This window comes from Eublepharis macularius, chromosome 6, assembly GCF_028583425.1.
Source record: "Eublepharis macularius isolate TG4126 chromosome 6, MPM_Emac_v1.0, whole genome shotgun sequence".
In the NCBI taxonomy this organism is placed as follows: Eukaryota; Metazoa; Chordata; class Lepidosauria; order Squamata; family Eublepharidae; genus Eublepharis; species Eublepharis macularius.
In genome coordinates this window covers 58,607,190-59,050,259 of record NC_072795.1, presented here as the reverse complement: position 1 = coordinate 59,050,259, position 443,070 = coordinate 58,607,190, and the positions used below count along the sequence as shown (strand labels likewise).

The following is a 443,070-nucleotide window of genomic DNA, read 5'->3' as shown; positions in this document are numbered from 1 at the left end:
ATTTCTACTCTCTACATAGGAAAAACAGGAAACAATATATGGACTCAAATCAGACAGAAATGGAAATGTTCAGGAATCAGTGTGATAACATTTCAACAAACTGATGCTTATTTAAATTTCATCATTCTCCAGTAGAAGAATCTCAAAGGGAGATTCTACCATGAAACTGCTGAATTAGAATTCATCAAGATGTTTGATCTCCCAAGGCAGACTCACGTGTATTCATCCCTGTTCACTTGTGCTCCACTTGATCACTATGTGAGTCTGTTCACTTGCCGTTCAAGTGTCATTCGTCACTTGTAGCTTGGCCCTGAGATTCCTTAGATGCTACAGATGTTAACCAGAGTAGCAAAACTAGGAAGAATATGTTACCACCAATTACCGTTTGGAAACTAGGTACTCATTTTACTGGGATGCTACAGATGTTAACCAGAGTAGCAAAACTAGGAAGAATATGTTATCACCAATTACTGTTTGGAAACTAGGTGCTCATTTTACCAAACTTGGAAGGATGGAAGGCTGAGTCAACCTTGAGATGGCTACCTGATGGCTTGAGATGGCTTCTGCCAGGATCAAACTCAGGTTGTGAGCAAAGCTTGGGCTGCAGTACTGCAGTTTACCACTCTGCGCCACGGGGCTCTTACCATATAAGTGTAGATGACTGGGGAAGGCAATGGCAACCCACCCAGTAACAGAAGTTTGCCAAGAAAATGTCGTGATGCAACGTCCCTCCATGGGTCAATAATGATTCAGTGGACTACCTTTACCTTTATACATATATATATATATATATATATATATAGAGAGAGAGAGAGAGAGAGAGAGAGAGAGAGAGAGAGAGAGATGCCCCATGAGGACTGCCACATGCATCTAATGAAGGGGCTCTGGTCCATAAACATTTATGCTAGAATAAAAATGTGTTTGTCTATAGGGTACCATAAGACTTCTGCTTAGTTTTGTAGCTGGAGATAAGTGTATTATGTCTTGGATGACAGGTCCTTATGCTATTAAGGGCATTGGAGCTGATCTAGAAACACAGTAATGTCAATGAAAAATGCAAATACAGTGTTAGGAATGATTAGGAAATCAGCACGATGCATCCACATTTAGAATATTGTGAGTAGTTCCTATTTCCATACTGTGAAAACAATAATACGGCTGAAGAAACTGAGTAAAGGAGAAACTGTGATTTAGTTAAGCAAACAACTAGTCACATGACACATAATTATTATGGAGAGACTGTAAAGATGGTTCACCCATTTCTTTTATAGTTAAAAAAGAGGGTAACATAGAACTGTATTTGTGAATGAGTAGCAGCCAGTCACAAAAGTCCTGCATGTGGACTAAAGCACGCCACCTCCTCCTCAATTAATTTTGCAGGGATTAGAAAAATGGAATATTTTCCCAAACTCTCAAATGCCAGAATACTTTTTGATTACGTTTTTTGATAATGGGGAAGGACCTATTGTTTCATATTCCTTTAAATTATAATTTGGTACTCTGTACGGGCAATGGTCTTGAATCTAGTAAAGCTGTTTTGGTGAAATGTAAGGTCTTATCATGTGGATAGTTAGGAACATGCTTGGGTGCTAGATACATAACAGAATATGACTACAGGGTTTGGTTTGGACTTACACATGAAGCTGCCTTTTATACTGAGTCCAACAAATGGTCTACCTAGAACAGTATTGTCTGTTCTGACTGGCAGTGGCTCTCTGGGGTCTCACATAGAGGTCTTTCACATCACCTATTGCATGATATTTTTAATGGGAGATGCTAGGGATTGAACCTGTGGCCTTCTGCACCCAAAGCAGATGCTGTACCACTGAGCCACAGTACCATGTGTGCTTGTGTCTGACCTGAAGCAGAGCTCTATACACTAATTAATAATTTAAATAGATAGCACAGCTACAGTTTTTTTTTCCCTTTGTTGATTTTTAAAAGTTTATTTAGCCAGTATAGTGAAATTCTTATTGGAGGCTGGTGTGTAATTCTTAATTCTTTCATGAAGCACTTTAGGTCTTTAACAGTGCAATCCTAAGCAAAGTTGACTTCAATGGGCTTAGACTGGAGTAACTCTGCTTAGGATTGCTCTGTTAACGTGATTACTATTAATGACCAACATTTATTGAAATAATATTTGATTTATATACCGCCCTTCAGGACAACTTAATGCCCACTCAGAGCGGTTTACAAAGTATGCTACTATTATCCCTACAACAAAACACCCTGTGAAGTGGGTGGGGCTGAGAGAGCTCCAGAGAGCTTTGACTAGCCCAAGGTCACCTAGCTGGCTTCAAGTGGAGGAGTAGGGAATCAAACCCAGCTCTCCACTACACCAAACTGTAAAGGGAACATTGACACTTTTAACCTATGCTAAACTTTTCAAATGGAATAATTTTGACTACCAATTTAACAGGAATGTTGTATGTAGAAGATCTTGCCTGTGGATAAAGAATTAGACAGGTGACCTATGGATCATCTACCTCAATTGTTCTATCATTCTGAGTGAATCTAATGCCAATTACTGAGTGCCAAGTATTATTCTTTCTCTCACTGCAGTTTTTCATTGTTGCATGTCCTTGAACTTTTATTAAGCTTATATTAAGGCATTCAGCACTTTGTTCTGCATCTGGGCTTTCAGGACTGCTTGCTGATGCTTCTGAATTTATGGTTACACCTTCAACTGGCCTTTCTCTTGACCCTCTCAAGCTGCTGCTGGTGACAACGCAAACTTTTGCATTTCCATTGCTATCTATAATATCTTCATTGATTTCACAATGCTTCCTGAGTCTGGATGCCACAGTAGTGAAAGACTGTGACAGCAACTGTAAGGTTACTTTCATGGGAGTAATATTTATTGAATAACATGGGACTTAATTCCAAGTAGACTTGCTTAGGATTGCTCCCTCAATAGTTTTTTCTTTGGAGGCATTGATCTGTTAAGAAAATTGGTGTGGGGGAGAGGGGAGAAAATCAATGTTTTCACTAAATGATTTTTAATAAAAAGTATGAGATCCAAAGATGGCACAAATGGCATACGTGGTTAAATCTGTATCACTGTTTGCCACTTGCTTTGTGCCTGAAAACTGCAAATGTTGACTCTGCATTCTAAAAGCTAACTTTTCATAGAATTGCTGCACAGTGAATCTCAGAGAGAATTCTAACATTCACAAACAAAGCTATGCTAGCTAAAGTTTATGCTGTAGCCTAACTTTAGGTAGCCTGTGGAACTAAAAAGAACCATGAGTTCAAAGTGATTAGAGACTATTTGGCATGCTCTAGTAATATACTATTTTTCTTCCTGTGCTCATTTAACACTGAAAAGAAAAAAATTACTTTCTGTAGAGGAAAAGTTTTTGCCAATCTTGATTACATTTGAATTGAATAAAATGGCTTGGTGATTTCTAGTCATTACTATCTTTATTGATTTTTTTGTTTTAAAATATATGGGCTTGGATCCAGAACAGTGTTTCTGTAGGCACAAGGATTTCTGCCGAGCACAATTTTCCCGTCTCCCACTTCATCTCTCCCACAACAGCTCGAAAGACTCCCCCAAATCTTATTCCTGAGAGCCCCTTGTTCCCCAGAAACAGGAATTCAGGAGGTGTTTCTGGGTGCCACAGAAGGGAGGAGGTGAGAAGCTCTCATTCTGCAGACAAAAGTCCATGTGTCTGCAGAAATACTGTTCTGGGTTCAAACCATCATCTATCTCACAACTCTCCTCAAGTTGTTCTGTGTTGCATTAAACGTAGCTGGTTTCAATAGTATATGACGGTGTTTGGGGCAGCAAGCAGAAGGACCCAGGGCAAACAAACAAATGGTTAAACAAAAATAAGTTTTATTCAGGAAGATATAACAAAAAATGTAAAAAGTAGCATAATAGCATAACTACTAGATGTTAAAATCTATGTCAATGCAGTGCTCCAGAGTTATACATAACCTATTAAATTTACCTATATCATATATGCAACTCCTATCCTATGCATAGATTCCTATGCATACTTCCTTGGGAATAAGCCCAATTTAATTTATATATGTGGTTTTTTTTTTTAATTTTGAAAGCTATGCCAGAAGCCTTGTGACAAGCGTTTGTGGTTTTCAGTATATTGATAAATAAATCCAAGGACTATAGGATTGGACTGTATTAAAACAACGTTCTGTTTCATCTGTGCAGAAACTATCAACAGCATGGAACCTATGAAGCAAATATCTTTAAAATCTTATACAACTTCTCTATTATCAAGAGAAAAGAAACTCTGCAGGGGTACAGAATAGTTTAAATGAGCTAGAGCCCATATTAGAGCCTATTGCATGGTGATTCCAGCAAAGAAATATTTTCCCTTACCCATTGCTACCCAGTGGTGTCGTTTGTGGTACTATGGATTGTTTTATGTCTTGGTGTCCAGGAGGAAATGGCAAATTCCTCAGCAACTTGATGTGATCACTTTGCAAAGTTCTTTTTGGATAAAATTGTTTGTATTCACTCCAACTTGGAGCCAGACTACATGAGACGCCCAACATATCAGTTTCTTAGCGTAGACATTCTGTTGCTCTGTATTAACACTGTCTGCTTGATATGATTGCGAGTGTGCTAATTATTGCCTTCAATAAACTTACTGTTGATTGCACTCTATACAAGATTCTTAATACTTCTTCCAAGCTTGCACAGTGAAATTCATCACTTTGTCAGCAATCCTTTTATAGCTATTTGTGTGTTTTTGCCCCTATGAGGTGCGTTTTTTCAATCTGGGAGTAAAACCTAAGCCAGCAGCTCTTTTCACCGAGAAGTGAGAGGTGTCAAAAGAGGGATTTCTGCTTATGTTCAAAATACTTTAAGTGTGTCTTCATCCATATGAACCTGTCAGAGACTTCCGGTCAGCTGGTGGTGAGGGAATACTTTATTGAAGAAGCTTGAATTATTAAGATACCTGTTAAAGAAGTCATCTCTTTATCTTGAGAGAAACCCCACATCAGCAGAAAAATATTATCCACCTTATGCCCCAAGGAAACAACTCCCTTTCCAATAGGGAGACAGGACTGAGTATGTGTGTGGTCTTTGAACTCTGGCAGTATGAAGAGAGCACAGATACAAGTCCTTCCTATGCTGGGAGGCAGATGGGCTGAAAGGAAAATTGCCTTCACCCTAATGGGGAGGGAGGAAATTTGGGGCAAGAAGATGTATGCCTGGCAATGTGTACTGCCTAACCCCAATTTTCACCTTCTTTAAATTGTTAAAAGATCTTTTCTATTCACATTTAGATACTTGAGCTATATAATGGTTTAGTGCGCTGCCTTAGGCTGTAAATATATCTGGCTGCTTGTTCTGGTACTCTTTTTATGTTTTCCCTTTTGTTTATGTTTCCCTTTTCCTCTCATGTGTGGAGTAGGGCGAGTGGGTTGTATGAGCCATCTCTGTTTGCGTTTCTAAGAGGAATAAAATCTTAACAAGAATAATTACAATTTGAAGATACAGTTCCAGCTGATTCTTATTTCCATTACATCTCTCTCCTAGAAAGAGAATTCAAATGCCAAGTTACACACATCATAAATGTTGCTTACAAAATAAATAAAATTGCATTTGAATATAGTAAAGGCATTTTAAAAAGTTTTCTCCCTCTCTAGTGATACTTTTGAGAAAGGCTTCTATTACAGCATAGTCTCGTGCTTTCTGAAATAATGACAATCACAAGGATAGTAGAATATGGCCCCCCTGACCTAGATAGCCCAGGCAAGCCCAATCTTGTCAGATTTTGGAAGCTAAGCAGGGTCGCCTTGGTTAGTAATTGGATGGTCAAAGACCAGGGTTGCAGAGGCAGACAATGGCAAATCACCTCTGTTGGTCTTTTGCCTTGAAAATGCAACCAGGAGTCACCATAAGTCAGCTATACTTGACAGTACTCTCCATCACCAGAATATGGCTAGTTGGAAGATAAATTCTGGAACAGAAGAATAAGGCAGCACTATTGATGAAGAGTAAGGTCTGGTTCATACATTTCAGGACACAAGGCAGCAGATCACTGAACGGACCACATGACTTCAGACTGCAGGAGGTGGAGTCAAGCTATGAATGTTCTATGGCATTAAAAAATCTTGCAAATGGAAAATTAGCACAGTAAAGAGAAACGTTCAAAACCTACTCATCACTTGTGCTGGCTTTCTGTTTGCAGAGAGCTTTTAAACATAGGGAAACATTCCCCAAAATGTGATCCTCTCCCTGCTGACTGAAGTGGTGCAATCCACTTTCCCACTGCATTTCTACCTAATTCTCCTGCATTCATGAACCAGGATTTAAACTTACTGGTAGAAATCACCCAGACATTGGTGGTGGTGGAAAGTGCCTCCAAGTTGCAGCCAGCTTCTGGTGACCCCTGCTGGGGTTTTCAAGGCAAGAGACTTAAGAGAGGTGGTTTGCCATTGCTTGCCTCTGTATAGTGACAATGGTCTTCCTTAGTGGTCTCCCATCCAATTACTAACCAAGGCCAACCATGTTTAGCTTCCAAGATCAGGCATGAGCTGACCATAAACTCACCTTTCATTTAAATAATAAATAATATTGATAAAGGAAACAGCAAACGCATGCCTATGTGATGATAAAGTTGCCCAGAGGTTATATTATATCTGCAGTCTTTATGGAGGAAGAAGGGTACTTTAAAAATATGCTTTAAAATACTTTAAAAATATACTTTAAAAATATGCTAGGAAAGTTAGGTTTCAAGCTCCAATCATGTGTTGCAGATTCTTTAAGAGCAGAGTGCTAAGGAAAAAATCCTGTTTTTAGAGAGCTGATTATCCAGTGCCAATCTCAGCATTATATGTAGACAGCTCATTGGACATCCTTCCCTGGGAGTAGCTAGTAAGAAGCATATGGGTGTGATAGGATTCAATCTGTGAGCTCAGGTTTTTGCTAGATCAAGCTAATCGGAACTCACAGCATGAACAGAAAAGCTGTCAGTCATTTCCAAGCATGCAGCATTCTAAGAGAGTTGCTCTCAAGGACAGATTTCATTGGAGGGAGGGGAATAGATATAATTAATCAGTTAGAGCTAGTCAAAGATGTCAAACTACAAGGAATTCATTTTATGTTACATCATTAAATATTTTGCAAAACAGGTATGATTTTAACCTTCCTTGTCAAGGCCAAAGAAAATAACATGCGGTTTGCAATATGGGCAGAGTTAGATGTGCAATACAATCCTGCTGTGTGCAGAGGATAGAGATTCATCGAAATTGCCTTTCCTCTTGCTCCTTCACAAGCACTGCTGTGGGGTTGCTAGCTTAATTTCAGTTCAAAGTCAAATAAAAACAGTGGATAAACACTGTATTACATAAATTTATTAAAAATTCTTCTGACAGATCTTAAATGGCCTTGTCCAGTTCTCTTAGGTACTATGAGGATATAAATGGCTCTAAGTGCCATTATGAATGTAAGGCAGAGGTTCCCTCTGGAGGCTTGGTACTGCTGGGGACAGCAAGAAAACTCAAGGCTTTTCTCTCTGCCAGCATGCCGATTCTTTCCTTGCTCCCCATTCATCTTTGGAAAGATACCCATGGGCTAGACCACTAATGGAAGAAGAGTACACTGACTTAACTCTATCTAAAAATTCCTTAATAGTTTGCATAAATATTGGGCATTTGCGCAGAGAGAAACTAGGAGCTTCAGGGCCAAGAGGAAAAGTTTCCACCACGTGGAGAAATATGTTAGCAAACAAATTATAGTGTTAAAAAAATGAGATATGCCTGAATTTACTTGTGGAACCCAAATGGCTTGCTATTGCTGCTCACCTCTCGAATAATGTCATATTACATAACAGAACAACATCTTTTTTGTCTCTACTGGTATATGACCATCGCATTGGTTTTGGTTATTCAAATGTTTATTTTCATATCAAAATATAATTTGCAGTGATTCTGCTAATAAATAAGCATTACTTTTAAATAGTATGATTAACACAGGGAGATGGTTTAGAAGCATTTCCTAATACAAAATGCTACAACTCATATTTGGCCCAACTATGAGGTAAGGTATCTATGTGGTGGCTTCCACGTGCTTCCCTCATTCATTGTGATTCTCTCCACTTGCATCAGCATCTCTTTGCACTTCTGAGACTGGCTACAGAAGTCTATAGAACTAGAGTTCAAGAAAGACTGGCTGTCTGTAGGCACTGCCATCTTGTACATAAGAACTCTTAGTACCCCTCACCCAGAAAATTGGAATCATAGGCTCTTTCACAGCTAGGCAGGCTCCAGAAACTCACTCACTGACTCCTAATTCTCCTCCTAGTTTAAAAAAGCTTGTGCTGGAATGCTCTTAAGATTTTAAGGTACCACTGGAGTTGTTTATTTTGCTGTAATGGAGTTATACAGCTGCTCCTATTGAATTCCTCACTTGAATTCCTTATCATGTATTGACAAACTATAGGGATTTTTCATATTAATTTTGAAGGTATATGTATGCAAGACAAAGATAGGACATTACAACAAAGATGTGGATACTTAAAATAGCTTTATTTCTATTTTTTGGGTTGGATCTCAGTGGTTTTTATTTTGGGGGTTTTTTTTGGACTTCAGAAACAATTACTGAAAAAATCGGGTAATCTGATGACATTTCTGTTATCTAAGGATCTCTAAGTTACCTCATCAAAGGTCAGACAGTTTAAAATAATTCTTCTATTTTTGAAGGCTGTGTTTGTTAACAGTACCATTAGTGTCTGCAGAATCCCCAAGATGCTTGCTGTTCAGCATGTCTAAATAATACTCTTCTCAAAGACGCGGATCCTGTACTTTTCACCTTAACTGCATAAGAAGCAGGAAGAAGACACAATCTGATGAGTTTGGACATAAATGTTTTAGAAAGAGGGCACATGAGGTTTAGAAAGAAGAAGGTATGAACACTTATGTTTTCTAATTCTACTTTTTTTCTTTCCACTTTATCAGCAACTCTTAGATCTTTGGCTAAGGACCACGGATCTAGGGTCTAGGTACCTACAGAAGATAGGAAAATGGGCTGTCAAGCAAGATCCTTCATGCAGCGTTTCAATAAATGGTATAGTGAAAGGCACATTTGGTACTTTGCATTGAAATCAGAAGAAAGAGTGGCATTGTTCTACAATGTGCTACAGTGCAGTGTAGATTGAACCATAGCTTTAAGAATATCTAATCTAAACCCATGAATTGCAGTCTGATTACAGTTTACTGTTCTGAGATCCCAAAAGTGATGACCACTCACTCACAGGAGGACTACCCAAGGCTACAAGCTTCTTCAGAAGAGGACTGGGCTGTAGTGTGGGTATGTCAGGATTAGCCTTTGCATATTTCTGCAGTTTTGCAAGAACTGTAGATAAACCAACCTCAGAGGCATAAAACATAAGGCCACCCCTATGTCGAGGCCACCCATAGCCATTGATATAGATGACATCAATGGCTTCTGGGCATGATGCTATTCTATCAGACAATATCTGGAAACCCTCATTGATAAGGGAATACAGACAACGCTCCAAGATCTCATCCTGTGTTATAGTGCGTGTTGTAATATTATGGGTGCTCCTATAGTCAGAAAGAAAATGATGAAGCCATGGATCTGACTCTGGGACTCTTCCACCGGGCTTACCATATTGGTACCATCCCTTGCCAGTTTTCTGTCCGTATCTTCCTTTCTCACATAACAAATCAGGGAGTGGGCTGTATCGTCTGCCATTTCGCTGGCGAGGAGGTGTGCCAAGAGGCAGGCTGTCTCCAGTCAGGCCTTGCCCTTTCCTAGATCTCCAACCCACATCAAGCCCAGCAAGATCTGATACCTGGAAGGGCCCCATTTTGAAACCAAATTCCTTTAGAACTTTGTCTACTTCTTCAGGTGTACTGCCCTCTTCTATGAGGAAATACGTTTGCTCACTATAAGGAATCAGCAATCGATTCCCAACAAACCCAAAACAATTCCCTACTACAACCCCAATTTTTCCCATAGCTTTGCCTAGACTCATCACAGTAGCAATGGCAGTGGGGGACGTATGCTGACCATAGATGACCTCTAGCAATTTCATCATATGAGCTGGTGAGAAAAAATGTGTGCCAATGACCTGGTGTGGACGGTTAGTGACAGAAGCAATCTCATCAATATCTAAACAAGAGGTATTTGTACACAGAAAGGCTTCGGGTTTGCAGATTGTAGACAACTTGCGGAAGATCTCCTTCTTCAGCAGCATGTCTTCAAACACAGCCTCAATAACCAGATCTACATCTTGCAGGGCACTAAAATCCAGTGTAAAGTGAAGCAGTCCTGGCTTATGTACATCCAATGTTTGGCCATTCTGTTGCATTCTTAAAGCTTCACGGTCTAAGAGGGCCATCACTGTTGTTCTTCCTAGCTCTAAGTGCTTCTTATCCTGCTCCAAAGCCACAACTGGAATCTTCGCCTTCACCAGAGAGGCCACAATGCCTCGGCCCATTGTTCCCAAGCCTTTTGGTTTAAAGAGAAAGAGGCAAAAGTAAAGAAATAATTAGAAACATTTTGCTAATAACTGACAAGGAGAAGCTCTCTTGCTAGCCTTTTAGCTTTCAACATGGATGTTTGTGCTAATGAAAAAAGAACTTTCTTGGGGAAAGTGTGGTCAGACACTCAAAAAAAATCACATTTGGATTAATAAATGTTGAAGGGGTCAAGCAAAGCATCTACTACTACAAGGATTAATATGGAAAGCATTCATGCATTATTCATATATAAGGCTGGATCTCTGGAAGTTATTTTCCATATTGCAATGCAATACAAAACAAGAAGGCCTTTGGTCAGGCATTCCTTCATACAACCCGTCCAAACTGGATTAAGTGTTACTTGTTTCAGAAAACAGAGTTTCAGAGTCTCTTTTCAGGAGTTAACATAGAAGCTTTGGTAACAAAATGACTGAGAGCATATAGAAAATGTCTTTATCACTAAAGGTGCATTCTTATGCACATTTAAATTCTGTATTCAATAGGACTCACTTTATGCAGCAAGAAAGAAGTCTGGGATTCTTTAGGCAAGGAAGTTTATTTTGGGAAGAGAGAAGCTCCAGAATTTTGCCTTAAGTATGTGTTAAGTTCAACAAGTATTATCGAAGCAATTTCCTTCCATAACCTTTCTTCAACATCTCAGAGCCGTGAGAAAGCTGAAGGAAAAAATTCTCTTCACACCAAGAAGGTTCTGCAGCCGTAAGACTTTATTGTGAGACGAACATACCTGTGTGACTCCTCTCGAGGCTTTCCCCGCTTGCCAACAGAAAATAGCTGCCTCCGTCTGGCTTTGAAGGTAGGAAGATGAAATTTCCTGAGTGATATCGGCATTTTAGGTGGGGGGGGGGCGGAATCCTGGATTCAATCTATTGTACAGGCCTGAATCTGAACTGGGGGTGAGAGGATGGAGACCATACACGAGTTCATTGGGATTTTGGTAGCCATAACATTTTCTTCATCTGAAAGAGTCCCTGATTGTAGATTCCAAGTTAAAATTCAGTTATTTTTCCAGGCTTTGTGCTAGTGTGTTTTATCTTGCCCTGATTGCCACTAGTATATTTCTCTTTTTCAGCTCTGAATTTATTGCTTTAAAAAAATTACTGGTATCTTTGACCGTTCAGTTCTTCTTCTTTTTTAAAAAAAGATATAAATAAGATTGTGCTATATTCTCTGCTGCTGCACTGCCTAAACAGATTTTTTTTCCAATAAAAAAGAAAGAGTCCAGTATAAAATGTGACACAAGGATTTGATGTGAACCACCATGGGCATTCTTACCAGAGGCAGCAATATACAATCATTTCAAAATAAGTAAGACAGAGTTGCTCAAATGACAGTCATGTTTTTTGTTAATATTGCTGCTACTACTACTACTACTACTTATTTAGTGCACTAAAATGTTATTTTAACTTGTGGTAAACCTTTCAACATCCTTGTAAGGCAGGCTAGTATTTTTTCCATTTTTATTGGGGGTGGGGTGACTGAAGTTATCTTGTCACAGTCCGCTTGGTGAGTTCATGGCAGAGTCAAGATTCCAACTGGAGATGTACTATTTCGTTACTGAGTCTCACTGACAGTACATTATAGGGTTGCCTCTTCTAGAGACCAAATTTCTTTTATATTGCTTGGGCAAAAGACTGGAATGAGCAAACATTTCCTATATCTTCTTATGATAAACAGGATTTAGGGCTACTGGATTCTAGTTGTCTGTCACTGCCCAAAGTTTGCTGAAGGGATCAAAATTGTATAAGAACAGGCGTCGTTTCATAGAAAAAGAGCTGGAGGAACTCATTAGCATAACTCATTAGCATAACTCATTAGCATATGCCATGCCCCTTGACATCGCCAGAAGTGTGTCATTACCGTAACTGATTTGCGTATGACACACACCCTGACATCATCTATCCTGGCTGTTTTGGACCCAATCCTGGCCATTCAGGGCTGAAATTGGGCCCAAAATGGCAAAAAAGGGCTGGAAATGGCAAAAAAGGGGCCCAAAATGGTCAGGATTGGGCTGCTGCTGAGTGGTAGAGTGATCCACCACCCATCAGAGGCCCGATCCGGGCCGTTTTGGCCCCAATCCAGGCTGAAACAGGCCCAAAATGGCCGAGAGTCAGGCCACCTGACATGTGACCTCTTTGGGGAACTGCCAGAACTGCGTTCCTGTGCGTTCCCCCTCGAAATGAGCCCTGCATAAGAAACACATCAGCTTCGTAGTAATTCCATTTTTTTAAAAAGAGCACAGATTATCAATTCACAAATGTGAATTGTTCAGTCAGATTAAGAAATGCAAACCAAAGGATTAAAAAATTAATCTAAAAGCAGGTTTATGAAGAAGAGCGGAAATTATGTCATCAGTAAAACAAAATCAATTCCTAATGTCACAGGTCAAATAAGGTACTAACAAGTTTCCACAAGCTGTCTATATATGTGATTTGACTTTGTCCATAAGGCCAAGTACCTGCTCCACAAAAACTGCATTGTGAAGCACAGCAACTATGTGAAAATGCCAACGTACACAGTTAGCTGAGTCCAAATTAAAATGGGAGTTATCACTAAACCTCATTTCTAGTATCCAGTTCCTCCGTCCAGAATACAAAAGATGTTGAATGAGTACTCAGGATGACTTTATACAACCAGAGACTTAAAAAAGAAAAACAGTTGATCATTTGTATGGAAACCTTCAGAAGGATTCTCCTTCAGAATCCTCTTATGTTCCTTCATAGTTCTTTCTGTTTGAGGATAGAAGCAATCAACCACAGGATACGTACAGACTCTATATAACTTGAATGGGGAACTCACTTTGGACCTGCCTTCACCCTTTCTGGACAGACAAACTTTCAAGCTCAGAACATCTGATTCTTCTTATTTCCAGTAAAAAAAAGCTTGCACAGTGCTGATTGGCCGGCCTTTGAGATAATCACAAAGACACTTTCCCCCTTACCCTGCCTTAGAGCACTGTTTCAAGTTTATACTTGAAACTTCTACAAAGCAGCTGGGGGTGGGGGGGTAGGGAGGGTAGGAATCCATGTTGGAGCCAGAGCCAGATATTTGTACCAATACAAAAGTTGATGCAGCAGAAAAACCTGCAGCTACTCCTGTAGGGAGCTAAAGATAATTGTTGGAGAAACTGTTTTGTAATTCCCTTTTCTCAACACATATCTCTTTATTCGCTACTATAACCTGTTGCTAGGTGCTGCTGTAATACTGTTTGTAATATCTGTGTACAAGGAAAACTATTCTGGAGCCAGGAATACTATAGTGACACCTTGTGACAGAGTACAAGCATTACAGATAAAGAGAAAGGAGGAAAATACACTTGTTTTCGTATCTAGACAAAGTATATTTAAAGGCTGAATTCACAGATCTTAGCTCCTAAACTCAGGTAACACACCATAGAGTCTGCTAGATGCTTGTTTTGGATCTTGAATGCAATCTATAGTACATCTAAATTTGAAAGGAAACAATTAGAAGTATAAAGACATATCTGTCCAGTATTTACTCTATTATGAGATATCTGAGGTGGCACAGTAGGGAAATATAAGGATGCTGTATGTGCTCAGAAAATTCATAGCCTGCTTATGAGAAAAACATTCTCAATTCACACACAGTATGGAAGTTCAAGTCACAGGTCCCAACCCCACCTTCTTTGAAGAAATTCTAAGGCTTTACACCAGTAAGCCCAGGTTCAAATTAAGTACCACATGTTGTGAGAATGCCAGTGAGTTTGTTTACAAACGTACTACTTCTACATTTGTTGTTAGTCAGTACACTTAAGATTGCACTGAGATATTGCTGTCATTCATGAAACTGTTCTTTTGCATTTCTGTATACAAGAAATAAAAGATGGACCAAATAAATCTGTTAGGTAGCTGAGCACCAGAAATACTCAAGCTGCAATCAATCATACAAGATCCATTCTAGGAATGCCTTAAAGGCATTTCCGATTCAATTAGCTTGAAGGAACTAAAGAAGTTCGTAGCAGTACACAGCAACCCATGTTCAATTGTAGAAGATTTCTTATACAACATTCAGTGGGCTTAAAATATACTAAAATATATTCTTGATTATATATGTACAATTAAAATGCTGTTTGTTTGAAGGTTCTTTGTAATTTCTGAAGAATATGCAAATAAAGTTCCAGCACGTGGAACAGATGTTGATAGATGCTAGTGCTTCTACAACTTGATACCTGTAGAATTAGTATTAGTTTGGAGTAAGGTCCTCCTCTGGGTAAACTAGTCCTGCTCAATTCCATTCCAATGATAATTCAGAGTTAATATTTCTAGCTTGACCTGTATTTCCATTACAGACAATGTTTTTACGTATGTATCACTCAACTTGTAGCATACCTGTCACTCATTCCTTCCCACAAAGCTCAAAAATAGGCCTTTCACTCCAAAGCCCATGTGGTTATGCAGATCAGGCAGATACACATTCAGTCTGCATGCTCAGAAACAAGATACATCCCGCATGTGCTAAGCCTCAGGCTCTATGCTGCTTTATATGACTGTCATCTCTCCAATGAATGAGTTCATTGCAACCTCAGGGTTCAAGCTTCTTGGCAGATTTAACTCGCTACCCGAAGATTTATGTGCTAAAGGGGTGTGAATCATGCAGAGAACTATAATTAAGATTGGAAAGAGGAAGGGGTCATTTGGAGACATATTCCTCAAGGCTGTCTTGTGCAAAGATGAGTTCGTAGAGGGCTCAAATTGCACAGGGTGCAGCAAACCACATCCTGTATCTAATAAGTAGTGGGGGGAATAGAGGGACTAGATAGCTGGCACTCTTTTAAAATCAAAGGGGACATTGCTGAAGGCTGGACTGCTTAAGAGAATTGTCTCCTACTGAGTACATTGATCAATATGCAGAATAACAAGGGGCTGTTGAGAAATATGTGCAGTGCATCAAAGAGTTTTATTTCCACTGCCTCTATACAAAATTAATGAAGGCATTATCTTCCAGAAAAGGGGGTGGGGGAAGAGTAGAAAATGTGAAAACGGGAAGAGTGGATTACCATTAGATGAAAGCTTTTTAAAAGGCAACTATAAAAGAAAACATTTTGGTATTATTACATCCCAGAATGAGTAGGTATGTTTGTAAATTAAAAGAGGATACATTTTTGATTCTGACAGCCTCTAGCTGAGCTTCTCCTTAGGGTGGCCAGAGGCAAAGGACAACAAGCCCTGTTCCTGTACCTTTAATGTTTGTGTAGAAAAGGGAACATCTGCCTAATGTATTGTACCAGATAAAATCCCCCCTTCTGTATATATTGCTGCTTTCAAAAATCATTACATTATGAAAGTAAGAATTAAATTCAGAAGAGTAAAAGCTTTTCCTTTGCTCAGCCCAGGGCTTTTTTTCAGCAGGAACACGGGGAAACGGAGTTCCGGAAACTCTTGAAAATGGTCACATGGCTGGTGGCCCCGCCCCCTGATCTCCAGACAGAGGGGAGTTTAGATTGCCCTACGCGCCACTGAGCGGGGGCGGGGCCACCAGCCATGTGACCATTTTCTCCAAGGGCAACCCACTGAGTTCTGCCACCTCTTTTCCCAGAAAAAAAGCCCTGGCTCAGCCAATACATAACCTTGTTCTACCAGTTTTGTGGGTTTATCACAGACATGGCAGGGAGTCAGTTCAGACATCACACCAAAGCACAGCTCATACTAAGCATGGTTAACAGGCAACTTGGGAATCAACTCGCCAGAGTTAGGGTCATCCCTTCATTTCTACCACGAAGACAAGAGTCAACAACAGAAGATGGAAAATGAAAGTGGGCTAGCAGGAGTCTGCAACCTATGGCTTTAGAGCCAAATATGGCTCAGTATGGACCCAAATATAATTTTTTTAAAAAGAAAATCAAATTTTCATTAAGGTATATTGGAGGGTTGGGTAGGATGCTAGAATAACCAGTATGTGTAGGGAATGGCAGGCAACGATTTTTATGGGACTAAAGGACTTTTTAGAGATGCTTTACAGAAATGGGGAATGATAGCGGTGAACAGCTGCCAGTAATCCAAGTTCAAACCATGTACAGATTTATGCCAGTGCACTGAAACAACTTCACAGGGTGCTCGTGTTTATTTATTTCTCACTGAAAGCCCTTGTGGGTGCCACTTCCTAATAAAACACTGGCAAAAACCACTGTCTGGGCTGTAGAAACTTTGTGGGTTGTTAATTAACATGTTAATTTTCAGTAACAAGTTGGAGTTCATTTCCCCCTCCCCCACTGTTTCCTCTTTCCATTCCCTGAAATCCCCCATTTCCTCTACATGCTTTCTTCTCTCCTTCCCACCCACCAGCCAACCTACCTTCATCTGCACCATCACTGCTCCATGGTCTTCAGCGTTCCCTCCTTACCTCCCTCAATAGCCTTTCTGTGTGAAAAGTCTGGCCAAGCTGCATGGTGCTGGCTGAGCCTGGGAATCTGTAAGGACTCGCAAGTGGCATTTCACTTTCCTCCATATCTCTTTCCCACAATATTTCCCCTTTTCCACTTTTTGACAACCTTCATACTCACCTTTCCCTGCTTCCCTTTTTCCTTCCTACCTACTAATCAGCCTACCTTTTATCTGCCCCCTCCCAATTTTCAGCTATATTTTTAAACTTCATTTATATCCCACTTTTCTCCATAATGTGGACCCAAAGGAACTTACATAATTTTCCTCTTCTACAATTTATCCTCACAACAACCCTGTGAGGTAAATCAGGCTGAGAATGTGTGACTGGCCTGAAGTCAACCAGTGTGTTCCCACAGCAGAGTGGGGATTCAAACCTTGGTCTCCCAGATCCTAGTCAGAAACTCTAACCACTACAATGACTTTCATAGGGGTAGCAAGCAGCCAGGCCCAAGTGAATCACACAAGTTGCATAGAAGCGAGTTGCCCTGTGATTGCTAGCCCCAATGAGCCCTCCCTCAAAGGTCAAAGTCCTCCCCATCCCCCTGCTTTTTTCTGGCAGAAACAAAGTCTTGAATACTGTTGTGGTTGCCTAGCAACAGCCACCAATGGCATCTGTTGATAAAACTACCATTTAGGGTTTTTTAAAAAATGTTTTTTCTCAAGTTTTCCGATTTTTCTGCAACCCTGGGGATTATCTCAGGTTTTTAGAAAGAGATGTCTTGTCTGTTCATTGCTCCAGTCTCCAAATTAAAGTATTGACTGATTTTGACATATTGAAAATTAGAGTGAGGTTAAGCTGGTATCTGGAGGTTGGCAGGCTCGCCAGGACCCAGGCCAGCCTCCAAACAGCTGGGATCATGGCAGCTGAGGCGACTATATCTGGCTCTAACAACCCGGAAGCAGGGGGAAGCACTGCTGTCAAGGCAGCTGCCGCAAGCTCTGATGCTTGAGGGGTGGGCAGACATGTATTCACCACGGCCACTGCCTCAGACTTGGGCTGCCCAGGCACTCCAGGTGCAGTCAGCTGCATCACTGCCAAAGCCACCACTGCTTCTGTGAGGCTGGTCCATCTCTAAAAGGCAAGACTTGCACTGGCTTCAGCATGGCCAAGCTGACAGGAATGAGCCCATCCAAGCGGGCATATGCCTTGACTCAGGAACTGCAGCAAGGCCGGGGGGGGGGGGAGAGTCAGCAGGACAAGGGTGAGTTCAGGCCCAGCTGGGCTATGGACCCCCCAATAGGTAGAAGGGACACCCTAGCTTCAGGAGAATGCTGAGACTGGCTGATGGGCAGGAGTAGCCGTCCCTGGGGGAGGATTTAAGGAGGGCCCCAGAAGCAGGCTGAAGAGGAAGTGGCTGGCTCAGGCTATTCAGAAGGCTTGGTCCAATAGATAGGAGGGGGAAAGAGGTGATGCAAACTCCCCGCCTTATTCTGAGACCTTGCAGGCCCACTGGGACATCAAGCTGACCCAGTCACAGGTCAGGATTCCACACTGTCCCTGCAGGAGCCCCACAGCTGTAGATTTTCAGTTATGCAAATAGGGTTTCATATACTGGCTGTTTGTTGATCTCTTACTCTGAATTTTGACATCATTTGGCTCTTTAATTATAAAAAGTTTCTGATCCTGACTTTAAACCATGCTTTTCTTATGGAACATTTAAAAGCTCAAGGCAGATTTGGCATAATGACTGAGTTGAGCCAATGGGTCTTGGTACCCGGTTGTTGAGAAAGACTGATTTTTTTGTATTCAATAGTTGTGCAGCCACTGAGAAAGGAAGCCAAGGCTGAATGGATAAGAGGATTATTTCCCAATAGGATAGCAGGATAATGCTATCTTTGAGGCTGGGAAACATCCCTGAGGGATGAGATTAACAAGAGTGACTCCAGAAGAACTCAAAGTTGGCTTCCCTTCATCCAAACCTGCTTAAGACTGAACAGGGAGAGATACGAACTTTACAGCAGCTAAGTGGTCCCTGAGTAGGAAGCCAATCTTGCATATCTACAGAGAGTGAGATGGCTTTCTTGGTCTTATTTTTGCAGCCCCCTAAACAGCTTAAAACAACTCACGAGACTCACCTATCACAGCAGCCCTCCGGATTGGTTGAGGGGCAGCAGTTTTCCAGGATGCTCCACTGGGCAATGTCCACTTCTCCACGGCTCTCTGTGCAAAGAAGGCATATTGCAGTGCCTTAGCCTGGCCTGAAGTCAACAGGAAAAGAAAGAGTTCTCTCTCTTTGCGAATTCCTTCCTCAAAGGGCAAATGCAAGGAGGCTTCTACAGCTCGGAAGCACATTTCTGGTGCAATACACCCTTGGGCCTGCTTCTTCACTTTCACAAGTGCCTCTTCAATGATGCTTTCCAAGTTGGGTAGCCTGGGAATTTCTTTAGAGCAGAGTCTGCGAGGTCCCACTGGCTGATCTATTACAGTAAGAGAAATCCAATTAGTCTCATGACAAACTGAAAGTCAGTTTTATTGTCCCGTTTTGCAAGAGAAATCCAGGGCTATAAGACTTGCTTCTTAATCCTGTTCATGCTTTCTTAGAATTAAAATTCTCAGAATCCAATGGCAGGTACTCCCAGGTCCCAGAAAGAACTGCCTCCATCTTGCGTCTTTTCTGGGTTCAGCCTTTAGAATGGGATGCCCTGCAGCATCTTTCATGCTTTTCGTTTTTGCAGACTTGAAAGCATTGAGGATAGGAAGGAACCCTGACTCTGAGAATTCCATCCGCTTGCAAAATGAAAGAACAGGCTTTATGTAAAATATTGTAACAGCATATAACACAACAAGATAAGACAATATTCCACACTGCAGTAATAACAAACTATACCGCTGTAACCCTTTGAAAAACTCAGTAAGATAGGCCTGTATTTTTATCTCCATATTGCAGTGAGGCTGGTGGCCTGAGGCTGAAAAAAACTAGTTTGTAAGTTTGTAGTAGAGACAAGATCAAAACCAGGGACGCCCCCGCCCCCAGATCATTATAGTTCATTAGCTATTAGCCACTGTGCTAGAACAGGATATTAGGGTGCAAAGCTTGAACAATATGCATCAGAAGACCCATTTAATAACCTCTAAACCTGTTCCATAGGGTTCATGGTGAAGGCACGATGATCTATGGAGCAAGAATGTCTCTAGATGCAGGAAAAGATGCATAAAGTTAGAACATGTGTTTGATCCAGAAAAGCCAGATATATACTCTGCTGTCTTTGAGGAAAATACTTTGAAGCGGAGATACCACAGTTGCTATGGTACTGACTTCAGCTCCTTGCAACATGGCAGTTGTACAATAAATTACATGTTCAGGACATGAGGGTCTACCCTATGCCTTTCATTATATGGATACCATAACTCATGCTGTGTCTTCTGTAGGCCCCATCTTCCATGCAAATAGGCAAAGGATTATCTCCACACTGAGGACTTTGGAAGTCAAATGTGTTGACTGAGTACATTTGATCTCTAAATGAAGTTCTGTAAAATCAGCCGTAGAGCCACTGTTGTGTGGTGGTTTAGAGTCTTGGATTAGGATGTGGGAGACCCAATGTTGAATCCCTTACTCTGCCCTGGGGCTCACTGAGTGACTTCGGGCCGGTCACACCCAAACACAGCCTAACCTACCGCACAGAGTTGTGAGGATAAAATGGAGACAAGGAGAACAATGTAAGCCACTCCAGGTCCCCGTTGAGTAGAAAGTTGTATATAAATAAATATAAAAGTAAGTAAAAAATAAAAGTAAGTAAATATAAAAATCATAAACATTCTGGTCCTTCTGTAGGAGACCTGGATGCCTCTTCTGCTCTCTCTCTACTCGTCCCTCCTCTTCTAGTCCCCTTCCAGTCTCCTTCCTCTCTCTCTCACCTTCTGCTCCCAAACACTCCACACCTCTTTCCCTGTTGAGTCTGCCTTTATAGGGTCTCCCACAGGTGTCCTCACCCCTTCCCACAGCCTCGACCCTATTGGGTGGCATCCTTCCCTCCCTGTGGGGATTGCTAGTGCTGTTGGCTTGCCTCAGCGTCTTTGGGGCATTCAGTCTGTCCCAGCTCCACCCCTCTTCTTTGTACCCCACACTGGTTAATTGTATGGCCAGGCACTGAAACACTTCTGGCTTTGTTTTGTTGTAGAGATAATGCAGAGAATGACTGATACCCAAATAGCTATTTGTTAAATTCATGTCTTATTTTTCTTGCAGAAGATCATGTTTTATCTGAGAGTTGGTGTGTACCTTAGGTTGAGACAGAGAGCTGAACTACACAAGATGAATTACACATGTGATTGCACTTACATGTGTCTCCTCCATTACTTTCCTGTTCACTTGCACACTTCAGCCACATGGCAGTCGATCCCATGTAAGGACTGGCACGGGTTTCCTCCCTGTTCCTCACAAGATGAGCAAATTTATTAAAATTCAGCCATTGTTACCAATGAGGCTTTCCAGGGGCCTGGGGGGGGGTGCATTTTTGGCCCCCCAAAGTCCAATCTTTATAAAACTTGGGAGGTCATTACAGGACAGTTAGGAGTAGGTCCCCAGCAAATGTAGTCTTTGGTCCAAAAACGCCCCCCCAGACTCCCAGAAAGTCCCAAATCTCATTTCCCATTGGAAACAATGGTCGAATTTTACCAAATTTGCTCTGTACTGCCAAGGAAAATTTGAGCATGCACAAAAAGAAGGTGCATCGTGGGATACAATCCCTCATCTCCCTCCATGCTGCTCTGCACCAGCGACTTACTGATTTTGACCATGGACACTTGCAAATGCAGCTACATGAAGTTACAGGACGAATGCAGGGACTGGAGTTACAGGACACGTGCTCAGCTTGGGGAAAAGTCAACATGGGCATGTTAGAGCACATGTGCTTCTAAACACTCTCACAAACTTGCGTAAGTCATCTCATGTGGTTTGGCCCAGAGTGATACCTAGTGAATTTCGGGGTGTTCAATGCCAGTCTAAGCCTGGGCCTCTCATCTCCAATCCCAGCATCCTAATCACTAAATCACCATGCAGAATATCCTCAGGGAAGAACTGTTAAAGAAACATCACATTGAAAAGAATCTTATAGCTATTGATACAAAGATAGACAATGACTTTGTGGTATAATAGGACAGCACTCCATGAAAACAACGGCCAGTATTAGCTTCTCTGGGCTGGAGCTGAATATAACATTATTTTTCAGGGTTTGGTGCCATCAGGTGGACAAGCGGCACAGCATGGTGGTATCTGCAAAAACATTTGATGTAAAAATATTACACATTCAGTTTCTTTCTCAAAATGGACATCACTGAGTTTAATAGGAAAGCACAGAGCTTGCGGGATCTGTTAAATCGAGAGGAAAATTCATGGCTCAGTTTTCAGTGACAGCCTAAAGCGAGCCTTTGTGAAGTGTGGACCTTTGAGCCTAGGAGATGTAGGACCCCAATGATAGTTTCCGAAGGAGCAATAGTGGGTTCATTGAAGAATGCGTGCTTTTATATATAATTTTTTTGTGTAGGAGAATTTAGTTCAACCATTTTCTTCCAGGTGCTTATAGAAATCCTTTAATTACTATAGACATTGTGTTTTGTAATTACTTGCTTCTTTAAAATGATAGTGTAACCAGATCATTTAGTTCAGTGTGAGAATCAATATTTTTTTTTGTCAATTGTGTTTGTTCTTCTTGGGTGTCAAGTTTCAGTAACTCTGAATATATCAATTTTCATGACATAATTGAACTAAATAAAACAGTGCTCAGTGATTCAGTCAGATCTCAGGTTATCCAATAGGATCTGGTTAGCTTTTTTTACTTCCAAGTCACTGCACAATATATGTCTAACTGTCAGCAGATAAGTGAACAAACAAATGTCTGGAACCTGCTTTTCACTGCAAATGGAGGAGGAGGAGGACAGTTGATTTATGCTAAACACTAAGAAGAAATTCATAACTACAAGACCAGCTCAGCAGTATAACAGGTGTTCTGCGATGCAATCTCTTCTCTCAAGGGTTTCAAGGGAAAGCTAAGCAAGACTTGCACAATGTGTGGTGTATCAAGCCAAACTTCAACCACAAGTCATGTACACTCCCATATTTCTGCAGTACTAAGAAGATAATAAAAAGAGGAGGATTATGAAGCTCTTAATGGGCCACAATGTCATAGTGGTGGGCCGCATTTGTCTTAGTGGGACTAGAGTGGTGTGGGCTTTATATACAGAAGACAGCCTGATTCAGGGCAAGTGACTGAAGCTAGATGACCCAGGGCTTTACCTCACACTCAGCTTATCCCTGATTTTCTTAGCAGTCAGTCCCCAAGCATTGGAATCACTTGGATATGGCTCTTCTGCATGTCTGCCCTCCCTTTGCAATTTTACAATTGTGGAGTTGGTTTATTTTGTTATGAACGTGCCTTAAATAATCAGGATTTCCAAGTGAACGCATTGTTGTCATCAGTGGCATCATTGGTGACGTTACAGCTCCTTCCCTTTTCATTTTTTCTGCATGCTTATATTGATATAAGGGCTGATTTAAAAAAAAATAAAAAATGACCGTATGGTAAACCTAAAAAGGGAGCAGCTCTGCCACCATTCCTAAGACCTCCCCCCGCCCAGTCCAAACCAGAGTGCCACACTTGGGCTGACCCAGAGCCAGGAGACAGAGGCCGGCACTGGGGTGTGTATGCAAACTGACTGCTGCTGGGACGGAGCCTGGGAAAGCAGGCAACGTGCTTTTCAATCTGCAGTGCTTCTTTTCGCACCAGATGTGGCCACACCCCTGGCACTTTGGCTGTTGATGAGGATTCTGTGAAAATGGGTCCAGGTCCAGTGATCAGCTACTCAATAGCCATACTTCAGCTTGGTCTTCATTATGTCATATAAACCTACAGAGCTACCTGTTCTTTGGGACCAAGGAGACAAGGCAGGCTCTCCACCCAAGTTGTTGCTTGGGGCAGCATAATAAGGAGGGTACTGACACGCTTCTGGTGGCGGTAGTGAAAGAAACAATGGTCATACTCTCTGCCTGCTGTTGTCTCCTGGAATCATGTTACTGCTGGCTGGATCCAAGCCAAGCCCCAAAGTATATATATTTTGCAACTCGGTAATATAGTCTTTAATCTTTTAACAATTCTGTACATCGTCCTTGTAAACAATAAAATTTGATTGCACTTTTTAATAAAAACAGATTATTCTAACTTTATATCTTAAGTATTTATTGCTGTTCTTTTTCTTCTCTGGCAGACTCTCATCTTTTGGGTACAGTCAGGTGAACTGCAGAGAGCTAAGTTCCCCTTCTCCTACCTTTTGTTATAACTCTGTTAGCTACAGTTTTTAGAAAATGAGAGGAAGGATGAGAGAAATTGTATATTTCATTCAGGCCACATATTTTTCTCCTCATAATTGCAGCACAGCTTCAGTTCCTGCCTTTTGCTCCTCACTGCTGCCCCAAGACAGTCAAGGATTCTTACCAGACACTTTTTCTGCTAAACTTATTGCCACTTCAACTGTATTTTCTTCTGCGATTTCATCGATGATTCCCAGTTTCAGTGCTTCAGCAGCCTGTATGTGCTTTCCTATTATAAAGTAGTAAGATATTTTGAGATCATTATTTGCTTATATCCCACCCATATAATCAACTTGTTCATGGAATTTATTGCTCACTAGTAGAAAAAAACTGATTTCTGCATTGTTTAACATGTCACTTAATGCTTATGCTTTGTTTCATCTCTGTTTCAGATTTCTGCAATCCAAACCCTATTGCACTGTTTATTGGACATCCCATTCTGTGGATTGTGTTGGTTTAAACTGGGTAATCCACTTTGAGTCCTGGGAGAAAGCCAGTCTATAGATGACATAAACAAGAAAACAAACCATTGCCCAACCACATGCTGGAGCACTAAGCTGAAGATAAGGCAGAGACAGGCAAAATATAAATACAAGTGCAGTTGGACTAATAAGACAGAATACTGTGAGGCCTCAGAGCAGTGATTCCAGCAGGTAGTCCCAGGTGCCTTACGTTCTGCATCACCAACTGCAGCTTCCTGGAGGACAGCACTACTGGCCGGTCCTACTTCTTGTTGTCTTCTATCAACACCACTTTTGATGGTCTGAGTGTAGTATTGCAGATGCCAACTTTGCTGGGATGACACACAGGGCCATTAGAGTTCTACCAGCTTGGTATAAAACTATCAACTATGGCCTAGTTCCTCAGTCTGAGCACGTCTTCAAGTCATGCTGGTCTTGAACTCCTTCTAGCCTACTCGCTGGCCTCCAGATAAACTACTGTAAAATAGTTTTAGCATCAACAAAGGATGTTAACTGGATTGCAACCAAAAGTGAACTATACTGAAACTGTTCAATCCTATTCCACTTATACAGAAAAGGAGCTGCCTTATATTCAGATAGACCAAAGGTCCATTTGCCTTGTCTAATACTAGCTTAACAGGTCTTTCCTGCTCTGCTACCCAAGATTTTAAGTAGAAATGGCAGGAACTGAAGCTTGGACCTTATATATGCAAATCACTGAACTATATTTCCTGTCTAATATATCACTGCCAGTTATGTTCAGTACATTTTAATGACTATGTACACACCAAGAGGACTTGGTAGCATTTGTATGTGTAACATTTTGTGCGTGTGTCATCACATCTAAAGGAGGTTTACCTGTTGTGATGATATCAAGTGCAGTTGGCACTCCAGTCAGTCTGGGAAGTCGTTGAGTCCCACCAGCACCAGGAAGTAAGCCCACTGTCACCTCAGGCAAACCTACCCATGCCTGCAGCAAAAAATGTACAAGATATAGGATCAAAGACTTTCGGTCAAGTAACAGAGCATTCTTATCCTGTCACTTCAATTCTGCTAGAAACCTGGTGTGGGTCCATCTTGCTCAATTTAGCTTGGCAAAAAACGGATTCAGAGGACTGAACTTCTTTTTTACTTTTCTTTCATATTTACCTCATACCTTACTTCCATGACACTTAAGACAGCAGGCAGGGGGTTCCCCAGCTGGGCAAGGATCAGAGCCAGTTCTGCTTAGCTACTTCAGGTAGTTGTTTTATATGCCTTCAAATATTTCTTGAATGATTTTTCTCTTCTTGCTACTAAATTCCTTAATTTAAAAACCCATTTGCCTTTGCATAATCATGTGCCCCAAATATGTTTTATTCCGAATGCAATACTCCTACATGCCTCAGTCCCTGAGCAAAGAGTACAACATCCCATCCTTACTTAATGGATTCTGCTGAGGAGGACAGGCTTGCTAAAAAGTTATGTCTGCTGGATTACAGAGATAGCTATACTGCTATTTAAGATTTTTGTTCAAATTGAGTTGAGTGAACAGGAAGACTACAAGTAGTAAAGAAACTGTAAATGAGTAGATGTGTAAAGAGTTCGGAAATTTGGGGATGGGGAACTGTATTGCTACTCTTTGGACTGAGTTTAAAAAAACAGTAATGAATAATTACTCCATTGAGTTTGTTTTTCCAGTATCTCAGGGCATAACAAACAACCTGTCCCATTAAAAAAAAACAGTTTGCAAAGTGACACAGGAATATGTATGTGTGTTGTAGGGGGGGGGGTACTTATTTCAGTCAACACAGGATTTCTCAGACAGTAATAAGTAGGTACCTATGATTGTTGAGTAATAATAAGCATCATTTTGAAAAAACACAACGGTCTTGGATGCATCAAAGTGTATATTTTTCAGATGAAAAACTGAGTTAATCCAGTTTTGGGGAAAATCTGTTATAACTTATCACCTACAACAGATGTACAGCTTCAAGGGACTGTTAATTTATTGTGTGAAAGTTGACTGTGTAGAAATCTCCAAGTCACAGAGACATGCATGAACTAAACACAATCATATAATGTTGGCATCTTTATATAATAGTTTAAAGTGGACTAAATACTGCCAGCTATCTCAGACCAGGCCATGAAGACTCAGATTCTGCTGTCATGAAATTAAAGAATAGAATAGGCTGCTTCAAATTGTGATTTCAAAAGTGGGTGGCAGGTAGAGATATTGTGTAACTGAAAAAAGTGAAAGGATTTGAGCCACATCCCTTATAGAAAACAGGAGCCCAAAACAAGCCATTAAGCATAGTGCAAAAAACCACAAAACAATACGTTTCGGTAGTATAATGTTGGGTGACATCTGCTAAGGGCAGCTCCCATTTAAATAGGTGGAATTCAACAATGCTTAATTTGGGCTGCTTTTACAGTAATCTAGCCCTTAATTCTCTTATCAGACACACAGTGCTGCACAGAATTTTATCATATCACAGAAAAGCAGATGTGCATCATGTGCTGTCTGTTATGTACTGTCAAGCTGCTTCCAACTTATAGCAACCCTCTGAATTAATGACCTCCAAAATGTCCTATCATTAACAGCCTTGGTCAGATCTTGCAAACTGAAAGCTGTGGCTCTCATTTTGGGTCTTCCTCTTTTTCTACTGCCTTCAACTTTTCCTAGCATTATTGTCTTTTCCAGTGAGTCCTGTCTTCTCATGATTTGATCAAGGTACGATAGCCTGAATTTTGTCATTTTGGCTTCTAGGGAGAATTCAAGCTTGATTTGATCTAGAACCCACTTGTCTTTTTGGTGGTCCACAGTATCCTTAAAATTCTCCTCCAACACCATCATCAGGTGTCAAGAAAGGACTCCCAACTCCTACATTAAATGTTTAAAATTGGATTTATATATCCATGAACTTAAAATCAAGCCCCTCTTGCCTTTTGAAAATGTCTTCCTTTACTATTCCTAAAGCTGTATTTTTTAATCTGATATTGGAATAAAAGTTGTGGAATGATTCAGACATGATAGCAAACCATTGTTTGGCACTACAAGAACTGGTCTTGTGCTCCCATCTCTTCAACGTGACATCTGAATCATCTCTCCGTTGACATTTTCAGGGAGCTATCTGTAACAATATTTACAGCCTAGTCCCAAGATTTTCTTAAGAAGGAGCAACAAGTAGACCAGCAGAATATGTTAACATATGGTGCATTTTGAAGCATGTTGCATATTTATCTGTGACAGATTCTCCCTTGGCTTCCTTAAAAAGAAAACTTCGTATGGGTATCCTATCCCCAGCATCACATGCAATGAAAAGCAGTTTGAGAAAGGCATTTAGTGTATAGGCCTTATCTAGAGTCCTTTTATTCTCAGTGGGGAAATGCTTCTGTAGGTAGTATCCTGCTTCTTATGTTTAAAAAAGACTTTGAAAAAATTTGCCAGTTTCAAAAATGAAGTTGGGATTAAAATCAATTTAAGTGCCACTTGAATATTAAAGACAAAACGTGCTGTTTTAGTGAATGAACATCTCTATGAATGTATGTAAGTGCTGAAGTTTCATATGATGGTGTTGGCATAGTCTAACTTTTCTAATCATCATACAAGGGATTCTTTTGGAGTTTTGCCCAAAGAGGTAAAAGGTGCCAAGATTTCTGCAGCCGGGATGCATTCAAATAAAAATGACACAGGGATTCTGTTACACAGAACAGAAAAATCCACCTACACAGATATCATCTTACTTGTTTCATCTCACTTTCTGAGGATAACATAATGTAATCTACACCATAATATCACGATAGAACAAGAAAGAGGGACTTTGTGTATCAATGAGAGTGTTTGTGTGATGAAACATACAGCCATTTAGCCATACTCTGCTCTAAAAGTGGCTCCCGCTACAACCTAGGCCTCCAGAGGAATGCAAGCAGCAAAAGAAGAGCTTCCAGTCACAGGCATTCTATGTAAGTAATAGCTTGGGGCTGCTTTTTCTTCATCATTCAGGTTTATATTTGTAAAAGATTTGCACTTCAAGTGTATCAATGCTTCTTTTGCTGAGCAATCTATAGTTGTTCTTTTTTTAAAGAATACCTGCACATGTGCAATCCTGTAATGGCAGCCCAATGCCACCTCCAGGCCTCCTCCCAAAGCCAAACCTTCAATTGCAGCCACCATCGGTTTTTCGCTATTCTCTATTAAAGCAACCACCGACTCCAGACTGGGAATCTTTCCCCAATCAAGGCTGGAAAACACTTTGATATCAGCACCTGAGGAAATTAAACATAGCCATGAGAATCTACCAGCATTCCAAATAACAAGACTTTTAAATCTTTCAGTAGATGATGGCCAACAGCAGTCATGATTTTCAGAATACTATAATAATAACATTCGATTTATATACCACCCTTCAGGACAACTTAACACCCATTCAGAACAGTTTACAAAGTATGTTATTATTATCCCCACAACAATCACTCTGAGGGGTGGGTGGGGCTGAGAGAGCTCTGGAAGAGCTGTGACTGACCCAAGGCAGGGTCCCAGCTAGCCCAGCTGGCTTCAAGTGGAGGAGTGAGGAATCAAATTAGAGTCAGATTAGAGTCCCACCACTCTTAACCACTACACTAAACTGGTCAAGTGTTCAACACATATGTTCATTCTGTGTACAGAAATTGCCTCTTGGAAAAATTGATCCTGTCACATATAACACAACAATTGCAATTACAACATTTGCCTGATTAGGTTTCAGTAGCACCTTAGAAACCAACTAGATTTCCAGCTACTGGACCCAAATCTTGCTCTTCTACTACAGACTAACGTGGCTACCCATCTGAAACTATTTTTCAGACTGGATGTTATAATCATTGACTGGAGAGAATATCTTAGTTGAATCCCATTTTGCAGAAATCTCTTGACTTTCAATGTGACCAAATTTGCATGTTCCAATGGGACTACAATCAGCATTCTGTTTGCCGCTCCAGGGCACTGGTTGGCCAGTCTATGAAATAGTATGCTGGACTATATGGATCACTGGTCTGATCTAGCAGGAAATGCCTTCCACCCAACAATGCACCTCAATATTTCAACAGTTGGAACTGTACTCTGTCCATGCACTGGAATGCAGCTGTAAGCTTGTAGCTGGCAGAAAAGGGAGGTTTGAAGGAAAGAGCCAACCTTCATTCGTTATGCTAATGACTCTGGCTGAAGTAGGACAATGGTTTACTACTCTAAATACTGCTGGACGTTGACAGGGAAACAGCCAAAATACTAGAACATACTCTCTTCCTCTTGGGGAAGATCTGATTAATTCGGGGAGGAGAGGGTATGACGTTCTGAGAGGGAAAGTATTGATGTGATTCTATGGATGGGAACATATATGCGTACACTAGAGATGGGCACAAACCGAAATACAAACCAAAGTTCATCACGAACCAGGCTGGTTTGTGGTTTGCGAAACAGCAGTTCGTCAGAGCCCATTTCTGATGAACCGTGACGAACTTTAGGCTGGTTCATTTGGTTCATTTTTCAGTTCGTCATTGCAGACAGCCTGGCACTGATTAATCAGTTTTCTAGGCAACCGGTGATGGGCTTTCTGCAGTAGAGGTGCAGGGACACCCCATCAGCTGAAAAAAGTGGCTGGCATTTGAAAGCAGCAACATTTTTCTTGCATGCAAGAAAAGTGTTGCTGATTTCAAACACTGGCTACTTTTTTTAGCTGAGGGACCCCCTCCTCCCTCTCCCCTCAGCTGAAAAAAGCAGCCACATTTGAAAGCAGCTTTTTTTCAGGCCTGTTTCGTGCTTACAGTTTAAACCACCATTTATGAGCATTTGCTGGGATTGCAATGGCTTCAGCATGGCACCCCCATGTTCCACACTGTGAAGCAGTTTCAATTTGGCATCTAGTTTTTCATTTTAGATGGGCTTTGAAGCCTCAGTGCAGTTTTAGGCTTTCAGGGCTTTGCAATTCACATCACATGTTTTGGAAAAAACTTTGAGCAGACATAGTAATGTTGCAATGTTGGAATCCATCCCCTCCATTTGCTGACTGGGCTGTCCCCTGCCCACTGGAGAGGCAATTGATGGTGGAGTTCTGGGGGAAAACATGTACTTTTCATGCTTGTTCCTCTCTCATTTATCTTTTTTTTTTAAAGCCAAGTCAGGAAAGGGTTAAAATGATGCTGCTTCATCCCCACCCAGCAGCTTCCCTGCCACTTTGTTTTCAAAGGGCTGTGCAAAATGCTTGTTTTTTTCCCTCTTTGGCAAAGCCCGAAACATTCCTGGGAGGAAGGGAAAAGTAACTGTTTAATCCTTTCTTGGCTTTTAAAGCCAGGAGGAATGTGCAGTAATGTTACAATGTTACTATGTTACAATGCATTCTTGTCTTAAAAAAAAAGAAGTGTGTGAATACCCAAAGGAGGAAGGGGAAAGCAGCCATTTAACCCTTTCCTGGCTTTTAAAGCCAGGAAGAATGTGCAGTAACGTTACAATGTTACATTACAAACCATTCTTGCCTTTGGGAAAAAAAGTGTGTGTGCACATACCCCAAAGGAAGAAGGGAAAACCAACCATTTAACCATTTCTTGGCTTTTAAAGCCAGCAGGGAATAAGCAGCAACATTAGGAATTGTTCCTGGCTTTGAAAAAAAATAAGAGAGTGCTTGCATACCCAGAAGGAAGGAAGCAACAGAGAAGCAGGCTTATGACCATTACCTTGCTTTACTGATAAAGAGTTCAGATAGCTGAGGAGGGTGGGAGTGATTAATTCTTCACAGACCAATCAGCTCTCAGGGAAAGGGAGAGCAGTGGGCGTTTGAAAGCAACAACATTTTTCTTGCCGTGCAAAGAAAGTGTTGCTGTTTCCAAATACTGGCAGCTTTTTCAGCTGATGGGGGATCCCTCCCCCCGTTAGCTGAAAAGCAGCCAGCGTTTGAAAGGGGGAAACCGGAAGCACACACCCCTATTCTGCAGACCTTCTGCTGCCCCGGAAATGATGGTTTCACCAACCAAACAAACCAGTTTGTGAACCAGGGCAAGTTCATGAAAGTTCGTTGTTTGCGAAACGTGAACCATAAACCACATGGTTCAGATTCTTCCTGGTTTGTGGCCATCTCTAGCGTATATATATATATGTCAGACAGGCCAGCCAGCCTGCCTGCCATACCTGTGAATGTATATCTACTGGGGGGGATGGGTAGTAGTTTCTTCCCTCACTGTATCTTGGCTATGCTTTGCTTGGACTGTGTGGTGTTATCAATGCAGCTGGAATGCCTGGGAACCAATCTTGGGAAACTCAGCTCTGTATCTCTTTCAGAACTTTCGCTAACTTCAACTGACTCTTGTTTGAACTGTGGGGAGGAGACTGGAGGTATAACCTCTCATGGAAGACTTTGCTTTGGCATTCCAGGCAATTACTATGTACAAGTGCAATACCTATTAAAGACCTTTAACTCATACAACTGTGTTTGATGAAGTGGAGAGTCTGAGGAAATCCCCTAGCCAGGCCTGACAATATAGAGATATTATGCTTGGTGCTGAGTAAGATCATTGTGTGGATATTCTATGCCTATTTTTTTATCATATTGGTGTTGCCCTCCGGAAAGTCATCTGTAGGTGTCTAATAGCAGGGGTTGGGCACAATGGCATTTTGGTCCCTTTCAGTTCTCTTATTAGCCTCTGAAAACTACTGAACTACATTAGTGTAAATGGAAAGTGTATGACATACAAGTGCCCTTGTATGTGTGTTGTGTTGTGTTGAATATTGCAGGATGGTTTAATTACTGTACAAAACCAAATATCTTGCTCCATAAACTTTATAATGGCACTGTAACAGGTCACAAACTTCCTATGGGTCTTTAATGGAATTTTGTACATATTTATTCTTGGCTCAATTATCTTCAATGTGCCTACTGAAAGAGAAAAAATTTTGTAAATTCAAAACAAAAGTAATAGATATGCTGGAGAAAGTAAGGGCCTCAGGCAGAAGGATGAAGAGACATTCTGTATGACACATGGCAGGAACTGTAGGCTTTGTTTTGTCTAAGGCTGGTCCAGCATTATGGCTTGGATACAACAGTAATTTCTATGATGGGAGGGATTTTAATCTGCAAAGCAAGACATTCATCCTTCCATTCCCACTAGAGTCCTAAATGCCCTCCTCATGTTGCTGGGGGTGGGGGGAGGCAGAAGTCATGCCCCACCTCAGGGACAGCATGGGAGGTGAGAGCTAGAGGTCTGTAGTAGGAGAAAGGAATCACAGAAAACTCTTCCCCCTTCTGTCCAGAGAAGTCCTTTATTAGATCAAAGCTCATATATATCAACATAAATCAACTTTGACATTTAGCTGTAATATTTCAAGCAAATATTAGACAATTGCATTGGCAAAGCCACACACCTGCTAAACTTCACCATAAAAGTAAGTGATGACACATACACAAACATGAATTCAGATGCTCTTACCTGCACTGAATTTGCCATTTTCACCACAAATCACAACAGCTTTCACAGTGGGATCTGTAATTGCATGTTTCACTTCTCGCTGTAAAGCCAGTAATGTTTTACCACTAAAACAAATAAGAGAGTCACTTTAAAAACTGCGGGAATAATAGCTGAGGGAGTGTGTGTGTCTATCATGAAGCAAATCCCTTAAAGGAGTCTCAGAATGAGAGTTCAAATAAACTATAGGATCTATGCCAGAAATTTCAGTGGTGGCTACCTCTATCTGTTTTAGCCCTTACCTGAATTGGGAGCAGCCTCCACAGATGCCAAAAGATCCAGGCAATTCAACATGGAATTATATGCTCAACCAATAACATTTGTAATTTTTTGAAGCCTGACTTGTTCTCAAGTTCTAGAATATATGGATTGGATCCAAAGAACCATGACAAGGAAAATAGCGGGTAGTGCTATTCTGCAAGAATTGTCACCAGAATTCACAACAGGAAGGACGCTTCGTAACATGTAGGTTTTATAGGGTTCTTATGTTCCCACTTTAACAAACTATTATGGAAGCTGGTATGCAACCTCTTGCACAAACATATCTGGATTTAGTTTAAATTTTCTTTCACAACAATCCAGTCCAAGGTATAAAACAGTTGTTCTGTAAGAAGTTTTGTACGAAAGGGCACCTATGGACCCAACATATATTTTTAACTGGACAATGAGCAACTTTAGGGCAAAGATGCCATATAACATAGAAACAAGCTTAAATCTACATGTAAAGCTTTATAGGTAACAGAGAGTAGGTTGGATCGAGTGGTAATTTTTCTGCTAATGGTAGAAACTTCCAGAAGTGGAATGGAACCCCTGCCTCCCTTCTTCCACAATATCCCAGAGCTCCCTGAATTGCTGTTTCTGGGAGAAGGGAAACCCTCAGGAGCAGCATGAAGAATGAACTGGGTGTTCGCAGTGTAAGAGGGAATCAGTGGAAATCAGCTTCTTCCATTAATAGAAAATTACTCTTTGATCCAACACTGTAGGTATTACAGAAATTCGAATGTTCCTAAAATACCCAGTGAGCAGGTTGTTTTGCAAAAACATAGCCATATGTATGTATTGAAAACACAGCTGAAGAAAACCATATAGCCATCTTGACTCCTCTCATTTTCTTACGCCTACTTTAAAGGCTTGGAGAAAACGTAAGTCTCATATGATCTCTGAAACTTAACCCCCCCCCCCAACAAAAACTAGTATCTAAATGCCTGAAAATGCTTATTATTGCTATGCCAGCCAACTAGGCTAAGTAAAGTACAGTTGCTCTACTATATTACTTGCACATGACTGTCTCATTCCTGTCTTCCAAACCCTTCCCCCATTTCTCTACTTCTCTCATCCAGAATTTTCAACAATCTTTATACTTTTTCCAGCACAACTACTGATGTGCCATTCTTGTTTTTCCACGCTGCTCCTGTAGTCAAACTTTAAGTGGTCTATGTTACATTTTTAATGAACTGCTTCCTCTGTGATCCTCAGTTTGTCCTTTATCTTTTCATTTAAATTAATTTTCTCAAATAAATTAACATGTGTCAGGGGTCCCCCATGTGGTGCCCGTGGGCACAATTGAGCCTGCTGACACATTTCATGGGGCCCGCCAAGTGTTTTAAGAAAGTGGGTGGGGCCAGGAGAGGCTTTTGCAAAGCATGGTTTTGGAGTGGCCATTGCAGTATTGTTTGGCAGTGCACATTTTTAAAAACATTGCTTTAGCAGAAACTGCTTTCATAGCACAAGGAACTTCAATATGTGACCGAAAGTAAGCCGTAGCAGCCACTTTGTGACTAGCTCCATCTCCAGCAGCAACCATTTTGTGGCAGCCATTTTGTTGCTGTGTCAGAATTCCAAATATGCCTGTAGGCTCAAAAAGGTTGGGGAACCCTGACATATGGCATTGCTAAGAATGCAGAGTGATGCATATTCCACAAAAGAAGTGAACTACTTCTAGAATGAGCTAAAACAGCAGCAAATATTTTAAACTAAATGCAAATCTAACATCCCCTCCCAAAGATAAAAATCATAGGATTTTTCTTGCATCATAGAGCTAATTTTCTGCACTTTGCACCCCTGCTTTATCAAGCTAATTAGCTTCCTGACACTTTAATTTACAATACCTCTCCCACCCTCTGTGTGGATTTCTCTGTATCTGACAAAGGGAGCTTTGACTCTCGAAAGCTCATACCTTGAAAATCTAGTTGGTCTTTAAGGTGCTATTGGACCTGGATCTTGCTCTTCAAGTGTAGACCAACACAGCTATCCACCTGAAACTATCTCAGAAATAAGAGAGCTGATGTTTGTAGTTTAGCTTCCCCACTTTCTTTGCCAAACCTATCAATGTTACTTTAATTATCATTAACCATAATGACTACAGAAACTGAGAGTGTCCGTTTTAAGGTAGTTTGTTCATTATCACTAGCTTGAAGGCAGGTTGCCTGATTCACATTCTTATAGCATGAACAATACACCACACATTTCAGTAACGCAAATTAACACAATCACAGGGGAGATTGTCTCCATGTAGCAAAAGAGTACTGTGTGATGTAGTCAGTAATAAAGTGGAAGTAGCTTTGTTTAGCTGGTTGATATGACACTAATTTCCTAACACTAATTCCTTCATGGTTTAGCTCTGTTAGTGTGTCACAGGGGGCAGGGGGACCCAAGACTTGTTTTGTTTTTGTTCCAGGTAATCCTTGAAACATTTAGATATTAGACAAGCTATTTTATCTTAAGCAAAATGCTAGTTAATTGTTGTTTGTCTGTCTTGAAAGACAAACAGAAGTTAGCATTTCTCTCAAGCATTTATTTTACACATATCTGCTTCTATTCTTTTGCAAGATCAATAACTGCCTGTACATGTGCTTTCTCGTTGTGGAATGGCCTGCCTGAGGTGGTCAGAAGGGCTCCTACACTCTGTCATTCCACAAAGTATGTAAAATACAGTTGTTCAGGAGAGTTTTCTATAAAAGTAATAGGGCTATACTATAACAGAATAGTTCAAGAAGCTGTTTTATAAAGGGAAAGGGACTGTAAATTATACCATGGTGTGTAGGATGTATTATCAGTTTTCTGCATGTTGCTGCTTCATCGTTTTCTACTCATCTAATACCATTTCCCTTCATTATAGCCTCTTGCTGTATCATGTCTAACATGCTATTTTGGTAATCCTAGTCCTAGTACATTGCTCATTGGATGTCTCATATTGATTATATTGACTTATACTGTGTTTATTAGATGTCTCTTTGTATAGAATGTTACCAACCTACACTGTGTAATCTGCTTTGAGTATCACTGAGAACGGTGGTCTACAAACAAACAAACACACACACACACACACACACACACACACACAAACAAACAAACAAACAAACAAAAACAATTTGGGTGTAAAACCCATTGCACTAAGTGGAACTTACTTCCAAGCAAATGTGTAAGATTGGGCTGCAAGACTAACAGAACCATTCTAAGCAAAGTCACACATTTCTAAAAACCATTGCCTTCAATTGACATAGAGTACAACTGTTTAGAGTGGCACTGTAAAAGGAGGAATAATGACTTTTCAAAATGTGAAAGGCAGAAACGTTCTGTTACATATTTCTAGTTAACATAAATTAATTCAGCAAACTGCAGCTCTATGTTGTCTGTCTTGCATTTTTGAAGTTTAACCAATTTATAGCTAAAAGAAATTCTTAAATTGATCTAAGTCAATGTGAATCTTCTTCCTGATTGCAGCTACATTATTTGATATAAAGCATTTCTTAGGGAACCCTCAGTTCTTTGAAAAATACAAGCCTGAGACTGCATTGGATGAAAAAGAAAAGCAGTTCCTTTAATAATAAAACAATAACCCAGTACCTCATAGTGGGATCATTAACTATGGCTTAGACCCTGGATCCAAAGTGCATTTCCTTTTATACATTAACCAATTCCCAGTCCATGATTATCACTTGCTTCTGGAGAATCTGCCAACAGTGCAATTTATTATTAAATGTGGAATTTATCTAAATTCTTTCTGATTAAAAGAATTTATATATATACATATGAGAGACTAGAAAATACCACCCAAAGACATACTGACTTGCTGCTAAGGTACCGTCTAGCCTATTGGGTTTTGAGACGTGACCCTGAGTACAGAGTGTTTTCAACTCAATCCTCATGTTGGGTAATGTGCAATTGCATCCTTGCATGCATGTTAATTAGTTAACTTGCGTAACAGAGCAATGGCAAAGTTTCTCCTTTGTGAAGTTGGTGATCCTATGATAAGACCATCACAACCTCTAAAGTAAAGCAAAAAAAAAAGGCTATTTAAACTCATGGAGTAGGCCTGAACTTCTCTACTTTGAAAGGAACTGAGGCATGTGTTTTGAACCTTTTATTTGGGATCTTTAAGCTTGCAGAACAATAGACTGATTACTGTCTTCCAAAGATATACCTTTTGAGATTCTACTGAAAATTCATTCATATCTCAGAAAAGCTTCTGAAAATAGCTGTGCGTTGGAGGTCAACTAAAATTAGCCTGGCAGCTTTGATAACTCAAACAGTGTATACAAAATTACATTCTCACCCCTGAGAGATCAGGACAGGAGTCAGCATTAGAGATGAATTTTGTTACGTAATCCTCCTGCAAGCAGCAAGGACAAGAACAGACTTGCGAAGCGTATATAGAACTATGAGAGGTTATGAAAGACAACTGGATGAGAAGTCAGTGATCCATAACAGAATGGCAGTAATATAGGATTGGGGACACAGGGTCAACCCAGGAACAGCTGCCAAGTCAGGCATAGATTGCCTGGAACGTGTGTATTCAGTACTGAACTTAGGCAGAACATGAGGGGCACCATAAATTAGTTGCCCACCTTTTACGACTAGGGGCTGCAGTGGATATATAAAAGGAGCTGCATTTTTTGAAATTCTACCTGTCATACAGTTATAATAGGCAAGCGATCTTTGCCAAAGGGGAAACATATGTTAACCCTTTTTATTTTATTTTTATTTTATTTATTTACGTTTTATTTTATTTTATTTACATCCACCTTTCTCACTGAGACTTAAGTCACATTACACAGCATGAGTCAGTACAATCAATATCAAAGACATTTCAATAAAACATATAATAGGTACGTACATGCAAATTTGCAAAGATTTAAAACCCCCCACAGAAATCCAATACAGAGCTCAGGAAATCCCAAAACAGAGCATAAGCAAGTCTACAATTGACATATTAAACAACATCGAAACTATCAAGTAGGATCATACTTATAGCAATAGTAGCGGAGCCTATGGTTCATCAATATTAACAGCAATAGTAGAAAATCTGTGGTTCCTCCCTATCCTTTTACTGATGGATCTCTATGAGCCCACTTCTTTACAGTACAGCCCTCCTATCTGAGTAAAACCCCCTCTAGAATAATTCTGTTTTGCATTGTTTGTGGAAGACCAGAAGAGTGGGAGCTTTCCTAACCTCCTCAGGTATATCATTCCATAAAGTGGGGGCCACCACAGAGAATGCATGGGCATGGGCAGCTGCTGCTTTTGCCCATGTGCAAGGTGGCACCTGCAAAAGGCCCTATTCAGATAAGTGAAGCTACCATGGCAGAACATAAGGAGAGAGGTAGTCCTGTAGACATGATGGAGCAAGGCCACGAAGAGCTTTGTAGGTTATAGCCACTACCTTGAATTCGGCTTGGTAACTGATAGGCAGCCCATGGCGCAACTGTAGAATGGGAATAATGTTCATGGTCTTGTTAGCTCCTGATAATAGCCACGTTGCAGCGTACTGCACCACCTGGAGTCTCCGGGTTAACTTAGAGGGAGACCTATTTACAGTGCAATACAGTAGTCAAGTCCCGATGTTACTATGGTATGGATCCAGGTAGCCATAGCCTTATACTGAATTAGACTCTTGGTCCATCAAGGACCGTATTGCCTAGTGTCTGCTGAGACTGGCAGTGGCTCTCCAGAGTCTCAGATTGAAGTATTTCACATCGCTTACAACCTGATCCCTTTTAACTGGAGATGTCAGAGATTGAGTCTGGGAGTTTCTGCATGCCAAGCAGAGGCTCTTCCACTGAGCCATGGCCTCCACCCCTAGATGGCAAAATAGATCCTACACCAGCTGGAAAAACTCGATGGGAAACTAAGAAATAAGCATAAGGAGGTTAACTACAGCTCCAATTCGAAAACATTTTATTTGGAGTAAGCCCGATTGAATAAAATGGTTCTACTTTTTAGTAGACCTGCTTAGAATGGTACCCTATGGCTGTAATGCTCTGCAAACTTATCTGGAGTAAACAAAAAGAGTAGGCAGCTGTGTTGGCCCATGACAAAATCCAAAACCAGAAGCCATGCAGTATCTTTCGTTAGGAGACCAACCAATAAGAGATATTTTATACACCATCTTTTAAAAAATTTTTTTACCTGACAGCAAGCCCATCTAGATAAGCGGGACTTGCTTTCCAGTGTGTGTGCAGAGTTTTGTGCAGAATTTCTATTACTCCCTGGAATAAACACCACCGAAAAAGTGGGACTTTCTCATAGGATCTAGTTGATCCACGTCTGGAGTGTCTTTTAGGTACCGTCGGTGCCCGATCCTTGGATCAGAAATAAGTACTGCGCCTGAATCCAGCAGAGAATTTCGCACCCTCATCCAGAAAGACAAGACCTAGCCGAGCCGAGCCTGTCCTTCTCCAATCCCCGCAATTACCTGAGCGTGTTGAGCGGAGGGTTACAAATTCGGATCAAGGCCACCGCAGGTGACCCCCGCAGGTACTGAGCCATGGTTTCCTCGCCTACCCTGCTAGCCTCCCAGTTCCACCAGCGACGCACAGTTGAGGAGAGTGCAGGGGGCGGGATCTGCGGAAACAAGAGCAACCGGACTGCTCCCACTTCTTTGAGAGCTTTGAATTCCGCCCCCAGGAGGGGAAGCTCCAATTGGCACAGCGATCAAGCAGGGCTGATTCTCTACCACGACGTGCTTTCAGGGCTGCAGTTGCAAATACACAACTTGATTGTATGCAGATTTACTCAGAAGTAAGCCCTACTAGGTTCGACGGGGTGTTCTACCCAGTAATAGCAGAAAAGAGCAAGAGTCCAGTAGCACCTATATGGCTAACAAAAATTTGTGGTAGGCTACGAGCTTTCATGAGCCACAGCTCACTTCTTCAGGTGCTATTGGAGACTTGCTCTTTTCTACCGCTACAGACAACACGGCTACCCATCTCGATCTCTCTGCCCAGTAATAGTTTAAGGATTGCAGTCCTCGTAGGAAACAATTGCCATTTGACCTCAGTGGAATAAACGTGCTTTACAGCAGCAGGTTTCAAGTCTCAGTTCTGTCAACTCTTTGGAACGCATAAAGCACACATCGAGTGTGTTAAATTGTTGCACAGGACATTTTCCTTATCGCGGAATAGTGTGGGATTCGGTGCCAGGATTTACAGGCAGGCAATCTCACCAAACCGAGGAGCAAGCCTCCTAAAGGGGCGGTAGAGTCTACTGTTACCGTTTTGTTTCAGACACACCCACATAAAAACACACGATTCGTTTTAACGGTGGTTGCAAGATCCGATCTGGCTGCTTTCACACATGCTGAATATTGCACCTTCATTTCACTTTCAATGCAACTGCATTTTACTGTGTAGAATGTGAAAATCCACTTACAAACCATCGCTGAAGTACCTTATTCAGCACTATGAAAACAGCATGCAAAACAGGGAAGCTAAGGAGGACCCGGAACACCCAGATCTCTTTCCTAGTTTCTAGGGTGTTCATTTTGAGATGTTGTGGATGTTGGTCCCAAGGAACAGCGAAACAGGAAAGGAAGCAGTTTAAAAAGAACGTTTTATTTAGTTAGTTTAACAGCCAACACCGCAATCAAAACAGTTTATCATCGTTAATGACTACCTCTGCATCTGAGGAAGAGAGCTGTGGTTCTCGAAAGCTTTATGCCTCAATAAAGTTGGTTAGTCTTAAAGGTGCTACTGGACTTTTTACTATTTTACATTACTATTGATAAAGATGGTATCTCAAGCACTAACTGATATTTGCCAAGCAGCTATTCAGCTTGAAGAGTTTACAAGTAATATTTTCCATACGGGTCCTTCTTCCTTTACATTAAACTCTAGGACGCCGTCACAGCTTCAATCTATTTTTTTTTTAAATTCGGCGTGAGCATCCAAGTTTCTCTTCATCCCCGCGTTTCATGGTCGTTAATGAACACTAGACAGCCGAAACGAGACGACACGTCACAACCCTCTTAAGCAAGACTACAAAGAATACGCGAACATCACGCCACTTCCGCAGACCTTTGTGAGTCGGAAGTGCAGCGATCACGAGCGAGGTTGTTTGCTTGTGTGTCAGGTGATGCCGGTAGTGACGCGTATTGACGCTGGCCGGGAGAGGGAGGATCAATGGCCAGAATGCCTTGAAGGCGGCGGTTCGGCGGTAAGTCACGGGTGCTTTCAGGGGAGCTATTTGGAGAATGTGTGTAGGTGGCTGTCGGTGTTGCACGTCCGGGTTCCCGTTGTTGCCTCTGGTATTAAAATCACCCTGCAGAGTCCCTCCCCGCAGTCGCTACACTCTGTTGACCCACCGTTGACCACGAGCGCTTCTTCCCCCTTGATACGGACACCTGGCTACGTGGTGTGGGCTGGGCTAAGGTTTGGCGTTGTAGTTGGTGGGAGCCCTTCCCCCCCCTTCCCCCGCACATCAGTGCTACCATATTCACGGCTCAAACCTTTTCAGTCCTTTCACAGATGACAGCAAATATATGCCCTGTTTTACTGAGGCTCACTCTCTGAAGTGCTCCCCACCCCACACACATTATGACAAATTGATGAAGACTTTTCGCTGCCTGCTTTATGGCACTCGTATCTCAAAAGCTCATTCCCTGAAAATCTTGTTGATGTCTAAGGTGCTACTGGACTCAAATCATGCTGTATGGAGTTTTCGTTAATCTTTGATCTTGTTTTCCAGTTATTTAAAAGCTGACAGTTGTTTGTCTAGTAAAAATAGATTAAAAAATGTTTTATGAGTTCAAAATATCTCAGCAGCAGCACTATTTGAAAGGGCAGATTGTGTATTGCATGGTGACTTTTTATTTATTTATTGTGTTTATAGTCTGCCTTTCTTGTTAAGCTCAAAGTAGATTTATATAGTGTAACTTGCTGCAATCAATATGGTGAGACATCTAATAAGCAATGTACTGGGACCAGGATTATAGAAATCTGAACAAACACAGAATATTAGACATGATAGAGAATGAGGGTACAATGCAGGAAGATTGTATTGCATTATGGATCATGTTTACTTAGAAGCATGTCTCCTTGAGATCAATGGGACAGTCCCAGGTAAGCACATGTAAGACTGCAGCCTGCTCTTCCTTCAATTGGGAAGCAGTCCTACTTTTTATTTATTTGCTTTATTCATACCGGGGGTACCAACCTCTAGGTGGGGCCTGGAGATCTCCCAGAATTACAACTAATCTGCAGACAGCAGAGGTTAGACCCTCTGGAGGAAATGGCATCTTTGGAGGCTAGACTCTGTGGCATTATACCCCACTGAAGTCCCTCCTCTACTCAAGCTCCAATTCCAACACCGCTAGGAATTTCCCAACCTGTAGTTGACAATCCTATTTATACTATACTTTTCTCCCTTATGCGGATCCAAAGGGGCTTACAACATTCTCTTCTGCTGCATTTTATCATCACAATCTGGTGAGGTAGATTAGACTGAGTGTGTGTGACTTGCCTGAAGTTGCTGAATGAGCTGCTGTGGCGGAGTGGAGATTTGAGCCTAGGTCTCCCAGATTCTGTTCTGTAACTGCTACAGCACTTTAGCTCTCAGTACTCAATTAATTGTTTAAAATTTTGTAGGGAAGGTGGGAGGAAGAGTTTTTCTGAATAAGTTTTCATAAATAATCCTAAGACTGGTGCTACTGAGTTCTTGTGACTTACCTCAGGTACATATTTGCAGAGAGGTGATGGTGAAATGTTTACTTTCAAGGAAGATAATTGGAATATTTTCCTTACCCATGGTGCAGTAGGCTAGAACTGCTGAGCTTTGGAGCTAGGTGACTATCTTTCGTTCAGTTAGTTCTGAACTTCCCACTCTGGTGTTATATTGCAATTTCCCTTACCTAGCTGCAAAGGCTTGAGGCTAGGTAAGCAGAAAGCTGTTTGTCTTGTCCCAGACCTGGACAGTATAGTACATGAAAAGGTATATTTCTATCATGCTCTGTATGTGCTCAGGGCAACTTTCTGAACTTGTTTTCAGTCCCTCTTTGGGGTCACTTTAAGATGTTAGGGACTGCTCCCTTTAAAAAAAAATCCCTCCGTGAAGGATATAGTTGGTTTAGGATTTGTGGGAGCTCTTTTCCTCCAATCCTAGTTAATCATTCCACATTCTTTTTATCACTGAAATTGTCATATCTGTAAAAAGAGCATTTTGAGCTGGCAGGTGTGTGTGTGTGGGGGGGGGACCAAAGATTGGGAGAGAATCCTTTACCATCTGCATTACCTCAGTCTCAATCCTCCCTTACTCCTCTGGACTCTATACACTGTTAAGTGTTTATGATTATCAGCTTCTTCTCTCAGAGTCTGCTCAGTCTTCATTAAGTCTCTTATTTCTGTTTTTAATCCCCCCTTTAAGTCAGAAACCAATACTTTCCTGCTCCAGGAGAGTTCTCTGAAAACCCCCATCTTGGTTTATGGTGGCTCTGATTTGCTGTACTGCTGATAGGTACTGAAGCATGAAATTTACTATTAAAGGAAATATTATTACACAAATAGAAGCATTCATATAAGAGACTGCTACTGATCATTTCTCCGTACCTTCTCATTGAAAGTGCTGCACTTGTTTTCTCTAAATAAATAGAGTAGCGCTTATTAGGTTTTTAAGAGCAATTTGGAGGAGTATAATTTGGCAATTTAATGCTTTATATGGCAGTTACTTTATGTTAAATAATTTCATCAGTAGCTTAGATCTTTGCATTGTTTTCTTGGGTCCTGTTGTATAGGTGTCACCTGATTAACATTTATCTTATAATATCATTTGCATGTCCCTCCTGCTAATCTGTAGTACTGTTTTTCTTAAAACCTGTAATAAAGATGGGCTATAAATTAAGTAAATAAATATGTAAACGATAAGGCAAACAATCCTACTGCTGTAAGCAACTGTGACTTTAAAAATGTGCCTATTTCATAATATTTTATATGCTTTATTGGGGCCAAATGACACAATTTTTCATGAGATTATTTTATAGTAAACTTAGGTTGGAGTGTGAGACTCTAATAAGTGGTTTTTGAGGTTTTGGCAAGTTAATTATAATGCTAAAATAGCTAAAATAGTCAATATTTTAATTGGTTGCTATCAAAATATATCTTTTAATTTGTAAGCAGTGTGACATATTCTTGGTTAACTGGGATATAAATTAAATGATCAAATGTTTGGAAGAGAGTTCCAGAATAGATTTTAGCATCACTAAGAACTTTTCTGTATCCTTTCTATTTGTGCTTGACATTTCAAGTGCTGTAAAAGACTTGAAGGAGTTAAGTTATAGAATGGTTTCTTAATGAAATATGCTAAGCTAATTAATGTAATCAGTTATTTTTGTTTATTTCCTACCTCATCTAACATAGTTAGGCTGTGTGACTATATATCATCAATTTTTGCCTCAGAAAGAATTCTGTGAGAGAGATTAAACTGAGTGTTATTTGTCTAGGATCACAGGGTGACCCGCTGAGCAAAGAACTGAAATCCATATCCATACTGTGATTTATTTTAAAAAGAACCTGATACATTCTGAGGTAGTATTGTATGACTGCATCCATAGCTAATTGGAATACTGCAATTTTTTTACATATAATATTCCTAAACTTGATTTCTTGAGTTGATAGCTTGCACAAATTACATTTGGAGAAGAGATTTCAGGTGTATATTTCCAAATTTAACTTGCTGCCAGATGTTGACAGTGCTTTGTTAGGAGCCCTGCTGGTAAGAATGATAGTTGAAATGCACGGTTTAATACTGTTTTGAATGAAGTAGTCTGATGAGCTTTTTCTTTAAAAAAATATCATAGTAATGACTTAAGTAACAGTAACACTATAGTAAGATTCATAGTGGAGCTGCCCCTTGTGTTGCAATTTTCTTTTTAGTGTCTTAATCTAGAGACCTAGCTCTACACTTAATGGAGCTTTCTCTTTTGAATATATAATCTATAGTTTATAATGCTAATCATAATATTCCTTAGGACTGAGCAAGATATATTCCGGTCTGTTCACAAATCACAAATATGCAGGTAACATGTTTTTAACTTGTTGAAATTCTTTTTTTAGATTGCTAAAATTAAGACTTTGGAAAAGAGCATCACATATATCCAAGCAGCAGGAATAAATGGATAATTAAAGCTTCCAAAAATGAGCCATGAATTGTTACTATTTTACTGGAATCCACAGCAATTTGAGAAAGGTAAGTGCCTATTTATGTTGTGTCTGGAGACATATAATTCTGCAAAAGTAAATAAACAAGCCGTTTCAAAAATCCCATTTTAAAATGTTGCATAGGCCAATGAGCTTGCTGATCAAGGCTTCAGTACATAAAAAAAACATGAGCTTTGCTGAGCTGATATTCTTCTTGTGTTTTAACACAGCCTTTGTTTCAGAAGACAATGATACCTTTAAAAAAGAAACCATTAGTTGATACACTATTGCCAAAACTACACACACAATTAAAAAGGTAACCCTTGTTTCTGAATTACACACAGTAGATTGTGAAAAACATTGCCCATGTGCAGTGTTTCTTTTGCATTCTATGGTATGGGCCACATTCTTTGTTAATGGTGTGCAAGGTTTACTGTGGTCAACAATCCTGCAATTATTCACTGCTTGCTTTCACAACAAAGTAATGTGGACAAGTAGTTTGTAGGACTGCATCTCAATGAAATGAGAAAAATTATTCAGAGATCTGTATATTCTGCATTGTAAAAATCCCAAGTGGTCTGCTGAAGAATCTCAAGCAATAAATTATACAAATTAGCTGAATCTGTGCATGGTTTGCATAATTTTGTTTCCAGGATTCCAGTGTCCAAATATTTTTTTAACAATTGGTATGGCAGTGGTCAAGGAAAAAAGGGGAATGCGTGCAGAAGATGATGTAAGTAATGTGGTTGATAGCCTTTAGGATCAGAAGTGTAAGGAAGAATGCCACGAAGAGTGTGAAGGTACAATACAAATCTGCCTTCCAACTGCCAGAAGCTTTGGACAATCATTTCCTTACTGGAGAGTTTTAATTAGGCAAGAATATTCTTGTATTTCAAAGCTTGCTTTCAGAGTTACTGAGAGTAGAAATTGGCTTTTTAAAAAACTGTAAATGTGGAAGATCTGGTTTTTAGATGGCCATGTTTTGCACCAACTCCCAGTTCTTGTATAATAAGATGAAGTTTTTAAACGGTTGAATTTCTGTTAGTTTCTTTCTAGCCATATGTTTTTAAGGTTTGCTTTGCTATTAGGAAAGTAATAAACTTTTTTTTTGCCTTGTGTCTCCAGAAAGTGATAGATTGGATAATACCACTTAGAATCATAGAGTTGGAAGGAATTTCTAGGGTCATCTAGTCCAACCCCCTGCACAGAGCAGGAAATTCACAACTACCTCCCCCCCCGCCCCCCCCCCCCCACACAGTGACCCATGCTCCATCCCCAGAAGATGGCAAAACACCATCAGGATCCCTAGCCAAATTGGCCTGGAGAAAATTGCTTCCTTACCCCAAGGTGGCGATCAGTATTACCCTGCTTGTATAAGAAGGAGCCATGAGAATTACGTACTGATGTATCCCCTTCTGCCCTCCCTCTCATGATCTGCCTAGGTTCACAGAATTAACATTGTTGTCAGATGGCGATCTAGCCTGTGCTTAAAAACCTCCAAAGAAGGAGAGCCCACCACCTCCTGAAGAAGCCTGTTTCACTGAGGGACCGTTGTAACTGTCAAGAAGTTCTTCCTAATGTATTGTCGAAGGCTTTCACGGCCGGAGAACGATGGTTGTTGTGGGTTTTCCGGGCTGTATTGCCGTGGTCTTGGCATTGTAGTTCCTGACGTTTCGCCAGCAGCTGTGGCTGGCATCTGGAAGATCCCACTTCTCTCCTCCCTTCCTGGCTGTGGCTAGTTTGGCCCCCAGGGGGGTGCCAGAGAGCACCTCCAGCCACTGCTGGCTCTCTAGCTGGGGAACAGAGCAGAGCTGAGTGATCGGGTCTGGCTGACCCATGCAGCCTGAAATCGCTAGGATCCCCTGAGCCCCAGAGAGCGGAGGAGAGGAGGTAGCGCCTCAGCCGCCACCATGGTGAAGGCGTCATTTAACTTGGCCTTGGTGCAGAAAGAGGCTGAAGAAGTAAGCATTGACTCACAAAAGCTCATCCTGAAATAAACGTGCTAGTCTTTAAGGTACCATTGCGTGTCTGCTTTATTTTGCAGCAACAGACTAATACAACTACCCCTTTGTAATCAGCATGGACATATCCATTTTTATGCAGAAGTATACTCTGATTTTTGTGGCCCTTTCACCTAATGGCTTTTATTGTTAAATTGTTTTGATTGTAATCAAAATAATTTGATTGTAATTTTTTTTTTAAAAGGAGGTGCACTCAAAACTTTAATAAAAATTATTTCGGCTCACAGAGTAGATTTTTAGCTCACAACACTGCAAAGCTTAGAGGGAACATTGGTGGGGTCAGCCCTTCAAATCAGCTCTTCAGTTGACAGAAGTAGTGAGAAGTCACCCTGCTGTGTAGCAATGCTTAAGCCATGGATGGTGGTGCTAAGGGAAAGCAAACTATTCTTAAAAGTTGATGGTTGTTGTGGGTTTTCCGGGCTGTATTGCCGTGGTCTTGGCATTGTAGTTCCTGATGTTTCGCCAGCAGCTGTGGCTGGCATCTTCAGCCCGGAAAACCCACAACAACCATCGTTCTTCCTAATGTTTAGCTGAAAACTCTTTTGATTTCATTTCAATCCATTGGTTCTGGTCCAGCTTTCTGGGGCAGCGGAAAACAACTGCACCATCTTCTATATGACCGCCCTTCAAGTACTTGAAGATGGTTATCATATCACCTCTCAGTTGTCCCCTCTCCAGACTAAACATACTGTGATCCTTCAACCTTTCTTCATAGTATTTGGTCTTCAGACCCCTCACCATCTTCATTGCCCTTTTCTGGACACGTTCCCGCTTTTCTATAGCCTTCTTAAATTGTGGTGCCTAAAACTGAACACAATATTCTAGGTGAGGTCTAACCAGAACAGAGTAGAGTAATCACCATCACTTTTTGTGATCTGGACACACTGCGTCTGTTGATACAGCCCAAAATTGCATTTGATTTTTTAGCTACCACATCACACTGCTGACTCATGTTCAGTATATGGTCAACCAAGACCCCTAGATCTTTTTCGCACATACTACTGCCAAGGCAAGTCTCCCTCATCCTATAATTATGCATTTGATTTTTCCTACCTAAATGAGAACCTTGCATTTATCTCCATTGAAATACATTTTATTTGTTTCAGCCCAGTTTTCCAGCCTGTCAAGATCATCCTGTATCCTGACTCTGTCTTCTACTGTATTTGCTACCCCTCCTAATTTAGTATCATCTGCAAATTTAATAAGTATTCCTTTTATTCCTTCATCCAAATCATTTATAAAAAATGTTGAACAAAACAGGTCCCAGGACTGATCCCTGAGGCGCTCTATTTGTCACTCTTCTTCAAGAGGATGAGGAACTTCTATTGAGGATGAGGGCTTACCCTTTTAAGGCTTTCCCTACATTAATAATTTCCCAGTAAGTGAGAAATTAACACAGCATGCCAACATATACGTATGACCGTTTTAATGGTGTGCTGTCATTTTCTTTTCGGTGTGTGTTTGCATAGGCAAGCATGAAGTATATGATTTCCACCTTCTTTCTAAAATAGTACAGCCCATTATACCATGACATTCTGCTGCGTTTATAGACCAGACCTCACTCCTAGTGCCTGTCATTCACTAGCTAATCTTTGTTGCTCAAATCCAATAGAATTTAATGTATTGGCATCCACCAAAGATAGGAAATGTATGCACGATCTGCTTAATGTTTCCAGCCCTTGAATCTGTTGGAGTTAAAAGGTTTACTTAACCTTATCATGTTAAGATACCTATGCTATACCATTTTATATCATTTTTCTCAACACAAAGAAAATAGTTACTGTCCAGGGTCTGAGTCCCAGCCCCCAGACTTGCCAGGAGGGAGCAGTGGGAGGCAACTGGGAGGCAGTGGCCCTACCACCCCAGCCAGCAACCAGGTCCAGAACCTGCCCACTTCAGGGGGAAGGGGCGAAAGGCCAAAGCCTCAGAGGGCTGGAGGGAGCAGGGAGAGACCAGCCAGTCCCACCCTCCAGGGCGAAGAGAGGGGGCTAAGCAGGACAGAGGCAAAAGGGCCAAGGTAGGGGGAATAGGGGCCCAGCAGCAGCCCAAACAGAGCCCTTACCAGCCAAGGAGGAGAAGCAGCCACTACAGCCCAGAGCCACACCCCGGCTAGAGGACAGCAGCCTGGCTCAGGAGTTGCTGGGAGCCAAGCCCCTCCAGGTGGAGCTGCCACAGGCATTCTGGGGGAGGAGATGGGCAGCCCCTCCCCGCATCAATGAGCAGGCAGCCCAGAAGCTGGCCAGGGCAATTCCTCACGAGCAAGGCCAAGGAGGCTCAGCAGCACAGCAGCCGGCTGGGGCAGCTCCTCGTGAGCAAGGCCAGGCATGCTCAGCAGCACAAAGGCCTACTGGGGCAGCTCCTCGTGAGCAAGGCCAAGGAGACCTCAGCTGGGGATGGCTCACATTCAACCCCACCCTGCCAGCAAGGCAAGGAAGCCAAGAAGGGATTAGTGGTAGGAGGGAAACACCTGAGGGAAGGCACAGCTGGGCCGAGTCAGGAGAGGGAACAAGCCTAGAAGGAGGGTGGGGTGGGGAAAGGAAACCCTATATAAGGTGGCTAGGAAGAGCTCTGAGGTGGTGGGTGTGATTAAGGAGTGATGGTGTGGAGTGAGAGCAGAGTAGTGCGAGAGCAAATGTAAGGAGGAGAGTGGATGAAGGAGGAGGAGATGGCAGAGGCCAAAGAGGGTGCGTGGCATAGGTTGAGCAGGCCAGTGAGTGGATTGAGTGGGAGTCTGGGTGATGTATACTGCCCCTCCTTCCACAGAGCAGGGTCCTGCAGAATCCCTGGCCCCCCTTTGATGTCAGGAGCACACCGCCCAGCGCCCTGCCCAGTGGCGGCTGCTGCAAGCCCTGACAGTTACCTTGAAGTAGAAATATCAGTTCATGTCAGAGATAATAAATTTTATAAAATCTATAGTTTATAACCATGAAAATTCTTATTCCTTGTTCCAAAATTAATCTCTACATTGAGATCTCATGCCTTTCTTTCCTATGGTCTCTACACTAATTCCTCACAGGTTTGTTGTATGTCTGAACCTGTTCCTAGTTTTTGCATGGCCATTTCTCTTGTGGAATGCCTGAAATCATGGTGGTGCCCAAGTTCATGCTTTCAGCCTGATCTCTTACCATGCAATAAAGTTATCTTTAATTATCATATCTTTAGACTTACTGATGTGGATTTTTTATTGGTAGAAGTATTTCCTATATTCAGGGCCGGATCTACATATTTTTTGAGGGGGGGCAAAAGTGAAAAAATGGCACCCCCTTATATTTTTTCTTTATATATACATATATGATCAATGTTTTAATATAGATATATAATAAACAGCTCTGAAACCACAGAATAAATTGTGTTGACTTCTATGAATTGTTAATAATAACAACTTTACATTATCTTATCCATCATTAGCTAAGCATTCCTCCTAGAATTCCTTTTGTTGTAGGGAGCCAAGGGAGTTCATAGGCAGACGTGCATGTTAGATATTAGGAAGACAGACTTTAAGGAACTCAGAGGCATGACGAGAGTCATTCCATGGCAAAAAATACTGGAAGGGAGAGGAGCAAGCGAAGGGTGGGCTCTCCTAAAACAAGAGCTATTGCGAGCTCAAGCTGTCAGTGTTCCAGTAAGACAAATGTGGTAGGGAAATCACAATGACAGGGGAAATTTAAACTCCAACAATGGAAGCCCACTACCCAAATAAAGAAAATAGATTCAAATTCTTAATTCTAGAAAAATAACATTTATCGGTTAGCCAAGGCAAGTTTCTGACACCCAAAAGAATCCACAGCAGATGCAAAGTAGAGATATATGAAAAGTAAACTCTCTTGCTAGGGCATCATGTCCTTAGGAGAAAATGCAGATAACTACTTAACTTCAAGTAAAAGTGAACTTTTCTGCCTTTTTTTCCTGCAAAACCTCTCACAGCATCATCATAATTTATGGTATTTGCCACACCACTTTCAATAGACAATATAGCCAGTCTTGACAAACACTCCTGATACATTGCTGACCTGAGGTAATCTCTTTTGGCTGGAGATCAGATCTAATTCTGGGAGATTTCCAGCCTGGAAGCTGGCAACCACCATACCATAAGGCTGGGTGCTAAGGACTGTTCTTACTAGTGGTGTAAAATTTCCACAAGTTTTGAAGCCATAGGAAAAAGGTCCCCCTCCTTTTTTTTTTTGCTACATAACCTGGGAAATTTGGGGGGAAATTGATATGTATGCAATTCATTAACTTACTTTCCTGACAAATCATGTCTTATTTTATTGATTTAACAACTTAGCATATAGAAGTGTGCTATGTGGAATAATTAAATTTAAAAGTATAAAGTATATTAGTATTAGTATCCCACGCCCCTACCTTCCTGCCTTGGTTTGACCATCTCCCTCTGTGCTGATCTCTAAGCAAATACAGCAAATAGAATGGTGCCTGCCAGCTGGTGGGGTGATGGAGGAGCCCCCCCTCCCCCTCCATGTGCACCTTTTGGCGCGGTGGCACTTCAAGCTCTTCTCATCCCAGGCAGCAGCGCGCACTTGCAGAGACAGGAAAAAAGCAAGTTAGCCAGGCACAAGCGCCTGTTTGCTGGGAAGAGAGGTGAATGCAGATCCCCCTCCTTGCCAGTGCACAGGCTGCTCTCTCTTTGATGGAGCAAATGGAGGCGCCTGCTGGCTGCCGGGGCCTGGGGGGGGGCAGCAGTGGAGCCCTTCCCCTTCCCCTCCCCCTTCACACACACATGCCTTCTGCTGGCTGTCCCACCGTTTGGTGTGCTTTGCTCTTGAGAGTTGAGGCAGAAAAAAAAACAAGAGGGAGAGCTGGGCACGAGCGGCTGTTTGCTGGGGAGGAGAACTCGGATTCTTCTCTTTGCCCATTTGCCGCCCCCTCTTTGATGGCGCCCGGGGCAGGCAACCCCCCTGCCCCCCCCCCCCCCAAGATCCGGCCTTGCCTATAATTCAGATTCAGTCCAGTGCTGAGATCTTCTTTGGTCTTTCATTCTAAGGCTTGAATCCTAATCTCCTTTTCTGCTTGTGGGATACCTCTGCCCATGGTTAAGGGAGTATGATTTAAAAAGTAAAGATCATCCCACTTACAGTAGACCTCATTTTCTCTTATGTTTTCACTGACATCCAAATGAATGATTTGAGAAGGGCACAGAGGCTGCAGCAATAGTGTGGTGGTGTGGGGGTATGGGGCGGGGGGGAGAAAAAATGAGTGATAGGTTATGTTGAACAAATAGCATACACATTGGATGTGCTAATGTAAGGGGGGAGAATACAATAAAATGGGCTTTACAGGAAACGTTGCATTTTAGTGGAGCAATAGCTCCTGGTCTTTCTCACAAATATTTGTTTAACATTTTATAAGTTTTGATAGTTCTAGTTTCTAGGGTTTTTTAAATCTAGTATGTCCAACAATAAAATCTTTAAAAAAGAAAAAATGGCTATATACAAACATATATGCACCTGTTTTTTTATCCCCACATCCTTAACTGGATGATTGGTTCTGACAATGGGGAGAAACTGTAGCCAATAAAAATGGAGATAAAAGACCATCCTGTTGTGATCCTTGGTTGAGTAGAAAATATTCTGTTCACTCTGAACTGGCTGAGTATCTTTGCAATTTGAAAATATTAAATATTCTTCTTAATAATTATAGATATTTGAAGTGAGGGGTGAAGCATGTTCCAGTTTAAATCAATTCAATATGTACTGTTCTACTTCTGGCCAGTTTGTCAGCTTTTTACTGAATTTGGGCTCCAATACTTCCAAGTAAACTTGCTTAAGATTGAGGTATACATTACTGTGCCCATGTTTTTGTTGATATATACAGGAATTTGACATATTTAAATTCTGAATCCTTTGCCAAGATGAATTGTAACAGCTTGATCATTTTTTCCTTGTTTGTTCATTTCAAACTGTTGGAAATCTTTCTGAAGGCTAATTCAACATTGCCTTGTTCAGTAAAGGCCTCATATGGATTTGTAAGTGTGACATTACTGGTTATAGCAGGATATGTGTGCACGCACACACGCGCGTGCACACACACACACGAATGATCCTACATGAAGCAGCAATTTTATCCAATGGTACAAGAATTAGAAGGTCTGACAAGGCAGTTGCTAGTTTTATTTGAGCAAGTATTCATCATATGATACACTCTTAAAGACATGTTCAGTGTGATAAAAATCTTAATGATACCTTAAAAAGGTTAAACAGCAGGCCCATAAAGGAAAGGAAGCTTGCACATCTTGCCACTCGACTGAATAATTAATTGAGTTGTATCTAAGTTATGTCAACCTATTTGTTTTATACTGTATGGAAAATCTCTGTGCACCTAGGACGTTAACCTCAAGTGGACTTCTCAGAATTTTCTTTGCCTCAGTTGAGTCAAGAACTATGGCAGCTGTCAAGTGTGTTACTATATATAGGTGTTATGAGGTTCTGTCTGCAACAATAAATATTCTGTAACTTGGTTGCTGGGAAAATATCCAAAAAAGATTTTTAAAATCAACTTTTTACAGGTAAGTATTCAGTATCCCTAATGACCTCTTACCCTTTTCTCGCAGGTCCTTCTAATATGATGCTGGTATCTGTTGCTTCAGGCTTTAATTCAGAAATAAAATGGAATTATAGCTGAATATCTTTTGTAGTCTTATTTTGTTTTAAAGTTGCTCAATCCAATATATCACAGAGCTTATGAGCATTTAAAAGCTGCATAGAAGGGAGAATTTCCTATTACCTTCAGGCAATTGTATTTCAAACTGCCACAGTATGTTCTAGCAATCAGTTGATAGTTATATAAAGGGCTTACATAAATGGGGATTTATAAAAAAAAGAAAAAAAGCTGCAAAATGATGCTGACCAAAATGCAGAAAGTTATTTAGGTAGTAACCTCTGTTGTATTGCAGTTAAGGTTACTAGATTCTATAAATGAAAGGACATCTGTTCCTTCAATAGGCCCTATAATGGAGAATTCTGATAAGTGTATTTGCAGTGTAACTCTGGTAGGAATGAACTGCACATACCAAAATTCTACATTTTTTTCAGCTGATAAAGGGCCAGAATCACTGTCTTGTCTCAAAACTGACAACACTAATCACATGTATGGTACATACACATGTATGTATGGTACATGAAGGGCTGTAACATAGAGGATGGAGTGGAGTTGTTTTCTGTTGCCCCAGAGGGTTGGATCAGAAATAATGGGTTAAAATTAAACCAAAGGCATTTTCAGCTAAGCATGAGGAAGAACTTCCTGATAGAGTGGTTCCTCAGTAGAACAAGCTTCCTTAGGAGGTGGTAGGCTCTCCCTCCTTGGAGGTATTTAAAAAGAGGCTTGATGACCATCTGACAGCTATGATGATTCTCTGACTCAATATGAATGTACACCGATCAGGAGAGAAAGTTCATGAAGGGATGAGCTGGTGCTAGGCTCCTGTGGTCCTTTCTTATATGTCCAGGATAATGCTGATTGCCACTTTGGGGTCAGGAAAGAATTTTCCTCCGGGCCTGATTGCCCAGAGATTCTGGAGGTTTTTTGCCTTCCTCTGGGCTTAGTTGTCACTGGGAGAGGTGAGGGAGAGAGATAACGGTGAATTTCCTACATTGTGCAGGAGGTTGGACTAGATGACTATCTTCCAGCTCTCTGTTTCTATGTATGTAATATGGTGGTTCTGGTTTTTTAAAAAATGTGCTTATTCTGCTTACAGGAGTCCTGTGTCATTTCGCTTATGCTAAATAGAGATATGATTCTTAGAGTGCTATTTTTGGTGAATTTTCTCCAAATTAATACCCAGTTCAGTTAATATTTGTTTTATTCCTGGTCAAGGTCCAAAATGTACTGTGAAACCATGGTTTATTTTGTAGAACTATGCCCAAGGGACCTGTATTGGGAGACACCAGTGGAATTTGTTGGCTTGCAAGCCAGAGAGGCTATAGAAACATGCTTTAGTCAGCATGCATGTTATATTTAACCTCAGTTAATGCAAACTGTAATTTGTAAATATCCTTCAAACCATGCTTCATGTGGTTAATCTTTTGACATGTTTTACAGTGCAAATCCTAAGAAGAGTTACTGCAGTCTAAGCCCATTGAAATTAATGGACTTAGACTGGAGTAACTCCACTTAGGATTGCACTGTTAACTATTCAAATGTAACTTTTAGATATACTTGAAAACCATTTTATTTTAGAAAATTTATATTCTACATCTTTAGAGACTTGAATGAGGCAGCTTATGAATAAAACTATAAAACAAAATATTTAAAATTTGTAGTTAAAACAAGCCGACACCATTAAAACAAGACAGGACAATAATAACTGTATAAAATACACAGTGAACAACCTAAAGTGATGTAGATAAAATGATCAGTCAGAAGCAAAAGTCATCAAGCGCTTTATATATCTCCCCTTAGTTAAAAACCTGGATATAAAGGAATGTTTTAGTCTGGCGCCTAAAGAAAGTAAGGTAAGTGCCAAGTAAGCCTCAAAGAGGAGGGCATTCCAAAGGTGAATTGCTACCCATCTCATCTCTGAAGGCGGGGATAGAGAGCAGGGCTTCAGAAGAGGATCTTGACTGGCAAGGTAGACAGTACAGGTGGACATGGTCCTTCAAACCATAATTAAGTTTGTTTTGTGTAGTGATGATGCAAAGTATTGGAGAGGCTGACACAACTGTGGTATGCTCTGGAGCTGGGCTTGTGGGAGAGAGGAATCTCATTGAGAACTGTGAATAGTTTCCCCTGAGTGGCAATTTAACTTCAATACACAATGTTATCTATGGACACTAGCTTGTTGATTATAAGGTACACGAGGTTCATTTCCACCCCCACCCCCCTCTGTTGTGGGGGCTGTCTCTGTCTTGATCAGAATGTATGAGGTACGCACCAACCCAGTACAGATGGGAGCTGGTAGATATGGGGGTAGGTTTTGTTAAAGATAGCCAGTGCTGGGCAAGGTTGTTCACTGCCTGTTCAACCTCCATAGCCTCCCTAGAGTTGATGATGCAAGGCCCTCTTCTTCCTCCACCTTCCCTCTAATGCTATACAGTGCCACATCAGTGAGGCATAAACCTGCCTGCCTGATTGTGCTGTTGCTGGAGGAGGGAATTGACCTGGCTTGCATAACTGAGACATGGTTGGAAGAAAATGACATGGTGTCCCTGTCCCAGCTAACTCCATCAAGCAATGCAGACTTCCACCAACCCTGCACAGCTGGCAGGGGAGGTGGTGTTGCTATTGTACTCTGAGATTTTCAGCTTCTGCCGAAACCCAGTACACACTATAGTTGGCATTGATTGGATGCTCCTTACACTGGGAACTAAGGATATATTGGGTATTCTATTAGTCTACTGGCCACCTAGCTCCCCAGCAAGCACCTTTTCTCAGCTGGCAGAGGTGCTTTCAGACATGGTGCTGGAGACACCTAGACTGATAGCTCTGGATGACGTCAACATCCATGCTGAATGCTCCACATCATGGCTGGGCCAGGACTTCATAGCTTCCTTGGCATCCCTAGGCCTCTCTCAAATAGTGACAAGCTCCACACATGAAAAGAGCCACACCCTGGACTTAATCTTTTGCTCTGATCCTTTGAGAGAAGGTTTCTTTTTGGAGTTGAAGATGTGGCCTGAACCATGAACTGATCATTACCTGCTGAAGTCAAGGGTGAATATGATAGCCCACAAAATGGGGGCCCAACAAAAATCATCTGCCTATGAAGGTTCATGGACCCTTCTGAATTCCAGAATGCGCTGGGGGATTTTAGAATTCCAAACTCAGCTCCTATTGAGGCTGTGGTGGAAACACAAGATCTGAAGCTCCTTGAAGCCATGAACAAGATTGCTCCTTGCTGACCCCTCCCTCCCTTGCAATGGAAACTGGCCTCGTGGTTCGCCATAGAGCTGGGTAACCTAGACCTAAAGAAAACTGGCAGATATCTGGAAAGACGGTGGCAGAAAACTCATGCTGAATCTGATACATCATGCTACAGGGCCCATTGGAATACTTATGAAACAGTGGCAATAGCAGAAGAGAAATGTTACTTCTCTGCAACCATTGCTTTGGCTAAATCACATCTATCCAAACTATTTAAGATCTCTTGACATCTTTTGACCCCTAAATCTAATCCTTCCCTGGTTCAAGAACAGACAACTGGGACACCTTTGCAAAGTTTTGTACTAATAAAATAGCTTGAATGTGGTCTGTAATAAAGATGAGCCAGAAGTAATGTTTAACACACTAACTAGTCCATTTCTGAATCATTTTGACCCAGTCACAGTAATGGATAGTGATGGAATTCTAGCATCTGTGAAAGCCACTACTTGTACTCGGGATCGTTGCCCATTCTGGCTACTAAAATCTTGCAAAGACTACATAAAGGAGCCCTTATGTTTGTCCTAAATCTGTCACTAACCCAAGGTACCTTCCCTCAGCCCCTGAAAGAGGCAGTCATCCACCGACTACTCAAAAAGTCATGCTGGTTGATAACGGGTAGGCTCCTAGCAAGAAATCTTATGGAATGGGGCATGAATCTGAACTATCAGTAAATGTTCTAATTGCTAAAAAAAGAATGTATGTCAGACATTTTATAACTGGAAAGTAGTATTTCTGTAGGTCTTGACAGGTATAGAAAGAAAATGTCATGTTTAGAACACCAGAGGTTCTTACCCTAATTTTGGTTACTGATTTTTGTTTTTCTTTTTACTAGTATCATAGACTAGAGTAATGTAGTAGGTCAGAGGCTGCTATTTTGTGGCTGGCTTTGTCTGCCGAACTGCGATTTGGCAGCTCTTAGTGCTCTTGAAAACAGTTAAGTAGCACCCAGAGGCCTAAAGTCTGGCCTCCACTGCTCTAATGTATTTATAAATGCATGTCTTCACCGTATACCTTCATAGTGGGGTCCAGTGTTCCCGCTAATGTGAGCACGTGAGCAATTGCTCACAGATTCTGGCTCCTCCTTTCACAGCTTCTCAGATGTAGCTCACAGATACTAACCCTCAGGTGGCCCCGCCCTCCCACTCAGCCAGCATCTGCAGGTGGGCCCTATAGGGATGGAGCAGGGATGGAGCCTCATCCCACTTCTCTCCTCCCTTCCTGGCTGTGGCTAGTTTGGCCCCCAGGGGGGTGCCAGAGAGCACCTCCAGCCACTGCTGGCTCTCTAGCTGGGGAACAGAGCAGAGCTGAGTGATCGGGTCTGGCTGACCCATGCAGCCTGAAATCGCTAGGATCCCCTGAGCCCCAGAGAGCGGAGGAGAGGAGGTAGCGCCTCAGCCGCCACCATGGTGAAGGCGTCATTTAACTTGGCCTTGGTGCAGAAAGAGGCTGAAGAAGTAAGCATTGACTCACAAAAGCTCATCCTGAAATAAACGTGCTAGTCTTTAAGGCACCATTGCGTGTCTGCTTTATTTTGCAGCAACAGACTAATACAACTACCCCTTTGTAATCAGCATGGACATATCCATTTTTATGCAGAAGTATACTCTGATTTTTGTGGCCCTTTCACCTAATGGCTTTTATTGTTAAATTGTTTTGATTGTAATCAAAATAATTTGATTGTAATTTTTTTTTAAAAGGAGGTGCACTCAAAACTTTAATAAAAGTTATTTCGGCTCACAGAGTAGATTTTTAGCTCACAACACTGCAAAGCTTAGAGGGAACATTGGTGGGGTCAGCCCTTCAAATCAGCTCTTCAGTTGACAGAAGTAGTGAGAAGTCACCCTGCTGTGTAGCAATGCTTAAGCCATGGATGGTGGTGCTAAGGGAAAGCAAACTATTCTTAAAAGTTGATGGTTGTTGTGGGTTTTCCGGGCTGTATTGCCGTGGTCTTGGCATTGTAGTTCCTGACGTTTCGCCAGCAGCTGTGGCTGGAATCTTCAGAAGATGCCAGCCACAGCTGCTGGCGAAACGTCAGGAACTACAATGCCAAGACCACGGCAATACAGCCTGGAAAACCCACAACAACCATTGTTCTCCGGCCGTGAAAGCCTTCGACAATATTCTTAAAAAGTCCTCAGATGGGAAAGGCTTTGTGATTGAAAGAAAGTACCTGAAAAGTCATCAAGGCTCACTAATAAGGAAATGAAAATAGATTCCTGGCTTCCTTGATATTCTTTGATTCCCCCCCCCCCTCAGTGAAACTCAACCTTTGTGTACTTAGAGATAAGACCTTATCAACCAGCAGTTAAATAACAAACCCTTCCCACTTTGCTGAGTTGGATAGAACCTTCCCAACTTCTGAGGCCAGAGTAAATGTGTACAAATGTTACACCTCTCAGCCTTGATGGGGACAAAGTTTATTCATTGAAAGGATCCTCTGCAACTCAACCTTTGATTTGTTTTGCTTTGCTTGGTGCAGTAAGGTAAGTGTACTGATGGGAGTACTTTATTTCTAACTCTGATTGTGAACCAAGGTTGGTGTCCAGATCCTGTTAGCATGTAAACAGTATAGAGTGACTTGCAATGAAATGTAAGAGTTTTTATTCAGAAAAGCAGTGAGTGAGTTGATTTAGTAGGGTTTCTCATTGTTGGCTATAGGAGAGGAAAGTGCTATACAAAAATTTATAACTAGCAGTGGAAACTCTATGATAGATTAGGAAGAATAATCTATAGTGGTACAGGTTTTACATTTCCTGTTTTCTTGGGGAAATTAGTAAATGTTTTATGAACCCTTTGGAATGTTTTCCTTCCCAGTGACTTAAGTGTTCTTTTTATAGAGCTTTTCATTCTTCTTGTTTAAGCACTGATTTTTAAAGTTTTCTGCATTGTGAGTATAATATTTACTATTCAGGATTTTTTGCATGTGGTATTCCTGTTCAGCTGTAATCCAGTTTGTTTCTGTACCTCAAATAACAAACTGTCCCTGTGACAGATTGCATTTTTAAAAGCTTGAAAGTGCTGTATAAACAGCTGAAGGACTGTTAAGGGTTAATTCTACACAGAACCAGCCTTAAGTGACAGGTTACTCCAAGGAATCTGATTGTGTAGCATAAGCTGAATAGAGTAAGACTTCTGAACTGGATGTTGGAGGAGAGGGGAGCCTGATCTTAGCCCTAGTACTGAGAATTTGGAGATTCAGCCCTGACTCAGAGCAGTTTAACAGAGACAGGAGAACTAGGAGAAAGTTGGCAAGGAAGTTTGGGATGTACTCCCATCGGGCCAAAGAAAGGGGATAGATCTTCCAGTGTGAGGTGAATTTCCCTACCTAGTCAATCAGGGAGTTAGCTCTGAAGAGTAAAGAGAGCCCTGGTCAGGTGTAGTTAGAAACCACCTTTAGAGGCCTTAAGAGTCAGTTTAAAAACTGAAGACAAGTACTGGTGTTTCAAGAGAAGGGAGTTGGGTGCTGGAAAGAGGATACCAGTCTTCTTAAAACCAAAGGAGTACGAGAATACTCAATGAAAGTGTATTAGAGTGATTGGGAAAACACTGGAACAAAAGCCTTCCAACATGCAGATTTAAGTAACTGCAAAGAGCTTAAGAAACTCTGATTAGTCTGAAACATAAGAACTAAAGTCTGTTCATGTATTTATTTTACCTCAGAATTATCTATATTGTTACCTCAAAAATTTTCAACCCTTGATTTCACCTAACCTTTCCCTTCTATATTAAATAAAATACTTTATTTTTGAATTTAAAAATGCCTCTAGTGCCAATTAAATTGTTTAAGACAAAAAAGGGGAGGGGAATCATAGTCCCAAATTAATATTTTCTAAACCTATACAGCACTCGCATCCTTCCAGCTTTAACAGGGTACTAGCTTTTAGTATGAGAACTGAAAACAAATTAATTCAAGCTACATGTAATTGCTTTCTCTTTATAATACTATGTTGTCAGTTGTTTTAAATTTGTCACACATTTGTTGTAGCTTGGGTAAAAAGTTTTCCTTCAAACATGGTTTGAGCGAAATCTACATTTTTTAGATGAAGCGATTTTAAAATGTTACTTTGGAGAATGTGATACGTTAAAAAAAATTATTTGCACCTACTTTTACGAAGTTTGAATGGCTTTTGTATGAAATTTTTCAGGTATCACCTTACCATCAAGGAAGTATAACCTTTAGCAGGAATCCAGAGGAGTTAGCTGTGTTAATCTGTAGTTGCAAAATAGTAACACCTTTAAGACTAATCAACTTTATTGTAGCATAAGCTTTTGGGAACCATAGCTCTCTGATGAAGAGAGCTGTGGTTCTCGAAAGCTTATGCCACAATAAAGTTGGTTAATCTTAAAGGTACTACTGGACTCTTTACTCTTCAGCAGGAAGGCTCTGCAGGCCTGTGATGTATATGGCTTCAGATTTGCCATCAGTTTTGATTTGATCAGTATAGTTTATAAATTCATCAGGATATCTTAATTTGGAAGACATGCCTTTTAGACACATTCTGGATGCTTAAAAAAGCATGCATACTGACTGACCTTTAAAGACAAGTGTTATGACCTGTACTTTCTCTGGGGTAGATTTTTCTTTTAATCTTCCCCTTACACCCTCCAGGTAGTTTGCTGCCACTAGGAATTTATTATTCCAAAATATTTTATTCAAATTTCCCCTTTGGTAACATGTTTAAGTGTCAGGCTCCTTCGTGGTTCTATGTGGCCCTGAGGATATGAATGGGATATAGCAATGACAGGTACACTGGGATATAACAAAACAAAATAAATGTTTATTTTTCAAGAAGCGTATTGGTTTCATAAAAGTAGTTCTTAGTTCTTAAAGTTACATCCTATAAACTCATTCACACAGATCTCTTCTAAGGCTTCACACACAGTTAGCCTCCTTCACTAGCCTCAATAGTCCTCTCACAAATACTTCAAATATAGGCAGCACACAGCTAGCCTCTCTTTCTCTTACTCACAGAAATATTAAACCTGCTCAGGCAGCACACAGCTGGCCTCTCTTTCCCTGACTGAGTGTCCTTTCACAAACATGCTCAGTTCAGGTTCCACACAGGTTATATTTCTCTCATAAATACTTCAATATACTCAGGCAGCACACAGCTAGCCGGCCTTCTTCTGACTGCCCCTTTGCTCTCTGCACAGTCAGTCTAAACTGCATTCACTCCCTCCACACTTTCAGTCATCAACCAATCATATCACTCACTTATCCCTCTCTCACCCCCACTCTTCACCTAGCTCAAACCAAGCATTTAAAGACACATGCACCCATTTACTTGAAATCATTACAAGTATAAAATTCTCCAGAATGCTTGCATGCCTTAGATGATGATGATGATGATGATGATGATGATGATGATAATAATAATAATAATAATAATAATAATAATAACCGATTTATATTCTGCCCTTCAGGACAGCTTAATGCTCACTCAGAGCGGTTTACAAAGTATGTCATTATTATCCCCACAACAAAACACCCTGTGAGGTAGAAACCATTGTAGTGTTAAAGCGGGCTCTTGGGAGGCAGTATAAAAAATCTCCTAGATAAATAGATTTCTTCAGAGTAGGGTTATGTATTCAAAGACAGTAGCTGTTTGGAATCATAAAGACTGAGAGGCTGATTTTGCTGTGTTTCACATTGCTCTGAAGAAAGTTTCCTTTCTTCCTAATTAAAACTTCTGTGTTGTCACAAATGTGAATATTGGAGTAATTCCTCATCTTTGTGTGTTATGAAATTCTCTTTGATGCTCTTATCTTTAGAAGACATGCCATGGTTCAACCCAATTTAGAAAGAAATCTCATTAGGCTTTGACTCTTTTCAGGTAGAAAAATCTGGTGTTGGAATGTCTTACTCTTTTTGAAACTGCACTGAGTGTCACTCTCACTTGAAGAGCAAGTCTGTGCACATGAGGACATGGGATATTGTTGTGCCAGTTATCAGGTACCAGAATTAATCTTGTATTTGAATTAAAATAATGTGAACAGCAGAAAACCATGCAGTTGATGAAAACAAAGTTTGATTCCCCCCACATTGGTCTTCCATAAAAGGTTTCTAATTCATATTTGGCATTTATACCATATGTGCATTCCTAATTAAAAAGCTCAATCTTGCATGGGCAAATGCTCCCCCCCCCATGTTTAGTTTATTATAAAATTTTTATCTGACTGTTCTTCCAGTAGGGATTAAAGAGAATATTCTCAAATTGACAGGGACTACACGTAAATAATGCTGTTGTCATTTCATGAGATTAGGTGTTTCTGTAGTTACTTAGTACAAGGGTTAGGGGAAATTTTGTTACATGTAGAAGTAAAAACAATAAAGGTGCTTTGGTGAATAATTAACACAGGGCTTCTCTGCACTTATGGTGATTGGGATTCAGTAGTATAGATTGGCTGCCAAATATTCTGGTATATTAAAAATAATCTCCCAATTTTGTACAATAAGATTTTAGGCTTTTTTATTTTTTAAAAAATCTCCATCAAAACTCACATTTTTTCCCTACAGTTAATAGTTCTTAATTTGTCTGTTAATGCATCGCTAAGTGTGACTATAACATTGTAGGGAGAGGGAAAATGTTGCTTTTGCATGTCCAGAAAGGACTATACAATTAAATGTGAATTGTGTATGAATGGCCAAAAAGGATAAGCAAACATATCCTGTAAAAATATGGACCTAAGAATGGTAAAGAAGCTCCTAACTATAAATGCAAACACTCTCTTTCTCATGCCAAAAGATACCCGCTACCCTTACCATCAACCCCTACACTCACATCCTGTCTGTCATTGTTTCCCAATCACTTTTCTTCCCAACAGTATGTTTGTATCATGATTGGACCATAATTGTTTTCTCCATTCTTCACTGTACCTCAGATCCCATAATCTCCCTCTAAAGGATCAGGGCTTCATTTTCAGTCAGGGTCTAGCCACTAGAGATGGGCACGAAATGGGAAAAAAATGAAACAAGAATTTCACATTTCATTGCGTTCCACGAATCATGGAATATGAACTTGCATGAAATTGTCCCGTTTCACAATAGGATTCATTAGTTCCGTGATTCATAAGAACACAGGGCATTTCAACAGCCTCCTTCATACCCAGTGATGCCAAACTCGCAGGGAGACTTCAGCAGGCTCTCCTCCAGCCACCCTCCAAGTAGCTCTCTTCAGGCTCTCTTTGCTGACTTTCCCCTCCCATCCTCCTGGCCTCCTGCTTTCTGCCACTGCTGGAAGAAAAGTCAAGCAGAGCAGATCTGCTTGGGTTTTTCTCTTTTCAGTTCTCTTTGCTGACGGTTCCTTTCTGTCCTCCCGTCCTCCTGCTGCTCTGACATGTCTCCCCCACCTCCAAGTTCTCAAAGGAAAAGCTGAGCAGAGTGGATCCGTTCAGGGGGTGGGGGGTGGGGGTGAGAAGGCATGTCAGAGCAGCAGGAGGATGGAAGGTAGAGAGCCAGGGAAGGGTTCCTGAAGCTGGTAAGCAGCGAGCAGCGGCAGAAGGAGCTGCTGAGGTTGCCGCTGCTACTCCACCATCCTATTCTTAAAAACTAAGAAGGGAAACAGAGAGGGGAGGGAGTCTCTGACTACAGTTCCCAGGTAAACTTGTACAGCTTACTCAGCTCTCAGGTTGGCAGGGAGAGCTGTCTATCAAGGTTATGTGGGCTAAGATTGGGTTTTCCACAGCACCAAAAGGTCTGTAGACATTCCGGGCCTATGTTGCCTAGGGAATCAATGGATCGGTGCCAGCTTGTCTGGCAGCACAAAGCATTCACGAATCGAACGAATTGGCCCCAAAAATCGTGGATTTCTTGAAAAATGCGGCCCCACAAAACGAGTTTTCACGATACATGAATCGGCCCAATTTGTCACAAAATTTGATTTGTATTTCAATTCGTGCCCATGCCTACTAGCCACTCCATCTTTTCTCTCATGGCATGAGGCCACCAGCTCCTTTCTCAATTGAAGTTTTCTTCCCTAGACAGAGGGAGCCACTATTGAGAGCTACAAGAAGCTTTTGGGCAAGCTTAAAACAGGAGTCCAGTAACACCTTATTCCAGTATATTTCAACAATGCAAAACGATGTACTTCCATATCTTTTTCTAAGTAATGTGAGAGCGTGGTAGGTATGTGAAGAAAGTTCCTGAATTGCTAATAACACCAATCAGAGCAAGTAGTCCAGTTAAATAGTTTATTAGAAGTACAGATGGTAAAGTTAGGGGGAACTTAATAGAGTAATAAACTGGAACATGCCTTGCTTATTTAGTAATCTAGGCAGGTTCTAACTCTGTACTCTCAAATCACATGTGCAACACAACTGTTTTTATTATAAGCATTGACTAATTTTCAGTGGTCGGACAAGCTGGTTTCAACTCTGGAGTCTAGGGAAGATCTCAGGGAAAAGCTTATCTAGATGGCTTCTAGGAAGTAGGGAAGTGGGGAGAGGTTTCCTACTTAGATGAAGACCGTGCAGAAGAAGATTTTTCACACAGTCAGGTGACAGTAGCACACACTTAAATCCATAACAGCAAATGGATAACAATGTCTATAAAAGAAAAAAAATCCATATATAAAAAAGCACAGTTTCACCATATTCCACAACCTTATCAAGCAAAAAGATATTAAACAAGTGCTCTCATTGTCAGTGTCACAGATTAAATGACACACTTTGCAATTTACCTACAGGGCATTTATTTATTTATTTGATAGCCTGCTTTTCTCGCTGAGATTCAAGGCAGATTACTCAGTGTAAAACAATGCAATCAAATAATATGAGACATCCAATAAGGAATGCAGTGGGTCTAGCTTTATAAAATTAAAAACAATACAGAAAAATATCAGAAGAGATATAGCATAAAAATGCAATGGAATTACAAAACTCAGAGTAAATGCAGTAAGAACAAGATAATACATACTATATACAGTGGAATAGGCTACAATCCTGTTCCCTTTATAAAAGTGCCTTTCTGTACCTGAAAAAATGTATTTTATTAAAGGGAATTAGGGCTGTAGTATAATAGAATCATTAATATTATAGCCATATTTCCCTTTATTAAAATGCCTTATTTTGTAGGGAGAATGAGATGTCCATTTCCAGTGCTGGTGACAGCTGGTTCCAGAAACCCAGAATATTGCCTTTTACTGGTAAAGACTGAGCTGCTCCTTTCCTTCTTTTTGTTGCTTATTCTTTGATTATTGTTATACCCTTGAAGATATTAATCTCATGGTCTTTTGTCATCTCAAAATATGTTTGCCAAGGAAGCAATCCTAGCCCACAGTGGCTAGCTATGAATATAAGGATCCTGTTAGATTAGACTGAAGGTTTTAGCATCTTTTTCCGTACAACAACCCACTAGTTGCCTCCAGCTGGATGAGAAAGTAATAGTCTCTCCCCCACCCCAGTGCCCAGTGTTGCCGCCCAGCAATAAGTATTTAATGACATGCTGACACTCAACTTGGCGGCATCTTTAGTCATTACTGTTTCTAAAAGTAAAGTGCATCGATTGTGCTTAGTATGTAGAAACCCCTAATATATCTATGGATTGGCCTAGTTTTATAGCTGTCATAATTGGCAGGTTGAGTGGGTTTTTTTTCTTTTTTAATCTACTGCTGATCAGTTTAATTGGGTGGTAGTGAGTTGTTTTATGGGAGGGGGGAAAAAGTACTACCCTTTTTTTTTACATCATGCATAACATTGAGACTAGACTACTGCAATGTACTCTACATAGGTCTCCTTTCAAAGTAAGTTCGGAGATTCCAGTTAGTTCAGAATGCTGCAGCTCATTTATTATCAGGAGCTAGGCAAAGCATGCATATTGCTCTCTTTCTGCAATCACGCAGTTGACCATCAGTTACTAGACTTAATTTAAGGTAATGGCTATCCTATACAAAGCCCTCCATGGCCTTGGTCCATCACATCTGCAGAATTGCCTTCACCTTATGCTGTTTCACAACAGCTTCACTCATCTGAGCAGGGCCTTCTGCAGGCACCACTCTGAAGATGGACAAATGAACATGTGCTTCTCTGTTGTGGCCCCCACCATATGGAATGGCCTGTTTGAAAAGGTTAAAAAGGCTCCCGCTCCTGGCTTTCCACAAACTATGTAAAACTGAATTATTCAGGAGGGTTTTTTACACAGTAAGGGGAAAAGATAACATTAAGTTAAAAAAACAAAAAACAAAGATGAGCAAACTTTTTATAGCACAAATTCTCCTCAACATTTTAATGTCTGATTACTGGTTTCATACCATTCTGTTGCATTCCTCTCAGCTTGAGTATGTGTTGCTTTTGGTTGGGTACAAAGGCAAGGGAAACTTCTTTGCAAGCTTGACGGTGAGTGAACTATAATGTATGTATGCTGGGGCAAGTTGAGACTGAGGGCCAAGCTACACATGACGAATGACACTTGAACGGCAAGTGGATTGAGTGGAGGGCAAGTGAACAGGGAGAAATACACTTGCCGTTCAAGTGTCATTCGTCATGTGTAGCCTGGCCCTTAGTTGCAGTATGGAATTCTTTCACTTGCAGTTCTGAATGTTTTGGTGTGTATTGTGAATGAAACCTAAAATACACCATTTGGGTTTAGTTTTCAGTGAATGTCTTTGAAAAGGCTCTTGTTTTTTCTGTATTCACTAAGGGGTTTTTTTTACATTCAGTTTTAGTTTATTCTTTTTATATATATTTGAACATAATTAGCATTGTGGTTTACATACATTAAAACTATCTAAAATAAAATTAATAGTAGTCACTACTATACTAGGTTCCTTTGGATACTTGATAGTATCAGTCATAAGATCTGTTCAGGAAACTAATTTTTATGTTGCACCCTGTGTAGTAAATACCCATAGCTTTTTTTTTGTTTTGTAACTATATGGTAGCAATCATCATGCTTTTTCTTTGCATTGTTCTAATATTCACCTCACACATTACCATTATTGTGTTAGCATCTGTTTCCATTGCTTACTCTCTTCCCATCTGGCAGTATGTATAACCCTTTGAGGCTGGGGTTTGCAGGGGTTTGATTGGTGGCGTCTGCTTGTTCTGTGATCAGGTTCCTCTGAAGAAAGGCAAGCCATAGTTGCCTCAGCCTGTTTCTGATTGGCTGCCCTGTGTGACTCTTCTCTCCCCCCCCCCCCGCCCACCACAGCAGGCTGTTCTATGAAACCTAAAACAGCCCCGTATATATCCATTCATGAATCTGTGACGTCAGTAAGCCTCTGTGTTCTCCTTTGCAGCAGGGTTGCAGGATTGTGTGGGTGGAATTTCCTTGCTGTATTTTTCAAAGCAGTTTTTTATTTTTGCCTTCCATCTCCAATGCAAGAAAATGGAGCAAGAGTGTAGAAATTATACATTGTTGTAAGTATCTTGACAAATCTGTCTTTTTTGAAGCGGCTGAAGCAGCCGAGTTTGCAGAATGACGGTATTACCTTCTCTCCATTTATTTCAAATAAACAGATGGATGGTGCATTAGGGGTGTAAAAGGACGGGGAATAATGTTTAAAAAACATATTAAAGCCAAGAATATTTATTTGTCTGACAGATGTTTATCCATTTATTTGTCTGTACAGTGATTGTGGCCATGTTTCATTTGCAGATCTGGAGGTTGTTTAATGGTTCTTGTTTCTAAAACTGGAGAATACAGATTTCAGGCAGTAGTGGCTATCTGAAAAGACAGAGGTTATGAATATTGAAGGAAGGATGTAAAAATGATCATAGGCAAAACAGAATAATTGTGATTTCAGAAAGGCAACCTCTCTTTCAGGTTGTAAAAATATTCTGTTGTCTACTCGTGTAGTTTGGATGCCATGCTGATAAAACTTAAAATGTAAGTAAATGAGATAATGAACAAGCAATCTGGCTATTAATAGGGGCGGAGGTTGACATGCATTAGATTTTATCAGTTGATTTCATAGCAAGAAAAACAAGTATTCTGTAAATAGTTAATAATTTGGAATAATATCACATGATTTTAACCATATATGTAACTATGTTCTGTAGTACAGACAGAACATCTTCCCCAAAAATATTCCCTATCTAATCTGACTCTTTTTACTGACCAATTTGTAATATTCTTGCATGGTACTTGACATAATATTGGGATTGTGCTCCGAATGAAAGAGATCACAAAAAGTAGTTATTGACTGCAAGACCTGGAAAGTCACTCCTCACCTTTTTTTGCTATGGGGGTGCACACCCCCTTATTGGCACATGGTTCTCTTTGTTACCACTTCCCGAACAACTAGGTTCACCTTTTAAATTAGAGAAAAGGCATGTCAAGTTTTCATTGCTAAAGACATTTAGGTCTATGGGCTTATAATGAAAATAGATTTTGCATTTTGCAAGGGTAGGGTACTTGGATTTTAGCAAGCATAGTGGCAGACTTAAATCCAAATATTTTGATTATCTTTGGATTTGATTCTTGAAAGGGAGCACTGTATTTCTTCTCTGCAGTGGTCATAGTTTCTTTTTAATGCTACTGTTTGGTATTGGCTGGGTAAATTTTCTGCTTTTGAAGGCAGAATTCTAGATAGTGTTCCTAAACTGTGGAAACTGAAGTATTGAAAATTTTTCTCTGAAGTAGTTGAGATTGATTAATTTCAGGTTACTTATTCCACTTTTCTTCAGATTTCATGCTTAAATTTTGAGGCGCTAAGCCTGTGCAAGACTGGAAATGTACAAAAAAAATTTCAATCACAGCATCATGTTTTTAGGTATCTGTATTGACTTGGTACTTGGGATTTTTCTTTCCCAATTTTTCTGGAGACTACCAAGGAAATCCTGGGTTCCTATGCAAAGGAAGGCAATGACAAACCACCTTTGCTCATCTCTTGCCTTGAGAATCCCATGAGAGGTCACCATGAGTTGGTTATCACTTGACGGTAATTATTCTTCGCTTTACATATGTTTTCGGAAGCATGGTGTTATGAAAGATTTCAGAATGGTTTGTGAATTTATTAGAGAATAAAAGAATTTATTAGAGAATGAAAGATAAAATTTCAGTAATTAAAATTATGATACTCAAGCTGTAGTTTTATTTTAAGTGGCAATGTATAAAAGTGTTCAGTATTCCTTATTAGTTCTGGAGTTGTCATGTGGTAGGTAATAGCTTTTCAAAGAATAAATCTTGGGAGGGAAAACTTTTCCCCTTTTACAACTGCAACAACTTTTATATGTAGAAATAAGGTAGTATCATATCTTACTGGGAATTTCAAGATTAAATTTTCCCCCTGGTCCTCAGATATTCTCAGGTATAAAAATGGTACAGGTAGTTGCTTTCAATGAGATGGAAGAGGTATGGCAAACTTAATTTATTAAAACATGTACGTCCCACATTCCTCAGCCAGTACAGTTTCTTCTTTTTATTATTATTATTTTCTTTTTTCAGAACAAAGAGGGGTACAGAAAAAAGAAGATGGGATAATAGGGTCAAAGGAACAATAAGATTTTACACTACAAGAGTTGTTATAATAAAATACAGAGTACACAGAACATATCTTAATCAGAGTTCATCAATATTACATCTCCTATTCCAACTCCTGTGTATCTTCACAAACTAAATACGATCTTTTTCCTACACAGTATTCAATTTTAGATCGACTAAAGGTCAAAACAAGCGGTCTCCATGTACATTCTTAGTGCTATATCTTAATATGGTCTAATGCTTCTATACAGATCATTTCTTTTTAACTTAACTATTATGCCAAAGTTTCCATATCATGCATTCTACCTCATCACTAATATTTAATGCCCATACAGTTTCTTGAGGCAATTTACAAAACACAAGGTATCTTCCGAACTGAAAATAAACATCATACAGTACAAAGAAAATACAAACTGAAAAAACTTAACAAGAGATGGGGGGGAAGGACATTTTAATTGATAGGTTCCATCTTTTTAAACTATGTTTGCAGTCTGCTGCTGGTCTGGAGACTGGTATCATTTTAGGCTGCTGGAATGTTTATTTTGTGTTTATAACGCTGGCATGTTATGGCTTGCTCTAGTGTTGAGAATTCTTATGATGGGTTTTTAATGTTTATATTACTTTATTTTTGCTGTGAGCCTTCTTGAACAGGTATCTGGGGAAATGACATACATTTTCTAAATAAGTTCCCTAATTGGGGTACCGATCCAGAGGAGTTAGCTGTTTTAGTCTGTAGTAGCAAAATAGTAAAGAGTCCAGTAGCACCTTTAAGACTAACCAACTTTACTGTAGCATAAACTTTCGAGAACCACAGTTCTCTTCGTCAGATGCATGCATCTGACGAAGAGAATTGGGGTACTACAACTAGAGATGGGCACAAACTGGGAAAAAAACAAACCGTGCGATCCATAGTTCGTAGCATTTCACGAACCACGAACTTTCATGAACCTGCCCCGGTTCATGAACTGGTTCGTTTGTTTCTTGAAAACATCACATCCAGGTCAGCAAATCGTCACTTCCAGGTCAGCAGAAGGCCGCTTCCGGGTCAGCAGAGGATGCAGGAAGTTCATCCTCTGTTGCCTAGGAAACTGATTGATCTGTGCCAGGCTGTCTGCAGTGACAAACAAAAAAAAAATGAACCAAATGAACCATCCTAAAGTTCATGGCGGTTCGTCAGAAATGGGCTCTGATGAACTGCTGGGTCTTGAACCACGAACCGACCTGGTTTGTCACAAATTTTGGTTCATATTTTGGTTTGTGTCCATCTCTAACCACAATTGAAAAGATAATTTTGTTTTGATGATTCACGTTTTGAAGTGAAAGGACCACTCCACAGAGGTAAAAGGAAACAGGAATGAGACTACATTAAAAAGGAAATGTACAGTTTAGGGATTGCTGGTGTGGGAGAATGATAGCTTTTAACTGTGGCACTTCTCCTTTTGTTATTTCTTTCAGTGCATTTGTAAATCACCTTCTTGCTATTGTATTCAAAGAGGCTTACAGTTCAAAACAATTGCCCACAATATAATATACACAATGCAAAAGGAAAAGCAAAGGAAGAAACAGCATATTTGTATATGTAGTAATTGGAATGTTGGATTAGGATCTGGGAAATCCAGGTTTAAACACCCACTCTGCCATGGGAACTTGCTGGATGATCTTGGGCAGTTCACATACACTCAGCCTAACCTACATCACAGGGTTGTTGTGAGGGTGATATGGAGGAGAGACTCCCCATTGGGAACAAAGGCAGAATAAATGACGGAAATCATAAAACTGTTACATGATGATCAGATAAAGTAGCTGCTGCAGGACATGGGTCTTGGAGGGGAAGAGTCAAGTGGCAGTCCAGCCCCAGGCTGGTCTTTCTTTGATCTGCTCCTTCTCTGTCATAATTGTCCAACCCTGCAAAAGTTATTAACATCTCCATGAAGCAAGGGCTGGTGGTACTGAGCAGGTGAGTGTTATCTATGAAGTATAGGAGGTAAATATCTATGTTTCCTGATATTTATAATTAAAGTGCTGAGCTATTTGCAAAGATCAGATAGTTGCTAGGCATAAAACAGGAAGGGAAGGTCTCCTGGATGGTTTGGTGGGTGATTTTAACTATCTTTGGCCCTTAGTGTCAAGTATGCAAAAAATGGTGTTTAATTGACAAAGATGTTTTTCCCACCATTTTTTCAAAGGAAGGCAGTCTTTCATAAGAAGGTCATGAGTTCACTTTTATGTGATTATATCTTTAAGTTCAGATTTAATTTTAAATCATGTTTTAAAGAAAAATTTGTTATAGCTGAAACCTTTTAAAAATCCTTGATCTAAATTTTAAAAATATTTTGAAAAAAATCATTAAAAATTTACCCTGTGTATTGCACATTATTATGCAATCTTATTCCCTGAGATACTAGATTATGCAATTGTAGAGCCACAGGATTGTGGGCATGAAAATGCTTTGAAATGGTGCTAAAAATATGTGCATCACACAGAAAGTACATAAATATAGCAAATGGATTTTGCAGAACAAGGGGTACATTTCTTTTGGCTATTCTATGTAAAGATGTCTAAAGTAATGACTTCATAATGAACAGTTGGTTGGAGACTCCTCTTTCCTTATGGTGGGAGCAGAATTCAACCCTTCTGACGACTTTTATTAATATTTGGATTTCTTCTGTGCCAGAGAAAAGTAGATTTTTTTCTTCTAGGAAAAGTTTACTGAACAAAAGTGGTGTCAGTGGAATGTGGCTTGTAGCAAGACAGTGACTTAACATGCAAGACAAAATTAGGACAGATAAAACATAGAGATGGGCAATCTTAGTGATTTTTATTTACTTTTATTCATTATATCCCGCCTTTCTTCCCATTGGGGACCAAAAGCAGCTTATATCATTCTCCTCTCCTTTGTTTAATCCTTAACAGCAATCCTGTGAGGTAGGCTAAGCTGAGTTTGTGTGACTGGTCCAATGTTTCAGCTACTCAATTCTCACTCTCCCTTCTTCTAAAGTCTGACCTTGATCATCTGGAGATGCTTTAAGATCTTTTGTTGAATATTTGTTAGCAACAAGGAGGGTCTTTAGCAGTATATTTTTGTCTGTTTTTCAAAATGTAGTTATTTGAAAAAACTCTCTCATCTTGTATTAAGGGCAGGAGTCAGAAATACTCAGATGAAGTTTAGACAGTTTTCATCCACATTGTTTTTGTTGCATGTTGGGAAATGACTGACACATCACAGAATACTACCCTCTAGGCAGCTAGCTTTTAAAATCACTTAAGTACAAAAACAATGATTATCAAACTGTACTAACTCTTGTTGTCTCTGCCACCTGTATAGTAAAACCCAGTCAGCAGAAAAGTATTATTCCTCATCTGGTAAAGCAATCATACCTTGAAATCAGGTTTTACAATTTTTCTTATCTGATAGTTCCCAGTTTGCTATATCTGCATAGTTATCTTGCTTGCCAGTAGCTCCCCTGCTTATACTTTGTCCTTTGTCAAGGCTATTTTGAGATGGGCTTTGGCTTTTGAGTCATAATAAAACAGATATTTCTGATACAATAATTGTCATTCTGCATAACCATGGATTTAATGTCACAATTTTTAAAAATTTTAAATTACTTGGATTCCCAGTTTGTGCTATAATATTGAGTAAATCAAAGTAATTAACATGAAATAGAACTTTCTCATGCTGGTGTAACTTTATGGTTATCTGAAACATTTCTCTTGACAGAATGATAAGCTTTATGATAGAAGAGGCACTGAGCTTACACTGAAGACCAGATAAACAGTTTAGAGGAAGGATTCTCAATTTTAAATTTGAAGTATAATATTTTGTGTTATTCTTACATCCTGCTCTCTGTCTCTTTTCAGGGGCCACTTGCTACAGTAGGAGCGAGCATATTTTTTTGTTTACATAATATATGTGACTTTCTGCTCCATGCACACTCACAGTACAATGACCAGTTCTCAGGAACCCCTGAGCTGGTCTTCATCTACAACTGTGATCACCAAGACCCTAAGTGAAGACAAAGACTTTAGTGGAATGCATGGAGAACATATGCCTGCTGGTCTCCAGTCTTCACCTGAGATCATAGAAGATGTACGAGACAAGGGTTTGTTTCAGAGCAATATATCAGAGAACATTAGCAGCCCAATTGCCACGACAGTACTGACCAGCATAAGTGAGGATTCTAGGGACCAGTTTGAAAATAGTGTGCTGCAGTTAACTGAACAGGATGAATTAGAAACAACCATTCACCAGGACAACAGTAACAGCGTTGGGAGGGAAACCAACAGTGGAACAGATGACATCAAGATCCAGTTCAACAGATCAGGCAGTGGAAATGTTGGATTTCTTGAAGGACTCTTCGGCTGTTTGAAGCCAGTATGGAATATTATAGGCAAAGCATACTCCACTGACTACAAGCTGCAGCAACAAGGTAAACTTAAGTGGCAAAATCATACAATCTTTTGTGGGTTGTTTTAAAATATGTTTTCAAAGGTAAACTCAGTGACAGAGGGGAGGGTAGTCTCTGTAGTGTCATTAAATTGCCATTTCCTCAAGTTCTTCTTTTTGCATGTATGCATCAGTGTTTCGTATGCCACTAGCTCTAAAATAAGGCAGGGATCTTTCATTCAGAAGTGGGGATGTACGCTTTGGGTTTCCGGTTCGGGAAAAATACCCAAATCAGACCCGATTCGCAAAGATTCAGGGTTTCCAAAACGGCCCCAGCATACCTAGGCCGTTTTAGAAACCCTGAATCAAAGATTCCCAAAGTTATTTGTGTAGCTTTGGGAAGCTTTGGGGCAAGGGGTTGAAATGTCCCTCTCCATGCTGCTGTGTAGCAGGAGGGAATTTAAACCACTGATCAGCTGTTTGTCGGGGTTTCCAACAAGCAGCTGAGTACGGCATGCCGGGGGTTAAATTTCCCACTCCCTGCAGCTGCGCAGGCAGGAAAAGGGACATTTAAATCCTCGACTCAGCCTCGGGGGTTTCCCTAACAAGCGGCTGAGTGCAGCCTGCCCGGGTTAAATGCCCTTCTCCCTGCAGCTGTGCTGTGGCAGGGAGAGGGCCGTTTCACCCCAGACTTAGCCACTTATCAGGGGTTTCCCTGACAAGCAGCTGAGTGCAGCCTGCCAGGGAGCTGGGGGGAGACTGTGAAGGGAAGGAGGCTCCCTGCGAGACTTGCAGACGGCGCTGGGAACCTCCTTCCCTTCAAAGTCTCCCCCTTTCCAACTGGCTGGAGGAGGGGGGGACTTTGAAGGGAAGCAGATTCCAGGCTCCATTTGCAAGCCGCACGGGGAACGTTGCAGCGGCCATTTGAGGAGCAGGAAGGGCCTTTTGGGCCTCCTCCACTGCCATATAGGTCCACAGGGCAGCAGAGTAGGCCAGAGCTGCTGCTGCTGGGTTGTGGCCTCCACCACAACAGCAGCAGAGCCAAGGTAAGTGGGGGTGGGGGTTGTGGGTTGTGGGTTTTGGAGTGTTTAAAGGGCTCTGCTGCTTGCAAGTGGCAGGATAGGGGCAGGCAGCAGGGGGGGGTCCCCCAACTGCCATCTGCCAACTGATCGTTTAAAGGGACCTTTAAAGGGCCAGGTAAGTGGGTTGGAGGGGACAGGGGCTAAATGGGGGGTGAGGGGCTGTGGCTGGGGGTCGGTAGGGGTGCTGGAAGAAAACCCAGCCCCTTGAATCACTTTGGAATGCTCCGAATCTTTACAGAACATTCTGAAGCGATTCAAATACCCGGATCCAAAGCAGCTTGCTGCTTTGAGGTATTTCCAAATGTTTTCCAAATGGGGTATTTCCAGGTTTCCAAACCTGAATATTTTCGGGGAGCACACCCCTATTCAGAAGTCCTATAAAGCGAAGCAAATATGAATCAGTGGTACCAAAAAACAGGTAGATTGCCTGATATATTTCATTTGTTATGTATAACTATAGAATTCTGTTACGTATAGCTACACTTGATTTATATCAGCTCATCTGTTATATATAACCATACCTGATTTATACCAGGTCTCTTTGCTCACCTCCTCCCCCCTTTCCCCCTCTTCTTTTGCAACTTTTCTTAAAATGAAGTAAATTATTTTATTTCCATTATATTAAGTGAACTCTGTCTCACGAACCCTCTTATTGTAATAAATTTTATTAGTCTTTAAGATGCCACCTGGCTTCTGTTTTGTTTTGCAAACAAATAGGACAATCATGGGCTACCCATTTACTTGATAGCTGGGGAAAGCTATCAAGTAGGAATAAATGTTCAAGGCTTCTGCCTAATGGTAGAAATGTTTAAGGCTTCTTTGTTGAAATAGGGTATCACCTCCTTCCATGAAGTGTGCACCAAAGCAGTTGGACAAACTATATCTTATCTCTAAAATCGTGCCACTGGGTAGGTAATATTACAGTATTTACCCAGGTCTCAGAGACTTAGTGAATGCTTTTTGGACATTGCATATCCTGTAGATATGCGCAAAAAAAAGTTCCTGGTAGCAACTGACATTAGGGTCTCCTTCCCCACACCAGTGTTTGTAGTGTTAAACTGTAGTCTATGCCCTCCATAGCCTGAATCCCAAGCCAGGATAATGTTCTGTTTTTCTGCAGGACAGGTCCTAAGAATCCATCGCATACATGATGGTGATATATCAGAGTATAGGCTTCTTCTTCTTGCCTTGCTCATGTCTGACAAACATAATAGGTAATGGATGTAAGAATGTCTTCATAGGCAGACGACTGTTTTTTTCCCCATACACCTTAAGGAAGGAAAGAGAAAGGGGACTTGGACTATGAAGTCAGAGAAGTATTCTGATAGCTCTCAGAACTTAGATGGAAGAGAGGAAGAATCTTGTTTGGGCTCCAAAAGCAGTTTGACTTCAGGTATCAGATTTCTGTTATCCAGATAGCTTCCAGTCACCATCTCTAGCTGCTAATATGAGCTATCGGCATTTTTCTGAAGGTTAAAGAATTGGGAAGTTCCTCTTCCTGTTTCAGGCTTTCCTGCTTGGGTTCCAGGAGGATCTCAAAGTCCCTGCCTGTCAGCCCCTAACATCTGTGGAAGCACAGATGAAGAGACAAGTGCCTGCTCTTCTTTTCTAGTATTCTGTATGTTAAGTTCAAGGTAGGAGACCACAAGGGTACTGAATAGCCTATTAGTTGGTTGCTTTCTGGGAGTTATAATATAGTGCTTGTTGTTATCAGATACATGGGAGGTTCCTTTTGAGGAGATTTCTGAACTGCAGTGGCTGGGCAGTGGAGCACAAGGAGCTGTTTTCTTGGGCAAGTTCCGAACAGAGGAAGTAGCCATCAAAAAAGTGAGAGAACAGAGTGAAACTGATATCAAGCACTTGAGAAAGCTGAAACACCCTAACATCATCGCTTTCAAGTACGTCAAATTTTGATTATGAAGACTATTTCCAGAGGAATGATGTCTATTCAGACTTAGTGGGTGTCCTCCTGGGCTGAGAAATTGTGCTCTGAATACAGCAATGTCTTTTTATCATCTGATCTGCATTTGTAACAGAAAAATCTAATTTACAAAATGCTATATCCATGCATGTTGGTGCTATACTGGCTTATTTTTCTGTAAGGATGGTAAGGAGAAGGAAAGTAGGTAGAAGGTTGTAAAGTTATTCATCTTCTGTTATTAATGGTGGAAGTAATAATGAGCTATTTGAGAGCATTATTGTGTAATTGGTTTCCATTGTATAATGGAATAATGGTTATCTTCAGCAATATTGATCATGAGTGAAAAAAACAATGGGTTGGATTCTACCGCTCTGTTTCACTGGTGGTGGTGTCACCCAAAGGGAAGGTCTCCTTGCGAGTTGAGGGGAATTAGCAGCAAGGAAGAAGCAGTGAGAGGGCATAACTGAGGGATCTCCACCAATATATGCGGGGATTGTCCCAGCTAGAGAATTCCTTTTAATAAATAGACATATATTTCAAACAAAAAAGGAATTTTTATTGAGGATAACAAGGATCAATAGTACACAAGACACACACACACACACACACACACACACACACACAAACGTGTTCAGGGCTAACTAGGAAAGAGAGTAAAAGTTGGGTGATATTTACCGTCCAGACATCCAGGACAGAGGAGGAGCGTTGAGCGGCTGGTACTTCAAGGCAGAAGGGCTCAAACAGAGGTTCGAGGGTGGATGCTGGATCCAAAGCATGCACACAGATTTGGGCTGAGGGGCCGCCTAATTCATACCATGGATCCTACCCAGGGGCAAGATTACATCTTCAGTCTCAAAAATTAAGACTTGAGTGGTTGTTCCTGGGGTGGGATCAAGGACTGAGAAGTTGTCTCCAGGGCGAGACAAAGAGTTGGTGAACTGTCTCCAAAGTGGGACAATAAGTCAGTAAACCATTTCCTGGCTGTGATGAAGGAGGGTATGATTGGGTTTTCCTTGGGCAGTACTAAAGTTATCAATTATGATTGACGACCCGCAAAGTAAATGGGTGAGGCTATCAGTTCTCAAAATCACTTAAGGATAGGAAAGTGGTTAAGGTGAGGTTGATAGGGTGTTGAGATGATTAATTCAGGAATGACAGGAAGGCCCTATTGTATCAGATCCTTAGTGTGCCTCCAGGTGTGGGACAGGGTGAGTTGGCCTCACCTGTCATCCCCATGTTTGCATGTTTCCAGGGCTGTTGCCAGAGGTTCTGGCGCCCGAGGCGGCGTGCACGTGCTCTGCCATGGACTGCATGATGACATCATCGCAGATGTCATCACACGCCGCAGGGGGGCTGGGCAGCTCGCGGAGCCCCGAGCACAGAAGCTTCAAGCTGCTGCAGGGGTGGCGCGCGGATGCTGCTCTGTGCGCCGCCCCAGCAACAGCTCATGGCTTCTGCGCCCAGCTGGGGCAGAGGAGCGTGCAGTGGAGCTGGCGTGGCTGGCTGCAGCAGCAGCTGCAGCCAGCCAGCCAGCCCCGTGCCGCCGCCGCCACATGCCCCAGCCAAGCGCAGAAGCCATGAGCTGTTTCTGGGGCGGCACACGGAGGCTGCTCTGTGCGCCACCCCAGGAACAGCTCACGGCTTCTGTGACCGGCTGGGGTGGAGGAGCACGCAGCAGAGCTGGCGTGGCCGGCTGCAGCTTCTGCTGCAGCCAGCCAGCCAGCTCCGTGCCGCCACCGCAATGCACCCCAGCTGGGCGCACAAGCCGCGAGCCGCTGCTGGGGCGGCGCCCGGAGGCTGCGGCCGGCTGGGGTGTGTGGCGGCAGCGGCGGCGACAGCACGGAGCTGGCTGGCTGCAGCAGTAGCTGCAGCCCAGTCATGCCAGCTTTGCTGCGCCCGCCTCCGCCCCTGACACCCCCTCTGGCGCCCCTCCAATGCCCGCGCGCCTGAGGCCACCACCTACCTGGCCTCCATGGGCGGGCCGGCCCTGCATGTTTCATCTCCCTGGTGGGATCTGGCTTTGGGCAGCAGCTTCCATGTTTTCTGCCTGCCTGGGCAGTAGTTTTAGTGTTTGAAGCACATTCAGAGAAGGGGTTTCCGCATTTCAGCTACCTGACTGCTGTTTTTTTCATGTTTCCACATGATGTTGTCCTGTATTTGTGCATAGGCCATTAACAGCTTTATTTTAAACCTGTAGAAAATGTGTTTCCTTGACAAGACAGTGAAGAGCTAGTCTTAATTCCTCTTTTCATTTGTTGGTGACTGCAAGGTGCTAGTCCCTTGCAGCAATTCTTATACAGAAGAGAATCATCTGCCTTTTAAACACAGGAGGGAGAAGAGATGTCTGGAGGTGCCTCTGTAAATAGGTGGAGGATTTTTTAAAACAAAGTTTTAAAAGGTATTGTGTTATTCCTGTGTAATGTTAGGCGTGCTTTTAGAGGTTTTTTTTAAAAAAAGACGAAAATCCCTCACATCTTAGCCTGTCTTTTGAACAGAGGGACAGGAGTGGGTTGCTCCTCAAAATAAAAGAGGTTGGGCAGAGAGTCCTGAAGGTCACGTGGTGGGGTTTCAGTGCACATTGAGTATGAAAGGGAAATGACAACTAGCAGCTGAGAGAAAATAAACCCTCCGCTGTCTAGACTCTACGTTGCAAGAGCAGTTTCACAACCCCATCACATTAGCAACCAGACCACCATGGAAAACCACCTGGTGTAGAAGCAGTGTTTCATCCTCTGCGTTCTGCCCCATGAAGGCTAAATATTACATTATGAAAATGAGTGGGGAATGTTTATAACTGATTAGTCTGATCTGGGAAGGGTCTTTACTTCCTTTACTATTGAGGTATGCATCTGATTAATAACAGATAATGACTGATTTCATAAATAATCAACAATGTAGTGTATGTTGCTATTGAGGAGAATGAGTTAGCCACTGGGTTTCAACTTGTAAGGTCCCATTGTTTTTAGTTTGGTTCTTTCATCTACAGTTCTATTTTCTGTTAGGGGAGTTTGCACTCAGGCACCCTGTTATTGTATAATAATGGAGTACTGTGCTCATGGACAACTGTATGAAGTCTTGCGAGCAGGCCGGAAGATCACACCCCGACTGCTTGTGGACTGGTCCACAGGGATTGCTGGTGGAATGAACTACTTACATCTTCATAAGATCATCCACAGAGACCTCAAGTCACCTAAGTGAGTTTCTCGTGTGTATCAAGAATAAGAAATACAGTTGAATGTAAATTAAGGCTTGAATTGCTATAGCAGTAGAAAACATTCTTACACTTCATTCTGTGTTTTTTCTGTCTTCAGTGTATTAGTCACTCACAACGATACAGTAAAAATTTCAGATTTTGGTACTTCCAAAGAACTCAGCGATAAGAGTACAAAAATGTCCTTTGCAGGAACTGTAGCCTGGATGGCCCCAGAAGTGATTCGCAATGAACCTGTCTCTGAAAAAGTGGATATTTGGTGAGAAATGCATACAAAAGGACTAGACAATTTCTGTGTTCCCAATAGAATTTAATTGTTCACCCAGTCAGCTATCTCATGAGTTGGTATTGCTATTGGCTTTCCCTGTTTAGAAGTCATTTTTTTCTCATGGTCTTCCTTGCTAAATATAGTTTTCCAATGTCTGTATCTTTCTGTTTGCATCAGGTCATTTGGGGTGGTTTTGTGGGAACTTCTCACTGGAGAGATTCCTTATAAGGATGTAGACTCCTCAGCCATCATCTGGGGTGTAGGCAGTAATAGCCTGCACCTTCCTGTGCCCTCCACTTGCCCAGATGGATTCAAACTCCTTATGAAGCAAACATGGTAAGAATTGCTACTTGTACAATTTGCAAAGTTGATAATGTAACCTACATTTCAGTTTGCTGTTCTTGTTTTACACCACGGCCTTTGCAAGTATCCATTAGGAATCTCCTTCCTGCCCCTTGCTGCAACCATGACTCTTGCAAAATTCATACCCACAACCCAAAGCAAAAGTGTTGACTGAAAGTCAGTTTAGTAGTTGTGGGAGCAATCTTTACCTGGAGCAGGATGTACTACTCCAGTGCAGATGGGAACTGGGAGAGGTGGGGGTGGGATTTATCAAACACGGCCAGTATCAAGTAAGGATACTTGCTGCCTGTCTGATCTTTGTAGCATCCTAAGAGTTGATGATGCAGGGCTCCTTATTTTCCCACCTCCTTGCTAATACCATGCACTGTCAGATCAGTGAAGCACAAAACTGTATGCCTCACAAGGATGTTACAGGAAGAGGGGATTGACCTGACCTGCATAACAGATGAGATTGGAAGGAAATGATGTGGTATATCTGTCCCCACTAATTCAAACTGATTATGCAATCCTCCACCAACCATGCACAGATGGCCAGGGAGGAAAGTTTGCTGTTATTCTCCATGAGTCCTTTAACTTCTGCAGACTCCTGGTACAGCCTATAGCTGGCATTAACATTATGTTGGGTCCAAAGGATAGATTGGGTGTTCTGCTTGTTTACTGGCTGCCTAGTCCTCCTGTAAGCACCCTTCCCGAACTGATAGAGATGCTCTCTGATGTGGGCTGGAGACAACTAAACTGATCTAGGTAACTTCAGCATTCATGCTGAATGCTCCTCGTCTGGGCTGGCACTGGATTTTATAGCTTTTTTGGCTACCCTGGGCCTTTCTCACGTAGTGACTTGCCACACCTTGGACTTAATATTTTGCACTGAGCCTTTGTGAGGAGGTCTTCTTTCAGGATTGGAGATTCAGCCTGAACCATGGTATGACCATTATCTCCTATTAAAATGGTCTGCCTGCAGAGGATCATGGATCTTTCTAGATTCCAAAATGAAAGGAGGGGGTTACAATTTCTAATACATTCTCTGTTGAGGCTGCAATGGGAACTTGGAACGTGAAGTTCCTTGAAGCCATTGATAAGATTACTCCTCATCAACCTCTCCTGCCGTTGGGGTGGAAGCCAGCCCCGTGACTTACCATGGAGCTGGGAGACCTACGCAGGGCTGGAAGATATCCAGAAAGATGCTGGTGGAAAACTCACACTGAATCTGATAGAGCGTGCTATAGAGCCCATTGGAAGCCCTCTGATAAGGTGGTAATAGTGGCAAACAAACATTATTTCTCTGCTACAGCTGCATCACTTGTTTCACCTTGATCCAAATTCCTTAAGGTATCTCGACATCTAACTCCTAAGTCTGAACCTTTACTGGGTCAGGTGCAGACAGCTAGCTGTGCTGTTTTTTTAATTGATAAAAATGCATGAATATGCTCTGATCTGAATGCTGCCTGTAATATAGGCAAGGCAGGAAAAATATTTAAAACACCATCTGGTTTACACATGGACCATTTTGACCCAATTACAGCAATTCATTCACAGATCATGGGATCTATGAAGGCTGCTGCTTATGCACTGGATCCTTGCTTATCTTTGCTGCTAAAATCATGCAAAGGCCAATAAATGAGCCTTTACTGCCTGTCATAAATCAGTAACTAAATCAAGGCACCTTCCCTCGGCCACGCACAGAGATGGGCATCTGCCCATTGCTTAACAAACATCCCTATACAAAAATGATGTAGCCTTTCTAGGCAAAGTAACTGAGAGAGCTATAGCATTCCAACTCCAGGTAGTCTTGGATAACTCTGATGCTCTGGACCGTTCCCATCTGGTTTTAGGCTGATTACCTCTGTCTGAATGTAGACAAAGGCCGTGTTTGATTGTTGCTCTTTTTGAATCTACCGGCAGCCTTTGATACAGTAGATCATGCCATCCTGTAGAGGGATTAAGAGGCAGAAGTAGGTATCAGAGGATGTGTTTTGGAATGCTTTGAATCATTCCTTGTGGAATGGATTCAAAGGGTTGCTGTTGGAGACCAGCTATCTTCAGTGTGAGAACTATCTTGTGGGGTTCCACAGAGTGCATTTTGTCCCCCATATTATTCAACCTCTGTGTAAAGCCTTTAGGAGAAATTATCCATAGCTTTGGAATTGACTGTCATCAATATGTGGATGACACCCAGCTCTGTATCCTATTATCTGTCTCCTGGTGATTCAGTAGAGGTCCTGAGTCATTGCCTGGCAGCTGTGGTCAAATGGGTGAAAGCAAACAAATTGAAACTGAACTGGCTGGGAAGGCGAGATGTTGAAGGACGTTGCACTCTCAAATTTTGATGAAGTTCAGTTGACCCTTGCAGACTTGCTTAAGAGCCTAGGGGTTATACTGGATCCAGCGCTGCTGCTAGAGAAGCAAGTAAATCCAGTTGCAAAAAATTGTCTTCTCCAAACTCAGTTATCCCAGAAGATTGCCCCCTATCTTGGCACGTCCGATACGGCTACCTGGATCCACACCAGGGTAATATCAAGATTAGGCTACTGTAATGCTCTTTACATAGGTCTTCCCACAAAATCAACTTGAAGATTCCAGTTGGTGCAGAACACCACATCTCAGTTATTATCAGAAGCTAGGTGAAGCGTGTGTATTACTCCCTTTCTGCAGTTTCTTCATTCACTTCCCGTGAATTACTGGTCTCAGTCCAGGGTTTTGGCTGTCACTTACAAAATCCTCCATGGCCTTGGTCCCTCATACTTACAAAACTGCCTGTCTTCCTATGCCCCACCCCTATAGCTTCAGTCATCTGAACAGGGCCTTCTGCAGGTGCCACTCTGCACATGAGCAAAATCAACAGCTGCCTGTACACATGCATTCTATGTGATGGCTCCCACCTTATGGAATATCCTTCCTGATGAGGTCAGGAAAGCTCCCACTCTTCTGACTTTCTGCAAACTATGCAAAACTGAATTATTCAGGAGGGCTTTTTTATACAGGTAATAGGACTGTTCTGTAAGGAAATGGTTCAGAGAGATGTATTATAAAGTAATAGGGTCTGTTGACTATACTACTGTGTACTGTCTGTTGCTGTAAGTATACTCCTACTGGATGGTTGTGTGTCAGTTTGCTTATGTTTTGTTTCAGCATTGTTTTCAGGTCTGTATCAGATTTCTGCTTGTTTTCAAATTTCTGTTATCCTTACTCTATTGTATTGTTTATTGACTGTCTCAGCCATTGATTGTATTGACCTACACTGTATAATCTACTTTGAGTCTCAGTGAGAAATAAAATAAAAAATAAAATAAAGTGGACTTAGGGACGTATCATGTGAAAAATGGTATTTATCTTGATTGGCTTCTTACTAGTAAAGTATCAGGAAATGTTTAGGCATATGGATTTTGAGTGTTTCTTGGATTAGAGGAATATGCTGCCATTAGTAGAATGTAGTGCTAGGATACAGGTTGTACAAGATGCTTGTAGCTGTTTATGGATGGCGGAGATCTTGCATAACCTGCAAAACAGATGGTAGTGAGCGTAGTGTAAGAACTACACTGTCAGGTGGGGAATCAGTGTGAGTGCAGTAACCATGCTGCTCTAGATTTGATGCACGTTTCCACCTTTCCTCCTGCATTGGACCCATGATCTTTGCTCTGGATCCCACTTTCTTTAAACTGACAACCAAAATTGAGATCGCTGCCTGTATATACCACTCTAACAATGCTACATCTACTCTTGTGCAGATAATGCATAATTTTGAATAATGTGTTGATTTGATAAAACTACTTCAGATTCATGAATGTGTTAAGATTGCCACAAACATAGAAGTCTACTTTTCTACTTGAAATCAAACTGTAAAGTAGAATGGTTGTTGTGGGTTTTCCGGGCTGTATTGCCGTAGTCTTGGCATTGCAGTTCCTGACGTTTCGCCAGCAGCTGTGGCTGGCATCTTCAAAGGTGTAGCATCAAAAGACAGAGATCTCTCAGTGTCACAGTGTGGAAAAGATGTTGGCAGGTCATTTATATCTACTCAGGAGGGGTGGGGTTGAGCTGAGTCATCCTGTAAGAGTTTCCCAGGGTGTGGAATGCTAATGGCGGGAGGCTTCACTGTATCCTGAGGAGGTTCTTTTGCATATGGATTGGTGCTTGATGTGCTAATCTTCTCTGCAGGGCTATTTTCGGGTGTAGAGTGTTTTGTTAGCCTGGTGTTTTTCAGAACTGGAAACCATGCTCTGTTCATTCTTAAGGTTTCTTCTTTCCTGTTGAAGTTTTGCTTATGCTTGTGAATTTCAATGGCTTCCCTGTGCAGTCTGACAAAGTAGTTGGAAGTGTTGTCCAGTATTTTGGTGTCCTGGAATAAGATCCTGTGCCCTGTTTGAGTTAGGCTATGTTCAGCCACTGCTGATTTTTCAGGTTGTCCAAGTCTGCAGTGTCTTTCATGTTCTTTTATTCTTGTCTGGATGCTACGCTTTGTCCGGCCGTGAAAGCCTTCGACAATACATGTAAAGTAGAATATTCCAGATGTTAATGATTATATTTTAACTTAACTGCATTGATGAGTTCCTACTCCTTTTCCAGGCAAAGCAAGCCGCGGAATCGGCCCTCTTTCCGACAGACACTTATGCACCTTGATATTGCATCTGCTGATGTACTGGCGACTCCTCAGGAGACTTATTTCAAGTCACAGGTAAAGCTAGAACTGTTACTAGCAGCAGAATTGCACAAGTAGTGTCAGATCTCTTTGTGGTCTCCACTAGGCTCTATATACTTGGAAGGGGAAGACAAAGTAGGCAAGGATGGATGGTACTAAATTGATGAGGGAACATGAAGAGAAGAATTCTAGTTATGAGGCTCAATGTACTTAAGGTACCTAAAAAAACAGGTACAGAAACAAAAACCCAAATTCCACTACAGAGTGACATTTGCTCTGGCACCTTTGAGATTAATGAGTTCATAGTACCATAAAGTTTCATAAGCAGCCTACTTCGTTGAACGCATTACATGAATGGAAAAAAAGGCACGTATACCAAGAGGTTGAGATGCAAGAAGGGATAAACTTAAAACAAAAGTAATTTCCCAAATAAAGAATACACCCTTCATCGTCATGTCTTCCTGTGCAGTCCCACATTGTGACTGTGCACAGGCAGGCCACCTGCAGCGAGAGATGTCAAAATCTAGGACCTCATGTAGGAGGACATTTCCCCTGACAGCACACGTGCACTCCTTTTCCCGCCTAAACAGTGTGTTTCTCAAGGCAGGGTGTCCTCCTCTTCCCTTAGTTCTTTTGCTGCAATTGAGAGAGGTTCTTCTCTTTGCTCCCTGCATTTTTTTCCTCTTCACCTTTCCTCTGCCTTGTGAGTTCTGTCCTACCCCACCCAATGTCTTCATTTGTTGCTCGTTGGGATGTCTCAAAAGCAGCCATCACATCAGCCAGAAAGGTTGGGGAACTAACTGGATTAAGAAATGATCTACTTTTTACTCAGTTTTTCTCCCAAAAAGATGATTATGTGTGCAAGCATGAGGTTTCTGCCCAAAGTAGTTTCCAGATTTCACCTGTCCCAATGTATCACACTACTCGTGTTCTTTCCCACACCAAGTTCTGACTCCGAATGCACATTACTCAAGTTAGACATAAGGAGAGCTTCATTTTATTTGAATAGGACTAAATGGTTCAGAAAATCTGAAGATTTCTTTATTTGCCATGCCAGCGCACATAAAGGGCAGATGGCTTCAGCACAGTCTTTATCAAGATGAATAGTATCTACTATTAAACTGTGCTGTACATATGCCCAAGTCTCATGTCCTGACATCAAGACAGATGTCATTCCACCAGCGCTCAAGCTTCATCTGCTGCCTTCCTCAGAGGTGTGCCACTCTGTGACATCCGCAGATCTGCAGCATGGTCCTCAGTGGACTCCTCCATCAAACATTCTGTCAATAGAAGTTCGAGACGAGAATCAGCAGTTGAGCAGTAGTTCTACACTCCTTGTTCAACTAACAGACTCACCCCACCTCCACTGGTGACGAGTAGCTCGTTATACTCCCAATGTGGGACTGTACAGGAAGATATGACAACGAAAACACTTACTTGTGACTGTTCATGAAGTATTTTTGTGCAGGCACACATTCCCTCCCTCCTACCCTGCTGTGAGCTCTATTTATTGCCTTAGGCTGTGGCTCCAACAGCTCAGGAGAACTGAGGGAAGGGGGATGCACGCTGTTTAGGCAGGAAAATAAGCGCATGAGCACTGTCCGAGGAGGCATCCCCCTCCACAGTTTCCTGGAGCTTGACATATCTCTCTGCAGCTGGCCTGCACCTGTGCTATCCCAATGTGTGCCTGCACAGAAGATACTTGATGAACAACAGTTACAGGTAAGTGCAACTCTGTTTTATCACTAAAGTACAGTTAGGAATACAGGCGAGTGCATCTTGCTCAAATATTGTATGGAATTGCTATAACAAGGTGCAGGATATCTGCAACAACAAGAGGCAGTCAGGTTCTTTTGATTTTCTGTTGGATTGTTGCCAGTCAGGCCAAGTATGGCAGTGGAGAAATATATCTTCTACAGTCAAACATCACTTCAGTAGTTCAATGAAGCAGATCCCTGTGCTGAAGTGTATCTGAATGCACATCTGGATCCCCATTTGCATCATGCTGTACAGCTGGGCCTTACTGAATTAGCTAGATATAAATAGCATTGTCTATTTGTAAACAGGAATTGCACACCAGAATTTTAGGTAGGTAGCTGTGTTGGCCTGTAGTAGAAAAGCAGGATTTGAATCCTATAGGACCTTAAAGACCAACAAGATATTCATGGTATAAGCTTTTGAGAGTCAAGGCTCCCTTCTTCAGATACAGTGAGGTGCAATGCAGTTTGATTAGAGCAGAAATCAGCATCAGAAGTGAGATGGGAGTGGTGCCTAAATAATGTACTTCCTGTGTGGATTGATTCATGGTCAAGTCGATGGTGGGGTGGAAGTTGCTATCAGTGCCCCCAGTTATGTGCGAGACAACACAGATTCCTGAGAAAAACACAATCTGTTGGCAATCTTCCAGGTAACACTATTTTGGTCTCTAAGGCGCTGCTGGACTCAACTCCTGCTGTTACACCAGAGTTGCTGGTTGTTCACAGCTAATTGACCACAACTAGAGCTGGATTGTATTAAATACCCACATCAGCATTTTGCATTGTCATGCCAACTTTCATAATTCTTCTTTTTAGAATTAGCGAATTAGCATTAAAATAGATGTGTGAACAATTTTTTTAATGCCTCTCGCCTATGGACTGGACAGTGTAAAAGATATTAAATTTAGTCTTACAAAGTAGAGCCTAAAGAATCATAGTAATAGCAAAAGAGCTTCCTTTATTCCCATGTATTTACCCATGGCTGTAGTTTCAGGTCCAGGGAAGACATGTTAGCTTCCTTTATTAAAAAGTCTTTATTGATAGTGATTGCCTTCAGACATCTCACATATTGTAATGAAAGAGGGCCAAAATCTGCTTGCTTGTATCCTTCTGGCTCTGTAATTTAGAGTCGTGGTTTGTAAGCAAGAAACAAAGTCTAATTTATTAAAGTATTCAATTTGGACAACACATCAAATTGCAGTTTATTGAAGGCTTTCTGGTTTGTAGTTTTGGAGCAGCATGCAGTTGAAGGAAAAAAGGAAAGGGGAGTATGCAAACTGAGGATTTTGGCTCTTTCTTACTACAAATAAACTCTTCGTTTGTTTTGATATTTGAATGGAGCCACTGTTACCCTTCTGTAGATGCTGGTATTACTATGTTATGAACTACTTTACTGCAATTATCATTGTATATGCTGTATTCTAGGGAAATCCACAGGGGTTGTGAGTTTAAAAATCTAATGCCGAATAAGCCTGTGTTGATTTTGCTTTGCTTTATGTATTTCCTTTGAACAGCCCTAGAATTGAAAAGTAGATGGTTACATATCTAGGAAGAAGGAATTGAACTAGATTGTCGTGAAACAGAATCAATTTTATAGACTAAGACTGGATCCTTAGAGTATTGTTCCTATACCTGACAGATGAGCTAGTGTTTGAAAATCAGATCAAATTACAGGTCAAGTCTTGGTGGCATGTGGCTTTTCAGAGTCTGAAATGGTATTGCTAATATAAAGATACCAAACAGATAGCAACAAGTTATGCTGGGTAATCATTTAATTGTAAAATTACTCTTGCAGGCTGAATGGAGAGAGGAAGTGAAGAAGCACTTTGAGAAAATTAAAAGTGAAGGGACTTGTATACATCGGTTAGATGAAGAACTTATTCGCCGCAGAAGAGAAGAACTCAGGTTTGTTTATTTCTTAAGGACATAAAAGAGACCTGCTGGGTCAGACAAGGGGCCATCTGTTGCTGATGCTCTTTCAGCATTTCTTCAACTCTGTATTGGATTTACTCCTATGTTCCTTATTGTAAATAAAGATTATTTTTGTTTGGTTTAACCCAGGTTTAACATTCTAGTCACATGGAAAGGGCCTAGTGAGTTAAATAGTGGCAGCGCATGAGCGCGCTCCTGCGCGCACGCGTGCGCGCACACAGACTATTTTAGCAGTATAATATACATAGACTAATATATAATTATCAGAATAATACACATATATATTCCATATATATATGGAAAGTAACTTGAGTTTCCTTTTCCCCAATAGCCCTAGGCTGTAACTGGGTGAGGGGGTGGCAAATACAGGGAACTGGCTGCCTGTCTGGTGGAGCCTCTGGAAGAGGAGAGAGGGGACCCTGTGAGGATTTGGGTCAGGGCTTTCTGCCTGCAACAGTGGAGACTAGACAGGTAGTATGTGGCGCTGGACTCCTGACCTTTACCTGCCTTGGAAGCCCCAAACCTGTGAAGAGGGACGTTTCAGAGTCTGAAATGGTATTGCTAATATTCAATTCAATTCAAATACCTTTAATGGCATACAAAGATCTAAGACGTATTGCTAATATAAAAGTTCCAAGTAGCTGCCGTTAATTATGCTAGGTAATCATTTAATTGTAAAAAAAATTTAAAAGTCTTTGTAAACTTTTATTTATTTACCCTATGGCATTGTTTACTGAAATTTCCTTGATACTAAATATACTAATCTCACATTATGTAATCTGCCTTGAGTCTTGCTGAGAAAGGCGGACTATAAATGACATAAATAAATAAAATTAATACTCTGATTTTGTTTATACCACTTTTAAGCAGTTAAATATTATCAGTTTGTGAGAGCAAAATGTATAAACCTAACTGTGTTGTGCAAAAGAATATTCTTTGTTTGTCTTGAATCTAGTGCTAAGGCTTCATTGGATGACCCCAGATTCCCATATCATGAGAGGAACCATAGATTACAATTATTTGTATCAGGTGCTTCATTCATAGCTAAGCCTTGAACTTGTGTTTGCAGTTTGCAGAAGTTTTAGTCGTTCTTGCTTGTCTTAGTAATTGTATCGGGTATGTTGAATTCAGAAAAGTTCTGCAAAAGTACAATTGTCCTTTGTTTTGCATATATACACTGCCACTGATGGCAAAGACCACTTAACTACATCTTTGAAATTGGTTGTCCTTTCTTTTTGCACAGGCATGCACTGGACATCCGTGAACATTATGAGAGGAAACTGGAGAGGGCCAATAATTTATACATGGAACTCAGTGCCATCATGTTACAGCTGGAGGTTCGGGAAAAGGAGCTTATTAAGTATGTAATCCACCTATGTGCCCAGAGTCATGTATGGGAGATTACAAGAAGGGGATGGGAAGGATTGTGACAGATCTTTCCACATCTTCCCCTTCCCACAGCAGCCTTCTGTGGCCCCTGGAGGCATTGTCAGTGGTCACAGGACTCCCGTTGACAAAAAGCCACTGGAGAGGGGGTCCATTTTGTCCAATTTCCTCCTTGTGCCAGTAGAAAGCTTGATCTGCTAGACCTGCTCTGTGAAGCTTTCTGTCGATGCAGCCATAGGATCTCAATACCATCAGTTTTCAGACCTGGGTGAAGGATAGAGTAGTTGACTTCAAAATTGGGAAGAAGTGCACCCTTTAGGTTTACCATAGAAACTATCATGAAAGAATATTCCTTGAATTTAGGAATCTGAAGTGATTTGTCTGTTCTAAAACCCTCTGTGTGTGTGTGTGTGTGTGGGGTCACTTAATTAATGTAATGGGGGTGGTGAATCGTTTTTCTTAGAATAGTATACTTCCTTATGTTTTGAATTTTGATCTGATCCACAATCAAGACTCCCGGTATTTTCAGCAGTTGATTAGCAAATAACTAGCCATGCTCCATTGCCGAGAAAAAATTGTGAAGCTGATTTGGAGAAAGTCATCACTCTGTATTTTGGTAACTTTCTTTTATGGTGGGAACATTAGGGATTTTATTTTCATTCCAAAATACAGACGGGAACAGGCTGTGGAAAAGAAATATCCTGGGACTTACAAACGTCACCCAGTCCGGCCCATAATCCATGCCAATACAATGGAAAAATTGATGAAGAGGAGAGGAGTCAACCACAAGCCTGGAGGTCAGATTAAACGGTGAGCTAAATAATGCAACAATTTTGAAGTTCTTTTTTTCTTAATTAACAGTTGTGTTCCCCTTGTATATACACAGAAGTGCTTATTACTGAAGTAGTCTGAGCAAAATGACCAAATTGTATTCAGTTTAGACTAAACGCATTAAAGTATTGTATAGACTGCTTTAATTTGGGGGACTGGATATGCTTTTAAAGCTTTTCATATTCTGAACTACAAGGAATGAGAGAATTCCAGTCTGTGGTGGTGATCCACTAGGAGGTAGTGAGTCATATTTACTCAAAAGGAAAATGACCCTGAATGTAAGACAACCCCCCCCCTCTAAAAAAAAGAGGTGGTTTTCATTACATAGTAAACAGTAATAAAAGACTACAGGAGAAAATAATTTCTTTCAATTTTTTATCTTATCATTGTAACAAGTAATATTGGATCACATTTTTTCAAATTTAAAAAGGTAAGAGATTGGCCCTTTTATAGCCAGTCGAACTACTAGGCCTCAGATTGACCATCTGGCATCACAATCCTAAACAGAATCACACCTTTCTAAATCCATTGATAGCAATGAATTTAGAAGGAAGTAAAGGATGCATTGTTTAATCCCACCCTCCATTTACAATGCTTTCTGTAGGCTAGGAAATCAAACTTCCAACAGAAGGTGTTATATTTCCAGTTCATCAGGACATTTAAAATTAACTACTTGCCTTATTCTTCCATATCTGAAATGTCCACAATCTCATAACAGCTTGTGCTAAATTGCTGTATACCCACCAGCTTTTTGACTTTCTCTCTCCTGGGGGGAAAGAAAGTACTAGGCAACTTTGTCCTGAAACATAAGGAAGACACAAAAGCTGGTGTGGAGAAACATGGGTCAGTAGAGGAGCAAATCCGCCCCTGCTGTTCCTACCACTTCTTAGCATTTACCAGGTAAGGAGCTGCAGTTTCTAAAGCTAGCCCAAGTGACTCCTCCTCTCTTCCGTTGAAGCTCCAGGCAGCTTGAAGGCAGCATTTGTAGACTCAGCAGTCGGTTTCACTGCCAATCCTCTCTGCTGGTGAATGAATTGGTGTGCTTTCTCCAGAGCTCTCCTAACATGTTCAGTGACTCACTTCTCACAGTCAGCAGAACTTTATACCTGAGTGAAAGACTACTCCCCTCCCCTTTTTAAGGAAGCAAAAAAGGTAAATGTTGTCTTCCTTTTGAGTAAATTCAGCAGTACCAGCCTAGACAAATGTCTGTGTTGCTGTCAAATGTTGGGGTTATCATGCCCTGAAAAACTTGCCCTTTATTATGCTTCAAGAAGGGAAATCCAGGAAAATTGGAAGACACCGTCACCCCCGTATTTTTTTAAAGGAATGTTTTTCTCCGGCGGTGGGGATTGAACCCTCAGGAAACATTAAGGGGATATCCTGCTTCTCTTTTGAATTGAGGACAATACTTTTTATAAGTAGTGTTTTAAAATACGTATTTTTATTCATGCTGCTGTGAAAGTGAGGTCCAAGGATTAAAAAATAGTATTAGTGATAGTACCGCTAATTCATTTGTTGGTCTAGATCACTAAACAGGCAGGATGCTTATCTTGATGATGTACTTGCAAGTGTTACCAAATACAGAACATGAAAGCTTTGTACAACACAGCCTCCTGCTCCTCTTGATTCTTGTCTTAGATTCCTCTGTCTTCTGCAGTGGTTGAATGTTTGAAAACCAGACATACACAATCAAGGTGTAAACTAGCATATGAAAGAGTTGAGAAGTTTCTTTTAATTATATAAACCTTTCAAAGTCCATGAAACTTGAAGTAGAACATGTATGTCCATAAGCTGTGGATCCTTCAGTCTCTGATTAGAGGAATAATCTGGTTTGTGCCATTTTCAGGAGTATACTAATTACTAACACCCAATTCATGTATGATGTCTCCCATGTGGATTTTAGGACACCTTTTTGGATATCTCCAGCTTGAATGCCCAGTACAGATCACAAATGCAGTACACAAGCCTTCAGTCTTCTTCCTCTGCTGTTTTTCTGCTCAGGAATGGTCACCAGTAGCTGCTCATTGCTCTTTTGGGGAAACTTGCATGTAGCCATCAGTACATGTAAGCTTCCCTGGTGGGGCAAATATTGATGCAGGGAGAGCAGGCAGAATCCCGTTCTCACATGCCAGAGTCCCAATCCAAATCAGGCTTGTGTGTTCCCAGGAGTTCAATTCCCAGCATGGAGATCCACTTGCCTGTCTGGTGGAAGTCTTCGTGCTGTCCATGTGTCTGTCACTGAACTTTTTAATGAATTGTCCTGAAGATTGAGCAGGCATGAATAAAATATTGGTTCAGTGTATGGGATATGAAAATATTAGTTTCTCTCTAATTACCATGGGCACTTGCAGCATCCTCTGATGCATATTTACCCAGAAGATTACATGAAAGCTCATCTTGCATTACTATTTTGTTTATATGACTTCTAACAGAGAAAATGCGTTGTTTTGCACCCTTTTCCAGGCCTGATCTGTTGAGGTCTGATGGCATTTCCAACACTGAGGTGGGACCTAGTGGCTCTCCCCTCTCAGGGAGTCCCAAGATGTCTACTGTTAATAGCAAAGGCCGTTACCGTAGCAAACCACGCCACCGACGAGGAAACAGCAAAGGCAGCTACAGTGACTTCACAGGGATTTTGAAAAGCCAGCCAGCCCAGGAGGACTCGGACCAGCCATCTCACCATCCTCAACATCCTCCTCCTCATCATGGGCATCACCCTCGGCTAAACACACATGGGCAGGACATAGCCAACTGCGCTAACAACCTCCGGTATTTTGGCCCTGCTGCAGCTCTGCGTAGCCCTCTTAGTAATCATGCCCAGCGGAGGATGTCTGGCTCTAGCCCTGACCTTCTGTCTGCAGCCATGGAAGCTGATTCACGAAGAAATCTGGAGGGGGATGAGGGCAGCAAGGCTAATAATTGGGAATGCTGTGAAGGAGACATGTACAACCTCTGTCCAGAGTGCAGACTGGGGTCAAATCATTCCAACAAAGGACAGTCACTTGAGCCAGGGCCGGAACAACCAGAGGCACCAATGCATGACCCGTTGTATGCTAATGTGCAGTTTCTTGGAAGGAGTGAGGGAAGTGAATTTAGCACCCACAAGTCAGTGTCCTCCCATGGCTCCTCCCGCCCTGCGAGCACTCCAGGACTGCTGTGTAAAACACGACCCCTCCCAAAGGTAAAGTTCCTCTAACCTTCCGACGAACACTGGGCTGCTATAAACTTAGCTGTCATAGCATGCATGCTACGTTACAAGATTTCGTTTTGTTAACATTGCTGTGTGATTCGCTTTTATATTGGAGGCCATTTTGCTGCAAGTTTGTTGTAATTGGCAGTTGATAATAATTGGCAAACAACAGTAGTCTTTTATCTTCCTGCCAGAGTGGTGATGACTCTTCAGAAGAAGAAGGAGAAGTAGACAGTGAAGTGGAATTTCCTCGAAGACAAAGGTGGAAATCTTAATTCTTTATTGCGTCATTATTTCAGTAGTTGTTAAGCAACTGGCTAGTTAATGGAAGAGAGAGAATTTTAGTGAGATTTAATTTTATTGTGGCATGGTAAATCAGAGGGTTGATTCTCCTACAACGTTTTTTTTTTTTTAAAAAAACAAAAACGGGAGATTTGCTGGTCATCCTGCACACAGGAAAAAATGTTAGCCGGTAGTGGGATAACACTTGCCTGTCAACAGGTGGCCTCACCATATCCTAAAAATGCACTCATCCACGAACAGGGAGCAGATCCATGGAGTACTACTTCCACTTTACTTTCCAATACACATTTATACCAAAAAGTGTGGCAGAGATGAAAACAGCAGGTGCTTCCTCTTTCTTTTCGGAACACAAGGGACACTCGGCAAAGGACAGTTGCAGGATTATTTTTCAGATAATCTGAAGCTTCAGGGCTTTGAGCTGTGAGGATAGAATTATGAAAATTGCCGATTTAAGTTTAGTGTAGGGTTAAATATCCATTTCTCCTTGATGATAGAATTCACTTGATTATTATAGGCAACAGGATGTATGCTGCACAGGTAGAATTGCATTGCCATACTTGTAATTAACTCTGCCTCTCAGGAGGTTTCAGAGTAATTGGTAGTGCTTCAATGGATAACAGGTCAGTGTGCTAGAATGTTGAAATCACAATAATTGTGTCACATTAGCACCTTGTAGTGATGTCACACTGACTGCTCAGGCCTGTATTGGTTCTAAAAAGTAAATCTAACTGCAAATTACACACAGACAGATGCATGTAAGTAAATCCAGTGAGTCCTTATTTCCCCTGGCACAGCTATTCAACCTGTTGCTATCAAAGTAATCATGTCTCTTGTTGTTGTGCTATTGTTGTGGGGAGAGAGGACAGTAATAGAAGAGCTGGATGCATGAATGCTGCATTCAACAGCTGAATCTTTAGTGTAGCAACTAGTTTGGCTGTGAAATTTTGCAACCTTGATGACAGTAACATCAGTTTTCCTGAAATCGTCCATGTTGTTGTTTTGGAGATGGCAGAGAGCTTCATCTTTTCCCTCTTTTCCCTTTTAAAACTATTACTCTCTAGCTAGATCTCTGCTGAACCGAATTCTGCTTTGCATTTCTGAAATTCCCATCACCTGTAGTATTCTCTAGAGGCTCCTCCCCCACATTGGCACTAGACTTCAGAAGCTTTCTCCTTTTAGCTTGAATAAACACTTTTCAGTTGTCCTACTTCCTTGAACAGTGTATTCAGACTTCAGTAGGAATTAAAAATGACTTTTCATACCATAAAGAGCTAATTCGGATCTAACAAACATGGATGCTAATAAAGCCACTTTTGCTAGGCTTAGCATCTACTGAATCCCATATATGCTATGAATTATTACCTGTCTGTAGCAGTATGGTAAAAATGCATGGAATGTAGAAAAGTGAACAGTGTAGGGAAAGCTAGCCTGCCTTTTCTTTTGGTGTGTTATATTATCCACACAATAAAGGACCTAGGGACAGGATAATAGGTTTGCAGAATGTCTCAGTCCAGCTCCTAGCTTATCAGTGTGCTTCTTGAACTGAAAGGAACATCAGCTAGGTGAAGGAGGCCATTAAAACACCAGAATTCATCATGAAGGGCCTTCATCCAGTTCAACCTATAGATGTTGCCTAGAGAATCTCCCGGTAATTCAATTGGAATGAATGGGTGGGCAGAAAAATCCTATGTTGCCCTTGTCTGTGCTACCGAACTATAACTGACTCTTCAGAGATGGTGCTGAACTCTGTGAAGAAGTGGTTGCCAAATCTTGGTAGAAGGACTTTTTTGTGAGAACCACCATGAAACCCTGGTGTAGGTATTGTTGTATGGACATTTTTTGTTGATGATGTGTGCATTGGGAAGTTATGTTTATAACATGGCAGATTTTGACCCACAGTTTTAATCAGTCAGCATAACAGACATGCTTTTAGGAATTTAGCTATCTTCCTTGTGGCCTTTAAGCCTTGTCAAACTGACTAACCTTATTGTGCATTTGCAGGCCACATCGCTGCATCAGTAGCTGTCAGTCCTATTCAACTTTCAGCTCTGAGAACCTCTCTGTGTCTGATGGAGAGGAAGGGAATACCAGTGATCATTCCAACAGCCCAGATGAGCGAGCCAACAAGCGAGGAGGTCAGTTGGCTGAGAAGCTGGATGAGATGCTGTCACAGACTCCAGAAATCCCCATTGAGATCTCTACCCAGTCTGATGGTCTTTCTGATAAAGAGAGTGCTGTACGCAGGGTGAAAACACAGATGTCCTTAGGCAAGCTGTGTCCTGAGGAGCATGGCTATGAGGTCAGTAGCTTATCTTTTCTGCCTTCTGCAGCTGAAACATCAATTGGCAGCATGGAAGTTAATGCTGTTACTTGACTGCCTATCTATTAAATGTACATAATATTGTAATTTATTAAAACCTCGGTATAGTTTTGAAACTTTGAAGTCTTAACATTTAACATTTAATTTAACTACCGCTCGCTACTGGAAGAAAAGGCTGTATTAATTTTTTTTAAAATTTTATTGGGTGAGTAAAAATTAATATTACAGAGTTTCAATTAAAACCCTCACTTCCATATTCTCCCACCCTTTTCCCTCCCCCCTTAATCTAAGACTTCCAACAGTTTTCCAACCCGCTGTCTAAATCTACTACTTATATCCCCTTTTCTATTCTTAACTATCTTAACACCCTAGTAAAATAGATTATATTAAACAAAACCTAACATCAAACTATCAGTTACATTGTTTCTAACTTATCTCCTCTCTTCTCTTGTAAAGATCAGTATCTCTTCCTTTCTGCAAAATTAATAGTTATCTAAAAACCATAATTGTCCCTTTACGTCCCACTTCTTTTCCAAATACTGTTTTAGTTTACCCCAGTCATTAAGAAATTCTTCTGGATTCTGTTCTCTCAACTTTCTCATCATTTTATCTGTTTCTGCCATGTACAGCAATTTTTGTATCCAATTTTCAATAGATGGTACTTCTTGCGTCTTCCACTTCTGAGCATACAAAATTCTTGCCGCTGTTGTCATATAGAATAATAAAGTTCTTTGTTGCCTGGGAATCTCTTCTAATTTCAGATTTAGCAACAACAGTTCTGGGTTCTTATTTATTGGGATTTGTAAAATTTCAGTCATAACTTCTGTAATATCTCCCCAGAACTGCTTTGCTACCTCACAGGTCCACCACATATGATATAATGAACCTTCATGGTTTTTACATTTCCAACACTTGTCTGACATTTTGTTGTTCCCATGGCTGTATTAATTTTTTTTATTGTTTATTGCTTTAATGTATATGAACCTAAACTAGCCCCAAAATTAATGAGTATCCCTTTTGACTTTCAGCTTTCATTGATTTAAAATTTTCCCTCAAGAATTCAAATAAAGCTTCTGTTGGTTAAATAGCTTATATCCCACAAATTAAAAATGTTAAATATAACAATGATGCTTCACTGGAAGTGAATCTTGTAGAGAAGTCTGATCAAAAAGATACCTTAGCACAAAAGAGATGCAAACAGTTTTTAATTTAGTCACATATTTATACTCCACTTTTCTCCCTCATGGAAACCCAAAGTTTACATCATTCTCCTTTCCTACCTTTTATCCTCACAACAACAACCCTGTGAGGTATGTTAGGTTGAGAGAGTGACTGGCCCAAAATAACCCTGGTGAGCTTCCATGGCAGAGCAGAGATTTGAACCTGGATCTCCCAGATCCAAATCAAACACCAACCGCTATACAATGTTGCCTCAGGCTAACAACTTATTGTGGCATAAGCTTTTGTGAACTAAAGTCCTATTCATCAGATGATGGGCAAAAGTATATCTGCTTGGGTACAAGCAAAAGAAGGGCAGAGAGGAGGAAGGACAATGTTACAAAGTGAAGCCCAATAATCCAAGAGTTGGGATTGTCTCAGTTACTGTGCAGAGCGCAAATTATTTTCTCATACATTGATTGCATAGCTGGCAAGAGAAGTTTAACTTCCTGCTAAGAAGGAAGGGTAATTTTGTTCAAAGAGCAGAATTGTTGCGCTCCGGCTATTCATTTACTTTTAGGCAATGCTCTCCATCAAAGGCACTACAGGCAGCTTCTAGTATATTAAAAACAATATAATAATACATTCAAGCCAAAAATAGCATTAGAAAAGATAAAAATAAACCAAGGATAAAAATAGTAGCAAGCGTTAATCAACGAGTAAAATCAAAACAATACATACAGTAACAGGATAAAATAAAACCACCTGAAGTATGACAGTCTAGAACAATATAGAGATTGGTTCCAGCTACAGTCAGAGCTCCTTCCCAACTTCCCTCTTTCTCTGGTTTCAGTTTTCTTTAGTTCTCTTCTTACATAATCCTCTATTTTGCCATTTCCTGAGTGTTTTAATAAGGAGACAGCTTTTCTAGGGATCAGCCAGTTAATCCTCTTGAACGTCCACTTGGTGAGCAACTAACTTGCAGTACCACAACTACCTTTACTTCCTAACTCCTCCTTTTGGGGGGTGGGGGTGGAAGGATAGCACCCTTATCTGTAAAGAAGACTCAGCTGAAAAGGCAGCAGCTTTCCTCACCCTCTACTGATGAGCAGTCGGTTGAACAGGAGGAGAAAGAAGTTGTTTGTAATGAGCACTCACAGAAAACAGAATTAACTGTTGGCTCTAATCAGGATTCAGTGGTCACATTGGGAGAAGGTGCCATGTTCCCATCAGTGTGCAGGAGGTGGTCCACCCCAACAATTTGACAGCTCAGCCTCATGGTAATGCTGCCAGTTCTTATCTTGCCCATTGAATAACTGGAGACATTTCCACTATGACTTTCTGATTCTGTACTTCAGCCACATTGCTAAAGATGCAGCTGTAAAATGGCCCCAGAAATGAGAGATGGAAGCCCATAAAAGGGAAGGGGGGGCAATTGTTACTAGTCACACTCCAGGGAGTGTGGCACAGATGAATGCAAGGTTGGGGCTACTATAACTCCCTGGAATTATCCAGCATCATAGCTCCAGCTGCCATCCAGGCTTTGGGGGACTCAAGATACTTCACTCCTCAAAATCCACTAGAGGTTCAAGCTAAAAAAAAACCCTCCACAAGATTTCTAAGCACTTCAAGAGACTTCTGTTAGTGTCAATATCATTTATGAACAGATTAAAGAGTAGAGGGGCTAGGACACACCCTTGCTTTATTCCCTTTTCTGTTGGGATTTCCTTAGGGAACCTGATATACCGAACTGCTGTTAGTGGAACCTGAGCTAACCGGAAATGAGGGATTACAGAAGCACTCCAAAGGTTCCTGCAGTCTCTGAAAATGACAACCCCCTTCCCTCTTTCATTAATATCAACTTTTTTAGGCCTGAAAATTTCCTTGTCATTTCTGTCCAAAACCACTCGTATCCTAAAACCATCAGGAGCACCCACACCTTCTGCCCAAACTTTCAGTTCCCAGCCCTAGGGAAATTCAGGGGTGTTAACTAGCAGCAGCATAAAACAGCACAACCTCTCTCCCTGAGGTCTTAAACATGAATGGAAGGAAGCAGTTAGGATAATGTGTCTTGGTTTACCTAAAAGGTAAATTTTTTGACAGTTCCATCAAAAGTTTTTAAACAAACTTGTGTAAAACTGGATGGAAACTCTCAGGCCCATTGCAGAGACTGGGTTCCTCCTGCTTTTTGCTTTCTCTTCCCCATAAGCCCCTTCTGACTTCCACTTCCCCCAAAAGTTATGCCAGGGATCAGATAACCGAAATGGGAAAGGACTAGCCACTCAGGATGGAGGGGGTGCAATGCAGAAAAGGTTTGGGTTAGATCACTCCCTCTTATGCCTGTGGAAAGCTGGTAGGATGAAGCTTGCTGTCTAGAAGTGAGATTAATGATAAGTGAGATCGATCTGAGGTGTACCTCCATATTCAGATTCTTCCAGTTTGCCTTCAGGAAGCAACAGTTTTAACTTTTGGTCTGAGTTTCTACAGGAGCTTTACTAAGCTAGTGGTGCACCTCAAACACAGAAGGATTCCAAGATGAAATTGTCGATCTCATTGGATCCCTCAAACCTAATAAGGCCCCTGGTTTGGATGGGCTCCCAGCGGAGATATTGAAAGATAACATTGACTGGTGGTCGCGAGCTCTTGCACACCTGTTTACCTTGATTGATCAGAAGGATTCACATGATGCACCTACCCTGAAATTTACTAACCAGGCCACTATTCAAGTGAAAAGCTTTGCAGCATGTGTGAATTACTCTGCAGTGAGTTTGTTCTGAGTTTTCTGTTCTGTGCAGTGGATCCAGAATATAGGAGCCCTATTGAATGCAATGCCAATAGAGAGGGTTTTTTCCTGTCAGAGGAGGCAAGGAAAGATCACTAGCACAGCAGAGCTGCTCCCCATGAGGAAGTCAGGAGATCTCACATAACTTGCTCACCTGCAGAACTCAGTGACAGAAAAATTGGTTGGTACTCGCTCCAGACATGCTGATTTTCCAAGTACAGGAAAACTTCTAAAATTGTGGATTCATTTTTACAGTCCCAGTAACTGTGTTCTGTGATTTAACCATGGGCTGGGAATCTGAAGCCTAATTCTGCTGTGTAGAATTGAACACACTGCTAACTAGTAGATAGGGCAAGAACTAAAACAAAATGCTGTTATAGGGTTCCATCAGTTAAAAAAAAAAGTTTAGGAGAACTATAGAGCACCGTCAGTTGAAGCAACTGTTTTTGACCAGGAATGAATGCTTCAGGTTTGCTGGAAAATGTTGTGTTATCTACCCAAGCCCTTCCCTTGTCAGAGAAATGTGCGTATTCTGCTTTAGGGAGAAAAAGATCTGGTGGCTCTTTTCTCGAAGACCTTTTGTATGTCCTTTCATTATGCGTTGAGGGTTGCCATTATCTGATGTGTATGAAAATACTATTCAGAAGAGTCCAAAAGTCATTTCAGAAGGTTGTTCCCTGCACTTTGTGTTGCAGAATCCTGGGGAGTTTGGAGACTCCGGTGGTGACTCTTCAGCTGGGGAGTGCTCTGATGCAACCGTGAGGACCAGTAAAGCTTGTAGTTCTGCAACCTGGTAATGATGAACTCTGTTCCGCAGTCATTTTATCAGCTGGCGTTTTGATTCCCTCATGAACTCTTTCATTTTCTTCTCTGAGAAACTGCTTCTTAACCCCATCACCAAAATGATCTGCAATAACTTGAATCTTTGGAGAAATGTTCTGATGAATCGGTTTTTCTGTGAGCATTTCAATCAAGAATGGCAGGGATGTATTTTATTGAATAATTGAGCTACTGTACCATATTTTTGGCATTTTAACACTTTTTACTCTAAAGAGTGAATTGTATCATAGACAAAATTTGTTGCAAAAAATTAAGATAGGTCTATGAAAAAGAATAATCTTTTTGAGTCTTAGATTGCATGCGTAAATAGGCTAGGATGTGATGCTGCTATTTTGGCATGGGACCAAGCCTCATGGCCCTGAAGAAGCAGGAAATAAAGGAAGTTGACTCAATGACATGGTCTCATCCAATGGGTGAGGTTACCAGTGAACAAAGAAGAGCGTTAATGTAAAGAGTGTACCTTTAACAAAGTTGTTCACCTTCCTGGAAGTTTTTGGTAGCAACGTGTATCTAGTCACTGCACACCTGGAATATGAGAGTGGGAGCTAATCGTATTAGTTGATCAGTCTTCAGCAGTTGTGACATCCTACAACTATATTCTAGCTTCAGCTTCCCTCTAGCACTTTTCACCATTCTGCTACTGTGAGATCTGAAGATGCAGCATGGAGTGGCTGCTGAACAGACAGAAAAGAAGGTGCTGTAGCTTTGGTTACCTTCCTCTTCTTTTCAACCTGCCTTTTTGTTTGCTTCCTTCAATTAAAAACAAATCGATCAAATTAATTTTCATATAATGAGAACTCACACACTCTGCACATCCTGAGGAATACTAGAGGAAGAAACTGAAACTGTTCCTGCCATGGCTGACATTTGCCAGTACACAATAACGGAGGATTATACTTGGATGAAGTCAGAGGAACAGTCTTACTTGGACAACACTACTGGCCACCCCTTTGTTTTTAGTGTTCTCATATGGGAGTATTTTGGGGCTGATATAAAGTAATATTTGGAATACAGAGATGAGTAGAGGATGTCCTTCATTTTGGGTCAGAGAGAACCTAAGCCATATTTCCATAGTGATGAATTTTGGACTGGAAAAGGCCCAAGGCTGTTGCCTTTCCTAAGAGAATGGTATTCCACTTTCCCCCTGCATTACCTCATTCTTACTAAGCCACTTTCTGGGGTTTATAATAATGAATTGGAATATAGCCTCCCCTCAAGCGCTGAATCTCATTTTATAGGCAAAGTGCTGCTGTTTGCTTTTACCTGGGTGCCCATAGCATGCCCTGTAATTTTTACATTCACAGGTGGAAGGAGCCTTGTGTGGAATGTAAACTTGTAGTAGGACCTATATTTTAGTCAGTGATTTAAGAGTTGCACCTCCACTCCCAAAATGAAGGACAAGGACAGTTTGTATGATGTGCTGCTGTTTGTTTACATATGATTTGAATTTTTTGTAAATGTATAGCCTACTGGCAAATTGAAGGGAAATTCTTTCAGAGAACAGTATTGTATGAGTTAAATTATTCCATATTTTTTAAAAAAATTGTAGCTGGACTACATGAATCTTAAGTTATGTTATTGTTGTTATTTATTGTAATTGCTATAGATTACTGGCAGGTCTTATCATAGCACAATTTTATTGAGTCCTTGCTCAGTTGCCCCCTGGCTCCTTATTGCAGGAGGAGGAGGAGCCAGGGTGCTCCTTGCTGATGGGATCTAATCTCTTAGAGGCCACAGCAGATTATAAAGCAGGGAGTAGGTCAGTACAAGTAGATTGAAGCTGTGCTGGCCTGCATGTGCATATAGTATAAAATGGGCAGGATGCAGATCTTGAATCCTGACATGCTTTAGCCTCTCTGCTGTGCTGTGTTAGAGAACAACATTCATCAAATCAGTCATGTTCACCTGAAACAACATCCTCTTTGCTAAAGCCAGGAATACCACTAGTTACATCTTAGCATGCTTATAGCAGACAGATCAGAAATCTACACACTCCAGAAAAGTTGTTCCTAGCAGTTTATACCTAGCTTGTGGATAATAATACCCTTATTTTTGAAGTCCCATAGATGTTGATTGTTTTCACAGCCTAATAAAGCCATTCCATTGAGATATGGGATAGGCCAGTGGTTCTCAGATTGAAGTGTGACCAGCTTGCAAATAACTTCCTGGCTACTTTCTTCCTTCCTGACATAAAAAAAGACTCTCCCCTCCGGTTACATTTAATTTTTAATGTTCAAAAATGTAGTATTATTGAGAAATGCACTCTATTACATGACCTTTAAACTTTCCAGTCTCCTTTCCCAGCTCACCGTTTCACACACACCCATCCTGGCCTTGCAACTAGGGTTACCAGCCTCCAGGTTGGGCCTGAAGTTCTCCTGGAATTACATCTGATTATAGAGATCACTTCCCTAGGCAGAAATAGCAGTTTGGTGGGTGGAAACAGAAGTCCTAGCGTGACATCACATCCCTGCTGAGCTTCATCTCCAAACTCCATTTTCCCCAGGCACTGTCCCCAAACGACTAAGAGTATCTGACTTGGCAATAAACTGAAGCTACCCAGTGGCAGGCTGATTCCAGTTTAACGGCCTATGTTTAGCTGACAAGATTTAATTTCTAGTGAGTTTTTTTTTAATACAACAAAGCAAAGAATGGTGTCAAGAATGAAAAAGGAGCTACGTGCTGTGTTTTCTACAGCAGTAAGCAGTTGACTTTGTTAGCTCAGAAATGACTCTCCCAAAGGGTTCCTTCTCTACAAGCCAGTTTAGTGTAGTTTAGCCAGTTTAGTGTAAGAGCATGGGACTCTAATCTGGAGAACCGGGTTCGATTCCCCACTCCTCCACTTGAAGCCAGCTGGGTGACATTTGGTCAGTCACAGCTTCTAGGAGTTCTCTCAGCCCCACCTACCTCACAGGGTGTTTTGTTGTGGGGATAATAACATACTTTATAAACCGCTCTGAGTGGGTGTTGACCTGAAGGGCGGTATATAAATTGAATATTATGCTATTATTATAAGGAGTTTCATAGCAATATCTCCTGACTTGCATATAAGGAATTGTACATCCAATGTTGAATTGCCAACTCTGACAGGCAGGTGTTGTCTAGAATTTTGTGCAATTTTGTTTAGCAGGTAAACAAAGATTTTAAGCAGTCTTGAGTCTAAACTCCAGCCATTCCAATCCCCCCCTCCCTACAGTTATGCCTTTTGTTATCAATCTTTTAGAAAGGTGCATCTTTAAATGCACAAATGTATTTTTTTGTAAACCTAGAGAATTTTAACTAATATGGCTGCAGAGGCATTCAAGTGGGAGGCAAATCAAAGAAAGTTTCATTCAATTAAACCAAGAACTGGGTTTTACACTATGTTTTCTATAGTGATGCTGCTGAAAATGGCATCTGTGGTGGTATCTCCCCTTCCTGCTGTAATGTCCAATAGCACTTGCCATATGATGCAGCATTTTTCCTGACACCCAGTCCATGTCATTGAGTGGATGGTCCCTGGGACCGAGGTAGTTTGTCCAGGGATTATCATTGATAGTATTGCAAAAATGCTGTAGATGTTCTGCCTCAAATAGGACAAAATTTCTAGTCTTATAAGATGGAGGGTGGTGAATTGGGCTCTAAAATTGTGTTGGCTTAGAAGGTGCTTAAAGATGGTAGTTCTCTTTTCTTGTCATAGTACACAAATGATGTTTTTAAGGTTTTCTGTGGGTGTGAGGGCTAAATCCTTTTAAATGCGGAAACAGACTCTCAGGTATTTGTGTGACTTTGGGCTCTTTAAAAAGCCTACTCTGTTGTGAAGGTCCAATAAAAGGTACTGATGGTACTTATTTCCTTATTCTCTGGGAACAACACTCCAAAGCACTAAATAAGAAAGACAGTTAAAATTATGAGATTTGGTAATGGTGGTACTAAGAAAAACACACCGTATTGTCTGTTTCTCATTTTCTAGAAAATTGGGCCTATACTGCCTGAAAATGGTAGGCACCATACTTCTTCCCATTTCATTTGAGGTTGTGTTCTAGGAGCACAAGAAACAGTACACCACCAAAAAAGGTGCTTTTTTGTTGCAGGGTAGGGAAGTAGATCTGTCTTTAACATTCTGCGAGCATCTAAAGATCTTCAGAGGAACTGATGGCTTTGTCTTGAAGAGCTTACATTTAACTCTGAAAAGAAGTCTTTTGCTTTTTAAATGAAAGCCATAAACCAAATAATCTCATTCAGATTATCGGACAGTATTACCCGTGTGGTTATCAATGATGAACCTTGCTGTGTGTTGCCTGTTTCATGTAAGGGCGTTACAATAATATAACTGCCTGATTGTGGGCCTGCCATTAACTGCCCAACAGTCTGGAGCATGCAGTGCAAACTGGAGGTGTTGGTTCTAGAGGCAATCGGCTTATTTGGGCCATTTTCATTACTCTTAGAATATCCTCTTAAAACTACTGGGACCAGTTATGGCACAATCAATGTGGTAGTAAACAATCGTTGGGAATTAATGGTTTTATATGTCAAATGATCATTTCATTCTCCTATACTGTCTTTTCTCCCTACTCTGTGGCTTCCTGAGGTAAACTTGATTTTTTGTTTTTGTACTGAACAGTGTATAACAATTGGGAACAAGACTGACTATCCAAACAAACAGATGCATGGAATAAAAGCCAGTGTACCTCATATGCTTGCAGGCTTCTGTATTCATTGTGGTGGTAATTTGTCCTTAACACTGAAAAGATGGGAGTAATTGGATTGTATGCTAAATTACTTGTACTATTGGATGCACTATTTCTGGCGAAGATTCTTTTTCCAGTACAATCATGAGAACAAAACTTTTATAACAACTAATCATATCCTCAAAGGTGATAACAGAATGAAGCTGACTCCACAAAGCAAACTATGATTAACCCGAAATCCACATTAATGATAATGATAACAATAACAACATTCAATTTATATTCCACCCTTTGGGATAACTTAACACCCACTCAGAGTGGTTTACAAAGTATGTTGTTATTATCCCCACAACAATCACCCTGTGATGTAGGTGGGGGTGAGAGAGCTCCGGGAAGCTGTGACTGACACAAGGTCACCCAGCTGGCTTCAAGTGGAGGAGTGGGGAATCTTCAGATTAGAGTCCCGCTGCTCTTAACCACTATACCAAACTGGTTCTACCCTGACACATGGGGTTTTGCCTCCCTCAATACATAGTCATGCCACTATCTGGCTTTTGCTATCTCTATGCAATTTGTGTTCTTAGACCAATCTAATGCTGGAAATGCTCTGTGTTTTCATGGCTCCTTTCTCAGGTAAGCTACTTAGTTATTCTTACAAAGATAGATGCAACTAGCTATCGCTGCTTGCACATACAGTGTGGCAAGCCTGCCTTTGCTAATTAATGGATGACAGGTTCTGCTTGATAGTAAGGGCGTCAAAAACAAAAAGTTCAATTAAGTATAAAACAATTGTTTCCTAATTGCACATGCATATTTCAGATCTCTTTTGCAATACATTCATGGTTTTCAGTATGAAGCAAACCTCTGTCAATAAGTACTTATAGTATCAATCCTTGTTGCAGATATGGGTTCTGTGTGTGTTAAGGCAGTCTAAGAGGCATAGTGTGACAGTCAGTGTTACTAGTTCATTGATTTCATTAAGAAACCATTTGAAACAACTGGCATTCCTCACCCTGTAAAAGGACACTACAGGCCTCTGTAGTATTCTTCGGCTCAACAACAACTCTAATTGTCACTTGTATGTATTCCTATATAAACCAGGTTTTTCTGGCAGAGGAGGACATATCCTATACACATTTCAGAAGCCTGGCTTCATAACATGATACAGGCTACTTAAAAGAGCTAGCCTCCGTTATCATCCTGCTTTTCCTTGCTGAAAAGGGTAGACTAGTGGCAGCAATCGAGAGAAAATTGTTCTCTCTTCACTGGGTGAGGAGAAATATATAGGGGCGAGGTGCTGTGTGTATACTAGGCTCCCTTTAAACAGACAACACATCATGCTAAGATGTTTTCATATTAACACGTGTGGTAAGGCACTTGATAAGGACTACTTAGTTCAAGCTGTATGCATTTTCCTTTGTCTGTCCTCTGCTCCAAGTTAAACAAGTTATAATTATCAAGTTATAATTATCAGAGTATTCCCTGAGATTTTTCCTGCCGTATGGTAACAAAGCTCCCCATTCTAGCGCAGATGACCTCAGTTAGGTCCCCGCAGGAAGAAAGATAACCCGAGCTGGAGTTCTTGAAATATTGCACTAATTTACTGAAGTGATAAACCTGGGTTTGGGCCAAATCACTTCGTACTGCACATACGAGTTTAGATGACAATATTTTTCACACTTACAATTCCCTCATTGAGGGAAAGTTATCTAACATGCCTTTCTTGCTGACATCCAATTTTCTACAGGAAGGAGGCATTTTTGTAAAAAAAATATTCAATCATGAACATTATCAGCTCAGTGAGAATTAGGCTGTTACCAAACAAGACACATGACTATAATTGATTTTTGTAATACCAATCTGATTGTTCAAAACTATTATTGAAGATACTGTTAAAGGCAACTGTTAAAAAAGGCAAAGACCTCAAGTGTAATAATCAGCTCAAAGAAAGATTCATTCAAAGATATTCCTATCTGAAGCAATGGATTCCTCCACTGAAGATGCAACATAATATCTCAGCCCTACTATGTCAGTTCTTCGTGGAAGAGAGAAGGCAAAGTTTCTGTGTTAATACACAATATAGCAGAAAACAGAAACTGATTTTGTGAGGCAAAGGAAAGTCCTTGCTTTCTATATAGCTCCATGTTGGGCGCTGTCAAAATGTTATAACAATTTCCCAAGGTACGTATTGGCATAGAAAAATAAGTAGATGGCTGCCTTCTAGTTACCAAGGCTGAATTTTTCAAGAAATGTGCTTATAGCCACTTTGCCTTCCTAATGGATTGAATGCTTTTTCAATTATTTTGGAATCACAAGTAGGGAGAAGACCTTCTTCTAGCTGCAGCTAGTAGAGGTTAGCAGCCCCCAGCCACATAATAAAAGAGGAGAATGTATAAGAAGTGGCAATACAGCTCTGACTCTGGCAGCACTGCTGCCCTCATTGTCTGGACTCTATCAGAATTTTTTTCTTGTGTGCAAGGAAATGCATGGACCAGTTTGGTCCTGCAAATCTCTCCAGTTCTCTCTTCCTATACCAAGTTCTGGAATACTTAAAGAGTCAGGGGGAAGGAAAAGGAATGATGAAAGGAATGATGCTAAAAGAGGGTAACAAGTAAATCAGTCCTCAGTACATTTAGCCTGTGAGCCCATTCTCTGGGAAGAGAGCTATAACTATCAGCACTTACAATTTGTTTTATTAGGCACTTTCCTCGCAGAAAGCAGCCTTGATACAACGGTACTTCCAGGCAGCTACTGCCAGTTGGAATTCCTCAAGCTTTGCAGCAAAAGATTTTCCATTCTCCTTAAGTTTTCTGATTCTGAACACAACGGAACAGTCACAATTACCAAATGAAAATGAGACTTGCCAGGCTCTGTTATTTCTTAAAGACAGCATTTAAGAAAAATTGCCATCTGCCACCTGTTACTGAGAGGAGACAGCCAAGCCCATCTTAGGTATTTCAAAAGTTCAATAAAAACAAAATAACTGATAGAAAAAGACTTGCACCTTCCCTATAAGCAGAGACTTAGTATCTGATCCTCTCCCCGTCTGTTCAATTGCTCTTCCATCCATTGAGCACATGAACACTCTTCTCACTTTTGTCCAAGTTCAGATGCTTTTGACTGTATTTCTTAATGATAGTCCCAGGAATTAATGCCACGATGGCTATAGCCAGCATCTTGAATAAAGTGGTCCAGGAGAAAATGGCATCAAGGGAGGAGATCTGTGAAAGGATCGAACCTGTCTGGACACAGATGAAGTTATATGGCATGAGACCTACAAAAATAAGAGGGGAAAATACTTGCATTAGAAATCTCTTGCACCTCATGAATTCACCTCAGACCTGTGTCAAGAAGATCCACCTATCTACACACAGATTGACCTATAAAGTTCTGAAACATGTTTATGGCTGAACACTACACTGCATAAAGTAAGAAGGGCTTGAATGTACGGATGCCAAGGAAACATGTTTGAGGATCATGGAAGAAAATATGCATACCCAAACTTTGACAGGTCAACAGAACAGAAAGGACTTGTGCTTTTGACCTAAGAGTTTCAAGGATCTGTTTCTCCAAGGAAAAGGCTAGAAAGTTTGTAGACACAAGGAGTTGGGCCACTACCACAATACTGAAACAATGCTCCGTGACGTAATTTGATGGGTAGGTATTGTTTTGCCTGTAGACATTAAGACCCAAATGATTAGTGCAATTTATGTAACTTCTGTTCATTCTGATCAGGGAAAAGTCTTTTTTGGAAAAGTCTTACTAGCACAAGCTTGCTACTCAATGGACTCCTTTTTCAAGCCTGCTCCTCCTCCTATTCCTGAATATAATGAGGAATATTGGTCATATTCTTGGCCATTGGTCATTTTAACATTATTTCACAATATCCTGCCCAGCAAGATGGTGTGGCAGCATCGGTCACTTTTCTGAGCTATGCAGGCGCTCTTGGGATTCTACTAGCTACACAGAGAGAAAGTAACAGAAGACATACCCACTATTTGGATATCTAATTTCAAGCTACTTCATGCAATTATTAGCACTGTTTATTCTATTTTGCTTTCACAACTTTTGGTAAAGAAGTGTTTTATAATAATAATAACAACATTTGATTTTTATACTGTCCTTCAGGATGACTTAACACCCACTCAGAGCGGTTTACAAAGTATGTCATTATTATCCCCACAACAAAACACCCTGTGAGGTGGGTGGGGCTGAGAGAGCTAGAAGCTTTGAGTGACCCAGCTGGCTTCAAGGGGAGGAGTGAGGAATCAAACCCTGTTTTCCAGATTAGAGTCCTGTGCTCTTAACCACTACATCACAACTTGCTTACACAGTTAAGAACAGCTGCGTTTTGCTAGCAACAGCTGGTTCAATCCCAGATAGCATTTTAACCTGTTCTCTCAGAAGCATTTTTGTTCTCCCTTTTGTTCCTTAACTATCTTTAGGAAAAGTAAAAGGTGACAGAATTCTAAATGCAGTTTTTCAGCAACTGGCACACAGACAGAGAACTGTTATAACCAGAGCAGAGAACTAGAAGACAACAACAGTAAAGAAAGAACATAAGACCTGTTCCACAAGATCCAGGTAATCAAAGGAAAATTCAGACTACGGGTAGGGATGCTGAAATGAAATACACTATCCGATCAGGACAAAATAATGAAAAAAGGGAAATAATACACAGAAGAGATTGAAGGATGATAGAGTTCTTCAAAGAAGAATCTTTTAATTAATAACCTACAGTTTTAGAAAGTGAAGTAAAAGCTGCACTCAGCAATTGGGAGAAACAAATCATCTATAGCAGATGGGACATCAATAGAGCTATTTCAAGCTACAGAAACTGAGTCCATCAAAATCTTAACAAGAATATGTCAACGTATGGAAAATGAAACAGTGGCCCAGAGCATGCTCAATCTACCTTCCAGTTCCAAAAAGAGATGGCAAAGATTGCAACAATTATTGGACCGTCACATTAATTTCCCACACAAGCAAAGTGACACTCAAGATTCTATAACAAAGACTATCACCATATATGGAATGAGAAATGCCAGATGTTCAAGCTGGATTCAGAAAAGGAAGAGGAACTAGAGATCATATTGCAAATTTACGATGGTTAATGGAGCACACCAAAGAATTTCAGAAGAAAATCAGCCTGTAGATTACAGCAAAGCATTTGACTATGTGCAGCATGAAAAGCTATGGATAGTGTTAACAGAAATAGGTGTTCCACAACATTTGATTGTTTGGATGTGCAATCTATACTCTAAACAAGAGGCTACTGTTAGGACAGAATATGGAGAAACAAAATGGTCATCAATTGGCAAAAGTGTCAGACAGAAATGTATATTATCTCCCCATCTGTTCAACCTAAATGCAGAATGTATAAGGAAAGGTGGAATATAAATTTAGAAGGTGGAGTGAAAACTGTTGGAAGGAACATTACCAATTTGAGATATGCAGATGACGCCACATTACTGGCAGAAAACAGTGAAGACTTGAAATGACTACTGATGAAGATTAAGGGAGAAAGAGGCAAAGCAGGATTACAGCTGATCAAGAAGACAAAAGTAATAACTACTAAGGAATTAAACAATTGAGGCTGAAAATGAAGAAATTGAAACAGTTAAATATTTTATATTTTTGGCTCAATCATCAACCAAGAGAGAGACTACAACCAAGAAATCAGAAGGAGATAGAGTCTTGGAAGGGCACACATGAAGGAATTAGAAAAGATCCTTAAAGATGTGTTGCTGGAGACCAAGATCAAAATAATTTATATTATGGTATTCCCCATTACTATATATAGATGTGGAAGTTGGACAGTGAAGAAAGCTGACAGGAAGACAGTTGATTCATTTGACATGTGGTGTTGGGAGGAGAGTTTTATGGCTACTATGGACTGCCCAAAAGACAAATAAGTGGGTTTTAGATCACATCAAGCCTGAATTCTTCCTCCAAGCTAAATGACAAAACTGGAGTTATCATACTTTGGTCACATCATGAGAAGACAAGACTCACTGGAAAAGACAATAATGCTAGCAGCAGGAAAAGAGGAAGATCTAAAATGAGATGGCTTGACTCAACAGAGGAAGCCATGGCCTCCAGTTTGCATGGCTGTTAATGTCAGGATGTTTTGGAGGTTGTTAATTCATAGTCACCATAAGTCAGAAGCAACATGCCAGTACATTAAACACAGACACCTTTAGGAGAGCTGATGTGGTTCTGAAGTTGGTCATTTTTATATTAAGAGAGAATGTAGTGTGTTTGTGTGGGTACGTTGTGCTTCCCTCTGGCTTTTTTCACCTGTAGTGCTTCCAGAGGTAGGAAAGAAGGGAGGGCCTATAGAAACAGCAAGGGAGTTAATTTTTTCTTTTTAATTTGGACATTAATTCTGTTTAGCCTCTCTGTCTCTCTACTTTACCAGTGTCCAAAGGAACTAGTTGGAAATGAAATCTTTAAGTGGTTCTCAGTAATTGCACGTCTGAAGTGACAAACTGCATTTCAGCTTCCACTGCATGGTTAGAACGTACTCTGTCAAATCTGTATGCACATGATGACCATACAGTGGAGACAGATGGCCAAGCATGCACTACTGTGCCACAGATTACAAGAGGAAAGAGAAAGACATAGTAGCATTGTTTGGCTAATATATTTATGCTGAGCCTCCTTTAGCCTTTCTTGTCTTACCTATGAAAACAGAGATGAAAAACAGAGTCACGGGAATGTTCAAGATGGGAGATGTGAGATTCAGAAACCAATTTGGGCTCATAGGGAATAGCCTCAGAAACAACAAGAAGAAAAACAATGAACTTCTGTTCTCTTCCACCTGCACAAACAGAAGACAGTCAGGCTGAACTATTTCCCACTTTCAAATCTGTATAAAGATTGTATTACAACCAATCTTTGGTATGGTATATAAGGTACTTTAATACGATTTCATTAGAAATGATGACTCCAGATTTGAGGATTAAACTACATCTGCAGACAGACTTAATAAACAAAAGGCAATGATAATCCAGGAAATCCTTGGCCTCACATACAAAGGTGAGATTGAAGACTTCCTCGTTTGGGAAGAAGAGACAGTTTGTTCAGTCATGTTACTCAGGTGCTTTAGCAAATCATGGCTTGGTTCTTGCTTACAAACAAGAATTGTAACCCTGGTTTAGAATTCTGATTTGTAGGTCAAAAAACAAACAAACAAACCAGGAGGTGCATAAAGCCAAGGGTTTCCAGGCATGTTCTCTTCACAAACCGGAGTGTATTATACCTGAATGCAGACTATATAAATATGCTACACACAATATGGAAGCTGAAGAAGAAACAGTAAAAGAATGAATCCCCCCTCACCCCCATAGTTCAATCAAATAAGATCTCTAACAAGTGAGATTTCCAAAGTTTTCCCCTGCTCCCAAGATGGCTGAAAATAAAAGGAAGGGATTCTAAATTCTAACCAGACTTTAGGCTGGTTGTTGTGGGTTTTCCGGGCTGTATTGCCGTGGTCTTGGCATTGTAGTTCCTGACGTTTCGTCAGCAGCTGTGGCTGGCATCTTCAGAGGTGTAGCACCAAAAGACAGAGATCTCTCAGTGTCACAGTGTGGAAAAGATGTTGGCAGGTCATTTATATCTACTCAGGAGGGGTGGGGTTGAGCTGAATCCCTCCTGAGTAGATATAAATGACCTGCCAACATCTTTTCCACACTGTGACACTGAGAGATCTCTGTCTTTTGGTGCTACACCTCTGAAGATGCCAGCCACAGCTGCTGGTGAAACATCAGGAACTACAATGCCAAGACCACGGCAATACAGCCCGGAAAACCCACAACAACCATCGTTCTCCGGCCGTGAAAGCCTTCGGCAAGACTTTAGGCTGCCAGAATGCAATTCTACTAGTGGCCTGCTGATGGCAGCAGAGAGTAAACCCTCTGTGAAAAAGAATAGCTCAAAATGGGTAGCTGTGTTTGTCTGTAGCAGTAGAAAAGAGCAAGCGTCCAGTAGCACCCATAAAAATAACAAAATTTGTGGTGGGGTATGAGATTTCATGGGCTGTGACACACGAAAGTTCATACCCTTCCACAAATTTTGTTAGTTTTATAGATGCTACTGGACTCTTGCTCTTTTTTACTGTGAAAAGTAATGAGAGGGAGCTAGCAGCTTGATGCCTGGGCCAGGTGAGTAAATTCCTCATTCTCTATGGTAAAAACAAGGGCCTTAAGGGTTGTTTTACCACAATTTGGTAATCTGCAAGTGAATATTTAGTAAACTGACTGAAACAAAGATGGGTAGAAAATAACTGACTTGCTTGATTGGAAACTATCATATTTTTTATTTTATTGTAGGTCTGAATTTAGCCAAAGAGGGGGCAAAGTAGCCTTTGAATGCCTCTTTCACTGCAACATATATCATGATCAAACATTCACCTGTAATTATACATCTCACTGGCAAGATGTGTTCCAATTTCAGCCCATGCTATTTAAAATACTGGGTACAGGCAACAATTTTCAGGGCTTGTCACTTAATTGGTTGCAAAATATTGATATAATGATGGAAAGCCAGTAGTGATAAGGTCCTTCTTACCTTTCTTTGAAGCATAGCTACTTTATCAGGAAAATAATAGATGACAAATTGTTTTCCAAAGATATTGGACAGCCCATAGCAACAGGTAGCGCCCACAGAAGTCAAGGTAGAACACAACAGGAGTCCCATCCATGGTCCAAAGAGAGCTCCAGCAAGTATGTTCTGTTAGAGCAAAACAAGACAATAATCCAGTCTATAACAAACTGGGGGGAAAGCACGAAGGACTTTGTGAATCATCACAATTCTGCTTGATCAGAAAAGCACCAAAATTCTGTTTCTTACAGCCAACCGGGTACTTCTGGGAAGCCCAAACACAGGGCAGCAGTAAATAGCTCCCACTACTGCTTGCTGCCCAGCACTGGAATTCAGAGCCACATGTTTCTGAGGATGGAAGTTCCACTCAGTTGTCATACTCTGTCCTCCATGGATTTGTCTAATCTCCTTGTGAAGCCCTCTAAGGCCAGGGCCATCACCACATCTCGTGAATTCCTTAAGTGGTATTTATGCATTGTATTTGCTACATTTTTATCAGCCCCCCACCCTGAACTCAAGGTGATGGTACAGTGTCCTCCTTGCATTTTATTCTAACAGGGTAGACTGCAGCCAACAGAGTGAACAACTGGCTCAGTCACCCAGGCTTTTCAGAGCAGGAATTTGAACCTGGGTCTCCCCATCTGAATTCAACACTTTAACCCCTGCACCAGTGTCTAAAGCGCTACTGTCTTTTAATGTTCTGAATCTATTCCCAATCAATTTTACTGTATTCTAGTGTTATGAGTGAGGGCAATTTTTCTCTCGATACTTTCTCAACATTCTGCATAATTGTGTAAATCTTTTTCTAAACTATAAATTCCCAAATACTTTAGCCTTTCAGTAGAGGGCAGGTGATCCATTGACCTTTATCATTTTTATTACACCTTTTTTAGCACCAATGATGTTTGGAAGAAGGGATGACCAGAACTGTACACAATATTCCGAATGTAGTTTCACCATATATATAAAAGCATAATGCTACTAATTCTTTTCTATATCTGTAAAATGGAGCTCTTACTCTTGAAAGTTTACACTCTGAAAACCTTGTTAGACTCTAGAGTGACACTGGACTCAAATCCTGCTGTTCTACTGCAGACCAACACAGCTTCCCACCTAAAACGATTTCCACCAATAGTTTTTATCTATTACTCTGCTGGAACAATACATGCATAGAAAAAAGAGGTGGTACTGATTAAAGGGGGGAAACTCAAAAGAAATCAGTATTTCTCCAAAACCGAAATACATTTATATTAACATTGTATTTTGTTTTCCAAATTAAATGGAAATCATATCCACAAAGAACTCTTTTCTATCTTTCCACTATAACAATTTCAGATATTTTGAGCAATATGCTAACATTTGATGATTCATTCTTTGACTGTCAGGGTTTACTTTTACATCAATTCTTCACAAATTCAATTTTGGCCACTGCTAAGAGCTGAGAAACTAATAATACACTAGTAACAAAGCCTGTTGTGGGAAAAAATACAATGGACTCTAGAAAGGGGAGGGCAGGCATTGCCGCCTCCTCCATGACTGATCCCAGCCAGGTGAAGGGAGGAGGGCATTGCCTCCTGTTCTGCGTCTGATTCCGGCTGGGTGAAGGGGGGGGGGAGGCATTGCTGCTTGCTTTGCACCTCATTCTGGCCGAGCGAGGGGGGGGCAGGCATTGCAACCTGCTCCATGCCTGATTCTAGCAGGGTGAAGGGGGGCAAGCATTGTCACCTGCTCTGCTCCTGATCCTGGGTGGGCGAAGGGAGAGCAGGCATTGCCGCCTGCTCCGCGCCTCATCTCAGCTGGGTGAAGGTGGAGGGTGGGGCATTGCCGCCTGCTCTGCTCCTGCCCCTGATCCTGGCCGGGAGAACAGGGGTTGGACATTGCCTCCTGCTATGTGCCTGATCCTAGTCAGGTGAAGGCGAGGAGTGGTCATTGTCATCTGCTCCGCTCCTGATCCCAGCCAGGTGAAGGTGGGTGGTGGCTATTACTACCTGCTCCATGCCTGATCCCGGCAGAGTGAAGGGGGAATGGGCATTGCCACCTGCTCTGCTCCTGATCCCGGCTGGGTGAATGGGGGTGGGCATTGCCTCCTGCTCTGTGCCTGATTCCATCCAGGTGAAGGGGGGGCAGGCATTGCTGCCTGCTCCGCATTTGATCCCAGCTGAGCGGGGGGGGGCAGGCATTGCTGCCTGCTCTGCGCCTGATTCCAGCAGGTTGAAGTGGGAGTGGGCATTGCTGCCTGCTCTGTGCCTGATCCAGGCTGGGTGAAGAGGGGTTGGACATGGTAAAGGCAGGGGGTGGAAATTGCCTCCTGCTCTGCGCCTGATTCTGTCTGGGTGAAAAGGATGGACGTTGCTGCCTGCTTTGTGTCTGATCCTGGCTGGGTGAAGAGGGGGCGGGCATTGCCGCCTTTTCCGCACCTGATTCCGGCGGGTTGAAGGGGGGCGGGCATTGCTGCCTGCTCTGCACCTGATCCCACCTGGGTGAAGGCAGGGGGCAAGTATTGCCTCCTGCTCCATGCCTGATCCCAAGTGGGTGAAGGCTGGGGTGGGCATTGCCATCTGCTCCGCTCTTGAGCCCAGCTGGGTGAAGGGGGGTGGGCATTGCCACCTTCTTCACTCCTGATCCCAGCTGGGTGAAGGCAGGGGGTGGTCATTGCCACCTGCTCCGCTCCTGATCCCAGCTGGGTGGGCTGCCTCATCTGGGCTTCCCTCCACAGCAATGTCCTCTGGAGGTGCACCAGAATAGTAAGTGAGTTATCAGAACATGGTTACTCTTTTATATAGAAGGATATTTCTGTTCACTCTACTTCTAAAGAACCCAATGGGTTGAATGCTTTGACCTGCTCATGCCAAGATCACTGATCTCCTCTGTTTCTTCTGCCCCCAAGCAACTATTTCCAACCTGCCAAAAGTTCATTCCTGGAGAATGTGGGGCCCACAGAGCCATATGAGCTGGCAGGCTGCAGTGAGGAGGGGAAACAATGCAAAATAACATATATGATCTTATCAACAATCAATCTCTAATGATGGAAGAGGTGGCTTCTCTGCAAGAAGAGACATGGGTGAGAGTGCCAGTGTGGTGTAGTGGTTAGAGTGTCAGGATCTGGGAGAACCAGGTATGATTTCCCCTTGCTGGTTGACCCTCGGCCAGTCTCTCTCCCTCAGCCTAACACACGTCACAGGGGTGCTGAGAGGATAAAATGGAAAACAGCACTTTGGGTTCATCTCAGAGAGAAAGGTGGGGTATAAATGAAGTAAATAAATTTCGCCACTTCCCCCCTCCTTACTACAGCTCACTGACCTATGTGCCTTCTATTTCATGCAAGTCCCATGACCAGGATTCATCTTTCCTGGGATCAGAAATGGCTGCTGGTGAAAGCAGGAAAGATCTGTAACCATCAGCCCCTTCCACTGATTAATTGCTGGATTCAACCTGAGAATGCTAACAATGGATCCAAATGGCACATCATACGTAGTCATTTGTTTTATTCAATAACTTAATGTAATTTTATTACTCAGACATGATTTTATTACTCAGACATGAATGAATGTGAGTTACAGCTCATACATGTATGTACAATGGTTGGATCAAGGTAAAGGTAAAGATAATCCCCTGTATGTGTACGGGTTGGTTCCAAGTAGAAGAAAAATTAGTTGTTAGTGCTATTCTACAAGTGGTTGCTGAGGGTCTTTGCAGGTGTTCATGCAGTGCTGCAGTAGGTTAGCTCTGTAACTGTTGCCATGCTTCTGCCTGTGCAAGAGGAAAAGCATCTTTGGATTTAGTTTTACTCCTCATGTACTGCATTATAGTGTGAGGTATAAAAAATTACTTTCATGAGCAGAAAATAACATATTCACATGTAGCAGGGCACCTTTTAATCCTGCAGTCTCTTTATGTCTGGCGAAAAACCAGATGTAAAAAGATCTCAGCTTTTCAACAACGTTGATTGGATTATGATAGAAACGTAACATGTGGAAGGAGAGAAAAGTATAAGGGTGCAAATTAGGGCTTATTTGCATGCACGCACGCACACACTCTCTCTCTCTACACAGCCCTTTAAAAGGAACCTTTAGAATTTCACATAACCAGGTCCTAGGAGTGCTGTTAAAAGAGTGGCAGGATCGCACTGTTACGGATGAGCAATAACTCAGTTCAGAGAGTTACAGGGCAAGTCCTCCAAATCTAAGAACAGCAGGACAAAAGATTTGTGTATTGTATACATACCAGAAAGCTTGAACCAGGGATGGCAAAGCACTGTTTATACAGGTAGGCACTGCAGAACAGCAGCAGCACATATGCATGGTGCTCTCTGTTATAGTACTGTAGAAATTCTGCAAGTTCTTGCAGTTCCTCTAGGTCTGAAGGGAACTTTAACAGCCTGATAAATAAAGAGGGTCATCAGTTCAGAAGTAAACAAATCATATGCTGCCAGTGCGGTGCTTTTATTCTACAGACAGTCCAATGGATAATAAGGTATAACAAGAAAAAGTGCTAGGGCTCCTTAAAAGATTAAAAGGTTTATTGCAACATGGGCTTTCAAATGACAATAAACAGTTATGTCTCAGAGGTGTGGTAGCACTTGTCCTCTTGCTACAAACTCAATATGCCTTCTCTTCTACAATGAAGTTAAAAAGAACTGCCACACTAAGATTTGGTTTACCTTTTTCTGGAAACTGAAAATTAACTGTTACTGTACCACTTCAGTCCAGTATCTTCCAACTTAATATATCATAAGACAAAGCACCTATAAGACAGATGAAGGGTGGTTGTGGTAGTAAACTAACAAGTGGGCAATGACAGAATAGTTTGGCCTATATTACATCATTGTGCTAGCCAGGCAGACTACAATTTCAGAGCTGGAAATACTTAAGACAGCCAAGGAGAATTATAGCATCAATGAGAGAAAAAGTTGTAAATAGCCATATTGGTCCACACAAAATCCAAAATCAAGAACAAAATCCATGTATACTTTTTTGTTAGAACCAACCAACCAACTGGATACAAAACATTGTGTACAAACTTTCAAGCTCACCTGAACACCAGGCTGAATGTTACAAATTTTTAAAGATAGAGGGGTGGGAAGCAGATTTTTTAGGCCATGCTGTTACAGTCTGATCTTACAAGCATCTTCTGTGAAATACATGCAGGCACAAAACGTAACTTTATTGCTGGTGTTAGGTTACATCACATTCTCTAGGAAGAGGCATTATGATGGTATTGGTGTTTTGTCTATGTATTGGAAATACAGAAAACAGCAATAGTCCAACAAACATGTTCCTCTCAAATGCCAAATGAGACACACTATCCACTTGCAGGCTTAGACCAAATGGCAGGGCTTGGTAAACTTTAGATTAACAATATTCATGATCAACTTCAGATGATTCACAAGTTATACAGCTGATGAAAACCTAACTGAGCAGTTTTACTTTATGCTACATAAAGTCTGTCTCCAGGTTTTCTGTCATTCTAGAGAACAATTAAACCCCATCACAGTACATACACAATGTGAACACAGCCAACAAAACAATTCAATTACAATCCTCCTCTGCCAGAAGAAGGAAGGATGTGGCACTCTTGATTCAAACAGCAAGTTTGCAGGGAATCCTGGCTTCAATTGCAGGAACAGAGTTCCACTGTTTTCTTCACAGAAAACCCTGCAACCAGTCTGAAAACCTCATCAGGCAGGTGGACCCATGCAGTCAGATCCTGTTGGCTCTTACCTACATTTCCCTTCTCTTGGAAGGGTAGGGTGGAAGATCAGCTACACAGTCCTCAACAAATCTCCAAGGAGATAGAATAGTGGAGTTTATGATAGAAACAAGTAGTCATAAACATATTGGAAATATACAATTTATTTAGCACAGTTGCTCATCCTTAAAGAGAGCCATTTAAATAAAATAAAACTCAACTTGACAGGCTTTGACTGCCTGGCCTGAATGCTAACTAAATTCAGTCTATATTTATCACTAAGATAAAGAACATAAAGTTCAGGAAATGTACTGAAAGGCTAAAACTTACTAAGTTTGCTACTCATCCTAAAAAAATTCATGCATCTCATATCATTACTGTCTTTCCTTTAGCCGCAGCAACAGAGCTAGTCTCTTTGTTCATTCATTGCTTGATTTCAGCAAGCCAGCTAGATACATTCCAAGCAGAAAAACAGGCTCTTAGTATTTTATCCTGTGGCTCACGCTATCACAGAGCCATTTGGATAAAGAAAAAAGATACAATGCATCAGTAGAATAAGTAAGATACCAGTTAGTCAAATATTGATCATTAAAATTAAAATAAGCCACATGTTAAATTATTAGTGAAATTATTAGTGCAGTATACTTTAAATGGATCAATCAAACACATTAAAGCAAAGTTAGATTTTCTCTTGGAGGAATTCTAATGCAAAACGGAAACTATAACGTAGGCTGCATTTTTTTCTGTGTTTAGAACTGCTCTATGAAATCCATCAGTTCCTGCCCATGAAATTTTTGAATGGTTAATTTTCAACACCTGATATCTTTTTGGTAAACAAGCAGCTATTCACCCTAAAAAATACAGCCTTAACACAAGACACTTTGCTGAGTTAGGAACTGTAGTCAAGCATTGCAGTGAATTCTGGTACCTGTGGGGTGAGATGGGCTACTGCTTAGCTTTTATTTTGTGGTAAAGACAGGCTGCTGGTTTTACAACTGTTTAAAACTTATCAGGACTTTGAATAGCTGTTCTGTTATTTATATAACCTAAAGTCAAAGGAAATGAAAAAGAAATCAATTACTTTCTCCACATCAAGGTCTCTAAGTCATATTGACAAAAGTTGAGCATGGCAATCATTCTAATTATGCTATATTCATTGTTCTGGGAAGACTCATCTTGGTGCTTTGAGAGCTCTACAGTTCTTCCTTTACACTGCTTTTAGAGAGAAAATTGTTTCTTAATCAGGCATCTCAAAAGCATAGTGTTCTTTATTAAAGACTGTTGCATGATAAGCTACCAGTACAAGTTTCTGGATGAACGAACATTTTAAATAAGCATTAAGGTACCTGCGATTAAAGAAAGTTCATTACTAAAGTCATCGCCTGAGCATTTGGGAGCCAGCATGAGATGGTACTGGCTACCTACAAAAAACATGTTATGCTCTTTCTGCCACCGTAGGAAGGCAACAATAAACCAACAGTGTCTACCAGGCTGCACAAGAATCGTTTTATTTGTTGACTGCGGCAGTAGCATGTTGCACCGAAACCAAAAAGGAGTCTTAGGGCATCTTAAAGACTAATACATTTTAAAGCCGCTGCATGCTCACAAGAAATCCGTCAGTCTTTGAGATGGCCCAAGACTCTTTCGGGGGAGATCATTCACCGGGTACTCGAAGGAAGGCATCAGATCACTTAAGATTCAGTTGTCAAAAGTGAGGGGAGCTGCTAAAGCTCCCTCGCCTAATCTTAGTTTAGGCGACAGCACGTTTCTGCGCACTGACCTTGCCGACATCACCAAGGGGCCGGGCGAAAGAAGCCGGACTTCGAACTCGCTGACACGCGGCCGCTCTTTGGCCTCCGCCCGCCTAGCCTTTTAACCCAAGCTCTTCACGCAGCCCCCTGGCGGGGTCCGCATCGTTTCTGCCTCGAAAGAGCCACTCACCCGCCTCCCGCGCGCGGCTCTCCGGGCAGCCGCACCGACAACCCATAAAGTCCCGCCGTGGCTGCCCCCCAAACCATCAGGAACCCGACAAGCGACCGCATGACCGGCTGCTTCTGCCGCTAGGACAGCTGGGCAAGGCTAAAGGAGAGGCGGAACCAACGGCGCGGGACCGGGGGACGCTAGAGCAGCGTACCCGTGATCACATGACAGTCCCCTAAAGGCAAAACACAGCACGTACCTTCCGGTAAAAATCGAAAGCCGCTATTGGCCATGGTGCTATAGCAGCTGCGAGAGGGTCTGCTCCGTTCTTGCGCTCCATTCCTTTGCCTTAGATCGGAAGTGCCGGCAGGGTGCGCGAAGGTTTTTTCTTCTGCTTTTCATATGTCCGCGTTCTAAATGTGCAACAGAACCGGAACAGATTGGGCCACTTAAGAATTCAGAGATGGATCACATTTTTTTAAACATAGTTTCAGGTGGTTAGCCGTGTTGGTCTGCAATGGAAGAGCAAGTTTCGGTCCAGTTGCACCTTAAAGTCTCATTGTTCCTGCAGTAATCAGGTGCTGGGTAGCAGGAGACTGTGCGGGAGCTCTGACTCTTGAAGGCTCATACCTGGGAAATCTAGTTGGTCTTTAAGGTGCTATTGGGCTCGAATCTGTGTCATTATACGGGTTTTGATGCAAGAGAATATTAGAACTGGTTTACCATTGCTTTATTTTGTGTACTACTAACCAGGGTTAGCTGAAGTGTCACTGCTGTTGTCTATGAAAGATAGTCACCTTCAACAACTGCTGCTGCCCAGTAGCCACCCTTCACAGATTCCTCTGTCACCATCACCACTGGAACTCCCAATTCTCTTCTGCTGATGTGACCATCGATTCCTGAAGGGGGGAGTGGATAGTCTGGTGTCTCAGCGGTGACCATTCTGCCTTGAGTAAATCTGCTAGGAGTTTAGATTATTGTCCAAGTCTGCGCTCCTGATGGTATTGCTCTTAGCTTTACTGACACACTCAAATGTCTGTAACGGAGTAGATTTACAGATATCATGGACAGCCAAAAAGACAAGTGAGTTCTAGATCAAATCAGGCCTGAATTCTCCCTAGAGGCTAAAATGACAAAACTGAGGTTATTGTACTTTTGGTCACATCATGAGAAGACAAGACTCACTGAAAAAGGCAATAATGCTAGGAAAGATGGGATGCAGTAGAAAATGAGGAAGACCCAAAATGAGATGGCTTGACTCAATAAAGGAAGCTACAGCCACCAGCTTGCAAGGGTATGAGTTTTTGAGAGAAGGGAGCTTTGAGTCTCAAAAGCTCATACCTGGAGATCTAGTTGGCCTTTAACTTGCTACTGGACCCAAATCTTGCTCATCCACTGCAGACAAACATGGCTACCCACCTGAAACTATTTTTATGGAAGACACCACATTCAGCTGCCTGGAGTGGATTGGTATCTGACACACAAAGCTTTGATTCTCAAAAGCTCATACCCTGGACCCAAATCTTGATTTTAAAAAAAAAGTTTCTCTGGGTTAAAAAAAACAAACACTTGTGCAGATGAGAAATTAGCATAGCACAGATTGAGTTTTATTAGAGCCTTACTTCTTGCTAAGGTCCCCCTCCCCCTTGCAGGGAGTTTTTTCATGTAGTCATGCCATCTCAGGTTCATACTCCTGCTCATCCTCCAATGTGATTTATGCCACCACGTATCAGCAGTGTCCCTCCACTCTCTACATTGGACAAACTGGTCAGTCCCTTCAACAAAGAATTAATAGACATCAGGAACCAAAATCTGGTCCCTGACATCAAGAACTAAAACATTCAAAAACCAGTGAGGGAACATTTTAACCTTCCAGGACATTCAGCTGCTAACCTAAAAAGTAGCAGTTCTCCTGCAGAGGAATTTCAAAGGGAGATTAGAAAGAGAGACTGAATTGCAACTGATAAAGTTCAAGACTATGCATCCACCTGGACTGAATCTAGACAAATGCTTCCTGTCTCATTACCAATGCTAATTTCTCCTCACCCACTACCCCTCTGCATACCTACCCTATTCAATGACACCTGCCTTTACCATTCACCAGCTATAATCATTCAGTTTCTGTTATCACTCTATTCTCCAAAATATAAGGACAGATGGACTCACATCCTAGCTGTATCGGAAGAAGTGAGCTGCGGCTCATGAAAGCTCGTACCCTACCACTAATTTTGTTAGTCTTATTGGTGCTACTGGACTCTTGCTCTTGTCCACTGCTACAGACAGACTAACACGGCTACCCATCTTGATCTTTATATGTAGATCAGATAGCCGAGTTAGTCTATGACAGACAAATAAAGCAGAAAAAAGACACATTAAAGACTAACAAAATTAATTCCAGCATGTTCCGAGATTCACTTCAGATAGATTTTTTTTTTCATTAGACAGATGAACACGCATCAGTACGCTTTGGTTCACGAAAAACGTGTGCTGGAAAACATTTTGTTAGTCTTTAAGGTAACGGTTCCAACGAAGTCCTGTTTTATTGCGATCCAAGGATGGTACAGCTGTTCATTGAATTAGGGTAGCGTTTGCCTAACAACATCCTAGACTCTCCGTCGCCCTTTAACGACTAGCAGATTTACTGCAGCGTTAAACAAGCCTCCTCCCGTTTTTTGCTTCAGCATGATGTGTAACTCGCCCGCACGCCCACGCGCCGGCCATTCCCCGTATTTCTAAATTATAGTCGCTTCTGAAGTGATTAGAACTTCACCATGCGCATGCGTCAGAAGAACACCGCCCGCAGCCAAGGCGAAAGTCTTCCGGAAATCAGTTGTTTTTGCTGGTTACATACCTGACGCAGAAAAGTGAGGTGTTTCCGGCCCGACTGTTGTGGTTGAAGCCTATGTTCAGATGGCTCCCCGAGGGGTTGCGGTCCTGGTTGTTTCCACCTTCCTCTTGCGGCCAGGAAGTGGAGCCTTCGCTCCCTCGGCCGCGGAAAAGACGGTATCCCAGGTCAGGAAATGGGAAGTCTCGAGCCTGGAGCCGAAAGAGTGGGAAGGGCTGGGTGTCTTCTTCGTGCCCAGAGCCTCTGGCGTCGGCCTGCAGCACCCGGGCACCTCAGGCTGCTGGGGGCCCCTTTGCTGGCTAGTCAGAGCACAGACTCTTCTGCCACAAGAATTAGAAGTTCATCTAGTTCAGTCTCCCTTCCTGGGCTTTCTCCATTTCAATGCACGTGATAATCTCTTAGTTTGGTTTTATCTAATCAAAACACTCCGCCCTTTCTGAAAGCTTAATGTAGATTACCAATCAGTTTTTTAAAAGGCAGTAAAAGCAAAGAGAGTAGCATCCGTGGAGTCGGAAATAATGTCGAAGAAATTCTCATCTAACTAACTCAAATAGTCTGTGCTACATTACATTATTTTTCCTACTATAAGAATCTTTGGTACAGGGGACAGAGGGCTGGACTTGGGAGTTGCGGGTTACTGGCAGTATAAATTCTGTTCAGCCTTTATGGCTTTAGGGAGGTCATTAGCTACTTGTTGGGCTTCTCCAATAAACGTTTGCAGATCAAAAATGCTTTGATCCTATTGCTGGAAATATCTCTTTATAACTGATTTCCTTGGAGTAGGGATTAAATTTAGTGTTGTGCTCTTAAGTTAAATGATTATGTTAACCTTTCTTCACCATCTCTAAAGTGGGGTTTGGGAGTTGTGTATTGCACTTAGTTGTGAGAACAAACAAGGTGAAGTCATTTGTACATTGAGTCCTGTGCATGTTTACTTGCGAGTAAGCCACAGAGAACTGTAGATTTATGATTGGGCTGCACAAGTGTCTTGTAAATAATTGCTTTCTGTGGATGGAAAAAGGGGCAAGTGAAGAGTTTTTATAAGAGCTAGGTTTTTTATAAAAAATTCTTACACCTTTGGAAGTAAGCAGTGTTGTAGGATGGTAAGAGCTCATGTGCTGTACACAGTTGAAAAAGACTGGTAACTTTTCTTCAAGTGCCCCTGTGCTGATAGCAGTTACTCTTTGACACAGATTGCACAATTTGTGCCAATTATAGCTGCCCGTCTTACCTGTATAGATGCTTGAAAGCCTCAGTACACGTGAAATGTATGTGCTATTTTAATGCATCTTATTGAGAAATAAGCAAATAAGCACCACATAATTGTGGCCATGCTGTGCAGTTTTTTAATAGCCATGTTGTAGTAGCAGAGGTGTGGAAAAATACCAAAAAAATGGTGTTTCTGGCTTGTGTAAGTAACAGGTGGCTTTACAATTACAACACAGTACCAAATGTGATTTGAATCCTTTTGAATCTGTGAATTGGCAACATTGGCAAAGTGTGACAGATTCATTAATGTACGGGGTGGATGATTAAGAAAGTAAATGTGTGTTCCTTTCCCCACCATCCAAATGTGTTTTGGCATTTCCCCACAAATAAAGGAACCTTTAGTTAAAGTTGGTTCCTTGTGGTAATTTTTAAAGACGCTCCATATCATGTATATGTTATGGAATCATCCAGTATTATTCAGTATCACATCTGTAAAAACAAAGAAATCTGTAGTATGGTTGCTCAGTATGCTTCAATGGGAAATGGGAAGTATTTGGGTTGTTAACAGACGCGTGCCCTGTATGATGCTGCTCAGCTGTCATTGCCAGAAACAGAGAGAGAGGAAAATGTAAATTATTATGCCTCACAAGAGGATGTGGTGAAAGTCTTTGTTTTAAAAGCACAATGAATTGTTGCTGAGGACATAATTTTAATAGCATTTAATGATGAAACATAAAAGTTACTTTATAACTTTAATAGACATAATTGGAGCAGTGCAGTGCTCTAAAAGTTGAAATTGTAGTGGCAGTTTCAGCCTAGGAACCAGAAAACAGTGATCTGTGAAAAACATTTTACTTGTGAACAGGAGCAAGCTCAGAATAAAAAAAATACACAGAGACATGTTGACATACCTGTGGGCCTTGCACTGGCAAGAGGGTTCTGAGGTACCTGTAAGCTGTACCAGCACACATTATATACCTTTTTACAGGCAAACAACTAATGTAAGGATAGTGATAGATCACTTTATCTCTTGAGCTCAGATCAAAACTGCGAGTTCAGTATTCCTGATTTTAACTAACCATGCTGCCTGTTTGATTAGAAATTCTACATCTCTGGTTTAGGACAGAACATGATATTTGCATGCTTTAGTGTTATAAATGACAAGCATTTTATAGGACAAACAACATGTTACAAAGAAAGATAAATGCATTATAATAAACTGGCCATGTCACAACAGAATGTCTCTGGACATATGTACAGAGGGGCAAAAATAAAATGTATTTGTAGCATTACATGTTGGGTTTTCTAAGTTTTGAGCTCTTGACTTGTGTAGCTTTCTAATATGGAAAGATATTTCTCTTGCAGTGATAAATTTCTTTACCTTTGGGAGTGAGGTCTAACTAATAACTGGCATGTTTCTGTTCTGGGAGGGATTTTATATTTGTGCAGTGGCAGTATCATAGCTCATGAAGTGAAATACAGGGACAGATATTACTAAATGAAAACTTTTTCTTATGACTGCTGCTTGCATACTTCAGTTAATGACTCTTAATAGACTTTACCATTCCCCCTCCACCCACCTGTAAAGTCAGACGTGTCTTAGGTAGATTTCAGTACAGTGTTTGTTGGATGCCAGTTATATAGGTGTCATTACCTCCTAGCACATGGTTAAAGCATACAGGTGCTTACTAACTTTCGCCAAAGTATAGTAGTAGAATTTATTGCAAACAAAGCTTTTACAATCTTAGCTAAAATTGAGAATACATAAAATCCAATTGCTGCTAGGGAATAATAAAAAGTTTGAAAGAATTGATTAAGAAAAACTGATAACATTTCCTAACCCAATTAGTATGGGAATGTTACAGATCATGTAATATGTCATGCTTATTGGTGGGTGGTGCTTTTATGGGAGAAACTTTCTAGTGTGTATATGCATGGTTGGCAATAAAATGATATTTTCAGTGGCTTTTGAGGACAGGTAAATCAAATTTGGGAAGAACAAAGGAGTCTCTGCCTTCTTATAGTATCTTGAATACCTCGTTTCTTAAAAGTATTTAAATGTTTTCTATCCACAGTAGTCTGTTAAATAAAGAAGACCCTGACCAAGAGCAAATGAAACGGCAAAAACTTGGTAATGCTTGTTCAGTCTCTTTTCATGTGATTTCTTTGTCTTGAGCTATATGTCTTGAAATGAAATATAAAGTTATTTAATAACAGCTTGCTTCTGAGAGCTTGCATTCAGTGCAGTATATCCAAGCAGATCTTTGAATGCATCTCTCTTGATACCCTCCCTGTCAAGAAACTGGCCTCTCTTAGCCCATTTCTTGGCTAACAAAACTTTGGTTCAGGCTTTTGACCTAGTCAGGCCACAAGAGAAATCTCTGGAAACTTGCTGAAACTTAACTGCAACTCAGAGATAGCTGTGCCCAGAGAGATCAGTTCAGAGATGGTGTTGACAGAACCCAGGTGTGGATGAGATCATTAAGGTCAGAGACCAGCAAGGCCAGGATCTAAAGAGTGAAGTTCATTCCCTGCTTAAAGCACTGGTGGGAGTTAGTTGCTCTGATTGCAAATATGTCTCAGCGGCAGAGAGACATGGGCATGTGTCTTAGCAACACCCTGATTGGATCTTCATAATTAGGCCATGTTGTGGGCGACATGGCATAAGAATGACATCATCAGTTTGTTCTTTGCTGTTTGCCCTGCCTTTAGCCATCTTGCTATAGAACTAGCAGTTGGTCAGTTCTTGGTCATTTGGGGGTGTGTAGTTGGAAAAGTGGGACCCTGGAGTTCTGTTTGGACTTTGTGGCTTGACCTGACAAGGTAACATCTGGAATATTAGGTAACAAAAACCTCTTTTAGGTCAGCAATTTGACTTTGTTATTTTCTTTCCTGTCTTTTGCGCAATTCTTAATAAGCCTTATTTAATCATTCTTTCTGTGGTATTGTTGGGTTTTAGGGCTTCAATCTGAATCCAGTATCTTGGCCCATTTGGCCTTAGCTACCAGATAACTGTTCTTGTAGAACTTAGTCTGCAGGTGTCTTACATTCATACCAGTCTTGATAGGTGGCTATAACTTGTTCATATATTAACATGATACTAATGGCGGCCCTCAATTTATTGTAAATATCAGAATTATGAAACTATGGAAACCCAAGTTCTCCATGTTCAACAGGAAATTATTCAAGTATTTTTTTTTAAGTACAGTAGCATGGAAGACATTGTTTTAACCGGTCTGTCAATAGAGGAACTGTTGTTTGTGTCTTATTGTTATGAGTGGAATCTCTTTGTGTAACCAGTGATAATTTGGCAGGGTGGGGTGAAATCTTAACTCTCTGTTAATGTTGCGCTTAGTTACAGAAATAAGATATAGTTGCTATCTTGTCCTATGTGATATTTAGAAAATAGATTTTCTTTTAACTCTGGAATGCCAGAGTTTCTAGATAGAAGGAATGTCACCTTAATATATGTAAGTAATTTCAGTGTAATATGTTTACCTGTTCTAGGAATTTTCTGTGCATTTACCCAAAGGATTGTCAGTCTAATTAAGCTACCATCACAGCTGACGGCTAAGTATTTTCTGACTGGAAATCAGGAAGCAGAAGCTACCAATGAGGTTTGTAAGGATTTTGAGAAAACAGAGTTAGTATGTTCAAGCCAAATTAACTTAGTGGAGTCTTTGTTCTGTTTTTTTAAAATTAAGAGTTTTATATGAAGAAAATGACAAATTAACAAAAAAGACAACTACATACACAATAACCAAATAGAAAATAACAACTAACAAACAAAAAATAATCACAAAACGAACAAAGCAAACAAAAGAAAGAAAACTATATAAACTAACAGAAGGCTTCTGATTTTCTCCCCAACAAATATAAATATAATTTTCAATTTTTCTCTTACTTTGTGTCACAAAGAAAGCTGGGATCTTTGTCCTGTTTTCTGTGGAATGGCAGTGTAGTGTATGGACATCTTTTTTGCTATTTAGCTGTAAGATGATTTTATGAACATCTTAGTTGACCAAACTCACATTTCATGAACTGGGCTCTTATCACATAAGCCTAAATGATTTCATGCCTGGATCCACGTCATATTTCCAAAGTAGGACAACGGAGAACCATCCACAATTAATGGTCCATTGCAGGGAAATTTTCCTCAGCCTCATGACTGTAGTATACAGTGCCCGGGGGACATTTGCAGTTTCTGGCTTCTGACTCTGTATACAGCCCCAGTTGTGCAAAACTCTAACAAGCATAGGGAGAATGGCTCATTGGTCTAAACCTTGGAAGATGGGCCATTTGCTTCCCCTCACACTTTCTGTCTGGTCAAAGGTGAACCCCCTCTCTTTCGTGAAACCCCTAAAGTCTCATTGAGACTCAATGCGGATTACACAGTGTGTGATTAGCACAGTTGGTATCAAGGATATTTCTATAAACAGTGCCATAGGGTAAAATAAATACAAGTTTACAAAGACAGCATTAGGATTAACAAGAAGGATGCATTTGTCTCCTTTCAGCTACGAATTTTGAAATGTTTGGTCAGCCTCACTAGGAAAGCTTGAAGACCAGAAGTCCTTAGAACTTTAAAAATGGCTTCATTTTTTTGTTTTTTTAAGTTCTCTGTTTCCCCTCCCCAGTTGCTCTTGTTTGTGTATCTCTGTGCTTAGAATAAACTTTAAAAATTGGGAACCTAGTCTCGACAGTCCTCCCCCATCTTCAGCTGCTCAGCTCACATAACATATAGGGCAGTGTTTCCCAAATTTTTACCATGGAGGAACCCCTAAATTTTTCAAATGCTGAGGAACTCTACCTGTGAAAACACTTACAGGCCAGAAATCCTTGGTGGCAGGGAGCGCAATTCAGTTACTGCTAAATTATTGTCAAGAAAATTTATTTGTAAAGAGCTGCTACGTACACATAGATCAAGATGGGTAGCCGCGTTAGTCTGTTTGTAGCAGTAGAAAAGAGCAAGAGTCCAGTAGCACCTATAACACTAACAAAATTGATGGTAGGGTATGAGCTTTTATGAGTCACAACTCACTTCTTCAGAAGTCTTAGATGCTACTGGACCTTTGTTCTTTTCTACTGCTACGTACACATAATCAGCTGACATAACTTTAATCATGAAATTTTGAGGGATATTTGGAATTTTTCAAAATTTTTATTTATTTACTGTTTTTCGCTTAATCCCTGATGATGTCCTTTAGAACTCCTGGGTTCCATGGGACTCTGGTTGAGAAACACTGATAGTTGGGAAAGGCTAAGCAGGAAAGCCAGTTGCCTGCTGGGGACCAGGGATTTGCTTGGTTCTCCCTCTTGTGGCATTGAAGGTACTTTCTTTCACACACAGGCACTCTGAAAGCTGAGACTCAGGATTGTCCTGGGCCAATCAGTCAGGGCACCTATGACTAGAGGATCTAGACATATCACACATCATGCATAAAGCCTCTGCCTCTATACACAAACACACACATGTTATCAGCGGATCCCCAGTCCTTTATAGGTAGCTTCATTGAATTGAGGTTAGTAGAGATGACTCAGTAACAGGGTGCTGTTCTTCACTAAGAGATTCTTTCCCCTGTGCAGTTGTACACTCCTGCCATATCCTCAACAAAGAAGCAGACCCCAATTAAGTCCTTAGATGATAGTTTAAGACTGTATAAAGACTTGTGAAATGTCTAGGTAAGTATTGTACAGGCACTAGTTGTTCAGTGGCAGGTTATGAGACAAATTTTCTACTCTTAGATGTAATATCAGGCTACTTTCAGTTTTGTTGGCAGCAGATTGGGGAGCACATTGGTGTATGTTCTTAGGTTAAGGAGGTATGCAGTTGCTCTGGCAGGGCTGTCAACTAGAAAGGCCTGTGGAAATCAAATGTGTTTGTTACAAAAATAACTTTAACTCAGCTCTGTGGAAAAGTTCTGCTCTGAGTGAATATAAGTGCTGCTAATAAACTTCAAAGTGTTGACATTGTTCTATAGCAAATATCTGCTGATTTTGTTTTTTAATAAATAATGTGCTCATTCAGAGATCAGAATGCTCAGGTACTTTGTTGAAAAAATGGATCAAAACTAACCAGGCATCTCATATATAAGGTTTAGCAATTTGTTTCACATTATTTGTAAGTATATCCTCTCTTGTACTAATGTATTTGAGTAAAAGCTGAAGACTTTGCCAATCTGAGCTTGATGTGATACATCACATTATGTTTTAATTCTTAAAGGTTGTGCAAGCAGCCCTGAGTTTCATCAGGATCATAAAATGAAAGAATTAGAACATTTTGTGTTCTAAGCAATAACAATGGATGTGGGAACAGTCTGAATGTTGTACATTTGAAGTAACTGGAATAATACTTATGCAGACTTTCTTTAAGTTTTTTCCAGATGCTACTGATGCTTTGGCTGCTGAGTTAATGGAACCTACCTCTGGGATGCAAATCATTGAACTGGGTAAGTCAGATAATGCCTTAGTTCCATACGCAATCTGTTCGTTCTAGCCAACTATTGCATTTCATGCAGTGTTATACATCTCACATTAACTGAGGCAACAGAGTAAAAACATTCAAAGCACTGCATCATGTACTCCCATCCTCTCATAGTTATTGCATTCTTTCTTCATAGATGTTTTTATATAATAATTCTGTTATGAAGTACTAGTATTTATGTAATGTTTTATATAACAGGATAAACTATGAAAGTGTTAGATTTAGGCTGTAGCTGCATTCAGATATCACAAGTCTCTGTTTATCTGTGATGAGAATGAACCAGAGAGTCCTCTGTTTCCTCATGTGCCTCTCAAAGATTATTCCACATTAGGAAGTATTCAAACTGCAGCTTGTTGTGATGTCTGAATCAGTTGAAATGACAAAATGTGTGGCTTATTTATACCTTTCTCCTAGGCATTCTGAGGCCCATTGTAGAAACAATTTAATAAAATTAACATTAAAAACAACACAATAAAAACAAAAACTAGAACAACTGCTCCAACCAACAGGCCAGGCTCAGGCTACTGCAAAACCTCTCCAGAAAAGCACTGTGTTGCAGCCTTGCTGTCAGCCAGGAGGCAGGAGCCTCTGTTGCCACTTCTAGGAAGCTCTTCCAGAGCTGTGGAGCAGTCACTGAAAACCCCCGAGCTTGGACCATGGCAGAATATGCCTTAGACAATAGCGGGGACTGATAATAGATCTTGGTGGGAAGATCAGAGTTGCCACACAGGAATATGCAGGAAGAGGTGATCCTTCAAGTCTGTAGGCTGCAGATCTTGAAGGGCTTTAACAGTGACTACCAGCACCTTGTATTGAATCCGGAAACTAACGGGCAGCCAGTGAAGGGATCTTAGAATAGTAATAACATGGTCCCATTGTCTAGTCCAAAATCTCAGACGAGCTACTGTTTTTTGTACTAGCTGCAGTTTCTGGATTGTTTTCAAGGGCAGCCTCTTCTAGAGTGTGTTACAGTAATTCAGCCTCAAGGTTATTGAAGCATGGATTGAACTGGCGGAGACTGACCAAGAGAGAGATCTTGGAGTCATGATAGATAACTCACTAAAAACGTCAGCACAGTGTGCGACTGCCATAAAAAAAGCTAATGCTATGCTAGGGGTTATTAGGAAAGGGATTGAAAACAAATCAGCCGGTATCATAATGCCTCTGTATAAATCGATGGTGAGGCCTCATTTGGAGTACTGTGTACAGTTCTGGTCGCCACACCTTAAAAAAGATATCATAGCACTGGAAAAAGTACAGAGAAGGGCAACTAAAATGATTAAAGGGTTGGAACACTTTCCCTATGAGGAAAGATTGAGGCGCTTGGGGCTCTTTAGCCTGGAGAAAAGACGACTGAGGGGAGACATGATAGAGGTTTACAAGATAATGCACGGGTTAGAGAAGGTAGAGAAAGATGTGTTTTTCTCCCTTTCTCACAATACAAGAACTTGTGGGCACTCTATGAAATTATTGAGCAGTCGGGTTAGAACAGATAGAAGAAAATACTACTTTACACAAAGGGTGATAAACACATGGAATTCGTTGCCACAGGAGGTGGTGGCAGCTACAAGCATTGCCAGCGTCAAGAGGGGACTGGACAAATATATGGAGCAGAGGTCCATCAGTGGCTATTAGCCACAGGAGATAGATGGTATTCTCTTTGTGGGGAGGTGGTGCTCTGTTGTCTTGGTGCTGGAAGGAAGGCAGTGGGAGGGCATCTGGTGTCCTGGCCTCACTGACAGTCCTTTAGATGGCACTGGATTTCTAGCCACTGTGTGTGACAGAATGTTGGACTGGATGGGCCACTGGCCTGATCCAACATGGCTTTGCTTATGTTCTTATGTTCTTATGGATCAGTGTGGCCAGAGCAGACATCTGCAAACAGGGGGCCATCTTCCTAAGTAGTTGTAACTGAAAAAAAGCATTTTCCACTGTCTTCAGCAAAGCTGCCAAGCTCTTAACAGATTTGTTCAATGAGAGCTGCCCACCTTCTATGATAGGCAGAACAATCCTATTCAAAGCAGTAGCTCTTCCTGCCAGCATCCCCTCCATCTTACTTGGATTCAGCTTCAGTTTGTTCTCCCTCAGGCACTTGACCATAGCATACAGAGACAGCTGGAACAGAGACAGCAACAGCCAGTGACTTATTCAGAGTAATACATAGCTGGTGTCATCAGCATATTGATGACAGCCTACTCAGACTTCAGACAATCCCATTAATGGGCCATACATAGCTATAAAATAACATGGGAGATAACTCAGATCCTTGTGGCACTCCTCGTGTCAGTCCCACGGGGATGATTTAGCATCTCTCACTGCGTTCTTTGGAGAACAATCTGATAGAAAAGACTGGAACTGTCTCAATGTTGCTTTAAATTGTGGTTTAAAATCCTAGATGGTAGACATGGGAACAAACCAGGATGTCAGGAACAAATTGCAGCATGTTCTAAGCTAGGGAATCTTCGTCTTTGCTGCACATGAGATGAGAGGAGGGAGGATATCAAAGGACCTCCTGACTCATTCTTGATATGTGTTTGAATACAGCTGATATCTACACTACATGACTTCTTTACCCAGGGGAGGGGGAGAAGCACGTTCTTGTGTGTTGCTTTCTGTCCTAGTGTGAATGTGTATATGTGTGTTTGTGACTTGGTGAATACATCCTCTGATGTAGAAGAGTTGTAGGATTCTGAAGCTTTCCTTGAAAACCAGTTACTGATAGGGAGGACTCCACTTCGCTGCTTTGTACAGCAAGCTCCAGCCCTTGTTTGGCTGTAGGTCTGCTCCAAAGGATGGCTTTATCCTTTCGCTTGATCTGGCAAACTAGAGCCTAACTCCTTGTAAGTACATTTGCTTATATGAAAACACCAGCTTGCCACTTAAAACAGCAGGTTGGTGCTTTTAGTAACGAGCTTAGAGGGCTCCAGTGGTTTCACTTTACAATGGAAGGAAGTTTGATAATCTTCTGAGAGCACACTACAGCAACAGAATTGTTAGTAATATACTCTTTTGCCGTTTTCCTCAGATAAAAAAGCAACTTATTGTACCAGTGGGCATCCAAATGAAGAGAGAACTCCTAATAGTAGCAGAGTTATGCCCTCTTTAAGGTAAAAATCTTCCATTTATAATTTTCCCTCTTCCTCTTTAAAAATAGGACTCCCTGGTGGTGTAAAACCATTCCAACATGTATGATCATACTCCTCCTGTAGTAGTTTTCAATTTGTTCTTATATGAGCTGCTTATTATTGTTGACTGCTTCTCAAGGCTGCGGTGCCATAGACAGATGTTGCACAATTCATTCCGTTTTGTTCAAGAAGAAGCCATGGCTCAGGTAGAGAATGTGCTTGGCCTGCAGAAGGTCCTAGGTCCAATTCCAGTTTAAAAAGTTTCAGGTAATAGGTGATGTGAAAGACCTCTGCCTGAGAGTTTGGGGAGCTGCTGTCAGTCTGAATAGATGGTATTGACTTTGATGGACCAAGGGTCTGATTCAGTATAAAGCAGCTTCATATGTTCATATATAAATGTATGTAAACTGCTGTCAAGTTGCAACTGACTTATGGCAACCTTATAGGGTTTTCAAGGCAAGAGACAAACCCGTGCGGTTTGCCATTGCTTGCCTCTGCATAGACTTCTTGACCTGGACTTCTTTGGTGGTCTCCCATCCAAGTACTGACCAGTGCTGACCCAACTTAGTTTCCAGTATTCGAGATCAGACTAGCCTGAGCCATTCAGGTCAGTTCATATACATATTGCAACTTAAAGCTATGTTAAACTAGCCATGTAAATACATTGGGGGGCAGTCATGAATGTCATGCTGCACCACCATTGTTGCAAGTTTGTTCTCATTTAATGTTAAAAGGTTGTTGACTTTTCAACATTACTGAGGAGAGAACTATAGATCCCATGCAATACTCAACCTCCATGACTTGGCTCTGCATTTAAGCAATTTTAAGTGCATAGAAGAGAATGGTTGAAAACTAAGGAGCAAATCTGTTGAGAATACTGGATCCAAAGAGTGTAGGAAGATAATGGTACTGTATGAGTTGAAATGGGATTTTAGTTTCAGGAATTGGGGGGAATAAATTTAATGTGCATTTTCACAAAAAAAGTTTTATTAGTTACTGTTTGTTTCCTGGTACATATAGCACAACAGTGTCCTGACCAGGATAGCCCAGGTGAGCCTGATTTCATCAGATCTCAGAAGCTAAGCAGGGTCAGCCTTGGTTAGTAATTGAATGGGAGACCTCCAAAGAAGACCAAGGTTGCAGAGGCAAACCACCTCTCTTGCTGTGAAAACCCTCCAGGGGTTGCCATAAATCAGCTGTGAGTTGAGGACACTCTCCACCACCACCATAGCACAGCAATAACTTGCTGGACAGGTTGGCCTCAATTTAGTATAGGCATGATTACTGCAATTCAGAAGAGCCAAAGAAGTAGAAATGCAGTTTATCTGAGAGGGGCTGGTAGAAGTGCATAGTTCAGTGATTCTTAAGGGAGGCCATTGTCCCACCCTGGTAGGCAGAACTCTTGGGGGCAAATGGGCATGTGGAATTCTAGGCAAACCATTCTCCCTGCTTTCAGTGGCTTATGACAACCGACAGAGGAGAGTTTTTGTATTCTGTTCACCCCACCCTGAGGATAAAATCCTAGACTTATGAGGATGTTGTGTACTTGGAGGGTATTAATGGATCAAACATCAAGAACCACTGATACAGTGTGCTGTTTGCTGCATATCTGTACTGTTTCTCTGGATCTTCGCATTTAAAACTGATGTAAAGACTGTAGTCTGCTTAGGAATCCTGAGATTTGTACATTTTCCAGAATACTTCCAGAACACAAACTTTCAAGTTTTTAGTAGTATGTTTTAATTCTATAATGTTGTTGTTGTTTCTTGCCAGGAATGACTGTGGTACCCGAAAGAATAGCAAGACAAATTATAATTCTTTTTCAGAGGAGTTGCTACCCTGGGGAACTGCAATTCATAGAAATCTGTCAGATGCTCCTCCTGTGAGTACAGGAAGGCTTTTTAAAAAACCTCATTTTACAGTGGAAGAGGTAGGTGCAGTTACACATAATACTTCTATTCTGAAAGACTTTGTGTCATGGCTTAAAGAATGGGCTCTCAGTTTCTTCAGCTGTAAAACTAGGAGATTATTCATGTTGCATTTCTCATACCATGATTCTGTTCTAGTTCTCACTTATGATAGGTAAAAGTCCTGTAATCAAAACTGTCATTTGCAAAGGGGTGTATGGGGGATGCACTCATTCTCCTGATTCCTTTTTTCACCACAGCTTCCCACACTGCATCTATCCAATGCCATTTCTGAGGGGCTTCCTACTCTTAGTAGTAGAGATGGGCACAAACCAAAAAAAAACCCCAAACCACGTGATTCGTGGTTCGTAGCATTCTATGGAACCTCAAACCACGAACTTCCAACCTTTTCCCAGTTCGTGGTTTGTTGTTCTGTGGCATTTCAACTGCCCTGCACCAGCTGCTGAACCTGGTGTGGGGCGTTTGAAACAGACACAGCCTCTTTCTTCTGCTGCCTGGGCAGCAGGAGAACAGGGCTATCAGTTTCACAGACCCCCGTGCTGGTTTCAGCCAATGGGCTGAACCCAGCACAGGGTTTGTGAAACTGACAGCCTCTTTCTCCTGCTGACAGAGCAGCAGAAGAAAGGGGCTGTCAGTTTCACAGACCTTTCACTGGGTTCAGTTGCGGAGTCTGTAAAACTGATAGCCTCTTTTCCCGCTGCCTGGGCTGTCCGTTTCACAGACCCCGCTGTGGGTCTGAAAAAGGGCAGCCCAGGCAGCAAGAGAAACGGGCTGTCCATTTCACAGACCCCATGCTGGAACCGGCACGGGGACTGTGAAATGACAGCTTCTTTCTCCTGCTGCCCGGGCTGTCAGTTTTACAGACCCCCGCACTGTTCCAACGCGGGGTCTGTGAAACTAACAAACTGACAGCCCGGGCAGCAGGAGAAAGAGGCTGTCAGTTTCACAGACCCTGCACCAGTTTCAGCCCATCGGCTGAACCCAGCGCAGGGTCTGTAAAACTGACGGCCCCTTTCTCCTGCGCAGGGGCTGTCAGTTTCACAGACCCCACGCTGGGTTCAGCTGATGGGCTGAAACTGGTGCGGGGTCTGTGAAACTCAACCTGGCCAGGGAACGGTTGGAAAAATTCATTTGTTCCGTAAACACACGTTCCCACGGAACGTGTGTTTTGGTGCAAACAAACCAGCCATTCCATATGGAATTTTGTCCCGTGGTTCGTTTCGTGCCCATCTCTACTCAGTTGCAATTTTTCAAGGGACACACAGGGCTGTAATTTGAAGGAGGGATCAGCAGAGATCCATTGCACAAACACTGCTACATGTGTATTTGTTTAGGTCCGAATCATGCAGTTGATTAAGAGACTTAGTCTAATAATTGAAAATGTATCTTCCTAGCATGAGTTTCTTCCAAAAAAATTGCTGCACTATTGCTTAGAATTTTTCTTTTTTAAAAGAAGATTTAATACCTGTTTCTAAAATGTTGTAGTCATTTATTTTAAATGCTTTGGTAGCGAAATGATAAGAATCACACCCAAGGAATTTGGGTTAAAAAAAATCCACTTTATTTTGTGAATGTTAGATTTATACTCTGTATGTTCACAGATTAAGATCAAACTCTCCATACAGGTAGCCTGGTCAGAGGAAGAGCCAGTCTCTCCTCCCTCTGCTCTATTACTTCTTAATTCAAGCTGTTACTAGAATGTTCTAGTCTTTTTATCTTCAGTTTTTATCCCACTTTTCCAGCGTTTGTTCTTCAAGGTGGCATACATTATCAGAAAAACACACAGTCCAATTACATAAATCATGACAATAAATATAATAAAAATATAACAGCAGCAAAAGATCCATAGATTGTGTATGAAAATGGAAAATACAGTTTATTATCATTCATTCTGAATTTTCCTCCAGGTCAGGTTGGCCAGGAATCCTGGAGGTTTTTTGCCTTCCTCCAGGCACTGAGCAGGGGCCACTGGGGGAGTGGGGGAAGTAACTGTGAATTCCCTGCATTGTGCAGGGGATTGGACTAGATGACCCTTGGGAATCCTTCCAGCTCTATGATTCTATGAGATTCTTCAAGGAGTTCAGGATGACGTGTGCAACTTTTTTTCACCCAGTAGCAACTATCTTGGTGTCTGCTGTTGGTTTCTGGCCAAGCAGGGATTTATTATTATTTTCATATCCTGGTTTTCTACCAGATTGCTTCTAGTTACAAATCTTTGAGGTTTTTTGGCAAACATTACTTTCTTGCATGCTGTTTGAGCATATAGTCCAAAATTAAGTGGTCCTGTCTATACTCTGTTGCCAAATCTTTTCAGTCATGGCTAGACTGAATTCAGTCCTTTTTCTGTAGAGCACCATGGCATAGACTACTGATATGTGTCAGATTTATAAAGCGAGATAGGTTAGCGCAAATTAGTTATGTTTTCTGCATGGTCTGGACCTGATCAAAGTCCATCTATTCCAGCATTATTTAAAAGAATCCTAGCCACCTGTAGGCACTTCAGTGGTCTATGAAAAATGATTTGCCTAATCCTGGGCTAGTTTTTAAATGCTGGATTTTAATTTAATACCTCTTAATGTTTTTTTTAATTACTATTTTTATTTTGGAAGCTGCCTCAGGCAGGTTCCTGGAAAGGTGACATAATTTTTTCTAAATAAATAATCCCTACTCCTGTTCTAAATATTTGCTGCAATAACAATGTAACTCTTTTTTTTTAATTTCTTTTTTCTTTTTAATTTCTTAAACTCTAAACTCATTTCTTATTTTGATTATTGTAGTATCTGATCTTCCATGGTTGGTCTAAAACCTTCATTTGTACCCATGAGGTAAAAGGATCATGATTTAGGTGCTCGTTTAGTCTGCAGGTTGTGGTCAAGTCCCTCATCGGCCATATCCGTATGATATGAGAAAAATCAATGGCACTCTGATTTGCTTATTCAAAAGGAAGTCTCATTGCTGTCAGTTGCTTAGATTGTGGTCCTAGATTCTGTGACTTAATTTCCTGTCAGCAAACTAGGAGCAATAGCATGCCTCTATTTCAAATGGTAGTTGTAAGACTGGAATGAGGGATGCTACATGAGTTTAGTTACTTGTCCAGGCCTACATCAACTATACATGTTATCACTCTCTTTATGGTAACTTCATTGCATTAATTTTCCTTCTGCAGGGAGTTCAACGAGACGAGAGAGAAAAATACAAACAGCTACTTGAACAAGAAAAAGAAAAGAGCCCTAAAAACTACTCCACTCCCATAGTAGCAAAGCACTCGAAGTAAGTTACTGCTGTGCTATGTAAAGTATTGCAATTAAAGTTAGCAAATGAAATGGATAATGTTTCTCTTTAAAGAGAGAGAGTAGAAAAGGACTCATGCATTTCCTTTTGAAATGTAACATGGCACTTAGTAGGTCCAAACTGGCTAAAATAAACTTAACTTGATGATATTTTGATTTTTAGAAACCTAATCTTAATTCAAGCAACAATAATGTCTTTAATGTTAAGGAAGTGTATCAGTGCAGAACAGTATGTTAGAGATTGTGCTGATCTGTTGAGGCTCGACATATAAGAGGTTGTTGTTTGGAGTCTGACAGTCATCAGCTATAGTAAGCCAGTGTTGAAAAAGAATGGTCAGCAGTGCCTGCATAGAGAATGCTCACTAAATAACTAGCAACTTCCCCAAACTTTGTAGTTGGGGTAGTTATATTGCTTTAAACTCCTGAGCAACTGTATGACCCTCCATTCAAACTCCTCTCAGCTTTATAGAATGATGTTGATGGGTTGTTGCCTTCAGTATCAAAGATTGTGGTGTATTATGTTCAATAAAAAAGTTACTGTAGAGCTGAAACTTGGGAATTTTCTTAATTGAGAAAAAATTAACTTCTCCATGTTTGTTATTTTGAATGTGCTGAACCAAGTGTTCAAAGACATGCAAGTGAGTTGTTAAAGTCTGGTTGCTGTGTGGAAGTAGATGTTCCTCCAACTATGACACCAAGGAATGGCAAGTATTAATAGTACTTAATATTTGAGCATGTTTATAGCAGTGAGATAAGTGGCAACCTCTAAAGTCATGCTGCTTTAGATGTTATGAAAAGGATATGGGTTCAGGTATGGCTCTGTAGTGAGCAGCATCATGTGTGGAGGGGAGATGCGTCTCTAAAGACACATGGTAAGTATATGCCTACCAAACTTGGATCCTGGGAGCATGCTCCCTTCCCCTTGGTTGTGCTTATCTGTAGAGGAATGGGGTGTCAATTTTTCTGTAACATATGAAATAACTATAAACAGGAGAGTGATACATATAGTTGGCATGGATTTTTGCCAATTTTCCTCTGTTCTACAGCAGACCATCGCATTGGGCCTAGCCCTTTTCCTGGAGTAACATATAAGGGGGCTTGGTAGGCTGAAGATGAAGACAGGTGATTTTGGATATAACCCATAGAACCTGGGATATAGAACAGGTGCTGGAATGTACTGGTATTCATCACAAAGAAAGTTTATTAGAAATAGGATTTTGTTTGTAGCCTTTTCAAAAGACAAATACCAGTATAATGGTGAATTTAATTTGTTCTTTCCTTTTAAAAATCTGTTTATTTGGCATTAATTCTATACAAAAAAACTTTGAGTAAGACACAGGTTAAGATTATTGCCTGTCATAAAGGATAGGCATAATAGATACTTTGCAGTCAAAATCTGATATTTAAAGGATATTATTAGGTGAATTAATACTTTAATAATGTTATGATGATCTATTTTTAACTACCCTGAACTTTATGGAAGGGTGGAATGGAATTTTTTAAAATAAGTTATACTAAATAGATCTCTTATTATTTATGGAAGGTGTAATTTATTACTATCATGGTAAGACCATCATTTTACTATATTCCTTGCGCATTTTTTCAAAGGTATCCGAAGCTTTGATTCTGTGTGCTGTAGAAGAGATGTAAGCAGGTAGATACGGATTTTTGGTCTGCCTAACATGTTGTTGAGTTTATTAGGTGTTTAAATATTAGAACAAAGGAATGAGTGAGATGTTTTTCTTTTGTTTAGTGTATTAATGAATAATATCCAAGGGCATCAGAAACTTCCTTGTGGCTGGAGCCAGTACACTGATACCCAGATGGATTTGAGGATAATGTGGGAGCCATAAGATAACATGAGTTGTTGCTAGCTATATCACCAATCATCTGCAATAATCCTCCTTTTGCCGTAGATAAAATGTTGCAAGCTATGAGGAGGAAGAAAGGTGGTTGTGTTAGCAAAAGATGCTCTGGTGCCAGACTGATTAAGACTTTAAATGAAAGAACCTGTAGTTTGAAATACATCCAGGAATGAACTGGCAGCCAGTGAAGTTCCTTCAATACTGGTGAAATGTGATTTCAGCAATCTCTTTACAAGTCAGCTATCTGAGAACTAATAAGTCTCTGATGTTTGTTGGAGGATCTGCTCTGGAGGAGCAGAGGCTTTTTCTGGTGTGGTGCCTTCCTTAAGGAATTCCTTCCCTGCATCTATTTGCTCAACATCCATGTTTTTAGTTTCACACACCAGTTTGAAGACACGATTGATTTTATTTCAGTTCATTCTGATGCTTTCATTTTTAGACTGCTGCTGCTTTTATTGTGTTGGATTCGCTGATTTAGAGAATTAAGAGAGTTCCCAGAAACCATTTTGCCAGCAAGCTCAGGCAGTAGTTGGGGGAGAGGCTGATTCCCATTGTCTCTCCTTTCTTGTTGTAGCCCCTTGTGCTACATGGCATAATGGTTTTGATGCCCCTGACCCTCAGCAGCAGCTTTGGGGGGGTGCAGGGGATTTGGGGGGGGGGCAGGAAAGCTGATAGTTGCTGCTCTGTAATTTTGCTTCTCATACAGAGGCATAATATCCAACCTATTGAAATGTTATTCCTATCACTCATTTGTAATTACTAGGTGTTTTTATTTTATAACAGATTATGAGCCACCTTGAGAATATTTATTATGAGGTGGGATATAACCATTTTAAATAAAGCTATTAAACCATAGTATCTCTTCTTGTTACTGATTTGTTTGTAACTACAACTTAAATCACACACACATGAACACACATTAAGCTGCCTTATACTGAATCAGACTCCATCAAGGTCAGTAGAATCTACTCAGACTGGCCACAGCTTTCTGAGGTCCCAGGTTGAGTGTTTTCATATCACCTACCTGGTTATTTTACGTGGATATGCCAGGGATTGAACGTGGGACCCTCTGCATGCAAAGCAGAGGCTCTTCTACTGAGCCATAGTCTCTCCCCTAAATCAAAAGGTTAGTTAGTTCCTTCTGTGTTTCATTTGTGTTTGGGAAATTTATGCTAGGTATATACTAATTCTCCAGCCCTTGGCTTCAGTGCTGTTTCAGAGCTCTTACAGCTAAGTGTCTGCACACCTATCACACAAGTGGAATCTTAACTGCTAGCTGAGAAACTTTTGTTGTTGTTGTTGTTGTTCAAAAAATTTTCTAGCAATGCCTGTGCAATTCTTCAGTGCATAACTTTGTTGTGCCTTAGTGGGGAAGGATGTGGGATGTTGTGTGTATTTTCTGGTAAGCTGAAAAGGGTGGGGGGGTTGCTGCTATTTTATCCTCCCCAGCAAGTGACATTGCTATTATTGTTAGATTGCTTGAGACAGAATAAAATGTCAGTGAACTTCCTTCCTGTTGGGCAAAAAATACTTTCTCTCTCTTCCTTCCTGACACTTACCACAAATAATCTTCACCTTTGTTTCCTTCAGCTCAGTGATTGTAGCTGAAAGATCTTCAGACCTGGAAAACCTAATCGCACAGAGAAAAGAGGTGAGCCCTGGAGAAACACATGCCCTGCTGTGAAGCTTTTCTGCTTCCCTGTATAAACTTTTTACTTCATTTATACCCCACTTTTCTTCACCATGGGGACCCAAAGTGGTTTCTCCATTTTATCTTCACAGTAGTCCTGTGAAGTGGTTAGGCTGTAAGTGTGTGACTGCCAAACAACAGGATCTGCCAAGCAACTCTCAAAAGGCTTCACTGTGGGCAGTCAAAGAACTTCATTGAAAAGCTGCTAGTATCATGAGCTTACTCCATCTTTGCCATGAATAACGTTCCTTTTATATGCATCAAGCATATATAAGTTTTCAAAGTGCGGGCAAGTCCTAAGATCTTCAACCCCCCCCCCCCTCCAAGTGTCTACGGTCAGCTAGGTTCAGCAGGAAAACATCTAAGCAGGCAAACAGCAGAACTGATGTATGGGATTTTCATGGTCTTGGTGTCTGGGAACTACTGGGTGCAGTTCAGAGGAACATACAGATAACAGCAGGTACAAACACCCCTCTTGGATAGTTTCACATTGCGGGTCCTAAAGGCAAGGTAATTAACAGTTGCAGTCCATTCAAGGAATAGCCTCAGTATTTAACCGTAATCATAACATCAGGGAACAACAGGGTGTTGCTGGGTATGGCAGGTGATGCCAAGCACCTGACAGACTAGCCCCAAGTCACCCAGCAGGCTTCCATGACAGAGTGGACATTCAAACCTGGCTCTCCCAGATTTTAGTCCCCACCCTAACTGCTACACTAAGCTGGCTCTCAGTGCAGATTATGAACTTTGTATCCTACTTTTCAATCAAAATTGGCCACTTAAAGGATTTTAGAATTCTTAAAATCCATCCCAAATGTAAAGTATAAAATGTCAGAGATATGTTGGGGTATGGGGAGAAGGGGGGTGGGGGGGGAGGTTTGCACCTTTCAGATCTTGTTTGAAGTTCTTCTGTTTTGTATGTTTTGTGTTGCTTTTGTTGCACCAGCCGGGTCTGCCTATTCCTTCACCCACATGATCTTCTCTCCTACCAGTTGCTTGTTCATTACCCACCCAGTCTTCTAGCCTTCCTCCTTGCTACTTGCCAACCTACCTGGTCTGCTGTCCCCTTGACTGCTTGCCCTGTGGTCATCCCCCTACCCCCCGTCCTGATTCACCACTTGCCAGCTCAGCAATATGTGTAAATGGGAGTAGAAATGCAGGGGAGGCAAACCAGAGCCAGCTCTAGTTTCCTCTTCATTTCTGCTTCTGATGTCACTGCTGCCATGTTTTTACACAGCATCAACTCAATATGCCATCAAAACTTTTTTGAGTGACATTGGCACATACTTAGATACTGCTTCTTGGTTGGTTATCTTGCCCCAGTTTTTTTCACATTTCATATTTTTCTATGAAACTTGCCCCCTTCCCCCAATTTTGCAGAAAGCCCTGCTGGTGCTATTGTATATTGTTGTTTGTATTTTTTTTATAAACATAGGAGTCATTCATGGCTTGTTAGAGAAGTAGATGGTACTAGGATTCTAACTGTAGAGTAGGTTGAATGCTGATTTCCTGTGAAAAAGCCAGTGGCAAGAGAATCTCCAACGTTCATGATGCATTTTATGATATTTTTTTCTTCTAACAGTATGTAAACCATTCCTCAGCAAGTGACTTATCAGAGGAAGTGTTGCTTAGGTTAAACCTGGGTCATGAAGGTTCCTCACGTAGAAGACGTTCTCAAGTTGATCTAGAAGAACAAAAGTATCTGGATTGGGACAAGACTGCCCACTGCCTTCCTATCCTTACAGAGGTACCGTTTTTATGGCAGGGTTGCTTGGGGTTACACCCTGATAACGTATATGAAATGGTCCTTTTCTATCATCGGTTCTGTAATCTGCAACTTTGTCACAGTCTGAACTGAAATGTAATTTTAAAAATAAACTGCCATGTTCAGTATGCAACACGTTGTGAGCTTTAGATGTTTATAATAAAAAGGTTAGAACAATATAGAAAACTCATTATTGTCCCTCCCATCTCTTAATTTTCTCCATCCTTTTCTGCTCAGGGAGCTCATCACAAAAAACTTAAATCTTTCAGGATATGGAGAGAGAGATCACAAATATGCTGAGTCATGGCCCAGAAGATGAGGTTCTGAGTAGTGCCTTCAAACTGAAGATCACACGTGCAGACATTCAGACTCTAAGAAATCAGCATTGGCTCAATGATGTGGTAAAACAGAAGGGGTGAAGGTTTTTTTAGAGACTTGGTGTGAATTCTAGAATCCCATGATTTAGCCCTTTACAATTAATCTCTGTTCTCTTTCTCCCTCTTTTTGATTTCCTCTTGTGTTTATAGATCATTAACTTCTACATGAATCTTCTGGTAGACCGAAATAAAAGGCCAGGACTTCCAGTCCTTTATGCTTTCAGTACTTTCTTCTATCCCAAGTTACATTCTGAAGGCTATAATATGGTCAAAAAATGGACAAAAGGAGTAGACTTGTTCCAGCATGATATGATCTTGGTACCCATTCATATCCGGGTACATTGGGGACTACTGGTGAGTCCATTTTGGCTTTCCCTAATAATTTCTTTTAGAAGGGAGGAAGGGTATAAGGTATAGACTTGTGACTGTTTCTTTAACAGCTATTTCTCAATAACAGGTGGTAGACATGAGGAGAGAGACAATCAAATATTTTGACTCAATGGGACACAACGGCTATAGGATCTGTAAGAGATTGCTGTAAGTAGTAACTTACATGAGAAGCATATTTCCCACCATGATCTCTTCTGGTTGTTTTGTTCTAATTTCTTTATAAAACTTCTAATTAAAGCTACAGGGTTGTCATCTTAGATACCCACAAAGCCAGCAAGTAACTGACTGGCTTTTCAGCTACTCCAGCTTGTAAATACCTGATCATCAGTTGCATATATAGTTTTGTTACTGTATAGCAGACTCCATACAAAGTTGCTGTGGGATATGATACTTTTAGTATCATATGGAACTTCTGACTCTCCATTCAAATTGAGTGAATAGTTAGTAACTGTGGTTTCACTTGATAAACTTGTCTCCAGAAAGGGTAGTGCATTAATATGATGAAAGCTGTGTACTGATTTGCAGTAATGTGATTTTGTAAAATGGCTATTATTTACATGAAGGATGACTATAATAGGATTTGTGGATCTGAACACTGCTCTCTGTTGTAGTTTTAAATGGTATCTTTCCCCCTTCTGTTTGGCATTGAAGAAAGTCCATTATACAAGACCCAGTTAACTTTTTATAGTGATACACTTTATACTTAGGAGATTCTCTACTGATGTATCTTATTTTATTGAACAGACAATATATGCAAGAAGAAAGCAAAGCCAAGAGAAACCTGGATATTAATGCTTCGTCATGGACACTTTACAGTGTGAAACCACATGTATGTGAGCATCTTTACAGACTGTTCCTCAACACATGGATTGTAAACTGTAGACTTCTGAAGCACTGAATGTTGGATTTGTTGAAGGCTTTCTATAGTATTGCTTAACTGATCTCACAACACTGTTGCTTAATAATTTTTTCAGCAAAAGAAATATGTTTCTGTTTGAAATTGAATACTATCTTGAATAAGATCAGTATGGTGGCAAAAGGTTTCAGGGTTTGAAGTGGTGCAGATTTCATAGACTGTTCTTCTGAAATGTTCCCTAATTTGAAGTCTAATATTTCTGTAAAGCAAGCATGTTAATTATAGGAGGGGAATGGCAGATTGTTTTCTTATGGGTTGGTTGCCAATTATAAACATGGTGATCTAGAGCCTCTGTAAATTCAGTAAACCTGCAATTTTAAACAAAGCAAAAAGAAATGAATGGATATCTATCTTTATTTTCATCCCTGTTTCAATTTAGGAAATTCCTCAGCAGTTGAATGGCAGTGACTGTGGAGTATTTACTTGTAAATATGCAGACTTTATCTCCAGGGATAAACCCATTGTATTTACTCAGGTAAGTGACATAGAAAAAATTAGGAAAAGTTCTTCCTCCTGCTCTGTCTAGCTTCCTTAGGGACTTTTTTCAAGGTTAGTGCAATAGCAGGTCTTCTCTGTGACCTATGCCTCTACCATATTTCAGTGGAAATGTTCTCAAATTTGTTGGTAGGCAAGTTAATTAAAAACGACTGCATCACAGGCATCTGACTTGTTCAAGAGTGCGCCTGCAAATTTGTGTGCCTTTATTAGAAAATGTTTCAGAAATATATGCCTATGCCACATTAACTGTGGAATAGAGTATTGCAAAGAAATCTTTCCCCAGTGAATAGGGAGAGCAGCAAATAATTGTGGCCCTAAACACTTCCATTTGAGCACTGATTCCTGCATAGACTAACATTTGCATTAATGAACATGTTGAGTAACTCATGGTTTTCTTCTTGCAGCATCACATACCTTATTTCCGCAGAAGAATGGTATGGGAGATACTTCATCAGCAGCTGCTGTGATACAAGGCCTCTGACAGAGGTGTGCTTGAACACCTTGATAGCAAAAGAAGCTGTATAGTCAGCTGGACTCGTCTTTGAAGACAAAGAAACTGGTCTAGTCTGTTTCAGAGATGGGTGACACTCTGAAGGCTTAGTTGAAAAGCAGGTTCTGAGCTGAAAATTGTTCCAAAGGAATAAAACAATAGCTTAAGAATGGATTTTAACAGAATTATGGTACCAGTTTAGTGAGAGACTGATGATGGCTACGAATAGTGCTTTGACATTCAATGCTGAGTGGCTTTTGAATTATCTAATAGCATAAAGAAGATGGCAATATACATGTTGCCATCTTCACAAAGACTCCACACTACTGTGTCAAGATATTGGTTCCACTCATGAGGCTCTGAATCGTATTTTGGAGAATAATAAGCTTGCCACTTCCATGTTGCTGATATGTCCAACTTGGTAACCTGTGATTAGTGTTTACCACAGTTAACATTAATGCTTAGCACTAAGCCCTAATTTGCTCAACTTGGGCAAATTATGATCAGAAGCACTTAGAAACAGGATGGAATTGATGTGCATGAGGGAGAAAAGGATTGAACAAGCCCCCATGGCATGTTCCCAGTCCTCCAAAGGGATTTTCTGTCATTGAAAGGCAGAAAACCTGTTTGCTTGTTCTAAAACTTAGATTGTGTTTTTTGGAACGATGGAAAATTTTGATTTGTAACAAATCCATAAAGAAGCCCTGAAATGAGGGTCAGACGTTATTTAAAGATCTTAATATTGAATGAGTATTTATTTGTATTCCTGTATTTAAATGGAAATATGTTATATGGTTCTTGCATAAACTGAAAATGGAAGTATACTTATCTAATAAATGTAGCTTCAGTTCATATGAATAATATTGTAGATGAATTTGAAAAACTTAATGTAGTGGTATAAGGCTGCAGACAAGAATGAAATTATTGACAGGGTAACATTCTAATAATCTCTCAAATGTATTATTAAATGACCTAATCTATTTGGAAGGGTGAGGGATAGAGATCCCAGTAACTTGATACTTAAGATATCCATATCAGTATATCTAATTCTCAACAATGGCGCCATCTGGAGATACCTAAACCCAGTGACTGATGCCACAGACAAGTCAAGACAGATCTTTTTACAAACCTAAGGAAAGTCCCAGGTTTGCAGAAAAATCTGAAATTAAAAATAATACACTGGGCGAGGGGAGTTTAAAAAACCCTAAAATGGTAAAGGAGCACCTATAACTTTAAGAAACTAATATCCTCAGTGACTTTTGCTAGTCAACTGCAACAGTATTGTCAGTTGAAAAGGCAGGGGGAGGATTCAGGGCCCTTTCTAAGGGTTTTTTTTTTTTTTGGCCTTTGAGGGAGAACATCAGGGCCAGGCCTGGCAGCAACCACCCAGCAACTTGGTACCACAGGACTTGTATGATTCACCCAGGCCTGGCTACTCACTACAGTTCAATAGCAACTACCACCCCCCTCCAAAAGCCAGTGTGGTGTAGTGGTAAATATGGAAGACTCAGGTTCGAATTCTCACTCTGCTGTGGATACAGACTAGATGGCAATTCACCCATTTTCAGCCTAATCTATGTCACAGGATGGTTGTGACTTGTGAGGATAAAATAGACTGATGTGAGCTGCTTTGGGTCCACCTTGTGGAGAAAAGTGGAATATAAATTAAGTAAAGGGGGGGATAAGAGTTTGGTTAGTGGGAGGGAAGGAGAGAAGAAAGCAGGGAAAGGGGAAATGATGTGGGGAGGGGATACAGGAGAGGGTGAGGTACCCCTGCAAGTCTCTAAAGCTTCACCACCATACAATTATGCCCAGCTCAGCTGTCTCTGTACAACTTGGACAGTTTTTTTTCCTGAGAAGAGGCTGCCAGGGGGAAGAAAGTAGGGCAAGTTGAACAGAGGCATGGTTGATGAAGGTAGGTAGACTGGTGGGTGGGAAGGAGAGAAAGAAGCAGGATATTGGGGGGGGAGGGGTGTCCCGAGAAGAAATAGTGTGGGGAAGGGGATATGGAGAAAATGAACTGACTTCAGCAAATTCTTGCTGGATCCCTGCTTGTAGCTTTATAAACAGGATGCAAAAAGTACATGAAAGGAGAACATCAGTGCATTCTATGGCTTTGTAAATTAGACATTGTAAATTAGAACATGGTCTGATTACAGAACTAGGACTTAGAAAAACTGGAAAGTAACTAATACCATCAGCTTGTTGATGAGTTACTGAAAGAGAAAGTCTAATCCAGAGTGGTGGCGTTGGCAACATGGAAGGAACTTGTGAGGAGGTGATCTATTATATGGGTAGTATTGAGAAGACTTTGGGCTGATAGGGCTGTGCCTGAATCTTGTTTATGGGAAGCCCTCCTTATCCACTCTTAAACGTTTTTTTTCCCCCTATGGTGTATAACTATCCAACAGTCCAGTTGTATCAGCTTTTGCTGACAAGTGATGCTCTTTTCAGTAAAAGAAGGAAAGATAGACAAGTTTACACTCTCCAACCAGAAATTTTCTAGTATAGGACATCTCCATAGAAGGGCGCTTCAACACAAGCATGAAGTACAGCAAAGAGGCTGCTAATAAGCTTGTGGGGAGGGAATCAATATTTTGGAGAGAGGGTATATCTGCTAGACAGAAAAGTACAAGTGAGTGTGCTTTCTGATTATAAACAACCTGATGGCCAATGCTATGTCCCATACAAATGGATAATACTCACTTATTCTGTGCTTTGAGCAGTTATACTGAGTCTGTTCACAATCAACATACTTTGCAAACAGCAAGGCAGCTGTTATCATGGTTATAAAGTACCACTTGAAAATAGTAAAACAGTTGCACAACCCAGTTAAAGCAACTTTTATATTGGGCAGTAAAACCTGTAAAATCTGTGTAAGAGCATATGAAATTATGGTTGTTGTGGGTTTTCTGGGCTGTATTGCTGTGGTCTTGGCATTGTAGTTCCTGACGTTTCGCCAGCCACAGCTGCTGGCGAAACGTCAGGAACTACAATGCCAAGACCACAGCAATACAGCCCAGAAAACCCACAACAACCATCGTTCTCCGGCCGTGAAAGCCTTCGACAATACATCATATGAAATTATATTGTATATCTGTTTGTGCTGTGTATGGTTGTTGGGACACTGTATTTGGTCACAGATTCCCAGTCCATGTACATGTACATAATTGGTGTACAATGAATTAGAAACACGCATAAAAAGCACACTTTCAGTCAACTCTCGATTCTCCCGGGTATCCTGCAAACAAATACAGTTAGCAAATGATATTACTGTATGATCCTCAGTTTCTGCTACCCTGTGGAGAGAGAACAGACCTTATGGGAGTATGTTTCAAAGTAGGTAACTCTGCAATACAAAGAGCTTCAAGCATCACTACAGGCATAATTAAAGTCAGTGGACATGGCATTTATTTCTTCTCTGGTTTATGTTTAGTGTGGAGTGAATGGTGGCTTGTTGATGGGTTTGAAGATAAATGGTGTAAACTCAGCTCAACTGGTGTTTCTTGCTGTTATTTTGTTGTGTGGAGTTAATCAAATTTATAACCTCAACATTTAAAAATACTTGGCTCATGATGCTTATACATTTCTTCAGTAATTTTCACCATACGTCTGTAAGGTAAGTTAGTACTGCCCCTTACTTGCTGCAAGGTAAATCTGATCTTTGCTCAATACGTGAACACACTTGTGTATATTCATGTACTGGGCAAGATTTAAACATGAATTCAGCTACTGGATTAGTTTTAGCCATGAAATAAAGTATCCTTAGCGGGTTTGTAACAATGCAAGTAAAACACTACTGCTTGTTTGAGAACTGCATGCTATAGATATTACTCACAAGCCTCCAGCCCCCGATATTCTTCTGGCAATTGCCTGCATTTTCTGTTGCTAGAGAACCAACATCGGCATTGTACTGCTCCTTAGGAGCAGCTATTTGAGAGCACGTCAGCTTGCCTTGAACCCCATCAGAGTAGACCTCAAGTCATCACTATACCATGCTGCCTAGCGTTAGTCTGCAGATTATCCTGTAGCACTCTGGCCACCTGTTTTATCTGTTAATCCTGTAAGAGGTTAGCCTCTTTGTTATTTTAGCATATGTTAACCCTTTATACAGAGATGCCCACAAGCACTCACAGCGTATATAATAGCACAGAAGAGGGTGTGGTTGCTTGGATACCAGCTGTTGATTCAGTCCTGCTTCCATGTGGTGCTTTTTGGTCAGAGCTGATTTGTTAAAGATTCTCAGGATGGACTGTCAAGATGGGGAAAAAATGGGAGCCAGCTTTCTAAGCCAATAGCTATAGCCCTTAACCTCCAGTGATATTTGAAGTGTAACTGTAACGCAAGTAAATCTGAAAGTACTTTGGTTTCTGTTTTACTTATGATCCTCACTCTCATTAACACAGGGGCGACAGGCCAGAGAGGAGTGTTCCCATACCATCCGCTTTCATACTTTTCAGGACGTTAAATAAAACTACTGAGGTCAGGCTCTTGTTAGCTGGATATATTTCTTTTTTCACAGAACACTGGTTGAAGTAGAGAAAACTGGCATTGCACTCTGTTGGTACAATAATATGTTCACAGAAACCAGTAAAACATCCATCTGTTAGCACAGAAAACTCTAAAGTTGTTCAACCTGTCAAACTCAGGAGTTCTGCTCCAGTGTCTCTTGCACTTCTGTCATTTTATTATTAAATGTTTCAAGGCCAGTGGCTCTCATCTAGCAGAAGAATAATACAGAATAGTCATCATGCAGAATGATGCTTTCTTCCACCTGCCAGCTGTCTTTGTCTAAATTTATTTCCAACTCATTTTTATTAAAAAAATAAAAAAATGCTCCAACTCTCAGTTTTACAAGGCATACAAAATCTCAAAAAAGGGATACACAAGAGCAAGGTGCTGAGGTATGAAAACACCTGAGGTAGTTTGTTTGTTTTTTTTCTTTTTGAAAAAAAGTTGCAATTTTCATGCCCTGGGCCAACAACCTCTTGTCAATCCCCATTTTAAAAACCCACTTCCCAAAGTATTGGTGGCAGCATCCTACATGCAATAATGTACCAAGTGTGCGTTTTCCTGTGAGCTGAGTGAGAGAGCCCCCGAAACCAGGAAATCTAGGTATCACTGAAGCTTGGCATTTTGATAAGCGAGGTGGAAGTTGTGGCTGGGTGGTTTATTTTTTTACTTTTCTATAATGTGTTTACTCGGAGCACTGCATTGTCTGGTGGTACAAAAGGAGAGACTGTATGCAAAAACCAGTTTTGAGATCTGTGAAGCAAAGAGAAGGTCACATGAGCTGGAGAAAGAAATGCATAGAGATTCCTCTGCTAACGAGACGGTATCCCTTCTGTTGGCACATACAGGCGATCCAAGATGACATGCAGATGCCATCAATCTTCCTAAAATCCTTCTAAATATTGTTCATTTTTAAAACTCCTGTTTTTAAACATTACTGCTGGCTATCCTATCCCTCCATCCTACTTTCTGTTAGAAATCCATAACTGACTAGTTTCTTTCTGTTTTTATGCCTAGAAAAGCCCGCATGTTCTAAAAACAAAAGGTAACTGTTTTAAAAAGAAATTAAAGACTGGAGTTAGTTTAGTTAGCTATATTAATTCTAAAATATATTAATGCTGTCCTGTACAGCAGCCCATGCACTGTGTAAAAAAAAAAGAATGCTTTCCTAGTTATGTACACACATGTACAGAAAAGATTCTGAATGGGTTTGTTTGCAAAATTTCCGCCTATGTTAGTCCAACTAAAGGGATAGCGTTGTACTGTTAGACAGACTCCATGTAGGCTGTGGCATGAAGGAGGCAGTCCCCTACTTGCTGAAATCTACCCTCCCCACTGCCACCTGTTACTGGAAGTCCTCTGCAGAGCCCCAGCCCCTTGGGCAGACTTTGATGCCTCCAGTTAGTCTTTGGTTTGCTCCCTGTTCAGTTATGCTGTCAGGTGTTGGAAGGGCTACATTCATCAGTTGTTGGCTAGCACCTTGGAGCCTCATTTGCTGCGCTGCGAGGCAGGGGCTCCCTGAGGGTGTTTCTGCTCCTGCTGTTTCACCTGCTGGACAATTTCCCTGATCTTGCGCTGTGCAGTCTGCAGCAGAGAAAAAGGAAACAAAATTCTAGCGTTAAAAAGAGGGCTGCAAAATAGCATCCAGAATTTGTATATCAAATCCTAAAGAGAGAGACTCGCATTAAGATCCTTTAGTATCAGTTTAGCACTACAGCAAACTCAATGGAAAAGCCACCATGCAAGGCCTGGCAGGCTGGCTGTGAGACATATATTGCAGTAACATCCCTATCATTTACCTACTATTTGCCTTGCTGAAAATAATGCTTCCAAGTCATTTCCATATAACCCAGCAATACAGTATGTAAATGCAGATGATTTTAAAAGTTGAATGAAAAAAATAACACTTTGGGTCTTCCTGTCAGCTATTCCAGCAATATATTTGCCTCAGTAGTTTTCAAATAAATGCTTGCTTTTCCCCTTCCCTGTTTTGGGTGCTGAACAGCCACAGGTTTTTTAGAGCGTTTCCTCACTTTTTAATCTATTTGTTGTATTTCTGTGTTTTCCTTGTTGTTTCTTGTGTTGTCTTCTCAAACTACCTTTGCTCCAATGTGAGAAGGACAAGGGAACCAAAAGAAGGCAACAAATCAAAAACAAGAAATGGAGAAAACTCAGAGAAAAAACTGCTGTAGTTCTAGCACCCAAGCCACAATAAAATCTTTCTGTGAAAAGACCCCAATTGTCTCCAAGATAAGGCTTTGGTTCTGTATTGCTCCCCCCATCTTAACCTCTCTAAATTTCTGAACCAGTTTGTTGTACCTTTTAAAAACATACAATCTGTTTTAATTTGAACATTCACAGTTTCACAAATCCCAAGCCCCTTAAATGCTTGTATTTTCTTTGTTACAAATTCTTTATTCAATAAATTTTAAGCAGAACTACACCTGACTGGCAAAGAAGTGACCGATTATTTTGACGACAACTTCTTCATTTTCATCGGGTGTTTGGTCACGTGGTACAATTACTTCTGCACTAGTTAAGTTCTGTAGTTCATTCACCTGCAAAAGTAAACATGACAAAAACAAATTATTTCAACAAGCCCTGATGGTTACATTTTATCAACTCAAGATACTTGCATGTTAATTACATGATGAGTAGGTAGTACAAAAATGCTAGGGTGTTCCCTCTTTGCCTGCCTCCATGTATTGTCAAGCAAACCAATCCCAAGCAGCATCAATTCCCAGTTGCAGGATGCCATACACTTCCCTTGACCCTGAGTGACGCTGTCCCACTTACCGTTTTGCCACCTTTTCCTATCACACGGCCTGCTGCAGAGGAAGGCACCTTGATATGGGCTTCAAGCTTCACTTCTTCTTTTGGATTGAAGAAGTTTTCTTCTTTCAGTTTCCCAAATATTCGTCCCTGGGCCTGGGTGAATGAATAGATCAGCTGGTAAATTTCCAGATTAAGTCTAGTCTATGGCCACAGTAGTTTGCTGGTAAAAAGCCAATTTATCCCCATAAGGTATAGGAAGAGAATGACTTTTCTGGCTTAAGGGGTAGAATTTCAGCATTCAGATTCATTTTAGTGCAGGGAGCTATGCCAGCCATTGTTCCACCCTGCACAAGGGCATAAATGCTACCTAAAATCTGATGCTATGCTACAGGGTAGAGCTAGGCCAGGTGCCTACCCATATTTATTTATATTATTTATAGTCCACCTTTCTCACTGAGATTCAAGTCAATATGATATCTGAAAACAAGCAGAAATCTGATACAGTGCTGGAACGATGAGGAAATGAAGCATAAACAATTAAAACATGACATGTCAAACAATGGAGAAATTACTTAGTAGGAGCATACTTACCACAACAGAGACAGTATACAGTAGTATAATCTACAGTTCTTATTCCTTTACCAAAGCATCTTTCTGAGCCATTTCCTTACAATACAGCCCTCCTACCTATATAGAAAAACCCTCCCAAATAATTCAGTTTTGTATAATTTGTGGAAAGCCAGAAGTGTGGGAGCCTTCCCGACCTCATCAGGCAGGCCATTCCATAAGGAGAATATGTATGTAAGGGCAGTTGCTGATTTTGTCCATTTGTAGAGTGGTACCCACAGAAAGCCCTGTTCAGATGAGCAAAGTTGCCATGGTAGAATACAGGGGAAGAGGATGGTCCTGCAGATATGAGGGACCAAAATCATAATGGGCTCTAGATCTAGAAGAGTTAACCATGTTAGTCTGTAGTAGCAAAATGGCAGAGTCCAGTAGCACCTTAAAGACTAACCGACTTTACTGTAGCATAAGCTTTTGAGAACCACAGTTCTCTTCATTAGATGCATGGAGGGTATGAAGAAACTGGCCAGATATATATAGGTGGTGAGGGGAGGGGGGAGTAGATGCAAATCAGTTGCTTCTGATAATGAGATCAGTTTGTTTCTGATAATAAAATCAGTTACTTCTGATAATAACCATTCAGAGTCTTTATTCAATCCAAGTATGACTGAGTCAAATTTACATATGAATTCCAATTCAGCCGCTTCCAATGGAATTGGAATTCATATGTGAATTTGACTCAGTCAGACTTGGATTGAATAGAGACTATGAACTGAGTCTGATAACTGATGGACAACCAATGGAGTAACTAAAGAATGGGAGGAATATGCATGCTGTTCCTAGTGCCTGCTAATAACCGAGCTGCAGCATTCTGCACCAACAACAGTCTCTTGAGTTGACTTCAAGGGGAGACCTATGTAGAGTGCATTACAGCAGTCTAGTCGTGGTGCTACTGTTGCAAGTTAGTCTCACTGTCCTCATATGGAGACCCACAGCCAAAATCTATTTCACTACCGAATCAGGTTACACCAGTGTGTATACAGGTGCCTATGTCTATAGAATAATGGAACAGTTTAGGAAGTCACTTTCATAAGGAAGAGGATTAAAGTCTATTGTGTTGTTATTGTATCTATCACCTTGCTTTTACTATTTTGATCTCTTTCATTGTAAATCCAGTGTCTGCATTACAGCATGTCATGACTTAGTATTTTTGTTTGCATTGTTTTCCCATTCTGTAATCCTAAACCTATTACATTTTAATTGGATATTTCATGCTGTCTGATTGAGTTGTTTTCTGTATTTTGTAATCGTCCTTGAGTCTCATTGAGAAAGGGGGGCTATTAATGAAGTAAATAAAATAAAAATAACACTGTGAGCAAAAAAGAAGCTTTCCACAAGCAGCTCTTCTGGGCTTTGCTAACATTAAGCACTGAAGCCTTGTGGAAAATACGTCCCTTGGGGCTCAGTGAGACGCAAGTGCCGTATTGCACTGGAGGGGGTGTTGCAGCCCTGGAAGTCTCACTAAAAATGGGAAACTGTGCTCATAGGGACTAAAGTTAAAGTTTTACCAACTTATGTGCTGGGCAAGTGCAAAAACTGTTGACACCCTCTTTTTTAAAAAAAAAATTCTTTGGCGCTCTCTGCGTGGCTGAGAACTAAGACTCCAGGGGTTGTACAGTCTCTCATCTCCCCACCCCCTTTGTCTCTGGGGCTAGATTCAACAACTCCTCAATTGCTTAGCCATGCTAGGTCAGGCCATCAGTACCATCTCCATCTCTTGAATTCCTGCCATTTCATTAATGGTACCAGGGGCTGATATATGAAAACGTGCTATTGGTTACACTGAGAGGCACAAATCTTGCTATATACTGGCCTTGAATTGTGCTTCTGGAGGCCCAGTGATGATAACCATCCTCTCACTGGCATCTGGACTCTCGGCTGGTGCAATCTGTAAACCACAAACACAGTAAGGAACAGCAACTCCCACCACTACTGCCATCACTGCCCATGGAGTATTCATTTTGTGTGGTTGTCCTCTTTTGTCCACTTTCAAGCATGCCTGTCTGCACATCAATGAAGTCAAGCAGCAGCTTTCAAATAGTTTGCCAGCAGATCCGGTATCTGCAAGCCTACACTACAGGAACCCATTAACAAGCTTTCTAACTATAATACCAAAATGTTTTTATCTTTACTATTACTGTCACTGAAGACTGGAAGACATAGAGTCTAATTCTGAAAAGAGACTGCAGGTGAAAGGTGGTACTGTGTCAAATGCTTGCAGGATATGATTTTGGTGCAAAAGTTGCAAGTAGGGAATCAAACGAAACTCAAAAACTAGTTCAAAGAGATTTTCTTCTATGAGCCACAACTGAACCCAAATCTAAAAATCTCTTGGTTGCCTTAAACCTGAACCAAACTGTAAAACAGAGGGGGGAAATCAGGTTTGGTTCCAGTTCAAGTTCAAGGCAGCCAAGAGATTTAAAGTTCAGGTCCAGTTCACAGGGGGAAAAACTCTCTCCAGATCAGTTTTCAGGCCAGGGTCCAGGTATTGTTTCTCTCCCTGGCTGCTGGCCTGGAGGGGGCAAGGTTCCTTCCCCAGTCCACCCATTCACACCCAACCTCTCTATGGACAAATGCTTCACCAAGAAATGAGGAGGCAGGACAGGATATACAAATGCTACTTTAAAGAAAGTACTCCACAGCATGATCTGCATGCTTCACTTTGGCAAGGTACTTCTCATTTGTTTGCATATGGCTAGAAAGATCACTGACATGGGAATCCATTCTGAAGAATGCAAAAGGGATCATAAAACAGCATCCCATTTTGACTCAGCATTAGTGAAAATGCCCAGTTTGTTTGGACTTTCACAACTTAAAGAATACTTTCATAAACAAAACAAAACCCAATATACTTTTTATATTTCTTTAATTACCAAAAAATCAGAGGTTGCTTCTCAAAATGGTGGATCAATGGGCTGAATTCTAAGGGGCCCTTCTGTAAACAAAAACCACTTCCACTTGCACAAGAAGAGACCCAAGACATTTGTGTCTTTCCCACTCATGTTTCAGCCCGCATGGTTCCTGAGATTCCCCCAATTCCCAGGAGCAGGGGAGGGAGATCCATTATTTGGATTCAGCTCCCCATATATAAACAACGCAAAAGATACAAAAATACAAATCCAGGCACTACATTATTAAAGACCACAGTATAACCAGACAGAGTCTGCAGTAGTTTTGGTGCATCATGGGCTGCTAACTAAATATACCCACAGCCCTAATTCTTGATGATTCATAGACAAGACACCTCTGATTGGCCACATCTAACCCAAACCTTACTCACTGGTGACATTCAGAGCTGGTCAGGCCCACTCACTGCAAACCCCAAGTGTAACTTGAGTCAGTCTCCATCCATGAGTCATTTCCCAAACATATCAGCGGTCCTGTGTCAGCTGCCAGCTGCCTTCTCTGAACTTCTCTGATTCACAGGAGTATTGGGAGTTGACAAGTGATTTTTAGAACAGTGTCCACAGTGCATTCCTGACCAGTGGCTACCTATCAGAGAAAAGGTATTCAGCTTGCCTCTCTCCTTTGCCCTGTAACCAGCAGCCCTTCCTTGTTTGCAGCATCTGTGAGTGGCTGGTAGCAATTTCCACAATTCATTTTTTAAAATGCTGCCTCAAGTTCCTTGGAAGAAGGGTGGGATACAAATATGATTAATAAAGATGGATGCAGAGGTGGTGAAGTACAAAAAGGCAGCACTTGCTGTTCCTGGGAGGTGCAAAACAAATGACAAACTGATCCTGGCACTCTTTACTATGGAAATTGCCTCCGCTTTGAAAAGGAGTTGGCCACACAGGACTTCTGTGGCAGAGAGCAGACGACACTGGAGGGATAGCAAAAGATGAAGCAGGAAGAGCTCAGCACAGAGCGGCTTCCTAAGTGCCTGTGGGATAGCCTGGAAAGGGACTTACCTTGATAGAAGCCCCTGCGAATCTTGCCAGCTGCTTAATGTGTTGGCCCTTCTTTCCAATAATGGCACCCACTGCCTGCATGGGGATGAACAAATTCACCACCTCTTGCTCTGGCAACTGTGGACAGAAAAGCAACCCAAAATGATTCTTGGGAGAGAGTATCCCATCTGTAAAGTGTTTAACCCCTTCCTCCTCGTCTCCAGTGATCTGACCCTCCAAGGGCAACAAGTCAGAGAAGCAAACAAGCGCTGGCTGTCTACAGAGGGACACATGCCTGGCAGTCAGGACCAAGAAAATGGATGGAGTCACAGGAAGAAAGCAGCGAGTACTGAAGATCTCTGAGTGAAGGAAGGAAGTCGAAAGTTACCACCAGTGGGCCTGACACCAATTTGGATATTCAGACATCCTAAGGCCCACTAAAGTCAACAGAACTTAGGTACACAGTTAAATATTTCACTGGGTGCTCATTCTATTTTATATCAGCTGGACTTAAGGTGTCTCTGGAGGTGAAGGGGATGCAAGGGAGGGGAAGCAGGAAGCACAGGAGCCCCATGCTCCCCGTCTCTTCTCATTCACCTTTGAAATTAATCTTTTCTTATCTCTCTACCAAGGTTGTGCATCTCACCACAGGCAGAGCTATGAAAGATCCATTCTGACATGATGGGAAAGCATGAGAATAGGTGGAGTGAGGAATCTGCTATTCCTTTTCCTGCATCGTATCTTAAATGCCCCAAACTTCCTCCAGGCTGAGCCCAGCAAGGATGAATAAAATACTGGAATGTATTAAACTGACATATGATATGACATATCGTATTATGGAAGTACAGGAAATCTAAATAAGACGGGGGTTGATAACAGTGGAAAGCTTGATAGATTAGTTGGATGAGTGAGGACCTATTCTAGATGGGGATGCACTCCCCACTCCACAGATGGGTTTAAAGGGAGCTTAGATGGATTCATGGAGGATAGTCCATCAACAGCTCCTAGCCACGGTGATAGGCTTGCATCCTCTGTGCTAGGAAGCAATATCAAGAGAAGGCCTCCCCTCTTTACTATCTATCAGCTTGTCGTCTCATTAACATCTTTTCTCTGTGTCTCATCTTCTTGATATCTCAGAACCTTCTTCTTAAAAATCAAAGCCACAAATCATTAATTCATTTTTCTTTGTCTCTCGCAGATAGTCCATTAAGGGGGTTCTCATGATAAGCTGGTTGTCAGAAGTAGGAGCTTCAAACTTTCTACCACATTGAGCACTGATACAGCACTGGCTCAGCTTCCATATATACCTATTCATATATTATTCACTCCTTTTTAATGGGGATTCTCAAAGCAAGTTACAATAAATAATAATAATAATAATAATAATAATAGTACAATTGTGCTTTAAAATAAACTATTATACCAGCATAAGCAGAAATCTAAGCCACCGGATGCCATGAATAAATCTCAGTTTCTTCATGATGTACATGAACCTGGTTAAATGTCACGTTTGCACACTCCTTCCCTCTTCTCTCAATACCATGCTCCAAGATTGCAGTTACTTGAAAACTTGTCTTCAAGTGAATCATGATGATGTCCAAATGTGGGCTTCTTGATAATCAGACGCTCATTTCTTTCACCACCACTGGCATTCAGATTTCTTGACTAACTGGTGATAGTCGAAGACTTCTCTCTTGGAGTGTTGCACAAGGGAAGGGCAGAGAAGACAAGGGGTGTAGGAGCCTGACACCGAACCAGGTTTGTGCCTATCATAAACAAACTGAGATTTCTTCACAAGGTCTAAACTAAATATGAAACACTGGGACATGGCTTCGCTTACATGAAACAAGCTAGAGCCTTAACTTGAAATGTCCATGTTTTGTTTTAGGTGCATGTGGAAATTTTTGAAAGCATTAACCCTTTTCTTAAACAAATGGGATTTTTGAAAACTAGAACTGACCTGTACATGTTCAGGAACCAAATCCCAAGCTTCTCTTTCTGTGCACTTCAGCTTTTGTTCCTTGTGAACAGCAGCTTTACAAACCCTCCCTGTTCAGTGACACTCTACTCTTCACAAGTATGTCACAGTGCCTCAAATCTGATAAGCACAAAAAGCTACTCTTCATTTCTAAGGCAACAGTTTTAGCTACTGTAACCAGTATCTCTTTAGTTGTCATGCACCCTAAAAGGAATTCTTTACTGAAGAAATACTGTCACAGTCCAGGACCAGGGATTAAAAACTGCTGGTGCTTTGAAGCATTCACAGGTGTACAGAGTTTGGAAAGCAACAGAAACATAGGGGTTGCATATAAAGTTTGAAAAAATAAATAAGAGTGTTTGTATGGACACCTAGTCATGTCTCTGCATGGTTTGTGTGTGTGGATGAGGTCTCATAGGGTACTGTTTTCAATTACAAATCTAGACTTCTACAATTTAATGGGATAAAGAATTAAAGATAGAAAGCGGGGAGTTTTCTGTTATTAGAGCATAACTGCAGGCAAAAAAAACCCACACTATTTCTGCCCACTATTTCTCCAGAAGTCATAGATAGCTGAAGAAATTCCTTGGGAACAGTTTCACTTTTTAGCACAGGAACATGCAGCACATTATACCATAGAACAACATAAGCAAGCAGAGCTAGGAATTAGCATTACCACCTTCTTAGGGATAGAGGCTCTGTACCTTTAACAGCTATATAATGGCAAGGAATTATCACTAGAAACTTTTCATAGCAGGGAGATGCTTTATGCTTTTTATGTAGCTATGGAATGACACTGTCTCTCTATAAACGTATCAGTCTGCAGTTTATTATGGGTGAGAGGCAGAGCACACACTTTGCATGCAGAAATTCCCAGGTTCAATCTCTGGTATCTCCGGTTAAAAAGATATCAGATAGTAAGTCATGAAAGTGCCACAGCCAGACAAAACAAGGTTGCACTTACCTGTAACTGTTCATCAAGTGGTCTTCTGTGCAGGCACACATGGGAACTGTGCGTGTGCAGGCCAGCCACAGACTTCCAAAGCTCCCAGAGGCGCGAGATGCTTGCTTAGCCTTTTTGTGTGCTTTCCCCCCAGGTGCAGCTATAAAGGGAGGAGTGAGCAACTCCCTCCCTCAGTTCTCTAAGCTGCCAGTGTAGATGGAAGGTTAAAAAAAGAAAAAAAGAGAGCACACAGTGGAGAAGGAGGGAGGGATGTGTGCCTGCAAGAAGACCACTTGAACAACAGTTCCAGGTAAGTACTACCTTGTTTTTGTTGTTGTATCTTCTGTGCAGTCCCACATGGGAGATTAGCAAGCTAATTTACCTAGGAGGTGGGTATGAAATTCTTTAATGGAAGAGATTCTTGAGGATGACCTTGCCCACAGCTGCATCCTTTCTGGAGTTTATGTCAGTGGCATAGTGCTTGATGAATGTGGATGGTGAAGACCAGGTGATCGCCTTAGATAATTCCACTAGAGGGATGCCCAAGTTGAAGGCCAATGAGGTGCATTGAGCCCTTATAGAGTGCACTCTTATGCGCAATGGACGTGGTTTATAACAATATTTAAAGAGCAAACTATCCTATTTGAAATGGCCTTCAGACCCTTTTGGGGCCCTTTAAATGAGACAAAGGGACAAAGAGATTAGGATCCTTTTGGAAAGGAGCTGTCCTGTCCAAGTAGAAGCACAAGTCATGTTTAACATCAAGGGTGTGCAAAAGTCTCTCTGTGTCATTCACAGGAGTAGGGGAAAATACCAGTAAGACAATGTCCTGATTTAAGTGAAAAGCAGAGATGACCTTTGGCAAAAAGGGGAGACGAATGGAGGACCACTTTATCTGCGAACATCTTAAAGAAAGAGGATCATGTCTCAGGGCTTGCAATTCATTCACTCTCCTAGCTGAGTTTATAGCCACCAGGAAGGCTGTTTTAACTGTCAGAACCTTAAAGGAGCAGGTAGCTAGGGGCTCGAAAGGTTTATGCATGAGTGAAGCAAGAACCAAGGAGAAACTCGACTGGGGAATCAGCCTAGAGAATATAGGTTTGCTAAATCTCTGAGGAAGGACTTGCATTGTGATTGGGCAAAGAGAGATTTCATGTTTATATCATTATGGCAGGCCAAAATGGCTGCTAGGTGGACCTTAATGTTGGAATTAGGCAAACCTTGATCCTTGAGCTGGACCAAATAGTGTAAAACATATGGAAATGAGGCCAAGACTGGGTTCAAGTTGTTGCCTGTGGTCCAAAAAGAAAATCTTTTCCATTTGGCTAGATGTGATTTCCTGGTGGATGGTTTCCTAGCTTCCAACAGGACCTTCTGGACTGCAGAGAAGAAATTCAGTTCAGGGGGAATGTGAACCAGGCTGTCAGTTTCAAGGTGCCTAGGTTGTGGTGGAGAACGTCATCCTGTAGCAGGTGTGGTGTTAGGGAAATATGACAGAGTCTGAACCAGGGAGGAGCTGAAGGGGGTTCTGGCAGTGGGGAAAACACTCTGATAAACCAGTTCTGTGGGGGATGAAGCCTCAGCCTGGCGAATGGAACCATCACAGTCAGAGAGGCCATAAAACCTAACAGTCTTTGAATTTGTTTGGCACTTTGGTGCCTGTATGAAAGGACCTTGTTCAGGATGAGGAGGAATTTCTCTATCCTTTTCGAGGTAGCGAAGGCAAGAGCTAGGAAGAAGTCTAAGACCGCCCCTACAAATATCACCTTTTGCTGGGGAACCAGGGACGACTTTTCCACATTGACCCTTGGGCCCAGCGAGTGGAGGACGGTAAAGACAAGAGATGTGTCCTGTGACAGGGATTCTCTGGAGTGGCCCACAAGCAGCCAATCATCTAGATAGGGAAAAGGGTAGACTCTTTTTCCTGAGATGGCTTACTACTACTGCCATGACTTTCTTAAAAATACGAGGCGCAGAGGAGAGGCCAAAAGGAAGAACCTTGTGCTAGTAGTTCTCTGAGCCACATTGAAAGCGAAGGAACTTTCTGTAGTGAACATTTATTGGAACATGAAAATATGAGTCCTTTAAATCAACAGTAACAAACCAAACCTGAGTTTTTAGCATCTTTTAATGAAAACATTCAAAACTTTTTGACAACTATAAACTTGTTTAGGGAACAGAGGTCTAAAATGGGGTGGGAACCGCCTGACTTTTTGTTGACAATAAAATACCGGGGAAATACCCCATTGGTACAAACAGATGGAACCAGTTCTATAGCTTGTTTCTGCAGCAATGACTGCACTTCCTCTAAGAGTAATGCGGGAGGAAGTGGAGGGTTGGATATAGGGGGAATGTTGGGCAGATTTGTTCTGAACTTTAGGCAGTAGCCTTGTTTAACTATAGACAACACCCAAGCCTCCTGAGCGATGGACTCCCAAGCCCGTAGAAGAAGTGAGTAATTGACTCACTTGGCCCCAGAAGGTGTGACGTCAAAAAGCTTGTTTACTGGATCCAGACTGATCTCTCAGGGAACAGGAACCAACTTTCAATTTGTTTCAGAAGTATCTTCTCCAAGGTTGAAGAGGCAGGGGAAGAAGGCTGTTGAGAGCCACTGGGAAATGTGTGCATCGGTTGAGGATGGAACCAATTGTACTGTAAGGCACATATGGCCTTGGGGAAAATCTTTGCCTAAAAGGATTTGGGTAAAGAGGTGTGATACCCAATGATCTTGCTGTCCCCTTATCATCCTTAATCTTTTAAAGTGCATCATCTATGGTGGACAAAAATAGGTCAATACCTTCAAAGGGAAGGTCTTCCACTCTCATTCTATGGTGAGGAGCTAGTGCTGTGGTTCTGAGCCATGCATGCCTATGTATTACAATTACAATTGCACTCAAAGAGCAATCTCCAATATGGCTGGCAGTAAAATTTTTGCAAACTTTTGCTTATCATCCGGGATTAGGGTTATGTATAGGCTTATCTTTTCCCATAAGAAAAGTTGGTACTGGCCATAATGGTCGCATATTTACCGATTCTAAAGGTTAAGTCTGCAGAAGTATAAACCTTTCTACTCAGTATGTCTAATTTCCTGCCTTTTTATCGATCAGAGCTAAATGGCCCATGCTTTTTTTGAGGCCCTTGCTTGGAGGGTCCCGGTAACAATAGAATTGGCAGGAGGGTGAGTAAACAGGAAATCCGATCCTTCTTGTTTGATTTTATATATATTGTCCAGTTTCTTTGACGCCACTGGAGTCAAGGTCAATCTAGACCACACATCTTTAGTCACGTCAAGCATGCCTTGCATTATCAGAAATGCCACTGGTCTGGCCACTTCTGAATCTGCAGAGGACAGAGTAGAGCAGGTAACCTTAATGTCCAGAGATCTTGCCATCTGGACTAACTGCTTGGTGTACAAATGAAGATCCTCACTTGGGTTCACAGCAGAATCCTCAGTAACGAATTTTGGTGGAGATGGCTCTGATGTACAATCATATCCGACATCAGAGTTGTCATCAGACTAAGTAGCGTGGTTCAACATTGGTTCCGAGATGGTGTTGTCTTCTGGAACCATGGCAGGAACTGATGGTTTAGTTTTGCCTCTTGGGTCTGAGTGAACCAAAACATAAGAGTCTTCATCATAGAAGAAGTAACGAGGGGCCAGGTACATGACTGGCAAACCTTCAAACCCATAAATGTAGTAATGGTATGGAGAGCCATATGGAGAATAATGGAACTGATGGTATCAGTTTGGTTTGGTGTAGTGGTTAAGAGCACGGGACTCTAATCTGGAGAGCCGGGTTTGATTCCCCATTCCTCCACGAAGCCAGCTGAGTGACCTTGGGCGAGTCACAGTTCTCTGGAGCTCTCTCAGCCCCACCCACCTCACAGAGTGATTGTTGTGGGGTAATAATAACACTTTGTAAACCACTCTGAGTGGGCATTAAGTTGTCCTGAAGGGTGGTATATAAATCGAATGTTGTTATTGTTGTTGTCTATGGTGAGGAGCCAGTTCCAAGCGATTATCATTCTCATATGGAACCGAGGAACCCTTCTGTCTTTCTCCAGGCCGTATTGGTGATGGCAGCAATGGAGAAACGGCTGTAGACGGTTCCATGACTTCTGAAATCTCACCCTCTGAGAGGGATGGACCCAAACTGGAACACCTTTTAGGGGTGGGAGATGGAGTTCTCAGAACCCTGGGCAGATTCGATGCAACCGAAGCATTTGGAGCTGAAGAATTGGGCTTTTAACCCTTTTGTGACTTAGAAGTTGATGTTTTATCAGCATGCTTAGCCTTTTTTGTAGGCAGCTCTGACTGGCACTGAGGTGGAACTGACGAAAGAACTGACTGCTCTTTCTGGGCAGTGATGGACCCTGAACATGCTGGACTGAAGAGGCCCATTCTGAGTGCTACAGTTCATTATCTGTGGCATTAAGATCAGAGTCAGTAGAAACCTTCAGGGCTGACTCCCAAAGAGCTGATTTAAGTCACAATGCACTTCCATGGCACGCTTTGGACATAAACTGTTTACAGACCACACATCCAGACAAAGAAGGCATTTGTCATGCCCATCCGATTGGGCCATCTTTGTCCCACAATATGAACACTTTTTGAATAGGGCCTTCAACATCACGGAATTGAAGGTCTGAACTTGCATCTGTAGTGGTTGGAACTGAAGAGCAGAGAGAAGACACATCCTTCTTCAGTGGCAGGAAAAGAAGAACTGAGGGAGGGAACCGTTCGCCCCACCTTTTATAGCCACGTCTGGGGGAAAGGTATGCAAAATGGGTACATGAGCATCTCGCACTTTTAGGAGCTTTGGAACATTCATGGCTGGCCTGGGCATGCGCAGTTCCCATGTGGGACTGCACAGAAGACACGACAATGAACATTGGATTAACTGGACCAATATTTTTCATAGTAGCATTTACTACTAGTTTCCACTAAATACATGATCCAGGCACCAAAGAGCCGTGCCTTAGTGGCAATCACAATATTGTACAAAATTCCATCAGGACAATGTCACCTGCAGCTGTGCTTTATGTACTTTGACAGGCTGACTCTGCTATTTGATTTGCTACACCAGCATAACTATTACCTCTGCACCTGCTGGTCTGCAGTTCTGGCTGCCATTTTTCATTTACGGAGCCAGATGCTAATTTCCTATATAACATAAACACAGTATCATTCAGAAATATGGGGCTGAGACAGAGGATCTGGCAGCCATCAAAGAAAGATATGGCTATGAAGCAGCAACAGTGACAGAGTGGAACATGCAGAGACAAGGTGGGATGGAAGGAAAGGATCAAGGGAGAGGGATATAGCCTTTGAGAGCCATACAGAAGGACACAGTGTTAACATTAACTACATATTAGAAGGGATGACCCTGTCAGACAAATGTAAGACTCAAGTATATGGGAAATTAGCATCCGGCTCCCTATGACAGCAAGAGAATGGAAGGAAGGATGCTCCTTGGTGGCCTTTCTGCAGTAACTTAGCTATTTTCCTCCTTAGGATTTGACTGTAGGGTGGAAGTGTTTCAGAACAGGGTGCATAAAAGCATCCAAAAGCGACAGGCAGATGTGGTGCAAAGCAGGGTGCATGAAGGCCAGCATTAGGAAGAATGGAGCAAGGCACTTACGGAGTGCTGATGTGGGTATGCGCCAGTTGGCAAGGCTCCATAGAGGCTTGAGAGGTATGCCGCTTGATTCTACGGCAATAAAGAAAGTGACAGTCAGTGGGGAGGAGCCAGGAGCAGACAGCTGCATGACCTATGTTTGAGATGCATGTTCCTGTCTGAGGGGTAGCCAATGTTCCTACAACATAATGATGACTTCTGTGTTCTCTCTGCTTGTTCATAAGATGGGAGGAGGGGTGGCAGGGCTGGTTCACACAGACATATATGTCACTTGGCCTTTCATTGGTTGTCAAGTCAACACATCATCTCTGCTGATAATGCTGGGCTTCAGTTGACATGAAGTGATATTGAAGGTCCATCTGTGGTGATTGTGATGGCTCACTGGTGTATGAAAGCCATCACTCTCATGATACAGTCAATATGTAATAATTGAGAACCAGTTTGGTGTAGTGGTTAAGAATGTGGGAATCTAATCTGGAGACCTGGGTCTGATTCCCCACTCCTCCTCTTGAAGCCAGATAGGTGACCGTGGGTCAGTCACAGCTTCTAGGAGCTCTCTCAGCCCCACCCACTTCACAGGGTGATTGTTATTGTGGGGATAATGATAAGCCGCTCTGAGTGGGTGTTAAGTCATCCTGAAGGGCAGTATATGAATCGGATGTTGTTGTTGTTGTTGTTGTTGCTGATGTTGTTATATATATACAAATTTACCAGATAAACCCTCCAGTCACACACACACATTGCTAACTAATACAGAGTGTTCAAGGCACTCATCCTAGAGCTCACAATGAAGATCAACTGCTTCTTAATACTCAGTAAAAACAGAGTTGCACTTACCTGTAACTGTTGTTCATCAAGGTCTTCTGGGGGCCAAGCTACAAGTGACGAATTACACTTGAGCGGCAAGTATATTTCTCCCTGTTCACTTGCCCTCCACTCAATCCACTTGTTGTTCAAGTGTCATTCGTCACTTGTAGCTTGGCCCTGTGCAGGCACACATGGCACTGCACTTGTGCAGGCCTGCTGATTACGGAGATTTTTTTTAGCTCAAGACCATCAGGGGGTGCCCTTGCCTCTCAGTGCGCATGCGCAGCCGTCTTCCTGCCAAAACGGCATCCTAAGGGGCGGGGGCGCCCCCGTTCACCCTCAATCCTCTTTTGCCGCCATACTCACCAGAAGAAAAATGAGCATTAGCAGGGAAGGAGGGAGGGTATGTGTGCCTGCACGGAAGACCTCGATGAACAACAGTTACAGGTAAGTGCAACACTGTTTTTCATCGTCAGTCTTCCAGTGCAGTCCCACATGGGAGATTAACAGCTTAATTACCTGGGAGGTGGAAGGAGGAGATACATCAGGAGAAGATAGACTGCAGAACTACTGTGCCCACCACCGTCTCCTTCCTAGCCAGGACGTCCAAGGCATAATGCCTCATGAAGGTATCAGGTGAAGCCCACATAGCCGCTCTACAGATGTCTTGTACCGGAATACCTTTCAGCAGCACCACTGAGGAAGCCTGGGATCTGCTAGAATCAGCACGAACTTCCAACGGACATGGTAAGTTAGCCACTTCATAAGACAACGCAATCGCCTGAACCACCCACCTAGCCATGGTCTAGGAGCTTACCTTCTTCCCTTTTTGGGGGCCTGAGAAACAGATAAAGAGCTGAGTGTCTAAGTGAAAAGGTCTAGTGTGGTCTAAGTAGAAAAGCAGCGCCCTCCTTACATCCAAGGTACGAAGGGCCTTTTCTGCCTCTGAGGACGGATTCCGAAAAAAGACAGGTAAGACTACCTCTTAGGCTAAATGAAATGTAGACACTACCGTGGGTAGAAAGTCTACCTTGGTCCTCAGGACTACCTTTTCTGAATGAATCTTTAAGTAGGGGGGTTCACTGCATAGGGCTGCCAGTTCCCCAACCCTCCGCGCAGCCGTCTACTGCAACCAGAAGGGCTACCTTCATAGCCAAATACCTTAGGTGGCATGTGGCCAAGGGCTCAAATGGTTTAGACATAAGCCTAGTCAACACAAGTGGTAGAGACCATTGAGGAACAATGGTAGCAGTTGGAGGTAACAAGTTATTTAGGCCTTTCAAAAACATTTTAGATGTGTAATGTGAAAATACTGTTTTCCTATCTACAAGGGGATGGAAAGCGGATATCACCACCAAGTAAACATTAACCAAAGAGTTAGATAGGCCCTTCTGTTTAAGGCTCAAAAGAAATTCCAATATCCCTGGGAGGAAACAGTCTAAAGGATCCAATTCCTTCTCCCGACACCAGGTACAGAATTTCTCCCATTTAATACTATATGATTGGCATGTAGATAAACGCCTAGCATTCTGTAAGACACGAGTCACACCTTCTGAATAGGCCTTCACTGGCGAACCAGGCAGGCAGCCACTTTGAGTCTGTCTATTCTGTGATGAAAGACCCCTCTCCAGGACAACAGGTCTGGGCACAGAGGAAGATGATAAATCTGTGTCTGCAATCTCATCAACCCGTGAAACCACGGCTGTCTTGGCCAGTAGGGTGCTATCAGGATGGCCCAGGTCCTGTCTGCCTGCATCTTGCTGATCACTCTGTTCAATAAGGGGAGAGGCGGGAATATGTAGTAAAAGAGGTCGGACCACTGAAGTTGAAATGCGTCCCCAAGTGACCCTCGGCCGACCCCACCTCATGAGCAAAAGTGCTCTACTTTGTAGTTTTCTTCTGAGGCAAACAAATCTATGTTGGGAGTACCCCAATTGCTGAAAATGGGGTCCAAGTAAGAGTCCTGTAAGGACCATTCGTGACTTTCTCCCTCTAGTCTGCTTAGATGATCCGCCAGGGTATTGTCTGTGCCCTGAGTATGTACTGCTTGAAGCCATACAGAGTTCTCCTTGGCCCAAGTCCAAATCTGCATGGCTTCCTTGCAGAGGAGTTCTGACGCTGTGCCCCCTTGTTTGTTCAGGTAGAACATAGAAGTCGTATTGTCCGTGAGGATGAGGACAGTCTTGATTCTTACAGCATCTGCAAATGAACCCAATGCATAAAAGACTGCTCTCATCTCTAACAAATTAATATGAAAGTTCCTTTCAGTAGCATCTCATAATCCATGTGCATAGGCCCCTTCACAATGAGCTCCCCAGCCAGTGTTAGAGTCATCAGTAGTGATAGTAATATCCGGTCTCTTGTGGCCAAAGGAACCCCCTTCAAGGAGATTGTTCCTATTCAGCCACCAATCCAAGGACCTAAGTACACCCCATGGAATGCTGAACTTCCTATCTTGGGGGTCCCTGTCAGCCTGAAAGATAACTGTAGAGGTCACAGATAACTGTAGAGGTCACATGTTCCTATTCAGCCACCAATCCAAGGACCTAAGTACACCCCATGGAATGCTGAACTTCCTATCTTGGGGGTCCCTGTCAGCCTGAAAGATGGAAATAAACCATAACTGTAGAGGTCACATGCGGAGTCTCGCCAGGAGTATCACGGCTGTAGTAGAAGCCATAAGTCCCAGTAAGGTTTGTATAAGTTTGGCGGATTGAAACCTGCAACATTTGAATTGTCTAATCAATGTCCTGATCTTCGTCACCCTCTCCAGGGGGAAAAAGGCTTTGTCCTTAACACCGTCCAGGACTGCCCCAATGAAGTGCACCGACCTAGACAGAGCCAGTTTTGATTTCTTTTGATTGATAATGAGACCAAGGTCAAGACAGTTGGTAAGTATGATCAACACTTGTGCCTCAACATCCTCTGCTGAATGGCCTGTGATGAGCCAATCATCCAAACGGGTAAATGCAACAGCCCTTGGTTCTAAGAAAGGTTATAACCACTGCTATACATTTAGTGAACACTCTGGGTGCCGAAGAGAGGCCAAACAGGAGAACCCTGTGCTGGAAGAGGCGCCGCCCCTCTCTATCTGAGGGAGCGGAGTGTGCACCTTGTCAAGCCTTGCTTTGCATTTCCTCCATGACAAGGGAAAACAGAGGGAGGTGTAGAGAAATTTATGGGCAAAGCTCATCCCGGACCTTATACTTACTCTCAAACTTTTTATTGGTAGGCGATGTGGAAACCGGTTTCAAGTTCAAGGACTTGACTACATCAACGAAGCCTTTGATTATGGGTAAGGCGATACTGGACGTGGACCCAGAGTAAATATGCTTTAGTATTTTATCAGTAGATCTCGATTCTGAAGAAGTTATCTCTATCTCCAGAGCCTTAGCCGTGCATTGGAGTAGCTCAGTGTAGGCTCAAAAATCATTGGTCGGAGAGGCTTCCTCCATAGCCCCTATGGTATTGTCAGGGGATGGATCCGAAGGAGGGGTCTCACAAGGTCCATTATAAGATTCCCTCTCCATCTTCTCAACGGAAAGGTGGTCTGGATGAAGAGCCATAGCGTGCTCTGCTATGTGCTAACGGACAGTAGTATCTGGAATGGGCCTCAGAATAGTATGACCTGCTATGGTCCAATCGGTGTGGGGGGTATGTCCCCATCTCCAAGATTCTCTAGTGTAAGGACTCTCCCTTTGATATTTGTGGGGTGTCGAGAGTCCTCTAGGTAACTCTTTTTCCTCTCTTGAGGATTGCAGAGATCTGGGAGAGAGAGATCTTGCTCTACCCGTCAGAGTAGGAGGTCTTTCCAGTATTATTATGTTGTCCCCAGTCCACTCTCTGGGCGATACGGACACACCGCAAGAACAGGATTGGTGATCGGATCCTCTCTTTCTCTTGCTTGACGGCTCAAAACTGACTCCCTGCTCCTGGTCACTCTCGACTGAATGGGGAGAATGTACTTGCTTTAGTGCAATCTTTTCTTTCTTAGAGGAATGTTGCCTCTTCTTCTTAGCCACAGGAGCAGCAGAAGGCCTCGGTTCCAACAACAATCTTTGGTCTTTCGAAGTTGAAGGCTGATCCGGTAGGACCTGAGGCGATGGAGTCAAGGTGGACCAGCATTGTGTTGGAATCTGAGGAGCTGCTACCGATGTCGAGAGGGTTCGGCTCCGAGAAGTCTTGGAACTGGGAGGAGTCAGATCCGAAGTAGGTATGGCCAGTTCTAATGCGCTACGACCCGTCGGATCCGATGCAGTTGGTTCCGACGGAGGTCTTGACTCTGAATTAGGAGGTAAGGGTTGGGAGCGCAGAGATCTCGATCCACCCTGTTTCAGGTCGGAATACCCAGAGGTGCCGGACAAGGCAGGTGGATTTGCCTTAGCCAGTGGATCAGTGGCCGCCATAGCCCTTTGCCAAAGGGAAGCTTGCAGCCTACCCGCTCTCTCAGCTCTGGCCTTGGGTGTGAAATCGCAGCAATGCTTGCATGCCTGGGTGTTGTGGGTTTCTCCAAGGCAGTGCCTATCAGAGCGATCGCAAGAAATACAGCACTTAAAGAGCGCTTTCTCAGACATTTCCCCCTAATTCTCTTCCTATTTTCTCTCTTCACAGACATCGTTGAACTGGAACCTCCTTACCCAACCCAGCAAAAGAGGAACTGAGGGTGAATGGGGGCGCCCCGCCCCTTAGGATGCCATTTTGGCGGGAAGACAGCTGCACATGCGCACGGAGAGGTGAGGGCGCCCCCTGATGGTCTTGAACTGAAAAATCTCCGGAATTGGCAGGCCTGCGCAAGCACAGTCCCATGTAAAACTGCACTGGAAGACCAATGATGAACTACCATTACTTCCTTTTCAAACAAAACATGACCCATTTGCAGACAAACTTTTACTTCCTTGCCTCTTAGGGTAGTGTAGCTTTAGCCTATTGATCTGCCAGCCCAGCATGGACCAATCTTCTTTCCTGCCTGGTTTCCTCAGAGGCAAGTCTGCGCGGGGGGGAAGGGGGGACACGGACATACTAGACTATGTAAAGGGGAACACAATTCTTGATTATCTCTTCTGCACTAAAACACTCCCCACCACTGTTGTACACGTACTTAGGTCTCTCCTCCCTTCAAACTGTTTCAAGAAGTTCTGATGGGAAAGGAGGGTGAATTGCCAGCTTGGAGTACGGGGCAAGGGAGATGGCTAAAGGGACTGAAAGGGGTTAGAGCTTGTACTTCTACCCCGGGGGGGGCAGAAAGAAGAGGAAAATATGCATGTTTAGGGGAGTCCTTTGCAAAGCTCTGTCCTCATTGTGGTGACTTCTATCAAACAGCAACAGATGGGAGCCAGCACCCTCTGATGGAGAGGACACAGAAGCCACACAACTGTGCAGCCAGGGCTATTGCACAGGATGCTACAAAAATGTACAGGCTAGGCAGTTGGCAGAATGTGAAAAGAGAGTTCCTCCAATTCTGAGATATTCTTCCTGCAGCACATAATTAACTTGCAGAATGGACTGCTACAGGAAGTTGTGACAGCCACAGGCATAGCTGACATTTAAAAAAGGATCAGATACATTCATCAAGGGCACATATATATCTGTATCTATAAGATGTGGTAGCTAAGAATGGAATATGTATATCCACTGGCATTTTAACTATAAACAACAAATTCTATGGATAAACAAAAGGAGAAATGCATCCCAGGAGTTTCAGGCCAGACACTGCTGGAACCAGAATTTAGGATAATTAAATGTTGTATTCCTATGTTCACAAAGTCTAGTTTTATGAGGGTTGCAGGATACTCCCCTCAAAATATCCAACAAATTCAAGACAGACCGGGGAAGGGGGTACAGAATATAAATTCCGGAAAATTTCACTAGTGGAAAAATTAACAGTGCAATCCTAAGTACATTTTCCTGGAAGTAAGCCCATTGAACAGTCCTGAGAGGGATTATGAGTAGACCTGCTTAGAAATCTTTTCTAAGGCATTTATGCTTTTAAATTTCATACATATACCAAGCAGTGCAATTTTATATGCTGAAACGAATTCACAAAGGATGCATTTTATACTGTAAAAGCAGTAAAATAAGTTTAGTTTTTTATAAGAAAGCATTGCATGTATTCTCCCCACCCGCTAAATACCCCCAAACAAACAGAAATATAACCCTTTCCCTCCACACAGCTTGACAATTTCTGGAAATTTTCATATAGGCAATTTTAAATGGCTCATATCCCAAAAGTATTTAAGTTAACACTTAGGATTCTATGTATTGCTAGTTTGGCCTAGGACTAAGATCTCATGTAATAAACACATGAAGCTGCTTATACTAAATCAGACCTCTGGCAGAACTAACACAGTATTTTCTGCTTTGATTGGAAGCGCTCTCTAATGTTGCTCTCAGGTCTGATACATCTGCCTTGAGTGTAAACAAGAAAGGCAGGCTATAAATGAAGTAAACAGATAGATGAAATCTTTGAGATGCTTTTAAAACAGGAAATGCTGAGGACTTCATGCATGCAAAGCACGTGCTCCACAACAGAGTAATAGGTCCACCTCCATTTACGTTTGAAGGACCAGTGCAAGATTCAAACAAAATTGACACAAATACAGCAAAAATCAGATTCATGCCATCCTGCAAGGAATAAAGCACAAATAAAACAGTCTCTTCTCAGATTATTGCCACAAATAAAAGTCAGGCTGGCAGCATATAGTACAGAACACAGTCATTTCTCATATCTGGGTCTCTAAGGAGTGGCAGAAGTGGTTGCTGTTTATAAGGGAGTAACATCAAAGAGCAACATAACAATCCTTGCTTCTGTAACGAAATGCTTGAAGTTTATGATGCCCATCACACTGAAAAGACATTCAAAAACATAACTGACAAACTACCCAGGCCTATTTTGTTTTCAACAGAGTAACAGTTGATAAAGTAACTCAATATTATATCGTTGTTTGGAAGCTGCTATTCAATAGGAATTAAGCAGAAACTTACACAAATGAGGGGACCTCATCATACCTTCCAGACCTGCACCACCTCCACTGTACCTGCTCCCAACTGTACAGGAGGGTACACTTTACAATGCTATCATAGCAATAAAGGTAAACATGTTGTTATACATAGGGTCCCAAACTGGAAAGGTCTACATTCTCTTTTGCCATGTCGCTCCCGAACAAAGCATGACAAAGACTAAAAAAAACCTAACAGTGACTTCCCCGATAGAACAATTGAGGGATTAATCAATACATAGTCAAGTTTTCCACCTCTTTGCAGGGAGGAGCAGCTGCTGCCCTCTGCTTGCAAGCAACTTATTTCCACCTTGTCTCCCAAGAGCTGCTTGACCGTGCACACTGTTACACAGAAAAGCTGAGCATAGCAACTACTTACAGCAAAAGGGTTGTAGGGGGCAGTGACAGCAGGTCTGCGGGCTCCAGCTCCAGATGGAAGCATGGACAAGCCTGTAGAGAAGATGCCCAAGGCATTGAGATTAAGTCCAGGGATGAGATTGGCTTGTTGCTAGAAACAAAAACAAAAGGAAAAATGGGAAGCAATGAAGCAACCTGAAACATAGAAAAAAGGTTGGGTCACACAGCTTTCATTCTGCAAAGGAAGTGTGGAAGCACCTTTTGGGGTGGGGACAGGGCAATCACACGCCTCCATCTGCCCACAGGGGTTCTATCTGGATAATATTTAGGAGCACTGAGCTCTTACATAGCAAAAACACACACATACACAACGAACTGACAGGAGAGGGAGCTTACATTGACGGCCACAACATCATTCTCGTAGGCTTCCCGAAGTTTGTTCATGATCTCTACTTCAGCGTTAGAGCAGGCCTCAATACTACCCTTCACGGTGATGGTCCTCTCAGGGTTATAAATCGTTAAATCCTGCAAACTAGGCAATCACAGAAGAACAAGTGAAAACCCTTCCAGGGCAGCTGTATTTCTTTGGATTTAAAACCTGCAGGATAGGTAATAATAATAAATTTTACAAACCAAAACCAGCATGTTAAATAGCTTGGTGAAGGTGAGAATGAACAGGAAGGTACACTATTTAGGCTAAAGGGAGCAATGAGAGCAAGACCCAGTGGCTTGGTATGTTCCTGTCCAGGTAGCAGTATTATCTGTCAGTGATAGGAGCTGTTGCAACTAGTGCAAGACTTCTCTCTATCTCGTACATTTTTACTCTGCCCTTCTTCCAGTGAGCAGGGAGTTCAGGGCAGCATACATGATTCTCTCCTCTCCTCTCCTCCATTTTAACCCAGCAACAAGCCTGTGAGACAAGTTATGCTGAGAGACAGTGACTGACCCAAGTTCATCCATGGCAAGTGGGGATTTGAAACTTGGTCTCCCCAACACTCTATTCAATACACAGCATTGGTTGTACATGGGGAATAGTTTCACAATTTATGTGTGGAATTCAGTGCCAGTTGACATAGTGATGGCCACAAACAGTGATGGCTTTAAGAAGGAATCAGATTCTTGAAGGATCGGTCCATCAATGGATACCGGCCCTGGTGACGAAAGAGAACTCCCAAACACAGGAAGCAGCAAATCTCTGAATACCAGTGCTAGGAAGCAGCTTTGGCCTCTATGCCCTGTTGGATGGCCCTCCAGAGTGACTGGTTGGCCACTGTGTGAAACGGGATGCTGGACAAGATGGTCTGATCACTGGTCTGATCCAGCAGGGCTCTTCTTATGCTCCTACGCACAGGTTCCTGTGTACCAGCTCTGAAGATCTGTGCGCTTGCAATCCTTTGCAGCACATAGTTTGGCTTACTTGCGCAAGCTGTTGTTCTATACGTTCCTCTTTCAGTGTGTCTGCTCTGTGCTTGTGGCACACCGTAATCTGCTTTCTAAGGGTTGTTCTATGGGGATGGCTGGTTGGTGGGTATCTCTGCCTCTGGGCAGGGGGCTGGACAACAACAGCCTTTTGGTCTCTGCTCACTTCCAGATTCTATACAATTCAGCTGTCTCTCTCAGAGCCTAACTAGACGGCATGCATGTCCTGCTCACAGAAGACATCACTAGGATAAATATACACAGTCCATGTTGTGCCAGATCAAGACATACGGCAATCCAGTCTGATAGCAATGAGATGTCACTGGTCACTAATACTTACGGAGAAATGGTGATCTTGGTCCCTGTGTCCTGCTCAATTTTCTTCAAGTTTCGTCCTTCTTTACCAATCAATCTCCCAACCAGGCTATTGTGTGCTAAGATTTTCAAAGGAATTTCTTCAGCTCTAAGAAATGGGGGGGAAAGTATCTAACCATTTACTGAAGTTACTTCTTTCCTTGCCTTCCCTTCTGCAATAAGTTCACTAGACAGAGTATAAAGAGGTCTTTGAAACATAGATAGAGGCAGCTCTGAAGTCTTTTTTTGCTGGCCCATGAAGAAGACACTGCTACACTTTCCACATATCCCCCAACTCTGTAAGGGCCAAATCTGTAGACTTAATGGTTTAAACCGATGGGCACATATCCATCACATATCTCACACTGTTTCTCCAGGAGCAAGACCACAATCTAAACACGGAAAGGGCAAGGCTGTTGTTCCACCCCGTTTTTCAATGTTCTAGGAGTAGGTAACGATATGTACAGAAGGCAACCATTGTTAATTTACACTCCTGTGCAGTATGAGTGAAGACATGACAAATACTTCACAATAGCTCCCTTCCTGCTCTGGCAACTATTTCATCTGAGTAGTGTGTACCTAAATCTCTTTGCACCCTTCTAAGTCCATTGAAGCCGAAGAGCTTAGAAGGGTGTATAGCACTGCAATGCTCCTCCTCTGAAGCTCTTGCTGATCAGCAACCAGAACCAGCTCACTGTTTCCTAAAGCTGACTGTTCCAGCTACCTATTAACACAAGTCAAATCAGATCCTAGAGATGCAGAATATGAAAAGATGTATGACTTCTCGAATGCTTACAATGAAACTAGTGTACTAAAATTAGCAGTGGCCAAAGAAGTGACATATACATCAAGGGTGGTTTTATTTATTTAATTGCCTTAGGATGAAAGACTGACTGCAACCTTAACATGGATTTAAAAGTTCCACAATCCGGCAAGACCCCTCCCATCCCATGAAAGGGCAGGAAGGGGATAGTTAAAAAGAAATATAAACACACAAAAACAAAGGATCCTTTTCAGCCTTCTGAGCTAGGCATGCAAAGGCCTGCACTGTTAGCATGTACACACACACACACACACACACATATATATATGTGGCAGCCTCATATTGAGCCATACTACTGCTCATGTAGTCTAGCACTGTGAACTCTGACACGCTACAGTCCTCCAGAATCTTATGCCAGCAGTCAAGCTTCTATAACTAAAGATTCTGAGGACTGTACTTGGAACCTTTGGCATAAAGTACACGCTGTGTCCTCCTCTATGGGAACGTAATGCTCTGCCAATCAATCACGAATCAATTCAGATCTTAAATATATCACACAAAACCCCTATTCCATGAAGAGGTCAATTTCAAGCTGAGTTTCTTTTCTGGTTTTACTGAGAATTTATTCTTCACACTGATGCCCCCCCCCTTCTGATTAAAAGATTTCAAAAGAGGACCAGCAAAGAAGGCCAAGAGATGTATGCCTTTATGCAGCAGAAGCCTTCCTAGGCAGGATTAATTATTTATGGTACTACACACTTCTCTATTTCCTCTTCCATTATTAACAAAAAACAGTTTCCTGCTTTCCCTATTATCACTGGAAATACTTACGATTTAGTTTCTTCAGCTTCCTTCTGCATAATATCAAGTATCATGCGACATGCTTCTGAACACCCCTCAGGGGTGGCGTGAATTGTGATTGGTTTTTCTGCAGCACCAGCATTTTCCTTTCGATGAATATCCACCCTGCAGCAACAGAGCCCGCACAAAGGAATCCACTAGGGGTCAGAGTAAGGTGCCCTAACATGGTGACCTAATAAAACACCAAAGGAACTGAACAACATCTATATTTTACATTTTATCCAGCTATTAGCAGCTTCAAATCATCAACTAGCAACCCATCTTCAAAGCCAACTCTGAACAAGGTCTTAGGGAAAATACTAAAGTAATATTATGATTTAGGACTCACAGGATCCTGAAAATTCAAGACTGAATTAAGTGAGAGTCCCTGGCGATACTCTTGGCAATCAAAATAGATTTTTTTTTAATTTAGTGACTATGAGCTACCTCCAACCACAGACCAATGGCTCACAAAAGTGTGGGATCAATTTATAATTGAAAAAATAACACATAATATACAACAAAATACACTACATACAGGAACATCATCTTTCTATGAAAAATGGGAACCTTTTTTTGAATTCATTGCTAGCAACGACTTGTACCCTTCAAATCCAATATATCAGAGCATAGTTGCTAAAACATTGTACCTAACAATTTAAGAATATTGTATACAAACCTATAATTGTAATTATGTTTTGTATTTTGCAAACTTTACTGTTTTTTTCTGTTATATCTGGACCTGTTGAATACTTTCCCAATAATTAATTAAAAAAATAGTGACTATGTATACTCTTACGATTCTTCAGGATTCGCAGATTTTCTAGGGTTTACTAGAATATTTAAAGTGTGAAAGGTGCAAAGCAATAAACAATACATATTACTACCAAAAACTGCCACTTAAGAAACAACTAGAATTATATATCTGAAACAAGAAGGATCAACTTATTGATATAAGTTTAGATTTCCTGGCTAATACATCTTCATTTTCTAAAGAGAATAATGTTCCCAAGCACTACAGAAGGAGACTCCCAAACATGAGCCAGTCCTAGAGGTCTATGTTCCCATCAAAGGAGGATTCTGAATGCAAGAATTCTAAAATAAGTCATATTTAAATAAAGAGGAAATGGAGAGTGTGTGAACATGTATGCACGCTCAAACAAATCTCCAATACTGCACCCCTAACGAAGGATCTGAAAAAAGACCTGCCCCTTCCAGGAGAGCTGATATCATTACTGATGCGAACAGCTGGTTCATACATGCAATGGTCAGCAGTAGCACTATCTTCATCATGAGAATCAGGGTAGCCACATTCCAGTGTGGGATAGGAACCACATTAACCTGACATAGTCAAAATAATGAGTTCTGCGGCACCTTAGAGACTTAAAGGATTTATGGTAGCATTGGTTGCAACTTGATAGCACTTAATTATGTAGCAGCCTAATAGCCCAGACTAGCCTGTTATTGTCAGAGCTTGGAAGCTTAAAGAGGGTCTGACACAGTTAGTACTTGAATTGGAACCACCAGGAAGACTGGGGTTGCTAAGCAGAGGAAGACAACAGCAAACCACCTCTGCTCGTCTCTTGCCTTGAAAACATCATGGTCCTGGAGTTGCCATGAGTCAGTTGCAACTTGATGGCACACAGTTATTAAGATCACATTGTCAGATGTACGGTACCAGAGCACCAACTTATCTTGCTTCTCACAATTCCAGCCAGGCCACAAGCATAGCAATGGCCCTGCCTGTTTCAAGGGCAGCTATGTATCACATGCACAATACATAATTTACTGACCTTTTGACAATAAAACAATTTAGGTATTTACAACTCAATATTTAAATCTGGATTATGTAACTTTGCAAAAAAGTAAAACTTTGTATGATCTATATGTCACCTTTGAAGGCCAGTGCAGATGAAACAAACACTATGTGGAGGCTGCTTTGAATGGCTCCTTGCTGGCATGACAAGCCATTCAACATGCAGCACAGGCAATTCTTCTCCACATCACCATAAACTTCCACCACCACCCCAATCTGTGGGACAAAGCACCACACAAAAATGGCCTGTGAGAAGCAACTCTGGGAAATGTAAAGCTTCATATGCCATCTGTTTCATATGCACTGGCTATCTCTCGTAGAGCTCAAGGTAAGAAATCTCTGGATGATTTGGGAGCAGCAGTTCAACAGGAAAACAGCTCTCAGATGGCAGCTAGAAGAATTAAATGGATTTATTGATTATTTCCAACATCCATTTACATCCTCATTTACAGTGTAACTAGAGAAAAGCTGCAGCGTGGAAGCTCAAAACTAATTTAAATTGCTGAAAACAACAACAACAGGGAACCAGTTTGGATGAAGCTTTAAGAATGTAGAGCCTGTTTGGAGAAAAGGACCCAACGGGCATGCATCCAATGAGCATGGGAGCCCTGCTTCCAAGTCCTCCAGTTGTCCAAACACTGGATATAATATCTGCATATAACCTAAGTGTGCAAAGTTGACTGAGGCAAGGCCTGAACTTCAGGGTAATTTCGGAGACTTTATACAAATTAACAATCATGTGGTTGAGGCCTGCACATAACTTTATGCATGTAGGTTCCATTCAAAATATTATACCCAACATAGAATCCCAGTAAGCCTGGAAGCCGAACCAGTGTACTTGAGAGGTAGAAATGTTCCCCTCCATCCCACTTTTACTGCACAAATTTAACTTCATTTGAACTAGCTACTGGGAAAACTATAAAGAACAATATAGCATAATGAAAATATATACACAAACCTTAAACTAAAAATGTCACTTGCAGAATATTTTAAGGAAAAAACCTTCAAAGACTGAGGGACTATAATCTGAAATATACTTATATACATATCCAGTTCAAAATACTACATCCCCCTTCAAAGCCCTCTCTGGTTTCAGAGTAGATGTTCCTCAATTAAGGCAAAGCTCAAATCAAGCACTATTATGCAACACTTACAGAACTGTATTTGCTTGTACTGTCAAACTATGGCACTGTTAAGCGTCTTATTACCTGCTGATAATTGCCACCTTCTCATTACACGACCATGGAAGAACCCAGAACCACCATCTGTATGACTGGATTCTGGAACCTCATAATTAGCAGCACTACGTTAGGACCCCAACAAAGGAGACAACAGAAAGACCATTTTATGGAAGGAGTGGTGGCCAATAATGACTTTTTTTGGAAAAAGAAGTGACTAAATTGGAAAAAAACCCAAATAAATATAAAACAATTTGTCTGTTTTGATATTGTAATGAGAACTGCATCTCAGTATTGCAGAGTATGAGCGAAGAGAATTTGTTTTAAAATTTAGGATTTATACTTTAAAAAATAAAAATGAAAATCATTTAAAATTCATATCAAGCGTTACAGAATATAGATAAAGCAATTCCTCCATCATCATCTCAAAAATAGATGAGGGCTCCTTCATTTTATTCTGAACTACCCAGATTTGCCTTCATATATAATGACATAAACAAGAAGGAATGAAAAAAGGATCAGAAATCCTATCAGGTTCTGATCCTATCTACTTCTGATTTTGATTATGTGTAATGACTATACCACAGAAGAGGACAAAAGTCCAATTCGTGAGCTGTTCTGCAAAGAGATGCAGGACCTCCTAGACATGTAAAGCATGGCTGGAGACATCTGAGGAAAAAATGATAAAAATATTTTGGGGCCTGAATTACGCAGAGGATATTTACTTATTCTGAACAGCAGAATTTAGCTAAAGGCTGCTGCAGACAGAGTAGAAAAATCTGGGGAAGGGGTTGCTAAATGGCAGCCCACTGCAGTTTAGGGCTACCTGTCCAGAATCACTGTAAGAATAGATGTCAAAATGAAAAGATAACGGTCATGTCTGCAGTCACTATCCAATCACCACCCCTAGAAACATATATAAACATACATCATTAGAGTCATAAAGCTTTTGTCACACGATACAAGTCAGAGCTCACCACTCTGCATTAGGGACGTAAAGGCTACAAACAGAGCCACTGTGGAAGGAAATTAAACCATGTGTGGTACTTACTTGGACTGGGTTTGCTTAGTAAGGTTCTTTATGGTCAAGCCCTCCTTTCCTATGATCGCACCAACAAACTGCGTGGGGACCAGGATCCGTAGTGGGAAATCGAGCTGTTTGGGCTGCGAGGAGCCCCCGGGGGAGGGGCCCTGCTCCCTGGAAGAGTGGCCCCCACGCCGGGATCGCTGAGGGGGCTGAGGGGAGCTCACCTCGTCGTCTGGGATGTAGGAAATCTTGAAGGAATAGTTCTCAAACTGGTGACCACTAAGCTTCTCAATTGCTCTGAAATAATAGGAAAAGAGAACAGAATTGCTAGGTCCAGAGGAGTTAGCTGTGTTAGTCTGTAGTAGCAAAATAGAAAAGTGTCCAGTACCCCCTTTAAGACTAACCAACTTTACTGTAGCATAAGCTTTCGAGAACCACAGGTCTCTTCGTCAGAAACTGTGTTTCTCAAAAGCTTATGCTACAGTAAAGTTGGTTAGTCTTAAAGGTGCTACTGGACTCTTCAGAATTGCTAGGGAAATTTTTTTGTGCATGCTCAGTAACATTCACATCTCTCACAATCATCTTCTATTTCTGTATGTACAACAGATTAGCTGCAGAGTTGGATACATAAATCTAGCCTAATTTCTGAGTGGTCTCTCTTCAAGGGAATGCCTGACATTTAATGGGACTGACTACCTGTTAAGAAAGATCAGATGGGAACAGCTGCTTCAGATTTAGAGGGTCCAGGCTTCATTTCCTTCACAGATTTCACCACTGGAACATAAGAAAAGCCCTGCTGGATCAGAGCGGTGGTCCATCTAGTTCAGCATTCTGTTTCACACAGCAGCCAAACCAGATGCTAAACAAACAGTGCATAGAGACTAAGGACTTCTCTTGGAGCAGAGGCTTGCTGCATCTGTACATGGAGGTTCTCTGAATTCACCATACCTAGTAGGCACTGATGGACATATCCTCCACGAATCTGTCTAACCCCCTTTTAAAGCCATTTATACACATGGCTATCACTACATCCACTGGCAGTAAATTCAACAAATTAATTACTCATTGAGTAAAGAAGCATTTCCTTTTGACTGTCCTGAACTATTGCTCATCAACGTCATTGGGTGCTGCTGGGTTCTAGTATTATGAGAGAGGGAGAGAAAGCTCTCTGGCAGTGGTCAGAGTGCTGGACTAGGAACTGGGGGTGGGGTTGAATCCCTGCTCTGCCATGGAAACTTGCTGGGTGACCTTGGTCAGTTGGAACTCTCTGCCTAACATACCTCACAGGGTTGTTATGAGGATAAAATGGAAGGGAGGAGAACAGTGTGAGCTGATTTGGGTCCCCACTGGGAAGAAAGGCAGGGCAGAAATTAAGCAAATAATAAATATCCACTTTCCTCAACACATGCATAATTTTATAAATCTCTACCATCCACCCCCAACCACTTGCCTTTTTCTTAAACAGAAAAGTCCCAGATTCTTTAGCAGAGGAAAGGGGTTCCCAAGGTATATGGCAAGATGGGGCAGTTGCCAGGGCCCATGGCTTCTAGTGGGGCCCACTGCTGCTGACTTCTTATTCACACATCTCCTCTGAAACCTGCATTCTCACCCTTCCACTGCCTGCTTGTGAGTGCTTTGTCACCTCTGCTTTCAGCTGCGTATGCTGCCTCATACTGCTGGAGAAGGGCATGTGGGCGGTGCACAAAGCATCAGCATTCCTGGTGGCCATGGCAGTAGCTCTCCTAGCTGTAGATACCACCCTGGACCATCGGGGAAAGGGAGTGCATGGAGTATGGGAAGCTGTGACCCTAGGTGATGGGAGAGTTTGCAAGTGGGCAAAGGAAGGATGCACAGGCAAGTGGAGGCAGGTGGGCAGAAGGGCAAGAAGGAGAGCCTAGCAGTGGGCACAGAAGGGCCGTTTCCAGACGGCTTACCTGCCTCTGGAACGTTGCGCCATATTGCAGGGAAAACGCGAAATATCGCGTTTTCTCATGTGAGTTTTGCGCGACGTCATGTGACGTCACGCAAAACTCGCGCGAGAAAACGCGGTATTTCGCGTTTTCCCCACAAGATGGCGCAACGTTCCGGAGGCAGGTAAGCCGTCTGGAAACGGCCCAGGGCCCTGAGCACTCTCTGCCCAGGGGACCTCAAAACCAGAACCAACCCTGGGTGCTCCAACCACTTAAATCATTTGAATTACCCTCTTCTGCACTTTTTCCAGCATTTGAGATCCTGTGCTCCATAGTGATGGCTCTGTTCTCCCTCTATTACAGGGTCAGAAGAGAAGCGATAAACCCTCTGTTCATTGTGTTGTCCAGGTCTCTTGGACAGTCTGCCCTCTCCCATGCTGAGCTTGCTCTGGCTTTGGTAAACCACATAGAAGTCAAAGTGGCTTGCAAAGCACAGCTTCTGGAGGGCAAAAGCAGCTTCAGCCAATATCCCTCAAAACTGAAGCAAAGGATGATCCAAGAATGAAGTTCTGGGGATGGGGAAGAAAAGAACTCAGCTGCTTTGCCCAAGGCCTTCCTGACCTCCACTGCCAATAGAACATCAACACCATAGTTTAAGTGGGTAGCCGTGTTCGTCTGCAGTAGAAAAGCAGGATTCAAGTCCAATGGCACTTTAGAGACCAACAAGATTTTCAGAGTACAAGCTTTTGAGTCAGCGCTCCCTTCCTCACTCACTTCTGAAGAAGGGAGCTCTGACTCCTGAAAGCTTACACTTTGAAAGCCTTGTTGGTCTTGTAAGGTGCCACTGATCAACATCAGCAGGAATGTAACAGAGAGGAGAAACAATAGGTCAGTTCTCTACTTAACTTGAACCATACTGCTGCTACTCTTCCCTACATATTTCAGCTTTTACCCAGAATTTCATGGAAACCAAGCTTCCTTGTTATAGACAGTATGGAGAAGGAGAAATTGGGAAGGCCTCTCCTTTGTAAGAAGGAATTTATTTATCCTTGCTTTCCTGTATGTAGACTAGGGGTTTTTCCTGTGTTTAAGTGCCCACCAGATGTGGCTTTTCCCACCACTGTGAAGGGGAAATCTTGCATGAAAATCCCGTCTTGTATGCTACAAGAATCTTCCCAGGATCTGAAGACGTAGGCCTGATGATGAGTCATTCTGGAGTTGTTACGCTGTTTGACATTGCCTCTGTTGGTAGAACATAATTCCAGAAAGAACTGGGAGAGTTTCCTTGCTTGAGCAAAGATGTAGCACCATGTCTCAGTAGCTCCTCCATAGCACTAAATCCTGAACAGTCAGGAGATTCTGCGATCAATGTGGAACTGGATAATTTATCCAGAGATCAGAAGAGCTACCTGCTAATCCCCAATCTCCAATGTTCGAATCTGATTTGTTCCACAGAGGATCACCCCAAGGAGGATTAAGCCAGAAAAATGCTATATTGAAGTGTAAGCTTCTTGATCACTCTTTCTTATGGCTCTTTCCTGCAAAATTCATGAGGATTTTGCATTGTCAGCATCTTTTTAACATATATCCCTGTGTAGAGGCAAAACACTGAAGCAGAAATAAGTCTAAATCAGCTCCTTTTGAAGATCATGCCACAATTACATTTTTCTACAATGGGAAAGAAAGTTAAGAGTGTTTTTTGTGTGTGTGTATGCAGTATATATATTATTTATTTACTTCATTTATACTCCACCTTTCTCCCCAATGGAAACTCAAAGCAGCTTTTATCCTCACAACAACCCTGTGAAGTAAGTTGGCTGAGAGCACGTGACTGGCTCAAGGTCACCCAACAGGACTCCACGGCAGAGTGGAGATGCAAACCTGAGTCCCCCAGATCCTGGTCTGACATTCTCACCATTACACCACACTGGCTCTTAGAAATGTTGAGAGCATCTTCCAAGACATTTTTCAAAATGAGGCAGGAAACCTTAGAAAGAACACACTGGGAAAAGTCTAGCAGCTGAGAATTCAGATGATAGAACTCATTGTTACGTAGTCAAATTTGGTGTTGGGCCCATGTACATGATGATACAAGACGATGATCCCTATACATTGGCACCATTTTCACTAACTTTCCTTATGAGATAAAAACCTGCGGGAGTATGTAATGTCTCACCTTGCCCTAAATGCCCCAGCAACTGCTGTAAGTCTTGCAGTTCTGGAGATGCTACCACTTTTGTAAGATGTTTAAACATTCAAACGTTCAGTTCCTTATGAAGTAAATTATTCAGCATAGACACTTGGACTGGTAGCTGAATTGGACCACTGACAAAAGCATGCCAATTTCTCCAAAATGTTGGAAATTCTGATGGTATTTAAAAGATGTTCACCACAGTAGCAAAACTAAGATTCTTCTAACACATCTACTCTTGAAGTGTCCAATAACCAATACCTTTTCATCCAGAAAACCACTCAAAATACAGACTGCGTGAAAACAGAGAGCAAAACCAAGTGGGTTAATGCTGGTTCAAGGCTGCAGCAACTTGCTGGTAATGCAGGTAAAAGGTTCCAAGATTAGTTTACTGTGGGAAAACATCTGTGCTTTGCATACCAAAAAGCAAGGCACTGACACAACAGAGGATGGGCATGACACTAAAACCTGTTGCAGCTCCACACCAAGAAAATAAAATTCCTGCAATCAATATCCATTTCATGGGGTGAGCAGGGCATATGGTCTAGGTGGCCCTGCTTTCAGACAAGAATTAGACAAGTTGACCTTTTCAGTGTCTTTCCCTCTGTGGCATCAAGAGCGTTTGCACAAATGTATTCAAAATGTATTCTGTTATTCTTCATATATTTTTAACTAGCACTGGTTTGTTCAATACTTTGCAAGCAACCCAACTATAATTTATGCCTTATTAAATTGACGTGAAATGACTAAAATTGAGAAGTCAGCCTTTACATTTCATGGAAATAAATTCACACCAGCAGTAACTAGAAATCAGAAATGACTTCAAAACAAAAATTACCAGTTCCAATTCAGAATATATTTGTCACAATTAAGTGCCACTGAAAACTATGGGACTTAATTTTAATGGCAACTAGCTTATCTTCCTGGATTCAATGAGACATAGATAGAGTTTGCTTCAGCAAGCCCAGGGCCATACTCATTTTCATATATGAATACTAGCTTGATACCTGTGCTTCGCTACGGTATTTAACTACTTTAAATCTATAATACTTATGGCTATGTAACATTTTTTTTGAGTTGGCAACCCTAGTGAACTTTTAGGGGAAGACTGGGAGGTGCATTTTACCTCAGGAGACATTCAATGACTCTCAATAGCAACCGCATAGAATGTTTAGAATGTGGGGGGTGAGGACCAATCAGGCCGCATACACAAATGATCTCTGTGTTCCAACTTGTCTCTAGGGGGGCAGAGGAGAGGAGGTGTGGAATGTTGTGAGCCCCAATCAGCTCACATATGCAAATAACTTTGAAAGGCTGGCCCAATCAGGGAAGAGTGGTCAAGCTGGCAGTGGGCAGGGGTGCAAGCAGGGAGCAGCCTGCCAGTCAAACAGGGAAGCTGTATCCTTTTGGGAAAACACATTTTACCTCTTTTTACACCCTTAGGGAGGGGATTTCTTAAAATCCCTTTTTAGTGGGTGTTTACATCATGACAGGAATGTTCTCCCCAAATTTCATGTTTCTAGGTCCAGGGGTTTGGGCTGGGTGTTGATGAGTCAGTCAGGACACTTATCTTTCTATATACAGCTAATGGTGACATACTGCTGTAGCACAAGGAGTCTTGCCCTGGTTCAAACAGCCTCCTGTGTCAGGAGGAAGGCTCCTTGTACCGGAGGAAAGAGCTGGCACTAGCAGATCCAACCCATTGTTAGCTGCCAAGATTTTTTATCTGAAGCTAACAGTGCAATCCCAATGCAGAGTTATTGTACTCTAAGTCCATTGATCTCAATGGGCTTAAAAGGTGTAATTTTGCTTAATATTGCACTGTTAATGTGTTATGCTACAAACAAAACTCTGGTTGTGTTCTTCTACTGACACACAGGTGAGAGTTTTTCTTACCAGTCCTGCTTTTGTACAGAATTCCACTGGTCAGAGTAAATTTTGTCTCTGTTGTCCTAAAGACATAAGCGTTGTTAAGGAGAGTGGCATTTCCCCCCGGAAATTAACTTTTTTAGGCACAGCCATGAATCCTGTTGTTCTCTTTTCAAAAGAGGAATCTGATTTCTCTTTGTAGTTTTCTGTTACACCTCCATGCACCCCTTTGTCACTTCAGTCCTTGCAGGTTTTTTTGATGTTGCACACCATAGGGCGGTGCTGTACCTGGAGGATAGGAAGGTTGGCAAAAATATTGCCTGCCTCTGAACACTGGAAGACTGAAAATCTGAAAATGTGTAGAACCTGCCCCTACTCTTCACATTTCTTTTGATCAAAACGGAACTGATTGTTTCCAGCTCCATATTCCTAAAAAGAGGGAAAGAAATTGATTGCTCAATTTCAAACATAAATTGATTAAAGAGGAATTAAGAGAATTTGGCATCTCATACATGGGCTTCCTTGTTCATGAAAATAACACTGCTCTGCAGTCTTATTCAGAAAGATTGCTGCTAGTGATGGATACTGATTCTAACTCAACTGCTAAGCAAAAAATACAGGAGACATTATCAAGAAAGAAAACCCCAAAACAAGAGAGAAAGAGGGGAAATCAGAACAGTTACTTACACTTTTGCTTCTTCTTTTGTTGCATATGTAACGTTGACAACTGCTGTTTCTGACTCGGTATTAACTACAGAAAACACAACATAAACCTGGATTACCAGGAGGAAGATCTCATAAGATAGTCTTTTGTTCTGGAATGATTTAATATTGAAATTTCAGTTTTCATGATTTACTAGGACTGGTAGGCTGGTTGAATGACTGGTCAAACATTGACCACTGGTCCATGAAGCCCAGAACGGCACTGTATAGGTGACAGCTAATTCTTTTTGTTATGTACTGTCATTTGTTAGTAAGAGCAAAAAGAGAGCTGCTTGCCCCCCAACCCTGCAGCCGTGAATAGCAAGCCCAGCAGTATTGCAAATCTTCAGGCATCTGCAGGCAAGGACAAGAGGTCATCACTCACCAAGGGCCACAAGTTTTTGCATTTATTACAATTTCATTATTTTGGATTCCACCAAAAATTTCTGCCTTCCCTGTGCTGTTGATGTCCCAATTCCCATGGGGAACAGCATGAGGGGGAATCCAAAGTCTGCCGTGGGAGGGGGGATCAGTGCAAATGTGCTCGTGGAAATGATTGGCAGAATACAACTCACCGTCTCACAGTAACAGTTTAACCAATTCATTTTTTTTTTGTAATGAGCACAAATTTCAAACCTGTTGATGGTTAAAGTAGGCAGCACCCTACCACCTGTGCCTGGAGCTTCCCCATGTTCATTTGTGTTGCTGCAGTTGTTTCTGATTCCTGGAAAGACCAACCTGGAATGGAATTGTAAGATACATGCAGAGGAAGATCAACAGGATGGAGTAAAGAAGGGCAAGGGGATGAATCTGCTTTCTCCTCTGCAGAACTGTGCAATTTCAGCTCCTTGTCGTTTCTTCACTCCAGCCCCCTAACTTGTATGGCTGTTCCTTTGCATGGATCCTGGAACCCCAGTAATTATTTTTCTCTGGCTTGGAAAGAGTTGCAGCAATGGAAAGGAACACAGAAAAGCTATGCCTTCCACAGACAGAGTGGTAGGATACTGTCTCTAATCTTCCTCTTAATTAAGACTTTATGAATACTTTATTATTGTTTGATTAGAGATGGGCATGAAACGAACCATGGAACAAAATTCCGGACGGAACGGCTGATTCGTAGTGAAAGAAACACGTTCCATAGGGCTGCGTTTTTACGAAACAAACAACTTTTTCCTACTGTTCCGTTGCCGGTTCAGGAAGCCAGACACTTTGGCAATCCATCGCCCAGGCAATGGTAGCAGTCTTTTGGTTGCCCCCAATCTGAGGCCTCCACATTTGATTGGCAGCTGTCCCTGCCAACTAAACAGCTCCCATTCTGGCCCATCCAGCCAGGAAAAGGGCCAGCTTCAATCTCTCTGAAACTTGGGGGGTCTTTAGGACAGTGAGGACTATGTCCCCTGCAAATTTGGTGGGTATTGGACATTGGGAAGGTCAGTTTGTAGCCCCTCAAAGTAGCTGCCAGCAGACACGCCCGTTTTTTCTACTGTGAAGAGAAAATGACAGGAAAGGGAGGGGACGAATGGATCATGCCTTTCCCAGGGTTCAATCTTTCTGAAACTTGGAAAAGTCTTTAGAGGACCGTGAGGACTAGGTCCCCTGCAAATTTGGTGGGTATTTGACATTGGGAAGGTCTTGTTTAGTTTGGCTGAGTGTGAAGGGGCCCATTCTGGGCTCCCTTGAACCACGAACTGGTTCACAAACCGGCTCAACTTCGGTGAAGTTCATGGTTTGTGTTCTGTGAAACTGAACAAACCACGAGGTTTGTTTTTTCCTGGTTCGTGCCCATGTCTATGTTTGATAGTATTTGACCAAAGCTGCTTTTTTTTACTGGTTAAGTGTTCAAATTTATCATATATAAAACATTTTTCTAAACCCTTATGTCATCAAAGATTCACATAACCATTTCAGTTCACAGTGACTGTGGGAGAAACAGTCTGTAATGACTTTCAGCCATGATGGCCCATGCTAAACTGGTCTGGGTGCATATGGTGGAAAGGCAGCAAATGTGGGCTTTCAGCTGCTTCATCTGGTCACGTGGATTCGACCTTGCAGGCTCAGTTCAGCCTGACTCAACTTTTGGGACACTATCCCTCATTCCTGTTGGCTTGCAGAGGCATGCCCAAAGCCATACTGGGGCTGGATTCAGCTTGTGAGGCTTCAGTCACACAAACAGCTGAAAGTCTACATTTGCAGCATTTCCCTTATGGATGCAACGGACTAAAATGTTCTCATGAATCATCCATAAGCATAAGAAAGGTCATTTTTCTGTTCACCAACATGGTTTTGGAAATGGCTGGACATGATTACATTAAAAGATTAATTATACAGCCTTGAAAGGTTAAAATGATGGCAATGATTTCTTTTACAAGGCATTTGCTAAAAGACAGGATACAGCAAGCTATGACAAGACTGTTAATATAATTTATGATCCAGAATTTTATTTTTAAACAGTATCAGCCTCACAACAGACACTGCTTTGCTGAAAACATATGCCTTCTATATTGAAAGCCACCTGGCAAAAGACTAGGGTGGGTGCCATTATGTCAATGGCACAACATCATTTCTGGGCCGAACCCAGAAGTGACATTATGTTGTTCTAGCACACAGTGAAAACTCTATGGTTTTACTGTAGAGTTTTTGCTGAAGCAGAAACTAACATGATGTCATTTCTGGGTTCGCCCTCAAAATTACATTATGGTGTCAACAGCTGGTAGCTGCCGGCAGGAGTTCTCCTGCTATAGACCTTAGCATACCTTCAGACCAACTTGCAGACCCAACTGAGTTTTTAAATATTTTATTGAGAAGATATTATAAATATCTGGTCTCAAACCCAGATGCTCTATTTTCATAAAGCAACAAATCTCTAAACATGAAATTGCTGCTAGCTATGAACAAGCATGTGGGAATATTCTATAAAAAGATGTCTTCCATTTTTTCCTATAGAGTATATAACTTGTATCAAAATGCTTATAGAACTGGTGGGCCAGTAGTTCTCTTGTGCCTCCTTAAATGCATCTCTTATTTGTCCAGCTGAGGATGGGTATGTGGTTCAAGTAGCAAAGTAGGTAGGGAATAGCCAGAAACAAGGAAAGCTAGTCACTCGTTATTATTACTCATCTCAACATCAGTGGCAAATTCTTAGCTAGCCTGGAACTTTTTATACTTGAACCCCACAGTTTGAAAGAAGAGGCCCAAACAACCTGTAGCTCTGCAGTGCAAGCCAGCAACAGCTGGGGTTTCCATGAGAGAGGAACAAGGAAGGCAATTTAAACTTCAGATTTCAGAGTATGTATGGTACCCGGCGTAGTAGAAAGCTCTCTAACAAGATCTGGAGACAATAAAATGAATTGGGATCCTGCTGTCAAGCACAACTTACCTACAGTAAATATACATACAGTGGTGTTCACTGTTTTCCCTACACAAAATAATCTGGGAATCAAGACAAACAGGTGTCAAGCATCCCTTAGACAGTCCAGGGATGTATTTTACTTCATTGAAGTGCCTCAAGAGAACTTTCCCCAAAAACATATCCTTTAACAATACAGGTCAGACAGAAATGCACAGGCACATTTCCCTAGAAAATGGGCAAAGGAAATGTTGAATGTAAATAAAGATAACAGATTCTCTGGAGTACTTAATGTTATTAAAAATATGTTATGCTCCATGGAAGGCTTTAAATGGTTTAATAAACAAGGAACAGAGTGAGTAAAAATTTCTAGGAGATGTCCTTACCTTGTTCCACATTCTCTACTGTCCCATGCTGAGCTAAAAGACCATCCAGCACCTGAAAAAGAAATTGGAACACACAACATGAAGAAAGAATTTCTGAAGATTAAGAATGAGAGAAGGCACAAATCCTTTATGTGAATAGGTGAACAGACTAAGGAGAGATCAGGCAACTGAATCCACAATAATAAGTAATTCGTGGTCAATGTATATCTCTTATGCTGTGAAACAGATGGACTAGTAGCAAGCAAAGAACGCTCATTCCAGAACTTAATGTACAAGCAGTAAATAGATCAGGGTGTTTTGGCTTTGACTTTCACAAGGGGCACAAAAAGGCATTTCTAGTATTTGTTGAGGGGCTTGAGGGACATAATGCAGTTACAAGCACAAAAGTTACAAGGCTCCTTTCATCAAAAGAGTAACAAAATTTTTTAACCTGTCTCTTCTTCCTAGCTAGACCAATAAAATTGACTATATTTCTCATCCTCTCCAGAATCAGGATTAGATGTTAACAATCATAATAGATGAGAAACAAAATGGTACATGCAGAGGCATTCTAATCTTTTTAGTCTAGCACCTTTTCTCTGGCAGTGGTCAAAAACAGATGCATCAAACAAAGAGAATGAGAAGCTGAAAACTAGAAGCGGAATCACATAAGGGCATCACAATTTTAGGCAATTTGGCATGAACACATCTTGCTGCCTCATTACATAAAGCACATTTTTGCAATTGGGGTAAATTATAGATACATATTTGCTGGTTGTGAATCTTACTTTAAAGCACACCAAGGACTACCAAGACTCCTCTGTGGCTTGCAATCCTATAAAGATGGATCCCACAGCTGCCTTGACTAACAGCCACAGCAGTAAACTTTCAGGAAACATTAAAATGGTGACTCTTCTTACCCAAAGAAATCAAAGCAGCACCAGCTGCTAGGCAGCCACTTTCCCAGAACTAAGCATTTAAGCTGCCTTTATTCAAGTCAACACCTGAAAGCAAGAATTGACTCACTGGCAGTAAGTCAGGTGACTGAGTTTCCTAGCATAAGAACTTCTGTACAGGACCAGCAAATGGGGCCTTCTAATCAGAGCCACGTTGTCATACTTGTGGGAATGATGACTAAGAGAAACAACAGCTATATCCAGTCATTTCTGAGGCTCTGCACCCAACAAGGAGCAATAAGGGCTGAGAATCCATTTAGTCATTCATGAGAAAATTAAAGTCCCTTTCATTCTGGTAACTAAAATGAAGAAGAACACTAACAACATTTGTTCATATTTGTTATCCTAGCATCTGCCTGGCTGGTTTGGAGAGTTCAAACTGAGTTCAAATCCAAAGGGGTAGGAGTAGGTTTGCCAGTCTCCCAGTGGAGGCAGAGGATCCCCCGCTCCCAGCCTCCACTCACCACCACCACTCACCTGGCTGGTGGGGAGGACAAGGCAGGGGAACAGGCCTCTGGGCATGCTCCCAGCACGGCTCAATGAAGTCACTCCCAAGAGTGACATCATCGTGCAGGCCCCAGGAGTGCTCCTCTGCTTCACGTCAAGCCAACTTTGGCTCCAAATAGGCTAATTCTTTAAGAACTGGCCCAGTGCAAAGCACGAGGGGAGCACTCCTGAGGCCTGTACAATGAAGTCAGTCCCAGAAATGTCATCGCATCAGGAGCATGCATGTGCTTCACATGCAAGAGATAAGACTCCGCAGGTGAGTGCTGGGTCCCCCTCCCATCGAGAGAGTAAGGGGGCCTAGCCACCTTAGGAGGGAAAAGAGTCAACACAACCTGAAATTAACAGAGATCACTTCCAATCAGAGATGGGCACGAACTGAAATACAAACCAAAATTAAGCACAAACCAGGCCGGTTCGTGGTTCATGAACCAGCGGTTCATCAGATCCCATTTTTGATGAACCACCACGAACTTTAGGCTGGTTCGTTTGGTTCATTTTTTGGTTCGTCACTACAGACAGCCTGGTGCCAAGCAATCAGTTTCCTGGGGATGGACTTCCTGCAGACCGTCTGCTGGCCCAGAAGTGACCTTCAACTGACCCGGAAGTGATGATTTTCTGACCTGGATGAGACACTTTCACGAACCAAACGAACCGGTTCACGAACCAGAGGCAGGTTCGTGGTTTGTGAAATTTGACAAACCACGAACCACATGGTTTGGTTTTTTCTGGTTCGTGCCCATCTCTACTTTCCAACAGAGGAAAACATACCTTGCAAGAGAAGAGGTTGTTCCTAAAAAATTGTACTTTATGTATAGTCCTCCTTTCTCCCTGAGACTCAAGACAGAAGTCTTTTTTCCTGAGCATTTCTGACAGTCAACACTGGCATGGGGAGAGTTTGATTCTACACATGCAACATTGCCCCAAGCATCTCTTTGCCTGAGCCTAGTTATATTCTTTTTGAGAATGAGAGCATGGTTCATCAGTCATCTTTGCTAGTCTGTGAAAGTGTGCCTTTGTAAATGGTGCGAAGTTTCCCCTATTCCCTTAGTTCAGTTATGAATCTGTCTGTTAGGTTGTAACTAAGCAGAGTTACAACCTTATAAGCCCGCTGACTTCAATGGATTTAGAAGGGTACACCTGTGCTTAGGATTGCAGTTATCATTCTGTACCTTAGTGTTAGCATATCACTGTCTTGTGACTTAATGTGATTACTTGCAGTGCACAGGAATAGTCACTAAGTATATACAGATCCAATAGCACCTTAAAGATTGACTAGATTTCCAAGGTATGAGCTGCCAAGAATCAAAAGCTCCCTTCGTCAGATACAAGGAGTTAAAAAAGGTGACAAGGGGAGATTTGACTCTCAAAAGCTCATACCTTAGAAATCTAGTCCATCTTTAAGTTGCTATTGGGCTCAAATCTTGCTCTTCAACTGCAGACCAACATGTCTACCCACCTGAAACTATGTTCATGTTTAGTTTACATTATTATTCTTGTATTGGTTTTCCACTAAGTAGTAATGCTCGCTGCCTGAACAATGTAAGCCTCTGTGGGTCATCTGCAATACTCCCTGCCCTTCTTAGGGGGGCAAATACTAACTGCCTGCCAGACATGTAATGCTGCTGTTGCCTGCCATTCTTGGGGTGCCCAAGCAACAGCTCTGTCCCTTCTGCTACTGCCTGCATTTCTACTTTGGGATGCAATCTGCAATTCTCTGTACTGCTTTGTTATGCTGTTACAGTAGCACAGTGGTTAAGTGGTTCGGCTGCGAATCAGCACTCTACTGGTTCGAATCCCACTACTGCTATGAGCTCAGTAGGTGGCCTTGGGTAAGCCACTCGTCTCAGCCCCAGCTCCCCAGTTGTATTGTGGGGATAATAATAACACTAACTTGTTCACTGCTCTGGGTGAGGTACTAATCTGTCTAGAAGAGTGGTATATAAGTACAGTTATTATCATTATCATTATTAAATGCCTCCTAGTTCTCACTCTGTACTATGGCCTGACTTCTGAGGATACAAAAATGTCTTCCCATTTGCTAAGTGAGAATTTTAACTGCCTATAAAAATTGGGATCTACTTACCTGAGATTTGATAGGCAGGATCACTTGAACGAGGAATACAATCCCTTTCATCCAAGTAAGTTGGAAAACAAAGATGTTACAGCCAGATATGTGTTTTACTTTTAATCCAACTATAACCCTAGTACCACTTTCATCTGCTTGCAGTTTGGTAGAGATGATACCTTCAAGGAGATGCAGAATCCCTTCAAGTTTGGTAGAAAACAAGCGAACAAAAAGGTTCTGCTAGAAATATGTTTCCCATATACTGATGGGAAACAAAGACAAATAATGCAATAACAAAACAGAATTGGGTATCGGGGGATGTGCCTTTGACTGGTTTAAATCATTCCTTGGGGAATGGACTCAAACAGCTACGTTGGAGACCAGCTACCTTCAGTGTGGAAGTTATCTTGCAGGATTCCACAGGGAGCAACCTTATCCCCCATGTTATTCAACCTCTATGTAAGGTCTTTAGAAGAAATAATTCGTAGCTACGGAACTGGATGACATCAATGTGAATGACACCTAGTTCTATATCTCACTATCCAAATCCTCGAGTGATGCTGTACAGATCCTCAGTCTCTGCCTGATTGCTTTGGTGAAATGGCTGAAGTTGAACAAACTGAAACTGAACCCAGACAATACGGAAGTGATGCTGGTTGGGAAGGAGGAGATCTTGAAGGACATTGTACTCCCCACTTTTGGTGGGGTTCAGCTGACCCTCACATACTTGGTTAAGAGCCCAGTGATTATAGTGGATCCAGTGTTATTGCTAGAAAAGTAAGTTAATGCATCTACAAAAACTGCCTTCTACAAACTCAGTCTGCCTGGAAGATGGCTCCCTACCTTGACATGGCCAATCTGGCCACCTGGCTCCATGGTATGGTAATTTGCTTACTGTAATGAACTCTGAATTGGTCTCCTCAAAGTGAACTGGTGCAGAATGCTGCAGCTTGATTATTATGAGGAGCTAAGTAGAGTATGCATATTACTCCCATTCTGCAATCACTCCACTGGCTACCTATCGGTTACCAGGCTCAATCCAAGGTTTTGGCTACAAAGTCTTCCATGGCCTTGGTCCCGCATATCTTTGGGACTATCTCTCTCCCTATGCTCCACCATGGCAGCTTCACTCAAGAGAACAGGGGCTTCTGTAGGTGCCACCCTGCAAATAGGCAAAATCAACAGCTACTCGTATATGCACATTCTCTGTATTGGTCTCCACCTTATGGAATGGCCTGGCTGAAGAGGTCAGGAAAGCTCATACTCTCCTAGCTTTCTGCAAACTGTGCAAAACTGAATTATTCAAAAGGACTTTCTTATACAGGTAACAGGGCTATGCTGTAAAGAAATGGTTCAGAGATAGATGTGTTGCTACAGGGATAGAGTCTGTAGACTATATTACTGTGTACCATTTGTTGTTGGAAGTATACTCTTACTGGATAGTTAATGACAAATAAATATTAAATATGACAAATAAATACTATATTTCTGCATTTTTTCAGTACTGTTGGATGTCTGCTTTTGTTTCAGCATTGTGTTTTCAACTCTCTATTGGATTTCTGCTTGTTTTGAAATTTCTGCTATCGTTATGCTGTTGTATTGTTTTCCAGCTGCTGATTGCATTTACTTATTTTATGTAATCTGCCTTGAGCCTCACTTCCTTGAGTGAGAAAGGTGCACTATAAATAATGTAAATAAATGGACAAAGATATTCTGTTTTGCAGAAAAGGGTCAAATCCACATTCACCCATTACCCGCATGTTTATCGGATATCTTCCATTTGCCTCCAATCCATGATTTTTTCCTCTTCGTTCACATTCCTGCTTCCAATCCGTCTTTCTCGCGCGTCCCTCCAGTCACACGGCTGCTCGAAAACCGCTTTTTTGGGCGGGACCTTTTTCCCGCCCATTTTTTAAAAAAAATTTTTGAGCGCACTTTTCCGTTATTTTGATCTTGCCTTATAAAGAAACATCATTGAAGATAATGATGCCTCTCTTTCCCCCATTGACAGCACTGATGGCTCTCTCCCGTTTCTTTTTTGGAAATTTGGAAGCATGTGGGAAGCTTTCGTGGGCATTTCCTATGGAGGACAGTTCAGTACTTGAATTTTACTGAAGTTTCACTTCCTTGGAGTGTCATTATGTTCCCAATAGTCACTGGCCGAATCCGCATTCACCCCACACCCGTATTTTCCGCTTTTGTGGGTGGGAACAAATCTTCCCGACCTTTTTTGTATTTTTTTGTATTGTTTTAAAATTACTTTTCCGTTATTTCGATATCATGATATATAGATAACGATGTCTTGTCTCTCTGATGCATTGACGGAGACCCAACAGTGTGCCCGCATGTCTCGCGCCCCATTTTCCTTCTGTGAGGTTATAGAACATCATCCCTGACAGTTTTCGAGGAAATGTAAAATGTCATTGGGGACCGATTATAACTTGGGGGAAACATGGAGGAGTGATGGAGGTCTTGCTCTGTGTTTTCTTTATTTCGAATGATTGATTCACCATAATTTCGATATTACAGTAATATAAAATAAAAAAATAAAAAACAGTTAAAAAGGAAGTTTCGCGAGTCCGTTCTGAGGATGGATTCACCCCAAAATGATTTTTCAAACTACCAGATTTGATTCAGAAACAGCATAATCAATAAATCCAATGCTATGAAGTCAAAAACAGTCTTTTGCAGACTACGGAGCACTTGTAAGTTGAATCAGCCAATAGGAACTCTCGGAACGGCCGGAGAGACAGGAAGGGGGGGGTGGTTTTTAAAAAAACCGCGTAAATTGCGCATTGGCCCATTCACGGCCACCGTGAAACTCCTGTTGAAAACCTGTGACCGCATATTCGGGAGAAATGTGAATGAAATGCGTCTGTTTAATGAGGTAATGTGACTGGCACTCGGGATAGCGTGGGGAATGCGGGGAACATGTGACTTAGAATGAGTAATGTGGATTTGACCAAGGATGGCTCTGCACGTAACACTCCAAAACATGGGCCACCCTCACACCTCACTATTTCAATCACAGTATGCATAATTTATTATGCTGGATTCTCTTGTTTTGATTTGATAAAGTCACCCGCGTTTGACTTTCAGTTGTTCCTGATTTTGCACCCAAGTAATATTGATCAGAAATTTATTTTATTTCTTGGTAGACAGCCCACCTATGAGGTGACACATTTGGAAGAAAGGTTCCCTAAAAAACTGACAACCGTTAAGTAACATTGTGGTGACCTTGCCAAATAAAAAGGGAATGGGAAAATTGGGCCGCAGGAGGATTTCTATGTTCCTTTCTTCCTTCTGTCCTCCTTCAGCCTGTCCAGTAATTTCTGCTTTTCCTTTGTCACATTTTCACATTCTTTCCTTCCCTTTTCTCTGCCACTCTTTAGTCTGTCCTTCACCACTACCCCAGGCTATTTCTCCAGCCAGCTTCAAAGTGCTGAAAGAGGAGGATGAAGTGGTGGTGATGAGGCCAAGCACCAAATGCCTGCAGTCACAGTAGAAAGGGTAATGGGCACCTTAGCTTGCAGCTTGGGCATATGTTTGCTTGAAAACTGCTTCCCTACAGCAACATCATCACAAGCAGCAAAAAGGAAAAGGAGAGGAGGGAAGATGGACCCTCACTATGAGATGTAAGGATCCCATTCCCCCAATGGGGGCAAGGGATCCCCCACTCCCATCTTTTGCCTCCTGCCACCACTTACGGGGCCAGCAGGGGGAGAGGCGGGGAATGGGCCTCCTGCACATGCTCCTGGGGCCAGCGCAATGATGTCACTGATGTCACTGCATTGCCCTGAGAGCATGCCCATGCTTCAAAGCGGTCCAATTTGGGGCCCAAATAGTCCTGCTATAAAACACACGCACATTCCCCAGCCTTGCACAATGACATCACTTTCTGGAAGCGATGTCATTTAGCTGGTGTGGGTCTACTCGTGCACAAAGCACACGCAAGGAGCATTCCAATAGCACCAGGAGGGAAAACCCTGGGTGCCCCCTCCCACCAGGAGGGTAAGGGGATCTGGCAGCCCTAATAAAATGTAAGAGACAAAGGAAGAGGGGGAGAAAAATGGAGGTTTTATACTCCCCCCAGTTTCAGCCAGGGAAACCAATCCTGCTTTCCAAATCCAGAATACCTTCACACAAACACCAAACAAAATTAAACTTCTACACTGGATTAAGGACTGTGCAATGTTGGCTTCAACTATGAGAGTATCAAATTCCACAAATGCTTGCTGGCTAAGGTCACCACAATTTATTTTAATTGGATAAATATTACTAAACATGGACAGTTACACTATTACCTGAGTTTTGTCAGCTCTCCTCAAAAACTGAAAATTTCAAACTTCCATCTTAAATGTTTTATTTCATTGAAACTTTTATTTGAAAAATACATATTGAGGAGGTTTAGGGGCCTCCATAGCAACCAATTTGTGATAGTACCCGTTGTTAAATTACATTTCACCCACATTTACCTGTATGACAATTGTAACTTTGGACAGTTAATGTTTTAATTTGTACTCTGTTATCACTAAGAGTAACCTAAAACCACCTTCTAGCTAGCCTTCAGTCTACCTGGGTTTTGGAATATGGTCTTTCATACATTAAAAACTGTAATCAAAAGAACAAGGAGATTTCCTTCTGTGGTATCAGCACTCATAATCAACATGTGAGCGTTTGTCGCAGAAAAAAAAAGGACCCCAAACAGAAAACGTGTTCTTTATCTGTGCCTCATCACAAATTATGTTGCCGCATTCCCACCAACCCACCCACCTACCCTCCTTCCTTCCTTCCGATTGCATTTAGAATTACACTATACTGCTGTCCTGTCTTTCAGCTTCTGTAGAAACTGGGCATGCGTAGTATTCCGTTCTCTACCACTGATTTCCCGCTCAAAGTTTTAAATGCAAAAGCATTTCATAAATATGCGAACAGTAGAGTAGTGCAATTGCGCAATTCCATATCTTACTATATAAAAGGCAAACCATATTCCCAACCACTCACTCCTTATCCCCATGCTGGCATATTACGCAGGGATAAGAAGCGAGTCAGGGGCAAAATGGTTTGCTTCTCTGCTGCCTCCTCAGGGCTTCCAGAGGCCCGGAAAGGCTCAGTGCGGTGGCGAGGCCCTCTCAGGGTCCCACAGCAGCCAGGGGGGTTGGGCTCCCTACCTCCTTTGCAGGGTCTTGGGAGGGCCACACACAAGCTGAGCAGTGGCCGAGGGGCTGGAGGAGGAGGGAGCCCCCAATCCCCTCCCTTGATTGATGCTGCGGGGGGACGCACGGGGGGAGGCACTGCTAGGGCCCAATGAATTTTTCCAAACAATGGTCCTTATTGCTAGTTTAAAATAAAATCAGAAATGGCATTCCATTCTCAATGTCGTTCCTAGATTGATAGTCCAATTGCTGTGATCCAATGTAGCAAGCACAGCAGTATGATTTCCTTTGTATACGTAGATATCATAATAGTACAAGAACCATTAAGAAATGTAAAAAAGTGGGGGGGATTATATGATTGCACATGTGACCCAGACGCATGTGTGATATTTGAAGGAGGAGTAATGGCGAGAGAAGGGGTTGGAGATTTGTGGGAGGGCTCTTCTGAAGTGCAAAAAAGCCTCCACATGCATTGATACAGTGTTGAATCGTGCAGAAAACCCCATCAAAAATAAACACGGACCAAAACAGGTCTCACAAAAAATGCTTAAAAACCAGGATCATCACAACCCACTCGTGCATGGGAAATGATGATGTGTGTAATGAGTGAGATAATCTGCCAGAGTTCCATTGGCAGGCCGTCCCATTAAGGACATGTGGAAATGGCCTAACCCTTCTTAAGTCTCCTAAATAGAGGCAAATAATGTTCCATCCAGTAGGATGAGAAGGGTCTGAGGGAGCTTAAAGGGGGAAATTTGTAGGGGTGTGTGATTCAGGTTTCCAATTCGGGATAAATACATGAATCAGACTCAATTAGTAAAAATTCAGGATTTACGAATCGGACCCAGCACAGCAGGCCCGATTTGGGAATCCCAAATCAAAGCTTTCTGAAGTGATTCAGGTCGCTTCAGAAAGCTTCGGGCATGTTTAAACCTCGTGCCCTTGCTCCAGCTGACTGGTGGGTGCCGCCAGTCAGCTGAAGCAAGGGCGCGGGGTTTAAAGTTTAAAGCGCCCCCTGTGCCACTTTCAAGCGGCGGGGGGGGCGCTTTAAGTTTGCGCCTTTGCTCCAGCTGACTGGCGGGCTGGGACAAAGCTTCCCCTGGCTTTTTCACTTCGGTGTGCTCCAAATCTTTACAAAGCATACCAAAGTGGTTTAAATACCCTAATCCCAAAGCAGCAGGATTCAGGTTATTCCGGATTGTTTTCCCACTTCAGGTAAACCCGAAGCGGGAATCCTGTGCACACCTGAGAAGTTTGTGAGGAGCTGATATGAGAGAGCAGAGCACTTGACTTTGGAATGGGAAAACTTTAAGAAGAGATACATGAAGGGAACAAAAGAGAAAATAGCTGGGAAAGAGAAACAGAATTCTGGTAATTTTAAGATTATCCTGCCTACCTCTTAAATCACCATCACAGTGGGGCAAGTTTTAGACTCAAATAGAAAAGATTGAATTTATTGCTCATTTTATTTTCTCTTTGTAATAGTTAATTTTTCCTCAATGCTTTGCCTTTTAATGACCAATAACATTTCTTTGTTGTGAATTTGGTATCTGTCTGCATCTTCAGAAGTTAACTTCTGTTCTCAAAGGTACAAGGGAAGACAGGGAGATTGCTTCCTGGATTTGAACTACAAGCAAGATTCCCAAGGCTTCTTTTATTTCCCAGTTAATTTGAGTTCAGTGACCAGGAAAAACCTGGGGATTGTTAAACTGAAGAAAAACCTTTATGAGACAAAAACAGTTCAGTTTCCAAAAAGACTACTCAGGCATCTTTCCAAAATATGCTGGTGCTGGCAGTGGTAAATGGAGTTTTATTTCTGGGATGGAGAGTGGGAATTTTGAAATAAAGTTGGAGAGGTAAGCTCCGCATTAATGTCTAGTGGCTTGAGACTGGACTATATGATTAAATTTTCATCTACTGTGGGAGAACGAAGTGCCTGCATGACCCTTTTGCTACAGCACCCGCTATTCCTTACTCAGGATTCCAAAAGTGTCTGCAAGCTAAAAATGGTGGGGAACCGCTGCTCTAAGGGACTACAAAAGCCAACCACGTCTCGCTATTTGCAAGATGTAAGGCACTGAACTTCTTTCAGGTGTTTTGGTGTGCATGTGAGTCAAGCTCAGTGTCTCATATTTAGCTAAACATTATCTATTCAATGCAAAAAATTACAACCAATGGAAGTTCCATCCTCATCCTTCCATAGCCTGTTGCAAGAGAAGACCAAATACAAGAATCTGGAAAATGTTAGTGTGGAGAGTAGGACAAGAAATTAATGAATAATACTTGATACATAAATAACATACACATACAGATACAGTTATGGTGGAAGTAGATGGCAGGAAATAATAAAAAAAGTTTGTTCACTTACCTCCCACTGCAAATGAGGGGGGATGTTCCGGATCTGAATCTTCCTGCTCCTATCAAAAAGAGTCCCAAAAAGTAGAGATTACATGAATGTAGAATAAAGGTAAAAACAGATGACGGCTTTCTCCACACAAAGCACCAGCAACTACCTTGCAAATGATGAACTAGGACAGCTCCTGGTTCTCTAGGGAAGAATCTGTGATCTTGAATAAAAGCTTCTGCAAATATTTGGCCAGTCTTTAGACATAACACCACTTCAATTTGTTTGTCAAACCAAGTCCTTAGTCTCCTACGAGGATTAAACTGTGCTTTCAAATCCTGGTTTGTGAGCAAGGGACAAATTGCAACCTATTCCTGTTCCAAATGTCACAACAAACTATGGTTTATAGAAGGCTTCTTGAGTTGCAATTTTGATGCTTGGCAGAAGGGGAAGGAAGGAAGGAAGGAAGGAAGGAAGGAAGGAAGGAAGGAAGGAAGGAAGGAAGGAAGGAAGGAAGGAAGGAAGGAAGGAAGGAAGGAAGGAAGGAAGGAAGGAAGGAAGAGGCAAATAAAAAGCCACTACAAAATACCCCCCCCACACACACACACACAGGGGCAGTCTTACTGGTTCTGGGGCCCTTGGCAAAAGTCCAGGATGTGGCTTGAGAGATTCTCTGCCACCCTCACTGCCCCACTGCCAGGGACAAGCAAGGGGCTGCCCTTGCCCCATGTGAGGTGGGAGAAAGCTGTTGCTGGAAGTCAGCTGCCCAAGTTCCGGTGAGCACAAGAGGCTGTCATTGCAAGTGGACAGCCCAAAGCCCGGACAGAATAGGTGCAACTGACAGCAGCGGAAACCTGCTCTTTTTTTCTCTCCCCCCATCAGAGAAGTGGGTCATGGGTGATTGAACCACCTCTCTCCAGCATGGGACCCAGGACAGCCCTGTTACCTACTAAGATCACCCTTGTTCTCCATCCCTCTTCCCCACACTTAGCACGTTTGCAACTCTCAACAAGCTACCACTGCAAATTCACCACAAGCCATTCTTAAAAGTGTAAATTCAGGGGGTAAAACCAATCAATTTAGACATTTCAAACAAGCTTCCAGTGAGATTTACAGCCTAAAATGTATCAGGCAGTGCTTGCAGCACTCTCACACACACACATTACTTTGCCTTGTTCACCAATCTCTCATTAATGCGTACATCAATCAATAGTAGCAGCAAATGTGCTCCTGTCTCTCAGTCCTTGACTTTATCTTTCCCTATTGTTGACCAAAGGAGAAGATGAGGAAGATATCATCCTTACTTGCAAATAGTTTGCACTGCACTTAGAAAGTGCATAATACCCCAAGGATTAAATGTGGGCAATCTGAATGTATGATGAACTGAAGCTCAAGCAGTGAATTGTAACGTGCACTGAACTCAGCTGCACACTGGCAGCAAAGCAGAAGCTGATCTGAATTGCTTTTGATAGCTGCCTAGGCTGCCTTCTTTTCAAATGATGCCATGGTTAGCATCCGGTAAGGATGATCCTACCCAATGCATTGCTCACAGACATTTTCCAAGACTGTAATTTAGGGAAGAGAGGGGAAGACAGTTCCCCTCCCTGTGTTTCAAACCATATTTGACAATTCCTCAAGAGCACTTAAGTTTCTAGTTTCTATGAGATTTTAAAAAGGGGTTAGTAAATTGTGCAATTAGTGCCTAAAATTAAGTGAAAGGGGGAAGCCATTGCATTGCTCATTAGTAAAATGTGAGTCACTTCCTCTCATTGGAGAGAAAGCACAGCAGCCAGAAGGAAAGACAGTGGCCTGAGTGTTCAAGCCAAACACTCTAGTTTGTCCCTGCTGTAGGCTCCTGCGCAGCACGGCCTTGAAGTTGGTTTGGATGACGGCATCAGCCTTGTGGGCAATCAAGCGAACTGGGCTGCTCATGAAGTACTTCAAATATTCATCTAGACACAGAGCAATAGAATAATACAAACCCTGAGTATGTAATTCAGAAGTAAAACCAGGAAATTGTAGGAATGCACACTCTCAACACTATTTCACACATGACACCATTCATAAACATGTGTAGGGGGAAATGCATATACCAAGAAATATTAGTATATGCTTTTCTCCCCAACAAGGACCCAAAGCGGCATAACCACATTCTCCCCTTCTCCAGTTAATCCTCAGAACAGCCCCATGACTTTTGAGGCAGGTTAGTTTTATAATGTGTGACTGCCTCAAGGTCACCCTAGTGAGATTTTGAACCAGGGTCTCCCAGACCCTAGTCCAACATTCTAATAACTACTCCACACTGGCTTATTATACATTATATAAGACTGAGCAAATACAGGATACATACAATTTAGAGCACTTTGTCTGGATTTTAGCAAGTCACAGTCCTTCACTCAATCCAGCCCTCAGGCATTTCCATTTGGCCCCAACATAGCCCTGGTTCCCAAGAGTCTTCCACTCTATTGGACATCTCAGTCACTGTCTCTTTCACAAGCAAACCAATGACTCTTGAAATCACTCCTCCATTAACGTGAGCAGAAAAAGAGGCTCTGATAGAGTTGTCTCCTTATGCTCCATCCTGGCTCCCTTGCATAGTCCAAGACACAAGAAAAAGGGAGTGAGGAGCTGAGGTGCACAAGGTAAGAACTCTGCTGAAGCCTCTCTATGGGTGTTCAAACTGGAAAGAAGGGTAATTAAAGAAATTTGTTTCTGTGTCTCAGGGCTGAAGAAGACACGACAATGGCCAAAAGTAAAGCATTTGCGCATGTAAGCACACCATCGGATCCCTCTCACACATAAACACCAACCACACAAGTTGGCCCATTCTTATGTAGAATGGCAGCAACTGATGGTATTCTCTAAGTGGGTTCTAGACCAAATCAAACCTGAATTCTCCCTAGAAGCTAAAATGACAAAACTAAGGCTATCGTACTTTGCTCACATCATGAGAAGACAAGAGTCTCTGGAAAAGTCAATAATGCTTGAAAAAGTAGAAGGCAGTAGGAGAAGAGGAAGAGCTAAAATGAGACGGCTTGATTCAATAAAAGAAGCCACATCCTCCAGTTTGTAAAATCTGAGCTAGTCTGTTAACAACAGGACATTTTGAAGGTCTTTCATTCATAGGGTCGCCATAGGTTGGAGGTGACTTGACAGCACATAACACACATACAATATTGACTGCTGCTAATCTACCACATGGCAAAGGGAGAGTTAATGTCTTTGTAGCTTCTACAGCCTACTCCAACTTCTTACTCACACTCTGATAGCAAAGTTACAGTCAGGGGGAACTACACTTTCCATCCCCAACACTATAGAATTTTTTTTTAACTTCATCTTTCTCCTCAATAGGGAACCAAAGTGGCTTGCATTGCTTCCTCATCCATTTTATCCTCACAACAACCCTGTGAGGTAGATGAGAATATGTGAATGGCCTAAAGTTGCCCAGCAAGTTTCCATGGCAGAGTGGGGATTTGAACCTGCATTTGCCAGATCCTAGTCCAACCCTCTAACCACTACACTATACTGTGCAAATTCACACAGCAAATTCAGATTTTTCTGCCTGTCAATTCATTTTCTTTTCCAAATTCTAACAAAACCAAAGCAATTTTCAACATAGCCTCCAGTCATTGATTCATGGGGAGGGGGCGTATTAGTAGATGACTGGGAAATTATCTATATGGAGAAGAAATGTGCAATGCAGAAACATTTTAATGTCAGCTAAAGCTCCATATCTTGGTTAGGTGCTCTACACCACTCTAACAGTGCAACGGCACTTCTTTCAAATGATGTTGGCATTTGAACCAGAACCAGAATAATGCAGTATGGACCATATAAACTTGCTTACTACAGGAGAAAGAATCAAAAATGTCCAGAATAACCTTACCATGGCACTGGCCTGCCTAAAAATCAGTGTACATGTGACAGTGGAAAGAACAAAATAGCCTGAAGCCAAATATATTCTGAAAACTTTTAGGACTAGGGTGCAATATAACCAACAAGTCTATTGCCTATATTCAGCATTATGCCTTCCAAACTCCTCCTGATTCACATGCTTCATAAAAGTGGAAACAAAACACCAGTATCAAAGTGCAGCCATGAGTTTATTTGCATCACCAAGGAGATACGTCAAGGCTTCTAGCAAGGCAGGCAAACACAACACCTGCTTTAAGGTCAGACCAAACGGATCAATAATCTCTCCTCAACCATACTTCCCATTACTCAACCAGCTGCAGATACAAAGAGTAAACACTTTTGACTGAAGCACAACTGACCACATTAGAGTACCACCCAAGCCTCTCATCACTCCAAATCATCTCAAAAAACCTGCATGCGCCTTCTCAGAGGTCTGTAAACACAGTGACTTCCTGTACGGGTAACCTAGGAAGCAAAGTTTGGCATAAATTGAATGTTGTTGCTGTTGTTAACCCACCATCCTGATTTGCTGTTTTATAAAAGCAGGGAGTTGATAGCGTTCAAAAACATGGCTCCTGCACCTATAGTCAGGAAGTGACTAAGTCCAAAATTCTATTATTTCGGTATTCCACTGTGTCTAGAACAGCTGTAGTTGTGCAGCCTAGGGATGCCAGGGACCCAGGGGCCAACCTGGGGTGTAGTGGGTTGGGGGCAGCAGGGTATTTACCCCTGAGCCCACCTATCACACCACAAAATGACATCATTTTCTAGAGTAACAAGAAAGCACATGCATGCTTGTGAGTGTGCCTCCCTGCCTCTACCTTCTCTCCCCACCAGCCAGGTGAGTGGACGTGGGGGGAAGGGCTGGGGATCCCCACCCACAGCAGGGGCATAGTAACTCTAGTGCTGCCTCCGTGTCATCAGAGCACTTGAGACTGCTCCATTTCATGAAATAAAGATGGAATACTGAAAAGGAATTTCTGCTCCTAAACAAGACACTGAATGTCTTTTCTTACCTACCAAATAAGAAGGAAAACCCATGCCTAATTCTAGCAAAGGAGAACAAGAGGGGACAGCAGAGCTAGCAACATATCACAGATTGCAGTGCTACCTACCTACAACTGAATCAGGAACAGAAAGGTGAATGGTCAGAAAAAAGAACATATCCCACCCACCCCCACACCCATTTTTTCTCTCAGTCTCTATTGGCTTTTTTCAGTTTTCCAATGGAAAAATGGACATATGGGGGAGCACTGGAAATATTTTCTCTTTTGAATTAGGAATTTTTAAAAAACAAAGCTTCACTCACTCCTAATATACAATATACATATAGGACAATCCACAGTATTAAGTTATGATAATTCCTGTGTACACTGTAGACATACACAGAACGTGCAAGGATATATGTATTGTTTACATATGACTAATTTTGCTAACTATTTATATAAAGTTACAATGTATGATGACAATATACTATTGAAGAGTTCTGTGTTTTCAATGTTATAAAGTTTAATTTGATATCTAAATATACTGCCAGTCCTATAGAGACTATAAATTTGAGACTGTTTCTGTCCAAATTTCACACAGTATAATTTACAACAAATCCGTATTCTCTATTTTCAACTTTTGTTTTTCTCCTACTTTTCAGATGGCAAAAACCAAGATGGGTGCACTAAGACAGCCCAAGATACAGCATTTTGCATCTCTATTTATTTAAAATGTTTATATCCTGCCTTATCTCCTTAGGCTCAAGATGGCTAACAAGGTAACAAGTTGCAAATATATAAAATCCAAGCAAGCAAGCAATCAAATATGATTTTTAAAAAAGCACAGTCAGATCTGCAAAAATCAGTGTGCAATCTGCAAAAAACACAGTTTCCTGGGAGTAAGCCCCATAGAATAAACCTCAGTAGGATTCTGGTTAGACCTGCTTTGGACTGCACTTAGTACTGGATACATTTGCAACTTTGCTTGTTGAAAACAAAGGCATTTATACTTCTAAATGTCATAAATATATTAAATAGTACAACAGTATATGCTAAGTTTTTAAATAATGCAATTTATATTTTTAAAGCAGTAAAATAAGTCTAGTCTTGATAAATTACTGTATAGATTTAAAAAATTCTCAAAATTTCTGTTTATTTTTAAAACATGGCTTCAAAATTTCCAAAAATATTACATCTCTCCTGAGGAATGGACAGCAACAAACCACTGATACCATAAACGTAAGCCTAGTCGTGCGGTTTGAACAACTTGCAACAGCCAACATTTGGCTCCAGGAGAGTGAAGCTCCGACTTGCTTGTTCCATACCATTCTCGTATGATATAATTGTAGGTATTCTCCAAAAATCTATTTCCATCCATATATACACTGACAGAAAACTTTGGTTCCATTCTTTAATCTCCTGTGACATCATACATTATATTGCATGGTGTCAGAAAAGAAAGTGAAACGAAAAAGAAGAACTCTCAAGAAAACAGAAATCTGCAGAAGCTGAAAAAACAAAGTTGTGTCACACTGTAAATAAGGCAGATAGAGACCTCAACCAAGCACTGTATCTTCATGTATCAAGTGAAGCAAGAAAGATATTAAATACAGTATGTTGTCAAGTAACATATTGATAAGCCAAGTAAGGGGGAAAGATCTAACAGCTGATTAACAAATTAGTATACTTTAGAAGTGTGACATATGATCATCACAAATTCTTTACTAGAAACTAATAAAGCACAAAGCTGTATGTGACTAGTACAAACAAACTTTAGAAGCTGGAGAACAATGTGAACCACTAACTGAAGTTCATAAAATAGGCAGCACGAAGTTGGACTGATTTTAAGCAAAAAATACCCCCATGTGGGGGCCTTCTATTTATTGTCGCGCCAGGAATGATGTCATTCCCGGTGTGACAAAGAAGGCTCCAGAGTATGCAGGAGTCCCCTCTGGGGTACTGGGAAGCCTAACCAGCACTACCCACCACCTTTATCATTATCATAATCTACAGAGTTCAAAGTGATTAATATAAACAGATTCTTCTGTAATCATAAAACAATCTTGTAAGATAGATCTGCACTACACTCATAAATTCCACATCTACAAGCTAGTGGGGTAGGGGAGAGCTGAAGCTGAAAAACAGTGGCTTGTCCAAGGCCACTCAGTGAGTTCATGGCAGAGTAGAAAATTCAACCCATGAGTTTCTGATTTATAACTCAGTTTCTTAGCAACTATATTACATCAGTTATAGCATCAGACATTGCATAAATTCTTGTGCATACAGGAAAAAATGCAGAAAATGTGACAAATCTAAATGTGCTAAGTGATCAGGCAAGCCCAATCTTGTCAGATCTTTAAAGCTAAGCAGTGCTGGCCTTCATTAATAATTGGATGGGAGACCTCCAAGGAAGACCAGGGTCGCTATGCACTGACAGGCAATGGCAAATCATCTCTGTTGGTCTCTTGCCTTGAACACCCCAGCACAGGGTCACCACAAGTTGGCTGTAACTTTACAGCACTTTCCCCCTCCACCAAGTGATCATGGAGCACCAACACAGGCCATGACTCAACATACAGAATTCTCACCACAATGCAACATCTTTTTCACAGATGAACCCCCCACAAAGCACATCTTTCCCTACCCCAATGAAACCCTCAAGAATATGTTTTGTTCCCTTCAAATGTAATACATGCTTTAAATATGTACTCCTATGTACCAATGTTGTCTAATGTTAGGCCTAGAACTGATTATGTTCTGCTTCAGTATTTTTTCTACTCTGTACTGGATTCTTGCTGATATATGTCTTTTAAACTTGTATCTATTTACCCTATTGTATTGTTTATGGAAATGTCCTTGATACTGTATTGAAATGTACTTGATACTGATTGTACTAATCTCATACTGTGTAATCCGCCTTGAGTCTCAATGAGAAAGGCAGACTATAAATGACATAAAACAAAATAATAAATCTTGAACGATTTTTCTTCTCTCATACAGCTGTAATCCATTTGCCCTCTTCTTGTTACTCTCTCCTTCGGAAGTTATAAAATGTACAACTACTTACTCGAAGGAAGGGGACCCCAAAGTATTGCATGATAGTGCTTCCCCCATTTAATAAGGGGGGGAAATCACATGCATCTGGTATGAGCATGTTAGCAGTACCTTCTCTGCCAGAAAACAAAAGACAGTGGTGGGATTCAGCATATTCTTTACAGCCAGGCCCTCCATTAACACACCAACTACAGTATCTAGAGCAGCTAGAGTGACAGACTAGGGTCTGGAAGACTTGGGTTCAATTCTCTATTCTGCCAAAGAAACTCACTGGTGTGACTTTGGGCCAGTCAATATGCCCAGTCTAATCCACCTCACAGGTTTCATTGTGAGGAAAAAATGGAGAAGAGAAGAATGATGTACAGCTGGCTTAAGTCCCTATTGGGGAGAAAAGTAAAAATGAAATAATTTTTAAAAAATCTGTGGCTCCAGCCCGTTAAAAGCTCACACTACAATAAAAACATGTTAGTCTTTAAGGTGTCACCGCTGTTTATTTGGTCACTCCTCTGGAATTATTAAATTGACAGCAACCAGTCAGAATTCAGCCACTTCAACGTGCCTCCTGGCTTCCAATAACCTCCCTCCTACCCAAGCAATAATGGCTTGAAATGAATGGAAGCTTGCTGGAAGAGCCTAGTTGTCTTTTGACAGCCATTAAATTAACTCTTGCCAGTTCACAAGGCAAACCTGAACTTCTAGCACCAAGAAGGGGAAATGCTTTTGGGCTCAGCTTGCACCCAACTCACAATGACTTAAATGAGCAAATGCCAAGTTGGGGAAAGGAAAGGCATGTGATCTGATCCTTAGAAATCAACAAGGAGATTAGCTGCCTATTTCAGGGTGAGGCAAACACAAAATGAAGAGCAGCGAAATATTGGAAAGAATAACTGAAATTGCAATCAAAACTGGCCTGTCACTCACAGCCACTTGTGAATTGTGATTTATGCCTATTAACCTGCCTGCTGGAACAAACCAATGCTGGTAAAAGGATGCTTCTATTTCAGGCCAAACTACACATTACTACGGACATTTGTAATTTTCTTCCTTTTTTCATTTTATCTGAAATGCAGACTTTAGAATCTGCTAAGGCCAAGGCAGGGGGCAAGGAATCATTAACTCTTTCAGTTATTAATGTGTTCCCAGCTCCTGTTTGTTTGGAGGGTCTATGTATAATTTTGATTTAAAAGTACAAGAGGAAGGGCTCAACACACCCACAAACATGCACACACAAATCTGTATCCCTAATCTGGTACATTTTTATCCTGCCATCACTCCATGGGGATCAGCAGCATACATGGGCCTCCTTATATCTACACAACAAACGTGTTAAGCAGGTCAGGCTGAGTGTATATGGATGGTGCAAGCTCCCATGACTCAGTAGGGATTCTCCCAGATCCTACTCCAACACTCTACCTTTCTGTTGTTGCATTTCCCCTTAAAAACGCAAACACATCCGAAGCCAGTGGAGGATCCAATCACAGACTTCAAATGCAACAAACTGATGTTTGCTAAAGCAAAAAATGAGCAAACAGTGAAGCTCACCTGGCTGGAATCCTAATTAGTTTCCTATTTTACCACAAGAGGGCATACAACCCATTGTTTCAGCACCAAAAAGCATGCTGCTAGGGAAGCATTTTTACTGCAAGTGGTATTTGTCTTGAATCCACCTATTTGGCAGATGTTCAGTAGACGGACTTTTGTCCTGAGCCTCAAGTGACAGTGACATAAACACCTAGCCTGATGGGAAATCCAGAGTGATATAACACAACTGACTGTGAATTTATCCAAACTGAGGAACATCCACAACCACATTTGCCCATGAAGATGTGTTCATGTGTATTCTATTTTCAGTATACTTTCTAGGGTTTTTTTTTTTTAGCTTTTAGACAGCCATTTTTATGCTCCTTGTTTCCAAAGCCATTCCCCTTAATAGTGGTGCATAATGTTAAATGGGGGCAAGGGCTGTTTCTTATCTCTTGCACCACTTCATTATTGCAAAATGAGTATCAATAAATAAATTTATGGAGGACAGGTACATCACTGACTAGTCACTCTGATTGCTAAAATGGAATCTCCATATTTGGAGGTAGCATATCTCTGAACACTAAAGACTCGGTCACTACAAAACTGTGGTCCTCTTAGTTCTCTACTATTTTCCACTAGCAAGCATATATCCCCCTCTATTCCTGGGTAAAATCTGTAATGATCTAATAACAGGCAATGAGCCTCACAAAATAACTTTGAATACATTATGGTGGCTCTGCACTACCTTGAGGGATCGGAGGAGTTCCTACTACCTGTGCCTTGCTGAAGGATCACTTTGCATTAGACATGGGCACGGACTGAGAAAAAAACATGGACCATTGGTCCATGGTCCATTGCATTTCACGGACCACGGACTTTTCATGGACCTGCTCCTGTTCGCAAACCAGTTCGTCAATCTGTGGTCTGTCACTTCTGGGAGCCCCCTTCACACTCAGAGGTGCCAATCTCTCAGGGAGTCTTCAACAGGCTCTCCTCCAGCCACCCTCCAAGTTTGGTGAAGATTAGATTTTGGATGTCCGAGTTATAGACACCCAAAGTGGCTGCCCCCAGGAAAGTTCCATTAGATATAGTAGGAGCTGCAAATGCCAATTGACTTGCATTGGCTCCATTGAGAGACACTGCAGCATCAAAAAGTTGCAATGAAAACATGGAATGGAGTCAGAGAATCTTCCTCTGAGAATGGAAAGTGCTCTGTAGAGGCGCTGTTCTCTGTTATTTCTGTACAAGCTTAGATGCACTGCTCTGCTCTGGGCCTAGGGTTGCCAGCCTCCAGGTGGCAACACCAGCCTCCAGGTGGCTACGGGAGAAGCCATTGTTTTTTACACAGCCTCCAGGTGGTGGCAGGAGATCTCCCTGAACTGATCTCCAGGCCAGAGAGATGAGTTCATATGGAGAAAAGGGCTGCTTTGGAGGGAGATCTCTATGGCATTATACCCTGCTAAGGTTCCTCCCCTCCCTCAAACCCTGGCTTCTTCAGGCTCTACCCCCAAATTCTCCAGGAATTTCCCAACCTGGAGCTGGCAACGCTATCTGGGCTTGGAATGAAGGCCCCCAGAGTGGAATGACAGTCCCTGGGAGCAGCTAAATTGCTCTGGGGCTGGAATGACAGCCACCAGAGAGGAATGATGGTCTCTGGGAACAGATAAAAGGGAGTGGGTAAAAGTCGGATCCAGATGATTGTAAACAGATCCTCATGAATTCATATGATTTTTACATTGAAGCCAAAGCTTCAAATACCTCCCTCTGTGACTGAAAAATCCACCCTGCAGTTTCTCCGGGTCTTACTGCCTGCTGGAAACTGAAACTACTTGCCTGAGAGGTGGAGGGAAATTTACTCCTTCTGCTCTCGTAGAGAAGAATGGGAGCTCTCGGACAGCCAGAGAAGGTCGGCGGATGGCCCCTCCATTGCCTAGGGAATTGATTGATCGCCGCCAGTAAGTCTGCATTCATGGACCACTGGACTGCCCAGAAAAGTCATGGGGTCCATGAAAAACACTCACCCCATGACCCGCCTGTTCGCCGAACCGGGCTGCTCCATGTCAAATGTTGCTCTATTTTTTGGTTCATGCCCACCTCTACTTTGCATGCAACATATTTTATTCTTTACGGGGATCAACTCCATTTTGTTTGTCATGAGTAAACATCAATGTTAGTTGCTTTATTTGGCCATGAGTACATGTGCTCATAAGTAAGTACTGCTGTGCATGCGTCCTTTGACTTTGGAACTAATCTTGATGTAATTATAATGTTATATAAAATCAACCTAATTCCATACATATGCATACTCAGTCCATTGGATTTCAGAGCCTAAATAACCTCCTCCCCAGGTTTCTAGATGTATGATGCAACTGTGGAATATGGTATCGTTCATTACTAGCTAATAACTAGCCATTAATACATCTAGAAACATTGCTGAATATGACAATTTTGATATGTCTGTGACAGTTCATTCAGCCCAGTATTTTTAAAAAGCCATTGCAATCAGTGTTAACAGGCTCCACATTACAGAACTACAGAACTAAAGGCCAAACTACACATTATATTAGATGTATTTTGATCCTAAAAAACAACTACAGGGGGCAGTAGAAGTTAAAACACTTTACTCCTGGGAATCCAATTTACCCCTAGGAAAATGATGACAAATGCTCTGGCACTATTTGTTTACTTCCCCACCTTGGAGGGAATCAATGTTTCAGTTGGTATAATGTCACTGGGATTGGGAGGAAGTTTAAAAGAAAAATTGCCCACCACTGCAGCTTGATTTGGGAGATCCAGTGATGGATCTCCAACATAAAGTATAATTTGGTACTAAATTAGAGCATTTTCTAACATAGGGACATGTAGAGTTACCAAGTCCCCATACCCTCCAAGTGCGGGGAATGGCACTCAGCTTTAGTTAGTCTTCACACACATGCTTTGTGCATGTACACTCCCAGCACTGATGCTGCTTTTGGGAGTGACATCATTGTGCAGGCCACAGGAGTGCTCCTGTGCTTTGTGCTGGGCCAATTCTTGAAGAATCTGCCCTTTTGGGGTCCAAATCAGCCTAGCGCAAAGCACAGGAGCTTGCACGATGATGTCATTCCAAGAAGTGACATAATCATGAGGCACCAGGGGCATACCCCAGGAGGTCCTTTCCCCTGCCTTTCCTCCCCACCATCCAGGTGAGTGATAGCGGGGGTGGGGAGTGTGGGAATGAGGGATCCACCACCCTCATTGGAGGACTAAAGAGAAGAGAGAGAGTCATGGGAAAAAAACAGGAAAAGAAGCACAAATCCACTGTGAACAAATATTCATACAGAAATCTAATCAAAATGAATAAAGAATATCTTGTATCATAAATAATGTCTTCAGTCTCATATATTCATTATCCATACATAATGACTGCCAAAATAGTATACCAAAAAACTCAGATGCTAGCACATATGATCAGCCAGTAAACAATAACAATGTAGGTCACAAGCTTACAGCAATAAAGTGAAGTACAACAATAAAGTGCAGTATGCTCATATTCAATAAATATCAATAAATAACAGTAAGAAAGTGACCAGAGCTTATAGATGTAAAGTGACAGAGCCTCGAGTTACAAGTATATTTCAAAGTACAAATTATGCCATATATACAGAATTCATGAGGAAATGTCCATCAATTCCAAAAGAGGGGATATTACTCCAAAAATGAAGTATAACTGCAATAGAGGTGCTAGTATTCATGTCCCATTTGTTATCCTTCTTCTAGGCAGTTACCACACTACAAAAAACAATTAATACTGAAGAACAATAGTGGAATATTACACACAATATTACAAAAATTAAAATGGTTGCCAAATATACGTATAACAGAAATTACAATTCATGATAAACATCCCCAATCCATCTTAGGCAGCAATACAGTATGGTAAAACATATACAATTATAGTGAGAAATGAAGATGTAAGGTCCTTTATCCAGTGAATTATGGGAAGTGATCATTTGTCTCTCCAGTACTGTGATACAAGTCTTTTAGCTACAGTAAGGGTATAGAATAGGGTAGCCAGGTTCCCCACCACCACCCCACCCTGGTGGAAGATCTGGAGCCCAGCTCCTACCTTTTGCTTTCCCTCCTGGCTCACGCAATGACATCACTTCCAGGAAGTGACTTTATCATGCAAGTCACAGGCTGTCCTGCGCTCTCCAGGGAGCCGAACTGGGCCCAATATGGGCCGTATTGTGCCACTGTGGAGTGCTACAATGCTCCCACACTATGTGGCAGCCCAATTTGGGCAGAATTTGGCCCAAATCAGGCTGCTGTGGTGCACAGGAGTGAACCGTGCCAGCTAGGGGCACACCGCACTGCCCAGGGGCATGCCCCAGGAGGCACATCCCTCCTGCCAGCCAGGTAAGCAGAGGTGGAGGTGGAGGGTGGGAGCAGGGGATCCCCCGACCCCAGTGGGGGAATTGCATCCCTAGCCCTGGATCGCACAATGATATCACTTCCAGGAAGTGACATCATCATGCAGGTCACAGGCCATCCTGGGAGTTCTCCCACACCCTTCAGGGGGCTGAATTGCGGCTGAATCAGCCCAGATACGGCTGCTGCGGAGCACAGCAGCACTCCCACACTACGCAGTGGCACAATTCAGGCCCCATTCAGGCCAGAAACAGCCCAAATTTGGGAGCACGCCTCACTGCCCAGGGGCATGCCCCTGGAGGTGTGTTCCCCCCTGCCAGCCAGGTAAGCGGGAGCAGGGGGTGGATGGTAGGAACAGGGGATCCCCCACCCCCGGCGGGGGACTGGCATCCCTAGCATAGAAGGTTCACTTTTGTTGATCATTAGTTAGAATCCAGGAAACCGGTAGGTAATTTAAAAGCACATAAACATCTTCAAAAATCAATGGGCAGTCTAATAAAAAATTAATATGAGTAATAACATACCCTCCAAAAGGTCAAATAACTGGACATTGCCAGAGCATGTGCTAAGAGATGCATCCTGCAAACTATAGCACCAGCAATTAGACACTGTATTTTGTCCTTTACTATAAAGGCACTGTGATGTCCACTATACTCTAAACATAATTTTTTTGCTGAATAAATCGCAGCTTAAGACCCACAGAAGTAACAGGTATCGGCTTTAAGGCCTTATACTATTGCTTTGGTAAAACTGGGTAATCTAACTCCTTATTTCATTTGTTCCTAAGATTTTGCATATCATACTTATTAACCAACAAATACTGTAGGTTTTGTTTTTTGCATATATTCAATGAGAGTTTCCAAAGTGGGGGAGATTCTGAAACACTCAATGTTGCAGAGCCATATCTGGATACCAACCAAAATTGTAGTTGTAAATATTGCCATTCAGCAAAAGTTCACAAACCATGTTATGGCATGCCCTTGTCCTCAAACAACAGAAATAGTACTAGAGGCATTTTTAAAATTCAAAAATAACTAATTAGTTTATTCAGATTAGAGGGGAAAGGTCAGGTGAAATCAGGGGTTGAAAATTTCTGAGGTAATTTAACTTGCATACATGCACAGATTTCAGTTCTTAATGCTCTTCACAGATACTCAAAGGCTTACGCTTTGAGGCTTTGGTTCTCCCCAAACATTCTAGTATACTTTCTTTTAGTATTCTCTTTATCTTTTGAAGTTAGGAATGCTGGTACCCACTTTCTAGTACTCCAATCCCCTTCTCTTCACACACCAGTGTCTTCCTTCAGTCAATCTGAAGGTCTCCACATGCACTGTCCATCTGCCTCCCTTATGCTTGGGAAGTTAAAGTTTCACCAACCCACATCTCTACCCTTTTCTTCCCTTTTTCCTTTGTGTGTGATGGGCAGGGAAAGGGGTAAGGGTGTCCCATCTGGAATACTGAAATTCATGTTGTACTTAGATCTCATTTTATTGTTTTTATCCGTTGTAATTTATTTATGATTGTAACCTGCCCTGAGCCTGCTTGCGGGGAGGGAGGGCTAAAAATCTAATCAATCAAATCCATCAATCAGTTTCCAAATAGACCCAACCAGGGAACTTTTCACTTTCCAGAGCTACCTTCCTATTTAACTGGTAAAGGAAAATCTCCTCTCCTTAGAAGAGCTGTCCCCTTTCTTTGACCCATTTGGGAATCTAGAATCATAGAGTTAGAAGGGACCATACAGATCATCTAGTCCAACCCCCTGCCCAGTTCAGGATCAGCCTAAAGCATCTCTGACAAATATTCATCCAGCCTCTTCTTGAAAACTGTCAGTGAAGGGGAACTCACCACCTCCCTCCCATCTGCGCTTACTTCCCAAACCTTCTTGACAACTTTTCCCCAGTTCTCCTGCCAGTGTTAACACTGCCCTCCATTAGGACTCCATCTCCCAACTCTTCACACTCCATTTCTCTCTCTGCTAGTGTAACCCCTATGAACTAATTGGTTTAGCCCAGTAGGGTGGAGTCAGTAGCTACAGTCAGGCAGCTGAGGAAGAAGCTGGTTGCTAGGGAGCTTGATAATAATTAATGTACTCTTATCACCTTGAATAAGGTAATCAGAAATGTTGTATGTGAACAATATGACTAAAAGTGGTATATGTGTATTGTGTTATTGTTCTTAAAGGTAAATGCAGTCCCCTGTGCAAGCACCGAGTCATTATTGACTCATGGGGGGACGTTGCATCACGACGTTTTCTTGGCAGACTTCTGTTATGGAGTGGTTTGCCATTGCCTTCCCCAGTCATCTACACTTTACCCCCAGGAAACTGGGTACTCATTTTACCAACCTCTGAAGGATGGAAGGCTGAGTCAACCTTGAGCCAGCTACTTGAACCCGGCTTCTGCCAGGATCGAACTCAGGTTGTAAGCAGAGCTTGGACTGCAGTGCTGCAGCTTAGCACTCTGCGCCACAGGGCTCCTGTATTGTTCTTACAGGGCTGTAATTCCCCAAGAAGAGGACCGAAGCCTGGGTTCCAGTTGCTTCAAATTGAAAGGATTGTGGCAAAGGACCCTGTCTCTTGGTGGGATCCGACAAGTTGAATTGTTTACGTTTTCAAAGACATTGTAGGCTGAAAGTTTCTGTATGGTTGCACTTACAAGTTTAGTTAAAGAGAAGAAAAATAGTTGTATTGTACTAATTGTTAAAAGGTTTGATTAAAAAGTTTTTTTCTTACATGTGTGTGAAAGTTTGCTTCCTAAATTAGCCCCATAGAATCCATACAAAAGAGGTTATACTAGGACTGAAAACAGATCCTTCTCTTTCTAGCTCATGCTACCCAATTAGATGCCTTGGAGTAACTTGTCACTCAAAGCTCTCTGTGTTGGTGAGAGATTAACCCTTAATAATCCTGCAGCTGTGTGTACAGCAATTCCAGGCCTTTAAAACGTGCAATCTATCACAGAAATCTAGACCTCAGCTTAAAAAATGACAAAAGTTCACCATCATAACCTACCAATTGACGCAAAGTAAAAATCCCACTATTTATCCCAGCCTTCCATAGAAAAAAAATCTGGTCTATTATATTAATTTAGCATATGAAAATGGGTCAAACTGATATAGTTGTGACATTATGCACCATAGTTCTCTAACTGCAGAAACTGCAGGAGGAAAACAATCTAGATTAACATGAGTAGACCCTAATGAAGAAAAATATTTCTTATCCAAGTAAAGATTCCCTGTGTGTTTCACTTGAAAGCTTCATCAGGGGAATCTGTAACATTACAACGATATAATTATTTGAGTTCGCATAACTTCCACGCTGGGCCCCATCTATCAGTTTTGCACCTCTCAGAACTTAATTCCTAGATGCACAGTGCCTAATTCAGAACCATGGCGTGCAGGGAGAAGGGATATGAGCCTTCCCCTGGCGCCATTTTCCTGACCCTTATTTGTACCGATGGGTTTCATGAGTACTGATGGCTACGGGTTTTGAGCACAGAACTTGCAGCACAGGTAGGGTTGCCAGGTCCCCCTGTCCTCCCAGTGGGAGATGGGGGACCCGGCACCTGCCTTGTGCTTTTTCTCGCGCCTGAGCTCCCAGGCCCGCATGATGACATTACTTCTGGGAAGTGGCATCATCGCGCGGGCCGCAGCCACCCCTGGGAGTGCTTCCATGCTCCATGGAGGGCTGAATCAGGCTGGATTGGGCTGCTCCACAGCACAGGAGCACTCCCATGCTCCAGAGCAGCCAGATTTGGGCCCAAATTGGCCTGGATTGGGTTCAAATCGGCCTGGAACAGGCCACTGTAGAGCATGGGATTGTTCCCATGCTTCGCAGTGGCCTGATCCAGGCTGATTAGGCCCGGATCAGCCCAGAACAGGCTGCTGCGGCATATGGGAGTGCTCCCATGCTTCACAGTGGCCCATTTCAGGCCAATTCAAGCCCAGTCTGGGCCTGCAGGAACATGCTGCGCCGCCTTGGATCATGCACCGAGAGGACTGTGCTTCCCCTGCTGGCAAGGTAAGCGGGGACCAGGGGTGGAGGGTGGGAGCGAGGGACCCTCCACCCCCAGCGGGGGACTAGCAACCCTAAGCATAGGTCTTATTGACAGGATCTGGGTCAGACACAGAGACCCAAGGAAAAGTTAATATACAGCATGGCCCTTACTGGGTGGTTTCAATTTCTTAGGGTTGCCAACCCCACCCCCACCTTGACAGCAGGAGATGTGGGTGGCAGGTGGGCAGTGAGCCCTGATCCGAGGCTCGCGTGCGCATGCTCCAGAGAGCCTCTGGTGATGTCAATTCCAATGTAAAACTAGAAGCAATGGCATCTCTTCTGAGCCAAACTGGCCCTAAATATAGCATTTTAACAAAAACAGCAACAACGTACTTATAGACTTCCCTTCTGGACAGTGCCAGACTCAGGATTGTGAACAGTCAGTTATTACAATAAAGCTAGGGAGCTCAGCTGGGGCTGAGAGGGGTGGCTTACCCAAAGGCATCTGCTCAGTTCATGGCCATAGTGGGAGTCGAACTACCAGAGTGCTGATTTGGAGCCCAGCCACTTAACCACTATGCTACAGCACCCTGAGACTCAATAGCTTTCAGTTTTACACTGGAAGTGATGTTTTAGGGACCTTTGGAGCATACATGCACCATTTTGCCATGGGGCTCCCAGCCTGCCTCCCCCTCCCTCCCTCCCCCAACAGGCCAGGTAAGCTGAGCTGAGGGTCAAAAGATGGGGCATCCATGCTGTCTCTCTAACATCTATTTTGTTGTTTCTAAATAGTGATTTTTAAAAATTATGATTTATAAGCCACCATGATCCATAAAGAGATCAATAATGATGTTATATCAAGAATATTTAAAGGATGATTCAGTAAAAGGGTGTTACCATTTCCAGCTTCCCAGCCAGAAAGAGGAGACAGTACTCTTTTGCTAAAATTAACAGGTACCATTTTTCTTTTCAAATTCATGAAAAAAGCAGGGAGGGAACAGCCATGTTTTAGCATGCAACGGAATAAATGTCAAAGCTGTACACAAACAAAACACTTGCCTGCGGAAGTGAATGTGGTTAACGGACGGCTGTGGTTTGAAAAGACATGTACAAATATTATAATGAGCAGGAATAAATATCCTTGTTGGATTTCAAATTCTGCCCAACTAAAGAAAATTGTCTGAGAAACCGAAACAAGAATCACTTTTAATTCCAGGGTACAAGAGTTTATTTATTCATTTATTTGTATTATTTATTGTCTACTTTTCTCACTGAGAGTCAATGTGGATTACACAGTGTAAATCTGTGCGATCAGTAGTATGTTCTATCTAATAAGCAATGTAATAGGACTAGAAACTGCAGATATTTCAAACAGAACTATTGTCTGAACAAAGTATAAGTATCAAAAATGTATGTTAAATAATGCAGAACATGGTATTGCATCAGTAGAAACAGTGCATTTTTCTGGGCCAATCTGTTATGATGTAGTCCTATTTCCTTTATAAAAATGCCGTCCTGAACAATTCTATGTATTAAATAATTTTTAAAAAAATGTTTGGGACTTTGCCCCTTTACTACTGGCTCTGCATCTGTTCCATAGATGTTAATTCCAAGAACAACCATTTAGCATTTACATAGCATTTATTAAAGTTTTCAGAAACATTATTTCTGACAAATGGTGCTATAACATAATGCAGGGAGCAGATGAGGCTAAGCAGCAACAGTTTGCTTAAGGCAACTGTGATGGACCCTCCCCTCCCCCACACTGAAGCAGATTTTCCTACCAAAATCCAAGTGCACATGCTATGGCTGAGCAACCCCAAGTTGCGAGTCTCTGTTTATAGTTGTAAAGTTCTTTTTGTCCCACCCTGATAAGCAGTTATATTTTTGGCTTTTTAGCTCAGCCCAGAAACTTGATTGGGGAAAAGCAGGAGCCCTCGTCTTCTTTGTATGAAATGGTACTAGAAGCAGAATAACTCTCAAAATAAACAGCAACTTTATTGAACAGGCAGGGATGGAATATGGGCAGTCGGGATGAAATTGTTGAGGTAAAATTTGTTGGTAGAATAGAATACTTTAAAAGTGATAGGCAAAATAGTTTTCTGGCAGCTGAGTTTCAATGTTTACAGTCTTTATGAGTTAGAGGTGTTTTGTTTAATACTTTGATTAGAGCAACAATGTTTCTTCAGAGATTTAACTTTTCAATTCAGGCGTCCTGACATTAGTTCAACACTGTTTTCACTTTACCACAGACCCGGGGTCCTCCTTAGAGTTAAACCCCCTTCTAGACACTAGGCAGGAATTATTATTCTTCACCTAAGAAGATGTCATCCTATTCACTTGACTTGAATGGAAGTCTCCACTTACTACCCACTCACTCTGCCAAAAACTCACACCTGGTTCTATCTTGGCTGTGTAAACAGATTTCAACTTGTGCTGGCTTTTATACTTGGAACCCTTAACTAAAAGTCTTCCTTAAGACAAGGATAGAATCACAGAATCATAGTTAGGGTAAATGTTACAGTTAGAGCAAACTTTTTCCTTTCCCTCACTTCAGAGGGGAACCTATCTGACCTTCCTTGTCAGACTCTCTCACACACTCAACTAAACTAAAAAAAAAACCTCTGTAAGCACCAACTGTCATTCTGAGGGCTGGTTCTGACTAGCCAGTCAGAGAGAGGAGGAAGCAGCCTGTCAATCAAGCTTTCATTCCAGGAAGTTGTTAACTCCTTCCTTCCATCTCTCTAAGTGCTTCACTAAAGAATTAATGGCTCAAATACAATTAGAACCCAGGACCCGCTCAGCTCTACACTGTATCATGTCACTACTCAGAAAAGTTTCTGATTTTCAAAGAGCTAGTATGATCAAACAAATCAAATGCTACACTGCAAGTGAAGTTGTAGATGATGTTACCTCTTAGTTACAGATCCTCTTCTGTAAAATGGGGACAAGGGTGAACTCTTATCACATGAATCAACCTCCATCCTATCCATGGAAGCTGAACCACAGAAGCATCCACAAGCCGCAACAAAGGGTATGAGACTTATCCAAATTATTGCAAGTCAGTGGTTCCAGTTTCAGCCTTATTAGATGGTGAAAGCAATATTCTTGAAGCCAATTTAATAAAACATATAATTACATGGCTTTTTTAGGCAGGACAGATAGGGTCATCATTCACATTTCCACAGCATTGCTTCTCAAAAGTTGGATCCAGGCATTTTTGTCCTTTTTTAGTTCTGACAAGGAAGTGAACCAGGAAGGGTGAAATATGAGCTGAAGAATCGGGGATGTAGGACACAAGAGAGGTAAGGGGTCAGTGCTCCTCTCCAACACACTTTATATGCTACAAGATCAGGAGATCTGTGCAAAAAAAACACAAGTCTATTGCCATCACATTCAGTTTTGTCAAGGAAAAGATGCCTGCTGGAGGGAGATTTCCTTTGTCAGCTTCTGGCTTACTAACAGGGATTTGCAAAGATCCAGAGGAGGCATTTAAACTCTTTAATTTGGTAGCAGTTTTTCACTGTTAAAGAATGCTTCACCCTATTTCTCATTTGTCTTGGCAACCACTTTTCCAGAGGACACAGATTGCTTTACAGTGTCAAAAATAAAAATGAAAGTAAAAGTAGAACCAGGTACTTCTGTGCGAGTGGCTGTATGAAGGAAGCTATTTCTGCTCTTCTCTGCTTTTGTGCGTGCAGGTTCCTGGCCAAAGCTAAAAAACAGACTTGCCCAAGGCTCCAAGGCTGAACTGTCATTTGAGCCAGGGGATTCTAAAGCCAGCACATGATCTACCACACCACACTGGTTGGATGTAGGGAAAGGGAACCTCTTCACATCCTTAAAGCTAGCCCTTTGGCAGTGGAAACTCAGGGAAAGAGGAAGACTTTGCATCTTAAAGCATTCAGTCTCTGGACAAGTGACAACGAGTAATTATACTGGAGCTCCTAGAGCTCCTTTTTGTGAAAATGTGACTAATAAATATTTTAAATAAATAAATATTATGATTTTGACAAGTAGTTATATTATTATGGCTAGACATAGCATCAAACCTTCACCAGTACTAGTTCTGCACTGAAAGAAGTTGTTCTTTTGGTGTGGAAACACTTCTTGTTGATGTGTGCAAGCTCTAAGTATGCTTCATTTTGAGACTCCTAGAACATACTAGACCTCTTAGGAGGAGCTATGATAATAACACTGTTTCTCCCTGGTCTCTGTCAGGTCTGGTGACCACTCTTCAGGTCTCCTTGTCTTACCGTCTGCAGAGGAAAATAGTCCCTTTGTTCATTAATTGACTGTTTACTAAAATTATGCATTTTTCACCAGTCAGTGTACATTTTGATACTGAACTTCATAAGGATGACTGGATGATGTTTTATAATCTGCTGATTCAAGCCTTATCTTCAAGCATCACATCCAACACATGCTATCCTAAATGGCCAAACCAAATTACAGTTCTATAGCACACTATGCTTGCACATGAATACATGAAGCTACTTTCATACTGAATGAATCAGACCATTAGTCTATCAAGGTCAGTATTGTCTTCTCTTACAGCAGCCCTACAAGGTTTCGGGTGGAGGTTCTTCCTATTACCTACTACCTGATAATTTAAACTAGAGAGGCCAGTGAGTGAACCTGGGATGCTCCGCATGCAAAGCAGATGCTCTGTCACTAAGACACATCCTCTTGCCTAAGGCAAAAGGCTTCCCTCATGTTGTGCAAGAAAATAAGGTTATAGTTTATCTTTCAAAAATGGAGAAGATGCATTACAATTCTAGTTTGTAGCTCAGCACTTCAGGAGAGATGCTGAAGGAGAAAAGAACTCAGCAGTCTAATACTGATAGCCATATACAGTTTCTGTTTTCTTCTTGATGTACTAATCATTTCCAAGGTCATAGATCTAGAGGAGTTAGCCGTGTTAGTCTGTAGTAGCAAAATCAAAAAGAGTCCAGTAGCACCTTTAAGACTAACCAATTTTATTGTAGCATAAGCTTTCGAGAATCAAGTTCTCTTCGTCAGATGCATGATGACTGAACAGAAAGGCCTCTGCAAGGCTACATACATACATTGAAACTTGCCTTGGAACGCCAAGGTCTTACTCAGCAATACTTAGGCTGATCCCAGGAGTTGTGCTAGCACATGTATTTGACCAGTTCGGATCATGCATCTGACGAAGAGAACTTGATTCTCGAAAGCTTATGCTACAATAAAATTGGTTAGTCATAAAGGTGCTACTGGACTCTTAATCATTTCCAAGGTATGTACTCGCAATCTGAAGCAGTTCATGCCAATGGATCTGACAAACTGCAGGATGCAGCTTAACATGATGGTTTCTGATGCATCAGCATAATTAAGAAACATTTTCTGAAAACAATCCAAAGATACATCTAAATGCTCCCTTTAATGGACTGAACAGAAAGGCCTCTGCAAGGCTACATACATACATTGAAACTTGCCTTGGAATGCCAAGGTCTTACTCAGCAATACTTAGGCTGATCCCAGGAGTTGTGCTAGCACATGTCTCAAGTAAAAATCAGTTTGGCTCCTCAGCTTAGAACTGCCAGCAGTAATGTCATGGGCAGCACAGTTTGCTGGTATTTGCTTTTAAAACTTCCAACTACCCTACTAGCAAGGTGCTAGGGATCATTCTTAATCAGTCTCCCAAATTCCAGCTATGAGGACGAGAAGCAAGTTACACTGTACTGGATGCTACGTGCCTCAAATTGAAGTCACTGGTAGATGCAGATCCTCCCCCATTCTTCCATCAGCCCCAAGAACTGAAAAGGTGATGCTGTGGGTCCTGGACAATGTGGCACTTAAACCATTTCTTGTGACAGAGGAAGAACAAGAACCCCAAGAGGCTCCCAGAACCCTTAGCATTAGGACCTCTTTATGTGGGTGAGATCTCAAGGGATTGCTTGGAAAAGAGGAGGCAAGAGATCCATGTCCCTGAGCATCACAGAACTCACCAATCCAATCTGATGTCTCCAATACAGTCGGAAGGATGGCAGAACATCACTAACATGGGTGGGGGGATCACAGTAGCCTACTTCAAATCTATTTTTTCTGAGCACTTACAGTAGGCTTGGCTTCATATGCCCTATTTTAACTCTATAGTACTGTTTACATTCCTTTATTACAGAGCTCAAGCAAAGGTGGAGCCACTATCCCTCTCCACAGAGCTCCAAGCAAAAAATACACAGGGGATTCCACAAAAAATATACAAGGGATTCATTTTCAAATTCTTACCAGGCAGCCTTACTTTAGGGATTTTATTATTAATGCTAATCTACCATCATGTTGTTCTTATGACATGGTCTGCTTCTGTCTCTATTTACAACCACAAAACCAAGACTGGGTACAATCCTACTGGGGACTATGTCTTGCTTCTTGTACTTGAGTAAAGATACCCAAATATGCTTCACATCAGTTGGGGAGGGTATGCACGCAATCAAATTACTATTTTTTTGCCCCGACAATATCCACAGAAGTAGCAACTGGGAATAGAGCAGGCCTTTCCTTTGATTACATCTCTTTTCTGAGAAAAGCAGCAATTTAGGCACATTTTCACCACTCTCAACTGACATGTAGTATATTGTGTTGAGTAACTATTGTACTAGATGTAATTATAAAGCAAAAAGCAACTTCTCAGTGTAGGGTCAGCTACTTAATTTCATCAAATATCTTGCTTTCCAATTTTTCTGAAGTACACTGACAGTGATCAATAAAATAATTAAACTTAATATACAATCTTGATTGCTATATCAACTCAGCATTCAGAATGATGGTACCGAATTCATGTGGTCTAAAACAACAGTGACCGGTAAATGAGAACATCAGTATTAAATATTTATATTATTGCCATGCTTAGATGACAAAATTTGACCTGGACTCTGTACAGTCCCTTGCTCTGCCGACATAGTCATCTTTCCCAGTTTTAGTTCTGGCCCCTCCACATTCAATCACAACCCCAATGTGGCATTAGATACAGTTAGAATCTTAACAGCTTTGAACCAATTCCTGAGGGAGTGATCAGTCACAAGAAGTTGCAAGAGCTAAGTGTGCTGAACAACATAACAAATATCAGGCCCGGCAAGACTCCAACCACATATGCAACCTTAGCTCACTGAACGCAGCAGAGTACAGTATTCTAGTATTCAGCTTAACTTGCCATTCAAGTGCTTGCATGAAGGCAACTGTTATTTCCCCAGTGTTTTTTTCTAACAAAATTTTCATGAGGGAGGGAAGTAGCAATGAACTCAAAAAGGCACTTTCTAGAAACGCAAAGAAATATAACAAATGTGCAAAAATGCAATTCCATTCAAAGCCAAACCCCTATAGCTTTTATATTTTGAATATATTGAATATATTTTATATTTTGAATACACACACACACACACAACCATTTGCAGTGACAACCTAGTGTCTACATGAAAGTTTTCCCAGGGCAATATTCTCTGTCAGATCTCACATTGCTTTCAGGGGTTAATAGTTGCAAGTGATTCCAGTTCTGGAAATATTTTTAAGATTCTTTACATCAAGCATTATGCCTTGGGGGGAAAACCCCTCCCTTCTCATTTGTAGTGGTCCTTTTGCATTCTCTGGTTAGTTTTTGTTTCTCTTTCCTGCCACTATAATGCTCTGTAGAGGGGATTGGTTTTTCACTATTTGGATCAGGTATTCTCTTCTGCTTGGTCCAAGCAGATGTGCCAGTGCCATATTTCTGTGTGTGCACGTTCTGTGGCACCACCCGATATCACTTCTGGCATGCCCTAGCAATAGAGTCATGCTAGGGCTGATTCTTTCAAACTTGGCACAACACATTGTTTGGGTGTATTCGTGCCTATTTTTCTGCCTCCCAGCCTTCCTACTCTCATTGATTAGCTGGCAATCAGCAGGCAGAGGCACAAACCGCCAGAGTCTGCCCACCATTGGTGGGCACGTGGCACCCCTACTCTTCGGGGGGGGAGTGCTATTATACAAACACAGACAGCATTTGCAGTTTGAAGGAATACTCCTACAGTTAGGTGTGTTTGTTTTCTTTAAAAGTTTAGAGTCCAGATCTATTGTAAGTAGGGACGCCAGGTGCCTGCCAATGGCGGGTAATCTCATGCCACTCCCTGCCGATCACTAGCGGATCAGTGGGAGGAGGCAAACCTGAGAAATGGAGGGTGCCTACTGGGTGTTTTTAAAGGTCTGATTTTTGTGGGGGGGGAGGGGTTGCACTTTAAACATAACTGGAGCACGAGCCCTTCATATACAGAATGAAGCGCTCCTAAACATTTTCAGGGCTAGTGTTCCTTTAAAATCTCTTCCTGTTTTAAACCATCTTCTGTTTCTCACCCGAATGCATTACTTCCTGATCACCCTGCCTCCCTGTTCCAGGGTTGCCAGGTCCCTCTACCCTGAAACTGGGGGGTGGGGGGTGGCAGGGGGACTCCTGGTAGGGGGAGGAGTTGCTCCTTCTGTTCTTTTGTGCGTGTGGAATGCATGCTTCCAATGACATCATGTCTGGTTTAAACCAGAAGCAACAGGGTATCAGCAGGGCTGATTCTTTAGGAATCAACCCAAAACATGGTATTTTCACAGAATGATCAAAGTGCTCCTAAACATTTTATGGGCTAGTGTTCCAATAAAATCTCACCTTAATTAATTCCTGTTCACCATGCCTCTCTGTTCCAGGGCTGCCAGGTGCCCCTACCTTGAAACTGAGGGAGCAGGAGGGCTCCTATGGGGGAACACTGCTTCTCTTTTTTCATGTATGTGTTATGTGTGCGCCCAATGACATTACTTCTGCTTTATACTAAAAGCAATAGGGTCTCAGCAGGGCTGATTCTTTATGAACTGGACAAAAATACAGTGTTTTTAGTTCTTAAAGAATTGACCCTGCTAAGAAACCATCATTTCAGGTTCAAAACATAAATGACAGCATGAGGAACCTGCAGAGCACACACAATTTCACCATGTGCTCCAGGCAGCTTACCACACCTTCCCTCCCCCACTAGCCTGGTGACCAGCGGAAGGGCTGAAAGCTGGGTCAAGAGGCTAGCATCCTTTCCCTGTTCACTCTGGCCAAGCTCCATACATATGGAATGTTTGATTACTGCTCTTGCCTTTGCAGCCAAAGAGTTCATTTCATACTGCAAAGATTCTGAAAAGAAAATGAATGAGCAATCCTTTTTTAACTACAAAGACAAAAGCAATAACCAAAGTCCCTCTGTTCCTAAGAATCAATTAAGGTGCTTCTCAGGAATGACAGGGCTGCTGCAGAATAAAATAATCTATTAAACTGAAGTGGTGTTCCTCTTCAGTCTTGAAGCAACAACAGTGGTGGAAGGGGGTGCAACCAATTATGTCTGCTACAAAAGGGTCTAGAGACTTAGCTTTTTAAAATGAAATTGGGAATTCAGAGGAGCAAATGCACCAATGGATTGTTATAATATTGCTCTGCAGCAATTTTAACAATTGTCAATTTTTTAAAAAGCCTCGAGAGGTTTTGGGAGGGGGGGGGGAGGATGGCAGCCACAGGGGACTGAGGCATGTAGAGCCCTGGGAAAACTTTCATGTAGACACTAGGTTGTCACTGCAAATGCCTCTGCATTAACAGTGGTAATGAGAGCTCCATAGAGAATTGTCACCATGCGGAAGAAGCAACTGAAGTTTCACAGTTTCTGGGAAGAAAGACAAGGGGCATTCTCTAGTGTTTGTCCCCAGCATCTAGCCTTCAGAAGTAAACTTCCTTCAGAACATGCAAATTCCACCGAGTTACTTACCAGTGGGAGACATGACCATAGTGAATTTATCCAATACCTTTAAAACCCATTTTGTTAAGGATGCATATCTCTGGAATATTTTTATCTACACTCTCCTGGGAACAAAGCCAGCTTTTGGGGGACCAGCCAATCCATGTTTCAAACTCTAGGGAAAAACCTGTGGCTTCTATGGATTTTAAGCTGCAACTTACTCAGCAAAAAATTATTTTTAGGGTATATTGGACACCAAAGCATCTTTTTAGTAAAAGATTAAGTACAGTGTCTAGTTGTTGGTATCGTAACTTAGAAGATACATCTTCTAAGCATATACTTTGGACATATCCAGTTATTCGGTCCTCTTGGGAGGAAGTCATTGCTCAAATTAATTTTGTATTATGATACTCATTTATTTTTGAGGATGTTTATCTACTTTTAAATTATTTGCCTGTCTCATGAAACCTAACCTATGGTTAGTGGAAATGGACTCTGTGTGTCCTTATCCTACTATATAAAAGGCAAACCGTATTCCTGACACATCAGAGTAGGAAGTGCCTCTAGAGGGCACTGCCGTGGAGGGAAGCCCAGGCTGGGACCAGGCATGGAACCTGTGGCAATGCCTGCCCCCCCCTTCACCCAGCTGGGATCAGGCACAGAGCAGGTGGCAATGCCCCCCCCCCCCCCGCTGTCACCCTGCTGGGTTCAGGCATGGAGTAGGCGGCAATGCTCACCGCCCTTCACCTGGCTGGGATCAGTAGTGGACACAACAACCAGGGAAAAAGCCCGGATAGTGGAAACTTGCAAACCGAAAGTCCAGGAATACACAATGAACCAACCGTTCTTTTTTTTCTATTTTTATAAACACTATATTAGTGCAAAGGTGCAAAAGTGCAAAGTGCAAATGAATTAATATAATATGCAATAAATACAACTGAATTTCTCGTTTCTTCTGTCCAAGTCGTTATGATGATAACTGTATCAATGTCCAAAGGGAATATATGGTCCGTGTCATTAGAAGTATGTTCGTTATGTATTGAAATTGGGAAGAATGTTGTCGGTAGTCACATTGGAGCAATTATCAAATTGATGACCTTCCAGCTTTAATTGTGCCCAGGAAGAAGTATGATATATATAAAACGGGAATTGTATAATATGCACGCATAATCCCGTCGGCACATTCTGGATTTTCCTTCAACTTGGACTGGGGTAAACCCCCCCCCCTCTTCCAACTTTGTGACTTCCCGTTTGCTCATTGCCGAGTCCCCATTGTGGGCTTTTACTATATTCCCTTTGGACATTGATACAGTTATCATCATAACGACTTGGACAGAAGAAACGAGAAATTCAATTGTATTTATTGCATATTATATTAATTCATTTGCACTTTGCACTTTTGCACCTTTGCACTAATATAGTGTTTATAAAAATAGAAAAAAAGAACGGTTGGTTCATTGTGTATTCCCGGACTTTGGGATCAGTAGTGGAGCAGGTGGCAATGCCCACCCCCTGCTTTCACCCAGCTGGGATCAGGAATGGAGGTGGAGGCAATACCTGCCTGCCCACTCTCCCCTTTCTAAAGCCTGTTCTATTTTTTCCCACAACAGGCTTTGTTACTAGTAATCACTAAAAGACTTATGTTATAGCATTAGAAAGGCAAAACCCCACTTCCCATACCTCATTGGATTGAGGACCTTATAAACTTACCAACATTTCAATGTATTGCATATTGATGACAACTGCATGTGGACTTACTCTTAGATATTTGGAGACCTTTTATAGAAACTTATGTATCGATTCAGCAGAATTGTTTTGTTGTTTCTTTCCTCTTGGGGGGGGGGGGCTTTGCACAAATAAAACATTTTTAAAAGGATGCATATCACTGGAAAATCCCAGCTTGAAGCCAGATTGAATTGGGTCCAGAAAATCAGTCTCTTCCAAGAGCCCCTGGAGCTGAGAAGGAACCACCAGCTCTACCATTTGCTAAAAAGTGGAAGATTGGAGATTGCCCGAAAGTTCTCCCACATGGGAGGGTTTTTTCAATACAGGTAGAATTATTGCCTTCTTGAGCACAGGTGGTACAATTCCCATTTTTAAGGATGCATTTATCACTCCCCTACCCAGTCAGCCAGTTCCCCTCTGGCAGCCTTTAATAAGGCAAGGGTCGAGAATGCAGGTAATCAGTCTCACCTTTGGAAGGATCTTGTCCACATTCTCAGGCTCCACAAGCTGAAAGGTATTGATATAAATCAGACAAGCAGTTGCCAGAGGGACATCATCTGACCATACACCCATACTGGCAACTAACTCAGAGAGGATCTTGGTGATTTTTTCTACAAAGCCAGACTTCATGCGGTCACAGTCCAATTCTGGGGGGTCATGATGTAGAAGCCCTCAAACCACATGAAACAACCATCACTACCACAGAATAAGCTCTAATAAGTTCTTAAGACACCAAACTTCTCAATGAATTTCAGTTCAATTCTATTCCATTCAATTCATGAATTCGAATTCAGCAGTTTCACATTGGAGTCTTCCTTTGAAGTTATTTTGCAGAATAGTGACTTTGGGGTCAGCAACAGTATATCCTCAGAGATTTTAATATTCTCCCACTGGTTTCAGAATATTGCCATTTTAAATGTCAGATTTGTGTCAATTTATTCTTAGGCCATCACACTAACATCTGTGCTATATTGGCTCTCTGTTTTTAAGTCTTGTTCCAGGGTTGCCATGTAGCGGCAATGGCAAACCACCATCACCTTGAAACCCTTGGGGGGGGGGGAGTCACCATAAGTCAGCTATGACTGGACAGCACTTTCCTCCACCAGAATCTCTCAAGAGTTTCCTTCCACAGTCCAGATGATGAAATCATCACCAGTAAATCCCAAGTACAGAAGATGAGGCAGCATATGTGAAATTACAGGAAATTTTGGAGCTGGGGAAAAATGGAAATTTTTGAGGAAAACTGAAATAATACAATAATGCTAAAATTTCCTATCAAACCTAAATAAATATAAAATGCATCATTTAACTTAGTTAGCATATACAATTGTACTAACTGGCATGTATATTGAATTTAAGAATATAAATGCTTCAAGTTTTCAACAAGAAATATTGCAAATATACCCAATACTTGATAGACCTGCAAATTGCTGCACCCTGTGTTTACCTTAATGTGTGCCTTCTGAGAAAAATCAAAGTTGAATTTAGAAAACATATTTTATGGTAACGAGTTTTCTTCTGCGTTCATCATAATTACCAAGTTTTCCATTGAAAAAATTGAAAAAACAGCCTTTGAAAAAAAGGGAAAAAAACAGGATTTTAAAAAATTCTTTCCCCCTAAAGCCCTCAAGTTTCTAGGAAACATTGCTTTAAGCCATTCATGCTTATTGTATGGACATGTAAGGCCAGAGCCATTAACCTGAAAGTACAAGCTTGAAGTAATTATAGGCATGGACAAAGTGGCAAAGCTTCATGGCAAGGTATGCCACATTATTCTCAGGGATAACGTTCCTAACAGCTTGTAGTCCATCTCCAAGGGGGCTATGCCTCAATATCCATAGTGATCAAAATGGCGTTCTTTTGGAGATGGTCAATGGAGGAAGTCAATATTGTATTGTAAATAACAGAGGCTGTGATGGCAAAAGGCCACAGCATAATCTATATGATCAGAAACTCCTACTGTGATTGTGCTACTGACTGCAACAATGGAGCAACCAGCATGGCCAAGTTTGGCTACTTTAGGAAGTAGATAGAGGGTTCCTGGTCAAGGCTCCTGGGGTACATCTGTATATATTTATTCCTGAGCATATGTGGGGAAATTCTCAATTATCTTAATTTTAATGGTATTTCTCAATGATGTCTGTTGCCAAGTAGGCCCCCTCCCCTGCTTTAAAGCCTGCTATGAACTGTGTTAAAGTTTCCTGCGTTGCTGTTTTACTGCTGCACCAAAGACTGCTTTGCACGTGTGTGTTCTGATACACGTGTCAGTTTCCTGCCTGCTTGCTAATTATCTTGCTGCTGCAATAGACTATGTAGTTCACTGACTCCATGTTTGGTTAACTGCACAAAAGGACTCTCTTTCTGGGCAACCCTGCCCTGACCTGTATCTGGAATTCCCAGTGTGTGTTTGGACTCTGTTACAAGTGTGCCCCGTGCCTGCATTGCCATCTGCCACGGACCGTGCCTGTTCCCTGCTTTGGACTGTGTTTTAAGTGTTGTTCCCCCCTGCCTCCATGGAAGCCTGCCTCATATGGGCCCAAGCCGCTGCTAGCAGCCGGGCGCCTGCCGGGGAAACCTCCAGCGAGCCTGGCTAGGCGCTCCCTGGTCAGTTCCCGCCTGGAGCCTCCCGCGAGCCGGTCCCCGAGCTTGCCCTCGCTACCGGGCAGCCTGCTATCCAGCCCCAGCCATGCCCAGCCGGCATCCATGTTCTCAGGCAGCCAGAAGACCCTGAGAGGAAGACTGCTTTGGGAAGCCATTTCGGCGAAGCGGGCACACCACGTCCGCAGCGAGAGCCCCTCGCCCCGCTCTGCATATCCTAGGAGCCGCCCCGGAGAAGGAACTAAGTGCCGACCATCCCAAGCACTTAGAGAATGCATCTCAAACAAACCTCCGCATTCCAGAGCTGATGACATCAAGACAAGCCCTGTCCACTGGAACATCCTTTCAGCCCACTTGGATTTCCCCCTCCCTCTTTTGTCCCCTCTTCCTGAGGTGTCACTTATCACAATCTGATTACCAAAGTGGCCCATCCAAGCCATTCAGTAGCCCATTAGAACCTTTGTTTTAAACTGTGAGAACCACCAAGTACAGCACCAGCCCCAGGGTACGTTTTGGGGTATTTAAGATGGTCTCCCAGACCACTCGGTGCTTAGGCCATTCCCTATCCAGACCTCCTTGCTGTCCGTCTGTGGTTCCAGTGCTGGCATTGGGCCACCCTCGCTGCTGTATCTCTGCTTCGCTCCAGGATAAGTGAGTATTCCCCCTATCATCGTTGGGAACCAGCTAATGCGAACGTCTCTGTATTTCCTACTCTGTATTTCTTAGATCTTGTACGTTCTCTTGAATGCTTGTGCAAGTTTAAGCTTACGCCACACTAAATACACGTGTTTGGAAATTATTTGTAGTCTGCCTCTTTGTCACTAGAGTGTCTGGGATCGGGACCTCCGTATACATAGGTTATGATCCGCGCTTAATTTTAAGTTACAGACTGCCATAGCTAATTCCCCATTATAATAAAGAGCAGTTCTGGTAACAGTTTACTGGTGGAGAATATGCAGGCATAACCCAGTTCGTGTGAATGCACGTGAGTCGACACGCGTGTCTTCAGCGAACTGACTTAGAGGAAAATTTTCCAGACCTCAGTGTAAAGAGCGCAATTTAGCTCAGGGAATTAAAAGTGTGAGTGTGTGTGGCTCTAGCGAGCATTTCTATCTTGTGGGTTGGCTTTTCCCCATTTCCTCCTTCAGCCAGCTTTGGACTACTTGCCTTTTGTGGTGCACCGCGAGGCCCTCCAGCCGTTATAACCGGTGTACTGTGGGTGAGGACCTCTGAACTGGTGAAGTTCCTGGCCACTTTCCGGGCCGCCTAAACGCGTCTATGTGGGTGGGATCCCAGAAGTAGGCTCTCTCTATAGATATATATATATACATCCTGAAGCAGCACATATAAAACTCTCTTCTGCCCTCCCTCGTCTCTCCTAAGTCCGTCCATACCCCGCTCCTGCCAGCACTTAGGCTTCAATCCCCGCTCCGGAGGAAACGTGAAGGGATCGTTAGTCCGTTTGTTTTAGTTTAGCTTTGGGAATCTGAAGCCAGGTTCCTGAAGCCCCGCGGCAGCCGGCCGCATCGTGCTTAAGAGTTTTAGGGTAGACTCTTGGGCGCCTTTCCGCTTGCGAGTTTTAAGTCAGACTCGTGGGCGCACCTCGCTTGGGAGTCAGTGGGACTCTTGGGCACACTTTTGCTTGGGAGTTGTTAGAACTCTTGAGCGCTTTTTCGCTTGGGAGTACCGTAGTTTTACTCCTGAGCACTTTTGCTTGGGGACTTGCAGAGGCAGTCCTTGAGCGCTTTTGGTCTTTTGGTCTTGGCTTGGAGACAGTTTAACTGTTTGTCTCTGAGCACGAGGCCTGGGGACACTTTGAGTACAGTTCTTGGGCAGAGAGCTTGAGAGCATTTCAGTTTCTAAGCAGAGGCTTGGGAGCATTTCTGGTTGCCTGAGCAGAGGCTTGGGAGACCCCCTTAATTGCAGTTTCTGAGCAGAGGCTTGGGAACACTTTTTGGTTTTCTGAGCGCATAGGCTCGGGAGACCCCTGAGCTTTGGCTTCTAGGCAGAGGCTTGGGAGCGCTGAGCGTTTTGTTCTTGGGCTTAGAGAGCTTGAGAGCACCCTCTGAGCCAGTAAACTTTTCCTGGTCCCGTGGCTTGTAGGCAAGCTTGAAACGGGAATAGGAATTTCCCTTCTCCCCCGATGGAGAATAACCGAGTGTAGGACCCTTAAAAATACCCTTGTAAACCTAAAAGTAGGACTCTTGAAACCACCCCTGGTAAAACCCTGTGTAGTACCCAGTTTAAAAATCCTTGAGGACCGAAGGGAAGGATAAACCTCCCAAAGGAACATAGAGAGGAAAAGTTGTTGAAACCCCTAAGTAGTCTTAAATAAAAAGTAAAATGTACCGGGCAAACCCCACCGTGCCCCGCCTGGAGAAGTGGCTAGTGAAGAAGGGAGATTGCCCCTGGGAAGCCGGTTCCTTCAAGGGACCCGACCCACTCCAGATAGTTAGAAGCGCCTTCCAGGACTTCTGTGACAAGGAGAAACCTAGGTCTAGCAAGAAAGATAGATATGGAGCCTGGGCACTTTTCACTGCCCTGCAGGACAGCGTGTCCCTAATTAGTAAGTTGCACACAGCGCAGGAGGAGTTAGAGGAGAGGTCAGAGCGAGAGCAGGACGCCTTGCGTCTAGAAATCCAGACTCTCAGGACTAAGCTAACTGAACAGGAAAAAGAATACGAGAGAAGAGCAGTTGAGTGGCGCGCCGAACGCGTCAATTTCATATTAGAGAAGCAAGGACTAACCACTGCCCTCCAGGACGCTCAGCACAAGGCTGAAGCGGCCACCGCTCGTGCCGATATGGCTGAACACGCACTAACTGAGGGACAAGAGGAGATTACTAAGCTCACCCATGCCGCCCGGTTCATGGCGGACCACAACCAGTCTAAAACCGCAGCCGCGGACCATTCAGCTTGTAAGAGGGAGCTAGAGGCCCTAAAGCGACACTTGGGGATGCAACAGGCCGTAATTTCCGCCGTGCACCGCTCAGCCCTCTTGGCCCTCCCAGAAGATAGTAAGGATAGCTGGGCATCGCAGTCGCCCCAGCCCGAGGAAGCCCCACAGCCCCTCCACCCAATAGCCACTAAAGAAATAGTATCCATGGACGAGGATGGCAGAAAGACAGACCGGGTCGTTAAGGAAACCCGCAATTGGAGGCCCGACGAGCTCCAAGCCATAGCAGATCGCATGGGACCCCTAAACCGAGACACGGCTATCCAGTGGTTCACCCATGTGACCACCTCCCAGCCCTCCGCTAGTGGTTCCGATGTAGCCCAACTGGCCCGCCACTGCGCCAGCCCCGAAATAGTCACAGCCCTTAATGCCTACGTTTCTAATCGAAAGTTAGCCACCCGCAGTCAGTATGGGTCCATCAAAGAACTGTGCGCGTTCCTGTGGCCCACCAAGAGTTTAAAGGCCCTGTATATTGCAGAGTCCCAAAAGCCCGGAGAAGACCCAGAGGCATACTTAGCTAGGAAGCAGCTTCTCGCTGAGCTAGCAGACGAGGTGGACCTAGATGCAAGCGATGTGCCCGACTTCGACGAGCTAGAGTTCAGAAGGGCAGTCATAGATGGTCTTAACAGTACTACCTGCCTAGCCCTGGCAGGAGTTGAACCCGGGAGCATCTCATGGGTAGACCTGGAAGCTCGCATCAGGAGCATTGCTGGCCTGTTGCGGGAAACCGGCGCCATCCGCCATGTGAAGTCCCCGGCCTCTCGTAGGAAGGAGAGCGAGCCGATAAGTGCAGTCACTTATGCCAACCATGGCCCCCACTCTCAGTACCGATCGCAGGGACGCAACTCGTACTCGGAGGCAAGGGGAGGAATCCTGAGGGGAAGGAGTAGCAGTTTCAACCGGGGGAGAGGGCCAAGGGACTACCGCCCAGGAGTTTCCTTTGCACCCACCCCGAGTTACGGTTCCTCCTCCCAGCAGGGACCCCACGAGCCCCGATCACAGGATGCGCCCCTAGCCCCTTCCCATTCTCGAGCATCGCACCCGTACAACCATCAGGTCTACCCGCCTCCAGATCAGTCTAACGCTTGGGGAGCATCGCAGGGCGACCACGAGGGCTACCGGGACCATGGCAGCACGCCCCAGTCCAGGGACCCCCTCCGTTGGGAACTGTGGATGCGCCTCAAAAACATTGGAGCGAACATGGAGCTATTCGATGGAAAGCCCACGTCCGTTCTAATGAAGGCGATCATGGAGTGGGAAGACCAGCAGCAGCCCCCAGTACCCCCGTCGGCGCCCCCTTTACCGCCAGACCCTCCCTTCTCGAGTCCCCCGATAGCTGTGGCCCAGGAACGCCCGAGCCCCAACAACCCCTTTAGAGGAAGTGCCGCTTCCACCGACCAGGGTGCAGGATCAGAATACGGTCGCCCCGAGTCCCAGTCTCCTTCCGTGGGCATAGTTGCCAAACTAAAGCCGGACACATGGGGGAGACCGACAGTAAAGGCAGGGATCGGGACTCCCGGGGAAAAGAAGAAGCCTGCCACCCTCCTCATAGATACCGGAGCTTCGCTTAATATACTCCGGCCCACCTTAGTTACGAAGGGAACTCAGACCTCTACTACCATGCAGCTCGCCGGTTTTGGAGGCGGCATGCAGGAATCCCCGGTCTGGCAGGATATCCCCCTCTCCGTTGGGAACCTGGCCACCCGGATTTCGGCATGCGCAAACCGGGGAGAAGATGATGGACTTTTGGGTATGCCGTTCTTCCGAGCCGAGGGACTGACCATTGACTTAGCAAACGGGCTCCTGTGGCGCATCCCAGGAGGCCCAGACTTTGTCAATGCAGTCCATCGATGTGCAGCCCTTAAGGCCCCCCTTCCTCTTGCCCCCATCACAGGAGACCCCTGGGTTCAGGACTTTCCCGAAGTTTGGGTGACAGACAAAGCCGAGTGTGGGATAGTGAAGGGCGCCTGCGTCCTGATTGAAGGAAAGGACCCCCCTCCCCAAAGACAGTACAAGTACCCAGCGGAAGCTGAGGCAGGGATAGCCAAGACTATAGAAGGACTCCTTGAGTGGGACGTCATACTCCCGATGCAGTCCATCTGCAACGCCCCATTGTGGCCAGTTCTGAAAGCAGATGGAGCGACCTGGAGAATGACGGTCGACTTCCGTGCCCTGAATGCCACCACCCCTCCAGTTGCCCCGGTTGTGGCCAAGTACAACGAGATCCTGACAGCCATTGCCGCTGTGTCCCGGTTCTACTCGGTCATAGACCTGGCCAACGCTTTCCACTCCATCCGGTTGCATGAGTCTTGCTGGTACAAGTTCGCGTTCACCTTCCGCGGCCAGCAATACGCATTCAAGCGGACACCCCAGGGATTCCACTCCAGCCCCAGTATTTGTCATGCCCATGTAGTTCAGATGTGGGAACGCCTCCAACCCTCCTCGAGGCCCCACGTACTGAGCTACGTGGATGACATTTTAATCCACGCCCCTACGGAAGAATTAGCCCGCCAGATCACCAGGGAAGTCCTGGAACTCCTCCGCGAGACTGGGTTCAAGGCAAGCAGGGAAAAGGCCCAATTGGTTCAGACCAGCGTCAAGTACCTGGGTCTGACCCTGGGACCCGAGGGTCGCACCCCGGATGCCCAGCGAATGGAGGTCATTTCCAAGCTGCCTGCACCCACCGATGTCCCCTCCCTCAGAGCCCTTCTAGGAACTTTTAACTTTTCCCGAGACTTCATCGAGTCCTTTGCAGACAAGGCTCGCCCCCTTTATGCTCTCCTTAAGAAGAACACTCCCTGGGAGTGGGGACCGGATCAACAGACAGCCTTAGCCGAACTGAAGCGCAGCCTAGCCGCAGCCCCGGCCCTAGCCCATCCAGACGTTACCCAGCCATTCTTTATTCAGTTAGCCGTGTCAGACAAGAGCATAGGAGCCACGCTCACCCAGCAGCAAGCCGGAACCGCAAGAGTAGTAGCCTATGCCTCTCGCAATCTAACTCCGGTCGAGACCAAGTTCAGCCCATGCGAAAAGACTTGCCTTGCTCTAGTTTGGAGTCTGACCCATTGGGAATTTATCATAGGAGGCTCACACACAATAGTTCAAACCACTCACACGCCCCTCAAATATATTCTGTCTGGCAAAATACAAGATGGACAAGTCTCAAACGCCCGCATAGCACAGTGGACCCTGGCCCTGGTCAACCGCGGAGTAGAGTTTAAAAAGGAAACCACTGAGCCACCAGCCCCCTATGGCCTGTTAGTAACCGGGACCGAGCACGAGTGCCCCCTGGACCCGCCACCGCAGGTTGTTTGGCCAGTCACTTGGGGAGTCCCGCTAGAGGAAGCCCGACTGAACGGCTTCACATGCTGGTTCTGCGACGGCTCCTCCTTTCACGTTGGAGGCTCCCCTTGGACAGGCTACGGCGCCGTGCGAGTGAGCGACGCATGCACTCTAAAGGGTCCAGCCCGCCCCCATTCCAGTCAAGCGGCTGAGGTGCAAGCGCTTCTGGCAGTGCTCGAGTTTGAGCCCCCAGAAAGCCCACTTGCCATTTACACAGACTCGGATTGGACGGCCAAAGCCGCCACGGTCTGGCTCCCGGTGTGGCAGAATCAGGGGTGGAGAGCTAGTGATGGGAAACCCGTAGCCCACCTACAGCTATGGCAGCAAGTAGCCGCGCTCCTTCAGTCCCGCACAGGCCCAACGCAGGTTACCCAAGTCAAAGGACACCAAAAGACAAACTCAGAGACCGCTTATTGGAATGACCAGGCAGACCTCGCAGCCAAGGCAGCCGCCACTGAAAATGCTCCCTTACCGGAACCAGCCACCGATTGTCCTCTCCACCCTATCACCACCCGCGCACAAGCCCGCAGCCAGGCTCAGGGAATCGCAGGAACACTAGACCTAGCACAACTACAGATATCTGACCCAGAAGTAGCTGACCTCCTAGCCGCAGGAAGAGATCAGACAGGAAGACTAATGATCCGAGAAGAGGAAGGCATAGTTTGGGCAGTAGATGCAGCCGGTGAGCGCCACTGGGTAGTGCCACTGGAAGTCAGGGCCGACCTGATTCAGTTTGTCCACGAGCAGGGACACCGAGGCAAGGATCTGACTCTGGAGAGGGTCAAAGAGGTTGGTTGGTGGCCTAGCATGCGTACCGAAGTAGCACAATGGGTGGACAACTGTCTGTCTTGTGCTATGGTCAATGCAGACCCAACTGGACCTAGAGCTCCCCTCCAGCATCAGAGAATCGATGGACCCTGGGCTCGTATACAGATTGACTTTATTGGTCCCCTTCCTCCCACTCCCCGCGGCAATCGCTACTGTCTCACTGTCATAGATCCCTTTAGTAAATGGGTCGAGGCATTCCCGTGTAAACATAACACTGCAGCCACCACGGCCAAACTACTGTTTAACAATGTTTTTTCAAGATGGGGCATTGTGAGAGTCATGGACTCTGATTTAGGCTCACACTTCATCGGAGAAGTCACCCAGGAGCTTTGCAAGGCGCTAGGCATCCAGCAACGCTTCCACATAGCCGGCCACCCTCAAGCTTCAGGCGCCATAGAAAGAACCAACCGGACCCTCAAGGAGGCCCTCCGCAAAATGGTTCGCTCCTCCGGGAGAGATTGGGATGAAAAACTCCCCATAATCTTAATGGCCATCAGAGGCACCACCGCAGTTCACGGGCTCACACCCCATATGGTAATGACAGGGCGAAGAATGCAGCTCCCGGAAGCCTTCTGGCTAGATACGCAGCTCCCTTCTGATATGCAGCCCGTAGTGATTAATGACGCTTGGGTCCAGGACCTGCTCTCATCCATACACGCCGTCCACATGCAAGTGGCCCAGAAGTTGGGCACAGCTCAGAAAGATATGGACCGCAAATTAGGATGGGTCAGGAACCCAAGGCAGTGGGAGGAAGGACAGCTCGTTCTGTACAGGAAGTTTTCTCAAAAGGCGCATTCACTAGCAGCCAAATGGCAAGGCCCAGTCCCCATCACGAAAAGAGTCTCCCCAGCCGTCTATCAGGTAGCTATCCAGAGGAAGACAGGAGGCACTTGGCTAAAATACTTTCATGCCTCTCAATTAAAGGAATGGAAAGGGAAGCCGCTCCAAACCGCCCCTCCTGTGTATGACCCTGGGGGAGCCGCCGCCAGCCCAGCCCCCCTCTGCCCAGTGATTCGCCAGACGTCCCTTCACCCTGGGCCAGAGATACCCTGTGTCCCCTTAGACCAGACCTTTGTAGCTCTAGTATAAAAGAAACAGCAGAATATGTAGATGTAGATATGAATGTCAAAAGTTTTTTCAGTTCTATTCTTTAACTTCATTAGGCGGGCCCCACAGTTGGGACCCTACGGGGAAACACGGCAATCAAAGCCAAATAGGACCACCACCGAGAGTGATTCTTAATTGGATTGTAAGCCGCATGTTCGGAAAAAAATTGCACAGGCAAAAGAGATTTGCTGTGTGTGAAAGTGTTTGGAGAGGCTTTAGCCCAAAAGTGAATGCAGTCTTCCAACGTTGAAACCACCAAAAAAGGTGATTTCTTTGTTTGAAAACATTTCACCCGCCGTGCTGGTGAAGATCCCGCATCTACGTAGATTCGGGGTCTCACCTGCCAGACCCACGCTTTCGCATGATGGTCGGCTTTGGCTTTGAGGGCCGTGCCTCCCCTGAAGGAAACCCCCATCAAGCCCGTCAACCCCCTCTTTTACTAATGTCCATATTCGTCATGGTGAGTTGCTATACGGCGCCACCATCCAGTACGCTTTAGTGCAAAAGTAAAAGACCCGCCAGTATTTTGTAAATATGTTACCTCTGGAATGTGTTATTGGGGTGCGTTCGCCACGCACAAGGGGCAGCGTACCTCATTTACATAGCCAGGATCCCCCGCGCCAAGATGACCCCCGAATAACCCAGACACAGTGGCGCCGGCAGATCTCGGCCGCCTCCGCCGCTTTTCGATAAACGCTGCCGAGCACCTTCGGCTCCACTTCGGCCCTTTCCGCCAGCAGCCGCCCGCCCCACGTAATCTTTTCCCTCGCCCGTACCGTACAAGGGAAAAGAAGGGGGGGAGACATATTGAAGTTATAATGAAGCCCTGCCAGGCCTTCCAAGTGAGGGCAACCTGAAAATAACCCACGCCCGTGTGCTTTTGCTTTGTGTGTTTCTTTCTTTTAACATGAAATTGGGGCCTCCCGAGGGAGTCCCTCCAAAAATTGATCCTAGGAAAAAATATGGTCCGCTGAAATACATACATGAGGTCCTGCAAAAAAGCAGAGGGAAAAAGGCAAAGCAAAAGCAAACCATCATAAAACATACCTTCAACCCTAACCTCATCTACTTAAAAATCATTTTAGAAAAATAGAACGAAGGTCTCCTTTAGCAGCAACCCTTATAGTTAATGGAAACCGCTCTCTAGGTTTTTCTTCCTTTTAAAGTGGCAAGGCCAGGCCGAGCCGGACCGATAGCTCTCAGCCCGCAAAATAAAAATAGCCCGCCACCGAGCAAGGGGCACCTGAAGGCCACATAGTCTAGGCACCCAGGGACCCCTGGGGCGAGTTTGCATAATCCCGCCTAACGTACAGCCGACCCTCGCTCGACATAAAGACGTTACCCTCTGAAATATACACACTATAAGAAGAAGCCCCCGCACAGGAGTTCCCCAGAGCAACAAGCTGGAAGGCTCGCTTAGTGCCCCTGGGACTTCTCGTTCGAACCCCGCTTAACATACAGGGCTGGCAGAAAAACACCCTCCTTCTTTCCCCCCCCCCCCCGCTTCACTTCATTTATTTTTGCTGCAACAAACTCAGGGAACCTGTACTTATATCCACAGGTCTCCCCAGGATATTTTCACCACGAAAGGAAAGGAAGGCCAGGAGATGAGGCACCTGGCTACTCTGTGTTTGCTCGTGCTGGCAGGCACCCTAATAGAAGGACGCCCATCCAAATTAATGCCCTACCCCCACTGGAGATGTATTAACACCCTGGCAGGAAATGAAATGATGGTCTGCAAAGTTGTACAGCAGAGTAATATGACCACCCCCACGGATCGCACTAACTTCCGCAGCTGCGAAGAGCAGTGGATCCGACCCCCAGAGCTTGTTATTTTATGTGTGGGAGTGAAAACCATGTCCCAAGAATTAGTATGCTATTCACCTACTGACACAGTGTCACCACTTGCTCCGATTCCTTGTATGTTTCTTCCCCGCATCAGGCCAGCCCCCACCGCAGTCCCGGTGGTAGACAAATATACCACCCCTGCCAACTTCGAAACCTCGCCATTTGTCACTGAGGCTTTCGGACCATACTGTGAAGTTATTTTAGTGTCGGCCGCAGTATGGAAGGCAGGAGACCCCTTTAGAATGACCATCCTACTAGGCACTACTACCACTGAATCCGCATCTGTCACTATCACGCCCCCTTCAGGCGCAGTTCTCTCCTGTGCTATAGAACGCTGGGAGAACCTGACCTGGATTGTAAAAGAGGAAGACCTAGCCAAACACGGCCCACCCGATTGGATACTGGTTCAACAGACGCCCGAATGCCAAACCAAGCCCCTAGTAGAGAAATTTCACCGGCTTGGGCTGCTCTTTGTAAATTTGACTCATGAACCAGGCAATTATTCCCTGCTGATCCGGACCCAGGAGACCCACGCCATCCAAATTGACCCTTTGATTGCTAGCAATGAACAATTGAGCCAAGGCGGCACGCATATAGTGGGCTCCCATGTTTTGAAAACTGACATTCGAGAGTTCTAGTCCGCCCGCAAATGTCTTTAAAAGAGATCCGCATAGACTTAGCTGAGCTAAATGTAACCCAGAGGCTGCCGCAGTGCGCTCCCTATCTGGAGGCCGGTAGCAAGGGTTGGAATGCATGGCTACAACTGTGGATCGATCCCTCTCCCTCTCTCTCGCGTGCCAGACGAAGCATTGCCGACTGGACTGCTCCTGCAGCTGGAGGCTTAGCAATCATGGATTCGGTCAACATTGAGACTCTCGCTAATAAGTTTGCCCATGTCACGACCAGCATCTCCGACTTAGGTAAACCGGTGGTGCAGTCCCTAAATTCCATTTCGAATGGGCAACACGAGATTAGCTCCATTTTAGTTAACTGGGAGAGTCAAATTGAAAGAGATTTTTCTCTGCTGCTCAAGGGAACACAGTCTTTGGAACGCAACATGTCAATAGCCATGGCATGTATGCAAGCCCAACAATTAAATCAGGCTGTGGCCATGGGGCTAATTCGGCAAGCCACGGACGGGCACTTGCCCCTGGAAATTAAAAGATTGATTATGCCCAAATTGTCACCCATAGAACTGGAGCTTGAATCCTGGTGGTCTCTTGTAAATTCCTCATTCTCACCGACCACCCAGGAGCTTAAACTATTTTTATTAACGGCCAGTGCACACGAGTCATTCCATGTGTATCCAGTCGTGCCTCTGGGACTCCAAGTCAGCGACACCGAAGTCCTCTACGCCCGCCAACCCGACCATTGGGCCCGCTTCACCCCGACCGGATGGCAGCTCGTCAGCCTCCAAGGGTGCCAGCATCGAGACCAGACCGGCTTCATCTGCCAAGACCAAGCCTTTGCACCTCATCACCCCTGCGTAGCCCCGCAAGTCGACGCCCTCAACGAGTGCCCCTTCGAGGTCGTCCAGGAGAACAGCTCCGCTGTGGTCTACCTTGGGAAAGGATGTGCCTGCGTGCGAACGGCCTGCGACTTTGTGATCCTGAACTCGTTCCAGCTGAAGCCCGTGATCCCGGGAGTCAACCGCTGCTTCTGCAACCTGTCTTCGGTGGCAGCCTGCGACTTCACCTACACGGTACCGGTCTGGACCCAAGAAGAGATCCTGGTAGCACCCTCCATCTATCGATATGTGAAGCCCATTCCCCTTGGCATCGGTATGGAGCTAATCCACGAGCTCCTGGCCCACCCGCAGCTCCACCGCACCCTCCAGAGCATCCAGAGGGACGGGGATACTACTGCTTTGGTTGTGTCCCACAACGGAAAGGAGATCCTGTACCTGGTCCAACGAATCAAGACCACCGGTGAGCACTCGTGGTGGGAAACCCTCTTTGGCTGGAGTCCCACTGCCACTGGAATTTACAATTTGGCTTTGCACCCGATCATCGTTATTTTGGCCTTCCAAGTTTTGTTGTGTGCCTCTCTGCTTTACCTGGGCTGTTGGAGCCGCCGACAGCTCCAGCAACTCCAGCTGTCTTACCGCTTGGATCATTACAACCCCGACCTCCTCTTGCCCTAATGGTTGTTCTTGGCGGCCCATTCCTAGCCCTTGTTTATTTTATTGCTTGTGCTGGTATGAACTATGCTTGTATTTTATTATGTGTACGGATCCTGAACCAGCCCCATGGACGCTTTGCTGCCAGACACCGCTCCGAGGCCCTCTTGTGGGCTGGGGGGGGGGACATATTACTCTGCCTCCCAGCCCATGGCCCGCCTACGAACGACTGCTAGCGGCACTACCTCCATGAGGACTAGAACTGTGTGCCTGAAGCCCTTCTCGCCGCCTGCCGACCCTGCTCTGCGGATTGACGCAGACAGCAAGGGGGGGTCGAAGTGTGTTTTGGAACACATGGACTAAGTTTGCTTGTTCCTGTATATATGCAACCCAGTCCAGCAGCTGTACTGCAGACTGAGCCGTCTGTGATCTTTGTTGTTCTATTGTTTTAAGAATTTCTTGCCATTGCTTCTTATGAATTTTACTCCCATGAATTTAGCCCCGAACTAGTCCCTCCCTCTATTTACTGCAAGTGCGCCCATGATCTTCCCATGAACTGGGACCCTTTTATCACCCCCTATTAACTTTATCCCTATGAATTTGATTTTAACATTTTGAATTGCCTTTTTAACTTGACTCCCTCCGCCGAGGTAATCCTAGCCTATTTACCATTTTATGAATTTGGTTTTAACCAGGACCACTCCTGAACGGTCTCTTTTAAAGGTTGTTTTATTCCTGATTTTAGACTGTATGAATTTGGTTTTAATCTGGCCGCATGAATTGGTCTTTTAATTGCAGAGTTTATTTTTCTGACCCCCTATGAGCCCTTCCGCCGCTTACCCCTCATGAATTGTTTCCCTGCACTTGCTTTTACTATTGCTGCTATCATCTATGAAATTGGTCTTAACTTCCTGAATTATTGTTTTAATCCTATATATGTATTTATGATTTTAACCATCTATGAATTGTTCCACCCTTGATGAATTGGTCTATGCCTGGCTTGCACTTTCTTATATGAATTATTCCCTCACCTATGAATTCTGCTTTTAACTTCCCATGAAGTAGCCTGCTTTTATTCTTACATTCATGAATTGTATCCATGAATTGCCTTTGCTTTTAATTCTATGCCTATGAATTAATCCATGTATATGAATTGCTCCTGGTTTTTAGTACTTTTAACCCATCATGAATTACGTATGAAGTCTTCCCATGTATGAATTGATCAATGTACACAAATATGAATTATTGCTATTTATATGCATGAATTGCTCATTGCTGCCTATATCACTATGAATTACTATTGCTATGAATTGTTGCTATTTATTCTGACGGTTGCACTTAGCACACCTCCTGGTGTGAACCCAGAGACCTGCAGCCCATTGGCTGATCTAAATTGCACTTATTCGGTTAGGTGGTTCTCCAAACTAAATTTTTGAGTGACGCCTCCCCCTCCTTCCCTTCCCACTCCTCCTTCGCTCGAAGCTCGACCACCGGACATTGCCGACCACCTCGCCTTTGAAGTCAAGTTCGGAGACCCACGCGCCTGATGTCACGGGGTCTCCGAGGGGGGGAATTGTTGCCAAGTAGGCCCCCTCCCCTGCTTTAAAGCCTGCTATGAACTGTGTTAAAGTTTCCTGCGTTGCTGTTTTACTGCTGCACCAAAGACTGCTTTGCACGTGTGTGTTCTGATACACGTGTCAGTTTCCTGCCTGCTTGCTAATTATCTTGCTGCTGCAATAGACTATGTAGTTCACTGACTCCATGTTTGGTTAACTGCACAAAAGGACTCTCTTTCTGGGCAACCCTGCCCTGACCTGTATCTGGAATTCCCAGTGTGTGTTTGGACTCTGTTACAAGTGTGCCCCGTGCCTGCATTGCCATCTGCCACGGACCGTGCCTGTTCCCTGCTTTGGACTGTGTTTTAAGTGTTGTTCCCCCCTGCCTCCATGGAAGCCTGCCTCATATGGGCCCAAGCCGCTGCTAGCAGCCGGGCGCCTGCCGGGGAAACCTCCAGCGAGCCTGGCTAGGCACTCCCTGGTCAGTTCCCGCCTGGAGCCTCCCGCGAGCCGGTCCCCGAGCTTGCCCTCGCTACCGGGCAGCCTGCTATCCAGCCCCAGCCATGCCCAGCCGGCATCCATGTTCTCAGGCAGCCAGAAGACCCTGAGAGGAAGACTGCTTTGGGAAGCCATTTCGGCGAAGCGGGCACACCACGTCCGCAGCGAGAGCCCCTCGCCCCACTCTGCATATCCTAGGAGCCGCCCCGGAGAAGGAACTAAGTGCCGACCATCCCAAGCACTTAGAGAATGCATCTCAAAGAAACCTCCGCATTCCAGAGCTGATGACATCAGGACAAGCCCTGTCCGCTGGAACATCTTTTCAGCCCACTTGGATTTCCCCCTCCCTCTTTTGTCCCCTCTTCCTGAGGTGCCACTTATCACAATCTGATTACCAAAGTGGCCCATCCAAGCCATTCAGTAGCCCATTAGAACCTTTGTTTTAAACTGTGAGAACCACCAAGTACAGCACCAGCCCCAGGGTACGTTTTGGGGTATTTAAGATGGTCTCCCAGACCACTCGGTGCTTAGGCCATTCCCTATCCAGACCTCCTTGCTGTCCGTCTGTGGTTCCAGTGCTGGCATTGGGCCACCCTCGCTGCTGTATCTCTGCTTCGCTCCAGGATAAGTGAGTATTCCCCCTATCATCGTTGGGAACCAGCTAATGCGAACGTCTCTGTATTTCCTACTCTGTATTTCTTAGATCTTGTATGTTCTCTTGTATGCTTGTGCAAGTTTAGGCTTACGCCACACTAAATACACATGTTTGGAAATTATTTGTAGTCTGCCTCTTTGTCACTAGAGTGTCTGGGATCGGGACCTCCGTATACATAGGTTATGATCCGCGCTTAATTTTAAGTTACAGACTGCCATAGCTAATTCCCCATTATAATAAAGAGCAGTTCTGGTAACAGTCTGAGGATAATCTGTTATAAAAAGGAGTGTTGGAAAGTTGTCTGTTAGCCTCCTGTATACAGCAAAACTTGCTCATGATGAGAACAGCCCTGACTGTCAGCTTCTTTGAGCCAAACTACAAGTGACAGTGGCCACAGGTCCATCCCATGGCTGCCAATGTCATGTTAGAAGCATTTGTATTTCTTTTTAAATTGCTGTGAGGCCCCAAGCCAGAGAGCACAAATGGCCCCAGGAGCTCTTGTTTCTCTCCTCCCACCCCTGCACCTTTTCAGGTACTGAAACAGTAATGGGAGGCTGTTTTGGCACCTGAAAAAGCATGCAGGCAGGTAAGAGCTCCTGGGGCCTCAGTGCCACACATACTTTGGATTTGCCTTGCAGCAATTTTAAAGAACTACAAATGCTTCTAAAATGGCATAGGCAACCACAGGATGGACCTATGGACACCATCACTTGTAGTTTGGCTCCTTGGTTATGATGCCAGAATTAGTTTTGAGGCTCTTCATTGCTTCCTTTTCCATTTAGCTGAAATTGTACTGTAAGCAATTCTGTTTCCTAATTACTTCAGCCTGGGCATAGTAACAAAAGTGTTTTATGTAAAAAAAAATGCAGTGAGGCAGTGCAGCCTTCATGTAGACTTCTTCCTTCTGTAGCACTGAGGGAATGAAATTTGACTGTTAGTGCACTAGTCACAGGTATGCTGAGGAAATAGCAGCTGTTTGACAGCGGTCTGCTCAGTGATATGCTGAGAAGATGCTTCTGTCTGATAGAGCATTCTTCAATGGTGTGGCAGAAGTACTCTTACCAGTTGTAGTCAATGGAAATAGGCCTCCAAGTTGCCACAGAGCTATATAATCTGAAGATTTGGTGAGGCAGAATACTGATTTTCCCCCCAGACTTCTCAGTCTGAGAGCCATTGGCTTTTTAACTATTACACACAGCATGTGAGGTCTGGTGGCTCTGTTAGTATAATGTCACATTTCAAAGCCCTTGGGTTTTTTCCCCCATAGTGGGTTTGAACTGCAATGTTGTATGTTCTGTGATTTCATCTCTTTATCAGTGTTTCCAAACAGTTTGTAGCTAATTGCCTTAGCCTGATGTGGCATTCATCTATTGTCTCAATAGCTTGCTGATTTGTTTGCCTAAAATGTACATATTTCAAACACAGTGTTTGTTTTAAGGGTAAAACAATTTGTGAGGCATTTAAAGGGAAGTCCTCTTCACTCCATGTATCCAGGAGTACATCAAACGTATTGTAAGTGCATCTCCTCCACAATGCAAGAGGAAAGCGTCCTTTCTAATATTATCAGTAACATTAAAAGCCTGAAATAAGTCCACGGTGCTTTTTTTCTCTCCCACCTTCTGCCTGCCACACCATCTGCACGCTCTTCAAACTGTGGGAAGACTGGTCTGGCAAGCCTTGAGTAGCCATTTTACAATGAATAAAAGAAATTACATTTTCTCTATTCATTTCTTGTGCACAAAGCAAGACAATGTCTACAAGCTTATTTTCTTTTCTAGTCTTTTGCTGAGTTTCTATTGCTTTCCACATTGTTACTAGATATACTGGTGTGCACAAATAATTGCTTTTAGTGGCTTCCAGTACTAACATAACTTGATTGAACAGAACTATATAGCCATTCATCCTAGCTTCCAACTCACCGTCCTTTTCTCTGCCAGTCCTCACTGCCTTCTTTTTCTTAAAGTGCACGGTACACTTGCTAAAGCACATCTTGATGCAGCATTTATGTTCAAAAACATGCTGTAGGCCAACCTGCATGGAAAATGAGGCTGAGCACAAGAAGCCAGGAAGAAAATGAAATTGGGACTAAAATGAATCTATGTCCAGTTCCAACAACAGCAGTACGCACAAGAGGATGAAAGCCATGCTTCTTACCCTATTCAACAAACCCAATGACAGGCGTCAGACCCGATATTTTAGGGGGCCAGTGGCAACTTTGCACCTGTGTTGCTGTACCTTTGCTCAGTAGATATTGCAGAATGTTAATGGATGGAAATTTATATCACAACAGAAGTGGTGAAAACAAAATCCACAAACAGAATAATTCATTTACTGCTTAACTTTTGAGTGTGGTGCTGAAGAAAAACATTAAGTAACACTGGCATCTTCAAAGGACATAGCAGTCTGTAAGAGCTAACTAATCACCACATACAAAGGCAGGGGACCACTAAAAGTTCTCTGGGCGTCTCCAGCAGAATAAAAAGCTGTGGAGTCTGCCTGGGACTTTGTCACCACAGAATCATTTCATTCACCAAATACTCAAACTCTGACTATTTTGATAGTTGCTGGTTTCTTTACTTGTAACTTCATTCAACAGTCAGTATCAGATATATAGTATTTAACAGAGGATAGGGTTTTTTGCGGGGAGGGGGGGGGTCAGCTCCTGCAAAAATCAAAACCATCAAGAGGGGGTCAATAAGAAAAAAAGAGGTCAAATTTTGATATTAAAAATATCCATTGAAAAATAAAATTTGAATAGCAAAATATAAAAGGTAACACATTTCAAACATTTACTTTAGCTGTCTTCTGTCATTCATAATACATGATGCTTGTCATGATCAAGGCTCACTAATGCAGCTATATATCACTAAGGAGAAAAAGATCAGCAGTCTCAAAACACCACCATGACTAACACGTTTGAACTATCACTAGTGCTAATCTCATCCTGTAATACGCACGTTGTTCAACATTTAAAAATCTTGAGGACCACAATTGTCTTGTGACTCATGCAGTATTGCTGTGTAGTCTGACACAGAGTTCTAGGAACCTCATTCTTCCTTTGAAGGAAGTTTTTGTGGTAGAGATAGACACAGAACACAGGAATGGTTTACATATATGCACATCAAATTTTTCAAATCAAATAACTTTCATGGCATACACATATATGTACATAAGAAGCTGCCCTGCTGAATCAGACCACTGAGCCAATAAGGTATGTCTAGTACTATTGGTGAAAGTAGTAGCAGTATGACAAAGTCATTTTGTAGAAGATCAGGAGCCACCTGGAGGCACACCCTCATAGTAGGGCTCTCACATCACAGGGGAAGCCCCTGAGATGGCACTAAATCTCAGACTCACAGCATTACGAGAGTGTCCTGGGAAAAATAGAGCCCTGGAAACATGAGAATGCTGCACATATGCTCTGCCTAGGAAAGAAGAGAACAAATTTGGGTATCTCGTGAAGTGTGAAAGAAACCGAAGATCACTTTCTGCTAAGGTGACACATACAGGTATATAAGAACACAGAACTGCAACTGTAAAAGTGAAAACACTAAACAATCTTAGTAAAATGTGCATCAACTAAAGACTGAAAAGGCAAAAGAAACTCTTTTTCAACTAGTAGGATAAAAAGGGGGTTGCATGAAAAGGGCCTGTAATCAACCATCAACCAAGGGAAAAACTATATTGCAGCATCAAGTGGGATACCCTAGCTGTTGTGTATTTTATAAACATCCAAGATATTCAAATTCTGCCAGTAGCAGTCTGCACCCAACAACAGAGAGAGACTGCAGGAAAGGTAGAGATGTATGTGAATAAGAGAGCCAAGCACAACTGTAAAGACTACAATACCCAAAATTAGATGACCTGGACCTAAAATAGGCTTTTCCATCTGTCCTCCTTAACAAATAAGGCACACTCAAAAATAACACCCTTTTTTCAGCCTCAGGGGGAATACTGAACTGAATAGTTCAATTAATGGGAGAACAGGCAACCTCCGCTGAGAGGAGAGGTGGAAAAGACCTTGGGTCTTTTGAGCCCATAAAGCAACACAGATGTGAAAAAGAATTGTAGGAAAACTGTGAGTGGTGAGCAAGACAGCAGACCACTGAAGTTTTACTTTCTCTTCTAAAATAAATCCTCAATAAGGATAGACAAATGAATTCAAAGGATTCAACAGCAAGCCTGTTCCTCCCCACAGAGTGTTGTCTGTCTGGATTGAAGAATTCATTCTCTTGTGAAGTCACAGTAATAGCCAATACTTTTTTTTTCTAGCATGGACTAGGGCCGTCCAGCTCATTTAAAGGAACAGACTAGTCACATACACTACATTTATAGGATGTGAAACACACAGATATCTGAAGTAGTAAGCTGAACTCACAAAAGCTCATAGCAAATAAATGTTAGTCCTTAGAGAGCTACTGGTTTTTTATCTTATTCTACAAAGATGCAATCTGCTATTGGTGATGTTCAATGGCCTCATTTATAACACTTTGGCCAATAACTATTAAGCCCTAGGATAGGATTAAAATGTGTTTCATGCCCCCTTCAAAGTGGATAGTAAAAGGGTCATAAAGACCTGTTGATTAGCATCTTAAAGGAAAAATTGCAGCAGGTGAATTCTGCTTCCCATATAGGCTAACAGCTTACAGCATTCATAGTCTACAGTGAATGTATTAGTGATGAAGTGCTATTTAATCTGCAGGCCATCTACAACAATAATGATAACCACTGGAATGAAGAATGAAATTGCTAAAGGATTGCAGCAGGGACCCTAACAGCAGCCAATTCAAGTAAAATTTGTGTGTCAAGGCCTTCTTTCCCTGGGGCATCCTTTCTGAGTAAAAGAAGATGGATGCGGAGTTTATCTAAACCCCACCTTTCACCCTCAGTGGGGACTCAAAGTAGCTATAACATTTTATACCTTTCCATTCTATCCACACAACAACCCTGCAAAGCAACCCAGGCCGAGGGAATGCAACAGGCCCAAGGCCACAGGCAAGCCCTTCAGACAGAATGCCATTCAAATCTGGATTTCCCAGATCCCAGCCCAATGCTCTAACTGGTGTCATACAGGAATGACACAACTGCATCAAGAACTCTCTCCTAGCAGTGGCAATTGTAATGCTATGGAAACAGTTTTATGATTTATGTTAGTCCCAGGATACTAAAATCTGGAGCAGGTCCAATCCAGGTTTACTCATTTCTGTGTAAACTGGCTGATGGACTGCTAGGGAAGGTCTGAACTAGGCCTTGTGTTCTTTTCTGTTTCTGCGGAATGAAGTTACTCTGTGCTGACTAAGAGACCCTCTGCACATTCCTAAATGACTGCTGAGTCTTACAGCAATGAGACTGAGAATCCTGGGGAGAGCCAGCATAGGATCAACAGGTCCCTATACCCTCCTAGAAGGAGAGGGGGGACCTGGCACTTACCTTGTGCCATGTGTGGTTATTCTTCAGATGCATGTGCTTCTGTGATGGTGACACTTCTAGAAGTGATGTCATCATGCTGGCTGTGGAAGTGGTCCCATGCTCTGTGAGGAACTGATTCAGCTTGTTTGGAGCCCAAATCAACCCTAAACGTAGCACAGGAATGCTCCTGCAGTTGGCAAGATGACATCACTTCCAGAAGTGACATCGCCACCGCCCCCGGGAGCACACACACTACATGTGTTCCCAGGGGGCATGCCAGTGGTGGGTGACCTCTAGAGGGCTTGCCAAATCCCACTGATCACTGGTGGATCAGTGGGCGAGAGAGAAAATCCCCAGAAGTTTGCCCACCATCAGTGGGCACCTGGGAACCCTAAGCCAACACCATTCCCTGGTAGGAAAAAATTGCCTTGATAAAGTATTGGGCTTAGAGGTGCAAGTTTACAATCTCTGTTAAAACAGAAACAGCTGAGGAGGCCCAATCATTACACAGAAGGTTCTAGTTTGTTATGTTACTGTCTTAGCACCTTGGAACCAAGGACTGTCTGAGAGGAGGGATTCCTTGAGTCAGGCAGGCACATTTCCAAAAGCCTTGGGGAAAGCCTCTCAGCCTCGGATCCCAGGTCTCTGTTAAGTTACATCTCCAAGTGTCTCCCCTTGGAGCCATCACAGCCAGGGGAGTGGAGGGGTTATTCAGGCTGGCAGGCAGCCAAAGTCTTTAGGGAAAAAATCCTCTTAGCCTCCCAACCCACAGATCTGTTATGCTACACCTCCAAGTGTCTCTCCTCAGAGCTGACACAGTCAAGGAGGGGAAGGGGTCTTTATTCAGGTAGGCATGCAGGCAACGCCTTTGGGAAACAGCCTTGTAACTGAGGTTCAATCAGGCCACATTTCTAGGCTTCTACATCGTAAATGAGGGGCAGGTGCCTTTAACCAGGCTGATGCACTGCTGCAGCCTTGAAGGAACAGCCATTCTGAGAAGGCTCTAGCAGGCCACACCTCTGGACTTAGCCTTTGGTACTCAAGGGTGCCAGGAGGGGGAGCATGTGCCTTTAACCAGGCTAGCATTTTCCAGCATCTTGAAGAGGCCTTTCTTGAGCTATAATGACCAAGGAAAAGACAGAAACTTTTCTTCTTTAAATGTAGTCGTATTCTTCACTAGAATGTCTATTGAGGGTTAAAAACTTTTAAGAGAAAATTCTCCTCAGCCTCAAGGATGAGGTGAGGGAAAAGTAGAGAGCAGCAATGGAGATCCTCAAACTGTGGTGGCAAAAAGAGAACTGAGGGAATCGCGTCCCCTCCTCCTAGTCATATGATGTTTTGGGTGGGAAAGCATCAAACGGAGGAGAGGCACTCCTAGTCTTCTAGAAAGCACTGAAAATCGTCTTTGTGGCTGGTCTGCATGTGCACAGTTCCAATGTGGGACTGTACAGAAACCATGAAGATGAATGATAAATTCGTAACATTGGGGTGGAGGAGAGGAAGAGGGGCCCTGGGAATGTACCAGTGAGCATCACATCAGTGGAGCTATTCAGTGATCATCAGAGCCCAGCCTGGAAGATGACATCATCAGCAATATTGGCAACATGCACCGGGGAGTGGGGCAGCTTATACTTTTGATTCAGCCCAACTTGCGCTGGTTCATCCCTTTTAACACTGAACCTTATTGTCAGATGGAAGAAGGTGGTTAACAAGACCTAAAATCTCTGCCAGGAACTGTACTCCACAATCATTTAAGAGGAGAAGGAAGGGCTCAGGCAAAGTATGTTTCAGGGTTTCTTAGGAAAAGGAATACTCAGTTGGAAGGGTGCTGAAAGACAGCCTGCCAATCTGTGTCAGAGCCTGCCAGTTCCAGCCCCATCAGGGTCACTTTAGAAGGAAAAAAAGGGCTTTTCTCTTTATCCCCAAAGGAAACACTGACAGAACTGATTTGCTGCTCCTTATGGTGACTGATGAACTGTGCTGTGTTCACTTTCCTTAGCCATCATTATCCAATTGTCATCCCTGTTCAAGGTACTATCTTATATGCCACACTTTGCAATATTTATTCAGCTCTAGCAATGTACATAGCTCTTCAAGGAATATAAGACAAGTTCATGCTCCAAGAAATGTACACTATCATTCTAAGCAGAGTTACATCCTTCTAAGTCCATTGAAGCCAATTAATGGACTTAGAATACTGTCATTCTGCTTAGGATAGATCCATTAGAAGCAAAGACTTATTTATGTTGTTTGTTAAATACTTATACTTTGCCTTATATATGTGTTGCAAATAAATAATGTGACAGTGCCCTTTACACAAAACTCATTCCAAGTGACAGCTGCTACTGAAAAAGAATGGGCTCTGGTAGATGCCAGACTGGGCAATCTGGGGGACAGCCAGAAGGTGATAAGTAGAGGAACATGATTGGTACATGGGGATATATAGGGAGAGATAGTCTTTTAAGCCATGAAATGTTTTAAAGGTCAATAACCAGCATCTTGAGTTGAACTCTGAAACAAACTGAGAGCCAGTGTAGCTGTTTTAAAATAAGTTAGATGTATTCCCATGAGCTATCCTAGCAATAATTGAGCTGCTACATTCTGAACCAGTTGCAGTTTCCAGGTTGTCTTCAAGGGCAGCCCCATTTAGACCACATTGCAGTAGACCAACCACAAGGTTACGAAAACATAGATTAGCATCACCAGGTCAGCTATGTCCAAGAAAGGGAGAGCTAGTGAGCCAAATACAGCACTCTTTGCAACTGTTTTAAACAAGGTGGGGGGGAGGTAGAGGCAGACAATAAATAGGAAAAGAATATGTGATCCTCAGTAACAGTATGAAGTGCACATGAGCCACGCACACAGCTATCTTGAATAAAAACTTTCAACCCACCAGCAATGGTTTTTCCTGCAATGAATGGTAGAGGGTCTTCTGCACCTGCTTTCTAGCCCCCAATAATACAATGACCCAGCAAACAGTGTTGTATGAATTACATCCGTCTACAGGAAATTAGTCATATATAACCAATATCCAATAGGCGAAGTAGAACTCAGCATCCTGAGAACCAGGAAAGTAAGCCATATGCTTATAACTGAGGAATTAAATCTCCAAAGCGAGGATGATGTTAGGCAAAGCTGCTGACAGGCAAGACCTCTGCTCTACAGCTTCTGTGTGCTAAATGGTGCCCCATTCTCTTCCTGGCACTTAGACCACAATATTCCAAATGTTTCAATACCCAAATTTCAGAAGCTGATAAAGTAGTGTCTGGTAAAAACTTACCCAGCAGAAGTTGTCTCTCTCTGGCTTAGAATTTAGGTGGGGTAGAGATTTTAAATTATTGGGAGCAGAGTTTGCAAAACTCCAGCACAAGGTTGTTTTCAGTGTCACACAGATACGTCCTCAGTGCAAGCTCCACACCTACCATTATTTGTAAACAATACATGGCCACTAGATCAGCAGATGGTAGAAGTGACTGCATTTTAGGCATGGGAGCACCTGCCATTGCACCTCCCATGTGCAAACGGGAACCTCTTAAGCAAATGTGTCTCTCTATTCCATGTTCTTACAGGATTTCCTGACCCTACAAATGTACTATCAGCTTGTGCCGCACAACAACTTAGGCGTCAGAAATGAAACTCAGAATTTCCCCTCATCCATTTCTACATAAAGAACTCAATGAAGCTCGCCAAGAGAAGTTGGTCCAACATGCAGTATCATATAACTTTGTGCGTTTCTCTGGATCAAATGCTGAAACAATGTTCCAGTCAGTCTCCTAATGCTGCCTCTTGTATTATCTCTGGCCCACTCATATAATCAAATGCAGTTTACTGAACACATAGAAAACCTAGAAAACATCCTCGTGCTACACACTGTCAGAAATACTCATGGAAAAAACATGCCGCGAAATTCAGTTTCTAGTGGGTTGCCAAATCTATAAATAGAAAAAAAAATAAAGCATCTGGTTCACAACCCAGCATTATCTCACAGTGTACTGAACATTAGTGGCTACACTGCTTCAGGATCAAGGATTTCTCGGGGGGGGGGAATTCCAAATACACTAAATGTGTAGAGGAACAGGAATTGTAGCACTGACAGGATGGTACTTGTGCTGTATCTCCTCATTAGGCTATTTTCACTACCATGCTTTTTCAGACAAAGGTCACGTAACTTACTTCATATTTAAGGAGAAAAATTCCTCTGCACCTTAGAATGCAGAGATGTCCCTATCCACATGCTGGAGTTCCCTGTTAGAGAGAATGGAACCCACAAGGACAATCCCACAATGCTAAATGGTTTCAGGATAACAAGCACAAGCCCAGAAATAATCAGGTAGGTAAGACAATTTCTTCCTCATGTACCACAAGCCATTGTATAACCTTGATTTATTGCCTTCTGACCATTATTGTAGCATTAACATTATTATAACATATGGTGACATTAGGGAATTAACTTTAGAGAATTGGCAAGTCAAATCATGTAGGTATGCACTACAACCAGTTGTGAGCAAAGAAGACTGGTACGTAGACATTTACAACTGAAACTTACTAAATAAGTGACGCACGATACCTGTTCCTTTGAAAGCCATCTCTGCGATCAGGACTTTTACTACCTATTTTACAACTGGATTTATTAAATAGGTATAGATGTATCTTCTTGTTAGGTAAAGTAGTCCCCTGTGCAAGCACCAAGTCATTACTGACCCATGGGGGGACATCGCATCACAATGTTTTCTTGGCAGACTTTTTACAGGGTGGTTTGCCATTGCCTTCCCCAGTCATCTACTCTTTACCCCCATATGCACTAATTTCTCCTGTACCTCACAGCAGAGCTTCACGACTAAATGCAGCTGTCTGGCTAGCACAATACTATCCGCTCCTTAGCTGGTTCTCATAATTTTGGTGTGTTGCCCATGCATGAATCTTCTATATGAAGTGTTTAAATTGATGACACTTAAGTAAAAAAGAGCCTTTGAAGATGCAGAGCTGCATTGGCAGAACTGTTTGGTGCACACATGTTCTCTTCAGGAAGTTCCAACAGGAAGTTTTCATAACAACTAAACTGCTCTTTTAAACTCAGGAGAGTCCAAAATGCAGGTTGGCGGTTTGCTGACACAAAAACGTTAGAACAGGGGCCATCAGCCTGTGGACATATTTGGAATTATGAGAATGTTGAGTGTGCTCCACTACATAACTGCCATGAGAAGTACGGCCAATTGCAATAGGGTTGTCAGGTCTGGGTGAGAAATTTCTAGAGATTTGAGGGGTGTGGCCTGGAGATGGTAGGGTTTGGGAAGGGACTACAGTGGGGTATAATACCATAGAGTGTGCCCTCCAAAGCAGCCATTTTCTCCAGGGGAACTGATGCCTGTCACCTGGAGAACAGTTGCGATTCAGGGATATCTCCAACCACCACTTGGAGCCTGGCAACCCTAGTTCCATACCAAGCACCCTTGTATGATGGAGTCAGCTGTTTCCAACAAGGAGCTCTCTACAGCCACAAATATTTATTCATTGTATTAAACTTCTATCTTGCCCTCCCTGCAAGCGGGCTCAGGGTGGGTTACAAATATGATACTTCCTGGGCTGTTCTGAAGCACCTCTTGTTCCAGTGAGGTGGAGGAATGCCAGGAAACAGACTCCAGGAAACATGACTGTAGGTGCCATGGCAACCACAACCACCAGATAACTGGTGTGCTACACACAAATCCCTATAGAACATATTGTAGGGTATGCAAGGAACACAAGTGCATCCCCTGACTTCATTCCTAGTGTGGAACTGGATATTTTGTTTAGGCAGCCTATTCATCCAATTCCTTTTTGCTATTTCCAACTGACTATACTCACCAACTTTGCATGGTTCTACAGACAACTGTTCCTCATGTTGAAGGCCTTACAGCATGTAGAGTGGCTTGGAGAATATTCCAGCATTGTGCTAGGCTTGTCTCACATCCTATTTTGGGATCATCTCTGTAACCCACCACAAACAATTTCTGAATTGTCCTCCTTCCCACAGAAATCATCTACATGCTTAATTCTCTGTGTTTTAATTTGGCCTGGTTAAGTTTTTCTTAGGACAGCAGTATGGAATACCAGCAATGAACACCAACTTTTCTTCCTGCATCAATATCCCAGCATTGTTTCGATTCCCACTGTACTACAAAAGAAAGAGGCAGAAGTTTCATTCACTGAGGTTCCGCTAATCTATTCAAATAGATGTTTGCAAATAGCTAGATTCCCCCTTTATTCATTTCCGCTGAAATGCAAGGAAAAGATCCTCCAGTAGTGTCCAGAATGCAACATTCTGTGCTCACTCAGGATTCCTGCCAAAATCCTACATCAAGTAATTCGCTCCAAGAATAGCTGTGGGCTGGCACTGAAATTATTGCCATGTATTCAGTGCTCAAGAGCTTGCTTTCAGTTTTTTATATGAGCTTCTCTTTCTTTGGAGGACAAGAAAGGCAGTATATAAGCTATTCTCTCAAATGCATCCACATACCAAATGTGGCTCTTTATACCATTTAACTATTGATGTCATTTCACAGACACAGCAACATCAGCACAGAGATAAGCAGGATTTTAAAGTCTTTACTAGATGCAAAAATTTAATAGATCCTTGCTCTTCCCCTTTCCTCCTCAGCACACTCTCATTCAATAACTTACAACATCCAAGTCACATGCCACTACCTTCATTCGCGAAGTGCCTGATGTCAGCAAATCTCATTCATAAAACTGTGGTCAGATCACACACTGCTGAAAAGTTCCACAACTGTAAGTATCTTTTGATAGATTCATATTTAACCATAAGTACTATTCACAATTCCCTGCAATTAACAATGAAGAACAGTGGCAATAAAGACACTCCAGGTCATTCGCTAAAGGAAGCCTGAAATATGTCCCCGGAATGAACATGAGCAAAAAAGCCGTATGATATGACAACAGGTGCAGCCATCCAGATTACAGCTATCTTGGGGTGGAAGTGGGGGGAAACACTGTAGAGACTGCCTGAAATACAGGGCTCTGGAACTGCATAATTGTAAGTACTACTTTTCCTCAAAACAAAAGGGATACATTTTTGCCTACCCAGGGAACAGAAATGCCCAGTTAAAAGTCTGTTATACAGATGTATAACTCATAATCTCTCTGCCCCAAGGAAGTGTCAGGACTCAGGAGGCCAATCCATGTCCAGTGCACATAAAGAGACTGCATGTGCTAGGCTCCTTGAAGTCCCACCAGTTCTATCTCAACCAGACCTGCACACAAGTGGATGCAATTGGTGTAGGCTTGGTAGAGAGATGAAGGCCTGGAGGGGGGGAGGACTGAAAAATTTAAGGGGAAAGGCTCCCCCCCCCATTATTAAGGACCATTCTCAGTTTTTCTAACAGAAAATTCTGAGGCTTTGAGGAACACTGTAGGGGAAGCATACTATGGAACATTTTCTTTTACAATGAGGGAAATGCTTTTAAAGCAAAGTTTTACTCACTCTGAATGTGTAGTGTGAAAATTTTTATGTAGAACATTTACAGCATTTGATAATGACAATTGCTATGTACACAGTAAACATATACAACATTTTCAAGGATATATTTATTGTTTTAATATGCTATAATGAGTATGATAATACACCATTGAAGAGTTCAATGTTTTCAGCATTATAAAGTTTAACCTGAGATCCAAATATGCTATTAGTCCTATTGGGACGGTCTAAGACAGTTTCTGACTATATTACTTATTTCTGCCCTATTTTCTCATCTAGCAGAAACGAAGATATATGCACCATAAAGGCATAAAGCTGTTTTCAGTTCTCTCTGTGTTTAGCATTAGGTGCACTTGAAATGTTGCTTGCAGACAGCTAAGCTATTTATACTAGTTCAATGTTATACACTCAGTTATAAATAATGAATTTTCTATTGTTAAATGGTGAAATAAGTTTAATCTTTATTTTAAAAATTACAAATATTTTATTTCCACCCACATTTCTTTTTTCTGAGCAAAACCAATTTCCCCCCCATGGCTTCAAAATTTACAGAATTTAAAATTTACATCTCCAGGGGTTGGCAACAGGCAAACCCCGAGCAAAATCTGTCACTCCTAGAAGAACCCTTCCACAAACCTCTGAGTTGCCATGTAGATGCTGAGTGTGAGAAAAAGACAGGTGAAGAAAAAGATAACAATTTTCTCAGAAAGCTGAATATGGCATAACTAAAGCCATCATTGTAGCTCATTTTTGCTATCCCACTGACTACCATATCTTGATGGAAGATTTGCAGGGTTTTCTTCTTCAAAAGCCTGCAAAGCTTATTTGACCTTGAGACTATTGTAGAACAAATTAAAATACATGTTGTGTATGATGGCTTTGACAAGCCATTTTTAAAATGCTCATCCATGTAGCCCAGTACCATCTACTCTCTGTTAGGATCTCTCAGGTCTTTTCTAACCATTACTGAAGCTTGGAAAGAGGACCAAAAGAAGGGTACCAGGAAGAGAATACTCCCTTCTCCATATGCTCCCTCCTCTTTTTCGGCTGCAACTAGTGTATGGCTATAACTTAGTAGTATGCTCCTCTCCCTAACTTTCCTCCTCCCTCCCACTGGCTGTTTTATATTGTAGAGGAAAAGGGTGGCAAGATTTGCCAACAAGCTACTTAAATATGTGCATATGTGGGGGAAGCACTACTTAGGAACACTGCCTAAGACAGCAAGAACAGATGAATGAACAATCCATACTCAAAGACAAAAGGCAAAAATAAAAGGAGTCATGGTAAAATCAGATGCAACACTGGCACCCATCAACTGAATTGCTGGGCTTCACGAAGTTCAGTTTGCATTTGGAAAACAACCTCCAATGGATAGCCTGTGTGGTTGCAAAAGATTAGCGTCATGACCCCCTAGAGCTCATGAACAATAAGTGTCCCCAAGCAGATTACTGTAAAATGGCATGATTAAGCCAGTCTCATGATTCTAGACAGGACTGAGTCATGCCATTCAAGTTCTCAAGGCTGGCCATACTGCAGCTGTGATCACAAAAGGGGGGGGAGGGGAATGAAGGGGGCAGGGGGAGACAGGCAGCATCTTAGATAAAAACAGACCAGGACATTTTCATGGACTGAGGAAGGCTGAAGCCTTTCTGAACTGAGTCACAGAAGCAACTACAACATCTTGTCTTCTGTTGGGATGAACCAGATTTCTATAAGAGAGGAGGAACTGAAGATTATATTGCAGATATTATGGATTGCAAATCCACTTCCAGGTGTCAGCAACTGAACAGGAGTGCTGGATGAAGAAGATGTCAAACAAGTACACCAAGTATGCCTCAGGTGGAGAGACCAATGAGCCATTCTAGCATTTTGCACTTACTAACTGTGAAATAAAACCAACCCTGAGCTACTGAACAGCTCTCCTGTGCGCTCCTCTCTCATTCTGCCTTGGCTACAGGTGCTTACTGGTGTGGGTCAGGACATATACATGCAGTTTTATCAGTTACTTGAAGAGCAGTTGTCATCCTTCTTATCAAAAATTCAAGTAGCTCTCAAGGTCTGTGATGACTTGCTGGCTTTCTGGCCACAGTTCAAAGTGCTTGTACTTAACCTATAAAAACATAAACAACTTGCCCTATATATAACCAAGAGATTGCTTCCTCCCATATGCAATCTCTTCCATTGGCCCAAAGCACTCTGTTGTTATTAACATTTTTGCTTTATTTTCAAGCACATTGTCATAACTTCTCATGTTAGGGATGCTGAAATAGGAAAAACACTCATCCTCCTTTTCCTTCTTCCATGGCACCCTACTCCCTTTCTTTTTTCTCTACATCCCTGATTTTCCTTCTTTCCTTTTCTTGCTTCCTTTGTGCACATATTACACAGCAAACAGACCCTCACATCAGAAGAGCTCAAAGAAACAAAGGAGGAACATCATGGAAAGATTGCTGTCTTGCAGTCATCCACACGCCAAATCTATGAGATGGGGCATTTATCCAGACAGCGATTCTTTGTGGCCCCTCAACAATTACCCAAGTAGTTGTCTTAGGAGTTGGAAAAGCAAGAACTTGGGCATCTTCTAGAAACTCTGTCCAACCTTACTATTTCAGGTGGTAGTTATAAACTGGGAATAAGTATATGTCCAAATCAATGTACTAGGTGCTCTTAAGTATATTCTAACTTCAAGTCCATTCTATATTTGGTTAAAATTACCTGTGGCTTTGAAAAATTCATGGGTTTGTTTATGAAATAAGGGTGAAAATATTCAGAGAACATCTGCATAATTCCTTGTCACTATCCAGGTTGTATGAAGGGGAGGGTACAGTTTTACAGTGCACAGACCAAAGTCTCAATATTACACTAGATTTTTTAAAAGTGTCAGATATTTGCAAAAGATTTTCAAAACAAATTACCCTATCCATTTAGTTGCATTTTTCTTCCTCAGTGACTAATGGATGAGAAGATATGAGCGTTAACAAAGAGCTACTGAATTAAAGACCCAATTCGTACAGTAATGCAATTGACAAAACTAGAATGTGTTAATGATCAAAAGCAGAAACTAATAAACCTTAAAATAATACTGAATGAAAAAATGCAGCCAGACTGCCCAAAAGAGGAGCACCCATCCATTAGAAAATGCCACTGAACATTTCTATACTAGCAAATATAATAATTTCAGAAAATTACTACTTTCAGATGTTATAATATATTTGAATATTTCTATAAAATAACCTATTGGTCAAAACAGATTTAGAAGGCCATCCAAATACATATTAATTAGTTCAATAACTAGGCACAGTAAATCACATTAAAGGGAATATAACTAATGTTTTGAACTACACAACAATCCAGTTTTCTCTCATCAAGATACATGCATGTCGTGTCCCTTTTAAAGATATATTAGACTTTCAATATGTATTCAACAACCCCAAATCCATGCCAACAGAGATTTCACACTAACATCAAGCCTTTGGGGGATTTTTTAACAAATTTTTCAGTTAAGATTTTAATACAGAAAGGCATATGGCCACACTACACCTTTTCAGAATTCCCATAGTGGAAAAGCTGGCTGTTAAATAATGGGTTATCATTTGGAAAAAAAGATACTGAAGGATAATGCTTAAACTAACTAGCTTAGGTCAATTAATTTCTTTCCATTTTATCATATGGATAAGGTCTGTTCTGTTGATGGTGAGAGAGAACAGAACAAACTGAACAGGAGGGGGATAGCTCTAGTAACAGAAGAGATACTCCTATCCTACCTGAGCTAAGAGCAGAAATTTTGTTTTAGAAATTTATACAACTTCTGTGTACATTTATTTTTATTGTATTTTCACTTTCTAATTACAGACAGCTAAAATTACATGTGATTTTTCTTCTGCATTAATAACCCTTGATACCACCTTATCCCACTAGAATTTCAGGAACTACTTCTATCACAGCATTCTCATTCTTTCCACTGTTCTCTGGACCCTCAAGCTTTTGTGATGCTTTACATCCAGGAACTACCATAAAAATGAGTCATAGAAAGAAACAACATAATCCAGACCAGAGACTCCAACCACTCCTGAAGAACCTACTTTATAGTTTCAAAAAGTCATTTATCAGATGGGAACAGTTAGTGACTCAACACTTTACAATCAAACAGAAGTTACTATCATAACAAAATATATATTTGTTTTATTGAAGGCATAAATTTCATTTGCTCCAGTAATCTTATAATTAATTTTTCTACTTATTTATTTTTAAAGGAAGATTTTCAACAGGGTGTAAAATAAATTTTTACAAATAATATTACAACATCCCAGACAACATAAGTGATAAAATACTATTTTATACAGGCAAAATTATATCTAGTATCTGATGTTTTAAAAAATAAGGTGTTTCATATAATTTTTAAGATCCGAACACAAGAATGCCTCGCCTTCATTGCTTAAGGAACTATTCTATATTCTCAGAAATACACTTCCCCTCGCAAAGTTACACCTATTTTAAGTCCTCTGATGTCAATGGACTTATAAGGGTGTACATTACTTTACTGCAGGAAATTATCAAACTTAGGAGAAATCTTTAAGACAGCAAACAAAAATGCCTACTTGTAAAAAAGTATTTTCATCTGTAATACAAATTAACTACAAATTGTACCAAAACAATGTTTAAATCTTTATTCAGTTATAGCTGATGACTTTTCTAATTAAGTTGCTTAATATTTTTCAAATAAACTACAGGAGAATTTTATACTAATTGTTCAAATTATTTGCTATATTCTTTTTGTTTCTAACATTTTTATATAAGCACAGTGGCACTGAGCAAAAAATCCACTCAAGACGTGTAATTCAACTAAAATCATTGTTTTAATGTAAAACACTTGTGTAAATTGCTTAATTCCAATAATAATTTTATATGTAAAGCTCCTAATCGAGCACAGTTTCTTAAACAGACTGCATTAGTTTTTCACCAAACAAATGTTCTTCTTTCATTTAAATTTAAAGTAGGTATTGCAAATAGATATTTCACACAGTATTTGCCTTTTGCACTGTGGTAGATACCAAAACAAATGTAAATAGGAGACCTTTCTAAAACATTCTTTCAGAATAAATCATTTGCAGCAGAAGACTGAAATCTGTGGATATTTAACTCGTGAGAGATGGTGATAGCCTTCTGTCTGCACGTACCTCTTGCTGTATAACCCAACTGCCCCCCACCCTCATCATGTGGTAGCCACCATTTTCAAAGCTACCTCTGCCAGCTTCCTCTGGATGCTTGCTTAAAGTAAGGCATTCCAGATAGGAAGTAAATCTTTACATTCTTGTAAAACCTCATTTCATATGAAATCAGTAAGTAGTTTCATATATACCAAGACAGTTCTCCTAACCCTCTTAAAGCAACATACACAGATTTACAGATCCTAAAATGCTCATCCGGAAATAAGTCTTGCTGATTTTAATGACTCAACTTCTCCCTGTCTATAAAATTGAGGTTAAGAGATTTATTTTTCCTACTATATCTGTAGAAGTGAGCCCTGTCTCACAAAAGCTGAATACTAAAATAAATGTTGTAAGTTTTTAAAGTATCACTGGACTTCTGTTTTGTTTTGCTGCAACCAACTTAACACAGCTATCCCACTAGGAATGATGAGAAAGTCAGCTGTGGATTGCAGCAAAATACAACAGAGTCCAGTGGCACCATAAAGGCTAATACATTTATAAGCTTTTAGATGCATGTAAGTAAATCAATGAATTTCATTTAAGTTTATGACAAAAAAAGTTTGTTAGTTTTTAAAATGTCACAGGACTCTTGGGTGTTTTTTGAATTTTAATTGAACACCTGCAGTCTTAAGCCCATCCTAAAGAACATTTAGAAACAAATTCTATTAAATTCAAACTAGATTTACTTCCAACCTTTCTGTGGCAACAAATGTAAGTGTGAAATATTATTTTAAGCGTAAAATGAGTGATTCGTTGCCTCTGATGGATTACAAAACAGTTCTCTTTCAAGAGTACTTTTATATTTTGATTACTATATGACTATAAATTTTACACACTTGCAATACTGATTACAACAATTCCCCACTATAAAACTGAAACATTTTTATTCTAAACCATCACAGGATACTATTCTTTAAAGGTGGTAAGAATCCAAAGTAAGCATTTCACAGAAACAAACTCCACACTAAAATCCACGGGAATGTTCTGCCAGCAAACAGTATTTGATCAGATTCTAAGCCTTCAAGCGCATCCCTTAACACAAAACTTGATTTCCCATAGCTCATGGAAATTTTATTCACCTTCTGAAAATCCAAGTTCACACATTGTAACAGTCCTACTGAAAGACACACAGATTCCATTCTCCATGCTTACACTACAAAGAACAATTATTCAAAAGCAGGATTGAGCTTTATCTTTAATGCAAAGACACCAACGTGCTATAATTATATATTGACAAGAAAAACAATTTTAGAAGGAGAAAATACAAAATATAATTAAACCAGATGACTTGATCCTAACACAGTTTGGGTAACAGAGAAACTTATTCCTCAGGATTCTTAGACAAGAAGAGTAGCCAGCGTAGCAAAAGTTATTAATTTCTTCCTCCACTTTCACCCCAGCAACTGTTTTAAAAGGCAGCACAACATCAAACTTCTCACCAGACTGCAAGGATGATTTAATACCAGTTTACATCATAACATACAGAAAGGGCTCTCTCCAAAAGACATGGAATAAACTGGACTCAATTACTGACCACTTGATTCCAAACATTTGCCTGCAATCATGTTTAGTGGTAAAGCAATCAGAATATCCAATCCTAAGCATATTTAATTGTTAGTGTCGCAGGACCCAGCTATAAACAAGCTACATAATGCAATGCTTCCGCCACTTCTATATGAAAACTCAATTGTTCAGAGACGCTTCCCTCATAAAACAACAACTAAGGCTAGTGATGCTATCCCATGACACTTACATGAGCTAGGATTTATGAGCAAGAACAATAAGACAGGGTAGGCATTTAGAAATGCTACAGAAATTACTCACAGCAAACTTACATGGAAATAAAACCCACTGAATGCAGTGGAGCTTATTCCTAATTGTTAGGATATTAGAACTGGAAAACAGTACATACACTGAAGAAAAAGTGATAGAAAAAGTCAAGCATCTCTGAAAACAGGATCTTTTTCTCTATCTGGTGCCATTTCCATGGAATCTTAGAAGGGCATCCATTTCATGGGTATTTCCCATGTTCAAAAATTACTCATACAAATTATCCATGTAACCAAGTTGTGAACTGGCATCAATTTCTGCATGCACACACACACAATTCTCACATGTCATTTTGTCATGCCAATGCTTACATTTAAAACATCAAACTTTTTTTTTGCTTTTAAAAACTATGAAAAGAGAAAGTATCACATCTGTGGGAAATTTTGTACTTGCACAATTCACACATTTTCAAACCTGCATTTTGAATTTCAGTTTTTAAATTCTGTGGGTGGGTGGTTGCTCTAGGAGAAAGTAAGATATTGATGCTTTTTCTGAAAAAGCAGAGTAATTTTTTACTGCTGTTAAGGCAAACCAGTTACTAAGATTGAGACTGTCATAGCAATAATGGTACTAGTGTAAGCAGTTTTCCAGTAAACTACACAAAACTTGCTACACTTGTGAGAAAGAACTATTTTCACTGTTAAAAACAATTAACCAACAATGCCCCTCCACCTGTTAAGTAGGAAACAGAACAAACTGCAACAGAACATATGAGTCTCTGTTTCAAAAGTTGGGTTAAACAGCTGTGGTGGTAAAGTAACCGTTGTTTATGCTGCTACACTCATAAAGTACATTAGAACTCTACAGATCAAAAACAATGGCAGTTGCTGCCTTATAACCTAAAATATCACAAGTTTTTGAATCTGCTTTGCATGGAGTGACAAGAACTGTCACATGAGGTAATAACATACAGCAATAAGAACAAAGACAAACTGGGAGAAAACAGACTCTCCTCATATAAATTGTGCTCTATAATACACTTTCGGAAGCACTCCAAAAAAACACACATGCTAAACAGTAATCTTATTTAGCAAAAACATTTCCCTATTTCAGATCTGTTAAGTAGACATGATACTCAAGTAAAGCTGTGGCTTTAAACATTTCTTTAGCACTTAAAATAAATAAAGGGGTGGGTTCATATGTCTGGCACTGTACCAAGTCCCATTCAAGGGACTTTTTGTTGATCACATTAGGAAAATTGAAGAACTTTCTAGGAAACATTAGTTGAAATTCAGGTTGCAGTCCTATGCACACTTATTTGGATGTAAGCCTCTCCCCCCTGAAATCAAAGATCTTACTTCCACGCAGATGTGCTTAGGATCAAGTTATAAATAGTTGTTTGAATGTCCCTCTCCCCACCCGTAATTGCATCTTCTCTCTCCTCCCCTCCTCCCCCCTCCTCTTCTATATTTGACCAGTTTCTGTACCACGCATCTGACGAAGAGAACTTGATTCTCGAAAGCTTATGCTACAATAAAATTGGTTAGTCTTAAAGGTGCTACTGGACTCTTTTTGATTTTGCTACCACAGACTAACACGGCTAACTCCTCTGCATGAATGTCACAGGAAGCCTTTTGTCAAGGTACCATGATATTTCAAAGAAATAATAAAGTTACCACTCTGAAAAACAATGTCTTGCAGCCAAATTCAAACAGGAATAAACACTGACTGTAAAAGAAAAAAAAAGGAAGAAAGGAACAGAAAGAAAAACAACTCATACAGCAGTAGGCGACAACAGCAAAAATGCAACTACTAAACTACGTTCAGCATCGCAGCCTAAACATCAATGATGCAAGCTCTCTTTCTCTCAGAGTCTCTCTACACAAGTCATTTTACATGAGTAGGATCAAGTAAAAGATCTTACATTTGTTCTCCCATTGTGGGTACACATGCACTGTTAGGGAGATAGAGTACACTTGAATATAAGAGCACACAGAAAGTAAGTCACTTGAGCGTCCCCATGTAAGATGTCTTGTGTAGAGAGTCTCTCACTGCAGCTAGGAATCAATCAATTATACTTAAGAAGAAGAACTCAAAGGTCTTTTACCTTAGCTTTTTAGGGACGGAATAATCCACTTCCATGACCTTGCCATGTAATTCCACTTTACCTTTCAAAACAAAGAAAAGAAAGGTATCAGTTTTGTCTTCCTTACTTGCCAGGATTCAGAAATTAAACTCTGTGAGGGCTGAGTAATAATGGTACACTCTGGGGTTACCCAGAGCTAACAGCAAAGGGGGGGGGCAACTGGATGGGGAATTAGCCACAGCTCCAGGGCAAGAACGCCTGAAACCTCAGGAAGGACTGAGGTAGGATGCGAAGGAAGTGCCTCTTGGGGGGACACTTACCCCTTCCTAGTCGCCAAAGGACCCGCCTTTACTCTACCCCTGAGGTAAACCCTTTTGTCTGTTCCATCCTAAAGCTTGGGGGTGTTCACATGAACACTCCAAGGTGGAGAGCATGCTGGGCGTTCAGCTCCAAAAGGGCCTGGGGCACCCAACCCAAACACAAGCCCCTACTATTCACGTGAATGCCCCTCAAGTCCCGAGCAGTCAGGAGGAGGCAGTTTCCCACAGCGAGGAGCTGGTGCCTGGGTTGGCCATGCATACATTGCCCGGGCTTCTGCCACATTCCGCTGAGGAAACAGCCCGGCTACGCGCATCAGCGAGGGGCCATCCGGGTAGAGCGCCGTTCTCCAGCTGGCCCTCCCAGCGGCTTCCAGCCCGGCCCGTTGGGTCCTGACGGCCGTGCTCCCGCCCGGGCTCGGCCCGTTTTTTCCTCCGGCTGCTCTGGCCTTAGCTCAGCTCGTTCGTAGCGCGGCTGGCCGGCTCCAGGGCTACGCGTCGCCCCGGGCCCCCGGGCACATCTCGGGGTCTTTGCTCCGGGCCCCTGTCGAGTTGGGACAGGGCACCTCGTAGAAAGGTGCTTGAGATCGGGCGGGTGCCGAGAGAGCTGGAAGGAGCCGTCCCCAGCGCCCGGGAGCCGCTCAATAAAATCGAAGAAAAAAATCAGCGAAAAATCCCTCCCTCGCCCGCCGGGCCGCCCGGGCGCCTGCTGGAGCGCAGCACGCTGGTCAAAACGGCAAGGAGCGCACCGCGCGGGCGCCGGCTCAGGGGTTCCGGCGGCGGCACAACCCTGGCAGCAAGGACACCCCCCCCCCAGCCCACATCGGGGCACCGATCCCTACCCCCTCGCAAAGAAAGCGGTTCCGCGAAGAAGGGGACCTCCCGCGAATCCCCTCGCCAGGGGCTCCCCTCGCCGTGTCCCACCCCTCGCGGGCTCCGAGGGGCCTCTTCAAGCCCGAGAGAGGAAGGGGGGGGGGGCAGACCGGTCTTCGCACGCCCCCTGGCCGGTGCGGAGCGCCGCGTTGCCTGACTTACCGGATAGGGTCTCGATGGCACGGATGGCCCAGTTCTGGTCCGGGTAGTCCACAAAGGCGTAGCCGGACTTGAGCAGGACCTGCCCGGTGAGAGGCAGCTTCCTGTCCCCGAAGAGCTGCCGGAGCTCCTCGGCAGTCACGGCCGGGCTCAGGTTGCCGATGTAGAGCTTGTTCATCGTCCGCCTCTTCGGGAGGGGGGGAGGGACGGAGGGAAGCCAAGGCCGCGGCCGCCCCCTCCTGCTTGCCTGCCGCCCACCTACCTAGTTCGCTTCGAGAGATCCAGTATCACCTCCCCGCCGGCCGGCCCAACCCAGCCCGCTCTTCTAGCTGCTCACAACAGCGCCCCGCAGCCGGGCGGGCGAGCGGGCGGAGCCGAGCCTAGCCCCGCGCGGATCCTCCCTCGAGGTCCGGACCGCTAGTTCCCGCCTCTCTCGCCGCGCTCGCCCGGGACGGGTTGGAGGTGGTAGCGCTGTTTGCTGCGGCGGACCTGGCTGGGGCGCCGATCGATGAAGCGGCGGGCAGACGAAGCCGGAGTGCCAAGCAAGCGCCACCCACCCCTCCTGCCTCCGCTTCCCTTGCCCGGGAGCACGTGGCCACGTGCCGTGCTGGGATCCAGCCTGCGCCTGACCGAGCGCCTCTGCCGGTCCTCCCTTCGAGGATGCGGGGCGCTTCTGCGGGCGACCTGTTTGCCTCCCTGGCCGATGGAGGCGGCAGGAAATCCTGTCCCACTCCTAGAGCTGCGCTCCCGGATGAATTTTTCCCGGAGCTGGTGGCTGCCACTGGGGCGCTGGAGCTCCCGGTGGGTGGAAGCGATGCCTTCCGGAGAGATATGGCCGGAGTGGAGGAGGAGGAGGAGGGAGGCGCGGCTTTTCCGCTGGCAACTTTGTAGCACGTGCAGAACCTGGAGGCTTTGACGGGCGTGCTAGTTGTGCGTCTGAATGCGCTAGCCTAGCCATCAACATCCCGGCAGAGTTTCTCCATCCAGACTTTCTGAACTCAAGTTTCCTCTTCCTCCGCTGGATTTATTTTATTGACGTTTCATTCCTCTTTGGTGCCATTCGCCTATCAGAAAAGGAGATGGATTCCGATAATCGACAATCCTCACTCTTCTTAATTTACACACCCATGGGAGTTCTGGGATTCCCACCTTGATTTAAAGATGTGATCCTGAACATGGGAATTGGGAAGTAAATTACGTTCCTTCCAGTTTATTTGTGGAGGCTGGTTTTAGTTAAACTCAAATGGCAAGTGGGAGGGAGACTGCGCATTGACCTGGCGGTAAATTCCACTGAACACAGGGTGCATAGGACCGGCTCCTGCCTGTTTCGTCCTACCGAGCGTTTCTTTAGGCTATCCTCCCGATCCCAAATGTATGGGAAGAGAAGTTGCATTGACGTCACTGAAGTGAATATCAATTTAATTCGAGTGCATCTGGGGGTCGCCTAGGGTACTTCTGGAGAGACATGAACCCCAGCTAAAAGTTATCCTGGAGAGGGGCTTGGTTGTCGAAGTACACTCTTAAGAATACTCAAAATATTTTTGGATTTTTACGTCTGTCAACTACGAGCAGCCAACCGTCTACCTACAGCTCTTTGCTCGGTGAAATTGACAAAGTATGCCTTTCCGCCCAGCCTTATGGATATTCTCACCAACGTCACGGACTGTTCCGTGAAACCAGGGTGGGCTTCACCAGCAAGTACTTTGAAGACCAAAATTATTGGCATTCTAGATCAGGGGCCCGATGCTCCGGAAACCTTTTCTGCGCAAGCTCCACGAAATGACTAGAGAGTACGCGGCCAGGGTTTTTCTGCATCTCCCTATGGGCGTGGGGTACAACTTCGGAACTGATTGTTCCGGGGGGAAGGGGTCGTGATTCGACGCTAAGATTGATTTTTGAAGCCAGATCCTTGCTTAAACTGAGAAAGTTGTGCACAAGCCTTTCCTTGAGTGCTGGGGCATCCTTCACGAACCCTTACTGGTTTTCTAAACAGTTTCAATCTGGGGAGAGGCGGAGAACTGCTGATAGAATCATCGCTGATTCGTTGCTGCGAGAAAGCTTAAAAAACTTTCATCCTTATATACCTTACAAACATACCACCCTCCAGAAAGCAGAAGGAACCTATACAAGTGGAAGATGACAAGAAACAATGGAGAACAGACAGAGGTGTCTGAAAGACAGTACAGATGATAAAACCTAAAACAATAATCATTTTAGTGCTCATCTGCCTTTAGCAAGTAAATGAACAATATCATTTCAGTTATTTATATGTTGCTTTTCCTGTCCAAATATCACACATTTTAGAGTGTGTGTGTGTGTGCATGCACACTTAAACATACATGTCCTTTTCAGAGTTATCTTGCTAACTTAATTCTATATCTACCACTCCCATCCGTTGTAACTTATAAGTCTCTAAGGCAGCTGCATCTTTTTGCTCTTACAGATAAGGCTAATGTTTTAGAAACTGGAGTACTGAGGCAAGGGAAAAATAAACACAACTATTACAAGGATTGAAGACTTCATCTCTTGGGGAACATATTCTTCATACTGATGGTTAACAGGAGGTAACACAAATAAGCACTCCATAACCCACAGTTTTCAATACACATCTTTACCATTTGATAGGCAGCCTACTCCCAAGAGTCACATAAATTGCCATTTTATACCTTTGGGTAACAAATCCAGCTCTCCAGTGAGTAAGGCAGAGATATTTTCAAGACTGTATAGACAATGTGGTAAAGATGCAGGAATTTTGGCCTCCACGAGAAACCAGATCCCTGGTTAGGAAGTTTGATGCAGGATCCTATGAGTCCATGTATATGTAGCTATTAGTACACAACCGGCATCTAAATACAGATAGCCAAATTAGTTTTAAGTGATTATGGTTAAGTGATTATTATGTATTAATAGTATTACAATTTAAATTATATATTCAGCAGCTGGAACACTGGAAGAACAGTTTTACTTAGCAACTGTAAAGAAGCCTATACGCCATTTATTATGTCTTTGTAAATACAAGGGTCTCTAGAGACTTATTTTTTTGGAACAGGAGCTAAAGGTTCAGGACAGGGGCCCATGATTCTAGCCCTGTTGGAAACTGAGATTGAAACCATTCCTCAGCTATGAAGTTTACTGGGTGATGGGTTTGACCACTCTCTTTCATCTTTACTCTTTCAAAAGGAAGAACCAAATATTTGTACTAGGTGGACAGAGAGCCTTGTGGCACCTTAATGGCTAAGAGAATTCTTGTGGCCAAAGTTTTCATAGAGTCCAGTGCATCAGATGCCTTTGAGATTAAGTGGATCCTGGCCCACAAAAGTTTATGTCATTGTCTTTGAGAAGAATAACAAGGTTACCCCTCTAGAATTTTATCACAGGGATGTTGTGCGCATAAAATACTATTCTGAATTTCCTGGGGAATGATTGTATAGAGAAATGACACTTATTTGAAATCTCTCAAGGTAAGGTGGTTAGAAGTGAGAAAGGCAGAAGATCTCCACTAGGACTGGCGCGTCCATTGAGAGCAGGCAGCCGCCTCGAGCGCAGCTCTCTGAAGGAGGTGCTGTGGCCAGGGCTCGTGCCAGAGGTTCTGGCACCCGAGGCGGCGCGCACACGCGCACACCACGGACTGTGTGATGACATCATCACAGATGTCATCACGCGCCGCAGGGGGGCTGGGCAGCTCGCGGAGCCCCAAGCAGAGAAGCTTCAAGCTGCTGCTGGGGCAGCGCGCAGAGGCTGCTCCGTGCGCCACCCCAGCAACAGCTCACAGCTTCTGCGCCCAGCTGGGGCAGAGGAGCGCGCAGCGGAGCTGGCATGGCTGGCTGCTGCTGCTGCTGCAACAAGCCAGCCAGCTCCGTGCCGCCACCGGTGCCCCTCCAAAGCCCACGTGCCCGAGGCCACCGCCTACCTGGCCTCCATGGGTGCGCCGGCCCTGGCTGTGGCCCATGCTGGCCCCCGACAATCCCCCTGCCTCACCCGGCACCAGTGCTGCAGGCTGCGCAGCACAGAAGCAACCAGGCTGTAGCTGTTGCTTCATGCACTTGCACCCCCAGTCCGACCCAGTGGCAGCACCGCGGGACGCATTGTGCAGAAGCAATCAGGGTGTTGCTTCGTGCACTTGTGCCCCCAGCCTGACCCAGCAGCAGCGCCACGGGATGTGCAGTGCAGAAGCAATCAGGCTGTTGCTTTGTCTGCTTGCACCCCCGGTGTGACACGACAGCAGTGCTACAGAGTGCGTGGTGCAGAAGCAATCAGGCTGTGCCTATTGCTTCATGCACTTGGTTGATATTGGACATTGGGAAGGTCAGTTTGTAGCCCCTCAAAGTAGCTTCCAGCAGACACTCCAGTTTTTGCCACTGTCCCTGCCAATTAGAGAGCTCCTATTCTGGCCCATCCAGCCAGGAAAAGGGCCAGCTCCTCAAAGTTGCTGCCAGCAGACACTCCTGTTTTTGCCACTGTGAAGAGAAAATGACAGGAAAGGGAGGGACCCATGGATCATGCCTTTCCTGGGGTTCAATCTCTCTGAAACTTGGGGGGTCTTTAAAGGACAGTGAGGACTAGGCCCCCTGCAAATTTGGTGGGTATTGGACATTGAGAAGGTCAGTTTGTGATGCACGTTTTGTGATTTTCATTTTTCCTACATTTCTTGTTTTTTAAAATTGGTTAGCAGCAGGGTGGGTGTGTGCATGCGAGTAGGTATCTTGCCTCGGGTGCCAGAAACCCTGGCACCAGCCCTGATCTCCACACATGCAGTGTGTTTCTATCACTCTGACCAAGCCTTGACGCCAGAGCTGGAACTTGTGAAATTATGTAGCTAAGGTGAAAAGAAGAAGAGTTGGTTTTATATCCTTTCCTTCACTACCCAAAGAAGTCTCAGAGTGGCTTACAATCACCTTCCCTTCCTCTCCCTGTGAGCTGGGCAGTGCTGATAGAACTCTGAGAAGTTGTGACTGTCCCAAGGTCACCCAGCCGGCTTCAAGCGGACGAGTGGAGAATCAAATCCAGTTCTCCAGATTAGAGTCCTGCCACTCTTAACCATTATGCCAAACTGGAGTCTGAATTTTTAATAGGGAACACAAATTAGCGACTTATTAAAATATCAAATTGATAAAAATTCTGGTCAGTTGTATTTAGTCCATCACATATCATAATTGGCCTCTTGCTCTGACAATCACATACTGTGATAGGCCTCTTGCATTGACAATTGTTGGTTGTGTTGAGTGTCAGTGACCATTATAGTAATTTATCTGTTTTTGTAGCAGGACTTCAGTAAGACCATTGGATGTACAAGTGATGCTAAATTACCTTTTAGTATAGAATAAGTCACTACTAAATGGTGTTAATGTGTATAGACAATAGAAGGCAGTCTTTTAAAAAATCTAATATATTCTAGTCAATCTAGCATTTTCTTTCAAATATAGGATATAAAAAAATTGTTGATGCAAAAAATAAGTATCATTTATGAAAATGGCTTTAGTAGCTACCTGTGCTTTTAATGATAAATAGTTGGAAGACAGCAAACAGCCCTTGAGACCTCGAGTGATTTTGGAGAGATAAATTATTAGATACATGAACAATTTGTCCCTTCTGGATGCGTTTTTCTGACATCCTGATCGTTCTCTTTCTGAACTCTTGTTCCATGTTCTTAACAGGAGACTTGTGCTTTGGAATTATTTATAGCTCTGTGGAATCCAAACAACAGTGAGATGAGCAGGGATCTTTTGTTGGGTGACTACAATAGTCTATAAGTATAATCTCCTGCAAGTTAATATAGATATATTAATATGTTGGGAATTTTATGGTCAGATTTCCATCTAACTCAGGCAGTAAAAAGTACTTCTGTTTTTTAAATGTGATAAAAATGTGATAAATAAATTAACTTTTATTAATACATAACATGATAACAAGAACAACTGAGGTAACACGCAACTGTCATTATCAACCATACATCAAATAACTGCTTTCACAAGTAGATTTAAGCTAAGGTCCATAAAATAGGTATACAGAGTAATTCTGATGGTTTATTTGAGCTAAGATCAATCCAGAAGAATTAAAAGTCCAGGTTCACCATCACTTGGTAAGGAAGCTTTGTTAATAACAATTCATTATTCGTCAGATAATCGAAGAACAGTTTCCATTTTGCATAGAAATTTGTTGCGCAGTATGGCCTTTCTCTATGTTGCAATCTATCAGTTAATTTTTCCATAATTAGCTGTTCCCAGATTTTGTTATACCATGTGTTCAAACTGGGAGACTTATGAGATTTCCGATTAAGAGCTATGGAGGTTTTTGCTGCTACTAGTTATGATGAAATTAACTGTTGCCTAATAGTTGGAAGTTCTTGAGCTTTCCAAATGTCTAAGAATATGTTTTGGCTTTGATGGTATATAGTATGAAGTAATAAGTGCAATTTATCACCGGATGGAGTTCCAAAAGTCTGCAATACATGGACACTGCCACCAACAATGTAAGAAGGTACCAAACTGTCCGCATCCCTTCCAGCATAGGGGGGAACTGGAGGAATATATGTTAGATAGCCTATGTGGAGTGAGATACCAATGGTTTATTATTTTATACGACTGAAGTCTTGTGCTTATGACTGGAGTATTCACTATGCTTGAAGTCCAAACTTGTTGCCACTCCTCATCAGAAATGCTTATCTCACAATCCTGCTGTCATTTCAGGTGAGTACTTCTGTTAATAAGCTCCTTTGCTCTTGGGTACTTTTGTAGCTGGATTGATAATGAATTCTGTTAGCACAAAAGCTTTCATCAATAGAAATTGGTATGGTTTCACCTTTTCAGAGTTACCACCTTTTACTTTGATGCTTGGATCGGACCCTCTTCCTTAACAAGAAGTTGCTTCTGATGTATGTAAATCCTAACCAGTCTTTAACCCAGAACAATGTTCATGATCTGGAATAGGGCTGGCATCAACATACCTTGAGGTGGAGTGGGGTCCAGGTGCCAGGGTTGCTGGCAGGGCCCACTACTGTTTCTCCCACTCACTTGCAAGCACTGTGCCATCCATCCCATATGCATTGCCCTGCATCATCAGGGAAATGGCATGCAGGTGGTGCAGACATCTGTGAGTGTGGACAGTGAGAAGGCTCATGAGAGAGTGGGAGAAGGATACACAGGCACATGGGCTGGTGAGTAAGAAGGAGGCATGAGTGACGGGTGTTAATGGTGGGCAGAGGAGGCCACCAAGTACTCTGCCCAGGGCCTCCCAAAATCTTGAACTTGCCCTGATCTGGGATATCTTCTTGCCAAACTCCATATAAAGAGAATTTTTAGGGGACTATTCTGGAATGTGAGGCATCCCAGCTTCTCTCCATCCCTTCATCACTGGGATATTTTTTATGGCCAAGAGGTACTGTTGCTTTTTTTATAGCTTTCTATGCCACCAAGCAAAACCGGTTCCTTAGGTTGTCACCTGGTTTCTGTTTTTAAAAAATAATGTTTATTTGTCAGGTAAGAAATTTTAAACAAACTCCACAACAAAGTCATCAACAGGTAAATAAACTTGGAACCTGAATCACAAGGGACAAAATAAATCTCTGAGACCTTAACGAAGGAAAAGGAACAAAATATCCCACCCCCAAAACTCTCCCCTCCTCTTAAGATCAAATCACAAAGATATACTTAAACAATAGAGATCAGATACGTACCAAAACTGTCATAATGTCAATAAATAGCCATTGAAGAATATTTATAAAGGATGGAGCACATTGGAAATCTCAGCATGTTACTGAAAGGATAACCAAAGTGTTAGGAAATCTGTTGGGCTATCATGGCCTCTGTCCATTTGAAACTGTTGGGTAACCTCCCCCCTCCCCCACCTAAACGCTGAGTCAACCCACTGATTCTTTAATTTACTAAAATAAATTGCGGACAATGGCCTTCTGGGGCCCTGCAGCAGGAGCTGGGGAAGACTTTTGAGGATGGCAAGGACAGGGAGCCCAACCAGGAGGTCCCAGAAGCTTGCAGAGAAGCTAGTAATATGGTGCAGGCTACAGGTTGGATGCTGGCAGCTCAGGACAGCCCTTGAAGTTCCAAGGCCAGTAAGGAGGACGAGGGCAGAGGCAAAGGGACACCTAAGAAAACCACTCATCCCCAAAAGAAATCAAAATCTGAGTCAAACAGCCCCTGCTCATTAATTTCCTCCAACTTTTGGATATAAACTGATTTGCTAAAATGTGGGCATTTTTCTGTTCTGGGCTGGTGTGACAGTTTCCAATTTTCTGTTGTCTCATGTGCATGTCAGCATATAGTATTTCTAACAATCACATAAGCCTTGTTATTATTATTTTGACAATCCAACCATGTTTGGATTGCACTATACACAGTCCTTTCAATATGCAGTCACTGTTTTATATGAATAAAGTGACATACATTTCCCACTTGGGTATGTGTGTTTGGAAACCCAGATTTTTGAGGATACAGGTTTGCTGGAACCAAAGCTGGAAAATACCCACATTGCACTTTGCACACAAAATGGTGACTGCGTGTTTTGAGACAATCATGGGTAGTGTGCTGTTCCATCTTGGGATGGTGGCATGCCTAACCAGTAATAACTGTGCATGCCTAATGCCTTCAAGGAAAAAGGCAAAGGCTTTGTCTACATCCTCTGTAAGGCAGGAAGAGTTGCCATGCTGATAGGGCAGAGGAGCCAAAGAGCCAGTAGTTGGTCTTGTGTTGTATTCTTCCACCTCTCCTCTTACAAAGGGCTATTGGGCTTCCACCCTGAACAAGAGGGAGGAAAAGACACACATATATATGCAAAGACAGGACAAGGGAAGGATCAGATTTCTCTCCTCATTTGATGTTTATTTGGTGATGTGTGTATTTAAAAAAACCCCAAAAACAGAGCACTTAGGTGGACGGAAGTAAAGCCTTTAACCCTTCTGTACATTATCTAACTATATGAAGAATTTAATTTTCTCCAAGCAAGTCCACCAGATCTCCAAAAATAAATTTGATTAGAAACATGCTAAAATGAATGAACCTAGTACAATGTGTGTGTGTGTGTGTGTGTGTGTGCGTGCACGCATGCACTGAGTTTACACCTTGATCCATTTCCGTTTGAAAATAGGTCTCCACCATATTCATCAGGATCCTAGTGACAGGAAAGGGAACAAGGGAAAACTAGACCTATCACCATGCTTCTGTGGCTTTGCTCTGTACGGGAAAACTTCAGAGACTGTAAAACTGAGACCCTTTCTCATGTCTATTTGCAATTTGGCAGGTAAAATACTTTTTATTCCAATGAGCCAAATGCTGCAACCAATTCTGCTACGTGCCAGAGTGCAAGAAACAAGGGTTGCAACATACTCTTCCGAAATAAGAGTGTTGTCAGAAAAATGCCACCTTTGATGGGGCTTGTCCTATTTCAGTTTGTTGTTCAGGGCAATGGCCAGGAGTTCCAAGTGCCTGGCAGTGCCTCTTTCCAGCTCCTTCTGATCCCCAAGTTGTGGTCCTAGGGGTCTGACCTTCTAATATCTGAAATTTAGTGATACAATGTAAACTCTGTCTGATCTGGAAATGTAAGTTCAAATATAATTTAACCTCATAGGGTTGAATTCCCATCCAGCCACCCTCACCTCATGATTAATTATATGCTCCTCCCCCCACCAATACCTCTTCTCCCAATGCCCAAGAATGACAGCTTAATTCTTCCTTTTTCTCACTGGTATTGCCTGCTTCCTGATTGGCTGAGGCTCAGCCCAAGCTATTACATTACAATATGAACGGGACTGGAAATAGTAAGGCAAGCCAGCCGGGCAGAGAGCACTGCAGGGTGTGTGACAGTGGGTTTCTAATCTTTTAAGTTGTGTGAAACAGGGAGATGGGAGGGCCTGCCCTACATCCTTGAAGGGGAGCTGTGCAAAAAGGAGTCTTGGAAGCTGTAGCTTATGCTAGTGGATCTGAAAATGCACCACGACTACAAGAGTTAACAAGTATGATCTAGAGAACTGTGAACAGATCTCTACATCCAGAGCAGATCTTTCCTATCGCCCCATTTTCTGTAACCACCTGCATTTCCTGAGTATGGGGAACTCTTGGCAATAGCATGGGCTGAAGCTCCTGAGAAATCCCTGGAAATTGCACACCCACCCCTTGAGAGCAAAAGTGCCTTCCAGTTGTATGGGGGCTCCAAACTAGACATGTCATATGTTTGCCACAGGGACTGATAGCCATACACCAGCTGCCAGTGCTCAGTGGAAAATCCTTCTAAAGGTCCTGTAGGGGCCCGATTCTGGTCAGGACTGCAGGGCATGAGAAGGAAGTGCTTCTGTCTCCCCCCCATAGTGTTTTCGTGACCTGAAGCACTTACTGCATGTGCATCCATTTGATAGGCAAATAACAGCTCCCTTAAGTTGGGAAAATGGCATGGGGGTGGAGGAAGGAGCCCCTCCATCCCCAAGGTTTTGGCTATCACTTACAACGTGCTGGCCTTCAAGGGAGAGGGGTGGTCCCATAGATATGAGGGACCACCCCTCTCCCTATGTTCAGCCACTGCAACTTCACTCAACAGAACACAGCCTTCTGCAGGTACCACCCTGCAAATGGGCAAAACCAACAGCTGCCCATACATGTGTTCTCCATGGTGGTCCCCACCTTATGAAATGGCCTGCTTAAAGAGATCAGGAAAGCTCCACTCTCTAGCTTTCTGGAAACCATGGCAAACAATTATTCAGGAGGGCTTTTTTACACGAGTAATAGGATTGTGCTGTAAGGAAATGGTTCAGAGGAATGCTTTGGTAAAGGGATGGGGACTGTAGACTTTACTTCTGTGTACTATGGTTGCAAGTATATTCCTACTGGGTAGTTTCCACATTGTTTAATGTGTCATGTTAAATTACTTATGTGTTGTTTCAGCTCTGTATCAGATTTCTGCTTGTTTTTACATTTCTAGAATCCATACCCTATTTTATTATTTATATAATGTCCCAGCCATTGATTGTATTAACTTACACTGTGTAATTTGGCTGGAGTCTGTGTGAGAAAGGCATACTATAAATAATCTAAATAAAATTTAAAAATGGTATATTGTTGATTAGGTCAACTATTCTGCAAAATATTTTTTTTCATGGTTTAAAAGTATCCGTTTACTTTGGTATACTTGTAAAGGTTATCAAGTTCTGAAACTTATCAGGCTAATGCTTCCCTCCACCTTTCCAAAAGGAGTTTCTAAACTAATAATTTTAAGGTCAGATTTTTTGGATGAATTCATAAAGGTCTTTGTGATATTAATCAAAGCAGACCACCATTTAGACCAAATTAGACACTTCATGGCTCTTAACAAGTTTTTCCTCAAATGAGCTTGCTTGCTCACTCAGTCCTTCAGTGAGCTACATCTGCCTACCAGAACCAGAGGGCCCCAAGAGTGTGCTGTCTGAAGAACAGTAAGAAAAGAATGTGAAGTCTGAGGCACTTAGCATTTCAATCTATGCTAGTCATTGCTTACTAGCCTAATGCATGTTGAACAATGCTGCTGACTTTTTAACATTTTGAACAATGCTGCAGATTCCCTCATCATAAAACTTACTTGACTTGGTCCAGTCATTCTCTCTCTGATCTACCTCATAGGCTTGTTTTGAGAATAAAATGGAGATGTACACCACCAACCTGTGCTCCTGGGAGGAAAGATGAGCCTTTACTGGTTAAGTGGCTGCCAACTATGTATCTGCCAACAATAGACTTGCAGCTTTCCCCTTTGTGATGATTTGAATTATATCTATGCTGGTGAAAACAATGGCAAAGCATTTTATTTGCAGTCTGATGCAAAGCCTAAATAGTAAGCTAGTCAATTTCCCCAAGCATTCATCATCTACTCCACAGGCTGCTTGAAGTGGCTTGTGGAACATGTGGAATCAATCCATACTGTTTTATAGGACCTCCTTTCTCTTTCTGGTGTGCAAATGTCCTCACTCAGTGTTCACTTTTCTTTAGGATAAAGCCTAAGGCCTGCTCTATACTTGACATAGAATGATATGGAAGAATTCTAAAGTGGTAGAATGAGCTGAACCACTATGGTGATAGCCACATTAATATTCCTTAATATAAAAACTTTCGGCACATACCTAGGGAAGATACCTGGCCCTTTGAATGCCTTGCTAGTATTCATTTACAGGGGATTATTATAAGGGAGGTGTGAACAATGTGATCCCTCAACTGTAGTCTGAAATTGCAGTTCATTCTACCATCTCAGCGCTCTGTCACATCATTATGATTTCAAACTGCTGCATATTTAGGCCAGGCCTAAGGTTGTAAAGGCAGCAAGGTTATTCTTAGGTTATACTCACCATGCCCTGACCTGAAAGGTCCAGGCTAGCCCAATCTCATCAGATCTTAGAAGCTAAACAGTACCTAGATGGGAGACAACCAAGGACATCCAGGGTCAATTGCTATTCAGAGGCAGGCAATGGCAACCACCTCTGAAAATCTCTTACCTTGAAAATCCTACTGAGTCACTGTAAGTGGGCTGCGATTTGACAGCACTTTCAACCACTACTACACTCACTGTGTCAGAGTGACATTGTGGGGTTGATACTTCCTGAAGATGATGGATCCATACCATACCATTCTCATAATTAAATACTTAAAACTGGTGAAGAACAGTATATTGCTGAAAACAAAAAATAGCACTTTTCACACTTCGACTGGCAATTAATAACAGTGAATACAAGGCTGATTAATAACTAGCTGAGAGACAACTGTATATTTTGCAATATATTCCTGCCTAGAAAAATGGGAGAAGAGGAAAGAAAAACTAGATTCTTTCAAGTCATTTAAAATATTTAATTGCGTCAAAAACAAAGTGCCCGTCTTTTGAGTTATGGCCCACGTAACCTTTCATTGTAACTGATTGCAATTAGAACCTGCTCAGCAGCACTAGTAAGTTAATTATCCATATATTCCTTTTAATTGCTGTAAGTTAACAGACAATTAAAAGGAAAAGCAAGCAGGGGAACTAAAAATCAATTGGCTAATGATGTTACCTTCTTAAATAATTGAAGTGGAGAAGTACTGTACTATTTATGAAAGCCAGACTCCAGAACATAGCTGCATTAATAGTGATCCTTCTGTAGACCTACACAGCCTCTCCTTTCCAGCAGAGGTACAAATACTAGGATCACATTTGTACACTGTTATTTCATTAAAAAAACTCAGTATGATATACATGAGGACAAGAATATAATTTATGTGGTATTTAAGATTTTAATTAAAGATGTATCCCGCTCTTAATATTAAAAGTTTCAACGTGACAGATGGAGATCCTAGTCCGAGGCCACTTAATCTAGTCTACTCCTGTGTGTACCACAGTTAAGATGCACTAGTGTGGCATCTACCTAGAATAAGTGCTTAAGTGAGCAAAAAGTAACTCTACCTCCCTCTTCCTGTCATTAGCTGATGTAAAAGGGGAAATTCATCCCGAAGTATATGCTGCAATTGTTTCCCTTACAGAACTCTGGGCTGGCTCCACAAAATGAGATTACTACAGATTTAAAATATGATCATTAAAACATTACATTTAAAACCACAGGGGGAAAACACTTTCAAAGCCCTCCCACCCCAATCACATTTGTCTAGGTGACAATACCTCTGGGTGAAGGAGCTGCACACATTAGAGCACCCTTCACTGACCCTTGTTAAAGGAACCTCTGAGAAAGCAGGTTCCCACAGCAAAGTTCCTCTCCAGCAGTTTCAACACATGAGCCAGTTTGTACTGGTGGAAGTAGTGCTTAAGGTACTTGGAGCCCAAGCCTTTGAGGCTTTTTAAGGTGAGAACCAGTACCTTGAATTGGTCTTTAGAAACAAAACAGAAGTTTTCATAACGGGTACTGCTATATATTTATTGCAGCAGCTCGCTAGCCTTTTGACTTCTGTGATCTGAACTAGTTAAAGGTTTCTGACCCAGGTTCAAAGGGAGTTGTGCACAAAACACATTGCAATGCTGAGCTGGATGTTACCAATGCATATGTAACATGGTCAAACTTGTTTTCTAGTAAATCAGCCCAAGTTAGTGAAGGCACACCTAAATCTGTCACCTGTCAGGGGACAGCAGTCTAGACACATTCCTAGAACTGGGGCAAGAGGGAGAAAACAACCCCATGTGAAATGAGGCTGAAACCTTTTTCTAGTCTGATGGCAGATGGACAAAGCATGCACCTGTTGGCGTTGTTCTATTACATACAAAATGCTACTTGAGTCCTCTGCGCATGCACACATTTTTGCAGAAACGTCATTTGCTCTAATTAAACATTAAAAAGGATTACCGTTAAAAGACCAAAACTAGCTGCTATTAACTAAGAAAACTACCAAGCTATTCTACACTAAATCTGCAGGATTTGAGTCCAGTGGTACCTTAGAAACCGAGATTTTCAGGGTGCAAGCTTTTGAGTCAAAGCTCCATTCTTCAGACAGGGAACTTTGACTCTTATACCCTGAAAATCTTGGGTCTCTTAAGGCGCCGCTGGACTCAAAATTCTGCTTTTCCACTGCAGACCAACACCGCAATTTATCTGAAACTACACTAAATCCATTTTTATTTTCTAGTCCTTGGCTTTCCTGTACTCTGCACTGGGGTGTGTGGAGATTGTTTACCAAGCAAAACCTAATTATTTTGAATGAGTAATTTCAGTGCCCTGCCCAACCAATCACAATAGTAATAAGTTCATCCAAGGAAGTGAGTACATGAAAGACAGCTCTCCATTCTACTCACACCATTTTAAGCACTTAAGAATAAAGTTAATAGGGAACTGAATTGTCCAAGTGGTTAATTTTATTTCAATATTTGCATCTCTCTCAGAGTATAGCACCACTGTAAGAACATTTACATTGTTTCTTGGACATAGACCAATATTCCCTGCACAACATATTGCATGAGGGCAGAGGGCTGAATCCAGTAACCTATAGGTGAAAAGTATCATAGATGCTCATTCCTCTCTCACCAAGAAAGCTTTCAAACCCAGGAAAGCTGTTTTTCCAGGTTGTAGGGCTATATTAGACTATTTGCCATACAGAGTAGGGGGGAAATTACACTGCTGGTAGGAGTCTTATCCTCTGTTCCCTTCTCAGTGCAGGGCATATGATCTTAGCAATCAACTATCCCCGGGTTGGAAAAAAGGGGAAGACAATAAGGGAAAAGATGTCAGTGGAAGTTGCTGGATCCAACATTGGGTATTGTACAGGACAAACTTTGTGTAAGCTTTCATTCCTTTTGAGTGGTGGTTCTTCAATCTTGGGTCTTTTTGTTCTTTTTCAAGTAACTTACTAGAATTGCAGTTTTTGAAGTCTATTCGAAGATATAAAGATAGGCTCAGTGTAATGTTTTGCATGTAATGTGTTTAATTTGGGTTTTTATTTCTGCTTGCTAATGTGGATTTTTAAAAAAATCATTCTTAGAGTTTAAATGCAGGCCTCTAAAGAAAGGAGAATGAGGGACAGGTAGGTGAATTGCAGTTTTAGCCAGAGAGCTGAGGGAAGAGCTTTTCAGTCAGTCTTTGAGTACCTCAAGATGAGAGAGGCTATTCTGGCTAAATCAGACAAACTATATGGAAGCCTGAAAGGGAACTGTCAAATTCAGTGAATATGTGTAGAGTTCTGAGAAATGACAAACTGTGAACTTGGATCAGTCTGTGTATCTGAGACATTCTATCTAGCTCAGAGAAGTGTGGAAAGGTCTGAATCTTTGTCTGTGTGGATAAGACGTTCTGAATGAACGCCTGAACGTACCTTCTATAACAAGTGAAAACCTTTTGAGGGAGGCAGCAATATAAAGATCACACAAACAAAAAAGGGGAGGTGTTCTTGAGGCAAAAGCCTGGGTAAAATACAGAGCACCTGAAGCTCTGTGTGAGTTTAAGTAAATGTTGGTTGTGCCCTCCTGTGGTATAAGATAATGTAAGCAGCTGAATTAAAGGTCCAAAGGCTAGTTATAAAAAAAATAAAACCATTATATCCAGTTTCTAGGTTGTCTTTAATAAAAAACCTTAATCTACTATAAAATGGTATTACATGTTACCACATTTTTTCTGCTGATGAACTGACCACTTTGTATTTATTCAACCTGGTATGTAAAGGCCAACATCTCTTCATGACAAAAGGTGGGTGGTGTTTTCAGCATTTCTTTCAAACAAATATGAACATACATGAAGCTACAAGGTCAAATCATTGGTTGGGCTAGCTTAGTAGTCTATTTTGACCAAGAACAGCTCTTTAGGGCCTCAGACAAGAAAAAGACCTTTGGCAACTAACCAAGATCTTTTCATCTTAAAATAGTAGGGATTGAAACTAGGACCTTTTACCCCTGCAAGCAATGATACCTTACATGAATTCTTGAATGTACACAAACTCTTATTACTAGAAATGGGACAAGAAGTTGGCAATCCTCTTGAGCATATCTACCACTGGATCCCAGTCGTATTTTTCAGGGGGTCAAGGTAGTCTTTCTATTTCTGGCCTACTTTGAAAAGATTTTTTCATATAATGTAGGTATTAATATAGATTGGACAACTTGGTGGCTCGTGAGGAATCACTGGGGGAGGGGGTGATTTCAAAGTTCTCCACCACTCTTTTTAGCAGCTTGTGTGGACATTCCCCCTTCTGATTCAGCTGCCCAATATTCCATTCTTGCTAGGAAAAAAAGATAAATCCAAAGCTGCTTGATCAACGGTGGTAGGGAATTTAATACTTACACATTATAGACCTTTGATTCCAAAAAATTTTCAGGACTATGGGCAGCTTTGTAAACTGTTTGGCAAAATTTCTACGTCACTAGATTTGTAACTTAAATGTGCACTTCCTTATCAGCTTCTAAGCAGCTTTATTGCAGCATTACTACTAATACAAAAAAGGCTTAGTCCACTGAATGAAATAGAAAGGTACAACATGGACTTTTATTCTGACTTCATATTATAGAGGGTAACTGAGAGGGAAGAGTTTATGGTACAGAATTGTGGATACAGCTTTCAAGTAATTTTGTTCCTTCTCCAACTCACACTTTGGATAAGTATGAGATATGGGCTCCAAAGTAAGTAAAAAAAAAACTTTATTATGCCACCATCTGAAAGCATATTGTACAGGTTTTGATCTTCAAAATACCCTGGAAACTATAAAAAATTAAATGAAGAATTTTGGACAATAGAAATCTTTCTGCAACGTTCAGACTAACACATGCAGAAGACATACTTTTCTCAAAACACAACTCTGAATGAAGCACCAACTACACAAATATGCAGAATGAAACAGCTTCTTAAAACTTCACCAAAAGCAGTCTCCATAAAAGGTGTAAAAGTCACCTATTCACTAGGCACTATTAAACTTGAACAAAAGTGACAAATTATTGTCCACAAGTTTGCAATCTCAAAAGCACTGCATGTAGCTACAAAACCTTCAGTTCCACGCTTCAATAGCGACCTGCAAATAAGGAGAGATTATGAGTTCCATTAGAATCTTGAAATTCTGAAAAGGTTATTCATCCACAGAAAAGTTAAAACACAATCATGCAATTTTAAACAAGTGTGGGGAAAGGAAGAGAGAAAAGATGTTCCATGGCTGGGCAAGACTGTAGTCCACTGTAGTAAATTATTTTTTGTCCCAGTGGCCTTTGGTACATTTTGAGGCTGGTTTTTCATCCAGCATCATCTGGTCTAGTTGGGTCTCTTGTATGCTAGATTCCATTTTTAGACTTCTTAATACTGCATCAGGTACAATCTCCACTCCACTGTGAAACTCTTACTTTCTCCTCCTTTTAAAAACATCTAGCTGAATAAGAGTTTTAGGGAGCAAGAACGTGTTTTGAGATATTTGACTGGTCCTAATAAAAAGGTATTACACAATGGTTTCTGAAACATTGTGTGATTTCCAGTGTATCCTCACACATTACAGGCATCATTGATTCAGGAAACACACACACACACACACACGGTATAAATTGGTATAAAACTGTATAAAATGTTTTATATGAGGAGTAGACATGGGCACAAACAGCATTACGAATGGAAAAAACCAACAAACAGGCCGCTTGGCTGCTCACGAACGGGCTGTTCGTGATGCACCATTCCAGCTGAACAGGTGGTCGGCGCAAGCTCGGCTGCCGTTCGGGAAGCCAGACACTCAGGTGCTTTCAATCAATTGCCTCAGCAATGGAGGGGAGGGGAGTGCCTGAACTCTGTCTGCACTCCCTCTGTTGCCCCGGACACCCCAATCAAAGCCCAATTTAGCTTGATCGGCAGGTTTTCCTTCCAAGCGTGGAGTTGAAAATTGGTTACCATCGGTAACAAGGGAATGTAACATGGGAATTTGGGAATGTATAACTCCGAGATCCATAATGCAATCTTGACCAAACTTGGGTGATGGCTGGAGAAGAGTCTGCTGCACATTCCCTGTGAATATGATCGAAAAGAGTCCAGTAGCACCTTTAAGACTAACCAACTTTACTGCAGCATAAGCTTTTGAGAATCACAGTTCTCTTCGTCAGATGCGTATCTGACGAAGGGAACTGTGATTCTTAAAAGCTTATGCTGCAGTAAAGTTGGTTAGTCTTAAAGGTGCTACTGGACTCTTCAATTTTGCTACTACAGACTAACACGACTAACTCCTCTGGACCTGTGAATATGATCTCTCTAAGTGCTAAGGGGGCCACTCTGGCGCCGATGAACAGTGAACACCGCACACGTTCGTTAACGGGACATGTTCAGTCCCGTTCGTCTGTTCATGTTCGTCGTCGGGAACGAACACCAAACAGCCTGTTTGGTTTTTTTCCCCTGTTCGTGCCCATGTCTAATGAGGGGTCTCCCAACAGTTAGCTTATGAGCTACTGACAGCTGCAGCAAAGCTTGCAAATCCCTTAGAGGAACCAGGTTTTTTTGGGTGTGCTTCCTTGTCCATGTTCTGTTTCTTGGACCAAATAAAACTTAGTAATATACATGGGAGGAGGGAGAGAAGAGTAGCATGGGTTATTGGTTATTTTCCAACAGTAGTAGTTAATTTAAAAAACCTGCTGGTAACGCCTGGTTTATATTTAACACCAGATCGCAATTTTAATTGTATCTTTTTCAAAGATCACCTTGCATTCTAAAACAAACAGTATACTGAAAACTGAACTTGTTACTTACGAGGTGAATAGGACCGAGACCGGGAGCGAGATCTGTAGCCCCCTCGGCTGTAATATGGAGATGGTGATCGCCTCCTGCACAAAAAGATTAAATTGCCATCATTCTTTACTAAGTTTTGATACCCTTGTACAGGCAAACACATACCACTTTCATTTTGTCACCAATACTTGATTGCTCATGCATACTAAGAATAAAATCTGAAAACCAAACAATGGGTCCATATTACAATTTGTTCTATTGTTCAAGAATTTAAAAAGAGCATTCTCATTTTAAAAACCAGGCCACCAGTTTACCATGTTAGTTTCGGGGATTTTGGAAGCTGGGCATCATGACAAAAACAAGCAAGCTACTTATTATTTCCTAACACAACAGTAAACCATCACAACAGCAGCTAAACAAGCATTTTTCATCTTCCACCAGCATATCACAGAGACACACTGATGAATGAGCATGGTCACTATAAGGTGTTGCTACTTCACACTTATTTTTACAACTTGTGCTGTAGAATTGTTCTTGGAATAAGTAACTTTGACTAAAGCATTGTTAGACCAGAAAACAGTCATTTGAGTGTATTGCATTTATGGTAAGAGCAATGTTTACCTTCACCCCTAAATTCTACATTTTGTAGTCAACTTTTCCACGACAGTTTTCAGAGTGACTGTATTCTGTCACACTTAACTCCTTGGCACCAATTATGAATTTTCCAAATGTAAACTCCAAGGCTGTTAAATGCTTGTAAAATTATTAGCAGGAGAGTATTTCCAGGGGCTGTACTCCCTATTAAATTGTTTAACTTTTCCAGCTTTATTGGGTATGGAGATACAGCAGATCCTACTAAGTCATTTCACCATTTGCACTTTTTTAAAAAAGATACTGGGTCCTCTCCTAGCATACCTGTACATCTGATCCCTGTCTTGGGCAGCTCGCCACCCTCCTCCTCCTCCTCCTCCTCCTCTGTGAAGACACAAGCAAAATAACTTTTTTTCCACTTTCATTTATTGAGTTTGAATATATAAATGATCCACATAAAGGAATATACAAAGATACAGTCATGCATAATAAATCTCAAGAGCAGTTGCATAGTAATAGCAGGTTATCTTCCTTCACAGAAACAAATATTTCTTCTCAGCCGCCATGATTTTAACAGCACTGCAAAATACAGGGGAATAAGTATTTCATGTTCCTGTATTATGTGTTTTTAGCTTTAAAATGACACAATGTGACAATACTTGACTGCATTCACCTGTGACAAGGGAGACTAAATTAGGAGAAGCAATTTCACAGATGATAGAATACTCATTAAGTACTCCAAACATGTCAACAAGCCCCATATGATGTCAAGTCTTTTGATACCCAAGAGAACTGCACTTGAATATTTGTCCTTGCAAATCTGAGTTAAAAGAGGAAATTTCCATAACTTTCTAGCTGATGTTAAGCTCCACTTAAATGAAAAATGTCAGGCTTGCAAGTATTCAGCTCATGCAAGCATTTCTGGCTTTAAAAAAGCTCAAAAAGTGTAATTTTGGCGAGATGTGATCCTATATTTCCATTGGCAGGTAGGAATTTTAGCCAATTCTGCCTCCGACTGCATTATCACTTCTAGAGCTATCGCAGGGATCCTGAGCTCTGAAGTTGCAGTGGGACAGGCAAATTGTTCTTTTCACTGCTCATGCTACTTCAAATTCAAGCCAATATTTTATGTCGAAGCCAAAGAAAATTCCAACAGGCAAACCCATTCTCAGCCCATATTTAACAAAGAAACCATGTTGTATATGATGAGGCAGGGCAAATCTGTGACCTTCAACTAAGTGGCAACTGCTTGCTGCTATACTATTTGGAGGGGAGGCTTGAAACACCCTTCAGGGACTCAAAAGGAATGCATAAATTGTACAAGTAATATGTGAGACAGGAAGTTTGAAGGGTGTTTTGCATTGGGGCATTTAGGTCACATTACTGTGCACTCTAAGCCATCTAGCAACCAGACCAGTAGCTTACTTTGCTCATTTAACTATACAAGACTTTCAAGATCCACTAGAATGAAGAACAGAATCTCAGACTAGATTATATGAATGTGCTTAAGAGACATGTTTAAAGGCTGCAGATTGGATGGAGAGAGTACATAAACTCAAGACTTGCTCCTGTACCCCACTATGGCTGATTCTGCACATGTTGGATAATGCACTTCCAATCCTCTTTATAGATCATTTGGAACGGATTTTTGTGTGTGCGGAACAAAAAATCCACCTCAAACAATTGATAAAGTGCATTGTAAGTGCATTATCCAACGTGTGCGGAATCAGCCACTGTATACTGTTTACACAACAAAGCTATATATGAACAGGACCTACAAAAAGCACAAACATTGGGACCATTACTTTCTTATAATGGAGAGCCTCAATTCTCTTTCCTGCACTACATGTTCAATTCCAACTTTTTGCCGGATAGACAAGGCAGTCAATGAAAAAAGCCACCTTTCCCTCTAAAATAGGAAGCCAACTCATAGTTCTCCTTAGCATTTAGTGTGCCTCTGCAGGGTCAGCTTCCCACTTTTGCTGCTGCAAAATGGTGCTCACTGAATTTGCAGCAAATATGCAGCAGAGAAGCATATTCATTCACCTGTACCATATACTATGTTGGGGAAAAGGCAGGCAGGACTCCACTCGCAAGAACAAAAGAATCTGGCACACTTATAATGATCCTTATTAACCAATGTAGTGAGGTATGCTACTGCTAAATTATAGCTGGGGAAATTATGTTCATAGTTTTGAAAGTTTCAGCCGGATTAGCCACAAAAGAGCACGGTGAGAGCATCCTCAGTCAAAAAAGGATGTTGTAACAGAAATAACGTTTCAGAAAACTAGCTTCTGTTGTGCTTGTTTATACTATTGATTATCAGAATTCCTGAATTTAATCTGTGAAAGTCTAGGGGTTGGATCCAGCCAGCCTTCTCACCCAACCTCACCTAATTTCTCTCCTTACTTTAGTCCCCACCCTGCATGGTTTTTGTCCATGAGGTCCCATGTTCTTCAACATAGCTTTTATAATGATCAGAGGGACATCCTTTTCTTCATCACCTAAAAAGCAGGTTGGATCCAACCCAATATTCATAAAAGAATACTGGTTTGCCAATTTTAATGTATCACATAAAGAAGGCTACATAGAAGTAAAATTAACAGTGCAATCCTATACTGTGACAAACTTAAACTCATCAATTTAAATGAGCGTAGACTGGAGTAATTCTGCATACTAGATTTGCAGCATAAGACACATACAGTAAAAGCTTTGTTAACTGGCATCCTCAGAGAATTGGAATTGCTGGTTAACAAAGCTTTTACTGTACTTGTTTTATTTTATTCTGAATTATAGAAATTTGCTATACATACCAGGATTGTATGGATAACTTCAAGCAAGAGAGCCATGATTAAATAATGTAGGATTGTAGTCTACAGGAATGTTTATTATATGTATCACTTTGCTTTTACTGCATTGTCTTCTACCTCTGTAATCCAATTTTTGCATTATGTAATGTCATATAGACATTTTTTTGTTTGCATCGTTTTCTAATTCTGTAATCCTAATCATACATTTATTTTTGAATTTTGTAATCCACCTTGTGTCTCTGCAAGAAAGGCAGACTATAAATGAAAGTAAATATACAAGCAAGATCATTTTGTTCAAGCCCAAAGACACAAAAAGACTGTAAAGAATGTCTTCGCTTAAGACAAATTCTTCCTTGAAGCTTGCTCTCAATAAAAAATTCAAGGTAAACATCTTTAGCAATTAAAGTACTCTCCAGCTAGTTTGTATATCCCCCATTCTACAATAATTTATTTTCTTATGCAAGGACTCTTGTTTATCCAATGTAAACTGTCCGAATAGGTTATGATATGTGCCTTTTGTAGGTTCTTTATCATAACTTTTACTCATTATCTCACAATTGTCTTTTACTTGCAAGCAAACTCTTGCATGTATAAGGTATACCAGGATTTAGGTTTGTTTTCTACATCCCAGTTTTTGCACACTGGTAAATTCTGGAGAAGTTATTAAAACCAGAAATTGCAAATGGAAAAATCTAACCATGGTGCCAAGGAGTTAGCCTTCACCAAAATGCATGTAAATGGATAATCCATTTTCCATGGCAGTTTCTCTGCTGGCCTACAATGATTTTGTTTGACTAGCTTAACTTCAATTATTTTTAATTGTGAGTATACCAGTGTCATGAGGAATAAGCAACTACCAGCCCTTTTAATGCCTTATCTGGATACAAATGCTACTAAAAACATCTGTGACTATAAGAAACAAAAAACAGACATCACCATATGGCAGAAATATAGTACAGATCACATCATGCAATTTCATCAAACACTGATCAGCAAGAAGTTGCTTAACAAGCTCACCTATACGATCTGCTGTAGTAGTCACGGTCATCATAGCCTCTCTCATAACCCCTGTCATAATAATCTCTTCGTCGGGAGCTACCGCTGCAAGGAAATTCATAGAACAGCATTACAAAGACAGACAATAATTACACAACACAAAGAGAGCAAGTTCTGGATAAAGCATATAACAAGCACAGTCTAGTGTAACAACATTATCTGAATCAATAACTGAATTTTAAAAAGTTCTAATGTCTGTGGCTGATGGGCAATATTCAAATTTATGCATTTTGCTAATTTTCCCCAAATCATGTCTTTAAAGTTAAGGGGCCTAGGGAAAAACAGTACTTTAATAAAACATAAAATGAACTATGAAACAGTCTCATATATGGAACACCTGAGTACAAATGTTTTTCCCAAGAGTGAACATGAGAAGGACTTTTGGAAAACTGCAACTTTAAAACTTAATCCACCAGTGTAAAAGTCTAGTGCCACAGATTCTATATTCACAAATGCTTTTGTGCACCTGGGTAAACAGAAGCACGGAGGCATGCAACTACTTGTTGGAAACCCTCATCCATACTATTAAAATAGAAATTAAATTCAAACCTATATATGCCAGATAAACAATTGCTACAAGAACTCACTAAGTAGGTCTCCCCATGTAGATTCCAGGAGTAGGCGTGTGAGGCCTTTTAGTTATTGAGAAATCAACACGGATCCTTCGCCCATCAAGCTCCATTCCATTGGCACGCTCTTTTGCCTACAGTGAAGAAAAGAAAGAAGAATTTACAATATTCCCATTCAGAATCTACTTAATTTAACCAGAAACAAAAGTAGATGCTGCCATAGTAGATATCAGGTAAATACATGTTTTCCACCATTCTAGGAAAAACTATGCCAGTTTGGTGTAGTGGTTAAGAGCGCAGGACTCTAATCTGGATAGCAGGGTTTGATTCCCCACTCCTCCACTTGAAGCCAGCTGGGTGACCTTGGGCTAGTCAGTGTTCTCTGGAGCTCTCTCAGCCCCACCCACCTCACAGGGTGTTTTGTTGTGGGGATGATAATGACATACTTTGTAAACTACTGGGCATTAAGTGGTCCTGAAGGGCGGTATATAAATCAAATGTTATTATTATGTACCGGAGTACTCTTTTTTTAAACCTGTTCTATTAATAAATGAAATAAATGAATGATTAAAACTGCTTTAGGTTCCCACAGGTGAGAAAGGTGAGGTAGAGATGGAGTAAATAAATAAATATGTACTACACTGCAGTGGACTGGTATTTAAGTTATTCAAAACAGTGACTACTAAAATAGATTTAAATCACACAAGCAGGGTTTGATCTTTGCCACTGTTTGCATTTTGAAGGCAGAGCAGTAACATATACACTTACACTGTGTATCTAACAGGATGTGTCCTGTATGCCAAATGCAAGATTTATACTGTTTCAAGATAATGCTCTGAAAGACCAGAAGTATCTGCATGTTTTGCAGGTTCTATGTGAATTATATCAAAGTTTCCATGATTTAAAGCAAGAGGTCTTCTACGTTTGTGAAAGGAAAGCTCAATTATTGTTTGATAAAAAAAGTTTACCCTTTTGGACGTTAAAATTTCAGTACAGGGCCATGAGCGGTACATTTGGCACACCTAGCTCTGTACTAAACTTTGGGTTCTTGCATACAAGCAATCATGCTTAGTATCCCTCTACATAAAAGGTCAAACAGACCTATTGTCAATTACACCTCTTTTCTCAACAGATAGTTATATAGTGCAAGCATAGCTGCACAATGTAACAATGAAACATCAAATTCAAATTATTGTCAACGTAAGAGTAGAACGAGACTCCAAAAACCATAGGCTGAAAAGGCTAAAAACTATAGCAAAAGGTAAATATGGGTGTGGAACTCGGGATTTATAAGTACATACAGTCCAAGTATCCTGGTCCCTGAGTATAGTGTTTTATAGATTAGTATCAGCACTTTGAACTTGGCTCTGAAGCAAACAAGCAGCTAGTGCAAAGCTTTCAGACCCTGCATGATATGTTCCCTGTAAGTTATGTTTGATGCCCACTTTGAACCACTTGAAGCTAACAGTATTTTTATTAGACAGCTCCATTTAAGAGTATGGTAGTAGCCCCTCCTGGTTGTAATCGGATGGATGGCTGTGGCCAGAGGCACTACGGAGAAAATCTACACTACTTGTAGCCCTAGATACTAACAACATCCCAAACTACATATCTGCTTTTAAACATGAATGCAAAATCATCCAGAACAGGTAGACCACAGAAACCTTCTGGCCTTATATAGGTCTTAAACCCTTTTTGGATTTCAGAAGTAGCCACCTGTCCAGTAATACCTGTGCCAATGTGGCACCAAATTCAAAGTTTATGGTGAAAACTGGGTTTCTCTGCTATACTTCATCTCAACAGTCAGTATGATCTCAAATATGCAAACTGATCTCAATTTGTCAGGTCTTAAAATTAAATGAGAGGTGCACAAATTCAATTCATTTAAACAAGAGGATAGTGGCACAAGGAGAAAAAAGGAAGATTTAAAGGCCATGGGATGCATGTTTGTTTTGCTAGCAAGACTTTGGCCAGATTACGTCCAACCTGGATAGTAAGCATTATTGTCTGGGGGTGGTTCATATCCAAATTTGATTCAGAGGTACACACGGCATGTTGTTCAAATGCCCCCTTTTCTCAAGCAAGTTGTTGCAGAAAGCCAGCCACAAGTACTAGAAAGTAACTGCCATGGCTTATTAAGCATAAAACAACTAACACCAAGTTGCACTGCTAGATTTCCAGTGGGTGATCCCTGCAGTCTTTTTCCTGCCTCCCCATATCTCCATGTTTCAACAGCTCTTCTCATGCATGTACCACCTTTACCTTCCACACCCTTCTCTAAGGGGGACCCTGCCATGTCCTGCATGCATATGTGCTGTCAAATCGCAACCAACCTATGGCGACCCGAGCAAGGGGCTTTCAAGGCAAGTGAGAAGTGGATGTGGTTTGCCATTGACCTTCAACTGCAATCTTCCTTGCTCATTCAAGTACTGACCCTGCTTATCTGCTGGGATCTGACAAGCTTGGGCTATACCACGCTGCTATGTCTTGCACATGAGCAAAGCTTAGAGCTGCCCCCGTCCAACTGCAGGCAGATTAAGGAGCACCAGGCTGCAAAAATAACATCAGCACCTCAAAACCCAGCCTACTTCCTCTAAAAGAGTTTCCTTGTATACATTAACTGGAAGATGTAAGTCCACATCCAGTGTAGAACATCAGCACCTTGCTGCTTCTGCTCTTCCCCATAATCTGTTCTACCTTTATATAATCTAACCATTCTTCCTGGCCTGAGCCACTGATTCAGAGAAAATGCTGCTTTCCTGCTGAGTCCAATGCACTGCAGTTGCCCTATGGCTAGTGTGTGTAGTGATTACAGAATAGGATCAGGATCTGGAAGAACAAGATTCATATCCCCACCCAGCCACAAAAACTTGCAGGATGACCACTGGCCAGTATGACCAATGAGCAGTCAGTCACAGATCCATGTATGTCTGTTTGGTGTGCAGACAGAGCAGGCAGTCGGGGCCCATGGATGTCTGCAGAAACCAGATGAGAGGAAGAAGTGAGAGCGAGAAAGCTGTTACACTGCCAGCTGAGGATGGATGGGGCTGAGCTTTCAGATAGTGGGACTGAGAGGATCCTGTCTGAGTCTTGTATGAAAGCAGACTAAAACAGTGAATGCTTGGAAGATATTTCTATTTTTTTAAATTAGCATATGTTAAAAAAATATTTAGCATTTTAGATGCTTGCTTACCTCCTTAGCATCATCAACACTTTCAAAGTACACAAAGGCAAATCCTCTTGAACGTCGAGACTGCTGGTCATATACAATAGAAACATCAGCAATTGGACCATATTTGGAGAATACCTCTCTCAGATCTCTCTCTGTTGTATACAAGCTTAACCCAAAAACACCAAGACAACAGTTTGGGTCTGGATTTGCCTATTCAAAGAAATAAAAGTGGAAGTTCTCATTATAAAAATTAAGCATGTATGGCAAAGCATATTGTGTAACACAATACTACTTTTACTACTAGATGCAAAAAGCTCTGAAATACTGGACTGGAATATAAACCATTTATACCCTACTCCTATTGAGAACTGCAGTGGAAAATACAAGGTACTATCATGCTGAATCAGTGTATTCTCCCCGGTGTTCTCCATCAGAGAAGGCAAGATGGACAATAAGGAAAGAATGGTGCTCAACTGCCCTGCCCCAAGAAATTCTTGTTTATATGCTCAACATCTCATTCAGATACATGCTGAATTTATGGCAAATGAATAAATTACAAGTGGAATACAGATCATTTATTGTATGCATCAAGAACTTTCTGATTAATGAGACTTTTTACTAAAACAGTAACACAAATTTATTCCTCTGATAACAAGATTCAAGAATTTCAAGCATATCTCTGTGTTTATCTACAGAAATTTTCCTGCAGACCTGTACCAGCTGCAATTGACAGCTGTGTTGAGAAATCACTTTGTAAATAGCTATGAGCAAGGCCTAATGAACCTGTTCTAGGTTCATCCTGGGGCTTATTTTTCTGAGGACATCTCTCTCAACACCCCAAGAAACTATGGCAGAAACTATGGCAGGAGTGGTATCAGGGTCTACAACTGTGACAGAATATTTGGAGAATTCTATTATTAATAAAGAAGCTAGCTTTATAAGTTTTCAAGCACAACACTAGGCTAATTTCTGGAACATCCATATCCTCTGTATGAAGTCACAAGATATACACATATATGACAATGAACCATTACAAAAGACTTCAGAGCAAAACTATAAAAGATGCTGAAATTGTAGAAAAGTCTTAAAAGCTATAGACATCTTAATTTCTAAAAACAAGGTTAACACTTTTAAACAAAACAGTAATTTTAACTTGTCAACTTTTACATTGAGTAATTTGAAACTTTCCAAGACACACACAGCTGAATTATCTCTGATCAACTGCTGCGATGACAGCCTTACTCTGTTGCCAACATGACGCCGGCGAGTAGACATAGGAGAATGGCTGTGGCTGTGTCGACGACGATAGTCGCGGCTGTAAGATCTGCTTCTGGACCTCCTATGGGATCGGGAACGTGATCGTGACCTTGTATAATGTCTACGAGAACTCCTCCTTGATCTGGATCTATAGAATATGAAAACTAAGAATATTATGCTGAACCACATACATCAAATATATGGCTTCCAAAACATCAGCAAAATAAGGCATATGTACCCAATATATTTCTAAGATTAGAAGTAATTAAGTTAACTGGCGTATATTTGAACGGCGATATGACTGTATTAGCTGTCCCTGCTCTATAGCCTAGCCCAACTAAGGCACAGTAACTTTCAGGCAAAAATACATAGTTCTTTAAGACCGTTATTTCTTGTTGCTGCTACAGAAGCGAACATGAAAACTGCAAATCATCTTCCTTTTGCACCAAAATTTCATGGCAGATAAGGACTTTCAGAGGCATGCACACACAAAATTCACATGACGCATGAAGAGCTCTCTCGTTCAGACATTAGTCATCGTGCATAAGATTTCAAAACACCCCAAGTCTTATTTTTACCAGATAAGCGTAGTCATGCAACTTTAAGAGTTTTACACAAGAGATTCCTGGGACGGCATTATTTATAAGTTTAACACATTCTCAAAATAGTCAAAGTTTATATAAAAGCTTGCAAACGAACAGAACTATTTTTCAGGAATTGGTTACCAGGGATCTACACCTAATATTATATTTTAATGACCCTTCTGAATAATTACTTTTTATTCCCAAGCCAACTTACTGCTTCAACATGAGAAAATACCAACAAGAGATTGACAGTTAGTAGGCCCTTGAAGGCAATATTAGGTAAATGAAGGCTTTTATCAAGGGAACAGAATCAACAGAAGATTTAACCACATAAGCTGTCTTATCCTGAATCACCTTACTGTTCAATCAAGATTAGTACTGTCTGTTTAGACCTGCAGCAGTTCTCCACAGTTTAAGGTATTTCACATCACCAACCAGTATATCCACGAGTTGGGTCAATATCACAATTACCCAGATAAAGCCTGCTGAGACAGCAATGTTTTGGTGCCAAAAAAGAACACTTTCAGAACAAGTAATTGCTCCTTGCTGTGATGGCACTGTACTGCAGTCACTCTGGACATCCTGGATGTATATCTTGTATTGCATACACACCCATACCCTCATACTAGCTTATAGGAGTCCTTATGAATAATAAATTACTTAGACTGCCACTTCTAGATAAACATGCTTACCGAGATTCAGATCTTGATCTAGACTTTGACCTAGATCGCCTGGAACCCTCCTTGGATCGAGATCTAGCAGGCGAATGCCTTGGAGACTTGCCAGAACCATGAGCACTTCCGCTTCTGGAAGCGGAACGGGATTCCTGCATGTAGAAAAGATAACAGTTTAGTCTGAACACAACTTCTCTGGTACTTTACTCTAAATAAGCTCTGGTAAAAATGTCAAAAGTTCTATGTCTCCATTATGTGTCCGGGCAGTTGCCAATAGAACTGCCTAGATTTATAGGATTTTTGCCTGTTAAGCACTTTTTAAAAACCCTGCATATGTTTTTTTTTTCTATTAAACAAATATTGCATGCATGTTTAGCAAAATATACAGGGACACATAAACAGACTAGTAATTACTTAGCGTAGTGCTTTCAGATTCCAGATTACTTCTTATCTTAACTTCATTTTTATTTCTTTTCTTCATTCTTCCGTTTCAAATTCTGACTTCTTTCATCTTCCCCACTTCACACAAATTGCTCAATATTCTATAAGTGGGACTTCTGGTCTGATAATTAGCATGCATTCACTTTCTTTTTTTTCAAATTTCAGCTTCACTTATTCCTGAGCTTCAAATAATTCTCATTTATAAAACTTGTCAAATGGCGACTTCCGCATTTTCCTTCTTCAACATTAACCTTAATAAAAAAAGAACAGGATGAAGAATATTTAAAACTCCAGGATAGATATTCTAGTGCCAAGACTGAAACTAGAAAAAATGCTATGTGTTTGTACTATTTTAACTAGATATGCAATTTTCTTATTGTTGATTCCACGTTTACTATTAATTTTTAAAAATATGTCAATTCAATAAAAAATGATTGGCCAAGAATGTTCTAGTTATGCCTACTTTAATATTAAACGTGCAACAGCTGAAATAATAAGATCTCATAGTAGACTACCATGAAAACTTCAAGAAGTGTTCCATCTTTTCACATTTGCATTTAGAAATTAGTAATATGTCCAAAAGTCACCAATCTGCATACTTCTGCTCAGGTTTGGTAGCTAACTTTTTAAAAAAATGCACGTAGAATCATATTTGAAATGCATTGTACAAAGTCTTTATTTCCTTATTATCAAGACTCGCTATTATTTGCAAAGTATAATAGCATGTGCTTTAATTTCTGTAACAGTAATGCAGAATGCTATCATTTATTATGACATCTTTGCAGAAATTATTAGAATTTTAGTAAATCCTCAAACTAATATTTCAACCTAACTAAAAGACATTTGCTTATGTTTACTATGCAAATCAATTCTGTTTAAGATAATCTGGAGCATTTCCAAGTGGAGTTGAGTTGCGTTAATAGTATAGTTAGTTTTCTCTCTCTCTCTGACACTAGTCCTAAATATCTGCACTGGTAAAACTAAAAATGGTCCTGATATAGCTGTTGGCAAATATTTTGATGAACAACAAGTCTTAGGAAAATGTTGTGAGTGCAGTTATAATATGTAATATTGAACTGAGTACCAAGCAGTAAGTCCTGTAGCTCTCTAGACGCCAGGATTTTTTTTACCCAAGAGTAGGTAAAAAATAAACTATGATTTAAAAAGAATGGGATATGTTATTTAAAAATCAGATCCTCAGAAAGATTTCAGGTATGTCCCTTAAAAGACTCTTTAGATATTAACTGAATATTGCAAACATTTAATCAAGTCTGAATTTCTTAAACTAAATCCCTTAATTGTATTTACTTCAATATATGCTGCCATTCTCCCCAATGGGGATCCAAAGTGGCTTACATAGTTGTCTCCTCCATTTTATCCTCACAACAACCCTTCTGAGGTAGGTTAGGCTTAAGAGTGTGCAACCAGCCCAAGGTCATCCATTAAGTTTCCATTACAGACCTGGGAATTTGAACCTGGGTCTCCCAGATCCTAGTTCAACAACTTCTAAACCACACTGGCTCCAAAATGATCCTCAAAGCCTATTTTCTACGTAAAAAAGAAAACAGAGACCAAAAATATGCCACTTCTGAGGTCAAAAATGTAATGTGATGCAACGGGTAATTTATCAGTAATTCTCAATATGGACCCATCTGCAGATACTGTGGAGACTACAGCCATGAACAGGCAAAACATTATTTCTACAAACCTGATAAAAGCCTCAGATTTGCAGAAAAATCCAAAATCTTGTACTACCAGCCTTCCACTTTTGGTTTTGCTCTAAGCCCAGCAACAACCACCATGCAACTAGCTACCATGCAACTTCCATGACTCATATAGGCTTACTTACTCAACACTGTTTAACAGCAGCCACTGCACGAAAGCCATGTGGTGTTGTGCTTAGAGTTTCAGACCAAGATCTGGAAGACCCAGCTTCAAATTCCCACTCTGATAGGGAAGCTCACTGTGAGACCTTGGGCCCTTGGCAGGTAGGAAGGAGAAAAGGAAACACTGAGAGGTGAGAGCATGGAGGGGGTGCCAGGAAGAGGGGGAAAGGAACTAGTGTGGAGACAAGAGATACAATGGAAACTGAGGAGCCTGCTGCAAGTCCTTGCATGTGTCCCACCGTGCAAATGACCCTGTTCCAATGACCAGCACCATGCAACTGGACCTAGCCTTGCCCAGTAGCTTCAACTGCAGATTCTTCCCAGGGAAAAAAAGCTAAAGAAGGGGAGCAGAATAAAGGTATGTAGGCTGGCAGGTATCGAGAGTAGGAAGCAAGAAAAGAGAAGGGCTACAGGCCTTTCAGGGAAGGGAGAGAATATTGGGGAAGGGGAAACAGATGCCTCCCAAGTCCTTGCAGCCCCCTCCCGTGTTCATTATTGTTCACTGCATGAACTGCCAAGTAAACAGCACAAACACTTATTTTCTTTATCAAACAGTTTTGCCTGGCCATCATCAGTCTTTGCTTCTGTTAAGTTCTGGGTACTTAGTCATCAAGTGTACTTTTTAGTGAACAGAAAGAGGACTAAAAGAAAGATATTCACAATTGCTTCCATACATTCTGTAGCACAAAAGGCATGTAGGCTTCACGACCAGAGGTTTTGAAGTATACTCATGGACAGTGTAAAACAGGCATCCCCAACCTTTTTTGAGCCTGCGGGCACATTTGGAGCTCTGACACAGTGTGGTAGGTGCAACAACAAAATTGCTGCCACAAAACGGCTATTGCAGGATGCAGAGCCAGCCACAAAATGGTGGCTACAGCTTATCTTCAGTCACACAAGATCCTTGTGCTGTGGAAGCAGCTATTGTCAGAGCAATCTTTTTAAAAATCTGCACAGCCAATCAGATCTCCAATTAGAAGGCGTGCTTGACAACAGCCCCACCTGGCCACACCCACTTTCTAAAAACACTTGGTGGGCACCAGGAAAGGTGTCGGTGACCCCTGCTATATACTTGCAAACAGATACAGTAAGCAATTAGTGTATGTACTTGTTTTGGAAATATGAATTAAAAGGTGGTACCCAATTTAAATCAACGTATTCTGTTTTTATTTAAAAGTATCCACTCCATCATACTAGGCAGCTAAATTAAAAGCAGAATGAGTTCACTACAGATTTTCTTGACATAGACCTGAAGTCAATGCTGTGATCCACAGAAGCTAGATTTTTGTTTTTTGCTATGACAGCCTCTACTACAGAAAAGACAAGCCAAATTAATTTGCCTTTAGTAATGGAAACTGACATCCAAAACATCCAGCTAAACACATGCTCTTGATAGCACCCAAAGCTGTTTATATCTGCACCAATGACTAAAATTGTGACCTTTAGTCCAAATACTACTATTTAAGGTGGAAGAACCATTAAGTGAAATAGTTTTCCAGAAGCCCTTACTAGTTATACAAAGTTTATTTAGTTCATACTTTTTGCGAAACCTTATACACGTCAGTAACTCACCCAGCTCTTTTCCTGCACAGATCCTACAAACATGACCTCAGTTGTGCAGAACTGTGCTTTGGTGGGCAAACTCCAAATCTCAGAATCGATGATTTACCACAATATCATGACCCAGGCCTCCATAAAAGTGTTACCAGTTTGTGTAGGAGCATAAACTATTGTAAAATGCAGCATAAACCTCTCCAAAGGACTCACATTTGTTAACTTAGCCAGCAGGTATCATACTAGCTTATTTTAGTCACTTTTCTGAAAGGGAAAATCAAATATGCACACAGCCTATAGAGTTATCTCACCTGATGTTAACAGGGGCTGTTGCCTATTTTTCTTACCTTAAGTTCAAAGGTAAGGTAGGTAGATTAGACATTTACTGCACAAAATCATCTAGGCTATATTGTACAAAACACCAAATTACATGCCATCCATCCATATCTAAGTCTCCTCCTATCAGTTCATGTGTAAGACTTTCTTTAGCTACTAGATCCCATTACAAAAAGCACACACAAGCTAATGTCTTCATTGGGAAGGCAAATCTAGGATCAGATGGCACAGATCAGGTACTGGGTTCATAGAAAGCTTAGCGAACATTAACATGGGCATTCAAGATACAAATGCTTAACAGAGAAAAGGAAACCACGGGACACATTCACTGATGGGATCTTCCCCTTCTGCAGAATCATGTAAGTATTTGCACAAAGTCCAATTCTTAGGCAGAGTTAGGAAAACTCCATTGCTCTTGAGTGATGCAAAATTAAAGTTCTGGCTTGAGCTGCAAGGAGCTTGGGGCCTCAAATGCAAAACTTTAGGGAGGAGGAGGCGGCCCTCTGTTGGCCAGCTAGCTGCGCCAGCTGTGGCTGCGCAGCAACAGCACCATGGAAGGCCCTCTCTGCCAGCCAGCCGCAGCTGCGTGGCGACGGCAGTAGGAAAGGCCCTCTATGCTGGCCAGCGCAGCGTTGGCTCCAGCCTTCCACCCGACCAGACAAGTGGGGTAGGGGGGTGGGGTTTAAGGGTGGGAGCGGGCCTCCCCCCTCCCTTGTTACTTCAGTATGCTCCGAATCTTTACGGAGCATACCGAAGCAACTTAGAAACCCGAATCTGAAGTGGCATGCCGCTTCGATTTCAGGTTTTTTTCCGAAGATTTTCGGGTAAACCCAAAGTGGGAAACCTGAATATTTTTCGGATGCACACCCCTACAAAACTTACACCATCATGTATGCTAAACTCACAGCCAGTGAGTATACCAGCTGGAATCCTGTAACTTCTTCATATTCTCCCCATCTATTTCTTCTCTTCCTATGTTACTTCTTTCTTTTGACTCTTGCATCTCTTTTCCAGGGTAAATTACTGGAAATCTCACCGGGGGAGCAGGCGGGGGGGGGGGGCGCTCAAAGTTTGTACTTTGCAAATTTAGGCACTCTGTACTGGGTTACTTTCACTTCTATCCCTTCCCTGTAATAATCTCCAATCTGATAAAATGTAGTTAGTGACTTGTGCTCAGATACTCCTTTCTCCCTTTGGAGTGGGATTACAATCCCCACTTTGTGAAATTCTGGTCTTGGTTCTCCATCCTACCCCAACAGGTTCAACCAGAATAATTCTTATTTACCTGAAAGTATTACCATTTTAATAAAAGAACTGCTTGTGATGACCAAAACACTTAAGTATTAGTACTAGGACTAATTTCTGATTCAATTTTCTTTTAAAATTTGTGCCTTATTGTTTTATGTATGGTAGACTGCCCTCAAGTCATAGTTGACTTATGGCGACCCCTGGTGGAGTTTTCATGGCAAAAGACTAACAAAGGTGGTTTGCCATTGCCGGTCTCTGGATAGCAACCCTGATCTTTGCTGGAGGTCTCCCATCCAATTACTAACCAAGGCCGACCCTGCTGAGCTTCTGAGATCTGTCGAGATCAGACTCACCTGGGCCATCCAACTCAGGGCCTTGTTTTGTGTACCTCCCTCAATCCTCAATAATATTCTCAACCAATCTTCAATTTCTGAAGTTCACTAAAATAAATCTTCAAATGTATTTTTGCATTCAGGTGCCAAACACAGTTCAACCATGCACCATTAACTTAAATCTGGCGAGGAAATAAATACTGCCCTAAACAGGAACTTTATAAACACAAAACATTAAACTGATAAAAAGAGATTTTTAAAAACTTCTTCAACCTTGGAAAACAATGGCACAAGTTCTTTTTCAGAGATATAGTGTATTATCTCCACCACTTGCCACAAAAGCAAAAAAAAAAAAAAAAAAAACGGGGAAGAAAATCCAAGAATTCCCTAATATCAAAACTTGTTTCAACGAAGGGTCATTGGGGCAAATACATACCAATTGATAAGGTGCTTCTGGACTCACAATATAATAAGGCAGCAGAGACCCAGAAGCTGAACAGAAGACAACACAACCCACAGAAATGTCCTCCTTCTGCATGCCTACCCCAGCCAGTCATTCACGCCCAGATTCAGTTCTATGTGTGAATATACACACTTGCTCACTCTCATGCATGCATGCATACTATAATGCAGGGCAGGAAGAGAAAAATGCCAAAGATCAAGAGATAGGACAATTTCCTTTCCTGATCAGCTATCAAAATCAACGGAACATTAGAAGACTGGTTAAGACAAGAAAGCTAGGAGGGAATTTCTTCCCTTGCCAGCCTCACATATACAACTAGCTTATAATGAGGTAACAAATCCTAAACACAGAAGGGAGAGCAACTCCGCTGTATGTTAGGGAAAAATTTCTTTTGGATATATAGCTTTAGTAAAACTCTTTTGATTATAACTATACTTTGGCTCTGTTGAGAGGCATGCCGGGATGTGCCTTGGCCGCCTCCCACCCTTGTCCTCCACTTCACCTACATGTAATGGTCTTGCAGCATTAGCAGTTTAGCTGCTGATAGTGGGAGATGGAGATGTTGGGGGCACTATCATTAACAACAGGAGATGGCCTTGAGAATGTCTAACTGTTGTAGTCATGATTCCTCAGCACTCACCACATTGTTTCATGACTCTACCCCTCTTGGTATGCAAAGATACCAAGAGGTGCCAAAGGAGTGTCAAATATAACACTTGCCTGAGATACTACCTGTCAATCTTTTAGAAGTTTTCTGAATAGATGTTTTTGAATTCTTGTAGAAGTAACTTGATATTCTTGTTAAGGAAACATTTCTTAAAGGTACTCTGCATTCAGATTATGTTTCCTAATAGCCATCACCACAAGTAATCAAGACAACAAAAATTGTGATCTGTAAAGAATAATGAGTTTTATTGACATAAAACCCAGATGCAGTGCCATGTTCCGACACATGCATAAAGATCAGCCATAGCAGAGAATCCTATATACTTTCCAAAGTTAATTATTTACAGAAAAGAGATAAAAATTGTTATGCAAAACTAGATACAAACAATTCTTCAGAATCAAGTTCTTCAGGAGACATGGCACCAATACAGGCCAGACTGACAAGATACTAAACTCTCTCTGTAATATAGACATGCTACATGTCTGGTGCCACAAAGGAATTTTAGATGTCTTTCTGAGAGTTTATCCAAGCTAAAACCTTGGGTACAAAGTCAAAACAAGAGATACTGTCCTTGCAATAGGGCTCTCTAACCACAGTCTCATAAGGAATCTGCTTACATAGGAATAACTTTTGTCTTCTGTGCAAATGGTCAACTCCAATAAATGCTCATACATAGGTCTTTTAGAATAGGGGTCATAGAAATTCCCTAACAATTCTAAGTAACTTTTCTGATGGTCTGACAGTCTGTAAGAAGATATATAAAACAGTGGGCATGCCCTGTGTGGCATGCATTGTCAGAAATATCTGCTATGCCTCAGCTTATTTGGTCTGCAAACTCTAATAAACCTTCTGTTTACTCTCCCTGAATTGGGACACTTGTGAGATCCCCTCACATTAGAGGAGAGGCTTACCACAACCTCTTGACCATGCTACAGCACCATGAAAATGTGAGATGGCAAGAACTGGTCCTACTGTGGCTTCTTTCACTCTTTGTTTGAGCATGGCCAACACACTGGTGCCCACCAGTAACAATCCCGTTTTAAAGTTTATCTTAGAAGGTTAGCTTGCACTTGGAATGCTTGCAATCCAAGCATTCCTCATCATTTTATACCATGTTGCTAACATGAGCAGATGGCTGAAGTGATCAATTCCTTACTATTATTAGCCTTGCTGGCCCAGAACCATCATATTGTTCTTAAAGACAATGGATTGACAATATTGACTAATGCTAGATACTATCTAATTTGATCAGAATAAACTTTAACTCTGGGTGTTTTCCTTGACTACAGGAGTCCCACAATATTCAAATGGCAATTCAGATAGATGTTTTACCATTCATTTTGTTATATTAGCTGTTTCCCCCTCTTCATCTCTTGCCCATTCTACTAAGCCACACCTGCTTTTTTAAAAAACGGAGTTTTGAGCTGCAAGCATAGTAGCCTCTGCTTTAATTCTCATGTCAGTCTTGAGGCAAACTATTCTATCCATTATCATCCCATCCTTCTTTGAATCATCTCAGGACAGCATGCACAAGACCAATTGGTTAAAATGAAGTAGATAAGCATACTAAAGTTCCTCCAGTTTATTTTCACAACCACTTCAGGAAGTAGGTTAGGCTGAGAGTGAGGCTGGCCAAAGGTCACCTTTTAAGCTTTTCAGCACAGTTCAGATTTGAACCCAGTCTCTAGGGTTCAAGACCAATGTTCTAACCAGTACACCTACACTTCCTCTAGTTTTTCCTACACTTCTCTCTACTTCTACAACATGAAGATAACACTGGTCTATCCAACAGGATTGTCGTTAACTGTTGAAGCATAAATGATGTGGTTCTTACGAGGGCAGGCGTATAAAATTTGTTCAATAATATAGTAATAAAAAACACAAACATTAACAAGATGGGTAGCTGTTTTAGTCTGTCTGTAGCAGTAGGGTCCAATGGACTCTTTTCTACTGCTACAAACATTAATGTTACCTTCTTAAGTTTCTTCTGCCCCCTTGTTCACAAGAGCAAAGAATACTGCCACAATGCTCACAACATATTGTCCAAAAAAGTCTATGTAACTAGGAAGCTAACTTTAGTGTTTGTAATACAGTGGTACTCACTTTGCAGATTGCTGAAAGCCATATCTTTCCCCACTAGGAGTAGTTTTATTTTATGGGCTAGCATTCAACAGTGTTATGCCCTATTCCACCACTTTATTCAGCTGCCTATACCGACCTAGGCTCATATACAGAATCACACAAACTTGCAATTGTGGTATCTGGACTGCCTTGATATAACTGACATGGACAAGATATGTTGCGTTAAAATATTTTTATCTTGGGCCCATAGTAATGCAGAAATTATTATAATTTCTAAAGAAACTATCCACTTCCTTGGACGGTACCATGTCGAACAGTGCCCAAAATAAGCAGGGGTTGTATGTTAAAGAGCCACGTGTGGCTCCCATGCCACTGAGTAACACTGTTGTAATAATTATTTCAAAAAAACTATACTGTGCACTATTAAGCCACCCGGAAGTATTCGACGTGCTGCTATTAACAAAGCGCCCTACCGTGGTTCAGGAATCCATACCAACGGGGTGTGAACGCAAAGGCACCTTAAAAATTAATTCCATACGAGACTTATACATCTAGGAGGCTTAGTCAGAACTGATCCTTTAAGGTGCCTTTCGACATTTACATCCCGTTGACCAGGGCAACTATTCAGGCGCAACGACTTCTCACGCACGCGCGCGCTCAGAAAACCGCTTACGGATGCTCGGCCATGGGGTGCGCTCGCTTGCACGGAGCTTTTGGAAGAACCAATACGCTTGGCCTGCATTAGCCTGTCTTGCCTCAGTTCATCGGGACAAGTACGATCCTTTCCGAAGCAACATACTAAACAAGAGAGCCTCGTAGGGTCCTACTGGCAGCGCCCTGCTTCCCGCGCGGCCATTTTGTCCCCGCGGCAGCAGCACGCTCGCTCGGGTCACAAGCTCAAGATGGCGCCGCGCCGGGAGGGGGGCAAAAGAGGGAAGCTACCATAGAGCGCTGCGTCGGAGCGCCCTCTGGGCGGGAACGGGGGGCCGTTTTCCCGCGCTAGACCGGGGGAGGGGGGAGGGAGAAGACAAAGCATTCAGTAGGCCGCAGCTTGAGGCGACTGCCTTTTTCCACCCACGGCCTTCCCCGCGAGCTCGCGCTCCTTCCGTCGGCGCTTTCTTCTCCCTTCAGGGCGGCACCGCTTCCCGACTCGGGAAAAGCGGGGGGGGGGGATTAATCAAGCGAAACCGCGTCTCCTCCACCACCACGCTGGGCACCCAGACTCTGTATATTACCCGCTCGCCGTAGTTCTGTTCCCCGCTGTCACTCATCCTCTCGACCTCGGAGCGCCGGACACCGACCACGGTTGCTACCACCGAACCCTCCGTTCGCGAGCCTTCTCCGCAGAGGAAATGACGACACGGCGGAAGCCCCACCCCTGACCTTCCCGCGCACTCCCTCCCCCTCACGCACTCTCGCTTCGCTCCTTTCTCCCGCCTTTTCTGCGGCGCCGGCTTGTCCCGGCTTCTGAGGGGAGGGGGTATGTTTTCCTTGCCCTTCGCAATAAACGTTGCGTAGCAGCCGCCTGAGTAGCGGTGGGTAGTAGGATGGCCCTTTGTGATGGGTATGTTGTCTTAGGTGGTGGTTTTAGGGTCTCTCTAGATGTGCAAGACCTAACTCAGGTCCTGCACCCTTACGTAAAAGGTAAAGATAGTCTCCTGTGCAAGCACTGAGTCATTACTACAGCAGTTGAACACCAAATGGCTATTAAAACAAAAGAGCCCTTAAACCGCCTCCGAATGCCGTGGTGGGGGTGGGGCAGTTTCCCGCTGTTACAGGAGCAGAGGAGGAGGTCCCCCCTCTTTACTGCTCCACCTGCACAGAATAAGTGGAGCAGAAAAACGGGAAAAAACCACCACTTCGGCTATTTTGAAACGGGAAACGGCTTAAGAGGGGAGGGAGAAGCCCTTCATCCTCCTACGAGGCCTTCTGACGCGGTTTAGGGGTTCCTTTATTTTTAACAGTTATTCCTCAAAGCTGTGTAGTGGAAGGGAACTTGAGTTGGGGACCCCAGACTCAGCTACTTAAAAACCTGCATCTCTAGCTGGGCCCTTAGTCTGTTGCAGAAGAAATAATAAATAAAGGAGTCTTGTGGCACTAGAAACTAAAAACTAACGGTGATTCTGAATTTTGATTGCAGCCTGCAAGTATGCAACACGGTATAATCGCACCCCACCCTTTCCAAGAAACGTAAAAGGACTTTAGAACAGCACTTCAGACAAAGCATTTTATATAGATATGTAGACAAGGGGTAAGCAGGGTTTTCAAGGGAATGCCAATTTTACTTTTAGCCCAGTTGGTGATGTTTGGAAAACTTGGTCCGGCGTTTTCCTATTATATTGCTCCCCTTTCCAGAATTAGTCAATGGATTGAAGGAGTATTTGTATTAGGAGTGGGGGCAGGTGCATTCCTATTGATTCCTATTTGCTGTGTGCCATTTATAGTATAATCCTTTAACAGAATTACAGCCTTCTAAGGCATTCATGGCCTAGAATTGTGTGAGTTTTGTACTGTTTAGCAGCTTGAAATTTAGGAGAGGACATCTTACCCTCAATGCAGGGTGAGCACTGCAGTATAAAACAATTATCCTTTAAAATCTGGATATTTTGTCCTCACAAGTTACGAATGCCTTTGAAAAATTTTAGAGGCTTTAGGTAAAAAACACTAGAATAACAAATTTATTGGAATGTCACATGAATCTCATAGAGTGGACTCTAATCCACAAATGGTTAAGCTTCAACAAACTATGTATTTACTCTTTTATACTTCACTTTTCTCCCCAATGGGAACTCAAAGAAGTTTACATCATTCTTTTTAAGAAGAAAAAAATAAGCTTTTTTTTGTTTTTGGTATGTTACATGGAATCACTGGTCCCAAGGGTGCCTTACTTTACACTTGGTATTGCTTCTAATTTTGTTGCCAGTTTGGAGAAATCTTGTTTAAAAATTTACAGTATAATATTCTGTATACAAGGCAGTTTACGATCGATGGATGGATTTTAGTCCCCTCAGTGCCCCCTCCTGCCGCAGCCCACAATGCCTCCTTCCAAATGTTGCTCCCAGGGGGAGACAAGAAAGTCATACTCAGGAGACTGAAATATTTCAGTCCACAGATATGCTCCATTGAATTAAAGCTAATCACAGTTAAAACAAAAATATGGTTAGTCAAAATATTTAAAAATTCAAATTCATGATAAAAGCTGTTAACAAATTACAAAATATAATAACTAAGTGTCCAAAGGCAGGATAATAATTAGTATTTTTATAACACTTTTAACTTATTCAAATACTTTTCTTAACACTTTCTTGAGAGAAGTACAGGCACTGTTTTATGACTACTAACATAAATGGTAAACACATTTTAAAACAATTCTGAAAAACTATATATCAGAGAAGCCCAACTTGGAATTAATAAAGAATTTCTCGCAGTCTGTTCCAATTACAAAAATTTTGGAAGAACAGAGAGAGTTCCTAAATAAACCAATTACTAAAGCAGAAATAATAAGTATAATTAAAACGATCTGCCATGGGGGGAGGGGATGCCTGCTCCCCCCCTTTCCACCCCCAAGCCTTGATCTGCCAAGGGGGGGAGGGGACGCATGGGGTTGTAGGCCAGGACCAGAAAACAAAAAGATTATATTGTTCCCTTCTGTTTCAGAACCCATCAGTATGTTAACCAAAGATATGTAATCAACGATTAGCTAGCTTTTAGAAGGAAACCGGTGGTTTCAATTTTTAATTTAAAAATAGATATATTCAGACATATAGTTGAGGAAGTAAAGCGAAAACTAGGTCTCTCTGTGGTTAAGCTAGCAGAGATGTGTGTGTGTGCTAATGTGTGACAAACTATGTATGGTATAAAGCAAATAAGGGGAGGGGGTTTCCTTAAAAGAGTAAGGGGAGATGTAAACTAAGGCGGAGTTTTAGGCGAAAACCAGAAAGGTGTAACTCCCAAGTACCTCAGCCTATGGGGAAAGGGAGAGGGAAATTGCGGACTGGGATAGGATGCTTAGAATCTGTCAATTATTAGTAGTGATTTGCAGTCTATAAAAATGTATGTTCAGGAAGCCTCAGGGTTCCTCTTTGGCACCCTTGGGCCCGTGTACTTCAATAAAGCAGCAGCTTGTACCGCTCGAAGTCTCGGTCTCTCTTCTTGTGGTTTGAGGCAGGAAGGCATTGGCCGTCTGGCCCAGCCGCCTTCAGGCGACAGGGTAGTGCGGTTTGCCTGCTCCCCCCCCCACTTCCCACCCCCAAACCTCGATCTGCCATGCGGGAGGGGCTGCAGGGGGGGTAGTGCAGCTTGCCTGCTCTCCCCCTGCTTTCCACCCCCAAGCCTTGATCTGCCGTGGGGAGAAGGGGTACAGGGATGGGGTATGGCTGCTTGCCTGCTGGATCGGCAGAGCCCAGGTCTTCTTGCATTGGCTTTGCACAGTGAGCAGACCTGGCTTCTGGACCAGCAGAACCCAGGTCTACCTGCCATGGCTTTGCAAGGCAGGTAGACCTGGCCTCCACATGTCTAAAGGCTAGATCTACTCACCATTGCTTTGTTCAATGGGTAGACCTGACTTCCACACATCTGAAGGCCAAGTCTACTTGCCATGGCTTTGCAAGGTCAATAGACCTGGCCTCCGTACATCTGAAGGCCAGGTCTATTTGCCATGGCTTTGCAAGGTGAGTTGACCTGGCCTCTAGCCCCATAGAGCCCAAGTCTGTCTGTCATAGATTGCAGGGCAGGTAGACTTAGTCTTTGTCCTCTCAGAGGCCAAGCCAGTGCAGGGGAGAGGCAGGGAACGCAGCTCCCCAGGCATGTTCTCTGATGATGCAGCATGCTCCTGTGTGCCACAGTAGGGTGATTTCAGGCCAAAGTGGGCCCAATTTGGTCTGTGGAGCGCAGGAGCCCTCCAGGGCCCTTTCTCCCCCCACCCCAGGCAGCACTCCCAGGCTCTACAGCTGCCCAATTCAGCCCGAATTGGGGCTGAATCTGGTGGCTGTGGGGTGCAGGAGCACTTCAGGGCCCTTCCCCCAGCAGCGCTCCTGGGCTCTGCAGTGGCCCAAATCAGGTCTGGGATTGGCTGGCGGAGGGAAGGGCCCACCTGCCTGCTAAGTCCTCTGCAGCCCAGTTGGGGAGAGGAGGTGAAAGGATGAACAGGTCCGCCTCCCAGCCCTTTCCCGCCATGATCGGCCAGTGCTGGGGAGCTGGCAATGCCAGGCCCAGTTGCCCTGCCCTCCCCCCACCCAGATTGGGGCATGGCAGAGGGGGAAATTCCAGGCCCGGCAGCCCTGCCCTCCTCTCGACCAGATCGGGGTGTGGTGGAAGTGGCAATGCCTGCCCAGCCTGCCCCGCCCTTTCTAGAGCCCGTTGTATTTTCCCCCCACAACAGGCTTTGTTGCTAGTTAGAAATATTAGCTATAAAATATGTCAGAGTAATTCTATTCAAGGAATTAAATTTCGGAATACTGTTACAAACTGTTACACAGGGACAATATAGTCTTTTACTTTGCAATAACTCACGCAGTCTACAAAAAAATTATCTAAGACTCTGAGGCTCTTTAGTCAAGTGACAGGTGACAAAATTAATTCTGCTAGACCTGTTCTGTTGGGATTGTGGATAAGACAAGAGGACAAATCAAAAATTTCTACTTTCATAGGATAATCTTGGCAAGTTAATAATATTATAGAGCAATCCTAAGAGGAAGGCCTGAAAGTGCTCAGGGAGCCAACTAGCATCTGCACTGACATACCTTATGCTTATGGTAGTGTGAGCCTGAGTTACGTTGGTGCAGCTCCTTGGCAGTGCCCCACTTGGCTGGAACACCAGCAGTGGCCTGTCATGGCTTGAGGTGGGCCTGGGGTGTAAATTCCTGCACCAGTGTGGGATTGGGCAGGTTGGAAGCGGGCTGGGAATTGTCTTCTTAAGCTGCTCCAGGTTGGGTAATACCCCCTGTTACGATCTTCACTTTCTTTAGGGTGGATTTTGCTTTAATCTTTCCCTTCACACCCTCTGGGTAGTTAGCTGCCACCAGGAATATTAAATTCCAATATATTTTATTTAAGTTTTCCCTTTGGTAACGTGTTTATGCGTCCGGCTCCTTCGTGGTTCTATGTGGCCCTGAGGATAGGAATGGGAGATACCAATGACTGCTACTCTGGGATATAACAAAACAAAATAAAAGTTTATTTTTCAAGAAGCGTATTGGTTTCATAAAAGTAGTTCCTAGTTCTTAAAGTTACTTCATCCAAACTCATTCACACAGATCTCTTGTAAGGCTTCACACACAGTTAGCCTCTTTCTCTAGGCTCTGTATTTCTCTCACAGAGAACTCCTCAGACAGCACACAGCTAGCCTGTTTTCTTTTCACTCTCAATTCTTTCTCTCTCAGGCGCACACACAGTTTGCCTGCTTCAAACAGAATGAATATATAGTCTCACAGACACACTCATTTCAGGCTTCCACTCAGGTTGCCTTTCCCTCACAAATACATGAACACACTCAGGCTGCACACAGCTCGCCTCTCTTGCCCTAACTGAACCTTTTTCTCTCCCTCAGTAACTGAAAACTGCCTTCACTCCGCCCACTCTCTGTCATCAACCAATCATATCACTCACTCATCTCTCTCTTTCACCCCCCACTCTTCACCTATCTCACCAAACATTTAAAGACACATGCACCCATTTCTTGAAATCATTACAAATCCGCCCCCTTCTCCTTTAAGCGGAACACATCTCTTTTCCAGAAGAGTTGTGTGCAGCTTCCTCTGGCTTAGGGAATAGTTTATTGTCTCTGCAGTTCCTGTTAAGTCCACTTCTCACTCTTCTGTGGTTTTTGGTTTAAAGTCTTGGGTTTCTTTAACTTGCGTTCCTCCTCTGCTGGGGTGTCATCTTCCTCTCTGGGATGCTCCACTGCTGGGCTGAGGTCATCTCGCTCTCTGGGATGCTCCACTGCTGGGCTGAGGTCATCTCGCTCTCTGGGATGTTCCACTGCTGGGCTGAGGTCATCTCGGCTTTGGCCTTCTCTACTAGGTCGTTGTTTGCCTATCAATATTCTGTTCTTTTCCAAACAGTCTATTTCTTTCTTACGAACACAGCTTGAGCTGCTCAGTTCTTTACAGGCTCTCTTCATGTTTGATGCACTGGGTAACTCATTTAGTAGGCTAGCATCCTTCAAGGAGTTTCCTAACTCTTTATTCTGTTTTTGCACATGCTGAACTTTTCTAGTACTTTACATTTGTCTTCAACCAGTTCAGCAACTGTACTATCAAGTTGTTTCTCTCTTCTTACATAAAGTCTATTTCTAACTGACTGGTAGCTCCTGTCCATTAGTAGAAAGACAATTAAAAGGGTAACTACGGCAAAATAAATCAACATTTCTAAATGCTGAATCTTTTTGTTGGTGTTTTCTAGGGCTTTTTGCAGCCTTTGGTTTTCTGTAGCCAAACCTTGGTAACTGACTTCTAAATGTTCAGCCTTCTTAAAAGATGTTTTCCTAAGCCTTAGACTTTTCTGAAGCTGTAGGTTCTCACTTTCCAGTTCCTTGTTTTCAAATTGTAACTGAGCCACCATGAGGTTCATACTTTTCACAGATTCAACTGTTCTGAGTTCTAAATTCTCTTCATCAATTTGTGTATTCTGTTTCTCTAAGGACTCTAGTTGACATCTGAGGTTTCTCTGGCTAGTTAGAGTCTTTTTTGGCATTCTGTTTCCTATATCCAGATAAGAGTTTTCTTGCTCTGACCTATCTATTTTTTCACAAATTAGCTTTAGGTTAGTAACCCTTTTCTGTAACAACTCATTTTCCCAAGCAAAAATGTCTCTTTCTGTGTTCATTTCATTCTGCCTGGCTTTCTCTCTTATGTCTTTTAACTCACAATCTGTCATAATTTCTCTTTTAAACACCTCAGAGTTTTTATTTATGGCTCCTCCTTTTTCTTGGGACATTTCCACAGTACTACTAACAGGAGTTTGTCTCTCTCTTTTTCTCTCCTGCAATGTATCAATTGTGTCTGTTGCTAAGATACCTAGGGGCTTGTCTTCTGCTCCCCTGGCTTCAGCTTGTAGCAAATCATTGGAGTCAGTGCATATTTGAATTCGTGCTTTTGCTCCCATTACATCTTGATCCTCTGAATATTCATCTTGATTTTTGAGACCTAGTTGAAAGATAACATTTGGTTTAGGACTGAAAGCCTTACTGTGTTTGCTCACTTAGCTATTTAGCTTGTTATTATTTTCTTCTGTTTTGCACAGTTCTATAATTTTATTTACATGCACTTCATTTAATAAACTTTATTAACCATACCTTCATGTAATTATTTGGGTTTGAGCTCTCAATCTGAATCCAGCACCTTGACCGATTTGCCATAGCTACCCTGGTGATCGTTTTGTGAAATTCAGTCTGCAAAGTGTCCTGTCTTGCAGGGCTGACTTCGGTTTCTTTAAACCTTGTAGTTCTTGGGATTTGCCTCTTGGTCTAAAGTTGAGGATTAGTCAAAGAGGCTGGTGGTGGCATCGCTGCTCTGGAAGTGAGGATTCACTTTCCAGCTTTGGGTTTTTCTTCTGACCACCATAAGAAAAACTATCCTATGGGACAGGAGGCTTTTCCTACCATTCTTCCCACACCTTTTAAAATGCCAAAACAAGGTGGGGGGATGCGGGGGGGGGACAAGACTGCCTGGTGCAGAATCAGACCATTACAGCCCAAACTCTGCTCACAACCTGAGTTTGAAGCTGGGTTCAGGTAGCCGACTCAACGTTGATGACACAGTCTTCCATCCTTTCAAACTCGGTAAAATGAGTACCCAGGTTCCTGGGGGTAAAGTGTAGATGACTGGGGAAGGCAATGGCAAATCACCCCGTTAAAAAGTCTGTCAAGAAAATGTTGTGATGCGACATCCCCACATGGGTCAGTAATGACTCAGTGCTTGCACAGGGGACTACCTTTACCTTAAATTCTTCTCTAAAATAACATCTAGTTTAGCCCTAGGATGCAGCCTAAAAATGATGATTTAACCTAGAATTCTGTTATTTTTTTATATACTTCACTTATACCCCACCTTTCTCCCCCATAGGTACCCAAAGTGTCTTACATCATTCTTCTCTCCTCCACATTATCCTAACAACAGCCCTATGAGGTCGGTTCAGCTGAGATTGTGTGACTGGCCCAATGTCACGCAGCAAACTTCTATGGCAGAGTAGGTCTTCAAACCTGGGTCTCCTAGATCTTAGTCCAGCAGTCTAATCACTATACCACACTGGCTCTATGACCTTTCCTCAGCTAGTGAAACAGTCTTTTATCTGTTATTCACTAAATTTGTCTGGGACAACAAGAATCCTAGAATGCAATTTAAAATAAAGCAACAACTTTGGCAAAATGGTGGGCTGGTGGTATCCAAAATTGAAATATATTACTATACTTCTAAGTTGATTGCAATTTCCTATTGGTTTTGAAGGAATGAAACTAAAACTATTTTGGACAGTGAAAACTAGGTATTGATACACCTCTTTCTGTTTGGATATGGAGAAAAAAACCAATTCATCAAGACAATGGGGAAATGATATTTCTTGGCCTTAGTGCAAGCCTGGATTTAAAGTGCTCCATATGTATGCTGGTATTATTAGGCAGAGAATTTTTATAGGCTTTGATTAAGAAATGTTCAAACCCTAGACACAATCAGGGCTGGTAAGACTTTATTAAAGAAGAATTTTTACATATAGGGAATTTATATAAAAAGCTGGTAGAATCTGGCTTTCCAAGTACCAATATCTCCAGATTAGAAGCCTCATAAATACTAAACAGTCACAAATAGATGTATTTTACTCTTTAAAAGGTTTTGAAATTATTCTTAACCAACCAGAAAAACACAAGAAACGCCTTTCTACTAGGTACAGGTTACTGTTAAAAGTAGATGAGAACCCCCTGGTCTATAAGGCCAGATGGGGAAAAGTTCTATTAATAACATCTCAAGGCATATATATTACTATACTTAATATATTACTATAAATATATTACTATACTTCTAAATTGGTTAGTTCAGGTTTGCAAAGCCTGACGAATAAAGTTAATGAACAAGATAACAGCAGTTAAACAGATCTAGGGAAAGGTACCTTCCTCAAGAAAACTTTATTAAGACTTGGCAGCTGTTTATTATGTATTAAAATACAGTTCTGAAGTGTATTTGAGTGTGCCATTGATTGTCATTTTGGATAAATGTAAAATCTAGTTTTATAGGTTTATCATATTGTGGTTAGCATGTATCTGTTTGCCATTGTGATTCTATTTAGCTTTTATTTTGTTAGGTTAATGGGAGATTTCTACAATAAAATGTAAATGCATATGATTTCATAGAATGATAAAAAAGAAAAATGCTGTCTCTGTTGCATTTATAACTATGGTATAATGAAACCCAGCGCTGTATTATCACCGTTCTGGTTAAGAAGGGCAGTGAGGCTACCCAGTGAACTGATGGTTTACATTAGATTTCAGACAAGGCTTTGTAGCGCTTAGCTATCACACTAAACTACTCGGACAATATTAAGAAGATCCAGAGGAGTTAGCCGTGTTAGTCTGTAGTAGCAAAATCAAAAAGAGTCCAGTAGCACCTTTAAGACTAACCAATTTTATTGTAGCATAAGCTTTCAAGAATCAAGTTCTCTTCGTCAGATGCCTGATCCAGTTTTGATCAGGCATCTGACGAAGAGAACTTGATTCTCGAAAGCTTATGCTACAATAAAATTGGTTAGTCTTAAAGGTGCTACTGGACTCTTTTTAATATTGAGAAGAGTTATCCTGTAACTGATGTTCAGTTCGCTGGAAGAAAAAGATAGACTGAGACTTTGCTAAATGTCAGTAACCTTTCCCTGTTAGGGAAAATAATTCTAGATTAACTGTGCAATCTTAAGAAGAGAGTTACATCTTTCTGAGTCTTTATTTCAATGGATTTAGAAAGGTGTAACTGTTTAGGATTGCATTGTAAATTTCGCTTCAGCTCAAAAGTACTTTGTTTATATACATAATGCCAGGGATAGAAGAGGAAACTTGATAGATCATTAAATATATTGTCAGGTTCAGAGAAAGAGTAGGGAAATGGTGGTCTTCCACCATTTAATATACTGGATTAATGACTGTACAGAGGATGTCCTGATGTAATATTACTAGGAAAACCAAACAGTAACAGTGTTTATTTATTCAGTCATTTAAAATGTTTATTAGGTGCCTTTCTGCCTTGCAGGAGCTCAAGGTAGCTTTCAGTAAAAAAAAACATAAAAATAACATTAAGACACAGTTAAAAACTACCAATATATTAAATAGTAGTTAAAAAGGCATCCTAAATTTTAAATCTTCAGCTGCCTCTTGAAGATAGAGATTGAGGGAGACAGGGGCACTTCCCTGGGGACATTGTTCAATAATCTTGGGGCTGCCATGGAAAAGGTCCTCTCTTGTGTGCCCACCAACCAAGCTTCTTTGGTTGATGGGGCAGTCAGGAGGGCCTCTTCCTGAGATCTTAACCCCAGGACAGGAACATACAGGAGTCCTTCAGATACCATGTTCCCAAGCCATGTTGGGCTTTAGAGGATGTAACCAATGCCTCTAATTTGGCAGAATGGTAGCCAGTGAAGTTGCTGTAATATTAGGGTCATATGTTCCTGGCCCTGACCAGCAGTCTAACTGCAGTGTTCTGCACTAGCTGCAGTCTCTCAACGTTCTTCAAGATTGGCCCCAAATGTAGCACATTGCAATAGTCCAGTCAAAATGTAACAAAGGCATCGATCACTGCTGCTAGATTTGACTGAACCAGGAACAGGTGCTACTGACTCACCAGCTGAAGCAGGGCAAACATACTCTGAGCCCCCATGCCACCTAGCTTTCTAAGGTGACTGCTGTGTCAGGCAGTACTCGTAAGATGTGAACCTATTTTTTTAGGGGGAGTACAATCCCATCCAAGACAGAAGAGATCCCACATTGCTGGTCAGCCTTTCTACAGAAAACCTTTGTCTTGTCAGGTTTAAGCTTTAGCTTTTTCATCTTCATCAAGTGCATTACTGACTTCAAGCACTGCTTCAGAACATCAATGGTATCCTTGGAATTAGATGGTAATGAAAGGTAGCACTGGGTATCATCCACATATTTGAGACAGTAGATCTAGGGGCTCCATTTATGAAATGGAAAGTGGGGTTTCTCATATATCATTCAAGAGAAGACTGAAATTTAACATGCTCAAAATATTGGGTTAGATGGATCCTCTGAATGTTTCCACAGATGACGTGTACAAGTTATTGGAATGTTGATGAGATACTTGGCAGGCCACTGGACCTCATACAGCCTTAGCAGCTGTAGCAATGCAAGCCCCTTCTTTCTCCTCCATGATGATAGAAGACAGATGGCACAACATTCTTGCACCATCAGTTCTTGGGATAGCACCGGGCTGTCCTTACTCGTCAGGAATGAGACTGACTTGGCACTACCTACCCAAGCCATAGAACAACCAATGCAGTCTTGCAGAGGATGGGGTTGTAGGAATAGCTCCTGAGTAAACATGGGCATGGAATGGGGAAAAAAACGAACCACGTGGTTCGTGGTTTGTTTATTTTCACGGAACATGAACCACGAATTAGCCAAACTTGAGCTGGTTCCGAACCAGTTCGAGGGAGCCTTCACGCTCACAGCCAAACTAAACAAGACTTTCCCAATGTCCAATACTCACCAAATTTAAAGGTGACCTCGTCCTCACTGTTCTCTAAAGACCCCCCAAGTTTCAGAGAGATTGAACCCTGGGAAAGGCATGATCCATGGTTCCCCCCATTCCTGTCATTTTTCTCATCACAGTAGTAAAAACTGGAGTGTCTGCTGGAAGCTACTTTGAGGGGCTACAAACTGACCTTCCCAATGTCCAATACCCACCAAATTTGCAGGGGATCTAGTCCTCACTGTCCTCTAAAGACCTTACAAGTTTCAGAGAGATTGAACCCCAGGAAAGGCATGATTCATGGGTCCCACCTTTCCTGTCATTTTCTCTTCGCAGTGGCAAAAACTGGAGTGTCTGCTGGCAGCTACTTTGAGGGGCTGGCCCTTTTCCTGGCTGGATGGGCCAGAGTGGGAGCTCTCTAGTTTGCAGGGACAGCTGCCAATCAAGCATGGAGGTCTCCGATTGGGGGCAACCAAAAGACTGCCACCGTTGCCTGGGCGATGGATTGAATGGTGCAAAGTGTCTGGCTTCCTGAACTGGCAACAGAACAGAACAGTAGGAAAAGTCATTTTTTCCGTAAAAAATGCGGCCCCACGGAACATGTTTGTTTGAAAACAAACCAGCTGTTCCGTTCAGAATTTTGTTCCATGGTTCATTTCGTGCCCATCTCTACTCCTGAGAAAAGAATCAACCTAGCAAGCATCTGGTGGGGGTAGAGCTGGCCACTGAATTAAGAAGCACCTTGCAGACAGGCAGTGGGGAAATGCGCTTGGAATAATGCTAGAATCATGGGGGCAGGAAGAACCTGCCCAAAGCCAATGAAAGCTTTCCTCCGAATCCCAGTACTTCCATGTCACATGAGTGGGGGTGGAAATGGTCAAGAGGGCATGGCACCCCACTGGTTATTTAAAGAGGGACAAGGATGTGTTAGCTAATGCTGCTCAGAGTGATGGGGAGCAGAGGACAGTGTTGCTGCAACCTCCTCCCTCTTCTCACTGAGGCCTGGTGGGTTCTGTAACTGTAGGAGCAGTCATGATAGAGGCAAGCGGTAGACCAGGAGCAGGAGGATGCCCACAACAGGGAAGTGTGTGCAGATCGTATGACATTTTTAATCTTTGAGGCACATAGCATTAAGAATCCTATATGGTAAAGCAGGGCATGAAAAGGTTCGTGCATAGGGTATCTCCGAAGTGATTTGCAAATGTGTGTGTGTATCAGTAAGCTGCAGTATGAAGGCTGATACCAGAAAGGGTGATTTTGTAGTGAATGGGTGGGTTAGTTTTGGGATTCAAGGCTCTTGCTTTGACTGCTTCTGCTTTATCTGAATATCTGTAATGCTGTGTACGTTCAAATAAAAAGATTAATACAAAGACCCTGGAAGTCTCCAGGACCCTTTCCTCCAAAAGAAACAAGGCTGCACTGAACTTTCCAATGGCAAAAAAAAAAGTTGTAGCACTGGGATTATGTTCTGGTGGATGTAAACTGAGAGCTGGTGTAGTTGAGCAATATGGGATAGATTTCTAGTTCTCTTAGTGGAATCTATCTGTTACAGAAATCTGATCATTTTAGGAGAGTATGGAAGCATTTCAGCAGCATCCGAAGAACAAGGACATCTTCCAAAGACATTTAAAGCAGAGTCTGGAGACTTTAAACAAGACAATGAAAGTCCTGCTGGATCAGCACCTGTGGGAGATTCCAGTTACAAAATAGCCCCTTGGAATGTGTAAAGAGGCTAGAAGAAGCAACACATCCCACTAACCTGAGCATAAACCATTTAAGGTAGCCACAGACATGAAGTTTGCTAACAAAGATGAGCATGAAATGCAGCAGAAAAAATCTTCAGGGTTTTAGAACTGCTGTGAAAAGAAATTCTAGGATATAAGACAAGATTAGAAGATGCATCCTGATTTCCTGAAACCTAAATAAACAGGAGTCTAGTGACATCCTAAAGACTAACAAAATTTATTCCAGCATAAGTTTTCATGAATCAGATCTCACTTCTTCAGATGGTCCATACTTGTATATCTACAACAGAAAGGCAGTTGGGACGGGGTGGGGGTGGGGAGATGTTATAGAGAGGCTGGTTTAAAATAAGACCCAATAAAAAAGAGCAATAGTGGGTGACAGTGAAGGCAATATAACATTAATTTAGTGCAAGGTTTAGCAGATGCAATAGTAAGTTACAGAGTTATAGCTCAACAAATTGAACCCGTAAGAGATGGGATATATGAGATCTGGATTTCCAGATTGAGAAGGACTTCAGTAAAGGATATCTCACAATGCATATTGGTGTATAGAGAGTGGACAAAAATGTGAGAATTCCACACTGTTTATTAACTTTGACTTGCTCACGCAGCATAGTCGTCGTTACATTGCCATTTGCCTGTTGGGAACATAGTTAATCTGGACACCAGAGGGCAACATATGCCAATGTTTCTCTCAGCTTCCGTAGTATTGTAGCTAATGCCCTCCCTCCAAGTTCTTGGTATGTGCATCTACCAGTTTAGAATCCATAAGGTTTTGTGTTTTTTTTAATGGTATGAGTGAGACTTAGTGCCAGGCATACAAATGCACACCTGAGATGCCTATTGGTAGTCATTCCTGGTAACATTTGCAAGTTTGTTTCGGTGGCAGGTTCACTTCAAGGATATCACTGGAAATAACTGTAAACACATGCTTTAGATCACATATACCTTTCTATATATATAGTGGCGAAAAAAGTAAGATTGTAAACATTATAGAATTTTTAGTTGGTTAATCATCTGCACTTCATCCAATTAGTCAAGTAAATAAATAAATGTACATCTTACCTAAACCACAATGTAGCTCTTTTTTTCTTTTCTTTTCTTTTCTTTTGATACTGAAGGAAGTTCTTGAAAGTGATCCCAATTTAGACTTGTCTCCTGTTCCTCAGAAGGTTATAATTTCATACAATCTACCCTCCGAAGTAGTCATTTTCTCTAAGGGAATTGGACTTTATCATCTGGAGATTGGCTGTAATTCCAGCTCTCCAGGCCCCATCTGGAGGGTAAACCAAAAAGATAAAGAAGCTCTCAGGGGCAACTGTAAAGACAAAAACACAACCACCCTGAGTGATAATCAATCACAAAGATACCTGTAATAAATACTGCAATTAAAGTGCTCAGTGCTGTATTCACATCATACAAATGCAATACATCTCAATATAATTGATCCTCTATAAGGTAAGTGGCACAACCCAATACAAAGTTAATCACAGTATTAGAAATCCAGTACAATTAAAGTGCTACAGTCATAAATATTCAGGAAAGTGCAAGTCAGTTGGTACCCCTGAAATATAATGTCTTGAAGCAAATAGCATCTCTTCTAAGACGTCAAAGTACTCATGTGCAGTAATTCTTCAGGAGCTGTTCACAATAAGTTGCTGTTTCTTTGTTTTTCAAATTTCCAGGACCAGAGTTTTGGACTTGGAGGCGTGAACTTTCCTGAATATTTATGACTGTAGCACTTTAATTGTACTGGATTCCTAAAACTGTGATTAACTTTGTATTAGGTTGTGCCGCCTGCCTTATAGAGGATCAATTATACTGAGATTTATTGCATTTGTATGAAGTGAATAGCACCGAGCACTTCACTTGCAGTATTTATTACAGGTATCTTTGTGATTGATTGTAACTCAGGGTGGTTATGTTTTTGTCCCACCTGGCAAGTAGCAACCCTACCAATGTGACTGATGAATGCTTAATCCAGTACCTCCAAAATCTGAGCCAGTTGGTAAGCTACTTTTGATGTATATCATGGCCTTCTTCAATGAATTCCACAACATTTTATGCTGAAATTAAATTTAAGGTGCCACATAACTCTACTTTTACTAGAAATGAGTATGTCAGTTGTTGCTAGGTACCTCCTTTGCTGAGGGACAATTCTGACATAATGGGGATGTAATGAAGCCCCAACAAATTAGATTGTGTGTGTTGATCTGCCATACAAATGTTCCAGTGCTTCTCTAGTATATATTGGAATCAGTGTGATTGAATATTGAACTTGCATTTGGATTAGACCTAGGTTAAAATCTCTGCTCTGCTATGAAACACACCGGAATTTGTGTTGGCCTAATATTTCGGCCCTAATTTACTACATTTCAGCATAATAACCTGATTAGGGAGGAAAGCAGCACCAGATTACCATAAAGTAGTAAGACCTGAAAGAGAATTCCTTCAGTTGCTCTCATTGCTCAACTTCTCAGTCTCTCCCCACCCTGTTAATGCCTAGGATAAGAATGAGTCCACAAAGATTCCACAGAAGGAAAGTTTAGCTTGCATTGTATTCTATAATAGTGACAAAACCACACAATTACCACTCTTTTTGTACAACAGATCCAGAGTTACCATCAGTAATAGAAACTGGTGCTACAGTCTAGTTGATGAGGCAAAGCTTCAGTTCAATCAGCAATTGCAAATGATGTGCAAGCTCATGTTTGGAGTTTCATAGGAGAATAAGTGGTAGATGAGAGCCATCTGGGAGCAGAAAGACAGACTGAGAGTGCTTTCCCCTTTGCTTTGGCTCTCCAAATTTCCCTTCTCCCAAAGCTGCTTTTGCTTGCAATAAACCGTCATTTGTGATTTGTTACACATTAGGCACTTAGGTAATTTTACTTTAATATTAAGGGCCTTTTTGGTTTTAAATGAAAGCTGATTAGTTATTTATATTGATATTTATACCCTGCTTTTCTCCCCAGTGTGGATCCAATATGTCTAAGTTACAGCATCATTCTCTTCTTTGTTTTACATTTCCAACAGCCCTGTGAGTGAGGTAGGTTCTGTCCCAGGGTCAGCCAGTGAGTTTCCATGGCAGAGTGGGGATTTGAACCTGGGTCTCCCTGATCATAGCATTCCTATTCAGCGAGGAAGGACAGAGCTACCATATTAGACAAAGATTTTCCAAAAAGTAGGGCAGCAAGTAGGAAGAGTGTAGAACTGAATGAATGGGGTTAGGGTATCCCATGCTGTTCTTTACAACTTAAAAAAGAGCTGTACTCCAGTTGCCCAGCAGAGGAGTGTACAGCCATCAAAATTAAAAAAACATCAAGCTAATAAGCACAAAGCGACGTTCAGAAAATGACAGCTGCATGGGGACAATGGTATTGCTCATTGCCAGTAATACTATTGCAACAGTCCTAAGAACAATGTGAAACCTGAAGGAGGAATGGTAAGTTATAAAATATGACGCCTCAGGTTTTCAAAGAAATATCCCTATAATGTAATACCAAGGGCAGATATACACTGGAAAATATAACAAGCATTTATTATAATATATATTGGCCCCAATCCAACAGAAGGGGGAAGCATGAACACAAATTCCTGTTTTGTATGAGCTTTTCCTCTTATTGGATCAGGCTGCATTGAAAGGCACTTAAAAATGGTTTACAGGCAAAAGATGTGTTTTCTGCCACAATTAAAAAAGGCTGACTCAGTTTGTTTGGTCGGGGATTAGTAGCAAAAGCAGCAAATTGGTTGGAATGTTGCTTCTGTCTGTTCAAGTACTGCATTTTGTTCACCTTCTATATTTTATTCACCTTCTATTTTACTGAAATGCTCATCAACTGTTACTACCATTTGTGAATAGCAAACGGAGTATCATTAGGAATAACATTTAATTAGCAGGTTAGAAAGTTTTAACTGCACAGGATATAATGACTCATGAGAACAGAATAACAATAGCCTTGAAAGGAACATTGTGCTTCCAGTTATTCCAGTAGATTAAGTCTCTAAGACTGTCTCACATTCATAAAGAGCCTCGTGAAGGTGTTTGTTGGCATATCAAAAATGGTGTGCAGCTGTGCTATTAAAGAATGCTCTGAACTCTTTCTGGACCCATGAATACTTTTCTGATTAATGCTGTGATGTTTTCCCCTTTATCTTCTCCACATGGGTTACTTGAGTGAGATCCAGTGAGACCTGCAGTTTGTTCAGAAGTCTCTGTGGTAGTCAAGTAAGGGGGCTCATCTCAATTTTTTTGTGCCTTGTTAATTTTTAGAGGATTGACTCACTTCAGAAGTTTCGAATTATAGCTTCCATTAGCATTTAAACTGATCTCCAGATGTTTTCAGTATAGATGTAGTTCTGCCACTAATAAACCATCGATAAACTGCAGCGAAAGTTGCTTAGCTGCTTGTAATTTGCAGTTTTGTGCCTTTGTAATTCATAATGTCTGAATTCGGGTTTTCCAGATTCTTAACTCTGAGTAGGATACAACTATTGGTCCATGATGTACACCACAGATTACTTCAATGGATGCAAATGTTTCATTAACTTTACTAAGCCTGTGGGTTCATCAGCTCCACATTAGACTCTAAGAGAATCTCCCCAGGGTAAAATAAAATCCTTAAGAGTTTGGTGAAAATAAAACTCAGCAATGCAAACTATTTTGGTGTGGGCTCATTGAATTCTCTTGTGCCTAAACAGAAATGCAATATTCTTAGAAATCAAAGTTTTAGAAAACACTATTTATTTCATAATTAATATTTATAGCCAGGTGTATAAAGCTACTGAATGGTTTTTTCATACCTGCACAGGTACAGACCTGCTTGCTGGATGCAAAACACCTTTAAAAGATTAAGATGAAGAACTGAGGAATCTTGTCTTGCACAAAAACTCACTTAATAATCCAGTGGAAGAGTTCCTTCGATGTCTACTGTTGATAAATCTGCTCCTTAATTTTGAATTCTATAACTTCATTCTTTAACATTGTCAGCTCACAGAAAAAATATTTGTTTTCTGGTTTTCACCACTCCCTATCTCTCAGCTAGGAACAGAGTTAGGTTTAACCTGACAAAGCTGCTTTGAATTCATAAGAGAGTCCAGCCAAGCATGATATGGGTTAAGCGACCCATGGTAACCCAAACAGACTGATTAACTCAAAGCTTTCTCTTTACATTTGGAAGATTTTCTCTGCTTCCAGAAAAACTAGAACTGTGTATTAAAAATGAAATCCCAGATGTTCTGGGTGCACAAAGAATATACCTGTATAAAGGCAAACAAGTTTTGTCTTTTTGGTACACTGAACAGCTGATAGATCTTATTACTTCTTAAATGATGTTTGTGACTGCACATACTTTGCATCTGGCCATTCCAATAACAAATATAAGCTAATAGGAACCTGATGAATTAACAGGAATTCCATCCAAACCATTTTTTGCAGCACAGTAAAATGGAAGAATGAAAATGTAGGGCAGATGACGCTGGGTACGATATGCATTATGGATGCTTCAGCCAGCTGATGTCATATGAACTTGCTTTATATTAAGTCACCTATGCCATTCATCCATCTAATTTAGTACTGGCTGCTGGCTGGTAGCAGCTCTCCTCAGCCTCGGCACAAAAGAATGGATGTCTATCCCAGCCCCTGTCCTGAGATGTTTTAGCTATAGAGGCCAGGGATGGAATCTGGCACCATCTGAATGCAAAGTATGAACATTATAGTTGAACCACTGCCACTGCCCAGTGGCAACGGAGGCCAGATTCACTCATGCTGCTTTTTGGCACTTCTCATACTTTTCATATGCCTGTGTGAAAAACAGGAAGACTATTTTAAATATGAGTCTACCAGATTTCTGACTTGATTGCTGGCCATGAAGGGAAGATGGATTCCAATTGCTTTCATTCTTCCTGTGCTTTACTATGCATGTGTGATTTCAGTCTGGGACTTGGGAAGTAATGCAATGCAGTTCAAGAGAAAGGGACTCTGTCAATCTGTCCCGGACTGTATTATGTGTTTGCATGAAACTGTTATCTATGTAAAGGTGTTGCTTTGTTTGTTCATTAAAATTTATGGGATGGGAGTATTGCATCCCTCACCATTTTCAATCATCTCTATACAAAAGAAGTCCTTAAGTGTCAGAACCAGTGTGGTAGTGTCTAGAGTGTTAAAATTTTGGAGAACAGAATTAAAATTCCTGTTCTTACGTGTGTGTGATTCTGGGCAGATTGCTGTGATTTAGAGTAATATTTCAGGGTTTCTTGCTTCAGGATAAAATGGGATAATCTCATGTTTTGAGATCTCTGTAAAAAGAGCTGGATACAATAGTGCAAAAGTTTTCCATATTCCAAGCCATACCACACATGTTTGCATCTCTGATCCAAGTACTCTATTTCAGACTGCAAATTTAAAGTCAGAACTGATTTTTATCTCTGTTTATGCATCTAGATATACCTGCCAAAATTCCCTCTGCTGTACAATACAAAGACCTTAATCAGGCACTGATATTTGCAACTGGAGTTATCTTGATTAGCATTAGTTATTTCTGCTTGAATTACATTTATTGATTTATTTGACCTGTAGCCCATCCAAATGCTTGGGGTGGCAAGGAACCTGTATTAGAGATTTTTCATTAACAGATCCTCCTGCTCTTCTCCCCAATCAATTCTGATGACACGCTGGAGACTAGTGATGGTAACAGTTCATATGTTCCATTTATTACAATAGATCAGTCAGTGATAATTAATAAATGTATTTCATTCGCATCCTTACCTCAAAGGTGTTTTAGGAATATAATAATTTCCAGAGTCTCTGTGGATCTGGAACATTCACAGAAGGCCTGTTTTTTATTATAAGTAAAATGTTCTTAAGTAGACCAAGGTTGCTGCTTAAAAAAACCTTCCCAACTGTTTCCATGGTAATGATGAATGTACCTCTCTTATTAGTTGCTTATATAAAATGCACAGACTTAGCATGCAACCCAGTTTCACCTAGTGAGCTTCCCAAGCCATTCTATCTTATGATATAGACAGTGGCTTTCAAATAATAGGTGTTTTAGTACTAGGACAAGGGTAACAGCTTCTTTTCTGCATGAGGCAAGAACCCAGCTAAGTTGGCGAAGAGGCGTTGCAAGTTCTGATAATGCTTTCCCTTGCTATATCTTCATATATTGCATAAGATCTGCTCAGTAACTTTCTCCATTACGCACTTCCATCTTGCCTGTTTAGTATGATGAAATAAATAAAACAACCAATCACAGCTCTGGGCAACATTGCCATCTTATCTCCCCTGATTCTGTAGTAACACTGCCGCCGCCTCTCACTTCCAAGACAGCTTATTAGTTTAGCTACTTGGGGAAGATTAAATGTATGTATTTGTTTATTTTATTCCATTGGGTTCCAAATAAAAAGAAATCACTAGCTATGGCACTGCCTTCTTACAGTGCCATCCTAAATTTGACAGAGAGAGCTATGATTCCTGAAAGCTAATACCCTAGAAATCTAGTTGGTCTCTAAGGTACACTGGACACAAATCTTGCTCTTCTGCTGCAGACCAATATAGCTGTTGGGATTATATATTTATATTTGTAGTTTAGTTTAATTTAGTAATTTAGCAGAGTAACATAGCAGACCAATTTAGTCAGAAGTGTTTAAACCCTTACAAACGTGCATTAATTAATCCTCAGACAAAATCATAGAAAGATAGAACTTACAGTTTATTGTAGCAGATTACTTCCATAGCAATGGGCAAATCCACACTCACTCATCTTCTGCTTATTTTGCGCTTTCGTTGCAATCGCCTTTATTCTGTTACTGGGCTGTGCATCCTCATATCCACCCTTCCGGTGCGTCTTCATGGTGCAATCAGTTCTCCACATGCCACCGAGTAAAGCGTTACCGTGGGCTGTTCCCTCCTCTGACATCAGAATTGATGGCACACGTCACTTCCCTTTTTTTTTAAAAAAAGGAATCAATTATCCGGTATACCGATTTCTTGAATTGTGAGACTTGGCAATGGACCCCTCCCACTTTTCTTTGATTGGCTCATTTTTTATCGTCCCAGAACTCTTTATTTCAATTGCCTGGTTTGCCTCCCGGGCAAATTTGAATTGTTAATTTTAATAATTTTAGGAATTGCACTGTAATACTGCGGCTCAGAGTGTTCTTCTGAGTTTTGTGGTTGGCATCATGCATACTCAGAGTGCGCTCTTTCTTATGATGGTTCAGATAGTAGTCAGCATGATTCATTGCACATCAAATATGTTTCTTGCCTATAGAAGGCACATCTCGAGAAGGCGAAGGGCTGCCGCCAGAATCCTTTTTTTTTCTTTGCGGCGATCCACCTGTCATCGACGGCACCAGAGACTGCCAGCATCCACAATGCGGCAGAGATGGTACGCCTTGGCCGATCTTGAGGAGCCCAGAGACTGCTGGGTGTATCCCCAAAGCTTGGAGTGGTGGGACCGCATCGTTATGTGCCGCTGGGACGACTGGGAGTGGATGCGGCACTTCAGAATGTCGAAAGCATCATTCCTTGAGCTTGTTAAGACACTTCGTCCACGTCTGGAGCGGCATTCTACCACCATGCGCGCAGCCTTGACCTTGGAAAAAAGAATGGCCGTCGCGGTATGGTTCCTTGCAAGTGGAGCCAGCTATCAGGTTGGAAGTGACCTCTTCGGGATGGGACACTCCACCGTGGCTTCCTCAGTTCTGGAGTTTTGTTTCGCGGTTGAGTTGGAACTGCTAGCAAAGACGGTCTGCCTTGGGGATGATGTGGGCAAGGTGAGCGCTGGGTAGTTATATGACTAAAGTATTCCCCTTTATCGCCTTTTTTTTTAAAGGTTAATCAATATACCGATATGTTAGCAAAAAATTTTTAAAAAATGATTTGCCATTAGAAGATATAATGCACCAAATCTCGGGTTTTAACAGATATTTGTTTTAGCCATGTTTTCATGTGAATCTTACATTCCAGTAAATAAAATAATATCGTGTTTGTATTGAACAGATAATGGAAGGCTTCCAACTTCTGGGATTCCCGCATTGCATCGGCGCGATCGACGGGTGCCATATTCCTATATGTGCTCCAGGTGGGAGACCAGAGCAATACGGAAATAGGAAGCATTTCTCTTCCATTCTCCTGCAAGGGACAGTTGACCATACCAGCAGATTCATAGATGTGGAGGTAGGGTGGAGTGGGAAGAACCACGATGCCTTCGTGTTTTCCCACTCCGCTCTATGCTCCGCCATGGACGCTGGGACCTTTGTGCCGGGCAACCCATGTATAACGGTGCATGGTATTCAAGTTCCACCACTCATCATCTCTGACGGCACTTACCCCATGTGGAGATGGCTGATGAAGCCCTTTGGTAATACAGCAAGCAGTGCCATGGAGCGTCACTTTGACCGCTGTCTCTGCTGTGCGTGCAATACTATTGAACGCTCTTTCAGAAGGCTGAAATCGCGTTGGAGGAGCCTGTCCACATGCCTAAGGGCGCGTGAACAGAACATTGTCTCCATTGTGACAACTGCAGTGGTGCTGCACAATCTGTGCGAAGCCAAGGGGCACCCGATACTGTCTGCACCTGGAGACTCGGCGGCATTACAGGTGGAGGTCGAGGCGCAGGAATTCCAAGAACCAGAGAACAGACACCGTGAGGAGGGCAAGGTTGTGCGAACAGCACTCGCCAGACTCATGAGTGGTGACACCTGAGAGATGGCATGTGGTTATGGGGTTTGTGTTAAAACCAGGCAAATGATTGAGATTATGTTAATTGCTGTTCTTGAAATGTCGAATCTTGAGTGACTTACACCTGTTTGTATATACTCCTTCTTTAAAAAAAAGGTTTCCTGTTAAATCACCCTGACTCTTTGTGGACATTATTTCTGTGTAGAGAAAACGATGCAGAAGCTGGTCACACCTCCCCTCAAACAGGCAACCACTCTGGAAGGATTCATCACACCCATCTTGTTGCACGCATAGGTGGTTTCACTTTTTAAAAAAACAAAAAAAAATTAACAGCACACAATGTTCACTCAACTATTGTGTTTAACAGCACATACAGTGGGACAATGTTGATTATTTTGAGGAGCCATTGACAAATGCTTCCTCCACTTTCTCGTTTTCATATTGGTGTGTGCTTCGGTTTCTGTATGCCATACTCTGGGAAGCTGTCCTGGCAATATTATATCAAAGCCCTTTATTTTTGAAAACGGGTGGGACACATAGTAACTGTTTCGCGAAAATCATAACCGCGACATACACTCACAGAGGGATAATATGACACATCAGAACAGGATAGATGGAATGTTGCACACAGCATTTGGTTGCTCCCCTATGGTGAGGCGAGTCTCCCCTTAAATGGTAAATGGCTCCCCATTGGCATGAGTTTCGTTTTATTGTGTGTGCGCGCACGCCTTACGCACATGTTTTCCTGGTATTCCGGCCTGCTGCAAAAGTGGCGCCAAGATGAAGGGGCTTCTTCTGTCAGGACAGCGAGGTCAAGGCCATGCTGCATTTCATTCTGCAGTCTGGTAAGGCCTCGCGGTTCATGTCAAGCACCCACTTTCCGAATACTGCGATCTATGCGCCGATTGCATGGAGGATGGCTGAGAGAGGCAACCCCCGCACTGCTGAGCAATGTCGCTCAAAATTTAAACGCATTAAAACTTCTTTTTATAATGCGCTTGAAGCCTGGCAGGGGATGCCGCATAGGAGTGGAAGGCCCCCCTACTTTGTTCTTATGATGCGCTTGGGGAATGCTGCGGGAAGACCCAGATGGCAGGACCGACATCACGCATGTAAGTCGTGATCTGGGTTCTATTTTGCTTCTTTGACCACTGTCCATGGGTAAGGGGAAGTGGGTTTCTCATCACCAAAAAAAAAAAAATTACAACAAAAGCCCTGAGCCATCAATAATGTGTTCCAGGTTACCAAAGGACAGTCCTTCTTCCCTTATCTCCTTGATGTGGCTGCTTCACAAGTATCAAACATCGCCGTCATCGGTGGATGTGTGAAGACTTTTTATATCCTTGAGAACAGCCAGTGTAGAGATACAAAACTGTCCCAATAAACATAGAGCTGGTGACAGTAGTAAAATTTTGGACTAAACAGGTATCTTCAGCAGGAAGACCTTCCTGCGTTTGATCACCAACAGATAAAAGCTCTTGCACTTGGAACGTCGTGCATAAGGGTGAATGCGGTCAGGCTGGGAACAGCAGTGCCCTTTACCTGGGAGATGCATGACCACAAGTCACAGCAGACCCTTTCAAACTGAACTGAGTGTAAATACTAATGTGCACACGAGTCATATTACTCTTTGGTTCGAGAGGAACGCTAGGTTGATGCAATTCCCTTGATGCTTCTGTTTTGCATGTCAAGCTGAAGACCGTTCCTTAATTTTCAAATTTAATAAATTGAAACAAAAAATCAGAACTATCATGGCAACATACGCCAGGACCAGATAAGGAACAATCTCAAGGGGGTGCCGAGTCATGTTCTTACAGAGTTGCACATGTGTGTGTGCTGGACGGGTGTGTTGCAGAAGCTGATCTTTCTATAGCCTCAGCCCCCACTCACCATTTGAATACATCGATTGGAGAGAACGGTCCAGATTAAGTTTCTCATGGAGGTGGAAGGAGGGGTGTGTGCTCTGTGTGTTGTGATGGTGGAGTTAGGGTAACAAGAGTCAGCCACTGATGTTGTCATTATTGGGTGGACTTACCAAAAACCTACTTTAATAGCTATGTGAAAAACGGGCAGCACATTACACGCTGACAATGGAATTCAAATCTGTATTGCAGGGTTTCTGCATGGGAGAGATCAATCCCAAACTCAAGAAGCGGAGGAGGATGAGCGGGAGGAAGAGAGCACACAGCCGTCACGTGATGAGCAACATCAGGGAAGCGCAGAAGAAGCTGGCACAGGTTTGTCTCGACATATACAGAACACCCTCATTCTGTCACCTCCTTTTTAATCACACTTTCTTCAAAGTTGTATTGGAGGACAGTCTGATAAGGTGGTGGATGTGATAATGGCCATTTCCACACACGTTGTTTTATGCAATTTTAAGTCACCTTAGCGATCCTTTGGAAGTGGATTTTTGCTTACACACATGGAAAAGTAGTTTCAATTTTTCACTAAAGAGTATCGAAAGTGGTTTATTCAACGTGTGTGTAATGATCCTAATTGTGAAACAAAAAATGCACTTCCAAAGGATTGCTAAAGTGCATTATTCAACGTGTGTGGAAATGGCCAATGTATCAGCAGTTGACAAAGGTGTTGTGATTTGAGACTTGCTCAAATTATGCACAGCGCTGCTTACGAGAACAGTTCCAGACATTAAGTGAGGGGGAGGGAGGGGCTGTTGGGGCAGGAATGACTCAATCAATTTTCGGACCCCCCCAGTGCACATATACAGATATAGCATGATCAGTCACAATTCCCAGATTGCACTTTTGGCAAACTCCTGTAGTCCCAAAGAAAAAATCTCGTTCCCTTTATTACTCCATTCTGTTCCTAATAATATTGACAACACTATGACAACAAAAAAAATTTTCCCCTTCAGGATAGGCCCCAACACCAAAACACGTTCAGCAATGAAAACTAAGGGGAACACTCTCACCCGATTTCCACCCAAACCATTCTTTTTCGCAGTATCAGTTTGATATCACCTGTGCATTTTAACGGTAGGACCAGAAATACATCACTGCATCATTTGGTAATTTAAATTGAGAATTGTAATTTAATGGCATATGCAGGAACATGTTAGTCACATAAGAATAAATGCAGTTAAGGGCCATTCCGTTGCTTCCAGAAGAGTCACAGAGTAAACAGAATGGAAAGATTGCTTGGTCTTCTTTTCACCCATTGGAAACCAAATGTGAAAAATTTTGCCCACGTGCTGCCATTTGTTGAGCAATCTTTTCATAATAATCTATATTGCGGTGTGTGTTCCAAAGTACATCCTGTATTTTTTCCTCACCCCAAAACGAGAGAAGGTCTAGAATCTTGCACTCCCGCCATGCCACACCACGCGATGATGCACTCGGTCTTTCACACATGGTGGAATCTCCCATGAGCTTCCGAAGCCTGCCGGAAAAAATTTGTTTCCCGCACCAGCCATTCAGCGGAGACAAACGTTGTGGGACAAACAGGATTGTGCAGCTTAGGACCACGCAGTCTTGAAAATTGGGGTACTCATTACGGAAATGGTCCCCGTGTGAAATGTGCATGCTCAGGGAACCGTTTCTTTTCCCGTGCAAACTGCAGATGAATAAGGTTGATAAACCAGTATACCGACCATTGTGGACTGCTAAAAAAAAAGGGAAGAAAATGGATTTCTGTGAATATCACGTAGTTTGGAGGGAAGGCGCAATAGTGGTGCAATGATGGCGGGGGGCACATGGAATGGTGAGGCATGTGAGTATCTGTGTAAATAGCGCGCCAATTGCAAAAAAAGCGCGGAATCAAATTGGTGGTGTGGATTCGGCCAATATCTTCTGATAATAAGAAGGGAAAGATCCTAATCTAAAGAGTTACATTCCCTAGTCTAATGCCATGGCGTGAAACTAGGCAGCGAGGCTGGAAGTGGGTCTGTGGACAAAAAGAAGGGTTCCATAAGGAGCATGGTGGCGTTACATCTTTTCTCTCTGGAAGACCATGAGGGAAGGTGTGAAATCTCCCCAAGAGGCACAGAGGCAAGAGAGGAGGAGTCAGTAGGCGTTCCCACCTTAGACAAGAGAGTGGCAGATTGCTAATACATTACATTCAAAGAGACATGCCTTTGGACCCCCCAGTGTCCAAAGGCAGGCTGAGTCGCCTATTCCAACAATAGCTACCTGTCTGAAACTATCCAAAGCAGAGTTATACACTTCTAAGCCCATTGGAGTTAATGGGTTTAGAAGGGTGTAACTCTTCATAGGATGGCACTATTAAAAGTGTTTATTAAATATTGTTCAGCCATGGGCCTTAATACTGGGAGAAAACGAGTAGGACTCCAAAGTGTTTGGAGGGGAAGTGGCAAGGCATATCATGTTCTCAGAAACTAAGCAGGGCTGGTACTTGGATGGGGGACTTCCAAAGAAGACTCTGCAGAAGAAGGCAATGGCAAACCATCTCTGCTTCTCACTTGCCTTGAAACAAACAGGTCATTAATCAGGGGTGTGCACTAAAATGTTATTTATACTTGTGGAGAAATGCCCTCCACACCCAGAAATTCTTCCCCAAATTGCATTTGTTGTGACTATACTGTCCATGTTCAGTAGCCCAGCTACAAACTCATAGCTGGCAGAAAGGAAGGACTGGGGGGATAGGAGCCATCAAGCTACCAGTATAGAGCACACCAGATCTTGGTTATGCGAATAGGACAAGCTGAAGCAGGACAATGGCTATTAATTCACATCCTGCTTCCAGCTTACACCAAAAGGGGACAGAGACTGCAAACAACCAAATGGCTAGAATGTCAACTCTTCCTTTTGTGAACAGGAAGAGCTAAATGACCCCCAGGTGGGACAAACTCCCCCAGAGTAAATTATAAATTCCCAGGACAGGAGGAAGGAGTCTTTCTCCAATTTTGGGCAGCTCTTTAAATGGGCCAAGTGCTGAGGAGGTGGGGGCCAGCCTCCCAAATGAGGGGCCTGCGCAGGATGTGCATGGGCATGCTCCCCTGCCCCCTGGTCATCCCCCACCCCCACCACAACATGGTGGCCACCATGCCATCTCCCCGCTCGCCTCCCCCTGCATTGCCCGCGATCTAGCCCCTCAGATAAGTCTGGGAACCATTGCTTTTAGTGTAAAGGATTAATGAATCATTGCTCAGTTTTTCCTCAGATTTAAAATACGTTTAAGCTTTGCTTCTTTGTTACTAAAGCACTGGAGAAGCCAACTGTTTGACAGAGGTGATATCATGGCTCATTAAAATTAGAGTTACAATAAACGGTTGGCTTAACTGGTCACTAACAGACCAACCTCTTGTAATTAAAGTAGTAATCTTCCAGGTGTTAGTAGGAAGAGCACTAATGAACATGCAAACTGTTATTAAAATATAAGCCATGAACTAGCATAATTTTCTGGGGGGGGAAGTATAGCTATTCTTTTTCTCCATTTTCCAAAAGATGACATCATCATTATAATCATCATCATCCATAGTTTCATTTAAAGCTATAGTTTGACAGGCAGCTTTTGTTTTTTTGAAGTGTTGGTGGGTGCCAAGGTTATTACCCCAGCTAAGGATTCTCTTGGGCTTCTCACTCTGCCTGGATCCAACCAAGCATAATATGAAATCACAAGGCTAGTCTACTTCCATGTGACCTGGGTTGATCAGGACTTCCAAAATTTTGCTCGCTATTTCCCTTCATGCTCTGGTGTTTAGATGCTGCTTTTGTCCTAGTTTAAAAGAAGGGGATTGTTACATTGTGGTTTTCTTTCTGGGTTTCCTTGCTAAAATAAAATTGAGAACTCTAAAACAGACAGCAGGAGGACCTTTCAAGCAGATGTTCTTCTAACTAGACAGCATGGCTGAGAAAAGTCCTCAAAGCCAAAATATATATTTTTTTAAAAACTGCATCCCTTTAAAAAGAAAAAAAATCAAAACACTGTTATTTACAACATAAAAGAAGATAACAAATCCCTTAGATGAAATTTGGAGCAAGGTTGAGGTTTACCTCAAATCTCAATATCTAACATAGCTAGACCTTATCTGGTTTACTGGGCCATTGTATGCAGTGCATGGCATATTGGATTTAGATGTGGGAGACTCATGTTCATATCCATCTTGGAATCCCATGGAACTTTTAGGCAACCAAAGGAGTCATTGTCTTCCAGCCAACTTCTTGCTTTTGGATACTGAATTATAAATAAGAATCTGGGCAGAGCTATCAAATGACAACTAATGAGCATGATGCAGAAACCTTTTAACCAGCAATGTAAGACATCATTGCCTTTGCTGCCTGCAGTGCCGATAACAGCAGCCAAACCCACCAAGATCCTTGTGCTTCTAATTAGTCTCATTCAGAGAGCTATTGGGGTCAAGAGGCAGAATGGAAGCTGTGTTAATCACTATGCATAGTTTGCCACTGTGTTATTAATACGTACTGGTTCCGTGTGTGCTCAGATGGGTGCTTGCCTCTCATGTGGCCAAATCAGGATGCAAGAGCAATGATAGTCTGCCTTCCTGCTATCTGGCACAAGCTAACAACTATCACATTTTAAAATTTCTTATATTTGTTTATACAAAACCCTAGCTGCTTGGTCCAAGATCAACACTGCCTGGGAGAAGAAAGACTTCTCACTGGCTATGCCTGCATTAGCGCAAATCTATGGCTCTGTTGCACATCAAATGCACATTGATGCACAATACATCAGTGAAGTCAGTTGTGCACTGGGAGACCATCAATACACAATCTTTGTTGTAGATGTGTGCAGCTGTAGTGCTGCTGTCTGGGCTATGCTGTGGAAGATAAATTATGGTGTCTCTATTTGAGCAAAGTAAAGTATTTATCTCAACTGTCCCTCCTATTGTTTGTCATCCACAGGCTCACTCAGAGGGAGAGCTGGCAGTTGCCACAGCAGTTCTGAAACAGAATTACGAAGGAAATACGTATACTGGTCTGGAACTTTGCCTTCTTCCTAACAGTAGAGAATGGCCTATTGTCATATATCTTCACATGTGGGTAACATAGAGTGATTCTCCTTCCAGCCATCTAAAATACAATCATAGAATCATAGAATCATAGAGTTGGAAGGGGCCATACAGACCATCTAGTCCAACCCCCTGCCCAGTGCAGGATCAGCCTAAAGCATCTCTGACAAGTATTCATCCAGCCTCTTCTTGAAAACTGCCAGTGAGGGGGAGCTCACCACCTCCCTAGGCAGCTGATTCCACTTTTGAACTACTCTGACCATGAAAAAGTTTTTCCTAATATCCAGCCGGTACCTTTGTGCATGTAGTTTTAGCCCATTGCTTCGCGTCCTACCCTCTGCTGCCAACTGGAACAGCTCTTTGCCCTCCTCCAAATGACAGCCTTTCAAATATTGAAAGAGAGCAATCATGTTCCCCCTCAACCTCCTCTTCTCCAAATTAAACATTCCCAAGGCCCTCAGCCTTTCCTCGTAGGGCTCAGTCTCCAGACCCCTGATCATTCTTGTTGCTCTCCTCTGCACCCTCTTGATTTTGTCCACATCCTTTTTGAAGTGAGGCCTCCAGAACTGCACACAATACTCCAGGTGTGGCCTGACCAAGGCAGTATAGAGAGGGGCTATGACCTCCTGCGATTTTGACGCTATGGCCCCTTTGATACAACCCAGGATTGAATTAGCCTTTTTTGCCACCGCATCACACTGACTGCTCATATTCAGTTTACAGTCCACTCTTACAGGAGACAGGAGATTTGGGAGGAAGTGCCTCATAACATATAAAAGTCTAAAAATATGGGAGAAAAATGGACACGTTGTCAGGATCTAGTATGTTCTGTGGTTCCTTGGTCAGAGTTACGCCATGTTTAATACTGTAGTTGTTAGCCTTTCTCTCCCTCCAGGTCCAGGTGTTATTTTGACCGTGCTTTCCATGGGAGAGAATACTCTTATCTGTTTCTACAGCCAGAGACCTTGACGGGCCGAGCCTTCCCACAGCAAAGTTCTCATCACTATGGAAGATTGGGGGGAGGCTGGGAGTGAAGGGTTAGATGTACCAAATGTTATGCTTTCTTTTTTCATTCTGGACAATGTATGTGTTCAGCCAAGATCCTTTCCAGGCCTTGGAATATGGACACTTGTATCAGAGCCTAGTCTTTCAATAAACCTTTTGAAATCAAGAAATGGTGCTTCTTGCAGAAGGGGGAGACGAACTCTAGATAACAGGGATTCCATAGTCTGACACACATTTCCAAAGATCAAAGTATGCAGGTAACTGGAGAAAGCAGGAGAGACATTTTACGTGACATTTTGCTCCTTGAGGACTATGAAAAATAACTATGGAATCATCACATTCTGTTTGAATTTGAATTCAGTTTCAGGAGTTATTTACATATGGCTGTTTTGAAGGTAGAAAGTACTGTCAAATCGTAGCCAACTAATTGTGAACTCTGCTAAAGAATGACACAGGTGGTTTGCCATTGCCTGCTTCTACATAACACTCTGGTCTTCCTTGGTGATCTCCCATCCAATTACCAATGAAGGCCAAGCCTCCTTAACTTCCAAAATCTAACAAGATCAGGGTAGTCTGGGCTATTCAGGTCAGGGCACAGTCGTTTTAAAATGATAAATTTAAAGAAGTGTCTTATAGAGGTATTTTGTGTATCTGCTAAAATCATAATGTGTGAAGCACGTAAGTTTCTTAATTTCCATAGAATTGTAGAATCAAGAATTGGAAGGGGGCTTACAAACCATCTAGTCCAACCCCCAGGCCAATGCAGGAACAGCCTAAAGCATCTCCTGCAAGTATTCATCCAGCCATCCCTTGAAGACTGCCAATGAGGGGAAACCTACCACATCCCCAGGCAGCCAATTCCACTGCTGAATCAATCTTAATGTCCAGCCAATACTTTTCTTCTTTTAGTTTAAACCTGTTGTTTTCAGTCCTATCCTCTATTGCCAATAGGAACAGCTCCCTTTTCTCTCCTAAGCAGGGCTTTTTTTCTGGAAAAAGAGGTGGTGGAACTCAGTGGTGGAACTCAAGACCTCACAATGACGTCACTTTGGGTCAGCTGGAACAAGGGGGGAGTTTTTTAAAGTTTAAATTGCCCTCAGCAAAAATGGTCACATGGCCGGTGGCCCCACCCCTTGATCTCCAGACAGAGGGGAGTTTAGATTGCCCTCCATGCTGCTTAGCGGCGCAGAGGGCAATCTAAACTCCCCTCTGTCTGGAGATCAGGGGATGGGGCCACTGGCCATGTGACCATTTTCAAGAGGTGCCGGAACTCTGTTCCACTGCGTTCCTACTGAAAAAAAGCCCTGCCCCTAAGTGATAGCCTTTTAAATACTTAAATATAGCTATTGTGTCTCCCCTCAACCTCCTCTTCCCAAGTCCCTCAGTGTTTCCTCGTTGGGCTTGGTCTCCAGGCCCCTGATCATTCTGGTTGCTCTCCTCTACTCCAGTTCCAATTTGTCCACATCCCTTTTGAAGTGAGGCCTCCAAAACTGCACACAATACTCCAGGTGGGTCATATTTAGCTTTCCATCTACCTGTATCCCAAGATCATGTTCACACACACTGCTACGCAGAAACGTATCCCTCATTCAATATGTACACCATAAAATATGCAAAATGGCACCAGGGACAGTCTCAGATTCCATATAGCATATACTTTCAGTATGCAAAATATGTAATGAGTACCTTTTAAAATCAGAGTACCTCTTGAGTGTCAAACCACTATGCACTACAGACAAATGCATGGGACATTTTAAAAAATGAAAACAGTTTAGGGAGGGAACAGTGTGACAGGAGTTGGGAAGGAGAAACTTGAAATGTATCTCCATTGGTCATTTTCCAACTCCAACCTCCTCTTGAAAGCTGATTTTCCCTGGGAGGTTCCAGACCCTTGTACATGCTTCTGGAACTTGGGATGGGAAGGGGTGAGAGCCTCTAGAAAAGGGGCTGATTAGGCATGCAGATATAACCAGCAGAGGAAAGCCACAGCCTGCACTATTCTACGATTTCCCCTCCAAAACTATTTCTCATTTTTTAAAAATTCTTGTTACAGCATTTATGCCTGAAGCTGTACAAGTGGTTAGATCAAGAGAATTTACTAGAAATTGAACAAGCAGGTTTTACTCAAGGCTGCTCAACTCTGGATCATTGTTTAGTCCTAGATTATCTTATCCACAAATATGCAAAGCCTCCCAGGAACAATCTATATGCAGCATTTGTGGACCTTAGGGCAGCCTTTGACACTTTTGTGTGGAAGGTTATGGGCAAAGCTGGGAGGTACATCCATTGACAAAAGGTTGTTACATTTGATGATTAAACTCCATGAGAACAATAATCTTCAGATAAGATATACGCAAGATGATAGAATTATCCAAAAAAAATTCGGTACAAAAGAGAGTCAGACAAGGCTGTCTTCTCGCACCCTTCCTATTTAACATCTATGTGAATACTTTGATCCAGTGTTTACATATGACAGATGTTCACACTCCTAGCCTCTCCGGAGGGAAAAAGGTACCAGTTCTGATGTATGCAGAAATGCTGTGCTTCTGTCACAAACTAAAATTAAAGCATGCTCTTAAAAAATTTAGTGATCAATGTGGTAAAGAATTGCTAACAATTAATTATTTGAAAACTAAAATCTTACATTTTAGCAGACACTATAGGAGGGTTACTTGAAAAATTAATGACAATACCATTGATCAGGTTAAAACATTCCAATACCTAGGAATTACTTTTACACACAACGCTAATTTTATGGCACGCATGGTTTCATCAGCCAATGCTGCAGAAAAGAGTGCTAACACTATTCTTAGATTTTTTTTTTGAAAGAAGGCTCAGGCTTTATACCTGTGGCACTAAAGCTTTTCCAAGCAAAATCTTTGCCTCAACTTTTATATGGGTCACAAATTGGTCTGACTTCTAATGTTAAGACCCTTGAAACCATTCAATCCAAATTTCTTAGATCTTTGTTTAATGCGCCTAGATGTACCTCTAATGTTGTCCTTAGGCAAGAAGCTGGTTTACCCAGAGCAGAGCTAAAAATTTGAGAATATGCTATTTGTTATTGGTTAAAGATCCATCTTAACCCAAAGGGCTTAATTCCCCTTCTTTTAGCCTCTGCCCCTATCCCGTATGGTCCACAAGGATAGCTGACAAAATTAGAATGATCGGTTTGAATCCAGAAGATCATTTTAATATGGGATTAAATAAAGCAAAAGCTCTGATTTTACAAAGATTGATTAATATAGAGTCTGAAAATGATGAAGCAATGCTTCCTATAAATTATAGTAGTTTAAAAATGTGGCCAAATTATGCAGTAGCCTCATATCTTTCAGATATTACGTATGAGAGATACAAATGGGTCTTCTTGAGCGCGCGCATTGATGTACTTCCCTCTGCAGTATTACATGGCAGGTTTCATTAGCTGCCATTGCAGCAACCTTGTCCCTGCTCTAAAAAAGTGGTTGAGTCTGTTATTGTTATTGTTAATTCTGTTGCACTGTGAATTATATCAAGAAGAATGGTCTCAATTAATTATTCTGCTCCTTGCCAGATTCAAGCCATTGCAGCATTATATGAATTTTAGAACTGAAACTCTTCAGAAATATCTTTTAGAAGATACCCGGAAATCACAGTAGCAAAATTTTGCACATTAGCAATCAGGAAGCAGAAATGCCTGGCTGAGGGAACTCTGAATTAATGCTCTTTTTAAAAGGTCTTAGGTGCACAGTCTGATTTTTATGACTTTTAAATTATTTTAAATGCATTTTAAATTTCAATTTCCTGTTGATATTTTCTAATGCTGGTCTCTTGACTGTAATAAATTGAATTGAAAATGCTTGTTACACTTCATGACATGTGTTTGCAGGTAATGTGTTGTTTGCCCCTTAACAATTCCTAATGAACTAAGATGGTTCTTTACTCCACTCACACTGTCAAAATCATGCAAGCAACGAGACAGACGGATACATGTGGTAAATCGTCCCATCTGTTGGCCCTGCAGGGGGTCACCAGGAGCAAGCTGTTGTCTATATTTAGTTCCATGGTTCAGAAACAGACCAATGCGAAATCTTCCCTGTATGTCTTCCTGCTCATGATGTTGCTGTTAAATTATGGTGGCTGTGAAGGAAGATATTCTCAAGGAAGCCAATTAGGAATTTGAGAAATACTGAGCTTCAAGCAACTTGAAGAGAAACAGATATGCAATTAAGCTTGGCTTGTTGCATAGGTCTTATGGCCTAGTGATGAAAGAAACTCTGACCTATTAATTTTGTTCTCTGCAAAACCCCAAGGTGAGGTGTTTCTGTTAAAGGTATGTGGATATGCATCTGACATGGTAAAGGACAAAACTCATTGTTATAAGCCACCAAGCTTCTTTGAATAAAAATGTTTCTAGACTCTGCACAGGCAGAGCAGTGTATTAGCTCTCCTGGGTTGCCATGTTATGAAAAGCTGGAATTCAGCCTCTGCCAGAGTGAATTATTTATTTATTTTATTTACTTAAATAATACTCCACTTTTCTCCCCAGTGGCAACCCAATCCAATTTAAAACATGGTCCCTGTCTCCATTTTATCCTCTCAACAACCCTGGAAGGTAGCTGATACAGTGTGACTGGCCCAAGGTTACCTAGCAAACTTCTCTGGCAGAGTGGAGATTCAAACCTGGGTTTCCCAGATCCTCATCTGACACTGTAACCACTACACCTCATACAAAACTTTGTACTTTTTTAAAAGTTAAAGAGACTGACTAGATTTCTACCTGCAAGATGTGCCAGGGTGCCAGTGTTACCAAATAACCCAATTTGTTGCTCCTCCTGGTATCAAACAGTTGAATGGGCAAATACTGGCAGGTGGCAGCAGTGACCAAAGGGAAAGTACCCCCGAAGTTCTTAAGCGGCAATTGGGGAGCAGCAAGAGATGCTGATGGGAAGATTGGGTTTCCCTCAGCAGAATGAATTCCCCCCCTGGTTTCTGTGCAGAATTATGCCTCACTCACCTGTCGGCTGGTTGGTTGTATAGGCAGGGAGGGGAACATAAACTGATGGATGTAGGATGGGAAATGTTACCTGGTTTCACTTTCTAGTTCCAGTTTGGCTGTTACAAGTAGCAATTTCAGTTCAAGGTTTCCTCCTGATGTTTGTTTTCTGGATATAAAGTTACCAATTGTTTGTGTACTCTTCTGTATCATATACCAAATTTTGAACTGAGATTTTAGCATGTAGATTGTTGAATCCATACACTGGGGGGGTCAGGTACACAGTAACAGGATATTTGTACAAACTTGGATCAGCCCCCAGGTTAACACAAAAATCCCCCTTCCAAATTAAACAAAAATTAAATTGTGTGAAAAACCCCATAATCTTCTGATGCTATGTCATGAGTAGACATGGGCATGAACCAAAAAAAGTAACGAACCCGCTTTTCCCGCTGATGAACCAGTTCGAGGTTTGTGGTTCGTGGGCGTCAGAAAGGCCCCCATTGGACTTAGAGAGCCCATATTCATGGGGAGTGTTTAGCAGGCTCTCCTCCTGCCAGCATCCAAGTTTGGTCAAAATTGCAATAGGGATCTTGGAGTTATACACTCTCCAATCCGAGGCCCCCAGGAAACTCCCACTCGATACAATTAGAGCCACCAGTTCACGTTGGCCCAGTGTACAAGGGGTGTACTCGAAGGTGGGCTGCCTCCCCTCTAGGGGGCAGGGGGTCTGGCCACTCACCAGCGGCACCCCCCATGTGCCCACCCTCCAGGCCTCGGAGGAGTGCACATTTATTTCCAACGCAGGCTGGAAGGCGGGTGCTGTTGGTGGCCGCCGGGCCTGGTGGGCACAGGGAAGCAGGGGGTCTTGGAAGTGGGAAGATCCCCCAGCAACCATGGGGCCTCATCTAAGGGTCCAACTGAGGAATATTCTGGCAGCAGCCAACATCACCCACCTTCCTGCCTTGGCGCAAAGGATGGGAGGGAGAGGAGATGTCATGTGGAGGGGAAATGGGCAACCGCGGGGCCTCATCTGAGGGTCCCATTGAGGGACATCCACCCTGAAAGAGTGCGCAGACTGCTGTGGCAGAGGCTTGTCCACTCCCCCTGTGTCACAGTGGAGGCTGTTGCCAACATCACTTACCTTCCTGCCTTTGTGGAAAGGACGTGACTGGTCGTGGCATTGCCCATTCACCTCTGCCCCGAGGGTACAGCCACTGCTGTTGACAGGAGACACCATGCTGTACAATTTTATGTGCAACAGCAGCGGAGCTGCCCCTCATGGCCAAAACCACCACTGGCAGACATCACCCACCTTCCTGCCTTTGCGGGAAGGACGTGACTGGTCATGGGACCCATTCCCCCCATGCACAGAGAGGACAGCAGGTGCACATGGATAGGGGTGCACCGTGCAGCTCATACCTGTCAGCTCAGCAAAAGCATCTGAGCTGCCCCTCGGGGTCCAAAGTGGCGGCAGCAGACAGCACCCACCTTTCTGCCCTCACGGAAAGGGTGGGACCTGTTCCCCTCTGCTCAGAGGGGACACCAGGTGCCATGGAAGGGGGGCTACCATGCGGTGCCACCCTAACATCAGCAACAGCAGCAGAGCTGTTCCTTGTGGCCAAAAGCAGCATCAGCTGGTAGCACCACACCTTCCTGCCTTCGTGGAAAGGACGGGATAGGAATGACCGGAGAGGTTGGGAGGCATCTGAGCAGCTCCAGAGAGGGAGAGGTTGAAAGAGGGACCATCAGGGGAAATGTCAGGGAGACAGGGACAAAGGGTTACTGCTGGCTGCATCGCGGAGCATGACTGGGAAGACCCCTTAGTCAGTGAGCCATGAGCCGAGAAAGCCACTGAGTTGCGGGGCAGCAGCGTGCGATGACATGACACACCTTCCTGCCTTGGTAGAAAGGATGGGAATGGACAGGACCGGGGAGGTCGCTGGGAGGGGTCGGAGCAGTCCCAGAGAGGGCGAAGTGCAAAGAGGGACTGTGAAGTCGGAAGATTCCAACACTTGCGAGGCCTCCTCCGAGGATCCCACTGAGGTACCCTGTGGTGGCAGCCAACATCTCCCACCTTCCTGCCCTCGCGGAAAGGACGGGAATGGATCGGAAAGTGGAGGTCATTGGGAGGGGTCGGAGTGGTCCCAGAGAGGGTAAGGTGTGAAGAGGGACTGGGAGCTTGACAGGGAGAGGAGGATCAAGAGGCCCCAAACATCCACCATGTTGGATTGCGCAGGCTGCTGTGGCAGAGGCTTGTCCGCCCCTCCTGTGTCACAGTGGAGGCTGTTGCCAACATCACTCACCTTCCCGCCTTCATGGATAGGAGATGAGTCGAGGGACCCATTCCCACCATACTCAGAGGGGACAGCAGGAGCCTAGGATAGTGGGTTCCGTGCTGTGCAACCATATGTGCTGCAGCTCCAGAGCTGCCCTATGTGCCCAAAAAACAGAGCATCAGAAAACACCCACCTTCCTGCTTTCACAGAAAGGACGGGATGGGCAGGACAAGTTGTGGGGAGGGGACGTTTGGGCACCATCCAAAGAGGAAGAGGTTGAAAGAGGGAATGGGCACTTGTCTGGGAGAGGAGGGCAAAGGGTCACCAGCCATGGAAGCAGCCCCGAGAACTGAGGGAGGCTTGAGCCCGCTGTGGAGGAGCTGGGCCTACAACCCCAGGGTGGCTCAGAGCCCGGGTAGGTCCAGGTCCACGGAAGGGTGCCCCGTAGGCTGAGGTTGACCTTTATGAAGGTCAACATGTCCACCATGTCCGAGTGCAGATGTGCGCGGCGGGGATGGAGGAGGTCTCCCAGGTGGGAGAACACCCACTCACTCTGCACGCTGGTGGGAGGGCAGGACAGGATGTTTGTTGCGACGATGGACAGGTCCAGCCATATGGCAGATTTCCTCACCCAATACTCCAACAGGTTGTCATGGGGGGGCTCGGTGGGCTCGGCAAGGTACTCGAGCACCATGGCCCCTGCTGAGTTCTCCACTGAGAGGGACACACCCACCATGCAGCGGCCAAACACGTAGCCCACTGACGAGGCCCAGAGATCAAATGGGGCCGTTTGAATGGGTCTTCCCTGGTGTGGCTCTCTTCCCACCTCCTCCCACTCAGGCCCTTCTGCTCCACCAGATGACATATCATGTCGTAGGTGGAGTTCCAACAGGTGGGCAGGTCCTGGAAGAGTTGGTGCTCGGGGTCCCCTCCCTCCCCCTGCTTCTGGAACAGCTCATGGGAAGAGTTTATGCTGCGGGAGAAGTGGGAAGCGATGCGACGGCAGCTGTCCAGCAGATTGCACGTCCACAAGGTTCCTTCGTCCCAGCTGCCCCTCAGCTTGCTCCTCAGCCCAAGCACGTCCCTCATCACAAGGTGCAGCTTGTGCGCCATGCACACCAGGCCCGGGAGGGATGCCTCTTTCAGGGCTGCCAACATGTTGGGGCCCGCGTCCATCACCATGAAGCCACGGACAAACCCTTCCACCCCAGAAGTCCACTCCCTCACAGCCACCTTTATGGTGGTGGTGATGTTCTTCCCGGTGTGGACCTCGTCCATCCCCCGGGCCTGGAGAAGAACTGCCTGGTGTCAAGCTGGGCACCTTTTTACGGGTGCCTTGGGCAGCGGAGGTCCTGTGGTTGCCACCAGTGGGCAGTGATGGCAAGGTACCCGTGATGGCAGCAGCTCCACAGGTTGGCCGTGAAGTGCACTGTTCTGCCTTGAGTGGCCAACAGCTCTCTGCGCACCATGTCTTGCACTGACTCGTAGAGGGCAGGCATGACTCGATGCCCAACGGTGTGCCGTGACAGCATGAAGAACCATGGGGCAAAGTGCTGGAGCAGCAGTTGGAAGCCCACGCCCTCCACAACCAATAGGGGGCAGCCTTGCAGGGCAATCGTCTGAGCCACCACACAAACACCCGCCTCCTGACTCCTAGACCTCACCCTTTTCAGCAGCACCACCCCAGACCCCGATGGAACAATTTCCCCCAGGGTGGCCTGCCTGACGCTTCCACTCCCACCAGCAGCACCCTTGGGGCAAGGCTTCTTGCTCGGGGTGCATTCTGGTGACCCTCCCACTGATCCCGGATCAGACGAGCTGGTGACCCTCTGTCTCCCCCCAACGGATGTTTCGCTGCCCGAGGACGGAGACCACAGGCTCGGGTGGTGCCTCTTCAGGTGCCTAGTCACAGTCGTCGATGACAGGTGCTTCAGGTCATTGCCCCTGCGCACCAGGCCATCACACACACAGCACCGCACCACATGGGGGTCAGTTGGAAAGGCCCGAAAGTGCCTCCATACATTGAGGTTGAACCGTGGCCCGCTAATTGTTCCAGGGGAGGGAGGACGAAGGGTTACTGGCTGTGCCATGGAGCTGGCAATGGAAGACAGAGTGATGGGTAGACTGCAGGCAGGGACAGCACCACCGGTAGTTTGGGATGGGGATGGGCTGGATGTTTCCTCGAACCCCAACCATTCCTCCAAGGATCCCTCGGCCGCCTCCTCCTCAAACATTTTCAAGAATTCCTCTTCCACCGGCGGCAAGAGCTCTTCGGCCTCCTCCACAGCCACAACAGGTGATTTTTTGGGAGTGGGAGTCTCTGCTGCTCCAGAGCCCTGCACAACACTGCTTCCCTTGGTGCAACTGGGACAATCTCTGCACTTCCCCCACAACCACTCTTGTCCACCACACGAAGCCTCATAGTGCCAACAAACAAGAATTGAGGAGAGAAAAGGAGATGACACTGTGAACCCTCAGCCGAGGTGCCCACTGAGCTTGGCCCCAGGGCCTGGCAGCAGCCCTGGCACCAGAGGGAGGGAGGGACTAGAGCCCTAGCCCACCACTCCCACAGACCTGACCTGATCAGGCACTGATAATAATCAATGTGAGCCCTCAGCCGAGGTGCCCACTGAGCTTGGCCCCAGGGCCTGGCAGAAGCCCTGGCACCAGAGGGAAGGAGGGACTAGAGCCCTAGCCCACCACTCCCACAGACCTGAACCGATCAGGCACTAATAATACTGTGAGCCCTCAGCCGAGGTGCCCACTGAGCTTGGCCCCAGGGCACCAGAGGAGATAGATGCCTATCCCCAAAATCCAAGCTCAATTATACTCTCTCTGTTTCTCTCCCCAAAGGCTAGCAACAGCTCTGTCACACTCCACTGCGCGCTGAAGGTGAAACCCAGCCTGGGAGCCTAGTGCTTTTTATAAGCTGAGGTTCCATTGAGCAACACAGGAGGTCTGTGGTTGGCTGTAAGAGCTGCCTATCAGGGTTTGCAGGGATGAGATTGGAGTACCCATGGCTACAGAACACCCCCTCCCCCTCCCTCCCCCGACTGTCTTCTCTCAAGTTGTAACCACTTTGCAGCTCCATGGTTGGAAGGAAGACCTGCCAATCAAGGTAAGCTGGGCTTCCATTCGGGTTTTCAGGGCAACAGAAGGAGTGCAGACAGAGAGTGATTCCACACACATTGGATAATGCACTTCCAATCCTCTTTATAGATCATTTGGAATGGATTTTTTTGTGTGTGGAACAAAAAATCCACCTCAAACAATTGATAATGTGCATTGAAAGTGCATTATCCAACATGTGCGGAATCAGCCAGAGCTCAGGCATTCCCCTGGCTCTGTTTCCAAGGGGATTGATGGTGCCTGACTGTCTGGCTTCATGAACCGCGGATGGGCGCAATGAACCAGGCTTCTTACGAATGCTGGTTCGTTGGACTTGGACTGGGGTCCCGTTGTGAGTCCCATGGGTTTCTAGCTTGATATAGTATAACATGCTCTACATGGGGTTGCCCTTGAAGACAGCACAGATACTTTAGTTGGTGTAAAATGTGGCTGCAAGGGTCTTTACCAGGACACACACCACTCCAAGTGCACAGGCTCAGATCAAGGCACTGTTTTTAAAGCTTGCTGAGTGACTTTTAGTCAGTGACACACTCTCAGCCTAAACAACCTCAGAAGGTTGTTATGAGGGAAAATGGAGAAAAGGAGAATGATGTAAGTTACTTTGGGTCCCCATAGAGGAGAAAGATGGTATATAAATAAAGTGAATAAAATATATAAGTTTGTCTTTAAAAAATTTATGATGGTTTCCCTTGAATTGTTTTACATTTTAGTATGCGTCAGCTGCTTTGAGGACTCATAAACCTATGGCCTGTGAACATTCGAAACAGACAAAAAACCTGATATTATACTAGTGTTATATTATACTAGATATTATACTAGTGTTGTATACAACAGTATAATGGATGAATGGATGATGTGGTCTATCAGGGCTTTCCAAATGTACAGGGGTGTTTACAAATGTGCTTCTACCATTCATTCTTCATGTGTTTGATGTGGAAAGCACAGATATAGCTGCAGCAAACACACATGCTATGAGAGCATGGCCCCAGCTGTGGCTCTGTTTATGCTTGCCCCACTGTAGGAAACCCCTAAATTAGGTTCTAATCCATTCTCTCCACAGACTTTGGAGACTGTCCATTTATTCTCTTCAGCACTGGAGTTCACATCTAATTGATTTAAGTTTTTTAAAAAGAGGAAATGACTGCATAGCTAGTACTCCTGTCCCACATTAAATCTGACCTGCTTTGGTTTCTGCTTGCTGGATGATGGACGCATGATAAACTAGACATTATCTCAGCAAACGCATGATCTCAGACCTATATTGGCTAAAATAGTGGAAATGCAGGAGAGAACATTGATTACTAGGGGAATCACTGGGAAATGAGGCAAGCTTAACACTGCCTGCCTATTTAATTGCTTTCCCAGGATGTTTCCCCCTCAGCCAGGCTTAATTCTGGTTTCAGAGACCAACTGGGTAAAAATAACTGAAGACTGCAAGGAGAAGGGTCATTTACGGCAGAGAATTGGTGAACAGATTCTCTGCTGTTTACAAATCATTCACAAGTCCAACCTCCCCCTCCCCCCCCCCCCCAATTATGATGGCAATATGGGTTAGAAAAGACTGCGTTTCCCTTATAATGTCTAATATAATGTCTAAGCGCAAGAACTGCTTTCTCCCATCGGAGACTGCCTGTTTACTCGGGCCCTTCTTTGGGAGCCCTCATCATCTGAGGCCAGACAGGTGGCAACTTGAGAAAGGGTGATGCCAAAAATTTAGAACTCCTTTCTGGGGAAGATTCATCAGTCTCCCTTTATTTTTGGATTCTGCCAGCAGGTGAAGACTTTCTCTGTTTTGCTTGGCATACTCGCCCCCCACCCCCCACCAATAACTGTTATTGGTCCTCCTCCCTGATTTTTGTGTTGTGTTTGTGTTTTTACTAAATTATTTTATATTTACTTTACTTTAAATGATGTTTTAATGTTAAAATGTTTCAGTGTTTTATATATGCAGAGGTTTTAGCCGTGTTAGTTTGTAGTAGCAAAATCAAAAAGAGTCCAGTAGCACCTTTAAGACTAACCAACTTTATTGTAGCATAAGCTTTCGAGAATCACAGTTCTCTTTGTCAGATGCATCTGACGAAGAGAACTGTGATTCTCGAAAGCTTATGCTACAATAAAGTTGGTTGGTCTTAAAGGTGCTACTGGACTCTTTTTGAATGTTTTATATGTTATCTATCTTGGTGGCATATATAGAAATAGAAATGTTTAAATTAAATAAATAAATATCACCCTTAGAGAGTTTCCTGGAAGTGCATTCATTCTCTTGTAAATGAATTTGCTGTCACTGTATTCCAAATTAAAGCATATTAATTGCCATGGAAGCTAAATTTGACAGTATCTATTTCTGAATAAAGAAATATCACTTTCACAACTCAGACCTGTGTGTACCTCTACTGTTTTGGAAATAGCAAAAGAGAGACAGACAATGAAGGAATATGAGATGCTGTCATGTAGGCACCAGTCTCCCAAGTAAACAGTTATTTTAAGCACATAAGAGCCTGGCTAGATTGGACCAAAGGCCCCTCTAGTTTTGCATCCTGTTTCTCAAAATGGCCAACCAGTTGCTTCTTGGAAGTACACAATGAGTGAAATGAACAGCCTTCTCTTATTGCTGCCTTTGAGCGTGGAAGTTTCGTTTAGCCATCCTAGCTAATAGCAATTGATAGACCTATCTCCCATGAATTTATCAAATTCTTTTTCAAAGCTATCTGAGTAAGTGACTATCACAATAACTTGTTGCACTCCATTGTATAAGCTCTTACTTTTGCTTTTCCAGAATCTACAGCCCACCAACTTCATTTTATGACCACAAGTTCTAGTAATTTGAGATAGGGACAAAGAGATCTCTTTCTACTTCCTCCACATCATGGACAATTTTATAAACCTCTGTCACTCCTGTCCTTAGCCTTCTTTTCATCAATCAAAAAACTTTTCCTCATAGGGAAGTTGCTCCAATCTCATGATTTTGATCACATTTTCCTGCATTCTGCAGCTTTACTATACCCTTTTTGAGATGGGATGATAAGAACTTTATACAGTGTTCCAAATATGGCTGCTCCACAGTAAATCTACAAGGCCATTATGATATACTAGAGTTGCCATCCTCCAGGTGGGTGCTAGAATTCTCCCAGAATTATAACTGACCTTCAGACTACAGAGATCAGTTCCCCTGGAGAAAATGGCAGCTTCAGAGGGCAGACTGTATGGTATACCCCAGATTCTAGGTGAAATCTCTTGCTAAATTCCCCCCTCTACAGGCACCACTTCCAAATCTCCAGGAATTTTCCAGCCCGGAGTTGGCAACCCTAAGATACACTGATTTATTTTAAGTCTTTGTCATAATAATCTCTAGCATGGAAATTGCTGTTGCCACTGCTGCTGCACGTTGAATCGATTTTCACTGAGAGATCTACCATAACATCAAGATATCTTTCCTGCTTAGTCACCTCCAATTCAGACTCCATAAGTATATATATCGAGTTTCTGCCCCCAGTGTGCTTCATTTAATGTTGCTTACACTGATCCTTGCTTATCAGGTTGTAAACTATCCTTTTGGAAGACTTCTATCTGCTTTCGTTTTTGCCATCCTCAATAGTTTGGTGCTATTAGCAACCTAGACTACATCAGTGTTCACTCCTGATTACATATAATTTATGAAGAAGTTAAATAGCACTGAGCCTAATTCAGATCTATGGGAAATCCCTCTGTTTTTCCATTCCATTTAGAGAACTGCCCATTTACTCCTAAAATCAGAACTTGAAACATGTGCCCCTCCTTTCCTTAATTTTTTAAATATCCAGGCTGGTGAATTCTGGGCTTGGTACACTATTTTCTGTTATTCTGGTTGAGCCTGACTGTTGTTTTCAAACCAAACACTATCCAAAAGTTCAAATAGATCTTTTAAAAAGGTTATTACTTTATTCTAAACTTGTGTATGAACTGATATCTGCATTCTTCCGAATTCTAAGATTTATTGGAATCTGCAAGTGCTACACTAGCAATAACCTTGAAGTGGAGATCCAGGGCTTTTTTTCTGGGAAAAGAGGTGGGGAACTCTCACCTAGGGCAACTCTTGGGAGGAGGTGATGCCCCTGTCAGTATATGCACACGCATGCATGCGTGCTCCTGGGACTGCGCAATTACATCACTTCCAGAAAGTGACATCATCACGCAGGCTGTGGACGCCCTGGGAGCACTCCCGTGCTCCATGGGGGGGCCCCGATTTAGCCCAGATCAGGCCAAATTTGGCCCAGATTGGGACCGAATTGGTCGCTACAGTGCAGGGGTGCAATCCCTTGCCTGGCAGTGGCCAGATCTGGGGCGTATTGGGCCAAAACAGGCCTAAAATGGGCCCAAATTGGCCTGGAACAGGCTGCTGCCACATGGGAGAGTGTTCTTCCACCTGGCAGTGGCCTGATCCTGGCCGTTTCAGGCTCAGTCCTAGCTGTTCAGGGCCCAAAATGGGCTGAAACAGGCCAGAAACAGCCCAGATTGGGCTCAAATTGGCCTGGAATGGGCTGCTGCCACACAGGAGAGCACGCTGGGCAGCGGCCCAGTACTGGCCATTTTGGGCCCTATCCTGGCCATTTTGGGGCCCCAAATGGCCAGGATCAGGCTGCTGCCAGGCGGGGGAATGTCCCCCCATCTGTCAGAGACCTGATTCTGGCTGTTTTGGGCCTTATCCTGGCTGTTTTGGGCCCTAAATGTGCCCCAAATTGCCAAAATGGGCCTGAAACCTCCTGATGTGGGACCAAATTGGCTTGAAACAGGCTGCTGCCAGGCAGGGGAACCCTCCCCCGCCTGGCAGCAGCTTGATTTTGGCTATTTGAGGTCCAATCCTGGCTGTTTCATGCCCCAAATGGGCCCAAAATGGCCAAAACAGGCCCGAAGCAGCCTGGAACAGGCTGCTGCTGGGTGAGGGGACCCTCCCTTGCCCATTGGCGGCCCAATCCTGGCCATTTCGGGTCCAGAATGGCCAGGGTGTTTTAAAAATACCCACATGATGGGGTCATTTTTAGAAGTGCCAGAACACTGTTCTGGGGCATTCTGGCTCAAAAAAAGGCCTGTCTATGGCTATCTAACTCCATTCTCAACTATTGGTCTGTAAGGGGGTTATGACAATGCACTTTCTTGCAATTCTACCAATGACCATTTTCATACATTCAGTTCAATGAGTTGACAAGTATAAATTAATTTTATGAACCTTCTAAAAATGCTCAATTTGTACCTTGCTACATGGGCCGTTTCCAGACGGCTTACCTGCAGCCGCTCCATGCCGCAACGTCGCGGATCTTGCCGGGGAAAACGCGAAATATCGCGTTTTCTCGCGCGAGTTTTGCGCGACGTCGCGCAAAACTCGCGCGAGAAAACGCGATATTTCGCGTTTTCCCCGGCAAGATCCGCGACGTTGCGGCATGGAGCGGCTGCAGGTAAGCCGTCTGGAAACGGCCATGGTGGTCATGTGACTCTGCCTTTATGCTCTCAAAGCTACCAGTGTTTTGGCATCAAAGGAATCCAGGGATGCCATTTTTGAGACCTGGCATTTCTACATATATTGCACTGTGCTTGAGGGACAGATTTGGAAAACTCGAACCTTGTTTACTTGTGATTTTGTGATATTACTCTGAAATGTTTACTGGAGCAGTGAGGAGGGGTTCTTCTGTAATAAAATGCAGTTGAAGGATTCCAGGAAGTCAGCAGGAGCTAGCAGTTACTAGAATGCCTCTGCCAAAAGCACACTACTTCTTTTGCTGTGAGAATCTATTTTAACCCAAACATCTGTTCCTGAGGACTGGAAGGTAGCTAATGTTGTCCCCATCTTTAAAAAAGGTTCCAGGGGAGATCCGGGAAATTACAGGCCAGTCAGCCTGACGTCAATACCGGGTAAGTTGGTGGAAACTATTATCAAAAATAAAATTAGTGGGCACATTGATGACCAAAAGCTGATGAGGAAAACTCAGCATGGGTTCTGTAAGGGAAGATCTTGTCTCACCAATCTGTTAGAGTTCTTTGAGGGAGTGAACAAACAAGTGGACAAGGGAGACCCGATAGATATTGTTTATCTTGACTTCCAGAAAGCTTTTGACAAAGTTCCTCATCAAAGGCTCCTAAGTAAGCTCAGTAGCTATGGGATAAAGGGCCAAGTCCTCTTGTGGATCGAAAACTGGCTAATTAATAGGAAACAGAGAGTGAGCATAAACGGGCACTTCTCACAGTGGAGGGTGGTGAGCAGTGGGGTGCCACAGGGGTCGGTATTGGGTCCAATGCTTTTTAACTTGTTTATTAATGATTTGGAATTGGGATTAAGCAGTGAAGTGGCTAAATTTGCAGATGACACGAAATTGTTCAGGGTGGTGAAAGCCAGAGAGGATTGTGAGGCACTCCAAAGGGATCTGTCGAGGCTAGAAGAGTGGGCATCCATGTGGCAAATGAGGTTCAATGTAGCCAAGTGCAAAGTAATGCACATTGGAACCAAAAATCCAAAATATAAATACAAGTTGATGGGGTCTGAACTGGCGGAGACTGACCAAGAGAGAGATCTTGGAGTCATGATAGATAACTCACTAAAAACGTCAGCACAGTGTGCGACTGCCATAAAAAAAGCTAATGCTATGCTAGGGGTTATTAGGAAAGGGATTGAAAACAAATCAGCCGGTATCATAATGCCTCTGTATAAATCGATGGTGAGGCCTCATTTGGAGTACTGTGTACAGTTCTGGTCGCCACACCTTAAAAAAGATATCATAGCACTGGAAAAAGTACAGAGAAGGGCAACTAAAATGATTAAAGGGTTGGAACACTTTCCCTATGAGGAAAGATTGAGGCGCTTGGGGCTCTTTAGCCTGGAGAAAAGACGACTGAGGGGAGACATGATAGAGGTTTACAAGATAATGCACGGGTTAGAGAAGGTCGAGAAAGATGTGTTTTTCTCCCTTTCTCACAATACAAGAACTCGTGGGCACTCTATGAAATTATTGAGCAGTCGGGTTAGAACAGATAGAAGAAAATACTACTTTACACAAAGGGTGATAAACACATGGAATTCGTTGCCACAGGAGGTGGTGGCAGCTACAAGCATTGCCAGCTTCAAGAGGGGACTGGACAAATATATGGAGCAGAGGTCCATCAGTGGCTATTAGCCACAGGAGATAGATGGTATTCTCTTTGTGGGGAGGTGGTGCTCTGTTGTCTTGGTGCTGGAAGGAAGGCAGTGGGAGGGCTTCTGGTGTCCTGGCCTCACTGACAGTCCTTTAGATGGCACTGGATTTCTAGCCACTGTGTGTGACAGAATGTTGGACTGGGTGGGCCACTGGCCTGATCCAACATGGCTTTGCTTATGTTCTTATGTTCTTATTTCAGGAATGGAATAAAAACAAATGCGGTCATTCTTGCACTAACTAGAATATAGTTTGCACATTTTAGTTACTATATGTCTCCTTACCGGAGAGCTGGAATGTAGCAAATGATTTGGCGGGGAGATCCCAGAAGTGATAGGCCAATTGGCCAAACAGCTGTTCCAAATAAACTGCAGGAAAGAATTCTAAAAAATAGGATTATTAAGCATAAGGAAGATAAGTCCTATTGAGAAAGAATCTGGGCAGATTCTGCAAAGGAAAGTCCTGCTTCACTAATCTTTGGAATTCTTTGAAAGTGGGCAGTCTGGTAAACAATTACATACTTGGATCTCTGAGTAAATTTAGCAGCCATGGGATAGGAGGACAAGTTTGCTCATAGATTAGTAACTAGTTAAACAACAGGAAGCACAGGATAGAAGGCTTGTTGTGTGCATTCATGCAGGATACCAAGTAGATTCCAGAATAAGGAGCCAGATACCAAAAGAGTCCTTTGAGAGAGGAAAGTGTTGCCAATCTGCTGCATTAACCCATTGTTTTATTTCTGGCCAAATAAAAAAGGCAACAGCAAATGGCATAGATTCCAAGGAGTGGTAGAATGTTAGCAAATCTAGTAATCAGTTTATGATATGGGAAAAAAGCTAAAGGAAATGAACATGTCGAGCCTAATGGTGGGTTTCATTGCCAAAAACAGATCAGCAGTGGGACAAACTCTGTCCCTGGGCTGGTTATGAAATTGCCTTTTTAGCATAAGACTGAACAGGCATCTCTCTCAAGGCTGATTTACAATAAACTATGTAGCCCCAAAGTATGGTTAAGATGACCTGCTGAAATCCTTCCAATGATGAAGTATGATGGTGAAATGTTGAATTGTTAATTAGGTGTATTTGGGACTGCTTTGACAATCAAGAAACTATATAGCAACAGCATGGGGGAGGGGCCCTCCATACCATCAGAATTTAAAAGAGTCTCTGAATTCTAGAGAATTACTGCAATTGAGACCTGATGGCATCTCTGGTTCCATCGCAAGGATGCACTGCCATTTTAAATCTGGATTTTCTTCCTTCAAAAACATTGAGGGAACCCAGTCCTAAAAGCCAAGCTGGCTTCACAGGGAGAGGAGAAGGAAGCTTAGTGCCGGAGCTCTGCCCCCCTCCCTTTTTTAGCCAAATAAAAGCTTTACAACCCATAGAAACAGAATAAAATATGGGCAAGCAGACTGCTGAAAGAAAGAAGCAACAGCCAAAGGTGGTTAAAAATCTACAAGACTTCTTCCCAAGTTCAAAAGCCTTGAAAGAAACATCAAGTGTACTAACAGGGGAAGACAAAATGGCCGACAGAGAAGAAGTTGCTCCTCTGAATGCACCACCTGGATTAGACGCCTCCTGTGCTTTGTTTTTAACACAAATGGAGCAAAGATTGCAAAGTAGGATAACTCTTTTATTATGGTTGTTGTGGATTTTCTGGGCTGTATCTTACAGGATTTTCCTGTAAGATGACACAACCCAAACCTACCTTCCTGAGTAGATATAAATTACCTGCTAACATCTTGTCCACAGTCTGGCACTGAGAGATCTCTGTCTTTCAGTGCTACACCTCTGAAGATGCCAGTCACAGCTGCTGGCGAAATGTCAGGAATTATAATGCCAGGGCCACGGCGATACAGCCCGGAAAATCCACAACAACCATTGTTCTCTGGCCGTGAAAGCCTTCGACAATATAACTCTTTTATTACATTCAATGACTGAACAATTTGCTGAGTTGAAAACGGCACAAAGTGAAGCAGCAAGAAATGCTGAAACAGCAGTAGAATTAGGGGGAAATGCTGCAAACTGTATAGCCTTAAAAAAGGGAAATATCCTCTTGCAAGATAGAATATTAAGGCTTGAAATTTCTGCCAGACAACTGAATATTAAGTTCAGAGGCATAGAAGAAAATAGCACATTTAAAGAAGATCTTATTTCGTTATTAAACTCCTGGCTAATAAAATCCCTGGCTATGGAAGTGGGAACAGAATTGAAAATAACAAATGCTTATCGTGTGGGTAAACATAACCTAAGTAAAAGAAAATATCCCAGAGATATAGTGGCTGCATTTGCAAGTTGGAGAGATAAAAAGACAATTTTGGACTTGATAAAGAAAAAAGGATCATTAAGCTTTAAGGGCTCTCCCATTTTGGCCTTATCTGATTTGCCAACAGAAGTTTTAAACAAAAGAAGAGAGTTAAAAGAAAGAACAGAGACATTAAGAAGAAAGCAGATTAAATACAATTGGAACAATTTTACCATCTTGCAAGTAAACCATCAGAATACTACCTATACTGCCACTGATAAGGAAACAGGTACAGCATTGCTTAAGAACATTGATTTAGAACTCTTGATGAAGAGAAAACAACACAGAAGCGAAAAAACCTTCAAGATTTGTCTCCTAGTAAAAGCAGCAAGATTCCAGTGAGACTAAACTGAAAGCCCAATTGGAACTTTAAAAAAAGGAACAATTATTGTGGTTGTGATAATAGAAATTAATAATGTAACATGTTGGGGGAGAGAGGGCGTCGGATGCATCCTGCACTTGCTCCCAACTGTTTGGTTTATTGTACTCAAGTTTGGTTTTTTCCCCAATAACCGATGGCAAATGTCCATACGGTTACAGAGTACAATATTGTTTGAATGTTGAAGTTATTTTTAGTGGAAGAACTATTACTTTGGGTGATATGGGGGGAGGGAGTTGGGGAATGGGGTTGAGTAGGGGAGGGACTGGGAGGAGGAGGGTAACAGGGGTTATGTTAACATGTTTTGTAAGGACAATATTAACAGTTACAAGTTTTTGTTTATATTTTTCACTTTTCTATTCTTGGCTAAAGCAATTTATAAAAACTATTCACTAATATTCTTGGATATCATTAACATGTTAAAAGCATATTTAAATTTTTTTCTAATATTCTAAATATTACCACATAAAAAAAGTAGAATTATAAGCATTTATGAATAGATAGTAGTTTAGATAGTAGTTAGGAATAATGTTAAGATATAAGTTATTACCTGTCTTAGAGATGCCAAATTATAGTACTTTACTTATAATCAATGAAGATATATTTGTATATAAACATATTTTTGAGTTAGCAGTATCTAAGTTACTCTAAACGTATGTAGTGGAAAACTTATTTTGTACCGCTGGCTATTTTTCTTGACTTTGTATCTGTTTATAAAGCATATTTAAATAAAAAAAATGAGGGGGGAAAAGCCAAGCTGATGTCACCCTCACTCAGCAGAGACCCAGGCAGGGTCACCCTGGCTGAGAAGGCTTGAAAACAGCATGCGGGGGGGTGGGGGTAGAGGAGGAGGAGAGGAGCCCTGGAGGCAGTGGAAGTGAGTGGCAGTTCTTTCTGGGCAATGAGGGAGCAGCCAGTGGTAGAGATGGGTACAACCATTGTAGCTGGTGCTCCTCTCTCTCCCCCAAACCATTTTCAAGTCTCCCGAGCTGAGGGAAGACAACCTGGAAGATCAGTTTGGCTTTCAGGATTGGACTCCATATTTTTGAAAGAAGAAAACCCAGCCTTAAAATGGTTGTGCAGACACAGGGACGCTATGTCTAGCTGAGCTCAAATAATCTACAGTTTGCAATGGCCATTAACAATTTTGGATTAAGTTGGAAGAAGCCCTATGCAGTCTTGGGGGAGAAATGAAGGGCATATGTAGTTGTAGTGTGGGTTGTCTGCTGCTGAATCTGGGATGTCATATCATTACATTATTGGTGTCATGGGCTGGGCCCGCCCAAGCTGGGAGTCCAGGTACTAGCACGAAGCCAAGGGGTGTTCAAAAGTCACAAGCCAGGTCCAGTCCGTAGTCAGAGCACAAGGTTAATGCCAGGGTTGCCTCCAGGATCCAAAAAGCCAAGCCAAGTCCAGTCCGTAAGTCAGAGCACGAGGGTATCAAGTCAAGGTGCAGGCAAGAGCAAGACACAAGGTACCAGGGAGTGGTTGCAGGTAGTTGACACGTTGCTTCCACGCCTGGCAGTTGCTCCTGACTGGCTTTTATAGCCAGGCGTGATTTTCAGCCAGCTGCTGGGGCTCCATCCTGATGCTACTCATCGTCGCTCTCCAGCAGCTGGCGTTGGCTCAGGAGACGAGCACTGCGCCGTCTCTCCTGCAGTTCCAGTCTCTGGCGCTGCCTGCGGCGCTCTCTAGGCGTGGGTGAGCCTGGGGGGGTGGAAGCCCCTGGCTGGGCTTCCCCTGTGGTGCTGGCAGTCCCTGACTGAGCCTCCCCTGTGGAAGTTCCTGGCTGAGCTTCCCCTGTGGTATTGGGGCTAGAGGGTGCTGGTGTCTCAGCTGCTAGCTGTGAGCCTTGATCAGCCAGCAGCTGCTGCTCATGATTGCCGGCTTCTGCTGAGTCAGGGCTAGGGCTGGCTACACAGAACTCTTCTTCTCCTGAGGAGTCCTGGCTGGCTACACGAGGCTCCTCTCCTCCAGAGGAGACCTCACTCTCAGACTGGGCTATGACAATTGGTAAATGCTGAACAGTCTTGTCAGGACCCCGGACGCCCCCTGTAGGCTACAGCGGGTCTGACTCTGGTGAGGCAGCATCTGGTGGGTCCGTTCTCCCCCTTCTGGCGCTGGCCACCTATTTGGTCTAGCCCCCCAGTGCACGGTGGTTGCTGAGGCTCCCCCTGTGGGCCTCAGAAAGGGTGGGCTGGATATGGAGTTGAGGCACTCCCAGCTTCTAGCTCCACCAGTGGAGGCTGTCCCTTCGCAGCAAGGACAGACCTCCATGTGTTGTCCTCCCTGGCCCGGGTCTGGAGCCCTCCTTTTATCCCTCCCCCTTAATGCCAACCCCACCCCGTCACCCATGAGCCCGTCCCCAAGGTGAGTCCCACCACCCTGGCCAGGTGAGGCCACACCTCCATGCCCCACCCTGCCCCTAGATGCCCATGGGCTGTGGTGCCTGTCGCTCCTCCACCTGTCCTATTACAGCCTCCAGGGCTTGCCTGGCCAGGTGTGATGGGGACTCTCCTCCCAGCCAGGGTGGGCCTTTGCCTGGCTCACCTGGAGGGCGGGACTCTCGGCATGGGAGCAGGTGACTGGCTGCTGCCCCGACCAGGCCATCCTTGCCTCTCTGCTCCTGCACTGGCATCTGGCGAGCAGGCTTCCGGGCTGGGCCACTCTGGGCTGGTGGCTGCCCTCTCCGCCCAGCTGGTGCAAGCCCTCTGACCGCAGCAGCCTCAGCAGCCTTGGAGGCCCCAGTGGCAGCTGGAGCTGCGGCAGTGCTTTTGACGGCAGCTTCAGTGGTGGCTGCGGCAGTGCTGAAGGCTCCTCAATATTTGGCTGCAGTCTCCAGGTCCGGGACATCACCACGCCAGCTGCTGAGGTGAGTGCCCATCGGGCCAGGTTCCCTGCTGTCCCCGGGAATCTCATTGGGCCAGGGTCGTGGGCCCCAGGGCGGCTGGAAGGCCAGGGGCTGCTGGGAGGCTGTGGCCCCCGGACATACACCCCGTTGGGCCCTCACTGGCACTGGCGTTGACGTCGAACATCCTCAACATGAAGTCGGTGTCGATGTGCTGTCATCCCGGCCAATGGTGCATTGAGAAACTGAAAGGCAGGAGGGAAAGATACCTTCTCAGGACACGTGCATTGTGATCTTTTAGTTGGTACATCCAGAGAAGTGGGGTGTGGTCTGTTACTAAGACTAAGGGGTTGTTGGTGGTTTTAATGCCCCGACCACCAGGGCCTCCTTCTCAATGGTGGCATATTTTTGTTCAGCTGGCTGCAGCTTCTGACTGATAAAAAGAATAGGGTGTTCGTGTCCCTTGACGTCCTGGGATAAGACATCCCCAACCTCTGTGGCCGATGCATCGGTGTGGCACACGAAGGGCTTTGAAAAGTCAGGATTATGGAGGATGGGAGCGCTCACTAGAGCCAATTTGAAGTCCTGGAAGGCTTAGTGGCAGGCTGCTGTCCAGCATATCTGGGCAGGCTGGTCCCTTTTCAGGCAGTCAGTCAAGGGACTGGCACAGCTGGCGAAGTGAGTGATGAATTTGCTATGGTAGCCCACGAATTTGCTTCTTGGTTGTGGGCTGGGGGCAATTCTCAAGGGTTGCTACCTTATCTGGTAGTGGCCTCAGCTGCCCTTTCTTGACTATAAACCCCAGGCACTTCAACTCCTGAAAGCATAATCTACTCTTCTTGGGATTGGCTTTCAACTCGGCAGCCCTTAAGGTCCTTAAGTCCGGGAGTACCTGTCAGAGGTGCTGCAGGTGGGTTGGCCAATCAGGGCTATAGACGATTACATCATCAATATATTTGTGGGAGCGGCAGCAGCACTTTTGGCGGCTGCTTTGGTGGCGGCTGCAGTGGCGCTGGAGGCTTCCCGATCATTGGCTGCCATCTCCAGGCCCGGTACATCGCCGTGACGGCTGCCAAGGTGAATGCCTGTTGGGCCAGGGTCGCGGGTCCCAGGGCTGCTGGGAGGTTGGGGGCCGCCGGGAGGCCACTGCCCTGGACAAGTCTAATGTGCAAGTGTGAAAATGTGCAGTCTAATGTGCAAGTTTTTTTAAAAACCATGTTTTAAAAACAAGGAGCGCAAATGCTGAAGACAGCTTGCCTTCATAGCTTTAGCTGAGGCCCACCAACACCATGCCTGGAAGCTGCTTCAGTAAGGTAAACATGATTCATTTTAGGTTGCTGTGGGTTTTCCGGGCTGTATTGCCGTGGTCTTGGCATTGTAGTTCCTGACGTTTCGCCAGCAGCTGTGGCTGGCATCTTCAGAGGTGTAGCACCAAAAGACAGAGATCTCTCAGTGTCACAGTGTGGAAAAGATGTTGGCAGGTCACCTGCTCCAGCATGGTTTCCAGTTCTGAAAAACACCAGGCTAACAAAACTCTTTATACTCGACAATAGCCCTGCAGAGAAGATTAGCATATCAAGCACCAATCCATATGCAAAAGAACCTCCTCAGGATACAGTGAAGCCTCCCGCCATTAGCATTCCACACCCTGGGAAGCTCTTACAGGATGACTCAGCTCAACCCCACCCCTCCTGAGTAGATATAAATGACCTGCCAACATCTTTTCCACACTGTGACACTGAGAGATCTCTGTCTTTTGGTGCTACACCTCTGAAGATGCCAGTCACAGCTGCTGACGAAACGTCAGGAACTACAATGCCAAGACCACGGCAATACAGCCCGGAAAACCCACAACAACCATCGTTCTCCAGCCGTAAAAGCCTTTGACAATACATGATTCATTTTACATAGCTTAGGCTTTGGACCATACTAACAGGTAAAATAGAAGTGCAAAAAAGAAATATTAGAAGGACAAGAGAGAAAAGACTGAAAGTCAAAGAAGTTGGGAAGGGGAATGGGATTTAGTGATGACCAAGTTGCTATATTTCAGGATCACACATTTTATAATGACATTCTGTGGGAACTGCTGACTTCTATGGCTATAAAAGAAAAACAGAGGGCGGCCCCAAGTCCAAACAGAGAACACCAACAAACCGGGGAACCACAATTCTGGAAATTATTGTTGTATATTTTTCAAAGTGCAAGGTGCAAAAGTGCTAAGTAAGTTTAACATGCATCATGAATATATTTACAAAATACAAAGTCCATCCAATAGAACATCAAAGTCAGCATAATCTCAAAGTCCATCCATTTATGAACTGAATCTTCACCGTCCGGAATATGTATGAAACTTTTAAAGTGCAAATGCTGAATATAATGAAAAAAGCCGGTGGGAGGGGAGACATGTGCAGGTTGTTTGTTCTTACACGGTCCAAAGTAGAAATGGTTATTTAATAAACGCCGACGGGAGTTTGCAGGCAAATTGTTGTTTACCCCGTTTCGTGAGTGGAAAAAACTCACTTCTTCCTGGGCATAAACATATTCAGACCGGAAACACTGTCGGATAGAATAATTCAATTACAGATATACATATACATTTCATAATACAATGAAAGTACAATCAAAGAAATATACTCAAAGAAACATACTCACTATCCATAGTTGCACAACACACTCCCCCACCGCTTGCAACAGACTCAGAACGCATTAAGAGCTTTCCTATATCCGAAGCATGTGGACAGTCCAATTGTTCAATTACTGAAACCTTAAACTCATTGGAAGGATGGCCATGCTCATGAAAATGTTCGACCAAAGGCGCCTCCGATACTCTGTTCCTAATCCTTGATATATGTTCTTGAATTCTAATCTTTAAAGGGCGCGTGGTGCTCCCTATGTATATCCTGGGACACTTACATTGAATAACATATACCACGTTGGATGTTTTGCAGTTCGAAAATCTATTTTTTGGGGAGGAGTGGTCTGGTAGAATTTGTTCAAGCTTAACCTTCAGACCACATACATTGCATGTGCCACACGCGAAGTGGCCATTTGGAATGTTGACGGAAGATTGTCTACTGGAAAATTCTGATCTAATTAAGATGTGTCTTATTGATCTGGTGCGTCTATAGCCCACTGACAAACCGGCTTCACAGCCAGGAATCTCACTTATAATGTGCCAATGTTGTCTAATAATGGACACAATCTTTGGGGCCAGTGTGGTGTATTCCAGACCCCATTTAAGTCCATTATCCTGGTTCCTCCGCCTGGTGGTCAACAGGGCAGCTCGGTCTGTCAGCTCCGATCGCTCTATAGCCCGAGCAATGACTTGAGTGGGATATCCCCTGGCTCTAAAGTTTTCCCCCAGCTCCTTGATCCCGGTGCTGTAAAAAGTCGGGTTGGTTGAATTCCGTTTCAACCGTAGGAATTGTCCCAGGGGAATATTGTCCCTGAGGCTCCTGGGGTGAAAAGAGCGATAATGTAAATAGGAGCATCGATCCGTCTGCTTCCTAAAAGGGCGCACTGCCAGTCTATTATTTGTCTCCCGATAAATGGTGACATCCAAGTAATCTAAACTGGTGTAACTACCAGTCCAGGTAAATTGTATGTTCGGATGCAATGTGTTGATCCAGTTCCCTAGCTCCTCTGCACTGTCCCCGTGGTTCAGCAGGATAATGACGTCATCTATATATCTCCTGTATAGGAGGATAGAATCCTTGAATGGATTTGCCACGTCATTAAATATCCACTTCGCCTCTAATGCGGCCATGAAGATATTCGCTATGCTAGGAGCTGCCGCGCACCCCCATAGCCACCCCCCTCAACTGGAAATAATAACAGTCATCGAATCTAAAATAATTTTTTTCCAGTATAATATCCAGTATGTTGAGAAGGAAGGGGGTGGAGGGTTGTTGCACCTCACGTGATCGGAGGGCATCCTGCACAACTAATCGTGCCTCATCATGCGGGATCGATGTATATAGTGACCTGACGTCTAAGGACATCATATAAATGGATGATGGAATATCCACTGCCTCAATTAGTGAAATTAAAGACATTGTGTCCTTTAAATAGGCAGGTGTGTTGGCTACAAGGGGTTGCAGGAAATAGTCAAGGTAGCGTGATAAAGGCTCCAGGACTGAGTTCGAACCGGAGACGATAGGCCGTCCTTGTGGTGGAAGTCCCGGTTTATGTATCTTAGGGAGTGTGTAGAAAACAGGTATTCTAGGGGACGGGTTGATAAGTGCATCCCTAGTTTTTTTTATCTATCTCATTGTCCATTAAACCCTCATCCAAGACAATTTGAATAACTCTTTGGATATGGGTTGTGGGATTATAAGATATCTGTTTATAATCTGTCCCTGTTTGGAGTTGTCTAACACATTCCTGGACATAATCAGTGGTATTCTGTATAACGATACCCCCCCTTTATCCGCAGTCTTAATGATGATATTTCTGTCATTTTTAAGCTCCTGCAATGCTTCCCATTCCATTCTAGAAAGGTTATAGGTCTTATACATCCGTCCTGATTCCAGTCTCGTCACGTCCCGCAGAACAACCCTCTCAAAAGCATCAATCATAGGATCAGATACAGCGGGGCAAAAAGAAGATTTATAGGATATCCCAGAGGGCGGGGGAGGATCCCCCTGTCCAAAGAGATTTCTAAGCTTAATCAAGCGTATGAGTTTAAATAAATCCACCCTGGTACGGAAAGCATTGTATCCAGGGGTTGGAACAAAGCCCACACCTCTATTCAAAGCAGCCAATTCAATTGGCGAGAGAACCCGTGATGATAAATTAAAAACTAGGTTCTCTGGTTGGGGCGTTTCCGATAATTGTGACCTCTCCCTAAAAAAGACCTTGAGGGAACATTACGTGATCTAAGACTCCGTGTGCTGGACCCCTCATCTCCGGATGTATCCGTTTCTGAGGGTTCAGTTGTTTCAAATTCTGAATTGGATGCAATATTTTTGGCCCAAGAGACTCTTTTTCGTGGCCGTGTATATGCCGCATCCTTCCATAAGTAAACTCTACCTGATGTATAGTCCCTTCTGTCACGCTCAAATTTTCTAACCTTAAGTTCCTTAAGTTTCTCTTCGCTTTCTTTGATGCGTCGTGCAATGTCTTTAGTATGCGAATCAAACTCAGCTTGAGAAACCTTAGATTTAAGCTCAGTCTCAACCTTGGAAATTTCCATAGTTAGATTATCAGCCTGAGCATTAGAGGTCTTTATCAGGAGGAGCATCAGGTCAAACGCACATTTATTCAGTATGGCTGCCCATCTAGACTTGAAATCCTCGTCTTCTTTAAACATACCAGGCGGCTTGTGAACTCGCAAGCCGCGCGGAATGAACTTATGTAAGGAATAGTCTGTTAAAGAAGCCGCGTTGAGTTGTAAGCGGCATTTTCTTAATTCCAACTGCTCCAAGGCAGACCAATCCTCCAACGGAATAGGGGAATTGGCCTATGGATAGTGTGCAACTATGGATAGTGAGTATGTTTCTTTGAGTATATTTCTTTGATTGTACTTTCATTGTATTATGAAATGTATATGTATATCTGTAATTGAATTATTCTATCCGACAGTGTTTCCGGTCTGAATATGTTTATGCCCAGGAAGAAGTGAGTTTTTTCCACTCACGAAACGGGTAAACAACAATTTGCCTGCAAACTCCCGTCGGCGTTTATTAAATAACCATTTCTACTTTGGACCGTGTAAGAACAAACAACCTGTACATGTCTCCCCTCCCACCGGCTTTTTTCATTATATTCAGCATTTGCACTTTAAAAGTTTCATACATATTCCGGACGGTGAAGATTCAGTTCATAAATGGATGGACTTTGAGATTATGCTGACTTTGATGTTCTATTGGATGGACTTTGTATTTTGTAAATATATTCATGATGCATGTTAAACTTACTTAGCACTTTTGCACCTTGCACTTTGAAAAATATACAACAATAATTTCCAGAATTGTGGTTCCCCGGTTTGTTGGTGTTCTCTGTTTGGACTTGGGGCCGCCCTCTGTTTTTCTTTTCTAGCTATATCAGGGCAATATGGCTGATTTAGCCGAGTGTTTTACGTACTCCACCGAGGAGAGGGAGGCAATTTTGTCCTGTAATTCATCCCTCCTCGGGGCCGATTCCCCTATTCCGTTGGAGGATTGGTCTGCCTTGGAGCAGTTGGAATTAAGAAAATGCCGCTTACAACTCAACGCGGCTTCTTTAACAGACTATTCCTTACATAAGTTCATTCCGCGCGGCTTGCGAGTTCACAAGCCGCCTGGTATGTTTAAAGAAGACGAGGATTTCAAGTCTAGATGGGCAGCCATACTGAATAAATGTGCGTTTGACCTGATGCTCCTCCTGATAAAGACCTCTAATGCTCAGGCTGATAATCTAACTATGGAAATTTCCAAGGTTGAGACTGAGCTTAAATCTAAGGTTTCTCAAGCTGAGTTTGATTCGCGTACTAAAGACATTGCACGACGCATCAAAGAAAGCGAAGAGAAACTTAAGGAACTTAAGGTTAGAAAATTTGAGCGTGACAGAAGGGACTATACATCAGGTAGAGTTTACTTATGGAAGGATGCGGCATATACACGGCCACGAAAAAGAGTCTCTTGGGCCAAAAATATTGCATCCAATTCAGAATTTGAAACAACTGAACCCTCAGAAACGGATACATCCGGAGATGAGGGGTCCAGCACACGGAGTCTTAGATCACGTAATGTTCCCTCAAGGTCTTTTTTAGGGAGAGGTCACAATTATCGGAAACGCCCCAACCAGAGAACCTAGTTTTTAATTTATCATCACGGGTTCTCTCGCCAATTGAATTGGCTGCTTTGAATAGAGGTGTGGGCTTTGTTCCAACCCCTGGATACAATGCTTTCCGTACCAGGGTGGATTTATTTAAACTCATACGCTTGATTAAGCTTAGAAATCTCTTTGGACAGGGGGATCCTCCCCCGCCCTCTGGGATATCCTATAAATCTTCTTTTTGCCCCGCTGTATCTGATCCTATGATTGATGCTTTTGAGAGGGTTGTTCTGCGGGACGTGACGAGACTGGAATCAGGACGGATGTATAAGACCTATAACCTTTCTAGAATGGAATGGGAAGCATTGCAGGAGCTTAAAAATGACAGAAATATCATCATTAAGACTGCGGATAAAGGGGGGGTATCGTTATACAGAATACCACTGATTATGTCCAGGAATGTGTTAGACAACTCCAAACAGGGACAGATTATAAACAGATATCTTATAATCCCACAACCCATATCCAAAGAGTTATTCAAATTGTCTTGGATGAGGGTTTAATGGACAATGAGATAGATAAAAAAACTAGGGATGCACTTATCAACCCGTCCCCTAGAATACCTGTTTTCTACACACTCCCTAAGATACATAAACCGGGACTTCCACCACAAGGACGGCCTATCGTCTCCGGTTCGAACTCAGTCCTGGAGCCTTTATCACGCTACCTTGACTATTTCCTGCAACCCCTTGTAGCCAACACACCTGCCTATTTAAAGGACACAATGTCTTTAATTTCACTAATTGAGGCAGTGGATATTCCATCATCCATTTATATGATGTCCTTAGACGTCAGGTCACTATATACATCGATCCCGCATGATGAGGCACGATTAGTTGTGCAGGATGCCCTCCGATCACGTGAGGTGCAACAACCCTCCACCCCCTTCCTTCTCAACATACTGGATATTATACTGGAAAAAAATTATTTTAGATTCGATGACTGTTATTATTTCCAGTTGAGGGGGGTGGCTATGGGGTGCGCGGCAGCTCCTAGCATAGCGAATATCTTCATGGCCGCATTAGAGGCGAAGTGGATATTCAATGACGTGGCAAATCCATTCAAGGATTCTATCCTCCTATACAGGAGATATATAGATGACGTCATTATCCTGCTGAACCACGGGGACAGTGCAGAGGAGCTAGGGAACTGGATCAACACATTGCATCCGAACATACAATTTACCTGGACTGGTAGTTACACCAGTTTAGATTACTTGGATGTCACCATTTATCGGGAGACAAATAATAGACTGGCAGTGCGCCCTTTTAGGAAGCAGACGGATCGATGCTCCTATTTACATTATCGCTCTTTTCACCCCAGGAGCCTCAGGGACAATATTCCCCTGGGACAATTCCTACGGTTGAAACGGAATTCAACCAACCCGACTTTTTACAGCACCGGGATCAAGGAGCTGGGGGAAAACTTTAGAGCCAGGGGATATCCCACTCAAGTCATTGCTCGGGCTATAGAGCGAACGGAGCTGACAGACCGAGCTGCCCTGTTGACCACCAGGCGGAGGAACCAGGATAATGGACTTAAATGGGGTCTGGAATACACCACACTGGCCCCAAAGATTGTGTCCATTATTAGACAACATTGGCACATTATAAGTGAGATTCCTGGCTGTGAAGCCGGTTTATCAGTGGGCTATAGACGCACCAGATCAATAAGAGACATCTTAATTAGATCAGAATTTTCCAGTAGACAATCTTCCGTCAACATTCCAAATGGCCACTTCGCGTGTGGCACATGCAATGTATGTGGTCTGATGGTTAAGCTTGAACAAATTCTACCAGACCACTCCTCCCCAAAAAATAGATTTTCGAACTGCAAAACATCCAACGTGGTATATGTTATTCAATGTAAGTGTCCCAGGATATACATAGGGAGCACCACGCGCCCTTTAAAGATTAGAATTCAAGAACATATATCAAGGATTAGGAACAGAGTATCGGAGGCGCCTTTGGTCGAACATTTTCATGAGCATGGCCATCCTTCCGATGAGTTTAAGGTTTCAGTAATTGAACAATTGGACTGTCCACATGCTTCGGATATAGGAAAGCTCTTAATGCGTTCTGAGTCCAAATGGATTTTTCAACTTCATTCCTTGACTCCACATGGACTAAATTTGGAGATCGATTTCTCTTGTTTTCTATGACCCCTTATGTAAGTTTTTGGGCTCCTGCAGGACCTTCCTTTAATACCAACTAAATCATTGATTCAATTCGGCCCCTTTGGTGTTATATATTGTTGTCCGATCCACCTACCGTCAGTCCGTGAATCCTTCTGTTGCAAGCGGTGGGGGAGTGTGTTGTGCAACTATGGATAGTGAGTATGTTTCTTTGAGTATATTTCTTTGATTGTACTTTCATTGTATTATGAAATGTATATGTATATCTGTAATTGAATTATTCTATCCGACAGTGTTTCCGGTCTGAATATGTTTATGCCCAGGAAGAAGTGAGTTTTTTCCACTCACGAAACGGGTAAACAACAATTTGCCTGCAAACTCCCGTCGGCGTTTATTAAATAACCATTTCTACTTTGGACCGTGTAAGAACAAACAACCTGCACATGTCTCCCCTCCCACCGGCTTTTTTCATTATATTCAGCATTTGCACTTTAAAAGTTTCATACATATTCCGGACGGTGAAGATTCAGTTCATAAATGGATGGACTTTGAGATTATGCTGACTTTGATGTTCTATTGGATGGACTTTGTATTTTGTAAATATATTCATGATGCATGTTAAACTTACTTAGCACTTTTGCACCTTGCACTTTGAAAAATATACAACAATAATTTCCAGAATTGTGGTTCCCCGGTTTGTTGGTGACTTCTATGGCTATGGCAACTGCAGTGTTCAGGAGTTAATCAGGTCAGCATAATTCTTGTAGAAAGATGACTTGCTGACTTCAGGGACTGCAGAGGCAATTGGAAGCACACAAAAAGAGGTGGCAAAGGTTCAGAGTGCAAGAAGTGGACAAGCCACCTCCATCCATTTCTGGATGGCAGTGTTGAAAGTCCCACTGAGTCAAAAGAGGCAAATGAGAAGCAGGGCAAGCAGTGCCTGAACAGAAAGCAAAAATCCTTTATTGTACACAGTACAGAATGTAATGCAGCTTTGCAGGAGATATATTATATAGCCCTGCTCAGGCAATAGTTATTTCACATCAATCCTCAGATTAACCCTTTCTGCACTATAGACTTCCCATGCCAAATTTAAAAACAAAACAAAACAAAAAAGCAAACCCCACTGGTTAGGTTAAGCCCTGGGGCATGCTGAGAGCCACAGCAAAAGTTGCTGTTGACATGTGCTTTGTGATAGGCCACTCTCAGGCCACTGGATACATTCTGGGGAGAGTTGCTGAGTCGTCTACACAGAGTTAATCTTCATATTCATACTTTTTTTTTCTTAAAAAAAGTGAAGTTAGTCAAAAACCCAAACAAAGTTATCAAAGCAGAAAAAGAAATCCTATACAGCATTTACAACAAAACACGGAGCCCGCAGGGAAAGAGATGCATCATCGGTGAAGCATTTTACAGATGTGTGCCAACAGGGCTCACAAAAACAAGAGAAAGGGTTCCTGAAGGATCCAGAGAAGCTTTATATATACCGAGTAACTCTGGCCTTCTTCCTCTCTCTGGATTTTTACAAAATCAAGTTGTAATCTTTTTTTTCTTTTCATTAACAAAATCCTCTTAAAGTACATGGCTTGCACAAAGCCTCCGAAAGAGGGAAATGCAACCTACAAATTAAGCTAAAAATACACGCTCTCTCTTTCTCTCTTGCTTGCAAGCTCAAAGAGGACCAGAAAAGTCTGTTAAGCAGTAAAATGGCAATGGAGTCATAAGGTCAAAACTGTTGTACACTGGGGAAATTTAACAGCGGGGGCTGCCATGTGTTATATACATACAGTTTCGAGACACAGAAAAAGCCAAGCAGCTTGCGCTTTGCTGCTGCACAGAAGAATACTCCAAATGCACAGCATGCTGTGCAAAGTGTCCAGGCAGGATCCAGTGCAGAAAAAGCACAAAGCAGGTATGCACACGGTGAGCCCAAGAGGCTTCACCCAAGCTGCAGCGCCCTTTGCAATGGCACTGCCAGAGGCAAGAAAGCAGCAGCTCGGCCAGAGGGTGTACTTGCCATAGATACAAAACCTACAAAAACCTGGTTAGAAATGTTGCCCCACAACATAAAAAGAATTTGGCCAAACCTCCCTTTTCCCCTACAAGCAAGCCATCCATGCACAGCCTTATTAGAGAGAGGATGGCCACAGGCTTGCTGGGCTTTAGGGAGGTGCGGCTTAAGTGCTGTCTTTTAAGTTGGGTTGCTTACTACAGACCGAGAAAGGCCTCCCCAGACTGAAGAGCTGTGCACTGAGAACCCACAGGGCTGAATTAGCCCATTCCCAAGGGCTTACGCTGCATCAGTTTCTGTTTCCCTCTCCGAAGCAAAGCCCTTTTCCATTATGCAAGGTAGATACAAGGATTGTGATTGTAACAGAGCACGTTTTCTTTCCAAATTGCTAGTCGCACACAGTCTATTCAAGTCCCATGTATATCCCACCTGTCCCTATCAACAGGGCCTAGAAGACAACCCCTTTCCAATCTTTCTTCATGGTTGCACCCAATGTGATCAGCAACTGGAGGTCCTACTCACTAGCCATGCTATTGTCTGTCTTCACATGGCAGGCCATGAAGTATTTAGGCTCTTCTGATAATATTTGCAAAGAGCAGTTTTATGAACAGCAGAATTTTTTTCTTTACAAAAAAACACACATTTGCCCTTATTGGTTGGAACGAGAGTCTGTGATGTCAGGATTCAGCTGCTTTGCAAGTCAGTAAGCAAAGCCTTCTGCATAGGGAAGGTTGCTGCAGTGATCCAAGTCTAGGAGGTACGCAGAGTTATCTTCAAAATGTGTCAGAGGTAAGGTGTCATCTTCATTCACGTGGCAGTCCGGTTCAGCTTTCAAGAATGGGCGCTGATTGTCAGGGAAGGCCATGGAGAAAAGGGCATCAGGGTCACATACAAACTTGTAGACATACCGCTCTCCGGCCACCTGAAAGAGGCAGAAGGGTCTGTTAGGGTGAAAAGATGAAGAAGGGCAGGGGTGTTGGATAGACAGATTGTCAAGGAAGACCAATAAACAGGAAATTACTCCTTTCTCTTGGATGGTCAGAAAGAACAGCTGCAACTTACAAAACTTTCTCCCTTTCTTCATTTAGGATCAACTTGTTAACTCAGAATATGGTGACCAGGGCATGCTTAGGGCCTTTTTGCCAGCAAGCTCTTTTCACAAATCCGGCTCCAAATCAAACTCTCTGCAACAGCATTCTCTCCTTTCTGGAATAACCTTGTAAGTCCTATACTACCACATCTAGGACTGTGTGTATACTCAGATTCTTTAAGCACACTGCAAAAGTGCAGACTTTAGTATTGGGAGCAGAATTAATCATCTTGATAGTCTGAGCTTTCATTTAAAAAAAATTAAAATGCTGCTATAGTAGCAAAGGTTGACTACATCCTTTCAAACCTATGTCACGGAAAATTCTCAGCCTCTGTGGGTAAATGGGAACTGAGCAGAATTTCCCGTAACTAGGAAAAGGATTTTGGTGCTCTGGGAAGTTTTTCCTGTCAATCATCACTATCATTATCAATATCATCTTTTAACCCACACAGAAGACACTGCCCTGCCAATATCCTGGAAGCAATCAAATGGTGTGTGTGTTTGTGTGCGCATGCACACTTGGAAATGGATAATATTTCTGTGTGGTTGATGGCATAATTGTCCTACTTTCTTTTTTCATGGTTGGATGATGTGTCTGACAGCACAGGAGAGGAAGAGACCTTATCAGATTAGGTACTCATAAGGAGTTTCACAAATCAGGCCCTTGACAAAGCCAAGTCAAACTGTTTGTCAAACTGTACTCGAGGGGTTCTGAACATGATGCCTATTGGTGCTATGGCACCCATCAAGAGGGTTTTTTTTTTAGAAACTGAATGAGGCCATGTGGGGCTTTTGCACAACCAAGCTTCTGATTGTCCACTGGAGATTTTATTTGCTATAGTGATGTTTAAAAATGTTGCTCTGGCAGCAGTTGGCACCACTGCACATGGATCTTCACTATGTGAGCTCGGGTAGCCATTTTGTGGCTGGCTCTGCCTCCTGTGGCAGCTATTTTATGGCTGCACCCAACACACTGTCAGAATTCTAAAGGTGCCTGCAGGGTTAAAAAGACTGGGGACATCCACTTTAGTCAGTTTCAGATTGGCGGCCTTACTCTAGAGAGGAAGCTGACAAAAGGAATCTGCAGCTGACTGCTTTAATACATAGTCAATTTCATATCTGGCTGGTGTTCTAAAGCACAGATAAAGGCAACCTGGTGCAGTTGTTACAGTGTCAGACTAGGATCTGAGACCAGGTTTCAATCCTCACTCTGTTGTGGAAGCTTGTTGGGTAATCTTGGGCTATTCACTCTCCCAGTCTAATTTACCTCATATGGTTGTTGTGAGAATAAAACAGGTGGGGAGAATGAAGTTGTAAGTCGAGATGGGCATGAACCTGAATATGAACTAAAAAAACCACCCTGGTTCGTGAACTAGTGGTTCGTGGAAGCTCATTTCCATGAACTTCCAAGAACTGGTCTACTGGTTTGTTTGGTTCGTTTTAAAACAGCAATGCCCCTTTTCCCTGCTGCTGCAAAGCAGCAGGGGAAAGGGGCATTTAAACCCATGGATCAGCTGCTTGTCGGGGAGATCTCTAACAAGCAGCTTATCGTTTAAACACCAAGGCTTGGCTGCCCGGCCAGGAGTTCCCGGCTGGCCAGCCAAGCCCCACCCACAGTTTAAATGTCCATTTCCCCGCTGCTGGGAGCGGCCATTTAAACAGCCCCTGTTTAAATGATCAGCTGCTTATCGGGGATCTTCCCGACAAGCAGCTAGTCCGAGGGTTTAAAGGCCCCTTTCCCTGCCACTGCTAAGCGACCAGAAAGGGGCATTTAAATCCAACAAACAACGAACCGGTTTGTGAACTTGCCCCAGTTCATGGGAGTTTGTGGCTCCTGGTTTGTGAAAATGCCACAAAGCACGAACTACATGGGGTTTTTTTTGCAGTTTGTGCCCATGTCTAGTTGTAAGCACTTTGGGTGCCCACTGGAGAGAAAAAACTGGATATAAATATATATAAATAATTTTCAAAAAAGTTTTAATATAAAAATGTTTTCACAACATGGCATTTAAGGTGGGGGAGGGAACTCATCAATAGTTACTTCACATAAAGCAACAAGAAGGGGCTTATGGAAGGACTCTTCACACAGCAACTGCAGAAGTGAATGCACTATTTTCTCCTACAATAAAATGGAATATTCACAGAGAACAAGAAGTTACTTGCCTTTTGCATGATGCCTTTTTCATAGTAGTAGCGAAGGGAGCGGCTGAGCTTGTCATAATTCATTGCTGGTCGGTTTTTTTGGATTCCCCACCGGCGAGCTACCTACAAAAGTGAAAATGAGCTTAGCCCAGCTGTGCAGCTCGGTTGGGCACCTTCTGCTTGGGGCTCATTGGGCAGGCTCACCCTCCTTCCTGGGGGCGGGAACAGGGCCTCTGAGAAGCATGTCAAATTTTGCCATGACTGAAAGGTGTTAATGGGAAAGTGTTTCCAGTGAAGACCCCCACCTAGAACATTTATTTGTTTACAGAATTTATCCCTGCCTTTCTGCCCTCATCAGGGCCACCAAGGTGGCTGAATACATGAAACTGCCTTTTCTTGAATCAGACCATTGGTCATCACAGTCAGTATTGTCTACTCAGATTGGCAGAAGCTCTCCATGGTCACCGGTAAAGGTCTTTCACATCACCCACTATATGCTCGTTTATCTGGAGATGCCAGGGATTGATTCTGGGACTCTCTGCATGCTAAGCAGATGCTCTGCCACTGAGTCACAGCTCCTCCCCTTTTCAGCCACTACCCTGGATTAGAGAACTTCCCTTCCCTAGAAGTGAGGTTTGCACCATGCCTTCAAGCTTTCCAAAGGGGAGTGAAAACATTCATCTTTTAAAAGATCAGGAATAGGGAACAGCGCATGGTGTCACCTCGTAATTTTTTATTTTGTCACTATGAGTTTTACAGATTTGTATGGTAGTGGAAAATAACAAGTTTCCAGTAGCACCTGTAAGATTAACAAAATTTGTGGTAGGGTATGAGCTTTTGTGAGTCACAGCTCACTTCTTCACAAAAGCTCATATCCTACTACAAATTTTGTTAGTCTTACAGGTGCTACTGGACTCTTGCTCTTTTCTACTGCCACAGACAGACTAACATGGCTACCCATCTAGATTTGTATGGATTATTGTGGTTTAAAAATATTCTAAATAAATTTAAATAAAAAAGTAACTTGCAATACAAGTTGGGAGAGTCCGAGGGCACTGGGAGTCTACCTTTTTACCATAAGTATATGGAAAAATCAAACTGGAATATAAACTGGCCTTAAATGGGCATTTGTACACTGACCACATGATTTGTCTCCATTAAAACTATACGGATAATATTTTTAAATAAATGCATTCATTAGATCACTTGGTAAAAAGTGACATTGTGAACACTAAATGCTACATTATTTCCTTGTTGAGTTAAAGGAAAATATAATTTGCAATGCTGGACTTGTTGCACAAGCCCATTAAGAATGTACCCTGTGCAAGACTTTTCCAAAAACACGGATGTAAATTTGTTTTACTAACAGTCAACTATAAGAGCTTTAGAGTAGATGCATCACTAAATCATATTCACAGTAAAACAAAACAGCAAAGACCTTCAACTATTAGCAACCTAAACGAGGTGAGGCAGTTGCAGAGAATCACATCCGTTTCCTAGAAACACACAAGGGCTGCCTGCACGCTACTCTGCCAGGTCAGAGTATCAGTCAAATTTGTCGGTCAAGACACAAAGTAGTGAGTGGAAATCCATTATTATATTACGCTTTTAATTGACTGCAATGGAAACCATAGCCAACAAGACATAATCTGGAAACCTAACAGAGGCACAAATGTGCTCTGAATGAGAACTGACTCAATTCTAGCATGTTTCTGGAGCAGTTGTGCAGAGGGGATTATTCCTTTCAGTTCTCTTTGGGAGCAGGATCTGATGACATCAGCCTGTTGCCAACCAACCCACTGTTTCCCAGGGGATTTCTGGAATGGACAATCAGACAGGCACTCAGAGAAGATTAATGGGATTTCCTAGCACTAAGTGCACAGAGGCAGCCTCCATCCACCTGAGGCCCAGAAGAACAGCCTGAGCCAAACACACAGCGGGGTGTTTCCAGTGGTCTCAGCTGCTAAACAAGCTAGCTGCACTCATGCCAGTCAGACTAGTTTTTCTATCACAGCAAAGAACAGGGACAAAGTGATGTGCAAGGATGAATTAAAGATGGACCACGTCAGCAAAGAAAGAAGAACACACTGAGCACTTCCCAGCTTCGCCGCCCTCACACACAGAGAAACTTATTTCTGCTATAAGCTTCCCTGTTCATTCTCTGACTACTGCAATGCTTCCCATCAAAGGAACGAGATAAGGTTATCACAGTGCATTATTTATTCTAGGCCCAGTAAAAGTTTCTTAAACATCCCCTCCCCACAGCACCACAATCCCCCAACCCATTCAAACAAACACACTGACCATCAAAAAGTTGGTTTGAGTTATGAAATTACTGTTACATATTCTACATTTCTGAAAAATGCCCGCTTTTGCAACGTTTGCTTTAAAAAACCCCTCCCAGCTTATTCTATAACTTTTTGGTCACTAAAAGGGGATAATCCTGTCAATGTCTTTAAAAAATTTAAATGGACCTACGTGGCTGCAAATATTAGGTCAGTTAAATTAAAGCTTTATTTTCATTGTAAAATCATGAACTAGCTCCTGAAAGTCCATTCCTTTTGTAAGTTCACACTCCATAGACAAGATGACTAGGTGGCTTTATTGTTCTTACCCCCTGGTAAAACACCTGCAAGTTTTGATGAGTGCTAGCTTGCTGAAACTTCTTTCAGCTTCTTCCACAGTCACTGGTAAGGTGGGGAGGACTTACCAGGTTGCAGGAGGGCTCACCGGCAACATCATCATGTTGCCAGCGATGCAGTGACATCAGCACATTGCCAGGGGATGCTGGGGACGTTCTGGTATTTATTAGCATCTGGTATCTATTGTTAAATATGATAATGTTGTGACGATGTAGCCAGTGAGTCCTCCTGCAACTAACTGGTAAGTTCCCTCCTACCAGTTGCCAGGGGCGATCTGGTAACCCTACCAGAGACTGTGGAAGAAGCTGATGGTTATATCATAGTTTTCTCCAAATTCTAGAGCTGACGTGCTGACATCACTTCTGGGCGCACAGGGAGTGGTGTCAGCATGTTGGGATGATGTTGATCCCCCCCCCACACCCCATTTCTCACCATGCCTCCTCATCTGCCAGTTAAGTAGCAGTGGGAAGTACTCACTGGCAACAGTGGATCCCCCTCTGTGACTGGGGGAATGGTAAGCCTGGTCACTGGCAGAGTGCAAAGGATCCACAGGGCTATGCACATGTCAATGAAAATTAGTTCCCATCTCTATATTGAAAACATTTTCATCTTGAATTTGTTAATCCGCTTCCCTAGTTACTGTATTGTTGACTGACTGTAGAAAGGTCTTGTCTGATTTAAGAAACTAGAGCATAGATCGGTTTCATTCAGCTTCTTTTAGTTCCCTTTCTTTTACCTCCTTGCACTTCTAGCTGCCTGATTTGTATTTATAACCACCACCAGATGCAGCAGCATGGAGCATATGTGTTTGTGACCATGACATGGCATGTAATTCTTATAGGGTTACCAAGTTGCCTTACCCTGCTGGTGGGAGGGGGGAACTAGCACTCACCTTTAGAAACTCTTTGTGTCATCACACAGGCCACAGGAATGCTCCCATGATTTGGGGCCCAAATTAGCCTAGTGAGAGGTGTGGGAGCATTCCCATGGCCTGCGCAACAACATCACTCCTGGATGTGATGTCATCATGCCATGCTGGGAGTGTGCCCCAGGAGGCCTGTTCCTGCACCTTTCCCCCTCGCTGGCCAGATGAGTGGTGATGAAGGCTGAGAGTAGAGGATGCCCTGCCCCCACCAGGTGACTGGCAACCCTAAATTCTTACCAAAAGAAACAGCAACACTTGCTCTCACTATCTTACAGAGCTCTGCTTTGTCCTTCCCCTCAGGTGTCCCTCCTTCCTGCCTAAGCAAGAGGAACTCTGGGACTGGTAGTTCAGCAGTTCAGAATGTTGCTTGAGATTTCTGCTCTAACATTGCTTCTGATTGTCTCTAGAAAATCGCACAAGATCTGGATGTAGATACAAGGAAATAAATTTCTATAAATATCTTCAGGCATGATCTACCGCCTATCCTCCAATTTTTCCTCTCAGTAATGGGAACTGCAGCCTCTGCCAACCCCCACCCCCAAACAGGGGCTCTAATGCTTCTACCTAGCTTCCCTTCACACTCTTCTGCTCCCATAACACCCCCCTCCCGCCCAAGACTAGTTCTCTCTCTCTCTCTCTCTCTCTCTCTCTCTCTCATATAGCCTGAGGAAGTATGTATTGGGAGCCAACTACATCTGCATGTACACAGCACTGCATTGTAACTTCAGCAAACAGCTTAGATGATTGGGGGTGGGGGAGGAAATTCTACTATGCTGCTTCATTTTTAAGCTAACACATTGCAATGTTTTCCAATAGCACATGGAAAGAAACCCTTTGTAACTAGCTCCAGGGTGGAAGCATATTTAGGAAATATTTTGCATGTTCAGACACAGGCTCTTTAGCATATGTATGCCATGGCAGGGAAAGAGCTGAGAGCACATTGTCTATGCACAGATTCCTAGCAGCTCAGTAGCTATTGTTATATAAATCATCCTCCAGCACCCGGGCTTTATGACACACAGCAGCAAAAGAACTTTCTCTTTACTGCTGTACAGTGTGGCACAGAAAACCACGAACACTTTTCAACATCCTTCGCATCTTCTCAAATAGGCAAGACTCTCAGAAGCAAGATTGATTCTCAGCCCTTTGATCTTCTAAAGGGAACCTGCTTCCATTTGTTTGTGTCTTGGGGAAGACACTGAGATACAGAGATCTAACATGTAAGACCACTCAAGCTGAACATCAGGAGCAAGGTCACATAGTCTAGCTGTGCATCTCCCACTCACACTCTCTTAGCCTTCCCCCTTATGGAAAAGCCAGCCAGGACAGATTCACGGTGAAAATATTTCCAAGATCAAAGCAATGCCCTTTTCATAATACAGAGGGAGTGAAACGGCAGACTATCAAAGACCTTTGAGTAGAAGGGGCTGCCAAATTGCTGTTTGAAAAACCACAATTTCCATGCAGAGTGTACTGTATATTATGGATAATTACCCACCATGCACTGCTTGGATGTGCAGCTGGTTTCAATTATTAGTCAAACAGCTTCCTCCTCTGCATCATTCAGCACAACCCAGTGCGCCACAAGATTCCTCTCAGTAATTGCAAGGGTTTATTTACAAAACCAGTGTCTCCACAGGGCAACAACAGAGCAAAGCCTACAGCAACAGTGGGAATTAGCAGAAAACCTTTCCCCAAGGCACAGCTAAGTAGCTGAAGTGTAATGAGAAAAGAACATGCCCTAGACCTGCTGAATGGGAAGATGTTATGGAAAGCTAGTGAGCTGTACAAAGGGACTGCAAGGGGAGGGGAGAGAAAACAAGGAAGGGATTCTCAATGGGCTCTTTATACATGCTACCAGCTTCTAAAAATTTGCAAGCTTTTAAACTGCAAATATATACAGTGTGAACAAACAAAATATCCCATCTGACCCATCCTAGCCCATGAGTCTCTCAAGAGCAAAACTATAGCAAAGAGAAAAGAAAAAACTAAAAAAAGCATAGGTTACTATGCTGAGAAAGAGAGAATGTGGGTTAGAACTAATGGCAGTCCATGAGCCTTAACACTGACACAAATCAACAAGTTTTTGCCAAATCAAAGTGAAGGTTTCAGAAGTCTGTCCTCCATATACTTATCTTCTTGTATATTGAACTCCAAGCATTCTGTCTACTCACTGCTCTATACTAGGAGAATGGACAGATTTTTTAATGTTGATGTATCAACTTCTTTCCAACAATGAAGCTTGTTAGGCTAAAGTACTAGATATAGGGTGGAACACAGCACATACACCTTAAATGTGGGAGTGTCTGATGCCTGTCCTCTGAATCAAGGACATGTTTAAGAAAAGGAGCAAGAGGCCAGTATAACAGGAACAGAACTTTGTCGAATCCAGAGAAGTCTGAGATCCAGTGCTGTTGGCCTCTTTCTGCATTATACCACCCCATTCTCCTTCATGTATGGACAAGGCTGGAGTCCAATTTCATTTTAACTCTAATAAAGGATATATATAACATGGGCTGGGTTATATTTTTTGTCAGAAGATAATCCAGCCAAATAAGTTAAGGAGTTGCTGTCTGCCAATAACCAGTTATAGCAACAGCGAGACCAAGCAATTTTGCGTCCAACTGTTCAACAAGTACGGAAGGAGGATCTTACACATCTGCTCTGCGTTTTCCCCATTTGACCTTGGTGTGGACTGGAGAAGATTCAATAAGCAGATTTACACAGAACCAGAATGACTTTCTGTACAACTGCTCTACCTGTTGTTATACCCCTAGGCACCACTCATGAATAAGAATCACCTTTTTTGAACCTGGAGTAAATTAATAACCAGAACTTACTGCAGGGACAAACTGATTTGTATAGGAACTGGCCTTGTCAAGATGCAATACAAACAGACCATCTAGTGCATCACCCCTCAGAGATAAAGCAGAGGCAGCTTCAATGCTACAGGAAGTCCTAAGAAGAGGCGTTTGGTTGCTACATCATGCAAAAAGAGTGAACTTGCGTATCTCGCTTCTGGGAACATACCATAGCTGGTGTCAAGGCAGCTCTGTATAAGGGAGATGAGCAAACTGCCCTTCAAACAGCACTTGAATTTTTCACCAGCTCCACATGTGCTCTTGACATACCAAGAAAAAGCCACCAACCCTGCTCTGGTCAGAACCTCAACTTCTGGCAACTACAAGTCTCAATTAATGCTATTTGCATCCTGTCCCCTTTCAAGTGGTCTGGTCTACAGATTAAAAACAAATGAAGCAACGGCACTATGTCACAATCTAACCTCCAAGCCTCATTCTGCTCTCTCCTCTCAATGAATAAAAGATGTTTCAGACAGAAAGTCACAGCAGCTATCAAATGATCCACCTCTCTGCCACATTCAAACCACCTTTTGTTGGACAGCTAGAAAATAAAAGCATTGATCGTGATTCATGATTTGGGAGGCTCTCCCCACCCAGGTTTTTACCTCTTCAGGCTCAATCAGCTTGAACTCCATGCCTCTGCCAGTCCAAGCAATGAAATGGGCATTGGCTGGATCATCCAGGAGAGTGACCAGGAACTGCCACAACTGGAGTGATCCTCGTCTCTGGTAAGGAGGCCCTTCACGATATCCTGGGGGCTCTTGCTTCACTTTGCCTGTCCAGAACAAAGTACACCATTTAGATTCAACATTCTGAGTGCCTCATCTTTCCTTACTGTAGATTCCTCCAATTTCTTAGAATAAACTCAGACATTCTTAAGAAGCCAGGTGAATTCAGAAGTGATAGCACATCTGGATGGTGGCCATCCAGCTGGTGAGTCTCCCCTTGTACAAAGATGCACGAAGCAGCCAGATATCACTGTGCATGCAGTACTTCTTTTGAATATCCACACAGTTTCTCTCAGCTGTCCCATTCTGTAGCATTAATCTGGTAATGAATGTAGTTCTACCACTGAAGTGCTGTATCTTGCAGCAAGTGTAGACAGTTTCTCCCCCAAAGTACGGCACAATTGAGACAGGGCTTCTTGAAGCACACAGAAGGGCTGCTTGTTAGCTAATCTGCATGCTGGCTTTCCCAGAACTCACTAAAGTTGCTAAACAATCTGTCCCTTACCTTCCAATCTCTCTGGTACAACACAGGTATCATCGAAGTACAACCGGGCATCTTTTTCATATGAGAACCCTAAGAAGACAGGAGATAGGCAAATTAGCTCATCACAAGTTCAGCTCCATTCTCTGTGACACAGCACAAACACACAAATTACACTGTTCCCTCTTCAAAAAGAGTCCAGTAGCACCTTTAAGACTAACCAATTTTATTGTAGCATAAGCTTTCGAGAATCAAGTTCTCTTCGTCAGATGCATGATACAGAGACTGTCTCTGTATCATGCATCTGACAAAGAGAACTTGATTCTCGAAAGCTTATGATACAATATTGGTTAGTCTTAAAGGTGCTACTGGACTCTTTTTGATTTTGCTACCACAGACTAACATGGCTAACTCCTCTGCATCTATGTTCCCTCTTCGACAGTTTGATTAGTACCACTTCTTTGTTTGTTGGCAGCAACAGCTCGACAGTTTGTTAAAATCAACAGGTACAGCCTCAAAACACTTACTTGTGGATGTGCCAGCTGTTCTGCTCTGCCAACTTTCAGGGCATGTCTAGACAACAGGTTTCTACATTGCTGGCTTCACTCAGAAAAGAGGGAGGGAAGAGAACTGCACAGAAAGAGAGACCAAGCCACAAAAGGCTACCTTGTGCTGCAGTTTCTCTTTTGGATTGTGACACCTTGCTAACCCCTGGCCTAGCACTCAGAGCGGCAGTGATAAGGACGGGGATCAGCACAGCTCCCTATTATGGCTTGCAGGCATATTAGTTTGACACTCAAGAACCAATCCTCTTCCTCCCTCAAATCCGGTGGCACTCTCAGGCTTTGTTTATACTAATTGATTGAACTCTATAAACTGGTTTAGACTGAACTTTAAAATGTCCTTCTTGTGTGTTCAAACAACACAAGTCAATCTTGTCAGACATTTACGTTGTTGTAAGAGAGAAAGTTGCTCCACAGACCTAAGTCTGTACACAGCATTAAAATGCTACGATGCATAACAATGTTCAAAACAACAAATTATTAAAATCCCTCTTTAGCGGAAGCATGGTTGATATACAACTTCATTCTGGATATCATGATCATTGTGAAGTTTTTTTTTTAATCTTTATCATTGTGAAGTTTTTGAGAAACTTCACATCTGACACGTTTCACATGGACAGTCTCTGGTGCCAGAAACTGTGAACTTCATTAAATGTGATAAATGCATGCACCTCTATTTTGTCTTCTATACCTAACATCAACTGGATAGTAGTTCTGACAGTGTTCATTACACAGGAAGGTTGTAAATGCAAGTTTCCTACAAAGAAGCAACATTAATGTAGGAAAGTGTGTGATGTGTGAAACAGACCTCAGCTGTCACAACAAGGAAAAATAGTATAACTCTGCACTCTTCATCCATTCAAACAATCACAAGCAGGCTTGCTTTGTGGTCTACCTATGAGTTTTTAGACATCTCTCTTAGTTATGTTTGCACATGTGACAGATACTGTTTGCTCAGATAAGGTTCCAGAGAAGCTAGACTTTTATTAGCAGCTCTAGCCACATTGGCAGCTGGTGTTGGCACCTGACATGCCAAAGAGAGAAGCAAGAAGGAAGAATCCATTCTGTAGGTAAAATGGAAGGAGTTGTATCAGCATCTAAGGAGGGAACCTGGCAACAGGCTACTGAATTTCCCAACAAGCCCCAAACACCATTATTAATTTGCTTGCAGTGTAGTAAGGGAATCAGGATGATTTATAGTAAGCTGACTAGACTATAGCAGGATAAGATAACATCATCAGCTTCTTTGGCCCAAATAACGTCTTTGCACTGTGAAACAATACAGTTCTCACAACTGCTCATTTTTTCTTTTCTTCTAGGGATGAGTGGGGGGAATTGCTACTTTGGAAGGCCTAAGACAATACCCACAATGTGGGTCCATCCTCTTGCCAAGCTCATAGCACTATTCAAGCATCAAACAATGGGGGGGGGCTTTCCTCTTCCCAGAGTTTGCTGGGCATTCAGCACACCCCAGCCAGTGCTGTGAGGTTCACATCAAAAGAAGAGGCAGGCATCAGAAAGGACAAAGCGACAAATCTGCACTAAGAGACTGCAAAAGGAACAAAACAATGCCTTAGACCCTTCATCCTTAATGTAAGGATAATAATGCAGTCCTTTCTTTCAGGTTTGCTGTACCGATCATGTACATGAAGAACTTTGAATACTCCAAAAGCTCTTATAAAATTTAAATATTGTGATTGTTAATTGTTCTGTGTCTTGTTCTTGATAACTCCTCCTAGGGTACTGCAAAATGCCCTTAAGCAGAAACATACCAGCCAATAGTTTCTACTTTCATGAGAGAGTTTTTGCCCTTATTCTTGGGATAATCATCTACAGCTCTAGATCGATGTATCTTTTCTATTTTATTTCATGCGCACAGATACACATGAGCTCATCACGTATCTGCTGCCCAGTCACTTACCATCATGGCTGTTGGTAAAATAGCCTCCTCCTCCTCTCACATATGCTGACTGGCAATTAGGCACTTCTGAAATAAAGATGAAGGCAGAGTTCATATTGTCATCACTTCATTTTTTGTTCAGATATAATCACAGAAAGACTTACAAATAAAATCCTAGATACACCACAAAGAATGTGTGGCCCCACCCAGTAGTTTCTTGGAAATACAGCGCCATAGGGATGCACTCCTGGAAAACTCAACATGTAAAACATATAAAAGTGCCTTATTTCAAATCAAGTAGATCTGGGTACTTTATCTAGTAGCAGCTCTTCAGAGTTTCACGCACAGATAGGCCGTCCCTTAAACAGGCTACTCAAGATCTTTTAAGTGGAGATGCCAGAGACTGAACCTTCAACATCCTGCGCAGAAACTGCTTGACATCACTGTGTGGTGAACCCAGTTTATACAGCTTAACCAGGTGCTGAAATCATCTTATCTTGCCTCAGACTGGGAATAGGGCTTTTCTATAGGGGTAGCCCACTTGTGAAACTCTGTTTGCAGATTTACTCAAACACCACTTACCTTTTAGGCACTGTTAAAACTATTCACTCTCCCAGGCATTTAAAAGGTGTTTCCTTTATGCTGCATCTTTTCAAAGTACTATCTATTCCTCTTAGTGGGACATGTTTTTAGCTGTTATATTTTATTGTTGTTTTATGGTGCGGGTTTTTTTAAGTTATATTATTTTACATTGTTTTGCAAGTAGTAAGGTGGAGCTATTTTAAAAATTGCAATTAAAAATGAATTACCTCTCCTCTGCAAAAAGCAAAAGTCTTTAGAGAGAGGCTGCGCTTCAGATGTGAACTATCACTATCCTATTCCTATGCGCTAAGATTATTTACCTCCTAGAATCAGGCGTTCAGAAACATGATGAGCCGACTTCCGGTTTGGGATTCATGGAGGTCTAACGCAGCTCCATTTGTGGAGCTGACCGGATTGCCGTTTTAACCGGCCGGAGGGGTGAAAATAACCCGCGGCCGACTGCTCTCAGGCGGGGAGCAGGCAAAGAACGCTCAAGACCCTAGGGTGAGTTAGATCTCGGACGAGGGGGGGCTCTACACAAGGAGTCTCCCCCCCGATCCTTGAGGTCCCACCTTGCGACGGGTCGGCTATAATCTCTGAGGCAATTTTGGGGCCAATTCGGCTGGCATAAGACCTACATACCCAAGCTTCGATCGGGGAGGGAAGTCGAGAGGAGAATTTAAGATCGAAACAGCGATTACAACCCGAGAAAGCTGGAGAGAAGGTAAAGATCGCTATCTCTTGAAACGGGACAGATTGACAAAAACAGAGAGGAAAGAAAGTAGACTTTTAAACTGCAACAGACTAGCGAAAAGGAGGTGAAGACTCGGCAGGAGTTGTATTTTAAAAGAGACTAAGTTTAAAGAAGTTATTACAAAAATCGGACTATTGTTTTGAATACCTGTGGTTTTGGAGCTGTGGGAAAAAGACACCATCGCGAGACCTGCTGTGGGAAGACGGGAGACAGGAAGTGCGTAACAACAATAGAGTGGCTGGAGGGAAGCGGCCCTTGCCAAAGGACAGGAAGTGGGGAATCGCCATTTTTGAAAGTGGAAGGGTCGTGGCTTCAGCGGAAGAGGAAGTAGGCCATTTTGGATTATAATAATATAGAGAAACCATAGAGAAAAGACGCCCGACATTTTGGATATAAAAAATTAATTTTGGCAAAGATTGGGACATTTAAAAAAAAGGAAAACGTTTAATTATACGCCACGGAGCTGAGGAAGAGAGCAGATTCGTGGGAGCGAGCTAAAGCAAGCCCCACGATGTCGAAAAAAGAGTGGCAATCGGCAATAGAAAACTTGGACAAAAAACTTATAGACATGATGAAAGAACTTAAGGACACGAAATTGGAGCTTATTAAAGAGGTCAAGGAAGTTACACAGACAGTAAAGTCGGAGCTGTCAGAAGTGAAAAAAGGTGTGGAAACGATTAGTAGTGAATTACAAGGAACGCAGCAGAGAGTTAAAACAGTAGAAGACGCGATGGAGAATTTAATAGACACGCAACAAACAGAGATGAGGCTGGTGAAGGGGAGGATGTCAGTTGCAGAAACTAAACACATGGAGAAGCAGCTTCGTTTTCGTGGTCTGCCAGAAGTGGAAGGGAAGTCAGCGCAAGAACAGATGACTGAGGTGTTGGCTGATTACCTGGGGAAGGAGGAGGAGGAAATTGTGGCTATCCTAGATGTGGCGTATCGTGTGAACTCGAGAATTGCAACCCAGAGGAAACTACCAAGGGATGTGATTGTGCAGTTTACAACTAGAAATATGAAAGAGAGGATTGTGACCAAACAATTTCAAGATCCATTGGAGATTGATGGCAAGACGATTATTATAATGAAGGAACTGCCCAGATCAGTGTTATTGGACAGGAAAAAATATAGAGTGCTAATTCAGACTTTGAAGGACATGAATATCAGATACAGATGGGAGTTACCGGAAGGAGTGTCCTTTGAGTTTGGAGGGGCAAAAAAACGTATCAGATCTGAGCGGGAGATGGAGAGATTTATCAAGGACAATGAAAAAGACTTACCAACAAAACCATGAATATGGAGTGTAAAGTATTATCTTGGAATATAAATGGACTAAACTCACCGAATAAGAGAAAAAATATTTTTCATTGGCTACTAAAACAAAAATGTGATATTGTTTGTTTGCAGGAGACCCACATTAGAAAACAGGATGTAAAATATTTAAAATCTGGAAAATTGGGCAAAGAATTTGTAGCGGCTTCCAACAAGAAAAAAAGAGGAGTGGTGTTGTATATAAAAGAGGAGCTGCAGCCAAAATTTGTTATGAGAGATGTGGAAGCTAGATTTGTAGCAGTGGAATGTAATTGGAACTTAAAGAGAGTGTTGGTAGTCGGACTTTATGCACCTAACGGTGCAAAGGAAAGCTTCTTTGAGGACTTAAGGAAGCACCTAGACGATCTTGTATATGACCAGATAATTCTTGCTGGAGATTTCAATGGAGTGACAGATTTGGAATTAGACAAAAAGACTACAAAAGCACAAAAGAAAAGAGGACTATTGCCAAAGTTTTTTTTTGAGTTGATTCAACAAGAGACTCTCGAAGACGTATGGAGGAGAGAATATCCTAAAACCAAACAGTTTACTTTTTATTCTGCAAGGCATCTTACATTATCAAGAATTGATATGATCTGGGCCTCAAAGGACTTAGCGCTATGGACTAAGGAGGTAGAAATAATGCCGATGGTAGGCTCAGATCACAACCCAATTATGTGGAAATTTGGAAAAAGGAGAAAAAGGAAAGCCTGGAGAATAAATGAGGACCTGTTACAGGAAAGTGAGAATATGGAAACATTGAGAAGAGAGACTAAGTTTTTTATACAATACAACGTGAATAAAGAAGTACCAACCAGTAAAGTTTGGGACGCGTACAAGGCGGTTGTAAGGGGCATACTAATGGACTTAAATGGTAGAGCAAGGAAAAAGAAAGAGGAGAAAAGACAAGAGATTGAGGAGAAAATAAAGGCCAAAGAAGTACAGTTAAAAAAGAGACCAGGGAAAAAGAAAATACATCAGGAAATCAAAATTCTTCAAGAACAGTTAACAGCAATGAGTAACAAAGAATTGGAGTGGAACCTTAAAAGACTGAATCAAAAAGCTTTTGAGGGTGCTAATAAACCTGGGAAATATTTGGCATGGCAATTAAAGAAGAAAAGGGAAAAGAAAATAATAAATAAAATTTGTGAAGAAAACAAAACGTATTTGGAGCAGACTACCATTAGCAGAGCCTTTTATAAATTTTACGCTAAGCTGTATAATAAAAAAGAAGTAAACAAAGAATCAATAGCATCATATTTGGAGAAAACCAAACTTCCAGAGATCTCGGAAGCTTGGAGAAATAAGTTGAACAGTGAAGTAACTGATGAGGAAATAAATATGGCAATACAATCCGCAAATCTAGGAAAGGCGCCAGGGCCAGATGGACTTACGGCTAAATTTTATAAGACAATGGCCAATGAACTGGCACCATTCCTAAAAGAGGTGATGAACGGAGTTTTTAGGGATCAAAGAATTCCAGACACTTGGAGCGAAGCGAATATATCATTGATCCCAAAAGAGGGCCAAGATCTGACTAGTGTGAAAAACTATAGGCCTATATCACTACTCAATAATGACTATAAAATTTTTGCGAAGATATTGGCGGAGAGATTGAAGGGGTGGCTCTCGGAAGTCATAGAGGAGGAACAAGCAGGCTTTTTGCCAGACAGACAAATAAGAGACAACTTAAGGACAGTGATCAATGCTATTGAATACTACGACAAGCGTTGTGACAAAGAGGTTGGTTTCTTCTTTGTAGACGCTGAAAAAGCGTTTGACAATTTAAACTGGGATTTTATGTTTGCCACTATGGAAAAGCTACAACTGGGAGAAAGATTCGTCAGAGCAATCAAGGAAATCTATAGAGACCAGACTGCAGCAATTGTAGTGAATGATGAATTGACCAAAAAATTGACGATTAGTAAAGGAACAAGACAAGGTTGCCCGTTATCTCCATTGTTGTTCATTTTAGTATTGGAGATTCTGATGATACAAATTCGACAAGATGAGGAAATACGAGGAATAAAAATAAAGGACTACTCATATAAGGTCAGAGCATTTGCAGACGACATAATGTTAATTGTAGAAGACCCACTGGAGAACATGCCAAAAGTGATAGGCAAGATCAAGGAGTTTGGAGATTTGGCAGGTTTCTTCATTAACAAAAAGAAGTCAAAGATATTATGCAAAAACATGACTAAGCAGAAACAACAATTGTTAATGGAAACAACGGATTGTGAAGTAACTAGTAAGGTGAAATACTTGGGAGTTGAGCTGACTGCAAAAAATATAGATTTGTTCAAGAATAATTATGAAAAATTATGGACTCAGATAGAGAGAGACTTGATCAAATGGAATAGATTGAACCTGTCATGGTTGGGCAGGATTGCAGCAGTTAAGATGAATGTGTTACCAAGAGTAATGTTTTTGTTACAGACAATACCAATCATCAGAGACTCTAAACAATTTGAAAAATGGCAGAGGAAAATATCAGATTTTGTCTGGGCAGGCAAGAAGCCTCGAGTGAAAGTAAAAGTTTTACAAGATGCAAAGGAGAGAGGCGGAATGCAACTGCCCAATCTGAGACTTTACCATGATGCAATCTGCCTAGTTTGGCTAAAAGAGTGGATGACATTAAAGAATAAGAAACTATTAGCCCTAGAGGGATATAAAAAAATTTTTGGATGGCACGCATACCTATGGCATGACAAAGTAAAGGTCAACTCGATGTTCCTGCATCATTTTGTAAGGAGAAGTCTATTTACAATCTGGAAGAAGTATAGAACTTACTTACAAGAAGGAACCCCCTTGTGGGTGGTTCCATATGAGGTGATAGATCCGAGAGCTGTGGATAATGAACAACAATGTTTAACGTATAAAGAAATAACTAAGATTGAAGTATCTAAACTTAGAATAAAGACGCAAGAGGAACTATCACCTAACTATGACTGGTTTCAGTATAGACAGATTAGAGACTTATACAACTCAGACTTTGCCAAAGGGGGCATACGAACAGAGAACTCGGAACTAGAGCAGACCCTTCTTAAAGAAGACAAGAAAAGAATATCCAAGGTATACCAAGTATTGCTGAAATGGTATACTGAGGATGAGATAGTTAAAACACAGATGGTGAAATGGGCTATAAATTTCAATAAAGAAATAACAATGGAGGCATGGGAATACTTGTGGAAAACTACAATGAAGACAACGGCATGTATTAATATTAAAGAGAACATTTTCAAAATGATCTATCGTTGGTACATGACACCAAAGAAGATTGCGCTAGGGAATTTGAATACTTCTAATAAATGCTGGAAATGTAAGAAACATGAGGGCTCCCTCTATCATATGTGGTGGTCGTGTGAGGTAGCTAGGCAGTTCTGGGGGGAAATAATAAGAGAAATGAGTGAAATTTTACAGTTTCAAATAAATAAGAACCCAGAACTCCTGCTGCTAAACTTGGGAATGGAGGGAATTCCAGCCCATCATAGGACGTTGATTTTTTATATGACTGCAGCAGCTAGACTTTTGTATGCGCAGAAATGGAAAGTACAAGAAGTACCAACTATTGAAGATTGGATCTACAAATTGCTGTATATGGCTGAAATGGACAAGATGACAAGAAAACTGAGAGATCTGGACTCAGGGCAGTTCAACACAGACTGGGAGAAGCTGAAACAATACCTGGAGAAGAAATGGGAGGTGGGAGGAAAACTGTGGCAGTTTGAGAACTACTGAAATATAATAAAAGTATAAAAGAGAGGGGTGACTTTACCGGGGGAGGAAGAGAAATGTGAATTTATAAGCAGTTAGATTAATTGATTGAGATATATATAGATATGTATAGGTCAACTGATAGAGAATAATTAATGATAAGGTTTAAACATGAGGATTGACTAACTAACAATATTTTCTTTCTTTGACAAGATTTATATGCACCAAACTGAATGTATAGAAGAGTTAAATTGATTGAGTATCTGAGGAGTTATATAGAATTACCATAAAAAGTTGAAATGAGTAATATATAGAGAACAAATCAAATTGTTTGATTTAAATGTGGGAAATTTTTATGGTTTATGATATATAGGTTTATATAGAATTATTCAAAACTGGAAAATGGGATAAATTGTTTATCTAAAGACGTATAGTTTGGGTGTATAATAATTAAAGGAGTTAATGATGCACTGCTTAATATAATGGAGAATGTATATCTGTTTTAGACAGAGGAATTTAATAGAAGTAAGGGAAAAGGGACAGAGGGTGGGAAAGCTGTTGGAAGTCAACAAAAGGGGGGGAAAGGGAGGGGGTTAGAAACGAAAAATTAGGGGAAAATTGATTGTAATGTAAAAATAAAAATGTTCTAACCCAATAAAAAATTTTTCAAAAAAAAAAAAAAAGAAACATGATGAGCCACTGACTAAATAGGAGATTTATTGAATTTGCAAGCATTAATATAATCCATTGAAACTAGGTACATCATATTGTTCCTGGAAGAAGCCACTGAAATAAAATCTCTCTCATTACTGCAGCTGTTTTTCCCCGAAGGCAAAGTTCCCTGCAACCATTTCCATTGGCATGTAGAGAAAAAAAATTAGTTAGGAACCTGCAGAATGGGCTGGGGAAATATATTTAAACCATGCCTCAAAGTATGATCTAAAAGTCAAGCTTCATCCCTCTGAAAAAACATGACAAGCTGGGAGAGAAGAGAAAAAATACCTTTGACTTTAGATCTTCTTCCATCTGTTCCACCCTGCCACTGAGAGGTCATGATATTTTTAGGTCTAAGGAGATTTGTAGTTATGCAGAGTGGGACTTGTGCCACCAGCAGCTGCAGAATCTAATAAGTGGTTAGGCTAGCCACCCTTCCCCCTCTCTTCAGGTCCCAAGGTGAGCAGTTAGCAGAAAACCAGAGTCAGCTGAGGGTTTCAAGAAGTGCCCAGATGCAGCCCCGACAAATGTACAAGAAACATTACTAGACAGAAGGTAGGAAAGGGGAAAAACTTTTGCACACACATGTAACACTGCCTCCCCCACTGCCAACAGTAATGCCTTTCAGATTATGGAAGCTTAGATTCTGCTACATCTGTTGAATGCTTGATTTTTAAATTTATTTTTTAAATCACAAAGAGATAATCTACCATTCTAAGTAGGTTAAATATTGCCATGAAAAGGCAGTTGCTCCTCTCATGCAGAAGCAGCACAAGCCTCTGAGAAAAATCCAGCAGTCAGAACAGAGGAGCAGCAGGTGGAGTGACTATTGGATACTATAGTAAAATTATGGCTGCATCCTCTGTCAGAAACAAAAATGGCAGCTGCCACCACAGGACACTGGTATACAACAGAACCGATGGAAATGGTCACAGAAACGCACAGTGTGTGTGTGTGTGTGTGTGTGTGCGCATATGTGTGTGTATATAAAATGCATATCTCCATCCAACAGGTACTGAGCCATCTCTTGCAGCCACACAGAGACTTCCAAAAGTTCTCTGGCATCTGAAGATTGCCAAGAAGCATGCTACATACACAAAAACTGCATGAAAGCTCAGTGGTTTTTCAATAACAGCAGTATTTGCCCAAGGGCTGTATGAAAACCAGCCAACTTGCTGCTGACGGTACTGAGGCTGCTTCATATACCTGACAGGCACCAAGGAATCAGGACTTGCTTGTATATGGCCAGCATACTCACCTGAGTCAATACAGTAGTCCCTTGGTTCTTGCTTTATTCCCATGGGAGACTGGAATCCATGCCTGGGTGGGCCAGGGATGCCTGGGACGCCATGGTCATAGAGGGGGTCATGGTACTCTTGCTTGAATCCCTGAGGAGGATGGGCAGCAGCAGGGACAATAGGCTCTGACATCTGCCTGTGGTAGATTGGGCGATTGTCTCCAGAAAGCCCTGGCTGAGGATAGGGGTGGCAAGGTTCAGACATCTGTCTTTGAAACCTTGGTAAACATAAGAAAGACAGACAGAGACATCAACCAAAGTTAAGTGAACAAGAACCTTCAGGTCTCCCAGAGTCTTCCCTCAGGGACATGCCATGAGGTGTGCTCAAACTTGCTTTAGCCCACAGACCCATACCTACAATAGCCAGCTCATCTGAGGTATATGGCAGGAAATCTGCTTTAATACTAATAAACCTCAAGCAACATAGCCTTATAGGTCTGTTGTTATGTACGGATGGAACAGCACATCCCTGAGTTTATTTGTAGCACTATAATAATACTAGGGCCCTACAGCCCTTCCTGCATAAAGTGGGTCAACGTGGGATCTATTGTGTTGGGAAATGCATGCCTTGTCTTGAAAAGGGAATTCTACAACACAGAGCTACGGCCCTGACATGGGATAGCTATTATGATACTCGAGGACTGCACCTGATGGGACTTGGCATCAGGGAGGTGAATGAAAAAGTCAAGGAGTTTTGTAGCTTTCATCTCGCTCTAGGCCTATTTCTCAGCAACTCATGTGGTCAAACTCTGATATAAATATCAATATATACAAAATAGGAAGATTTTCTCTCTTACAAACAGGATGCTTAAACAAACCCTTGTACAACTTTTGACATCTTTCCAAAACTTTACATGTTGAACATAGCTGAATATGTTCATATTCAGAGATGGCAAACCTGAATGATGTAGGTTTGGGGAGAGAGGTAAAGCAAGATGTATGCATCCTAGGACACTGACTACCTGTTTTCAATCAACAGTGAAATATATTATGACACTTCCTGAAAAACAGAGGTCCTCCTCATGATCCTTGTCCTTTGGCAGTGAATTAAACAAAGGTAGTTGGGAAGAATTTAGAAGCAATATGCAGAAAGGATGAGAACCCCTCCCCAATCTTCTTATCTTAAGGCCAAACTACTTGGACTATGGGAGATCTGTGAGTGTATATCCCAACTATGGTGGGATTTATGGGTGGGTAAGACCCCCCACCTCACAGACAGACACACAAGCCTTTCACACTCCTGCCACCCAGGCAAGTAAAGGCCCGGAGTCCCCCTGCCTCATGCCCCCTCTCTAGCCTCCACTACAGCAGGAAGAGAGCCCTGAAGCAAATTCTCACAGGGTCTCCTCTCTCCTCTTCCAGAGGCTCCACCAGACTGGCGGCCGGTTCCTTCTATGTACCTCCCCTTACCCAGCCACAGCCCATGGCTATTGGGGAAAAGGGTCTCTTACTTTCCCTCAATATACACTGCCACCGTTTAATGCACTAGACCCTTTCCAGGTGACCAGAACGCGCACACGCGCACGTGTGTGTCTTATTTCCCTTTCAGCTAACAACTTCCGGCCAAACAGGGTTAAACTAAACAAAAAAATATTTATAAGAAAGAACACAGGAGTGAATGGATTTGAACTAATGAAAGAACAGATTAACAGCCAGCTAAATTTCTGCTGCCTCTTTGAGCAGCATCTCAAACCATTCCACCCCCACTCTAAAAACTCTTTTCCCCTTCAACCAACTCTAACTCTGATTGGCCCAGCATTCCACCCGCTGCTATTGGGTGTCTCTCAGGAGAGGCGGAGCTGGAGCCAGTCCTGTCTATCACACCAATGTTTTTATTTTTAATTAAAAACAGATGTAAGAAGCCATGAACTAGATCACAGTATGGTATCAGGGCATGTGTGTATACGGTTAAAGCTAGATTTCTGCTATAGGGCTAATAACTGGGAGGTTATACTGGAAAAATGTGTTAATTTTTTGTAAATTAAAAGAAATAAAAATAATAGAGGTAGAAGGTTGTTGGTCCAATTCAATGTGCAGCTTCCTTACTACTTTTAAGTAAAAATAAATATATAGAGAGATCTGATCACAAATCTCCTGTACTATGTGCAGATTCAGCCCCCAATGAACTCCTTACTGTAATATAAATACTTAGCAAAGGAACTGGTTTCTTTTCTGCACAAGCTGCTTGTTAGGTTTGTGCTTGTGTTTGGAGCAAGAAGGACTTCTAGTGCAAACTCGTGAGGCAGGTTTAAACAGTGTGAGTTTCCTACATGGTCAGCATTTCTGCATAAAATCATGCAAGCGTCATACAGACAACTGTGCATTGTGGTCTTGCACACACATTGATTTTGCAAACCATTTAGGAAATTCATCACATTTGAAGCATTCTTGTTAGCTCTGCAGCAGGACTAGTTAAAAAAATGGAGCAAGTTAGGTACCATTTATCATTAAAAAGAAGCCCAAAGATGCAGGCTGACTTGATTTACCTGCCACAATACAGGGGATATCCCTCTCATGCAAACTAGACATACAATTGGATGAAAATATTGCAGTTAAGAAGACAAAGAAATTCACCCTTTGCTGTTAAGAAAGAACGTGCTACTTTGCCATGGCTATGTTTTGGTCAAATGTAGTGACTTAATTCTGAATCTACTCAGCCATCTGAAAAAGCCAAGTGGCTGCTAATCTGTCTATAAGGCTAGGGGATTAAGCCTCTCCATGTGTGGAGGGAAAATGTGTACTTTCTGAAATGCTGTGGTGCTATACAGAACACACAAAGGCTCAGCATAACACATGCTCCTGATCATGAGCTCTGCTAGTCTCATGCCAGGTCTGAGATCTTAGCAGAAAACTCTTGAGTGCCTTGGGACTTTCAAATATCAGAGAGACATTTGATCAACTACTGGTTGCCATGTTTCCAATTAGATGGCTTCCATTTTTTCCTTCTTGTTCCCCAAATGCTAAGGGTGACTGCAGTGAGCACAGGGACACCCTGTGCTCCGTGCAGTTAGCAAAGCACTCTACACAAAGTTATCAGAACGATCCCCACCCTCCTTGCTTTTATTCTCATCTAGATGAAGAGCTCAGCTTGAAAGCTTACACACCATGTTGTGTTATTTTGGTTGGTCTTAACAAAAGGTATCTCACAGCTTTTGGTTTTGGATTGTGCTGTGGACCAATGTGGCTATCTACTTTGGGAGGGGGGGGGATTTTCAGCATCTGAACAGAAGAGTTTAAGAACATAATTGAAAGAGCTGATTAGCAAGAAATTACTCTTGTTTAAGAACATGTCCAGATGTTAACTTAAGGCCAAGCTAGAAGTGACGAATTACACTTGAATGGCAAGTGAACAGACTCACATGTATTCCTCTCTGTTCACTTGCGCGCCACTTGCACTCCACTCGATCACTATGTACCTTTAGATGGATTGTACAAGTGGTAGGATGGGACAGAGGTCCCAATAACCCGACTACTCTGCCATCCTGCCTGCACCCCCCCCAACTCTGCATCTTAGTACCTTGAAAGGCGATTACTATCAATCAGTTCCCTTCTCAAGCATCAAGAGGCATACAAGCTCCATTTGGCTTTGTAACATGATCTTCTGCAGCTGACAGGCCCAGATTACTCCACTTCCGATTGGTGTCCTTCTAACCTTCCAGAATGTAACTCTAGAGCTATGCTGGTATGGCGTGTGCAGGAAGAGGCACTTCCAAATGGGACCAGGCTGAGTATCCCTAGCATAGCTTTAAGGTCATTTGGAACTCAGGGCCTGGGGGTTTAAAAGCAAATACAGATGCCACCAATATAGGAGAGCTACTTTTTTTAGCAGACAAGGTGGAGATTGGGTCATACTGAAATATGAGACTAGATGTATCTATTAAGGTAAGCTCATCTTTTGATGCTTTAATGTTGATTTATGTTCCTATGGTTTCCTCACTTGCCTAGATTAGAAAAGCATTTCACATCTCATTCTACACAAAACAGATTTGCCTAGCTTTGCATGCCAACCTTTGATTTCCACCCTTGCGGCTTTTTCAAAAGAGCTTTTGCACATTTGTTGCCTATCTGATATAGGTGTTCCCCTTGTTTACAGGGAAGAAAGATAAGGAAGACCCATATACATATGCGCTGAGTGCATTTCTAAAAATCCTCTGCTTAGCAAATGTGGGTTATTTCAAGGAGCAGAGCCTACCTACAATTAAATGTATCTATGCGAAAAATTTAGGACACTTTATGACCCTTTATTGTATGAGGCTGGAAAGTCTGTAATGGCCAAAAGCACAGCTGTTTTTCTCAACAGCAAACACAGAAGCTATTTTTAGCTCTTAATCCTGAAGTTCCATTCCTTAAAGAGCCTACGGCAAGGCCTTTAAGGTCCTTGTTCGACAGTCAGAAAACTAGGTAGAGCCACATCTCTTAATGTGTGTTCCGCAGAGCAGCTGGACAAAAAGTGGTGCAAGCTCTTAGGATCACAAATCCAAGTTGCTGGGGGGGAAAGGATCCTGGAAAGGATGGGAAGGCTAAGGAAAACACACTTAATATACAGGAAATGAACATGCAGACCAAAGATGCTAGAAATATTTATTTTGGAAAATGCTGAAATAAGATTTCTGTCAGAATATTGAAATAGCTCTGTGCGTCCTGAACTGCATTGCTTAAAGGTCACATTCTTATAATAAGCAAAGGCCTTTCAACAATCATGATGCCTTGGCTCAGAGGATTTATAGCCAGCGGTAGAAAATGGTAGCTATAGCTTTGCAAGAGATAAAGTCCTGTAAGAAATGTTGGACAAGACAGAATGAAAGAGGAAGATAAAGCGCCCCCTCCAGTTAAGCCCTTAGGAAACTTGCTGAACTAGTCTGACCTCTGGAAAAAATGATCAACATAAAGATCAGTGATAACATTAAACCAATAAATACAGGTGCAAGGGAGGAGGGAGTGATTTACAGCCATTTCTGCGCTACAGGTAAAGCAGCAGTCATGGCAGAGCATGCTGGTTAGGATGCAAACGAACATCAGGTTTATAAATGTTTTCTGCTCTCTTGTCTAACATTCAAATAAAAGCAAGATGTGCAGGATTGGGGAGTGGGGGAAGCAACAGTTGGGCCCATATCCAGCAATCATTTGTCTTGGGAAGGAATTAATCTCTCTGAAAGGGAAAGGAGCTTAACAGAATTTCATTTAAAAAACTGGGTTTAAACCATGGCAAAAGCAATGGTGGGTATTAACTTAGGAGAAACAGATACCAAAAAACAATTACTGCATTCAGATGTCACAGTAAATAGCAGGTTGTCTGTTAAGTGCCTGAACACAGCTTGTTGCCATGTGCTCTCCTCTCTCCTCTGCTCATACACAAGAGCATGACTGCAGGCTTCTTGTATTTGACAGTCTTGAATCAAGTTCCAGGTTGCTGTGAGGCACCTACGCCAACTGGAGTTTGCTCCCTCCTGCAAACAGGGATTTGTGAATGTGCATGGCAGAGGGGGAATGCATTTACATTTGCTGAGGCACCTGCATTCAGACATCATGGTGAACTGGAGGTTGATTTGAAACTTCCCAAACCTAGAAACATTCCATTGTTCTTTGTGAAGGAGCAAAGGAGGGAAAGGGGAGAGTGCCAGCATGACAAGAAGTTGCATTTGTGCCCATCTCAGACAAGCCTCAATTTGTCATGACACCTGACTGCAAGCAATTAAACGGATCCAAATTGTTTGCGCCGAGTTGAAAGTCAGACCTAAGTGTACACTGACTGCCATTTTATAATTATAGTCCTCTGAAGCCAAACATTCTTCTCAAAAAGGAACTAGTTAAGCCATTTTCTCCCATCACAATGAGATGGAGAACATCATAGCCAGGCTTTCTATAGAAGAAGAGGACTAGGAAGGTGAGCAAAAAGTCAAGACTTCCTTGAGGCCAACACTGAATCACAGCCCAACTAACACAATAAAAAATCATCAGAAATCTTGCATCTGTGCCAAGATAGTTTCCCTTTCATGGCAGGGCCAGAAAACAATTACTTTGTATATGTCACCCCACAGAAAGCCACTGTTTGTAAAATGCAACATCAACTGGAAACTGATTCAGGTACTCGGAGAAAACAAGTTTTTGCCTAAATTCAAAACAATTCTCAAACTCAATATTGGTGGTAAACGTAAAAGCACTTCTGTGATAAGCATTTCACACCACCCAGTTCTAGATATGAGCCATGGGAATTAACAAGTCAGGGGACTTTATAGCTCTTTTTCAGATATATTCTGGAAAGGAAGCTTCTGGATGCCCACCCAGTCTACCAACCACCCTCAACCCACCAACGTTCTCTCTCTTTACCTGTGTTCTGTTGGATACTGGTTTTCAGGCATCATCTTTGGCATCTGAAGGGGTTGATGAGGAGGTCGAGGCACAGCAAAGGTCTGCTGCTGCCGTGGTTCCTGAAGAGCATGAGCGGGGGCCGGAGGAGGTGGAGCTCCTTGCAAAGGGCCTGCTGTGACGACATGGGTGGAAGTCTGCACAGGAGCTGCAGGCAGCGGGGGTGGCGGAGGAGGAAGGGAGCTGCCCTGGAGTGCAGGCGATGCAGGGGTGGTAGGCGGAGTTAATGGCTTGAACCCAGTAAGGGGCTTCCTATCATAGGCACTGTAGGGACAGAAAACGGAGAGGAACTCAATATATTGACAACAGCCCTTTACCCAGCTTCAGCCTGCTGCTCTTGACAGCTCCAGCTTGTTTGCATTTCATGGTTGTCAGGAAGTAACAGTTAAGGTTGCTCACAGCCCCAAGGGAATCTTTGTACTTCAGGCAAGTGACAAACAGACTGAGTCATAGGGCTCATTTTAAAACACTTGTTTCACAATTTTCTCTGAGATAATTGTAGCTTCCGATTCTTTTTTTCTTTCTTTCAGAAAAAAGGATTGTGCTGAGAAAATTCTCCCCTCCCCAATCGCTTAAAATCAACAATAATTTAGGGCTAAACTAGACATAAAGTCATTTAAAAATGTTGTGAGGTCCCAATCCTGATCGGGCCCACAGTGTGGTGCTCTTGTCCCACCCCCTTTCCAATTGCTGAAACAACTATGGCAACTGAGTGCGGCCATTTTGGCACTGGATAAGGCGGAAGCACCTCAGCCTACTGCACTGCAGGCCTGATCAGGACTGGACCCTCACGACATTTTTAAATGAGTTTAAAATGCTGACAGTGTCCCCATGGTGGCCATGAAGATGCCATCATATCTATTTTGGCCCTTATTGTAGCCAGAATGGTACACACACTTCCACACAATCAACATACAACCAATTTTACCTTTTGCCTTACATGTCTAAAAGTCACAAATGTCTATTTTGCTTTAATTTCATGCAAAATAGACACATTCAATCTTTGTGATACAGAGATAATCAGGGTTGGGTTTTTTTTGCCTCCTTGGAGATTATCTAAATGTCTAGAAAATGTCTTGTGAGAAGCAGGTGTGATACAGCCCCAGATTTTGAGACTGTCCTTTACCATCATGGAGACATTCCAATTTTCAAGGAAATACAAATTGTTTCGGACATCATAGGTATCATGTGCTTTGGCTGCATGATTACCTTCTCAGTGAAGGACTTTGAATGTAAACTCTTACTGTTACTCTTCTTCACTCTCAAACCCTATTCCCATTAGTCATACCATCTGAGCATAGTTAATAATTACGATCATGTTCAGGGGCCAGCCTTTGGTATCGGCATTTGATTGCACAGATGAAGACAAATCCAGTTCCTTCCTCACTAGCCTTTCGGACCCAGTGCTCAGATAGGAAGCTCTGATTCATGAGCACTGGGCTTGAACATCAGCTCCTCAGTAGCTTCCCAAGGCAGAAGGCCTCTAACCGTGCAATCCTAAGCAGGTCTACTCAATGGAGCTAACTCCCAGAAAAGCGTTCTTAGGATTGTGCTGTAAATAACCCTTGAAAAATAACTTGGCTTAGAATAACACAATACAGAATAATTTGATTTTATCCAAACAGAAAGATCTGATCCACAGAAAGGTTTGTACTCTCATTTATATATTTTTCAAAAAATCTAAACATTGTGGTTGATTTTCGTACATCTTTCCATGCAGACTGGGACTGCTGTTATTGCTAAACAGCTACAGCCTAAGCAGTACCAATACATCCATAAAACAATTATTTTCCCAATAAAAATATGCCAGAGCAAGTAACAATAAGAACACCTATCTGATGTTTCTACTTCTCCACTTCCCACCTGTTCACAACTAAGTGGCTTTTAGAGGTTGTGTCAGTGCAGCCAAAGCAAACTACAGCTGTGGAAAATGGGATTCCTCTGACCTTCCAGATGTGCCCAACCAAGCTGTCAAGCTCCTCAACCATCCAAGGGCTTGTCAGCTTTGCTCTGCAAGCATTTCCTACTTACCAGTAGTTGTAGAGGCACTTTTCTCCATAATGAGTGCAATGCACCTGCTCGTGGCTACACGTAGACAGCTCTGAAGAAGGGCTGTGGAGTTCCCTCTTGATCTTTGCTGAGGGTGGTGCGTGAAGTACCACTGAAAGTGGAAACAGAAGAAAAACCAAAAAGGTCAAATATCAGCATTTGTAACGTAAGGCAGCAGGTGCAGCTCTTCCATCTTCTCTTCTTGGCTTTAAGCCCTAGGCCTGATTTCAATATAATTCTGGTAGAACACAAGAATGTATTCATGTGATGTTATGGGTACCTGCTTCATTTCAAGTGGGCCCTTAGTCACCCTACATATGCAATTATAACCCAGCTACCACTGTGTATTAAATGGGATTGCATGCATAGTGGGGGTATGCATGCATGGGCACATTCTTCTGTCCTGCCAGCATCACATTTAAGTTAGGCCTGATTCTCAGGTTTGCCTTGACAGTTGTTACAGTAGTGCCCATTTACACTTCTATAACACTATAGCAGCAGTCTGGAGGCATATGGATAGTAATACCATCACTACTAGGTTATGAATATGAAGTAGTCTGAAAACTGCCCAGTAAGCAATTACTTGAAAGGCTGTCACAACTTTTCATTCTTAAGGCTCAATTGTTATTCTGTTGGTATATTCCATGTTGGCAAGAAGAGAACAGAAGATTTAGAACTGAGGATAACTGAATGTGCTTGCTAGAAATTTTAAGAGGAGGACAGCATATCAGAAACACATGTAGCTGTCTACTCCTTAGGTAAGATTATACTTGAACAGTGGAGTTCGAATTGTATCCATCAGTCTGCCACAGAACTCCTGCATGTGAGAGTCTAGAGCATGCTCTAGGGCATATTTTAATGGGGTGCCACAGAAATGGAGTGTCTTTAGAAGAAGCCTAATGCTTAGGCTTCCCCACTGACCTCTGGGGAGCTACAGAACAGCTTGAAAATCCTGCAGTAGAAATATAGAACCATGCAAGAAAACAAAAGCCAAATGTATTGATAAATTCCTGTACTCATACATTACACTAAGTCAACCACACAGATTTTCACAACCACTCACACTCCAACACAGCGCTTTGGTGGTTTGAAGTTTGCTTTGGAAAAGCATCTATCCTGAGTTGTCATTGAAAGAAATAAGGGAAGTGGGCTTTGCAGTACTTGGTTAAACCCGGCACTCTGGCACGAACATCCCTTTAAGTGAGATGTATCCTCCAAGGCAGGATCACATCCAAGTAAAACTTGGCAATGGAAGGCAAGGTTCTGTTTGTCCTCTTCTGGAGACAATATGCTGCAGTTATGCCCGTGCTTGTTGGCAAGTTTCAAAGTAGGAAATGGCTTCGTTAGGACAAACACTTTGTCTCATCAAGGGTCATGGCAAATTTCAGCTTTGCTAGTTCTAAAAATACAACTTGCTGAATCCACCAAATGCCTGCATTTGGTCAGTGGCTAAGTTAGGCCTCTTATCAACTTGATGCTTTTTTAAAAAGTAGCACATTCTTGACCTCCTAAGCAAGCAGATCACAATGAGAACACCATCATCTGTATTCTGTACTGTTTAACTACAAACCTATGCCTAAGTTGCACAAATGCAGTTTCTACACTGGATATTTTAATCAAATACCCACAGAGATCTCTATTAGGATGGGGGCTGAACTTGTATCAATAAATTCTGGCAACAGATTTTGGTTCCAGCAAAATTTAGAGGCTTTAACATTTCACCTGCCACCATCTAGTTAATTTAGGAGTCCCTTCTGCAAGCTAAACTATCAAGATGACCCTTAAAGCAGAATGTAGTTCAGAATAAGAAGAATTTGTTCTCATAGGGGCTTGGAATGCTTTGCCTAATATTTATGACAACTATGACTTATGTTGAACCCATTCCTTGTTCTGACGACACTTTGTTCATTTCTGCTGATCACTTAGCAGCCATGTTCTAATTTGGACAACATGGGATCATCTGTTAGGGCGGTCTGAGCATATTGGGTCATTTCAAAGCATTGATAAGAATCAGAGAACTTTATACCCATTTCAGGCTAAGGAATACGAGGGCATTACTCTCACACCTATTCACCCGTTACCATCCTCAGGAAGAACAATAACACAAAGATAATATATGTAGCTATTTCTGTGGCTGTGGTAGTGCTTTTTCAAGCTACTGATTGCAAAAACTGATATCACAAACTGCCAATTTATACATTCCCCCATGTAAGCATTTGCCCAAAATATACAAACATAATCTGGCCCTTCAATTCTAAATTAGAAGATTTGCATTGTGAGTGTTAGTTCTCGTTGATGCTATCTTTGTTAACCAAAGCACAAGATGGCAAAGAACAGAAACGTGATGCTCACCTAGTTACGTCATTAGGAGCCTCCTCTACTATCCTTTCCTAGTGAAGATTCTCAGTGTCTCTTACTACTTGTTATAAACATCCCAAATCTGGCAAGATGTGGGGAATGCACTCTGCAGTACACCTTGAATCTCACTGCTTCTGACGTTATGAGCTCCCACCACCAAACCTACCTAAGCATATCTGCCTTGCCTTCTGGTCATGGGTCTTCTCAATAAGAGTAATCATAAACCACTGAAAAGGCAATGCATATACACCTTTCCTGACCACTCATTGCTCATTGTATACTGATAGGTTGTTCTCTGTCATTGAATGCCAACTGCGGGTTAGTTTTTATGCTGACTTCAGGTGGCTTTCCAGAATGGAACGGAAATGTTGAACTTACACAAAGAACCCCAGGATTCTGAGATCTACCATTCCCTGCACAAACGGCTGTAAAAAAGAGTTGGGTTGGTGGAGTAGGATTTGTTATTTGGTGCATGGACTAACCAAACAATTTACTCTGTGTAGACACTACCAAAGCATCCATGTTCTCCGATGGACTTTCCTCACAGAAGGATCTCTCACCCCAGTGACCCACCAAGAAAGTCTTTGTACCCTGCCATTTCAGGGTACCCAGTTCAATTTGCACGTGAAACAGGGAAAGTGGATAATTGATAAGGAGTGTGTGCGCTACCAGTCATCTACCAGCCAAGCAACCTCCAAAGAAGAATGTGAAGGACAAGGACATCAACCAACATTGCAGCCCTCTCTTATTTTCAGTCTGTGGCTACCAAAAATAGCTCATTCCAACCTGCATCCATGTTGTGACTTTGATTTGGAAGCAGATTTCAAATTTTCTAAAGCAAGAAGTATTCAGAAAATTACAGCTAATGGGAGCTATACAGTAACCAAACAAAGCAGGCGAGAACTGCCTTTGCTCACAATGCTCCAGCATGGAATTCATCTACTATAAATATTTTTTAAACCAACTAATATATGCTTAACCTAATTAATTTCTAAAAGAAGAGACTCTAGGCAAAAGCAAGTGCGTCACAGTGCTGTACCTAAATAATGACTGAACAGCTTGGCTTAGTCGGAAGCGGAGCATTATCTCTGCAAAGGCTAAGCACAGCCTGGTTACACCATGAAAGGACAAACCTGGGCCTGACAGCTTCCAACTATCACTGCCAATTAGCAGTTTCCTGCATTCTCTGTGCATTCAAGCCTTCAAGGGAGAGAGAGAAACACAAACTCTCTCTGTGCGGTAGGACTCATCCCAGAATGAATGTGGAGCTCTGAACTAAGATCCTTTCAAAGTCTTGTTTACACGGGAGGGCAAATAGCTGTGCTCCAGAATCCTCAAGCACAATTGGACCAGAGACCCAGGAGTGCCTTGGGATACTGCTAGCCTTTTAATAGCAAGGTAGTATTCAGAGGTTGTCTGTGGGGTGAGGCTGCAGCTGCTCTTTATCAGCTCCGCAACAAAAGTCAATGCACAACAGAGTTCATTCACCTCTGCTTTTTAAAACAGCAGCAGCTGCAGCGCTCCATTTAGATGATATTCCACTCTGGTTCCTTTTTGGCATTTCAAGAGTTAATGATTCCCCCCCAAATTGCCCTCTGTCCTCTCCCACCCCCATGTCTCCCCCCCTCCTATGGTCTTGCTGAACAGCAAACAGCAGGAAACTCACTTTGGAGGTATTCCAGCTGTCAGTCAGAGGCATGTTTCTTTCCAACAGTCTCTGTGTTGTTTGAACAGTTGTTTTTCTGCCAGCAGCACAATGGGGCTTAGTTATTCATTGAAGAGGGGGGGAAAAGCTTGCAAGCAGGCGCCGCCCTCCATTCACAACCAATTTGGAATACTCCATCCATTCACAAAAAAACCCCTCTCTCTCCCCACAGCTGAGCACTACCAATCAGGAGAAGGGAAATGACACTTAAGATCATAACAGAGACCAGCTGTCCTGCACAGAGAAGCTTGTGCTGTGGGCAACGTTTATGTAAGGAATTTAAACACTGCAGGAAAGGCCTGCAGAGCTTGGAGGGAGTCAGCCTATAAAGCTTGTTGCAAACCCAAATGATTGCACAACCCTACTTGTGGTGAGGTCCGGAAATGCCCTTTGGCAGGAAAAAAAAGTAAAAATAATTTTAAAAATTAACTTTTCTCTTCTTCAAAACAACACAGCCTGCCAGTGGATAGAAAAACTTCCTCTACCTCTCACAATGCCCTTGTCCCTAGGTTCCAACTCCAGCTGTTTCTGCTACCTCTTTATTTATGGGGAGAATTAGGAAGATCTAATTAAGCTCATTGCAGTACAGCTGATTTCTTTGAGGACCCAAAAGTTGTGAATGATACAGCAGACTGCTCCAAAAGGGGGGGCGGGGCGGAGGGAGGGACCCAGGAGGAGCCAAGCCAAGCCATATTTCTAGCTTAATGCTTCTATAAGAAAACAGAACAGCATCAAGAATCAAGTATGTCCCAAGGAATACAAAGAGGGGACTGCCCACAAAGAGTGCGCAGAAACATTATCAGATTGCCAAAATCATACAGCACCAATCCCATGAAAGTTGCAGTGGCTGACCATTAGCTTTTGGGCACAATTCTTGTTTTTGGTGTTGAACTAGAAAGCCTCCATTAGCCTGGGCCCTGCCTGCCAAGAGAGAATATCTCAGTGTCTCTGCGTCATTTATGATGGGGGGAAAGTAAGAAGAGGAGATGCATCAAATGTCCACTCCAAAGGATTCCAAAGAACAGGGCCTTTTTGATCACAGCCCACCCCTTTGCCAATTCCCACCCTGCGGAGGCTCACAGTCCATGAGAATGACTAGGAGGCCAACCAACACTTGCGTGTAATGGACTAGCTTCTGAGTGTCTCACCCATATAATAGTTGGGTTGGAAGATCACTATCCCTACTGGACACTAATGCTGCGGAGAAGGACAGATGGAGGAGAACCCTACGAAAGAGAGAGATCTTAATATATACAGAATTTTTTTTTAAAGCACTTTTCACCTTATCTTATTAGGGTCTGAGAACAGTACATGCACGCTGCCCTCATAAAATCAGCAGCAAATGTTAGAATCAGAAAGCAGCATGTGGGTGTGTGAACCTTTGCCTCTCATGCTAGGAGTTATGCTGATACTTGCTATGATATGTGTGGGGAGGGTTGAGCTGATGCCCAAACGATCCTTTAAAGCAAGGAACCTCCAACTTTGTTTAACATGTGGGCACTTCTGGGACTTGGAGAATGTGTAAGTGCATAGCAAAATGGCCACATGGAAGTGCAGCCAATCACAAAATGTTGGGAAGTGCCACAAAATATTAGGAGGTCCCAAGCCAAGCATTCTCCTATGACAGAGGCAGCATTTTCCAAATAGGTGTTTGCTCCTAGCTTCACAAGTCTTCTGGTTCCAACAAGGTCAAGGAAAGCCAGGACTGGCTCTTTGCTTTGGGGAAGAAGAAAGGACCAGAAGAAACACTGGCAGGGCCGTAGTTCCTATGGGCATTGCTTTGGGGACCACTGCTTTAAAGGCCAAAGCACAATTTCTTCCTGACTCCCCCGCCCAAGCTTCTTTGAATTGCTAGATGAGGTGGGAAAGAGTGCCTCTTACAGTCTGAAGGACCGCGGGATGTGTGTGTGTGTGTGTGTAATCTGGACATCTATCCATATGCAGATATTGTCTGTACTGCTTTTAGCGTACACCCCCATCCATGCAGGGATGTGTATTTGGATAGTTGTCCCACTGTGCATTCCTGAACCCAAAGGAAAGCAGACAGAAAACTTAGGCCTGCAAATCCTGATCTGGCCAAATATGTGGGCTTGTAGGCCGCTGCAGATGAGGGACAGGAATGGGGGGGTGGGGGAGAATACCTCTCCTCTACCTTGTCGCTGTTCTTCCCCATGCATGAAATACCCATTTTGTGACTTGATAGTAATAAAGTTTAATATATCTAAATGGGGCTTTTATTACTCTCCTGTTCTTTAAATTTAACTGGATTATAATAGAATATTTGCTAGTCTACCGGATTTAACTTTAACTTTACAAATATGTCTGTCTTTTGTTTGCAAAAAAGAGAGAAGGGATAGAAACATGTAACCAAAGAATATACACATCCCAACAGCTGCTTCTCAGGAACTGCAAAATGGGGCAAGAAAGTAACCCAACTTGCAAGATCCTCCCCCCCCTTACCACTAGGCACCAAAGCCAACCACGGGACAGAAGCCGGGCTTGCCTTATCTCAGCTTGCACAAAACCGACTCACAGAACAGGAAGGGAAGGGCCCTGCAACGGCAGGAGCCTCACTACGGAGATCTGTGGCAAGGTCAGAACTAAATTCTCACCCCTTTTCTGGCAACTGCAACTGCTGGAGCCCTGCCAGGCAACAGGGACAGAAAACATAAAGTGCTTTCCTTGGGTGCCGAAACAGCAACGCACATAGCAGCACCTAGAGGAAGAGTTCAGTGCTTCAAAAACATGTTGTGTGTGTGAGAGAGAGACAGAGAGAGAGAAAGTGTACATTCTAATTTCCGTGTTATAATATCCTCACTATAATTAGAACCTGAGCAAGCACTACAACGACAGGAAGTGTCTCAACACGCCAAGGCATGGAGGGAGTTTGGAATGTGGGACTTGGATGGGAGGCATTAAGGGCTTTGCCTTGTTCACCTGCATACTAGCAGCAAAGCAGGATGATTATGCTGAAACAGCATCAAGGCAGTGGCCTTCAGTCCCCTAGGACTGTGCAAATGCAGAGCTCTATGCTAGTGCAGCTCTGTCCTGTTCTCAGATGCTGTGGCATTGACCCCCCCCCCCGACTCTGTCTTTAGCCTTGGTTATCCTGCTTGCTCTACCTACGATGTAAAGAAGTAAGCAATAAGAGCGCAGAGGGTTTTTAGAAGCTAGTCACCAATGGCAGCTGCAGCAATTGGACCAGGCAATTCTCCTGGCTAAGTAGAACAACTCACTGTGCAAACAGGCCTCATTTTCATTGTATTTATATAACCCTTACAAAGGATAATCACAATTTCTACAGGTTGGAAAAGCAGAACTGGAGTCAATGACTTGCCTGATTTGGACCACAGGCCAGCTACAAGTGAGCTATGCTAACAGGCTTTTCAGAAAGATCTTCAGACTATGTACTTTGGGTTTAGGTTCTTTATCGTACTATGCCCCATTTAGTCAGATCCCCATTAGATGTCAAATATCTATTTAAAGGGCTCCTTGAATGCTTGTGCGGTAACAACCACCAACCATCTATTTGCCTTCTGGAAAAGCTTGACCTTACTTCACAACCATAATTTCCCCGGTTGGTGTGCATTCCTTACTGAAGCAATTTGTTACCAACTCTAAAGCAACCTGTGCACACAAGCCAGTTGCTTGGCAGCTGTTTTCCTGGAAAGCCAATTGATCATACTCATGGGGTGCCTGCTTACCTCCAGGGCACTTTGCCACCAATTTACAAATCTAGGAGGTACTGCTTCCTTTACCAATCCAACACACAAGCCAGCCCCGAGACAAAAGTCAGCCGCTTATCTTTGAAGAACTCAGAGAGAGGGAACAAAGTTTCTCTGATCCAAGCCTCTTGCTTTGTTTTGAAGCCATCTCACACTGACCCAGAACTTTGCTCTTCTTTGCTTTCCATAGGAATGCTTATCTCTTGGTCCCCCAAAGAATGCCGGCCAATCTCAGAACTGCTGGCCGATTTCTTAAGTGGCTTTGTACCATCACTCAGTGAACTTTCCTGCCATTCAAGAGTTCTGATTGCTAGGACTTGCTTAAAATTTGGCACCGAATCTATGATTTTGGAGAAATGTCTGAAATCCACTAAACCTCAGAGGATTTATTTTTGCACAAAAAAATAACAATTCAATGGCAGTATCTTTTAAAAGATAAAGACACAAATCAACATTCTCTAGCTACACTTGCCATAAACAGACTGAAGAGGCTCAACTATTAATGCTGAAAGAAATATAGTCAATCATCTGAAATCTAGGCTCTTCCACAAGGAATAGCAGAATGCTAGACAGTTTAGTGGCAGATGCACTAAAAGTACTCCATAACAGAGATGGTCCTTCCAGTGAGTTTTTACCCCATTTCTTTTTTCATGTTAGAATAGTTCTGTCCTCATACCTTTTGGAAACAGTCAACTGTACACAGGGGGGCTAAAAGGCTTGAAAGAGCAGTTGTTTCTCATGGTTATGTATATATCACTCTCATCTATTGTTGCCTTTGGGTTTTGCAGATTTTTGAAATGCAAGAACCCGCAAAGTCTGTTTGGGAGAGGTAAATGTCCTGTGGGCACCAACATGAATAACACTTCCCGTTTCAAACTGCCTTCAGCTGCATAAAAAAAAGGTAGGTAACTGTTGTCTCCCCCAAATTCTTTAAGTTGTCCCCAACCTTCTTCTTCATCAAAGTAGTTGTCTGTTTAGTTATTTGGGTGTTATCAGAAATGCATGAGAAGAACATAGAAACCAAATGTCCTTTTCATCCTCGCAGACCTCCTGAGATATACTTTTCATACTTTGGCCATCAGATGGAGACTGCCTGAAAATGCCTGATAGTGGCATGAGCAAAAGGGTGACAAAATGGCAATGGACTGATGTAGGGAGAAAGCAAGAGTTTTGCTGGTGTTCCCATGAGGCCACTTGAATGCTCCTGAGCTTGTGTGATGCAGCAAAGCAGCATTCGGGCTCCAAGGATTATAAATCACATGAATGATGGAGTCAGGTGGAAACAGGGCGTCTTGTCATTCATGATGCCAGAGGCACTATCCAATGGGTACATAAGACACACGTGCAACCACATTCTGCAAATGCTAACCATTACTAAGTTATGCTAACTAGGGGGGAAATGTAAAAAGAAAAACTGTCTGTAGTGTCAGCAAAATGCTTGCCACGTATTTATTGCATGAAAAATTCCAGGTCTGGAAAAATCCATTCATAAGGTAGCAGTAAAAAGAAACGGAGACAATAAAACCAAAAATTAACAAGACAGGGAACCAAAGTAACACTAGAGAAAAATAAGACTCTTCTTAACCTAAAGAGCTTAAAGAGCTCAATAAGAACGAGAATGCCACCGACAGTGATATCTAAGAAAATAAATTCATGCAATTACATACTAGGGAAGAAAAGCCCACAACCAAATGAGAATAGGAGTCCCTGTGCTTTGATCCCAACATATAGGAGGAAAAACTCTCTGACCAAAACAAGCTCAATTGGATCACAAAAGCCCCAATCCCAAACATGTTTTCTTGGCACTGAGCCCACTATTTAAATGACACGTAGTTTTAAAGAAGTGTGTTTAAGATTAGTGTGTTAGTCATACAACAGTTGATTTCTGCACCAGAGACTACAGTAAGCATGGATAATTCAAACCAGTGAGTCATCATAGATCAATTTATGCCATATTAACAAAAGCTGTTCAAAAACTCCGTAAGATATCCCTTTCATTCCTTATTGTTTTTAATAGATTTCTTATAGCTATTCCGGCACCATCCTTATTGACTTCAATATTACTGTTATAAAATTTCACAAAGGCTACCAAAGAGGCTTCACTCAATAGATGCTCTTCCCTAGTTGACCTGCCTAAAAATAGTGATACTAGAATCTCCTCCATTTTAAGGATGCTCTAGTAACAAAACTTACTTTAATCTCTCATTTGCACTTAGAATTTAGGTCTCTGGTGGCCGAGAATACACAGACTTGCATCAGGCTTGGGGGCTTGAACTATTAAATGATCTGAAGGAAGCTCTGCTTCATCCATTGAAGTGAGTGCATTGTTCCAGTAAGCCTTAGTTTTGCATTGAGAGATCTATTCCAGACAGGAAGCCATTCATTCATAAATAAACAGCTTCCAATGGGAACTCCTCCTGCCATTGACTTTATTTTCCACAAATGCAGAATGCAATGAGCATACTCAAACCACAGAGAACCCTTTTTTTTTTGAGCCAAGAACTCCTGCACTGTCTCTCCAGGTTTGGTGCAGAGGCCCAGTACTCTGAAGAAACCATTTTGTTGCTCCCACAATCCCTCTAGTTACAGAGATGTACAAGCTTGCCAAAATGCACATTTGAAAACACCTTTGCCAACAACACTTCCTCCCCCGCAGACTGACTGCAGTTTATACTGCTCCAAGCAAAAACTGGAAGGGCTGGGCTAGAATGTCAACAGAGAGCAAAATTTCTGACTCCAGGCTGCCTTTCATCTCAGGCAAGATGAGGAGGAGGAAGAGTGGGAGAGAGCACAGCAAAACACAGCAGTCTGTCTGAAGAAGCTTTCATGGCAAGCTTCCCATTCACTTAAAAGTAATCAAAGGGCAATAATTAACATGCATTTACTGTAGCAGAAGATACTCCATTGCGTGTTGTGACAGAGTTTGAATGAAAAATCTGTTCCACTGCAGGCTATGTTTTCCTCCCTACACAATCCTCAGCCATCAAAACAACCTAGCCGAAAAGCTTCCTCCCCAAACTCCCAAAACCAAGCAAGGTTTGCCATGAACAAGTCAAAGAGCCACTTGCTTTCATTTAACCTCTAATGCCCCAAGATCAGAGTCTAAAAATATGCACAGAACAAAAATACAAGCTCAAGTTGCTTGCTGCATCCAAAAAGAAAAGAAAAGAGAGAGAGAGAGAGGGAGAGATGCCCAGGTGTTGGTTCTCAGGCCCTGCAGGGAAAAGAAAACAGTTGATCGGTCTCTCTCTCTGATGCAGTGCTAGAGCGGGAGAGGTTTTTTGAGCAACCTTTGCAGAGTTGCTGCCTTGCCAATGACTAATGCTCCCTGAAGCTGCTCAAGTTTCACCAGCAAAGCTTTGTCCTTCACAGCTTCGCCTACTACAGCTCTAATAGGCAGAGAAGTCATTGAGGGAATTGGAGGCATGGCGTTGGGGTGAGCCAGAGTGCTCTTGTGTTTGCCATCAAATGGATTTTCATATCTTTTACATTATGAAGTATTCATGGGTCTTTGAAAGGGTTTTGCAGAGATCAAGGTTAATTGGCAACCCCAGAGATAACTCCTGATACATTTCCTTAGTTCTTCAGTGCAAACCAGGCTGTTCTCCTAAGCCACCCATGTCTCACTGTCTGACTCCCTTCTCTCCAAGTCCTACCAACTCTACAAATGTGTGCAGATATAAACATCTACATTTTTATTAATAAAGGCAAAAGAAGTAATGAAAACAGCTGCCTAGGGAGGGATCAAAACGTGTTATATATTTTGTAACATACTTGCAGATTTCACAGCAAGCAGGCAAAGAAGAAAAGAGTTACTTACAGTTATCGGACTGAAAATCTGGGACAAATTGCTCATCGTCGGGAACTTGGGCTACAAAAGAGAAGTTTTACACCATTTTAAGCTCACTGGATTTCAAAGCACAAAAAGATCTAGACAACAATATCAACAGGGGTGTTTACCTTCCTCTAACCAAGCCTCCTGCAGCTGGCTGAGGTCCTGAAACAATTCTGAAAAAGAAAAGAGAAACTATTTAAGTGACTTCTGCATTCATGAAAGGCTGCACCTGGTTAGAATGATGATAATTACACTGGCATAGGAAGGACTCTTTAATACCTTCAGAATCATGGGCCAGGTCAGTGTCCTGAAACTTCCTTTTCCTATCATTCACTGGCCTCCCTCGACACTCTTCAGTGCAAGGTTTCTGGTAGAAGCAAAAAAATAAAATCAATAAATAGTGCAGTCAGAGAAAAGATTTGATGGACAGAACCATCATGAACTTCATAGAAAGGAGAGAGAAACACATTTTTATGCTAGGAGCAACACACAAAAAGGTAGAACCAGATAAGACCTACCCCTGGGACCATGAAAGGGACTTGCTGATCATAAAAGCCATCCATTGTGCTTGCAGATTCTTTAATATTCTCTTGAATGTTTTTAGCATTGAGCAATTCCAGGGTGAGAAGACTTTTCAGAATCTAGCACTGGCAAATTTAAATGGGGAGGAGAAGAAAGAGAAATCAAAATATGTTCTGTCTTTAAGCCACATTTAGAGACTTCATCTCTAAAAGCATCTCATGAACACAAACTGTAAACTGAGGATTATCTGTTGAGCTTCACCAACATGCACCAAACATTTGTCACTGAAAAATCAACCCACTGCAGTCGTTTCCCCCCTCCATTCATCCATTTGCTATGATTGCTCATGTTCATTCATTAAGTTACAACTTTATTGCTTTATTTTTTTTGTCAGCACACAAAGGCCCCAACCTTTAATCCATGATGTCACAGAGTTACTATGGAAACAGCTGTGACATCATTAAAGACTAGTTACAACCTCTTAAGAAGAGACATAGGGAGGTTTGCATGGATATACAGAGATCACATTGCTCAGAGTATATTTTCTCCCTAGATGGTTAAGAGATGAAATATAAATAGCAACAAGTGTGCAGAAAATGGATTCTTTTCTGTGGCTTTTAAGATGACAAATGATTATGGGAGAGGAGCAAACACTGTTTTTACTCAAGAATAAATTCCTTTGGTTCCAGTGGAACTCAATTCCAAGTAAGTGTGCTGAGAACAGCAGCCTTTCAAGCATCAATGGAAGTGATACTATGATAGCAAATCTCAGCTTTTACCTCCCAAAACATTTCAGCTCATTGACTAGAAAACTTAAGCCTGCTGGAATAGAATCCCCATGATAGACTGACATGTAGGCCAACATGAAATGGAAAATTGCTTCTTCTTTTGATGCAAACCTTGCTTTCCCCCAAGCAGCCTGTGTGCAGTCAAATCTTATATGCAAGAAGCCCTTCCTTGGCAGTCTGAACCTATGCACCTTCACTGAGATGCAAACCTCACTTAGTTCAATGGGGTTTACTTCCAAATAAAATAATGGGTTGCCATCTAAATAGCTTTACCCAAGAAAATTTCGTATCATACAATTTCTAAGCAAGAAGGCACACACACTACATTTTCTAGTTAGCTGGAGAAAAAATATCAATAGTGTGCAAAAAAGTTTAAATATGAAGTTATGTAACAGGATCTCTTATGAACTTCTGCATTCTAGAGGACCAATTGTTGCAGACTACTCCTAAACGTCTACTGGGAGCGCAAAAGTACCTACACAAAATAGGTACTTCCTAACTTCCCCTAACGGTTCTGAGCGAAAAGTCTGCGATTAAAACAAGAAAAAGAAAGAAAAAAGCACTATTTAAACTCTCGGCATGTTTCAGCCGCCGTAGCTCGCATCCTCCCTTTCCCGTGCCCCTAGGAAAAACCTTCAGTACAGCCAAACAATACAAGTACCATCCCCTCCCCCTACGCGCAAATCTGGCCTAAGTTTTATGAATGGCAAAGGAAGCAACGAGAGCAGGTAGAGTGTAACTAGATCCCCAGCGTAGGGCCCCATTCACAAAAACAAGGCACGCACTTCCCAGCTCCATCCATTCACGAAACGCCTTCAGATGTGCCCCCACCCCCACAGCCCAGTTCGGAGCGCCGCGAAAGAGACTTAGCCTCCGCCCCCGCACTCAATGCTTCATTCACACAAAACCAGCTCCATTCATAAAATCGCCCACATTCACAAAAACTCTCGGCAGAGCCAATGCCTGCAGCAGCCTGTGGCGGCGCGGCTGTGCAACTCTACGCCCGTAGCTGCGCTCCAATGCAACCCCAGGCAGCCCCCAAGCCCACCCCTCCCGCGCATCCAAACCGCCTCGGTTACTTTCGACTCCCCAGATCGGCTCACTGCCCCCTCGCAGCACCTTGCACCCCGAGCACCTGCACCCCTCAGGCGGCCTCCCGCAACCCAGCCGATCCCACAGCTACGCGCGCCGCTCGCTCCGAAGCCCCATCCCGAGGGCCCCCGATTTTGGCTCCACGCCCCTCGGGCTGGATGGTCTCACCCTTCCTCACCTGGCCATCGAAGCGCCGCTCTGCAATCGCTAGAAGCCCAGTGTCTTCTTTGGGCTGCTGCCGGAGCCCCCGAGAGGCCTCCAGAGCCCGTCCCACTCTATCCCCATTGGCCTGCAGTCTTGCCAGAAGCTGTCGATCACTGCTTGTTTACCCTACCAGGCACCCAATGGTGCTCGGATGTTACAACGCCTCCTGGTTCTGATTGGGTGCAGCTGCCCAGCGGCGCGTTCTAAGCCCGCCTCCTCGCAACGATGAAGTGCCCAGGTTTTTTTTCATCGGGGAAACGGAGCCAACCGAGGCAGGCTAATTTACATACTTTCCCGAGGAGGGTTTTCATTCATAAAGAAGCATCGCGTTCCGAGGGCGAGGTAGCCTCGGCGAAGATTTAAAGGGAACGAGCACCGGGACGGGCCTGGCCTTTTTGCCAGCTGCGTTCCGGTGCGACTGCTGGCTCCTCTGCAGTTTCCGAGTCCGCGCCCCAGTGTCTTCTTTTATGGGCACCGGTTCTGTCCTGGCTCGTGTCCACAGGCAGGCCGCTTGGCGCCCAGAGACAGCCGTAGCTGCGAGTTCTTGAGCCAGCAAAGGTCACCGTTGATTCCGGATTCTGAACCGCGCGGTTATTATGCCCAGACCTCTGGGATGCTCCTGAACACAAGTTGCTGCTGCCCAGCCCGAGCCACCTTGGTGCAGTAGGAAAATGGCAGAACGCAAACTGTTGTCGTTTGGGATCGGGTTCATTCTCGTATTGTAAATAGTGACTGTTGCTCTGCCTGACAAGCCGGCGCTGTAGGCGCGCGCGTGAAAACCAACGCGCTTAGGCGCATCGACCTCTGCAGAGGATGGGCCTGCGCAGACGCCGCGGGTCGCCGCAGCCCGGCGCCAACTTCTAAGTTTGAGCTCTCCGGTTCTAAGCGTCCCTCTTTGGAATAAGCCATACGGAATGCAGATGGGACCCTTGGGCTGCGGCCCTCTGCGTGTTTAGCTGGAAGCGAGCGGACTGAATAGGAGGACTCCTATTTGAGTTGAGATGCAGCGGCTCAGGCCGCTGAGCTGCAAGCCTGTGCACATTTGCAATTTAGTTCCGAGCAAACGTGCAAGATCCGGCAGCACAGATTCGCCTTTGCCCCTCTTTGCCTATGCAAGGTGCACTTGCTCACCGGAATACTATTCCCTGGGAAGTTTCCATATTTTGCAGTGCCCACAAAGACCTGTTGTTGGGCCAGTTCTCCTGAGCTTGGAAGAACGATGATCCCTCTCCCCACAGCTTTAAAGCTGTGCCAAAGCAAAGCCAAAGAAGCCCCAAAACAATGAGTGAAGCCCCAGTGAAATGCAATGTGAGAATATTCCTATACAGACTTATCATTTATATTCCACTTCTGTATATTCAAAGTGCTTTGCTTTATAGTCATAACAGCCCTGTAACAGGTCATTATAATTTTTCCCATACAGCACTTGAACAGGGCCAGATTAAGACATGTCCAGACCCTAAACTATGATAGATTTAAGAGGCCCCGTAGCATTATCAATAAATCCATAATGTTTTTAGTAATTTTTTGTATTTAAATACTCATTGTTATCTGAGACCCTAACCTGTGACTTACTACATGTTATGTTATATTTAACATATGAACCCAATTGGAACTTTCAATGGGATATCAGTTGCGAGTTCCCTGCACCAACTCAGTTTAGAAGCACTGCAGGGGCCTGATTCTGGTTGCAGCTGAGATATGAGGGGAGGAAAGTGTGGTGGACAGGAGAAGACTTTACCCTCTTCCCATTCCATGAACAGAATGCTGAAGTGAGGGGAAAAAACGTTGAGGAGTTTAACAGTCAACAACCAATGGACAAATAGGGCAGCTGGGTGTTGGAGGGAGACAGGATAGTAAGTATCTTAACTAGGCAGGGAGTCCATTAAGGACTGCAGTGTACAATTTGAGACAGGTTTTGGATGCTGTTCCCAATAAAACAGTGAATTTTTAAAACTGTCTAGTTATTGTCTAAGTTTGAAATGCTGAAAGAATTAACATTGTACACATCAAGCATAACACACTTCCCAGCTCTGGTAACTGTGTCAACTATCAGATTAGTGTGGGAAGGCGTTAACAGGTCACGCTTACCAACTAAATAAATTTAGGATCCAGAGAAAAAAAAGTCTTGATTTGTAGCTGATGTGCTCTGTGGTACAGAATTAAAGCATCCTGTGTGTGTCAAAGTATGCGATGTAGTAAATCAAAGAAATCCACTTTACCTCACAGCACCTAAAGCTGACAGTGGACCTAGTATAGTAAAATAAAAGGAGCGTGTGGGTGGTGAGGTGGTTCACAACTCTCCAATCTGAGGTACTTGTTATTGGTAAAACGGCATAAAATAATGAGAGAAAGGCCTGGATCAGGGGGTTGTGACAGAAGGCCTCCTGGCTTTCCTCCTGTTCTATTTTCCTGACCCAGAACACCAAACATTCAGTCCACATGCAGTCCCCTCATGGGGGAAATAAAACCCCCCAGGGGCAGTTGTGGTTAGGAAAATAGGGAGGGGGGAGACAAGACCTTTCCTTCCCCTGAACTGTGGTCCCAATCTGAATCAGGTCCCTTCCTCCAGTGCTTCTAAATTGAGTGGCTGTAGATAACTTGTAACTGCTGTATGGCTGCAAGTCCCAGGGCCAATCACATGTAAAATATAATGGCTTGTTTGGGCCTTAATTTATGTATATATCCAGTTCTTCCTATGAGAGAGAGAAGCTTGCCTAAGGCTACCTGATGGAATTTGTGGCAGTGGCAAGATTCAAACTGCAGACTTCCTGATCTGTAGCTGACAGTGCTATCCTAAGCATAGTTCCACCCCTTTAAGCCCACTGGTCTTAGGATGGCGTAACTCTGCTTAGGATGCCAGTCTTTTATTGTGGTATGCCAGCAAATTAAAACAGAACAAAGCAATCAATCAATCTCTTTAACACCTTGTAGGCTGCATGTTGGATACAGATGCTGCTAAATATATACTAGTTTATTATTCTGCCATTTGTTAGCCACATCTTGGTGTCTGTCCTGTATGCCTGCGTTAGGGTAGGACATATTCCTCAATAAAGAAGGCTGTACTCTTCTGCATGTACTCTGTAGGGCTAGTCCCCACAAGCCTTGCTTAATTTCTAGAAAAACAGAGGCTGGGACTCAATTTCATCTGGAAATTCTACTTAATTTTTTAAAGAGTTTTTCAAAATATCACCACAGCATCTTCAGAGAGAGAAAATGGGTGAAATAAGATGGCAAATCTAGACAGGTGAAGGGTGGGGGGAGAAAAATTGTAGGAATCAATTAAAAGAAGAGACATGCTAACATCAAAACAGCTCCACAAATTCAGATCAAATGCTGAGATATTTAATTGTTGCTCTGAAACCAATCCCTTCTAAATTGGCACTCCTTCCTGACTTATACCTATTGAGTGAGGATTCCCTGTAGTTATTCAGTGATAAAGGAGATGTACTTTGCACCTGCTCAAGAGCACTCTAATCTAGTCTTATTTCACATGGGCCAAGGTTAAGCCTGGAACTGAATAAATAGAGCAGAATGGTGAACTGGGGAAATTGCTGATTGCTTCATGGGGAGTGTTTTTTCTGGGGGATCTACATTGCAGAAACTGCCACTGGTTTAGAATGCTGTCACAGCCCAATTATTGTTGGAGGCTAGTTGAAAGGAATACATCTTGCCAATTTGAAAACAGCCACATTAGCTGCCAGTTTATTTTTGAGTTCAACTAAGGGTGCTGGTTATGAGCTTTAAAGACCTTCAAAGCCTAGGATCCATGTAGCTAAACTTTAGTTTAGCTAAAGGCAGTCTCTTGCTATGTGTCTCTGTGCACCAGTTGTAGTCCTCAGGTTGCCACCTACTAGTTTTTTCCCTGCTTGTAGTAGACTGGGCAGTATCAACTAGAATCCATGCCTTTTCCATTATAGCTCCTAGTGCATGGAACAGGATCCCTGAATGTTTGAAGGGGCTGCCATCTCTTTGGGTGTTTACAGGAGGCACTCACAGTTACTCTTGTTGAGGGTTTTTAATGGGGTGTAGGCTGCCAGCATTTGGTGGGGGTTGGTGGGTTATATGAAGTTTTATTTTATTTTGTATTTTTTAAAATTGAATTTGTAAACTTCCTTGAACTATGGGGAAATCGAGTATAAGTATTTAAATGACTGGCTAAATAAATAAAAGCTGCTTGAGATTTGTCAAAAGTATGCAGCTTTGCCTGCAGGGTGGGGCAGAAAGCAGACTGCAGTCCACCTGTGGGTCTCTGGCTAATAATTTGTGGGGCATTGGCTAGTGCTTCCTGGCTCCTGTGTGGTTCTTACAAAGGGGAGACAGGGACCTTGCTTTTCTTTGCTAGCAAAGCTAGAGTCACCTCATGCTGCAACAAAACTGCACTCTGGCCATTGCTTTGCTGTGGCTAGGAGTCAAGATGTTTTGCTGTCCAGACAGAGTGATGGGTGAGTGACTCCTGCCCCCATTCCCACCTCCTTTCAGAGGGAGGAAGCATATGAGGGGGTATGGCTCAATAGCAGAACATTTGCTTGGTGGGCAAGAAGGGTGGACTAAAAATCTAATCTAATAAATAATAAATAAATATAATAAGGTTTAATCTTGGATTCTCCAGTTAAAGGGACCAGGTAGCGGGTGATGGGAAAGACCTCTGGTGGAGAGCCACCACCAATCAGAGTAGACAACACCAATCTTGATAGACAGAGGCTCTGAGTCAATAGAAGGCAGATTTATGGGTGGCTTCAAGAGATTGCTAGCAAATGGGATGTGTGCTCAAGGTTTGTTCTATATTGGTTTTAAAGGATTAGACAGGTTCAAGAATGATGTTTTTGTCTGTGGCTATTAATCAGTGGCTAATAATCGCTGCCTGACAACTGTGGTGAAATGGCTGAAAAATAACAAATGGAAATTGAACCCAGAGAAGACTGAAATCCTTATTGGGAAATAGACGTGGGCACGAATCAAAATACGAAGAAAATTTAATCACAAACCGGGCCATTTCATGTGTTGCGAAATAGCGTTTTGTGGGGCCGTGGTTATCACAAAACTATCACAAAATTCACAACCTTTTTGGCCTGTTTCGTTAGCTTTGTGAACGATTCCTAATTACAGACAGGCTGGCGCCAATCCATTGATTGGCGCCAGCCTGTCTACAGCCTAGGCAACAATGGGCCCAGACCTTTTGTTGCCTTTGGAAACTCCAATCATAGCCCACTTTTGATTTGCAGCTCTCCTAGCCATCTGGAGAGCTTCAATTCTGCCCTATACAGCTGGGAGCTGGGGGTCAATCCCCTAGGCAACCAAGGATGTGGGCCTTCTGTAGCCATGGGCACACCAATCTCACCCTTCCAAACCCTGTTAGGCAGGTCTGTAAGCCAACCACAGACCTCCTGTTCTACTCTATGTCAGTGTTTTTTTATAAAAGGCACCTCTCTCTACCTCATGTTTCAGTCCCAGTAGACAGAGGGAGAAGGACCTGTTGCTGGGATTGGAGTAGTGAGAGAGAGTGTGGATTTGGGATTGTGCTTTTGGCTGCTGCAAAAACCACATGCTGTCTCTGGTAGATGCCCCTTAGGGCACATCTCAGGATGAATGGCAGGGTTTTGGAGAAACATCCAGCTCCTCCTCCACATCCCAAGCTCTTGGGACTGTCCCTGCCTGCCATCCACCCCTCACTCTGTCTTCCCGGCCCAGCTCCACACCACAGCCAAGCCTTCATCCTCCTCTGATCCAGCAACTCCCAGTCCCCGTTTCAGTTGTACTCTGGCAGCACTTCCCTTCCCACCCTTCCAGTTGACCTTTCCAATCAATGTATTGCAAATTGGGAGGGTGGGTGGAGGAGAGTCTGCTGAAGTCTCCCTGTGAGTTTGGCATCTCCGGGTATGAAGGGGGCTGTTGAAATGCCCTGGGCTTTGACGAATCACAAAACTAACAAATCATTTTGGCAAACGTGTCAATTTTGTGACATTTCATAATTCGTGATTCATGATGAAACATGAAACTCTCATTTGGTTTTTTTCCGTTTCGTACCCATGTCTATTGGGAAGGCAGAGATTTTAAAGGACATTGTACTCCCCACTTTCGATGGAGTTCATCTGACCCTTGCAGACTCGGTTAAGAGCCTAGGGATTATACTGGATCCAGTTAAGGCAGCTGCAAAAAATGCTTTCTACAATCTGCCCCAGATGTCCTGGAACATGCCTTCGAAGCTGTGACTGGATGGTTGAAGCAGAGCCGGCTGAGATTGAATCCCATGAAGACGGAGGTCCTGCATGTGGGTCTAGGGTCCATGGGTGCGGGACTCTGGCTCCCTGCTCTCGATGGAGTGCCACTTACACTGGTGTCGAGAGTTAGGAGCCTAGGGGTGGTCCTGGATGCTTCCCTGTCTATGGAGGCACAGGTCGCAGCGGTTGTTCGATCCTCATTTTTCTACCTAAATCAAGCTCAGCAACTTGTCCCTTACTTGTCAACCCATGACCTTATGACAGTGATCCAGGCAACGGTCACCTCCAGATTAGACTACTGTAACTCGCTCTACGCAGGGCTTCCTTTGGGCTTGATCTGGAAACTGCAGCTGGTTCAGAATGCAGCTGCATGAGTGGTTGCCAGAGCTACAATCATGGCACATATAAGACCCATCCTCCATCAAGTGCACTGGTTACCAGTTGAGTACCAGGTCCAGTTCAAGGTTTTGGTGTTGACTTATAAAGCCCTATGTGGACTGGGTCCAGCATACCTTCAGGACCGCCTCCCCCCATATGTTCTCCGGAGGTCGCTTCAATCAGCTAATAAGCAGTTGCTGGTGGTCCCTGGCCCCAGGGAGGTCCGTTTGGCCTCTACCAGAGCCAGGGCCTTTTCAGTCCTGGCTCCGACCTGGTGGAACTCTCTGTCTGAGGAGACTAGGGCCCAGCGGGATTTGTTATCTTTCTGCTGGGCCTGCAAGGCGGAGATGTTCCACCAGGCATTTGGTGGGGGCTAGGCTGTCCTCTTGCTGGCCATACCACTGAAGACCATCCACCACCCATGCAGGAGCTCATAAAGTGTGATGCAGGTCATTATGTAAGAGCCAAGCCCTGCGCCTAAAATGCTGAATTTTAATATTTATACCTGCCATTTGAGAAATTTCATTGCACACGTAATAATGTTTTTAAATGTTTATTTATAATGTTTTTATTGTTTTAAACTGTATGTTATAAATTGTATGTTGTTACACTGCCCTGAGCCCATCCAATGGGGAGGGTGGTCTAGAAATATAATAAATAAATAAATCTCACTCTAGCCTGGAAGATGGCTTTTTACCTCGACATGGCTGACCTGACCACCTGGATCCATGCTATGGTAACATCAAAACTTGACTATTGTAATGCACTATTCATTGGTCTCCCATCTAAGTTAACTAGGAGGCTCCAATTGGTGCAAAATGCTGTGAACAGGAACGAGCAGGAGCATGAACATCACTCCCATCCTCTAGTCACTCTATTAGCTACCTATCCGTTACCATGCTCAATTCAAGGTATTGGTTATCACATACAAAGCTCTTCACGGTCTTGGCCCAGCATACCTACAGGACTGCCTCCCTATGTTCCTCCATGGCAGCTTTGCTCATCTGAATAGGGTCTCCTTCACATGCCAGCCTGCACATGGGTGAAATCAATAGCAGACCGTACATGAACTTTCTCTGTGGTGGTCCCTACCCTGTGGAATGGCCTGTCTGAGGAGGTCAGGAGAGCCCCCAATCTCCTGGCTTTCCACAAATGATGCAAAACCGAATGATTCAAAAAGGCTTTTTATTCAGACAGGAGGGCTGTATTGTAGGGAGGGGGTCTCAGATGCTTCGCTAATGAATTAGGGACCATAAACTTCACCACTAAGTTGCCTTACATATTATCTGTTGCTTTAAATATGTACTCCTATATACTACCTTTGCTTTATATTGGCTAATGTTAGTCCTAGAATGGATTACATTCTGTTTCAGCATTTTTTCAACTCTGTATTGGATCCTTGCTAATGCTATGTCTTTGTAAACTTATATTTATTTACCCTATGGCATTGTTTATGGAAATGTCCTTGATACTGATCTCATACTATGTAATATTTTAATAATAACACTTTGTAAACCGCTCTGAGTGGGCATTAAGTTGTCTTGAAGGGTGGTATATAAATCAAATGCTGTTGTTGTTGTTGCTGCTGTTGTTGTTGTTGTTGTTATTATTATTATTATTAATCCACCTTGAGTTCCAGTGAGAAAGGTGGATTATAAATGATGTAAATAAATAAAAATAAAATAAATCATAATGCCCTGACCTGGATAGTCCAGGAAAGTCCCATCTTGTCATATCTCAGAAGCTAAGCAGGATCAGCCTTGGTTAATAACTGGATGGGAGATTTCCAGCAAATACCAGGGTTGCAGCGGTGAGCAATGGCAAACCACCTCTGTTAGTCTCTTGTGATGAAAACCTTACTAGGGGTCGCCATAAGTCAGCTATGACTTAAAGCATTATCTACCACCATTAGTCATAATAGCTAGAAATGGAATATATGTATTTAAATGCAGTTTGACTGAGGACAAGCAACTGAGCATACTTGTGAGGAACCCAAGAATTATCTGGCTGGGTTACTGTGGAAGACAGAATGATGTTTTCTTAAAAAAAAAATTATTGGGTTTTTATAGTAAACGGGGGGGGGGGTTACAACAAGACATAAACATTTAGCAGATTCATATACAAGACACATATCCATCCGTCCAGATACAAAAAGCCACTATATATGTAATTAGCGCCCCATATACCTTCAAAATTCCCTTTTATTTTCTATAGTCTTTATTTTAATTTCTATACTTTTTAATCCACTTACTCTGTTCCTTATATCATTTCTAATAATTTTTTCTTTTGTGCATCTTATAGATAGATCACATTTCACCTCTTTTACCTTTTAATCAGGGATCTTAAATCCCTAATCATTCCAGGAGTGGGAGATGGAAATAGCAAAACATAAAATATCAGCAGGACTGTAGTATACATCAAAATAAAGAAAAGAGCAATTTTTATGCTAATTTCCCTTCTTTCTTGTATCTGTTCTGGCCATGCCTTCCAAACTTGTCTACTTGAATTTTCATAATAGTAAGAGTGGAGAGGCCAAATCAATATTTAGTTTAAAGACAATTTTATATTCTATAAAATTATCTCTTTCATCTATTTTGTTCCAGCCAAACTTATTTGCTTGTGTTTTCATATTGATAAGGCTAGGGTGACCACATAACTATATAGCTAAAACACGGTTTTGCATTTTAAAAATAGTAGCTCCTTCATCTGTTTTATTTTGACCATCTGCACTTATTTACTTGGATTCTCATACTCGTAAGCGTAAGGTTAAGAAGAGCAGATGGTCATTTAGCTTAACCACTAGTTTGTATTCTGAGGAGTACAGTCTAAGAACAATTAATAAATTCCAAGGGCCCATTTATCACATTATCACTATCACTTTAACAGTAGATATACAAAGTCTGTTATAATATAGAGCCTCCAAAATTTTCACTAAATCTATATTGCATATCATTAAACATATAGAGGAAGTCTAAATCATAATCCACATTTCTCCTTCTTTCTTACTTTCAAAATAAAAAAGGAAAAGAGAGAACAGTAGTAAAACCAGAGAGCTCTATAATTCCATAAATCTCCCTCTCTCAACTCTTCAAAACATATACAGAATATATAGTGTTATATATATATATAAAAAAAAAGGAAAGAAGGGAAGAGCTATAAAAGTAAGAGGTTAGGTCTGCATTATTGGATCCTAATCTGATTCTGATTCTTGTTTTTTCTTTTTTCTTCCTGTAAAGTAGTATGTCCAGTCCTTAATCCATCTGGGCCACCAAAGGTAGATTCCCTTGTCTACCATTTCTGAAGGGGGTCGATATGAATGTTGTTACTTCTCTGCTTGTTTTTCTGCTTTAAGATCCGCTGCACTCTTTTTTCCCCTTTCAGTAGTGGCATGCTGGGTTCTCTTCGTGCAGGTCTGCTTCGTGGCTCCGCCTTTTTTTTTTTTTTTGATAATGCTTTGTGTCTTCAAGGAGACGTCCTGGTAGAATCGTCCATTTTGTAGACTGTGTCGCAGACTGTTTTCCCCCTCATTTGGTTCTATTTTTCTTTCAGTTAGATCTGTCCCTTTAGAAATTTTTTCTGCATTGTCATTTCTTGTCATCCTTTTATCCTTTTCCACTCCAAATATCCTGTCTGCTTTAATTAGTAATTCAGTCATTAATTTAGATATTTCTTGCAAATTAGAGAGTACTTCCTCCCAAGAAGCCATTTCAAAAAGTGGTAAAAAGCTTTGTTTTGGTTAATTATGTTCAAAGATTTGTAGCTTTCCAGCAATCTGCTGAGAGAGTTTCTTTAGAATTCCTCTCCCGTCTCTGCCCCTCCCAGCTCGCTCGAGCAGCTGTCTCGCAATCAAGCTGGATTGCCCTCGTAAAACCATAAAACAATCTGCTTACTTGATGGAAAGCTGTGGGATCACTTGAGCTGTCTTAAAGTTGTTTTTTATCTGTCTTGTTAAGAATCTGCTTTTCGCTGTGGTTCATTGTGGCTTGCCGGACTCTCGGTTTTGCAGCTTTGTAGCCATATTGGCTCCTTCGTTGGTCCTTGCTTTCAGAACTGGTATTGGGGCTTCTGGGGATTTGCCAGACCCCCTAAGCTCTTCCACCTTGTTCCAGCCTGCCTCCCCTCTCCAGGGGGAGGGCTTGGGGGCCCGATCTCTTGGGTCCCAAGGAACCAGGAAGGTCACAGTAATAATTTAATAATTATTTTTTGATTATGTCAATGCGCTCCAGTGGACTGCAGTGGCTCTTGTTTAAAAAAGCAGCATATCCTGCAACCCTGCAGTCTGCCCACACCTGTTCCAGTGTCATTCCTGGGCCACATCCTTTCTAGAAACTGCTGCCTACTCATATCAAGATGAGTGATGAGAGTCTGAAGGCCAGTTCACATGACCTGATGGGTGTGGTGCACATCTGGATTGTGTAAATCTGGGCTGGGCAGAACCTGTGGCAGAGCGTTGGCTTGATTAGTTGGCCCTGAGCGCCGTTTGCAACTCAGCCCACATACAGTACCAATAACTTAGCTGTGGTCTAGTCAAATGAGCAGCAAGTTGTGCCTGCAGTGAAGCAATCACACCACCACTTCTGCATGAACACAACTCAAGCCACATCTGCACATTCTCACCACACCCATTTGGTCAGGTAAGTTGATCTTCATTGTGTAATGCTGGACTTTCCCCTTCTGCAAACATCTTCTCTTTCCGGTGATGGATGGCAGCTGGTTCCCTAGGAGTGGGTGTGTGTGGCTCTCTCTGTGTCTACCGAGAGTGCCTGCCATGATGACGCCTGCTGGATGGTCCATGGATTCCAGCTCTGAAGCATCAGAAGAGGCCTTCTGGAGTAGCTGGGACTGCTGCCTGAGGAAGGGCAGGGAAATCAGGGAGATCCCCACACTGTAGCAGCTCCCTCAGACCCTGACCCATCAGCTCCAGGGACTGATCTTGAGGAGTCTGGTATTGAGGCATTACCATCAGAACCTCCAGCTACGCAATCAGCCATGCAGGATCAGGGCCTTCCAGGATTCCTGTCCCACCTCCCTTGGCAGAGGCAGCAGGCTTACACAGAGGTGCCTAAGAGAAGATGCTATGGAAGGCTAGCAGCCTGGACTCTAACCAGTAAGCAAGACCATTGCTTTAGCTGACTTAATCTCCTGCAGGTTTCTGGCCCCATTAGGACCTTCAGAACAGCTGGGGCTGTTCTCCTCAGCATATATAAGCTGAGGGAGAAGAAGGGAGCTTTGCTACATTGACTAGTCTATAAGGTGATTGATCTTGTGCTTTGTACCTGGCACCTCTGACCCTGCTAACCTGTAGGTTGTAGGGTATCTCTGGTTTTAAGGGAACTGATGGGCTAGGAAGCCCAAGGCCAGAATAGTGTCCTCTGGAATAGTGTGTTTATTTATTTATTTTATTACGTTTATAACCCTCTTTCCCTGCACGCAGGCTCAGAATGGGTAATTACAGTAAAAAACACTTTAAAATCCATTAAATATATTAATTACATTAAAAACATACATTTGGATACATTAGAATCATAAAAATCAGTACAAGATGCAGCAACTGTTCCGAGCAGGGGCAGCTGGTTTATAAAATGTCATTGTTCATAATTCATTTAAAATTATTATGATGTTAAGATACTGATTAAAAATATCAGCTGATATCTGCATAGCAAATCTGTAGCAAAATTTGCATCTGAGCCAGTTCTAACTAATGCTTTGGTGTCAGCTGTTGCTCTGGGAAGACGTGCTGGTTAAATGAAGAAAACAGGGTTAACATACCTGTAACTTATGTTCATCGAGTTCTTCTGTGCTGACACACATGGGGACTGCGCAGGCGCAGGCCAGCCGCCGGAGAATTTTCTACGGCTTCTATAGCTCCGAAGGGGCCGTTTGTCGCGCACCTCAGCGACCGTTTTCCCGCCCAAATGGTCACATGCTCCTCCAGCGACCAACGGCCCCTTCCCTCAGTTCTCCCTTGCCGCCGCTTAACCAATACACATAGCCATAATCCTTTAAAGACACCAATTTTCGTTATAGCCATCACGGCATCGTGCATTAGAATTCACAGCGGGGTAGGAGGGAGGGTTGTGTGTCAGCACAGAAGAACTCGATGAACATAAGTTACAGGTATGTCAACCCTGTTTTCATCTTCGTTCTTCTGTGCCTCCACACATGGGAGAGTACCAAGCTTCACACAATGAGGAAGGTGGGGTGAAGTCCAACTCAATTTTATTATATATAACTCAGCAACAATCAACATGTGCAATAAATATACTATTAACTATACACGAATATATATACATATACACAACATGTGCAATAAATACGTCCAATAAATATATATACACATATATATACATATATACAAACACAAGAGGTCTCGTAATACCACCATACCATCCAAGACTCCCTTAGGAAAACAGGGAATGTAGGACAGCCTTGGCCACAGATACATCCTGCTCTGCATTGACATCAACGACATAATGCCTCACAAAAGTGTCAGCAGAGAACCATGTGGCCGCCTTACAAATGCAAACCAGGGGCACACCCCTGAGGAGCGCCGAAGAGGCAGCTTGAGAACTTGTGGAATGGGCTCTGACCTGAAGTGGGCAAGCAACCCCAGCAAGAGCATAGGCCTTAGCAATGGCCGACACGATCCATCATGACAGGGTCTGTGAAGATGCCCTGTTACCCTTATCCTTGGCCCCAAAACACACAAACAAGTGAGGACTAGCGCGGAAGACCTTAGTCCTGTCCAAGTAGAACGCTAGGGCTCTTTTCAGGTCCAACGTATGAAGGGCCTTTTCCCCCTTTGAAGAAGGTCGGGGGAAAAATGCAGGCAGCGATATATCCTGCGAGAGGTGGAAGGCGGACACCACCTTAGGCAGGAAGTCTAGGCAGGGACGCAGGACCACCCTGTTTGGATGGAATAAGAGGAACGGGGGGTCAGACCTCAATGCAGACAGCTCACTGACCCTCCTGGCAGAGGTTACAGCCACCAGGAATGCCACCTTGTACGATAACAGGTCCAAGGGGCAGGTTGCCAGAGGCTCGAACGGAGGCAACATTAGACGTGAAAGCACCAGGGACAGCGACCACTGAGGCACCGGTGCCGACATTGGTGGGTAAAGGTTGAACATCCCCTTAAGGAACTGGCGGGACTTGGGGTGAGAAAATACTGTACCACCATCAACTCGAGAATGGGCAGCAGAGATAGCTGCAAGGTGGATCTTGAGAGAGGTAACTTTCAAGCCCTGGTCCCTCAGGTGGCACAAATAGTCGAATATAACCCCCAGGGGGCTGCTGGCAGGCACCACTCCTTCAGCAAGTGCCCATACCTCAAATCTGCGCCACTTGGCCTCATAGGAGCGCCTAGTGGACGGTCTGCGAGCATTCTGGAGGACCCTTTCCTCCTGATTCGAAAAACCTACAGGGGAGGAACGATCCGCCAAGCCGTTAGGTGCAGCTTCCCGGGGTCGTGATGGACTAAGCTCCCGTTCAGGAGAAGGTCCTGCCAAGGGGGCAGACTCACATATGTCCGTTGGGACATCCGCAGGAGCTTTGGAAACCAAACCTGCCTCGGCCAAAAAGGGGCCACCAGGATGCAGTCCGTCCTGTCCTCCTCTATTTTGCACAGGACCCTGGGAATCAAGGGGAACGGTGGAAACATGTAATGCAATCCCTGGGTCCACATAAATTGGAACGCATCCCCAATAGAGAGGGGGTCGGTCCCAGCCCTCAAACAGAACCTCTGAGCCTTGGTGTTGCCCGCAGTTGTGAACACATCTATGTCCGGATGGCCCCACATCTGAAAGATCGGCCCAACGTACTCTACGTTCAGTTCCCACTCGTGGTCCAACAAGAGGACCCTGCTCAGGGCATCTGCCCAAGTGTTGTCTGAACCTGCCACGTGTATAGCTCGAAGCGTCACACCATTCCTGACTGCCCACTGCCAAGTGTGCGTGGCTTCCCGGCAGAGAGCCAGGTACACTGTGCCCCCTTGCTGATTTATGTAGTACATGGCCGTCGTGTTGTCCGTCTGTACCAACACCCGGCGATTTTTCAGCAGTGCTGTAAGGGACACAAGTGCGAAACGAATGGCTCTTAGTTCAAGCACATTAATATGGAGGGTTTTCTCCCTCTCAGACCAGACATCCTGCACACATACATCACCACAATAAGCCCCCCATCCCAGCAGAGAGGCGTCAGTGGTCACTGTGATGTCAGGATGCTGATAGCCAAAAGGGGTCCCTTTAAATAAACTGTCATCAGACAGCCACCAGTCCAAGGAAGACAGGATGACCCGTGGGATGGTGAGCTTGAGGGACGGAGGGTGCTGCATGGCATCGTACCTCCGTACAAACCAGTTTTGGAGAGGGCGCATATGCAGCCTAGCGAAGGGGACCACAGAGGTGGCCGCTGCCATATGACCTAATAAGCACTGGATAGTGCGCATGGACTGGAAACGGTTCCTCTTAAACATGGACACAAGACCCCTTAGGGACCTAGCCCTCTCCAGGGGGAGTAGAGCCTTACCCTCCACGGAGTCTAACAGTGCACCAATGTAGGAAACCTTGCAGGTGGGCACCAGCTTGGATTTCTCAAAGTTTACCAAGAGCCCCAAGCGTTTACAAGTGCTAAGCACTAAGCCAATGTCCCGCACCAGCCTAGCCTCCGACTCAGCCACGATGAGCCAGTCATTGAGGTAAAGAAAGATGGTACAGCCCTCCTCCCGAAGGAAGGAGACCACAGGAGCCACACA

The 443,070-nt window shown here is 42.6% G+C and overlaps 7 protein-coding genes across 17 annotated transcripts; 2 read left to right on the top strand and 5 right to left on the bottom strand.

The window, feature by feature from the left end:
- Window positions 1-8,489: 8,489 nt before the first annotated feature.
- On the bottom strand, window positions 8,490-39,964 carry EHHADH (enoyl-CoA hydratase and 3-hydroxyacyl CoA dehydrogenase). The gene is made up of 7 exons (XM_054982350.1): window positions 39,815-39,964; window positions 33,085-33,188; window positions 28,724-28,899; window positions 25,510-25,621; window positions 24,315-24,419; window positions 18,963-19,304; window positions 8,490-10,456 (listed from the first exon to the last, which is right to left on the bottom strand). Exons 1-7 carry the CDS (start codon window positions 39,886-39,888, stop codon window positions 9,186-9,188), a joined length of 2,184 nt encoding a protein of 727 aa, XP_054838325.1. The 5' UTR covers window positions 39,889-39,964; the 3' UTR covers window positions 8,490-9,185.
- A 1,540-nt stretch (window positions 39,965-41,504) lies between these two features.
- On the top strand, window positions 41,505-104,868 carry MAP3K13 (mitogen-activated protein kinase kinase kinase 13). 3 transcript variants are annotated; one of them, XM_054983036.1, is made up of 18 exons: window positions 41,505-41,553; window positions 45,444-45,576; window positions 63,256-63,374; window positions 69,015-69,245; window positions 70,132-70,299; window positions 74,703-75,271; window positions 78,025-78,208; window positions 81,234-81,425; window positions 81,543-81,701; window positions 81,888-82,046; window positions 86,634-86,742; window positions 90,259-90,368; window positions 91,639-91,755; window positions 92,454-92,591; window positions 95,076-95,793; window positions 95,997-96,064; window positions 98,107-98,404; window positions 103,061-104,868. In XM_054983036.1, exons 6-18 carry the CDS (start codon window positions 74,770-74,772, stop codon window positions 103,160-103,162), a joined length of 2,856 nt encoding a protein of 951 aa, XP_054839011.1. In that variant the 5' UTR covers window positions 41,505-41,553; window positions 45,444-45,576; window positions 63,256-63,374; window positions 69,015-69,245; window positions 70,132-70,299; window positions 74,703-74,769; the 3' UTR covers window positions 103,163-104,868. The 3 variants fall into 3 exon arrangements, with proteins under 3 accessions (XP_054839011.1, XP_054839012.1, XP_054839013.1); XM_054983037.1 differs by lacking the exon at window positions 69,015-69,245; XM_054983038.1 differs by lacking the exons at window positions 41,505-41,553; window positions 45,444-45,576; window positions 63,256-63,374 and having other exon boundaries at window positions 68,397-69,245.
- A 4,847-nt stretch (window positions 104,869-109,715) lies between these two features.
- On the bottom strand, window positions 109,716-124,233 carry TMEM41A (transmembrane protein 41A). Of its 2 annotated transcripts, none has more exons than XM_054983039.1 (5): window positions 124,109-124,233; window positions 120,704-120,857; window positions 116,447-116,608; window positions 114,560-114,698; window positions 109,716-111,149 (listed from the first exon to the last, which is right to left on the bottom strand). In XM_054983039.1, exons 1-5 carry the CDS (start codon window positions 124,207-124,209, stop codon window positions 110,926-110,928), a joined length of 780 nt encoding a protein of 259 aa, XP_054839014.1. In that variant the 5' UTR covers window positions 124,210-124,233; the 3' UTR covers window positions 109,716-110,925. The 2 variants fall into 2 exon arrangements, with proteins under 2 accessions (XP_054839014.1, XP_054839015.1); XM_054983040.1 differs by lacking the exon at window positions 124,109-124,233 and adding an exon at window positions 123,948-124,100.
- A 2,697-nt stretch (window positions 124,234-126,930) lies between these two features.
- SENP2 (SUMO specific peptidase 2) lies at window positions 126,931-151,811 on the top strand. 2 transcript variants are annotated; one of them, XM_054983269.1, is made up of 17 exons: window positions 126,931-127,099; window positions 130,217-130,272; window positions 131,649-131,758; window positions 134,515-134,590; window positions 137,651-137,732; window positions 139,524-139,680; window positions 142,845-142,948; window positions 143,590-143,672; window positions 144,577-144,622; window positions 146,424-146,484; window positions 148,106-148,270; window positions 148,558-148,689; window positions 148,816-149,019; window positions 149,123-149,202; window positions 149,800-149,884; window positions 150,351-150,446; window positions 150,874-151,811. In XM_054983269.1, exons 1-17 carry the CDS (start codon window positions 126,990-126,992, stop codon window positions 150,934-150,936), a joined length of 1,710 nt encoding a protein of 569 aa, XP_054839244.1. In that variant the 5' UTR covers window positions 126,931-126,989; the 3' UTR covers window positions 150,937-151,811. The 2 variants fall into 2 exon arrangements, with proteins under 2 accessions (XP_054839244.1, XP_054839245.1); XM_054983270.1 differs by lacking the exons at window positions 126,931-127,099; window positions 130,217-130,272 and having other exon boundaries at window positions 131,677-131,758; window positions 134,525-134,590.
- Window positions 151,812-155,448: 3,637 nt separating this feature from the next.
- Window positions 155,449-278,935, bottom strand: IGF2BP2 (insulin like growth factor 2 mRNA binding protein 2). 3 transcript variants are annotated; one of them, XM_054982668.1, is made up of 16 exons: window positions 278,452-278,935; window positions 277,121-277,181; window positions 208,312-208,360; window positions 197,281-197,332; window positions 193,534-193,597; window positions 186,901-187,173; window positions 182,847-182,981; window positions 181,239-181,361; window positions 179,876-180,011; window positions 179,502-179,630; window positions 171,324-171,392; window positions 162,782-162,898; window positions 160,684-160,758; window positions 158,268-158,399; window positions 157,916-158,029; window positions 155,449-157,055 (listed from the first exon to the last, which is right to left on the bottom strand). In XM_054982668.1, exons 1-16 carry the CDS (start codon window positions 278,624-278,626, stop codon window positions 156,960-156,962), a joined length of 1,800 nt encoding a protein of 599 aa, XP_054838643.1. In that variant the 5' UTR covers window positions 278,627-278,935; the 3' UTR covers window positions 155,449-156,959. The 3 variants fall into 3 exon arrangements, with proteins under 3 accessions (XP_054838643.1, XP_054838645.1, XP_054838644.1); XM_054982670.1 differs by having other exon boundaries at window positions 278,711-278,933; XM_054982669.1 differs by lacking the exon at window positions 171,324-171,392 and having other exon boundaries at window positions 278,452-278,934.
- Window positions 278,936-295,327: 16,392 nt separating this feature from the next.
- TRA2B (transformer 2 beta homolog) lies at window positions 295,328-318,625 on the bottom strand. 4 transcript variants are annotated; one of them, XM_054982818.1, is made up of 9 exons: window positions 318,511-318,625; window positions 308,285-308,418; window positions 306,952-307,156; window positions 305,773-305,961; window positions 302,598-302,713; window positions 301,972-302,055; window positions 298,469-298,528; window positions 297,575-297,648; window positions 295,328-295,874 (listed from the first exon to the last, which is right to left on the bottom strand). In XM_054982818.1, the coding sequence occupies exons 1-9, from the start codon at window positions 318,544-318,546 to the stop codon at window positions 295,864-295,866; spliced, it is 909 nt and encodes a 302-aa protein (XP_054838793.1). In that variant the 5' UTR covers window positions 318,547-318,625; the 3' UTR covers window positions 295,328-295,863. The 4 variants fall into 4 exon arrangements, with proteins under 4 accessions (XP_054838793.1, XP_054838795.1, XP_054838794.1 ...); XM_054982820.1 differs by having other exon boundaries at window positions 306,994-307,156; XM_054982819.1 differs by lacking the exon at window positions 295,328-295,874 and having other exon boundaries at window positions 297,567-297,648.
- A 63,677-nt stretch (window positions 318,626-382,302) lies between these two features.
- On the bottom strand, window positions 382,303-427,745 carry ETV5 (ETS variant transcription factor 5). 2 transcript variants are annotated; one of them, XM_054984078.1, is made up of 13 exons: window positions 427,694-427,745; window positions 425,632-425,760; window positions 425,393-425,480; window positions 425,239-425,286; window positions 425,099-425,149; window positions 413,473-413,602; window positions 411,403-411,705; window positions 405,037-405,293; window positions 396,722-396,787; window positions 394,262-394,330; window positions 393,634-393,803; window positions 386,622-386,723; window positions 382,303-384,290 (listed from the first exon to the last, which is right to left on the bottom strand). In XM_054984078.1, exons 2-13 carry the CDS (start codon window positions 425,674-425,676, stop codon window positions 384,069-384,071), a joined length of 1,551 nt encoding a protein of 516 aa, XP_054840053.1. In that variant the 5' UTR covers window positions 425,677-425,760; window positions 427,694-427,745; the 3' UTR covers window positions 382,303-384,068. The 2 variants fall into 2 exon arrangements, with proteins under 2 accessions (XP_054840053.1, XP_054840054.1); XM_054984079.1 differs by lacking the exons at window positions 425,099-425,149; window positions 425,239-425,286; window positions 425,393-425,480; window positions 425,632-425,760; window positions 427,694-427,745 and adding an exon at window positions 417,515-417,540.
- Window positions 427,746-443,070: the final 15,325 nt, after the last annotated feature.

Excerpts from the sequence above, each read along its gene's own strand:
- EHHADH (XM_054982350.1), bottom strand. The coding sequence starts at position 39,888 with ATGGCTCAGTACCTGCGGGGGTCACCTGCGGTGGCCTTGATCCGAATT. Across the intron at positions 25,622-28,723 it reads ACAGGATTGCACATGTGCAG|GCATGGGTAGGTTTGCCTGA; the intron begins GTATTCTTTAAA and ends TTTTTGCTGCAG. Across the intron at positions 19,305-24,314 it reads TTTAGCAGAAAAAGTGTCTG|ATCAGCCAGTGGGACCTCGC; the intron begins GTAAGAATCCTT and ends TTACTGTAATAG.
- MAP3K13 (XM_054983037.1), top strand. The coding sequence starts at position 74,770 with ATGCACACTCACAGTACAATGACCAGTTCTCAGGAACCCCTGAGCTGG. Across the intron at positions 92,592-95,075 it reads CCTGGAGGTCAGATTAAACG|GCCTGATCTGTTGAGGTCTG; the intron begins GTGAGCTAAATA and ends ACCCTTTTCCAG. Across the intron at positions 96,065-98,106 it reads GAATTTCCTCGAAGACAAAG|GCCACATCGCTGCATCAGTA; the intron begins GTGGAAATCTTA and ends GTGCATTTGCAG.
- TMEM41A (XM_054983039.1), bottom strand. The coding sequence starts at position 124,209 with ATGCGGTCGCTTGTCGGGTTCCTGATGGTTTGGGGGGCAGCCACGGCG. Across the intron at positions 120,858-124,108 it reads GAGCCGCGCGCGGGAGGCGG|GCTGTTAAAGTTCCCTTCAG; the intron begins GTGAGTGGCTCT and ends TTTATTTATCAG. Across the intron at positions 111,150-114,559 it reads TTTCATCTCTGTTTTCATAG|GTCTCATGCCATATAACTTC; the intron begins GTAAGACAAGAA and ends TTATTTTTGTAG.
- SENP2 (XM_054983269.1), top strand. The coding sequence starts at position 126,990 with ATGTTCAGATGGCTCCCCGAGGGGTTGCGGTCCTGGTTGTTTCCACCT. Across the intron at positions 143,673-144,576 it reads AACTATGACACCAAGGAATG|GTATCCGAAGCTTTGATTCT; the intron begins GCAAGTATTAAT and ends ATTTTTTCAAAG. Across the intron at positions 144,623-146,423 it reads TGTAGAAGAGATGTAAGCAG|CTCAGTGATTGTAGCTGAAA; the intron begins GTAGATACGGAT and ends TGTTTCCTTCAG.
- IGF2BP2 (XM_054982668.1), bottom strand. The coding sequence starts at position 278,626 with ATGAACAAGCTCTACATCGGCAACCTGAGCCCGGCCGTGACTGCCGAG. Across the intron at positions 162,899-171,323 it reads CATACCCACATCAGCACTCC|TTGCCAGAGCAAGAGGTGGT; the intron begins GTAAGTGCCTTG and ends TTCTGTCCACAG. Across the intron at positions 160,759-162,781 it reads TCGCAGGGGCTTCTATCAAG|ATTGCACCAGCCGAGAGTCC; the intron begins GTAAGTCCCTTT and ends TGTGGTTTACAG.
- TRA2B (XM_054982818.1), bottom strand. The coding sequence starts at position 318,546 with ATGAGTGACAGCGGGGAACAGAACTACGGCGAGCGG. Across the intron at positions 305,962-306,951 it reads TGATCAGAGATAATTCAGCT|GCAAATCCAGACCCAAACTG; the intron begins GTGTGTGTCTTG and ends TTCTTTGAATAG. Across the intron at positions 302,714-305,772 it reads GTGTTGATGATGCTAAGGAG|GCAAAAGAGCGTGCCAATGG; the intron begins GTAAGCAAGCAT and ends TCTTCACTGTAG.
- ETV5 (XM_054984078.1), bottom strand. The coding sequence starts at position 425,676 with ATGGATGGCTTTTATGATCAGCAAGTCCCTTTCATGGTCCCAGGG. Across the intron at positions 425,287-425,392 it reads CCTGGCCCATGATTCTGAAG|AATTGTTTCAGGACCTCAGC; the intron begins GTATTAAAGAGT and ends TTTCTTTTTCAG. Across the intron at positions 384,291-386,621 it reads AAAAAGGCATCATGCAAAAG|GTGGCCGGAGAGCGGTATGT; the intron begins GCAAGTAACTTC and ends TGCCTCTTTCAG.